The sequence below is a fragment of the Mesoplodon densirostris genome, chromosome 13 (genome assembly GCF_025265405.1).
Source record: "Mesoplodon densirostris isolate mMesDen1 chromosome 13, mMesDen1 primary haplotype, whole genome shotgun sequence".
In the NCBI taxonomy this organism is placed as follows: domain Eukaryota; kingdom Metazoa; phylum Chordata; class Mammalia; order Artiodactyla; family Ziphiidae; genus Mesoplodon; species Mesoplodon densirostris.
The window spans coordinates 4,347,525-4,854,250 of record NC_082673.1 but is presented as its reverse complement, the minus strand read 5'-3'; the positions used below and the strand labels follow the sequence as shown (position 1 = coordinate 4,854,250).

Sequence of the window (506,726 nt, the reverse complement as noted above, 5' to 3'; positions counted from 1 at the left end):
CACGTAAAGGGCTCGCCCTGTGCCTGGCACACCTTCATCCCCGCGTGTAGCACGGTGCTTAGCGCACAGCAGGTGCCTGACCGTTGTTTGTTGAAAGAATGACTGCATCTTCAAGCTCACGGTCCAACTCAGTAAATGCCACGTACAGACCCAAGGTAGATGATCAGTCTTGTTTTAAGCAAGATTCCGCTCGCTGGGATCTCAGCATTGCACTGCAGTGTAGCATTTACGAGGAAATAAACAGCTCCCTGTAGGAGATTTGGACTTTGTGTTAATAATAGCAGACACCTACATAGGGCCTATTGGGTGCCAGACACGGCCCCAAGCTCGTGAGACCGATGACCTTTTATTAACAATGCTCTTGAGAGGCTGGCCCACCTGGGGCTACAGCCATAGTCCAGCGGTCCAGCCTGCCGTCTTACAGCATGACCCAGGGAGCAGTCATTTATTACTGGTAACAGAGGAAACGGTCTGCAGACTACTGCCTTAACCAACAACAACAAAGTAGGATGGTTTCTACCTGTGATGGTCACTGGTATGTAGTTGGTTAGTTTCCTGTTGAAGAAGAGGGATGGGGTTACCTGTTGGAAAGTGTTGATCATGTCATGGATCCTATGGAATAATTCAGTACCTGAGGGCCCGTTTCCTGGACTTTTCTTCAGAATGACCTCTTAAATATCTTGGCCTTAATCTAAAATATCTACTATTACCAATGAGTCCTTGAGGTCCTGGCTAAAGGCATCTGGCAAGTAAGAATGGGACACAGAATGTTTGGTGTTGGCTAATCCATCTGGAAGGTCCTGGCGGTGTTTATGGTGAAAGGGCTCTTGGAGCAATAAACAGAACAGCAGGCACAGCTGGGCTTGCATCAAGCTCCACCACTTCTTTTTTTGGGTAATAAAAGTAAGGATCTCCAAAAGAGATCCCCAGAAGTATTATTTATTTATGTATTTTTAATTTAATTTTTTATTGATTGAAATTTCCTTTAAATTCTGCAGCGCTTTACAATTTTCAAAAGTTTCACACACATGATTTTTTCTAACCTCTTAATAATCCCTTTTGCTTTTTAAATCCCCTACCCCTAAAATACCCCTCCCAAGCTCCACCCCTTCTATTTATTTATTCATTCATTCATTTGGCTGCACCAGATCTTAGTTGTGGCACGCGGGATCTTTTAGTTGCGGCATGCAGGATCTTAGTTGAGGCACTCGGGATCTAGTTCCCTGACCAGGAATTCAACCCGGGCCCCCTGCATTGGGAGCATGGAGTCTTAACCACTGGACCACCAGGGAAGTCCCAGCATTGCTTTTTGTATTTCTCTCTCTCCTCCTGTCCCTCTCAAAAGTTCAGTTAGGTGCTTTGAAACACATCATTAGTACTACTGATCTGTTCATTGCTTGATGGGAAGAGTTGTCTCGACAGATTCTCTGTTGAGAGCTGATCTCAGAATGGAATGATCAGAGGCAGCTGCAAATCAGCAAAGACCCCTTAACGGGCAAGTGGGCTTCTGAAGGAGATGAGGGCTCTGACTGGGGGTGGCGGGGAGACACAGGAGAAGTAGTGGAAATGGCGTCAGCTAGGTATAGTCGATCCTCATTTTTTTCAGATCCCATGTTTGCAAACTCACCTACTCATTAACATTTACTTGTAACCCCAAAGTCAGTATACAGGCAGCGCTTTCACAGTCGTCGGTGGACATGAGCACAGCGGTGAGCGTTTTGAGTCGCCTGACTCACCTATTCCCAGGTGAGGTCAGCAAGGTGTTTCTCTGCCCTCTGCTTTTAGCTCTTGTTATACAAACATGAGTCCTTATGTGATCTGCATAGTGCAACTTCTTTGCATTTTTGTGGCTTTTGTTGGTGAGTTCACTACTTAAAATAACCCCGAGCATAGTGCTAAAGTGCCGTCTGGTGACCAGAGCACAAGAAGGCTGTAATGTGCTTTCATGGAGGAAACAAGGTAGCAGATGAGCTGCCTTCGGACGTGACTTGCCCTGTTGGCTGTGAGTTCAGTGTCACTGAGTCAACAATATATGTTACATAAGGTGTCTTTAAACAGAGACACATAAAACAAGGTTATCTATCAATCAACTGATGAAAATGTGGCAGCCAGAGGCTCCCAGCCACCTAACCCTATATTCCTCCTAGGAACAGTGCCTCAGTATTCGCTAACTCATTGTTCATGGCGACTGTCTAGACCAAGACCCCCGCGAATAATGAGAACTTACTGTGTGTAGGAACAGCCCATCGTTCAGTGGGAGGAAAAAGAAAGGCCTGACCTCAAGGAGATTCTCCTGCATCACGACCTTCAACTTCCCACTCCCGATCACGGCACTTACAGCTGAGACTGGCCATCTCGGCACACACTTTCATGTCAGCCCACCTACCTCTCCATCTGACCTGCAGCCCACACGCTGCCATGTTGTGGACTGTCCCCAGTGCCCCTCTGGAGCTTCCCTCCAGGGGTTCAGGCTCCTCAGTGCAACTCAGGGACTCTTACGGCTCGTCTGCGGAAGCCCCCAGGTTGGTTTTGCGGGGAGGGGCAGAGTGGAGGCTAAGACTCTCCATCCGACCCTTGCAAACGTGACCACAGACCTGAACGTATGATGCAGAACAGTGGTGCTCAAGTGGCGGCACCTGAGAATCACCAGCCCAGGCCCTTCCCAGGTCTTTATTTATTTTTAAACATTTATTTATTTATTTATTTTTGGCTGTCGTACCCGGCATGTGGGATCTTATTTCCCTAACCAGGGATCGAACCTGTGCCCCCTGCAGCGGAAGCTTGGAGCCCTAACCACTGGACTGCCAGGGAATTCCCTTCCCAGGTCTTTAAAGTCTTGGGGGTGGGATTCGGGGTCCCAATCATCAGAGATTTTCAGAGACTTCAAATCTCCCCAGATTGTACCAGTGAGCAGCCAAGATGGGGAGCCACTGGGAAAGACCCCCAGCCAGACATCCTGAGAGAATATGGGACAAATCTGCCAGACAGATGGATTTCTGCTTCTCACCAGTGTTCCTAGTAAAACACGCTGGAGAGCCTTTCATCTGACGCATTTGGCACTGATGAATCAAACAAGTTGTTTGAAGTGGGGACATCATAAAAATGGTGTAAATGTACCTTAAACATTTTACTAGAACTTCAACCTAAAGTACATTCATTCAGGGAATTCCCTTGCGGTCCAGTGGTTAGGACTCCACGCTTCCACTTCAGGGGGCATGGGTTCGATCCCTGGTTGGGGAACTAAGATCCTGCAAGTCATGCGGCCAAAAAATAATTAAATTAAATTAAATTAAATAAATAAAGTACATCATTCACCCCCAATTTCTCATCTCACAGCAGGGCATTTCCAAATTCACCTTGCTGAGGTGGCAGGAGCTGGAATTGAACCCCATTCTGTCTGACTGACATCAGAGCCCAGCTCGGACCCTTAGATGCCAAGGCTGCCTACGAAGTTCAGGCTTCTCAGCCTGAAACACCCGAGACACAGCACAGTGCGCCCAGAAGCAAACAGAGAAATTGAGTCCGAGTCTTCTCCATTCCTTTACATTTATAAAGGAAGACCCAAGCTACCTGAACAAGAAATTATTAAAACTGAGACAAACAGTGAAAGTAGTATCACCAATAACTTAACTGGGATTGGAATATTATGAAATTCACAACAAAGTTAATTTGTTACTCAGTGATACACAAGATTGTTCTACATGGTAATGAGACCAAAATAGTCAGCTATGCATAAGAAATCCTCTCCTTGGAATACTACTCGGCCATAAGGAAGAATGAAATACTGCCATTTGCAGCAACATGGATGGACTTAGAGATGACCATACTAAGTGAATTAAGTCAGACAGAGAAAGACAAATATCATATGATATCATTTATATGTGGAATCTAAAATATGACACAAATGAACTTATCTACAAAACAGAAACAGCCTCACAGACACAGAGAACAGACTTGTGGTTGCCAAGGGGAGGGGGGAGGGATGGATTGGGAGTTTAGGATTGGCAGATGCAAACTAGTATATGTATGTACAACTGCATCCCTTTGCTGTACACCAGAAACTAACACAACATTGTAAATCAACCATGCTTCAATAAAATACATTTTTTAAAAAAAGAAATTGTCTCCTATAGTCAGATCGGGGGTTCCTAGGGTCTAGCAGGGAACACCCAAAAGGCAAGAGGGAGAATTGTTTCTGACTTCATTTGTTTTCTCTCTGAGGAGGAGTCCCCAGGGCGACCTCCCACTGCTTCCTACCTTCTGATCCTCAGTGAGGATGCCCAGCCCCTGCAATCGAGCTGGTCGCAGGACCCGAGGGTCTGCCCTGTCCCCTGGTCTCATGTCTAGAGGTGCCAAACCTGTTTTCTGGGTGCCCCTCTGGTTTCTAGGGACTCATGTAGTTAGCTTTTCATAATTTCAGACTTAGAGAAAAATTCCAAACATAACACAAAGAATCACCAGATATCCTTCAGCCAGATTCTCTGACTTTCCATGTTGAACCATATTTGTGCTCTGTGTCTACTGTAAGGTTCCTAGTCTTCATCAGACTTTTCCCTATTAAGCATCCATTGGCAATTCTTGCCTGAGTCGACGGTCACTGTGATGGTTGCCAAATGCTGTATCCTATGACTTTTGAACAAAATGAACTTTCTGGAACTGGATGTGTCAGTCAAAGGAGGTAGGAAGAATTTGGAAAAACAGGTGGCAAGGATCAAACAGAATGGCATAAAACCACTTGATTCTCAGAGCAGCTTCATGATATAGTCTAATCAGAGACCTTTCTTAAGTTTGATCGGCATTAAGACCCTGGCTGTTTGGATGGAGATGAAGGGGCGAGGGGTCACGTGGTGCCCAGGACATCATGAAAGAAGTTGGGCTTCGGGGGAAGTAAGCCAGTGCAGTCCGGGAAGCAAGGCTGGGGCCTGAGGCAGGTGCTGGGTGGGAAAGGGCTGCAGAAAGACACCTGCCCTGCTCCGGGAGTCCAGGGGTGCATCGTGCAGACCTTGATCTTGAGAGGTGCCTGCACAACTTAACTCCTTCTGGAAGATGCAGCTCCAATGATCACCTGTAATGGTCACAGCAACAAACAAGTCGATTAACAGAGGGAGGCATGGATGGGGTGCCCATCTCCAAGGGTGAGCAGAGGCCATCAACTCCACTGTCAGAACTGAGCAGAAGTCCTGCTGCAGCTGGCTGGGCTGGGCCGAGGCCCAGGTGTGGACCAGCCAGAGCTCAGCTGCAGCGCTGCTAGGCTCTCCTGTTACATGTTCTACTCCACCTTCTTTTTTTTTTTTTTTTTTTTTTTGCGTTTTTTTTGCAGTACGCAGGCCTCTCACTGTTGTGGCCTCTCCCGTTGCGGAGCACAGGCTCCGGACGTGCAGGCTCAGCGGCCATGGCTCACAGGCCCAGCCGCTCCGCGGCATGTGGGATCCTCCCGGACCGGGGCATGAACCTGCGTCCCCCGCATCGGCAGGTGGACTCTCAACCACTGTGCCACCAGGGAAGCCCCTCCACCTGCTTTTAAGCTCTCCTATAAGTAGCTCTTTCGTGGGGAAGTATTTCTGGTTACGTTGATTTGGGGACCTTGAGTTGTACCCAGTCTCAGAGGCTCCATGTGGGAGCTCCAGGCAGGGGCTCCAGTGTGTGTCCCACCTCGGGGACCCAGGTAGTAAGTGTGTGGAGAGATGCTTCTGTCGGCGGAGACCCTCCCCGCTGCTCAGAGCTGGCAGGGGTCACGTCTGAGGCCTTGCGATGGGGCTGCCGCCCTGGCCTCTGTCATAGGCGTGACCACAAAGTAGTTAAAATCTTGAGCGTGAAAGGGCTGCCCGTGGGTGTCTGCGCTGCTTTCCTGGGATGAAACAAACCCGGCCTCCTCCCCAGAGCTTTACGTCACTCTGTGCTGACAGAATTGTCCACGTGACTTTCATGATGAACTGTCAGGGGCCCTTCAGGGTCTGGCTCAGGCCATCACCCCTCGTTCACCCACCGACCCCTTCAGTCAGCCTGCACACCCTCCTGGGGACCAGAAGCAACATGGCACTCTGAACTTGATTCCAGAAACACAGCATCTGGTGAAGACACGCCAGATGAGGATGTTTGTGTAAAGTTAATGACTTTTATATTCTGATATTTTTTATCTGCATTGGCCAGTGTTGTATCATTTTTTTCTTTTTTTAATGAATTTTTATTGGAGTATAGTTGTTTCTACAATGTTGTGTTAGTTTCTGCTGTACAGCAAAGTGAGTCAGTTATACATATATATACATCCACCCTTTTTAGATTCTATTCCCATATAGGTATTACAGAGTAATAGTTGAGTAGAGTTCCCTGTGCTATACAGTAGGTTCTTAGTGTTGTATCATTTTTACACACAGAGGTGTGTATTCAGTTTGGCGACAGTCTTGGATGTTGTTTCTGTCTGTGCTGCCTTTGAATGACCTCAGCCGCAAATGAATTGGGCTTCTGTTGTTTGCCCTGGTAGGAGGCATCAACTGAATCCCCCTGGTCTCTGCAGTCAGCCTGATAACACGGTTTGGTTATTACTGCTTCTTGTACACACATGGCCACCTTTGCTGTTAGGCGAGAAGTGTTTCATCGGACTTTCTGGATTCTAACTCTGTGTGAAGAGAGGTTGCTGTGTGTTAATATGAGCCCCGCTGGCCTGGCTCCACGGAGCACGTCAGACTGACGAGCCAGGGGCCTCCTGTACTCAGCTCAGGTGTTAGGGAAGAGCTCTGCGGCTCCATGGAAATCATCTTCCTTTCCTTAACCCCGCTTCCAGAAGAGTCCAGGAAATGCAGAGTATTCCTCCAGGTCTCTAGGTAAAATCTCAACCACCTTCTAAAGGGCGGGTTCATTCCAGGGTGGGTTTATGGGTGTGTCTTTTTGTCGATCTAAATAGTTTATGTGTGTCTGTTCCTTGGAAGTCCTGTTTACATTGATTAGTTATTGTTAAGCTCAGAGAACGCTGCTATCCTAAACATACAACGGTCCCATGAGCTGTCTGGTTCTTACCCAGGCATTCTTCAGGTCTCATGGTCGGTAGGAGTCAAAGTTACAAAAGGAAAAATGTCGCATTAGGAAAGTTAGAATTTAAGATGATATTTACCTCACCACCCAGTGGGAGAGTTTTGATGGAATGAGTGTGATTTGGAGCTTGAGTTGCTCATTTACATGACCCCAGGTTCTGAAGAGGTTCTTCTGTGATTACTGGGTAAACTGTACTTAATTTGACTCTTTGCTTGTCTTTAAAGCAAGTTGCATGTGCCTCACACAAGTACTGTGAAGGCAGAGAAGTGACCAGTTTTCCTAATCTCTGCGTAAAGTAGTGATGGCCTGGGGCACTGGGGGTGGGGGAGGGGAAGAAGTGGAAGGAGGAACAGAAACCCAACGAATGCTTTGAGGACGTGGGATGGAGGTATTTCTATGTGGCTTAGGCCGCACCGACAGGTACCTTTATGTCTTTGTGTTCACACACCCCCTTTCGCGCTACCTTCCCATGGTAAACTCTTACCCATCCTTCAAGGACCAGTTCAAGTGCCACCTCCTCCAGGAAGCCTTCATTAGATTCATCGCTTCTCTTCCTCCCTTGAAATCCTACAGAAAGTGACCCCTACCTCTTGTTGACACTTGTCACTTTCCACCCTTTCTAATGCTGTTATTTATCTATTGATACATGGCGCTCCTGCACCAGACGGTGGAAGGAAGGAGGATCCAGGCTATGTCTCTTGCTCTGTGTTTGTTGGTTGTTGTTACTCTAAGCTCCCAGCACAGTGCACAGGAGCTGCAGTGAGTTTGCCAAATAAAGTGCGAGGCTGCCACCACAATGTGGGAGCCCAGGGAGGCGATGTCCAGCCTTGGTTTGTGGGGAAGACCCAGCATCAGTCATTATGGGTTGGATTCTGTCCACCCAATGATGCTGAAATCCTGATCTCTAGGGCTGTGAATGCGACCTATATGGAAACAAGGTCTTTGCAGGTTATCAAGTCAAGAGAGGGCATTAGGGTGGACCCCAAATGCATATGACTGTCTACAAAAGAGGAAAATCTGGGCACAGGTAGACAAGCCTGCACTCAGGGAGAAGGCATGTAAAGATGAAGGCAGAGGCTGGAGTGATGCAGCTACCAGCCAAGGAGCACCTCGTATTGCTAGGAAACCCCCAGAAGCTAGGAGAGAGGCAGGCAGCAGGTTCTTCCTCATGGTCTTGGAAGGAACCAGCCCTGTCAACCGGACCCTGATCTTGGATGTCCGGCCTCCACAACTACGATACAGTAAAGTTCTGTTGTTTAAGCCACCAGTTTGTGGTCCTCTGTTACTGCAGCCCTAGTAAGCTAACATGGTTAGGTCTTGAGTCCGCAGTCTGTTTCAGGAGCTGGGCACTCACTCATATACACCACGTATGTAATTCTCACTGTTACGTTTGCCACACGTGCTGCTTACTGTGTCCTACAGTCGGTGAGACGCTCACTCTACAAATGAGGAAAGTGTGACGGAGAGAGATGAAGAGGCTTTGCTCATGGTCACGAGTGGTGAGAGGGGAGCTGGGGTCCACTCGGGGCTTCTGAACTGGAGCCAGGCTGCATCCGACCGGTCTCCTGCCATCCTTCAGTGAAGACCCACCTCATCCTCGAATGCAGACGACATGTGGCCACATCCCCAGGCAGGGCCAGGAGGGTCCTGAGCTGCTTTAAGTTGAGGACGGTGTCCTACTCACATTAACTAGCACAGCATCAGGTATGTGAAGACACTCAGTGAATGTTTGTTAGATGAATGGATTTCTCAGTGGATTAAAAATTAATTTTATATCACAGGGAGCTATATTCTATATCCCGTGATAAGCCATAATGGAAAAGACTGTGAAAAAGAATATATATATATATATATATATATGTGTGTGTGTGTGTGTGTGTGTGTGTGTATGAATCACTTTGCTGTACAGCAGAAATTCACACATTATAAATCAACTATACTTCAATAAATTTTTTTAAAATTTTTCCTACCTGATTACATTTTTTTGAATTTAATTAATTTATTTTTTTATACAGCAGGTTCTTATTAGTTATCCACTTTATACACATCAGTGTATACATGTCAATCCCAATCTCCCAACTCATCCCACCACCATCCCGCCTGCCGCTTTCCCTCCTTGGTGTCCATACATTTGTTCTCTACATCTGTGTCTCAATTTCTGCCCTGCAAACTGGTTCATCTGTACCATTTCTCTAGGTTCCACATATATGCGTTAATATACGATATTTGTTTTTCTCTTTCTGACTTACTTCACTCTGTATGACAGTCTCTAGATCCATCCACGTCGTTACAAATGACCCAATTTCGTTCCTTTTTATGGCTGAGTGATATTCCATTGTATATATGTACCACATCTTCTTTATCCATTCGTCTGTCGATGGGCATTTAGGCTGCTTCCATGACCTGGTTATTGTAAATACTGCTGCAATGAACATTGGGATGCATGTGTCTTTTTGAATTATGGTTTTCTCTGGGTATATACCCAGTAGTGAGACTGCTGGGTCATACGGTAGTTCTATTTTTAGTTTTTTAAGGAACCTCCATACTGTTCTTCATAGTGGCTGTATCAATTTTAAAAAATCGATTTTATAGACAAAAAAATGTTATGCCTTTATGCATCAAAAAAGCCTACGTTGGGCTTCCCTGGTGGCGCAGTGGTTGAGAGTCTGCCTGCCGATGCAGGGGGTGCGGGTTCGTGCCCCAGTCTGGGAAGATCCCACATGCCGCAGAGCGGCTGGGCCCGTGAGCCATGGCCGCTGAGCCTGCGCATCCGGAGCCTGTGCTCCGAAACGGGAAAGGCCAAAACAGTGAGAGGCCCACGTACTGCAAAAAAACTAACAAACAAACAAACAAACAAAAAAACAGCCTACGTTGTCAGCTGGCAATAAAAAGTAACCTTTCTTTGATAGAAAGAGTGTTATCTAGAAATGATAAGATCTCAGTTTTGGCCCTTGCTCCACCATTTATGAGGTATGAAACCTGGGTTTCCTCATTTTTAAACTTAGGCGTTGGTCTGCATGGCATCTATAGTAACTTCCAGATTTCAGAGTCTATGCTTCTGACAGTGACTTCCTGTGAGGACTTTCATTGCCAGTTCAGGGCATTTTACCCAAGAAAAGAATTCATTGTGACCTGGAGCAATTAACTGAGCAGTATAAAGCAGTATTTTTTGTTTAGGCCAATCAGAAGCAGCTTTTTGTTTCAATAAGGAAGGTCATTTGAGGGGCGTCTATATACGAAAGAAGTGATAAGAAGATCGTTAATATTAATAAACTTAAACCTCACTATCATGAACGTTTATAAACCAGTCCAACTAGATGCTTCTGTTAAACAGGAAGTAAGAAAACTTTACAATGACTAGAAAACCAACACTAAATCTTCTGAAGTCCCTTTACTACGGACCTTCTGTGATCTGAACCTGAAGGTTTAGACTACAGCTGATGTACACAGCTGATGTACATGGCTGGATAAGGCAAATTCTGGAAGAGTGACAATGGTCGCGAGAGGTCATCATCCATTTTTACTTATTTGGCAGCATGTGGGTTTCAACCCTAAGAGAAAAGCGCTCAAAAAAAAAAAAAAAAGGCTCAGGAAATGATTGAGAACTAATTAAGCTATATTAATCAAACACATTAGGTTACAGACAGATCGATAAAAAATTCCAGTTTTAGGACAGATCATGAAATGAAGTTAAAGAGGCCATAACTGTACATATATATGTATACGTGTATGTACGGCCGTATTATGACATGCATGTGACATAAGCCTGGAAACAGGAATCAGAAATGCCACCCCCGCCCCCAGAAGGCTCTGTGGGGAGCAGCTGGAGGACTCAGCTGGATTTGACAAACAGCAGGTTTTTAATTCCAAGATGGTCGTGACAGAGCCCCTCTGTCAAGAAGTAGGGGAATTCAAAGATGTGATGAGCTTTCTGAAACTGGATTGTTTCCAGCTTTTCCATCAATTTATCCCTCTTGCAAGCCTTGCATTGCTCTGATCAAGAAACAGTGGCCCAAAGACAGAAATAGAGACATAGATGTAGAGAACAAATGTACGGACACCAAGGGGGGAAAGCGGGGGTGAAAGTGGCGTGGGTGGTGGTGGTGGGATGAATTGGGAGATTGGGATTGACATATATACACGAATATGTATAAAGTAGATAACTAATAAGAACCTGCTGTATAAAAATAAATAAAATAAATAAAATAAAATTCAAATCAAAAAAAAAAGAAAAGAAACAGTGGCCCAGCCAACATACACGATATTGAGTTGGTTAATAAACTGTCTATAGGATTAATGATAAAATGGAAATGATAGCTATAGTGCTGTCGACCCCTTTCTATGTGTGACCGTCCTCACAAAACCTCTTAGATGTCACCTTTTTTTTTTTTTTTTTTTTTCAGTACGCGGGCCTCTCACTGTTGTGGCCTCTCCCGTTGCGGAGCACAGGCTCCAGACACACAGGCTCAGCGGCCATGGCTCACGGGCCCAGCCGCTCCACGGCACGTGGGATCTTCCTGGACCCGGGCACGAACCCGTGTCCCCTGCATCGGCAGGCAGACTCTCAACCACTGCGCCAACAGGGAAGCCCAGATGTCACCTATTTTTAATATATGCTTCATATGTATAAAACTATGATCTAGCTTGTGGAACACTGCCATTCTTATAGGTTGAAATCTTCTATTACGGGGTCCCCAACCCCCGGGCTGCAGACCAGTACCCGTCCGTGGCCTGTTAGGAGCCGGGCCGCACAGCAGGAGGTGAGCGGCAGGCAAGCGAGTGAAGCTTCATCTGCCGCTCCCCACCGCTCCCCATCCCTCCCCACCACTCCCCACCACTCCCCGTCACTCCCCATCACTCCTCATCGCTCCCCACCGCTCCCCACTGCTCCCCATCGCTCCCCACCACTCCCCACCGCTCCCCACCACTCCCCATCACTCCCCATCACTCCTCATCGCTCCCCACCGCTCCCCACCGCTCCCCATCGCTCCCCACCACTCCCCACCGCTCCCCATCCCTCCCCACCACTCCCCACCACTCCCCGTCACTCCCCACCGCTCCCCATCGCTCCCCATCGCTCCTCATCGCTCCCCACCGCTCCGCACCGCTCCCCACCGCTCCCCACCACTCCCCATCACTCCTCATCGCTCCCCACTGCTCCCCACCGCTCCCTGTCACTTGCATTACCACCTGAATCATCCCCCCCCAACCCCGGACCGTGGAAAAATTATCTTCCATGAAACCGGTCCCTGGTGCCAAAAAAGTTGGAGACCGCTGAACTATTATATGGTAATAACTCTACTTATTTTCTCTTCCCAATAAAAATCAGTCATTTTGCTGCTATTTTTCACTTTAATGTTATAGTACAGGATCAGAGAGCCAGGAAAGATCAGGAAAGGGAATCTAGTAGCTGCTACCAATGACCCGGAGGGTCCAAGGGGCTTCACAGGCTGGTTTTTGTTTCATTTCACCGCAAGGCAATGGAGGGGAAGAAAAGAGAAAATCCTTGTTTGTTACTAGACTAGTAAATCGACGTTTCCAGGATGGAACCCAGGCTTTTTTTTTTTTTTTTTTTTTTTTGCGGTACGCGGGCATCTCACCACTGTGGCCTCTCCCGTTGCGGAGCACAGGCTCCGGACGCGCAGGCTCAGCGGCCATGGCTCACGGGCCCAGTCGCTCCGCGGCATGTGGGATCTTCCCAGACCGGGGCACGAACCCGTGTCCCCTGCAGCGGCAGGCGGACTCTCAACCACTGCGCCACCAGGGAAACCCCGGAACCCAGGCTCTGCAACTTCTGTGCTTGTGGTCCTTCTAGCACCTCACATTTGCTTCATTTTCCTTCCGTGCTAAGCAGAACAAGCGCCGTTAAGTTGTTGTATTTACTTCTCACAACAGTGATTTGTTGTTGGTATTGTTAATCCCTAGGTTGCAGATGAGGAAAGCAAGGCTCAGAGAGGCTAGGTAACTTGCCCAATATCACACAGCCAGTAAATGGCAGGAAAGAATAATGATCAAAGCCATACATTACCTTTGTGTAAATATATTAATACCTAGAGTTAAACGTTTGATCGAGTTCAACTTATTACATGTTTACCCTTCGGGTTGTAACTTGTGTTCTGTTATAACTTGAGTTGGACTAAATTTCTTGGTGAAACACAATGCTTAAGAAATTTAAGGACATTTGTGAAAACCAAACACATCTTAAATTGTTAATGTTTACTAAGGGTCATTGTTATCATTATTAGCTGAAGAAAGAAAACATTTTATTCTTTAATAAAACCTAAATAATAATTGACTAATTTCTTACATGTTCAACCGTTTTATACATATGAGCTGACTTTTGTTCTATTCTTACGAATCCTCAACCATTTTAACTGGTGGCCTGCTCTGCTGCTGTCTACTTGATCTGGTGATTGTCTCTCCATTCCACTGGAAGAAATACAAAATCATTTCAAAGTAGGTATGAGAACTCTGTATAAAGTAGCATGTCACCAAAACAAAATTATACATCCTGTGGTCTTTCAGAGACATTCCTTAATTCCCAGTAAAAGCAAAAAATAACAGCGAAAACCAAGCACATGACAAGAGTGGGAGTGATGGGAGAGGAGAGCATGATGGACTAAAAAGCAATAGACAGGAGATTTGTGCTTTCAAATGAAAATGCATTTTGCAGGGATGCTATCAGGTACAATACTCATCCAATAGTGTCTTTAACATTTTCTGTCTTTTTGCATGCAATTGCAACTACAATTATAAGATGTTTTGGTATTGGATTAAAATGTGGTTGCTTTGACATATATACACTACCTAATGTCAAATAGATAGCTAGTGGGAAGCAGCTGCATTGCACAGGGAGATCAGCTCGGTGCTTTGTGACCACCTAGAGGGGTAGGATAGGGAAGGTGGGAGGGAGATGCAAGAGGGAGGGGATATGGGGATATACGTATACCTATAGCTGATTCACTTTGTGATACAGCAGAAACTAACACACCATTGTAAAGCAGTTATACTCCAATAAAGATGTTTAAAATATGTATATGGTTGCTTTTACATGTCATGCAGAGCGGAGAGAGAGAGGGAAAGAGAGAGAGAGGGAGAGAGAGGGAGAGAAGAAAAAATTAGAAGCATTGGAAAAACTTCACAGCGACGACAGGATGTCCTGTTACATTTATCTGGTTAGACAGACGCATGAGTCACTATAAAACTTGACACATCGGAAATGCTTTTATTGTGTGTGGTACTTTACTCCTCATAAAAGTGAAACAAATAGGTTCGAGGATAACAAGCAATGCGTGTCCTCATGTAAAGGTATCTGCTATAATTCTTTTTGAATTGAAAGAACTTTAGACACAGAGATGATGATAACCCAGGACGGACAGGCAGCATCCAGTGTGGCCTTCTCTCTGAATTCTTGAAAGCTTTGGTACTTCCCTCTTCTCAAGTTCTCGATAATAAATGCCATGAGGAAGATATCTCTTGATTGAATCTCTATGTTTTACCACCGTTCTGCAAAGCTAGGATAGTACTTGCTCAACTGAAAAAACTTCATTAGCCCTTGAACCATACAAAAGTGATGTATTGCAAAAAGAAAAATGAAAAAAGATTAACAACAAAAAGTGATGTATTGCAAAAACTCACCAGTAATCTAACAGTAATAATAATAATAATAAAAATAATAATAACAGCTTCACATAAAAAGGGATGGCAACACTTATTGTGGTGAAGCAAAACAAATTACATGCTTTTAATTCCATAATCCTTTAAAAAGAAAAACAAAATGAAGACACATATAGGCGTCTTTTTCTTCCTCTTTTTTATTTGCAGTTGTTTACACTGTCTTATGTAAGTTACCTAAAATGTCTCCTCTGCACAAAAACTTCTTCGTAAGAAATGTTTTAGAATTCTTTCTTTCCAGGAAGAAAAGCTTTTATTCATGTATTCAACCAACATTTATCAAGTGGCAGCTATGGGCTAGGGATTGTATTAGTCACTGGGAATGCTGTGGTGAACAAGATCAATAAAAAGCTTTGCATTCTGGGACTGGTATTGCAATGGGGAGGGGGAAGATGAGCAGTAAAAAACTAAATCAATTATAGAGAATGTTAGGAGGAAAAATACTATGAAAAGTGTTACCCGAAAAACTGCGCTCGCCTCTGGGTGAGTGTCTAGCCAAAAGACACAACCAAGCCAAAGGTCAGGAGAAGGAAGGATTATTATTACCTTCAGCGAGTAAGGAGAAGATGGGGATCTTTCCCAAAGCAGCATCTCCCAAAGACTTCTTGACTATGTTACCTCAACGGATCTTTCTCCTCAGTATACATTTATTGCCAAATCATATTGTTTAAAAAATTTAACCAGGTCCTACAGGGAACTATATTCAATATATATTCAATATCCTGGGATAAACCATAATGGAAAAGAATACAAAAAAAGAATGTATCTGTGTGTGTAATTGAGTCACTTTGCTGTACAGCAGAAATTAACACAACTTTGTAAATCAACTGTACGTCAATAAAATAAATTTTAAAAATTAACAAAGAAAGAAAATGTCCCTCAGTCCGCTCACTGGAATTGTAAATGATAAAATGCCCTTGTCTTGTCCACTTTTCATCCATGTTCAGATATTGGGCTGGTTGTGCATGTGTGTGTAGGCTGTGTATGCGAATGCAGGTGTGTGTGTATCCGTGTAGGGGATGTATTTAGGGCCATGTGTAGATGGTATCTGTACATGTGTAGGGGCGTGTGTGTGTGCATAGGGGTGTGTATGTACACAGATGTGTGTGTGTGCAAGGTGGGAGCATGTGTAAAGACATTTATGGGGGTATGTGTGTATGTGCTCAGAGGTGTTTGTGCGTAAGGATGTGTGTGCAGGATTGTGTTGTGTGTAAGCACATCTGTGTGCATTTATGCAGGAGTGTGGGTGTGCAGGGATGCGTGTGGTGTATTATATGCATGTGTATAGATTTGTGTACATGCAGACACATGTCCGTAAGTGCAGAGGGGTGTGTGTGTGTGTGTGTGTGTGTGTGTGTGTGTGTGTGTGTAGGGAGTGTGATGTCTGGGGAAGAAGTTTCGAAAAATGGGTCAGCCATGGGGAGGGGTTGCTGGAAGTCTAGAAAATGAAGGACAGGTGTGTTGAGGCCAGAGGGTGCAGCTCCAGGGCCGGGAGGCGCACCGGGGGGGTCGCCGTCCAGTTAGCAGGGGCGGGGCGGTGACACAGTGGACCTGCTCTAGGGAATTGTTGCTTCTTGCGGCCGAGGGGCTGGCACCGGAGGGTGAGGGGCGGGTCACGCGGGGTGAAGGAAGGGTGACACTGATCCTCAGCATCTGAAGGGTCACATCTTGGGGATAGGGGGCTGGGCTATCCCTCGGCCAGAATCCAAGCTTGGGAATGTTCCTGACCTCACTGGACCTGGGGTGCCGAGTTTTCAAACGGAAAGAACAAGGCTTCATGGGACTCGGATTAAAGGAGACACAGCCCTCGTAAAGGACTCGGCGTGGCGTGGCTCCTGGGAAATTCTCAGCAGACATTATTAAAGGAGAAGGAGAAGAAGAGAAAACTCCGGGAAATGCAAGGAGCGCTTGGATCTGGTAGACAAAGAGCAACTATTGTGGTTTCAACATTTCAGTCGCTTTCCACGGCGTCTAATGCAGCGTGGAAGTCTGAGCATCTCCAGGCTGCGTGCAGTGAACCTTCCAGCGCGGCTCCGACGGCGGAGGGGCCGGGAGCCGCCCTGGGAGTGGGCTCAGGGCGCTTCTGTCCCCGCGGGACGACGTCCCCACCCTCCAGACTGCTTCTTATTGCCAAGGCAGGGGAGGGGTGACCCCCGCGACCTTTAGGGGGACTTGCAAATGCGTCTCCCGGAGGAAGAGCTGGGTTTGAAGACTGCCTGCCTGCCAGTCCAGGGCGCAAGATGCCGTGCAAGGGAAGGACAATGGCCTGTGTAATCTGCTACGTTGATCTGTCGGTATGAAGATGTGGGCTGGTCCGTCCACAGGAGACGGGTTGCTGTTCCTCTCCTTTTAAACTCAGGCTCTTACACCAATCAATCAAAACTTCTCCCTATCCATCTACAAATAGGAAGAAGAGAACTTGCCACCGATTTCTCTTTTCCTACTGCCTTTTTCTTGACTCTTCTCCTGAGCTACTAAATACTTTTGCAGAAGTTTTCGTATCCTTCCGGCAGTGTGCTAAAGTATTTGCACAATTATCTCCTTTTAATTTCACATTTATTCAACACTAAGTTATTATTGAACATTTACCATGTGTTGGAAGCCCCGATACTGGCAATGGTCCCCATTTTACAGCAGAGGAAACAGCATCTCAGCTGGATCAGGACTCTTGCCCCAAACAGCCCAGCTGGAAGGTGACGGGAGCCCAGCTCAGCAGATGGGGCCACCCTCCCCTGGCTTGTTCAATGAAGCCCAAGGGGAGTAGCATTGTGAAAAGCCCTCACGACAAAGGTAAATTACCCTTGGCCACAGAAGACCAAATAACACCCAGGTGTTTCCCAGTGTAAAATGCCTGCTCAGCTGCCTTGGAGAACATTCTCTACCCAAAAGCTGCCTTGTTAGAACACTGCAACCAAACTGCGAGGGAATATTCTCTTGTCTTTTTTGAAGATTGTGCCACATGAAGGAGAAAAGAGAGACTAAGAAGAAAAGGAACACAATCTTTGGTTAACCATAAAACTAAATTTTCAATTCTTCATAAGATGAAATCACTTTTTTTTTTCCCTAAAAATAACTTTCTGGTTGATTTTGAGGTTGGTGGCAAGTTTTGGTCCAATGAATGCTGAATTTGTAAAACAGTGAGGTGGAAGTAAATGAAGGAGAAATTTGTTTCTGATTTGATCCAATTTAGTTGTTAAGGAAAACAGTGAAACTTCTGCTTAAACATAGAACTGATAATACTGTGAAACAAATAATGAAATATTTGAAAAACAGAAATTTCTTACATTGTTTTTGCTTAGCTTGAGAGTCAGTCTTAAATAATGAATTTTAAATAATGAACAAATTCTAAAAGGGCATTTTTCAGGACATTAAAAGTAAAATTAAAATTATAAATTGAATATAACTACATTGCAAACAATATGGAGAAAAAAGCCCCCGAAGCCTGGGAATGGCTTCCCCACAAAAGAGGGTGAATTATGATCTTGTTTGTTTCTTAAAATCTTTATTACTGTTTGTCTTGTTAAAGCTTGACTTCTCTTGATTTAGAACATATAGACGTCTGCCAAACTGCATACTGCTTTTTCTGATAAAGTAATTGTTATGGGCTAAATTGTATTCTGCCCCACTTCCTGTGATCATATATTGAAGCCCTAACCCTTAGTACCTCAGAATGTGACTGTATTTGAAGACAGGGCCTTTCAAGAGTTATTTAAATTAAAATGAGCTTATACAGGTGGACCCAATCAGATATGACTGGTGTCCTTATAAGAAGAGGAGTCTAGAACATAACACACAGACCAAGTGAAGACCATGTGAGGACACAGGCAAAGGAAAGAGGGCTTAGGAGAAGCCAACCCATTGGACACCTTGCTCTCTGACTTCTGGCCTCCACAATTATGAGAAAATAAATTTTGTTGTTTAAGCCACCCAGTCTGGAGTATTTTGTTATGGTAGCCCTGGCAGACCCATACACCAACCAAACAATAAACAAACAAAAGCCAGGAAAGAACCAAATCCTCAGGATACCAAACCTAGTGTCAGCATCCCCCCATTGCTTCCTGCTCCAAAGATAGAATCACATGTTAGGGAGATATGGACAGAGAAATAAATATAAGTGTAATGTGTGTGCATGTGTGTCTGTAGTGTGTGTGTGTGTGTGTGCGTGCACGTGCATGCATGTGTGGGAGTACACCCTAATATTCTCTCATTCTGCTCACCAAGGGGGCCTGGGGGCAGCAACATCCCCAGTGCCTAGATCTTGACTTATAAATACCATCCTCCTCTAAGAAGATACAGGACTCCTTGGAGAAATGGCCAGTTTCAGGCTGGGGCAAGGAAAGTACAAGATGAGGCTGGAACATCTTGTTGAGACAGAAAACAGGCAAGTACTCAAAAAATGGTGGAAAGGTCAAAACGACACTGCAGCCACTTACAAATCTAGATCAATTGGAGTGTAAAATAAATAGTGAGTGTAACAAATTACAATGAATTTTAGGTAACAGATTATAACCTATTGAATAAAATAGAAAGGATGAGTTTATGCTGGTATGTAAATTGAATTTTGATGAGGAGCAAGATATTTACATAGTTTCAAAGTTTCTCCCCACAAAATACTTATTAATTATAAAGGGGTACAGAGTAACTGTTTGGTAGGAAAGCCTGGCAGACACCAATTTCATCAAGTGACCAGAGTAACGAGGTGAATTGATGTCATCATGACCTGCTAGACTACACTGAGAAAGCCACAGCATTGCTTCTGTGACATTCCACCAAAACGCAGAACCTGAGCATAATCATGAGATGAAAGAGCTGCAAGGTCCAAACTGAGGGACTTTCTACAAATAACTGGCCTGTAATCTATAGAAGGGTCAAGGTCATGAAAGTTAAAGAAAGACCAAGGAACTGCTCTGGTCTAAATGATACTAAAGAGACCTGATAACTACATGCGACATGTGATTCTGGTCTGGATCCTTTTGCTCTAAAGGACGTTATTGGGACAAGTGGCAAAACTCAAATAGGGCCTGAAGATTAGGTGGTAGTAATGCATTAACGTTAATTTCCAAATTTCAACAGTGGTTTGTAGTTCTATAGGAATTATACATGAAGTATTGGGGGGTGATTGTAGTTTAATAGTGGTTTTATTCTTATTTAGGTATGGAAAGACTAACAGATCAGGAGATGAAAAACCATGCCATTGAAGACATAGTTTGTGGGCTTCCCTGGCGGTGCATTGGTTAAGAATCCACGTGCCAATGCAAGGGACATGGGTTCGAGCCCTGGTCCAGGAAGATCCCACATGCCGTGGAGCCACTAAGCCCGTGCGTCACAGCTACTGAGCCTGTGCGCCTAGAGCCCGTGCTCCGCAACAAGAGAAGCCACCGCAACGAGAAGCCTGTGCACAGCAACGAAGACTTAATGCAGCCAAAAATAAATAAATAAAATAAAATAATAAAAAAGAAAACATAGTTTGTTACTCACTGTTCCCAAGAGGAGGGGGCACAGCATGCAGGTCCACATGGGAAACACCAGGGTCCATGATGGGGGCAGAGGGAGGGAGAGGGAAAACTGGGCAAGGGCCTTCCCTGTGGCTCCCATTTGAGGAACAGGCAAGGCAGGGTTCTCAGGCTCCAGAGACAGCTCTAACTGCTCTGTGTGTATGAACTCATTCAACACACATAACAACTCTGTGGGGTAGAGCATGTCTTGCTGAAAGTGAAGTACTGGAAGGCTAAGGGATTTACCCAAGTTCAAAGAGCGACTAAGTGAGGTAGCCAGGAGTACCCCAGGCAATCTGGCTCAGGAGCTACTGTACTCTCCTGCCAAATAAGACTTAACAAACTGGGGACCCCCTATGCTCTAGACCTATGAGTGTACAGGTGGGTCTAGAAATGGAGCTTCCCTCTCTATGCCTTGGTTTCTCCACCTGAAAAACAGAAATAATAATGACATCTATCTTGTAGGGTGGTCAGCAGGGTGACATGAGTTAATGTTTGTAAGGTACTCCATCTGGTATGTGGCAAGGACTAGCTAGTATTAATCATCATTATTCTTAAGGAAAAATGAGGAATTAAAGATGATTGTCATAATAAAAACTGTCAACAAAGTGGGCATAGAAGAAATGTACCCCAACATAATAAAGTCCATAAATGACAAGCCCACAGCTAACATAGTACTCAACAATGAAAAGTTGAAAGCCTTTCCTCTAAGATCAAGAACAAGACAAGGATGCCCACTCTCTCCACTTTTATTCAACATAGTACTGGAAGTACTAGCCAGAGAAACTAGGCAAGAAGAAAAAATAAAAGACATCCAAATCAGGAAGGAAGAAGTGAAACTGTCTCTATTTGCAGATGTCATGATATTATATATAGAAAACCCTGAAGACTCCACCAAGAAAAGTGTTAGAACTAATAAGTGAATTCAGTAAAGTTACAGGATACAAAATCAATACGCAAAAATCTGTTGCATCTCTATACATGAAAACTATAAGACATGGATGAAAGAAATTGAAGAAGAAACAAATAAACAAATAAATGGAAAGATATTCTGTGCTAATGATTGGAAGAAATGGCATAGTTAAAATGTCCATACTACCCAAAGCAATCTGAAGATTCAGTGCAGTCCCTAACAAAATTCCAGTGCCATTTTTCACAGAAATAGAACAAACAATCCTAAAATTTGTATGGAACCACAAAAGACCCCAAGTAACCAAAGGGATTTCTTTTTTGAGAAAGAAAAGCAAAGCTGGAGGTATCACACTTCCTGATTTCAAACAGTTTACAGAGCTACAGTAATTAAAACAGTATGGTACTGGCATAAACACAGACACACAGATCAATGGAACAGAATAAGAGTCCAGGAATAAAAGCACACATATATGGTCAACCAATTTATGACAAAGGAGTCAAGCATATACAGTGTGAAAAGGACAGTCTCTTCAATAAATGGTGTTGGGAAAACTGGGCAACCACATTTTTGCACATGTGCACTGAATAAAACTGGACCGCTATCTTACAGCATATACAAAAGTTGCCTAAAGTGGATTAAAGACTTAAACATAAGACCTGAAACCATAAAACTCTTAGGAGAAAACACAGGGTAAGATCCTTGATATTGATCTTAGCAGTGATTTCTTTGGATTTGACACCAAAAGCAAAAATAAACAAGTGGGACTATATCAAACTAATAAGCTTCTGTACAGCAAATGAAATCACCAACAAAAAGAAAAGGAAATCTATAGAATGGGAGAAAATATTTGCAAATAATATATCTGATAAAGGATTAATATCCATATGTATAAAGAACACATACAACTCAATAGAAAACAAAAACAATCCAATTTAAAAAATTAGTGAAGGTAGGTGAAATGGGTGAAGATGGTGAAAAGGTATAAACTTCCAATTATGAGATAAATAAGTCCTGGGGATATAATGTACAGCATGATGACTACAATAATAATCCTGTATTGCATATTTGAAAGTTGCTAAGAGAGAAGATCTTAAAAGTTCTCATCACAAGGAAAAAAAGTTTGTATCTTTGTGAGGTGATGGAACTTAGTGCAGTAATCATTTCACAATATATACATGTAGCAGACCATCACGTTGTACACCTAAAACTAATACAATGTTAGATTTCAGTTAATCAACTTTTTTTAAAAAGGTGGTTGTCAGGGTGTTAATGAGAAACCTTTTATTTTAGGCTTTAAAACTGCCTTCTTAAGAATTTTGTGGTTTGTTTTGTTTTGTTTTGTTATTTTGCAAATGAGTAAAGTTAGAGGCATGAATATTAGAGTTTTTGTCTTCTCATTTTTAAACCTAAAATCCTCACCTTCCTGATCACTTTGTTTTAACCACATAGAAGTGTTGATATTGGGCTTGAGGTCATAAGATGGTAACTTAATGAGGTTTGGGCAAATCCTTCAGTGTCTCTGACTCTGTGCTCATTAAAATAGAAATAACAATTCTGGCTTCACAAAATAATCGGGAGGATAAATTAAGAGACAGTGGAGTATAGTGGTTAATAGATAAGGTCTTAGATAAGGTCACTCACACCTGTGTTTATAGCCCAGTGTCTTGCTGAGCCTCCTTTGCTTTGACTGTAAAATGGATGTGAGCACTTCTGAGGGTTGTTATAGGGCTGAGAGCACCTGGCACTGTTCCAGACCCTGCATCGCGTCAACACATAAGAACTAGTATGAGGATGTTGCTAAGGATGCCCTAGTGCGATGAAAGTGCTAAGAAACTTCAGGCTATGGTTGCTGCTCCTTCCTAAACAACGCTTTAGAAAAGGATTTACAATCCTAAGCTTCGACATTAAAGGTACTTCTGGGGACACTGGTGAGACATCCACGGGACAGCTACCTGTCTGCCGGTTTCTCCTGTGCAGCAAGCATCTCACGGTGGAGGGGTTCCCAGGTGTGCTCACCACGTCATGCCCTCCAGTACAAGGATGAAAACAGGTTCATCAGTACGTGCTGCTGCTTTTTTAGTTTCACTACCGGAAAAGCCTGCTTGGATGGAGAGATTTCATTTGCTATGCTTTCTGCCTATGGGTCTGGTTTGCATTGTAAGCAGGTGTTTTTTCATTCAAAACATGTTGTGGCCCTTGGTGAAAGCCATCCTGCCGCAGGCCGCCAGTGCAGCGGGGTCGGGGTCAGGGAGGCGGGTAGGAGGGGACTCGGTGTGGGGCTGGGGAGTGGCTGATCCAGAAAATCTCCGGACGGCCAGTACCAGTCTCGAGAAATATTTAAAGTGAGAAAGCTCCACTCCCTGGCCGTGTACCTTATCTTACTTACCTGGCACCAACTGGCCTTCAATTTCCCATAACTAACCAAAGGGCGTGGTGACTGTTGGAAATTTCTCAGTTATTCTGGGTTGGAGGCCAGCAAACTGTGGCCCACAAGGCCAAAGAGGGCTCAACATCTTTTTTGGAAGGCCTGTCAGATAAGAACGGTTTTTACATTTATAAATTACATTTTAAAATAGTTTTTAAAAAGAAGAAAAGCATTTTATTTTATAACACATGAAAATGAAATTCAAGTTCTTGTGTCTATAAATAAAGTTCTATTAGAACACAGTGCATTGACACACTACCTCTGGCTGCTTTGGGGCTGGAAGGCAGAGCTTCACCATGAGTGGGAGGTTCCCCTTCCATTCAGTTTAGCAAACATAAATGAATAAACAAAACAAGAGATCCTTTCGTTTTGATATGACAAATTCTGATCTTCCAGCAGTGCCATAAGTCAGAATTTAATCTGTAAATATTTAGGAACTGATCCAAACAAAGGGGAAAACCATGACAAAAATAATCTTTCTTCTGTAAACCAAGTGCCTAATGGGCACTCCCTAACCCCTAACTGTCTCTGAAATATTTATTCAAAAAGGGAAGAAACAATTGTTCTAGGATAAGCCCTAAGCTGAAATTGATATTAGAAAAATGGAATTAAAGCCTCCAGCTAAATTATTCAAGATTGTAGCAGGAGTTGTTGAAATAATTCCTCACAATTCTCTGTTTTACTTTGGTGGCAAAGCAGGTGAGATCTCGGTGACAAGATTAAATCCTGCCTGGACTCCCAAAGGCTTTTCTTCACAAGACTCTGGATGCTTCCTGAACTGCTCCAGGTTCCAGCGATGCGTTAGCCTTTAATTGTATTGCTCCTTCCTTCTGCCTTGTGTCCCCCGAGGAGGAAACGAGTCATTGGTGTGTGTGACTTGGGAGAGAAAGAGAGAGTGTTAAGAACCACCCAGCTCTGAAGACTAAGCACCAGAAGCAAGCCAGCAATGACATCTCAGGCCCAGATCGTGTAACACTAAAAAAAGTCATCTCAGGTCCAGATCGTGTAACACTGAAAATGGCCTAGATATCCAAAAACGGTGAATCGTTAAACCAACTGTGGTACATACATTTAGAGATATAGTACAAAAAACTCTGTAGAAGTAGTGTGGACACACTACGTGAAGCTCAGTGGAGAAGGGCTGTTACAACAGCCAGGTAGACCTGGAGCTATTGATCTACTGATCCACTCAGGGTCCCAGTTTAAGGGCCATCCCCTCTATAAAGAGGTTCCATGTCCCCAAGTCTCTGTCCACGTCTCCTGCCCTTGGGCTCAGCATTGACCATCCACCTCCGTGTTACCATGGCCCCCCGATATTCAAAAGTCTCCACAGCCTGGACCCTCCCCATTCCAAAGGAATAAGGAAGGGAGAGAGAGGAGAGATAAAAATGATTAAATTGCAATAAACTTATTTACTGTTTTTCACAAGTAGTCATTTATTCAAATGATTATTTGAACTTTTAAATTTGATTTGAATGTTTGATACAATATCTTGTAGACAGAAAAATAAACGAGGAACTACTGAACTTATTTAACTGGAAGATCATAAATGATTTAAATAGCACACATTTTCAGGCAGCTCATCATCAAAAGAACCAAAGAAAGATCTGCATGTTGGGATCCGTCTGAGATTTTTTTTTTTTTTTTTTTTTTTTTTTTTTTGCGGTACGCGGGCCTCTCACTGTTGTGGCCTCTCGGGTTGCGGAGCACAGGCTCCGGACACGCAGGCTCAGCGGCCATGGCTCACGGGCCCAGCCGCTCCGAGGCACGTGGGATCTTCCCGGACTGGGGCACGAACCCGTGTCCCCTGCATTGGCAGGCGGACTCTCAACCACTGCGTCACCAGGGAAGCCCTCGGTCTGAGATTTTGTAAGAAGTCCCTTTGTGGCTCATCCCCTGAAGCATTTGAACCCCTAGTCTTTGCTGTTTATTTAGTAATTGTATGCCCTTTATTTGGTAATCGTTATGGGCTGAATTCTGTTCCCCAAAATTCATATGTTGAAGCCCTAGTCCTCAGAACCTCAGAATATGACTACATTTGGAGACAGGGTCATTAAAGAGGTGATGACGGTAAAATGAGATGATGAGAGTGGGTCTGAATCCAAAGGGACTAGTGTCCTTGTGAGAAGAGGTGAGGACACAGACACACACGGAGGAAAGACCATGTGAGGACGCAGGGAGAAAACAGCCACCTACTTGCCAAGGAGAGAGGTCTCAGGAGAAACGGCCAACACCTTGATCTTGGACCTTCAGCCTCCAGAACGGTGAGAAAATGAATTTCTGCTGTTTAAGCCCCCTATCCTGTGGTACTTTATGACAGCCTTAGCAAACGAACACAGTAATTAATCATGCACTAGGGAGAGAGATCTCTTCCAAGTTCTTTTGTAATTTGACATGAGTACCATTGAAAAGCTTGTGTTTATGTTTTTTGTTTTTTTCCCCCATCTAGATGGTTCTTGAGGGCACTTCAACCCAAACCTATTTAGTTCAGTGTCCTTGTAGAACTCACCAGATGTTTACCGACTTAACCTAATAACAAAATGTGTAACTTGATTCTATGAAAAAAGAAGAAGTGAGAAAAGAGAGGGGGAAAGTTAGTACAGGGGAGATATGACATTTCTATGTGAGTGATTCTTTTAGTTAATAATTAAGCAAAGATTGAACTAGTGCTTGAAGGCTTTACCAAGTGATTTTCTTGGACCTAATCTCATTTGCTTTTTACAACGACTGGGAGAGAAATGCCACCATTGGCTGCTCGTGCAGATGAGAACATGGAGCTCAGAACCAGCACGCAACTTGGGTCTCACAGAACCACAGCAGCAGTCTGGCTCCAGGGACCAGGCTGATGGACTGAGGGGTCCCAGTCCCCTGCTTGGCTAGACTGCATTCACCAAACTCACCCTCTTTGGAAACCAAGAGGATCTGCAAGTCTTGCCTTTTTCAGCTCAGCCCTTTGCGAGATACAGAACCTTGGACCAGCCCAGGAGAGGGGCTGTGCAATGAAAAAGAAAAGTGTTTTTGTTTGTTTGTTTGAATTCGGGCGAGGGAACCCAGCCGTGGTGCTGATACAGTGCACTTACTGCAAGTTCTCAAAGGTTTCTCTGAGCAGGTTTTTTTTTTTTCTTCTTTTTTTCTTTTTTTCCATTTGCGGTTTTCCGGCCAGGGTCAGCGAGGCTGTGCACTTAGCTACGATGCTGAAACGGTCTCACTTCTCCATTCCCTGCTCTTCCTCCTGGCTGACCAGCTGGCTAGCAGCTGGCCCTTCTTTGTAGACCTGATAAGGCGCCCCGGCCAGGAGGGCTGTTTCCTGGTTTAACACTGCTCCATCCATGGGGAGGCCGGAGGGCACCCGGGCCGGCTCTCCTGGGTCCGGCCAGTCTTCATTTGAGGCTGCAAAGCCCTCCTGCCCCTCCTCAAAAACTCGGTAAATATTCCCGTCCTACCCCTAGGGTCTTCATGACCTTTTTTTCCCCTTAGATTCCATATATATACGTTAGCATACGGTATTTGTTTTTCTCTTTCTGACTTACTTCACTCTGTATGACAGACTCTAGGTCCATCCACCTCACTACAGATAACTCAATTTCGTTTCTTTTTATGGCTGAGTAATATTCCATTGTGTATATGGGCCACATCTTCTTTATCCATTCCTCTGTCGATGGATACTTAGGTTGCTTCCATGTCCTGGCTATTGTAAATAGAACTGCAATGAACATTGTGGTACATGACTCTTTGAATTATGGTTTTCTCAGGGTATATGCCCGGTAGTGGGATTGCTGGGTCGTATGGTAGACAGGAATAAAGATGCAGATGTGGAGAATGGACTTGAGGACACGGGGAGGGGGAAGGGTAAGCTGGGACGAAGTGAGAGAGTGGCATGGACATATATACACTACCAAATGTAAAATAGATAGCTAGTTGGAAGCAGCCACATAGCACAGGGAGATCAGCTCGGTGCTTTGTGTCCACCTAGAGGGGTGGGAGGGAGACGCAAGAGGGAGGGGATATGAGGATATACGTATGCATATAGCTGATTCACTTTGTTATAAAGCAGAAACTAACACACCATTGTAAAGCAATTATACTCCAATAAAGATGTTAAAAAAAAAAGCTCGGGTAAATACAGTAATAGCTGCTAAACACCTAGAGCAAGGAAGGATTTATATGCTAAAGGAAGGGATTTTTCTACTCTCCAATAAACTGTCTGGGAAAATGAATGAAAATGACATCCTTGGGGCAGGTCCTGGAATGAGAGCACGGGACCCCCCAGGGCACAGGGACGACCTAGCGCCACGCTGCCTCCCTGATGGAGTCCGGTCGGGGGTGATGCAAAGTAAAAGCACTGGGCTGCTCCTGCTTCCCTGCGTGCAGAGAATAGCAAGGTGGTTGCCCCTCCCCCAGTATGGCTGGGTTTGCTTCCTAATCTGAACGAAGCCATTTAGGTTATCCTTAAATTACCTTCTAGATTCCAAGCTTTCACCTCTAGGACCTGATATGAAGGACCTTGCAAGTTTCTTAAAAACAAAACTCCCCAACTGCTCTCCAGCTTTCTAACTGAAAGCTTCCACCATATTCCCTAATCAGAGTTCGAACCTAAGCTGGGGTCCGGGACCACCCACTCAGCTCCCCGTGCATCTGCAGGGCGTTGCTGTCCACTGGGCAGCCCGGAGACGTGGCTACAGAGAACTAGAAACACGGGCAGGTCCGAATTGAGATGGGCTCTCTGCGCAGCACACACACGTGGCTTCAAAGCCTTAGTACCAAAAAAGAGGTACAAAATATATTTGATAATTTTTGTATCAATTACATGTTTAATGAAATATTTTGGATACTGGGGGGTAAATAAATATACGGTTAGGCTGAATTTCGCCTTCTTTTCACCTAATTTAACGTTAGAACGTTGTGATATACGTGGCTGGCGTTATATTTCCATTCAGCGCCACGGCCGCACGACGGCCTTGTCTCCAGCCCCCCAGGAGCCTCTCCAGGAGACTGGCCTACTCCTCTGTAACCATCAGGGACGAAAGGTCTCTAACTGTGTCCCCTGCCTCCCACTGCCTTCCTGCTCAATTCTCATCCTCAGTCGGAGACAGTCACCTCATGCACAGGTAACCAAACGGACCATCATGATGGGACCCTTCAGACAGGAGACCATCTTGACACACGGGAGGAATGGCTTTGTCCCTTCCAGGCCGACTCGACCATTCAGCATCCCCAGGCCCTATTACGAGAATTCTAATATCTGCCCCTCCATAACCACACATCCATCGCAGGTCTTCCCCAACGAAAATGTGGCATACAGGGCTGAGCAGTTAAGAGCCCCATCCTACCGAGACAGGCTAAGCATTTGGCCATGTCTACTTGACAGCATCACAGGTCACGTGGGACATCTGTCTCCCTAACAGATGGAGGCTGTGGCTTCCCCATTGCCGCAGAGCTCAGAGAAAGCAAAGCTGACCCCAAGAGCCAGGCATCTGGGCCTAATCTCATCTAGATTTCTATCGAATTCACATTCTTTTGGTGCCTATAAAGGAGGAAAATTAACTTCACATTCTTACAGTGCCTATAAAGATAATCCTTGTGCTATGACTTGCCTGAGGGATAAGATTTTCCCTCCTTTTAGGGGTTAGAATCCTGGTAAGTGATGAGAGAGAAATAACAAGATCATAAGATCTGCCTGCATGATACTCAACAGCTGGATCCTGGGGACATCCAAATGGTCAATTTCATTTACAGCAAAAGAAAAAATCTGAAGAACAGATGAAATGTTTTAACTCTTCATTCAGATGTTTGGGTCTTGGGCTTCCCTGGTGGCGCAGTGGTTGAGAGTCCGCCTGCCGATGCAGGGAACATGGGTTCGTGCCCCGGTCTGGGAAGATCCCACATGCCGCAGAGCATGAGCCCGTGAGCCATGGCCGCTGAGCCTGCGCGTCCGGAGCCTGTGCTCCGCAGCGGGAGAGACCACAACAGTGAGAGGCGCACGTACCGGAAAAAAAAAAAAAAAAAAAAGTTTGGGTCTGGCATAGGGACAGCTCTAGATTTATGAAAGTGGTATAGTTATTGGGAAAGGCTGTGGGTTACTAGATTTACACCAGCAACGGATGCTGTAGCGCAATCTGGGGGCAGTTCCTGATCCTAGGGTCACAAGGAAATAGGCAGCAACACCCTAATACAGATGCCTCCTGATAACTGACCATCTCCTTTCCAAGTGGTCAAAAGTGTCATTTCCGGAACACAGCACAGAGCAAACCATCTGCTAAGGGTCTGGGAGGGGCTTCAGTCGGTCACACGTGGAGAACACATCAAACTAGGTGGAACTTGAGCCCGGGCGTGGAACATGCCAGAGGTCACCCAGCACCCCCTGCTGAAACTCTCATCAGAAGCATCTGACGAGGTCACCTCCCAAAGGGAAACAACAAGACCTTTCTGTGTGCTCACTACTACATACACTCTGTTGTTCAACACATGCCAGAGGCTAGAATGTCCTGGACACCTTGGGGGATGCAGCGTAAGACACCCCTGGCCCCCCGGAAGTCCAGTGCAATGAAAGTGGGCACACCAATAAATCATTCTCTCTTGTTTTCTTTAAATTTCAAAATAAAGTTACAGAAGAGTTGCAGGTACTAAACAAAGACTTTTTTCCTTCAATCAGTTTAAGCCAAGTTGCTGACCTGTTGTCCCATCTGTAATAACCCTATCTTTTATTTATTTCTGTATTCGGATGCTTGGACATCTGGGGCCTTGCTGACCCTGGAGCGTCTGCCCCGCCCAGATAGCCAGTTCCTAGAGATAACACCTTGCAAGGAGGGGCTTTTCAATGCAGACCAACCAACCCAGAGTCTACACCCCACCTCTCACAGTCAGGGCCCCTCTCCACCTGCCCTAATCACCAGGGCCAAGTACCAGACAGCCAGGGCTGGCCCTGGCCCCAAGCCCTCTGACCTGATTCAAACTGGTGAATTGCAATCTTCCAGTAATTCACTCTCTTGCTTTGCAAAAATCACAGAGCTGTTGTGTTAGATGAGTTCATCCACACAGAGAATTTGGAGCGGTTTCCGCCCACTGTGAGCCCTGCGTTACTTTGTTTTGCCACAGTTGGAGTGAGCCCCGTGGGACTGTGTCCCCACCCCGAGGATGCCTCATGCTGATGGCAGGCACTTTCTCTAGTCGGTTCCCCGTGATGATCCAGGGCTGGGCTGGCAAATGGCTTGATGAGGAAGTGACGCAGGTAAGGCCACATTAAAAATTATAGCTGTAGGGCTTCCCTGGTGGTGCAGTGGTTGAGAGTCCGCCTGCCGATGCAGGGGACGCGGGTTTGTGCTCTGGTCCGGGAAGATTCCACGTGCCACAGAGCGGCTGGGCCCGTGAGCCATGGCCGCTGAGCCTGCGCGTCCGGATCCTGTGCTCCACAACGGGAGAGGCCACAACAGTGAGAGGGCCGCGTACAGCAAAAAAAAAAAAAAAAGGGCTTCCCTGGTGGCGCAGTGGTTGAGAGTGCGCCTGCCGATGCAGGGGACACGGGTTCTTGCCCCGGTCCGGGAAGATCCCACATGCCATGGAGCAGCTGGGCCGGTGAGCCATGGCCACTGAGCCTGCACGTCTGGAGCCTGTGCTCCACAATGGGAGAGGCCACAACAGTGAGAGGCCCGCATACTGCAAAAAAAAAAAAAAAAAATTATAGGTGTATAATTATGTAATAAATACTACATACCTGTGACAATGTATATATATATATATACTTCTGCATTTTGTATTGTGCTAAAAGATACATACAGTTTACCATTTAAAAAAACTGTATAGTTCAGTGGCATTAAGTGCATTCACATGCTGTGCAATCAACGCCAATCTCCTTCTCTAGAACTTTCTCATTATCCCCAACATAAACTCCATTCCCACTGAAAAATAACTCTCCATCCCTGCCCCCTCCCAGCCCCTGGCACCCACCCTTCTACTCTGTCTCTATGAATGTGACTACTATAGGGACCTCTCATAGGTGAAATCATACAAACTTTTACATTTAGAAACACAGATGGATCACCAAGCACGCTGTACACGAGCGAGCAGTTATCCATACGCTCCACTACCTCTTCTCCCTTTCTTCCTTTTCTTCTGTTTCATTTTAAAATTACCCCATCTTTCTTTGTTTTTTCATGTGGGGAGTAGGGTCGGGTACTCTGTGACAGGGAAACAGTGGCAAGGGAGAGGGATGAGTGTCCTAAGAGAGGAAGAATGGGAGGTCATTAAAGCATAACAGTCATCCCTCTGAAGAAAGAGTAGTCAGGCGAAGAAGGCAGAAGTCCCTCCCCTCTGGTGGCCCCTCCATTTTCTCATTTATTTTTTTAATTATGTTTTTCTGGTCTCTTTCCATCTGACGGCAGAAGCAGTTAAAGTCGCCCCAGCTGGTTGTTTTTTGGTCTTCACTGCCGACAGGCAGTCTTATGGACCAAGTCTCCACAGTCACTCCGTGTTAGGATGCTTTCAGTTGCAAGAAAACAAAGCGGATGCAGTTGAATTCAGCACTAATGTAGAGCTCATCAGCCATGTGTGGTTTCAGGTGCCACTGGGCCCAGAGATGCTTGGCCGTGGTTTAGCCTTGGCAGTGAGACGGTTGCTCTACCCTGAGGGCTATAGCTTCTTATTTATTGACATCTTCTCACTGATATACAGCAAGCCCTACGTTCCTGACTTAGATTGTGTGTACACTTCTGATCCAGTTGCTGTGACGGGGCAGATGGGATTATACTGAGTAGCTCTGGCTATGCAGGGCCCACCCTGAGAACAGGGCCGAGGGGCCATCAACACAAACCGTGGCAGGGAAATTTAGGACCCTTTAGGAATGACCGGTAGGTTGGTAGCCACTAATAATATCCTCTGTGATAGCGCATGGGTTATTGACACAAAGCCATGGATACTGTACTTCACAGGGCAGTTTAGGGAATATCAAGGCAGAGCTTAAATTAAAACACTCCAAGTCCACCTTGCCCTTATCATGGACTGACTTGTGTAGGGATTTTTAATTCAAGTGCTGACTTGAGACCCTTGACTCCACTTCAGGAACTGAGTGTTGGCTCTGGGTTTAAAAGACCCAGATTGGAGCTCAGATTCCATTCCACTGCTTCTGCAGAAGGAGCTAATGTTGAACAGCCAGTGAGTGAGTGAACTATTTTATCCTAACAGCCTAGCATTGTATATTACTATTTTTAAACTGCTAACTGATGAGCTGTAAACTGTCATCTTAAGCCTGCACTAATTGGTGCTATGAAGCTCCAAAGTCTAGCAGTACCTGGCACTCTTATTTGCTTAATAAATGATAATTAGGGAATAAATCTGTTTTTTGTGTTTGCATACTATTTGCATTTCCTCATGTAAATTAATGTGCAGATGCTTTTTTTTCTATTTATTTATTAGAAAAATCATTTAAAGAAATGAATTTGAATGAAGAAAGCATATGTCTTAAAACAGAGTTAATGGTTCTCCTGTCCCTTAGAAGGGGTTTCCCAGAATGCAGGTCCATGTCTCTTGGAATCATTACCTCCCAGGGAGAGGCTATCAGGCCTGAAAGAATTCAAATTCATCCAAGATCCACAGGCAGTCTAGGCTCAGGAACAAGTGGCTGAAACAGTTACAACAAAAACCTTCAGTGCATACATTTACTATTTTTAATCTCAGTTATATAATTCTTAATTATTTAAAGGATTAAAAAAACCTTGAATATACTTCAGTTGGGCCAATCAAACAAGAACAATGTTAATTTAGGACTTGCTGAGTACTTGCTTACCTGAAATACTGTAAAAGACTGATCTCCATGTTTCTAGTTGGAAGGAGGAAGACTTTTACAGTGTCGTGTCCTGTGCTGACAAATGCAAGTCTAGTCATTTCACTTTCCAGCTTAAAATTCTATGGCTCCTTGTCACCTAAGGATGAAATCTATAAATTCCTAAGCATTTTAGAATTAATTATAAGGGGCCAGAAGCCTCACAATGAAAAAAAGTGTTCTTTTTGTTCTCCAGAAATCTAGATCTGCACTGTTTAGACAGGCGCCACTAGCAACCAGCCACATGTGGCTACTGAATACTTGAAGTGTAGCTGGTACAGACTGAGATGTACTGTAAGTTTAAAATACACACTGGATGTTGAAAACTTAGTAAGAAAAAAGGTAAACTGTCTCATTAATTTTTTATATCATTTACAAGTTCATATAATATTTTCAATATAGTTAAACATACTATTAAAGCTAACATCACCTGTTTGTGATGTTATTTTATTTATTTATTTATTTTTGTTTTTTGAGGAATTTGTAACCTAGTTTTTTTTGGAGTATAATTGCTTTTTTTAAAAATATTAATTTATTTTTGGCTGTGTCGGGTCTTTGTTGCTGTGTGCGGGCTTTCTCTAGTTGCAGCGAGCGGGGTCTACTCTTCATTGTGGTGCATGGGCTTCTCATTGTGGTGGCTTCTCTTGTTGCGGAGCACAGGCTCTAGGTGTGCGGGCTTCAGTAGTTGTGGCACGCGGGCTCAGTAGTTGTGGCTCACGGGCTCTAGAGCGCAGAATCAGTAGTTGTGGCGCACGGGCTTAGTTGCTCCACGGCATGTGGGATCTTCCTGGATCAGGGCTCGAACCCGTGTCCCCTGCCTTGGCAGGCAGATTCTTAACCACTGCGCCACCGGTGAAGCCCTGGTGTGTAATTGCTTTATAATGTTGTGTCAGTTCCTACTGTGCAGCAAAGTGAATCAGCTATACGTATACATATATCCCCTCTTCCCTGGATTTCCTTCCCATTGAGGTCACCATAGACACTGAGTAAAACTCCCTGTGCTCTACAGCAGGTTCTCATTAGTTATCTATTTTACGCACAGTGGTGCATGTATGTCGACTCCAATCTCCCAATCCACCCCACCCCCCTTTTGTTTCTTCTTCTAAACGTGGCTGCTAGAAAGTTTACAGTTACACTTGTGGCTCATATATTTCTACTGAGCATGTATCTATCCACAGTGTGGCTCTAGATGATTCCCACCAATATTCTCCAGCATTTCCACTGGGCACCTTGCTTGGTCACAGAACGCCTTCCCCATTCAAAGCTGGGGAATTAACCCACTTCTCTGGTGCAGAAAAAAGACGGTTGTGTCTTACAGGGACTCTAGGAGCTGAGCGCCCACCGGGAGGAGCGAGTGAGCGGTGACGCCCTGCGGGCTCTGCTTCCTACACCTTTCAGGTCCGCCTCTCCCCGCGGCCCTCACGGCCCGGGTGCACATCACTGACCGTGGGAGAAGCCTCCTCCCCGGGACCACGGAGCGCATTCAGGCGGCCTGCGAACGCGCACAGCAAACATCACACAAGAGCACGCTTCCGGCAGTGCCTGTACTCTGCGCCAATAGAAATTTAGTTGTTTTCATGCACCATTCCAGTTGCTGCCGCTTTTTTTTTTTTTTTTAAAGATGTTGGGGGTAGGAGTTTATTAATTTATTTTATTTATTTTTGGCTGTGTTGGGTCTTCGTTTCTGTGCGAGGGTTTTCTCTAGTTGGGGCAAGCAGGGGCCACTCTTCATAGCGGTGCGCGGGCCTCTCACTGTCGTGGCCTCTCTCGTTGTGGAGCACAGGCTCCAGACGTGCAGGCTCAGTAGTTGTGGCTCAGGGGCTTAGTTGCTCCCCGGCATGTGGGATCCTCCCAGACCAGGGCTCGAACCTGTGTCCCCTGCATTAGCAGGCAGATTCTCAACCACTGTGCCACCAGGGAATCCCTGCTGGAGCTTTTTGAGAGGCCATTTACATGCATCACTGCTCGGAAGCTGCGGTGGCTGGTACCCAGCGTGTTAAGAAACGAGGCCCGCACTGTTTTCGGGGAGCAGCCGGCGCGCCCTCGCTTGGCACAGGACGCTGGCTCACTCTTCAGCAGCTTCTCCAGGAGTCTGACATTCCCCGAAGCCTAAACATACTCGTCATTCTTTTGCCTTCGTGCCTTCTAGATGCTGTTTCCTTTCTTGGAATGTCTTGTCCCAGCTGGTTAACCTGGAAAACTCCTGTGTGTCCCCCTGCTGTTCAGAGGGCGGCCTTTCATGGCACAGCAAGCAGGCCAAGTCACACTCGCCAGCTCCCTGAGGGACAGTATGCCTCTTTATCGTCTTTACACTCACGATCCATTCCACCGTTTCTCAGGTACGTAGCATTTAGAAAGTAAATGGATGAACTTTGAGAATATTAATACATAAAGGCATAGTGATCTTTCATTTATGGCAGTATTTGAAATTCCTTTTCAAATAAATTGTTTTAAAAAATTAGCTGAGTTAATAAAGAACTAATAGCGCATACTGACACAGATGCGGCAGTATCATCATGGTAGCAGACAACTGTCTGCAGGTTGGGAAGCACTGGCTGGGCTTAAGTCTTGCCTCTGGCTGGTTAGGATGTGACCTAACCCCTAGGGCTAGGGGAGCATTTCATGCTGCCTTAGATTCCTCTGCTATTTCCTCCAGAATTGTCTGGGTCCATTTATGAAGAGTCTGAGATAAGATATTCACATTTGGGAAGAAGAGTAAACAGTGTATGAAAAATTTTTGGGCTAGTTTTTCAACCTTTTTATGACAGTAATTACTAAAAAATGAAAAGTTAAAGAATGAAAGCAACACAACTGAGGAGCCCGCCTGCCACAACGGAGACCCAATGCAACCAAATAAATAAATAAACATTAAAAAAAAAAGGAATGAAAGCAAATAGGAGAAAATGTACTAACTTTATATCAATAAACCATAAACCAACATCTAGGTAAATGGATGTTTTCCAGGGAATTATAACTTAAAAAAAAACTTATCAAGACATTTTTTAAAAACCCAAATGAAAAGATTAATGTTATTTAGCACACACACACAAATAAAACACTTTCCAGAGCATTCTGCCAGAATAGTCTAACTCTGACACCAAAACCAAGCAAGGTGCACAAAAAACAAACATAAACAAAACAAGACAAAACAAAGTAAACTCTTCAAGTGAAATCCAGTAGTGAACTAACATAATACATTATGATAGAGCAGGATTTAAAGATAAAATGCAGATATGGTTGAATAACTGGAAATTTCAAAAGTAATTAAGTACTTTATTAAATATGAACAAAAAATTCTAGGAAAGAAAAGCAGCATCTTTAATTTTAATGCAAGCTGCAATAACATTCAAAAGAAATGCTTCTAGCCTTTCATTGTAAGATAAAAGGCAAGTAAAAAAATGCCATTATCATAACATTCCTGGCGTCCTAACCGATGCAATAGGAAGAGAATAAGAATTAAGAGGTATACACACTGGTAAAGAGAACGACTCACGCAGATGTCACGACTGCCTATTTAGAAAATCAAAGTGAAGTAACTGAAAAGCTATTAGAACTATTAAACAGAGTTCTGTAAGGTGACTGGATGTAAGGAAGAAATTAAAAGCACTGTTACATACATACAATACACCTGTTAGAAAATGTAACAGCAAAAAAGACCCCATTCAAAATCAAAAAGTGTGAAATATCAAGCAACAAACTTGGCAAAAAAATGTAAGATTTATACAATTAAAATGATGAAGTTTTATTGAAAGATATAAAACAAATTAATGGAGAAATGTTAGTTCACTTGATAGAAAGTGATGTAGCAGTTAGCTATTCATTTGGTGACAACATTAGATGCCTAACACGTGCAATTTGGGTAATATATGAAAAATTGCTCACACCTTACTAGTAATAAGGACATGCAAATTAAAATAACTTTATTGTTTGTTCAGATTGGTAACAGTAAGAAGTGAAAAAATATGCTATGTTTTTGAGGCTGTGGGGAAAACTGGCCCCTTTCATGCATAGCGAGTGAGAATATACATTTTTGGAGGGCAACCTGACATGATACATTAAAGAAAAAAATAAGCATGAACTTTGACTTAAAAATTCCACTTCTAGGAATCTCCTCTACTTAAAAATATACACCATAGTACTATCTGCAATTGCAAAAACTGGGAACAATGTAAGTGTTCAGAGTTGGGTAACGGTTAGAGAAATTCTCATAGATTTATATTATGTGATTGTTAGAAGATGTATACGTATTGATGTGGAAAAATTTGTAAGACATTAAATTAAAAACAAACCTCAAATGCCAAAATAATATAATCCAATCCCACCCCATCCCACTGTGTATGCACAAGCTTATACTGCAGAGAAGTGTCTTAAAGTATATACACCAAAGTGTCAGTAGCGGTTGTCTTTGGGAAAAAGAGTGGAAATGTGGGAGATAGGGATGGAGAGGATGGGCTCAAGGCAGGGGCGGATGGTAAGGTGAGGGTGCTGTGTTCACTTTGTATTTAAACTGTTGGAATACATATTCACTTTTATAAAAGTGTCTTTAAAAAGTTTTATAATTTAACAAGAAAATAAAACCGAGTCGGACTAGAACATGATTTGGCTTCTCTGGAAGATTTTATTTGGACACGGGGGCTGCTTAGTAGATAAAGTTCTTTTGAGCACTACTAATCTGTCAATGAGTCATTTTATAAGTCAGCTATATCTGTGCCATTAGAGGGCAGGAATATTTTAACCTTGGTTAGGCTTCCTGTTCTACGTATACACGGTCACATATGTTCAGGAAGACAAATTAGTTTTAATGTTAACAATACACAAGAAAATGTATTGTGGAAAAAAGTATATGCATGAAAGGTGAAGTGACAAAAACTAAAAAAATAATTGGGGACTTTGGAAATCTGCTTTTACCCTTCCATCTCCCACCCCAAGTGGCTAAGTAAGCATATTCTAGTGCTAAGGGCCACGTATAGAGCTGTTTATGACCAACGCTGCCATTATTTAAAAAGTGGTGACAAGTTTATGGTTTAGACACTAATCCTACCTGATGAAAAAGTATAAAAACCTAGAACATTGACAGATTTTGATGTTGCAAATTAAAAAATAAGAAATTAATTTATCCTTAATGATCAGTTCAACTGCTGTGGTATTGCAAGGCAATCAGGCAAACTTTGTAAAGTTTCAAGAGACTAAAGTTAGCACTGCTCCATTCTCCAACAAAGTTGTTTTTTATTTAACAGTTATTTTTTTCTAATACTTACTGGAAAATTTCCAGTTTATTTCAATCCCCCAGCTCTATCCCAGCCAAAACCATGTTTAATATGCCTATATTATTACAAGATAAAGATCCCAGATCCCCTGTGGCGAAAGAGTCCCCTGTCCCTGAATTTTGACCTACTTTAAAAATGACTGAACACACCTTTTGGATGAATAGTTACGCAACACATATTCTTCTTCCTTTCACTGCCATTTTAATAGAAAAAGAACATAAACTTCTATATTACAAAATATATTTCACATTTTTTTAATAGAAACTTAAGAAACACTAACTTTATAAAATAAATGGATGTTTAAAAGCAAATTCCGGATGGTACTGCATCAATGTGGGGAAAAAGTGTATTGGGGTACAAATACCCATTTGACTATGGGTACAAAGTATCAGTGAATACAGAGAAGAAATTCCAAGTGAATAGTGTTCTGACTGCTATGATCTTTTGGTCTCTATACCACCTCATTTATGATTCAGAGGCTGATCTGCGGATCAGTCCCCCAAAATAAGCAGTGATTGTCTTCAATCTATTATTAAGAAAGTTTTGTTCTATTTCCACTTGCCCTCCAGGCCCAGCCAAGGATGCCACCTAAAAAGGGAACAGAAGAAAGTCACACATACACAAGCATGGTTTCAAAAGAAATCTTTCATTTAGATGCTTTATCAAATAATACAGCTCTGGCTTTTTATTTAAGTCTTTCAAATAAGGAGGCATCTCAAACGTTCACTGTTACTTTCCAGGTGGGTATTGATGCAGTATTTGGTGGCAGAAATACTTGTTTCAGACACTTTTGACATTACGGGTAGGACCACAGTGCTATGTTATTGTATAAGACCTAACCTCTCCAATGCCAGAAGTTACAGAACTTAGAAGGACAGAAAATCAACATATCGTTCCCAAATATCAGGTTTATTTATTAAGATGGAATACATCCGACAGCAAGTCAGACCCCGTCCGACTTTCATGGGAGCTCCAGCCTCTACCACCTACACCTTTTACTTCTCTAGGTGGGTTCTGGTGCTGTTCTCCCAGCTTGAATCACCTCCTCCACCTGTTGCTCTTTTGTGTGTGTGTAGTTCTAAGTCTCCCACTCCCCCGTTTTTATTGTGGTTAAATACATCACTCTTTTTGAGGTCTACCGTAGACGGTGAATAACACAGTTATTTGGAAGCTGAAAGCACCGTCCTCTCCACCCCCACAGACTTAACCTCAAAATGATGCTACAAATTAGCAATGCTTTGCCCGAAGTTCTTAGACAGACAAGTTTTGTTCTGGTCCAACATTTCTTCATCCAACCTCTCAGGTCTGTTACTAGCAAATATACTCCCTCCTTGCCCATGATTTCGTCACCAGAGATCAGTTTGCCAGGGCAGCAGTGAGGCTGAAGGGGAAGGGAATGCATGGAGGCCCGGGGACTCAGAGAACCGAAGACATGGGGTGCTGGAGGGAGGGCTCGCCAGGTACCAGGGACCAGCACCAACGACAGAGACGCCACCTCTGTAATTATGTCACTGTAACGGGCAAAACTGTAGCTGCGTATTTTGCAAAGAGAGGTGTTGTCGGTCTAGTTTGGTTTGGAGGTGAGAGATCTAGTCTCAGAGGTATTACACAGGCTCCACCAGCATCCAGTGGAAGGTAAGATTTATTGTACATCACCAATGAGTATGTATTTTAAAAGCATTTCAACTTCCTCTTAGGAAAACGTCACAGATACAGAAATAGGGAAGAAGCAAAGCTCATTCTATAGTACACACTAAAAGAAAAAAAAAAAAAAGAGGCTGTCCCACCCAGGCAGTAACAATGTCAATTTCAACCCGGCCCACAAAGAGACGCACAAGAGACAGCTGGCTTTTAACCAATAGGAACAGATGACAGAAGTGAAACAAAGTATCTGTTACAAGGATGAGCAGCACACATCCATCCCACTGTTTACTAACGAGGCCTATAATTACTCAAGGAGAACTAGAGCAGCAATTCTTAGGAAGAAGTGTTTTATTTTCTGTTTTGGTATCTTTAGGTCAGTCTGACTTGTCACCACGAAGGGCAAAATGAAGAATTTGTCCAACAAAAGCCCTTTTGACTAGTATTTAAAATATAATTGCTTCACAATAATTTTTCTATGAGTTAAGATATAACTTAAGTGCAGTATTTCTCCCATTCCTTTAAATAGTGATTTATTTAAAGAAAGTGAGGCTGGCAAGCAGAAGTTTTCTCTGGGGCTGGGGTTAGGGAAGGAGAGAGGAAGAGGAAGGAAAGGAGGAGAGGTCGGGTGAAGAGAAGCAAAGCAGAGCTGAAACAGCAGCAAAAAATCTGCTAGGACAGGGAGAGCAGAGAAAAGCAATCAGAGGCGAATTTAAATACCAGTTCTACCAATAATTTGCTCATCCATATAGAAAGCCATTAAGACAAGGCTTGGCTTCCTAAATCTAAAGAACAGGAATCCTACCTATCTCTCTAAAAAGAGCACCCTGTAAGCCATAAATAGAATTACAGTAGAACAAATCTCTGAGAAGGTAGGGTTGCTTGGCCTGGGTGCTTTGGATAGGAAAAGGAATGAAGACGTCTTACGTGGGAGTTTTTTTTTTTTTTTTTTTGCGGTATGCGGGCATCTCACTGTTGTGGCCTCTCCCGTTGCGGAGCACAGGCTCCGGACGCACAGGCTCAGCGGCCATGGCTCACGGGCCTAGCCTCTCCGCGGCATGTGGGATCCTCCCGGACCGGGGCACGAACCCATGTCCCCTGCATTGGCAGGCGGACTCTCAACCACTGCGCCACCAGGGAAGCCCACGTGGGAGTTTTTGAGGTCTATTATAAAATAGTTATTTATAAATTATTATATAAAATAAAATATCTTATTCAACAACTACTGAATAAGTAGCTTAAAGGTTTTGGTTCTAGGCAGTGGAGTGTAGCAAAACAAAACAAAACAAAACAAAACAAAAACAACAAAAAAACCCAAAGAATGTTGCCTTCCTGGATCTTACATTCTAGCCAGGAGATTCACATGATGGACAATTAAAACAAGTATTGAAAATGCCTGTCTAGTGTTTAGAAAGAAATTAAAAAAAACCAACAAACTTAACACGTTACTTTAAGTGTTCTAATTAAAAATAATTTCTAACCTTAGCCTTTTTGTGTTTTTCTAATATTTTCACAAGTACATATATTTTCAAGGTTAGAATTCTAGAGCTGAAAGACTAAAAATTATGTAGTTCAAGCCATTAAATAATATTTTGTTTCAAGCAAACTTAATGCCATCAATTTCCAGCTCTCTTTATTTTTCACTAGCAGGTTTAACTGACAAAATGTCATCTGGTTCCTTTCCCCTTTCTTAAAGTTTAATAAATTGAGAGAGAGAGAGAGAGAGAGAGAGAGAGAGAGAGAGAGAGAGAGAGAGAGAAAAGGGGAAAGGAGAGGGAGAGGGAGAGGGAGAGGAAGAGGAAGAGGAAGGAGGGAGGGAAATCAGCAGCTCTGGATGACATGCTACATTTTTGGTATTGTACTTAAATACACTAGATTTACCAAAAGAAACCACAATTTGTTTGGGCTGGAACTAGAACTAAGGAATGAACTCTCATCAACTAGATTTCATGTCAGGCAATAAGGCTGTTCTTTGGGGACGGGGAAAAGGGAAATGGGTAAAGATCACAATACAGGTGATAACTTTAGTGAAATAAAAGGTACAGTGTAGAAGATTTAAGAGTTAAAGATTCAAAATTGCACTTTTTTAAAAAAGCAAACTGATTTAAAGTAAAAATATATGGTAACGGAATGAGAGAAAATAATTTCTAAACTGGATCCTCATGGAAAACTATATAATAAATACTTTATGATAAGAAAGATACAGAACAATTAGAACACTGAAAAAAATGTCCTATTACTACACTGCAGAAGTGATTATTTCTGCAACATGCAAAGTCTTGCTTAGAAGCAACTCACACCAAGTGAATATGAAGAGTACGTTTTATGGGGCCTATAGATCTCTGTCAATTACAGTGACATAAGCAAAAAGCACCTGAAATATTGGCTCTGATTAGAAACCTAATGACTACTGTATAGCACAGGGAACTCTACTCAGTACTCACTCTGTCATGACCTGTGTGGGAAAAGAATCTAAAAAAGAGTGGATATATGTATATGATTCACTTTGCTGTACACCTGAAACTAACACAACATTGTAAATCAACTATACTCCAATAAAAGTTAATTAAAGGGCTTCCCTGGTGGCGCAGTGGTTGAGAGTCCGCCTGCCGATGCAGGGGACACGGGTTCGTGCCCCGGTCCGGGAAGATCCCACGTGCCGCGGAGCGGCTGGGCCCGTGAGCCATGGCTGCTGAGCCTGTGCGTCCGGAGCCTGTGCTCCGCAAGGGGAGAGGCCACAACAGTGAGAGGCCCGTGTACCATAAAAAAAACAACCCCCCCCCAAAAAAAACACAAAAAGTTAATTAAAAAAAAAAGAAACCTAATGTCCAACAGACAAGTGTCTCACCCACAATTCCCTTTTGTCCTTAAGCTTCTTTTGTTACATGCAACTAATAACTTCACAAAAATAGTAGTTGGGCAAAAATATTTCTGATGAACAGTTCTCTGGGAAATAAAAGAGAGTATTTTTTATCAATGGAAAACCAGGCAATACTCAAACTTATGCATATTTATTGAAATTAGTTCCATATCTCTGCACATGGTAAACAGAAGTGAGATTTCTATGCTTAAGTGAATAAATCTTATTTTTTATTTTTTGCTGTTTTTCATACAACTCGAATGCTACCTCAGGCTCTCACAGACATTATTTCCTCTCTGTTTCTCTCTTCCTTCAAATATTTATTTGTTGATTAAGACAAATAAGGTTTTGAAAAGCCATCACTGTCAACAGGAGCACACTGGTGACACGTCAAAAAAATTCTCCTGGTCATCAAAGCTCACCTACATGCACCTCTCAGGAGAAGGCTATAATAACCAGAGTTCACTCAGCTTTGCCCCTCACCCGTTACCAGAACAGGTACTGGAAACAGGAAGACTGTTCTTAAATTCAACAAGTTCTCTAAAGCACAACAGACTAGAGAACAAGGAAGCCCCTGGTTAACGGCACAGGACTTGTGTACAGCCCTGTGTATGGCATCCTTTATTGAAAAACTTATTCGGAGGAGGGAAGGAAATATAAGCTTAGGTTCAGAAGCGTCTGAACTTTCTCAATTAGCCTTAGGAGGCCAGCTTCACAGGCCCCCCCAAGAAATAGAATGTATGTGCCATCCAAGAATGAATAATACTGCTCTAACTGTCCAGCGGCAAACTTTCCAAGGGAAAGGCTGGCTGATCAACGTTAGAAGCTGATCAGTTGTATCCTGAATCGCAACATATGATTAAGCAGTGAATTTCACTAGGAACAGAGTTGGTCTAGAAACCTGGGGGCCAGTGGCTAGAAGAAAGAAGAGAACCCCCATGGCAGACAAAGCCCAGCAGTGAGCGCCTGGCATTCTGAGGGAAGTTTTAGCCCCTGCTGTCCTGCTCGCCAGTCAGGAATGAAACAACCGACCCAGCAAAAATTCTAATTCTCTTCGCTCCTCTTGTCACCTCAACTTCTGTGCACGGCTCCCGCTCTCACGGTGGCCAACTCTGTGACGGGTAATGAGGACCCTGTCAGCAGGAGACAGGGAGGCACTAACTGCCGCCGGGAGAAAGCAAGACCAGCAAATGCTTACACGTCCCTCGTTCACGCATCAGTGCGAGCAGGCCGACGACCTGACTTGCTCACTGCACAGCTGTCGTGAGGATCCAGTGGAACGTGCGGGGCACCCTGCAAACTCTAAGTACGTATGCCACTATGACAAGGCTACCATGTTGTATATAAATGCAGGGGACAGTCCTTTGCAGGACGAATGTAATTCTGTAGGATGAGTGCCCTGAGTTTTAAAGGCTGGGCATTTTTCAGGGAAAGCAGTTTCAGAGTTACTACTCCTACGTGTACCAGAAGCGCGGTCCAGCTCTCAGCCCTCTTTCTGTTCTCTCCTGCTTCTGGTGTCCACACCTGGAGTTTAAGGGACCTCCAACTGTTGGGGTGATCTTATCACATTTACCATATGGATATAGTTTTTGGCTACATGAAAGTGCTGCCATCAGACCAGATTTCTACTATGGAAATTTCATTTAGAGCAATTTGACACAACTTCTTATCAAGCTTAATATTTAGAAACGAGTAAGGCCCGAATTTTCCTCTTATTGAATAAGCAGATTGCTATAATAGCTTAGAACTAATATTTGCAAAGAAATTAGTGGTAAACTTTTATGGTATTCGGCCAAAAATCAAACACTAAAAATGCTAATGAACTGAATTTTGTTATAGTTAAAGTGTTTCCCCAAATAACAAAATTACCTAATAGTTTCCATATCTACAAATAGTTTTAACTATTCAGATGCATATAACCGGATTCTTTTATATGGTAAGTTTTAGAAATGTTCCCTGTAAATAAGTCCTCCCTCGCTACCTCACAAAATAAACCATTAGAAGTGCGATGACTGTGACACTTCCTAGACACTATGTATTGGCTCTGATGGGAGCCTCAAGGATTCCGCCGACTAGAAATGTCTCTTGATTCAATCTAATGTCAATTTCTATACTTAAAGATAGAACTTAAATAATCGCAGGATAAGTTTTACCTACAGTGTTGGGTTAATTTGTAAATATTTTCCTGTTCTATCAGGCAATAAAATAGGTGCGGTCTGGCCTGTTATCATGAAGTCTATCCGGGGAAGTCATGGAAGGGTGGAGCATGCCTACTAGACCAGCGCTCGGAAGGCCCCCTGGTTAATTTTCTCAGCACAACCCTTAGGGATGATGCTCAGTGTTGCCCTGCTTTCTGTACTGGTATGAACAAGTTATAAGGAAAAGTAACTTAAATTAATTTGACTTGAAAAGTACAAAGGCTCTCACTTTTCTGAGCAATCACATTTTAAGAGTTATGAAATCAAACAAAGATAAGGATGAAACAAACAAACAAAAAACAAAAAAACAAGGATAAGGAGGCACTTTATCAAACTGACCAGGAGCCGCTCCTCTCTCTGTTCCCAGGTCTGTCTGGGAGACAGGACACCTCCTGTTAACGCGTCCCACCCGCAGGGGTTTCATACAAACACGGTGTCTGACAATCGTTGCCGTGTGGCTTCTTTGGGGAGACTAAGCATTCTACTCTGCTCAAACCTCTATCCATATTGTATACATTTACTACTTGAAAGGGAAGATTCTCATGTTTGGAAAGCATGGTAAACCCAAAGCTAGTACTGGCTGCAAATCTATGGCTGTCAAAGGAAAGAAATGAAGGAAAACACAGCAAGATACAGGCGCCAAGTAGATAATATACAATAATCCCGCACTCCATCTACAGTGATTTCAGTGAGTGAGATATACCTTGCCTCCAAAGAGCCTGAGTTTGACAGCGAGAGTCTGGATAGCAAGGGACACATGTCCTGGAATAAACCCCAAACAGAGGAAGGGAATAAGAGACTGAGGAAAAAGGCGACCTGGAAAAATATTTTACTAGATCCAGAAAACAGTGAGACTTCTTACTTATACGGAAAGATTATAAGATAACTTATATTTGTATTGAGTCCACAGTCAGCTTAACTACCCTAAATATAAATGTTATCCAGAGTACAGATCTCCCTGGATGGGAACTTAACTGTTCTCTATAGGCATTTCTATGAGAAACATGTCGGCTGAGTTTCAAACAGCAGAGACTCATAAACGTTTAGAACCCAACCCGTTTGTCAGTTCAGGTTGTGATCTGCTAAACGCTCCTTAACAAAAAAGCTGACTTCTCTGCCACTCTGCTCTGTCTAAATCCTGTAGCACCATCTCTTCTCTCATTTAAAAAATCCTACATATGGATAGGCTGTCTTCATTTTATTATAAAAAGGAAAGATGATTTCCCACTGTAATTTGATCTAAATTCAACACCAATATAACGTGCTTGAAGTCTTAAGTTTTCTTTTTGACTTTTATTATTCTCTAGCGTCATTACTCCCTCTAGAGGTAGAAAATGTGAATGCACTACAAACCGGAATTCTCGCAGGTGTGTGAAGTAAACCAAAACGAAGGAAAAAAAGTTAACTTTCTCCTTGGGCAAGTGTTAATTTAACTAGAAAAAAGGTACTCACTTGAACTTTCGCAAAAAATAGTGAATTTCCGATTGCCATTCAAGTACCCAAATATGCCCATCTAATGTTTAATATAAGGATCATCTAGCCTCTCATGAGACTAGTTATGATGCATGACATCTTTTTTTCTTTTTAAAAACATTTTTCTTTTCTTGATGCATACTATTTACATACGAGAAAAAGAGAATTATGGAATGGGCTCAGCCTTATCTGGGAATCTAGAATGCAGATCTGAGTCACACGAGTAGCAGATATTAGGTTTAATATTCAATTTGATATAAAAATGCAAAAAGCAAGGGGAGAGTGCTTTTTCTTATGCCTTGTAACAGCACAAAGTATTTGAGAGACCTAATGTTTAGATACAATGGCTCATCGGTAGACAACAGGCAGCAAGATCTAAGAGCAGCCCCTCTAACTCACGGAGCAGGGGCTCAGACTTGTTAATTCTATTTCCTCTTCTTTTAACCCAGAGAATCTCAACTCTGGCAGCACATGACAATCATGTGGGGGGGTGTTTAAAAAATTATGCTTGGGTCTCATCCCAGAAAATAAATTAGAGACAATCTTTCTCAGTAGACCTGAGTCTCAGTAGTTTAAAAAAGCTACTCAGCTGTGACTGTAAAACTCTTAGAAGAAAACACAGGGGAAAATCTTCAAGACATTGCATTTGGCAATAATTTCTTGGATATGACATCAAAAGCACAGGCAACACACAAAAAAATCAGATAAGCTGAACTTCATCAAAATTAAAAACTTTTGTGCAGCAGAGAGCACTATCAAGAGAGTAAAGAGGGAGTTCCCTGGCGGTCCAATGGTTGGGACTCCGCACTTTCACTGCCGAGGGTCGGGGTTCGATCCCAGGTCAGGGAACTACGATCCCACAAGCTGCTCGGCATGGCCAAAAAAAAGGTAAAGAGGCAACCCATGGGATGACAGAAAATACTGGCAAAGCACATATCCGATAATGGATTAATACTCAGAAGATACGCACATGAAAAGATGGTCAACATCACTTGTCGTTAGGAAAATGCAAGTCAAAAGCACAATGAGATACCGTTTCATACCCATTAGGATGGCTATCATCGAACAACAACAACAAACAGAAAATAACAAATGTTACTGAGATTGTGGAGAAATCAGAACTCTTGGGAACTGCTGGTGGGAACGTAAAATCGTTCAGCTGCTGTGGAGAACAGTAAGGTGATTCCTCAAAAACCTAAAAATAGAATGACCATGTGATCCAGCAATTCCACTTCTGAATATATAACCAAGTGAACTGAGAGCAGGGACTTGACTAGATATTTGTACACCCATGTTCACAGCACCTTATCCACAACAGTCAAAAGGTGGACCCATGGACCCTAAACGTCCGTGGACGGATGAATGGATAAACAAAATGCAGTGTATGCATACAACAGAATGCTACTTAGCCTTAAAAATAAAGGAAATTCTGACACATGTTAGAACATGGATGAACCTTAATGACATTATACTAAGTGAAGTAAGCCAGACACAAAAGGACAAATATTGTATGATTCCACATACATGAGCTATGTAAGTATGAGGTATACATGAGAAGTCAAATTTATAGACACAAAATAGAATGGTGGGTCTCAGGGGCAGTTAGTGTATAATGGGTGCAGAGTTGCAGATTCAGAAGATGAAAAGGTCCTGAGATGGACGGTGGTGATGGCTGTACAACAACATGAATGTATTTAACACCATGATTTATGGTAAATTTTGTCATGTATATTTTACCACAATTAAAAAAAAAAAAAGCCACTCAGGTGATTTAATTGGCAGCCAGATCTGAGAGAGACCCAGTGTTCCAAAGACTAAGCAGATGAACCAAAGACGGGAAAGAGTAACACATTAAAATAAGAGTATGTCCAATACAACTAAGTATTACTGGTTTCTGAGAGAAGAGAAGAAAAATCTATAATCTGGGATGCGTGTTTATAAATTAAATCCTGTCATTTTACAAAAAAACCCACATTTTTTTGGGGGGGCCGTGCCGCATGGCTTGCGGGATCTTAGCTCCCCGACCAGGGATTGAACCTGTGCCCCCTGCATTGGAAGCGCAGAGCCCTAACCAGCGGACCGCCAGGGAAGCCCCCATTTTACAAATATCAAAGCTGTCTATTCTCTCCTCTAGAGAAAACATGACATCTTTACCTATTGGTCCTCTTCAGAATCTTAGTAATGTTTACATTCTTTCCACGATAACTTTATGACAGGATCTTCTAAGTAACAAACACACGACTTTTTGAGGGTTTATGGGCTAGACGCACTGTGAAAAATGCTTTACCCCTTCTTTCATTTGTTCTTCAAAACCACCACTAACAAGTGGCAGGGCTGAGGCTAAACTCGGGTCTGACTCTCAGCGTCTCTTTCTCCAGCCCATTACCGGAACATCATCCACACACTCCTACTTCCGCGTCACTGATGTTCTGGCCACCTCCTCCTGGACTCCTCCAGTCAAACCTGCTGTAGCTTTAAACTCTGGTTTGTCTGCCGTATCAGCCCGGGCCTTTCCTGAAGTCATCCAGCAGAAAGCCAGGGCTTTTAATCTCTGCCTTGCTTAGGAGAAGGCTGCACTATCACTATCCTGAGAAGATGCTGAACTAGCGTGCCTGCTGACTCTTGTAAGACAGATCTGGAGACACAACAGAGGGAAACCACCAAACAAAAGACACCTACGGAGAGAGCTGGGGTGGCTCGAGAGAGAGGTGGGGGAGAGAGAGAGAGAGAGAGAGAGAGAGAGAGAGAGAGAGAGAGAGAGAGAGAGTCCTTGTGTAGGATGGAGGGCAGTGCCTCTGGCCGGGGCAGGACGCAGTGGCTGTGGGAACTGAAAACAGGAGGAAGGAACAGGAGAAACGTGAAATTCTGCTCTCGCTCCCCCCCGCCCACCACCGTGGCCTCGGCTAAATAGCGTCTGTGCCGCGCCTGCAGAGCTACAGCTGGAAAGCGAGGGCGGCTGAAGAGAAGCTCTGACGTGAGAAGCTGAGAGAAGCAGGTGGGGACCCAGCCCTGGCAGCTGCCCTCTCCCACCCTGCTCTCCAGACATCCTCGGGCTGATGCCGGACACTCTGTGGTGAAGGACAACAGCCTTCAATCGCTGCTTTTGCCCAGCCCCTCCCCAAGGGGGGCTGCTGTCCTGCGATGGTGTTTGGCGAAAAGGAACTGCAGTCCTGAGCTGGCGGGTTAGCAACCCCAGAGCTCACCCACCGCCACCCCTGCAGCTGGCCACTGGGGTCCACACAGCCTTAGATAGCAGTTCGCAACCCAGGCTGCACATCAGAATGACCCAGGAAGCTTAAGAAACTGGTTAGATCGATTTCTGGGATGGGGCTTGGAGAGTCAGTTTTTACAAATGCCCAATGATTCTAAAGGGCAGAGAGGTCTGACACTCACTGGATTCTGGCCTGGCCTTTCTCCTTCTGCATTACTCGAGAATAGCCAATAGCCAGTAAAACAAGACACCTGAGGACCACGAGTATTTCATGGAAGAAAAACAAACAGGCCTAGAAATTATATCAAATGCAGAAAGGATAAAAAAGATTCATGATTTAAACTTCTTATAATAATAAAAATGTTCAAGTGCAAAAGAAGAAAACAAAATACAATGCAGAAACATTAGGTGTAAAGAATATAAAAAACACAGTAGATGGGATAGAGAGAATTTATATATGTGAGGAATGAAGACCAGACTGAGGTAATCTCCCAGAAGGAAAAAGGAGACAACACACCAGAAAACACAGTTGTGGGAGACTAAGATCCACATAACAGACGTCCCGAAAAAGGAAGAAAGATGGTGAGAACATAGTTGAACAAATAATGGAGATAATGTCTCCAGAATAAAGCATGATGGACAAAGCTCAGTGACAGAGTCGGCTCTCAAGTACCAAACGGGAGAGAAAGGAAAAACCGGCACCCAGCAACACTGGAGTAAAATTTGAATATGAAAGACAAAAGATTTTCAATAGAATGCTTCGCACAAAGCAGACACGTAATAAGCGCTTATAAAAAACACCAACAAAAGAATGAAGTAAAGACATCATCAAATCTTTGTGAGGCAGTTAATATTCTAGGGAAAAAACCCAACATGTTTAAAATAAATGTTTATGATAAGAACGCAACAAGGACATTTGAATGTTAGTCAAGTGTCCTGTGGTTCCTGGACACGGGGAGGTTTTATTTGTCTGTGGATTTCTATCTAGGCTGCCATTTTCAGGAACACCTAAAACCTATTCTCAAGGTAGGCTACAGTAAAGAGATCTCGGCTAGGCTAGGCGTGCACATGTGAAACACAACACATTCATCCTTTCAGGACACGGAATGAAAAGCCCAGAGTCCTCTGTTTATGTTTATGCAAGCCAGGACAGGCATGGATTTAACTGCTAAGCACTTCCAGTTTTCTAATAACAGTCAAAAAGCCAGGGACTTCTCATAAACATGTTCTCAAGTAAAGAAAGACCCTGTAACTTTTTCGGTCCAATCTCTGTAACAGTCACATGAGAGGCTCATAGAAGTTCTTCAGTAATGGCTTACCTGGTCGATATTAGCATTTCTTGGAAGAAAATAAATGATATTATTAGTGATCTTCTGGGAAAGTCTGAAAATTTCAAAGGTGGACAGTAGTTAAGGAAAAGTAACAAAAACAGTAGTTAATTTCTGATCAGAGATATATTCTTCGCTTACTACATCATAACCCAAATGTACTCCGATATGTAACAATACCCTCTAATGGGACCTAAAAGGGAATTAAGTAGCATACTGTCCCTGATGGGTCAGGGATTAGAGGTTAAATCTATTTATTCAATTATCCTAGTGGTAGGAAACCAAGAGCCGGAGACACACATTCTTTCTTTTGGCCATTTCCTAGGTTTTGTGACAACAGGAAGAAGTGGAAAGCACAATACCGCCTCTTTCTAGTAAAGAGTAAAGACAAGTAACTCTGTCCACTGCATTTTTCTAAATTTTAATTAGCAATTGAAAACACAATTCCTGTTAGGGTCATACATGACTCCTCTGGGGAGTAGACATAGAGAAAGGGACAAATAACAAATGGTATTCTTTATGAAATAAGGGTTTGCTTCAGCATCCTGGAAGAGTAACAGGGAAACTTTGGAGACACAGAGGATTCAAGTCAGTGTGAGCTGAACAAAAGTTAGGGAATAGTCACCCAGACTCTAGGGACAGGTCTTGAGGAAACCCCCATTTCCAGACAATAATCCCACACAATTAATGCCTTCTAGTTCTTGTTTTGTCATGGTACAATTGGAGAGCAACCAATGGACACATAACCTCACGGTTACATAAATACAATGTAACTTCTGGAGATCACTCACCAGTTAATTTTTATGCAAAACAAACTGGAATCTATCAAGTGCTATTAGCTAAGAGCTCTCCTCTTCACTAATTTCTTACACACACACACACACCCTTTCTCTCCACAACCACTGCTTGAAGAAACTCTAAGGGCTTCCAAAGGATATCCATCAGGGGACATCATGGTGCTGATGTCAAAGATCTCGGCGGTGGCGTAGTCTGGTCCTCCCCAGGGTGGGCTGAGAAACACGACGTCAGCCTTTAAACGAGAAGCCAGCTGCAGGAAATCTCCACAGATGAACTCAATCTTGTCCGCCACCCCATAAATTTCTGCATTATTGCGAGCAAGATCGATCTTAACAGGATCAATATCAATGGCGATCACTAAAATGGGAACAAGGAAGCTGAGTTAAATGATGCTGATTATTAGTTATATAGACTAGTTCATCTTCTGAGCAGTCGGTTTATTTTCTGTGCAAGACCCTTTTTAAAAGACTTTTTAAAGGGAGATTAGGCCACATATATGAGAGAGAGAATTAAACATTTTAATCACAACTAGAAAGATGCACTTGTGTGGTACCAAGAAAATGTGACTGAAGGGTGTGGCCTTCCGAGCTGCCTCAGTCAGGCCGCTGGGCCGAGGCAAGTAGTGACGGTGGCCACCCAGCACCCACTGAACCCGGTCTGTGGTCAGCACCGTGCTCTGTGCTGTGGACAGCCGAGCGGCAAACACTTGGGAAGGTGATGGCTGCATGGAAAGCCTATAAAAGATTTCAGATAAGACCAATTTCCTCAAAATGAGGCAACTTCCAAAGGAAGCCAAATTTGACAACTTCTACCGAAAGGCAAAATAAAACACGTTTTGACAAACCGATATATCCAACTTAGGAAGAAGAGATGTAAAAACATCTGCTGGTGACGTTTAATGAGACATTTTAGGTAGAGGGAGCAGATGTTATGTTTTCACCACATGGGCTTTCATTTAGTTTATTGCAATTTTGTAATTAGCAACACAAACCTAAGTTAATTCTGGCTCACTTGTGTCTTGCAGTAAATTACTCAAGTGCACCTGTATGAAACCAGGATGTTAGTGGCAATATTTTATATCTGCAAGGGCTAAGTGGAATCCTGATACATACACCATGGTTGTCAAGGAAACAACTGCATTCCAGAAAATACTGGTTTCAAAATTTGTTAATGCTTTTGAGAAATAATGCACTAAATAAATCACCTGAACAATGAATACAAGCACCAGTCATGTTGCAAAATCATGCACCTGCAACACTATTTTTTCTGTTCTAAAAAAATGCCATTCATATTTATAAAAGAGAAAAATGTCCTTTTTAGCTGCTTAATCTGCTACATTTATAGTATAGAGACAGATGCAAAGATATACTGACAATAGCAAAAATTCAACAGAAAAAAATGACTTTCAACACCAAATGTATTCAGTTAGTTGTCAAGTTTTCATCTGTGCTCCCCTCGGAGGCCCTCTTTGTTGTCAGGCCTAAGAGAGTGCAAGCAACTCAATCTAGCACGTGAAGGAAGTGCTGACAAATGCTGGTGGATATTACGTATAACTGTGCTGCCCAATAATGGTGGCCACTAGCCACATGTGGATATTACCTTTAAATCGATTCCAATTAAATTGGTACAGCCACTATGGAGAACAGTATGGAGGTTCCTTAAAAAACTAAAAATAGAAGTACCATATGACCCAGCAATCCCACTACTAGGCATATACCCTGAGAAAACCATAATTCAAAAAGAGACATGTACCAAAATGTTCATTGCAGCTCTATTCACAATAGCCTGGAGATGGAAACAACCTAAGTGTCCATCATCGGATGAATGGATAAAGAAGACGTGGCACATATATACAATGGAATATTACTCAGCCATAAAAAGAAACGAAACTGAGCTATTTGTAATGAGGTGGATAGACCTAGAGTCTGTCATACAGAGTGAAGTAAGTCAGAAAGAGAAAAACAAATACCGTATGCTAACACATATATATGGAATTAAAAAAAAAAATGTCATGAAGAACCTAGGGGTAAAACGGGAATAAAGACACAGACCTACTTGAGAATGGACTTGAGGATATGGGGAGGGGGAAGGGTAAGCTGTGACAAAGCGAAAGAGAGGCATGGACATATATACACTACCAAACGTAAGGTAGATAGATAGTGGGAAGCAGCCGCAGAGCACAGGGAGATCAGCTCGGTGCTTTGTGACCGCCTGCGGGGGTGGGATGGGGAGGGTGGGAGGGAGGGAGATGCATGAGGGAAGGGATGTGGGAACAGATGTATATGTATGACTGATTCACTTTGTTATAAAGCAGAAACTAATAAAAAATAATAATAATAAAAAATACTATTAAGAATTTAGATCCTCAGTCACGCTGCCATATTTCAAATGCTCGATAGCCACATGTGGCTAGTGGCTACCATGCTGGACAGTGCAGATACATTTCCATCATTACAAAGTCCTAATGGGCAGACCTGATACAGAGCCACTGGAATTCATACAAAGGGAGAAAAAAAACTTTAACAGCAAAATGCAAACTCTGGGAATTCTCTAACCATTCAGTTGAGTACCTGCATAGACAGCAGCTATGTGGGTGGAAATAGGTCTGACACAAAGGGATCCTGCCGACTCCACACGCCGTTTTCTCATGTGTATGCACGCACGCGCGCGTGTGTACAGCTGACCCTTGAACAACATGGATTGCAACTGCACAGGTCCACTTATAGGTGGGTTTCTCTTACTGGACGTGTAGGACAGGACCACGTGATCTGAGGGGGGTTGAATCTGCGGCTGCAGAACGTCAGGTACAGAGAGCCGACCATATGTTCCGCTCGGATCTCTGACGTGGGGGCGGGCAGCGTCAGCACCCCTAAGCCCTGCGTTGTTCAAGGGTCAAGTGTGTGTGTGTGTGTGTAAAGAGTAACTGATTACACGCATATGTGTGTACACACACACACACACACAACTGTACTTCGAACTCCCCGCCCCGGTGGGGTCAGCTCGCCCACACTAGGGCAGCACCCACCATGACTGTCAGAGCACCGTGAGCTCCTACTGCTTCGGGGAGAAGGTCCCGGGGCACCACGCTACGAACACACCGAGGACTCCCGAGCTTCCAGCTCACAGGCTGCAAGCCAGACCGTGACCGCACCCGGCAGGGGTGGAGTCTGGCTGTGCCTCCTTTTCTTCCCGGGGCTGGAGATCTGTAGGTGTGAGTGATGGGCTGTGATGGAGTCGGGCAGAAGCTGTCTTCTTTAGCTTGGGACCCACATGAGACATTTGCCTTTACCAACTGTGCACTAAGCTACAGAGAGCCTTGGCAACAGACCTGTATTCGTAGAAATACAAAACTACAATATGGGCTGTTTCTGTAATATTCTGAAAAAATTTCCAGATCTACCTGCTGTTTTATCAGAGGGCAGATATTTTAATTCATGTTACGGTACAATGCCAAATGAAGACAGATTAGACAACTTTGGAGGAAAAAATCATTTCCATGCAATAAACACTGATTTGAGCTCATAGGAATGGCTTATCTGGCAAAGGCAGAGAAGAACTTTAAGAGAAAGTAGTAAATTCAGGAAAAACAAGAAAGTAACTACTATTCCAGTAAATATGAAAACAGCTTTCATGCAGACTCTTAGGAGACCACACGAAGATAGCAAATGCCATGATGCTCTGGAGCATCGGAGTGACTGAATAGGGGCCACGGCCCATCAGCACTGGTCTTAAAATCAATGCTGGCTTGCCCGTCATCATTTCCTAGCTCCCGTATTATGCTTTCCAGAATCATATGTTTTCCTAGGTAACATAAAGAACTTTATATAAATCAATAAGACAACTGAAATCTACTGAAATGGGAGCTTTATATATAAAGACATTGGTGAAAAAAAGCATCTTCAGAGTATGACTTAACAGTTGCTATCTCTAACATATCACTTTATACTACATTTTAAAAAGAACTGAGAAAGAAAAGGGATATCAGATACAGAGAAAGCCAAGTAAAAGCCCTGGCTTCCCGACTCCGCTAAGTCAATTTGGGCAGACTGTCCAGTTTCATAAAGCCTTCTTTCCCCTGGGAAACAGCACATGTACTGCCTACTTGACACAGTTCTTAGCAGATATATACTGATATAGCAATAGTTTAACAGAGGTTTTCTTCCTTGTGATTCTGAAGTCAAACAACCATGAGGACAGTCCAATATTTAAAAGGTTCTTAGTGTCTTAGGATGTCAGAGCTGAAAGGTATCACAGAGGTTCTCTCAATTTAATGTCTCCTTTCAATTAAGACTAAGGATGTCCAAGGTCATACAGATGGTGAGGGACAGAGCTGGGACTCCCTGCCTACTCTTCTCTCCTTCCAAAGAATAGTCTCCCATTTTCATATTTTCAGTTTTATATAATGCTATAATCTTGGCTCCGCCAAGCTGCGTCTGTGTGATCTTGGGCAAGTTACTTCATCTTTTATTTCTTGGTTTACTTGTGAAACACAGATAGTAGGAAAAGATACATATCACAAGATCGCTGACTAAATAAATACATATTAGCACTTAAACCAGTATACAAAGTGTATGCTTAATATATGTTAACTATTATCGTTAAATATTTGGCATTAAATGATCAATTATTAAATCTCAGTAGAGCTAGGCTGAAGCAAAATGAAGCCTTTACTGAATAAAGCGAAATTAATTAATGAATAAACTACTGATGACCAATTACCTCTCTTTCCTGTTAAGGCAAACTGAATGGTATTTCCTCCAACTCCACAAAATGCGTCGACGACGGTGTCACACGGGAAGGACTGGCTGACCCTGCCGGCAATGTGCTCAGCGATCTTCTCGGGTGTAACTGAGAACCAGCCCTCTGCGAAGGGAGAGGGTTTCTGTTATGACCTTCAACGGCAAGAAGCCAAGCCAAACACAAACACAGCAAACATTACTCTATACTAAATGCTTAAAAGAAAACACTTAGTTTCTCTCTTCAAAATTTATATATTATCTAGGTTGAAGGAAAAGGTCTAGGATCTTGTTATAAAAGGGACAGTATCATTCCCAGAGCCAATTTCCACAGAAACAGCCACCTCAATTCTTGCCTGATTCTTTTGCAATATCCCTCCAACAACTGAATGCAATTCTGATTTTTCTGTTTGAAGTACCAACAACTGACTACCTATCATGGAAAATGGAAAGTTAGCTATTTTAATTGACCAACTCCCCGAACTTCACCGAGGTTCCCAATTATTTAATTCCTGAAGGGGAAGCAGTGAACCGCAACTGTACGGGACACTCAGCAAAATCTGCACGTGTCTAAAGGGTCAGAAAAGCAAGCAGGTGACAGCAAGACTGCAGAGCTGTAGGCTCAGCAGAGCCTTCATCATTTTCAGAAAGGAGGTCCCATGTCCACTCCACAGAGAAAAAGGACACTGCCTGCCTTCTTTCCCAAGAGAAGGAATTTACGTTTTTCAGAAAGATATTTCTCTGAACAAAATGATGCACCAATTTTCCTGTTCCCGTTCTTCATCAAAACTTTAAATGGCTCCTCATTGCTGGAAGAATAAAAACATAAACTCTTTTTATAGAATTAAAAGCTTTTCTCCAGTCTTATTTCCCCAACAAACTCTTATGTACTCTCCCTGATACACAGCATTTTACAAATAATTTTAAGAGGCTCAGAGAAGCCCTGAAACTCCACACAGATCAATACCTCCTGATTTGGACAGTTAATAAAGACCAATGTTTAGGTAGAGCCCCAGCATGAAAGCAAGCCTCAGTTTGCGCAACTGAGTTGAAGTTAGCTCTTCAAGGTTACGGCAGGAAAACCCGAAAAAGAATTCAAACTCTCCAGTGTTAATTCATTTGCTTACAGCTTTCTGCACATCAGATGTTCTGTTTAATAACCTATCAATTGCTTTTGCTATCTATCCTAAGATGCAAAAAATACAGATTAAACCTGAGTCTGAAGTTTAAAAAACACAGATGTACCCAAACTGAGAGACACTGTAGAAAATAACTGGCAGCTGTTCTCTGGAAAATGTCAAAGTTATGAAAGACAAAGAAGCTCAGGAACTATCCCAGATTAAGGGAAACTAAAGGAACATGAAAATAAATGCAATACCTGACCCTGTACTGGAAGAAAAAGAATGCTATAAAGGACATGATTAGTATAATTGATGAAACCAGAGTACTGATTGGTTGATTATGATATTGTAACAATGTGAAATTTGTAACTTTATCATTGTCATATAAAAATATCACTGTTCTTAGAAAATACACACCAAAGTACTAAGGGGTAGGGGCAACTGGGTCAGAAAACATACCTACATACATGCATACAGAGAATGACAAAGCAAATGTGGCAAAATGTTAAAAATAGCTCAATCTGAATAAAGGGGATGTGAACATTTCTTCCTATTCTTGCAACTTTTCTATCAGTTTGAAATTATTTCAAAATGAAGTTAAAAATTACATATATACCTTACCTCTGTCTAATTTAATCCCATCGTCAAAGCGGGAGAAGAGCCTGTATCTCTGGGCCCAGTACTTTGCCAGCTCGGGCACCGCAGTGATCTCAGGAGGCAGACCAATTCCCTTTCTGTTCTTGCTTTTCTTCTTCTTCTTCTTCTTCTTTTTATTTTCAGCTACAATAAAAGAATAGAAATAATACAGATGCTCACTACAGAAAGAGGAAATCACAGGTGAATTTATCTAAAGTGTGGCCATGGCAAATAACTACAGTTTGGGACTGTGCTCCAGCACGTGTATGAAGCCACACGCCAGAGGGTGGAGGGCATCTGGGAACAGCACTGGCTGCAGGTTATAGCCTCCATTTTGCCACTTCTTGGCTCCTTGAACTTGGAAAAAGTAACCCAGGCTCTCTAAGTTCCAATTTTTAATTCCTCAAAAAGAATGAATCAATGGGTAGTATTTTAGCTACTTGCTTCACAGGATTGTTAGGAGATGTGGAGAGGTACTATTATAGGTATAAAAGTTATTACATAAGTGTTTCTTAGATAAAGTTGCTTTAGTGGGTGAATTATGGAAATTCAAACATTTCCCTTCCCTTCTTTAAGACAAAAGCTCCCAAGGACTGATTAAGCTCTAACTCTCAGCCACATCAATCCTCTGAACCTAGCCATGACCTACAAGTCCTACAGCCTCTGAGAAATTGAAACAGGGGTCACTAGCTCCATTCAATAGAAAAGGATCGCATCCATTCACATTGACTTTTTCTTAGATAAATGATTTTCATTTGTTTGGTTATTTGGTTTCAGTTCTGAGCAGATTAGATGCAGCAACTTAGAAAGACAGGAGTGCTGTCATACCTAAGTATGATGACAAGACTTGATGCTGACAAATCATAAGTATAAAGTAAACATTGAAGTGGTCCTCAAAGGACTGTGTCCTAATGCGGTCATCTGATCACTGCAGATAGCAAAAGGTGCCGTCAACAGCAAAGAGCAGTGAGCTTCTCATGAGAGGAGACACTAAGATTTTGAGTCAAAATTCCTTATTGTGAAAGACCATCGTGTACAGGACTTAACATTAAGTCATCTAAAGTACGAAATGCCAGAATCCCCCAGATTGATCTAACCCCTCTTCCAAATACCTGAGATGGCGGTATCACCCCAGGTGAGAACACCAGCCTCGTGACAAGTGGTGGGCAGGGAGCTAGGGTAGGGTGGGAAAATGGGATTTAGAGATCACACAACTTGGTACCAAGTTCTAGCTTTGCCACTTACTGGCTGGGTGCTGTCGGGCAAATTTCTTATTTTCTCTAAGCTTTACTTATTTATAGAACAGGGATAATTTCACCTATCTCAATGGGCTACTTTACAGATGAAAGGAGGATAAGGATTCTCATTTCAGAAATCTGCAAGTGCCACGTGAACATCAGTGTACAATGGCAATAAAAATATTAAACTACCTTAAGTACACTGTTTAGAAAGGCAAAGAAATATATAATACAAAGATCACAGGTTTACACACACACACACACACACACACACAGAAAAAAAAATCAAGATTCAAATAAGGTATTTCGCTCAATACTAAATAAGAAAGCATCACAAGTATAATTGTTTCTTTAGGGCAAGTCTGAAATAATTCACCAGTAAAAATGAATACTATGTCAAATGAAAATTTCTGCCTTATAAAAGCCATAATGTTCCACTGAGTCTAACTATTATAAAATAAATTCAAATACTACAAAAGGGCATAAAGTGAAAATGCTACACTGTTCTTCATTCATCATAGCCAACTACTGTCAATACTTTTTTATGTCAACGTACCATCTAAAAAACAAACATCACCACCAACCACCATCACCACAAAAAAAAACAACAAGAACAAAACAATTATCCAAAAGAAAATCAGGGTAATACTAGATCTCAACAGGAATCAACGGGACTGGCACCTTTAGCCCACGGAACAGAGTGGTGGTGGCAGAGACCAGTCTTAATGGCACAGATAGAGGTGCTCAAACAGCTTCCCCTACTCTTTAGCCTTTTATTTTATCATGCTTGTTCAGCCAAGGATGCTCTGGGTGCGAAATCACGGCCATTAGCACATTTACACTAAATATGCCTTCTTTCAACTTACGAATAAACAGCCGTGAATCCTTAGGTATAGATTATTCGTAAGTGATAACGAGGGAAAAACATATTTAAAACAAGGAATTGGAGTCCGTTAGCAAGTGGGAGCACATTTAGCCTCACCTTCGGCTTCTACCTGAAGGCCGTCTGGTGCAGCCTGGGTGGGGCAGTCCCCCTCATCTGGCACTGCTGCTTCTGTGCCGTCCCGGTCAGTTTTCTCTGTTCCCACTTCCCCAGCTGGAGACATGGCACGACGCTTTCCAGGTTCCGGCTCACTCGTCTCCGGTGGGTCATCCCCTTTTTCAACAGACACTTCTTGTTCCTCTGAACCACTGCTTGTGCAAGTATCTTGCACGTTGTTATGAGAAACTGACTCCTGCGATGCTTCATCATCCATTGGTTCATTAACCCATTGTAGGAATTTTTCTACCTGAAATTTTAAGATGTTACAAGCATGAATTAATTCGCAATTACACAGAATATTTCCATCTGCTTTACCATTTGTGACTTGACAAGCTGTGTCACAGTATTAGCTCTGATAAGTACACTGTATCATACAAGCTAATGTGACTAAGTAATTCCAACCTAATTACACTTTGTTGTCTGGATGTACCATGACCTTATTAAAGAGCTCTTTAAAAGGAAAAAAAAAAATCAGCTTAAACACAAGACTATGGCCTTCCTGTTAGCAATTAACACTAAGAGGATAAAGCTCTACTGTGCCAGTAACTTTCCATTATGTCTTCTAACAATGTAACCGTAATATATATTACCATTACAAGTGTACTTACCTGTTGTTGAGCCATTGCTTTTAGCTTTTCAAATTACATAGAATTTTCTGTAATGGCTCCAGCTATACAATCTATGTTGAATGGTACTCAGCATCAAAGATGAACTCTACAAAGGTTTAGTGCCCATCTGTAAACGCAGTGCTATCTTGGAAAGAATGCGAGCTGCCTTCTAATGAAGCAGTAGAGGCAGTAAAGTGATCCCTAAGAACTAAGTTTCTTCTCTGAAATGTTAACAAGGCTCAAGGTCAGATGATACATACTTCCTTGCAATCTTCGGTAACAAGAATATGCTTCATAATAGATCTTCCTGACCTTCCTAAGAGTCAGGAAGTGAGAACAAGAGTGACAGAAGATGGACACGGACCACGACCCAGAATCTTCCTTTGAGGGGACTGTGCCTATATATCAATCAGACGCCTAAGGACACAACAGTCACATTAACTTTCTTCCTCGGCAACACGTGGCAGTTATGTTTCTGCTCTTCAGCTACAGATGAATGTATGGGAATTATCACATCCAACACGTTATAAAAAGGCCCGTCGGACTGACTGAACTGATACTGGGAAATTTGTTCCAGATATAAGCAGGGCCACTAAAATATTAAAATATGACCAGTAACCAACCAATCTGAAATATAATAAAAATAAAACCAGCTTTAAATTTGTAGCATGTTTTGGAAAAATGGTGACGCTAAGCAAGGATAAAGTACCCTAAGTGACCTGAGACTTTGTTCCCTTGCTCTACGAAGCTGCTGGAGAGGTGACAGATACAAAATTCTGCTCACTGGATGGTGCTTTTTTCCTAGATTGGAGAAGGACCACTCATCAAACCGAACAAAAGCAATTCTAATTACTTTTGTTTTCCAGGTACATAGAAGGCAGGTACAACAAAGTCTAAGAGAGGGGATATAAATACTCCAGTTAACAGTGTGAGTCACTAAATTAGCCTTGAGGCTCATGCCATTTGGATGAACTTGTTAGTGCAAAGTCTGATCGATCACCTCTAGATGACCTCAAGATTAAGCCTTTCAATAAACGCTGCATCAGCAATTGGACTTCCAGGATCCTACTTAGCCTGAGACAGACGAGCTGCTACTACACACAAGGCGATTTGACCTATTTATTGTTCCATACACTACTCCTATGTAGCTTTCAAAACATCCCCCTCTCACATCAGCCCCAATTACCCTTTTTTCAAATTTAGTTCACACAGTATAAGCCTTTAGGAAGCAAATGGAAAAGAATTTTAGGTACCCTTATATCTGGTAGAAACAGGGCTCCTGTTTGCAAACAGAAACTTTAAGGAGTCAGAGGTCACAAAAATGAGACTCGATTTGTAAATATAAAGCAAAATTTATACATACCTTACTCAAAGTTTTGCTTTTCTTGAAAAGAGTTTTTCCTGGCTCCTCAGTGAAGAAGATGTGTTTGTTTTTCATATTGATTTGTCTTCTCATGTCCAAGTACTTGGACTTGTACTTCACATTCTTGTGTAGATACCTGACCCGCCGGTGACTGAAATTTGAAATTCCACCATATCTGTGACCAAAGCAAAAGAAGTGGACTCAAACTTTAGGGTCTATGAATCTGCTTCCTTATATGAAAAGAGAAGAAAACTAATAATTTTCACTATTTTCCTATTAGCAGCCACTATTTTAATTTCATTTTTTTAAATTATGAAATAAAGTGAAAAACGCAGAGGACTTTTTAAGGTCTAGCTTGTATGTTAATTCCCAAGTAAATGTGAAACACCAAAGGTGGGAATATCAACATATCTTACAGATAACAGAAAGGAGAAATTACATTGTAAAATGTAATTAAAAAAAACAGCAGGAAACTATAACCCCAAAGCATGTTGGGGAAATATAATTTTTTCTCACAGTGAGGTGATGCCAAAGCTCTTTTAACACATATCTGGATATGTTCAAATTGTCTTAAAAGTGGCCACTAGATTCTTACATCAATATGAACTAACCTAAGAAGCAAACCCCCCATTACTAAAATAATTAGAGAACCTGTTGATCTAACCATCTGAATTTTTCCAGTCCTAAAAGATATATGTCTGCTATGAAGCCTTCGCTGACTCTATTAAGCCTCACTAATTGCCTCTCTTACAGACTATTAGGGACCCACAGTGTAATATATAATTTAGCACTTATAAACAAACTCTGAACAGTTTGGTTTTAAATGTCAGTTGTTATCTTCTACCTATATTATAAACTTCTTTATAAAAAGTGTATCTTATCCTTCTCTTTTAAGTGAAATTGGATGCTCTAAAATAGAAGAATAGTTAAATCCCAGGTAACAGAATAAATCTCTATGAGCATATACAAGCAAGAGCTACCTAAGTAATTTCTCAATAAAATTACATGTGGGTAGAAATAAATTCTGCCAGGAATTTAAATGTGGCAGTTATCAGGAAAACCCTTTATATTATTAACTTCTATGAACTCTAGCCTTAAATGACTATATGGCTGAAGTACACAGAAATGATTACAATTTTGTAGAATAAAAACATTAGATTGTTATGAAGTGCAACTGAGTTAATACATGTGAATAAATCAAATGTACAGTGATAGCTCTAAAATTCTTACTAGCAAAAGAGGTTAGTGCTTTAATTGTAACACCTCAAATGTTAAGAAATACATAACCATTATTCGCTATCTGAATATCAGAGAGCTTTAGGATAGCTGAAGTGGTTAAGATTTCTGGAAGATAGCAGCATTTACGGAAAATTACTTTTGTCCTGAGCCATGCTTGAATCCTAGAAGGGAACCGTCGTCATCAAAGTCTGAATCCGGGTTTTCATCGATGTCCAGTTCATGGCTAAACAAATAAGCAAAGCAAACAGTGATAAGCCGTTATCTCCAGAGCCCACCAGTTCAGGCAAGTATTAAAAGGTACATACAGTCAACCCATGCAAACTTTCCCACCACAACAATCAACCACAGTTCACAAACCCAGGAAGACAGGAAGAAGAGTACTTGAATCAGGATTTTCCAAATGAGATAAATTACCTAGCCGTGTTTGGGACACAGTAATGAGCACTCAAATCTTGAACCATGTCAAGTAGTTCTCTCTATTCCTGAACAAATATAAATTCCCCCATTTTCTTTTGGGAAAACACCAGTTAACCTGCAGCCTTAACTAATCTCCTAGGTGATATCTCTAGAGGTTTTCCTTAAAAACAAACAAGGAAACATTTGAGAAGTATCAACCCAACTAAGAAAATTACAAAAGAGAAAATATTGTTAAGAAGGTTGTGATATATGTAACTCAGTAAAATCCCCATCTTTGGGGATACCGTCTAGTGATCCCTACTACCTGGGCGACAGCAACAAATGCAAACGATGAGAAATAACTCTTGCAAATTACGTTAAGCTCACTGAACACTTATGGAGGACCCACAAGAACATGCAAGGGCCCAAGAATATAAGTACACACAGAGTCTCTGCCTCTAGGGACTAGTAGGAACCAGACGAGGCGCTAACAAGCAACATATACCATTTGGGAGGAACACAGCAGAGGCACGCTTTTATCTACCAAGTTACTGAGCCTCTAAAGCTTGCTGACACGTTCTGCAGAGAGAGGGAGTATGCGACTTGCCTCCTCTTGAGTTTGCTTGGCTTCTGTTCAGGCGGATCTTCGCCACTCTCATCTCCATCGGTGCCGGTGAGGCGTGGTCTGTCTCTGATTGTGTTTGCTTCTGATGACCCTTGTGAATCTAAAGAGGTAGAGATACTGCAGTTGATTTCCGCCCTTGGTTTGACAACTCTTCTGTCATTTGCAAAGGCAATCCAAGTATTCCGGGGCCTTTCCTGAAATGAACTGTATGCTAGACCACATCTATCTATTCCACACATCTACATGTACAGTGTGCAGCTTGGTTTATTCAAGTCTAAAAGTTTCCATGACCTAACTACTTAAAAAGTGGACTACAGGGAATTCCCTGGTGGTCTAGTGGTTAAGACTCGGTGCTTTCATGCCTTCACTGCTGTGGGCCGGGCTCGATCCCTGGTTGGGGAATTAAGACCCCACAAGCATTGACGTGCAGCAAAAAAAAGTGAACTATAAAACTACTTTTTCCTCACAGCTGTCTAAATCTATACAAATTAATCCACAAAGTTAGCTCTGTGATAGCTGTTAGCTACCACATTTTGATGGGATTCTAATCTAAATGACTCTAAAAATGGCACGGTCACATTTGATTAAAAACAACTTCTCTTTATTAAGAAGCAAATACATCTAACTGCCTCTAATATAGCTCTTAAAGTAATAATGGAAGTAACAGAAAGACAAACACCACCATTTAAACAGAGTGTTTATAACCCACGGTGGCTCCGCTGAGGTACGTGTCTGTGTTCTGTATCCCTTCGGACTGGAGCAAGGTGGCTGGGTGGGACCAGCAGTGGAGTGGGGACTACGCTGGAGACAGTGGGAGCTCTGGGGTGCGAGGTGCGAGGACAGGCTATTTCAGGAGACCCCAGCCACAAACAGCAGAACACATACGTATGGAGAGATGCAGCGTATGCCTTACGTTTTGGTCTCAAGGAGGATCCAAAACAAATCAAAGCCTAGAATTCTCAAATTGGTCCTGAGGGAGGTCACACTGGAGCCAACTGCAGAAACGCCTAATTATACACCTCACTAAGGGAACACGCAATAGGAACGGTCTACACACGTGCCTGAGAAAACAGGCGACACGAAGGCAGAGACTGTGAGGTTTACTATGTCTAACAAAGGAAGCTAAGGGAGGGTAAAATCAACAGGAGGAACAGGAAGCAGTTATTGACCAACGTACACACTCCAAGGTTTCTGGTCCAAATAAGAACAGGACTTATCAAAAGACTAATATAAAATACTCACATTAAAAAAGAATGAAGATAACAGCAAAATAGAAAGGAGTGAGAACACCGTACTGAAGTAAGCTCCACTGTAAGAGGACAGGAGCTCATGAGCAACTCTCTAAAGGAAACTGTAGGGTGAAGTAAGATCAGGGATCTGAGAGGAGCAAAGCAAACCCACCTGTTAAGTAAAAAGCCAAAACCTCCTGCTTTATATATACGAATGAGGCTGAGAAGAAAGTTGCTATGAACCAGACTTTTCCAGCACCAAACATCAAGGATGCCAAGACAACAAGTCAGTGGGCTTCAGGAGAAGTTCAGGTTATAAGTGTCCTCCTCTCCCACTTTTCTGCTGCACCAGTTGATGATCCCCTTCTCCTCACAAAAGCCTTCTTATCTGTCTACTCCAGCTTCTCCTAACACACCTCTCACTGGCTTTCTTTAGTCCCGACAGTGGCACCAGTCTGCTCAACAATTATTTCTTAATCACTCAGGCAGGAGTCAACCAAGTTCCTTATCCTGGATATTTTATGAGAATCCTGAAATCAATTCGTTCAGTTACAAAATAATCTTATGCCCTGTTGAGACTCTCTATAGAGCAAGACTTCACTTGTCCCGAGTGAATTCCAGACACAACCCCCATTCAGGTTTGCCTAATGGCAAATGTATGCTCACAGCTACTCTTTAGCACATCTCCTATAAACTTAGTTGCTCCAGAGAAACTTGGACATTCCAAGCTCACTCTAAAACTAGATTTCTTAATGGATTTCCAAGTTGTAATTCACTGGCCACCAAGGTGCAAGAGGAACGAGTGATACTTTTGAGAACCCTATGCAAACATTCTTTTTATTTACATAACAGGATAATAACTTGTGACATAAAAGTAAGATGGATTAGATCATTTCACTACTACACCATAAAATGTGGCTGGCATCATTTAACTCTTCCATAAAGGATCAGTGTTAGTTATTTTGCTCAATAGACTAATCTTGTTAACCATTACTCAGCAGGATAGATCTTGGCCAGTCTTACCCCGAGCTGCTTGGCTTGTGCTTCTGCTCCCAGACAAGCTGCTTTCCTTGGTTTCTCCAGTACATGGTTCACTTTGGCCCGAAGCAGGGCATTCTCTTCTGCTGTTAACTTCACTTAAACACTGATGCCCGTCACAACTCACACGGGGATCTAATGGGCTCTGTCCTACGTCCTCCGAATTCAGACGTATATTACTGAGGCCATCAAGGATTTCATGATCATCTTTATCACCCGAACTAGAGCCTTCGCTACCCGTTGATGAAGATGGAGAAGAAAGTTCATCTGCTTTCGTGCGATTTTCGTCTTTCTTGTTGTCAACTTCTGTTCTAGACCCACGAGTATCTGTATCACAGCTTTGTGAAGCATCAAAAGTCCAACCCTGAGCTTCCCAGTACTGAAACTGTTCCAAATAATACCAATACAGCTGGCTATAATGCTGCTCCCATTCCGCCTTTGTATCAGGGACGTTCCAGGGCTCTGAGCACGGCGTCTGGCCTGCGTGCTTTTCTTGCCAGCTTTGCCACAGCAGGTCCCCCCCGTATTCCTTCCAGTACTTCTCCCAGAGCCCCGTAATTTCCAGCTTTGGAGGTAATGTATTTTCAGCAGGAAGAGTCTCACCTTCAATGTCTTTTTTGGTTTGAAGTTTATACCTTCTGGTGTTCTCATTCTCAGATGAAGATGGATCATCTGAAGCCAAAATGTCATCTTCCTCACATTCTTGTCTCCAAGATTCTCTCTTAATTTCATCTAAGTGCTTCTTTTGATGCTTTTTCTTTTTTCTTTTAACTTTGTTTCTAGTATTCATAGATACCTACAAAGGTCAATAACGTGAATAAAATTACACTTCAGAGACTATAAGAGGTAGAATCTAAATCTATTTTGACATTAAATTAAACAAAATACCCTCAACCCCCCAACCTGGGTTTCAGTTACACCAACAAGTGAATCTTACTATCTACGTTTCCAAGAGGAGGAACCACACATGGGACGTATCACAACTTGCAGTTTTCGTTAACTTATAAATATGTACGTACATTTAAAAAGAGGTGAAGTGCCCTAATTCATGAATGCATTAGATTTGGGAAAAAAAGATTCCACGTGGTATTTTATGAAGAAAACTAAGAAACAGAAACAAGCAAAGTAAACTAATACTTACCTCAAAATTCTTATGTGCAGACACACTACCAAACTGAAGTGGCAGTCCCATGCTTCTCATGAGTTCAGCCTCAGAATCAAGTTCACTTTCATCTGGGCCGACGTCTTTGCTGTCACGTGACTCTGCAGCGCCCTGGGAACGACCGTCTTCTTCCTCTTCTGCAGCCTGCTCTCCTACACACAGCACTGTTACTTTAGCTTAGTTTTAGAGAAAATTTAGACGCAGGTTTCATCATCCTCATCTTCAAGAAAAGGAACCTGAGACCCAAAGTTGTTACCTGACTTGCGCGAGGTAAAGGTGTGTCAATGTGAGTTTTTAAGGGGAAGAAAAATAAAAGGAAAAAAAAAAGGAACTGATGGGATTACGGACTTGTGAAAAAACAGCCCACTAAGAACCAAGAGACAAGCCCTAGTGTGGCTCTGCCGGCCGCTGTCCACTCAGCCGCTCACTCAGCTCCCTCCGTGGAGCACCTCCTCTCGCTGGGTAGCTGGGTACTGGGCACAGTCCTGAGGACGCACGAGGGAACACAGCAGGGCAGCCCCGGGGAAAATGTCTACATTTCCACATTCCCCATCTGCAGCGCTGCTGCACTCGGATCAGTGGATTTAAAAGGACGACTCGTGCAGTTATTTTAGGAGCTATTAACAAGGGAAATGAGAGGTGGGTCTTCAGGCCCTCCACGGGTACTTCAGTCACGACTGGATTTACACCCCGGGACTCTGTGGGGAAGTTCGTTTAATGAAAATGTTCTGCTGTTAAAAGTCTGAAATCCACTGAACTGGAAGATCCTTTTAAGCTCTCTGATTCTAGGTCTTAGAGAAAACCTGCTTTATCATAACAAAGCAAGTTTTACTTTATCCTAATGTGGTATCTAAAAGTAGATCATACCGCTAATTGGCCAAATGCCATCCAAATGCTCTAGTTTAAAATGGGAGACAAACACGTTATATATTAGCATATACGCAACTAGGGCTGAGCTGCCCTCCAGCTACGTGACCTTAGGCAAGAGGACAGGGAATCTTCCCACTGCAAAGATGGAGACTGAGAAAAAGAGATCTTAACGGCACAAATTCTCTTAAAAGGAAGAGGGGAGAAAGACACGTCTCTAAATAATGGAGGCGATTCCACTTGCCACTCCACTGAATGACCTTGTGGAAGCTCAGCGGAGACCAAAACAGGGGATATGAACCGACTCACCCTGGTGCTCCTCTCATGCTATGCGTGTTTTCCTATGTTAGGTGGGACCCCAGGGTCTAGAGAAATCTTATTTGTACAGTGTAACACTGAAACGCAACCAAACGTTTCATCCAGTGTGTAACTGAAGAGGCAGCGATTTGCTCCATCACTGTGACAGGTGGGGGCTTTCGAGGGTAACGTGACGCGCTACTTGTGCTGATCTTAGCCTACACCTCGGGCCGCAGTTCTCCCCGTGTCCGGAGAAACATAAAAGATCTGTGTGCAAAGGACAAATGGGGCCCGGAGAGGGAAGTCTGACAGAGACCAAGATGGTTTTCAGGTAACTAGGTGAGGCTCAAAGCGTAGAACGAACTCTATGTGTTATTTGGGAAAGTTAATCCAGATTGTGGCCTCTTTACTTCAGCCAAAAGGCTGTGGCTGTTCACTTGGAGTTTAGCCTGAATGGTTTATGTATAAAACAGCTGAAGTATGTAAGCGAGGAGGCCGTCAGTGCGGGGTGGCTCTGAGACCTCGGTGGCCTCCCCAACAAGCCAGAACCTAAGCCAGGGCCAGGGAACTCCGACCTGAGGAAACGGGGCTTAACCGCCACACGCGAGCAGCCCAGAAAGCTCTCCCAAGTGGGTCAGCTGCGCAAACTACGGCCGGGCAAGTACTTTCCTTGCTTTGCTTCCGCCTCTCCTCTGTGCGGTACCGTGGGTAGTTTTAGCAAGACAAGGGCTGTGTAGCTTCACACTGTGTTACCTGAACTGTCGCCGTCGTCTTTAACGTAGTAGCCTTTTAACCCCAAACTGCACAATTTCCGATCTCTGTGAAGCAAATTAAACAGTCAATGTTGAAACATATTAAACTACAAATTTAGTGAAAAAACAAGCTTAAGGCAGCATAGATTAATAAAAAGGTTAAAAAACAGAAAAGCTATCTGCTAATACATCCTTCTTATCTGTAATATAGAGGTAATAATACATACCTCATAGGGCTTTAATAAGGATTGACTGCACACATAAAGCATCTGGTATATATCACATGCAAAGCACGCTATAATGATAACTACTAATTTATTAAAATTAAGTGGCAGTTCTGGATATTGGGGAAAGAATCTGATCCTCCTTGTGATATATAAACAGTGCAATATTCTCTAAATTTGCTGTAGAAAGTGAGCATAAACATGAAAAGATTTATCTTACACCTTTATAAACCCACACGCAGACCCTAGTCCATTTGCAAATAGGCCAAATTATCCACTGCCTAGTAGATAAGATATTCATGGTCTGAGCTAAGGTTGTTTTGGGGACTAACATAAAATTAAGTTCTTATTTTATTAAACTGAAACATAAATCGAAATAAAACAATTCAGTCTCAGAGTTTTAAAAAGTGAATAGCTGAACTTTTCTTTACGTATCTACTTCTAAATTTTTTCTTTACTAAGATAGGAATTTCATAAGCAAGATAAACCTAACAGAACACTGAAAATAAAGGGAAGGGGGGGATTTTGCTATTATCTTCCTACCGGTAAATTAAGCTGTCATAAACTCCACCATAACTGCCATAACAAGGCCATCTGCAGGCAATAGCTAACACCACTTTTCTAATGGGAGCAACAACAAATTCAACAAAACAAAGTTCTTGTGTTCTTGATATATTTCATATCCCCCGTTTATTTATCTTTTGACGCTTTGTAAAGCGTAACATAGGTGGTGACTTAGCAGGACAGTGAACGGGGGAGGGGATGAAGTGCAGATGTGCTCTGGCAGCATGCCCATGGACCCCCAGCAACTCGAGGGGGGGCGGAGCAGCCACAGAAGGGCATCAGCGGTGTGCCCGCCAGTACCCAAGGGTATGGGGCATGAAGGTGTCAGGTGGAGAAGAGGGCCGATATGGTTGCCAAGACTGATGACACTGAGCAAATAAGTAAATGCACCGAGGATGATGACAGCCAAGATTCTCCAACACACACATCTGGCCTGCCTGACGGTGTCTGCCCAGGGTGCAGGAGCACTGAACACCCAGCAGCAATGAGCGCAACAAGCGCCCGAGTCCTGGTTTCTAAACGCTGCTCTCCACTAAAAGGAACCAGGGCGCCTCAGAGAAATGGCACTTCCATGTTGGAGCGTAGACTGTGAAATTATATTATTGTGCCGCAAGGTTAGGAAGAGCTCAAAGAATGTCCGGGACCCATCAAAAGGATACAGGAGCCAGTTCAAGGGGCTCCCACCAGCCGTCTGAGATGAAAGGAACACCAAAATAAATGATGATAGTGACAATATATCCATTAATAAATTAACAGTCCAGAGTCCATGTTAATAGAAATAAGGGAGTGAACAAACAACGGGGAGAGAAGGGAAAGTGCTCCGCAGAGAACGCTAACTAACAAACGGAGGAGTGACGGACACACTGAACCGCTCTTTGGGGACCTCAGAGGCAGCTGGCTCAGATGGGAACTGGGCTGCTCTTCGCTGCGGTGCGTGGGCTTCTCATTGCGGTGGCTTCTCTTGTTGCGGAGCACGGGCTCTAGGCGCGCGGGCTTCTGTAATTGTGGCTCACGGGCTCTAGAGCGCAGGCTCAGTAGTTGTGGCACACGGGCTTAGCTGCTCCACGGCATGTGGGATCTTCCCGGACCGGGGCACGAACCCGTGTCCCCTGCATTGGCAGGCGGACTCTCAACCACTGTACCACCAGGGAAGCCCTGTAATGGTTATTTTTAACAATCCTATAACACTGTAATTATATGTCCGCTTCATATAGATAGTGTGTAGAAAATTAAGTGTGTAGATGAGACAGAATTATTACTCCAATTATTGAACTCATAAGACAGTATGTTAATGTAATGTCCTCAGAAAATAAAAATTAGTTACAATATTATGTTCTATTTCCTGCCTTTGAGGGGAGGTATGAAAATAATCTTCTCTTAATTACTGAGCAGTTATTTGGCACCTATGCTAAAGCTAACGTTCTGTTTTCTGCTACATGGGACTGACCTTTCAGTTTAATAATCTATTTGAAGTTGGCCAAGCATCAAGTGTATTGTTCTTAGAGTTTGGAAACAGACTTTTTCCCTACCTAGAAAATCAGGGTTATACTCACGAGCCTCTGAGCTTCCAGCATGTCTCCCACTCCCAAGGACTTTTCAATGACTACTGGCGACAATTCTAAGCCTGTATCTCCAAGATCTTTTTGTTCTAAAGGGTTATAATTTGAGCATTAACTGATCTAAAGGAAAAGACCCAGCCATTCTTTTCTCTTTACCTATTTTGAACCTAGAAGGTAGTTTAAAACAGTGAAGTAGAGCTTCCAAGTTTTAAGAAACGTATGAAATTATCTGTAATGAAAAGAATGCACATTTCAGCTCCAAAAGACCAAATGCAACGTAACTGGTGATTTATATGGTAATTGAATCATTTTTGTTGTTGTTCTTGGCTGCGCGATCTTAGTTCCCCGACCAGGGATTGAACCCAGCGCCGGCAGTGAAAGTGCTGAGTCCTAACCACTGGACTGTCAGGGAACTCCCAATTGTGTTTTAAATAAAGCGGCTTTAATTGAAATCCAGTTGCATATTGTTTTCTACAGGTAAGGTATTTTTCTCAACTTTTTATAACTTATATTCCCTCCCCTTCTTTTCTTTTTTGGGAAGGAGACTTCGTGAAGATGGCACCAAGACTCAAATGGGCTGCAGGCTAAGAACTAAGGACGTGCCTTGGCTGGTATGTATACAAGATTCGTTCTAGGCCTGCACATCGCTGCTACTAGAGGCATCTTCAGAGATGCAAATCTGAACCTGTCCTCTACAAAGTCCTGCATGTCTAGACCCGGTGTATCTCACCAACCCTATCTTCTATTTTTCTCTCCCAGTCATTTTGTTTCCCTTTCACAGGCTTTCTTTTGCTCCCTCGAGGCTTTTTACAGAGTTCTGCCTTGATGGGAATGCTTCCGCCCACTCAAACACATCCCGGTTTATTTCCACTCACCTTTTGGACCACGTTTCAAACGCTACTTTCTCTAAGAAATCTCTGTGATCCATGGCAAAAGGTTGGGTTTTTGCTATAAGAGCACCTGGCACTTCTCTCCCATCTTGTACTTACAACTATAATTAACCAAATAATTACATACCTGCTGTCTTAATATTGATCACCTTTGCTAGAAAGTAAACTCTAAGGATGTAGGGATGGGCTGTGCCTGATACCCCAGTGCTAACCAGTACCTACCACGACGGAGCACAAAGAGAATTCGCTGAATGAACACACGCCTGCATGAATACAGAGACGACAGTATGTTGCTTTTTTTTTTTGGCCGAGCCCTGTGTCTTGCGAGATCTTAGTTCCCTGACCGGGGATCGAACCCCCTGCAGTGGAAGCGCAGAAGTCCTAACTCCTGGACGGCCAGGGAAGTCCCCAGACGACAATATTTTTTCATTAAATTTAATACAGCGCTTAATTTTTTTTCTGGATTTGCCGATTACTCCACAAAAACACATGGCGAATAGTAAGAATTGCTTCCAACTTAAATTCTGTCTTAATTCTATAATTCTAAATAAACTATGTTAAAAGTACCACATAAAATTCACTTCCACAGGGCTTCCCTGGTGGCGCAGTGGTTGAGAGTCCGCCTGCTGATGCAGGGGACACGGGTTCGTGCCCCGGTCCGGGAGGATACCACATGCCGCGAAGTGGCTGGGCCCGTGAGCCATGGCCGCTGAGCCTGCGCGTCCAGAGCCTGTGCTCTGCAACGCGAGAGGCCACAACAGTGAGAGGCCCGCGTACCGCAAAAAAAAAATAAAAATAAAAATAAAATTCACTTCCACAAGTTGGATCTAACAATAAGCCAGTGAGAGGATTAGGGTAGATATACCTGTTTCAGAAATTAAAAAAAAAAAAAAAAAGGATTAAGTGGCGGAACTCACAGTCTCTCTATATATATGTGTATATATGTGTGTGTATATATATATATATATATATATACATATATATATATATATACACACACATATATATATCTCCCTAAAATCCGATTCTTGAGTCAGTGCTTTCCTACCCACTAACCGTCTGCCACGCAGGGCAATTTGTAGCCGAAACAAGTACTTTCGAAAAATAAGCACGGCTCAAAAACTGATGTGATTATAGTTAAATCTTTTCTCCCGGGTAATGAGATGTTCTATTTATGTGCATTTGCGCTTTAATAAACCTTAAGGTTTTAAAAAAAGATGTTAACCAGAAACGTTACTCATCTCCAAACCCCCACCCTGTGCTATCACATCCCAGATCGCTTTCATTTCACTTCCCCGCAGCTTGTGACCGTCCCCTTAGTTGACGAGTGTAAAATGACAAACACGGGCCACCACATTCTCTCCTAACGGCCCGCAGAGCAGACTTACTCCATCACTTCAGGGCCGTGGGCGTGCACGCCGTAAAGCCCGAGGACGGTTCTTCCTTTCTCTCAGGCACCACTGTACCCGACGGTCGGACACTCTGGCCCCGATCCCGGGGATCCATCGCCACCCCAACCCCTACAGGTCGGGAAACCGAGAGGCCCGCGTGCGACTTACTCCACAAACGCCCTGGAGCAGAGGCAGAGGATGCAGGAGCCCTCCCGCAGGTCTTCAAGGAAGAGACACATCTCCGCCACGGAGCTCCACTTCTCGCAGTACATCGTAGCGCCTCAGAAGAGGCGGCCACGCGGCAAACAGCGCGGGAGGGCGTCCCGGCCGCTGTTCGGCTGCTGGGGACCGAGGGCAGGACTGGAGGCGCGCCCGGCTGCCGGGGAAGGACGGGCCCAGGATCGCTCCAGCACGAGAGCAAGAGAGAAGCCGCAGACGGAAGTGGTTCCGGCGGTGGGGACACAGGAAGGGACGGGGCGACGGGCGGTGTCACACTCAACGCTGCTCGGGCTGCAGCCGGCGCTTGGCTTTTTCCTTCCTGGTCTTTCGGGGAGAACGGCCGTTCGAGTGCCTCCGCTTCCCCGGGTGAGCCACCGAGGAGCTCCCGCCGCTGCTGCGGGGTGAGGGCGAGCCGAGCCCCCTCTGCTTGCTGCCCGAGGTGCGTCGTCCCCGCCTGGGCCTCCCCGCGTTCCTCGGCGCCCTGCCAGCCTCGGGGGCAGGGGCGCCGCGGCCGCGCTTCTCGTCTCGCCGAGTCCCCGGCCTCCCGCAGGACTCGGGCTTCGGCTGGGGCCCCAGAGTGGCCGGGAGGGAAGGCCCTGCCTGGGTCACAACGAGCCCATTCACCTCGGCCCGCATCTCCCCTCGCCCCCCAAACGCTGCAGTTCGGCGGGTGCGGCCTCCACTTGGGTCGGGGCGAGGTGCCTTCCCCCGTCCCTGCAGGTCCCTGGGCTTCCCGGGGCCGCTCTGATAGGGAGGCGAATGGAGCCCACTGTGTGAAGCCGAAGGTGGTCGTGGGGAGGGGGGCCGCGTCCACACACTTCAGTCCCGGAGGGAGTCCTGGTCGATGCCCCTTTATACCACCTATGTGACCCGGGCGGGCCACGGAACCCTCCTGGGTCTCGCTGTGAGCATCTGTAAATAGGGATGATTCGTAGGACCTGCTTCCTCGGACTGCTGGAAGGATCGAAGTGGGTATCAAACCTCTCACATGTGCTGGTAATAGTCCGGGTAGGTCCATACTCTGGAGGCGCCTGGCACTGTTTCGGTCTCCGCAGTCTGCAGCCTGTGAAACAGGGCTCAGCCCTCCAGCTGCTGATTATATACGAAGGATACATGTGCACAAACCAGGATGTCGAAAACTGGAGCAGCGCTGCTGGATTTGAAAAAAGCAATCAGTGTTTGGTGCGTGGCATTGGTTGAGATCGCCCAGGCAGTTTCCTCTTGAAGCACGTTCAAACTTGAAGGTTGTCGGAGCACTTAGGACTTGGCTTGTGCGATGGATGCCGAAGTTGGTTTGGTATTCCTTTAGAATATGTAAGAGCTAAGATAAAATCCAGACGTTTAGAATGGCCCCTAATATTTTGGCCGCATTTACTGGTGAGTGGAAGTAGAAGGTTAATGTTCAAATGAAATGTTCATTCCCGCATCCTCACTGCTGCCTTACCCATGTTAGTGACTCAGAAAGATAAGACTGCTGCACAGTTACACCAGTACGGTTGTGTTAACATTTGGGGGATGAGGATAGTTGAGAAAATAAGGGTGGAACAATAATTATGAAACAGAGTGGAAGATTTTAGCTAGGAGTCGAAGGACATTCTAGGATTGGAAAAACAACAACAACAAAAAAAACCACCTTGAAAGGTAATTCATCTCAGAACCTAGAGTTCGAAGCTTGAAATTCAAAAGATATTGCTTTAGAGATAAAATGGTTGAGTTTGCCACATATCGTAACTGAAATATTAAACTTCATTTTTATTGATGGTTTGAAGTAGAGTGTACTCACTAAAACTGAGTACAAAAGCCCTGTTGAACCATGATTAAATCTGCAAAAACGAAAAGGGAAAATCAATTTGGGTTTCAGTGAGTATTTCTTGTAATTGGCATTTTCAGCACATCCTCAATGTGGCTCACATACTAAAAGTAAGAAATGAATCTGCTACCATACATGGTGCTAGAAGTACCAGTAATGGTTAAAAAAAAAAAAAGGAATAGATTTATTTCCTTAAGTCTTTGTAGAAAACAAAGCAAAAATATCCTGTTTTATTAGTTTTTGAAATATTCTGATTTTAAACATCTGTAAAGTTAATTATTGTAAATGTTCTTTGCCATCAATATCAACATGCTGATATTTCAGCTTGTCAACTTTTTCTTACAAGTTACGTGAATTCTAGATGGGAAAATATGTGATGCATAGGACTGTTTCACTGGAGATTTTTTGGGGGGAGGGGTTAGGAAATAACCTAGAATTTTGGTAACTAAAATATTATATCTCCCCCAAAACATCTTTTAAGAATTATCGTTTTTATTGGATTAAAATAAAGTGGTAGAGAGTCATGTCCAGCCTATGGTAAATTGGAGGGGAAGAAGAGCCAGGCAGAAGTAGAGGGAAGACAGAAGTTGCAATCTTAGTGTTTTCAGCCTTTCTGTTAGAGAGAGAGAGACTTGAAGTACAATGAAAATCAGAGTAGGAAGTAGGCGGACTGGGTTTTAATTTTGGCTCTTGGTTTTTCACTGAATTAATTTAGTAACTGGGTAAGTCAACTTGGCTTTCTATTTTTAACTTTTCCACAAAATTAAGAGGTTGTATTCATTGAGTTCTAAGGCCATTTTCCCATTTTATCATAAGCAAGTATTTTATCAATTCAAAAGCTTGTTATTTAAATTCCTTTGATAGTTCTCTAGTGACAGATTTTAGGACACTGTCTTGGTCCACATTTTTGTCAAAAATTTGGATGAAAGGAGTTTACATCCATCTGTATTTAGTTAGCCAGCATGGGTTAGGTGCCTAGTATGTGCTGGGCATATTATTCTAAGTGCTTTTACATATGTTTTCTCATAACCATCTATTTAGTGACATATCTCCTGTGTTTAGAATAGTGTCGAGCACAAACTACATACTTGTTTGATAAATATTTATTGAGTAAATGAATTAAAAACCGAGTGATGTAAGTCTTTTTTGGCGCATCCTCTTTCTTATACACTATCCCCTCTGGCCGAGGCCTCAACAATAATCTCCCTTGCATCATCCATTTCTCATTCTCTCATTGATACATCATCACTGGTATTAAAAACTGCTGTATTTTTGTTCATCGTAAGACAACAAACTTGATCCACATTCCCTTCTGGATACCCACCTGTTTGTTCCTTTTTGCAACAGTAATCCTCTGAAGAGTTGTCTGTATTTGCTATTTCCAATTCATTCCCTCCCATTCTTTCTTGAACTTTCTCCACCTGACTTTTATCCCCACTCTGTCAAAACCGTTCTTATTGGGGCTTGTCAGTGCCTCTGTGTTGTAAAATCCAAGGATCAATGATCTTTATCTTACTGGACCTCCCAGGTCTAGTCATAGGAAACAGCTGAGGACTCCCTTCCTGAAACACTTTCTTCCTTTGACATCCAAGATGCCACGCCTGGAAGGAGAATGCTGGTTCCTCATTGGCTTCCCAGCTTCTAAAATGTTGAATGCCCCAAGGCCCAGTCTTGGAAACTTTTTTATTTTATATTCACTCCCTAAAGGGATCTTCTTCAGTTTTACGGTTTTCAATACTGGTCTATATGTCATCAAATCCCAGGTATATTTCTTTAGCCCTGACCTTCCTGCTAAACTCTGCTTGTGTCCAGCTGCCTACCGACCATCTCCATGTGGATGTCCAGTAGAATCTTAACGTGTTCAGACCTGAATTCCTGATGGCCAGGAATTCCTGGGGTGTCTAAACCTGTTCTTCTGGCAAGTCCGTCCTCTCACAAGCGAGCTAACGATGATGATGATGATGATGATGATGATGATGATGATAGTAACACTTGTTTAGTGCCTTTATGGTGGAAGGCACTCTTCTAAGCTTTTTTTCACGACAGTCTCATTAGGTAGGTCCTGTTGTTATTCTCATTTTATAGATGGAGAAACTGATGTTACGTAACTTGTCTGGGTCACACAGGAAGTGGCAGAGCCTCCCAGGATACAAACCCATGTTGCCTGGACACCGTGAGGCCGTATCGGACTTCTCTCGCTCACGTTCTGCATGCATTCACCAGCATATCCTGTTGGCTTTATCCTCAAAATATCCAGAAGCTGATCATGTCTTACAGCCCGCACGCTGGCCCTCACACCTGTCCCAGCCCCTCCCATCACTCATCTCAGTGACTGCAGTAACTTCCTGTTTGCTCCCTGTGCAGTGTATCCTCAACACAGCAGTCATTTAGAGCCCACCCTTCTGGTGCCTTTTCCGTCTCACTTAGGTGAACGCTGGCCCACAAAGGTCTGCAGTGCTCCCCACTTCTGACTGCCCCCGCCTGCCCCGCCCCGTCCGTCTTCCTCAACCTGACTGCTTTGCTGACCCCAAGTGCACATCCTTTGTACTCACCGTTCTTTCAGCTGGAATTCTCTTCCAAATGCCCGCACGGTTTGCTTCCTCACATCCTCAGGTCTTTGCTCAAACATCCTTTTAGAGAAGCCTTCCCAGACCACGCTGTATAAGGTAGCAGCCTTCTCCTTACCCCCTTGCCTGCGGGATGTTGTCTCCCTGGCACCTCCGTCATCTAATGTAGTATATCTAAGTTCTACTGTTATCCCAGTTTTATAGATCTTAGCAAACCCAGGCCCAGGTGGGTTACTCTATCTGCTCCGCTCGATGTTGGATAAGCAGAGTCAGTCACAGGGCGTGACCTGAGTGGTGAAAGGATACAGAACCAGGTCCTAGGAGTGGAAGAAAGGATTAATACGGATTCTGACTAGAAAAGAGGATTTTGCAGCTTTGTGATCGCTGTCCTAACACTTAAGAGGTTGTCTGATGGAAGAGGTTCAATGCTACAGAACGAGGTCCATGGGGAAAATTCCAGCGAAGTAAGTGTAAGGAAGATCTTTTTAGCATTTCGATGAACGGTTTTGATGGTGGATAGCGCACCTTTTGAGTTTTCTGTTCTCGAAGGTTTTAAATCAAAATCTGGGTTGATCATTTTTGGAGGAGGTCCTTGCGTGCAACACTTGGACGCTGTTAGCAGACGGCTGGATCTTGTGAGGGGTCCGCATAGCCTCTGTCCCTGGGTGTCTGCCTTTGCACTGTCCCTCTCCCCCTCTACTGTGTGTGTTAAGTGTGTGTAATAAATCAGAATGTAACTATGGACAAGAGGTATAGTTCTTTTACCAATTTGGGTGGGGCGAGGTACTAAAGAAGGTTTTAAAATCACAAGATTTTACAATCCTATTAAAAATTGGAAATGAAACGATTATTTTTAAGATTTTTTTGATGTGGACCATTTTTAAAGTCTTTATTGAATTTGTAACAATATTGCTTCTGTTTTATGTTTTGGTGTTTTGGCTGTGAGGCATGTGGGATCTTAGCTCCCTGACCAGGGATTGAACCTGCAGCCCCTGCTTTAGAAGACGAAGTCTTAACCACTGGACCGCCAGGGAAGTCCTGAGACTAGATTATTGGGACAATTGTATTAAGCAGTAAGGGTCAGATCACCAAAATGATTGGTTTTCTGGCCTGGGGAAAGCTTCTTTTAACATATTTGAGAGGCTATCATAAATTTTAATGTATTAATATTTGAAAGCTCTTTCTATTGAGATGGAATTCATCATAATATTCACCATTTAAAAATGTGCAACTCAGTGGTTTTTAGTATATTCACAAGGTCGTACAACCATCACTACCATCCAATTTTGGAACATTTTCATTATCCCCAAAAGGCACCTCTGTTTCCATTGGGAGTCACTTCTCATCGTCCCCTCCCCCAGCCTCTGGCAGCCACTAACCTTTTTGTCTGTGTGGATTAGCCTGTGCTGGGTATTTCATGTAAGTGGAATCATACAAGGTGTGGCCTTCAGTATCTGACTGTTTTTTACTTAGTATAATGTTTTCAGGGTTCACGCATATTGTAGTATGAACTAGTACTTCATTTCTTTTTGTGCCTGAATAATATTCTGTTTTCTGGGTATAGTATATTTTTATCCATCAGTGGATGGGCATTTGGGTTGTCCATTTTTTGGCTATTATGAATAATGCTGCTGTCAACACTTGTATGCAGATATTTGTGTGAATATATGTTTTCAGTTCTCTTGGGTGTATACCTAGGACCAGAATTACTGGGTCAAATGGTAACTCTATGTTTATCTTTTTGAGGACTGCCAAACTGATTCCCATGGTGACTGCACCATTTTATATTCCCACCAGCAATGTATGAAGGTTCTAATTTCTCCATATTATCAACAACACTTGTTATTTTCCTTTTTTTTTTTTTTTTTTTTTTTGCATATAGCCATCCTAGTGAGGAAAGCTCTCATTTTAAAAAGTAGTAAGTTTTGCTATGTTGCACTCAAAATGATCACACACTGGTAAATTTTAGCAGTTTGCCTCTTTAGATGGATTGATTAAAATGTGATGTAAATAAAACACAGGCTGTGGGCTTAATGTGTGCTGTGTCCACCTTCTGTTACCGTAACAGGCCCAGATTTCTCACAGATAAATGCTATTGGTTACAAGGGAACTGGACTAAATCCTCTAACCCTGGAAGAACAAGTCAATTCTGTACCCTGCTAATATGCTAGTTATTAGCAAGATACTCTTGGCTTCAAGACAACATGTAATTGCTCTTGTATATCTGTCTCTCCCTCTCCCTCCATCCCTTTCTTTCATTTCTTCATTTCCTGCCTCATCCTCAAAGGACTCGAGATGATTTTCATTAAGTGTATATGGTATGGAATAATGATAAAATATCTCTAAGGGTAGAAGCAGAAGCAGAGAAAATAGGGATGGAAGAAGGAAATCTTATGTAGGAGAACATGATCATGGGGGCTAATATAATTGCATCATCGAATATCACGTTTGACCATCAGCTTATTATCTGGTAGTTACTAAAAAGAGACAGAGTCTGTTACACATCTTAACTTCATACTTTTTCTCTGAAGAAGCCAAGTTTCTATAGCTGTGAATTAAAAAAATGTCTTAGGTGGGGCTTTATAGTGTGGAACTAAAACAGTGTATAGAGGTGTCCTCACTAAAAGCATTGGTAGTGTGAGTATAATTTTTAATTGTGGTACATTAGTATAGGGCTGTAAGCATAATTGTCACACATTGATGAATGTGTCTTGCCAGTTATTTTATGGAACTTCTATCTCTGGGTATTAATGATTATCTTTTTTTAAATCATATTTTTCTTCCTTTTATATACTGTGTTTTTCAGAATAGAGACATTGAAGCTTGGAACAAGATATTTATCTAATTTCTGGTAAGTTAAGTGAATGGTTTAGAGAATGACATAGAATAATTGCATGCTGTATTTTTTTTTTTTTTTTTTTGCGGTACGTGGGTCTCTCACTGTTGTGGCCTCTCCCATTGCGGAGCACAGGCTCCGGATGCGCAGGCTCAGCGGCCATGGCTCACGGGCACAGCAGCTCCATGGCATGTGGGATCTTCCCAGACCGGGGCACGAACCCATGTCCCCTGCATCGGCAGGCAGACTCTCAACCACTGCGCCACCAGGGAAGCCCCATGCTGTATTTTTTCAATCATTTAAGATACAAGAGAAATTTTAGTGACTATAAGATAAAAATGACACTGACAAATTTGTATTATTGTATAATGTCAGAGGACCAGAGAGCTTTTCTGTAAACTTGCTTGTAAAGGGTAATATCTAAAAATGTATGTCATCATTTCCTATGAATTGGGTTACTTTTATTGAATCAGATATTGATGTTTTCTTCTATGAAGAATAGTTATCTCAACATAACCTAGTTTAAGATACAAACGTTCAGTATGATCCACTTAAGATGTAAGTCAAATTATTAAGATCAATCTGAAATTTCATTCATTGCTTTATTTTCCTCTTGTAGCTTGTGAGTTATTTCAGAAGCTAAACCCAACACTCTTCACAAATGAAACCCATTTTCACATTTAAATCTGCAACAAAGTTAACTTGTTAACAGTCTACTCATTTTTGGTATGAAGAAATGACTACACAGTATTCATGTAGGCTAAAACATTTAACATTTCAGCTGTGAAGAGAATAACTTTGGATTATTTTTCCCTCTTAGAGGCTAAATTAAAGACCTGCCATGACGTCGAAGAAAGAGACTGAATTTGTCATTTTCACCTAAAGAAAAATGATAGACAAAAACCAAACCTGTGGTACAGGACAGGATTCCATGCCCTACATGACTTGTCTGATCCACGTACTTGAAGAATGGTTTGGTGTGGAGCAACTGGAGGACTACTGGAATTTTGCAAACTATCTCTTGTGGGTTTTTACACCACTCATACTTTTAATACTTCCTTACTTTACTATCTTTCTTCTCTACCTTACTATTATTTTCTTACACATTTATAAGAGGAAGAATGTATTAAAAGAAGCTTACTCTCATAATTTATGGGACGGTGCCAGGAAGACGGTGGCAACGCTATGGGATGGACACGCGGCCGTCTGGCACGGTAAGCGAGATTACTTTGAGTTCTGGGCTCCTGTTCGGGTGGGTGGCACTGAAACCGTGTTATCCTTCCATTTTGTTGATTGAGGAAATATTGAAAAATATAATGGAAGGGATAGTTACTATTTCCTGTTACCTGTTTGCATGCATTGTGCATATATATGTCTTTCTTAAAATGATTTTTTCTGAGCACACTAGTTTCCATTAAACAAAGAACCACATAATAATGTAGACTATTACTCTAAGCTCAAATAAAAAATTAATAGTTAAGAATCTAAGAGAGTAAGAGATGAATTAAAACAGTATAGGGGCTTCCCTGGTGGCGCAGTGGTTGGGGGTCCGCCTGCCGATGCAGGGGATGCGGGTTCGTGCCCCGGTCTGGGAGAATCCCACATGCCGCGGAGCGGCTGGGCCTGTGAGCCATGGCCGCTGAGCCTGCGCGTCCGGAGCCTGTGCTCCGCAATGGGAGAGGCCACGACAGTGAGAGGCCCGCATACCGCAAAAAAAAAAAAAAAAAAAAAAGTATAGAAAACTGTTTTGAAAATGCTTTATTTTGCATTTACTTCCATTTTGTTCAAAATAAGTTTGACTTTCCCGGTGTAGAGATTTTAAAAAAATGAAATATTAAATAATATTAAATATTAATAATATATATACCAAAATTTACCCGTTTTCCGTTGGCTGTGTGACTTATTCAGCTGACGTGTTGTCATTTTAATCCTACATATGCCTGCAAATCTTTTTTGAGCACTTGACTGTGCCATACAGTCAGATGCTTAACGTGCATCAGTTCTTATAATGCTGTAGAGAGAGTCCATGTGTTCTCTCCATTTTACAGTTTTCCCATAAGGAGACTGAAGACCAGCACGGTTGTTATGTGCCCAAGGCATGCCAGGACACCAGGGAGAAGGGCCGGGATGCAGCCTCTGATTCCTGGTCCCAGGCCTGTGCTTCTCTGATCTGTGCTGTGCCGCAGGCTTGTCCCTGGTCGGGCTCAGGGTCAGAGTAGTGGTCGTCAGCAGCTTTGCAAACAGGAACCACGTGCCGTCGATGTGTTGAATTCTTAGTCTTTACCCGTGAATACGAATGCCCTTGCCAGTCCGTACAGCTCTCACACCTGCTCGTGGTGGTGCACCTGAGGTGGGTGCTGTTTCAGCATTCCGTGGCCAGAGACCGTGTCTGTGTGCACTGCTCTCGTTCATTGTCTTTAAAGCAGTGAGACAGAAATTCAGTGGCCTCGTTGACAGTACTCGGGAACCAATGTCCCCCTCCCACTTATAACCCCCTATACTTCAGGGTAATATATATTGTAAGGAGTTTGAATTTTTTTCTGTTTCAGGAGACATGATTTAATGTGGATAAATTCAAGCGTTAAACTTATTTTGTAGGAGCATATATAATTTTGAGGTATTTATTATTTATTTTTCTGAGGTATTTAAAAATATGCACCTATGGCTCAGAGGAAGTAAAGTATATAGTTCTTACCATGTTTAAATGTTTTATTTATAATAATTTAACATATTTTATTAAGATAAGTGATGCTTTTTAAAATGATTTTCTTCACTCTGTTCTTTAGTGACATACACAAAAGGCATTTGTGTGCATATTTGGATTTTGTATTGATGTCAAATCAGTTTTAATTTATGCTTTGTAAAGAATCTTCAGAGGAATTTTTTAACTAATAAAAATGTTCATTTTAGAAAATGTGGCAAGTAAAAATAAAGAAGAAAATAATAGTCACCTAAAATTTACCATGCAGTTGAATTCTGTGTGTTTATTGTTTTTTATTTGTGTGGCAGACTAGTATTTTCATGTCACTAAGCCTCCTTACATGACTTATAATGACTATATGGACTCTGTAAATCCTATAACTAATTTACTTACCTATTGAACTGTTGTTTGTTTATAACTGGTTTACTATAAGTATCCTTGTATAAGAATCTATCCAGTGTTTCCTGTTTTGAAGTTAAATTTTATCCTCTAATATATATTATGTAAGTGCTTTATCATTTTTCAAAAAAATCTGATTCTACTACATCAAGAAACATGAATTTGGTATTTCTTAAATACCTGCATTTCTAGGTAGTCTGTCAATGAAGCCCCTACCCTCAAGTTGCTTACAGCCTTTAAACTATAAAAATTTTGACTTTTTTACTTCACATTTTACTATTATTTTTTAAAGAAATGGACATATTTTATTAACTAAAAGGGTCCTATAAATTAAACCATATGTAGTAGAGTTTTTTATGGGAAAATTAAATTGGGATTTCAGGAGAACATTCCCACTGTCCTTCAGTTGGGTAAGAGTTTCCTTTCCCTTCCTCTGTCTTTCCCCCAGGGAAGGACTCCTGGGTCTGACTCCTGAGTTCAAACCAGGCTCTGCCAGTCACCGCTGGGGGACCTTGGACAGGTTACCTGATTTCTTCTCCCCTCCCTTCTCCCTTTTCCTCCTCCTCCCTTCCTTTTGCAACAATTATGTTTTTTTTAAACTTCATTTAAAAAAAATTTAGAATTACAGAAAATTGCAAAAATAGTGCAGAGTTCCTATTTTTCACTCAGCTTCCCCTAATGTTAACATCTTACATAACCATTTGTATAGTTATCAGATTAACAGTGGTATAATACTATCAACCAAACTACAGATCTTATTCACATCTTACCAGTTTCCCTGCCAGTGTCCTTTTACCAGGATCCCATCCTGCATTTAGTTGTCACGTCTCCTCCAATCTCTGACAGTTTTTTAGTCTTTTATGACCTTCCGACTTCTGAAGAGTGCTTCTCAGTGATTTTGTAGACTGTCTCTTAATTTAGATCTGATGTTTTCCATAAATTGATTGAAATTGTGCATTTTTGATAAGAATCCCTCTGATGGTGGGTCCTTCTCAGCGCATTGTATCCAAGGTTCATGATGTTGACATGTTTTATTATTGGTGATGGTGACTTTGATCATGTGGTTAAGGAGGTGTCTGTTAGGTTTCTCCACCACAAAGTTGCTATTTTTTACTTTGTAATTGATAGATGTCTTGGGAGAACTCCTTTAAGACTATGTAAATAACCCTTCTCTTCAAACAAGATACTTAACTTTTCTGGACTTCATTTCCCTCTTCTGTAAAATGGGTTGTTGTAAGGATTCACTGGGCCTTCATGCAAAGTACTTAGAATAATTTTTATTACATAATAAAAGTTCAGCAAATGTTAGCTATCATCATTACAGAGCATGTTTTTTCCAATAATTTGGAAAGCACTAAAATGCATCACTTGTTTCTTGGTCACTGTTAAGTTCAACTTCACACACCTACTATGTTCAAGGTTCCTAGTATTTTCAAGGTATATTTCTAGGCTTTCAAAGTTTTGATTCTTATTGCTAGCAAGAAATGCATTTTGCTACCCAGTATATACATATGGGTATATAGTATTTCATCAGAAGTGTATATACTTTTTTTGCTTATTATCAGTACTAATAATATTAGTTAGCAAGGGAAATGTGCATATGATAAACACAAAATTAGTAACTACTCATAGACCACGAATAATCATTTTTAAAATGGAAAGGAAAAATGCTACTTGAGACTAAATGTAACAAAAAAACACTTAAAAACTTCATGGAGAAACTGTATACTTTACAAATGGAATTCGAAAAAGGTGAAGTGGATGGAGAGTCTCAGCGTAGTAGAGATGTTGCTCTACAGCCCACACTCCCAGTTCCTTTACCAATTCGGTAGACTTCTAACACTTTTTCATCAACGTCTAAAATTCATATAAAAGGGCAAACAAGAATAACCAAGACAAATTTGAAAAAACAGAAGAGGAAGTTTTCCCCTATCATATCCAAACCATTAACATTTATAATGATTAAAATTACGGCGTTGGTACAGGGAAAGGATCATCACAAACAGATCAAACAGATGAAAAAGTCAGAAATGTGAATTTAGTAAATGATAAAAGATCAGCAGGAAAAGATGTACGAAAATATTTGATGATCTCCAAGTACGGAAGCTCTTAAAGAAGATGCAAAAAAACAAAAACTGTTCACAAAAGAGCTAAAAGACACATCAAAAGATGGGGCGGATCACCCCAAGTCCTTTACAGCACAGCTTAGAAACTAATAAATGAGTGAGAAAAGAAATGCAGCTGAAAAGTGGTCTAAGCACGTGGTCTAAAAATGGTCTGACTATAAATGCCAATAATTATAACAGATTCATAAGCCCACTAGTAATTAGGAAAGTGTACATTAAAACTGTGCTGAGAGCATTTTTACTCAAAGGCTTGGCAAGTAATTAAAGTTTGTTGACATTAAAGGATGAGAATGTGGAGACGGGAACTCTCACTCAGTGCATGTGAGAAAGTAGTGTAGCCCGTCAGGAGGAGGATTTGGTAGTGTCTGTTATCATTTAAAATGGGCGTACCATATGATCAACAGTTGCCTGTCTTAGCATCCAGTCTAGTGATAAATTCACACATTCAGTGCACAAGGATGCATATAAATGAAGGTTCATTGCAACCAATATTTGAAAAATTGGAAACAACCCAGTTATCCCTAAATAGGAAAATGGCTAGATGAACTGTGATAGGAATTCATTATGGAATACTTTACAGCCATTAAGAAAATCATTAAAAAAAATCACTACATGTGTATATCAAGTAGATGTCCAAGATACATTGTTGAATGGAAAAACTGAGATTCATTACTATAGTCCTAATAGGAAACTACCGATGTTAAAACAGGCGCACACCTCAGTACTGAATAAAATGCAGGGTGTATTCAGGACCAGAAGATGAATCATTCATGGGTGAGATGTATGCGGAAGGATGAACCTGGAAAAGTAGACAAATTAGGCTTTAAAGGCTCTTGAATGCTATTCTCAGGAGTTTGACTTTATTTTGTAGGTAGTTTGCCTCTGTGTGCTTTCCTGAGGAAGACTCAAAAGGATGCTATTGTTATTTTACTATAGTGTGGAGGTGTATAGCCTTAAAATGGTTTTTTGGTGACACATTTAGAAAAGATCTATCTCTTAGAAGATTATCCTTATCTGGATTCATGATGCTGATGTCTAAAGCCAGTAGGCAGTAACTCATTTGCATAATAAATAATTGCTATGGAGATGAGGCTACCTGAGCTCCCCCGTGACCTTCAGATCTTCTCCCTGTGGGCGAAGCTACAGGGGAAGCCAAAGAATCTGGAGAGTGCTTAGGCTCAGGGGACAGAGCAGGGGAGGTAAAGAAATGCGCATCTCTTGGCATCAAATAAGAGAACCACAACCGTCACAGAGTAGGGCTGTTTTCATTGAAGGGGCCCAGACCACTCGAGATGTGCATAAAATGTGCACACGGAGACTCCCCGTCCCTGGACAGCGGATGGACGGACGGTGGCGATAGCTGCGTTCCTGATTGCGTTCTCTGAGCTGCTGTTGCCCATCAGACCCCCAGGACTGGGGTTCTGTAGGCAGGAGAGGACGGGGCCACACTTCAAAACCAACACTGGGAAGAGGGAGTGATAGATTTAAGAGTTTTTGGAGGTAAAACGCACAGAAGCTGGTGACCAGGGGAATAGAGAGTCTGAGGGAGGGGCAGGTAACGTGCCCCAGGATTTCTGCTTTTGCTCGACAGGGAAACATGGGACAGGAAGTGCTCCTTTAGAGGCGGTCACGTGAGCAGCACAGAGAAGGGAGGCGCCCTGAGTCCATGTGACACCGAAAGACTCTGACATCACTTGTTCGGTAATTGGGACCTAAAAGGCCTTGACATTGACCAGACTGATTATCTGCTGGTGCTTTTATAGCGAGGGGCGGTATGACCACATCCACGCTTTACGAGTGACACAGTTGAATATTGGGGCTTAATGTTTAGTGGCACAATGGTAAACTCTAGTTTTTGTCAATAATAAATTGATTCACTGGATTTTTCTACTTTCAATCAGGTGATCTGGTATTAAGTAACAATTATTTCTCAATTCTTTTTTTTTTTTGCGGTACGCGGGCCTCTCACTGTTGTGGCCTCTCCCGTTGCGGAGCACAGGCTCCGGACGCGCAGGCTCAGCGGCCATGGCTCACGGGCCTAGCCGCTCCGCGGCATGTGGGATCTTCCCGGCCCGGGGCATGAACCCGTGTCCCCTGCATCGGCAGGCGGACTCTGAACCACTGCGCCACCAGGGAGGCCCTATTTCTTAATTCTTTTTTAAAAAAAAGTATTCTGGAAAACAAGAGAGAACCTCAGGAATATTCTGTATAGAATCCCTGAAAGAAGTATTCTTTATTTCTTGGAAAATTTATCTGATGGGACAATCGATCCTTTGGATAACGTCAGACAACTTCAGTGACTGTTCTAAGTAAACTGAATTATTTGAATTAGAATTCGGTAATTGGGAAGAAATGTTAAAAGTATAGACACATAGAGAATCTTGAAATATCATTAAATTTAGTTTTTAAAAACATTCTCTTGAGCCCATTTGAAATATTACCAAGTAGTTTATTCCTTCAGTAGTAGAGGAGTGGGGGAGTGGAACTTTGTCCCTGCTCGCGTCAGGTACCTTTGGCAAGTAACAGTTCTTAGAAGCAGTGGAAGGCTTTCCTGCGCTTCTCCCTGGGCCGGGTTTTGCTTTTACAAGAGAAGCTTCCGGGAAGCGAGGGGGATTTTGTTCTCTGAACCTTTAGCAGGGTCTCCCTGGTTTTCTCGTGCACACGCGCTGAGGCCTGCGTGAGGCTGGGGGGTGGGTGCAGACTCCTGTTTGTCTCTGGGTTCCCGGGGATCCAACACCTAGCGCTCGCCCACATTCGGTCTGAAGTGTTTGTTAACATCTTGGTGGTTTTCTTCTCTCCCACTTTTGTGGCACCTGCCGTCCCTCCCACCCGGCTGAGAGAGCGACCTCAGCTTTCTAACGTGCTGCTTCTTCTCCTTCTTAGGGTGGGAGTGAGGTTCTCTTAGGGCTACAGAGTGGATTTTAGTTTTCACCTTCTCTGTATTTGCGACTGTTAACCTTCTCCAAAAGTGAGAAACCCAGGCTGACATCATCCTTAATATGAAAACTGATTTGATCAGCCCCCTGGGTGTAATCAGTCTCCCATCACTGCCACCGTCCCCTGCCACGCAGGGACACCACCCTGCTCCACTCGGGCTCTGACCCCCATCCTCTTGCCATGTGGCTCACCTCCTTTGCCGGCCCAGGCCCCAGCACCCTTTCTAGGCTCTTCTCCTGTGTGGGGGCTCTCGTGACCATTTGGGCCTTGACTTGCCACCCCGGCCCACCCTGTATGGATGCCCTCCTTGCCCTGCCTGGGCTCCAGCACCCACCGCAGGCCACCCTCCACCCAGGCACCTACTGCGCGCTGGCCCACCCAACTGCTGTAGGACCGATATATTCAGGGAGGGAGGGAAGGGGAAAGTGGATGGAAACAGGGAGGCTTGTGCTCCCGAAAGAAAGACTGAGTGTCTGAGTTAGTAACCGTCCTTTAGTATAAATAAACTAATATTAAATACATTTTAAGTATCTGTATTTTGTCTTTCTAACAGGTTATGAAGTTCATGGGATGGAAAAAATACCAGAAGAAGGACCAGCACTGATCATTTTTTATCATGGAGCTATTCCCATCGATTTTTACTACTTCATGGCTAAAATTTTTATCCATAAAGGCAGAACTTGCCGAGTAGTAGCTGATCACTTTGTTTTTAAAATTCCAGGTAAACTTTCACTGTAGCTGGTGATATAAAAATGTTTAATTAACATGATCAAATTATGTGACAGTCTGTATGTCTTTGAGTTTAGTATCTGTTTTAGGTAATATATCTAAATATAAAAACATTATGGCCAAAAATGTTATCTAATTTCTTTCTCTATTAACAGGTAGTCATTATTTTTTGAAGTTAAATCCTAAAATAAATTGTAACTTTTGCCAAACAATTAATTTATATTTTGGTATAGAAGGTAGTTGATTTTTCATGGTGAATTTTTCCATGAGATATTGATCTGGGAGTTTAATTTTATAGTAATTAGTGTTTGATTACTGTCAGTTTGATAGCAAATCAAAGTTAAAAAAAATTAGCCAGGATATATTTTGTCTTTATATAATCATATAATATTGCCCCAGAGGTCCTAACCTAAAGAGTATGTCTCTTATCATACTTGACTTGCTTGGTAGAATTATAACTCTTAAGATTGAGAACTACATTTTTTTAATATTCATATTCATAAAGACTTCGTACCTTTTAAAAAAGATTAACAAACTGAATCGTTTCAAACATGATAAGAGTTTTAAAAAAAATCATTCTAAAGTAAACTCATTAATATTAAATCTTATTTTCTTCTGTCAGGAAGTCACCAGAAACAAGCCAAGAAAGTTTATAGTATGTTCTCTGGAATTGTAAAAGCAAAAGCCAACCATCAACCAGATAAACACCAGACAGTGAATGAAATAACAGTTCTCTTAGTGCCTTTCATAGACATGGTTAATGTTTCCAGCATCCTTGTGTCACTAAAAAGCCATTTGTACTTTGTGTATAAACTAAATTGGCTATAAAAGGTATTTCTTTAAACAGTAATTTTATCACTTTGTAATAAGCTTGGAAACTAGAGGAAAGAAAAACAGCATCATATGGTCTTACCCCCTAACATATATCCAGTTATCATTTTGATTTTTTTGCTTCATTTTTTAAAAAATTAATTAATTTATTTATTTTTGGCTGTGTTGGGTCTTCGTTTCTGTGCGAGGGCTTTCTCTAGTTGTGGCAAGCGGGGACCACTCTTCATCGCGGTGTGCGGGCCTCTCACTATCCCGACCTCTCTTGTTGCGGAGCACAGGCTCCAGACGCACAGGCTCAGTAGTTGTGGCGCAAGGGCCTAGTTGCTCCGTGGCATGTGGGATCCTCCCAGACCAGGGCTCGAACCCGTGTCCCCTGCATTGGCAGACAGATTCTCAACCACTGTGCCACCAGGGAAGCCCTATTTTGCTTCATTTTTTTTTTTTTTTTTTTTTTTTTTTGCGGTATGCGGGCCTCTCACTGTTGTGGCCTCCCCCGTTGCGGAGCACAGGCTCCGGACGCGCAGGCTCCAGACGCGCAGGCTCAGCGGCCATGGCTCATGGGCCCAGCCGCTCCGCGGCATATGGGATCCTCCCAGACCGGGGCACGAACCCGTATCCCCTGCATCGGCAGGCGGACTCTCAGCCACTTGCGCCACCAGGGAGGCCCTTGCTTCATTTTTAATTTGCACATCTTCACGTTTTGCAAACTGTTTTGTTCTTTTTAAAAAAATTTAATGTAGCGTTAACATTTTCCCATGTTTTATAAATAACATTTTAAATATATGACTAAAATATTTACTTAACTAGTTTCCTCTTATGGAACATTAGATTGCTTCCATTTTTTTCTTTTTATAAATAATAAACGTGAATATTTTTATGTAACATTTGACTTAAAAATTTCCCCCTTTATGATCTTGTAATTTATTAAACCTCCCCTGTTTATTCATTTATCATGAGAATACATCTAGTGAAATCAGTGAACTTTTAACATAGTATAGGATGAGAATTATTTCTTCTCAATAATATTGATAATCTTGCTTCAGATCCTTAAACCTATGAGAAGTTTGGTTATTCTGCACAGTTTTCACTATCCATCCCCATATTTCCCAGTCTCAAGGGATAATGTATACAAACATCAGTCCTCCAAATTTCCAGTTTAGAATTTGGTTAAAATATTTAATTACTGATAGGATTATTTCTTTCATCCATAAATAGTTGTAATTTGAAAAACTGTATAATATTAAGACTGGAATTAATTGTTCCTGAGCCAACCACTCACTTTATTAAAAACTCTTAATGATATTGCTATTATTGCTATTATTGTTGATTTAAAATTTTTTATTGTGGAATTAGCAGTATGTAACTTTTATTTCAATAGATTTAACTGTGGCTTGCCAATTTTGGTAGGGCTAGACTAGTCAGACTCACATTCTCTTGAGTGATTCTCTTTCTTATAGGGTTAATGGAAGATTAGATGTGTGATTGCTGATGGGATGTCCTTTCTGATTGCTCTAATAAATACTGTAGACAGTGTTTGGCCATGAGATGCAGTGGAAGGAGCTTTGGACTAGACATACCTCTGCCCTGCCCTTTGCTAGGTGTGTGACTTGGAGCAAGCTTCTTAACTCTCTGAGTCAACTTTTCTCATCTGTAAAATGGGGATAAGAATCCCTATTTTCCCAGGTGTGTGTTTTTTTTTTTGGCCGCCACACAGCACAGCATGTGGGATCTTAGTTCCCCGACAAGGGATCGAACCTGTGCCCCCTGCAGTGGAAGCATGGAGTCTTAACCACTGGACCACCAGGGAAGTCCCATGAGTTTTAATTAAGAATTTGAATATGTAGTCAGAGTAGTAGGTGATCCCTGAGGAAGTAATCAACAAGACATAGCTATTAATTTACCAGCAATATTAATCTTATGTTAACCTTAAGAGTTGTTGTTGGTTTAAAAAAACGTAAAAAAAAGAATTTACTGATTTAAGTATAGATAGTACATTATGTAGGTTGTGAAGATTTTTGCTCTTGAAGAATTGGACAAGAAGTACTCAAGATATATCTTCATGCTACTGTTTCTTACAGGGTTTAGTTTATTACTTGATGTATTTTGTGCTATACATGGACCAAGAGAAAAATGTGTTGAAATTCTGCGGAGTGGTCACTTGTTAGCTATCTCACCAGGTGGTGTTCGAGAAGCCCTGATTAGCGATGAGACCTACAACATCGTGTGGGGTAATCGTAAAGGCTTCGCTCAGGTTGCAATTGATGCAAAAGTGGTGAGTTGTATAAAACTGATTATTAAAGGAAAGCTGTATCTACTTTAAAATAAATGCATAAATAGCTCAAGAGTATATCAGAATTTAGATACTGTCATTGCACTACTTTAAAAATCAGTGTCTGTAACTCTAAGATAACAATAGAGAAATATTCCTTGTGCATGGGAAGCCATCTTTATAAAAAAATTCAATCTGGAAATTTGCAAATATCTAGCGAAGCTTTGTTTTATGCTTCAAAATCCAGCTTCTTTTAATCACATTTATGAAATTTTTTTGTATTCCTTCAGTTATACTTTTTTTCATAAGTACAATCAATCCAACTCTGTATTTTAATCCTTTGGTTCAACTGAGTTGGCATGTTTCAGTGATGGCTATTGGTTGGTTTCATTATAATTCTTTTATCTGTGACCAATTTATATAACAATAGAGCTCAAATAATATATGGTTTCTACCATTTTTCATCAGCAAATGTGATCAGCTCTCTAATAGTATGAATAAAGATGAGAAAGAGATATTGGTGTAATTTAGATCTTTTTAAAAGAACGCATTTGTCAATAAAATTAAGTGTTCCTCTGGGATTCACTGTAATTATTCTACTTAGTAAACTGGAAAATCTGAATGCCATCTTGTTCTTTTCTTTTGCCTTGTAAAGTATATCTAAGCTTTTTGGTCTCTGTATTGTACTTTATCCTATGAAACATTTATTACTTATGGAATGTTTCTTCTTTGTTTTCTGTTTGTTTTCATTATAGATTGTCTATTAGAAAAAGAAATCATAGCACTTGACAAGGTGGTTTTCTTTTTCCAGGCCAATTAGTTAGAGACTGCTGCTAATACTTTCACATTTCTGTTTTTTGTGTGTGTGTTTCCACTGTTGTCATATAGACACCAGTCTGCACCCTTAGCTTGCCTGTTCATCTTGCAGATACAGACTTTTGATTAAAAAGGAAAGGATTATGGATGACTCCTTCTAACCCAAAAGCAACATTTGAAGAAGAATGGACATTTTCCCTTTATTTTTTAATTGCAGAGTTACAGTAAAATAAAATACATTGAGCCCTATTTGCTACATATTTGTATATGTAATTCCTAGAAGTAAGTTATTGCTATAGTGCTTTAACAATGTGATCTTGGTATAAGTTAATGTACTTGTCCAAGTGTTTAATAATGGACAACATAAAAATTTAAACACTACTGTCCTATAGTAGATTATAGACTCCCTTAGGACAAAGCCACTTTTTATATTCTGAGTTCCTAGTACAATGACTAGCACTTACTAGGCTCTCTGTATTTGTTGAATTGATTTTTTAAACACTACAAGAAAGGAGTCTTTTGAATTTAAGTCTATGTTAATACTATTAATGATACAGAAAATTAATTTATAGCCCATTTTATTTTCCAAAAAGTCTTATGTACTAAGGTAGAAAACAAAACCTTAGACTTTATGAATAATGTAGAATATAAGACGATATATGCACAGTTGTTCAGAAATTAAGGTTAATCAGCATAAATGTACATTAAAGCAATAATAACAGCTAAAAACTTAAAGATAGTTCAATTTTCAGGTTTGTATTCTGAGAGAATTATTTCTTCCAAGGTTTAAGATAAAAGTGATAAAAATAGATTTGGAATCACACAGATTGATCATGGAATTCTAATTCCTCATCCTTAAGTTACAGTTTTAAGGACCATTGCCTGGAAGAAGTCTTGAAAGAAAAAAATTATATAGAGAAAGAAGCCCTTTTATCAATCCCTGAGTTTCTAGATAATTAATTAAGATAACCTAGATAGGGCTTCCCTGGTAGTGCAGTGGTTAAGAATCCACCTGCCAATTCAGGGGACACGGGTTCTAGCCCTGGTCCAGGAAGATCCCAAGTGCCACAGAACAACTAAGCCCGTGCACCACAACTACTGAGCCTGTGCTCTAGAGCCCGAGAGCCATAACTGCTGGGCCCACGTGCCACAACTACTGAAGCCCATGTGCCTAGAGCCCATGCTCCACAACAAGAGAAGCCACACAATCAGAAGCCCATGCACCACAACGAAGAGTAGCCCCCGCTCGCTGCAACTAGAGAAAGCCCGTGCACAGCAACGAAGACCCAACACAGCCAAAAAAAAAAAAAAAAAAAAACCCCGATAACGTAGATAATTTAAGGTTTTTTGTACAAAACTTGAGAAAATTTAATAAACAGCCTTTTACAAGTTAATAAACAAAAATCTTTAACGTTGCTGATTTACAAAATAACACTGTATCACTGATAAATCTGTACCACCCTAACCTTTCTTAGCACTTTTAAAGGCTTTATGTTGGTACCCCTGTACAGTAAGTAGGTGACATATGTAATTATTCCCATGTTACAGATGAGGAAACTCAGGCACACAGAGATGAAGGGATGGAGGGACCCTGTCACACAGCAAGTCAGAAGCAGAGCTTACAGTTCAGGACCGCAGGCAGCGGGTACACTTCACAGTGAGTCCGCCGACCCCAAGATTAGAGGGCCTTGCAGATCCGCGAGGGAAGCCTTTCAGTCACATGTGGATACAGTTGTAAATGACACCAGCAGCTTATTTGAAAAAGCCCTTCTTAGGTCTCACAGAATTATCATAAACTTTGAATAAAAAGTTATGACTGTTGTTACAAGACTAACCACATTTAAATTGAAACAAAGGAATGGAAATTCAAGTGAAAACAATCTATGTCATCAACGGAAATTCACAAAATATTGGCAGAAAATATTTAAGACTCGTCTGCAAGTTACAGGCTTTTTGATATAATCTAAATCACTCTTATTTTGTGAATTCCTGAGAATTCTGACTTTGCTAAGAATTTTTAGGTAATTTCGTAGCTAAATAATTTGGGAGAAAAATGAGCCCATTTACTCTAATTGGAAAACAAATAACAGATGTAAAAGAAAATAGCATTCGTTTCAATAAAATTGTTTATATGTATTATCTCAATCTATAAAAACCTTGAGATGGGATAATTATTATTATTGTCATTTCATACATGAAGAAACAGGTTTAGTGACCTGTCCAATGGTTCCCACTTACATTTTTGTGGCAAAGTTAAGACTCCAAGGCCACGCTCTATTCCCCAAGAATAGTTTTAACAAACCAAACATTCTCTACCGCTTCACACACGTGTACATACACGTACAGAGATACATGTATACATGTAAGCAATTTGATTCTAAGTTACTTATGCAACTACCTTGTTATACAAAGTGTGCACAAACAAAGGAACGAACTACAGTATGAAGTTGTAATAAGGTAATGCTTGCAGCTGTAAGGCTGAAAGCTTGAATGTAAATTTAGAAACCAGGGTATAGCCTGGAATACTGAGTTTGTAGGGTAAGCTTTCTCCTGTTTAGTATCTTCTAGAAATGCCCAGCTTCTGGAGAGTTAGCCATTTAAAGGATGATATATATACCTGAAGAGTCTTTATAAAGTGCATCCTTCAATACTAACTTCGGGTTTCATGCCAGTCAGTAGACGAAAATCTAGCAGCACTGATCAGAGAAGGCAAAGTGGTGTATATATGAGCTGAAAGCTTTCTGTTCCTTCTTGGGATTCTCAAGTTCTCAACTCTAAAGGCATTGTACAAGTATTTAAAACAGTAGGATTCCAACCATCACTTTATTCTACAAAACTAGTGGTGGTTTTAGGAAAATCATAATCTGAATTTTTTTACAAAAGAGTCAGTCTACTTTGTCTTAGTTGTTAGCTTTGTGAATTAACTCCATCAGATTTTAAATTATTCATTGGACTGCTGCTTCTTTACCCAGCTTTTCTGGTTTTAAAATTGTTGCTGCCTGTTTCCTACCCTTTGTATTCAGAGAATACAAGCTAATTCCTTAGAAGCATTTTCTCTCTGTCCTGTTGATTCATTCCTTCTTTAGTTCACCTGTCACACTGTCTTTTAGTACCTGCTTTATTCCAGGCACTGTTCTAGGTGTTTCCAGCAGTGAACGAAACCAAGTCTCTGCTATGGGGGGTCTTCCTTCTAGTGAGGGGAGAGAGATAATAAATAAATGATCAGTTAGGTGATTGAAAGGGAGTAAGTTTTATGAAGAAAGCTGTGCCTGTAGTCTCTTTCCTTTAGTCCACCAGATTTTACTGCTTTCCAAAGCTGAAAAGGAATGGCTTTTTAAATGTCAGCTTATTTAAACGTTTCAAACCCTGCTCACCCAGGCAGGTAATTCTGTATTAACAAATGCTGATAGTAGACTGTAAGTAATGTGATCCTCGCCCCCCACTTCCAGTTTTATCTATTCTAAAACATCATTTAATTCAGTATATTTTGTGTACCTTTTAAAGTGTTTTATTCAATTTTTTTTATCTACTTCAGTTTCGCCGTGGCGTAACTTCCTTACATGATCCTTTGCTCCTTTATCCATTGTTTCATGACATTTAGATAAGGTCTTCATTTTAAAAAAATCATATTTAATCAATAATATTCATGGAAAAATAGAAACCATGAACTTTTGAGCAGATATCCTCCAAAATAATGATAGAAAGAGTTCTTTTATGTATATGTTTTTCCTTTTTTCTTTTTTTTGGTGTTGAGCATTATACTTACTTTTCATTGATGTTGAACATTATTAGATTTAATAAGCTCACAAAAAAATGGTGTTTCACTAATTCCATGGCAGCATCTTGCTAAAACTTGTCATTTGAACATATGTAAGTTTCTCCATAGAGAGAATTTCTGTCTTGAAACTTTTTCTTCAGTAGCCCACTGAAACCAATTTAATTATCACATTCATTTTACTTAATGAAATTAATGATCACTTTAATCTTAATTTTGAGTTTCAAGAGTTCATGTGGAATGATAGGAAAGTTGGTAAATGGAATATTATGTATTACCACTAGAAGGTAGTGTTTTCAATTTATATTTTTCTACAAATGATCATGTTAATTTTAGTCTGATAAATCACACTGGTGATAACAGTATACCTTTATTTTTAAAATGCCTTGGTTTTGTAACTTAAACAGGCCCTCAAAAGTTTGCATTAGAGACATCAAATGGATTAATGTATTTACTTTTTAATTCAAATTCTCTCTTTAGCCCATTATTCCTATGTTTACACAAAATATTCGAGAAGGATTTAGATCCCTTGGCGGAACAAGTAAGTTCTGATTCATATGGTTTTTCTAATTGTAATGTAATATTTAGAATGTAATATTTTAAATATTTGGGCTTTTGAACACTACAGGAAAACTTTTTGAATTATTACTTTAGAAAATGCATGTACTATTTAGATGTTTTCTCTTTAAAATCTAAATGATAACTGGTTCTAAGTAATGGTGGTTCTAGATGTTAGATTTTTGTTAAGAGTCTCACGTATATACTGAAGCTTATTTATCATGGGCTTTTTAAAATTACAGAGTGAATTTTCTAATTTACTGTGTTAAACCATGTTGTTGAGGTTTAAAACAAATGTACTTATTTGTAAATAAAGACTATCTTCCTAACTCATTCCTGAAGAAGTGACAGCTTTAAAAATGGATGGCAATAAAAAAATTTGGGGGAGGGCAGAATTTGAAAGTCTATTTATCTTGAAAAAAGTATATATATATATATATATATATATATATATATATATGTTTGTATAAATCTTTTAAATTTTAAAAAATTAATTTCTATTGGAGTATAGTTGATTTTACAATGTTGTGTTAGTTTCAGGTGTACAGCAAAGTGAATCAGTTATACATATACACATAGCCACTCTTTTTTAGATTCTTTTCCCATATAGGTCATTACAGAGTGTTGAATAGAGTTCCCTGTGCTATACAGTAGGTTCTTAGACAAGAAAATATTGAATTAAGATTAACAACCTAAGGAGATATCATTTGCTTTAATTTATTTTGGTTACCTCTTGTTTTTTTTTTGAACCATGATAGATTTACATTGAAAAGTTCTTTTTGCCTACCTTTAATTTATTGATAACAAAGTAAGTTTTGAACCTAGCTATAAGAGTGATAACAATTCAATGTGCTTTCTCTTTGCAAAGTCTCTTTTTTGTTTGTTTGTTTTATAGTTTGATTTGTACCCTATGGTTTATATATTATATTTGATTGATTATGTTTTATCCCTAGTGCTATATTGTTAGTGTTCCTGTCCACATACAAATCCCATCCTGAAAACCTTAAACTTCTGTTGTTCCTTTTATGTCTGTGTTGGTATATTGTTGATATTCCATTATGGTTTTTTTAGTTCTTTTTCTTCAAATTTGGAATAGAAAGGCAGATTGATGTGATGTTCAACTTTTGTTGTGTAATTAATCCTTCTAATTTTCTCTCAGATCATTTCTTTAGAATTTAAGTTGCATACCAGAAATTATTCCTAATTTTGTTTCTTTAATTGTAAAGTGGTTTTAAAATTCTTTTTGATTGCTTTTTTTACTTTAAAAGTTGAATATCTCAAAAGTTGGTGTGTAGTGGTATATATTTTTGAGTATTACTTTGGGTCTTATGGTATATTCTGTGTTTCCATATATAAAGTGTTTTAAACTTTCAGTACAATTCTTAATTATGTATTCCATGTTGCTTGTCATTTTTTGGATTCTTTTGTTAAAACTTAGTCTTAGTCCATCAGTTTATGTTACATTACTACCACTTCTATTCTTGCTAAATTTCATGGTTGGTCATTAGCATTAATAATTCTTTTTCCTAGTTTACAGTAATGTTTTTAGTCTTTACTTAGTTTATTGGTGCATTTTAGTCTCATGTTTACTTGAATTTATTTTATGCTTTCATTTTTTCTTTTGTTTGTGTAAGTCACGTATTTGTGAGTCTCTAGACTTTTTAGCTTCTAGCTTTTTGTTGCAATCTTTATGCTGTGTTTTGCAATAATAGTAATTAGTTTGCCTTTTAAAATTCTTATATTTTTAAAAGCTCATCTTTCCCCCCTAATTAATAGACCTTATTTTTTTGAGCATTTTTAGGTTTACAGAAAAATTGAGCAGAAGGCATAGAGAGTACCCACAAACCTCACCACTCCCCAGTTTCTTCTGTTATTCACATCTTGCATTAGTGTGGTACATTTGCTACGATCAATGAAAAGCTCATCTTTTAAAAAATATTGTATTAATTGCCAGGAGGTGATCCTGTTTGCCTACATCCTCTAAGTCTTACATAATTAACTTGAAAGTTTACAGTTATATGCTCAGAATATTTAACCAATTAAAATGATTTTCTTTTCTTTAAAACAGGGTTATTTAGGTGGCTGTATGAGAAGTTCCGCTATCCGTTTGCTCCAATGTATGGAGGTTTTCCAGTGAAGTTACGCACCTATTTAGGTGACCCCATTCCGTACGATCCAAAGATCACAGCAGAAGAACTAGCTGAAAAGGTAAATTATTCTTTCTTTCTTAGTTTTAGGACACATTTGTACTTTCAGGTTTTATTTTAAAAATTAATTAATTCTACAAGCATGTTCTGGATCAGTGGTGATTTCCCCCCCCGGGGGACATCTGGCAACGTCTGGAGACATTTTTATTGTCACCACGGAAGAGACTCGGGAGGAGGTCGTGCTGTTGGCGTCCAGTGGGCAGAGGCCGGGGATGCTTGTAAACATTCTATAGTGCACAGGACACCCGCCCCGCCCCCAACAAGGAACCGTTCTTTCTAAAATGCCAATTGTGTTGAGGTTAAAATTCTTGGCACCGTTAATTAAAAGGTTTCGTTAAGTGATATTCAGAAGAAGAAAGCTTTGACCTCCATGAAAAGAAATTGATTTTATCTGGTAGAAATACCTTGGGAGGAAAATGGAATCGTGTTTAAGAGTGTGGGTTGTGAAGTTGGATTGTTCTAGTGCCACTGTGTGTTTGCTCAGGCAGGGGAGCAGGGGAGAGAATGGAGCCCACTCACAGAGTTACCCCTGGGGGTCACATGCGATTGAGGATATCCATGATTGAGAGCAGTGTCTGCCATCTAGTAAGTGTTCCATGACTGCTGGCTACTGCTGTTATTCTAGGAACTTATGGCCCAGTGTGGCAGGTAAATAACTAAATCGATGCTTTTAAGGTGATGCATTAGCACAATGGTGTGCTTGCGGCACGATTTCTCAACCTGGGCACTATTGGTATTTTGTTGTGCAGTTGTTCTGTGCACTGTAGGTGTTTACTCACTAGATGCTGGTAGCATCTCATCGCTATCCCTCACTCACTGTGACAATAAAAAAAAATCTCTAGACGTTGCCATTATCCCCTGGGAGACAAAATCTCCCCTGGTTGAGAACTGCTGTTTTAGGGTATTATGGAAACACAAACGAAAGACATCTACATTAAACCAGGGACGCCTCCTTGAAGGAAGTGATGCTTGAATTCAGTTTTGAAAGGCGAAAAGGGATTCGCTGGATGAAGAGTAGAGAGGTAGAGGAAACAGCGTATGAAAGGATGGCAGCACGAACTGGCGTAAAGTCTTCAGGGAGTTGAGGGTGGTCTGGGGTAGCTAAAGGGATAGAGAGTATAGACAATGAGGCTGGAAACATAGGAGTATCTGGACCACGAAGGCACATCCTTGATTTTGTTTCTTGAAAGCCAGGAGTAGCTACTGAAAGCAGATGACTGATGTAATAGGTTTGCTTTTAGAAAGATCACTAGAAGCAGTAGGGAGGCTGAGTTTGAGTGAGACCAGGAGAAGCTCAAAAGGGAAGGAGACTGCTTTGTGAGGGAAAAAATAGGAAACACTTCCTAGAATTGAGGTCATTTGTGGTAGGTCTTGAAAGACGGACGGGACTTGGACATGCGGACTTGGGGCAGGAGGGAAGAGTTCCAACAAAGAAACGGTGGTAGGAAAGTCGACTGCACACACCAACAGTGTAGAGCAGCCTGATGGGACTAGGCCAGTGAAGTTAGGAAGGGTGCCTAATAAATTCGCCTTCAGGAATTTCGCAAAGCACGTGAACATCGTGAAGGTTCTAAGAAACCCCGCAATAAAGAGGTCTATTTAACTTTGTTTCAAAGAGCATTGCCCAGTCTCATCTGACCAAAACCAGCTCCTGGTTTTTCCTGGAATAGCAGCTAATAACAGCTCTGGAATAAACTGGGGGAATCACTAGTTGAGTGGGTAGGGAGCATTTGGTTGAGATGAAACTGGAAAAGGAAGTGGGAGCTCTATTTTTCGGCCCGTGAATATCAGACTAGGGATTTTGTTTACTAAGAACAGTTCCGTTCGGAGAGGCCATTGGAAGTAGCCATTCACCCCCAGTGACACTGGCCAAGGCAGGCACACAGCCACACTGGGCGTTCACGGGGCAGGACTGGATCCTTTCCACAGGGATGGCCCAGAAGAGGTAGAGCAGACGAGCAACTGTAATACCCAGGGCTGAGCAAGGTCCGGCACTTAGGAAAGGATGCCCAGCTGAGGCAGCTAGAACGTCACATCAGATGAGACTGTTCAAATCGAGTAGCTGGTATGTAGGAAGCTTGACAAAGGTAACATTAATGATACATTATGTACCTTGTCTGTGAGCTTCATTCTGAGAAAACGTACCTCCTGCTAGGTATTCTACTAACTGGTTAAGTGACTTGACTCAGAGCTGTAGCAATCCTTTTCCTGAAAGGAAACCCCTCCCACACTGGTTTCCCGGTCCGGGCAGGCTCTGCGCACAGCACTTCTCCCATCCCCAGGTGACGCCTCACGGTGGTGACTTCAGGTGACACCAGGGCTCAGCCCTCACCCTGTCATGTTGCTTCTGCCCACACACTTTATTGTTGCTGTACCACATCTCTGCAGCTCCCTGACAAATGCATTCTCCTTTAGCACAGAGCTGAACTCTGTTTTGTTCTTTAAAAAGGTTTTTCCCGCCTAACTATTAGGATTTAATTGGGTCAGAGCGAGTTAGGAATACTTTTTTACAAATACCGTCCATTTTTATGGTTAAGATACAAGGTAATGGAGAGAGAGAGGAAGAGAAACTGGCCTGGAAGTTTAGGGATCTGAGTCCTAACCCTAACTCTCCCACCAGGCAGCAGAGTCCGGTTGGGTAAATGGTATGTTCCTCCCTGAGTCTCAGTGTCCTCAACTGTAGAATGGGAAGATTAAAATAGATATGTCAGAGGTTTCGTCCAGGTCTGAAATTAAATGAATCCTGTTCCCTTATTTTTCTCAGTTAAGGAGAATATATTCCTGATCATTAAATTCCCGGGACTTGATTTTTCATATGAGTGAGAAATATATTCGTGGCACTGGTAGAGTTAGATATTTTAGATGTTAAAATATATATTTATATATTTACCAGTTCAAACTAATAAAAAGAAGAGGCCTTCCTGAATCATTGAAATACCTCAGTTATTGTCTCCAGTTACTTTATGTACTTTATTATCAGTATTTAAAGTAACAGAAGTTGTCTACGAAAGCATAGTTTAGTAAAATTTCTTGAGGGCATTTCCTTAAATATATAGTTGCCATATCCATATTTCTGATGGTAAGTTGTCACTGCTGAACTAAAGTAAACTTGCAATAAAGAATACTTGAAATTTTCCTTTTGTGGATACATTGCATGAATTTCCAATCTCCATTGTTTACAATATAAGCATAAACGGTAGCATAATGATCCCTGGATTATCGCAAATTCAAAATTACTAACATCTAAATTAATGTAGAAATGAAACCTCATTTAAGAAATGGGAGCTAGACTGTTCAGGCATTTGATTGTGGAGAAGATTCATTTTGTAGACACTATCTAAATCTAAATGAAAATACACTGTACTCATGCTGAAGAGGGCACTTGGGATACTACCTTAAAGTTCTCTCAGTCTTAAAGAAATCTGTTCTGTTTCCATCTGTCTCTTTGCCACGCTCTCTGCATTCTGCATACACACATCCACATATATGTAAAGTACAGATTTATTTATATGTACAGGTATGTATAATATACATGTCCTATGAAGGTGGAAGGAAGGTGGGGAGAAGTGGGTAGATTTGAGTGGTACTGGGAATGAGCTAACGGATGCCACCAATGGATTCTTATTCTCAGTGAATGAGAAGCAGGATTTGTTAAGGATGGTTCCCAGGTTTTGGTTACTGGGCTGGATTCATGGCCATTTGCTGAAATAGGGCGTGAACTCAGGAAAGGACAAAGGATGGGATGGGGGGAAAGAGTGCTAGTTCAGTCTAAATTAAGCATGTTGAGTTTGAGGTGCCTTTAAAACATTCAAGGGAAGTCATATTGAACATTCCTACCCAAGGCTGGGCGGCTGGAGATACAAATCTGGGAGTTGTCAGCAAATGGATGGTAATTAACGCTGTGGAAAGCTTACTGAGCCTTGGAGGAATAAGTCAGTGCTTGATTTGGGGAGTGTAAATCTGCAAAAGGTGGTTGAAAGGGAGCGTCCTGAAAACCTAGCTTTTCCTCCAGGAGTGTGAGTTCCAGAAGCAGGATCCATGGTGACTAAGAGGTCATGTCAGATGAAAAGAATGTCCGTGGGATTTAGTGACAAAAGGGGGTCATTAGTGATCTTTGCGAGAACCGTATTTTCTTAATGCACAGACCTCGTATTTCTCCACCCAAAAGTTCTTCCTTGATACATCAATTCATACTAAACAAAGTCTCTACTTTTTCACTTGGTATTTAACTCCCTTCGTGATTTAATTGAAACCTACCTGTAAAGCCTTATACTGCCCAGCAAATGAACGCATATCCGAAATGCCAGCTCTCCGTCGCTTAACTGTTTTCTTGTGGTCTTTTCTCTCTTGCTCCTTTCTTCACTGCTGTTGAAATCTTACAGGCCGGGGGAGACCCAGACCAAACAGTACCCCGTTCACGCAAACTTCCCTGGTCACTGGCCACCGGTGAACTTCAGATGTGTTCTTTTCACATCTCAGATGATATAGCTCACAAATGAGCTTACATTCTAACTACTTTGTCCTTGATTATGCTTATTATGAGCTCCTTGAGATTAGAGACTTGTTTCACTAACGTTATAGCTTCCAAAGCATCTAGTATTTTCTGAGTGAATGAATAAAATTTTAAAAATACATGGCACAGAACACAACGTGTGTGTCAGTCGCTGTGCTAAGTGCCTGAAGACATGGCTTCAGTTTCATGTAATCCTTATCATCAAGTGTATGAAATTGTTCTCATCTCACAGATGTGAAAACTTGTGCATTAGAGAGGCATATTTTTAAAATACATCTTTGGGCTAGGGTTTCTTAATTATATTTAAAAATAAATGAAGGTCCAAGATTTGTAAAAAGAAGGCTTAATAGGGCCTCCCTGGTGGCGCAGTGGTTGAGAGTCCGCCTGCCGATGCAGGGGATACGGGTTTGTGCCCCGATCTGGGAGGATCCCATATGCCACGGAGCGGCTGGGCCCGTGAGCCATGGCCGCTGGGCCTGCGCATCCGGAGCCTGTGCTCCGCAACGGGAGAGGCCACAACAGTGAGAGGCCCGCGTACCGCAAAAAGAAAAAAAAAAAAAAAAAAAAAAAAGAAGGCTTAATAAAGGTTAGAATCTGAAAAGAAGTGTGTATGGGTGTGCCTGCCTGCACTATGTGCACGCAGAAAAAAATTTTTTAGAGGGCCACAAACTGATTTAAAGTAAAAATTGTTATCGTAAATCAAGTATACTTCAATAAAATAAATTAAAAACAAGTAAAAATTGTTGAAATTTGTCATGAATTTAATGGGAACAATTAGTTTTAGAAGATTTCTTGATATATCCTAATTGACTTTTGCATTGCTATGACTTAATTTAAATTCCTATTAAATTATCTAGAAATTGGGGTAAAGGACTAAAGCATATCTGCTTGTTCGTAGTTTTCCTCACTTTTTCCTGTCGCATTGCCTGATGTGATTGGTGTGTATGGTCACAAAAGACAAATACATAAAAGTTTACTAATTGGTGAATAGGAGTGAAAAGTTCCATTTACCTACCGGAAAATTTCCTACTACATTTTTCTTCTGATTTTTTTCCCTTCAGTTCTTTTTAGTGTTTATTATGTGCAAGGCATTGCTGTGCTCAGTGCTGGAGGAATGCTAAGATGTATTTTAAGGAGCTTACAACCTGGTGTAGAAAGTTACCATGCAGACAGTATCTGTAATTCAGGTTTAATAAAGTAAGTATAAGAAATATGCTATGCACAGGGAAGAGCCACTGCATCAATGAAAGTTCAAGAACCTTCTGTACTAAACACAATTTGCAATGTTCTGTTATTTTTTTTTGTATGTTTAAAATGCTGAAAGGATTTTGAAGTTAAATAAACAGTATTACATTTAAAAAAAAAGAAATAGGCTATGGGCGTGCTGAGAAGGAAATCATTTATTCAGAGTAGCGACGGGTGCTAAGTTAGGGAAGACTTCTTATAAGTAATAGTATATTAAAATCCTTACTAACTAAATATCTACATTGAGAACTAAAAGAATAATGGCTTTTCTTTTGTTTCCTTGATAGACGAAGGATGCTGTTCAAGCTTTGATTGATAAGCACCAAAGAATACCCGGAAACATTATGAGTGCTTTGCTAGAACGTTTTCATAACAAACAAAAGATCAACTAGAAGACTCTTTAATACATTTATATTAATATGTTTATGTCTGTAGGACGGTCTTCAAAATTTTGTGGGTTCTATAATTAGTATTTTTTAAAAACTCATGTTAATAAGTATCTTTCACTAAACTTGTTTAACATTGTATTGTCAATTTTGTTTCTGCAATCTGTTGTGTCACATTTAAACAATAACTCGTTACATGCCTAATTATTCAGAAAAGGATCATGGTTCTTTGTATAATTTCCTAATAATGTATCATAAACATAGATTCATAAAGTTAAGTTTATTAATAACAGCAATGGAGGTTAAAGAAACATTCCTAAATAATGCATCTAGTTTCTGTATCCCTTGCCCCGAGCTAGTTCTGCAAGGTGGCATAGCCTAGGGTTCAGTACAGACACTTCAGTTAGGAACAAACATGCTCTTTCCTCTGGCCCTCATTCCTTCCATGACCTTGGGCAAATCACACAATGTTTTTATGCCTCAACAATTCAATTTTTAAAAACATGTTAATACTTTGATAAGGAACATTGTTTTAAATTCTTTATATTCGCTGCGATTGATAACTGTAGAACGAAATTGTAACTGAATTAGTTAAACAATAGCAACATCTTTTAGAAGTTTATATATATATTTTGTCCATAGGATGTTTAAATGATTCCTTCAGGTATGATGTCAAGTTGCCAAGGACAATGAAAATGATGTACTCTTTTTCAAATTGAGTAAAAAAGAAATTAGGGAAAGTAAAATTTCTAATTATTGTTATTATTCTTTCTATTATATATATATATATATATATATATATATATATATATATATATATATATATATATATATATATATTTTTTTTTTTTTTTCCGTACACGGGCCTCTCACTGCTGTGGCCTCTCCCGTTGTGGAGCACAGGCTCCGGACGCGCAGGCCCAGCGGCCATGGCTCACGCGCAGCATGTGGGATCTTCCCGGACCGGGGCACAAACCCGTGTCCCCTGCATTGGCAGGCTGACTGTCAACCACTGTGCCACCAGGGAAGCCCCCTCTAGTATTATATTTTTAATGAGACTCTGTAGACAAGCCGTACAGGGTGTGCTGTGCATTGTCAGCCCTATGATATGGCATTTAATAGAGTCAGGATAGAAATCACGGTTGTGCCCTGCATTTCATATGTTAGAAGCTGATTCTAGGCTGATGAAAGCACAGAGAGAAAGCTCTGCTTTTGCTCAACATCATGGCTTATTCAGCTTGACTTTGCAACCAGTCAGATGGTTTATTGTTTCAATAAAAATATACTTGAATAATGAATTTATGTGAACATAAGTCTTTCTGAAAAATTAATGGCTTTCGATTTGTTGTCTCCTTGAAATCTGAATTTAAAAGTATTTAAAGACAATAGTACCAGAAATCAAATGCAGTATGTCCCTCTCCCTTTTTAAGATATTAAATTACTTGGATTTTTGTATAAATTTTTGTATAACAAGTATGTATGTATGATACGTGTAATGTATATAAAATTAAGCAGCATAAAAATAAAAGTAAAGCTGAACTGAAGTTCATATTCTTGTGAGATTACATATGTGACATTTTCTTATTTTAAACTGATTTTTTTGTTTTATTATTTATGTATTTCTCACATACAATCATATTCATCAATCTCAGCCACAATGAATAAACCTGACTTTCCAATGTAATAAATATATTTTGATTCCCATTTCAATGAAAAGAGTCAACTAATGATATTTTGCAGCTTTTTTCCCCCTCTCTAGCAGTGAGCAGTGTTTGTTTAAAATTGATAAATATTTCCGGAATGAAGAAATAAATGAATCATAATATGAACGAGAATAATATTTTTTGGCAACTATTGGGTTTTAAAAACTGTAGAAAGAAACATTCATTGCTAATGTAGCAAAAGCCATTATTTTTTACAGTATTTAAGTTTTACTGCATTACTTAAAACCTTTTTTTCTTCTTTGATACTCAGATTAACAGGAAGGCTTTCTGTCTTGTTTGATGCAAGATCTCTATCTTTGCTATTTGAATTTAAATGCCATTTAGAAGAATGAGGGAATGTGACTAAATATAGAGACATAAGTAATAATAGAAAGGAGGAGGTGTTGGGGGTTATTTTGGTTTTGTTTTTAGTTTACCATTTTGTCTTACACTTAAAATTTTTTTTGTTTTATATTGGAGTTTAGTTGATTTACAATGTTGTGTTAGTTTCAGGTGTACAGCAAAGTGAATCAGTTATACAAACACATATAGCCACTCTGTTTTAGATGCTTTTCCCATACAGTCATTACAGAGTACTGAGTAGAGTTCCCTGTGCTATACAGTAGGTCCTTGTTGATTATCTATTTTACATATTGTAGTGTGTATATTTTAATCCCAATCTCCTAATTTATCCCTCCCCCCAACCTTTCCCCCTTGGTAACCATTTGTTTTCTATGTCTGTGAGTCTGTTTCTGTTTTGTAAATAAATTCATTTGTATCAGTTTTTTTAGATTCCACATATAAGTGGTATTATATGATATTTGTCTTTGTCTGACTTACTTCACTTAGTATGATAACCTCTAGGTCCATCCATGTTGCACAAATGGCATTATTTCATCCTTTTTTATGGCTGAGTAATATTCCATTGTATATATGTACCACATCTTTATCCATTCATCTGCTGATGGACACTTAGGTCGCTTCCATTTCTTATTGTAAATAGTGAACACTGGGAAGTGCATGTCTTTTCAAATTGTGGTTTTCAAGGGGGGGTGTTTTTCACGCTTTTTGAAACATGTGTCCTCAAGTCAGAGCCTGATGAAAGCCAGGGACTCCCTCCAGAAGCATGAACTTGGCCCACTTTTATGGGAAATCTTTCCTACCCTTTCAGAAAAATTTTCATTTTGAAACAATTACAAATCTACCAAAAAGTTGCAATTATTGTGCACAGTACTCCATATACTTTCACCCAGATTCCCCAACTGTTATGGCACGTTTGTTTTATTATCTTCATATGCTCTCTCTCCCTCCCTCCCTCTCTCTCTCTCTCTCTCTCTCTCTTTGTCCTCTCTTTCCTCCCTCCCCACATATATATCTATAAAGTTTTCTCCCTAATCGTCTGATGGTAAATGCAGATACCATGCCCCTTCCTATGTGGCCGTCCATTTACGGAACCACAGAGCAATGATCAAAATCAGGAAATTTATCATTGAGATAATAGTATTATCTGATCTAATGACCGGATTCAAATTTCACCAGTTGTCTCAATAATATCCTTTGCATCAATTTCTCCTCCTGATGCACGGTTCATAGCAGGACCAAACACTGCATTTAGTTTTCCTATGTCTTTAGTCACCTTTCATCTGGGATGATTCCCCAGCCCTACTTTGTCTTGAAGGATACTGACATTTTTGGAGAAGACAGACTATCTGTTCTGTAGCCACCTCTTCAATCTGTTTTTCCCTGATGTTCCATCATGATTTGATTCAGGTTATGCATTATTCCAGAAATGCTACATAAATGATGCTGTGCTCTTTCCAGTGGGTCATATCAGGAGGCAGAGAATGTTGGTTTGTGTCATTACGTAGTAACTTGATCACTTGGTTAAAGTGGCGCCCACCAGGTTTCTTCCCTGTAAAGTTATTATTTCCTTTGTAATGAATAAGTTTATGGAGAGAATATGTAAATATTTGTTCCACATCAAGCTTTCACCCAATGGTTTTAGCATCTTTGAACTGAGTATTGCCAGGATAAATTCTTACTCTGAGGGTTTCAACGTGTGAAACCCTATTATTATTATTCTACTATTCTACGTTTATGAGTTGGCATCCTACTGTAAGAAGAAACTTCCCAATTTCCACCCCCCCCCACACACACCAAACACTTACCTATCATCTGAGGTTCATATTTTGTTTAAAGGATAATGCATATACTCTTAAGTGATTTAAATATGAGACCCTTTGAAGTTTATGACATTTTATGAACCATTGAAATAATAGACATTTACAGGGGTAACTTGCATGTGTTTTTGTATTTATGTATAAGATTACTATTTTTAAAATATATTTTTGTTACTTTTTTATTGGGCAGATATACATACCAAGATTTACAATGTTAACCCTTTTTAAGTGTACAGTTCACTGGCATTAAGTACATTCGCAATATGGTGGAACCATCACCACTCTCCATTTCCAGAACTTCTTCACCATCCCAAACAGAAACTCTGGACCCATTAAACAGTAACTGTCCATTCACCTCGCCCTCATTTCCTGGTAAACTCTATTCTACTTTCTGTTTCTATGAATTTTTCCACTCTAAGTACCTTATACAAACACAATCACAATATCTGTCTTTTTGTGTCTGGCTTATTTCACTTAACATAAATATCTGAGCTCTTTCCTGACACCAAATGACATGGTTCCAACGCCAGTTCTCTGACATCAGCTGGGTGTCCTCCAATTCCATTCAAGTCTGACACTAACTACTAGAGTCAACACAGACCCTACAGGGTAAGGGCTCAGTCCCACAAGACTGCCCCTACTTCAGATGCCAGCTGCAAACGGGGCCCCCAGGCCGCTCCCACTTCCGCCTGGCCTACTACAGATTTGGAGGTTCCCATGACATCCCCTCAGGTGGCATAATTCCATAGAACAACTCAGACCTCAGGAAAATGCTGTACTAATAATTTTATTATCAAAGATTCAGCCCAGGAACAGCCAAATGGAAGAGGGCAAGCTACAGGGGGCGGGGCGCAGAGCTTCCACGCCCCCTCTGGGTGCACCGCCTGCCCAGCATGTCCAGGTGTTCCCCAACCCAGAAGCCTTCCCAAACCACACAGTGATCACCATTGGTGGCTGAACTACATCTCTAACCCGTCCCTGCTCCCTGGACGTTGAGGATGGGGCTGAAAGTTCTAACTCTCTAATCACAGTTAGTTTTTCTGGTAACCAGCTCCCACCCTGAAGCAATTTAGCTACCCCCCCCAGACCAGGAGTCATCTCATTAGCATACAAAAGGTATTCCTAACAGGACATTCTGAGAGCTTTAGGGGCTCAGTGCCAGGAGCTGGGAACAAAGACCAAATATATCTGTTTATTCATTATACCACAATAATGTTTTCAAGGTTCATTCGCATTGTAGAATGTGTCAGAATTGCATTCCTTTTTACTGTTGAAAAGTACTCGGTTGTAGGTATGTATCACATCTTGTCTCTATATTCTAAATGTTTCTATTCTTTGGCTGTTGTGAATAATGTTGCTATGAACATTGGTGTTCAAGTATCTTTTTGAGTCCCTGCTTTCTTTTCTTTTGGTTATACACCTAGGAGTGGAATTGCTGGATCATATGGTCATTCTATGTTTAACTTTTTGAAGAATCACCAAACTGATTTCCACCAGACCATACCATTTTACAGCCCCAGGAGCAGTGCACCAGGGTTCCAATTTCTCCATATCCTCACCAACACTTGTTATTTTTATTTTTTTTTTGAGAACAGCTATTCCACTGGGTGTGAAATGGTGTTTCATTGTGGTTTTGATTTGCATTTCCCTAATGACTAGGGACTTTGAACATCTTTTCATGCGCTGGTTTGACATTTGTATATCTTCACTCGAGAAATGTCTATTCAAATTCTTTGCCCATTTTTGAATTAGGTTTTTGTTGTTGTTGAGTTTTTTTTTTTTTTTTTTTTTTTTTTTTTTTACTGAAGTAGAGTTGATTTACAATGCTGTGCCAATCTGCTGTACAGCAAAGGCACTCACTTTTACACATACAGACATTCTTTTTTAAAAAATTTATTTTATTTATTTGGTTGTGCCGGGTCTCAGTTGCGGCAGGTGGGTTCCTTAGTTGCGGCATGCGAACCCTTAGCTGCGGCATGCACGTGGGATCTAATTCCCTGAGGAGGGATTGAACCTGGGCCCCCTGCATTGGGAGCATGGAGTCCTAACCACTTCGCCACCAGGGAAGTCCCTACATTCTATTTTTTAATATTCTTTTCCATTATGGTTTATCCCAGGAGACTGGATATAGTTTCCTGTGCTATATAGTAGGACCTTGTTGTTTATGTGGATGGGGGACTGGGACCCTGCCCCCAGGCTGCACTATTGTTTCTTAGCTGCTCCTCCCTTGTCTCTGCATCCCCTCCCTTCCCTGATTAGCAACTGTTTGAACCTGCCCATTGGAACTCAGGGAAGGTCGTGGAGGCTGAACGAAGCCTATTTCCTGTAATCAGGAAATGGGGGACACAGAAAGGCTTTTGTGTCCAGGAGCCCCCCAGGGTCCTGCTCGGTATCCCCCATAGAAGACATTTCCTGGGCTTTTTCACACATTAGTTTAGCTTGCACCTCAATGGCCAACACCTACGTGACTACGTCTAACTGCCGGAGGCTGGTGGTGCACGCCCAGCTACAAACTGAGGTTCCTGAAAAGGCAGAGAGGACATTAGGATACAGGGGGCCATGGCCACCTTGAAGAAATCATGAGTGAGAACGATGTTGGGTGACTGTGGACTCGCAGCCTTAGTCCACTTCTCCTGGCAAATCCTCAGACTTAGGGAGGGGAGCCCACAATTTGGAAACTTTGAGGAAGGGAATCCCCAGAAATGAGAGATTTTTCTTGCTCCGGGCAAGAGTGATAAACCAAGGCACATGATCTGGTGCGACTCTGACCTGGGTCCTACCCAATAAGGGGAAAAATCAAGTCCACTTTTTTTTGTTTATTTTTTAAACTTATATACTTATTTATATTAGCCCAGGACAGAAGGATTCAAAGTGAGTTGTGAACATTGTGTATGCTGCATGACCTTTCTCCAAGTACCTATTTAAAATTTTTTTTTGCTTTTGACAGAAGATGTATTACTTTCGTAATTCAACTATTTAATCAAATGAATTTAACTAAGAACAGGCACTGTGATAGGTACTCTTACTGAGACATGTCCTATGAAAGCAATGATATTTCGTGCAGTTATGTTTTTCTATTTCAAATTGACTGGGACTGTTGTGAAGACACCAACAGAATCATAAACTATAACATTTATTTTCTGTCAGTGTTAGCTAAGATAGACAGTAGATGATAAAAATATAAAACACCATTTTTCAAGAGGATTTGTAATATGAGAGGAGGTGAAAACTAGATTGAAAATACTTTGTTACATCCAATTCTTCACTCAGGATGTCCATCTCCCCAGGATAGTAAGCATTAAGTTAATTGAGATGACAATTCTGTGTTTCTGGTCTGCATTTAGATAAAGTCCTGTGTTACTAACAAGGGTTACAAGCAAGCCTGCATCTTACTGCTCGCCCTTTCTTCCTCCTCCAGTCACTTGCTTTTAGTCATACAGGTTTGTTAGTTTTTAGTTTCTCTGCACCTCGCTCCTACGTTTCCTCTGCCTAGCTGCACAATCCCCTCAACTCCTCCAGCTTTCTTTGGCTAACTCTTGCTCAGCTAACAAGTCCTATCCCTGATGGTCTTCTCTGTCCCCCTGCAGGCTTGAGTGCCTTAGATTTCCTTTCTTTTTCATTTGTCACACTTGAGATGCAATAAACATTATCTGCCAGAAGCATGGTAGCACTGTGATTAAGAGCTTGGGCTCCAGAGACAGCCAAACTGGGTTTGAATGTCGCTTCTTCCACATCTTAGTAGAAAGAGCTTGGGCAACTCACATCACCTCTTCAAGCAAAAAACAGATGTAATTTACTTGGCACGGTGCTGGCATAGATGCTGGATACAGGTCATATATTGTTAATATTAAGAATCAGCAAATTAAGAGTCATAGCACTGACAGTTGTGCCCTTGGTTCCTTGAAGAATACTTACCATATTATAAACAGTTACTGAATAAATGAACAAAGTGTATGAGAAGACTAAAATATTTTCTTGGGATAAAAGAAATCATGTGACTGACTTCATATAAAAAAGCAATTTAATCGATTTGTAAAAACTCACCTTTGTATTTAAATCCCAAGTTCTACTAGCTAGAAAATTAGAATCAGTTCAAAAATAGTTTGCTCTATTGATTAATCAAAAGAACTTGATTCCCTTAAAGATCAATGTTCAGGACTACACTAACCCTAGAATGTAGACAACAAACAAATCCTCTCAGTAAAATGTATTGCATTGAGTTTCCTGCAAATCGAATCTAGGAATTGTTCCTTTTCATCGATTGGTACTACCATCCTGAAATGCTACAAAGAGGTTTCTTTTAAGTGTTCCAGGATACAAGTAAATGGATTTTGTGGAACCTGTGTGGGATAACTTTTGGAAAAGAACAGTGTATTTTGTGTGCGTTAAAGACTGAAAAAGAATAATTGGCATTAAATTTAGGCAAGTGTGGTATTGATTAATTTTCTTGAGCCTCAGTGTGATGAGGTACTATAATAGTCTGGACAGGGAGGTTGTGAAGCCCAGAGAGATTTTTTTTTTTTTTTAAAGACAATACTACATAAAAGACACATTCCATCCATTTTCTCCTGAAAGAACTTTCCTTTCCCTCGTCCACTCGGGTCACATTTGAGCATGTATTCATTCTCTCATCTTTCTTTCTTACTAACATGGGTGATGTTAGCTTTTATGAAAAAGGTGGGTGACAAGATTCTTTATGCACTTTGCATTGTCATGCCTGTTACCACTGGGAGGCCACTATTTGCCCATTTTAACTAAACATAAACAAACACAGAAGCGTCTTTTCGTAATCTTCTGCTTCAGCATCATTCACGTGTCTCTGCCGCTGCCACCTACTAACCTCCTGATGTAGTCAACAATCTCCCCACACTACCCCACTGTGACCCGGGATCCCCTGCAACATCTGTTTGAATGGATCATCCACGTTGCACTGGCTTTGATGCTGGAGGTCCACTGTCCATCCTGAAACAGCATTCCTGTTTCTTCCTTAAGAGCCCCACTTTGGTTTGGTGACCACCTTCCCCACAAGGCACCTAAAAGTTGCTGATCAGTCTAGGGAAGCCCTTTCCCTTTGCCAGAAATTTGTTCAGGGGTTGGTATGTGACCCACTTTGGGCTTAATTTTTTGAGGAGCTGCTATACTGTTTCCCATAGCAGTTGTACCATTTTACATTCTCACTAGCTGTGCCCAAGGACTCCAATTTTTCCAAATCCTTGCCAATAATTATTTCTGGTTTTTTGATAGTAGCCATTTAATGGGTGTGAAGTGGTGTCCCATTGTGGCTTTTTTTTTTTTTTTTTTTTTTTTTTTTTTGCTGTATGTGGGCCTCTCACTGTTGTGGCCTCTCCCGTTGCGGAGCACAGGCTCCGGACGCGCAGGCTCAGTGGCCATGGCTCACGGGCCCAGCTGCTCCGCGGCATGCGGGATCCTCCCAGACCGGGGCACGAACCCGCGCCCCCTGCATCGGCAGGCGGACCCCCAACCACTGCGCCACCAGAGAAGCCCCCGTTGTGGTTTTGATTTTCATTTCCTGAATGGTTAGTGATGCTGAGCATTTTTTCATGTGTTGATTGGCCTTTTGCCTGTCTTCTTTGGAGAAACATCTGCCAAGTCCTTTGCTCATTTTTGAATTGAATTTTTTTGTTGTTGAGTTTTAGGAGTTCTTTATACATTCTAGATATTAATCCTTTATCAGATGTATGATTTGCAGGCAAAATCGGTTGCTAAATCTTCAGTGATCTCATAACAACCAGTCCATCCTTCTACTCCAATGCCTACAGTGGGTCACTGGGCTGTGAGTTTGTTTTGATTACTCAACTTCGTCTCCTAATCTGAGTTCCACAATCACAGAAACCACATCTTAACACCTCTGTACCCCGAGCCTGGTGCCTAATGCACTGTCAGTGACTGGCTAGCTGCCTGGATAGACTGAGGATAGTGCAAGCCACCATCACTTCTCTTTCAGGATTCACATTTTTCATTGGAAGCAATTTACTACGGCATTACCGGAGAGGACTGTAAATAATCATGATTGCATTGCCAATAAAGCTTTATAATCAATCAGAGAGACCATTGGAATACAGAGTGTGACAATTTCAAAGACAATTTCCTGACCACTACCTCAAAAGCACATGGCAAACACAAAAGTTGTGACAATCTGGGCTTCCCTGGTGGCGCAGTGGTTGAGAGTCCGCCTGCTGATACAGGGGACATGGGTTCGTGCCCCAGTCCAGGAAGATCCCACATGCCACGGAGCGGCTGGGCCCATGAGCCATGGCTGCTGAGCCTGTGCATCCGGAGCCTGTGCTCCGCAGCGGGAGAGGCCACAACAGTGAGAGACCCGTGTACCGCAAAAAAAAAAAAAAAAAAAAAAAAAAAAAAAAAAAAAAAAAGTTGTGACAATCTAAGATCTCCATTTTAAAGCATAGAGGTCACTGCAAGTTCAGCCTGAATTGGGCTTAAATGAAATGAAATCGATAGCAGATGAAAGCTCAACAGGTTCCAGAATAATTATACACTTGTTCTGATGTTCTTGCTAATTGGAGCGCCAGCTCAATGAACCTCAGCTTCTGGAACTGCTCCGGGGGTAACTGGCAGACACATCTGTTTGGGACGAGTCTGCATATTTGCTCATTTGCCAAAAATGTAAAGTAGAGCCCGGAATTAGTTTCAGTTCACTTCATCACTGCCAAGCTGAAGAATCAGCTGAATATATTACAGTATATTCTGTATATATACAGAATATATTACAGATATATTATATCCTCACCTGCACAGGCCAAATTTCATCCATAAGTGAACATTCAAAAAAGGCCATTTAAAAGTGAGTTGTCGGGAATGGTGATGCCCAGAGATACATACATCCTTCAGACGGGTGTATATTACTCTCATGTATCTAAATAGGAGCTGAGTGCTCACACCAGAGAAGAGAGTGATGAAAAGAAACTTTGCAGAAGTGCTCATTTCCCAGAGTAAAAGGAGACTTGCATTTTCTTAAAGGAAAACCCCTTTAACTCACATTTCATTCCCTTTGGCAACATGTGCGTTAATAGATAAGTATTGGCTTCGGGGTTTCAAAAATCGTGCTTCTCACAGAATTAACGTCTAACCTTCGTTAGTCCCGGTGGTGTTCTCTCTAAAATAACTTCTGTCACAGCCCTTGAAGGCCATGTTCATTTTACTTTATTGTGGTTCTTAAATGATAATAATCCTCCCATCCCTTGGATTTGGTATAGAGCAATTTCATATTTATATTGTACTGGGCAAATTCAGTTATCTTCCAATGTTCTGCAAAAATACAACTCTCAGCCTCCAAAGCAGCAGCCATGCTGCGGAGGTGAAATGGGAGATAAGACAGCTTCACTTCTGACCGTCAGAACAGAGACTCACTTTGCTCTCTTGGTTACTAGTTACGGAATCTTTCTTCAGAGCAGGGAGCAGTGAGTGACTGAGTTAGCTTTGGGGTAGAAATTCATTTATGGGAAACGTCCTTACCTGCAAGGTGAGCTCCGTGGGCCTGGTGGGGGCCTGAAACTCCTCCTCCCCAGGCCCCCTGCCTGTTTCCTTGAACTGATGCCATGATTCAAGGATCCACTGGGTCCCGACTGTGGGCCAAACACTGTGTGTCCAGCAGTGAAGACACAATCTGCCTGCCCCGAGGAGTTCATAGTCTAATGGGAGACACAGACCGAAAGTAACAGAATCCAGAAACATCAAGATCAGAATAAAATGATAATATGGTTGAAATAGGGCGATGGGAAAAGAATACTTTCTGGATATAAGGAGAGTGCTGGTGGTCAGGGAAGGCTCTTGTGAGGAGGTGCGTTTAAGATGAGGCCAAGGCTAAGAAGGAGCCAGCCTTGAAGAGACCTGGGGGAAGAGCATCCCAGGTCGGGGGAACAGTAAGGACAAAACCCTGAGGACTGAGTCCCCGAGTCCCTGTCCCACCCCCGCCCTCTTCCCTGCCTCCCATCAGTTCCCCCGTACTTTGTTTCATACATGTCAATTGACCAAAGATTCCATCAGGTAAACCCTCTGCATGGGCCCAAAGGGTCTAGGTGACCCCCAAAAGCCAGCCGTACCTACTACCCAGAAGGCAAGGGTCTTAATAAATTACAGGGACTAATATTTAAATCCATGAAAACTAAAAATGCAGAGTTTTCTAGAAGATAGTTTTGTGGGGGGGGGGGTGGCTCTGTGTTTTATCAGTAAACCCTGGGAAACTTACAGATCTGTAAGGTGGGTCCTGTTCTAACATTCTGTGAGGTCTACTTAACCGCAAGCCCTGTACAAAGATGAGGAGTTGCTATTTTGCCTGTTTGGTCTCTGAAAGGTTGCTAGCCTCTCGGATTCTTTTTAGGTACAGGGGTCCGAACCAGGCAGACCCGGCAGTAACGGCTGTGCTCTCGCCTGTGGCCGGCGGGCATTCCTGGGGCTGTGGGCACCCTCAGCGTCTTTCAGTGATGTCATCTGCAGTCATCACATCCGTGGTTCTTCCTGCTCCAAGAGGGTACTTCCACTGAGCAGAGGTAAAATAAGCATCAAGGGTGACAATGCCTTTGGACGACCTGTTGCCATCTTCCTGGGATTAAGAAACAGAAGAACACAAAGATGGGACAGCTTTGCCTGGTGGGAAGGGCCGCAGTAAGGGCTGGTGATGCTCTCCCAGAAGCCTAAAGAATTTTCGCCATTGTTCAAGACCCAGCCCAGATGACTCTCTGAAATTTTGCCTGATCACACCTCTTCCCAGCCCCGAGGGCACCATTCGTCTACACAGTCTCTCTGCACCCATGGATATTGGTACTTGTCCATCCCAGTGAATTAGAGTGTGTCTGGCTGTAAACCTAGATCCCTATTTGGACTGTGAGCTTGTCTGCATATTGCTCATTTAGCTATCTCCAGAATGCCTGCTCAACAGTTGTTTGCTGTAAATGAAGAAGTAAATGCCTGATGTATAATCCATACAGCTCTACCGAAGCAATATCAGTAATACTGGCTGCAAACCAGTAGCAGAACCCCATGCACTGTCATAACTTGGAGGAGGACAGGGGTGCCTTCCTCAGCAGAGCCCCGTCTTCAAGAAATAAGGACCATAACCCACTTAGGACTGTTAAACTTTCATCCAGGTAGACATTTTATTTTCCTCTGCGTTGAAAAATAGTGGGAAGAAGGTGGAGGACCTGAGATGTTTTGATGATTACTTAATGGGTTAGCCTGCACCCTATTTCGTGGTTGTAAAGTCTGCCAAAATGTGTTTCAGCCTCTGTCTTAATAAGTGCAATCGTCTGAACAAAATGGAATCTTTCTTTGAAGGTTGAAGCTATTGTAATGCCCTAAGGCTATCATAACATCCAGACCCCTGTCATGGTTTCTTCTGGAATATGCATAGGAAATATAGCCAAGTCTTCACTGACCCCAGGGCATGACTGGCACAGTAAATTTTTGAATAAATCTGAAAATAATCTGATTTTCTTATGATCCACACTTTTCTTTCCGAAGTCATAAGCTATAAAAAATTCAGATGGGTTTATGTCTCTGGTTAATCAAGGTTTACTGTCTGCTTTAAACTTAGTGCCAAGTGACACCCAGTAATCATTCTTTGTTTGGAGCATCCCAGCAGCAGAGAAGTCAAATTCATCACCAACTGACAGTTGCACTCACATTCCAGAAGAGAGACAATTCATAAGCCTCTCTTCGTTATTTATTTTTCTTTTACCCCCATCAGGGAATTTTCTAGCCTGATGCTATGAGTAGACAGAGCATGACCTTCCACACTACTGTAATATTTCTTCAGTTGGTGTGTTTAGTAAGAAGTCTCTGGAAAAATGAATATGGAGAAAGCAGGATATATAATTCCTGCCTTCCTAGGATATGTCACAGTGCTAAGTGGGTGATGAATGCTGATGAGTATTGACTACTTCCTCAATCAGGCCGTGTGTGTGTGTGTGTGTGTGTGTGTGTTTTGCAGCTGCTGTCTAGACTAGACTCTCTATTACTAAACCGTCAGGATGATCACAAATAATCAAGGCAAAAAAATGAAATGACATCAGATGCATCATTTAATCCATCTACAATATTAACAGTGTGGCTTAACAAAACACTCCTGGAACACATTTTGCCTTAATAATGTATCAGTGGCAATAGCTGCAAAGAATTTCTGAAATCTCAGTCAAGTCCCAGATGTGGACATGGTTTTATGAATTTAAGTATAACAAAATAATTGTTTTGACTAGAGAGTATGTAATGGAAATGGGTTTCATTTAATGATCATTCCTTTGTATATCATCTACATCTGAAGACAAAAGGACCTGGATCAAACACCTGCTGCCAGGGTACTTTGGTCGGGTTACTAACCCTCCTAAACCTTGGAACCTGCTGTTGGGAGGAGAAGGCTGTTACTGGGGGATGCAGGCCTGGAGTCTGATCACCAAGCTTCACTTCTCAGTGATGGAGCCACACTGGTCCAGCTGTCTACCTTCTCTGAGTCCCATTTCCTCATTCAGTGGATGTGGATAACAATATAGTCCTCAGAGGATTGTTAGGAGGAATTAGATGGAGATATTCCAAGTAAGACACCTGGAATATACCAGGTGCTCCCCGGGTGTACAGGCTGTTCACTCTCCTAATAAGCTTGAAGAAACCCTTTTCCTTATATGAGACTGAGATCAAATGATGCAAGTCAAATTACTCAGCACAATCAATAAATATTGAGTAATGAAAAACAATGTGAAAGCACTCTGTCAATATAAGTTATTATTAATGACAATATTTAACAATCAAGAGACTTTCCCTCCACTAAAATGTCTAAAACTGGATGCAACATAGGAGGCAAGTCTTTTCAGGTGCTGGTGTCAATGCCTGAAACGTTATTTCACATACTGTGCTTGGTCTTTAATTGCTTCAGGCGAAATGATAAATCCAGTCCAGGTTACTCCATTGTGGCCGAAAGGGGAGGACTGCCCGTGGTCTGTAATAAGTTAAAGACGCACCTACTAAAAAGGTAATAATAAGAAACATAGCTAAAAACCCAATACAAGAAATATTAAGTATTAAAGAATATTAAAATTATTTGATTACCCAAGATGGAAGCAGGAGGAGAGAAACAGGCGTAAAAAATATGAAAAAATAGAAAACAAAGATATGGTAGATGAAAACCCAACCATATTAATAATTACATTGAATGTAAATGAACCCAACATTCCACTTAAAGACAGACTGGATGGAAGTCAAGACTATGGTGGACATAAAGCTGCTCTACCAGACCCTCTTCAAGGAAGGACTTGTTGCCCATGCCCTTCCCAGTGTAGTCCACATCCAATTATGGACTGAGGCGAGAACACAAAGACCTGACCATTTCAGCCCAAGGTAGGACAACTCTGCCAAGCCCCGCATGCACCAGAGCTCCCTCTTGGGTCAGCTGAGTCTCTCTGCAAAGACTTCAGGGCAGCTTGACTTCTTTTTCGGCCCCATCCTGCTTACTCCCCGCCCCTGCTTCCACAGTTGCTGACTCCAGTAAATACTCTGCACTGCAAACTCCAGTTCAGCATCTGCTGTTGGAGAATGTAACCTATGACAAAGACCCAATTATATGATGTCCATAAGAGATGGACTTTAACTATAAAGACAAGTCGATTAAATAAAAGGCTAAGTGAAAGAAGCCAATCTGAAAAGGCCATATTCTGTATGAGTCCCATTTCTGGCAAAGGCAAAACCACAGAGACAGTAAAAAGATCAGTGGTTGCCAGGGGTGGGTGCAGGAGGAGGGATGAATTGGTGGTACACGGAAGATTTCTAGGGCAGTGAAAATACTCTGTATGGTACATAATGATGAATACATATCCTTGTACATTTGTCCAAACCCATGGAATATACAACACCAAGAGTGAACCCACATGTAAATTATGGACTCTTGGTGATAATTATGTGGCCGTCAACTGTTCATCGATTGTAACAAATGGACCATCTGATGGGGGTGTTGACGGGGGGCTGGGGGGAGTCAGGAAGCTATGCATGTGTGGAGGGAGCAGGTATATGGGAAATCTGTACCCCCACCTCAGTTTTGCTGGGAACCTAAAACTGCTCTAAAAGAACTGCCTTAAAAAAAGAAGAAAAAACACAAATCATATGGTTTACTTAATCAGTTAACAAACACAAGGCAAAAAAAGCAAGAAAAGAGACATGGGGTATTCAGCACACTTTGGAGAGAGTGCAGGCAGATGGAAGTGCTACCTTATGTGAACCCTGGGCTCTGCTAGGTTCACCTGTCCTGTCTCTCCCTCTGCCTCATCTGCCTTCCCCACTGACAATATGGTTACAAGGACAAGAATTGAGGTCTGAGCAGGGAGCCTCACAGACAGAAGATGTCTTGGGCCAGTGACACACCCTTGCTCTACTGGAGTGATGGAGGTGCAATAAAACCTGGCCACGGCTGTTGCTTGCTATTTGCTTGTTGAACAGGCTTGGGTTTTGTCTCCCTTGAGGCCAGAATGAATGTCACCAAGGATGGTGAATTAAGGCCTCTTGAATATTGAGTGCTGATGAATATGTGCTGTAACCTGAATATTTCAAGCTTCTTGTATATTTAGTTCTGTATACACCTCTTAAATGTTTAATATATCCTGAATATTTAGTACCTCCAGGGTACTTGGTGTGTCATGAATATATAGTATTTGGTGCTGCATGAATATTAGGGATTTTTTTTTTGCTCCTTCCACCGCTTTTTACCTATGTTTAGCACACACACGCTCTACTTTGTAACTCATCTTTACTTAACACATTTTAGACATTTTAACATTTGGGCATTGTTTATTCTTAAAAAGATTTTGCTTACTAAGTTATCTATACTTAAAACACTTCAAAAGTTTTTGCCAATGTTTTAGAAACTACAAACATTTTCACCGTTTATAATAAAATTGAGCATTTTCAAAATAAATGTACATTACATGTGCAAGACCCCTACACTGAAATTATAAAACACTGGTGGGAGTAATTTAAACAGGCTGCCATAAGTGGAGAGATATACCATGTTTATATTTTGGAAAACTCAATATTGATAAGATATCAAATCTCCCCAAATCAATTCATGGATTCTACACAATTCCAATTAAAAAAAATTCCAGCAGTCTTTCTTTGGAGGGATGGGGTGGGTAGAAATCCACAATTTGATTCTAAAATCTACATGGAAACGCAAAATAGTTTTGAAAAAGGAGAAAAAAGCTGAAGGACCTAAACTACCTGGTTTCAAGACTTAACTTCAAGACAGTGAAGTGTTGGATACATGTGTAGAATAGTGTACAGAAACAGATTCATGCTGATTTTCAACAATGGTGCTCAAGTGATTCAATGGGGGAAAAAGATAATCTCCTCAACAATTTGAGCTGGTTTAACTAGATAAAAAAATGCACTGCAACCTATACCTCATACTATATATAAAAATTAATTTGTTGCAAAGGGGGAGGGGTTTGGGAGTTTGGGGTTAGCAGACACAAACTATTATATACAGAATGGATAAACAACAAGCTCCTGCTGTATAGCACAGGGAACTACATTCAATATCCTGTAGTAAACCATAATGGAAAAGAATATGAAGAATAATATATATATATATATATATATATATATTTATATCTGAATCACATTGCTGTACAACAGAAACTAACACAACATTGTAAATCAACTATACTTCAATAAAAAAAATGAAAAAATTAATTTGACATATATCATTACCCTAAATGTAAAAGGTAAAAAGCAGAAAAAGTAGGAGAAAAATCTTCATGACTTTGGAGTAGACAAATATTTCTTAGACACAAAACACTAGCATTAAATAAAAAGTTCAAATTGGAGTCTATTGAAACTAAAACTTTCTGCTCTTCAAGGCCACCATGAAAACAATGAAAAGGCAAGCCACTGACTGGGAGAAAATATTCACAATACATATATCTGACAAATGTCTTGTATCCGGAACTCAGTAGTAAGAAGATAAACAATTCTTTTTAAAAATGGGTAAAAGACTTGAACAGATACAAAAAAGAAGAAGGAGAAGAAGAGGACCACAAATGTCCAATAAGCCTACAAAAAGATGATCAGCATCACTAGTTATCAGAGAAATGCAAATTAAAACCAAAACAAGATACCACTTCACTAAAATGAAAAATATGACAACACCAAGTGTTGATAAAGATGTGGAGCCACTAGAACTTCCCTACCTTGCTGTGGGAGGATACAGTCATGCAGCTACTTTGGGAAACCTTGTGCCAATTTCTTACAAAATTAAATGTGCTCCTATTTATGACCCAACAATCCTACTGCTAGGTATTTATCAAGGGAAATGAAAACATATGTCCACGAAGAAACTTGTATCTGAATTTTAATAGCAGTTTTATTCATCATAACCCTGATTGGAAGCAACCTAAAAATCTATCAACAGGATAATGTCTAAACAATATATTAAAAAAATGTAAACAATATAAGGGTACATATTATATCTGCCCTCAGAAGTCCCTGAATTCTCTTATAGCCTTCCATCTCTGCTCACTTGTGATGTGAGGGGTGATATAAACACTGCTTTGTGGGCCTCACCTTACAAGGCAGTGGAGGGCAGAGCTTCCCATGGCAGGTGGCTGAGATAGAATCCAGGGAAGAGGAGAAACTTCTTTACTTCTCTTTTTTCTACCCCACTGAAGGGTTTTCAAATCCTTTTGAGAGCAAAAGAACAAACTTGCTGTGAAAATCAGTTGGTGTACAACGATTCAGCCACAAAAAGGAATGAAGTATTGATGTACACTCCTAGATGGATGAATCCTGAAAATATGAGAAATGAAGGAAGCAAGACAAACAAGGCCACACATTGTATGATTCCATTTATGCAAAACCTTTAGAATAAGCAAATCCATTGACACAGAAAATGGTTGCCAGGGAATGAGAAGTGGCTGCTAACAGGTATGGTGATGAAAATGTTCTAGAATTAGACTGTGTTGACGGTTGCACAACCTGCTGAATACAGGAAAAATCACTGAACTGTATACTTTAAGGTATATGAATTCTATCTCAATAAAAATCCAGTGGATACTTTTCAGTCCTTATCTTGCTTTACTTCTCTGCTGCATTTTTTCTTCTTAATAATGTTCTCTGTCTTGATTTACTTTCTTCATTTTTTCTGTGATAACACATTCTTGTGATTTTACCTCTACTGGCATGCTGTTCCTTTTTGATTTCCATTGGAATATTCATTCCATAAAGAAATGTCGGTAGTCCTCAGTGCTTTCACAGGCCTCTTCTCTCTCTGAGCATCTCTCCTCTTGTTTCCATTATACGCTGTAAAAAAATTTATTGGTATGTCTATGTCTACATCTGATATACCCACCTCTCTGTCCTGAGCTTCATATCTTATGTCCAAGCCTGGTGATCTCACAGCCTCTCAGTCTCAATATATGCCAAACAATTTACATGCCTTTGTCCCAAATAAAATTTGCTAGTCCTTTTGATTTTTCCTTATCTCAAAAAACCAGGGATCACTCGACGCATCCACTCCCTGCAAGATGGTTTCCCAGAGAAGTTGCTGGCCTCCAGCAGAACTCCATAAAAACTGGCTACGGCGTACTCATAGCGTCCAGTCTTGGGGGAGGGCCCAGGTGGCAGGTGGGGCGTGGAGCCACTCATCCACTGTGTTATGCAGTTGTAGCGACAAGTAGGTACAAGCTTGAACCTCACTACCTGTTTATTTCAAGAGGGATCCTGAGATTCAAAACAAAATGATTAAATGAAAAAAATATAGTATAACCAGGAAAATAATTTAGTTTTGTTAACAGGTAACTAGCTCATTTTTAGCTTTTTGGAGATGAGAATAAACAGGACGAAGGGGAAAAAATTGCCCTAATAGTGGAACTGGTTTAATTCAATTTCCTTCTTATTGCTTCATGGACATGGTTCATGGATTTCCAGACTAATCCAGGAAAAAAATAAGTTGTCTTCTTAGGGAAATATCATCGCATCCTAGTCCATTCATCATTTCAGGGTGACAAGAGTGAAACCACATCTGCCTAAACATAAAAAGGAGTTAGAGAGACCGCAACTACAGAAACAAAACTATGAGTGTTTATAACCGTGGTGTGAAGGAACCATGGAAGCCCATCTGGTCAAGAAGGGACATGAAGAAAAGCTTAGGACACACACGGGATGCTTACAAAACACAAAAGAGCCATGCAGAAGTAAGCCTGAGACAGCGAGGAAATTCACCAGGAGTGGAAAGAGAATGAGTTAGAGCTCAGAGAAGTAAAACATGAATATTGCAAAAACTGTCTCCATAGGAGTTTTCAAATCACTGAACACAATACAGATAAAAGGCAGCACGTCTTCACCAAAGTGGTTTTCCAGGGCTTATTTCAGATGATAAAGCCGAGCTAGAGCAATGAAATGGTTCCTTTGCATTTGTTTTAGAAAAAGGACAGAGAGAATGAAGATGGACTTCAGGTCACAGCCTCAAAGTTCTCCGGGAGCTATGGAAACAGAACGAAATAGTGCTCAGAGATGACTAAGCAACTGACGCTACAGAAAATGCATTGTCTTGTTTCCATTTTCTTCTGACCGTTGCTTTGAGAGCAAAGAATTCGTAAGACATGAAACTAAGTACTGGATCATGAATTTTAGTCCTGGCCTTGCCACAGGAGAAGTGCTTGATCTTGGCTAAGCATTCCGCCTCTGTGTCTCATTGTTTTAAACCTAGCTGTTGAGATTGTTTGCTTATTTGCAGCATTTCTGAGGCCCCCATTGTATGCTGGGCTGGATGGCCTCGCATATCTTCCCCCTCGAGTCTTTAGAGAAAGAGGCTTACACTGACAGGAGAGGCCGGTTTTTAGCGCACATCCCTCACTTAGAAGATGGTGTAAACTGAGACCCAGAGAAGTTAACAAGTCAGTTAAGATCTGTCAGCTAGAACAGAACTGGGGTGAGAGCCCCAGTCCCGGCTGCAGGCTGCAGAGTGAAGGCTAAGTGGTGGGTGCTTCCTGAAAAGTGGAAAGTTCCAGTTAATATGGAGGGAACGTTCCTCTGTTTCATCTGGTAGAAAAATAATACCTGCCTTAAGACGTTATTTACTTTTTGAAATACATAATAAAACCTTGCTGCCTTCTCTTCTTTGGCAAAACAAACCTGTTAAAGATTAAACGCTCTAATAAGACCAGGGACTGTTTACTGAATACACAGTGTGTGAGGAGAAGGTATTGGGACACAGCCCGGCCTTGTGAGGTCCTTGTTGGGTCCGTTTGCAGGGGAGGAAACAGAGGCCTGAAGAGTGAAGAGACTGGGCGCGGGGCTGGGACCTGGGCTGAGCCAGGCTGCGCAGCCCACGTACTGATCGGAGGGTGAGGACCACGGCCCCGGGCAGGGTCTCTCCGGGGAGAGGCCAGACCAAGCGTCCCCGCACAGAGCACTGAGCAGGAAGAAAACCGGGAACGGGGACCATGCTGAGGGGTGGTGGCCAGTGGTGGCCTGCAGCTTCCGAGACGCTCCAGCTCCAGAGTGCTGCCGGTGCGCCCACGGCTGCGCCGAGGCCAGGAGCGCAGCTTCCCTTCCACCCGCGAGCCTCCAGCCCTTGTGGTTGCCCGCCTCCTTCCAAAGCCGCTGATTCTATCCTACTTCGTGCAAGTCGTAATACACGTCAACATACAAAATAATATGTTATCGTTGCCTGTCTCCTGGTCCACGTGCCCTGCTGAGTGCACCAAGGTCAGGGATGGTGTCAGGGACAATTGTCCCCAGCACCTGTGACACCAGCGGGCTACAGGGGGCTTCGTCAATGCTGGGTTGCCTGTGGGTAAGAAGTGCCAGGTAGAGTGCCTGGCAGAGAAGAGGCGCTAAATAAATGGTAGTGATTATTCGTTATTACCCCAGCTCTAATATCCCAGGATTATAGAAAACCGACTAATTGCAGAGCTGGCATCTGGTTGGCACGGATCTCACTGTGAGGAACCTACAAATCTGCACAATTTAAAAACCAAATATAGACTGCAGGGGGAAAGAATTCCCATTTACAAATGGAGACCTGCCGGTGACCCTCCAAGCGACTGGACCTGGGGGGCCGTCTTTTTTTTTTTTTAAACAAAATTCACTTTTTATTTAGGTTGAAATAAACTATACAAAATTGATTTTCTTCACCAAAAATAACAGCAATATTTTCTGTATTATTCCTAGATAAACCACAAAACACTTATTTTTGTAGGTTTTCTAGGTTTTGCTTGTAAATCTGCAGGGCCGTCTTGACAGCTAACCTGCTGGGCTCGCAGTGTGCCCCGGCCGCCTGTGTGGAGACGCGACACCCTCTCGTGGGCCCGCACCTGCCTGCGCTGTGGTTTCCTCCTTTAAGTGTCCATCTCGTGCTTGGTGCTCAGGAGCCTTTCTTGATTTCCTGGCTAGACGTGAGTCCCCACCCTCCCCCCTCTCAAAGCACCTCTGCTTGTGCCGTCCTGATGCTGGGAAGACAACCTGTGGGTACCGAACTCCGAATTACGCCACTTGCTCGGGAACGTTGTCACGTGTTATTGCACGCGATCTCGACCACCACCTCTGAAGAAGGTACGACTGTCATCCCCATTTTAAAGATGGAGAAACTGAGGCTCCGACCCTTGCTCAGAAGCAGCAGAGCCCTGGATCTGCCTTGAGCTAAATTGCGTGAGCTTCTACTCTGCCACAGGGAGGTTGTTTTGTCTTACTTGGCAGTAGTAAACTTAAAAATATCTTTTTTTTTTTTACTTTACATTTTATTTTTCAATGTAGATGTTTGAAAAGAGTTTAATGTAGTCAAATCCCCTCTTCCCTTTTTAAGTGGCTTTTGGATGTTGAATCTTTATTACAAAGATTTTTCCCACTTCAGGGTAATAGAACAGTCTCTCAAGATTTCCTCTAATCCTCGTATAAAGGTGTCATTAAAAAAAAAAAGTTGAAGTCTTTCAGACCTCTGTAGTTTATTTCAGTGTAAAATGGGAGTTAGCGATCTAACTAATTTTCTTCGCTGGTAGCTGCTTGTTGCTGGAAAGGCCCATCTTGTCCTCACAAAAGGCAAAGCCATCCTTGTCGCTGACTAAGTGTTCATCTGTGTGTGGGTTTATTTCTGGACTCTCTCTTCTGTGCCGATCACCTCATTTATCCGTACACCAGTACTGTTCTGTCAGTTATGGTAGCTTTGTAACATAGTGAACTCTTTGGGAGTCTAGATTGCCCAATTGTTCTTGTTTTGAGAGGAATTTTTCACATTGTGTTTGTATATTTATTCTGCAGTTCCTTCTTAAAACTTAACTTTACACAGGTGACATTGATGTGTACACATTAAACTCATTGATGACTTCACTTTGGGCTTCTGGAAACAAGGACTCGTGAGCTGCCTTTAGACTGTAACCTGATTATAGGTAGAAAAGATGTGCTTTGCACTGTCTGGTGCAGACCTCAGGGCAGTTCACCAAGGAAGGGGAAAGTCGGAAGGAAAGATACAGAGTTGGGCAATACACAGTTGCCAGAGATTCAAGAGTATTAGGTTTGGAAGGGATCTTGGAGATTAACTTGACAGATGAGGAAACTTTTTTTTTTTTTTTTTAATTTAAGTGACTTGGCTAAGATCATACAATTAGTTGGTGGCAAAATCAGGACTAGAGTGGCCCAGGGTCCCATCGCTCCATTGAATCTTCTTTCTACTACACAATGTCTCACCCCTTCTAGAACCAGAAGCAGAAGGTTTTTGTTTTTGAAATAAAAGTGTGGCAGACTTCAGTTCTTTCTGGTCCCTCCCCTTTAAACTTTCCACAAGAAGGTACATATTAAAAGAAAACATACCAGTTCTGAAAATTCCGTGAGATTATTTCTTCATTTAAAGCTTACTTAGTAAGTTAGCAAGAGTTGAAGCATAAAAATGGGACTCTGGGGGCTTCCCTGGTGGCGCAGTGGTTGAGAATCTGCCTGCTAATGCAGGGGACACGGGTTCGAGCCCTGGTCTGGGAAGATCCCACATGCCGTGGAGCAACTGGGCACGTGAGCCACAACTACTGAGCCTGCGCGTCTGGAGCCTGTGCTCTGCAACAAGAGAGGCCGCGATAGTGAGAGGCCTGCGCACCGCGATGAAGAGTGGTCCCCGCTTGTGGCAACTAGAGAAAGCCCTCGCACAGAAACGAAGACCCAACACAGCAAAAATAAATAAAATAAATTAATAAACTCCTACCCCCAACATCTTCTTTAAAAAAATAAAAAAAAATGGGACTCTGGAATGTTTCTCTTTACCCACATTAGTAAGGATAACTCATACATTTTGCATGAATTGTACACATCTTTACCTCTGCTTTTCATTTTTCCGATTGATAAAATACCCTAAGCCAGCTGGAGAGAGCTGGAGCTTGGCTTCATTTCTGTTTAGCGGCAATTTGGGCTGGGAGGGAGGGGAGTGAAACACCTCTGGAGTAATCGTTTCCCCAGCCAATGACTGCCAGGTCTAGAGATAACTTGATATGTTTCCCTATAGTGATGTAGTTGAAGTTTGCAAATGTTTGCTCGGGGAGCAAGACCTCTCAAATGCATACTCACTTTACAGAAAAAAATTTGAACGATATCTTCAGACAGCTCAGAGGAGACAGGTACTTTCTAAATTAACATTGACAAATAATGACTCAGTGTGCAGCTCAGAACCCAGGTTTATCTTCCAGGGTTAAAGCTGGATAAAAATGGTTGCTCTCTACATGTCATGTCATGCTGATTACTTGGGTGATCTGTATCTGTGTTAATCATTTTCTATTTAAGTGAAAGGCAGTTTAAAATGTGCTAAAATGTAGACCGAATGCATCCAGCTTTCCCTCATTTGAGCCGTTTTTTTAGTGCCCCATTTTCCAATAATACACCTTACTCCAGGCAGAAGTCTAGATACTCGGCCAGAGTTAAGGATATTGGATATTAACAGTCTGTGACTATTTATAAAATGCTCTATTTTTGCCATCTGTTCTCCACACTCCCTAGTCTCTTTATATCCTTCTTTTCCTAAAATGTTAGTTATGGCTTCTAAATTAATTTCCAAGTCTTTTTTCTTTTTTTTTGGCTGGGATTCCTTTTCAGTATTTGACATCATTCAGGGTCTTTCTAATGAAATGTCATCCACTCTGCTCAACCCCAGATTCTGAACTTTGTTTTTGTCCTTCCTTCTGCTCAGAATGTCACGCATCCTCTTCTCTCTGCATCCCGTAGACCCAGGGTGGACGGGAGCCTCTGGAGTGTTCTGGAGGCCTCTCCTGCAGCTGGTGAGCCTTGAGGACAATCATTCCTCCTGCTGTTAGCTCCAGCCTGGGCCTAACGGCTTGTTGCTGGAGCCAAACCATACTCCACAGAGGAGCTTCTTTCATCAAACCCGAATTCATTTCTAGATCACTGTATTTTATTTTATTCTATTTTTTAATTTTTCTTTTATATTGGAGTGTAGTTGATTAAAAATGTGGTGTTAGTTTCAGGTGTACATCAAAGTGATTCAGTTATACATGTACCTGTAACTATTCTTTTTCAAATTCTTTTCCCATATAGGTTATTACAGAGCATTGAGCAGAGTTCCCTGTGCTGTACAGTGGGTCCTTGTTGGTTATCTATTTTAAATATAGCAATGTGTACGTGTCAATCTCAAACTCCCAATCTATCCCTCCCCCCATCCTTCCCCCCTGGTAACCAGAATTTTGTTCTCTAAGTCTGTGATTCTGTTTCTGTTTTGTAAATAAGTTCATTTGTATCATTATTTTAGGTTCCACATATAAGCGGTATCATATGATATTTGTCTTTCTCTGTCTGACTTACTTTACTTAGGATGATAATCTCCAGGTCCAGCCATGTTGCTGCAAATGGCATTCTTTCATTCTTTTTTTTTTTTTTTTTTTTTTTTGCGGTACGCGGGCCCCTCACTGTTGTGGCCTCTCCCATCGCGGAGCACAGGCTCCGGACGCGCAGGCTCAGCGGCCATGGCTCACGGGCCCAGCCGCTCCGCGGCATGTGGTATCTTCCCGGACCGGGGCACGAACCCGCATCCCCTGCCTCGGCAGGCGGACTCTCAACCACCGCGCCACCAGGGAAGCCCCTTTCATTCTTTTTAATAGCTGAGTAATATTCCATTGCATATATGTACCACATCTTCTTTATCCATTCCTCTGTCGATGGATGTTTAGGTTGCTTCCATGTCCTGGCTACTGTAAATAGCACTGCAACGAACATTGGGGTGCACGTATCCTTTCGAACCATGTTTTTCTCCAGATATATGCCCAGGACTGGGATTTCTGGATCATATGGTAGCTCTATTTTTAGTTTCTTAGGGAAACTCCATCCTGTTCTCCATAGTGACTGTATCAATTTACATTCCCACCAACAGTGTAGGAGGGTTCCCTTTTCTCCACACTCTCTCCAGCATTTATTGTTTATAGACTTTAAATCACTGATTTTAGATGAACATGATTTTCTTAGAAATTTCAAGTATAGTCTCCCTGTTTTATGGATGAGGAAACTGAAACTCAGGGTAAGTGGCTTGCAGAAGGGTACAGGAGCACTGGCAGAGGAGAATAATTTCATTAGTAGAGTGTTACCCTATGTTTATGACAGATTTAGGACATTTAAGTGGGAAGTAAAATTAACAAATCCTACAAAGGAAATAATACTAGTGAAACCCATGAACCCTTTTGTTTTTGGTACGTGGGCCTCTCACTGTTGTGGCCTCTCCCGTTGTGGAGCACAGGATCAGTGGCTATGGCCCATGGGCCTAGCCACTCCGCGGCATGTGGGATCTTCCCGGACTGGGGCTTGAACTGTGTCCCCTGCATCAGCAGGCAGACTCTCAACCACTGCGCCACCAGGGAAGACCCCCATGAACCCTTTTTAAGCCTCAGACAACCTTGTATATTAGTTAGCTGGGGCTGTCACAACAAAATACTGCAGACTGGATGACTTCAACAACAGAGATTTATTTTCTCACAGTCCTAGAGGCTACAGGTCCACCATCAAGGTGTGGGCAGAGTGCGTTTCTCCTGAGGCCTCTCTCCTTGGTCTGCAGACGGCCGCCTTCTCCCTGCGTCCTCATATTGGCCTTTCCTCTGCTTGCTCATCCCTGGTGTCCCTTAGGTGTCCAAATTTCTTCTTCTTTTTTAAAAAAAATTATTTATTTATTTATTTATGTTTGGCTGTGTTGGGTCTTCATTGCTGTGTGCGGGCTTTCTCTAGTGGCGGCGAGCGGGGGCTACTCTTCATTGCGGTGCACGGGCTTCTCATTGCGGTGGCTTCTCTTGTTGTGGAGCACGGGTTCTAGGTGTGCAGGCTTCAGTAGTTGTGGCTCACAGGCTCTAGAGCGCAGTCTCAGTAGTTGTGGCACACGGGCTTCATTGCTCCGTGGCATGTGGGATCTTCCCGGACCAGGGCTTGAACCTGTGTCCCCTGCACTGGCAGGTGGATTCTTAACCACTGCGCCACCAGGGAAGCCCAAGATTTCTTCTTCTTACAAGGACACCAGTCAGATTGGATTTGGGCCCCACATTAATGGCTCATTTTAACTCAATCGTCTCTTTAAAGGCTGTACTCCAAATACAGTCACAGTCTGAGGTACTGGAGGTTAGGGCTTCAACACATGAATTTGGGGGGGGCACAGTTTAGCCCAAAACACCCTGTGAGGTCAGGATGATTAATATCCCCATTACCTGATGATGAAAGGGTGACACAGAGATGTTAAGTAACTTGCTCAAGGTTGCTCAGCGAATAAATGGTAGAGCCAGGATTTGAACACAATCCGGCCCCAGAAAATCTGCTGAGAATGTTGACTGGTGCTCAGAGGCCTGCTTAGAAGTGTTTCATAATAACACTATTGTAATGTTAAGAATCTTCCCTTGAATAATTTGTGCTAAATATATATATATATATATATATATAGATATATATATATAGATATATATATATAGATATATATCTATATCTATCTATCTATCTATCTATATATTTTTTTAACAAGGGACAGTTTTTGTTCATTTGCCATGACTTTTTCAGGTCCATTTAGTTCTTCCTCATTGTATGTAAGAAGGTCAGGGCCCATGTCCCCCAAGGTTGTATAAACACTGTCATGCCACCTGAGACATGCATGAAATATATAGGAAATAGTCAAAGCAGCTATGAATTTTTCTTTTGAACACCTTCTCTTAGCTCATCCATAGCTAATTAAATCTGAGAGGAAAGGTGTATGAATAAATAATTTGAATCCCAGAATTTTCACTAAGAATACCTGATTACACCTTCAATTTATAGAAGGTTGCTATAGCCTATTATCTTAAGAAATGGATATGGTCCTGTAGTAGTCCTATAATCTGGAGAAAATTTCCCAGGGAAATTCAATAACACAACCAAAGAGTTGAGTGTCTAATAAGGGATGATTTTCTGTCTCGGAGGCTGTAGGTTCATCATCATTATTGGTGACCCTATGGTCTAATGCAGCAGTCAGCCTGTCAACTCCCTTCTTAATTGTAACTTTAACACATTTAGGACAAAAATAGCTGTCCTCACTCCCATAGATCTTCCACAGGAAAAATGAGTTGCCCAGGCTCAGCTATTATAAAAATTTCATGGTCACTGTCAGCATCAGTGAAACTGCAGAAGGAAGAACCCAGGCGTTTTCCTCAGCGAAAGGGAGGTCCAAAATTTAACCTCTGCTTAACACTTGTGACTGAAACAAGATGAAAGCATGTGTACAAATTTACACAGAAAGTTTTTGTAATATTAAAATTAAAGTAAGGTCTTTTTCAGTCAGAAATTTCAAACCTCTCAGTGAATAAATAAGAAAATGCATTCACGTCCCAACTTTAACAACCAACTGTAATATTACAAAGTAAAATGTGAGCCTATGTTATGGGAAAGCCCAGTGACAGTAGAAGAGATGTTAATAGCCTCGTTAAGAACAGCATTTCTAAAATAAAGCAGAGCATGAGGAAATGCAACATCTGTCTCAGGGTTGATGATGAAAGTCTAGAAAAATTAGTTGTCATCTCTCTTTCTCTCATTGCTTTCAATGGCTGGCTTCCAGGTTTTTGAAGGAAACCTAAGTACTTTCTAACAGACACTATCACATAACATTAAGGATCAGAGAGTCAAATTTCTGATTTGTTTATGAGGAATTTTAGACCCAGAAGAGTGTTGTCCGTCTAAGTCATGCAGCAGATGCTGTATGCTGGGGCCAGGACTAAAATCTAGGTCTCCTGTCTCCCTGTCAGCCTCTGTCCACCCTTTTCTTTATGGGAAGATGATACTGGAGAAGATGGTACAGAAAAACTTCCCCTGGCATGGAGAACCTTATAGTGTCTTTAACCTTAGAGAAATTATGATCCCTTTACTAAGGGACAGTTTTATTGAAGGTAATGATATCATCTAGGTACTTCCATTAAACCCAAATATGTTTTCCCCTTGGTCCTAAAACCACATTCACTACGATATTTACAATTCTAAAACCAGGTGCAGCTTTTATATCCTGCACCATAATTAAGTATGGGAAGCAATCTGAAAAATCCCAAAGCATGCAGGTTTTACTGCAGCTGCAAACTTGTAAATATAGTGAGTGAACACATAAACAATTGCAGCTGATTAGTGAGAAATGCCAGAAATCTTCCTTCTAAAAAGGATTTGAAGAGCAAACAAATACCTGCCTGTGTAGAAACGTCTACAAAAAAGGAAGAGACAATTATTACGTTATGAAAATGGTGTCTTCAGAGATGCAGTAATCACAGGTAGATTGGGCCTCCGCGTAGAACAGGATAAGTTTACATAAATGTGTTCCTGACGTAAAACACTGCAGCATACTAGCAGTCTGGGTTGACGTGATGGCCTTGTGGTTGGGCTGCAAATCCGGATTGTAGGGTTGCAGAGACCAGAACAAGCCCTTGGAATTTCCCCTGAAGCCTGTGCAGAGTGAGATGCTTGGTGAGAATGGATAAGCCTTGTCCGGTTGTCCAGTTCTGTTCAAATATGGGTGAGAGTTCATAGGCTCCTTGGTGAGATGGAGTCATGTGCAGTTACGCGCCCTGATCCTTGTCAACAAAAGTATCTGAATTCAAAGGAAAAGCAGTGATTCTGCCTGAGAGGAAGTATCAACATAGGTGGAATTTGTCCTTAAGGATAAGTCTGAAGTGTTCAATCTGGCAGAGCACAGACACTGGGGGAAAAGCAAAGGTCCCCTGGGAGTGAACACATTAAGCAAAGTCACAGGCACATCAGAGGGCAGACCCTGGTCAGGGTTGGGAGTCCTGGGAGGAGAATTTGTGCATAAGGAGTGGAAAATAAGGCTGATCAGAGCTGGGCTGTGACAGGTCTTAAACTTGCATAGTGCATCAGTGGAGCAGCACCCCCAGAATGATGCCGTCAGGGTGTTTCCAGCCTGGTTCCACAGCATCACTGCCTTTTGGGTAAGCATCTGTCCTTTCTGGTTGTAAGTTTGGAGGCATTACCAAGGTCATCTTACCAAGGGATGCTCAGATATTTCGAACCAAAGTTATGCCCAAAGTAGACAATTAGTTCCTGATGTGCTTTGTATTTGACAGGACACAGTGGCTAGTCTTCTGCAGAATGTACTTCCTTTTCAGTTAGGTATGAGTCAAGGAGATAAGATCGTTGTCTTCTAGATCTTGGCTCAATCTTGGAATGTTGAACAAGGAAGCCAGTCCTCTAATTCCTTCCCCTCACCACCAAGCTCCAGTGGGGCTGATTCATAGCACATAATCTAATCAGAGCCAAGGAGGCATTTCATTTGGGTAGGCTGAGATACTATTCCTTGGATTTGTCCTGGGACCATGAGCTGTGAGATGCTGACATCTGTTTGCAACTGCAAGGGGAGAGCATCCAAGAATGGAGCAAAAAATAAGAAGATGAAGTTCAGAGGTATGGAGGAGAAACCAGGTCCTGGAGACATTTTTTTAGAGGCCTGGATCAAGCTGTGCCTGAAGGGTGCTCAGTTACACAGCCGAGAAATCCCCCGTATACTTAAGTCAGTTTCGGCTCAGTTGTCTCTTCCTCGTAATGGAAAATCCTGATATGGGAGCCATCTCTGTGATGGACATAGTCAAGTCATGATTTGGCCGGTTTAGTTTTTAAGAAGAATGTCCAAGGACAGAGATCTGGGAATGACCCACATTCAGAGTCTAGGAAGACAGTGAGAAGCTGTACATGGAGACCAGGCTCCTGGAGATAAAAGATGAGAGTCAGGACAATATAGCTTCTCTGGATCCAAGGGAGAAGAGGGAGGGACCAGCAGTGTGGACTCATGCAGAGCTCAAGGACGAAGAGCACCAAGAGAGACAATCAGGTTTGAGGATGGGGAGGTCCTGGTGACATTGGAGAGAGACTTTTCAGGGGAGTCACATGGCAGAAATCTGACTGCAAAGGCTCAGGAATACGTTGGTGGAAAAAAGTGGAAAAGCCAACTTTAAAACATTACATTCGAGTCAAGAGGGATGGAGAGGGAAAGGATGCCAACTATTGGGCGGCGGGGGGGGGGGGGTAAAAGTCTAAAGGGAACTTTTTTTTTTAAAGTCTTTATTGAATTTGTCACAATGTTGCTTCTTTTTTTTTATGTTTCATTTTTTTTGGCCGAGAGGCATGTGGGATCTTAGCTCCCCAACCAGGGATCGAAAGCCCACTCCCTACATTGGAAGGCGAAGTCTTAACCACTGGGCCGTCAGGAAAGTCCCTAAAGGTAACTTTTTAAAGGAGAGAGTGGAGTGGGGGAAAGAACTGAGATGCAAAAAAGAGTCTTTTGATGGAGAAAGTTTGGAAGTGGCAAAAGGCAATGAGGCTGAAGAAAAGAAAGAGGACGGGAGAACTTCTTGTTTAGAGGCAGAACAGAATGCGGAATAAGGAGGATGAAGCGGCCCTCTGTGCTCGTCACACTGGGGGAAGATCTGGTAGAAATGAACGTGAGCAAAGGATTCACCAAAGGGACATCCGTGCACAGTAAAATCTCAGTAAATGCAAAGTGATTTTCGAGGAGAAAGAGGAGGAATGAACGCATATGTGCAGTTCCCCTGTTTTGGAGGATGACCCACATTTTGGGCAGCTGAAAATGGCAGTTTGCATTTCCTCAGGCTTCTGTCCACTTGCACAAAGGCCTGAGGAGACAGCCAGGTGTTTTTTTTTCCCCCATGGTGAGTATCTCTGTAGGCGAGGACCAGGCTTAACCTTGAAATTGCTTCTCATTCTATTAATGCGCTCTGAGAGAGACACTGCATCCCTACTTCCTTATGCTATTGGCTGCATTCCTTTTCCACATTCACTGGAACGTTCACAATTCCATGGTCAGAACTAAGTGGGTGCTTGTTCTGATAGGACGTTCCCAAAGGGAAACACTCCCTCAGACTGCAGACAAACCCAGCAGGTCAGCTCGGACGGGGAGAGGCTAGTGCCCCTAATCATCTCAGGGTTGCATCCCAGGAGCAAAGTAAGGCCTCCTCCTCAGCGTGCAAGGTGCACGTTCAAGGAAAAGCTCCTTTTCGCTGAGACAAGTGATACCACACGGGGCACCTTCCATGACACATCTGTGTTTAGAAACTGTGAGGCATGAGGTCTGGGAACGTTTCTGGATCCATCTAAGGCAACGTTAGTGTTGGCGTGTGAGCTTCTGGCTGGGCAGTAATTTGTAATTTATATCTGTGGTTTTCAAACTGTGCGGTGGGGAGTGAGGAAGGAGCTGGGGAGTTTTCAGCATCCGAATAGAATTTTATTTGAACAAAAAATTCCAAGGGAGAAGAAAGAAAGGAAACCACTATTTTAAATAAACCAAAGCCTATAACCAAGCACGTTATCGGCAATTAAGCAAAAGCAGAATTTTTGGAAAGGGAAGTTATTATTCTGGTCTGTAAATAAGAACCATCGGTGATACAGTAATGTCAATGTCATTAAAAATAAATTGCTTTTTTTTTTTTACAGTTTAAAACATTACTGAACCCCCCAAAGCCAATTCTTTTCCATCTGTCAAAATCCTACTCGTCTTTTAAAGATATTTTTTACCCCTAAGGCCTCGTTGGAACATTTCTCTTCCAACAGAACATTCCAGATCCCTGAGACATTAATTTCTTCCTTCCCAGTCCTTCTGTAGCCTTTGTTAAATATCTGAATTGTCCAGCAGGTCACAGCGAGCCCTGCTTTCAGTTTGCTTGGGTCCGCGCTGGTCTTTCCCCAGGACCCTGATCACCTGCAGGGCTCCCATTTATCTCCATAGCCCCTGTTGCACTTGTCTAGGAATGATTCATAGAGAAGAAATCCTAAATAAATATGTGTTTTCCTGAATTCTCAGAAGTCATAGTTTTCACATTATTTCAAACCGTTTCATTATTACTATATTTGTTATAGTGATCTGTGATCAGTGATCTTTGATGTTTACTATTGTGATTGTTTTGGGCACCAACACTCCCATAGAAGATGGCAAACTCAACTGATAAATGCTGTGTGTGTTCTGGCTGCTCCACCAGCCAACCATTCCCCCATCTCCATCCCTGTCCTTGGGCCCCCCTATTCCCTGAGACATGACAATATTGAAATTAGGCCAAGGGAGAGGAAGAGTCCCATGTCTCTCACTTTAAATCAAAAGCTGGAAATAATTAAACTTAGTGAGGAAGGCAGCTTGAAAGCCGAGATAGGCCAAAAGCCAGGCTTCTTTCCCCAAACAGTTAGCCAAGTTGTGAATGTAAAGGAAAAGTTCCTGAAGGGAAATTAAAAGTGCTGCTCCAGTGAACACACCGATGATAAGAAAACAAAACAGCCCTATTGCTGATATGGAGAAAGCCTGAGTGGTCTGGATAGAAGATCAAGACAGCCACAACATTCCCTTAAGCCAAAGCCTAATCCAGAGCAAGGCCCTAACTCTTTTCAATTCTGTGAAGGTTGAGAGAGGTAAGGAAGCTGCAAAAGGAAAGTCTGAAGCCAGCAGAGGCTGGTTCATGAGGTTTAAGGGAAGAAACCATCTCCATGCAAAGTGAAGCAGCAAGTGCTGATGCAGAAGCCGCAGCAAATTATCCAGAAGATCTAGCTAAGATATTCATGAAGGTGGCTACACTAAACAACAGATTTTCAGTGTAGAAGAAACAGCCTTCTATTGGAAGAAGATGTCATCTAGGACTTTCATAGTTAGAGAGGAGAAGTCAATGCCTGGCTTCAAAGCTTCAAAGGACCAGCTGACTCTCTCATTAGGGGCTCATCCAGCTGGTGACTTTATGTTGAAGCCAATGCTCATTTACCATTTTGAAAATCCTAGGACCCTTAAGAATTATGCTGAGTCTACTCTGACGATGCTCTACAAATGGAACAGCAAAGCCTGGACAGCAGCACATCTCTTTATAACATGGTTTACTGAATATTTTAATCCCACCGTTGAGAACTACTGCTCAGAAAAAAAGATTCCTTTCAAAATATTACTGCTTATTGACAATGCACCTGGTCCCTCAAGAGCTCTGATGGAGATGAACAATGAGATTAATGTTGTTTTCTTGTCTGTTAATACAACATCCATTTTTGCAGCCCATGGATCGGGGAGTAATTTCAACTTTCAAGTCTTATGATTTAAGAAACACATTTCACAAGGCTATAACTGCCATAGAGAGTGATTCCTCTGCTAGATCTGGGCAGAGGCAATTGAAAACATTCTGGAAAAGATTCACCATTCTAGATGCCACTAAGAACATTCATGGGAAGAAGTCAAAATAACAACACTCACAAGAGTTTGGAAGCAGTTGATTGCAACCTTCAAGGATGACTTTGAGGGCTCAAGACTTCAGTGGAGGAAGTACCTGTAGATGTGGTGGAAACAGCAGGAGAACTAGAATTAGAAGTGGAGCCTAAAGATGCCAAAGAATTGCTGTAATCTCGTGATAAAGCTTGAACAGATGAGGGTCCTCTTATGGATGAACAAAGAAAGTGGTTTCTTGAGATGGAATCTACTCCTGGTGAAGATGCTGTGAAGATCATTGAAATGACTGCAAAGGGTTTAGACTATGACATGAACTTAGTCGATAAAGCAGCAGCAGGGTTTGAGAGGACTGACTCTCATTTTGAAAGTACTCTCTCAAACAGCGTTGCAAGCTGCAGAGAAGTCTTTCCTGAAAGGGGGAGTCAACTGGTGGGGCAAAGTTCATTATTGTCTTATTTTAAGAAATTGCTATGGCCACCCCAACTTCAGCATGCACCACCATGATCAGTGAGCAGCCATGAGCATCGAGGCAAGACCCTCGACCAGCACAAAGATGAGGACTCACTGAAGGCTCAGTTGATGGTTCCCATTCTTTTGGCAATAAAGTATTTTTTAATTAAGGTGTGTATGTTGTTTTTTAGACACAATACCATTACACACTTAATACAGCACAGTATAATGTAAACATAACTTTTATATGCATTGGGAAACCAAGAAATTCATGTGACTCGATTTATTTTGATATTTGCTTTCTTGTGGCGGTCTGGAACCAAACCCACAATTTCACCGAGGTGTGCCTCTACATGTGCAGCATTCCCTGTCACTTTTCCCTGAAGGAAGCTCACAGGGCAAAACCTAGGAAAATGGAATATAGAAGTTTTGTTTTTCTTTAGAGACTAGAGGAGCACTGGACATGGTACGTGCTGAGTAAGTGTGAAGAGAGCCTTTGTATGTATCCTTGTCTGTATCCCTTCCTTCCATTTGGCTTCCTGTATCTTTGGTGTGAATGCCCCAGCCGCTGTTGGTAACCGTTTGGTGCTAATTAGAAGTTTTACTCCTGAAATAATTATAAACCTCTTGGTAGAATTGTCGACATCATCCCAGGATCAGATGGGGCAGTCTGACATTTTCAGAAGGGACTGTGTTTTATTTAGACTATTTTAGAACTCAAAAAACACATTCCAGATTTAATCAAGTTAGTTCATGGAATTAGACATTTATTGTAAGCGGAAGTTGATTGTTAAGTGTGGCAGGTATGAATTGGTTCCACAAGGCTGGGATGAACGGAAATGAATATTTTTTTTTACTTTTTCTAAGTCACGTAAATTGGCCAGACCCCCACTTGCCAGAGTTGGTGGGAAATTCACAACTAGCCATGGTTGAGCTGTCTTTCTTCCTCAGGGTTCTAAGAACCTGGGAGAAAAATCCCAAGAACACAAGTTCTAATGTTCACGAACATCTCAGCTTCATCACACTAGTGTCCTGTTGGCCAAAGTAGTCACGTGGTGGAGCCCAGAGTCAAATGAGTAGGGGGACTGCACACAGCCGTGGACACTGAGAGGTGGGTTCCTTGGGGGTCATACTGCAACCACTCAGCACAGGCTGACCTAGCTCATCCACTTAACACGAGGTCACTGCCGGTTAAATTTCTCTGTCGTGTGTTTTTATAGCATTCGGTGCTTATTGTCTCTGTGTTTGATCAGACTGTGAGTGCTGGGGGTAGAAACCACACGGGTTTTGTTCAAGGCCTGGAACATTACAGGAGGAGGTCCCCTGCCCCAGTAGAATGTGACCAGGTAGACTACTATGGGACACAAACATGTCCAACTAGGCTGCCCCGTAAGCAAGTGTTTCTTGCAAGGGCAAACCCTGGGGCGGCTGCTCCTAGCACAGAGCACTTGGGAAGATGTTTGGGACAATACATCCTCAACATCAATCGAGGGGCGCAGATCAGGTTATAGGAGCGTGAGCACTGGTGCAGGTCAGGTGCCATAGCACCTTTCCAATTCCAGAGCATTCCCTTGTCAAGTAGCTTTGGGATATTCACTTGGTTCCCCAGTAGGTTCCCAACTGAAAAGAGAGATTTCCCTTTTTGTCAAGTATTATGTGCTCCTCTCTCCCCCCCATCAGTGTCCTATGGATTGGTTGATGCAACCAACTCTCCAATATTTCTGACCAATGGTGGGTGCATGGGAAGAAATAAAGTGGAGTACATTGAATGTATTTAGAGTCAGACAACCCTGGATGTGAACTTGGGTTCTGCTGTTTCTTATCTGCCTGGTGTTGGCCAGGTTGCTGAACCTCTGTGGGTCTGGGGTTCACCATTTACACAAAGTTTTTAACAATATCTTCCCTTTAGGGTTTTCATGAAAATTAAGTGAAATAACATAAATAGGACTACCTTCTTCCTTCCCCTCACCTGCCTTCCCTTTCCCCTCAGCTTGTCACCCATTGACTGGTATTAAGGGTTCTTAGGAAAACAGATTCAGGCCTTGATAAGACATACCATGGTATTAAAGTGTGGAGACTGAGCACGAAGCATGTTGGTGACACTGGATAAAACAGTTTTAATCTTAGGGGGGAAAAAAGAATTTTAAAAATAGCTTATTTTTAGAATCTAGTCAAGTCCCCAAGCCAAGAGCAGAGATCTCTGTTAACAAATTAATAAATTAAAAGTGCAAAAATACTAAACACAAAATGAGGATAATATTTTCTGACTAGGGATGAATAAACTCCCCTACATAAGTACTCTGTGCCTTTCTTATAAATGGTTGGAAAGTAAGGTAAAATTGGAAGGAGACCCAAGAACCACTCATGTGAAAGAAAAGACGGTTATTTTGGTATGGACAATAACAAAATGATAATTTTTAGATTTTATTTGATCCTTATTGAAGAATAAGCTGGGAAGATTTTATGCTCAATCACCTTTTGAAGCTGATGGTTGGATAATGCATGGGATGTTCAAGACCCAAATGGCACAGTAGACATGCATGAGTATGATTGGTTGAAATTCAGAGTCATTTTGGAGAAATCATTTCTATAAGTGCTTTGTCAGGTTCCCCAAGAGCTCTATAGTCAGGGAAACCCTGTATCTTGCGTTTATTCCACTATATTGCTGCTCATGTAGCTTTAAGAACTGTAGCTTTAAGAACTCTATTATAGAGTTAGTTTCTTCTTCACATTTAGACTTACATTTCCATGAACTACTTTTGACAGTACACGTTTTTCTCATCACTAATTTTTTTTCCAAATTGGAGTGGTTCCTAATTAAATAATCACTGAACTATATATGAGATTATGCTGTGAAATAACTGAAACTCAAAATGAAAGGAGAATATCTAATCGAAAATATTTTAGAAAATTTTTGGAAGGAAGAACTTAATGATGTGCCTGGAGCTGATATCTTTGTTTTTTATGCATCCGTATAATTGGTTTCCTATTAGACAACTTCCCCATTCGGTATGGTACTTAGTATTTTTTAATATAATGTATTCTTAATGAATTCCATATAGATTGGTCAATTAAAAATTATTTTTCTTTAAAAATTAATTCTTTCACCTGCATTGTGATTTATGCCCACACATTTTACTTACTGTCATATTCCAGTTTGCAGATTGCTATGGGTGGAACATTCAGGTCCCTTACAAATTTATATGTTGAAACTTTTAACCCTCAGTGTGATGGTATTGGGAAGTGGAGCCTTCGGGGAGTGATTTAGGTTAGATGAGGTCATGAGGGTGGGGCCCCATGGTGGGATTCATGTCCTTGTAAGGAGAGGAAGAGACTAGCTTTCTGTGCCTCTCCTCCCCCGCTCGGAGGACACAATGAGAAGTGGTTTCTGCAAACCAGAAGAGGGCTCTCACGAGGAATCGAATCAGTCTGCATGGATCTTGGACTTCACAGCCTCCAAAACTGAGAAATAAATGTCTGTTGAGTAAGCCACGCAGTCTATGATATTTTGTTATAGCAGCCGGAGCTGATTAAGACACAGGATTTCTCTCCTTTTAAGGGAAAGCTGGATTTGCTCAGCTCTTTATTAACCCTTCCTGATATGTGGAGTGCAGCTGAAAAACAGGGAAAATGTTAGTTGATGAAGCTGTCCAGCCAGGCGGGAAGGGGAACAGAGGGATAATACAAACCAATGACCATTTGAGAAGGATGATGATGATGTGGGTGGTGTGAAATTCTCTGGTAAAAACCTGTACAATGATCCAGAAATGGCATATCAAAAACCACCATATTTTTTTCTTCAAATTAATGAGTCGTCCAGTTGTTTTGGTGGTATAGTCATGATCATTTCAGTATCTTTCTATGATTGATGGAATCATTAATTAATGTCATAATTTTACAAGTAAATTTTTTAAAGTTATTATATTTGATACACTAAAGAACTTCTGAATGAGAACATCTGTTGTTTTCCTGTTATTCACAAATATTGTTAACCTTAAAAATAGAGCTATCAAATTTGTTGGAGATGGTTATTAATCCTGTGAACTCATGGCATTAGTTTCCCATTATTTCAGTATCAATCCTCAGGCTCCAGGGAATTAAATCAAGGAAGTGGAGACCTCCCCCCTCCTTCTACACGTCCCAGTGGCCCTATTTTCTCATTATTACCACGGGACCAGTAAGACTCAGAGTCAGCAATATTGAAATCCTTTATAAATTTGAAGGGGACATATTGACTTCAACAGTCTTGAAATCCATCTTAAAAATGGAAATAAGCCATGAAGGACAATTACTAAATAGTCAGTTAGGCTACTCCCTTGGATGGGGAACTGGGAAAAACTCCCTTGGCTCACTTCAGAGTCTGCCACTTAATGTTGTAAGTTTGTGTTGATAACTAACTTCAGCCCAATATTTTCCTTTTTTTGATTCAAGCAGTTATCCCTGAAGGGATGAACTATGGGGGAGGAAGTTCTTTCCAATCACAGGTAACTAAAGATGAAATTTTAGTAGAATCTATAGTTCATGCAAGAGTAATGTCAACTACAAATAGGGTATATACCCTCAGGACTTGAGAGAGAAATGAAAATGGGAAAACCACCTTCAGACATAATTTGTTACTGATGAGACTAGGAAGAAAGCCTTTTAAATCACATGAAAAAATTCTCATGGAAGTAATATGAATATAATTTAATAAACTTGGTCTAATTAATGATGACATTTATTACTGTCAAGACAGGAGGATGATATTCTGCATGGAGACTGGAAAGAAATTAGGAAGAGTCAGACTTTTTCCATATTTCTCGTGCACAGTACTGTTTCAGGGTGACTTAGAAAGAAATATTTTCCCTAGGAGCAGAGAATAAAAATTTATCATGAAAGGTATATTTTGCATTTCATTGCCATAGTAAATGCATAATTTTGGCCTTTTGGTTTACAAATATGAATCTTGGTGTATTAATCAGAATCCTCTTGGGAGCAAGTAGCAGAAATCAACTCAGACCAGATGAGGCAGAAATAGTTATGGGCTCACTGGGGAGGCTTCCTGCACCCGTGACCCAGGGAGCACAGGGTCCCACCCTCAGAAGGGCCCTGCGCAGGCGGGTGTTAAGGCTCTGCGGTCGCCATTTTGACTTCCTTAATAAGTTTACCTTTGAATTTGTGTTTTGTACATGAAATCTGCTGGAACAACAGAGTATGCATCAGGGCTTGGAGCCTCGGCTCACGGGCCTCCCTGGCTGCCCATGTGTTCAGTACAGACCACACCCACAGCCCCTGGTGCCTAGGCCAGATTTAGCAAAAACAAAGAAACAAAATAAGAAAACAAGATGTTCAGTTATACTTGAACTTCAGATAAACAGTAAATCATTTAAAAGTATAAGTATGTCCCCAATATTGCCTGAGATATACTGCAAAATGAGCTGAAATTCAAGTTTCCCTGGGCATCCAGTATTCTATCTGGCATCCTCTCCCTTCCCGGCTTAGCCACCGGTGATGCCCTTGGCCGCGGGCGGGTCGCGTGGGGAACCGGGAGGAAGCCGGTTGGGCGCACGTGGCCTTGGGGCGGGGCAGGCGAGGGCCATGCGCTGGGGCTGGCGAACCCGCTGCCCACCTCTCCTTCGGGCGCCCCGCGCGTCCTGGCGCGGAAGATGCAATGCCTTGGAGGGAACGCCCCAGTCCACGGTGGGATGGGAGATGCCCGCTCTGGTTCCCCGCGGGGGAGCCGCGGATGGTCCGGGAGCCTGGATGGTCAGGGCTGGCCGCCGGCATCCCCGCGCCCCCGGGAGCGCTGCAAGAAAGAGTAAATAAAAACACCGAGACGGATCTAGAAGGAGACTGCTGAAGACAGGAAAACGCGTTTTATTTTAGTGCAGTTAATGACGCGTCCTGGGCTCCCTTAACCCGGAAGGGTTAAATGAGGTATTTTTGGAATTTACTGCCTGTGGAGACTCAACGTTGACGGAATGTTCTACGTCACTTCTCTCTAAGAACTTTGAATTTCTTCCATGAGCACAGCTGCCGGGGGCTTCTGATTCGCAGCTTAACCTCCGGGGACAAAGAGAAGGTTCCCGTTTGGATAATGTTGGACGCAGCCTGACGGCCCCGCTTGGGTGCCCTGAGCATCCTTGGACCCGTCTGCGCAAAACGAGGCCTCGAGTCCTGGGTTCACCTCGGTTAGTGGGAGAGGTTTGGGGAAGGGGTCCAGCTAACCTAGTTACTGCAGGAGGTCGCTGTGAGTCGATTTCATTCTACCCTGATTTGATTTTCCTACGTTTAGTCAGTAAGACTTTCCTAGGGCTCTTTTACTTCTGAATTAATTCATACAATTGGTTGTTTTTGAAAGTTAAGGCAGGGAGGGACCCCACCCTGCTGTGACTTAACAAGATGCAGACATCCTCTGCGACCCAGCTCAAAGGAACTTCACCGTCAAGCCCTCTCTTCAAAAGAGAGCAAACGTAAACCTGCTTACATTTAGAATTGCCCTGCAGTTGTGTTCGCGGGCTCTCCGATGTGTGAATTTAGCATTCATCCTCCCTCCTTTTCTTACCTGTGTTTATCAGCAGACGTGTAGCAGGTGCCGAGAGCAAGTCTGGGGGCTGAAGCTTACCTGGGGGAGAAAGATCTGTAACCTGGAAACCTTATTAAAACTACCTAAAACTGTCTAGTAAGTCCACAGCAGGGGGGACAAACACAGACGGAGTGCCTTGTCTCTTTTCTTTTTCCTTCCTTCCTCCCCTCCCACCACCCCCCTTCTCTCTCTCGGGTCTTCTAGAGACTCTTGCACATTGAAAGGGTTTGGGGTTTCCCTGCCTCACCGTATCACAGAACTGCCTGCAGTTTTCTGAACCTGCTGGCCCTTATGCCTCAGTGCCTTTGCATACGCTGTTGTCTCTGCTTGTAATGAAGTGGGTCCATGAGAACTAGTTGAAAACAAACTGCTTGAAAGCTGTTTAATAGAAAAAATAGAACAAAGCGTTACGTATGATGGTAGGATTGTATTAAACATATTGTGTTAGTTTGCTCCTATAAGAAAGCACCACTATGTGGCTTAAACACATGAATTTATTGTGTCACAGTTTTGGAGGCTAGAAGTCCAAGATCAAGGTGTTGGCAGGTGTGGTTTCTTCTGAGGCTGCTCTCCTTGGCCAGCGGATGGCCACCTTCTCGCTGTGTCTTCACGTGGACCTTCCTCTGTGTGCGTGCATCCCTGGTGTCTCTTTGTGTGCAAATTTCCTCTTCTTATTACTGGATTCACGTCCATCCTAATGACCTCATTTTAACTTAATCACCTCTTTAAAGGCTCTGTCTCCAAATACAGCCACATTCTGAGGGGCTAGGGGTTAGAGCTTCAACATACGAATTTGAGGGGACCCGACTCAGCTGATAACACATATCAACAAAAGAGAGCTGGCAGCGGGGGCTTGAAGACGAAGGAAGAAGGGAAAGAGACAAGGTTGAACCAGACATTGAGCAGTTCGTGTCTTTCTTGTCTTCTCCCTGTCGCCCAGCCCCATCCCCACCTTCAGCCTGTTTGGACCACCCTCACCCCACCAAGTGGTATGGTGCCTGGAGAAACTCAGCCATAAAAGTTACTGAGAAGCACAGAATTCTCAGTCGAGTTTCGGCATAAACAGGCCAGGTTTGGCCACGCTCAAGATGAGGAAGTCTGGTAAGGCTGGGAGGAAGCCAGCAGGCGCTTTATTCTGCTAGAGATCAGGTGTCCTCACAGACACGTTGTACTAATATCTTGGGACTTCTCCCATGAAAGGCTGTGAAACTCCCCTCTGCGTATTTTGTCATTAAAAATCATCACACACACAATGGCTGCAGCAAACCACAGCGTCTCGCTAGGTTTCCAGCCCCTGTTCTTGCTCCGCCACCTAACTGACACTTCCTCCAACTTTGCTTTGCATGGAGAATGGCAAGAATGAGCATTCATCTTCTCTAAGTCCAATTTGAATATATTTTCCAAAATATCCTTGAATATCTGTTTCTGTTGAAAGTAATCGTGAGCATCATCTTATACATAGAGTAAAAGAACTGCTCTTTGCCACGTGTGGCTGCGTTACATTGACTAGATACCGAAACACGTAGGTTCTGGGAATGGAAAGGAGTAGGGAAGAAACATTTATGTGGATCAGCAACTCCAAAACATAGAACTGGCGCCTGTTACGACATTTCCAGGGCGTTCTTTTACCTGCTTAAAAAAAAAAAAAAAGAAAAAAAATCAATTGCTGCTTTTGGCAAAGACTTCATTATTTCCTAATTGTCCTAAATTTCTTTTCTTGTTAAAGACAAGGTTAACGACTGAATTCGTTATCTCAGAAATTAACAAAGACTTTAGTTTTTCAGCAACTGCCCATCACTGCAGTGCTCCCAAGGAAGTATTCATCTAAAAGAATCTGTAAAAATGTTATGTATTTAATAAGTTCATTTAAAAGAGAATAAATTTTCAGATTTGGGGATGGAAGGCTGTTACAGACTGCTATGGACTGAATATGTCTCTCTCAAAATTCATACAGTGAAGGCTTAATCCCTAGTGTGATGGTATTTGGAGATGAGCTAGCTCATGAGCTTGGGGTCCTCAAGATGGGATTAGAGCCCTTGTAAGAAGAGACCAGAGAGCCTGATTTCTTTCTTTCTCTGACTGAGGAAAGGCCAGGCGGGCACACAGGGAGAGGGTAGCCATGGAGGTGCAGGAAGTGGCTTCTCACCAAGGACCCAAACTGCTGGCACCTTGGGCTCACAGCTTCCAGAACTGTTGAGGAATAAATGTCTGTTGTTCAAGCCACCCAGTCTGTGGGATTCTGTTATAGCAGGCTGAGCTGGCAAAGATGCAAATATTCATCCACGATGAGCATGTTTGAGGCTACTCTCAGCCTCAAAGAGTCCAGTGCGTGTGAAAACCAGACTCTATTCCTTATTCGATGAAACCTGAATGCTCATCAGTCTGTCTGTGCTCTCATGATCTCTCTAGCATCCCCAAAACAGGATTAAAATAAAAACGTGAATCAGCAACTGGGTGTTGACATTTCTCTGTGTCCTGTGTGTCTGGCCCTCTGTGAGGCACTGGGCATATGCTGCGGTCACCAAGACAAATATGGTACCTGACATTGTTGTGCTTAAACACTTTTGCGGAGGTAACAAAAAAATATACAATTCTGAGGCCAAATGTTCTGGAAGCAGGACAAGATGCACTGGGAGCTCTAGCAGCCCTGGACCGAGTGTGCAGAGAAGCTGAGATTAAAGGGGTTGAGAAGCAGGAAAGGTTAAAGTTGGGGCAGGAAGACCTCCAGGCAGAGAGTGGTTTGGGGAAGTGAAAGAACTTCTTTGACGCTAGAACACAACCAGGAAAGAGAGTCACAAGGGATGAACCAGACAGTTACCCACATCTAGACTATGCAGGGCCTTCTAAGCCATAGGTGTTTGAAGGTTATTTTAAGGGCACCGATGAACTACTGAAGTGTAATGGCCACAGCTTGATCCAATTTGCATTTTAGAAAGACTGTTCTGATTTCTACGTGGATTGGATTAGAACAAGAAAGGAGGCGGTGATACCCAAGAATCACCACAGTGAAGTGTGGGCAGAGGAGGAGGAGACATAAGAGAGAGGAAGGAACCACACAGAAAGGTGGAGAAGACTTGGCGAGAGTCACACCTGTGAGTCTTAAGAAGGAAACGCCCAGTGGTGTCAAATGCAGCTGGGAAAAGTCAAGTAGTAGGAAGAACAAAAAGACCACTGAACTTGGGAATGGCTACTTATTTATATTTCCCAGAGTTAATCCAGTAGCAGTAACATCTGTTATCTATTGCTATCCACTGGGCTAGCTGCTTTCTATGTGGTATCTCTACCTCTATCATAACCACCATCCTTTAGATGAGAAAAGTTAGGGGCCAAGAATTTAATGAATGTATCTACAGTAATGTTCGTTTGTTCATTCAATCAAAGCCAAAAATATGATGTGGTCCTGACTCTGAAGGAATTGACACCTTTTCTACTTTTGAATGAATCATGTTAAATTTGTAAATTCTTCACTCAAGAACAGAACACAAGGACAAGGGGGAGACGGGATGAAGAGTCAGGGAGAGAGAGGGGCAGACATCTAGGTTTGGCGTTTTGGCTTGGCTGATTACAGCACCATGGTAGACAGAATGAAATTGATCTCAGAAAAGATAGGAAAGACATGGGAGAATAAATAGAGGGGTAGCCTATAAGTGAAGTTAAAAGTCATGGAACTAAAAAACACAGGTGGGACTTAAGCCCTGGGAAAACATGGAGGAATATCTCTTTCAGACAGTGGTTAGGATGGTTGTAAATACAGTAGATTTTGATTTTCATGAGAGTCAGAGTTTAAGTTTATTATTTTGGAGAAAAGATAAGGGAATTGCCTGGAAATGAGTAGGAGGATTTTAAAGACAACACTGGCTCAATTAAATTGTTCAGACAACTGTTGGCTTTTGTTTCTGTTAAACTCCACTGAGATGCTGTGGCATGGAGTACCCGCTGCGATAGTCTTGGCCTATTGAGTAACCACAAGTGGTTTCTTTGCAAGACCCCTTCAGCCATCCTGGGTTCCTGCACGCGTGTTCAAGGTGTCCATTTCTCATTGCCTCTCTTTTTTCGTATGGACTTTGACTGAAAAACACAGCCTTTTCCTAAAGTCTCTCCAAACCCAATTACTTTTTATAAACCAGCTCCAGGTACAAATTCTTCAGAGGAACTTTCAATCACAGCCCTCCATGGTTACACCTTTTTCAAAAATCTGTCAAATAAATTCAATTCACACCTAGCAGAGCTGCCAATTTCATACTCACTGATCAACTGGTGTGTCAGATGAGACTGTCGTCAGGTAGCTGCATGTTCACCTATGGCCAGTTCTCTTCCCTGCAATGTCCTTTGCTCGTTAGACCAGCCTTTACTTCGTGTTCTATTGCACTCCTGCACTTTCGTTTATCGTTTGCCAAGACTTTTGTTTCTTTGTTCTTTACTTTCAAAATGAAGTTTTAACAATGACTATCGTTTAAAAAAATTTTTTTAAACTTAAAAAAAATTGAAGTATAGTTGATTTACAATGTGTTAGTTACAGGTGTACAGTAAAGTGATTCGGTTATATATATATATATATATATATATATATATATATATATATATACACTTTTTCAGATTCTTTTCCCTTATAGGTTATTATAAAATATTGAGTATAGTTCCCTGTGCTATACAGTAGGTCCTTGTTGGTTACCTATTTTATATGTAGTGGTGTGTGTCTGTTAATCCCAAACTCCTAATTTATCCTGACCCCACCCTTCCCAATATTGTTATTTAATACAATAAAGATACTTTTAGAGTATTATTTTTAGTTGTTACAGGATGTCTCACTATAAGAATGTACCATAGTTTATTTGATTTCTTTTTGCTTGTTTTTCAGTTATTTCCAATTTTTCCTCTGCAAACAACATTGTGTATACATTGTAGGAGGTTTGTCCAACCTAGTAGGTTCAAGATTTTTTTCAGGTGATTTTTGGACATTTGTATTTCTCCTTTAAGGGAAGTAATGGAAATCTATCTATCATCTATTTATCTACATCACTGTAGCCTACTTTCTTATTGATTATAATCTCTCTCTCTCTCTCATTTGGAATAAAATTTAGAAAATATTTCCCACCTCAGGTGATATTAATATACTAGTTTCACAGTTGTGTTTTTCTACAATTTTATCTTTCATCTATACAATCTGATTTTGTGTAGGAGGTGTCCCTAGTGGGGAGCTGGTTATCCTAAGACCATCTGTGGAAGAGGCCGTCCTTCTTCTACTGATTTTAAATGATCACATATTAAATTCATTTCTATTATATGTACAGATTCTGTTTCTGGACTTTTAAATGTATTCTTGTGCTGGTAGTAAACTCTTATGGTTATTGCAACTTCTAATAGGTTGGGAGGGCAAACCTCCATCAATACACATTTAAAAACAAACTATTTGGTTATTCTAGTGTTTTTATTCCTCCATAAACTTTATAATCATTTAGTCAAGTTTTATAAAATATCTTTGGGGCTTTGTTTGGAGTTGTATTGTGCTTCTAGATCAATTAGAGGCAAATTGCATTCCTTACTAAATTAAGTTTTCTAACTCAGGAGTATGGTGTGTTTTTCTTTTTAAAAAATCTCCCCTTAAATATAAATTTCATTGGTTCTCAGATTATAATAACAACACTCATTCATTGTAGAGAATATGAAAAAAAAACAGACAAATAGCCATTTCTTTTTCTCCTTGATTTTGGAGCACAGGTAGAGAGAGTTGAATTAGTCATCCCATGGTTGAACTAATTGTACATCACTAGTCCATGGAATGCTCCTCAAAAGCAGAAAGTAGCAAACAGCCCCAAATGTCAGTCGCCCAACTCAGTAGAAGTTCATGTTTTGCTCGTGTCCATTTTGGTTCGGCCAGGGTGGGGTGGGGACTCTGCTTCACCCACTTATTCAGGGATCCAGGCTCCTTCCATGGTGCGACTCCCTACCTGCACCCCTGCAGGCTGAATTAGATACTCCCGTAAAAGCCTGGTCAGGTCTCTACTTTTGCTTTTACTAACAAATAATATAATAATTAGTGTTTCTGGACTCATTTCCCCACTAGACTGTATTCTTTAAGAAGAAACTATGTTTTATTCATATTTATAACCCCAATACCATGCATGCCAAATGGTTGTGATTTTCAAAAATAGTTGTTAAAATCACAATGTAAAAATTACAAATGCTTACAAAAAGACTGGAAACAGGTACTTCAGAAAGGTGGGCTTCAAGTATTTACATTTAGCATGTGTTACGACTATAGTCAGGAATAAAGAAAACTCTGATAAATTACTCTAAAAAAGAAACAAGCGATACCTCATTGTAGTTTTGATTCACATTTCTCTAATAATTAGTGAAGTCTAGAAAAATGGTACAGATGAACTTATTTGCAAAGCAGAAATAGAGTCACAGATGTAGAGAACAAACTTATGGTTACCAAGGGGGGAAAGGGGGGAGGGATAAACTGAGAGATTGGGATCGACAAATACACACTAATATATATAAAATAGGTAACTAATGAGACCCTACTGTATAGCACAGGGAACTCAATGCTCTGTGGTGACCTAAATGGGAAGGAAATCTAAAAAAGAGTGGATATATGTATATGTATAACTGACTCACTTTGCTGTACAGAAGAAACTAGCTCAACATTGTAAAGCAACTATACTCAAAAAAAAAAGAAACAAGTGAACTCTTGTCAATCTTTTTTCATGTTTTTGTTCCTTCTAAAAATTTTGAAATTTGTTCTTATTTGTTATGTATAGCAGTTTCTACACACATAGTCAGAGCTTATGCTACAGCCCCTTTTAAACATTTTAAGAAAGGCTTCTATAAACCAGTAGAACACTCACCAAACTGTACAGAAAATAGAACATTTCTTAAAAAATTAGAATATTTTAAGAAATACAATATGTATAGCATAAACCCTAATTTTGTAAAAAAAAAATCAGGCACTTAGAAATGTCATCTTTTTAAAAAGTACTTTTGTTCATTGACAGTTTTTCCTTTTATTAATGTTTAAACAAATTATTTACATTTTTAAGCCTCTTTGTGGCCTGAAACATCTTTTTGCTTTTATAGTGGTTCTAGAGAAACATTCTTTAGCACTTTTCAGAAATAAAATGAATAAGTGAAACATATCCTAGAAACTGGTATAATTCGATTTTAAATTTATTTCAGATTTGACAAAACTCAGCTATTTATTTTCAGGTTTAAATCACATTGTCAGGAGACTATGCCCGTGAACATGGCCTTCTCCTACTTTCTCATCTTAGATCCACAGTGTCCTGCTCTCTTCTTAGACTTAGAAAGAATCAGGAACTCAGACTTCTGTTAAAATGACCACAGTGTACTTTATTTAATGATTTTGGTACCTTGTGTTGCAATAAAATAAAAAAAAAATCTACAAAATCCAAATATATAAAATTTCAAGTTTTCTTCTTCTTTTTTTTTAAGTTTTACAAGAAAAATCATGTGACCAAGGAAATCTGTTCATTATGAAGCACTACTTTCACTTTGTTTCATCACAAATTGCAACTTACTTAACAGACCAAAATAACGATGGTACTGCAGTACATCAAATACTCCACACACTGTGCTTTCAACTACAGCAGGGGGAGACCGTGTCCGGAGACAGTGGCCTCCAGCCAATAAAGACACTCTTACGATCCGAACGCTAAAGGAATGTTTGGATACATGGAATTTGAATATATATATTTACAGGAAGGAAAAAAATTTAATAACTAGCTTAAATCTTCATTTCAAATAAAATTCCAAATACATTTGTACAGTGTTTACAAAGTAAAAGCACAAGAACTGCCAAGTTATCATTCAGGTCCAGGCAATGAGCTTGTACTGGGGGCAGGGCAGGGAATGTCGACTCCATTCCCTAAACACACGCATGGGGTCTCTCAGACCTTACTTCTGTATTGGTCAAGGGAGAGGGGAGCACAGGAATGGCCATTTCCCACACTTGGAAGGTCATGCAGAGAGTTGACAACAGGGCACCGAGAAATGATGGACCATTCTCATCAGTTGGCTGTTCACCTCCCACCTGGTACATTTTCTTTCCAGAGATAGATTTAAAACAAAAACAATGGAAAAACTGAGCTGGGAAAGGAGCACAGAATGTTTAAGGCAAATTAAGCAAATATAGAGCAGCTTCTCTTGGTGTTGAATGGAAACAAGGATTTCACCCATGCTCGAACTTAGAAACAAACAAAATGAAGTACCACCTCTGGGTTGCTTACGTCATATATGAATTTTTTGAAAATTGCTTTGCACCAAGTATCCTTTTGGAATTTTAAATGAAAAAACTTATTGGTTACAAAGTGCATAATTTCATGTTTCAAAATAAAACAGTAGCTGAGGTAGTTAGATGTGAAACTTATTTACTTAAAATAACTGGAGGATGAAGAACAAATGTCAGTAGAAAAAATCCTTGCTGTTTGGAAGCAGGTTTCCATTGTGCAATGGTTTAATGCTGACCTAAATGCTTCTACTTTCCTACTGGATATTATTAATGAAACCAAAATATTAGTGGTAGTAGTATATGTTTCCAATTTGCTTGGTAGGATGTCAGTACAGATGAAGTCTGTATCCCCAGTAATTTTATAATTCATGCTTTCCCTATTTCTGCGAAGGTATAACATATCAGGGCATTACCGTTACTAGAAATTTTGATCTAAACTGTAAAAAGTATTTAGTAGGAACAGAGATAAGTCAATAGGAAGGATAATTTCACTCATACTTTTATGACATTTTTGTCTTTAGCCCTAAATTCAAAGTATTATTTGGTTTCAAAGGGGGAGGAAATGTCTGGCTTATTGGCTGCCCTCCTTGTTCTGAGAATGGGAAAGCCTATTTGCATATCCATCATCTTATCTCTCTCCAGGTCACTGAGCTCTCTGTTAGCTAAGAAGAAATGCAGGAGTGATCTGGCAGAGGCAAAATTCTCATGCAACATCCCCTCTTCCAGCCTAAAGAGAGGCTTCAGGTAGGACATTCGATAAGCAATTGACCGAAAACCTCCTTTTTAACCTGTATCTGGTACCACCTAGATATGAAAGGAGTTTTGTGATAATAACATGTCAAGGATAAGAATGGATATGAACAAGTTGGGAGACATTCCTTTTGAGCAAAACAGAATTTTCCATGTGTTTTCTTCTCTTTGTTTACGGGATAGAATGTTAACCGGAAGTAGCCATGAAAGTTGACAGCTACATTTAAAAAGCATCATGTACATGATGAGGACATAATGACTGGTCCACAGCAGTATCATCAGATTTATCTTTGCCAGAAACTAGTTTTTCTAAAAGAGTCTCTTATTTTCCGGGAGGACGCTGGAGAGTTTCATGTGGGACTGGGAAGTCTTAAAAAGAGTGAAATGTGTGGGGCATTCAAATCCCCTTTTCCCCAGTGATTAGATATACAGCTTATATCTAATAACATCTTGTCTCCATTTGTTTTTAAGTCTAGAGTTTAGATTCTACTATTGTGAAGAATGGTCAGCTCTAACCCCTTTGGATTCTATTTTGTACCCTTGTGGTGAAATCTCCCAATGACTTATTCTGCCCACTTATCTCCTCTCCTCCCAGCCCATCCACCTGGAGAGCTGCCTCACCCCATCTTATTTCCAGGTCCTTGCACCAAGGCCAGGCAACCTCAGTTTTCTTGTGCAAAAACAAAGGAAAGACATAGATATTTCCCTTCATAGCAGCAAGGATATTCCACCGCACTTTTGGTTGAAAAGGTTTTGGGGCTAGGAACTGGAAAAAAAAAGCCAGAGAAATCCAAATTATTTTGACTCACTTCCTATAATCATATTTTGAGTCTAAAAACCCCACAAAACCAAAACCAAAAGAACAACAACAACACCAAAATGATACTTAAGTCTGATGTGGCAACATAATTTTTTTAAATGGGTCAGATAATTGCCTAGGCTAAATTCATGCTTCAGAAAGCTTAATACCATGCATTAGAAATGTTTAACCAGTCTGAAATTTTAAGCCTTGTATGTACCACTGGCAACAAGATTTTAGAATCCAGAAGAGATTCTGTTGAATACGTATGTTATGTCAGCTCCAGGCACAACATGATTTTAAACCCACTTATCTGGTGAAACTTCTGAAACCCTATTTCATACTTTTAAGAGCATGCATTTTTTTTTTGGCAAAGGAATATGGTTATTAAATAAGGGCACAATGATAATATTTATGTACAACAACTTTCCCTCATGAAGTCACATCATTAAAACATTTTCTGCATTGTTAGTATTGTTTCATGGGTATATTCCCATAAATAATATTTTACAATATTGCCTCCCTGACTCAAAAATGACAAATCATATTACTTAGCACTAGCTCTTCTCAGGACTAAATATTTAAGAGAAAACATGTTACTTTGGCAGGAAGTTGCACAGGATGTTCTCTGTGGTGGTTTTCCCACCATCTCCTCTGTTCTGGAAAGTACTCACATCTGTGTACGTGTAAGAATAGACGTGGATCCATGTACAGCTGAAGCCCTAGTGTAAACAAACACTTTTCTGAAATACTTAAAATATATTTATAATCTGAAAATAAGTCAACTCAAGAGTGAAGAAATAAGGCTTTAGGTTCTTTTATTGGGTTGTAAAGGGAGACATGTGTCCTCTTAGGGATGAGAAAGAATCTCATTGTAAACAGCACAAAATCTAATCTCAATAATATCTATTAAAATTTCCTCTCCTGGTAGTGGGTTTCAGAGCACCACTTGCTAATCATTAGTACTGAATCAGGTGTCATGGCAGCGTTCTGGAAAACGTAGCTTGGGATCAGGGGTGCCAACATTTTAGGCATCAGAAGAAGCCATGTTTTCTGGATACATTTGATAAATATTTAGTAAAATTCAGTTTGGTTAAGAGGAAAATTCCCATTCTCCATGTTTGTATGAAAAGAGTTAATTTTCTCATTAAAAAGCTCATAATTAAAAAGAAGTTCTACATAGACTTTTGAAGAAAAAGTTTTCCTTTTATTAAGCGATCAAGAAGAGTCAGAGTCTTTGCTCGGTGAGTTATTGCTGTTCTGTTTCTAACCCGCCACCACCTGCCTCCAAAGCCAATCCCTCCCGGCCATGCGGTTCTCCTTTGTGCTAATACTAGTTACGGGTGTCAAAGCACTTTTTGAAATCTAACTAATCTTTCCAACACGGCTATGAGGTAGGTAGATAAATATCATCTCTTTTTCACATGTGAGAAAGATACGGCCAAGGATGAGGATGCCGGGCGCTCAGATTCCCCAACCCTGTGTCCCCATCACTGGACCAACCCCTCTGTGTCTTTGTTTCCAGGAAGGAATCTATGCCATAGTGTAAAAGGAATCTGTTTCATAGAATATACTTAAGTATATTTAAAGCAATCATGATATTCAACACAGGGATTTTTGGTTTTCTACTAAACCATAAATTCCGTTTAATTATCACATAAGAAAAGATAACTGAAAAAATGCTCAGTGTTTTTGTGGCTTACTGACTGATTGTTGCCTCTTTGTTGACAATTCACCTACACCTTGGACTTGAACATTCTGTCAATTACATGAAGGGAAAAAGAGGTGGAAAAGGACTTAGTGAAGTACACATCTTAGGGAAGAAGAAAGGCAAATCCAAGCTAGATTGGTGTGCACACACGCACCTGGGGGTCGCAGCTCTCCAAGATCACCCTCCAAGGAGCGTTTACAAAGCACAGAGCAATGACCCAGGGGGCTGGAGGCCCTTGTGGCACCAAGTGGAGGACCCACTTGATTTGGGGAAACTTCTGCATCTGATGGGAGTGGGGACCCGACAAGGAAGGGACCGCCTACCCCATGCAGGTGTTGTAACTTGGCACCCCGGGCAGAATTCAGCACAAACATTACCTAAGAACCTACTAAATATTTCGGTTTTCTCTGGAAATGCTCTCACGGTCTTTGCATAGCTGAACACCCTCAGGGCTCTGTGTGCAGACTGAACAGCGCCTCGGATTTCATTCTGCAGCATAAGCACACTTTAAAAAGAATGGGTCTGAATTTGGACCAGCTTCAGAACAATGACGAAGTACGCACACAGTTGAGGAAATACACGCGCTCACCAATCCAGAGCCAAATCAGACGAAACAAGGAAGAAACGCCCTCCAATAATTACCAGTATGAAAGTCCTAAGACTCTCTCAAACTTCCCTTCTGGAAGGTGAATTTCCCTTTGATGTAATCTTTTTCTTTTTGTTCCCGTGACTACAAAGAAAACACGAATATTCCAAAGTGATAAGCGGTTAGTTCTTGGCAATTGGAATGACATCAATAAAGCAAACCAAAAAAATTATGTGTTTTATTTAACTTGGGAAAGACAGCTTTTGCTTCTGTTGACACCATGAAATTCACCATGAAATAACTGTAGTAAGTAAGGTCAACCCTGGGCATCCACAGGGGATTGGTTCCAGGGCTGCCTTGGATACCAAAATCCGAGGATGCTCAAGTCTCTTATAGTGGTCCTCCCTCTGTATCCTTGGATATGGAACCCTCAGATACAGGAGCTGACTATAGTTTATATTTTTATGCTTAAAAGGTCTAAGAAATCCTTAAAGTCTAAACTTCCTATTTGAAGAATAAAACATTCACAAATTTGTATTTCCCTTGGATGATTCTGTCAGGTAGACTTTGTGAAGGATTAAGGATATGTGAAAAACAGAGGAGTAGTTATAAAATTATAAAAGATGGAAAATGGCTGAATAACAAGGTTCCTTGCCAGGCAGGAGCAGAGAGGCAGGCCTCCAGAACTGTTGCCCTGCAGGCGGTCTGTGACAAAGCCGCCTCCCAGTACACCCAGGACAGCCTCCCAAACCTCTCCCCTCCACACGTTTGCCGAAAATAAATAAAAATCAAATAGCGTTGGCTCTGCATTATTTATTTCCCTTTGCACAACAAAGAGATTTTTAGCAGCAGAATATCACCAGCAATAGATTAATGCACAAGAAGGTTAAATTCCATTACCTACAACACCTGAGCATTTTCTGTCTATCTAGACAACACCAGACCAGACAACCAGATGGAAAACGAGGATTTAAACATCTGGATTTCCCCAACTATCCAGTTGTTTGACATCGCAAAGACCAAATTCCCTCCTTGAGTGACCTACTTCTTTACTTTTTGTTGGGATATTTGCATTTGTGTGGACAGTCTTTATTTTTTAATAATGCCATAGTGTCTACTTGTGTTTAGTGAAGATGGTTCACAGTCATCTGGAAAATTCAGATGTTGAAATCCCCCCAATGAAAAGAAACTTAGTCTCGAGGAAAAATCAGGGCTTTCAGGCTGTCAGTGGTCTGGTGGTTTTGTCTCCGTTGAAAAATTCCTTCATTGTTCACCTTTTTTCACTTCCATTATTCTGAAAAGCATTCTCACCAGAATTCTTTTTGCTATTTGGGGATAGAGACACAGACTAGGTGATGGCAGAATCAAGATCCAAAATATGTTGAAATGATTCGACTAATAAATTTGTAAACTTGGTTTAGTGGATTTGAACACAGAGGTTCTTGGGATGTCATGATGTATACTTACAATGGGATGATGAGTAAGGCCATGGTCACCCTGAATCTCACTGCTGTTAAAATGAGGGATGATTCAACGGTCATGTTTTACAAGCAAGGGTACTTACTGTACCTTAAAATATCTCATTTTGTAATCCATCAGGAGCCCTTGGCATGCAGAGCCAGCTAGCAGCGAACCGGCCAATGACCAAGGAAAACTGTCAAGGGGGAGAGTCCCCTTAGGGACAGAGTTAGTCGCAGACACAGAGCCACTGATGTCATTTCTGTCCTTCCACTTCAGCCATACCTTGTCCTTTCATAAGTGGATGCATCTATTGTCATAGCCGTGGAGTGGCAGGGGCCACCTCGAACCTCTGCTCTACAAAGCGGCAACTATTCCTGATGAGCCACTGACAGGTTTGCTTTTCAATCCCCATACCAGCACCTCTACAGCTATAGAAACCTTCTGTTCCAACACCTCTCACAGTCACTCTTACTCAGGAGCCTTGTTTTACAGGGTGGTTTATCGCTCCTATGTCCCCACAGCCAATCAACTTATTGGACAACACAGAGGATCTTTGTGCCCTTTTTTCAGCTTTGGAGATCAGGAAATTCACAATGTCTTCAACTTGTTAGTTTTCCTTGCCTTGCAATTGAAAATAAGTTACATGGTGGTAGGCCACTCTTTACCATTACATTTCAGTGCTTTTGTCTAGAGCTAGTTCTGAAAAATGACTTTGCCAAAGCAGGGCATGCAGGACAATCCTGGTGCCTATCACTGGGACTCTCACTTGGTACCTCATGGTACATCTTGGAGACTGTCACCAAAATGGCCCTTTATGAAGGAGAAACACCTCTGGAACACACACAAAAAGCATCCCTGCTTCTTCTTCTTTTTCTGTTAGATTGTTTACCAGATACATCTGAAGACTTTCACTCAATTCTTCTAGTGTTAACTCCTAAAACTGTTATACTGAAAGGTTAGACAGTAAACTTTATAGCAACATAGGGATGCCTGACTCTCTTGCAGACTCTGAAACTGTGAACTGAAGTACATTTATTCTTACCTTGCAGCTCAAACCTTTCCTTAAAAACAGCGAAGTGGAAAAGAACCATGATTTTTAAGTATGAGATCACCTGTTTACTTTTAAGTGAACACTCTGGTGCTGAGAATGTCCTCTCGGTGATCTCAGAGCTCCTAACCAAGGTTTTGCAGGATCTCATAAGCAACAGGAGAGCCAAGTCCACATACAAATGTCTCTCGGTTTGAAACTGGCAATGTCACCACCTAGGAAGGCAGGAATCAAATTACTCAATAGCTACATCCATGCAGATTTTACCTCTGAAATTGAATTATAGATTCAACTTGTATAAATTGGTTATTACAATGCTGACAATGGTACTCTCAAGAAATGAAGAGCAGCACCTGTACTCAGACGGATGAATCATTAAACAGATGACAATGAGTTTTTTCTCATTTCCAAACACAGGTAGATTTGTATCCATTTAAGACGAGCCTCCATAACCCAGTACCCTGAGATATGAAAGCCCCCAGGAATCCACTGACTTTTTTCTCTTTTTTCAAAGCCGTGCCTACTGACAAAAACAAATGAAGCAGGTATGAATGACAAAGCAGGGAGCAGGAATTCCTGAGTGCGTGCGCTACTTCACAGAGGTCTTTCTCTCCAGGCACATCCCCGCCCTAAACGAGTGCTCCTTCCCACTAACTGATTCACTTCCCCTTGCAATAGCTTGGCTACAATCTTACAAGTCAAGAATTTGCAAGATTAAAGGGTCTGTTGAATTAATTAATGCATATCACCTTCAGTAAAGCTTGACAAATTCCGAGATGTTTCTGTAAAAAAGAAGGGAATCAATAGCATGAGCAGCATGCAGCTTCGTGGAAGCTGAGGCTCGAGTTTCTGGTGTGGCTGGGTCTTCTCAGCCCCCTTCCCCTTCCTCAAGGCAGGAGAGATTGCTTTCTTTTCAGAGAGCCCCAAAACTCTGATTGAGACCAAGGAAAGCATTTCAGCCCAGGCTTTCAAGACACACTTCAGATTCATTTCTTTTTCTAGGTACAATATCTTACAAAGGTTAATAAGGGGGTTTGAATATTTTAGCTCTTTGAAAGGAAGATAAGAAATGACAATTCTTTGACCAGCTGACAGATCTCCTTTGGTTACAAGATGATGTGTTATCGCTCACAATTTGGATAGAACAAGAACTCTCAGTAACACAAATAGAAAGCCACAGGTGGAAGGTTAATTGTTAAGTTATCATAGAGGTACCCAACACCCAAACTCAAGCACTCATCTGCCAGAACCACAATGGATTAAAATGCCAGTGTTGATTAAGATGCATTCTACTGGCTTGTAATCAAAACAGGAATTTCTTACAATGATAGAAACCCAAAATGTATTTTCAAAACACTTAAGAACGTTTTGGAACTTGTTTTGATAGATGAATTAATTTGAAATAATTAAGAGTGTTGATTTGATATAACTGTATACCAGACTGCCACTAGAACAGTCCAATTAAATTAGCTTAAACACATCTCCATTTGTTAGTATTTGTAGCACCTAAATGAAGTAAGAATTTGATTAGTTCCATTTGAATGCAAATCAGGTAAGAGAGAGGGGTGATGGTCACCAGCTTAATTTGGTAGATGGAAGTAAAATAAAAACATGAAACCTTACATTTTCTGAAATTCTAATAACAGAGTAGGGGGCAGGCTTCAATAATAGCACGAGAGAATTTTGTGCTGGTAATATTTGCTTATCAAGTTGATTAATTAGTTTTGATGTTGATCTGTTTTGTTAAATATGATCTTTCTCTGCAAACATCATTATTAGTAACTGTACTTTTCTTGTCTGGTGCCACAGCTGAGACAGTGGCCGTCACCATAATGAACCGCTAATGGTGGCAGGAACTGAGAAATCAGGGCTCTGACTTAGCCCTACTATCAGGTCGGCTGTTTTACTGATGCTTCATGGGATTCACCAAGGAATTCTTGGTGTTGTATTCTGTGCTCATAAAAATTAATATGCTTCCTTCTCTCTCTCCTTTTACTCCATAGAGGACCTATGGGTTTATAGGATTCCCTGAACAGAATTATTTCACTCAGAGAAAATTAGTTATGCAAGTTAATAGACATCTTTAAATAAGATGCTCTTTACATCTGTGGGAAGCCAATCACTCTGGGCCATATTGCAGGAGGGAATTGGATTGGATACCATGTGAGTATGTGTCCTCATGGGATGGGGCTGGCTGTCCTGACTCCTGAAAGGTGAGGCATCTCTTCCGGGCATGGGGAGCAGGGCTTCAGAACAACCCCTCAGGTTGCGATAACTGAGGTTTATGTCTGGAAATTTGTTATTCCTAAATAATGCATATGCAGGAGGCTATGTTCTGGGGAAATCTACTAGGACATCTAACTTTTGTCCACAGAGAGATATTTTTGTGATGATTCTCTACTGATCATGGGGAAGGGGGATCTTTTATAAACCCACATGTCCCATTTGCACTGTCCAGAGTGGGGTTTCTGGCTACCTCACAACATGTCCCGATTCTGTCTACCTGACAGTCCCTCTTCCATTCCTCTGTGGCCAGACAGAACCACTCCATTAAAAAACTGGAATGGTGACTGGGACAAAAAAGTATCATATGTGCTCATAAAGGATGCTTCCTGAAGATCAGAGAAGTGCCTATTAGAAAAATGTTCAGACATCTCAGAGGCATCCGAATTTCATGTCTCTTCTTAAAAGAAATTCTCAGGAATATTTCCAAAGTTAATGCAGAGATGATTGTTTTGAGTCAAATACTTTGTGCCAAGAATGTATCGATTTTTTTGTTGCTTTGTGGCCTTGATTTAAAAGTATCTAGTGTTGGAGAGGCATAAAAACAAATTACAAAACTACTTTTCTTTTTATAGGCTGTCATCCATTGTTGATTTATCTTTATATTTATATCATTACCTTATGTTTGCCATTATGTGTGCTAATTGTGTATTGTGAGGCTTACATAACACAGCCTTGGAAAAGCTTATGTTTCTTTATTGCTCTAGTATAGAATTAAATATAGACATTAAAAAAAGAAGCAGTGTGGTAGAGTAGAAAGCATTAGAGCTGAAGTCAGCAGACTCTTCTTCTGCTACCAATAACCAAAGTGTGAGCTGCTGGAATGTGGAATTCCTTTTGCATGTGACTGTGTATTGCCTGTCAATGCCAGTCATGTAGATCACGTGTGACAGATGAATGACTGAAGGAATCCTGATGATAAAAATGCCTGGTTTCTTTGGATCCCAGTTGTGCTCATTTCTAAAAGAAGCGTTCTCAAGTAACATGAGATCCCATTTAGATGCTATTTTCTATAAAAACTCGTGACTCCTAGCTTCACCTAACTTCATAAAGATATGCTTAAATCATATCAAAGTCAGAAGATAGAAGATTGCTTGTATTTTTAATATGTTAAATTCGGACTGATCCCTGTATCTATTTGTTTAAATAAACACCAGGGTTGAGAAAATTTTTGGTTTATTGTTGGCTACCTTTTTAGCACAAATTCAAGCAACACACACACACAGCTGCCTACACAGCAACATCTTTGGTTGGGTCACAACTCTGTCATCCTGTAGACCCTAGATGCATTACATCTAAGCTGAGGAGGGAGAGGACACACACATTATTTTATAATCCAACTCAACCTGTATTGGGTAAATGTTTGCTATATTTTTTGTATGTAATCTTTCCATCTAAGACGAGGTTCCCAGATTTATATGATGGTTCCACTAGTGCTATGATAATCCTCATAAGTATTAAATTTTGTGACTTGCAAGACATTAAATAAAAGTTAGGGGAAATTATTGCAATGGAATAGAATTATAATATGAAAAGAATGTCACTCAAAGATTTGTTAGATCCATCTTTCCTTCTTCCTTCCTTTCTCTCGCTCTCCTTTTTTTTTTTTTCCCATCAGAGGGTCAAGGTAAGTAGTGGGGTGTGGCTATTTTCCACTCTGCCTAACTGGATGACAGTAGCAGACATGTAGAGAATACAAGAAAAGAACCATCGGTTACTGTATATTTATCTCTTACTTTAGTGCGAAGTAGGGCCATGGGGGTGGGAGGGACAATTGTCTGCAATGGAAGACAAGCATTTATCTGCCTACTCTGAATTAGGGAGTTGCAGTAAAATTCAGTGACAGACCATAGAGACTTCTGTTTCTCATCACTGACTTTTTAATTTTTAACTTTTCATTTTGAAGGACATCTTTGACTTCTAGATGAAATTTTCTTTGAAAAATTTGATCATCAGACCATGTTTTTGTTTCTCCAGAGACCTTGCCCAGTCAGGAAGAGATTTTGGTGGGAAACTATTCCTTGGTTTTCTAAAAATATTTGTAATCATTAGAAGTCATGACAAGCTGTGTGCAGCTCTCAGCTCCAGCGTTTCCTAGCTGTGGGAGCGACACTTGGATAGTTTAGTGTCTCTGAGCTTAAATTTTGTCATCTGTAAATGGTGCTTAATTCATAGATGGCCTTGAGGAGGGGATGAGATCACATAGATAAAGCTGGTTAGCACAGCCCAGGTACACAATAGTCTCGGGCACAGTCAGCTACCATCCATATGGGGAAATGAACGGCATAAAGTCTTCGGGGGTGGGGGGAATAACCAAAGCAAAAATTTGATTCAGTCAGTGCTTCTGACTTAGGTCAGTATATTATGGCAATGATTTCAGCAAAGAAATTAGACATTAACTGACCCCTTATTTAGCAGAACATAGGCCCACAAAAGGTTAAAGTTTTACATTTCTGCGCTAGATCACTGCATGCAATATTACAAAGCATCTGATTTTTTTTCTTATGGAATATAGAGAAAGAGCTTCAGATGGATGGCAAAACAACATGATGCCTCAAACACTCACGGGAGAGCCCCTGAACCCCTCATTTCGGGGGGTAAACGACTGTTTGCCACTTCCTCCATTTGGCTTTCTGCTGTTGTGTGAGCTCGCCTAATTGCTACAATTAGCAAAATTAAATGGCACATTGTGTTTGTATACAATTCCACCCACATGCTGCAGAGTTTTACTTTGGAGGCTGTTGATCACAAACACTTATTGCACCTTCCCATGTGCCCATTTTTAGGACAGCCACTGGACAAGATGTATCTCCATAGGGAGCACTCTGCAGAAGGCAGTACAGCCTGCCCCGGTGAGGAGAGGAGGTGGCACACAGCTGTCAAGATCATTTCACAGCCTGATACAGGTCGGGACCGGAAACTTGGAAACAGAGGTGGGGTGGGGGTACTGAGGGAAACGGCCCATCCTTAGCCATTTTGAAAGGCTCCTGCTTCAGTTGGGGACAAAGGGTGTTATGAGTCACAAATTGGCAGAAGCCATCATTTTGATTGTTTTCAAAAGTGACATTGGGTTGCTGAAGATAAATGAACATGAGTTGATTTGCATCCATCACTGAAATTAGAGAAATGACCACCTCAGTCCTGCTGTGTTTCCACCACGCACATCAACCATCCTCTGAGCTATTTTTCTGAAAGACAGCCTGAGCTATTTTTTTAAAAGGCTTTAAGGAATTCTCCTTAGAAACATAAAAATGCAGGCAACTCATCCAGTGATGATGAGAAACAGTAATGGCTAAGGGCAAAGACTCGTCAGAATTCAGGGCAACGTATATTTAGTCTCAAAAATGGTTCATTAGAAAAAAAATTTCTGGATTCTTGTCCCAACATCGCGTCAGAGCTTGTTTCCGCTCAGTGGCATTTGGTACACTTAAAGGCAAATATGTAACCTTACGTAATCCTGCTAAGGACACCAGAGGTTTCCTTTGCTCCATTCAATCTGTTCAGAGAAAGAAACTTTGAAATGACTCAAAACTATTCTAGGGCTTCCCTGGTGGCACAGTGGTTGAGAGTCCGCCTGCCGATGCAGGGGACACGGGTTCGTGTCCCGGTCCGGGAAGATCCCACATACCGCGGGGCGGCTGGGCCCGTGAGCCATGGCCTCTGAGCCTGGGCATCCGGAGCCTGTGCTCTGCAACGGGAGAGGCCACAACAGTGAGAGGCCTACGTACCGCAAAAAAACAAAAACAAAAACAAAAAACTATTCTAGTCAACTGCTTAAAAGATGAGATCCTTGAGGGGGGGAAATTCATACAAGCTAAAAGTGATAAATTATATCTAGGTATTTCCAACCAAAGTTCACAAGTGTGCTGATGTCTTACAGACATGGGCTCTACGCTTGGGCTGATGCCAAAAAGGAGTGGGGAAAAAGCTTTAGATCTAAAAGTTCACGTGTCAATAACATACCAATTTATATGTATGAAAGGGGCAGTATATACTTTACTCTTTTCATCTGTTACTTTAGTTGTGTGTGTGTGCGCATGTATTATATGTAATATGTATCTGTTATCCATACCATACACACGTATATGCAATATTTCTTTTAAAAGTCATTGAGCTTTCAATTATTCCTATTCACTTTTAATTGGTTTAATTACTTCATTTATTCACAGAGCCAAAGGAATTGGGCATTTAGAAATTAAGTATAAATACTTCAGTGTATTTTATCTTCAGATTATCTTTGTATTTTCTCTTTTGCTTATACTTGAATTGCATATTCTTGCCATGTCAGTAGGAGAATTTATTTCATTTGTCGTGTTCACAGCAATATCATAAAGGGATAGTAACAAAGTGTTCGCAAAATCAAGGTTACTGAACTAGATAGTACATATTAGTTAAGTAGGACAATGGAAATGGGAGAAGATTTAAAGGACATAGTCATTTTGGGGGACCAAACTTTGACTTACATGGAGAAAAAAATTTTTTTTCTTCTACACAAATACTTAAAGTCTCAGTGTGGTTAAGATACATATGGTCCTTCATTTCAAATAAGGTTTTGTTGAGAAATGCTAATGTAAAAGTGAAAAAAATTCATAATATTCTCTTTTAGAAAATTTCATGGTCCTATGCAAAAATCAAGCACTAAGAACAGGCCCCTCACCCCTTACAGGGGACCCAAGTAGACCCAGCCCAGGAAGTTAGTTGGAGTCCACAGATAAAGAATCCAGGGTTTGCAATTCGTATGCTAACCACGGCTGGTTCCTTTTGGATTCTTGAGTTACTCTCCGTGGACGAGGTAATGGTAAATTGAAAATAAAATCTTAGGAAGAACTAAAGTATACATATGAAAATCAAACTTTGTTCCTTTGTACGTTGACAATGTCTCTTTAAATCCTAATACTTTAAACTCTCTGTTATCGGTGGATCTAGAAACTAATACATGTTCTCATCACCACACAGTCTGATGGCAATGCAGCACTTTATGAATCATGGAAGCAAGATTAAGTCATGATTCTCCTTGGAAGTAAAAATTTTGTTGTTGTTGTTGTTTGTAATCTTGAGAAAGTTTCTAATTTATAACATGGTAGAGATGTCATTGCCTTCACAAGAATTTTTGACTAAAACATCAAAATCTTCAAGTATGCTGGATAACAGAGTATTTACAGTATTTGGGAAATCACTGAAAAATTCAAACTTCTTTTACCCTCCTGACTGCATCCTCACCTCCAAGACAAAGCACAGTACGTCATTTTTTTAGCCACACAGCACTTATTTTGACTCTTGACCTGTTAAATGAAGGATCAAGTTGAGAAATAATTTAGGACTTACATGATTGAAGAGTGATGGGGTCTGTTGTGTTTGTTGACTGACATTATTATAATCTGTTATTTACTCGTGGAATCAAAGGTAGAGTTCAACTGAGCAATTCAATTTCCAAAGATCATTAATTAATGAAGCTAGTGACTCGTGGTTCGGCACCAAAGTGAAGAATCTGCCATTATAATCTTTTGTTTCCTTCTATAGTTGGGGGTGGGATGTTTTCACTAATTGCCGACAAGAAGAGTGTCTTCCTGGGCCTTTACTGGTGACTAGATAATGTTTTCACATCCAAACAAAAGACTATTATCTTTTAGTGGACTCTTGCTTGAAGGATCAAATCATGGAGTACTAGGAAAATATGTCTACTGATAAAAATCATCCATTTTTTAAAACATTGCTTTGGGGCTTTGTACCAAAAGAAGTCCTAGGTCAAGCCCTCTCACTTCCTGTGGGTGTCATCATAGGGACAGCAGTCTATGTACGATACACCCATTACAGGTCGTGGCTCTAGACCTTGACTATTTAAAGTTAATTGGACAGTCCAAAAAACTGAATATGTTACACTGATTTTTTTTTACACTGATATTTTTTAAGTGACTTGACTAATATTTAGTATATCGGTTGGGTTAATATAAAACCAGGGAAGGAAGTTTAAGACATCTTCCACTGTGGTCAGGTTTGTCATAACAGATGGAAGAAGGTAATCACTTACGTCTTTGATTTCCTGGGAAACATTGGCCAGTCTTGACAAGCCCTTTCTAGTTAAGCTGATTCTCTTGTCCCCTGATACTCTGATAGCACCCTTGGCCAGGTTCCTGGGGGCACCAACATGGCAAAGTAGGGTGATCTTGCAAGAGACGCATGTTCTTAACCTGCCAAGGCAGGTCGATGGGATCTGTGGACCAGTTTCTGACATCCCAAGTAACTATGATGCTTAAAGTATTTTAAACGATTCCAGGTCTATAAAAAAAGTGATGATGCTTATATGTATACCCTATATATTTTTTATTACAAAAATATTGAAATAATCCATGAGTTATTCCACTCTGCACCAACTATAAAAAAATACTATCAAAGTTTGACCGGCACTTTTAATGCAACAAAAAGCACCATGACCGGGGGACGCTGGGAACAGAAAGTGGGGAACGTTTACTTGCTGGACGGAGGTATTTAGAACCCAGAAGCTTGTTGTAAGAGTGCGACTTTACAAAGGACTCAAATACGAATCTTAGTGGATCTAGTGATAAGCCCTCAATCGGTTCAGAAGGGTTTTCTTATAGCATATTCACTGCATCTGTCTGCTTATACTTACTAAAATGTGTCCCAAAGCCTCTAAGAGACACATCACTTTGACCTTGGATGGGGGAGGGGGGAGTCTGTACACAGCGAAGGACTTGACTGTTCGTGCTTTCTTCCGCTTTCGGGGGGCTCACGCCACTCATGCTCAGCCGCTCAGGGCATCCCCGTCCATCTCGTGTTGGACGGTGTTTGGTACCAGAAGGGTGTGGCGTGGAATGTTCTGGAATCTGGCCTCTCCGCAGTCACGCAGAGCCTCCACTCCTGGACCTGAGCACAGCCCGGCTCTCCCTCCGCTCTGCCTTGACCTTCCCGTGTGAGCTGCACAGGCCGGGAAATCAGATGCTCATTTTGCCTTTTTCTCCCGCTTCCTCTTCGTGGTTTTATCAAATTTTTGCAATTGAATACTGCATCCTGATTATCATTGAACTTTCATCACCAAGGTATCGAGATCCTTGGTCTCGTCAAAAGCCAGCCATGGGCTGCGTGGGGTATCTGTCATGAAAGATGTTCTCAACTGAAAATTTAAAATGGAAAAAAATCCTGACATGTTGAAAACGAACCATTCCATCAATTCTAATACATGCGTAAACACACTTGGGTTTTCTGTCCATTGGATAGGCTTTTCACGCATGGGATTGGTTTTCACGTGAGAATGGTTTATGAATTCTTTCTTAGCTTTACTATTTTTTTTTTTCTGGAGTCTTGAGGGATATGTTTTCTCTCTCTTTGCTTTTATATTCCCGTGGGAATCACAGCTTTGCATCAAAAGAAATCACCTAAGCTATTTTGACAGGATTGGTGTGTGTGTGTGTTAGTGTGTGTGTACACGTGTGTGTATGACTCAGTATATTTTTATGCAAAGATCAGTTAACTCCATCAAAACACCCTACGGATCGGAGGCAACATTTCCCATAATAATAGTACCCTCAGGTGGATGTGCTGAAAGGCGGGGCAGGAGGGGTTGGTGGCGACAAGGGGTCCTACTGAGCTGGCCCGTTCCCTTCAGATGGAGCAGTAGGGTCTCTGGGCTGCTTTTTCAAAGGAGGCCAGCAGCAGGCTGTCAGCTGATGCAGGGCCAGACACGCATCCTGATGACGGTCAGACTGCGAACAGCACAGCTCGCTGCTCGACTCCAGGGCAGAGTTTTATTATTGCCTCGGCCCGGCTGTCACCCCTGGGTCTGGAGCTTGGGGCCCCTCCAAGCCTTCTTGCTTTACAGGGTGGTTTCGTACTCCAGCCTTTCCTGGATGAGAGCATCGTCTTTGTACTGTAGCCTCGGAGGAGACGGGGAACCTTCAAAGGCTAAAATGGCCTTTCGGAGGCTTCGGTCCAAAACGTGTCTCTCCCATGCTGGGTACCTATTCCTGAACAGGTCAATTTTAATGACAGATTCTTCAATCCGTGGTGGGCGAGAGGACGGGGTAGACGGGGCCGTGGGCCTCACCTGAAACACAGGCACGCACCCGTCCCGCTCTGCGAATTTCTGGTCGCGGTCGCCGGCCACGCTGCGGGTGTTGGAGAGGGACCGCAGGGCGCTCGTGGCCACTTCTGGAGACGGCGTGAAGGCAGCGGCGGGGTCCCCGCAGGCGCAACTTGGGGACCGTCCGAGTCTGGGTCCGTTGGGGTGAAAGAAGGCATAATACATCAGCATAAAAACAACGCCAGTTAAAAAGCTGCTGAATACCACACACAGCGCTGGGATGGCAAATGCGTCCGCGATCTGGGGAGCCTTGTAGAGGTACCAGAGGGCACTCAAGGCCGTGTTTTCCAAAAGGATCACAAAATAGTAAATGAAGAGCCTGCAGCGTGTCCTGCCCTCCTTGACGTTGAACCAGCTGAAGATATAGATGATTCCCACCACCATGTCGAACACGATCTCTTCCCATTTGGTGACACAGAATTCTGTCTCACAGTGGACGATCCAGAAGGTCATGATGCACCAGTGAAGGACGATGAAGATCCCGAAGTAGAGCTGGAAAACCGAGGCGAAGAGGGCAAAGGTGATGACCCTGGCCGCAATGGTGAAGAAGTGCCAGCAGAACTGGATGACCACGGCCATATAGCTAATGGGCTTCTTGTCATCACGAGAGTCCCGGAGGGCCTTCTGGTAGGAGGCCAAGGCCCAAGCCAAGGACACGAGGGAGGCAGCCGCTGTGAAACCTGCAAAGGCAAACAGGAAGACAGGCTGTCAAAAGCGAGATGCGGTGTTGTCCCTGGAAAGAAGTCACGTGGGGCTGGGGGCTTGGGGCAGGCTAGCTTCTACCACAGCAAAGCTCTTCATTTCCTTGAGTTGTAGCTGGACTAAACACTCAGATGGGGGTCCTAGGATCTGTCCTCTAAGGGGTCCCATCTATATGGACAAGACATGAGGCTAATGGGAGTGCTCCTGGGGACCAGCATGGAGCCTGGGGCTGAAGATGGGGAGGGGTGTTAGCTTTCTGTGTATTTGGTGTAAAGAGACTGGGGAGGTCCTTTTGTTTGGCGGGAATATAACTGTGGATGGGAGATTGACAGAACTTGGTTGCTTTTTCATCTTTGCCCCTTATGGCCTGCATGACTTTGGACAATCATTGACATTGGCGTCCTCATTCAGAAAGTGGATGATCTCCAGGGCGCCCTGTCAGCTTTGAGATTCTGTGATTGAAAGGGACAAATAATGACAGGAGACTTGAGGGGCTGGTTGGTTCACCTTTCTGCTTCTAAACAGGAATAAATGTAGTTCATTCACCACAGAAAGTTAACTGCTTCTTGAACATAAGAAAAGGAGCCCATGGAATCTCCTTGGCCATGTTTCTTGTGATACCTGGTGGGCAGTCTGTCCTAATATGATCCAAGGCTCTTCCTACAGCTTCTTTCCACTCAGAAGAAGAAATGACTGCTCACCATCACGCACCTCTTATTCTTCCACAAATTAAATATTGTACAGAAATCACGTATCAACCACGTTTCTTATTATGCAGAGAGCCCCATTTGGTTAGTAACCCCCCAAAAGTATGTTTCCAAATTTAAAAAAATCATTCTTATTGCTCCCCTCCACTTTCGCTCCACCTGCTGTGTCTGAAGCGTCACCTCTGTGGTCGTGATGTGGACAGGGCTCACCTGAAAACACACCACCTCCTTCAGGGGAGAGCTCTCTGGGGAGTTCCCCTTTGTCACTGACACGTCAGGTCAGCCTGCACCGCAGCTGGTTTACTTAATAAGCCGTAACGAGGCTTACCAACGCTAACAAAGGTTTTGTGCGTTTTTAAGCCCAGCTGGCTTTTCCTCACCAGATCTATTCCTAATCATTGTTCTCCCGCTATGGAATGGGGGCTGCCAACAACTTAGGATGGAACTTGCACTTTTCTGTTTATACTTCAGTAGAGAAAAGCTGTTGTCTATGGTCCTTGAAGAATGAATTTCAAAAAATGATTCTTGTGGCAAAGACCCACACTAATTGATAGAAAAAACATTCAAACTCGAAAACCATTTCTTACACATTCTCCTTGAGAAAGGTGAACTCCAAAAGACAATTATTGATAAAGAAAATATTTTCCAACAACACGTCTCATGTCTGCTCCCTGTCAAGCCAGCAGAACATCCACATCTTACACTGGGCCTTCAGGTTTTTTTCCAGCCAGCAAAAAAACCTTTCATTACTGCAAGCCTCAGGCAGTGTAGGCGATATTCCTAGGTCAGTTAGCCACCCGTGCACAAAGGAGTTTGCGATAATATAACTTTTAGGCGGTGGGAGCACCAACATCTATTCTAAAGCACCTCCAAGAGTGAGAAGAGAGGGAAGGAGGAAAAGTTACAGAAAGAAGAAACCAGGTGAGAGGATGGGAGATAAAAGGTGATGGAAGAATTATGCGAAGGACATACTTATTATCAGTTTCGTGTATAAGAACAAATCGTAGTGCCATTTGAATGTCAACACCCGTGTGTGGGACACAGAAGCCCTCAGGAGCTCTCTCCTCATTGGCACCATTTGCGACGGTGCGGGTTGCTTCTTGCATAGACTGTGTTCTCCTTATGCGTTTGAGCTGTGCACCTGGGCTGCTTCTCTACTTGCACGCCCTCCGGGTTTCCACCCGCCCGCATCCTTCAGGACCGCGCGGAGCACAGCGCCACCTTCAGGAGGATGGCTGCATTGTTGGTCAGGCTCCAGCCAAGGAAGGAGCGAGCGACTCCATCGGGCAGTCAGATCAGGATACCAGTTACTGAAGGCTGTTATTCAAAGCAGTGAAAATCGTAAACAACAACAACAAACTTTACGTATACAGCATCCTAAAATTATTCGTTGTCGGATTTTAAGAGAATTGGAAAATTAGCTTCGTCCAAATTCTCCTGTAATCATCACCCCTTTTATTATTATGCCGTAAAAAAGGAATTCAGCCTGCATTTGACACACCATACAATTGTTATGACAATATTCTGGCAGTAGAAAAATGAAGACTTTCTATCAGCTTTGCTTTCTATGTATCTTACAATTTAAAAAGTCATTACAAAGGCAAATTTCGTGCCCATCATAACCGTTCCCTTCATGAATTATCTGTTTCACAAGAACTAGAATTTCCCTTGTTCATTTGATGGTGATTTTCTTTTTCATCTGTTTAGCAATTAATTTGTATAAGACAAATATATGCCTGAACAGAAAATGGGGGGCCCTTTTAGAATTACTCCTCATTACAAATTCACACCCGCCATGAAACGCTTTAATTCTTTTGCTTTTTATGCAAATGATATCAGCTCAATTGTTTCAAATGCCAACGTAGATATCCTCCACAAGGCACTGTGTTATTATAGAGGTAGAATTCTCCAGAACTTCTGAGGCGCTGTGCTGGAACCTGGAACTCTAAGTGATCCTTTAGCCAACAACATATATTTTAACTTTTTATTTGAAAAGAATTGTAAACTTACAGAAAAATTGCAAGAATAAAAATAGTAATTGGACACACATATCTTTGCCCAGATTGTCATTTGGCCTCATTTGCTTTATCACTGCCCTCTCTCTCTCTCTCTCTCTCTCAAACATATGAAAGTATATTGCACACACCTCAGCTGCTGTGTTCCAAATTTACAGGTTGAAATCCTACTCCCTAAAGGTGATGGTATTAGTAGGTGGGGCCTTTGGGAGGCCCTCATGAGCAGGATCCCTGGAGAGAACCCTAACCCTTCGGCCATGTAAGAATATCACGAAGAGTCTTCCACCCAGAAGGGAAGAGGGCTCTCACCAGACCATGCTGGAACCCTGACTTCCGGCTTCCAGATTCCAGAACTGTGAACAAGATGTTTCTGCTGTTTATAAGTCACCCAGTCCGTGGTATTTTGTTATAGCCGTTGGAAAGAACTAGCACAATGATTCTTTACCCTAAAATACACCAGTGTCTCTTTCCTATGAAGAGGGATTTTCTCTTAGATAACCACAGTACATTTATCAACTCCAGTCCATTTAACATTGGTACAATTTTTCTTTTTAATCCACCATCAGTGTTCCATTTTCATCAATTGGCAAACAATGTCCATTACAGGATTTTCCCTCTGGTATTAGATTGAGTCTAGAATCAGGTATTGCATTTGCTTGTTTTATCCATTTAGTTTTCTTTAAATCTGGAATGTTTGCACAGACTTTCTTTGCCTTTTATTATTTGGCATTTTTTGAAGAGTACAGTACCTAAAAAAGAAAGAAAGAAAGAAAGAGAGAGAGAGAAAGAAAGAGAAAAAGGAAAGAAAAAGAGTGTTCCTCTTCCTCATTTTGGGTTTGTCTGTTTCCTCATGGTTATGCATTCTAAGCTGGAATACTACATAAGTGACACTGAACAATATTATTCCCATTACATCATTAAAATGCTAAAATATAAAGATTCCTTCTGTAGTCCTAGGAGGTGTACAGTGGGTCTCATAGTATTTTCTTTCAAAACAATGAATAGCATATAGCTCATGAAAACTTCATTCTAAGGTAAAAACCAGCTCCAGAGGACTCCATGGGATCACACTATTTATTAAAATGTTAAAAAAAGGTGATAAGACCTCAGAGCTTCCCTAGTGCAACAATCTCATTTTAAAGAAAAGAAACTGAGTCTTACTCTCAGGCGTTAAATGAGCTATCTTCCCTCCCTCCTCTCCCTAACTTGTTTCCAGTGGAAATTATGGAAGAGGTGTGGGCAAAAGTTCTATCATCTGCATTTAAACATTATCTCCTCTTGGAAATAATGGATAAAGGGATTAGGATGGGATATAAGACCCTTGAAATATTACAATCCAAGAGATCGTTTTATGTTGAAACCTCTAAACTAGAAGGGGACTACTTCTGGCCCCTGGATGAAATTAGTTCTCTCTAGGAGTATGTTTTATATCAAGCACACCCCCATCCCCATTCTCTTCCTTCAGATCACTTATCCCAGCTTATAATTATGTTTTATTTTGTGCTTGTTTAATCATTGTGTTTCTTACTGGAGTGGACCTTTAGGTAAGGAAAAGTTCCTGCTTATTTACTTTTCTGTCATTTTGTGCCTGGCATATATTATGACTTGGAAGGAAGAAACAAAGAAAGGAAGAAAGAAAGAAAGAGAGAGAGAGAGAAAGAAAGAAAGAGAGAGAGAGGGAGGGAGGGGGGAAGGAAGAAGGAAAGAAGGAAGAAAGGAAGGATTCTAAAGATAGAGTCAGAACCACAGATAGAATGAGACATTCAAAAAATTTGCACCATTCTTCATTGCTCTCCTATTCTGCTTCTTTGCAATTTCAGTCTGAGCTGCAAATGCCAAAACACTGTGAAACGAAACCTGTCCTCCCATTGTGTCGTTCGTGGCCTGAGTGTAAACAAGAGTTCCTGGAAAACACCTGGAGAATGCTTTATAGGATTTATAGCCTAATTCCCCGGATGTAGGACATTCAGGGAATTGAACCAAGTACTCTCATTCTTTGATTCTTCAACAAACAGAATGAGCCTCTTTCCTTCTCCCTAGGGAGGGCAGAACTGCTGCCTTTCCCCTGCTACAGGCCAACCAAGGGTTAGTCTCAGGGAAACACCTCGCCACTGGCCCATGTTCACAACCAAACTGAAGCTGGTGAGAAGGGCTCTTTTTTTAAAAAAAGAAATTATTATTGTGTAAAATTTCAAACATACATAATAGCAGAGAGAATAATAGAACAGGTATACCCTTCATGCAGAATTAACTCCTAGGTCTGAGTTCTGAAATCCATCACGAGGGAAGCGTGAGGTTTGGCCGGCAGGGGGCGCCGCTCGACGGAGCGTTGGCTCGCGCCTTCCTGAATCTCCCTGATGCTCCTCTCCCTCTACTGCGAGACGGAAGCTGTGCTGGAAGCTGACTCGCTGATAGCTGATGTTTCCCGGCTCTTCCTGGGAAGCCTGAACTGGTAGCTCTCAGCCCGACTCCCTCTAGCTCAGCTGGTCCCCCAGGCACCTGCCAGCTCTCCCTTTCCCCCGAGACACGAAATGCTGTGCTCTACCTTGAAAAGCCACATCTCTCCGGTTAATCCCGCCTCACCCTTCAGTTTCTAGGTTAAGCACCATTCCTCTGCGTAGGGAAGCCTGTCCCAGTTCCTAATCTAAGTCCAGCTCCCCTGCTATAAGCGCGCACCACACCTTGTGCACACCCACCTCAGCGTGCCAGGATCTGCCACTCTGCTTGGGTACCAATTTCCAAAAATAGCCCATTTGTCATCCAGTAGCTGCTCTCATATTGCCTCCCAATCTGCCCACCATCTTGATCGCAAACTTCTTTATTTCTCTTCTTTCCACCCCATTTCTCCATCCTGTCAATTTCAACATGTTTTGGAGGAAATTTAAAGTATTTTCTCACCAATGGTTTGGGAACGGATGCTTTACAACTTAACCCTCCTCGTTATGGAGGCGAGATTATCACATGACCATTCATAACGTATGTAGTCTTTCATCACAAACACGATAACTTTTTCCCCCTAAAGTACAGTCCCTGAACAAACAGACAAAATATTGAATTTTAGATGACCACGTAATGTTGATTTCTTGCAGTCAAAACAAGTTATGGTTTCCTTTTTTCTCCTTCTTCACTCAAGTCACAGAAGATAAAACCTACAGCTTCTGACTTTGAGTTCTGAGTTTCTCTTACCCAAAAGAAAGATATACACTCTAAAAAAAAAAAAAGTTACAGCCCCGTTAGTGAGTGGGACACACATAATCATAGACAAAGAAGGAGGGAGTGTTTGTGGGGTCCTTGCTTTGTGCACAGGGATGAGCTAGGTACCTACAGCCTTTGTCCAATTTAAATTTCATGATGACAGTTTGAGGCAAGCACTGTTTTGCATTCAGGGAAACAGAGACCTAGAGAGAGGCTAAATACCTTGCCCAAGCTGATGTGATTAGCCAGGAAGATAGACAACTGAGTCCATGGATTCCAAGCTCTGCACCATGACCACAGACTGGATGGGAGCAGCAGCCACAGCAGGCGGGATGAGGTGTGGACAAGTGTGTGAGGTGTAGAGCTCGTGGGCTGGCGGGATGGAGGTGACCCCAGAATAGTGCCACCCTCAGGGGTCTGACCACGAAGGCTTCCGTCCAGCTGCTCCTTCAGGCTCACCATGACCACACTTATTCCCAGGCCAAGGGATCCCGTTTGGGTTTCTTTGCACAAAATGGATCAGAAACACAAGCACCAAGGAGGAAAATCAGGATTTCCTTATCTTCATATTTTCTGGACTAAACAGCCCTCCTAATTTTCCTGAATCTTTTCTTTTTTTTCTTTGACCACGTCACACAGCTTGTGGGATCTCAGTTCCCTGAACAGGGATCGAACCCTGGCCCTCAGCAGTAAAAGCATGGAGTTCTAACCACTGGACCACCAGGGAATTTCTTTTCCTGAATTTGTAACTGAGGAAAAATGTTGCCCAATTCAAGAGTAGCAGGTCATGAAACCAGAAAGGTTTTCCATTTCTTCAGCATGTTTAGAGCTTGTCTCTTAGTTACAGAGATAAAAGCAGGAGATCCACTTGGCTGGACTCTTACTGAATTCACCTAGTTGAAAGAATGTAATAACTGAAAAAATGTAAAGCCCCTTATGCTGTGATCTTTGTGGAGTGAGGTGAAGGGAAGGAAAGTAATACAAACTTCACTGGGTCTAAGATGTTCGAAATCTTCTTGCGTTGAAACCATTTTATCTCTGTTTTAAACCTTGTAATAGTTGTGATTAAAAATATTTAAATGCTTTAATATGTGTAATTTTGGTAGGGATACGCACTCTTTTCGTAATCCATCCTGAGGATTTCAGCTTCTTTGCAAGTCAAATTTAAGGCTGCTAAGGAGTTGATAAGGGAAACACAGAATTGAAATTTTAAAAAGTATTTTAATAGGAAAGCAGTTGACGAAAGTTGTTGGGAGAAGCAAAGTGTCTCTCCTCCTTAAGAAATGTAGAAAGTAATTTCCTTCTGATTGGAAAAAAAAATCTTAGGTGATCTCACATAGCTGCAGCTCATCTTAATTTTTAAATTATTTTTAGATTAAAAAAAATCCCAAGAAGGCAAACATTCTGTGTGTAGGAATTTGAAAACATCTAATAGCTTTTCTCTAGGAAAAAATTCTGTATTTAGGAGAAGGTGAGAAGTCACCATTCTTTGTACAGTATTACAAATTGCAAGGTTAAATTTATATTGAAAATAAAAAGATGATAGAAATGACTACTCAAAAGACATAAAATAAGTAACCCGAGATGCCCAGTAGAATTAAATTTTGCTTTAGAGTAAGTTTATTTTCCATACCATTTTTTAAATTATCAATCACTCTATTTTTTTCTTATAGATTAAAAATTTTTTATTTATTTTATTTTTGGCTGCTTTGGGTCTTCATTTCTGCACCCGGGCTTTCTCTAGTTGCAGCGAGCGGGATCTACTCTTCGTTGCGGTGCGCAGGCTTCTCATTGTGGTGGCTTCTCTTGCTGCGGAGCACGGGCTCTAGGCACACAGGCTTCAGTAGTTGTGGCTCGTGGGCTCAGTAGTTGTGGCACTCGGGCTCAGTAGTTGTGGCTCGTGGGCTCTAGAACACAAGCTCAGTAGTTGTGGCGCACGGGCTTAGCTGCTCCGCGGCATGTGGCATCATCCCGGACCAGGGCTCGAACCCGTGTCCCCTGCACTGGCAGGCGGATTCTTAACCACTGCACCGCCAGGGAAGCCCTCTATTTTTTTCTAGAAGTTTTCATCTGTTGGATGGTAGGGGGTGTAGTGGGGCAAAATGAAGAGAAACAAAAAGGCAAAAACAGGGACAGAGACAGGCAGACAGCAGCTGTAACCTTCTCTCACCTGGCAAAGAGGGACACGGATGGACAAGAGCAAAATTAAAATAATAATTTTTAAAAAACCCGATATATATAAAACTGCTCTGTGGTTGACTTTCCACATTGTTTAGCCCCTTTTTTCCTTACAGCATCCTTCTTGAATGTGAGTATTTTGCCATTTTACAGATGGGGAAACTGAGGCTCAGAGAGACGAAATATTCTTATCAAAGGGTGGCAAACTTTTTCTGTAAACATAAGAAAGATTTGGGGTTTTGTAGGCCGTATGGCTTTCTGTCAGAAGAGTTCAACTTTGCCCTGGTAGGGAGAAAGCAGCCGTAGACAATACTTAAACGGAAGAAAAAGTAGGTGATGGGCTGGATTTGGTCCATGAGCCTTAGTTTCCCGAACCCTCAGCTGACCCGTGGACACATTTTTAACAAGTAGCAGAGTTAGGATTTATACCCACATTTTCCTGACTTTAAACTCCCTAAACTCATTGAAACATTTTGGACCAATGATGAAACCTGGTAACGTTGGGACACTTTTTGAGGTGGCTATAGTGTGATCGCTGTCTGGATTAAAGCCCGGAGGCCCTGTCACCATTCACCCAACCAAAGAAATGAAGCTACAGGAAAGCGCTGTTGCAGGGTATCCTGTACATAGGATGACGTCTGGGCACGAACAGTCGACTGTAAAGTTATCTAATCAGGAGCACGAATGCCACACCTCAGGAAGCTTGATCATTTCCAGAAAAGCAGGTAGGCATCTGCAAAGTGAAAGGGCAAGATGGCCCCCTGGTTCAGGCAGTTCCCCACTTGTGGACAGACCAGATCCTGCTACTGGTGAGGCCCCAACCATACCAGTGGAAGCACGTCTGAGGCAGACTCTTTGGCTGTTTCTCTTCCCTTATGTCCCAAGGTGCTTCTGCAGTCTGCCATGCATGTAAATGTGATGGCCCGCATGCTACCAATCACCTGCTAGTGTCAACAGTATAGACAGTTACTGGCCTATTTAGAAGAATCTGTGATTCAGGGCATCCCTGGGAGAGTGACAGAGTCTGGGTCCCCGGGGTTTAAAATCAAGTATTAATTCTAATGAAGGCTGCTGTCTACGCACCCACAATCAGAGTTATTCATGCTTAGAGAACTTGGAAGGGGGCCCAGAGGATGCAAAATGGTGACACTAACCCAGGGTAAATAAAATTAACAAGAGTGAGGCATGCAGGGGCGGCAGGTGGCCAGTGTCGGGTGGGTGGCGAGGTTGGAACAGAGCCAAGGATGTGTTCTGGGAGGGCAGAGCGCTGGCATGTGATGCTCACGGTGACATGAGGTGGTGTAAATATTTGTGTCTCTGGACAGGAGAGCCAAGAAGGTCTTTTCTGGTAGGAGAGTTGAGAATCTGCCTACATGGAAGAGAAGAAGGTGAAAAGAATGCCCCTGATGGAAGAGGGTCCAAAGCGGAGACCTGGGAGGACACACCAGCCGGCCTGTGTGTGGACACGTGTGTTTGGTGCCTTCGTCCAATGATAAAAGGATAACAGGGTTGTATCCTGAAGGCCCAGACCCAGGTCCTCCCCTGCTTCCCTCCTCTCTATCCCTCCCTCCATGCTTTCCTCTGACAAACACTGGCACCTATTAAGTGCCGGTCGCTGAGGACACAAACGCAGGTCCCTAGAGGGACAGCACGTCGGCTGGGAAAGAGACATACGCCAACGTGGTGAGCAGAGCGCAGAGGAGAGAAACAGACTGTACCCCCAGGGGAGACAGCCCAGCCAGGAGCTGAAGCTGCAGGTGTGGCCGAGGCTGGAGTGAGGGCGTTTGAGCAGCGGAGCACTGGCCAGGGAAGCCAGGAGACCGTGGACGTGACACGCCAGACAGGAGGACGGGGGCGTTGCCTGGGAGCCAACGGCTCCTTCAGGAGCCTGGCGGTGAGGCGCGTGTGAGCCCCGAGTGGCTGGGAGACACCCCCGGCGGAGGTGGGAGGCTTGGCAAGACATCCATGAAAATGGGGGAAACTACCTACAGACCCTGAGCCTCTGCGCAAGTCACCCGATTACACCTGCTCTTCACAGGTTTGAGTGACGGTCCATGAACTCTCTAAAGTATTGGTGAGCAGCAAACTCTCTACAGAAATAGGATTAGCCTCTCCGAAGCCCAGCTTTCCTCTTAGTTTTGCACCCGTCTCCCCTCTCCCCAGGAGCTCTTTTATGTCTGGATTCTTACTGAAGGAGGTTGGCTTCAAGAGAATAACAGGACAGAGAAAGAATAGAATAGGAGGTGCAATTTCTAGGGTAAAGACTTTTTCTCTTTACAGATAGGAAAGCAATTCTTTTGACAGGATCCAGCTTCTAAAAGTCACGTGGAAAATAGGAGGAAAAAATAGTTGGCATTATGTACATGGGTGGAATATGTCCTTCGTTTTATTTGGATTAAAAGCAGGTAAAATGGAAGCCACTCAGTTGAAGGAACCAGGGGAGGTGGAGATACGGTGTCAGGGGTGCAGGAAGGTCTGAGGCAGCAACAGTTTTCCGTGGCCCCATCTTGAGAAACCCAGGTGAAGGGGACAGTGCTGGCCACAGGATCTCCCTTAACTGTGGACAAGAACGGAGGCTCCCTGCAGGAGGGCAGGGCGCGGCCTGCGGCCCTCCCGAGACCGCAGAGGGGGCGGTGGAGGGCCAGATGCTGGCGGGGCTGTGCGAGAAGCACCGGGACCAGGGCTTGGGGGTAGCAGCTGCCCCCAGACCGCCTTGAGGCCCTCGGGAAGGACAACGGACTCTGTTTATCTGCTTTTTCCACTGCTTCTTTCCGCTAGCTTCATTCCTCAAACAATTTCTGGCGGAAATGGATGGCCTTTAAAATAAAAGCCCTTTGGACACCATGATGTAGCGTTCTCGAAGGATCCCCAGCGTCGAATTGTGGGGCTCCTGCGGGCTTCAGGAAAGAGGCCTTTTGAGGGGTGAGGGCTGGAGCCCCCCGCTTCTGCTCTCATTTCCCGGCGCCCTGTCCTTTGGGTTGCCTGCGTTTCACTCGGCAAGGAAAAGGCCGGCTTGCGCTGGGCCCATTTAATAACGCAGCAGTAAATTGTGCCTTCCAGGCCGGCCAGGCCTTTCTGGGTGATTTACAAGAAATGACTCGATACCCCGAGGCCTGGGACTTGTAGCATTATCTGCTCTCACAGCGGGGCTGGCTCGGAGAAAGGCGACCCGCCAGGAAGGGGGTGGGCGGCGCGCAGGGGCGCAGAGCCAGGGAGCGGGGCCTTGCAGTTGCCCCCGCATCGCCCGGCGTCTCCCCGTCCCGGTCCTCCGTGCTGGCCGGCGGTGGGACCCTCCGTGCTCTGTGAGCGTCTAAGGCTGCACGAAGAGTGCCTGGGGGAGGGGAGGCACCGCGGCTCCTGTCCCTGCGCTGGAGCTGCCAAGAGCTCACATCTCCAGGCTCGGGAGTCAGGAGGCGGCGGAGGGAGGGTTTTGCCTCGGGCCTGCGGGGCCTGGAGCAAGTTGACGCCCCTGCTTTCCCACCTGCTGGGCCCCCTGCTTCGGGACCCCATCGGGCACAGCTGGTCCTTCCCACCTCCATCGCCCACCCATAATCGGTGCTCACTTGTGGTTAAAGGGAGCTGCCCACAAAGGGCATCTGATCAGATCTCTCCACAGATGAAAACCCTTCAGGGGCTTGAGGCTGCCCTGCGCGTAACCGGGTATCAAGCCCTTCCAGGACCTGCCCTTTGAAGACCCTCCGGTTCTCTCCTGCTTCCCGCTCCCCGCCCCCCGCCAGCCCCTTCCTCTGTCCTGCTTGTGAAACGGCGCAGGACCCTATGGTCCTTACACCCCGTGTCCTCTGCTAGCCTTTTGTCTGTGGAAAAACGTTGGCCAAAGAACAAGATTAATCAGAGGAGTGAGAAAATGCAGAAGCAAAGGAAGACCGTCCAAGGAGACCAAATAATAATAGTTTACTCACTGAGCAAAGTCAAGGACCTGTAGTTCCTCCTTAAGGGCTATAGATGACATTCTGAGCCGTATCCTGGGAGCTGTCTTACAGATACTGAAACCCTCAGCAGGTGGAAGAAGGTAACTACATGATGACCAGGCTGTAGCAGCCGTGACATAAGCTGCCACAATTCCAAGAATTGGCCTCAAGGAAATGGGAAGAAACCAACCCTGGAACTGAAGATTACCTATACCTAAAACAATCGAGATGACGCTGATCAGGCCACTGATGACCAATTTCAAGATGCCCGTCAGAGCTGCCTGTGCGTGTTTCTGCGTGCCTCCCTCCACCTATAAAAGCTTTTGCCCACTGATTGTCAGCATGGGGCGGGCGGAGGTGGCCTTTGGACAGGAGTCCCCCTCATGTGCCCGCATCCAAAATAAAGCAAACTTACTTTCCAACAACCTTGCCTCTTCATTGGCTTTTGCGCGGTGAGCAGCTGGACGCCACTTTTGGTTACACTTGGGCCTCTGTGTCCAGCCCACCTGGCAGACTCCTTCCTCCCTTCCTTCAGCATCTACCACCGCAGGGGAACCGCCAGTACTGCTCCCCTACACCATGTAAGACACCGAGGGTGGAGCCTGTCTGCCCCTGGGTGCTGTGCTGTGGCTTAATCACACGGACAGACTAGACTCTTAATCTGAGGACTGAGGCTAGGAATTGGGGAGAGTGGCTGTGAATGCACTTTGTAAACTGTAAGAGTTTTACAAATATTAGGGGTTGTCTCCAATGCTCAAAAAATAAAAGCCAAAGGAGAGAACCTCACAGTCTGGATATACTGAGGAATATTGTGAAATTTCTTTTAATACTTCTCTGGGTGTGAGCGATACCTTCTTGTCCAAAAGGTAGACTATCAGACCTGTCAAGGATTATTCTGGTCTCACATGAGAAAATGTCCAGCACTTTGGGAGATCTTAAAACTTGTGAAGGATACCCGGCTCCCAGGTCATCTGTCCAGGGGTGCAGAGAACAATCCAACCAACCCTTTTTAGTATAACCTAATTTTAGAAATAAGTGAGCCTTTCACCAGCTCAGGTAAACTAGTTCCATGTGCACCTTGCACGATTATAGCAAGGTTCCTTCCAACAACTACTTTTTTTTTTTTTTTTTTGGTGGTACGCGGGCCTCTCACTGTTGTGGCCTCTCCCGTTGCGGAGCACAGGCTCTGGACGCGCAGGCTCAGCGGCCATGGCTCACGGGCCCAGCTCCTCTGCGGCATGTGGGATCCTCCCGGACCGGGGCATGAACCCACGTCCCCTGCATCGGCAGGCGGACTCTCAACCACTGTGCCACCAGGGAAGCTCCCAACAACTACTTTTACGAATACAAGGGTCACCTTTTAGCTGATCTGTCATATTTTGAGGTGCCCTCAATATTTTGAACTGAGAAACTCTGTTTGGGAAGCCACATTTACTTGAAATGACCTATGTCACTGCTAGTTTGGGACGATTATGGAGATTTAACAACAAAATCACTAACAAGATAAAGAAAAAGAAAAGATAAAAAGAAAGGAAAAGCGGGGGGAAAGGAGGCAAAAAATTTAACTCAAATTAGAAATTATTCCTGGAAGTATGAGTTCACAACTAAGTTTTGGCTTTGACAGGGTTGAAGACAAGCTACCCCCAAATATGACACCTTGGCATACTGAATATTTCAAACTGAAAGAATTTGAGAAAGAGCAGGTACAGAAAGGAGTTTCTGACCTTTTCCTGGAGCTGGTCATGAGATCCTCACGTGAGAGGTGCCCTCTCCATCCCAAGAGGAAAGGAGCATCCTTATCTCCAAAGATGGAGGGGCTCAGAGAGGAAGCAGAATGAACAGGCCTCGCTAAGTCTCCCCCAGTTTACTGCATACACATGGCTTATACCCCATTTGTCCTCTCACATTTTCCCACGACTTCCCCATCTTCATCAAACCCAGTATCAAACACTCAGGTTTTTCTGCTTCTTCATGTTTTCACTTCCTTATGAAGGTTCATGTATCACGTAAAACATTTATTAGATAAATTTGTAAGCTTTTCTCTTGTTAATCCGTCTGTTGGTATAGGGGCCCCAGCCAAGAACTTAGAAGGGAGGAAGGAAAAGATATTTTTCAGGTCCTACAGCTCTTACAAATCAGCTTTTTAAAGCAACACAGTAAGTGGTTATGAAGATCACTAATAGCAAAGGAGAACCAGCATCAGGGGACAGGTGTCTAGTGAGAGGCTTGCAGACCTGCTCAGAATCTGTCTTAAACAGAAGGGAGGAGGGGCAGGGCTCCCGAAACTGTGCTGGATGACTAAGAAATGGTGACGAAACAAAAAGGTACGATTTCTCAACCTATATAGCATTTGACATGCATGTGTGATTAAACTGAGTTAAATAGTATGAATAGACATTCAGCTATTTCATCTCCATCCCCCAAAGTTTATATATTTAAATTGGCTTCAAAACTATTTTAGATCTCCTCCTTTCATTGACAAAATGAAGAATTGCTTTATATAAAGAAGCACCTCACAATCAGGTAAATACGTGAATCTCCAGTTCGGTCTGTAGTTTGAATTTGGAACACCTTTTGAGGCCCAGATAAATAAGTAGTAATGACCCCTTCATGATCACTTTTCACACTATTGTGCTTCTTTTGAGATTCCTTTGTACTTCACTCGTTCAATTCCACAGACATTTATGGGGGCCTTCCTAGCCTACCTTGGTTCTGCCGCTAGGCTAAGTCTGAGAACCCCAGGGAGATCCTCATCCACCTCTCTGGAATCTTTTGGATTTTTGACCCCTGTCTGGGCCTGGACTTCCATCACGTTTCCCCCTCTGACTGCTCTGCGATGCCTGAGCCACCCCCTTTGGAAAGCCTATCCTGCTCTCTCCCCACTGGCTAGAAACTCCATTTCTGTGTTCCCTTACCTCCTCACGTACACCTTGATTTCAATTTTCGAGCTGTTTATTAGCCTTCTCTTTTTGTGAGCTCCACGAAGGTAGGGACTGAGTCCTATTGATTGTTATACGCCCAGAGACTTGAAAAATGCCTAGCACACTTGATAATTACTTGATAAATAGCACTGAATTGAATTGAACTGAACTTGGATTTGCTCTAAATTGGGGTATTGTATGGATGCCGTTCTTGCCTGTAAGAAAGGGATACAAATGCCCTGGATCTGGGACTGTTTATTAGTGTCCTGGGACTGAGCTCACCCTAAGGCACAGACTATATGAAACACAAATCATCAAGATTCCAATGTGCATTCCTTCCTTGACCAAGACATGTCCCTAATAGAACAGAAGTAAATTAAATGCATGCCATCACCATGTGTAAAGGTTTTTCAATTAGGATTTTGTATGCTAGCAAGCAGTAAAAGAACAGTCATTTCCCAAGGCAGAGACCTTTAAATGGAAATGAGCAACTCCAGATTCAAGGTTCTCTTGAAATCTTCTAAAACTGACCAGAAGAAATTATTTTAAGGTTTCTAAAATACATATAAGGGTGATTTTGATTGTATTAAGGATACTAAAGTCTGAGTTCTCAGCAGAAACTCTGGAATTATATGTGTCTTAGAATTTTTCAATTAGTACAATACAAGGAACTGTACAATTTGGAGATAGTGATATATAAGTGGTCCAATAGTCATGACAACTACATGACCGCTCGGAAACAAATCTATTTCAGTTTATTCTGAGTGATAAACTTGTAAAAAAGACCTGAAGCAGATAATTATAAAATAGACATAGCTAAGTAAATGATTAATAGAGAATAAGAAAAAAATAAGAGCGACAACACAACCCTAGGCTAATATTATTATTCTAATTGAACACTTAAATTTATGTCTGAGCTTCCAAGAAGCCAAAGTAAAAAATGAGTTAAATAATTAAATATTAATTAATTATAATATTAATATACAAATATATTATATGTAAATATTAATTAATAGCTAAGGAATTCTCACTGTTGGATAAAAGCAAGTAGTACTTGTTATGGTAAAATATTCTAAAAGCGGTGAACCAGCAAAGTCACTGTACTTTTCATGGGCTAAGTGCTGGGTTCACAGCCTATGGTTTCCATTACAAACTTTGCCAAAAATCTAAGACAGCTTATATATTCAGTAGGTCTGTTCTGCATGGACTTTTCCCCTCAGGAAAGGAGAAAGGGCAGAATGGCCTTAAGATATGTATCAAGCATGGCATGAAACCAGCTTTTATCAGAGATTAGTAGGGAAAAGGGATGTAAACCATGGACAGATAATGAAGTGGAGTGCGTGTAATATGGTCTCTACTTTGCAAAAAAATGAGATTTTAAACAAAATCAGTGTTCTCTGCAAGGTGGAAGGTAGGGAGTTGGCCTTTCTAAGGCTTCAGCAAGGTGCTTGATAGGACACTGAGAGAAGGCAGACAAGAAAACACTGCAGCTGCTGCTGAGGGTAGTGATGGAATGAGGCCTTGCAGGATGGGCCTATTGTGCACACTTGACACTCAGCTGTTCCTTCTGACTGAGGTCCTGAGTGGGGACACTTGCAACTGGTATGTGATTTCCACTGTGAGCCCTTCAGGACCATATCTATTTGATCTCTAGGCAGCAGAGACCCCAGACTAACTCAGCAGTCCTTCCTCTGCATTACCTACATTCCTAAGCCCCTCTGGGATGCCCTGTGGTTTGGCAGAGTTGCATCTGCATCTTATGCATTCATGGCAGGGGGAACACGAAAACTTTTATCAGGATACAGGCTGTGCTCTGGGAGGACCATTGAATTTTGCCCTTACGTTGTCCCAGGGCTATGAAAGGGGGCTACTGGTTTGTTGAAAGCAAACACCAGTTGTACAAATCCATATTGGATAGTGCACACCCCATATGACCAAATGTGATAGCCCTGGAAACAGTTGCTTAAAAAGTTTAAATATATATTTTGATATAAGAAGATTATTTAATGTGTGGTGGACATGGTCTGAATCAGAACAGATTATTTCAAGTGTCTTCTTTAGCTTTGCTAAGATTTGTTTTTGAAGAAAAATCAGGTGCTGAACAACCAGAAAGAAGACCAATAAGGAGCTAGAGGACTTGAACAATCAAGATACCAACTGGACCTAACAAACATAAACATATAAACAGACATGTTCTGACATAAACAGAATACTCCACCCAATGACAGTAGAATACACATTTTTCTCTAGGGTGTGTGAAATATTCTCCAGGGTAGACTACATGTTAGGCCACAAAACAAGTTCTAGTAAATTTAAAAAGATTAAAATTATACAAAATATCTTTTCTGTTTACAAGGGAATGAAAGTAGAAATCAATAGTAGAAGGGAAACTAGAAAATTCATAAATATGTGAAAATTAAACAGTACAATGTGTCACAGAAGAAATCATGAGGGAAATTAGAAAATATCTTGAGGCAAATGAAAAGAAAAACAAAACATATCAAAAATCATGGAATGCAATGAAGCAGTGCAAAGAGAAAATTTATACCTGTAAATGCTTACACTGAAAAAGGAGAAAGATCTCAAAACAACAATCTACCTTTACACCTTAAGGAACTAGAAAAAGAAGAACAAGCTAAACCCAAAGGTAGCAGAAGAAAATAATAAAGATTAGTGCAGAGATAAATAAAACAGAGAATAGAAAAACAATAGGAAAAATATCAATGAAACAAAAAGCTGGTTCTTTGAAAACATAAAAATAAGTTGACCAACCTTTAGCTAGACTGACTGAAAAAAAGAGAGAAACAAATTATTAATATTAGAAATGAAAGTGGGAACATTATTATTGATTTTATGGAGCTAAAAAAGATTATAACAGACTGCTATGAACAACTGTATGCCAAAAAACTGAATAACCTAGATGAAATAGACGAATTCCTAGAAATGCACAGTCTACTAAGATTGAATCATGAAGAAATAGAATATCTGAATAGACCTATAAAGCTATAAGGGGATTTAATTGGTAATCAGTAACACCCCAACAACTCTCCCCACCCCCTGGCCTCCCCAGAGCTGATGGTTTCATTGGTGAAATATACCAAATATTAAAACAAAACAAAACAAAACCATCAACCCTTCTCAAAGGCTTCCAAAAAATTGAAAAGGAGGAAATACTTCCCTTCATTCTATGAGGTCAGGTCAAGATTACCCTGATACTAAAGTCAAAGATACACCAAGAAAATTACACACCAATATCCCTGATAAACATTGATGTAAAATATCCTCAACAAAATGCTAGCAAACTGAATTCAGCAGCGTATTAAAAAGATTATATAACACAACCAAGTGGCATTTATTTCTGGAATGCAAGGATGGTTTAATATATGAAAATCAATCAATGTAATACACTACATTAATAGAATGAAGGAAAAAAACCTCACATGATCATCTCAAATGATTCAGAAAAGCATGTGACAAAATTCAACACTCTTTCATGATTAAAAGAAACACTCAACAAACTAGGAATAGAAGGAAACTACCTCAACATAATGAAGGCCACATGTGAAGAGCCCACAGGTAACATCATACTCAATGGTGAAAGACAGAAAACTTTTCCTCCAAGATCAGGAATAAAATAAGGAGGCCCACTTTTGCCACTTCTATTCAACATAGGATTGGAAGTTCCAACCAGAGTGATTAGGCAAGAAAAAGAAAGAAAAGGCAACCAAACTGGATAGAAAAAAGTAAAACAATCTCTGTTCACAGGTGACATATTATATGTGGAAAACCCTAAAGATCTCACACACACAAAAAAACCCTGTTAGAACTAATACATTAATTGAACAAAGTTGGAGGATACAAAATCAACATGTAAAAATCAGTCGCCTTTCTATGCACTAACAATGAACCACCTCAAAAGGGGAGGAGGGATGGGGAGTTATTGTTTAATGTGTACAGAGTTTCCATTTGGGAAGATGAGAAAGTTCTGGGGATGGACAGTGGTGACGGTTGCACAGCAATGTGAATAGACTTAATACCACTGAACCATACACTTAAAAATGGATAAGATGGTACATTTTATGCTTTGTGCATTTTATCACAATAAAAACAATCAGGTGCTGTTCCTAGCTAATCTTATCCATTAAAGCAGACGTTGCACAGAATATCCTGAGTATTACACCTTGTCAGTTTCACTTAATTAGTTACCTGCCGGGAATCCAAAGTTATTTGGGTTTGAAACCCACGTAATTCCACCTTGATCTCTATTTCTATCCTTTTGCTAGCATCTGCCTGTGGGATGAATAGCTGTTCTTAGTTACCTGTGGGAACGTGTGGTAGAATGGCAAGAGGTTGGATCTGGGACCTCTGTTTAGACTTAGAATTGAATGCTAGCTCTGCCCTCATGAGCCCTATGGCACGTGGAGCTTCAGTTTTCTTATTTGTAAAATAGGGTTAATAACAGTAATTTCATAGGGCTTTGGGAGGGTTAGATGAGACTGTAAATACAAAAGCACCTGCTATGGGCCTGTGGGCACCATAGGGTTCAGCAAATGCTGGTTTCCTTCTTCTTTTGCTTCCATGAGTGATGAGTCTTCCTGTGCAAGGGAATGATGCCCGTGCCATGCAATTTTCACACGTTAGTGGTGGGAGAGGACGGGAAGAGTGGTTTTAGTGGTTTGCATAAGGGTGTCCTGTGGTTAGCTAAACTGTAAGGTCCTGGATGACAAGGACTGGCCGTCTTTGTCTTTCATCTATAGGTCTAACATGCTGCTTAATAAATGCTTAGAGAATAATGCGTGAATTTTGTCAACGTGACAAAATAAGCATCAAAATGACATTTACCTAGCTTTGATGACAGGGAGGGAAAAAATAGGTCATCTGGACCCTTAGGAATAGAATATGGCTTTCAGTACTGCTGAAGATAAGACTTTAGGCTTGCAGAAATCTGGAGAAAAATTAAAGCTAGAAAGAAAAATAGAACTCAAGGATTAAGAACTTATTATTCATTTTTTCCTTCTTGCTGCAATGTTCTCATTTCTTTAAGTTTTTTGGCCCAATTTTCAGGAGCAGATGCTTTTCCCAGGACCTCTGACCAACTTGCTCCAAAAGCTACCCCTCCTCCCTGGGCCACAGAGCCTTCTGGGGGTTACATTTTGGGCAGGGACAGCATTTCTTCTTACCTCTACTCTCAAATTCTAGAGAATTAGAGTAGAAGAAATGAAAGAAGAAAATGACTGCTATCGTATCTTTGACTCTGGTTATTAGTTTTCTTCCCTCTTACTTTGAAGAGATCTGCATGCTCTGTTTCCTACAGAGATGAGGAAAGCACACCCAGGGACTGATAAACTCAAAACTGGAGGAAAGTCTCTGGGCTCCATCCCGAATTCCAGCTGTAGCCCAGACAAAAGAAAACAAACTCAGAGAGAAGAACCGTGGGCTAGAGACGGAGCAACAGCTGGATGTTCAGCCGACCGCTGTGTAAATACATAATTAGAGACCAAATTAGTGTTATTAGTGCAGGATGGCTCTCCCTGCCAGGCTGCTGCCATCAGACGCTTTAAATGCTCCCCATCCTCTTAGCAAGTTTCCGCTTCTGGCCTGATTGGTCCCAGGGACCTTCCCACAATAGGCCACTGCAGATGTGGAGCGTGAGCTCTCTCTTCTTGTTAACTGACTACCCTTCAGGAACACTTCTCAGGTTCTTAACCTGTAAATTTGCAAAGATAATGCCAGAAAAGATATTTTACCATTTCTTATTTTTTCAAAGACGAAGCCCTCTGGAGCTGAACAACAATGATCCCAGAGTTCCAAGGACTAACCGATGTGTGTCACATGGTAGGCAGGAAGTGCTTTTCAAATAGCAGGAAGGATAATGTTGAGAGAAAGTTGCCTTAATTTAAGGACCATGTTAATAACCCATTTCTTTTTATTTTATTATTATTATTTTTTGCGGTCCGCGGGCCTCTCACTGCTGTGGCCTCTCCCGTTGCAGAGCACAGGCTCCGGACGCGCAGACCCAGCGGCCATGGCTCACGGGCCCAGCCGCTCCGCGGCAGGTGGGATCCTCCGGGACCGGGGCACGAACCCGTGTCCCCTGCATCGGCAGGCGGACTCTCAACCACTGTGCCACCAGGGAAACCCTAACCCATTTCTTTAATGAACCTCTATACTCCAGGCATTTAAAATAATGATAATGTCTCCTTGATCTCAAGTAATAGTATTTTGCAGTGCTTTTTCATATATTATCTTAGTGTAGACGGTGGTTTGATATTTTTCACTGGTGGTGTTTAACCTTTGTGCCTATAGTTTCCATAAGATGACTATCTAGAAGTCAGTCAACACCCCTCTGGTGTCTGAAGATATTAAAGTTTCCTCATCTAAACTGAAGATGACCAAATAAAATAAGATGGCATTTTATCTTATGTTTGATTCAAATAGCAGATAAATTTGCGGAGGCTTTATTTATGGCCAGTGAATTCTTTCTCACACTAAGTTTTGTCACCTAGGAAGACACTAGAATAGTCCAGTGGTTCCGAGCAGGGTCTCCTAGGCACGCTGCCTGGATGGAATCCTGGTGCTGTGACATTAGGTAAGTCACTTCCCATCTCTGATCTCAATTTTCTCATCTACAAAATGGGCACTCAGTTATGCAGCAAATTTTCGTCAACACCCACCTGCAAGTTTCCAATTCTAGGGATGCAGCAGTGAGCAAACCCGAACACGCCCTGCTCTCCTAGAGCTTAGATTTTATGAAGAGAGGATGCCATAAACACCTAATCATGAGGGTGAACGTGTTTTGAAGAAAATTAAACCGGGGAAGGGGGACGGAGAAGGATGGGTGGGGAGGCTAGTTCTCCAGGGTGGGTGGGAAGCCCCCCAGGATGGCATTTGGCAGAGCTCCTGGAGACCTCAGGGACAAGCCCTGCGGGGTCTGGGGGGGGCAATGGGGGGGCAACTGTGCAGAGGGAAGAAGCGGTCGTTGCAAAGTGCTGAGATGGGGCTGCCTGCACGTTAGCGCGCGGCGCTGGAGGCACGCGGGGCCAGAGCCTGGAGGTTTCGGGGGCGCGCGGCAACCCAGGGCTCCCCTCGCCCTGCCCAGGTCCCGCCGCGATCGGGGCGACGGGGAAGCGCGGCCTTCCTTCCCGGGGCGAGGGGACCCGGTTGGTCCAATGGGGACGGGGCGACCGGGCGGGTCCCAGGGGGCCGGGGGCGGCGAGAGCGCATCCCCGGGGGCGGGTCCAGCGGGCGGCGGCGTTACCGGCCTTCGTTTACCCGACACCCATCCCGAGATCAAATCGTGAAAAACATCAGCGCGCAGAGCGTGAAACCCCGAGCCGGGGCCTTGCGGAGCCGGCCTGGGCCCGTGCTCGATGGGCTGGGCGGCCCGGGAGGGGGTGTGGCCGGAGGAGGGGAGGGGGCGGGGCGAGCCCGCGAAGGGGCGGGGAGGAGAGGACCCCGCCCACGCCTGGAGGGGCTGGCGGCCAGCGCGTGACTTCCGGCTCTCTCTGCGTGCTCCCGGAAGCTGTGGGAGGGTCCTGAGCAGAGGGTGACTCTATCTATCGGGCTTGGGCTTGTGTCTGAAAAAGATGTGTGTTCCCTGCAGGGGACAGGGATGAAGGCAGGGCTGCCGCTTAGGAGGGAGCCGCCGGAATAAGCCGGGAGGCCGGGAATTTAGAAAAAAAAAAGAAAGCCATGGAAATGTAAAATTCCTAATTTGCAACTTGCTCATGATTTGGATGTGGGGTGGGAATGAGCGAGAAGAATCGGCGCTGAAAGTTTGGGGCTGAAAAGCTAGAAGACCGGAGTTCATATTTTCTGAGATGGGATCTTCTTGGGATGACAGTAAAGATAATGACGGGACCTACTTCACTGGATTGTTTTGAGGGTAGAAAAGTCAATAAAGCAAAAGTTTAGAACAGTGACATATAATAAACATTCAAGAAGTATTAGCTATTTGTTCTCCAAAGGACATTTAAAAACACTCAGCGAATAGATACGCTGCATATCAGTTACTATGTTCTATTAAAAAACATATCGAAATAATAAAAACGAACAAGTAAACAATCTGCCCACAGCAGTTTTGTAAAGTTAATATCAGACCCACTCTTATAATTACATTTTGATTGGCACATACAAGTTTATAGTCAATCTTTTATGTGACTTTCACTGTTGCAGATACAGTTCTAAAAATAATAAGGAAATGACAATTTGATAAATGGGCGTCTGGGAGATACTGCTCAGAACTGTGATTTTCGAGCTCAAAAATATTTTTTACTGATCACTGAAAAGAAGGGAGGCACTTTCATACATAAAACTGCATTGATAAGTCAAACTCCTTATCCTGATTCCTATGGGAAAGTGTTTACTTAACTTTTAGGTGTGGGGTTGGGGAATTCTTGGGCAAGCTCGTACAGGCTTCATTTTTCAGGTGAAGATCACTACTGAAGGAAAAACAGCTTGGGTAGACTGGCATGAAAATTGGACATTTTTCCCTTTCAACTACTCAGATCAACTGAATAAATCCTGATGTATCAAATGCTGCTTTATTATGATGGGATCATACTTTATGAAAATACTTCAAACATTTGAGAAATATTACACAAGGAGAATTAATTTCCCACTACATCCAGAATTATATATTTAGTGTTTTGTCTGAGGTGGATTTGTCATATGTATGACACATAGATATTCAAATTCAAAATCACATTCAAAAGCCAAATTGATTGCCTTTTGGAGTCTAGCTTTCAGTTTTAGTTTTTAAAGAGGATAACTGATCCAGAGGTGCTTGTACTTTCAGGTTGGTTTTATAATAAAAATATGCATTATGTACGTGAGTGCCCTTGAAACATGATTATCAATGACCTGAATGTTTAGGTAAGTCATCTGAAGCTTAGCAAGCTGTTTTAAGATCCCTTTTCTAAGGGACAGGGCCAGAATTTGAACCCAGGTCTCTGGCTAGCTCAAAGGCTGATACTTTTTAAAAACAACAACAGGATTTTTTTTGGGTGGGGGGCTCTGTTTAAAGAGATGTACATGTTATGAGTTCCTGGTCCAGGAACTGGCTGGGATGCTGGATAAGAGATAGTGAGTGATTCTGTTGGATGTGGAAAGGTTTCCAGAGTCTTAATCTTTATCCATTAAGCATTATTTCTCAGAAGGGTTCTCCTTAACTTGAACAGCTCCATCCACTGGGTACAGCAAGTAGTCCCTGCCCTCATTACTATTAATTAACATATATCAAATGTCTACTGCTGTCCTGGGTTCCTTACAGACATATACTCAAAGCCCCCCAGTGCCAGTCAAGCTCTCAGAGGGTCAGCAGGAGAGCCTTCATTGAGAAACTGAATTAATTTTTTTATTGACATACAGTTGATTTACAATGTTGTACCAATCTCTGCTGTACAGCAAAGGGACTCAGTTTTACACATATACACATTCTTGTTTAGTGTTCTTTTCCATTATGGTTTATTCCAGGAGACTGAATATAGTTCCCTGTGCTATACGGTAGGACCTTAGTGTTTATCCATTCTAAACGTAATAGTTTGCATCTACCAACCCCAAATTCCCAGTTTGTCCCTCTCCGTTCCCCCCACTATCTATCTATCTATCTATCTATCTAGTGCTTTTGAGGCATGTGAACATAAGCATTGGGAAAGAACTTCCTTTACTGTGAATGGACAGATACAAAGGTTATTAACTTACATAGTGTTTGGGGACCACAAGCAATTAATACCACAGTGAGCAGGAGATCAATACGATCTTTGTTTTATTCCTCCCTGAATGGGAAAATGAGAACTGTGTGAATGGGTAAAGCTATGGGGTAAAGGGCAGAGTCACCCTTACAGTCTGTTTCTGTATGGTCAGCCCAGATTTTCATTCTATTGTTTTCATTTTCATTCAATTATTTATTAACTAATAATGACCAAACACACAATGATTTATTGTGAGTTTCCTATACGCCATACAATTTTCTAAGAGCTTTATAAACTATAGCTCCTTTAATTCTTGCAATAACCCTATGAGGTAGGTATATCATCATCACTATTGTATGAATGGGAAGACTGAATCTTAGTAGGTGGAGTAGCTGGCCCAATAAACTCTGCCAAGTATCATCTGTTGAAATGGCCTCTACTTGGCCTTTTATACTCTCCCCTAAACCACTGTGGCTGGAAACCTGCAAACTTCATTTTCCAGACTCCCTGCTTAGTTGGGGTCCATGGGAGAAAACGGTAGGTGCACATAACTAATTAACTGTGAAAAGAAAACAGAAACTACCCTGTTTCTGGCAGTGGCAGGTGACTGCAGACTGCTGCAGTAGGTGCCAGCAGTTCTAGTACCACTGGAAGATGAGCATGGACCCCTACAGAGGCAAGAGCTAGCAAAAACCCAGGCCTTCTGGAGCACACCTGTTGGATCAGGGAGGAACAGTGTGGGTTCAGATGAGTGCTACCTTCCTCCAGGATTCTAAGGCTTTCTGCCATTTCTGATCTCTGGTGACCAGCAACTTTTCCATTTTTTGCTCCTTCAGCACCCAGATTTTGTCCTTTAATTCCCTAATTTAGATACCTTTATGTTCAAGCTACCTAGACAGGTTCGTATTTTCCCAAATGAACCAATATCCTATCCATTTGACATATATTATCTTCCTGAGCCCACTTTTCACAGTCTAAGTGTGGCTAGATAGTATCTTTCTGGTAATCTCAAAGAGCTGTTGTTGGCATATTCACCATTGCCCTGCTACTACTATGTCTGTGCCACAGCTCTGTAAGGCTGTGCTGGTCCAGTGCTTACAGATTCATAGGGCCCCTATGTCAACAGAGTGACTTCAGATGTTACAGCTGCAAGTTTGATGGAGCAGTGTGAAATATCTAAAATACAATCGAATATCAATATACCATCTGTAGGTCTTGAGACTGAAAAAATGCAGAATTCCATAGAGTTTAAAGGTTTTATATATATATATATATATATATATATATATATATATATATATATGCAGAATCTGATTAATTGATAAACCTGGGTAGTTGTGGACTTCTATAAATAGACTGAGGAATTTGGTAATGTGTTTATCCTGAGTCCACGGATATGGGCTAAGTGACACTTCTTGTGGGTTATGCTATCATTGACATAGCAATTATAAATAGGACATGAGTCTCATCAGCACTGCCCAGATGAACACAGTGTTGTGTTGTGGTTAAGGTCTGTTCACTTAACTGGAATGGCAACGGTCTTCCTCAATGGGTGAGAATCTTTCTAACCAGATTCAGTACAGCAGGGGTTAAGAGAAGTAAAATAGTGGCAGTAGTGTTTGGGGCTAACAAAGACTATGTACATACTTAGTGTTTAATGTACTTGTAATTGTTAAGAAAAGACAATCTTACAATTTAAGTAAGTTTAAAAATATTCGACAGACTACCCAGTACTAGATTTTTCCCTCTTGCCATTAGCAACTAGAAACCTGGACAAAATACATCAGATGACTGTTTCAGTTGCTGGACAAAAGACAGCACAAGCTTGCATCCCAGGTAGAAAGGAAACAAATCAGGTGAGACCAACAGCTGCCCTGGTTTTTTGCCTGGAGACATTTTCTAAACTATGTGCAGGAAGGGCAACTCAAGTAGAACACTGCTGTGAAAGATAGACATTAGTATTCAGGGAAGCTTAGATGGCTGGAATTTGTGGGGAAAGTACTAGAGAGAAGGAAGGATGCAGAGGAAGAACTCTAGAAAGCTGCATAGGCATCCTGTTGAATTATTTGCTGAATACCAAGCCATATGTGCCTAAGCCAGGCAAAAAATTATGTACTGGGGAGCTGCAAGCTGAACAACTCCCAGAGCTTTCACAGGGCTAGGAGACTGTAAGTTCTGACCATCCTGACATAAAAGAGCTGATGGAGCATTCAGAAAAGAACCCAGAAAGAGCACGCTTTAAAAAATAGGGCTAAACTAGCCCTATGATATTTGGTACTCCAGACTTGACTTCCTGCTTAAAAAGAAGCACTGAAGGCATCAAGCTCATCTCTAAGTAAATTAATTGCCTGCCGGGTCAAAGTTCAACTTTCTTCTAAAGGAAACAACAAAATTCAGATTCACAATACCCAGCATCCAGTCAAAAATCACTGGCCATGCAAAGATGCAGAAGAATGTGGCCCATAACCAGGAGAAAAACCAGCCAATAGAAGCAGAAGCTGAGATGACAAAGATGATGGAATTAACAGATGAAAACTTTAAAATTGCTATTATAAATTTGCTCGAGAATATAGACAAAAGCATGAACATGATGAAGGAAAAAATGGAAGACATAAAAAAGACCCAAATGAAACTTTACAGATGAAAAATACAATGTCAGAAATTAAAAAATATACTGGTTAGGGGGCTTCCCTGGTGGCGCAGTGGTTGAGAGTCCGCCTGCCGATGCAGGGGACATGGGTTCGTGCCCTGGTCCGGGAAGATCCCACATGCCGCGGAGCGGCTGGGTCCATGAGCCATGGCCGCTGAGCCTGCACGTCCGGAGCCTGTGCTCTGCAACAGGAGAGGCCACAACAGTGAGAGGCCCATGTACCGCAAAAAAAAAAATAATAATAATAATAAAAATAAAAAATAAAAATAAAAAATATATACTAGTTAGGATTAACAGAATATTAGATCTCAGAAGATAAAAATTAGTGAACTTGAATATTTAGCAATAGAAACAATCTAAACTGAAGCACAGAGAGAAAAAAGGTTGAAACCCGCCCCCCCGAGTCACTCATGAAACAATCATGAAATAATAGAAACCTATCTGTCATACATGTAATTAGAGTGTCAGAAGGAGGGAGGGAGCAGAAAAAAAATATTGGAAGGTACAATGACTGAAAATTTCCAAATTTGATTAAACTGTAAACTGAGATCTCAACAAACTACAAGCAGGATAAACACACACACATACACACCATACACATTCCCCAAAGCACTTCCTGGCCAGATCACTAAAAGCTGTCAGAGCTAAAAGACATGTTATATGCACAGGAACAGAGATGGGAATGATGGCTGACACTGGAAACAACACAAGTCAGAAGACAATGGAATAGCATTTCTAAAGTGCTGAAAGAAAAAAGGACCTGACAAACTGCAATTCTGTATCCAGAGCAAATATCCTTCCAAAAGGAAGGCAAAATAAAGACATTTCAAACAAACACAAGCTGAAAGAATTTGTCACCAGTAGACTGGCACTATAAGAAATGTTAAAGGAAGTTTAGGTTGTAGAGAAATAATAACAGACGCAAATTTGGGTCTACACAATGTAATGAAGATTGCCAGAAATGGTCGATAGTTGAGTAAATAAAAAATACTTCTCATTTTAAATGTATTTAAAGATAACTGACTTATCCAATTGCAATATACTGTGGACTTTATAACACACATGGAGGTAAATGGTAATAGCACACAGACTGGGAAGGGCAAATGAAAGCACACTATTGTAAGATTTTTGCACACAGAATGGTATAAAGTAATTTGAAGGCAGGTGCCAATAAAGTAAAGATGCATGTGTAACCAGTTTAATGTGTAATTCATTTTGACTTGATTTTTATGTTGAAAACTGAAGTTTATGCAGTTGAAAATACTGTAGATTATTGTATTTATAAATGAGATATTTCTAGGAATTATTTAAAGCATTCTGAATATGTTGGATCCATGAAATACTTAAAAAAGAAATTGAATATATTAAATGCACAGATCTAGTTTAAACTATTGGATGCATAATCATTATCTTATTTTTTTCTTTTCTTTTTAAAAAAGCGTTAGACGGAGGTTTAGTGAGGTTGACTCACCTAAATTAATGCAATATGAAGAGCCAAGACTTCATCTTTTCACTCCATTTTATTTTTAAACATAACTGACTCTCCATGCTGTTATATTTGCAAAAATATCTCTATGCCTTTATTATAAATGTTGTTCTGAACTAATAAGTACTTGAAACCCTCTTTTGTGGAAAAATCAATAAGTAGTTTTTGAGAGGGTGTTACTGTTATGATTAAGTTATATCTTTTAAAAAAATTAACAGATTTTATTTTCTAGAGCAGTTTTAGGTTTATAGAAAAATGGAGTGGAACATACAGCGAGTTACCATCACCAACAGCCTCCCCTCCCCAAGTTACCCTTGTTATTAACATCTTGTAGAAGTATGGGCGTTTGTTACCACTGATGAGCCCATATTGATACATTGTTATTAACTGAAGTCCACAGTTTACATTACGGTTCACTCTTGGTTTTGTATGTTCTAAGAGGTGTGATAAAGTATAAGGACATGTATCCACCACTGCAGCATAAAATGGAACAGTTTCACTGCTCTAAAATCCCCTTTACTCTGCCCACTCTCCCCTCCCTCCCTACCAACCCCTGGCAGCCACTGATCTTTTTACTGTCTTCATAGTTTTGCCTTTTCCAGATGTCATGTAGTTGGAATCACACAATATATAGCCTTTTCATATTGGCTTCTTTCACTTAGTAATATGTATTCAAGCTTCCTGCATGTCTTTTCATGGCTTGATGGCTCATTTATTTTTAGTGCTGAATAATATTCGATTGTCTGGATGTACCAGACAATCGAATATGATTTATCCATTCACCTAGTGAAGGACATCTTTGTTACCTCCAAGTTTTGGCAATTATGAATAGAGCTGCTAGAAACATTTGTGTACAGGTTTCTGTGCAGATATACATTTTCACTCTATTTGGGTAAAATACCTAGGAGCGTGATTGCTGGAACATTTGATAAGACTGTGTTTAGCTTTGTAATAAACTGGCAGACCATCCTCCAAGGTGGCTGGACCTTTTTGCATCCCCACCAGCAATGAATGTTGCTCCACAACCTCATCAGCTTTCGGCGTTGTCAGTCTTCTGGATTCTGGCCATTCTAATAGGTATGTAGTGCTAACTCGTTGTTTTATGTGGCCATTCAAATGTTATTTACTGGGAATTCCCCGGCAGTCCAGTGGTTAGGACTCTGCGTTTCCTCTGCAGAGGACACGAGTTCAATCCCTGGTCAGAGAACTGAGATCCTGCATGCCACATGGCACGGCCAACAAAAAAAATGTTATTTACCTACATGTTATAAACCATGTGACAGGATCATATTCCTGAGTTGTTAACTCCGGTTAATAACTTCTGCTCCACCTCCAGAGGCAGGATTGTTGTAGAAGAAGAATGGAAATTAAAGGAAAGAGCTAAGCACCCTGAGCCGGCAGCGTTGTGCTTATTGAGAGCTGAGGTGTCTTGGTTTTGGAGAAAAGGGGTGTGACAGGCAGTTGGAGGGTTCCCTGAAAGTTCTCTTCTCTCCGTTCAGGCACAGATCTCCGCAGCTAGATGGGTTTGCACACAATTGGAAAATAGGCCATTTCCCTTTCCCCTTTCTGCAGCTTCTTACAAGCTCTGACCTGTTTTCTCAGCTTGACCACTCCAAGGTAAAAAGGCACCCACCCCACTTCTTCCTTTGGCTCAGCCCTTGGGGCCCACACAGCAGCCAATGCCTTCCCATGCTCAATCCCAATAGAGAGAAACCACAGGGAATACAGTGGCCAGTCTGTAAGCAATGGGAAAAGAAATATTTTTCTTTAACTAATAAATTAGAAATATCCTGGCTGTCTTGTTTCACCCCACGAAGGCCATTATTCATAGGTTAAAAGGTGCAGATATACTCTTAATTCTGTTATTCTATTTAAGCTTCTCAGCTTTGCTCAGATTCTCTTGTTGGCTGGTAGGCATCACTGTGCCCTGGACACCTGGGGGTACCACTCAGGACTGCATGAGTAGAGGACAGCCTTTGCTGGCTTTCTCGGGACCTCCTTTGGCTTACAGGACTCCAGAGACTTTTGCTTTCTCTCCTCTTGAACACACTTTCAGCTCTGCCTGGCGATCCTTCTGAACCCATCTTCTTAAGGCTAAGTAAACCATTTGCTTGCTTGAGCTAATCTTTGTATCCTCATTAGTATTTGTATCAAGTGAACTAGACAAGCATTCCTCCTTTGCGGTACCTCGGTTGTATTTCTTACTCCATGCAGCCATCACCACATTCTTCCCTGATGACCCAGTTCTATATCAATTTTTCTCCTCTCCTCCCCGTCCTTCCCCAGGTGGGGAGGGTCTCTTGTTCATTCCCTTCATTCAGCATTTTCCTTTCATTTGTTGGTTCATTCAACGATTTAACAAGCACTGAACTTCTGCAAGGCAGTATGTGACGTGCTAACAGCACACAAGGCTGGTGTCAATTCTTGGCCTCATAGGGCTTGCCGGCTCATGGAGAGACCCAGGGGGTAAAAGGAGGATGATAAAGAAAAGTGTAAATTACCTCTATGCGCTTGGAGAGTAGTGCCTCCAGCGGCTGACTGGGACCCGGGATGATCTAGGGAAGACTTCCTGGAGAGAACATGACTAAGTTGATACCCCAAAAAGAGAAGGGATAGAAAGGTGGAAAGGGGAGTCCTGGGAGAAAGTACCAGGGAAAGAGAAGAGCTTGTGGGAAAAGCTAAGGACCTGAAAGAGGGTCAGTGTGGCCAGATCACAGGGCACAGGAGAGTCCTGAGGCCAGGTGTTGGGACCAGGGTTGGAGGGTGTAGTAAGCCCTGCTGCTTGGGCTTTACCCTGAGAGTAACGGGGAGCCAGTGGAGGGCTTCAAGTAGTGCTGTGACATGACGATGTTCAGGTTTTGGAAAGACTTACTCTGAAGAGTGATAAAGTGGAACAAGAACATTTAAGAAGATGGTTCAGTAATCCAGGCAAGAGAAGTACAAACTAGAATAAAGGCAGAAGCGTGGAGAGAAGGTGACTGATTCCAGAGATGCTGAAAATGAACCGGTGCTCTTGGTGATTAATTTGTTATTCAAAAGAAGAGAGAGAGAGGAGTCTGTATTTTTGGCTTGGGAAACTGAGTGGATAACGGGGCATTTATCTACATAGGTGATCATGGAGGAAGACAGTTTTTCTTTTTTAAATTAATAAACAAACTTTTAAAGATCAGCCTTAGGTTCAAAGCAAAATAGAGAGGAAAGTACAGAGATTTCCCGTGTACACTACCCCCACACATGCCCATCCTCCCCCACTATCCACAGCCCTCACCACAGCAGCACATTTGTCGCAGTTGATGAACTGACACCTCATTATCATCCAAAGTCTATGGTTTACTAGGGTTCACTTTTGGTGGCATATAGTCTATGGGTTTGGACAAATGTATAATGACACGTATCCACCACTGAAGTATCATACAGAATAGCTTCACTTTCCTAAAAAATTCTTTGTGCTCCAGCTCTTTATCTCTCTCCCCCAGCTACTGATCTTTTTATTGTCTGCATAGTTTTGCCTTTTCCAGAATGCCATATAGTTGGAATCACATAGTATGGAGCCTTTCCAGATTGGCTCCTTTCTCTGAGTGATATGCATTTAAGGTTCCTCTGTGTCTTTTCATGGCTTGATAGCTCATTCTTTTTAGCACTGAATAATATTCCATTGCCTGGATGTACCAACCATTTATTAATCCATTCACCTACTGAAGGACATCTTGGTTGTTTCCAAGTTTTGGCAATTATGAATAAGGCTGTTGTAAACATTTGTGTGCAGGTTTTTGTGCAGACATAAGGTTTTCAACTCATTTGGGTAAATATCAAGGAGTGTGATTTCTGGCTGGTGTAGTAAGATATTTGTGAGAAACTGGCAAACTGTCTTCCACAGTGCTGGACCATGTTGTGTTCCCACCAGCAATGAATGAGAGTTCCTGTTGCTCCACGTCCTCACCAGCATTTGGTGCTGTCAGTGTCTAGGATTTTGGCCATTCTAATAGGGGTGTACTGGTATCTTATCATTAGTTTAATTTGCATCTCCCTAATGATATATGATGTGGAGCATCTTTTCATATGCTTATTTGCCATCTGTATATTTTCTTTGGTGAAGTGTCTTTTAAAGTCTTTTGTCTATTTTTAGTCAGGTTGTTTGTTGTCCTATTTTTGAGTTTTAAGATTTCTTTGCATATTTTGGATAGCAGTCCTTTATCAATATGTGTCTTTTCCAAATATTTTCTCCTCGTCTGTCGTTTGTCTTCTCATTCTCTTGACATTGTTTTTCACACAGCAGAAGTTTTAAATTTTAATGAAGTCCAACTTATCAATTATTTCTTTCATAGGTCATGCCTTTGGTGTTGAAGACACAGTTCTGAGAGAAAGATGAACTCAGTTCCGTGCTTGTTAGATTTGAGTCCCCTTTGGACGCCTGTGAGGAGGCCCCCTTGGGTGCCCAGTTGGTCACAATACACTACACTCAGGAGAAAGGGCTTGGCAAATTCATCAGGGCCCTGTCTTTCCCCTGCTTTCCTCCCCAGCACTCACACACCTGGATCAGGACTCCCAAGGAAGTGCACTTCTCCTCTGGAGCCCTCCTCATGCTTCCTTCAGCGACCTCCTCTTCAAAAGCAGCATGGCAGCATTCAGAGACAGGAAAAGTGTTGTTCCCTTAGCATTCCAGGGCCAATTTTCAGTCTGCCATCAGGCAGCAAAGCTTTCTATGTGCACTGTTCTCAGGGGAGAGCTTGGCTTTACACCAAGAGATTCTGGGCTGTGGATTCCTGGAAAGGGAATGGGAAATCTGATTTTCAGCTGAAGATGGTATGCGAGAGAGAAATGGTTTAATGTGGATTCTCAAGGGCCTTTGGCTCAGAGGAGCCTATGGATTTTCAACCACAAAAAGGGAAGATGGCAGCATGTGACAAGGCAGCAGAAGAGCCCCAGGACACCCAAAAGGGGATAGTGCTTGGTTTTCTGCCTAGAAATAGGGGAAGAGATGGTGTCCCATGAAAGCCATATGGAGTGCGCCTGGCCAATTCTTCAGCCTCTGGATGGGGGCTTGTCTGAGCCTCAGAAGCTGTCTGCAGGGAGAGCCACTCAGGCTCCAGGCTTGGATCAATTAATAGCTAATGCTTAGAGGTGAAGTGGAGAGAGACTCTGTAATTAACCACCTGAACAGAAGCCTCTTCCCTGATACCTGGACAACTCTAGGTATTGACCATAGAAACTGAGATCACCTGCTAGGAGAAGCCTGAGTTTGACCTAATATTTATCCCCAATAGACCAAGCCGTAAAATAGGAGGAACCAAGTTGCCATGAAAGACTAGGGCAAAGATTTCTTATTTCTCTTTTTCCTTGTCCTTAATGTAAATCAGTGCTCCTGGGCCAGTTAAGATGTGGAAAATAAAGTTCCATTTCTGCAAACTGGAGTGTGAGAGTTTGCACCTTCTATACAAGTCCCCGTGTCCCTGCTGGAACATGCAACTCTTTCTTTGGACCTTATCTTAAAGTCCACACTATTTAATCACAGCATCCTTCCGTAACTTTAGCCATCCTTCCCTGACTTTGGTGCTATGACAGCCTGTCCAGTCCCAGCCTCTAGTAAGGCATCTGCCTTACCTTGTTCCCTGACAGCACCTCTAGTCCTTTCAACGTATTTCAATACCTGTGCAGGCCTTTTGTTCCTGCCTTTAGCCTCATGATTCCTGGACTTCTTGTTGTGAAATCTTCATCTCATTATAGCCACAAAGTAACAATTTATTGTTACACTATACCTCTCTGATTTCAAAAGCTGGGAGTTGGCATGCCCCTCTCTCTTTCCCTTTCTACATCCTGATTCAGCCTTCAGGATCCAACCAACTTTCACTATTCAGTAACCCGCTTGCCGTCTCATTTACTTCCCTGTCCAACTTGGATACCCTGGTCAGCCATTTTAACGTGTCTTCATTACACAAGGCTTTCCTAGCATCTTATTGTACCCAATTTTCTAACGTTTCATATCATTCATTCTTAATTTTTGCTTCTGCACTACAGATTATCGCCAAAGAAGATGCTGTAACTTTGCCCACCTGCTCTCCTATGCATTCATGTTAACTTCACCTGGGTGTGCATTTCTGCTCATCAATCCCATCCTTCATATCTTTTTGTTTCTGGTGTATCTCCTGAAATAATTTTCAAAATAATTTTGAAAGACTGTGTATACCTTCACACATTTTGAAATGGACATACAGAAGTTTTCAGCAAAAGTTTAAATAGTTAAAAAATGTACTTCCTGGCTTATTGAAATGTTGACATTTTAAAATAAAAGTGTTGCCTGGTTCCCTTAAATGAATCCAGTGTGATAAAAATACCATGGTAATCTGACACCTGGCATTATCCATTTAAAATGAGTGTGCTACCCATTAAAAACACACCTACAAAGCCTTTTTAACAGATAAAGATTTCACATAATTCCTTTTATTTCTTGAACTCATATTCCATTCTGCTTCCCCCAAATTTTGTCCTAATGTACTTTTTTTAGTAGTTTTTTAAATTAGTTTCTGCTTTATAACAAAGTGAATCAGTCATACATATACATCTGTTCCCACATCCCTTCCTTCATGCATCTCCCTCCCTCCCACCCTCCCCATCCCACCCCTCCAGGTGGTCACAAAGCACCGAGCTGATCTCCCTGTGCTCTGCGGCTGCTTCCCACTATCTATCTACCTTACGTTTGGTAGTGTATATATGTCCATGCCGCTCTTTCACTTTGTCACAGCTTACCCTTCCCCCTCCCCATATCCTCAAGTCCATTCTCTAGTAGGTCTGTGTCTTTATTCCCGTTTTACTGCTAGGTTCTTCATGACATATTTTTTTAATTCCATATATATGTGTCAGCATACAGTATTTGTCTTTCTCTTTCTGACTTACTTCACTCTGTATGACAGACTCTAGGTCTATCCACCTCATTACAAATAGCTCAGTTTCATTTCTTTTTATGGCTGAGTAATATTCCATTGTATATATGTGCCACATCTTCTTTATCCATTCATCTGATGATGGACACTTAGGTTGTTTTCAGCTCCGGGCTATTGTGAATAGAGCTGCAATGAATATTTTGGTACATGTCTCTTTTTGAATTATGGTTTTCTCAGGGTATATGCCTAGTAGTGGGATTGCTGGGTCATATGGTAGTTCTATTTTTAGTTTTTTAAGGAACCTCCATACTGTTCTCCATAGTGGCTGTACCAATTCACATTCCCACCAGCAGTGCAAGAGTGTTCCCTTTTCTCCACACCCTCTCCAGCATTTATTGTTTCTAGATTTCTTGATGATGGCCATTCTGACTGGTGTGAGATGATATCTCATTGTAGTTTTGATTTGCATTTCTCTAATGATTAATGATGTTGAGCATTCTTTCATGTGTTTGTTGGCAGTCTGTATATCTTCTGTGGAGAAATGCCTATTTAAGTCTTCTGCCCATTTTTGGATTGGGTTGTTTGTTTTTTGGCTATTGAGCTGCATGAGTTGTTTATAAATTTTGGAGATTAATCCTTTGTCAGTTGCTTCATTTGCAAATATTTTCTCCCATTCTGAGGGTTGTCTTTTGGTCTTGTTTACAGTTTCCTTTGCTGTGCAAAAGCTTTGAAGTTTCATTAGGTCCCATTTGTTTATCTTTGTTTTTAGTTCCATTTCTCTAGGAGGTGGGCCCAAAAGGATCTTGCCGTGATTTATGTCAGAGAGTGTTCTGCCTAATGTACTTTTGATGATCAATGTCATCGTCACTCTATCAGGCCTCTATACAACAAAATATATCGGTATCTTATTTATTTGTTAATTTTTATTTACTATGATTAAAAGACTCTTTGTTAACACATTTTTTTTTTCTGGATAGGGTTTTCATGAAAATTATCATAAGCACAGAGCTGCACAAAACATCCTCAATGTATGGCAGAGTTTAAGAATTATTTATTAATCAAACATTTTATTGGAAAGGCATCTCTAAATTAGATGAATAGGAATGGGTATCCAGTTACTTAATGAAGGGAACTGTTGAAGTTTTTCTTTTTTGTGTGTGCACTTGAGTTTTCACACCGGGGCAATGTATGGGGTGAATGAGAGGTTTGCCTACCTTTGAGGAAGGGAAGGATGGAGGGCTGTAAGGGGAGTGAGGAGAGAATAGCCCCACAAGGACTTACTCTAGCAAGTCACGAGGAATTGGAGGATCCAGAATCCGTTTCCTTCAAGCATCCATGTCTCATGCTCCCAGGGTTCCTGGGATCCCACTTTGAAGAACCATGTCCTGAGCTCTCCTCTCCCCAAGCCCCAGTTCCCAGACGGTGAGGAAAATGGTCCAAGGAGATCTTTGTTTTCCGTCCTTGCGACCGCAAAAGATCGAACCTCCTTCCTGTCTTTTCTTTCTCCTTCTTGGGAAGATACACCCTTACTTGTAAGGTTAATTTATTCCTTTTCACAAATGCTGGGTTGTTTTTTTCTTCCACATTTTTAATTGTGTCCTCTCTCCCACAACCATCTTCAATATCTTTCTTTCCAGATGCCTTTCCTTCTGCCAATAAACTTGCCAGGTCTCTCCTAGTTGTGTGTTTCAAAACTTTTTTTATTTAAAACTTTTTTCATTTGATGTTGCTCTCTCCTCAATGTATGTGCTCTTAGCCTTCTCTTTGCAGCTTTGATTTGTGTATCAATTCCAGTGTGTCTCGTTTCTCCCAGTATTTGGTCTTCCACCCCCAACCTGCAATGATCAACACTTACGCTGCTTCCTAGGGCTTTGCCACGTTGTCCGTTCCCCGGAGGGCATTGATTACACTCTCTAGATGTCCTCTCTTCCAGATGCCACCCGCCGGTCTCACCTTCCTGCTCTTCCACGCGCTCTGTTCCCGGGACACCCAGGCTGCCTCTCTTTCCAAGAAGTGTATCGAACCTCTGCTTGATCTTGGGGCTCTCCTCCCACTGGGGATTTCTAACTCACTCTGAAAGTCTGCTCCTTGTTCAGAAGTTCAGCTAATGTATTTTTGAGACTTTCCCTTGAGACTTCATCTTTGACCCATTTTGAAGTGTGTTGTTTAGTTTCCAGGAGTTTCCACCTGGCCTCCACTGACAATGCAGGAGTGAAGGGATCAGCTGGGCTTTTTAAAATTTACTTATTTATTTTTAATTGATGTATAGTTGAATTAAAATGTTGTGTTAATTACTGCTGTACAGCAAAGTGACTCTGTTATACATATATAGAGAGATATGCATTCTTTTTCACATTCTTTTCCATTATGGTTTATCATAGGATATTGAATATAGCTCCCTGTGCTACACAGTAGGACCTTGTTGTTTGTTTGTTTGTTTCTGGCCGAGCTGCACAGCATGTGGGATCTTAGTTCCCCGACCAGGGATCGAACCCGTGCCCCCTACAGTGGAAGTGCACAGTCTTAACCACTAGACCTCCAGGGAAGTCCAGGATCTTGTTGTTTATTCATTTTTCAAGTCCTCCACAATTTGGCTCCATCTGTCTTACAGCACCCTTTCCTGTTACTGCTTGCAACAAAACCCCCATTTCTGGACTAAGTTAACGTTCCATACAACTCTCTGAATATTACCTTGCATCTTGCTGGCTTCACAAGTTTGCTTATATTTAGAATTCTTTGACAATCAGTTTTGTTTTTGTTTTTTTTAGTTTCCCAAATAATAGTTTCAAGGTCATTCTAAGGCTATTCTATTTCTTAGAATAAAATTGTATTTGAACAAAATTGTACTTGAAATTATGGAAATTTAATAAGGAGGGATGATTCTGAGGGGAAAGATACAGCCGAAAAAGAGTGATCAGGTAAAAAGATGCCCAATTCGTCCCCAGCTGTGCCTCGAGAGTGTGTGATGAATGTCTGTTGCCATCTCAGTAAATGACTTCATAGTCAATTCTCACTCATGTTCATTTGCTTTGAGAAAGTGAGTAAATTCTTCATATTTTCTGATTTTCTTTTCAACAGGGCTAATAATGATTCATTTGCAAAATGCCTGTGGAAAGAAGATCTCATATCTGCAAAGGTTTTTTTTTTAAAACATAATTAATAACAGCCTGGCATGAGGTTTCACAGAATATTATTACAGTATTTAATCTGAGAGAACAAATACATCTAATTGAGGCCTATTAAATAGAGATGAATAAAAAATTCTTTTCTGGAAACCAAAATACATTCAGTGAAAATTATTAGGTAGCAAATTTAATGCAAACAATTCCATTTTATTGTAACCCTTTGAATTTACATTGTACTCCTTTCTAAATTCAAAGAATTTAATTGAATGATTTTTTTTCTTTTACAAAACCAACATATAATCATCCAGTAAAATCTGGTTACTAAATGAATTATAGAATAATATTTCTGTATGTTAGGTTTGTATATGTGTTTATAATTTGTAACATGAAATTTCACCAGTTAAAATGCTACCTGTTTCTTGCTTTGAGTGGAATTTTGATCTTTGGAGAGATCACTCCAGAATTCCAGTCCCTTTCTCTGTACCTCTTATTAACGGTGGTTGGGGAGATCCGTTACTGACTTCCCTTTTAGGTCACAGGTGGACTGGTCTTGAGTGAAAGCCCTTGGCAGTGGTCCTCACACTGGGGTCCTTGAACTCACTCTATCCTTGGGAGGCTTGTGAAAATGCACTTTCCCAGGCTCTATCCCCAGCCACGGAATCAGAATATACAAAAGTGATCTTGAAGTCTCCTTTTTAAAAAAAACCACTCTAAGTAAAATCAGAGCTCATTAACATTTATGAATCACTGGTCTGAAACATGACAACCTGTATTCTCAAGTATGGGATTTCTCTGTGCATAGCACAATTAGGCTCACCTGCCCACGTCTCTGGGGGCATTAGACATAGCATGACTATAATTCTATGAATGTTGCTGTCTGTATCTCAGTGTCCCACAGCTGCTGGGAACAGAGAACAGTATTTTACTCTTCCTCTTGTCAATACTCATGGTCCTTACCTACTGTGTATCTGTGTACTGTTGTGTGTGATTGATTACTTACTATATTATTTTGCATGTGTTATAGGTTCTTAGGTTATTGTTTGGACTTGTATAACTTGTGTGTGTATATTTTGTTTCCCTGACCAGATTTTAAACTCTTTGAAGACAGAGAGAATGGCTTGTTTGTTTAATATTCTGGACCAGTGCCTTGCTCAGAGCTCTGAGGCCAGCAGGTATCGTGAAGTGCATTTTAACAGACTGGTTTCTTCATACACATACTCAGTTTTAGAAGAACAAGTGTGCCCTGGGAGCTCTGAGGTAATGCAGTGACTGGATGTCCATGTATAGATCACCTAACGAGACACAGAGCCAGAACTAAATGCACGACTCAGTCGGCACCTTGTGAGAGGGAAGGGGCCATTCTGGTAGAGCCTTATTAGCAACCAGGGGAGACTTGTGATTAATTAAAAACGTTAGTGATCATCAGTGCCTGCGAGTCAGGGGAGACGGTTACTCAGCATCTGCTCTAATTATAACTTAAATACCAAAAAATTTTGCCTATATTCCAGTCACCTTAATGTATAGTTATTCCAGGAACATTTCAGAATAATAGATGACATTTCACTGAAGCCAATTAGCATTTCCTAAAACCCCAAGGATGCTTTAGTTTCATCTTCTAAAAAAAATTATACTCTTTTTTTCTTAAGGTGGTAGTGTGTGTACGTGTGTGTGTGTGTGTGTGTGTGTGTGTGTGTGTGTGTAGTGTGTATACAAGTGTGTGGACCTTAACAAGGCTACCTGATTTTTGGCTGTAATGAGGGGAGAGCATATTCCGCGAATACATGCTAATTAGTGGGTAGCATTTAGCTGCAATTATGAAAACCGAGATCCTGTCCAAGATGTAAGGTTTTATATCCTTATGGTAACTGCCTGTCAGTGATCAATAAATTAGTATGTTTGTTTGTGTTAAAAAGTCGGTTTTTAACTTAATGTTTTAAATGAAGTTTTGCTGAAGGATGTCATGAGAAGCCGCCGTATGAAATGTTCCACTACCTTTGTTTGCAGAAATGCCCTCTATGTGAAGATGTGGGTCTGAAGTTTCATTGAGAACTTAGGCAAGGAGGTACTTTGGCCCCTCTGAGAAGCTGGCACTCTTATTCCTTTATGAAAATAGGAACTGTGTAATTGACAGTGTCCGGCTTTTTGCTTGGTTGCCAAAAACTCAGAGCTAAATTTAAACCTGAGCTGTGCCAATTATGTAGAGATTTAACAACTGAATATCTATATTCTTTCATCACCTAGTCTTGACATTCTACTCTTATTATTTTTCAGACTCCTACCTGGAGTCCTTCATGGAAAATGTGGAATGAATACATTAATAAAACAAATAAAATAGGATTGTTGCATTGTGATGAAGAACAGGGAGATATTGGACAAATCAAAGGACCTCAATTTTCATCTGCAAAATAAGCACCATAATACTTTCCTACCTACTTCATAGGAGGGCAGTGGGGATTAATTTAGGCCAACTCAACTGTAAGGAACTATACACATGGTATTTTTGTAGAGAAGGTCCAAGCTTTAAAGCCTGAGCTATATTTGCTCTAAGAATTCAGACATGTCATTAGGGTATGTGGGGCAGGACAGGAAGGTGAGCAGGATAAGAAGAATCCCAGAAAGGCACCCATCCTAGGCGAAGGGAGGATTAAGGTGAGCTCAGTTGTTGTCTGGGATCAGTGGATCCCTATCAGCAGGTGGAATGATCTTATAGTATGCTAGCCTTTTCATGTCATCCTTTCCAGGGCCCTGGGGAAAGTATAAAAATTAGAACTGCTTTCCCTGAAATCGTTGCAAGATACTGCGAATGTAAGGGGACCCTTTTGTAACCAAAGAACAGTGCAAAATATAAATTTACCCTCGCTGCTCCATTTCCTCACCTATTTTTGTTTTAACCTTTTCATTCTTCTTAGTTGATTTGCCAAATTGTCCCGAGTTGCTCTACAGAAATGACTTTGAAAGGTTCCGTGATGGCCACCTAAGAGCAAAGTCCACGGTTTCATCTTTCTGGCCTCTGGGATACGGCAGTGCTCATTGCTTCCTCTTGGAAATGCTCTATGTCGACTTTGGGGACACCATCCTGTTACTTCTCTGACCATGTCTTCTCCCCTCTTGCTGGTTCCCCTGCTGCAGCCCACACTCCAGAATCAGAGAGAAAGGGACTGAGCCCTGACACCTGTCCCTTTTCACCGTACACACGTTAGGATTGTGTGTATCCTCTTCAACAGGTTATACATACTATTACTCAGAATAACAATGAAGGTTATTCATTTATTAAGTTTTTTTTTATGTGGACCACTTTAAAAGTCTTTATTGGATTTGTTACAAATTGCTTCTGTTTTATGTTTGGGTTTTTGGCCACCAGATATGTGGGATCTTAGATCCCTGACCAGGGATCGAACCCGCACCCCCTGCATTGGAAGGCAAAGTCTTAACCACTGGACTGCCAGGGAAGTCCCTATTTATTTTTAAAAAATAGAATATACTCACATCTAACAGACCAAATTTGTATTTTGAGATGCTTCCTTGAATAGGAGAAAAAAGGAACCAGCATGTGGAGAATTGCACCCAAATCTAGATACCCCCTCAGAATTTACAGACACATATAGAAATACTGTTTTTGTAGAGCTAGCTGTTCACCCATCCATTCCTGGCTAATGTACCACCGAAATTCTGATGACTCTAAGTCTGTATCTCCATTCCAGAACTCTCTCTTGATTTCTAGACTGATACTCCCAGCTGGATCACAACAATTGAGCATCCCTCAGGAACTCAAACTCAAACTCCTTATCTTTTCCCCTTGAATATGTTTCTCCATCCTCACCCACCCACCTGCGTTAGCCTACATTCTTCTTCCTCTGTATACCTCACGCTTGGCTACTGAGTTTCTTGTATTTCTGTACATACTTTTCAGGTCTGTCCCTTCCTCTCAATCAACGGTCTTCACCCTTCAGTGAGCATCAGAGTTCCCTGAAGGACTTGTCACAGCATAGAAGGCTGGGCGTCATTCTCAGAGTTTCTGATCTAGTGCATCCAGGGTGTGCTGAGAATTTGCATTTCTAACATGTTCCCAGAGATCCGATGCTGCTGGTTGAGGGGGGTGGAACTGTGCAAATCATGCTTTGAGAGTCATTGGCTCAAGTATCTACTAATTAGTGCCTTCATCTTTTCTCTGATCCCTTCTCACCTGTGCTGGCTAGTGGTCCCCTGCTCTCCCTTTCCCCATCTCACAAAGCTCTGGTGCATCCTCCGTATCAGTGCTGTCCAGAAAGACTTTCTGTGACGACAGGAATGTTTATCCTGTTCCATCCAGTACACTCGCCATTAGTTATATGTGGCTACTGAGCACTAACTGAGGACCTGAGCTTTTAAGTATTAAATTATTATTTGATTTTCAATATATGTAGTGATTACTGGATTGGACAGTACAACTCTACATTGTTGGCAGACTATTCCAAGACAAGAATCCATTCATATGTCTTCTTTGTTTCAAATGCTCTGATGGTCCATATTGTCTCCAGATTAAAGATGGATTATAGTGTCATCCATCCATGTTCAGCTTTGAAACCAGGAGGACCTTATTCAAATATTGGCTCCAATACTTAAGAACTATATTGCTTTAGGCAAGAAAGTTAATCTTTGATCCTCAGTTTCCTTGTCTGTTAATGTAAATCCCTTATCATAGTGATCATAGCAAGTGATCAATAAACAGAACCCATCAATTATAATGAGAAATTGATAATTATTAGTATAAAATGGTAGTAGCAATCATAATTATTCCAAACTCCTTTGTAAGGTATTACAAGTCCCTTTATAATTTAGAGCTTGCCTCGCTTTCTAATTAAATTTTGATATGCCTTATCTTTTACCTTAACTTCCAGACTTTCTAAATTGTTTGTATTTTCCTCAGATACTTTCATCTAATTCATGCTTTTGTGCCTTTGGTTGTGTTGGTTCCTTGCTGGCCTACCCTGATGTATACAACTTTTCTTTTTTTTTTTTAAGCCTAAGGGGTTATCTTATCTATGAAATCCTTCTGCTTTGCCCTGTCACATTAGGTAGAGCTGACTACCACCTCCTTCTTGTCTGAACAATGCACAACTTCTATCACAGCACCTGTCAGCTTTAGTACATGTATCTGCCCACATATATATCCTCCTCCTCAACTGTGTTTCTGGAAAGCATTTCATTTCTATATTCTCAGGACCCAGCACACCACCCATTGCAGGCACTAAATACCTAACTGTTGAGGGGATGATGGGTCAGGCCCTATGAAAATGTAAATTTTGATAGTTTCTTGAACTATTAAAAAACCGTTCAAATCTTTGGTCCAGGATTTGGTCCTGAGCAGCTGTGTGACGTTCGTGAGATGCCTTACTTCTCTGATCTTTTCCAGTGGAAGACTGGAGTAGGGGAATCTCAAGAGTCCATCAAACTCACACACTCAACCCTCAGTGTCTTCTGCACAGACATTTTAAAAAGTTGTTTTTAGATTTAAAAAAAAATTAAAGAAAAAATTTTTTGGTCGCACCGCACATCATGTGGGATCTTAGTTCCCTGACCAGGGATTGAACCTGCACCCCCTGCAGTGGAAGCATGGAGTCTTAACCACTGGACTGCCAGGGAATTCCCTGCACAGACAGTTTATTTTAAAATTCTGCTGTATTTCACTGATACGTGATATATTTTTTGGCCCCAAGAACAAAGAAATACTGAGCTTTTTTGGAATGAAGATAAAGATTTAAAATGATTACTTATTATTATTTTCTTGTTTTAGCTTAAGTAGATGATACCTCAAACATTTACAGAAATTTTAAACACTGAAAGTAAGAATTCAAAACCTGATGAAAAAGGCAAGGACATAGCAAAATATTCAGGAAGTATTCAGGAAATAGCAATTATCCTGGGTGGCTAAGGCACTGAGCATGAGCAGAGGGGAAAGACTGGAAAGCCAGGCTGGGCGTATTGTAGAAGGGCTGCATTGCCAGGCAATGTAGTTTGCTCTTAATTCATAAGACAGTAAAGAGCTGTAGGAACCTCAACCTGGCTGCGGTGTTTTGGATAACTCGTACCATGAAAAATAAAGGAGAGAAACATTTTTCAACATTGGGTCCTAAAATGACCTATGAGGAGCCTGAACTAATATGTTGGTAAGAATCGAAAGAAGGTCAAGAAGACAAATATTGCAGCAGACAAATGTTCTCACCTTGGATACTGATTAAATGAGGGGGAAGAGAAAGATGATGAAAAAAGAGCTCGTATTTCATGTCTGCATACTAAGAAGGAGAGTGGTATCAATCCCAGGAATATGGAAACCAAGAAGTTTGAGAGGGAAGGCAAGAGTGCTCTTTTGGATCCATCGACTTTCAAATAATAGTGAGGTGTCTTACAAGAATGCCTAGTAGGAATCTGGAAATTTAAAGAGGGGTCACTTGAAGGCACGACTTATGACTTGGACTTTGAAAAGGCCAAAAAAGGATGTGAGCAGAAAATCTTGAGTTGAACATCCAGTAGAATCCGAGTGTTAGATATGAGTAGGACCTCAGAGATTAACTAGATTAACTTTCTCATTTTCTAGACAAGGAAATTTAATGCCCAGACTACAAGGAAGGCTTAAGGAACTTACTTAGATCTTTATATTATGACTTACACTCTATAAATGGAGGAGGGATTTGAGGCTACTTTTTAACAGATAAATCATAAAGTGATTTTGCTTCTGCTAAGGAAATATTTCATCATTATCTTTTTGATTCAACAAGGAGAAGTGCTCTTGCCTGAAAGGCATACTTTCTTGGTTATCCAAAGTGCTGTTTTTTCCTTTTTTTTTTTTTTTTTAATAAGACTAGTTTTAGGCTCCAGATTAAAATGGAACTAATGACTATAATATGGCACTAGTGCTTAGAGATGGGGATAAAACTCAACACCAAGACTAAATGCTTTAGAAAAAAGCGGATCTCATCCTTCTGTTTGTTTTCAAATACTCAGAGCTGTAATTTGATAACCAAAGACAAGAAAAGAAAAAAATAAATAAAGCTGGCATGCTGTGTCCTGAACTGTTAACTGAACAATGTGGTCTACTCCCCTTGGCCAAGCCATTTGAAGGAAAGATGCATTCTTCGCTCTGGCAGGACACCTTAGGTTCAGAATCGGTTTATGTACAATTAGAAGTCTGATGGGCACTGAGTTATTAGAAACTTCATCTTTGCACAGTATTAGTTCAGTCGAGAGTCCCTGTCAGTCACCTGAGATGGAAACTGGAAACCCCAACAGATTCCTTTACTTCTCTTTTTAGAAATTAAAAGCTCAGGAAAACATGTCAGGCCATAAAATGACACATAAAGAAACCATAAAAATCAGTAGGTCTGATTCTAAAAGTTAAACTTTTTTTTTTTTTTTAAGCATGGTGCAAGGCACTGGATCCCTGTTGAAAAGAAAATACATCAAGAGAAAATGCTTGCTATGTGGGCCATTAATAGTTAATATTCTTGACATTCAAAATAGGATTACAAAGCAACAAGTAACAGAAAATTAGCCCTAGGGAAAAACAATCAAGTAAATATTAATAGATAGATATTTTGCAAAAGATAATTAAACATTACCAAAGACCATAATAATCTTAATATTAATCAAGAAATGCAAGATTTGTTCTCTTATTGCCACACCTGCCCAATGGTTCAAGCTGGTAATCTTTGGCAAAGATTAAGAATAATGATAATATACAGAGCTGGGGAAACAAGAACACTGTGAAGTGGGGGTGGAGTGGGAATAAACATTCTTCAGAAAATTTGGCAATTTGAATCATAATCTTAACAAATGTGAAAACTCTTTGTGACAGTTGGACTTCCAAGAGCCCCCAACTCTGGCTTCCTGGTGTATGTATCTGTACACCCCTGGAGTGAGGTTGGGGCTGTGAGTGTGATGGGTGAGCACTCTTGTCATCAGGTTATGGGCTATGACAAAGGTGAGAAGATTTTGCAGATGTCATGAAGGTTGCCAGTCAGTTTAACTGAAGGGAGATTATGCTTGATGGGCCTGACCTAATCAGGCAAGCCCTTTAAAAAAGGGTCCAGAGGTAAGTGGCAAGAAGCAGCAGCAGATGCTCTCCTGTTGGACCTGAAGAAGCAAATTATCATGCTATACAGTTGGCCACATGGCAGAGAATGGCGGTTGGCCTCTAGCTGCTGAGAGACAGTCCTACAACCACAAGGAACTGGATTTTGCCAGCAGCATTGGGCTTGGAAAGGACTCTGTGCCCTAGATGAGATTGTAGTCTTGGCCGACACCTTGAATGCAGCCTGATGAGACCCCTCAAGCAGAGAATCCAGTTAAACTTTGCCCAGACCCTTGACCCACAGAAATAGTGTGGTAATACATGTATTTTATTTGAAGCTGCAAAGTTCATGGCAATTTATTCCAAAGCAATAAAAGAGCAATACATATTTTGAGTAACTAAGTCTGACCTTGGGAAGTCATCCTGAGGTTATAATCAGACACGCAAACAAAATTATATGTAAAAGGATTTTTGTTGTAGCACCATTTATTGGTGAGAGACAGGAAACAACCTAAAAATCCAATATTAATGGACAGAGCTATGGGATTTTGACCCACTACCACTCCCCACCTACCCCACTACCACTCCCCACCTACCCCACAGTTCAGTCAGTACCCCACCTGGCTCCAAAGTTGATGGTTTCCATTTCCAACCTCAGGCTGGTAACACCAGTGTTCTCACTTTCTGAACTTGGAGGAAGGATGCAGACAGTCCGTGTGAAGAAGGTCACAGACGCCCACTGCCCTTGCCTGGAGCTCAGAAAATTTTCAAGTATAATAGGTGCATCTCAATTTGCTATCTGCCTTTAGTCAGTTTCCAGAATCCTAAAATGTTTTCTCCAATTTTATACTTTCTTTTTCCTGAGTGGATTTACTGAGCTCTTAATCTCACCATAGCTGGAAGTTCAAATCATCTATTGTTTATGTAATAAACAAATCATAAAATTAGATTTTAGGGCTGTTGGAAGAGCCTAATGTAAAGCACTGTTTTGGGTCTGTAAGGCCATTTCTCAGAGTCACAAGTGGTGGCATGTCCTTCCATTGTCACTCTCTGATTTCTTGATCTGTGTACAGGGCTGCCCTGGCTGGTTTGCCGTGGTTCCTTGTAATGTCGTGAGGAATATATAACAACCATGTTTGGTCTCTAGCTCATCCCTGTTCTAGGAAGTAAAGCTCTAGCAGACTAGGCTGACCACACTGCACTGCAGCTGACTATTGCTGTGTAGTTCATATGGAAGATCTTCGGTAGAGATAAATAGTGGGCAAGAAACCAGAAAACCAAGAATTGTAATCATCTTATTAAAGAGCAGATTCCCAATAAGAGAGAAATAAATAAAATGTGCTAGATAGTAAACCCCACCTGGAGCCTGTTCCCCAAACCACAATCTCTCCACCAATGAAAAGCGTCTCACTTATGAGTTAGATGTTACTTGGATGAGTAGACTTTGGTTTACTCAAATTCCAGTAGAATGGGTTTGCCTGGATTCATGTTGATTGAAAAGGTCCATTCAATCCGTTTCCTTCCTTGTAAAGGAAACATTTAGATCTTCAAGACTAAGTTTTATTTTGCATGAGATGGTTTACGTTTTGTTGATTGTTCACTGTATGCACTGCACTTTGCTCTCTGGCTAGGAGTCCAGGTGTCTGTGAACAAGAGCACTTCATTGAGTCACCCTTTCCCAGAGTGATGCCTATTTAATAAAGTTTAATACATCATCTGGTAATGCCAGGCTAGTGAATAAGAATATATAAAGCATAGAAAAGGAAACTGATTTCTGCCAAGCTAAAAATACACTGAAAAAAGAGAGGAACTGCAAAATTGTACAAGCTTGGCTGTTCTTACTTTTACGGTTCTTTTTAGCAAAATTGACAGGCAGCTTGCCCACCAGGGAGCTTTGTCCCTGTGGCTTACTCAGTCTCAGGAGCAAGGGTGGCAGCTCAGTATGGTTCACTTCCTGATGCCCTGATATCCCACCAAGAGGATGTGAAAGACAGGCGCCATTTACTGTGAGGGGTTAACATAACCTTCTTTCAAAATGAATAGTTTACTAAACTAAGCATCCAAACAAAGTTAAGGAAGTCTCAAATCCCCCAGTCTCAGATTCCCAATTCTTCTGCTAGAGAGAAAACACAGATGGAAATGTAAGGAGATTATGGGCTGTTCCTTAAAATGCTACCAGCTAGGAAAAAAGTCTTAAGAAAGAAAAATATCTTGCCTGAACTGTACTGAATGCTGAAACATGACTGCTGGTGATGAGCAGTTTCCTTTCTGTGAAGGGAGGCTTATGAGGTTGTCTTTTAGACAGTAGAGGACAGATGCCATTTCTTTTTATTTTATTTTTTTTTTTTTGCGGTATGCGGGCCTCTCACTGTTGTGGCCTCTCCCGTTGCGGAGCACAGGCTCCTGACGTGCAGGCTCAGCAGCCATGGCTCATGGGCCCCGCCGCTCCGTGGCATGTGGGATCTTCCCGGACCGGGGCACGAACCCATGTCCCCTGCATCGGCAGGCAGACGCTCAACCACTGCGCCACCAGGGAAGCACCCAGATGCCATTTCTTGGCGGTCAAGAAACTCTCAATGAAAGGATAATGACAATGGTAGATAGTGATACTAACATAGAAGTAGAAGATAGTGTCACAGGGCTTGTCGAGTGGAGTCTTTTTGCTTGCAACCCTGCTGTTACTCTTGATCTTTCCTTTCTTTCTTGGCCAGTCTTCGTGGAAAACTGGTCTACATTTGCTATTTTCACTCCTTTCCCTCTCAGAGCATATCAAGAGCATTGAGGGTAAGAATACGCCATCTGTTTTCCACAATTTCAGCCTTGGAATGACGCACAGATTTGGCTTTCACTGTGTATCTGAGTTAAGTTATACCCTCTTTTCACTCTTGCCACATAAAATGGTTTCTAAGCTTCTCCTGTGCTCTCTGGGCTTTTAACTACTAGCACATTCCTAGATTTAGCTTTGGCTGTCTCCTAACTGGCAGGTCATACAGATCCTGTCCAGATAAATATAGCTCTCCATCTCTGCATTTTTATTGTTAGGGGCCTTATTTCCCACTTCAATCCTTACTTTATGTTTTTTTTTTTCAACCAGATAGGCTATACCATTATTTCAAAACGTTGGATAAGATAGAAGACTCAATTTCTTCTCTGAGGTTAATGGAAATTAGATTTTTTCCTATCCGATTTTTCACAAAAGAGGGATTGAGCTTTTTGACAATAACATTCAAATGGAAGTACATTATCCTTTTCTGTAGGGGTCTGCTCCCTGGAGACTCACTGTCTGTCACTTTGTGGGTGTCAATTCATCCAAGCATAGGACCATTTCCTTGGATGATTGGAAGACTCTCTTCCAGAAGGCACTGTCTGGACAAGGGCTTGGTTGTCACTGAATAGGTATTTCATGGTGGATACATGAAGCCACTGTCCTACAACTTTATTGGGCAAGCTCATTGCAACAGAAGTACTTTCAGAAGGATCCCTTGCTGAAATTTGTGAGTTAAAGCACATTTGTTTCAGCCCAGCTCTTGGATAATCTCCCAGTGCCAAAATCCTGGAGGAACTACTGAGACTGCCAAGCTTGGGCTCCACCAACCCACTGTAGCATGCAGACATGAGTCCCAAGAGCAGTTTTCTCTGAGCCAGGTATCTCCATATGATGGATGAGTTGGACCTGCAGCACACCCATCCTATGCAATCCTGAGGGTAAAGCTGTAGATTTGGGATGGGGGCCAAGCCAGGCATTGGTGTGGGGAGAGGCAGGAGGACAAAGTCCAGAAACACAGAGGCTGCAGGTTGAGGACAGTAATTTGTTGCTGGCTCACTGGATCAGCCAATCCTTCACACAGAAGTTGTTCAGAACCCCAGGTAGCATAAGGAGACTTTTCTTTGGAAGATTTTCACAGGCATGTAGTTGGGGCCTTTTCTCTTAGAGAATTTGAGCTTCTGCAGCTAGCTCTGTAGACACAGAATGGCAGCCTATTTAGCAAAGCCTGGTATTGAGCATCTGTGCACACGGATAAGAATACCTGGCATAGTGTTTCTGCTACTATTACTGTGGGAAGAGTTAACTCTTCTAATGGTTTTTCTCATTTGTCAAAGCTTTTGATGTGTGGTGGGGAGGGACAGACCATGTCTTCTGATGTGACCTGGGGCGCTCATGCTTAATCAGCAGGCTAAGTGCAAAGGCATCCCAATCGAATCTTCCTCCTCAACCAGTGTATGCTCTGAAAGTATGAACTTTCTTTCTGTTCATGGTCCAAAAAACGCACCCTAGAAGATGTAATTTCGGGCCAGAAAGTTGAAGCCATGATTTCTATGCCCTTTTCTTTTAGGGAAGAAATATTTAGCAGGTCTTCCTTAGTTGAGTGAGGGTCTCAATTAATGGGAGCAGGTATAGTCTTATAGTCACTTTATATGAAATGAAAGGAATATAAAATAATACAGGTACAGCGCCCTTCTGTGATTTGGTTTTCCCACTTCATTCAATTTTATATTTTAAAAATTTATCCATGTTAATATAGCTGTAGTTTATTTATTTTCATGGTAGTATAGGTTTCTATGATACAATTGGATCACAATTTTTATTTTTTCTCTTTACAGTCAAAGGACATTTAGGTTGCTTTGTAATAATTACCGATAATGCTGTTAGGAATAATCTTGTGCTTGTCACCTGATATGTGTGCAAGAATTTCTCTAGCGTATATGCATAGTAGTGGAATTGCTGAGTCCTTTGGCTGTGTATATTAAACTTTAATAGGCAGTGCCAAAAGTAAGAATTTACAATGTTTTATTACTGTTGTATTCCAATTATTTTTCAACTTGCTTTATGCTTTGACTCTGTTGTTTTGGTTTTTGACTTTGTTGTTTAAAAATTGTATCTTTAAAGAAACACTTTTTAAATTATATATTTTTTTACTGATTTATGTAATGTTGTAGTCTGTGAAATGTTCTCTGTGTAAAACCAACCCTTTGAAATATAAGACCTGATTTATAGCCTAGAATTTGGTGAATTTTCATAAAAGATCCATGCATACACTAAAGGAATGTGTATTCTTGAGTTGAGTGCAATGTTCTATGTATGTACATTATCAGATCAAGCTTAAAAACTATTTTTCAAGTATTCTATGTACTGACTCATTTTTGTCTAGTTTATTGTTTACTGAGAGCTTACTCTATGATTTACTTAATCTCTTATTTAAATCTATTATTTAATGTCTGCTTTGATGCTGGATTTGTCAATTTCTCCTTATATTTCTGAAACTATTGCTTTTTATATATTTTGTTGGTATATTATTAGCTGTTATAAGTTTAGACTTATTCTATTTTCCTGGTGATTTATTTATTTTCAACTGTGATTACCTTCTGTGGCTATGTGTTTTACTTTAAAGCTTCTATTTTTTCCTGATTATTAAATAATTACACAGGGTATATATTGTCATATTTTTACTCTTTAAACCTTTGAGTTCTTAGATTTTAAAGTGGTGTGTTTTTGTTTCTTGTTTTGTAGAAAGAGCCTGACAATTCTTATGTTTTAACTGGTGATTATAGTCCATTTACAACCATTGCTATTTTCAATATATTTATATTTATCTCTACCATCTAATTTATGCTCTATATTTGCCCCTACATTTTGCTCTCTCTTATTTTCTGCTTTTCTTACTATCATTTTGATTGATTAATATTTCCTCCCTCATTCCACTTTTTTGCTACTAGTTTGTAAGTTATACACTCTATTTGTATTCTTTTAGAGGTTGCCTTAGAAACCTTAACATGCATGTTTAACCTAAAGTCTAAATAAGAATCTTTGCCCTCTCAAATAATCCCCAGACCATAACTTTTAATTCTGATCACACTGTCCAGATATATATGCTATTATTTTCCCAGGATTTCAATTCTATCTCGACATCTAAAATCCCCTAAATTAGACATTATTTTTTGTTGTTTAATACCATCACTGTTTGCTTAGATTTACCTACCCAGTGATCTCCTTTTATCACCCCCTCTCACCATTCCTTTCTGTATTTTATATCTTCTTTATGGAATCTTTCTTGTTCTACCTAGTTTATAAGTTCTTTTAGTGAGGGTCTGTTGATATTAAAATTTCTCAGTTTCCTTGTCTGTGAAAATGTCTTTAGCCCTTTTGTTAAACCATACTTTCACTTGATATATACTTCTAGGTTGATAGTTTTTTTCTCTCCACACTTTGAACATATTTTTCTAACATTGTCTGCCTTCCATTTCTGTTCTTGAAAGCTCAGCTCTTAGTCTAAAACTAATTTCTTTGTAAATAATCTGTCTTTGTTCTCCTTCCTCCCACCCCTTAAAGCTCCTTAGATGCCTCTACTTATCTTTGTTTCTTTGGTGTCCTGGAGCTTCACTGTGTTTCTGTGTCTAGTTAGGGATTTGCTTTTATTTCTTCTGTTTAAGATTTATTGTTAGGCTTCTCGAATATTAAATACGTTATTCAATCAGTTCTGAAAAATTCTCAGCCATCGTGTCTTCAAATACTGCCTATCCCTAAACCCAAACAGTGTTTATCCTTTAGTAGATTCCTTTGGAACTACAATTAAATATATGGTAACTCGTTTATGTTCCATCTTCTACACAGTTTAACATTTAAAACATTTTTTCTATGTCTTTGTTTTCTCGTGTCGCATTTCTTCAGAATTCTCTTCCAACTCACCGATTATTTTTCTGGCTGTATCTCACCTGATGTTTAATCCATCGATTGAGATTATAATTTTGATTTCTTAATGGTTCACTTCTAGACATTTTATTTGGTCTGGCTCCACCTGATTGCCTCTTATTTTTGCATCATGTTTTAAGTTTTTCAAAAATATTAAAGTACTTTATATTTGGCTCATCATTCTAATGTCTGCTGACTTCACAGATCTGTTTCTGAGGTCTTCTGACTCTCCCTCTTGGTGGCTTGTTTCCTTGCGTGTTTAGAGAATTTGGGCTGGGAGGGAGCTCTTGCTCCATGGGATTTTATGTGTGGGCATTATTTGAGGCGTGGATTCAAAGTGCATTTGTGTTTCCTTCTGACAAGTGCTTGGGGGAAAACTAATCCATGGCGCTTTCAATTAAATTGTTAGGAGTTTGGGGCCCCACAGGTAATGTGAATTTAAGGCACATGTCCAGGATATTTTAATCATAGTTGCTCCTCTCCTCAGAGCCTAGGCTGAGCCATTCAAGTTCCCCTGTGCAAGATCATTCTCTCCACTTCCCACCTCTTCTCTGCTCTGGTTTCCCCACACTTTGAAGTTGTGGCTTTACTTGGGGTTCTCTGATTGGCCCTCGTCACTGCTTGGGGTGTCAATAAAAACTGGTTTCAAACTCACTGTTCTGTGTTATGCTTTCTTGTTGTTTATAACTTCTCTTGTCCTTATATTCTTGCCAACTAAGCCATACTCAATATTTTAAAATATATTATAGCCAACATTTTATGAATTTTGGTTCCAGAGGGTTTTCTTTATCAAGATAATAGGCCATATTGCCTGGCATAGAAGACCACTGATTCCTTCTTCAAGTTGATTAGGGTGAACTTATTTCTTAGCATCTTCTTTTATAAGCCTCTCAGTTTTTATCCTCTCTTTGTGTTTTGCTTCCTATTTCCATATTTTAGTCACCTTCAGGCCAGAAAGGAGCCTGTCCTGAGTCACTGCTCACTGAACATGCAAGGCTATTTTGGTGCATTGCTTTAGGTGTTCCCCTTTGAATTGCGCTGAGACCTAAGTTAACTTTCTTCACCAGGTAATGTGCCCCTAGTGTCCATTCAAAGTCGTGCTGGATCCAACCTCTCTCTGCTCTCCAGCTGCTCTAGTTATCACATCCTTTCTTGTGAGTATACCCAGAACTTTTCCAGTTTTGATCCATTCATCTTGTTTCTGCCCTGTCCTAATTTCTTTAAAGGAGGTCCTGTGATTCTTCACATTTATGCTTCTTTGCTCTTTGTAACTCACTTAACGTTTCCTTTTTAAAATTTCTCACTCCTATTGTTCTCATATCTTAATTGCCAGTTGGGCCTATCTGTAAACCACAAAACAATTCTTGCTCAGTCATGAATTTTAATAAACATAGATATATTATTTGCTAACCTTATCTGAGTATCTTCTTTGGATCTTGCTTTAATCACTGTGTAGCATTATCTCATTTAACCTTCCCAACTATCCCAAGAAGCAAGTATTATTTAAAATCTCCATTTTATAGAAGAGAAAGTTGACGCATATACAGATTAACTATCATGCCTATGTTTTATTGATAGTGAATAATGTAGACAGATTTGACCAAGCAGTTGATTTCAAAGCTCACATCTTTTGCATTTCAGTAAATAAAGCAATGTATGTATAGTAACTAGCATAGTTAGTGTCACATAGTAGGCACTTAGCAAGTGCTTATCCCTCTTCCTTACATCATTCATATCCTCAGATACATTAATTTAGGGGGATTATGGAATTTCTTTATAGCAAGGCTCTAAAATTGACCATGTAGGTAGCTGGGAATCTAATTACAATAAAGGAAGCTTTGGACTAGTGTTATAAACCCTTGAGATTAGAGCAGAATCCTTAGACCATCACCTGTATTGCTACTTAACCCTGATTCAAAAATCACATGTAAACTTCTAAATCTGATTTGAGCTAGAAATCTCCCTCCTTAATACAGCAAGTTGAATAAGCCACTTGCTAAAACCATCTCTTGATTCAAGTTGTGTATCAGATCTTGCTATCAGTATCTTTATGCACAACTTACTTTATAGAATTTTTTTTACTATGAAGAACACATATTTAATCTTCAGCTGGGTTGAACTCTGAGCAGAAACAGCAAATTCCATAACTTTTGTAATACAGATTATTTTTTCTTTGCTTAGAAAACTAGATATGGCAGAAACAGCAATGAAAATAATGAGAAACTCTATGTTCTGAGAGCCCTCTGGGCGGGCACAGACCCTGCTCTCAGGTGGTCTAGCAGTGGGACCTTCCATGATGTCTGGATCTATCAGCTCTTGGAGCTTGAAAAGTCCGTGAAGACAGTCAGGTCCAACAGCTTTACTTTGTAGATGGGAAGTGGAGCTCAGAGAAGAAAAGTGATGTGCAGGGTGATCACCCATGAACCCTGTGCCTGTGGTCACAGAAGCATGGGTCTGAGCCATTTCTGTCTTTCTTTTTTTGTGGTTCAGAGGAGAGGACATTTATTTGACTTAATTGTTTTTATAAATAGCTTTGCAACTGAACATGACAGCATAACAAACTGTGTGGGGCTTCCCTGGTGACGCAGTGGTTAAGAATCTGCCTGTCAATGCAGGGGACATGGGTCGAGCCCTGGTCCGGGAGGATCCCACGTGCCATGGAGCAGCTAGGCCCATGTGCCACGACTACTGAGCCTGTGCTCTAGAGCCCGGGAGCCACAACTACTGAACCCACATGCTGCAACTACTGAAGCCCGCGCACCTAGAGCCCGTGCTCAGCAACAAGAGAAGCCACCACAATAAGAAGCCCGCGCACCGCAAGGAAGAGTAACTCCCGCTCGCCCCAACTAGAAAGACCACGCACAGCAACGAAAACCCAACGCAGCCAAAAATAAATAAATAGAATAAACTTATTTAAACCGCCCCCCCAAAACTGTGTGTTATTTTTATTTATTTCATTAAGTCTTCACTATCCATACTTTTCTATTCCTCCTGCAGGATGAAGACCCACAAGAGATGGAGGATTTCGCCTGAAAGTGGAGACTCAGTTTGGCCAGGTTCGGATCCCGTGATTATGAGTGACGATTTGCAGGAGGAACTGCTCACTTGCCTGCGCTTCAGAAAGCTCAGGAGGAGTGTCATTGGGGACCAGAAACACGGACGTCCTCTGATGCTGAGTCCTACCAGGCCTCCTGCTTCCTGCTGGAGTCTTAACAATGTTCCCCAGTACAGAGGTCTGTAATAGCTGCTGAAATCTGAAACCGCGGTATTTGACCCATTATACCTATGCAACTCTAAAAGTGCTGTAGTTTATTACTTAATCTTGTTTGGAAAAGTATTGTATTTTATGGTTATGCAGAGTTACCTACCTGGAGTTTAGAAAAAAAAAAGTTTCCTTTACGCCGTGTGCAGTCATAGTAGGAATGTGAGCTATGTGACGGACCGGCCATTTCTGACGACATGTACTTGACAATGACTTGGCCATGTGTGAGGTTAGAGGTTCAAAGACCATGAGGAGAAAAGTCCTCTTCAAGGTATAAGAAAAAGTGTGGCCAAGAGAAGCCCAAAAAACTTCCAAAGTCATGAACAAAGACTTCTGAGATCAAATCGGAACACATCTCAGGGATTTTCCAGGATACACTTCAGCTTCTATGCAACACCATTCTAATTTGGTCGTGGTAAATATAGGCTTCTGATCAGCAACTTGTCAAATACATTTATTTTTAAATCCCTCTTTACTTAAAAGCACATCTGCAAGTCTTCTTAGTAGACCAGTAAAATCAGTGACACTCATTTCTGACTGACTGTGGCAATGAAGGACTCTCAGGGGTTAAATTTTGGCTGGCTAAATTGTGTCATTAAAAATAGAAGCAGTGCAAAGTAAAGCACCTCCACGTTCTGTGGGCAGTAAGAACCTGCTAATTTGTCTTAATAAGAAAAATGTTTGTGATTGAACATATTCTGCGGTTAGTTTTAGAACCCAATCTGTAAAATGGCTTGTACATTAAGATAAACATAGAGATAATACATTTGCATATGTAAGGAAAATGGTACACTTGATAAATACGAAGCATTGGAGAAAAACATACTGTACGGAAAAGTGATTTGTAACAGGGCAGCTTGTTGGAATTAAAACTGTCCTTTCGCTGAACAAAGAAAAGCAGCTCGATGTGCAAAAAATTTTGCAGAGCGTTTATCTTTCTGTCCTCAAACACAACACTTGCAGCCCTTTGAGGATCAGCTGCAAGGTTTCAGGGGCAGCTAACTTATCTCTCAGTACGTATTTTAAGTGGATTAAAAAGTTAGGATGCCTGTTAGGTCTAGCCACAGGCACGACTATGAAATGGACAAAATTTGTCTGGAAGTTCCTTTCCTCCTGCTGCAGTCAAATATGAAGGCTTTATGCTGCTCAATGCCCCACCCTGGGGGGACTCACAAGGTCCCTCCCAGAAATGCCCTAACCTTCAAAATTGTCTCCTTTCCTCCACTGTACTCCATTCTAAGGAAGAAGACCACCCTTCTGTCTGGGGCACAATGGGTAATGATGAGTCAGTCCTCAAACTAATCATAGTCAACACGTCATCAAACCAATATATTAACCCTATAAATGGACTGAAAGTTTTATCCCAGATAAAATGCATGCATCTTCTGAAAACCCTGAGCAAGTGGCACTGATGCTGCGATTGGTACATCCTCTGGTTCACTGATGGGGGCTGTCTGAGCAGCTAAGGCGTCTGGTACCATTGTGGACATGTGGGTGGTCCCGTTTTCAAAGCAGGAATATTCCTTAGACTTAGAAGTGCCTGTACGCATGCTTAGGTGTGTGTGTGTAGCAAACACATTGATTTTTGTGGGATAAGGAGTTGTATGATGGGCTGCAGGGTGAAGCCCACTTCGCATGTCTGGGAAGGGAGAACTGGCCACGTGGACCTCCATATAATCTTCAAAGCCAGGCAAGAGCAGCCCTGGGGCTTAAATAAGCAGGCATAGTGCAACTGTGCAGAGAATTTCTGAATTAAACTGTCTTTTCACTGAACAAATAAAAAAGCGGTGAAGTAGAAACACAGTGGGATTTATCTTCACCATACTGAGTGGGTGGAAATTCCATTACCATGAACAGATTTACACATGTAAGTCCAACACATCCACAGGAGACTGTTTGCAAACTTTGTATGATGAATAATAATGATTAAAGTAAAATCTTAGGACTCTTTATTCTGTGCATGTTAATGAGATGCAGCTTTTGTTTTCACATCACCAATCCCATAGTGGAATCTCATTTTCAGTCTGGGTTGTTCTCTATGTTTGGATTTTATCCAGTTAACTAACACCTAAACAGCCTTGAATCCATTTTGCCCATATATAGTTATGGACAAAAACTTAGTATCAAGCAAAAACATCTAAAATGAAGGTTTTCAAACTCACATCAAGTTCTTTCATGAGATATTTTCAAAGCTGCACTTCATTCTTTTCCATTGGCAGGACTATTGAAATCTACAAAAAGCTAAACTAGGAAGATTCCCTTCAGAGCTGATTCAATTATGTTACAAGTTTTAGAGAATAGAGAAAATATACTATAGTTTTATACTGTGCTTCATTGTTAAATTTATCTAATGTGTATATAAGTTGACCATATTCTACATTGTAAATATATATATATATATATATATATATATATATATATATATATATAATTTAAGTAAGTAAACTATTTTAAAGAAAAAGAGAAGCACATTATCTTGAGTTAGATTTTTCTTTGGTGGTCGTTAGTTATTTAAAGAGCTGGACAATGTCCATCAACAGATGAATGGATAAATATGTGGTACATATATACAATGGAATATTACTCAGCCATAAAAAAGAATGAAATAATGCCATTTGCAGCAACATGGATGGACCTAGAGAATATCATACTAAGTGGAATAAGTCAGACAGAGGAAGATAAGTATCACATGATATCACTTCTATACGGGATCTAAAAAAATGATACAAATGAACTTACTTGCAAAACAGAAACAGACTCATAAACATAGAAAACAAACCTGTGGTTACCAAAGGGGGAAGCGGGGGAGGGATAAATTAGGAGCTTGGGATTAACAAATACACACTACTATATATAAAATAGATAATTAACAAGGTCCTACTATATAGCACAGGAAACTATTCAATATTTTATAATAACCTATAATGGAAAAGAATCTGAAAAAGAATATATATATATATATATACATATATATGTATATATATATACATAAATACATACAACTGAATCACTTTGCTGTACACCTGAAATTAACACATTATAAATCAACTATACTTAAAAAAAAAAAAAGAACTGGACCCTTGCTCTCCATCTCTCCATTTCATTCTTCATTTAACAAACATTTATAGGATTTTATTCATTTAAGGAATGTTTTTGCCTTTGTAGAGAAGACAATGCCTTATTCTCTGGGTTGAAATACCAGCTCATAGAAATTCAAACTTTTCTTCATCTATGAATTACCATCAATAGACCCATAAGAAGGGAGAACTTCACTCAAGTCAGTAGTCTTGAAAGTAAGAGTACAAAAAAGTAAGTAAACCTTGAGCTAATGATTTGTTATTTTTGTCTGTTCCTATATTAACCATTGTTCAGTTACAGTTATAGTAAAAGCAACTCCTGGATTCTATTGGCAAATAACTGTGAAATGCTGTCACTGAGTGAATTCTGTATAGATTCATTATTATCAATGACATTAATGAAAAAAAATTTCCCTCTATGGTATGTTATAATTCCAAGGCAAAGTTTGTTTGTGAGCTAATATTTAAGAAATTATAAGCCAATTACATAGATAGTTATTTCACTCCTTTCCTCTGTGATATAGTTTTTTTTTCTCAATATTTTGAATGGAAAAAAATTAATTCTTGGGTTGGGAAAAGAAAAAACAACTGCTTCTGCAAGAAAAGTGCCACATATACTTACAAAATATATCTGTATTTTAAATTTGAATTTCAAAATATTTTAAGTAAACTGAAAAGCAAAGTTTCTTTAAGAGCCAGGTTGTCTCCTTGAAGACTGGATGCAGAGGGCAGAGGGTGAGCAATGATTGAGGGGTGACCAATGATTGAATGGTGACCAGGAAAGAGAGAAGTGGATGCTGGCCGAGAGAGGCCATGGGTGAACCACAGGAAGACCCAGACTGAAACGTGTTCCCTGATCTTCCTGTGCTTTGCCTTCCTCTGATGTTAAGAGGGAGAGAAAGTCAAGGAGGGAAGGAGCTTAGATTTAAGAGGGCCAAGATGGTCTTTTCATGGAAAAGTTGATAAAAATAAGATCAAGGGGAGACAGTTAGATAAGAAGGCTTTCCAGAAGAAAAATAATGTAAGTAACATAATTTCTCTGATAAGCAGAATTTTCTGAGAACTTCAGACTTCCCCCTGCAAATGCTTTCATATTTATAAAATATGTGAATGTATATATGCTCAATGACCTACCACTTACTCAAAAATTACTGCCAATTCCAATGCAGCTTCCCCACTCCGCCTCACACCAGCACCACCATTTCTGCCTTTTTCTAATTGGAGACAAAGCCAGACTGGGTGCCAGGATAATACAAGGAATAGGTCATTTGTAACAGCTCAAGGATGAACAAAAAATGCACTTACATATTGCTTACTTTGCGCCAGTTGTTTTAAGAGGTTTACAAATATTTAATCTTCACCAAACCCCTAGGAGGTAGGTATTATGATTGTCTTCATTTAACAGATGAAGAGACTGAGGTGCAGAGAGGTTAGAATAGTTACCCTAAGTCATACAGCAAATAGATGGTGGAATCAGGAGTTCAGCCGTGCAGGCGGGCTCCAGAGCTTATGCTCGTAAACACTACACTTTGCAAAGACAACCTTCCCTCTGCCCCGGGCAACCACCACACACAAGTCTGTGTTTAGATTGCATTGAGCCTCTTCTTGGATGAAACTCAGAATTACAACCGTAAGAGATGGCATTAAAAAAATTTTTTTTAATTTATTTTTTTAAACATCTTTATTGGAGTATAATTGCTTTTCAATGTTGTGTTAGTTTCTGCCGTATAACAAAGTGAATCAACTATATGTATACATATATCCCCAGATACCTTCCCTCTTGAGTCTCCCTCCCACCCTCCCTATCCCACGCCTCTAAATTGTAGAAAGACCTAAATGCTGCAATCCATAATATTGCGTGGGCATGATTGGATTAACCATCCTGTCCACGAAGAATGAATCAGATCCAGAAAATTCAGTTGAGCCACCCCAAGAAATGCATCTTATCTGATAAGAGTGAGTTTCCCTGGAGTAGTTTGTTAGCTTTTCCAAGAATACAGTTAAGGAAAAATACAGAAGGAAGTATATGATAATGAAGAAAATTTAGTACAAAAGGTGTTGATGCCAGGAACTGAAATGCACAATTTCAGATTAGCTGTATGTGGTGCTAATATTCAAAACTGTTACAGGGTTGAGGATTTGCGTACACCACATGTAGATCAGATGCTTTCGATAAACGCCAACAAAGAATTCACTTTGAATGGCGTAGTTGCAAGCATGCATGCTTCATGCTCAAAATAATAGGAGCAACCAGAGGCGTTCTCAAGCTAAAAAAGAACCTACATTCCTGAAATCTCAGCTGGCCAAGGTAATTGATCTTTAGTTATAGTTCCTGATATTATTAAATACTGGAATTTAAGAGTATTTTGAACTTTGATTCTGAATTCCTTTTAACCTGAAATGAATTCACATTCAATGTATACGTAGTGTTACACAGCCTAATGATGTTTCAGGGATTAAAGAAATTCTGTCAGTTGAAATCAGTAAAAAGCTTCTCTCTCTGGATAAAGCAAACAGAGGCCCTTAGATGTCTTTTTCCTCTTCTAATAAATTTTGCTTTATCTCAGGGAGAAGACGGAACTTCGGTGTGAGCAACCCTAATTGCTTCTCCACTTGATCAAGGTCCAGTCACTTTTCTACTACATTTGACTTACTCCTTAATCAAACACTTTCATGCATATTTTAAAATTAAACTTTTCATCTCGAGATAATTGTAGATTCATATGAAGTTGTAAGAGACAATACACAGAGATCTGTGTATGCTTTACTCAGTTTCCCCCAAGAGGAACATCAACTTCAGCACAAAATCACAACCAAGATATTGACACCATCAAGATGCAGAACAGTTTCATCAATGCTGGGTCCTCTTGTATGTCCCCTTTAGAGCTACGCCCACTTCCCTCTGCTCTACTTTAACCCTGGGCCACCATTCATCTATTCTTCACTTGTACCGTCTTGTTATTTCAGAATGTTGAAATGGAAACATAACGTTTCTTTAGCCATTCACTGGTTGGAGGAAGTCCGGGTTGTTTCCAGTTTTTGAGTATTCTGAATAAAGCTGTTATGACCTTTTGTTTATAGATTTTTATGTGAACATGAGTTTTCCTTTCTCTAGGATGAATGTCCAGGAAGGCAATTACTGGGTCATCCGGGATTTACATAATTAGTTCTTTAAAAATTGTCAAACTATTTTCCAGGGTGACTGTACCATTGTAATTCCCACCAGCAAGGTATGTGGGATCCAGTTTCTCATTATCCTTACCAGCATTTTTTTTAAATTAGTTTCTGCTTTATAACAAAGTGAATCAGTCATACATATACATCTGTTCCCACATCCCTTCCCTCATGCATCTCCCTCCCTCCCACCCTCCCCACCTTACCAGCATTTAGTGTAGTCACTCTTGTTTATTTCAGCCATTCTGATGGGCATGCAGTGATATCTCATTGTGGTTTTAATTTATGTTTCTCTAATGGCTAATGGTGTTGAAAATCTTTCATGTGCTTATTTGCCATTCATACAACTCTTTGGTAAAATGCTCTTCATGTCTTTTGCCCATGTCTTAGTTGTTTTGTTTGTTTTTCACTGTTGAGTTTTGAGACATCTTTATATTTTCTAGGTACTAGTCCTTTGTCAGATACATGGTTTGCAAATATCTTCTCCCAATCTGTAGCTTGTCTTTTCATTCCCTTAACAGGGTCTTCCAGAGAGCAAAAGTTTTTAATTTTTATGAAGTCCAATTTATCAGAAGATAAATTACACATTACCTCATTTTCACCAACATGGACTTAGACCTGGAACACATACTAAGGGCTGAATAAACATGTATTGGAGGAATAAACAAATGACACCCCTGGGATGGTAGGTAGAGACTTTTGGAAGTAAGACGTTTGTGCAGGAACAATTGTTCAAGAGAGACTATTACTTAGTTGGGGGTAACTAGTCCTTCTAAAGTTAAATATGGACAATTCCACGGAGCTTGTCACACAGAATGCGTAGAACAAATAGACCTTTCATTCATGCTAATTTTATAGAGAAACGGAATTTTCCCCATTGTGTTATATACTTTCCTGTAAGCAAAACTTCAACTTAATAGTTAAGAATTGATTCTAATTATACCATAAAAATATATCAACTTTGATATGCTTGCTCATAGCCAACCATAGATACTTTGGGGTTACCCATCCTTTTACTTTTTAACCATTTGTGTAATAATCTTCTAATTTACTTTTACTTTGAACACCTCTCCTCTAGTTATTGGATGTCTATTCTATAAACTGTGAAGCATTGCTTATAACTGTTTTAAGATAACTGCTGGAAAATCAATGCTGTTATTATCCAAATGTATATTTATGTGAATGCAAAATGTAGTTTACAGTAATAAACTAAAAAACTGTTACTAACAATTGCCATATTTTATATGGAGCACTGACCTAATTTGCTTTTACTACCTGGAAATTCTGGTAAATAATTTGCTGTGAATGGTGACTGTAGGCAGTGGTAGGAAATTATTATTCCACAAATATTATTACATTATCTATGAATTTGCAGAAAGTCAGTCAATATTAAAAAATCAATTTATCTCTCTGATAAATGACACTATTCCTTTGCCTACAGGTACTAAGACATTTGGACAAAAAGGAAATGTATGCAAATGCTTAACTTTGTACTACAGCTTGGGTGGGTTTCATGGTGGAGGGTGGTTGTACATACATCATTGGATTTCAAACAGGTAGCTTGAGTTGCTTCCTGCTTGATTTACCATAAACAGACTCTTCTATTTAAAAATTTTTTTTAATTTATTTTTTTAACATCTTTATTGGAGTATAATTGCTTTACAATGGTGTGTTAGATTCTGTGTATAACAAAGTGAATCAGTTATACATATACATATGTCCCCCTATCTCTTCCCTCTTGCATCTCCCTCCCTCCCACCCTCCCTATCCCACCCCTCCAGGTGGTCACAAAGCACCCAGCTGATCTCCCTGTGCTATGCGGCTGCTTTGCACTAGTTATCTATTTTACGTTGGGCAGCGTATATATGTCCATGCCACTCTCTCACTTTGTCCCAGCTTACCCTTCCCCCTCCCCGTATCCTCAAGTCCATTCTCTAGTAGGTCTGTGTCTTTATTCCCATCTTGCCCCTAGGTTCTTCATGACACTTTCTTTTTTTAGATTCCATATATATATATATGTGTTAGTATACAGTTTTGTTTTTCTCTTTCTGACTCACTTCACTCTGTATGACAGACTCTAGGTCCATCCACCTCACTACAAATAACTCAATTTCGTTTCTTTTTATGGCTGACTAATATTCCATTGTATATATGTGCCACATCTTCTTTATCCATTCATCTGTTGATGGACACTTAGGTTGCTTCCATGTCCTGGTTATTGTAATTAGAGCTGCAATGAACATTATGGTACATGACTCTTTTTGAATTTTGCTTTTCTCAGGGTGTATGCCCAGTAGTGGGATTGCTGGGTCGTATGGTAGTTCTATTTGTAGTTTTTTAAGGAACCTCCATACTGTTCTCCATAGTGGCTGTATCAATTTACATTCCCACCAACAGTGCAAGAGTGTTCCATTTTCTCCACACCCTCTCCAGCATTTATTGTTTGTAGATTTTTTGATGATGGCCATTCTGACTGGTGTGAGATGATACCTCACTGTAGTTTTGATTTGCATTTCTCTAATGATTAATGACGTTGAGCATTCTTTCATGTGTTTGTTGCAATCTGTATATCTTCTTTGGAGAAATGTCTGTTTAGGTCTTCTGCCCATTTTTGGATTGGGTTGTTTGTTTTTTTGATATTGAGCTGCATGAGCTGCTTATAAATTTTGGAGATTAATCCTTTGTCAGTTGCTTCATTTGCAAAACTTTTCTCCCACTCTGAGGGTTGTCTTTCATCTTATTTATGGTTTCCTTTGTTGTGCAAAAGCTTTTAAGTTTCATTAGGTCCCATTTGTTTATTTTTGTTTTTATTTCCATGTCTCTAGGAGGTGGATCAAAAAGGATCTTGCTGTGATTTATGTCATAGAGTGGTCTGCCTATATTTTCTTCTAAGAGTTTGATAGTGTCTGGCCTTACATTTAGGTCTTTAATCCATTTGAGTTTATTTTTGTGCATGGTGTTAGGGAGTGTTCTAATTTCATTCTTTTACATGTAGCTGTCCAGTTTTACCAACACCACTTATTGAAGAAGCTGTCTTTTTCCACTGTACATTCTTGCCTCCTTTATCAAAGATAAGGTGACTGTATGTGTGTGGGTTTATCTCTGGGCTTTCTATCCTGTTCCATGGATCTATATTTCTATTTTTGTGCCAGTACCATACTATCTTGATTACTTTAGCTTTGCAGTGTAGTCTGAAGGCAGGGAGCCTGATTCCTCCAGCTCCATTTTTCTTTCTCAGGATTGCTTTGGCTATTCGGGGTCTTTTGTGTTTCCATACAAATTGTGAAATTTTTGTTCTAGTTCTGTGAAAAATGCCAGTGGCAATTTGGTAGGGATTGCATTGAATCTATTGATTGCTTTGTGTAGTATAGTCATTTTCACAATGTTGATTCTTCCAATGCAAGAACATGGTATATTTCTCCATCTATTTGTATCATCTTTAATTTCTTTCATCAGTGTCTTATAAATTTCTGCATACAGGTCTTTTGTCTCCTTAGTTAGGTTTATTCCTAGATATTTTATTCTTTTTGTTGCAATGGTAAATGGGAGTGTTTCCTTAAATTCACTTTCAGATTTTTCATCATTAGTGTATAGGAATGCAAGAGATTTCTGTGCATTAATTTTGTATCTTGCTACTTTACCAAATTCATTGATTAGCTCTAGTAGTTTTCTGGTAGCATCTTTAGGATTCTCTATGTATAGTATCATGGCATCTGCAAACAGTGACAGCTTTACTTCTTCTTTTCTGATTTAGATTCCTTTTATTTCTTTTTCTTCTCTGATTGTTGTGGCTAAAACTTCCAAAACTATGTTGAATAATAGTGGTGAGAGTGGGCAACCTTGTCTTGTTCCTGATCTTGGTGGAAATGGTTTCATTTTTTCACCATTGAGGATGATGTTGGCTGTGGGTTTGTCATATATGGTCTTTGTTATGTTGAGGAAAGTTCCCTCTATGCCTACTTTATAAATAGACTCTTTTAGCATCTGATGCATGTTTAAGTTTTCTGGCATCATTATTTTTTTGCTCATTCATTTATTCATTTAGTAGTTTTGAACTACTCTGTGTGTGGTTCTGGGGATCAAAAAGAATAATACACAGTCTTTGCTTAAACACGTACACGTTTAGTAAGGGAGATATAAATGTAGGAAGATAATTAAAATATGGCTTATTAAGTTTCATGGTAAATGTATGGACAGATTCTTAGGGGAATACACATAAAGGGCACCAAACACAGCCTGTGTGTGTGTGTGTGTGTGTGTATGTATGTTTGTGTGTATGTGTGTGTGAGAGAGAGAGAGAGAGAGAGAGGGAGAGAGGAGAGATGGGGGTGAGGGATGTTACAAGTATTAGGACAGGCTTCTGGGAGAAGTTTCCTGGGTAGAGTACTAAATATTGAGAAGAAATTAGTCAGGCAAAGACAGAGAGAAGAAAACAATCAAGTTATTTATACAGAAGCAAAATAAACTCTGAAATTTGTCCATATTAAACTTTGAAAAGCCAAGTTGTTTTTGAATGAATAGTAGACTTCCATTGTTTTATTCAAAAACAAACCTCTTTACTCTGCCATAAAAAAGAATGAAATAATGCCATTTGCAGCAACATGGATGGACTTATAGATCATCATACTAAGTGAAGTAAGTCAGAGAAAGACGAATATCAAATGATATCATTTATATGCAGAACCTAAAAAATGATACAAATGAACTTATTTACAAAATAGAAATAGACTCACAGACACAGAAGATAAACTTATGATTACCAAATGGGAAATGGGGGCAGGGATAAATTGGGAATTGGGGATTCACAGATACACACTACTATATATAAAACAGATAAACAACAAGGACCTACAGTATAGCTTGGGAACTCTACTCAATATTCTGTAATAATAACCTATAATGGAAAAGAATATGAAAAAGAATATATGTATATGTATAACTGAATCACTTTGCTGTACAACTGAATCATTGTAAATCAACTGTACATCAATTAAAAAAAAAACCTCTTACTTACAAATGTCTTTACCTATTCATATTTCCATCCCCCAGCAAACACTCCAGCCCCTTCATCTATTATTTACCCAGGGAGCTCAAAATCATCTGTTTGGTGTTGCTGAGGAACCAAGAGGGGAAAAAAATGGGGTGGAGATTCAGTCTGGGGATGGGGAGGGGGTGGAGGGTGCTGAACACTGAGGTCCTCTATGCTGGGTGGAGAGGAAAGGGAAAGTCACGTAGGAGTGTAAAGCAGCTGGGGTTACCCGACTACATTTCATTTTTAGCTTAATCACTGATGTTTCTGGGCAGGTGGCATTGGAGAAGCCTTGGACACCAGAGCTGACCCTCCTGTTACAGAGGATCAGCTGAGCAGCATGAAGCTCAAACTAGGATGTGGCAGAGTGGATGGAAGGGAGAAATGGGCGTGAGGAATACTTAAGAGACAGTTACCCAGTCCCAGTGAACATGATGAGAGGAGGAAATCGTGGACACTCCGGATTTCTGGTGAGGCTGACGCCACCAACACGTGGAGAGCAGAGGGGAGGAGAACTGAGAATGAAGAAATCCAGAGGTTGATGTAAAATATTCCACATTTTAAATCTTGGAAGCTAATTCAAATTTAAACCTCTCTGCAGGGGCCACAGGGAAGATAACGCTGTCTGTGGTCTGCCACGTCGTGCTCTCTGAAGTAGGCGACTTGGGCTGGAGTGACAGAGGATGATGTTGAGGGTCAGGAAGTGGTGATGTCCCCTCCACCGAGACCGCATTCCACTGGTAAGTACTCACTTACTTCGTGCCTCATCTGTGCCAGGTTCAAGGGATTTAGCGGGAAATGAGAGAGTCAAAAATCCTGAAAGGCGAATGACATATAAGGACATTTTTTTTCTCCTCTGTGGTTATTTGTTCTCTTTGTGGTATTGACACATGGTTGAAACCAACCTCAGTGTCTGTGATGCACTCGGCTCCTGGTATCAGATGGGTTCCTATTTAGTTTATCAGATGCCCTGGATTTAGCTCTGCAACGATTAGAAACAGATCCTGGAAAGGTTCTTGAATTCTCTGTGCTTCTGTCTTCTTGACTGTAAAATGTGCATGATGATATAATGCCAAGGTGCAGAATTATTGTGAGAATAAAGTGAGAAGGTGTCTACGGGTCAGCCCATGTTCTGGCTCCTATGAGCTATGCAAAAGTTGGCTGTAATAAAGATTACGATGTCTAACTTGGCACCCTGCCCATGGGTCTAAAACAGTGATTTTATGATGTTTATGGATGTAAATGTCACTTTTACGCATGCAAGTGTGAGTGAAGTGACAAAGTAGCTGCTGGAAGAAAGGTTTGCCCCTATCGCCACTAACGGACATCTCTTGTCTTTCAGGAGAACCGATTCACAGAAAATCTGTTCCTGACCCTCTGTGGCGATGGGGTCTAGCTGACCTCATGAGACAAAACCTGTGAGTCTGATTGAGTCTGACAAGAATTAGGCACATTAAAGAGGCTGTCTTGCTATGTAAAGCATTTATTACTGTGGTGGATATTATTTAGCATTTTCTGTGTGTCAGGTGCTGAGCCAGCCTGGAGCTGGATATGAGAATGAAATGGACAAATCCTCGACCTTCATGGAGTTTATAGTCTAATGAAGAAGTCGGGCTTTTGAGCAAGAAATAGCTTAAGTTCCAGCTCCAATACAGCACAGGAAGGAGTGCTCAACTTAACTTGAGGGATAAGCCATGGCTTCTTAAAGGAAGTGATGTGAAAACTGACATTTAAAATTGAGTGACATGTATCCCCATATCCCCTCCCTCTTGTATACATATAGCTGATTCACTTTGTTCTACAGCAGAAACTTACACAACATTGTAAAGCACTTATACTCCAATAAAGATGTTAAAAAATAAATAAATAAAATTGAGTGACAGAGTCAGCCAGACGAGGGCAGAGGATGGCAGATCCAAGATGAGCAGGAACAAGTGTTTATTATGCTGCAAAGTCAAATAAAGCATCTTTTGACTCAATTTTTTAATTACGAGTCAAGATTTGGTTTTAGGATAATTTTCAAGGTGTATGTTGTTGATTTAATAGATCATATTATTAAAGTACACACTGACTTGGAGCATCATCTTGGACTTACTGCCTTTTTGAAATGAACATATTTCATAGATCTCAAAGACATGTTTACGTGCATCAATGTCACAGAGATAGATAACCCGTCTCCCATTTACCCCGCCCTTTCTCATTGCCACCTCTCTCATTTACATCTTATCTCTTACTGAACTAGTGCAATCTTGTCTTCACTGATTTCTTTACTTCCAATGTTTTCCCCACTTCAATTCCTTTTATGCTTTGCTGCCAAATTAAACTTCCTTAGAGAAGTTCTTATTTGATCACTCCTGTGTGTACAGTTTCTCATGGAATCCCCACAGCCTGAGATGGTCATCCTAAATCATTCAGCCTGGGGCTCGAAGCCTTTCTTATGGTTCCAGCCTCCCTTCTCTGCTGCCCTTGCACTACTCTGCTCCTTGGGAATCAACGTAGACTACTTGTTGTTCTGCTTTCCTGCTTCATTCATTGTTATTCGAAACATCCTTCAGTTTCGGATGCATGTCCCCAGCCTGTCCACGTTGAAAGATCCACTTTGTGGACCTGCTCAAATGCTCCAACAATTGTGAAGTCCTCGCCCAACATCCTCACTCCCACTATTGTGTTTTTCCCTTCCTTTAAATCCCCAGCACTACACCCACATACACAGTACTATGCATACGTAGCTTGTATTGCGTTTGTAAAATTATGCCTTTTTAGTGTAATGTGCGTACATAATTTGATACACTTGGGGTACCGGCTATGTATTTCTCAACTTTGCATCTTTTATTTCTTTTAACACAATATTCTTCACATTGTAGGTGATTAATATTTATCGAAGTGTAGCAATTCTATTAGTACATTTTTCACTGCTAATTCTCTTTGAGTTGAAAAGACTTGATCTTATGTACTTGTATTTGGAGTGGTCTCAGTTCATGGAATCATTATTTTTTTTTAATCTTATAAGTAGGGCACTTAGCGTTTATGAATGATTCCATGTTTATTATTTTATTTTATGCCCTAAGGCTCACGGGATATTAATACATGTATCAATACAACATCTTTCTTGGTGCAGGCACAGAAAGGTGGAGAGGCTCCCTGGAGCTCTCTCTGAGTCAGTGAGGACCAGAGTTGGGATGGGAACCAAGTTCCTTCTGTTCTGTCATTTACCACCTGCAACAGCTTCCCTGGTGTCTCTTTCTTCCTTCTGGAGACCCAGTGCAGTGTAAACACTGCTACTAAAATCAGTATTTTCTTTCTGTGCACAGATGTCCCTTAAGCTTGAACATGGCTCCTATAGCAACTTGAGAAGAAGAATTGCACTTGAGCCAGTGTAGGTGGTCAAGTGCCAGCCTCAACGCAGATGAGTAGCACAGTTGTTTAATGTCTACTCTAGTCATTTTTTGGATAACTGCCTTTACCAAATTTCTGACAGGTGCTATTGGTACAGACCTGCTGCCTGCTGACCAGACCCCAGGAGAGAGGGGGAGGGTGCGTGTGCATTGGGTGGGCATCCCCTTTAGCAGCACTGTTCTTCCTTCTTTGTTGCTGTTGTCCCCTTAGGCTTCAGCGGGAAGTGATGAGAAGCCCTCGTGTTTGCAGGCCATTCTGGAGGCCCAGGGGTTGGATCCATAGTTTCTTTTTTTTTAAATGGACTTGCCTCTAGTAAGTAGGCTGTATGGTAAGAGAGGAAGATCCCTGGACTTATGTTTTGAAGATAAATTTTCACCTTCCACCTAGCTCTACCTTTAATTGCTTTGTGACCTTGAGCAAATTGCTGAAGCTACCAGAGGTTTGGCTACCTCACCTCTAAATAAAGTTACTGTGAGAACCAGACAGGATAAAATGTGGGAAATTTTGTAAACTTCATAAACTTCAAAAACTTCATAAACTTCAAAGCACGTCACTAGGATGAAGTGCTATTAGTAGAAGATAGGAGTAAAGTAGGGCTTTGAATTCAATTCTGTTCAAAATTTTGAATTAAAAGCCTAATCGGCTTACCTGCTAGTTTTTTGGGGAAAGCGTTTTATAAAGCCAAGATGGCATAGAGCTTGCCAGATAATTCTGAAGTATACTTACAAATACTTTATAATTCTCAACCTTATTAATCAGATTTAATAATTAAAACACAAGGAATGAATAGTAACCGTCACAATCTATAAAGCTAATCAAATGTGAAAGAAAAATGTAGCTTAGCATCCTATCTGAACAACAGCAAGAAGATACTTATAAACACTCTTATGGACTTTCCTTGTTCTAGATGAGAAAGATAGCACAGCTTCCTTTTATGCACATGCTTTTAAAATTGAGAGAGGTCAACTTAGTTTATTGTTTTTTTTGCATTCTTAGGAAGAAAGATTTAATCTCAAAAGTAATAGCAAGAGCAAATATAAAACAAAAACCAAACCACACCAAAACAAAGCAAAAAAGAGCTTTCACTATTTGTACAAGTTCTTGAGTGAAAATACCAAGGCTTTTTATTAAAATTATTGGAGTGATTCTTATTTCAGAAATCAAATGGCAAGAATTTCACTCTAACCTCAAAAGAACTTTGCATTGTTATTGTCGTGGATTTAGGAGGAAGGTACTGGAAGAAGAAGTCGATGAAAAATAGAAAGAAAGTTTCCAAAGCTCTGCATTCTACCATCTAATTCTCTTCAATATCCTGAGTAATAAATGACAAGCAGACCAAACCAAAACAAAACACTCTCTTGATGTTTTGTGTGATGCAAAGAATGGTTATTGAAGAGATGAAGAGTCTGGAATCACTGAAGAGCAGATCAATCTGTAATTAATTTGTCAAGTAGTAGGATCCTAACCAGGTCTCAGGAGATCATTTTATTGATTCATTATCTGCTTGAGAATGTACCATTCCCTTTAGATGCCTCAGAGAGCTGGCCCGGTTACATCATGCCTCAAACATATTTGAATACAATAGTAGCAATAACAAAACACACAAGGAAAATTGTCAGAACTAGTACATATTGAATCATGGAGGCTAGAACGGTCAGTTTTAAAAGATGCGTCCAATCATGGGAGCACCAGTGAGGTGTTCCACGTGTTGCAAATCAGTGTCTCCTCCTGGATTTTTGTGCTTGGATTGAGCTTGGGCCACATGCCAGACACTGCTCCAGGTGCTCGGAGACAACCGGGAAACACAACACGCAAAGATCCTGCCCATCCTAATGGAGCTTATATTCTATTGGGAAGGACAGTCAAGAAGCACCTCTAAAAAGGAGAAATGGGTGATGTTTGATGGAAATAAATGGTAATGAGAAAAAAGTAGGGCAAAGACTGGGGAGGTGAAGCATCAAAGGGAAGGATGGCTGGGAGGGCCATGCTGGGAAGCTGCAGGAGCTGCCTGCAGTGTGGGAGGGCCAGCCAGGTAGAGAACAGGTTAGGACCCTGCCGAGCTAGGAATGGCAGGGGTAGGGGGCCAGGGCTGAGGATAACCTGCACTGAGGCTGGAGCTATGACTCGGTGTGGGTCAGCGAGGACCTGGGCAGACCTTGAAGGACTGTGAACCTAGGAGTGAGCTGATCTGAGTCTCCATTTAACAGGATCAGTTTGGCTGCTGTGTTGCAAACAGAGGGGCTGAGGACAGAAGAAGCGTGAGGATGTTGACCAGTTTCTCAGGCTGCTTTAAGAATCTGGACAATATAGAATCAGAATGATGGCTATGGAGGCCGTGAGAGGCAGTTGAACTCTGGATCCGTTTTTAAGTTAAACCAACAGGGTTTACGGATGGGAGAGATGTGAGTGTGAAAACTACAGTGGAGTCGAGGATAGCAGTAAGGCTTTTAGCTCGAACAGCTGCACGAAAGAATTTGCCACTAACCAAGACGGGGAAGTATGAACATGAACGGGTTTGGGGAGAAGTAGCAGGGGCTCGTGTCAGGTCTGAGATGTGCTTCCACTGATGTCTCTTTGCTGAATTCCTCCCTGGGCATGGCCCTCTGATGGGTGCTGCCTTGCCAAGGTCATGCCTCCAGTGAGCACAGCTGAGGTCCAACGCGATGGCGGGGATTCAGGTCTCATGCACAGGCCTTAACCAGGGGCCACTGGGAGGCTCCCGGCAGGGACTCAGGCCTCTCCGCTCTGCTCTTCCCTCGGCCCATCCTGCTCTGGCACCTCACAGGGTTGCTACTGAGAGCACAGCCCAGTAAACTTTCTGTACCCAAATCTCCGTCTGTTTTCCGGGGACCCACCTTAAGACCCCTTCTAGGGGCCCCCCACGTAGAAACTCTGTCCATCTTCTTGGTGTAGCTGGTATCACCCTGTTCCACTCAGTATCTGCTTTACAGAGACCCGTAATGATTATCCTGCGACAAGATCACACGAGATCCGGCACCGCGCTATATTTATTTATATAGTTTGCTCCTAAACGAGAGTGAATAAATATTTGTCATGTGGTTAATAGATAACTGTAATGCCCCTGAACAGAAACTAAAAAGAAGAAATTAAAGATGAAAAGCAGTACTTTCAAACTGAATTCAGATGTCTGTTTCCCTTTGCAATTCACGTAACAGCAAGCAAAATCACCACACCCTCTAGCTGTTGCTTCCTTGGCCTTTTTTTTTTTTTTTTTTTTTTTTTTGATTTCTAGGAGTAATTTTTTTTTTTACATCTTTATTGGAGTATAATTGCTTTACAATGGTGTGTTAGTTTCTACTTTATAACAAAGTGAATCAGTTATACATATACATATGTTCCCATATCTCTTCCCTCTTGCATCTCCCTCCCTCCCACCCTCCCTATCCCAGCCCTCTAGGTGGTCACAAAGCACCGAGCTGATCTTGGCCTTTTGAGTGCTAGAAGTCTGATAGTGTGAAGACCGATTTGTAACTGGCTTTTCTCCTCAGGCCTCTATACTTGGATCTGCGTTCTATCCACAATTTCAAAAGAGAAACATCTAGGCAGCTATAAGCAATTGTTTTTGTCTGCGGTGTTCCAGACAACATCACATTTGACTGTATCCTTTTGAATGGACTGATCTGTGAACTGAATTAACCAATTTATGAAATGTTTGACTAGTTGGACAGCCTATGAAAAAAATACAAGAGAAAGATTTTTCTAAAACCCTTGCTCTGTGCACAGGACGGACTGCACCTTGACATCACCTAGTCCATCCTCAAAATGTCCACGAGGGAAAAACTCACACACCTCCTGAAATCTGTATTTGGGGAAAAAGGAAACTGGAGTTTACTGAGTGCTTCCCTCATGCCGGGACCTTTGTGGGCCCTTTCATTCAAGTCTCAGCATCACCCTCCACAGTGTGGCTCTCAACCTCGGGTGCGCATTGAATCACCGGAGGCGTTTAATGCCCTGGTGCCCGGATCCTGCCTCCGGAGATTCTGATGTAGTTGGTTGGGGGGTGTGGCCTGGGTATCAGAATATTTGAAAGCTGAAAACCTCCCCAGGTGACTCTAACGTGCAGACCAAGCTGAGAATCACTGCTCTGTCAAGTGAAATACATTTGTGGCTATAAACAATTGGATGGCCAGCCTGTGGCCAGATGCAGTATGGCTAAGAGCAGCTGATGGAAGCAAGGTGGGCTGCTCTGACCTGGGTGCTGTCCCTGACTTCAGCCCCTCCAGTCACGCCCTGTTCACGGTCCTCCAGCCTTGATCACGAGCCAGAGGGAGTAAACCAGGTCCTACTGCTGCTCCGTACAGGCTGTCCCAGATCACTGCCATCATATTAATGTCGACAACTTTCTATCAACAAAATTGATCTCAGCCAGCTAATTTCCAGTTGGATCCTTGAGTACTGTGCCATTGATTCCAGCAATGGAGGCTGTGAAGCTATGGTTCAAACAGGTTAAGGAAGTAGGCAAGTAAGAGGTGGACGTGTAATTCAAACCCACAACTAAAGTACCTTTGAAAGGGATTCTTCTGTTAATTCAGAAGGTTCTTGTATAATATAATCTAAAGAAAATGAGTACCAGCCATCCTTTCTACAGCCTAAGTTACAGTCCTTCACAGTTCTTTTCCATACTCTAGAGCTTTATTTCTTCTGGGCTTTTCTCATTGGCCCGGTTCTCCGGCCCTTTAATCACTTGCAGTGCGTTCCTCCAGAGAGCTCTCCTAGTTATGCACATTCCTTTAACCTGCAGGGTTCCAGGCCAGTCCTTTAATTAGAAATTTTAAAATGATGGCGGGAGTGGAATCACCATGACCTCATATTGCTTGTGCTGTGCTTGCTCCTCAGACGATCTCATGTTGTTTCTATTACATTAGCTTTATTTCCACATCACTCTAAGCCACCAGGTTATAACTCTCTTTGTGTGTGATTATTATTGTAATAATGCTGCCTTCCATTTACTGTACAGCTACTCTATTCCAAGTAGTGCTCTATGGGATTTTCAAGAGTTATGTTATTTAATTCTCATAACTTTGTGCATTTAAGCCTTACGGCCAAGGTCATAGCTTTGAACTTGCAAGGCCATGGTCAAACCTAGGTCTCTCTGACTCCATAATCTATGTGTTTCCATCTCATAATCACTCTGTCCTTACAGTGATTTTCTAATGAGGTTTTAACTGGTTGAAAATTAGAAAATAAAAATGTAGTGGGCCAGGAATTCTTCTGTAGTAGTACCCTTCGAGGGAGTCTAATGGTTTTCAAACACAAAAGAGGATACCGGTTTCCTATAGCCATAAAATGTTGATGTATATTCAGATATTTTTCTTCTTCTTCATCGCTGGATTCAGCACCCGACCCATAATAGGAGCTCAATATAGTATAATGCTTGCTGAATCCAAGGTTTAAGGACTAAGAATCTATTTCTTTTCTCACATCTCATGAAGGTAACCCAACTGTCATGCATTTAGCTTCTGACATATTCATGACTTTTTACAACCATGGTTTTTCTGACCCAACTTCCCCCCCATGTGCAGGAGGCCTGGCCCTACCAGTCTCTCCACAACTCACACAAACACAACAGGGCAACCAGCAAGGGTAAGACTTCCCTTATCCCTGACCTGAGCAATCTGAGATGAAATCATGACTTTGAAAAGGCAGTACACATGGTCATCTGGCATTTCTTTGTTCAGCTGTCTTTAAGGTTTTAGTTCTTTTTCTGCATGATCACAGACTATTGTTAGCTTTGCAAGATGCGCTCTGCCTGTTTGGACTAAACATTCTGAACAAGAAACAAGGCGAAGAGACAGGTAAAGCTCTCCTGCACACCTAGTCTCCTGTCCTGGAGACACTTAACCACCACATTACTTTCTCACACCTACCTCGAGATGGCTGGAAGACACAAATATTTTGATTCCTTAATAATATAAAGGCAAGGCAGTAAGACACATAGGATGTTTGTCCTCTTCCCATCATTCTTCTTAGATTTTTGACTCAAGATGGGTTTGGAAAATTGGATGGGTAACCCCAGCCACAGCAGCATTTAAATAGGAAAGTAGTGTATTTGTGGTAGGCAACCTCTGAGATGGTCCCCGTGATCCCCACCTTCATGTGCTTGAGTAGTGTCCTACCCTTGTATGTGGGCTAGACTTCGTGAATAGAATACAACACATCGAGATTAGGTTATTAAAAAACTGTGGCTTCCATCTCGGGTGCTGTTCCTTAGACCACCTGCCACGAGGAAGCCAGCTGTCATATCACGTGGTAGCACTGCGGAGAGGCCCACAGGGCCAGGGGCCTGGCCAACAATCACACTAGGAAGCTTGGAGGTAGATACCCTCCTCACCCCACCCCAGTTGAAACTTCAGATGAAACTGTGGCCACAGGGGACAGCCTGACTGGAAGCTCCGGAGAGACCTTGAGACAGAGGAACTCAGCTCAGCCACACCCAGATTCCTGTACGACAGTTACTATGAGATAACAAATATTTGTTGTTTTAAGCCTCTAAGTTTTGGGATAATTTATGGAACAGCAGTAAGTAATTAATATACTATATATTAATTAATATACTATATATAATATATAGTATATATTAATATACTATAAAGATGCAGAAGTTTTCCCTCTTCTAAACTCCAATTGCGTTTTCTGTCTCTTGTCCTTTGTAATAAAATACTAGCATATTCACTTGTGACATTCGGCCATTTTTAACCTTTATCACAGGTATGTGTCATTTCTCCTGTTTGTCTGTAAATTTCTGGAGGATAGAAACTCACAGCTATTGACTTTTGAATTCCTCTAGATCCCAGAAATAAGCCTCACACATAGCAGATGCTGAATGAACACCTGATTAGTAAATATGTGAATAAATCTTGCCATTAAGGACCACGATGCAGCTGGGTAACTGGACGTAAGAGAAGCCTTCCATTTGACCTGCAAATCATTTCCTTGATTCTTCACAACCTTAATATATTAATAACTGACTTTCAAGCATAATCTCTGCTGAGATTTCTCTTTCTATTGTAGAAAACACAATTAAGGCTTGAGTAACTGACGTGGCTTCATTATTTTTTATGATATAGGGAAATTGTAACATACAATCATAAATCAAAGCACAATCTCTATTTCTACTGTCAAAAAGCACAGTTTATGTAAAAATGAGTAATCATTTGAAAGTACATAAGGAATGAGCTTGTGTTCATCAGCAATGCATACAACTGTTACTAATAAGCAGCAAAGCAGTATTGTCACCTAAAAATTTATTCTTATATTCTTGTCGTGTATTAGTCTGTTGTCATTATCTTTGCATAGAAAAACATGACTGGGAGAGGAAGAAGAGGGTCACTGAGACTGATGTGAGACATGGAAACCATGGGCCTGGGACCCAGAGATGTCACTTGTGTAACAGAACATGCTGTTCTAGTTGTTATGCAAATTGATAGAAATCAGACTGAGTTTTGAAGGATTTGAACAGAAACAGAGTTTTTCTTTTTGTTTTTTTCTTTTGCTTACTTTTTTTTTTGGTGGGCGGGGGTGAGGTAGTGAAGGAGACCTTTATTACTTTGCCAGGCAAAGGGGGACACACAGGACTTCTGCCTCAAAAAACTATGTGTCCTAATCCGGGAAGATTTATTTTTTTCTTAATCTTTTTTTTATCTCTTTATTAGAGTATAATTGCTTTACAATGTTGTGTTTGTTTCTGCTGTATAACAAAGTGAATTTAAAGGGTGCTCTTTTGCTGCCATCACAAAAGGAAGTAATAAGGGGAAGAAACTTTAAGTGAAGATGGTGAGAGGAAAGTGAAGACATGTATGTCATAGGGTCAGTATAGCAGTTGACCTCTTTATCTTCATTTCTTCTCATATCAAGAAAAAAGCCAGTAGGACATTGTCATATATATGATTATGTATATGCGTATATATATGATTATATATACATATATGATTTTGGACTCAATACTACTAACTAAAGGAGCTGGAAATGTCTATAAAATTATCCAGGGTGAACTGGTTTAATTTGTCTTCTGATTCCCATCCTCCTGGTTGACCATCACTGTCAATGATTTTGTTACCTGACCCAAACTTGAGGGCAGTTCTGCTGGTGGCTTTAATTATTTTCTCATCAAAGCCACTTTGGACAGTTTCAGAAATTTCTTCTTTAGCTCCTAGGGCACCTTAAGGGACAAATCATTCTCCTCCCTCCTTTCTTCAACAGAAATGGTAGGAAATCATTTGGTTTCTGCAACTGCAGTCAGGTTCTTCAGGCACTGCGTGTGCATGGTGGGGACGGGGGTGTGAGGGCATATCCCCAAGTCTTCTCACATCCTGAACTCGACATGGTTGGCTCTTCCTGAGCTAAGAGTCTCCTATTCCAACCAGGCTGACTAGCAAGAAGGGACCCAATGACTCTTTGTCTCAATTGTTTCATATTACCTTTACTTATCTGAGAACTAAATGAGTTTTTTGAGGGCTTAAAATGTCTCAATTTCATCAGTGTCATATGGCCTCTTGTGACTGAAGGAAAGGGACAGTGTGCATTGGGTAAGCCAAGGGCACCTGGTACAAAAGTTATAAAGAAATGAATATTGGACCAAGGACTGGGGTCCTGGACAGTTGTTCTTGGCTCTGCCATTATAACTTCCTGGATTTTGCATTTTTTTTTAAATAAGAGAGGTTGTTACTTTCCCCTTTACTTATCTGAGAACTACAGACAGGGGTCACAGTTTACAGAATGACAACTTAGTCGTGTAATTGCTTCCTCCTTCCTCAGATTTATAGAGAGGTGGGTTCTCATTTTCAGGGTTGATCAGTGGATGCCAGAGCTTGAGAGAGAGCTGGTCCAAGGACACAGCCCACAGACCACCAGCACTTGCTCTGTTTCTTTTCTACTTTCCCTCAGTGACTGGTAAAGGGATCTATGCATACGTCCACATGAGTTAGCATCTACCCAGCTGCCCCTTTCTGGTTTCCAGCCACAGGTCTGAGAGTCCCCTTCTGTCTGGAGCACTATGAAATTGTTTGTGATACAATATTTCCCTGAATAATCTCCCAGCCTGATGCGGGGAGAGCAAATGTGAATCTCCTAAGATGAGCATCTTCCAGGGAAGCAGGTTTGTGAGGGAAGCCGCTTCCATGTCCTGAGCTGACAGGATGTCTTGCTGCCGTCCTTCATGGCTGAGTGTAGCCTGAGAGTCGCCAGGAAGTTCTGGGCCTGGGGACCTGGCACCCACTGTGATGGATCATTACTGCACCTGGTCCACTTCACTGCACCGGGTGGCTATATCCTTTATCAAATTCCATTTCACTCGGCTGGAAGACAGACACTGATTGTCAGGGACAGGGAGGGATGCTGACCCACTTCTCCTGGCTGGCCTCAGTCCCACAGCACTGCAGGTCTTGGTCTCCGGTCTCTAGCCTGCTTTTCCATTTTGTGTTTTGGGTGTCAGTGTTATAGATAGGTGAGTGGTCAATCGACCAAGAGCTTGCAGGAACATTCTGACCTCACCCTCTTCCTAGATGGTCCGCATGTGACCCTGAGTCATGTCTTATCTCTGCTCTATTAATAAGACTGGAGTTTGTGGGTTCTAAAAAATTCTGTTTCTCAATTGAGGAGTAGATGCCTTTCTTCATCTTGCTGGGGGCTGGGACTTGTGGCTTAAAAAAATCACTTTTGAGTAGGATGTAATTTTTGTTTGTTTATTTTTTTTAGAATCCTCCATAGCAACATGGGAGACCCTGGATTTAAGAACATTTTCTTGGAAGAATTTAATTTTAAAAACTCACCGAGTGCTTTTCCACTGTTCCAGGTACAAAACCGAATAATAATAATCATGATGAAATCAAAGATTGCACTTATGGAGCATGTATTATGTACCAGGCTCCATGCTGAACACTTTGCATACATGACGCTATTCAGTCCTCGCAAGAATCTGCTGACAGAGGGTCAGTGATGAGCCTCACCTGCACATCAGGAAAGTGAAGTGAGGGTGAATGGGTCACCTTCCCAAACATCCACAGTTCACTAGTGCTGGACTCAGGTTTCAGGTCCCAGTGGTCCTTCTCCAGGGCCTGGCCCCTGAACCACCACCCAGCACTCAAGAAACGTGTGGCCTCCTTGCAGACAGCACTCTAGAAACTTCCAGTCTCATGAAGGATGCAAACAACCAACTTTAGTAAGAGACAAAATTAAATAATTGTTGGATAGTGGTGGAAGCAATGCTGTGTGGGAGCACATGGGATAAGAAGTTGTTTTTAGCTCAGATGGCTGAGGCCTGAGCAGAGGATGGACCAGACATAAAGACCCAGAGGGGCTGTGCCTCGGGAATGCAGGGCTCAGTGAGCTGGGAGCGTGTGCCCCAAGGAGGACTAGGATGGCAGAACAGCCTGGAATGCAGTCTGGAACTGTCATGAGTGGGTCCAAACCAACCGTGTGGGTTTTACTCTGTAGGCAATAGGCAGTAACTTCGAATCTTAGAGGTGGATGCTGTGAGCCACCCTGTGTTTAAGGAGGTACCTTTGACGTCAGTAGGAGGATTCAGGCTGGAGAGACGGAAGCAGGGCAGCCTGTCAGGGTCCAAGTGAGAGGTGGGAGGCGTCCAAGCAGAGCAGGGATGAGGGGCGATGGACAGGAGTAGAGACATGGGGCCAGCAGGCCCGGGGACGGCTCCCGCACGCAGGGAAGAGCCCTGGTTAGCAGCCTGCGTGGCAGAGGCTGGAGCAACCAGGACAGGGTGACCCAGAGGAACAGAGGTCGTGGGAAGTGCTGCAGAGCTAGGGAGTCTGACCCCGTGGCAGGCCCTGTCCATGCACGTGTGACAGCCCTGAGGGCCACCTCTACGGAAATACCCAGGGGAGCCCAGAGTGTGTGCTCAGAGCCCAGGACGAGGTCCGGGCTGCGGTCACGGGTGCAGACGTGATGGCCAGAAGGCCCACCGTGGGTGGCCGGTCCAGGCAGGTGGCGGGCCAGGGAGGCACAGGATCGTGAGCTCCTTCCCCTGTGAGCAGCAGAGGACCCGGGAGGGAGACATCGGGGAGATGCAGCGACAAGGAGGGTGAATCCAGAGACGGGAGGAGAGGCCTTCAGGGAAGAGAGAGAACTTTTTCCATCTCCATTTCAAAAGGCCTTACTTATTTCTTCTTTTCTCCCCCCAAGGCAAACGATAGAGGGGAATCGACTTCCCACACAAACAGACATGAAGCGATTCTCCATCACCTTCCAGCTCCACTCAGACCACTCAACACGATGTATTTCAAACAGATGAAGATGTGTTTCAGGGTAGCTGGGAGCAGTCAGTTAAAGGGATTAAAGGCAGAAAAGCTACTGCAGCAAAAGTATTTAAGTTTTAGTTCTTGGACAGCTGTGCTTCCTCTGCTTCTCGGCAATCAGAATTCCCTCACCCAATGCTCTTTCTGGCTGTTGAAACTGAATGGAAGATACTTCTTTTTCTCCTACAGGTTTTTTTTTTAACCGATCCTAGGGTCACAGATTTCCATATTTTCAGTATTTATATTATGTATATGGTCGAAGCATAAGAGTGTTTTATTTGGTCTAAATTACCATAGCATGCCTCTATCCCCAATCTATAGCTGAGCAAATCAAAGTTAAAGGTTTTCCTGAAATTAAACACCATAGGTTAGGCAGCATCAAAAATATGTTTTGTCCCAACTGAAGGCTCTTGGTTTTTATTTTATTTTTTTTACCATTCCTCTCTTTTCTGCCTATCACCTGCCTTCTCCCTGTGCAAAAAACCCACATGGAACATAATCAAATGAGATCTCTTAGCTGAAATAGTTAACAAGAATGAGTCTGTGCAGTGCTTTGGTGTCCTTAGACACTTCTTAGGAGTTTCTTGAGCATCCACTGGCACCTGGTCTTCTTACCTATTCCTGGCAAAAGCCCTGGAAGAGAGCATTTTAAAACTCATTTTGCAAAAAGGGAAACTAAGTTTCAGAGAAACTGAGAGACTTCCCTGGTGACACAGGGAGTAAGTGGTGGAGCTGGGTTTTGAGCTCGGGTGCATTTGACCCAGAGACTCTCTGCTTCTTCTATGGATGCTGCTTCTCCCAGCAGGTGCATGAACACCAGGCAGGCTCCAGGACACTCAGGCTGAGAGCTGATGATAATGGGACCTATAGGTGACATTGAAGCTCTTCTAGGTCAGCAATTCTCAGGTGGGACATTAAAAGTCACTTTAATGACAGCTACAACCCCATAATCAGGTGCCTGGAGTTCCTTTCCCTCCCCCCATAGGGTGATCATTGAAGGGAATGAGCATCAGCAGGAGAGCTAGACTCCTGACCATTTCCCCTTTTCCCTGAAGACTCCTCCACCCTTAATAAGGACCTGGAATCCCGGGGGAAGATGGCGGAAGAGTAAGATGCGGAGATCACCTTCCTCCCCACAGACATATCAGAAATTCATCTACATGTGGAATAACTCCTACAGAACACCTACTGAACGCTGGCAGAAGACCTCAGACCCCCCAAAAGGCAAGAAACTCCCCACATACCTGGGTAGGGCAAAAGAAAATAGAATAAACAGAGACAAAAGGATAGGGACGGGACCTGCACCAGTGGGAGGGAGCCGTGAAAGAGGAAAGGTTTCCACACACTAGAAGCCCCTTCGCGGGTGGAGACTGCGGGTGGTGGAGGGGGGAAGCTTCAGAGCCGCGGAGGAGACCACAGCCACAGGGGTGCGGAGGGCAAAGCGGAGAGACTCACGCACAGAGGATCGGTGCCGACCCGCACTCACCAGCACGAGAGGCTTGTCTGATCGGCCGCCGGGGCGGGCGGGGCTGGGAGCTGAGGCTCGGGTATCGGGTTTCAGTCGGAGCGCAGGGAGAGGACTGGGGCTGGCGGCAGGAAGAGAGCCTGAAGGGGTTAGTGCACCGCGGCTAGCCCGGAGGGAGTCCGGGAAAAAGTCTGGAGCTGCCGAAGAGTCAAGAGACTTTTCCTTCCCTCTTTGTTTCCTGGTGAGCGAGGAGAGGGGATTAAGAGCGCTGCTTAAAGGAGCTCCAGAGACGGGCGCGAGCCGCGGCTAAAGGCGCGGACCCTGGAGACGGGCGTGGGACGCTGGGGCTGCTGCTGCCACCGGCCAAGAGGCCTGTGTGCGAGAACAGGTCACTATCCTCACCTCCCCTCCCAGGAGCCTGTGCAGCCTGCCACTGCCGGGGTCCCGGGATCCAGGGATGGCTTCCCCGGGAAAGCGCACGGCGCGCCTCGGGCTGGTGCACGTCACTCCGGCCTCTGCCGTCGCAAGCTCGCCCCGCACTCCATGCCCCTCCCTCCCCTCGGCCTGAGTGAGCCAGAGCCCCCGAATCAGCGGCTCCTTTAAACCCATCCTGTCTGAGCGAAGAACAGACGCCCTCTGGTGACCTACACGGAGAGGCGGGGCCAAATCCAAAGCTGAGACCCCGGAGTTGTGAGAACAAAGAAGAGAAAGGGGAATCTCTCTGTGCAGCCTCAGAAGCAGCGGATTAAAGCTCCACAATCAACTTGATGTACCCTGCATCTGTGGAATACATGAATAGACAACGAATCATCTCAAATTGCGGAGGTGGACTTTGAGAACAATATTTAAGATTTTTTCCACTTTTCCTCTTTTTACAACGAATTATCCCAAATTGAGGAGGTGGACTTTGAGAGCAAGATTTAAGACTTTTTCCCCTTTTCTTCTTTTTACAATGAATTATCCCAAATTGAGGAGGTGGACTTTGAGAGCAAGATTTACAGTTTGTTTCCCCTTGTTCTCTTTTTGTGAATGTGTATGTGTATGCTTCTGTGTGAGATTTTCTCTGTATAGCTTTGCTTCCACCATTTGTCCCAGGGTTCTATCCATCCGGTTTTTTTTTCATAATTACTTTTTTATTTTAATAACTCTACTATATTTTATCATACTTTATTCTATTTTACTTTATCTTCTCTCTTTCTCTTTTTCCTACCTTCCCTCCCTCCCTCCACCCCTCCTTTCTTTCTTTCTTTCTTTCCATCCTTCCTCCCTCCCTCCCTCCTTTCTTTCTTCCTTCCTTCCTTTCTTTCCTTCTTTCTTTCTTTCTCTCTCTCTTTCTTTCTTCTACTAATTCTTTCTTTCTACGTTTTCTCCCTTTTATTCTGAGCCGGGTAGATGAAAGGCTCTCGGTGCTGCAGCCAGGAGTCAGTGCTGTGCCTCTGAAGTGGGAGAGCCAACTTCAGCACACGGGTCCACAAGAGACCTCCCAGCTCCACATAATATCAAGGGGCGAAAATCTCCCAGAGATCTCCATCTCAACACCAGCACCCAGCTTCACTCAACGACCAGCAAACTACAGTGCTGGTTACCCTATGCCAAGCAACTAGCAAGACAGGAACACAACCACACCCATTAGCAGAGAGGCTGCCTAAAAACATAATAAGGCCACAGGCACCCCAAAACACACCACCAGACGTGGACATGTCCACCAGAAAGACAAGATCAAGCCTCATCCACCAGCACACAGGCACTAGTCCCCTCCACCAGGAAGCCTACACAACCCACTGAAACAACCTTAGCCACTGGGGACAGACACCAAAAACAATGGGAACTACGAATCTGCAGCCTGAAAAAAGGAGACCCCAAACACAGTAAGATAAGCAAAATGAGAAGACAGAAAAACACACAGCAGGTGAAGGATCAAGATAAAAACCCACCAGACCTAACAAATGAAGAGGTAATAGGCAGTCTACCTGAAAAAGAATTCAGAATAATGATAGTAAAGAGGATCCAAAATCTTGGAAATAGAATAGACAAAATGCAAGAAACAGTTAACAAGGACCTAGAAGAACTAAAGATGAACCAAATATTGATTAAAACACAATAAATGAAATGAAAAATACTCTAGATGGGATCAATAGCAGAATAACTGAGGCAGAAGAACGGATAAGTGACGTGGAAGATAAAATAGTGGAAATAACTGCTGCAGAGCAGAATAAAGAAAAAAGAATGAAAAGAACTGAGGACAGTCTCAGAGACCTCTGGGACAACATTAAATGCACCAACATTCAAATTATAGGGGTTCCAGAAGAAGAAGAGAAAAAGAAAGGGACTGAGAAAATATTTGAAGAGATTATAGTTGAAAACTTCCCTAATATGGGAAAGGAAATAGTTAATCAAGTCCAGGAGGCACAGAGAGTCCCATACAGAATAAATCCAAGGAGAAATACTCCAAGACACATATTAATCAAACTGTCAAAAATTAAACACAAAGAAAACATATTAAAAGCAGCAAGGTTAAAACAACAAATAACACACAAGGGAATCCCCATCAGGATAACAGCTAATCTCTCAGCAGAAACTCTACAAGCCAGAAGGGAGTGGCAGGACATATTTAAAGTGATGAAGGAGAAAAATCTGCAACCAAGATTACTCTACCCAGCAAGGATCTCATTCAGATTCGATGGAGAAATTAAAACCTTTACAGAAAAGCAAAAGGTGAGAGAGTTCAGCACCACCAAACCAGCTTTACCACAAATGCTAAAGGAACTTCTCTAGGCAAGAAACACAACAGAAGGAAAATACCTACAATAAGGAACCCAAAACAATTAAGAAAATGGGAATAGGAACATACATATCAATAATTACCTTAAATGTAAATGGACTAAATGCTCCCACCAAAAGACACAGATTGGCTGAATGGATACAAAAACAAGACCCATATATATGCTGTCTACAAGAGACACACTTCAGACCTAGAGACATATACAGATTGAAAGTAAGGGGATGGAAAAAGATATTCCATGCAAATGGAAATCAAAAGAAAGCTGGAGTAGCAATTCTTATATCAGACAAAACAGACTTTAAAATAAAGACTATTAGAAGAGACAAAGACGGACACTACATAACGATAAAGGGATCGATCCAAGAAGAAGATATAACAATTGTAAATATTTATGCACCCAACATAGGAGCACCTCAATACATAAGGCAAATGTTAACAGCCATAAAAGGGGAAATCGACAGTAACACACTCATAGTAGGGGACTTCAACACCCCACTTTCACCAATGGACAGATCATCCAAAATGAAAATAAATAAGGAAACACAAGCTTTAAATGATACATTAAACAAGATGGACTTAGTTGATATTTATAGGACATTCCATCCAAAAACAACAGAATACACATTTTTCTCAAGTGCTCATGGAACATTCTCCAGGATGGATCATATCTTGGGTCACAAATCAAGCCTTGGTAAATTTAAGAAAATTGAAATTGTATCAAGTATCTTTTCTGACCACAATGCTATGAGACTAGACATCAATTACAGGAAAAGATCTGTAAAAAATACAAACACATGGAGGCTAAACAATACACTACTCAATAACGAAGTGATCACTGAAGAAATCAAAGAGGAAATTAAAAAATACCTAGAAACAACTGACAATGGAGACACGATGACCCAAAACCTATGGGATGCAGCAAAAGCAGTTCTAAGGGGGAAGTTTATAGCAATACAATCCCGCCTTAAGAAACAGGAAACATCTCGAGTAAACAACCTGACCCTGCACCTAAAGCAATTAGAGAAAGAAGAACAAAAAACCTCCAAAGTTAGCAGAAGGAAAGAAATCATAAAGATCAGAAATAAATGAAAAAGAAATGAAGGAAACGATAGCAAAGATCAATAAAACTAAAAGCTGGTTCTTTGAGTACATAAACAAAATTGATAAACCATTAGCCAGACTCATCAAGAAAAAAAGGGAGAAGACTCAAATCAATAGAATTAGAAATGAAAAAGGAGAAGTAACAACTGACACTGCAGAAATACAAAAGATCATGAGAGATTACTACAAGCAACTCTATGCCAATAAAATGGACAACCTGGAAGAAATGGACAAGTTCTTAGAAACGCACAACCTGCCAAGACTGACTCAGGAAGAAATAGAAAATATGAATAGACCAATCACAAGCACTGAAATTGAAACTGTGATAAAAAATCTTCCAACAAACAAAAGCCCAGGACCAGATGGCTTCACAGGCGAATCCTATCAAACATTTAGAGAAGAGCTAACACCTATCCTTCTCAAACTCTTCCAAAATATAGCAGAGGGAGGAACACTCCCAAACTCATTCTACGAGGCCACCATCACCTTGATACCAAAACCAGGCAAGGATGTCACAAAGAAAGAAAACTACAGGCCAATATCACTGATGAACATAGATGCAAAAATCCTCAACAAAATACTAGCAAACAGAATCCAACAGCACATTAAAAGGATCACACACCATGATCAAGTGGGGTTTATTCCAGGAATGCAAGGATTCTTCAATATACGTAAATCAATCAATGTGATACACCATATTAACAAATTGAAAAAGAAAAACTATATGATCATCTCAATAGATGCAGAGAAAGCTTTCAACAAAATTCAACACCTATTTATGATAAAAACCCTGCAGAAAGTAGGCATAGAGGGAACTTTCCTCAACATAATAAAGGCCATATATGACAAACCCACAGCCAGCATCATCCTCAATGGTGAAAAACTGAAACCATTTCCACTAAGATCAGGAACAAGACAAGGCTACCCACTCTCACCACTCTTATTCAACATAGTTTTGGAAGTTTTAGCCACAGCAATCAGAGAAGAAAAGGAAATAAAAGGAATCCAAATTGGAAAAGAAGAAGTAAAGCTGTCACTGTTTGCAGATGACATGATACTATACATAGAGAATCCTAAAGATGCTACCAGAAAACTACTAGAGCTAATCAATGAATTTGGTAAAGTAGCAGGATACAAAATTAATGCACAGAAATCTCTGGCATTCCTGCACACTAATGAAGAAAAATCTGAAAGTGAAATCAAGAAAACACTCCCATTTACCATTGCAACAAAAAGAATAAAATATCTAGGAATAAACCTACCTAAGGAGACAAAAGACCTGTATGCAGAAAATTATAAGACACTGAAGAAAGAAATTAAATATGATACAAATAGATGGAGAGATATACCATGTTCCTGGATTGGAAGAATCAATATTGTGAAAATGACTCTACTACCCAAAGCAATCTACAGATTCAATGCAATCCCTATCAAAGTACCACTGGCATTTTTCACAGAACTAGAACAAAAAATTTCAAAATTTGTTTGGAAAAACAAAAGACCCCAAATAGCCAAAGCAATCTTGAGAACGAAAAACGGAGCTGGAGGAATCAGGCTCCCTGACTTCAGACTATACTACAAAGCTACAATAATCAAGACAGTGTGGTACTGGCACAAAAACAGAAAGATAGATCAATGGAACAGGATAGAAAGCCCAGAGATAAACCCACACACATATGGTCAACTTATCTTTGATAAAGGAGGCAGGAATGTATAGTGGAGAAAGGACAGCCTCTTCAATAAGTGGTGCTGGGAAAACTGGACAGGGACATGTAAAAGTATGAGATTAGATCATTCCCTAACACCATACACAAAAATAAGCTCAAAATGGATTAAAGACCTAAATGTAAGGCCAGAAACTATCAAACTCTTAGAGGAAAATATAGGCAGAACACTCTATGACGTAAATCACAGCAAGATCCTTTTGGACCCACCTCCTAGAGAAATGGAAATAAAACAAAGATAAACAAATGGGACCTAATGAAACTTCAAAGCTTTTGCACAGCAAAGGAAACCATAAACAAGACGAAAAGACAACCCTCAGAATGGGAGAAAATATTTGCAAATGAAGCAACTGACAAAGGATTAATCTCCAAAATTTATAAGCAGCTCATGCAGCTCAATAGCAAAAAAAACAAACAACCCAATCCAAAAATGGGCAGAAGACTTAAATAGGCATTTCTCCAAAGAAGATATACAGACTGCCAACAAACACATGAAAGAATGCTCAACATCATTAATCATTAGAGAAATGCAAATCAAAACTATAATGAGATATCATCTCACACCAGTCAGAATGGCCATCATCAAAAAATCTAGAAACAATAAATGCTGGAGGGGGTGTGGAGAAAAGGGAACACTCTTGCACTGCTGGTGGGAATGTGAATTGGTACAGCCACTATGGATAACAGTATGGAGGTTCCTTAAAAAACTACAAATAGAACTACCATATGACCCAGCAATCCCACTACTAGGCATATACCCTGAGAAAACCATAATTCAAAAAGAGACATGTACCGAAGTGTTCATTGCAGCACTATTTACAATAGTCAGGACGTGGAAGCAACCTAAGTGTCCATTGACAGATGAATGGATAAAGAAGATGTGGCACATAGATACAATGGAATATTACTCAGTCATAAAAAGAAACGAAACTGAGCTATTTGTAATGAGGTGGATAGACCTAGAGTCTGTCATACAGAGTGAAGTAAGTCAGAAAGAGAAAGACAAATACCGTATGCTAATACATATATATGGAATTTAAGAAAAAAAATGTCATGAAGAACCTAGGGGTAAAACAAGAATAAAGATACAGACCTACTAGAGAATGGACTTGAAGATATGGGGAGGGGGAAGGGTAAGCTGTGAGAAAGCGAGAGAGTGGCATGGACATATATACAGTACCAAACGTAAGGTAGATAGATAGTGGGAAACAGCCACATAGCACAGGGAGATCAGCTTGGTCGGTGCTTTGTGACCGCCTGGAGGGGTGAGATGGGGAGGGTGGGAGGGAGGGAGACGCAAGAGGGAAGGAATGTGGGAACAGATGTATATGTGTGACTGATTCACTTTGTTATAAAGCAGAAACTAATAATAAAAAAAATGGGGGAAAAAAATAAGGACCTGAATACTCGCCATGTGAGGCTGACACTACGTGGTCCTTTCTGACCATGGTCTATGTGGGGAGGGTGTCACAGAGTGCCCCGTCCCTGCCTCCCAGGCTCCCTATGGTCTGGAGACTCTCAGTTAGGCTGCTGCAGACATCGCAGGACCTCATGGGAGCCCCTGGGAGTGATGAGAGTGTTGCCAGGCCAGGGAAGTGAAGAGAAGGATAACTGTGCTTTGTCATCCTTCTGGTTTCCTGGCTCAGGCTTTTGGACCTGGGCAACGAGCGTAAAAACATGTGAATCTTTTTTTACTAAGAACTACTATGAACTATTGGTACATTTCCAACAAAGAACTTATGGAATATTTTGGTCAATAATGCTTCCCTGTCTTCCTCCCCACCTTCAATATTTACTGACTCTCTGAAAGAGTAAAAGGAATTAATAATCAGAGTCTCATTCTTTCATTCATTCTCTCATTTATTCCCTCAATAGACACTGAGTGATTCATATGTACCAGATATCATATTAGACACTATGTTCCCCACTGTACCTTCTCAACAATCTGTAGGTACTATTGTTCCCACTTTACAGCTTGGGCAAATTAGCCTCAGAAGCATTAAATAATTTGCCTCAAATCACAATGCTCATAAAAGATAGGGCTGGGATCAAATGCTTGTTGGCACACATGCTGACAAAAGTTCCTTGGCAGGTGAGACCTTAGTTCAGGGGTCAGACAGACTGGGGTCTTTATAGTATATAGAGAGCTGGGTCTCTATGTTATGTATGTATATATTAAATATATACATATATTTAATATATATTATATATGTATATGTAAAAGCTCTATGATCATGGGCAAGGTACTTAACTTTTCTGAGGCTCAGTCTCACCTGTGCACTGAGATGGGAACAGCATCTACCTCACCCAGAGAGGTGCTGGGAAGGCTGAACGATGCACGTGCACCCTGAGTCCTGTGTCTGTACAGGCAATGCTCATAGGTGACTCTTGTTTTTATCATTATTTCTGACACTAAATCCAGAGGCTGGAAGAAAAGATTCCATCAGAGAAGCACTTGATTGTCTTCATTACAGTACTGGTTACATATATTTTACAAGTCTTATTACTGTCAAGGCACTCTTGTCCAAAGTCCATGTCTCCAACCAGATGTCCTACACCCAGAGGCTGAGGAGGAGGAGACATCTCATTGCTGAGACCAAGGTCAACAGATTGACCGCAAATTAGTGAAAACTGTAAAATCCACGTGTGTTTTCAGGATGGTTCAGCATCACATGGCCTTGCCGTGGGGTCTAGATGCTGCTCCGTCCTGCATACAAATGGAAGGGTTTAGAAAGAAGGACCCCGGCACCGAGTCACAGAGGCCAGTTTCCACTGGGCGTTGTCCCCCTTTAACAGAGGCCCTCAGAACACAGCTTGTAAGAGGCAGCAGTGAAATGATGATTATAAAACTACCCGGTTTGAGGTAAGTCTTACCCTTCTTGGACTCAGAGTGTGCTTCTGAGTGAACCTCCTTGTCCAAACACCCTGGAGGTGACCATATTCCAAAATTAAAAGATTAGGGGAATTGAAGGGAATCAGGAGTGTATGTACCATCCTGTGTACTCCCCACTGGCTCATCAGGGCCTCTGGGTCTTTCTCAGAGTCAAGTGCCATTCAAATCCTGAGTTGTAATGTTTTTCTATCTCACCTTGTTGCTTTAGAACCGATAGCATCTTGGAAGCACAGAGGTGATAACGTGCTGGCATCTCTCAGCTCTCCATACCATAAAAAAGGTGATGGGGGCTTCCCTGGTGGCACAGTGGTTGAGAGTCCGCCTGCCGATGCAGGGGACACGGGTTCGTGCCCCGGTCCGGGAAGATCCCACATGCCGCGGAGTGGCTGGGCCCGTGAGCCATGGCCCCTGAGGCTGCGCGTCCAGAGCCTGTGCTCCGCAACGGGAGAGGCCACAACAGTGAGAGGCCCGCGTACCACAAAAAAAAAAAAAAAAGGGTGATGGGATTTTTGAAGTTTCACGAAGCAAACAATGAAGCCAGCTAGCTCTGCTTCCCTGATGACAGATGGCACCGTGATGATGATTTAAGCTTCTTTTAGGGAGTGAATTCCGAAATGTGGGCAGTGGCTTTACTGTCGGCTGTTATTAGAGTTCCTTGCCCTTTCTCCTGCCCACTCTCCGCTTGCCCATCCAGGCTGTCATGCCTAATTCTTTGCTACACATGTCTAATCTGACCATTACAATTCTGATGGCTTGACTTCAACAGAGGCGAGGTTTTCTCCTCTGGTCCAAAGAGTATTAGGAGAACTAGCACATCAATGATGTTTCGGGCAAACAGGTCTTCACGCTGACGAAGCGGAGAAGCACTTTAAAAAAGAAGTCTAAATCACGTGGTGCACTAAGGCATCAAATTCTTGCACAAATTGTAACAGACATTTTTTTTCGTTGCGAAGAGAGAGATTTTGCGAAGATGTCAAATCGCATAAAGCCGCAGCACAACACAGCTTCAAAGATGTAATCTGTGCTGTCTTTTTGTGAGGCAGGAAGGCAAGGAGGCATTAATCCACCCTTGAGAGAAGTGGGTCCAGACAACGTTATGCCTCTGCCGTGATGGGCAGGTGAATGCCTCACACGAGTTACGGTTCTCTCTGCCCCTGGATATCGAATGTCTTCTTCTCGTCTGCAAGGCAGCCAGCAAGACAGGCAGGAATCAAGAGCTGTATATACTAAGGCTGTGAGACACAGGTGTGCTGAGCAAGGGCCGTGCAGGCTTGTGCAGTGTGGCTCTTGTCATGTATTGATCACAAAAATTAAAGCAATAACGATAAGACGAGGAAGATAAATGGACACGAGGGCAGTTTTGTAGTTAGTGTGGAAGTGGCTGTTTACTTCATCTTTCCTCAGACTGGGAGCTCTTGGGAAATGACTCTACCCCAGTGTTTGATAGTGTTTGACTCTATCCAAACACACAAGACACAAGACAACAGGTTTGCTGCTCATCATGGTAGCTAAAGATGACTTCAGGTTACATTTTCTGGTCCCTAATCATGGAAGGAAGGTATTATAAATACCTATCTCAATACCTATCTATTACCTATCTATGTCTATTTATGTATCTATCATCTATCTATCTACCTATCACCTATTTCTACACACACACACATACATTGTTTAGCCTTCCTAATGTTAACAGATACCAATAGAAACAGTGTCAATATTTTGAAATAATATAAGGATACTATAAAACAGGTTTTAAGGTAATCAAATACATATATACATATATAAACACAGACATATATATCTGTGTTTATATATATACACACCTTCTCTTCCAGAAACTACTCCTGGGACTGCTCTCTGCTTTCCTCTTTCTCCAAGGCTGTAGCCGGCTGGTTGAGGGCACAAATGGGGCCTGGAAGAGTGAGCACTAAAGGCTGATTGGTCGTCAAGCTGGGAGGGGGCAGCCGGCTGTGCTTAGGGCATTCTGTGAACTTTTGAGCTGTGATGCTTGTCAGGTCTCGGCAGCGATCACCTTAAAGCTCTTCACCGGGGAAAAACCAGAGTTCCTAACTAAAGGTGGGTTCTTACTACATGTTTATTGAATGAAGGAGGGTGAGAGGAAGGGGAAGAAAAAGAGAGAGAAGAAAGTTGGTGGGGAAAGGCTGGCAGAGTCTGCTTTGCGCCCTCAGAAGATGGATGATGTTACACTGTCTCGAAAAGCAACTGGTTTCCTGTGGTTTTGCTTATAATGGATGCTCGGTACAGACTTGACTGATTAATACATGGTAATGAGACAAATAGAAATACAGCCCTTTAGTTACTTAATTGCTGGCCATAAAGTGACAGCTGACTGCCAAAAGGCTAATGCTTGTCTGTAAGAGGATGACATTTTTCTAAAGTAAGTCTCTTTATTTGTCCTCCAATGGCAGTTGTTCATAGTGTGAATAAGTTACTTCTAATGAACTTATCTTACTTAAATTATCAATTGTTCCCACTCAAGTAGCCTAGCTATAAAGTGAGAAAATGTTAAAAAATTGGGAAAACTATTGAAAAGCACAAGTAATAGGTAAGAGATCAGTTTGGACCCTAAAGATGAAATTTGCGAAGTTAATGGAAAATGTAGCTCCAAAAAGGTGTCCATAGAAACCTTTAAATGCTCCAAGCTGACATGAAACATTATTTTAAAAACTCAACAAAATGTATTTACTGAGAAAGTTGAACATAGGTACATAATATCCTGTTATAGAAATGGTGTTAGCTATATTCTGTAGATACTCCATATGGCATCAGGTGGGGCAACCAGCAAAGCAGAACCTCAATATCTGAAAAGCCTCTTGCTGCCAACACAGCGTTTAGGATGGGAGCCAAGCCCCGGCCTGCTCTTGCCCTTCCTGGTTCTGAGTTATGATGCTCCTGACCTTGAGCTGAGCCGGCAGGGGTCTGTGTTCCTGACCATGGCCCTGCAGCCTGGCTCTAGTGGGTGGGTCTGCTGCGTTTCCCCACCGGGTCCTCATCTCCGTTCATCTCGCTCCAGCTTGTTAACCTGACCTTGGATCCTGTCTGATTGCCTTGCTTGAAGCTTCAGTTTGATAGTCATTATCTGGAACGCTACCCTGATTCTGCTTAATCCCACTGAAGGAGAAAAGCAGGCAGTGCCCACTGGCTGCACCATGGCATACAAAGGTCCACATTTTCACAGTGAAAGTTAGAAGCAGCACTTTGTAGTAAATGTCTCTGACATTCTGAACAGGAGCTGCAGAAATTGATACACAGAGGATGAGGTTTATGGCTGGATCCATCTGGTAGGGGAGGAGCAGTTCATGGCCTCCCGGGGTGTGGCAAACCCCCTTCCTAAGAAGCACAGCCTTGCAGTCACTAGAAGAGTGACGAGGTTACTCTTTGGGGTCCACATTAGTAAATGAGAAACCCTCATCCTCACGGGAAGCCTCAACCCTGAGATCCTTAAAGCCATGTTTCTAACTTACTTGCACAGTGTTTCCTGGTCTGTGGTTGCCCTGCGTTGACGAGGAGATTCCAGAGCAAACACAGCCAAGGGACCTGCACGGGGCAGACCCAGCCTCCACTGCCATGCAGGGGTGTGTGCCCCAGTGCAGCGGGTCTCAGAGTGTGGTCTGGAGACCCTTGGGGTCCCAGACACTCTTCTAGGGGGTCTTCGAGGTAAAAACTGTTTTCAAAATAATACTAAGACATTTTTCACTCATGAGTTATCCAGTGGAATTCTCTACAGGCTACATGATAATGTTGCAACAAATTGAATTCAGAAGATACAAGAATCTTCTCTTAGCCAGACATTAAAGAGATGTGCAAAAACATAAAACAACATTGTTCCCATTAAATTTTTTTGTTTTGAACAGTAAAGTTATTTTTCATAAGATGGGCTATTTTTAACATGCAATTTTGATTTTATTATTGTTAATTTTTTTTTAGAAGATGTTGGGGGTAGGAGTTTATTAATTAATTAATTTATTTTTGCTGTGTTGGGTCCTCGTTTCTGTGCAAGGGCTTTCTCTAGTTGCGGCGAGCGGGGGCCACTCTTCATCGTGGTGCGCGGGCCTCTCACTATCACGGCCTCTCTTGTTGTGGAGCACAGGCTCCAGATGTGCAGGCTCAGTAGTTGTGGCTCACGGGCCCAGTTGCTCCACGGCATGTGGGATCTTCCCAGACCAGGGCTCGAACCCGTGTCTCCTGCATTAGCAGGCAGATTCTCAACCACTGCGCCAGCAGGGAAGCCCCTATTATTGTTAATTTAAAATGAATTACTAAATGCATATTTTCAAATGTTCTCAGTTTTAATATCCAAGATGGTAAATATTAATATATGTCACCAACACAAACAAAGGTCTTTTGGCGTCCTCAATAACCTTTGAGGGTGTAAAAGTTTCTGATAATGAAAAGCATATGAAGCAGCGGTGCCCATAGCCAACCCTCAGGTCCCTTCACCGGGGGCTGTCCGGACACTGACTGCACCCGCCCCTTGGTCCTCAGCCTGGCGCAAGGAGGAGGCTGCTTTCTGTGAACTTGAAGGATTTGGTTCCCTCCTGCAGGCTTGTCCTCCTCTCCCCGTCATCTGCCCTCTCCTGAAGATTCACGATAATTAAAATGCCATAATAACAAGAAAACTTCATTTCAAAAGAAAGTGTGAGGTCTTCAAGTTTGCTTTCGTTATTGAGGGTCCTTTGTGGTTACATATCAATTTTGGAGTCGTTTCTTCTATTTCTGCAAAAATAGGGGATTTTGATAGGGATTGCATTAAATCTGTAGGTAGTTTTGTGTAATATGGACATTTTTACAATAGTTCATGAACATGGGATGTCTTTGCATTTATTTATGTCTTCCTTAATTTCTTTCAATAACGCTGTAGTTTTCAGTGTACAAGTCTTTCATGTCTTTGGTTAAGCTTATACCTAAGTATTTTATTCTTTTTGATGCTATTGTAAATGGAATTGTTCTCTTAATTTCTTTTTCAGATTGTTCATTGTTAATGTGCAGAAATGCAAGTGATGTGTATATGTTGATTTCATATTCTTCAAACTTTGCTAAGTTGTTTTATTAGTTCTAATAATTTTTTTGTGAAATATTAAAAAAAAAAAAGCCTCGTGCTCTCTCTGTGCTCTGTGTTCTGGATGGTAGGCGCTGGACCATTTTGCTCACGAGCGACGCCGCCCTCAGGATGGCCGGCTCAGGTGGGGCGTTCTCCTGGGTCACAGGTGGCGCAAGTGGGGCACAAAGTCCCTGACTGGTATCTGCTCGACACCAAGTGGGGAGTCTGCAGCAAAGCACCGTCCCTGCTCATTTCCACCCACCACTGACCCTTGGCTGCTCGATGCTTTCCCTGGGCGGGTCCTAATGAAGTGCCCTGTCCTGAGCAAGGCGGGAAGCATGGACCTGCGGGGTGGGAGCTGCGGAGGGAGGCTGAGTCAATGCGCCGCCCACCTGCACCCCTCCCACTGCCCGCCTTTAAGGCTCTGACCTCCAGACAACATTTAGGCAGATCACTACTATAGGACGCAAGTAAGATGGCATTGGCTGAATCCAGGGAGCAGGTGGGAAACTGGAGACAGCCTCTCACAGGCCAGAGAATTTTAGGTCTAGGAAGGTTCTTTGCTCCTTGTGTTGGTTTCCTCAGGATTTGAAACTTGTAAAAGATTTGTAATTTGGGAAGCTGACTTCTGCGTTGGCTGTCTTCTCTGAAGTGATTTTCTCTTCATATTCCTTCAGTGTGTTTCTCTGGGTGACTCCACATGGCACTCAAGTTCAAGACTTCCAGGACAAAGGTACAGGCGAAGTCTCATCTGCCTTAGAGTGTGAGATTTATGAGAGAGGAGCCTGTTCTTAGCACATTGGGGACAGTGGGAGAAACCCAACAGCTTAAGAGTGGACTGGGGGCCCCAAAGCCCCTTGAAGCCCCCTCCCCTCCAGCACCCTGAGCGTGGGGCTGCTCCCATCTCTGCTCTGTCCTTCCAGCCTTACCATGGCTGCATAGGGCTTGCCCTCTCTCTTCTGATTTGAGTTCACTTTGCCCACCCAGCTTTTCTGCCCAGGAGAATGGTATGGTATGTTCAGTGAGCTCTTCTGTCTGGTCCAAGGCTGTCAACAAGCCCTCCCTGGACACCTGACTGACAGGACCACCCAGGTCATCTCGAGAACTATGTGAATGGTTTCCTTCTCAAAGACAACGGGATTACATATTGGGATTCCTGTCTGTGCCCTTAGTCAAAGATCTCAAAGTGTCTAGTGCATTTCTACACATTTTATGGTGGGGATGGGAAGAGAAACAAGAATTTTAAATGATGGACAGAAATAGGAGGAGAGGTTTAATAAAATCAGGTAAAAATCAAGATTACAGGGACCATTATGCTCACATAGTGAACAGGTAACTTATGAGCTGTCACTGGGAAGAAGTTAACGCACAAACATATTGTATATAGCTACTGGCTTGTTCCAGAAAAAGTGGCTATAAATGCCACTTGGACTTTAGGCTGAATTGTATCTTTTTCCTCTGGTTCTTTCTGCTTCCTTCTGTATCAGACGTCCATCTTCTGTACATGTGGACAGTAATGGGTGTAGAAAATGTTAGACCTGGAGAGTTTGAAGTGGTGATGTCAATATAGTCCCGTCAGGACACAGGTGTGGGGAATCCAAACTCCCTGCTACTAAGTCAGGGGCAGAAGACAGACTCCAATCCCACTCTGAAGAAACCTCCTTCCTTCAGGTAAATCAAGACAACAACTCAATAACTTCCTAATTCTCAGAGATCTTTGTTGGTGGTAGACAGAGGGATGGACGGTGTTCTTGTGTATCCAATGTTGCCTTGATGCATAATAATAAAATCTTAAATTTGAGACTTTACGGAATTCAACAGGCATGTGAACTTTTGTAGAAAACTGTTGCTGTTTCTATAAACCCTCAAATACTTAATATTTTCCAAATAAAATAAATGTTTCAGCAAAACGCTATTTTTTTCAGATCTTAATATCCGAAGGCAACAAGAACCTTAAAGGTTGTGAAAAGGTCACCTGGCTGCTCTTACAATGAATTTGCCGACATGTTTTATTGGGCTTTAAATTTTAAGAAATAAATGTCTTCAGGGTGCCATCAAACCCCGTTTCCTTACAGCCTTGTCTTTTCATTCCTTTCTAATTCTTTCTTGTATCCTCCTGATGGTTATGAATCTGATGCTAGATTGTGTTTTTTCAGTGTCTTCATTTTAAAAGATGAAGGCCCAGGGAGGTGAAGGGATTTACTAAGGCCACAGAGCCTGTTCATTCACAAGCAAAGATGAAGTGTTCAAAGATGAACAGTACTTCCACTGGTGTCCTTTCCGCACCTTAAGGAAAGGTGAGGCCGCCCCACCTTAATTTTGTAATCCAATCAATAAAGAACAACTCTATTCAGATGTATTTTCACATAGCGTGCTATTTTGGGCTGATACGGAAATTTGCAAAAATAGAAATGAGATCTGCATAATGACAGCACTGGGCCAAATCCAAACAATATCTGAACAAGACCCTCCAGTCACGGATCAGCTCTCATTTGCTCCCGAATTTGGCCAAGTGGGGCTGGGCAAGGGGAACGGTGACCAGTGGAATCATTGTCCCTCCCTCTCTGTGGGGTGGCTGGCTGAATCTGTGTATGCATCACTCCTAGGAAGCCTTTCCGCTTGGGCTGGCCAGTTTTGAAGAGAGAGAGGAAGGTTTCGAGGATGGAGGGAAAATTTTATCTTTTCCATTCTTTCAAAGTGCACATACGCCTGGTGGGATATCAAGAGTCTTTTCTCCCTAAAAATCTACTATTCTATCTCTTATCATCTTACTTGGAAAAAACTGCATATGCTCAGTGTACCACAGTCTTCCTCAGTGGTTCTCCATGGAAAGGGGGACTTGTCATAGTTATTTGAGGAACTTTCTCAAATGATTCCTAACCCAGATCACTTCATAAATCTCCTCAGGTGATGTGATACCTCCAGAGAAGGAGGCGCTGCCCATGGCTACATTGATATATACAGAAGGGATCATTAGCTGTAAGTCTACCACTTCACAGAGAAGGAAAATTACTAATAAATTGACCTCTTGCACAATTCGCTCCCTCAGTCATGTCTTCCTGATTAACACTTGCAACTATTCTGGTGGTCTCTCTTGGTCAGTCTTGCTGGGTTTTGGATGGCAAAATGCAAAGCGATTATAAAGTGAAGGTGAAAATATATGGAATTTCATGAAGTTGATGAAACTGATGATGGGGAACCCTAAATCACAAGCAACATAAATGGATATTGGCCAAGATTAGATAATTGAAGAAGAGAAAATAAAAAATGATAATTACTGACACAATAGGTGCTTCTAAAGAGAATGATTTGACCTGATTAAGAGATGCTTATGAGAAAGCTGGTGAACTGTGTGTGCATTTTTTTTTTTTTTTTTTTTTTTTTTTTGTGGTACGTGGGCCTCTCACTGCTGTGGCCTCTCCCGTTGCAGAGCACAGGCTCCGGACGCGCAGGCTCAGCGGCCATGGCTCACGGGCCCAGCCGCTCCGCGGCATGTGGGATCTTCCCGGACCTGGGCACGAACCCGTGTCCCCTGCATCGGAAGGCGGACTCTCAACCACTGTGCCACCAGGGAAGCCCTGTGTGTGCATTTTAAAATAATTCTCTTTATGATCCTGCTGTGAAAGTCAAACAGGGAATGAGGGTGTTATATTATATGATTATACAAGTTGTTTGTAAGATTATGCCCATGCCCTCCATCAACATGTGTAGTTCTTTGTTTTATGAATCTGTGCATGGTGTAGTATAAACTACGTCTTATTAAATACAATAAAACAAATCTATTTTCATTATGTTTAGTTTCATTTTTTAAGATAAAGATTCAATTTTTTAGATCTCAGTATTTTCAGTCAAGTTTTAACCTTTATTTATGAGAGCTATTTTAACTTGATCTTTTCTAGTATCAATTTTCTTCAAATAGTAAGGACCTCCTATACTTAAGTTATGCTGATGTCTAAATACCTTACAGGCAGTAAGCATCTTGCAGGCATGAACCATGTCTTCATTCTTCCATCCACATTTATGCAGTCAGAAGGGAGAGTGAATGAAGGGGAAACTAGTTAAAATTGTCAGCGAATGTAAAATCTGTGTTGGTTTTCTTTTGCTTAGAAGGGCGCTGACAATGGGATTCTTTCAGGCTTCAGAAAAGCAGTCTAGTCTTGTATCTTGGCTATCAAACTGAGATGTTGTTTTTGTCATTTTCTTATGTCTATTTCTTGCATATGTCCTATGTTACCAGTTAAGCTATGTTTTGTGGTTAGTGCTTCAAGATAGTTCAATCTCTTTAAAAGGAATGTTTGTTTATTATTATCAACCCAACTTCTGTGCTTTGAATATTCACCTGAAACTAGGAGTCAAGTGCATGTCACTGTCAGGTATACTGTCATCTGCAGCTGGGTTGGATATTGCAGACAGCAGAGAGAGCCAAGCTGATCCAGGGTTTCTATGTATCATAAGACTAAACATTTTCTTATTTTTCATTAAGAAAAGTTTCAAACAAAACAATAGTGGAAGGACTAGTATGATAAACCTCCATATATCACCACATGACTTCAACAATTATTAATATTTTGCCACATTTGCTTCATCTGTTTCCCTCCCTCCCTTCCTTCTTTCCTTTTCTTTCTTCTTCCAGAAGTGTGTTCCATTCATTTGTCATTCCATCCTTACTTCAGAACACCAGTTATGCTTTAGAATCCCCATAATTTAGAATTTTCTGTTTGATTCCTTGTGGTGTTAACTCGATTACATTTTCCTTCTTTTCTGGAGAGGAAGTGGTCATGAGTCCTTCATGTTGCTTCATTTAGGAAGATACCCTAGGTCTTGCTGTCCACTTTCTATGATGCTAAGACAGTCTGATCTCTACGTTATGACTTCTCCCATCGACCTTTTCTCACGTGGCTTCATCCATGAATGATCCTTGTTATATCATATTTTTTCAACCAGTCCTTTATTAATGGACATTTGGGCCGATTCAATTTTTATTATTATTAGTAATACTGTAATGAATAAACCTGAAAGCATTGTTTCATATTTTGGAGGCGTATCTCAGGGTAGATTCTAAGAAGTGGGTTTGCTGGGTCAAGGAGGGTGCAAGGATAAACTTTGTTAGATATTCTTCAATCACTGTACACCCCATCATCGACGCATGGGGGCTCCTGTTTCTCCACAGTGTCCCCAACAGAGGACATTGTCAAACACTTGGATTCTTGTCAATATTATAAGAAAGAATATCTCACTGTAGTTGCTCTTGTAAGGGAGGCAAGTCATTTTCGCATGATTCATAGGCCCACAGAGAATGTTGTCAAACTTTTGCGGTGTTTTAGAGTAAAGCACTTAATCAAACTCACCATGTAACCTGCCAATTTGGGAACTCAAATGTATTTTTAGATTTAAAAATTTGGTAGCAGGAAAGGAAAAACATGAGAAGGACTTCCAAGTTTTTTCTATAATCTATTGGGGGGCTCCCTCAGATAATTAAATCTCTCAGTGCACCTGGCAATACACAAGGAGCCAACTCATTGTCAAGGTCACCACTGTGGCCCTGGGGGAGCAGCCAGCTCCAGGTGGCTTAGGGCCAGAAGCTGGGGTATGGAGAAGACCAGCAGGAGAAAGCAAAACGATGTTTTGAAAATCAATACGTGGGACAGTGATTCAAATAATAACTTGTGTGCAGAGCACGGAGCTTTAGTGAAACAGGAGTCTCCTCTCCATCCCCACAGTCTAAGCTTATGCAGACAGAAGGAGAAAGTCCCAAAGACTGTTTTACAACATCAGGATCTCCTATACGTTGAGGAAAATAATCATTTGATGCAAACTATAATGTGTGTGGATGGAACAAAAATGCAGTGCTTACTTTGTGAAAAAGCCTTTTAAGAATTCTCTAGCGTGACAGCAAATGATACAGGATGAAGATTAATTTCTTTTTGATGTAAAAATTATATTTATTATTAAGTCTTATATAGCTAATCATAAATTTTACATTGAAATGGACACATGATACCATTAACCTAACTTCCTCAGTGTTTTAGTGTGAATCACAAAAACATCACTAGAAGCACAAAGGCAAGAAGTTAACTAGAGGAAGAAAGATTTTTTTTGTTTAGATTTTTCTTCTTGTTTTTAAGTATACTTCAGCCAGAAGCCCCCACATGCTCACAAATGAGTCATTAAATTTACCTCCTGACCTACATATGGACAACCTTACTGGAAATTGAGACAACCACAGGCCAGTTTCCATTTGTCAGAATTTAGTTCTTTCCCTTAGCATTTTCCCCTGGGTTCAGGGGTTACTGAAGAGGCCCCGGTACAGCTTGCACATAACTGTTAGAGCGCAGAAACCAGCCCCCGGCAGGGACTTTGACCGTGAGCCTTGGGCAGACAGAGAGAAAGAGAAATATTACATGTATAGGTTCTAGCAGGTTCTAGCAACCTAAGCACATGGATTTGTTTCCATAGGAGGTGCAGAAACTCTGCAAGACGAGAGTGGGCTGCCAGGGACTTGAAGACAGGCTTACAGCTTCACTTTGTTTCACCAGGTACTAAATAATAAGCACTGGGACAAAAAGAGCCTAGCAAACGAGAGACTAGCAAATGAGAGGCACTCGATACATATGTGTTAAATGAGAAAAAGATTGTGAAACCCTGGGGTTGACGCTGCAGGAGATAAAATCTAGCACTGATTTTAAGTTTCTCACTTGAATAGCTTATTCATGTTCTTTCTTTACTACTTGCCAGTTGATTTATTCCATTTTCCCTTGGAAATTTCATGTTAAAGGCACTTCGCCCAATACATTTTCTATTGGATTCCAGGAGACTGACAGTATTCATTAGCCACTATGTAGTCTTCATCTTACATGGCTCTTTATTTTATTTTGTCTTATTTATTTTTTTGCATGTCAAATTTTATTTTGTTTATTTATTTTTAAATTAATTTTTATTGGAGTATAGTTGATTTACAATGTTGTGTTAGTTTCCAGTGTACAGAAAAGTGAATCTGTTATACATATACATATATCCACTCTTTTTTAGATTCTATTCCCATATAGGTCATTACAGAGTATTGAGTGGAGTTCCCTGTTCTATACAGTAGGTCCTTAGTTATTATCTTTTTTATGCACTGTAGTGTGTATATGTCAATCCCAATCTCCCAAATTATCCATCCCCCCTATGGCTCTTTCTTTTAAAGGGTTGAGTTTGTAAAAATCTCAGGTCTTCTGAACATTACATAAATTCTGAGTAAGTTGCAGGTGATTGGAGTAACATACTAGCCATCAAGAAATCGTTTTCCATCAGTAGGAAGATTGTACTAGTTTGCTAGGGCCTCCGTAACAAAGCACCACAAACCGAGTGGCTTAAGCAACAGATATCTATTGTCTCACAGTTCTAGAGGCTAGAGATTGGAGACTAAGGTGTTGGCAGAGGTGTGCTCCCCCTGAAGGTCCGAGGGAAGGATCTGTCCCAGGTCTCCCAGCTTCTGATGGTTCCCTGGCTTGTGGCAGTATAATTCCCATTCTCTCATGGTGTTGTCCGTGTGTGTGTGTGTGCGTGCGTGCGTGTGTGTGTGTCTGTGTATCTGTGTCCAAATCTCCCCTTTTTAGAAGTAGACCAGTAATACTGGGTTAGGTCTCACCCTAATGGTGTCATCTTGACTAATTACATCTGTAACACTCTTTTTTTTTTTTTTTTTTTTTTTTTTTGCTGTACGCGGGCCTCTCACTGCTGTGGCCTCTCCCGTTGCGGAGCACAGGCTCCGGACACACAGGCTCCGCGGCCATGGCTCGCGGGCCCAGCCGCTCTGCGGCACATGGGATCCTCCGGGATCGGGGCACGAACCCGTGTCCCCTGCATCGGCAGGCGGACTCCCAACCACTGCGCCACCATGGAAGCCCAACACTCTTATTTTTAAATAAGGTCACAGCCTCAGGGACTAGGCGTTTGGATGTCAACGTGAATTTGGGGGTGTCACAATTCAGCTCACAACAGAGATCTGAGTGGTGAGATCATCAGTGGAAATCAATTATTGCTATTAAATTCCTGGGTGCAATCTGAGGTTGCTAGAGCTTGATATGGGATTAACAGGACCTATTATTCTCCATTGTCCTATGAGGTAGACATGGCTGGGGAAGCATGACAATATGCAAAATTTAAGAGCAAAACATTGCTCTTTTTTATTCCAGAATTGAGAATGTGCCAATAAGAATAAGATATATACATTTGACCTTAAAGGAAATTATCTCATTGAGATGCCTGAACACGTGTATGAAAACTTATAAAGTGACATATTGATTAATATTAAATGACACCCTTCTGATCCTATCATGAAAAGAAGGTAAATATTCAGATTGCCATGCTTGTAAGAATTTAAAAGAATTTAAGGCAAGGTTGACTCCCTAAATGGAAGAGTTAAGAGCTAGGTAGACCCTCTCTCCAGTGAAACAACCCTTTATCTGCTGAAAATTATTTTTTTAAAAAACCACCCCAAGTCTCTGAAAATTGTCCTAAAGGACTATATTAAATGGAGAAACATCTGTTCAAGAACATTTGCAGTATCTCTGTAAGAACAGCCAGACACTGTTCCACTGAGCCAGGACCTGCTCACGTTACTCCTCCCCGCCCCCAGCTCAGGGGGATGGAAGCTCTACTTTGGGTGGGTGTGGTCATGAGGGTGAGGCTCTCGCTCCCTGCATCTCTCTCAGTCCAGACCCTCAGTTTCACCCAAGGAGGGCAGGCTGTTGGCGTCACTCAGCACCTCCCGCTCCCAGCTGGACTGCTGGGCTCCGTGCATCATGTGAAGGTCATGCGTGGAGCAGGCTGACTGGGACAGGTCAGAGGAGGCCCGGTGCACTCCCAACAAGTGGAGATGTAATACACACCCTGACCCAGGAAGGGTCCCTATGCATTTGAATGTTACTACATTTGGTATGAAAGGATGCTTCATGTTGGTGATCATTGGCTGTATCGTAGTCCTATAAAATGATGAGTGTTTCGATGTCTTGATATTTCATGAAGCATGGGTATATTCTAGTTCAGACAGTAGCTGTTCTGTTTTGAGCCTCTTTATATATGCATTAAATAAAATGGATTTATAAGAATTTAAAAATATTGTACCTATGAAATAGCTAAACAATTGATAGAGAAAAACAGGCAGCACACAGAATTTGAAGGCACAGGATACGTTTTTGTTTCTATCACATTCACTACCAGCTTTTTTTGGATTCTTTCGGTTGGTACAATAAAATGTAAAATGTCTCTCCTCTTGGTTCTTTCTAAAGGGTTAAGCATAACATACACATGAGTGAGGTTATATATTTTCTAAAAGGTGAGATTAAAGAGGAACTTTTTCTTTTTTTTTTTTTTTTGTGGTACGCGGGCCTCTCACTGCTGTGGCCTCTCCCGTTGCAGAGCACAGGCTCCGGACGCGCAGGCCCAGTGGCCATGGCTCACGGGCCCAGCCGCTCCTCAGCATGTGGGATCTTCCCGGACCGGGGCACGAACCCGTGTCCCCTGCATCGGCAGGCAGACTCTCAACCACTGCGCCACCAGGGAAGCCCTCCGCATCCTTTGATAATGTAAATTTATAGGAATAATGAGCTCCTTTGGGGGATTCTTTGTTTCTCTGAACTCATTGGAGTGTACTCATTTTATTTATTTATTTATTTATTTTTGGCTGTGTTGGGTCTTCGTTTCTGTGCAAGGGCTTTCTCTAGTTGCGGTGAGATGGGGCCACTCTTCATCGCAGTGTGTGGGCCTCTCACTGTCGTGGCCTCTCTTGTTGTGGAGCACAAGCTCCAGACGCGCAGGCTCAGTAGTTGTGGCTCACGGGCCCAGTTGCTCCATGGCATGTGGTATCCTACCAGACCAGGACTCGAACCCGTGTTCCCTGCATTAGCAGGCAGACTCTCAACTACTGCGCCACCAGGGAAGCCCATGTACTCATTTTAATGTAGTATTGTTTTGAAACCAGAAAACAGCAACAAAACTAGACCTCCTCCCTTTTCAAACCCTCACACTGCTTGTGGGGACCAACAAAAACAGTTACACTCAGTTTTAATTTCTATTCCCCGATGAAGATGAAATCTGATTGGTACCATGGCAACACGTTGCCTGGAGCATCCAATAGGTATTACTTGTGCACAATCTCGCTCACAAATTGTCTTTATAAGTGTTAGGAGAGGTGTGATCTTCTCCTAGAATGCACTAAATTAAAAAAGGCTGAAGAAAATCCAATTCGTGTTTCCAGAAGTACCTTTCTAGGGTCTGATAATATCAGATTACTGTTTCACATTCCCCCCGCCCCGTATTCACTAGGTGCAAGCAAAGAATTAGACATCCTGACAAGCATCAAGTAAGTGAAGAATTGAGGCACCACCGGGGCATGGACGCGCAATGAACTTACGGAGTTCTGGTGTTTTTCTTTGACTTTTGATATTTCAGTTTGTTGACTTTTTCTACCTTCCTTCCTTCCTTCCTTCCTTCCTCCTTCCTTCCTTCCTTCCTTCCTTCCAGGAAGAAGCAGTGATGTGGTATTCCTAATTCCCTGAATTGGTAGTACAGTCTTGGTGGTATGGTTGATATCTTAGTTATAAATGATCTTTTTTCTCATTGTCTGTACCAAGACATCAGAGTTAACTATTCCCCATGTGATGTAAGAGGATGCTTTTTGAGTACCTGCCATATGCTGAGTCTGATTCAGGGCATTTGTCCTTCACAATGTCTCAGCAAATTCTTCTAGGTGCTTTTCTTATGAGGTAGGGATTGCTTTCCCCCCTCCTCTGATGAAGAAATAGATGCAGACAAGTAGCGAAATGAGCCGCAGCTCAAAGTTATTAGGTGGTGGAGCCAAGATCACAACAAAGTCTGTTGAATCGGAACTCTCTCTCCATTCTGTTCCTTGAGGAGGCAGCCTGCATCTCTCTCTCATCCTCTGGGTGGTGGTGGAGGTTGGGGACTAGTGTCATTGTCGTTAGGCATTATGACTTTCAACTATTGTGTTATAACCTGAGAAGCAGTCTCTCATGCCCTTTACCTTAAATATCATTTGCATTAGCACCCCCCAAAATGAAATAGTAAGTTATATATCTAACAAAATATGCACAATATCTATATGAAGAAAGCTATAAAACTCTAATGAAAGAAATCAAAGAACTAAATAAATGGAAAGGTTCATGGAAGTAAAAAAAGAAGATCCAATATTGGCAAGATGTCAGTTCTTCCCCACTTGATCTATAGATTCAATTCAATCCCAATCAAAATCCCAGCAAGTAATTTTGTGGATATTGATAAACTAATTCTAAAGTTCATGTGGAGAGCAAAAGACCCAGTACAACCAATGTAATACTGAAGGAGGAGGACTGACCCTACCCAACTAGAAGATTTTCTATAAAGCTCCAGTAATCAAAAAGTGTGATACTGGTGAAAAATTGACAAACAGGTCAATAGAACAGAATGGAGGGTCTAGAATAGGCCCACATAAATGTAGTCAATTGATGTTTGACAAAGGAACAAAGTCAACAGAGAAAAGATAGTCTTTCCAACAAGTAGTCCTGGAACAACTAGACATCCACGTGCAACAAAAATGGAATCTAGACACAAACCGTATAAACTTCATAAAACTTAAAATGGATCACACTAAATGCAAAATGCAACACTATAAAACCCTTAGCAGATAACATAGGAGAGAATTTAGATGACCTTGAGTATAGTGATGACTTTTTAGATGCAACACCAAAGGCATGATCCATAGAATAAATAATGGATAAGCTGAAAATCATTAAAATGAAAAACTCCTGCTCTGTGAAAAGCACCATCAAGAAAACAAAATGACAAGCCACAGACTGAGAGGAAGTATTTGCAAAAGACAACTGATAAAGGATTATTATTCAAAATATACAAAGAACCCTTAAAACTCAACAATAAAGAAATACAACAACCCACCCAACTCAAAAAGTGGGTGGAAGACCTTAACAGACACCTCACCAAAGAAGAAATACAGATGGCAAAAAAGCATATAAAAAGATGCTCCAGATCATATGTCATCAAGAAAATGCAACCTAAAACAGCAGTGAGATACCACTATACACCTACTAAAATGGCCAAAATCCAAAACACTGATAACATCAAATGCTGGGGAGAAATTGTCATTCATTGCTGGTGGGGATACAAGATGGTACAGCCACCCTGGAAGACAGTTTGGTGGTTTCTTACAAAACTAAACATACTTTTATCATATAATCATTGATATTTTCCTAAAGGAATTGAAAGATTTATGTCCACACAAAAACCTTCACACAAATGTTTACAGCAGCTTTATTTGTAATTGCCAAAACTTAGAAGCAACCAAGATGTCCTTCAGTAGGTGAATGGATAAATAAACGGTGGTCCATCCAGACAGTGGAATATTATTCAGCACAAAAAGAGATGAGCTCAAAAGCCATGAAGAGACATGGAAGGACCTTAAATGCATATGACTTATTTTCTTGTGGGAGCCGCAGGTTGAGAGGAGCATGGCCCTGGCGTGTGCTCGTCCACTGATATCAGTGTACTCCGAAAAGGGGGAGTCATCTGGCAAAAATGTCACTTTGCCTGCTGTGTTCAAGGCTCCCATTCGACCAGATATTGTGAACTTTGTTCACACCAACTTGTGCAAAAACAACAGACAGCCCTATGCTGTCAGTGAATTAGCAGGTCATCAAACCAGTGCTGAGTCTTGGGTGCTGCCAGAGCTGTGGCTCGAATTCCCAGGGTTCAGGGTGGCAGGACTCACCACTCTGGCCGGGATGCTTCTGGAAATATGTGTCCTGGGGGCTGCATGTTTGCACCAACCAAGACCTGGTGACACTAGCACCGCAGACTGAGTACAACACTGAAGGGATACGCCATCTGCCCTGCACTGGCTGCCTCGGCGTTACCAGCGCTGGTCGTGTCTAAAGGTCATCGTATTGAGGAAGTTCCTGAACTTCCTTTGGTGGTTGAAGATAAAGATGAAGGCTACAAGAGGACCAAGGAGGTTGTTTTGCTTCTGAAGAAACTTAAAGCCTGGAATGATATCAAAAAGGTCTACGCCTCTCAGCAAATGAGACCTGGCAAAGGCAAAATGAGAGACCGTCACTGTATCCAGCGAGGGGACCCTGCATCATCTGTAGGGGGCACGTCATCAAGGCCTTCAGAAACATCCCTGGAATTACTCTGCCTAACGTGAACAAATCGAACCTTTTGGAACTTGCTCCTGGTGGGCACGTGCTACGTTCCTGCATTTGGACTGAAGGTGCTTTCCGCAAGTTAGAGGAGCTGTATGGCACTTGGTGTAAAGCTGCTCCCCTCAAGAGTAACTACAATCTCCATGCACATGATGCTCAGTACAGACCTTAGCAGAATCTTGAAAAGCCCAGAGATCCAAGAGCTCTCCGGGCAGCATGCGACAGGATTCATCAGAGTCCCGAAGAGGAGTCCACCGAAAAGCCTGAGAATCACACTGAAGCTAAACCCACATGCAAAGACCATGTGCCGGAACACCATTCTTAGCCAGGCCAAGTACCACAAAATCCAGATGGATAGGGCAGCAGAAGCACTAGAAGCCAAATCAGATGAGAAGGGGGTACCAGGCAAGAGCCTGTGCTGGGAAAGAAAGGAAAAGAGGCTGTTGGCCTTAAGAAGCAGAAGAAGCTTTTGGTGGGAAACAAGTCTGCAGTGACCAAGAAACCAGCAGCTGAAAAGAAGCCCGCAGAAAAGAAACCCACCTCAGAGAAAAAGAAGGCTGCTGTGTAACCTTAAATTTGCTTATTACGTAGAGGTTAAGTCATTTTGGACAGCTGATTTTGAATAAAGACCTGTTTTTAAAAAATGCATATGACTTAAGTGAAAGAAGCCTATCTGAAAAGCCTACAGACTGTATGATTCCAACTATATGACATCCTGCAAAGGGAAAAGCTATGGAGACAGTAAAAAGATCAGTGGCTGCCAGGGATTGGGGGGAGGGAGGGATGAACAAGAGGAGAATGGAGGATTTTTAGGGCAGCGAAAATACTCTGTATGATATTATAATGATGGATATATGTCATTATACATTTGTCCAAACCCACAGAGTGTACAACACCAAGAGTGAAGCCCATGTAAACTATGGATTTTGAGTGATAATGATGTGTCAATATAGGTTCATCCCTGGTAACAAACGTACCCTCTGGTGGAGATGTTGATACTGGGGAAAGCCATGCCTCTGTGGAGGCAGGGACTGTATGGGAAACCTCTGTGCCTTCCCCTCAATTTTGCTGTGAACCTAAAACTGCTTTAAAAAATAAAGTCTATTAAAAAATGAAGAAAATATGACCACCAATTATAGGAATCTTACACTTTCTTAGACTGTAGAAAATATCTCAACACTTACAATATGAATGCTAATAAGCTTGTGGAAAAAGGATTAGTTTCCATGTCTAATGGCGTGGAGACGATGTGCTTAGAAAATATAAAGAAAATCCACATTTGTTTTGCTCATAAATGTATATTCTTTCAAAAAACATCAAGGCTGAAAGTACTTCACGCTAAAAATATAGGTCAGTGGACAGATCAAAGTCTGAGTGGCATTTGCTGGAAGATCCCTGAGGTTTCAAAACCCTACTGGGACACCTCTGAGGTTAAGAGTCAAGATCACAACATGGGCAGTGGGCACTGGCCGTGCAGGGCAGAAGTGACCTAGGCCACAGAGAGCGCTCAGGGGGAGAGCAGGCTCGGATTTAATTCCAAGGTTAGGGAAAATGAATTCAAATGGGTTTACATCCATTTAAAAGAGAAAGAAAATGTGAATTTTGAAACCTCATTTCATAGCAAATTTAGAAACACGCTACGGGTGCCCTTCCCCTTCTCCACGTGAGACAGGAAGGAAGGAAGGAAGAAGATTGACCACGTGGACCACTTGACACCCCCAAGTGCCACACAGGAGGTTAAGGTCCTTTTCATTGTTTATGTGATTCTAGCACAACGTGGTGACTTAGATCAGGAAATTCTTTTTCAATCAGAGAAGCAAATTCTCAGCGTGGTTAAGGAACACACTGAAGGCTACAGGTGAGTGAAAACGTAAAAGATCATTCATGACGGAATGTCTCCATGTTGGGGTCCTTTATCCATGAGAGGAGCCCTGAACCCTGGGCTCTGGTCCCAGCTCCACCTGCTGCTGGGAGTGTCACCTTTGTTAACTCACACTAACCTTTGTTAACTACTAGGGTAGGAGAGCAGGAACTGGATTAGATAAAGATTTTGCTTTTGTTCTGCTTCTCAAGCCTACCGTTCACCACATGGTTTATGTCTTACATTTATGTCTCTTTCCTGAAACTTGTCCTCTTAGCCACTTCACTGATTTTCTTCTTCCTTTTATAGTCTAGAAGTTCTACCTTGCTGCCATGATTTCTTCTCCTCTAATTTGCAATCTTTACTTCTTTCCTAAGCTTGGTCCTGATGACAGCGATGTCATCATTGCCTAATAGACTAATAGAGTCTAATAGACTATTTAGTTCTCGTCTGGGCTGCTCCCTTATGAGCATCTCTTTTGAAATAACAGCCTTGGCTACCACATCACCGTGCTCTTCTGATTATCCCACTTCTCTCTCATTTCCTCTGCTTCACTGACTGGTCTTGGTCATCATTCTTCTAGCATTCAAATCAGTGCCTGCCATGGATAGGGACTCAACAAATGTTTGTTCAGTAAATAATGATGAGTTTTTTTCAGGTCTTAATTAAGACATTGTATTCCATTATTGAGAGATGTGTTGCTGGACCTTATATGGACAAAGATGTTCAGGACCCTCAAGCTTCAAGATCAAGTTCAAATCATTCCCCTCCTACTTCTGGGAGTTGGTAGTGTTACAACGCATGCACCTCATGCTCTGACTTCCTCCTCAGGGCCCAGCAAACCTGCCTCCCAAACATTTCTACATTCAAAATCATTTCACTCATTCTTGAAGATCCAGTACCCTCTCTTTCACAAAATTCCCTAGCATCTTTAAATTTGGAAAAAATGTCTTCTTCTGGGCTCAGAAAACATTTTAAAAATGAAATTTTTTCAAATGCTTTTTCTTTAATAGCTTCTTCACTTATCTGCATTGAGTTTTAAAAATCTGTGCATTTAAAAATCTATGCATTTATTTACTCAGCCATTTATTCCAAAAGTCTATGTTAAAAATATCTATTGCCTTTTTACATACTAGCAGATGTGTTTTAGCTTTTTTTTAATTTGAATTTTAACTCAATGTTTTAGCTAACGAAAATCTGGTAGTTCCTGCCTTCACAGAAGCCTACACACTGGAAAGGCCTACATTTCAATGCTACACTGGAGAACTTCATGCCCTATAAAATGGTCCAGGTGTGTGAAGTGATAAAATTATGGATGTTTTAAAAGTTTTGGAGGTTTGGAGTCTCCTTAGCCTCACGGACTCCCGGACTTTTTCTACAGTTGAGTGGAAAGCTGTGGAAATTTAGAATCACAATGAAAGTGCTGACAAAACCTTCCACAGGCAGCTCTCAGCAGGCCTGTCCTTCCGCAATCAGAAGCTCATTGTGAGCTTCGGGGAGTGAATCTCCATGTGGTTTTATACTAAGGAACGCTTACACACCAACTGAATCAGTTGCTCCTTTTTGCTCCTGCTTGCATCTGGCTCAGTGTGATGGGATCTCATCCCTCCCGATTGCATACATATAGGCTCCCATGCATGAGGGAGCAGTATGGTGAAAAAAAGGCCTTTCTTAAATCAGTCAACAGGAAATGATCCCAGTTTTTTACCCCTGCTGAGTCATCGAGAAAATATTAGCCTCCATGTCTAAGGACTGCTTCAAAACTCAGTTTAACTCCAAGCTGCCCAGTGAATGTAAAATATTTCTAGACTCGACTGTACGCTCTGTGATGACACAAGTTTGTCATAGAGAAGAGGTTCCATAGTGAAAACTATTTCATTGGTTGTGGGCGCTTCCCTCATTCACCCACCCAATCAGAATTGGGTCAGAAAATCCTGATCGTGTAACTGTGTCTGTGGCTTCCTAGGGAAAAAAAAAATGTTATTTAGGAAAATACCATACTAAGCCACTTTTGAATTTTTTATTAAGTTGACCTCACTTTGACTCTGCTCAGCAAGGATTTGGGTTACTATTCACGGTAGTTATTTTTAGTTTTTAGAAATAACAATTACAGTACATCAGTATCCAAAGTAAATATCTGCTCTGAGTTAGGGGTAAAGGTCAGGTGAGTGGGCTGCTGTTTCCTTTGTAAACAAACAAAAATGCCCAAAGAGCGTTGCTCATCATCCAGCTCTACAGGGATTCAGTCATTAGTCATCGCAGAGCTGAGGGACAGTGCATCCTGGGAGAGATTCAGGGTTAAGTCAGGATGAGACGCTCTGTGCTTCGGAAAAACAGCCCCCTAGATAGTTAGATGTGTATCTCAGGAAGAATTTTAATGAACCCAGATTCTTGCATCTTCTATACATAGAAAAACACTGAAATCATTAACTTGAGATATCTGTTCTTCAAGACCAGCAGTACCATTTTACCAGGATGTATGCTGGACTACACGCATTCCCAGCCAAAAATCATATCCATCCTTGTTCCTTTCCTACCTCTTTGGAAGAGTTTCCTCGGAGCTAAATTATCTAAATTTATTTATCACCCTGAATAAAACTTAAACTCACAACTCCTACGTTGTACATTTTTTTTTAAAATTGACGCCTTGAAGGTATGAAGTGCTGAAAAATTACTGAAATATTTGGGGAGGTTGGAGGTTGGCAAACAAGGAAGCCACAAGAAAGGTGAAGGAACGGTGAGTATTTGGGGACATCATTCACCGCAGACAGCCCTTATATCTGTTTGCTTCTCTGTTGCACCAACCTCTCTGCAACTTTCTGCCAGGTTACTGCTCTCCCAAGCCAGGCGTGTGCAATTATTTGCATCTGTTCACCAGCTACCCTCACCCCACCCAGTCTATCACCCAGTGCCTGAACAAGCACGCACCCATGCTCACTCACATCTCACCGAGAAGGAGAGGGAGAGAGAAGGAATACTGAGTGGAAAAATACCAAGATTTGTGCTTGATTATTGGAGATAATTAAGTAGGACCTAAAAATAGTCACGCCCTTATTTCATATTATGTTCAAAATGATTCAAATTCAAAACTATACACAGCTGTGCTGGGGGCTGCTACCATACAGAGTTGATTTCAAGCACTTGAATCAATGATCAGCAAATGAAGCTTCTCTCTGTTCTTCTAAGTATAACTTGGAGTAGTACCATGACTCAGAGGTTATGGAATGTGAAATAAAGGGATCAATAATATCATTACCCTCATGACCCTCATCGTTTATTCTGTCAATACTTTTCAATAGAGGGGAGCAGTGTGGCCAACATGCCCTGTCGGGTGTGTGAGCCTCTCCTTACAAAGATGTTGATGATGATGAGTCTTCAAAATTCAACTCCATATATGTATTGATTAAGCAGACTGGCAGTTTACTATTTTTTTGATTGATTGATCGATAACTCCCAAATACTAACGATGCAGAAACAGGCTGAAAAGTAAGACGTACAGAAAAATACGTGTATTTTTTTAAGTATATATGCAGGATTTACCCTGCTACTAGAAATATTTTTCAAATACGAGGAACAAATCTAATCATGTGCCACAAGTAACACCAACAGTCCCATTGCTTTTAGGGGACTGTTATCCACCAGCATCGCTGAACAGACAGGTGTAGACAAAACCACTGGCCTCCCTCTTCTGGTTTTGTTCACGTTGCTATCTTTTCTTTACTGAACCTGACAAAATGTTAGGCTTCAGTTGTGACCCAGCTCAAAGGCTGCTCTTTTCATGAAAACTTCCCTGATTCTTCCAACATTCCCTGACGTCACAGACGGCACCGCATTTCTACTTTCTCTGTACCATTTTCTTTCTTTCTCTTTTATTTTTACTGAAGTATAGTTGATTTACAATGTTGCAACAATCTCTGCTGTACAGCAAAGTGACTCAGTTATACACATACACACATTATTTTTTTATATTCTTTTCCATTATGGTTTATCACAGGAGATTGGATATAGTTCCCTGTGCTCTACAGTAGGACCTTGGTGTTTATCCATTCTAAATGTAATCCTTTGCATCTACCAACCCCAAACTCACAGGCCAACCTTCTCCCTCCCCACTCCCCCTTGGCAACCCAAGTCTGTTCTCTATGTCTATGAGACTGTTTCTGTTTTGTAGATAGGTTCATTTGTGCCATATTGTAGATTCCACAAATAAGTGATATCATACGGTTATTTGTCTTTCTCTTTCTGACTTACTTCACTTAGTATGATAATCTCTAGTTGCATCCATGTTGCTACAAATGGCATTATTTCATTCTTTTTTATGGCTGAGTAGTATTCCATTGTATACCACACCTTCTTTATCCATTCATCTGTTGATGGACATTTAGGTTGTTTCCATGTTTTGGCTATTGTGATCTGTATCATTTTCTATAAGAGATCATTTTATGTCACCAAAGGGCCTTAACATGGCCACCAACAGTATAGAGCACATTGAATAATAACAATTTTTTGATCTTTCTTTTCCATTAGGTTGAATTCTTTGAGAGCAGGGGCTATGCCACTTGGTTTTTTATCAAGTACACCTAGCCTAGGGCTTTGTCACCCAGCAGACATTCATTCTTCCTTTTATTCAACAAATATCCACCAACTGCTTATAATGGGCCCAGAGCAGAGGGTCCATGCAGCCAGGAAGTAATGCGTGTCAGCCTTTGCTGTGACATCATCATCCGCATCAGCCTCTATGGAATTTGTCAGCACCTGGGAGGGAGGACGTGCTGTCTTCTTTTAATACCCAGTGGGCTTTCACACTAAATACTATTGAATACATTTAACATATCCATAAAGCCAAAAGAAATCACAACTGTCCAGTGTAAAGGTTGCTGTTTAATAATTTTTGTGCTCTTTAAAAGTTTTCTTGGGTCAGATTTTTGTTATGTGCTTTGAGGAACCTATGCCTACTTTCCTAACAATTTTGGTTCAAATTAAAAGTCTTTGATGAAGCTGTTCTTAAAATTTTGTTTCATCAATAATGAGCTGCTGCTTAATAGAATAGATTTAATAAAGCTTATATGGTGGGTACAATGAAGTAACAAGGGAAGAAACTAGGACACTTCTTGGAATTAAGCCCTTCCTATTCCAATGGGCACCATTAAGAGCTCTTTCCCAAATCTCCAAAGATTTATCCCATTCCCAGTCCTTGTCACATTTATTGCCCTCACTGACTTCCTGTGCATTTGGATCAGAAAGTTGAGACATTGCAGAGCTCTCAAGAAATGTACTTTAAAATTGCCAGTTTGACATTAAGTATCAAAAGCCTTCAAGCCCGCAAGCTTGTCCTCAAATCCACGCATTTCACTTTAGGTATTTAACTAAGGCTGCAAAGATTTTCTTAATGTGTTTATAATAGGATTATCATAGGATTATTGATTATGGTGACTATAGATGATCACTTATCATTTCAAAAACAGGGAATTAGTGGAAAAGAAAAAGATAATCCATGTGCTAGTAAATCACGCAGTAGTTAGAAATGATGTAGAATTACATACATCGTCATGGACATATATTCATGATGTATTGCCAAAAAAGAGGAGGTCACAAAATAGTATCTATATTTTAATTCTATTTTAATGTAATATATATGAAACATGAAAGAACTCGATAAGCACTAAAATATAATTAATTGTGGCAATATGGTAGTAGGTGATATGGGACAATTAAAAAAAAATAAAGATTAGAGTTATCACGGTGTGCTTGTTTATGTGTGATGGCGATGATCCAGTAGAAAGGAGAAACTGATAATGCAGGGGAGAGAGGGGGTAATTTCATGAACAGGATGCTTATGGAGGTGAGAGGGCACGGGATCCAGTGCAGAAGAAGAGGGGTCAAGAGATGAGAGCAGGCGCAGCTTACCCATAGTAAACGGAGGGCAGCCAGGTGATGGGTGCAGGAGGAGGTGGGGTTAGCAGTGGGAAAATAAAGCCGTTCTTATTTCACTGCTTCGGTTTTCTCACTGACATAGGAAGTGAAAGCAGTGGTTTGAAGTGATGGAGGCAGATGGCTGGAAGTGTGAGGACGCAGAAGAAGGAAGGAAACAGTCAGTTTTGTAGCAGGAGAGTGAATTTCAAGGAGAAACAATGTCGGATGCTTGACAGTGCTGAGTGACCACTTGAGATCTGTGGTCAGATGTTTCAGAGAGATGTATCAGTTGCCAAACTCGGCTGCTTGGATATATTTAATATGACACAGTCTCCATGGTATAAAATGCGTGCGTTTGTCTCATACGATAGTCTTTCAGGCTTTCACTCAGAAACAGCTTTAACTAGCTTGATGATCAAATCTCTTAGGTGGAAGCAGGCAAAAGGAGACCAGCAGGGTGGGGCACATGTGCCATTTACCTGGTAGGCAGGGTCCCCAGCTCCTTGACTGCAGTTTCCCACTAGGTTCTTCCCAGAGGTGGCAGTGGCCGGAGCTTGGAAAGTGGGAGGCGAGGAAAGGAGACAGTTTTCTGGCTTCCTGCTCAGATCAGCATCCAGTTAGTCTTGGACTTCTCCAGCCACCAGCCCTCGGCTCTTTTGGGCCCACCAGACGCAGCCTCACCGCAGCGCGGGGAGCAGCAGCTGGGACGGGGCCCTCAGCAGTAAGATGATTTCTGTGAGCATTGCTCCATCCCTGCCTGGTAGCCTCTGCAGCGGCTAGACTGGCCCCTCTGGTCACCCAGCATTTGCCAGGTTGGGCCCCTGCCCAGAGACCTGTGCACATGTTCCTGATTCTTCTGGCCCCCGGGCTGGGAGCTGCTTCCTTTAATGAAGAATCCTGGACTTGTATAAGCATCCTCTTTTTGTCCACTTATCTTCCTGTAGAGTAGATTCCCTGATTTAAATCCCTTCTTTCTGAGATACCTAACCTGTTTTGTTTTCCTGGTTGGGGATGATATTCTAATGGACACACAAAAAGCAAGACACAGCAGCTGATGATCAGAGATGAAACAGCCAAAGTCCCAGAGTGGTGGGAGGACATTAAAGTATGTGCCTAAGCTCTTGGCAAGGGCTGTGCAAGGAAGAGCCAAGGGGCAGGTGCAGCCCTCCGACCCGCAGCATCCTCGGACCAGACACCAGGGGGCAGGAGAGGGGTCCCAACGCTACGTGATTGGAAACGCACTGCCCTCTGAGCTACGTTTTCCAAAGCTATCAGTATAGATTTCATAGAAACAAGTCTCTTTTCACACTCGTATTTCATCAGTTTAAATGCCAATTAAGCAAAATGACTACCAGAACAAGAACCTTGAGATAAGCAGCTTCAGAAAACCAGACCGATCCTTGCTAAGCATTCAGCTCAACTTGAGGAGACAACTGGGCCTGCGGACCCAAAGCCGCCCGGTTGGCGTAAACGTTCAATGCATGAATGGCCTCAGGAAGAACCTTCTGCAGAGGGAATGGAGAACTGCCTGCCCGGCGCTGGAGAGGTGAGCTTTGGCCGCATCCGTTTTGGGAAAACGAGCAGCCTTCCTTGTGGGATGGTGGAGCCCCAGGTTGGCATTGGTGAGTGGGGGTGGTATGGATCAGAGACCCACGCGTCAGGCAGTGACGGGCTAGACGCCCATGACCGTGTCTTCCACGTCGTGTCTGTGATGCAGCGTGAACTGCCCCTTAGTGAAGAACGGGCTCAAGCAGGGGCTGTGTGGTCCCTCTATGCGGGATGGGGACCTAGACCTGCTCTCCTTTTCTCTCATCCCATCTAGAAGACGGAACAGCTCTTCTGCAATACACCCAGATGAGTTAGGCCTTTCTAAATATGTTTTGTCACGTTCTTTATAATGTCACATTACAAACTTTTAATAAAAAGTGAATTTTTTTAGGACCAATCTTACAGTCCTTCACACACCATCATGCACACAATAGACATTCGATAAATGGGTTAATGAACTTAACGAAAATAGCGACGGAAAAACAGACAGATCCAAAGGGACAGGACACAGTCCCACTCACAGGCTGACACTCTCCCCGGCATTTTCCCTCCCCTGCAGAAATCCACGGGTGGAGCCGGATGCAGAGACAGGAGCTCGCCACAGAGGACTTGGGCCTGGGGGTTGATGGGTTCCTTCTCTAACCTCAGCCTCGGGAAGGTAGCTGGGCGTGGCTCCACCTGCTTTACCATAAAATGGAGCAACTGGAAATCCAGTGGTTTAGGTCTTGAAAGTCCTCATCAGGATGTGACAAAGGAGGCCATTGTCACACTCAAGGTGTCTCCTCCCGTGGTTGGCTGGGGATGGTGTTTGTTTAAGGAGAGCCCCTTAACCTTTGACTTCCCTGTAGTTTTGTGGGATGCAAGACAGGAAAAGAATAATTAGAAACTTCTTCCAGCCCCCTTTGCTTTCTTCCGCTCATGAAGTATTCAGGATAAACTGTAGGCAAAATGGGCAATCATGGGGGTTTTGGATACGAAGAAATCGGAATCGAGGTAGATGTAGGTGTCTTTTCCTGCTCAGCAAAGCTTTCCTGGGCACACGGCCTGTGGGAAAGCATTTGTTCCTAACTCACTCTGTGCATCACAGTTTAAATACACAGGGAGTGTAAAAGAGATTTTCCAACAATGGCAAGTAAAGGTGGAAATTGGAAATGAAGAACTAAAGCCATCTGGAAAAAGTGGGAGCAATTGTGCTGCTAGGTAGGCACCCACTTGCATCTGGTGAGGGCCTGATTTCTTCTGTTTTAGATGGTTCCTTCCAGGAAGTGCTGCTCCTACACGAAGGCTCTGTGGTGCGGGCGTGCACACCTGGCCATCAGAGCCAGGTGACGGTGCTGCATGCAGCCTGGGCCTTGGTGCACACGTTCTGGCTGAGAAGCTTTCATGGTGTGTGCGTGGTGACCCCGCACGGCATCCTGGGCCGCTCCGAGGAGCTTCCACCCCCACCAGCTTCCACCCCATGGCGTGGCTCTGAGCAACGCTGCCGGCTAGGCAGGGCCTGTGGACATCTGTACCTGCACGAATCAGTATCCTCTCTGCCAGCTGGTCTACACAACCAAAGCCGAGTGCTCAGAGCATCACAAAGCTAAAAGTGACTTCAGAGACCCTCCGGCCCAGCCAGCACTTTTATAAGGAGGGGTAACTTTGGTCTGTAGAAGGTAGTTAACCTTGTACCTTTGCTTGCACCATCTGTAAGAGATAGAATCAAACGTCCTGGATGGGTTTGAGATGTTGCTTGAAAATAGGACTGACAGGCCTTGGACCGCATCTGACATCTCTAACACAGAGGGCTGTATCTGCTACATGGAGACCAACAGGAGCGCTTTGCCCACCTCTGCTTCTCACACACAGTCCTTCTACGTCTCTCTGCCCCTCCTCTGTCCTTCCTGCGTGCCTTGCTCTCTCGCTCCCTCTCCAGGTTGGGGGATATGGGATTGGACTGGAAACATAATGCCGTGTAAACTGGAAGCTCTAAGCACAGGCTGCTATACCATCTTATGGTCCGTGTGCTGTCTTAGTTGTGCGGGTACAGTTGAGACTCCCTGAGTATTTCTGGCTCTCCAGAGGCAGATGTTCCAGGGAAAATGCCAGATTCAGTAAAGAGCAACGATTCTGTCAAGGATGGCAGTGTGGAGTGGAAGGAACTGGATATTCAGGTTCAAGTTTCTGCTCGGCCCTGATTCCTGGTCTCAGAACAGGAGCTGAATTCTCCTTCCTAGGACAGGACGAACTGAGAAACCATTATGCTTCACTTAGCTCTCCACCGAGCCTGTTGGCCTCCAGTACAGTGAGGCCCCTCTGACTTAATTATTCAATAAGTAAGGAGCCCTGAGAAAGGGTTTTCACAGCCCACAGGGTTTTAGGGCCACACCAACTTCCACAAGGGGGTACAGTTTGTCAGCATCAGTTTTAAATGTTGTACTCTTCTTGTTCGATGTTTTAATTGGTTTTAAAAGAGTGTCCATCAGAGAGCAGTAGATGGTTGAAACTGGATTTAAAAAGCATTTTTCTTTCTGTCTTAAAAATAATAATTTTAGATACAGTCATTTATGGAAATAACTTGCAGACTTAGGACCACTCTTACCTGCTAAATAAAAATATTTTGAAGATTTAAATTCAGAGCTATTTGCAAATACCTCACAGCTTTCATGCCATTGATTATGTGCATTCATTGCAGAAAGTTGTGCTTTTACATATAAATCTTAAGAATCTTTTACCATAAAGATATGTGAAAATATAGGTCAGACTCGGTTCTATCACATTCATTTTTCTTTTCCTAGAGAGGAAAGGCTCAGTTCTTACAATTCACATCAGTTTAATTTATAAGCTGGTTCATTTGTAAGGGGGGGTCCTCTGTCAGCAGAGGGTTGAATTTAGAAGCTCTCTCTGCAGATAAGTTTCTCCTCAAAATGCAAGAGGATTGAGATGGCATTGCCTGAGCTGGTCTTCGTTTGCTGGAGATTTTGTGGTGGTTGTTTGCTGTCAGGTAGTTCCTCTCTGGTCTTTTAACACAACTTTCTGCTCATCTCCCTGCTTAAACAGTGGCAACCATAAGATCAGCTCAGTGACCTTATTCCTCATCCTGTGCTCACTGACTTGTGTTAATCCTAGTGATCTTTGCATCCAACTGTCTTTTGACCACCTTGGGAGTGACACAGGACATATTTTCCCCATGGCTCTCTGATTTTGACAGCAAGGCTTGCCTTGGCCAAGGACGAGGTCCCGCTCCTAAAGTCTGTAGCAAACCTGATGCAACAGTGAGCTTAGTCACTAAGCTGGGGACACCGGGCATCCGGGAAGAGCCACAACTCCAAAAAACACATATTTTGATTCTTATGTTTAGGATGAATAATCTGATAAAGGCAAAGAATTGTCTTTTCTCTATGTTTTTTTTTTTCTATAAAACTTTACGTAAAGCTCTCAAACGGAAAAGGTGATCTCATTTTCTCACACCCTCCCTCTCCTTTCCTTCTCCATCTTTATCATCTTTAGGATAAAAACTTCTCTGTGATGTTACAGATCTTTTAGGAAACTAGCAGAGACCCTCAGGAATCTCGGGCCACACAGGAAGGTGGCTTGCCACACTCCTCACTTGTGCCTGGGGTTTTCTCTTCCAGAGAGTTTTCAGGTGTGTAACTACACCAAGGGGGTGCCAAGTTCTTCTGGAGATGAGAATCTGACAGAGATTCAGTTTGATGTTGACTTTGAATTTGTATCCTCACATACAGACCACCTCCTGATGCATATGCCTGGCCCCGTAAGTTTACTGAGCATTCACAGATGCAGTGGTAGAATAGCACTGTCAAGCCGTTTGGGGATCATCTAGTTTAGTTTGAGAAACTGGGACCCAGAGAGGTTAAGTGACTTGTACCAGGTCTCACAGCGAGGAAGTGAGACAAGCAAAGCTGGAGCCCCCCTCTGCAGCGTGTGGTGTCACGTCTAAAGAGGCTCGTCCGCGGAGAATTCACATGGGGGAGGTGGATAAAGCTCGCCTCCCCTAGGCTTTTCTCCTCTGCTTCTGTGCTAACACCCATTTTCTCTTTCTTCCATTTTGCTTACTAGCATGGGAGACTCCCACCCCATGGACCTCTTTGACTCCTTTCTCAAACTTCTTGGACTGAAGCTATTCTCGTGTGGAACCAGGGTTGGGCCAGGCATTCATAAACCAGTGGGCCACTGGCTACCAGCAAACACTCCATCTCTCTTTTCCTGTAATATGCCTCCCTCTCACTCCATTAGTAAAGTACCCAGCCCAGGCTTATGTGCTCCTTGCTATAAAAAGTTATAAGGACCTTGGAGAGATTCCCCAGACCAACCAGGTCAGATTAGAGGATGGCCCAGTACATACAGCAAGTCACAGCAAGGCTCTGCTGAGACTGAAACAAAACGAGCACATTACAGAACGTTACCTGTTTAACAACATCTATTTTGTTACAGGATTGACAAATTACCAGGAAGCTATGCAGAAAATGTTACCTATCCATCCTCCCCCACCCATGTAGTCACCTGTCTACCCACTGGTCTGTCTAATCTGCTTCTAGAAAAGACTTCAGCAGCAGGCCCTAAGGAAACGTCAGGGCGGATCTGTTATCAATGGAATCGTCTTACTGATGAGATGATCAAACAAGACGGCAAAACCCCAAAATATTAATCTGACTGTAATATTCATTTTATAAAACTTAGTACTACATAAACAGTACATTATTAAATACTGACATTTTCCCATATGACCTTCTTTTTTTAAATATTAAGGTCATCTTTATCATTTCCTTTAATCTCTCCCCTTTTGTGTTCTAATATCAAAAAGAAATGGTGGCGATTACCCTAATATTCAAATATGTATTATATATATAAATTGATACATAAAATGTATATAATATATGTAATAGTTAATATACACACAACATTAGAGAGGTCTATAGGTCTTTTTCTCAAATTTTTGGAAGTTATCGTATGAGCCAGAAAGCTTCAGTGGATTCTGTTCTCATATTGAGCAAGTGTAAAATCATAAGGATTTTTTTTCCTACTCGGAGAGCAGCTTGAGGGCAAAAACGTCTTTCTGTAAATTACCCATGAGAAGTGATGGCGAAGAAGAAAACAGGCATCATTCACAAATACAGGTGTCAAGCGGCCGACAATAATACAGAGCGCCGTGACCTGCGTCAAAGGGTACTGGAACGGTCCTCAGGTCATGGGAAAAGGAGCCGACCACCTTTCCCCAAATGCAGAGAGTGAATTGCAAGCCCTTACCTTGGAGGGCCTGCAGGCTGTGAGTCTGTACGATGATGCAGAGCTGCAGCACCAGCTGGGGAGCGCTCTCCAGGAAGGTGGCGAGTAGATGCAGCATGCTCACATCTGCGTACTCGTAGACCATCTTCCAGTAAAACCTCCACCGGTCATTCTCTCCGCTCTGTCGACTTCGAATACCTAAGTATATCGTGTGGAAATACCTAGAACGGAAACACAGAGAAAAAGAAAGACCAGAGTGATAACTAATCCTTCAAACACCAGGACTGATTTTTCTCTTCTGCAAACTGCCATATTTGTGCAAGCACATCCAGGAAACAACTACCTTAGTGGCTTATCACTTAAGGCCCCAAGTTGGCCCTTATTCTTAAAGGTTCACTTTGAGGAGTCACTGCAATTTTCGTCGTCATTAAAGCATTCCACTGCCTTGTAATATGAAGAGGGAGGTGAGACACAGGTGTAGAAGGGATTTTCCACTTTGATAATCTACAGACACCCTTCCTGGTCAGTTCCACCATGTTGCCGGCCTCCAAAATAAAGCAACCTTTCCTTTCCTACCAACACTTGTCTCTCGAGAATTGACTTTTGAGTGGCGTAACAATATCACTTCTATGCAGAATCTTAAAAAAATGACACAAATGAACTTATTTACAAAACAGAAACAGACTCACAGACTTAGAGGACGAACTTATGTTACTGGGGTAATGGGGGGCGAGGGATAGATTGGGAGTTTGGGATTGACCTTTTCCCCCGGCTATATTTAAAATAGATAACCAACAAGGACCTACTGGATAACACAGGGGACTCTGCTCAATATTCTGTAATAACCTAAATGGGAAAATAATTTGAAAAAGAATAGATACATGTGTACATATAACTGAATCACTTTGCTGTATTCCTGAAACGAACACAACATTGTTAATCAACTATACTCCAATATAAAATAAAAATTTTAAAAATAAATAAAAATTAAAAAAACATAATATGGATTTATGTTATATTTTCCCTCCCTGTGAATCCAAAGCTTTCCTCTGCTATAAGTGTCTTGATCAAGTTGACTGTAGGTCAACATTCCTAAGCTGCTTTGCCACAGTTTTTACTGATTTATGTAAAATTGGTTTGTATATTTTCCTTTGTGTTCCATTTCATTCATGCCTTCCATGAATAACATTTGAAAATTTGATTCTGGAACAGAAATAAAAGGTGATTTTGTTTTCCCATCACAGTATTATGGCACAGGACAGTGGCAGGGGGGAAGGTAGGTGTTACCAGAGCCGCAGGGGTTCGTTTAGCAACTATACATCACTGAATACAAAGGTTGCCTTCTTGCTTGAAGAAAGTTGACCAGAAAGTCGAAGTCCTTATAATAATTTTATCTGACTACTTAAAAATTCCAAGGTTACCCCAAAACACATGCATTATATATATAATATATATTTATACAAGCATTATATATATGGGTAACATGAATGTGCAAAAGATTTCAGAATTTAAAAAATTCAGAACATGCAAAAATTTCCAAAAAAGCCCAAGGGAACTACATATGTAAGGACAAAAAGATGGGGAAAATGTCCTGCATTCTGATAAGAAGTGTATTTGCATATGTAGCACTCTTGGCCTGAAATGCATTTTGCACATTCACGTTACCTTTTCTTAGAATGACCTTATCTCTTTTCTCCACTACGGAAACTTACAGTTGTGGTTTAAAACTCTTCTAATGTATCTCACCTCAGAAGACCTTCCCTGATGACCCCAACCGAGAATCCTTCCCTGCACCCGACTTGTGCATGCTGCTAACACGGAAGCTACCTCACTGGGTGGGTTTATCTGTTTCTGTGTTGGCTTCTGTTCCAGACCTCCAGGCTGGAGGGTGCTCACTCATCACTGAAGCTCACCATTGAGCTCTATTTTCTGTTCACGCTGGGATTCACCAAAGTGTGTTAAATTGAATTGGGGGGAAAGTCTCAAATTCTATTTCTTTATAATTAGTTATTTTCATGAGACGGACCAAGAGCCTACATCATATCAGTTTTTGCTTCCAGCTGGAAGCACACAATGGTTTATGCTATTCAGCGGACATTAGCACTATTTGGAGTATTACACAGTATTAGGAGAGTTTTCTACTTTCTCTAAATCATCAGTGATGGACATCAGGGGTCTTATGCCCACAGCTCAGTCAGCTTGGGCTTTTCTCAAGTCTGTGCTCTGAAAAACGATGACAATAAAGAGGCTTTGCGATCACAATTGGTTCTCCTCCATCTTGTCAATATGTAAATGGTTTACCACATTTTGTCACATTATTATTTTTTTCCACCATCTTCTTTATCAGCTGCTGGAAGGGCAGGTTGGAAGAGAAGAGGCCCAATGAGTGTGAGTAGAAATGTGGACCATGAGTCACAACTGTTCCCACAGTTCCTCACACCTCATGGTAAGGAAATGTTGCCCCACGTGAATGGAGGATGAAAACACACATTTGTACTTCAGTGTCACGTTCTTTCCCCTCTGCCACGGCTATCTCCTGTGTGGGCTGTGCGGACACCAGCCCTCCAGTTGTAGAGCGAGTCCCTGAGAGAGGTCTTCAGGGCTTCAGCTCTTGTTCCACGTTTGACCTGTATCATGATGTTCCATGTCGTGTTTCCCCAGAGCGTACAGCCAGAGATTTGATTCCAGGGAGATCTGGTTTCATAATAATTTACTTCTCAGGGCAGGGAATTTTGCCCACGTTGACAAACAGCCCCAAACACCTCTCACCTAACTGGTAATACCAGCTGTTCTAGAGACAGAACATCAATGCAGAAAGCAAAGGAAGACTGGTCATATTTGTCATTCAGTTCTAACAAATGGGGACAGATGAGGGATTATTCAAAGAAGCTGGACTATTGTGTCTTTTTTTGTGTGTGTGTGGTACGCAGGCCTCTCACTGTTGTGGCTTCTCCCATTGTGGAGCACAGGCTCCGGACGCGCAGGCTCAGCGGCCATGGCTCACGGGCCCAGCTGCTCCGCGGCATGTGGGATCCTCCCGGACCGGGGCACGAACCCGTGTCCCCTGCATCGGCAGGCAGACTCTCAACCACTGTGCCACCAGAGAAGCCCTATTGTGTCTTTTAATCTAGTAAACTGCATAGGAATTGAGAAATAAATATAAAAGAATAAGCTTATGAGTTCTTTTCCACAGAAATTTAGAATGACATGAAGAAGGATTTGTGTTCCAGTGAAAAGTCATTGTGTTCCAGAAATAGGAGCAAAACTGTCAAGTTAACTCTTCTGTGCAGATGTTTTGGTTTGTTTGTGTTTTTAATAGCTACCAGGACAAGAGCCTTGGAGTTACTTCTTGTGTTAAGCACCCTTAGGTGAGTTTCAAAAAGGGAAGAGTTTTTAAAACAGAAATATTCTGTCAGAAGTTATAATCCCTTTGGTAAGAACTAATGATGTGGTAGATGTGAGGCCTCCGGTCTGAAACTGAACCCCAGGAGACAAAGGGGCCCCCAACGAGGGACAGCTGTGTAAGACGTCCCTGAATCAAACTCAGGACTGAAGAAACCTGGGAGGCGCTGAATTGCACCCTTGGTCGTGGACAGCTCTGATGGCAACGTGAGCCTGTGCTGTCTGCCTTCCACGAAGGGCCCTCATCACGGCTGCCTCTGCACTGTCACTCAGTGGATCTGACAAGGTGCTTCCACTGTGCTCCATCCAACCCACCAGTGGAGTCTGGGAACTTACAACGCTGGTCAGAGATGCCGAGGGGACGCCTTGATATGTGACTCCACACGTTAGCTTTTTTTAAAAATAAATTAATTTATTTATTTTTGGCTGCGTTGGGTCTTCGTGCTGCGTGCGGGCTTTCTCTAGTTGCAGTGAGTGGGGGCTACTCTTCATTGCGGTGCACGGGCTTCTCGCTGCGGTAGCTTCTCTTGTTGCAGAGCACGGGCTCTAGGCGCGCGGGCTTCAGTTGTTGTGGCACGCAGGCTCAGTAGTTGTGGCACACGGGCTTAGTTGCTCTGCTGTATGTGGGATCTTCCCGGACCAGGGCTCGAACCCATGTCCCCTGCATTGGCAGGCAGATTTTTAAGCACTGCACCACCAGGGAAGCCCACAAGTTAGCTTTTGAATGGTTCTTGGCAGCCATCTACTGGGTAGACAGAGTCGAGAAGTTCCTGGTTGTGAGCTGCCCTCTTAGTCTAATCCAGATCCTTCACATTGCATTATAACACATGTCTACTCTGGGGGAGGGGAGGATGGCTGACGGCCTGTCCCTGGAAAATGACCCTTTGCATACTTAGAAGACAAAGGCCAAGCAGTCTTGTCTCCTTGGCAGCTATGTTATTATGATTTAACTGGGAAGTATTTTCTCCCCTCTGATTCTTATGGCCACTTAGCTTCTGATCCAAGTTTCTTTATCTGAAGGTGGAGAGAACCATACCTCCTTCACGGCTGTGTGAGCACTAAACAAGAAGTTGTGTCTTGTGCACATGCTGTGCTCACGATATGCAGGGATGTCGCTGCACACCAAGGTTATCGGTGTTCTGGGCTCATCTATAAGGCCAACTCTTTGATCCTAAAAATTCAGGTGGCTTTACGTCTTCAGTTCTTCTTGTTTCCTTTAGGCATTTTATTCTGGGGAGTGTTTCCATCACGTTGGATTTGGCCTTTGCCTGTTATTCCCGAGGGCAGACGCAGAAGGTCACCACTCTGCTGGGAAACGAGGTAGTTTCTTCACCTCCTGAGTATCAAAAGGATCCAGCATGGCGTCCAGGTGGGGCTTGGAGGGGTCACTAAGGTTCTTTTTCTTAGGATTCTGCTTTGCTGTATTAATAAAAAGGCAAATAACACCCAACAGGCATAGGTGACCAAGGAAGTTGATGTCAATGAAAAGACATTCAAATAGGGAGGGTTTAGAAAAAGCCATATTTATGGTTAAAATTTTAGCATAATAACCAATGGATTTCCTTCATTTAAGAAGGAAAAAAGTTTCAAGTCTTCATCATCGAGTATGAAGTATGCAGTAAGCACGAGAGGGTAGTGGCTTAAACACACAGCTCTCATTCCTGCTAACAGGAGATGTTCCCAGTAAACCCCACCTGGAAATGTCAGTGTGTCCAACACTTCCTCTGAGGTGAGCACATTCAGAAGATGTTTGCCATCTTTACTGTACGATTGATTCATTTTCTGATAGGGTCACTCTAATTTATTGTCTTGTGGCACATGCTAATGGAAGATAGGGTTTTCCTTACATCACAAAATGACACCAGGAATTCTGCACCAACCTTATCAACATAATCTCATTCCTAAGAATATCTTAATTTTGTAATTTCCTCAGCATTACTGAAGATGTAAACACACGAACACATCTACCTAACTCCCTACCATACCTCACACAAAGACACCCACACGTAACCCATGCCCTCCACCTACCTACACAAAATCTAGTCCACTGATTTTCTGAAGATGTAAATTGCATTTAAATTCTCAGCTCCTTTTCATCAATATTTTCCAGGTGCAAAGAGCAACCTGGACTAAATTCACAGCCCCTCACATTACCAACTTCAGACCTAAACATAATACGGCAAAAGTGATAAGCTTGGGAGGAAAATTCCAAACATTTAGCATGTCAAGCATTATATATCTAGTATGTATTTTAATCTACAATTTAATGTGATTGAGATAATCTTTACATTACTTGTGGGGAAATGAGATGTATATAACAAGTTTCAGATAGTCCATATTTATGAGGAATACCTCAGTCCTTAAAAAATATTTGATCAAATGTTAACTACTGATATAGCTGAATCAGAAATCATTAACAGTTATGAGGACGTTATGCATATATATTCTAATATTGTATTTTCTTTCTCTTATAGCACATTAAACAGGTTAGCTGTTAACAGATGTTATTTTTACTATCTGAAAAATGCAGAGCAAAATCTGAGCAGAAGAGCTTTAAAGAAACAACATAAATAAACACTGATTCCAGCAACTGGTATTTTCTTCTGTGGCCTGGCTACAAGCAAAGCTTTAACTATTATATATGTATATACATTCACTATATATATATCATAATACACATATGTCTGTCCATCGATCATCTCTCTCTCTCTCTCTCTCATCAACAGTAGGCACTGACAAGGAATGAAATTGTATGGTTTGTCATCTTAAATATTCTGTATTGAATATTTTAAACAACAGCCATGACCACAAAACCTTGTTTTGACACCAGAACATCAAGTTTCTGTTGTCTCCATTACGCCAATAACAGTAAAAATGACAATATTCTGTGCTATATTTCGGCAGTGGAAAATTTCCTGGTGACTATTGTTTTAAAATTAGATTCTACTTCCCATCAGTCATCCCAACGGGGGAAAAATGTGTGTTAGGAGGGAACGAATGCATTGCTTGACATTATGTTTGACCCAAGCGTTAGTGGTCACAGCCCTAAGAGGTCAGTCTGAGCCACGCTGACCTGAGGGGACCGGGGTGCGCTGTCACCCGCGCTGCAGAGCCATCCTCTCACAGCGTCCTGGGGATCACCTCTCACCCGGAGCCCCTAAGCGCTCCAGTGCGCGTGTGCGTGTCATGCCTCTCCTGTGCCTTTCATGGATATTTGCGATAAGGAAAGAGAGATGGAGAATATCCTCAGGGTCTCCCAGAAATCCTCCAATGGGACAAGAACCTCAACACCTTTTCCTCACTCACGATACTTTTATTTTTCTCCCCAAAGCAACACTGCCTCTTAGACTAATGAGGCTTTGGCTTTCTCTGCATGTATCTGACCTGTGAGCTGTATTTCCCTCACCTCTCTCTCTTGCTCAGATAATTAGAATTAATTTGGGTTCTCATAGGAGAATAATACTAGTGCTATTAAGATATTAAGAGCTTCTATCATGGTATAGAGCATTCTTATACAGTATGAGCTTATACAACGTGAAAGCATACTTGGTTGGCATCTTGTGTTTGATAAAAAGGCCCTTTTATTGATTTTATTTTTAGTCTTCTCTGAAAATAAAATTTACCTATGGGATATGGTTATTTTTGTTTTGTTTAATTTTCATGCATACCTCTCATAATGATACTTATTACATAAACAAGTTCTCATGTAGTTCCATCTCCGTAGTAGCTCAGGGCAAACAGCTTGGAATCAAGATTGCTTCCTCTTGGGCTTCCCTGGTGGCGCAGTGGTTGAGAGTCCGCCTGCCGATGCAGGGGACACGGGTTCGTGTCCCAGTCCGGGAAGATCCCACATGCCACGGAGCGGCTGGGCCCGTGAGCCATGGCCGCTGAGCCTGAGCGTCCGGATCCTGTGCTCCGCAATGGGAGAGGCCACAACAGTGAGAGGTCCGCGTACAGCAAAAAACAAAAAAAACCTGAGGAAGATCATTCCAGTCAGAAAAGACAGGAGGTCCAAGGGGCTGAGGTGGTCATGTGCTGAGTTCATCCCAGGAGCACCAGGTAGGTGGGTGTGAGTGGGGAGGGGGCGGAGTAAAGGGGAAAATGGGAGGGTCTGGTCTGGTCACAGAGGGCCTGGTGGGCTCTGTGCAGACTGTATCAGTGAGAAAGGAAGCGATTTGCAGGTGTGAGCAGGTGAGGGACACAATCTGGCCACGAGGTTCCTCTGACAGCTGTGCTGAGCATAGAATGAAGGGATGCAGAGTAGAATCAGCTCGGTTACTGCAATAACCTTGCAAGTGATATTGTTTGGATCTGGATAGCAGCGGTGGAGAATGAGGCAGATTCTGGGTATTTATTTGGCAGTTAAGGCCAATGGAACTTGCTGCCAGATCAGATGTGGGTGTGAGAGAAAGAGGAAGCAATCTTTTTTTTTTTTTTTTTGCGGTACACGGGGCTCTCACTGTTGTGGCCTCTCCCGTTGTGGAGCACAGGCTCCAGATGCGCAGGCTCAGCGGCCATGGCTCACGGGCCCAGCCACTCCGTGGCATGTGGGATCTTCCCAGACTGGGGCATGAACCCGTGTCCCCTGCATCGGCAGGTGGACTCTCAACCACTGAGCCACCAGGGAAGCCCAAGAGGAAGCAATCTTGATTCCAAGCTGTTTGCCCTGAGCTACTACGGAGATGGAGCTGCCATTTACCACAATAAGCAGATTACTGGATGATGATGGACTTCACACGTGGTAATTTTGAAATGTTTTTAAATATCCAAGTGGAGATCTTGGGTAGGCCATGGGATCAGAGTCTCAAATTCAGGCCCACTTACTGATGATTTGGGAGGCATTTTAGAATTTAAAGCCACAAGATGGGCTCACTTTTACTTACACTGAGACTGTGCCAACCTTACTAAGCATGGTGCACCTCGTCCCTAGGCTTGGGTTTGAGGCCCACTGAGAAGGCTTTACTTAAAAGGCACCACACCTGAGTACATCAGGCAACCTCGGGACAGGGCATCCAGCTTCTCTCAGGGATGGTGAGTGCTCAGGGGTCTTTCCCTTCCCAGAGCCTACTTAAGGGGGCGCAGGAGTTATTTCAAACTCCTAGGAGAAAGTTGAATGGTACGGGCTTGGAATTAATGTGATAAGGTTTCTGTGATGTCTAATCCTAGATGCAATTTTGGTTGCCTTTTCTCAGTGGATATGCTGACCAAAATGACACAGATATCTTTAGAAAGTCCATCTTTATAGAGTAGCCAGAAATGGCTGGGCCTCCCCGTAATTGAACTAGGAGGATTGGAAACACAGAGAATCTGGGGAAGCTTCATGGCGAGTTGAATCCCTGTCCATGGCCCCTTGTCACCCGCACTCTGGTACGAGATGAGGGTTTGCTCTTGACCCCTATGCAGGCAGCTTGGAAGGGCCGAGGAGTGAATGCCCTGGGCCAGTCCTCTGCCAATGACCAGAGGTATGGTTGGAAAAGTACCCCAGCTGCTTCAGGTGCTGTAATTCTGAAGTGAGTCCCTGGGGGGCTTGAGTCCCCGAGGCCCACAGTGTGACCTACTCATTGACACCCAGCCTTCTGACTGTCCTCCCTTCCCGGTCCCACTTCCCCACCCCCACCAGTGCTTCCTAGAATTGCCTTCAGATCAGCCACTTACACTCAAACCCTCCTCTTAGTCACATCACAGGCTCATAGCAGCACCCTCAATGATGCGCTCTCTTCCTCTGGATGTAAATCCTCCAAAATACCACTCACATGGCATCCATGCCAGTGGCCCCCAGATGGCCCCCAACTTCCTCTGCCGGGCTCTCCACACTTTCTCCTATCAAGTCTGACATTACAGGTTACCGTCTCACATGGAAATGCACACGTGATCCGTGCAGACGGCTTCCCCCTCCCTGCCTGTCCTTCTTCCTTCTTCCTTCTTCCTTCTTCCTTTGGTGTCTGCTCACATTTGTCCTCCGGCACCAGGTGTCCAGCCAAGTCCAAGTGCCACTCCTCCAGGCTTAGCTCAAGCTTTTCCTAACCTCTCTTCCTACCACAGTGATTCTTACCCCCCGAGATTCTATTGAACTCACTCAGCACCAAAAGTCTGGACACCCCATGATCCCTAATTCTTGAGTGAAAAATAGATTTGTTTTGCGTGCAAACTCTGATCAATTGGAGATAACTGAGTTGGGAAGCATTCTGTGCTGGACTTTGAGCTCCTTGGTATCAGTAAGTGACATCTGCCATCGGATGAGTGATAGCCAGTGCAATAGGTATTTGGTCGAGTTGCTTCATGTGCTATTTATTTTTGACTCTCACTAGCTTACAAGTCCCTGAAGGTGATTACTCTGCGATACGTTTTTTCTCTCTCTTTGTTCCTTTCCAACTCATCAGTCTAAATGTAAGTTCATTAATCTAAACTTAAAGCTGAATTATGAGGTTCAAACATATTTGTGTGTGTGTATATGTATATATATATATATATATATATATATATATATATATATATATGTATATATATATAATACATACACACACACGGGGTGCGTCAAGAACCAACATCATCACACACACACCATACATCATACAGGCTCAGCTGAAAAGGCATTGCTGTGGGCTGGCAATTGACAGTTGTGTATGTAATAGCATATAAAGTATTTAAAACCTTTTTTGTTGTTAATCTCATCTTTGAGCATTCTGTCATACAGACCTTCCTCTTGTGTCATCATATCATATTTTAATATCAACTAGTGCCTGCCAGCCAATTTTCTTTAAAATCACAACATAAGTCAAGAGAGAATGGGAACGTACATGCATTCTTTCAGGATAGAATTTGAGCTCTTCTGGTAATTTATGAACTAAAGTCATGCATTGTGCTTTGGACTCAATTCAACAACATTAGTGATCAATGAGACTTGATTTTGTGTTTTACGTCATAGAGGAAAATCCAACTGATTTCACGCTTTATTTAGGGGATGGTTTTAGTTGAGGAAAAATAATAGCAGTAAAAATCTAACATGTTCTTACAGCCTTTGCCTGAACTTCTATTGTGGTTTATGGAAATGTGATTCAGGATGATATATTAAATATTAAAACCAATGTAAGGTTTAATTGAAACTTATAGGGCAGCTTTTCTTAATTTACTGTCTATCGTGTCATTTTTAGCACACCGCATAAAGAACAAAAGACCGCCTACACCCTTCTGCTGTTTTACCACAGCCCAGAATTAAATTAAACTTGCTGACATTAAAAAAAGGAGGTGCCATGCCACCCTTACTTGAACTCCCAATATGGTTTTGAATGGCAGCTGAGGGGTGTACATGGACCCTGTGTGAGGCGGGTTAAGACAGTATCTGAGCAGTTTCAAGCTTTGCTTTTGTTTTTCATCTTTCGAGAATGAATGCACATAATCAGACAAAGGGAATTAACAATAACTTTCCACCTAAAACACAGAGGCACTGGGTAAAATGCTTTATATACATTTTCTTTTTCTTCTCAGACACTTAATGAAGGTGGTGCTATCTATGCCCTCTGACCCGTGAGGAATCCTCACCATCAGAGGTCATTTAGGAAGGTTGCACAGCTAGTAAGCAGTTGAGCTGATCATAGATGCCATTTCTGTTGGTCCCCCAAATCCATGCTATCTACACAGAACCAGACCCACTTCAGCATCTTAAGTTATAAAGCAGCCTCAGGTTTCCAGTCCAGGAAAATGTGTCAGCTACTGATGCCTAAATTGTCACTTGCTCATCTTATATCAAAATGTTATCTGGGGAATATTACTCAGCCATAAACAAGAACAAAATTCTGCCATTTGCAACAAAGTGGATGGACCTAGAGAATATTATGCTTAGTGAAGTAAGACAAAGAAAGACAAGTACTGTATGATATCACTTATATGTGGAATCTAAAAAATAATACAAATGAATGTATATGTAAAACAGAAACAGACTCACAGACATAGAAGACAAACTAGTGGTTACCAAAGGGGAGAGGGAAGGGGGCAGGGACAAAATAGGAGAATGAGATTAACAGATACAAACTACTATATATAAAGTAGATAAGCAACAAGGCTATATCATATAGCACAGGGACTCATAGCCATTATAAGTCTTATGAAAGTCTTGGTAGTAACTTTTAATGGAGTATAATCTGCAAAAATACTAAATCACTAAGCTGTACACCTGAAACTAATATAATATTGTAAATCAACTATACCTCCATAAAAATTTTTTTAAATGTTATTTGGGTCAGAACTAACTCGTTCCCTCAATATGGAGTTGAACCTGATACACCTGTGGTTCAGACCAGGCTTTAAAGGGTGAGATTCTCTAGGCCAAGGCTGAGATTCCTATTCTGGGTCCTGACACGGAGCCATCTGCTTGTCAAAAGGTGTCTGAGATACTTCAATTGATTTATTATTTAACTTTGTCACAAATAAGCATGAAAATGTTTAAAAGTGTCGAGGAGCGATTGTCTTGACCCCCACGGCTGCCATGTGACATGCCTCCCAGCCTCTGTCTAACTTTACTTAAGCTGTTGCTGAGTTTATTGACCTCATACAGGGGTAATGAGTGGAACCTTGCTGGAGCTGCGGTCTTTCCTCCTAATCTTTGCCCCAGGACTCCTCATTCTTGGGGCCACCCTTGACCAGGGAGGATCAGAGGAGTCACTGGATCAGAACTCCCTCTCCCCTCACCCGGGGGTGTCTAGCCCATTTCCCACAGTGGAGACCAGCCCCACAGTGCACCCTGGGCTGGTGGTCCCTCCTTTCTTGTCTCCTATTCCCTGAAACCACCTCTCCAAATAAACCACATACACACTGGCTCTTGTCTCAGGCTCTGCTTTCTGGCGGATCCAGGCTAAGATGTTTGCCAGAAGTGAATCTAGAGCCTTATTTTTCTCCTCAAGGATTGTGCAGGAGGAGGAACTAGGTAAGTGAAAGTTGCCCAGATTAAAGACGTGAATTTAAAAACAAAATCTGGGAGAGCAATTAGCATTTTTAAAAACAGATCCTTTTTAATTTTTATTTATTTTATTTTATTATTATTATTTTTTTTGTGGTACGCGGGCCTCTCACCGTTGTGGCCTCTCCCGTTGCAGAGCACAGGCTCCGGACGCACAGGCTCAGTGGCCATGGCTCACCGGCCCAGCCGCTCCGCGGCATGTGGGATCTTCCCAGACTGGGGCACGAACCCGCGTCCCCTGCATCAGCAGGCGGACTCTCAACCACTGCGCCACCAGGGAAGGCCCCTTTTTTATTTTTAAGAGGAGATCTCTCTCAAATCCACACGATTTTCTGTTTTCATGAAGCCTAACAAAACTCTTACATTTTTAACTTATTGCTCAATTAAGTTTGTCATACAGGGCATGCCAAGCCAGCCTATTTCTGTAATCAGTTTTTGTTTCTACCCGGCTCAGGCAAGAGACAAAACGGAAGACGTGCTGTTCATAGCAAAAGGAAGACACTTCCTATTGAATATGGCAGCAGGGTAATCAAGAGTCACATGGTTGACTTTCTTATGTGACAGGGAGGAAAATACCCTGCCTTCCCTGTCAAGAATAAGAAAACTACTTGTCCTATTCTCAGAATGACAACAGCATTCAGAGATGAGAAAAGCTAGCAAAGGGTCTTTTAGAAAACTTCACTCCAAGGTAGTTCAATGATGTTTTCAGATCATGTGAACTTTTCAGAGCACCCCCTCTTCATGTTTACCTAGTTACTGAAAAACCCGTTATTTTACCATCACCTCCCCACCTCCACGTACAAATTCTCTCTCCCATCCCCCTCTTTCCTCCCTCTCTGCCTTCCACTAACTTCTGTCTTTTCTCCATGTCATCATTTAACATGATACATGTTTCCTTCTTTCTTCTTCTTACATGTCTTCACTCTTCCCCAGCATAAACTAGCAACAAGGAGTAAGATCGTTTCTCAACCTTCATTACACATTTAAGGGCTGCAGTTGCTAGTTGAGAAACATGGCCCTGATTCATAAAATATCATAAAGGAATATTAAATTACATGCAGGCCCACTTAAGGTCAAAGAGGAGCATGAGGAAAATACAAAAACTAGTGAAACAAAAAATGTGATTTGATTAATGGGGCATCTTAATTCAAGAGTTGCAGTTGGATTCCAGAAACCTCCATGTGGACGTTTCTAGAAACTATAATTTCTTTTCTGTTGAAAGGAAAATCTTGATGGGAAGAGACACGAAGGCCCTTCTCAGACCACACTGGTCTCCCATCTGCTATTTCCACTGAATTCCTGAATTTACTGATGGCAGTCACATCCACTTTGGGGGAAGAACTAGGCATGATGTAACTGCGTCATACAAAAATGTCTGAGACCTAAATATAAAGCGTAACGGTTAAAGTATGCGTTCACAAAATATCAACATTTCCATGAAAACAGACTTAAAACAGACCTGCAAATTTAGGATTGTTTGCTTTATGGAGTTCAGCTATGAAACAGATATGTTCACTAGTTAATTTGTTTAACAATAGAATGAATGTTCATTCTGAACCTAATATACACACATCACTATGCTAGTCACTGAGAGATCCAGAAATGACTAATAAACAGTTCTTGACCACATGGTGTGTATAATCTAGTACTAGAGATCTGCAATGTCGCCCCTTAAAATTATAAATCAAGTATTTAAATAGACTCTGGAATATCTTTCTCTCTCTCCCTCTGGTCCCCATTTCCTTCTTCACATAGGCAACCATGAAAATGTGTTTAATATGCATTCTTTTAATTGGCATTTGTTCTTAAAAAAACTTTTCACTTAGAAATAATTTTAGACTCACATAGAAGTTGAAAAAATAGTATAGACTTCCCAAGTGATCCTCCCCAAGAATCCCCCAAAGATAACATCTTACATAATCATATTACAATTATCAATCAGAATTTTGACATTGACATTGGAGCAATACTATTAACCAAGCTACACACCTTATTTTGGCTTTCATCAGTTTTTATAAGCACACTATTTTTCTTTCTTTGGTGTATAGCTCTATAAAATTTTATCAGATGTGTAGATTCATTAAACTTGTCATGACAGTCAGGCTAAGGTTATCCTAAATAAACTCCCTGTGCTACCCATTTATAGTTATACTCAACCCTAAACCTAACCCTGGCAACTACTGATCTGTTCTCCATCACTGTAATTTTGACATTTCAAGAATGTTATATAAACAGAATCATACAGTGTTTAATATTTTGAGATTAGGTTTTCTTCACTCAACTTGAGATTCATCTAAGTTGTTGCCTGTATCAATCAACCATTTCTCTTTATTGCTGAGTAGTGTCTTGTTGTATAGAAGTACCACAGTTTGGGCCAGCTTCCATAATATAGGGGTTATCACATTCACCTCACACAGTTTGTTTATCCATTTACCCTTTGAAGGACATTTGGGTTGTCTCCATGTTTTGGTGATTATAAATATAACTGCTGTAAATATTCAAATGCACGATTTTGTGTGAATGTATGTTTCCTTTCTCTAGAATAAATAACTATAAGTGGGCTTTCTGGGTCACATGGTGAATGTATGTGTAACATTCTAAGAAACTGGCATTCGTTCTTGTATTTGTTCTGTTTGCATGCATTTGTTTATTAAATGGCATTGTATTAAAAATAGTTTACTTTCTTTTTCATCCAGTGCCATGTTGTTAAGACCCATAGGTATTGCTACATGTGTATCTAATTCATAAAGATATTCCCTTGATTGCTGCATAGTATTGCAAGGAACTCTTTACTGCAAAGAACCCTATAATCAGTCATTTTGTAAAGCAAATGATTCTTTGGAAATGTGTATACCCCACAAGTAATTTGTTTAGTGAATTTAGGTTTCTACTTATTGGGTTTTCTAATATAATGTGTATCTTTATTACCTTTGGATTTACTTCGTGGTTTTACACATTGATAAAAACATCATCAGGTACTAACAGCAGCTGTTTAAGTTCAGAAGATGCCTGGGTATGCCCACCTCAGGGATGTCGAGGTGAAGAGTTCGGGAAGTTTAAGATCTCAGTAGAAAGCTTCGAGGGAGCATGACTTCATTGCTGTTGAACTCAGTCACTTTGGGTAGAAGAAGCAACCCTTCAGATGCATTAAATCAAGAGGATTTAAATAGCTTTTGAGGTACTGTGGACTCTAATATATATTTTTATAGAACAGCACGCCTTTCCCAAGTTTCTACCCTGAGAGAATTTGGTACTACCGTAAATGATAATTGAGTGCTTATCATGTGCCAGATACCCTATTAAACCCTATGGGCATTTTCTTATTTTATCCTTGTTTCCTGCCTCTGAAGTAAAGACAATTAATTTCCTCATTTTTCAGGTGAGGAAACTGGATCTTAGTGAGACTGGGTAACTGGAGAGAAGTCACATAACTACTAAGTGGCACAGCTAGACGTCAGTGAAGTCTTAACAGCTGCTATACAGCCTCATTTATTTTTGTGACTGGTACTGGGAAAAGAGAACTATTATATGCTGATTAAAAAACCACCAATAATGTCTGACCTGGGTCAAAGATAATGATGATGGTGATGATGATAATGATGATAATGACAGTGATGATAATTTTATACCATTTATAAACATACCCAATTCATAAAGCCATTTTACGTATATTCTTCCCCTCCATCCTGAAATTAACTCTGTGAATTAGTTGTTTTTCCCATTTTCCAGATCGAGCCTGAGACTTGGGGAGGTTAAATGAAAACCAGGAAGTGGTAGAGCTCACATTTAAACCAAACGTCTGTACTCTATGGCCCAAATCTGTTATTACTTCACGTTGCCTCATGTGAGTGTGCTTTTGATAGTTGAAAATGGGCCAGATATGGAAACAGAAAGCAATAGTCTTAATGATAAAATAAGATGATTTATTTTTTTGAGTGGACTGATGAAAGCCTTATCATTTTATAGTCACCTTTTATAGGGAACATTGGGAAACCTTAATGCATCTCAGAGAAAGAACAAGGGAAAAAGAGTCTGTAAAAAGTATAGGAAGCACAGACTAGAAAATAGAAATGAAATCTTTAGAATCTCTAATTACTAAGTTATGTCAAGTGCCATTATGTTCTCTTTTATTTAGTGTACTACTTTTGTTACTTAAATTTGGTCCATGTAGAATATTTATGTAGACTCTACGGGCTAATTTGGGATTGTGGACCCCTCTTTCCTTCAGCTCTTTCCCTATTCTATTTTTCTCCACGATTTTAAATACATCAACTGTGAACTGTAGCTTCCTGAGGTAGAAGCAGAGACAGAGGCAGAGGCATAAGAAGGTTTAGGAAGCCAACTTTCCTGGTTGAAGGGGAAATGTCATATTATTAAATCAGGATAATTGTGAAGATTCCACACATATTCACTGAGGGTCCACCTCATTCCCAGCAGTGATCTGGGCACTTGAGACAGAGTTGTGAACAAGACAGCCAGGGTCCCCCATCTTGGGGAGTCTACAGGTTGTGGAGAAGAGACCATGAACAAATACACAAACAAGATCATTTCAGAGAATTATTTCTATGAAGCAAAGAAAACAGAGAGAGTGCGCGTGTGGTGGGTAAATTCAATTGAGTAGTTAGGGAAGGGTTCTCTTAGGAGGGGACATTGCAGCTGAGATCTGAATGACATGACAGTGCTAACCCTGAGAAGGTTCAGGGCAGGGAGCTGCAGGAAGAGAAGGGTAAGTGCAAAGGCCCTGAGGTCAGCATTTTCTGCTCTTCAAAGAGCAGAAAGAGGGCCACATAGTGGGATCACTGTGAGTGACAGGAGATGAGGCTAGGGAGGGAGCCGGGCCAGGCTGGGCAGGACCAGGCAGCCTCAGTAGGTGGCTGTTTCTTGCTTGCTGTGCAGGGTGAACCCACTTAAATGCTCCCTGTGGAACTGGATTGCAGGGAGCATGGGTGGAGGCTGCTGTGCTTCTAGAGGCCAAGCTGATGGTACTTTCCAAAGGCCTAGATGTGAGGAGTAAGGAGATGCATCCCAAGGCAATTTAGAAAATCTGAGACACTATTCAAGTATTATTTTGTAATTTGTGACATTCTCTGGGACATTGATATTGTGTTCCTATGTCAACACGGGGACTGTCCCCTCTTTACTCACCATGTACTTTTCCAGTAACATCATGAACCTTTCTTTTGAAGCCTAGATATGAAAAATTCCATCCATAGAAATTGGGATGTGAATCTTTCCAAGATTTGGTTGATGCCATCACCACACTATACTAGCATTTTGATCGCAAAACTGTATCTCATTTTCTGCTGCTAGAGTTAACTTTGTGAACTTGGCAATTGGCATCTTATTTGTTCTGGCTGAAAGGTCAGGCAGACTTATTTTTCCCCACGCAAAATGTCACAAAAGTCAAAGTTATTATAGGGAAAATTTGTTTTTACTCTGATATTTTGCTGAGTTCTATGTCAAATATGGTTCTTTATGAGTAAAGAATGTTAATGACGTTTGTGGCAATCATTAAAAAGATACTTTGCTACACTTCTATTCATTAAAGAACACAAATACTATTTGAGTACAAGGTCTCATTCAAGAATGGCTTTGGCAAAGTACAACATAGAAGCGATTTAAACCTATAAAGACTGTAATGATCATGCAGTAGGGAGGCTTATTTTAACTCTGGTTTTACTTCTGTGCCATCTCCAGCAATGAATTAATAATATTGTTTGTTAGAAATCAAAGGGGAAACTGCCTTAAACGTAGTACTTGAGCAGTCTGTGTACTTTAAGGGCACTGATTTCCTTTCAATTCTTTTGATTTGGTGACAATATAATTAGACCTTCTAAGTAAGAAATGGATTTCGAGCATATATTGAAAATACTTAATTTTTCTAAATGGGGAAAAATCTAGCAACTTCAATAAAAAGGCCCTGACATAAAGGCCAAACTAGTCAAACTGTAAAGTAGGTCAGGGTTCTTGTGATTGCCCTGCAGCCCTCATTTAGGTGCCTGCTGACCCCATGCTTTGGTTTCTGCCCAAGGTAGTCAAAATCTTTCAGCCAGAAATGATCTGACATGTTTCATATATGCTTTGGAGTGAACGTAACTTGTGTTTCTTCTCCTGGGGCTACTGGAATCCTAGGTCTTGCCTTTTGTAAAATGATTTTAAGCAGCAGAATGAGATGCACGTCCTCACTTTTCCTGAAATCATCTTGTGCAACCGTCCTGCTTGTGACCCTGGCCATGTTCATTTTCTGGCCTCTTTAGGCCTCCTTGTCCTTGAAAATTCAAAGCAATCAGGCTTAGAAGCTCAAATAGAATTTTGCAGCTACATCCATTACCCAAATCCACCTAACTTTCACAAATGAGGGTACTGTTATGTAGTACATCTTAGGATCCAGACAGACCTGATGACTTGATTTATAATCTCATTGAACAAATCACCTAATCACTGTGAAACTCTTTCTTCATCTGCAAGATGAAGACAATAATATGGATCTCACTTGGTTACCGTGAGAATTGGAAGTAATATATGCTAAGCACCCATGACAGGGCCTGGAATAGTAAGTATTAAACAAACAGTGGTCACTAGTATCATCAGTATCCCTATCCAGGTATACACAGTTTCCTGTCTGGACAATTATATCCCTAACAGGTCTGCCTTCTGCCAGTTTTCTATCCTCTATATTCATCTTCCTAAATATCATCCACATCAGGTCATTCTGCAGCTCAGATGTATTCTGTGGTTTCTGTTGACTAAAGGATCAAGTCCAAAATATCCTGTTTGGCCAAAAATCACAGGCTACACAATTTGACTCAATCCACACTTCATCCTTACCTCTGCTCTAGACCCTGGCACATTTATGCTACTGATTTGAAATTTATCATAATTACACCTTGTATAATAGTTTTTTTCCCCTTGTGAACAAGCCTTATCTCCCCAACTATATATGAATTTCTTAGAAAGGAATTATCATGCCTTATTCTTTTGTAAAAATTTCCCCATAGGATCTATATGTAGAGTGCCTCTTACACATAAAGTTTCTGAAAAATTGTTCCTGACAGTGATAAGATTGTAGGGAAGGAAGACAGGCAATTTTGTATAATAATGATGAGGAAAGTGAACAATATTTTAGTAACTAGTGCTTCTGTATTTTGTCATCTCTTCTTGAATCCTTCTGAAATTAATTAGGAATGAAAAAATAATATTTAAAGTTACATAAAGCTTTTTCTTTTTTTTTTACAAAGTCTTCAAAAACTCTTTAGGTGTTAACCCATTTTATTTATATTCAAACTCAGAGGGGAATTATTCTCTTCTTAAAATGAACTGAAGGCCTTGCAAAGTAAAGCTTTACTCATGCCTACACACTAAATCAGGAAGATTTGGGATGAGAATCACATCTCTCTACCTCACTGCCTGGATACTCAAAACAGAGGGATTAATGGAGAGAATATGTGAGGTCAGAAGCCCTGGATGCAGACACTAAGGTCAGTCCAGTATATAGAATTGAACCTAATCTATTAAAATCAAAATAAATATATACACAAATCTGTAGGAAACATGTTCTTAAAACATATTCTTCTCTGGTTTTGTTTTCTGATTTTAGCATAGCAATATTCACATCTTCCAAATGGAATACTCTTTGAGGTTGCTAGCCAGAACATAGCTAAAATTATGCTTCATATTTTTCCCTTGACTAGGGTTTTATTTAGTTTTTTTTTCAAATCTTAATGTGCATTTATTTAGCATCTATTACATGAAATGTAAAATTTGTGATATACAAAAGAAGTGGTACATATTTTGAGAGATACACAGCAGAAACAGAAGACTCAGTAAACTAACTCTCAAGAATCTGTCATTCTTAATGGAGAGATAAGTTATATTAGTCAATGACCCTACAGGACCATGTGCTGAGAAAGGAGGTGTAATATTTATACAGGGGCCAAATTAAAGGCTTTTAAAGTTTGATATGGTAAGGGAAGGTTTCATGAGGCTGTGAAAGGCGGTGGTCAGATAACAGGTTTTTGCACTAGACCTTGTTCAGTTTGAATCCTGATGATGATTCTTCTTAGTTATATGATCTTAGAAAAGTTATTTCCCAGTCTCTAATCTCAATCACCTGCTATGTAAATCAGGCATAAACATATCCACTTCACTGAGGCATTGCTTTCTAACACAAGGTTTAACACATACAAAGACCTCAATAAATGATAGTTTTCTTTTACATTGAGTTAAGCTATAGTAAAAATTGACTAAGTAAAGAGGAAGGCAAAATCATTAGAGGTTGGTAGAACACTCAGCAAAACTTCATGTTCAGAGGAAAATGGCATGCTTGTATAATAATGGGTACAAGTTTATTTGAGCTACAGAGCCTGGGCAATAAAGATGGGTAGATAGGAACAGTAGCGTGGGGACCTCAGGGAAACTGGATTTGTAAATAGCAAGGGAGATGCTAAGGTCAATAGCACCTGAGCTCTTAAAGAAGTAGCCTTTTTGTGTTAATGTATAACTGAAAGCTCACGTTACAGATGCTTGTTTCCTGTCTCAGTTTGAGAAGAGTTTGTTCTTCCTCGATTCTTTTATATCCTGATGAGTGGAGAAAGGGGAATTGCTGCAAAAATGAAAAACAGACTTGGCAGAGCAAATTCAGGGGTGAATACAGAAGAGAGGAGATAAGAAAATGCTTTTGTAGCATTAGAAGGAGGAGATGGAATAGTCTGATAAGCTAGATAATGACAGAAGAAAACAGATTTGAGAGATATTTAAACACCGTCATGTTTAAGTGACGGTGTGGTTACAGAGAAGCAGAGAGAGGGAGGTATCCAGAATGACACCTGGGTGTCTGCATAGCTGGAGGAATGGCGTTGTCTTTCACTGAGAGAAAGGATTCTACAATAGATAGGACATAAGTTACCAAGTGCTGTGGCCCTGCAGTTCAAGTGTTGAAGCAACCCAAATGCCCTTCAACTGGTGAATGGATAGACAAATGACACATCCCCACAATGGAGAACTATTCAGTGATAAAAAGGAACAAGGTGCCAATAAACACAGCAACAGGGCTGACTCTCAGATGAATGGATCTCAAATCTCAAGTGAAACCCAGCAATCCCACTACTGGGCATACACCCTGAGAAAACCCTAATTCAAAAAGAGTCATGGACCACAATGTTCATTGCAGCTCTATTTACAATAACCAGGACATGGAAGCAACCTAAGTGTCCATCGACAGATGAACGGATAAAGAAGATGTGGCACATATATACAATGGAATATTACTCAGCCATAAAATGAAATGAAATTGAGTTATTTGTAGTGAGGTGGATGGACCTACAGTCTCTCATACAGAGTGAAGTAAGTCAGAAAAAGAAAAACAAATACTGTATGCTAACACTTATATATGGAATCTAAAAAAGAAAAAAAACGGTCATGAAGAACCTAGGGGCAAGATGGGAATAAAGACACAGACCTACTAGAGAATGGACTTGAGGACACGGGGAGGGGGAAGGGTAAGCTGGGACGAAGTGAGAGAGTGGCGTGGACATATATACACTACCAAACGTAAAATAGATAGCTAGTGGGAAGCAGCCACATAGCACAGGGAGATCAGCTGGGTGCTTTGTGACCACCTAGAGGGGTGGGATAGGGAGGGTGGGAGGGAGACGCAAGAGGGACGGGATATGGGGATATATGTATATGTATAGCTGATTCACTTTGTTATAAAGCAGAAACTAACCATTGTAAAGGAATTATACTCCAATAAAGATGTTTAAAAAAAGCTACATAGTAAACTATTCCATTTATCTGACAGTCTAGAAAATGTAAGATTATTGAGACAGAAAACAGATCATTGATTGCCAAAGGCAAGAGCTGGGGTTGGGTTGACTACAAAGAAGTAGAATTAGTTAACCATTGGAATGATGGAACTGTTCTACATCTTGATTCTAATGGTGGGTACAGGATTGAATACATTTATCAAAACTCATAGATCTGTACACCAAAGAAGCAAATTTTGCTATAAGTAAATAATAACAATAGTAATAATATCAGTAAACACTGACCACATTAATAAATTAAAGGAGCAAGATCATATGATTATCTCAAAAATGCACAAAAACCACTTGTTTTAATGAAACATCCACTTATGATTTAACTTAAAATATTTTAACAAACTGGGGCCATAAGAGAAAGTTCTTAACATAATATATGGTATGTACAAAACCCTTATAGAAAACAAACTGAATGGTGAAACATTGAAATATTAAGGTAAAGAAAAGTATACAAGAATGACTGTTTTCACGCTTCTTTCCAACATTACACTGGAGGTCCTAGTAGGAAAGAGGCAAGAAAAAGAAATATAAGATATACATATTGGCAATGCAGAATAAAGCTGCCACTTTTGACAGATAATAATTGTTCCTGTGTTATACTAAAAAGGAATCTAAGATAAATGATTAGAGGATTAGCAAGTTTGAACTGGACAAAATCAGTGCACAAATTGTAAATATAATTTTAAAAGATAGCATATACTGGAGCAGGGAAATGCAGGGAAATGCAAATTAAGACCTAAATGAGATATGATTCTACATTCATCTGATTGGCAAAACTTAAAAAGTCTAACCATATCATGTTTGGTAATCTCATAGAGCAAAAGGAGCTTTACTCTGTAATGGTCAGAGTATGACTTGTTTTTTAAAAATCCTTTGGAAAACAATTTGATAATATCAGGCAAATTTAGAAATGTTCACAGCCTACCAATCCTGCCAATTTCAAGCAAACTCCTATCCTGGAGAGAAACATGTGCACACATGTCAAAGGTCATGTGTATATGAATGCTCAAAGTCATACCATTCATCTATTTTATCAATATTCTTTTTATCTTTTCAACACTTAATAAGAAGCAAAGTAGAAAATCTAACAGCTCGGTAAGGAAGGATGAGTCTGCAAGGAAGATGGAGACTATCAAGAGGGGGAAAAATCAGAATATGATGTCACAGAAGCCAAGGTCACTGTCAAGAGTCTCCAAGGGAGCTGAAAAGCCAAGAAAATGAGGACCCAAAAGCTCCCATGGGAACTCACTGGCAACCTCAGGAGAAGAGTTTCAATGAAGTAATTAATGGGTGCGGTGGGTTGAGTAGAAAGTCAAGGTTAGGAAATGGAACCAACAGAGAACAGACAATACTTTCAAGAAGTTATGTTCTGATGAAGAGTACAGAGAGCTGGGTAGCTGCAGATTAGACAGGTTGTTGAAGGAAGGTTTTGTTTTATTTATTTTAATGAGTTTGTTGAGCTTAAAACTAACAAGAAAGAATCTCATTAAAAGAGAGAACTTGAATCAAGAAAATAGAGAAGGGGGTAGTTCGTGGTTTAGGTTTTATGAGAAAGCAGGAAGAGGCAATGATCAAAACAAAGCCAGGTGGAAGAACTGGTCCCAGGTAGAGGGAATGTTAGCTCCTCTTTTCTATAGGGAGAGAGGGGGGAAAAGGAAGCAAGCTGGGGTGGGGTGGGGGGGTGAAGATGGAGCTTTACTGGAGGGACGCTAAGAGACTCCAATCTGACTTCTTTTTTCTCTGTAAAGAAGGATGTTTGAAGAAGGTAAAGAGGTGATGTCTCAGGTTTGAAGAATGTAGAAAAAGTTTGAAATAGTCCTTTTGGATACAGAAGTCGATCAAAGGAACAAAGTAGGTTATCACAGAATATTGGTGACAGCATGGGGCGGGTGGTCATGAATTTCTCACAGCATCAATCTGTATTATTGTTGGAACCACTGTGGAAGCGTGCAGTGGTGCTCAGCTGCTCTGGTTCAGCTGAAGACCTGGGCACACCCAGGATTGGGACTTTGTCAAATGCATATGACAGAAAAGGAGAGTATACTGGGAGTTTAGGGTCCTGGTGAAAGTATTATGTCAAAGTGAAGAAAGGAGAAGACTGAATGATAGTCCTTTAATTCAAGGAGTTTGTGGCTACCTTAAATTTAGAGGGATACACAAATAAATCAACAACTCTGATAGGAGACTGATCTGGAAGGCACAAAGAAGGCTACATCTCGTCAAGGTGAGGGGATCACGCCTGGCTTTAGAGAAGGGTTACTGTTTTGTTTTTGGGGTTTTTTTGAATTTTATTTTATTTATTTTTTATACAGCAGGTTCTTATTAGTTATCCATTTTATACATATTAATGTATATATGTCAATCCCAATCTCCCAGTTCACTTCTCCCCACCACCACCCCGCCAAGGGTTACTGTTGAGTGTTGATCAATGACAGGGTTTCTTTTATGTAGGCAAGTGACCAGAATAAGGTGTGATGAAATCAGTCAAGATTCAGCAGAGGTGGAAGAGAAGGATATGCTCCCCCAAAATAACATTAGGATTTTAGGTAGATCTGATGTAACATAATTAATGTACCTGAATTTAAAATCCAAATAAAACATTTCTACTTTTGTGAAAAGAAGCCCAACCACTGTGTTTTCACAGTACTTGAACAAAAAGCAGAGCATTCCTCCTTCCTCCACCCTCTTCCAAAACAACCAGCATCTACTGATCAGAGCTGCGCGTTGGTTCAGGACCAGTTGGCTGTTTTTTGATACTACGGCGAGTGGCCTAATTTACACTGAACTCAAATCTCTTTCATCATCCTGGATAGTTAGCTAAGGGCTAGGTAAGCATATTCACTCCTGCAAATTAGCAGGGCAACTTCTGAGTCCAAAGGTGAAGTACTGAGGTTATATAAAAGTCAAGTAAATGGTTTTGTTTTTTTTCCTCGCTAAAAATATACATTGTTTGAACAGACCATTAGTTCTGTTGTTTTGCATTGTTAAGGACTGTTTTTCAGATCAATATATAATAACTCTTCCCAGCCTGCTTAGCTTGACGTAACTCATGGCAGTACACTGGCTGCTGGGTTCCAAACCCCTCTTGTTGTGCAAAAGACGGGACAAGATCGGGTGCAGAAATGAGAGCAGGCAGAGGGAGAAGTCAGTTTCCATTTCCAGCAAGAAATAGGGGGGAAATCATAATAAGCGCTGTCAAGGCTCACCTTTATTTTACTTCTTCAACTAATGCTACCTTCTTCTTGATCACACAGCTTTGCTGAGAGGTATCAATTATTGGTCGTACAATCATATATACATGGATGTCATGTCTACCACTGCCTAACTAGGAAAACGCGGGGAGACTATTGCATCTTTCCAAGTAACTTTTATCTCTAAAATAAAAATAATAACTTACTTTCTAGGATTGTAAAGATTAGGAAATGAAAATAGTTTTAGTCTAATGTAGGTCCTTAACGCATCATTGTATTATATTACGTGCATTTTGTAGCACTTTCCATGATTGTCTTGAGGGTCATGGTTAAGTGTGCTTATGTTGTTTCCTCCAGTAGACTGTAAGCTCCTTAAGAGAAGGGATGATGACTTATTCATCTTTGTAGACCAGCAGTCCATATTACGTTTTCTTGCCCATGAATTAATGTAAATTAGAGAATGATTATTTTCATATTTTTATTCTTACAACAGAATGGCCGTTAGGAGCATAGCAAATGACTTCAGTGTACTAACCTTTTGGTATCCAATAGTGCATGCACAAAAAAGAGTGATATATTTGATACGGGAAAAGAATTTAGATACTTATATTTCATGATACGTTAATGGTTAAGGAACAATGCTTTTGCTTTTCTGTAGTACAACTATTTAAAATTCACCAAAGAATCACAAACTGCAAAATGTACTTCTGAGAACCAAGTCAAAGCTTATGAGTCTAGGTTTTACTTTTCTTTTGAATTTTTCTTAGAAAAAAATCACAGGAAAAAATAAGTACTGTAAGAATGCCTTTGATCTGACTTGATTATGAACTTTTTCCAGTGTTTTTCTCTTTTCTCTCTCACTCAGAAACATAGAATGCCACAATGGCCTTAAGTTTCCCACACAGAAAATCAGATGCAGAGAGAGCAAGCTTCCACAAACAGAATAAACGAACAAAAGTCAGATAATTTACAATTTCTTGGGAGACTCCGCTCTTCTGCTTTGACAATACGTACTGTACTAAAACATTCCTGTCCTACAATTTTAAATCGTGAAACCAAAGTTATTATCCCTAGATGCTCTTTCTTTTTGTGGATCTATGTTTCCCTGGTTTGTTAATTTGTCACATCTGATGATAAAAAGCTATAACAACTCATCTTGCAAAGGGGGAGGCACTGTTTTGTATGGGATGTTGGTGTTGAGCTTAGGTATCTGGTGGGAGAAGACATGTTCACTCCCAGGGAAACATCCTATGTGTGTGTCCTCCCTCTCAGACCATTTCAAGCCAGTGACCATCCTGTGCTCATCTTTGCATCCCAAAAGTCCAGCGCCATGCTCGACACATCATAGGTTCTCAATAAATTTTTCCCAGTGGCGAACATAAGCCCACATTTCTGAGATAGCTCATTTCACAAAAAGTCAGATTTGCCCTTGGTCTACTCCCTGGTTTGGGGCCAGGCCATGGAGAGAGATCCCTTGGTGTCTGTCTGAGGTTAGAGAACAGAGGCACTGAGGTCAGCACTGTTTGGTTTATGCCATCAGGGCCTCCTGCACTCTTCCCAGTTGATAGCCGGTGCTCAGTTCAACACTGTGGATGTGAATAGAAACCTTTTTTTAAATTTATTTTATTTATTTATTTTTGGCTGCATTGGGTCTTCGTTGCTGCGCACGGGCTTTCTCTACTTGCGGCAAGCAGGGGCTACTCTTGGTTGCAGTACGTGGGCTTCTCACTGCTGTGGCTTCTCTTGTTGCGGAGCATGGGCTCTAGGTGCACAGGCTTCAGTAGTCATGGCACGCAGGCTCAGTAGTTGTGGCTCACAGGCTCAGTAATTGTGGCTCGTGGGCTCTAGAGCGCAGGCTCAGCAGTTGTGGCGCACAGGCTTAGTTGCTCTGGGGCATGTGGGATCTTCCCGGACCAGGGCTTGAGCCTGTGTCCCTTGCATTGGCAGACAGATTCTTAACCACTGTGCCACCAGGGAAGCCCGTGAATAGACACATTTCATTGGATTTTTACGTTAATCAAAAACAACCATTTATCAATAATCAAAATACTTATAACATAACTTATGGCTTCATCACTCTCCCGATTATCTGTTCTTTTTGTACCTTTTTGTCGTGATTCAAATAGATGGAGGACATGTGCCAATGATACAGGCTAGTCAGGGTAATTTTGCAGGAAGATGTTTGCAAAATAGATCATCCTGCCTCATCCCGGCTCCAAACCTAAAATGATTGTATCAGCAGAGATGTCAACCCAAGCCAACTGAGGCCATTTAGCATCAAGCCAACTTTGCCCTGGTTTTTGTCCAACCCTGAATATTGGTTCTAGTAGACGGGACTATTACTTGGTCCCTGTGAATAAATTACAACCTGGTACTACATTTTCAGGAAATGGCTTCCTATCTTTTTTTTTTTTCCTGGACTCTGACTCCATCTAGATTGTAGCTATCACCCTTGGGCTTAGGGTCCTGTTCTGAAGCTGAGCCCCTGGGTCACCTCCCACAGACCTCTTTGCCACCAATCAACTCTGTACTGCTGGGTGATTTCTACCATGTTTTCCTGACATCATGCTTTTCCTGACCACCTGCTGCCCAGGTTGTCTACTATGGTCTCCATCACCCACAGCAGTGCAGGGACCTCTAGATACTGAGCCTTCTGTCATTGCCTGGGCCCAGCATGGACCAGATCAAGGTCTGTCGTGATCACTGGCTGCTGGAAACCTGGGGCTGACTCTCAGCAAACTCTGAGCTGAGAACTCCACAGTACCGGCTCCTGTCCACAAAGATATCAGAGCCAATATTAATAGTCAATGTGGAAATGCTACATAATATAAATCCTGCTTTCTCAGACGTGGTATGAATTGTTTTCTAACAAACATGAAATGAGGGGGGGTGGGTATTTCATTTTACCAAAGCCTTGCTCAAAAAACTTAGACTAAAATCCCAGACCCAAAGAGACCCAGTAAACCTGAGGTTAGAAAAATGATGACTAACTGGGGTGGGGGTGGGGGTTAAAATGTATTTATTCATGATCAATCTTTCAGAGACATTTAGATGCAAAATTAGAGACTAATTCCATGCTACTTTAGACGTAAGTAATTGTTTCGGCCACTCGTGGTCTATGATAGCACGCCAAGTAATTCAGTAATTATTTTAGAGGGTAGTGGGAGTGGTGAGAGGGGCTGGGGATGCTGGGGATGGGGGAGAGGAACAGTGGTAGAAAAAATAAAAATTGTTAAAACACAGTAAATTGAGTTGTGTTTATCCTCTTCAAGTGTGGCACCTTTCAGTCCGCCCCAGTATAGGAACAATAACTATTTTAGGGTATACGAATCTGGCACAGCAAGGCCGCAGCTATTTTTCCAAGGACGACCTTAGACATTTCATACTGGCAACCTCCTTACTTTGTACATGAGGAAAAGGGACCAAGGCAGTAAGTGAGAGCAAGAGGCACCGGAACCAGAATTCAGATCTCTTCATGCAGATTCTCTGCCCACCACGTCATTTAGACATTTACACATCCATGCATTTGGATCCCTCTCTCTTTAGGGAATTACATCAAGGTTTGTTGACAAAACACAGCGCTTCTGGCAAAGCACATGTTTACTGTCCAGCGTCTAGGTAGTTCAGGCTCTGTGACTGGAATCTCAAGAATAATTTGTCTTATGGGAAAATGGCCCGGAAAAGAAAGGACATAAAAAAGAGAGGGAAAGTGTAAAGTGATGTGACCAAGGATAGAATGCAAAAGATGCTTAAAGTTGAAAACTTTTTAATGTAATAAGCCACTGCTTTAAACAAACAAAATTTTGGAGCATTCCAATGAGTTATGCACAGAGCACCACCCGCCACTGACTCAGGTCTTCCTGAAGTAATCATTTCATCCGAGATACCGGTTATGAATTTAATTGACCAAGGACCTCTCTCCTGTCAGGAAAGAGAGATAAGTCCTTAGCTATTCCAAGCAAATGTAATCAATCTCAGGCTATTTTTAACGAAGGCTAGAGTCATCTCCATGCTCTCCCCTCCCCTCTGGCAGCCTTATTTTTAAGCCATAGACAGTAAACGTTTATTAAAAGCTTCCCAGCCAGCAATCCCTTTCAATTAGCAGTCCCCTTAAGATCTGATATCCTTCTGGTATTCCCTGAAGAACAATTTTAGCTGCAATCTGCACTTAATATTGAATTTGCACCAGAGAAATCCTTAAATACAAAGAGCATAATTCCTTTATGTTTCTATCCTTTTAATTCAGTCCAAACCACTGTGCCTCTGAGTCACATCAAACATGCTTGGGGGTTGGGGTAGATCACGGGTGGAGGGGAACGGGACCAAAGGAAAGAACAAAGAAAGAGGACCTGGGCACGGAGACAGGCAAACGCAGGTGAGTGCAGGTGCACTGCAGGGGCCAGGTGCAGCAGGACCAGGGCAAGGGATAGAAGAAAAGAGGGGGGAATGGGAGATTCAAACGGGTTAGCTGCAACACAGGGCAGCTGAGCTTCGTAAACCATCTTTCCAAACCAAAATCAACGTGATTTTCTTTCAGTGCCATCTATAAACGATAAATCTCCTTAGCAGAGTTTCTGTTTCAAGTAGATTTGTGCTATAATCAACTTTGAAAAAAGAGTTTATCTAGGCAAGTCACGACTTTAAGCTTGAATCAAAGGCACGTGTTGTATCGTAGGCACATATGAGGAATTGTGGGTCAAGGGCCGTAGGATGAACCCCATGAGGCTAGAGCTTGCGTGTGACTGTCCCCTTCTTTACAGCCTGGGATTTGGTGCTGCTGGTCACAAGGACCAGGACAGGAAAGCTTCGGTGTTTGGGTGAGGAACTTCCCTCAGCAGAGTCACAAAAAGAAAAGAAAATGCATGAGAATGCACTTTAAACTTGCAAAATTTTAGCCTGAGATATCATTGTTTTTTGGAAGGAGTCCACATAAAATGGTTCATGTGACATCAAGCAGATCCTTATATTTTAAAGCCTCCACTAATTCAAATAACCAGTTTGAGTGACTTCTTTACTTTCTAGCTGGTTGTTTTTGTTTCATGCAGCTGTGAGCCAAGGTCTAAGATCCCAGGATGGCAGGGACTTCACGAGGTGCATCGATGAGTCTTCTCTCCTTCAGTTCAAATCATGCTAACCCATGAGGGTCCACCCAATTTTTAGGATTTTCAGAGAGATGCTATCGTGTTCCTGTGCTGAGGTTTTTACTTAGTGAAGAGCACTGAAAATATGGAAAGGGGACTAAAAACTCCAGTGTTTCTTTATATTACTAAAATCATGAGTAGCCACTTTCTCCTTTTCACAGTATATTGGTTAAGCACATCTTGGGATTTTCTGGACTGAAAAAACGTAGTGAGGTAGTTTTGCAGAATCAACAATTCCTCCCATTTGAATGGGCTCCAGGACCTCCTGGGAATTGCACAACCCAAGGCTGTGGTCGCCAGCAGTTGACTGTCCAGGCATCTCCCTCAGAGAGCAGGTAAGTTGTCCTTGCAAAGCTCTGTTTATTAATTTGGAAACATTGCCCAGAAAATGTTCCTCTCCTACACCGACCAAGGCTGGACAGGAAACCCAACCATTTATTGAATTTCCAAAAATTCCATTGGCGGCCTTGGATGGTAAACTCCCGACATGTGGCACCTGGTTTACTCTTCTCTCTGTCCTTGGAGCCCAGCACAGAGCTGGTACATGACAGCTGGTCCGTGAATAAGTGCTAAAGCTAATTGCTAATAAAATTAGTACCTGTCACTTAAAATAGGTATCTCTGTCCCATTCCACTCAGGTATCAAGTGGACACATTGCTCTAACCTGGAATTGTTTTTTCACTAGAACACTCAGGAAATGTATTTTTATTTTTTGTTTTATCTAAAAATATATATTTATTTATTTGGTTGCGCTGGGTCTTAGCTACGGCATGCAAACTCTTAGTTGTGGCATGCATATGGGATCTAGTTCCCTGACCAGGGATTGAAACCGGGCCCCCTGCATTGGGAGCATGGAGTCTTATCCAGTGTGCCACCAGGGAAGTCCCAGGAAATGCATTTTTAGTCTTAAAGTTTGTTAGTAATGAAAACGTTGCTGTAAAATCACCTAGCTCAGGAATGGCAAAGGCTCAGCCTGTTTGCTTTCTCTCGCCTCTCCTGTCTTTGTGGTCAGTATTCCTTGTCCATGTGGGTGGGCCTGCACTGCAGAAGAACCCACCTTCCCTCCTTGATCTAGTTTAGTTTATCCTCACATTTTATGGATGGGAAGCTGAGGTTCAGAATATGAGATGACTTTCCCCAGGGGTTGGGTACGGGGAGAGGGGATTAGCTACCAGATTTTAGCAGGCTGTTAACCATTGTTTCTCTCCCTCTCTCTCTCTTTCCCTCTCTTTCTCCATCTGTCAAATCTTTTCTTCTTGTTGCCGTTTTCGGGGGAAAGAGTAGGAACACAGGATGAACAAAAAGGCAAACTTTGCAAATTATACATTTTGTTATTTACTTTCTTTTATTAAAAAATTGGGGTATAGTTGTTTTACAATGTTGTGTTAGTTTCTACTGTATAGTACTTTCTTCTATTACCATGAGCAACACGAGGGCAAATTAATTAAAAAAAATTTTTTTTAATGGAAGCTTGAAATTATTTCACGTTTAACTATGCCTTAATATCACTTCATAAATACCATCCTGGCTGCATACTTGCTGTCATATAAAAATATCTTTCTTTAACATGTTGGCGTGGACAGATTTGACTACATATGAATTTTTACCCTGCTCACAGTATCTAAATAATAATAATAATAATTAGTAGTAGTAGTAGCAGTACTTTATTTTTTTTTAACATCTTTCTTGGAGTATAATTTCTTTACAATGTTGTGTTAGTTTCTGTTGTATAACAAATCGAATCAGCTATACGTATGCATATATCCCCATATCTCCTCCCTCTTGCGTCTCCCTCCCACCCTCCCTATACCACCCCTCTATGTGGACACAAAGCACCGAGTTGATCTCCCTGTGCTATGTGACTGCTTCCCACTAGCTATCTATTTTACATTTGGTAGTGTATATGTGTCAATGAGTACCAGTACTTTAAAGGCAGAATACTTATACTGAAAAGAAGAAATTTTTTTTTTGGAAATTTTGAATTTAATTTAATTTATTTTTTTTATACAGCAGGTTCTTATTAGTTATCCATTTTATACATATTAGTGTACATATGTCAATCCCAATCTCCCAATTCATCACCCCCCACCACCATTTTCCCCCCTTGGTGTCCATACATCTGTTCTCTACAACTGTGTCTCTATTTCTGCCCTGCAAGCTGGTTCATCTGTACCATTTTTCTAGGTTCCACATATATGCGTTAATATATGATACTCGTTTTTCTCTTTCTGACTTACTTCACTCTGTATGACAGTCTCTAGATCCATCCACATCTCTACAAATGACCCAATTTCATCCCTTTTTATGGCTGAGTAATATTCCACTGTATATATGTACCACATCTTCTTTATCCATTCAGCTGTCGATGAGCATTTAGGTTGCTTCCATGACCTGGCTATTGTAAATAGTGCTGCAATGAATATTGGGGTGCATGTATCTTTTTGAATTATGGTTTTCTCTGGGTATATGTCCAGTAGTGGGATTGCTGGGTCATATGGTAATTCTATTTTTAGTTTTTTAAGGAACCTCCATACTCTTCTCCACAGTGGCTGTATCAATTTACATTCCCACCAACAGTGCAAGAGGGTTCCTATTTCTCCACACCCTCTCCAGCATTTAGTGTTTGTAGATTTTCTGATGATGCCCATTCTAACTGGTGTGAACTGATACTTCACTGTATTTTTGATTTGCATTTCTCTAATAATTAGTGATGTTGAGCAGCTTTTCATGTGCTTCTTGGCCATCTGTATGTCTTCTTTGGAGAAATGTCTATTTAGGTCTTCTGCCCATTTTTTGATTAGGTTGTTTGTTTGTTTTTATATTGAGCTGCATGAGCTGTTTATATATTTTGGAGATTAATCCTTTGTCCATTGATTCGTTTGCAAATATTTTCTCCCATTCTGAAAGTTTCTTTTCATCTTGTTTGTAGTTTCCTTTGCTTTGCAAAAGCTTAAAAAGAAAATTTTATGGTCAAAACATTCTAGTCCTTAAAGAAAAACTTTTCCACCTCAAGATCTTATCAGAAATACTAAGAATCTTCCAGGAATCTTTTTGTAATAAATGCGGCAAAGGCAAATTTGGCCATCAGCATGGCAGTTTCCCAAGGAAGTGAATGTCAGAACAGATGGTGTCCACCTGCTATGCTCCAAGGTCAGTGCCCCAGAGATGTGGGCTTGGGGCAGGAAAGGCATCCCAGGATATCTTTAGCCCAAAAAACCCTATTATAACTACCAGGTTTCCTGGGGTCAGAGCGCCTGCCTGCCTGGGGCTGCGATGTAATTGAATTACCCCTGGTAAAAGGAATAACATCCCTGACCTAAATTCAGGCTATCTGTCTGCCAGCTTTCAGCACAAGTTTGGCTCCTGAGTTGACTACATTTTAAAATATTAATTGCTATCATAATTGGGTTTGCCAAATTCACCCATCGGCCAAGACCTTAGAAGAATTTTAACCAAAGGATGGAATTTCTGGTTGCTGTTGGCTGGATCCTGAAATCACTGCCACTACTGCTGCTGCCCTCTTCCTCCTCTGATTTACTGGTTGAAGGACTGACCACATTCGGAGCTCACTTATAAAGTATAAGTTAATGTCACTATTGGTGGCTGCCACTGCAAAGATAGAAAACTGCAAGCATCCAGGTGTTAAATGACTAGGCCAGAATTACCCATAACTCGGGAGAAAAACTAAGCAAAACTTCTTATTTCTATGCTAATTAGTCATTCTGTATTGATCAGTTTCCCAGAGGAAAGCCATTCTCAATCAGGAGCCCCAAGGCTCAGAAGATCTAAATGGCGACCCTTCCCTACTCAAAGCATGGGAAGCAGCAGCTGGCCACAGCAGCCCCGAGTTACTCTTTTTTTTTTCTTTCTTTCTTTTAAAAAAATTTTTTATTGGAGTATAGTGGATTTACAATGTTGTGTTAGTTTCTGCCACACAGCAAAGTGAATCAGTTATACATATACAAATATCCACTCTTTTTTTAGATGCTTTTCCCATACAGGTCATTACAGAGTATTGAGTAGAGTTCCCTGTGCTCTACAGTAGGTCCTTATTAGTTCTTTATTTTATACATAGTAGTGTGTACATGTCAATCCCAGTCTCCCCATTTATCCCTCCCCCAGCATTCCCCCCGATAACCATAAGTTTCTTTTCTACATCTGTGACTCTAGTTCTCTTTTGTAAATAAGTTCATTTGTACTATTTTTAATTTTAATTTTTAAATTAATTTTTATTGGAGTATAGTTGACTTACAATGTGTATCTTTGTTTAGACTCTACATATATGCAATATCATATGATATTTGTTTTCCTCTGGATGACTTACTTCACTTGTATGACAATCTCTAGGTCCATCCATGTTACTGCAAATGACATTATTTCATTTTTTTTTTTATGGCTGAGTAATAGTCCACTGTGTATATGTGCCACATCTTCTTTATCCATTTCTCAGCACATTTCCCCTTCCGTAGAGGAATGGCCTTGAGGAGGATGGAATTTACCCTCAGATCAACTTTTACTTCTTTTTTGCCAGTGGGCTTATGGGGTATTAGACCAGGTTAAATAAGTAGACACCCCCATCTAGTGGCTTCCATAGACCTGCTCTCTCAGCACTGGGGCCTCTTTTCTGCCCAAACATCATGCAGCTGCTCTGTAGCTTGTGCACCTACTTCTACTGGTGCCAGAGAGTGTTCAGGAAACTGTCAAGGGCACTGCCTCCCAAGCCCTCATGCCACTTTGATCTTTTCCCGAGGTAAATTTTAGAAAATTAGCACTCTCTTCATTTCACCCATTCTTCTAATTGTGTCCTCAGAATGGGTCGGACACTAAGCTTGTGCAAATCAATGTTACAGCTCTTTGCCAGTTACTGTTTATCCTACCCTAAAATATTCCTCCTACTCATGATAGGAATGTTGTAAAAAGCACACAATGTACGTAGCAATTTTATTTCAAAGAGAATCTATCAAAGCACTAACAAACTGGGAAATGCATAATAAGAGCACTTCTTAATTCCATAGGTTCTATCCACCAAAGGAATTATGTATGCTTTCTATAAAGCACAAGGTTAAAACAGCAATTAAAATGTTATGAACCCAGATAAAGGAAGGAAAATGATGTAACCAAACAAGTGTGTCATGTGAAGTTCTTTAAGAAAAACTAATCAAGTGCTTTGTCTTGTTTAAAGACTCTAAATGCAAACGTATCCTAAGAGGTGGGACTGAAAGATTCCCATCCAACAACCACAACAACCTGGGCCTCGGCTCTTTCTACTGGTCTTGATTCCACCTCTAAGATCAGACAGGTCTTAGACTGCTTCTGGCCTTTGGAGTCTAGGGATTAGAACTTTATCAGAAAGATCTGAATTAATTCAAGAAGAATAAAGACAATTACCTTCATTATAAAAAAAAAGATACTCGTGAAATTCATGAAAAGAGAATACTGCTAAACAGGACCCTAATGGGCATTAATTACATTGATGACGGACTGTTTGTTCTACCAATATCCCAACGGAAGGAATATTTGTATCATTGTTAAATTCCAATGATCAAAGCTCAAGTGCCTGCAGTTTTGCATTTAAAGACTTCTTACTGTTCAAATACCACCAGAAGTACTAAACTGTGGTCCTAAGATAGAGATCTCGGAGGTGGCAGATATAATCACAGTTTAGGGGTTTCTATTAACTTGTTAAATATGCAAAGCCATTGGAATGCTCTTGTAATTGATAATATAAATAAATGAAACAAATACCAAATTTACTGCTTAAAAGTCTCATGCAATGAACTTTGAAAAAGACAAAGGTTTTTATTGTAGGTTGACAAGGTATGAATTATTGCTGTTGCCTTTCACTAACTTGAGGAAATAGTTTAGTAACCTGTAACAACAGAACTATCCAAAGGTGATCGCCTATTTCAGTCTAGAGGTCACCAGCAAACACTTTATTGTATGCACACCTAAAAAACACAGAACAGGTTTAGAAGAGGCTACTTTTGCAGCTAAAGATCACAAGAGGCTCAAGGCTAAAAGCTTTTTGGAATAATTATCCTCATTTGACCATGAAATTAAGTTGTACTAGAACAGGCTGTCTCAGAGCAAATCTAAACGAGAATCTACAAATTTAATTCAGTAGATGGTAGACTAGTCTGGACCACAAAATGAGGAAAATCCATAACATTATAGCATAATCAACCATAGAAGCTCTTCTTGTGTTTAGTTTTTTTTTTTTTCCTAAGCTAAATCACACATACATTTCTAGTTGTTTTAGGCTCTCTATACATATTCTTTTACCTTCAAGCATGCAAGGAATATAAAGAGAAATTTAAACCTACCCAGCTTCAGTTCCTTCAAAATGTTTGTGTCCCCAGTGACTCCTTTTTCTATAGTTCATGGATGTTAAGGGGAAAATAGGATGCAGTCTACAGGTTATCATCTCTTTGTAAACTAAGAAATTTGCATCCTTTTCTCAGCTGATACTTGCCTCTATTCAAAGTGTGTATTTTTTGAATAGATCCTTCAAGTCAACTCACGTCATTCCCTTCACGATCCAGCTTCTCCTCACCTTCCGGCCCCATCTTCAGCCACCTCCTTCTCCTTCAATCCAATTAAACTGGGCCTCCTTTAATTCCTTGTATGTCACGTTCTCTTTAGCTGGTTGGACCACGTTCACCTCTCAGCACCTCCCTATTTTCCTTAGCTAATTCCTTCGCTTCCTTCATTTGCTCCTGGGAGTGCTCCCAGGCTCCCCCCTACCAGCCAAGGTGAATTAAGGTCGTCTGGTCTGTGTTCTCCAGCACCCTGTGTGTATCTACCCACTTCCAGCCGTGTAGCTACTTGTCACTTCTCCACTGCCTTATAAGTGCCATTAACGGAGAGTAAAGCTCCCCCTTGCAGATGTTGCTGATACTTTGTCCTGAACCTTTTGGATTCCATTTCAATTTCAGGCACACAGCTCAGGGTGTGCTTTCACTCCTCTAAAAGCCAACCCTTGCATGCTTTTGCGAAAGGGCTGCCCTCAGGCAGTCAGAATTTGCTTTGCTGGCTCTTGTACAGAGCAGGTGGTGCCTGGGAATTTATGTAAATGTGAACTGCCGTGAACAATGAACAGCTGGTACAGGGGTACAAATACCCCAGCTCCCTGGCCTCTGGTGGGGATGATGTTGGGGTAACTTACATCGTCTCTAGCACTCTCCGAAAGATTGACCCTAAGCCACCTTCCAATGGGCCTTTGCTTGAGCTTTTTCTGTTCTTCACGCCACTTCACCATTTGCTCTGGTTTTCCTGGATACACCAGGAAAACTCATTCTCATGAATCCCTGCTCAGGGTTCATGAGACCTTCTGGGGACCTCAACCTAAGAGCCTAAGGGACTCCACTTAAATGCTTGTGGAGTGAATGAAGGCATCTTGATAACTTGTGCAGAGAATTACTCCAAATCACAAAGCTTTAGTCCTCTTATGTTATGGATTGAGGGTCAGAGAGCACATGGCTTGTCAAAACTTATTCAGTGAGCCAGAGGCAGAGTAAGTCTACCAACCTCAGTGCTCCTGCCACTAAATTATTCTCACTTTATTCTGTTGTTTTGAAAGGTTCCTTTGAAAAGAACAATCAGAACCTTGAGTTCTTTCCATTTTAACCTCAATACTCACAACACTAATAAGGGTGATATTTATTGAGTTCTTACCATGTGTAAGACACTCTGCTAGATGATTTATATACATTTTTTCATTTGAAACTCACAATAACCTATGAAATAGGAAGTATTCATTTCCACATTTCATAGATGACAAAACTGAGGCTGAAAAAAGATAATAACCTTGCCATAGGTCACAATCTAGTATATGACAGATCTGGGATTTGAAACTTGGAAATCTGACTCCAGAGCCCATTCTACTAAAAATCTTTTACACTTTCTCACATTTAAAAGAATTGATGTAGTTGTGCATACCATTACTTTAAATAGCTCCAAAGATATATTTTTAAGTTCATATTTAGTGTGTTTCTAAGGACCTTGTTTCTAAGTTATAGGACTGCCAATTTCTGAGACAATAATTCTTGATCATTTTTTTAGGGGAGTAACAGAACCCTTAGAAAAATCATAGGCTCTTTTGAAAGAGGCACACACATACACATGTAATATTGATAACAATTTCCAGGTGAATTAAGGACTCCCGATCCACAGAAACAGGTTAACGTTCGCTGCTCTAAGGTACATTCAGACGTATCACCATTAATAAAAAGCATCTAAATGATTAATGCCATGTGATGCTGAGGATCTAGTGTACAAGGGTCATTAGGTAGCCTTTCCCCTACCTTCTAAGTTTTAACTAAGACAGTTCACAGTCATGGCTATACTAAGATAACAATTTTCTACGATACTTTTCCTTGAAAATTTTATTGAAAGAATTGTAGATTCACAGGCAGTTGTAAGAAATAATACGAGAGATCCTTTGTACACTTCACCCTGTTTCCCCAGTGATAACATTTTGCAAAACTACAGTATAATATCTCGACCAGAATATTGACATCTCCCAATCTTACCCATATTTCCCAGTTTCACTTTTACTTATTTGTGTGTGTATTAAGTCCTATACAATTTTATCACCTGTAGAGGTTCGTGTATACACCACTACAGTCAAGATGCTGAACAATTCCATTGCTACAAATACCCATCATGTTACTCTTTTATAACAATACCAACTTTCCTTCCACTCGCCCACCCCATTCTCAACTCTTGGTAACCATTAAATCTGTCCTCCTTTTCTAAAATATTGTCACATCAAAAACGTTATCTAAATGGAATCAAACAATCTGTAAAGTTTTGTGGCTGGGTCTCTCACTCTGTATCATTATCTGGAGCTTTACTCAAGTGGCCATGTATATCAAGTTCATTCTTTATTGAGCATTCATGGCACGTGTATTAGTTTTCTATCACTGCTGTAACAAATTACCACAGACTTAGTGGCTTAAACCAACACAAATATATTATCTCATTGTTCTGTAGGTCAGAAGTCCTGCATGGGTGTCACTGGGTAAAAACTAAGGTATTGGCAGGGTTGTGTTAGTTTCTGGAGGTTCTAGGAAGAATCTATGTCCTTGCCTTTTCCAGCTGCAACCTTAATTCACCTTTGCCATGTAACATAACATATTCACTGGTTCTAGGGACTAGGATGTGGACATCTTTGAGAAGCCATTATTCTGCTCATTGCAACATGTTTATACCACAGTTTGTTTATCCATCACCTGTTGAAGAGTGTCTGGACTGATTCCAGTTTCTGGTTATTTCAAGTAAAGCGCCCATGAACATTCATGTACAGGGTCCTGTGCAAACATAAGTTTCCACTTCTTTAGTATAAATGCACAGAGAGAGAGAGAGAGAGAGAGAGAGAGAGAGAGAGAGAGAGTGTGAGAGAGAGAGAGAGAGAGAGGGAGAGGAGAAAATGATAAAACAAATGTGGTAATATATTAAACTTGGTGATTTTAGGGTAAAGGGTATAGGAAGTCTATGTATTATTCTTGCAATTTTTCTGTAAGTTTTGAATTATTTTACCAAAAATAGTTAAAAAGAAAGTTCTAGAATTTTTGATTTCCAGTTTTGTAACTGTTGTGAAGCAAATGTGAGAGATTCTGTTCTTGTCATTAATTTTGGTTTATAAGAGCTAAAATTAAAAGGTGTCATAGAAATTCTTACAGTGTAAAATGTTTTATTTAAGAAAAATTGCTGGGTAAATGCCAGAAGAATAGACTGTAAGTGAATTAATCATATACAATGTTTAGGAAAATTCTGAGTGTACACAAAATAATATTATCATTGGACAGTGGAACTGTTGATGGGATTTTACATGATTTTATTTTCTTTATTCTTATTCTTTTGTCTAATTTAATACAGTAAGTATGTGTGAATTGGTTAATAAAATTGAAAATAAATAAGGTGCTTTACAATGAACAGAAAAAAGAAAAGAGAGCAAATAGGTTCCCTTTTCGCCACAGCCTTGGCTGATGGGGTCTGGGAGTAAAGCACATTTAGACAGAGCCCTCTTGAGAAGCATCTTAGGTTAGCTGGTTGTCTATATACCTAAGGAATCTAATTATACCTTTCTTAGAGGTCGTCACAACATTTTTATGTTTTCCTTATTTCCAATCCCTTTCCCAATAAAACATCAACCAGCCTTTGCCCTGTAAGGATGAAATTTTGTATCACAATAGATCTTGATCGATTATATGACAGACACCTTCTGCCATATCTCAAAAATCCACCTAAATTCCGGATCCTCTAAGCCAATGTTGTGTGTTTTAGGCTTTCTGAAGAGAGCGAGCCTGCCTGTTTCAACCTCTGTTGAGTACCCAACACATGTTGATTTTTTTAAATTAATTAATTTGTTTTTATTTTTGGCTGCGTTGGGTCTTCGTTGCTGCACGCACGCTTTCTCTAGTTGCGGTGAGCGAGGGCTACTCTTCATTGCATTGCATGGGCTTCTCATTGTCATGGCTTTTCTTATTGTGGAGCACGGGTTCTAGGCGTGTGGGCTTCAGTAGTTGTGGCATGTAGGCTCAGTAGTTGTAGCTCGCGGGCTGTAGAGCACAGGCTCAGTAGTTGTGGCGCACGGGCTTAGTTGTTCCGTGACATGTGGGATCATCCCAAGCCAGGGCTTGAACCCGTGTCCCCTGCATTGGCAGTCGGATTCTTAACCACTGTGCCACCAGGGAAGCCCCCACATGTTGGTTTTTAACAAACATTTTATCCAGAAATAGCAGTATTCTAACCCAACCTTGCCTCAACTGGACATTTTCTGCCCCTTCTAATTTGTTAATTTTAATTTAGTATTGGATCTTGGTTTTAGATAATAAAATTAAAATTCAATATTACTCACTCAACAAATTGGATGGTTCCAGTCTGAATTTGGAGCCCTTTCTAAGCATGTTCCCCAAGCACCTGATGGGTCTTCCCGTCGGTTATTGCATTTTCCAGGCTGCACTGCAGTGGCCTGTGTACTAGTCTGCACCAAACCCCCAGGCCCAACCCAAGAGAACATTAGTTCCTTGAAGCATTTATTCACATGTCTAGAATGATGTGTGGCACAGAATTGATTTTCAAAGAGCATTTCCTGTAGTTGATAAATCTAACATGACATCCTTATTTTAAGAAGAAGAAATGTAGACCTTGGAGGTGAAACGTCTTATTTAGGACCACACAACTAGATATCTTCAGACAGTAATAGGAACCCAGACTTCTCATTGTGATTTGTTGCTCTTTCTTTTGTAATATGATTCTTTATGAACCTTTGCTCTTTTTTTAAACACTATGATTTGTTTTTTTTTTCTTTTGAACATCTACGTATGTTCATAAACACATAAATGTTTTGGTCCAAAACAAGAGATGTAGTGAGTGTGGAAATTGCTGATTTTATCTCAGGAATCCTATGTGATTTTCCACTTCTTCAGGTCTCCTCTGATCCTGCCTCATCTTAGGCAATTTCTTTATATCTGAAACTATTACTTCCAGCTTCTGATCTCAACAGGAGCTCAAATATGACCTTTTATGTGTGCATGATTGGTTCATTATTGTTCATTAACTTTATAAATTTTCATTGGAATTGGATTCCAATGATGAGTTTCTGTGTAGTATCTGCATTTCTTTTCAACACAAGGAAAAAAAATAGTAGTGGCAAATTAAGCAGGAGGATAAGGAACAAAAGATCTTCATCAACAAAATGACTTGCTTATAATTTTAACAGGTCATTATGACAGAAACCATTAGCTGCAGCCCAATATCCAATATACATTTTTAATAATAGAATGCCACCTCTTAGCCAGTCATAGGGACATTCAGCCAAAGGCTCCATTTTGCAGTCTCCTTATGAGGGTGGCTCTATGACTAACTTCTAAACAGTGTAATGAAAAAGGAAGTGATACGTACAATATCTGGTTCATTACCTTAAATGGAAAGAGTATGTCCCCATCCTTCTCTCTTTCCCCTTGTGCTGGCTGGAATCCTGGTATGTTAGTGGAAGACGGAGCGTTCATGTTCAACATGAGATAGAGGACGTGTGACAGGACATAGTCCCCTGGACCATTTATCTTCCTTTTGTATGAGAGAGAAATGAACCTCTATCTTATCTATGTCACTATTATTTTGAATTTCTCTGTTACAGTAGGCAAACTGATAGCCTATGAAGTAAAATCTTCATTTAATGTTATTTAATCAAAGTCTAAATAGATTTGTGGAATACGAAATAATAAAAATGGAATAAAACATTAATTAAAACCACTGGAACATAAAGTGAATACATATGATCCATAAATCTACTCCATCTATAAGCTACGAGGAATAGACAGATAATTAGTATTTATACTCTACTGAGCATTTTAATTATTTATTTTTTATTTTTTGGCAATTAGCTTAGAAGACAAAGTTCTAACAAAGAAGAAGCTTGAAATCCAGTGAGTGACAATCAAACGTACCCTGTAAATTAACAAGTGCCTATTCTTATCTCAGTGATCCTATTTTGCACATATACAGCTTTTACCCCTTATTTCCCACCACCCTTTCACACAGCTCATTGCTACAGCTCAAGTGACTTATTTACAGTTTGACACAAGAATCACTTAATATATTGTTGCTGAATCTGTCCCTGCTACTAGCACGTAGTAGGTCTAGGGAAGACCACCACTCATAAGCAAGAGGGAGAGATCCATGTGTGTGTTGGGGGGAGGGGGGGATGTGGATCTGTTGGAGTGATGATGACGTGAAGGAAAACTTGCACTTGACCAACACAAGAATGGTTAGTTTGAAATGCACCATTAAGGTCATGCTTCAGGGAACTGATTTGAAAATCAATCAGTATAATCCATGATGATAACAAATGATGCACAAAAAACATTTGACAAAATTCAACATACACTCATGATTTTTAAAAATCCCTCCAAAAAATAGGAATAGAGAACTTCTTCAATTTGTTGAGTATCTGCAGAAAAATCTATTTGTTCCTATTTGCAGATTAGATGATCATCTACGTGGAAAATCATGAAGAATATACCAAAAAAACCAAAAAAAACACCCCACTCTTAGAACTAATAATTTGGATTCAGCAAGGTCGCAAGATACAAGATAACATACAAAACTCAACTGTAATTCTATGTATTAGCAATACACAGCTGGATGAAACTCACATCTTTACTTCTCACAATCATGCAAAAAAAATAAATACTTAGGTGTAAATCTAACACAGTGTATAAAATTGTATGCTGAAAGCCATGATCTAAATAAATCGAGAGATGTACAATGCCCTTGGATTGGGAGACTCAGCATAGCAAAGATGTCAGTTCTTTCAAAATTAACATATAGTTTTAACAAAAAGTCTATAAAAAAAATCCCAGCAAGATTATTTGTAGACTTAGACAAGATAATCCTAAAATTCATATGGAAAGTTAAAGGAACTAAAATAGCTAAAACATGTCTGATAAGAAGAATAAAGTGAGAGCAATCAGTCTACCCAATTCCAGGACTGATTATATAGCTATACTAATCAAGACTATGGAGTATTGGCAAGGGGTAAACACATAGATCAGTGAAACAGAATACAGATCCTAGAAATAGTTCCATGCAAATATGCCCAACTAAGTTTTGAGAAAAGTACAAAAGCAATTCATGGAAGAAAGATAGCATTTTCAACAAAGGTGTTGGAACAATTGGACACATATAGACCAAAAAACAAAACAAAAAACAAAAAAAACAATCCCAATCTAAGCCATACACTTTATATACAAAATAACACAAAATGGATTCCAGTCTTAAACATAAATCATAAAATGATAGGAGTTTTAGAATAAACATAGGAAATACTTAGAGAAACATGGGAAATCTTCAAGATCTAGGGCTAGGCAAAGGGTTCTTAGATTTGACGCCAAAGCATGATTTAACACCAAAATCATTATCCCTAAAGATTAATAGATTACTTCATAATTAAAAACTTTCACTCCAAAAAAGAACTTGTTAAGAGGATGAAAAGACAAGCTACGGTCTGAGAGGAAATATTTATACACCACATATGTAACAAAAATCTAGTATCAAAAATATATAAAAAGCTTTCCATACTCAACAGTATGTATACAAAAATAAACAATCCAATTAGAAGTTGGGCAAAAATGTGAAGAGACTTTTTCCAAACAAGGATATACAGATGGCAAATAAGCACATGAAAAGGTGTTCATTATCATTAGCCATTGGGGAAATGCAAATTAAAACCACAATGAGATATCACTAAACACCTATCAGAATGGCTAAAATGAAAAATAGCAACATCACCAAATGCTGGTAAGGATGCAAAGAAACGTGATCAGTCATTCATTGCAGGTGAGTATGTAAAATGGCCTGGCCGCTCCAGAAAATAACTTGGCAGTTTTTTATAAAACTAAACAGGCAACTTCCACCTGACCCAGCAATCACGCTATTGGGGATTTATTCCAGGGAAATTAAAATTTATGTCCATACAAATGCATACAAGTGTTTATAGCAACTTTATTCATAATAGTAAAAACCTGGAAACCACCCAAGTGTCTTTCACAGGAGAAGGGTAAACAAATAGTGGGGAACCTCCTTGCCACCGAATATAATTCAGCAATGAGAAAGAACAAACTACTGATGCATGGGACAACTTGGATGAATCTCCACATAACTATGCTCAGTGAAGAAAAAGCTAATCCCCAAAGATTACCTACTGTATAATTCCACTTATACAACATTCTTGAAAAGAGAACTGTTCGGTAGTTGCCAGGGTTTAAATTAAGGGTGAGCAGAAAGAAGTGAGTGTGTTTATAAAAAGGCCACTTGAGGCTCCTTGAAGTGGTAGGAAGGTTCTTGACTGTATCAATGTTAATATCCTGGTTATGACACTGTACTCAAGTTTTCAAGATGTTACCCTTGGGGGAAACTGGACAAAGGGTACAAGGATCTATCTCTCCGTATTATTTCTTACAACTGCATGTTGGTCTACAATTTTGTCAAAATTACAAATCATATTTAAAAAAATGCAACAGAAAAGACAGCAGTTGGAGGAAACAATGGGCATTTGTTTTAAAAGAGATTTGCTCTGTACTGAACTTAAATGTTCTCAAAGTATAAAACTCATTATTATTTGGTGCACTAGGAAGATGAGACTGAAATGGCTTTTACAAGTGAATTATAATACCTAGTTTCCTTCCTGAAATCACCTTCTGGATCCATTGCAGAAGCCACGATTTTGAAGCTTTTAAGCACAAGATTTTTAAGTGAATTAAATGAATTTTACGTCCCTTAATCTTCCTGGCAATACCTTTCACTATTATTTTTTAACTACTGCAAAACAACAAAGGCTAAAATGAAGTCAGTAGGCGCTGTAGTCTTTGCAAGCCACAGGGTTCTTTCCCTGAATGCTGAGCTGCAGTCTTTGTGTGTGACTGAATACTGAATGCTGCCTCTGAAACTGATAGAATTCCTCATAATCTTAGATTTAGGAAGGGGGAATACGTCTTGTGCAAAGGAAGTTTGGTCAGGTTCTAACAGTAAGTCAGAATTACTCTTTTTCCTACTAACGAACTTGGGTTAGCAATGCTCAGAGAAAGCCTTTTTTAAAATGTTAGCTTAACAGGTTTTTAGGAATGATACACTGCTATTCAACAGGGCTTTCAATTCCCACAAGCAAAGCCCCCAGGAATAGCATTCTGTGTAAGGCCCTTAGAGAGAACAGAGGTGGGAAAAGAGGTCACACTGGCTGTTCCCCTCCCCCAATAGGGTGTGCAGCTTGTTAGTCTGCAAAGAAAGTTTTCTGGTGAGGCTACCATACCTGGCTTTGTTAGGAGAGCAGGATCCAGTGAGCCCACAGCACATTTCAACATCCATTTCCAAGATTTCCTCTCTCTCGTTAAGTAAAAGGTTTTCTTTTGCTCTGGGTTCCCTGCCTGGAATCCTAAGGCCTCTTAGGAGAAGTTGAAACATCTTGGATATTGAGAGCTAGTACCTGGGCGTTCTTAATGCCTGTTCCCATCAGCACTTCACGCTTAGCAGGTGTACCTGAAGTCTCTAATATGCAAATATGCTTAAACTTTAACTGATTTTCTAAATATGGCTTTGGACTTAGTAGCCCTACACAAGATTGTCCTTTTGAAATTTCCAGTGACCAGTAGTATCTGATCACTGAGTATGTGATTATATTCCAACTTTTGGCACCTCTAATTCACCTATGTATATTTTGACTTTTTGAAGATATAAATTGAAATGATTAAAAACGATAAACAGAAATTTGAAAATGTTTGGTGATTTGTTCTCGTATTTTTTCAATTTAAAATGCTTCCTGAGTTATGGAAGTATTTTTCAAGAAACATTCAAAACACCTTGTTTTGACAATTAAATTTCAAACCTCAGACTATAACTTTCACTTCTGTATGTCAATGAGCCACAAAAAACAAAAGCAGAGAGCCTCTAATCGACTAGATTTTGTTTGCCTGTTTTCACATAAAGGTATGGGACCAACTAGAATGAATTCATTTTAAAAGAATCTTTAAAGCATAAAGAGAAAAAAGGAACCCTGAAAATGAAAAACAATATAAATGAAGAAGTATCACAAAACTACGCTGCATTTTTGGAAGTCAAAAACCCCCTAGACTAAATAATTTTGTTGACTAAAACAGAGTTTAAGGAGAATTTCTGGAGGGCTTTAGTTTGGTCCTGAGCAGAAATCTATGTCAGGTCACTTCATGTATCTTTCCTTAGAACACAGACCCTTTAACATTTGACTCTAAATATTTTTAAATCTTGGTCTTTTGAAGAAGGTTTCTCCTATTTTACAAGAGGCGGGTACTAATCGCATCTAAGGACGTTCCCTATCATGCACATTCACTGAAGGAATAAACTTGAAGGCTCTGTGATCCCACAAAGGCAGGAAAGGAGCCCAACCCCCCAGACGTTATCAGCTTTCGGCTGCAGGCACCCTGCCATAGAGTTGAGCAGATCTGTTTCCTGGACAACACTGGCTGCTGGCTTGGTGCCCAGGGACCTGTGCCAGCTCTGCTGTTGGGGACTCTCCCTCCCCAAGGATGCTCACTCCTGCCTTCCTGTGGGCTCACCACTCAGAAGACCATCCTCACCATCCCGTATCCCCATGAAGCCAGAACACGTAGCCTCCTACCCAGCGCTCCCAGAGCAGAGAGGCTACCTTTTGGCACAATGCTTTTGAAAGATGCTGTTCTGTGCATTTGCAAGAGGGACGTGGGAGAAGAAATGCTGCCTGGTGTCCAATGGTAACCCTGAAGACTACATTCTTTCTGGGCTGGCTTCTCCCTTCACAGCCCAGCTGCACCTCCCCATCTTCTGACCTTCCCAGATAATCTCATTGTGACGTGACTCCTTTCTCTTTCTCTGCCATTTTTAGTTTCAGAACCAGAACTACTCATTTCACAACTGTCATCTTGAGATAGGAGACCCTGGGAAATCCTCTTTATTTTGTGCTGGGGGACTTTGACGATATCTTTGACAATTCTTTCTTCATGCAGGAAATAAATGTGACTATTATTCCCAAGCCAGGTACTGGAGGGCTCTGTGCAGCCTCCTCAGAAGATAGATTCATACATGCCATGAATGAAGAATCAATAATGTCTGCAGGATTCCTGCAAGCCCCACATTCAGAGAGGCTGGTGGCAGAGCTAGTATTTAAATGTGGGTCTTCTAATGAGAAGATGCTCAATATTGCTAATTATTAGAAGAAGGCACATCAAAACTACAACAAGGTATCAATCACCTCACACCAGTCAGAATGGCCATCATTAAAAAGTCTACAAATAATAAGCGCTGCAGAGAATGTGGAGAAAAGGGAACCCTCCTACACTGCTGGTAGGAATGTAAAATGGTACAGCCGCTATGGAAAACAGTATGGAGGTTCCTTAAAAAACTAAAAATAGAGTTACCATACAATCCAGCAATCCCACTTCTGGGGATATATCTGGAGAAAACTCTAATTTGAAAAGGTACATGCACCTCAGTGTTCACAGCAGAACAATTTCCAATAGCCAAGACTTGGGAGCAACCTAAATGTTCATTGACAGAGGAATGGATAAACAAGATGTGATATATATATATAGATATATATACACATATATATACATATATATAATGGAAAATTACTCATCCATAAAAAAGATTGAAATAATGCCATTTGCAGCAATATGGATGGACTTAGAGATTTTCATATTAAGTGAAGTAAGTCAGAGAAACACACACAACATATGATATCACTTATATGTGGAATCTAATAAAAGGATACAAATGAACTTATTTACAAAAGAGAAATAGACTCACAGACATGGAAATCAAACTTATGGTTACCAAAGGGGATAGCAGGTTGCGGGGTAAGGATAAATTAGGAGTTTGGGATTAACAGGTACACACTACTATATATAAAATAGGTAAACAACAAGGACCTATTGTATAGCACAGGGAACTATACTCAGTACCTTGTAATGACCTATAAAGGAAAAGAATCTGAAAAAGAATATATATATGTATATCTGAATCACTTTGCTGTACACTTGAAACTAACACAACATGGTAAATTAATTTTACCTCAATAAAAAGTGGGTCTTCTATCCACTATTGCATAGCTACTTCTCCAAATCATCCAGTTGGTATTTAAAATAAAGCATTCAGCCCCATGCCAGGTATATAAAAATAGTACAATAAATTATTGTCATGAAAGGAACAAAATAATATCCTGCTCTAAAAAGAGCAGTGGCTAGAGTTCTTCCACTATAATTTTTGTGATACGAATTCCTCCGACTCCATCCCATTAGAACACTCACTTGGGTGCCCAGTCACTTCACAGACTTGATGCTGGGGCATAGCTTCCACTGACCAGGCCTTGGAAAGAAGCACATGGCCACAGAAGGTATTTAGTGAGCTCCACAGTTACTTTGCCAGTTTACTTTGTGGGTAATGCAAGTTTAGCCAAGAAAGAGCAGATTCACATCTGCTTGTCAATATGTAGTCTGATAGTTGTGCTAAATGTTTGGGATGTAAAGTTTTGAATCAGTCTTTTCTTGGGGAAAAAGAATCTTACGAGTTTATTTGGGGATTTTTTGAAAGAGCATTCCAGCGCCCCAGCATATAAACAGTGAGAGAAGTGACTCAAAAAAATCCCCTCCAATCAGCCCCCAATCTGTCTCAAATTAAGAGTGAGTCATAACAAGAAGTTATCCTCATGAAATCTACATTTTCCTCCTTTCTTCGGGACTAACAAATCATGACATGTACTGTGAGGCTCAAAGTTCAATATGAGTGGCATATGTGTTTCTAAATTTTTCATCTGAAATAATTTTTTCCCATTCAAGCTTTAACTTTAGGAATTTCCTACTTCCCGTTTTATACTTCAAGAACCCATCCTCTCCCCTCTTCCTACTCACATATGTTTTTTTTATGAGAAGGTAAAATGAGAAGATAAAAGATAAGCTATGTTGCTGAGTAGCCCATCATTTTGTAGAATAAGATAACCAACTTCACTGTATAAATATGTGTGCCTATATGATGAACTACTTAATTATGACCACCCAAATCAGCTGAGATCAGAGGATAATTATATAGGGTACACCAATACCATCATAAACCTAGCAATTTCTTCCCCAGATTAAGAATAATTAATATTAAATTCTCTGAGGAAAGTCATTGCCCAATTCCTACAGAGAGAAAAACTAAAACCCAAAGAAGAACTAAAACCTCTATGATTTTCCAGGAGGCAAAATCAGGATTTTATTTTTCCACGGGTATCTACTGTCATTTGAAATCTGAACCACCATGAAAGACTGGTCTTTTCCCCTGGATACGAAGAAGAAGGTGGTAGAACATGCAGTTTTTCCTATACTACACATTAAAAAACCTTTAGTTCAAATGTAGAATAAAATCTTAGAACTGTTAAATAGGAGATTTTGCTTTGATGTTTAACAGGAAGTGGATGAAGTTTTAATCTTCAAATCTATTATATGTATTATATCTTAACACATAAAATGGTCATTATTGAGTCCTGCTTTCCAAACTTTTATTAACTTTAAGAAAGCCACTGATACCTCATATTATCATTAAATGGTCTCTGAATAACTTTTATTTTCACACCTAAAATCAAACATTTTTTTAAACTCCCAAATATCTCGCTAGTTCAAAGTGATTGTAACTCCTTTAAGAATGATTACGAACGGTCGTGGCAAAGTAAAGAGTTTATATGCTTATATACACACATTAAAAAATAGAAATAATCAAGCAGAATGTAGGCTTAAGCTGTACTTAGTTATATGGTCTCATTTTCAATGTCATGGGGAAATAAGGGACATAGATAGCATAAATGACTAGAGAGCATAAATGACTATTTACAAGTTGATCAACGGCAGGGGGTTTACAACCAAATGTTTGTGTTCAAGAAACAGGACACCCTGAGTCAACATAAGCTTACCTAGGGGCTTTGCCCATTTGCACATTTACTAAATCCTAACAGTACTCTCAGTTCCATGTGTGATGACTCAGTTCGCACAGAGTAACTCTCTTTTGTGCCAGATGGAAACAGTGACTCTGACAAACAAAAACACTTCAGTTAATTCTTCATTAGGCTCGAAATACACCATTGGGTCCGGAATATTGGAATGCTTTTCTACACTCTCCTGACACAGACCTTAACAAAATGGCTTTATTTTTATTTCAAAAGTGGGCATTCCTCTAATCAGGTAGCTTATATATATATATATATTTTTTAATTAATTTATTTTTGGCTGCGTTCGGTCTTCATTGCTGCATGCGGGCTTTCTCTAGTTGCAGCGAGCGGGGGCTACTCTTTATTGCGGTGTGTGGGCTTCTCACTGCGGTGGCTTCTTTTGTTGCGGAGCATGGGCTCTAGGTGCACAGGCTTCAGTAGTTGTGGCACATGGGCTCAGTAGTTGTGACTCGCAGGCTCTAGAGCCCAGGCTCAGTAGTTGTGGCACACGGGCTTAGTTGCTCCGTGGCATGCGGGATGTTCTGGGACCAGGGCTCAAACTCGTGTCCCCTGCATTGGCAGGCAGATGCTTAACCACTGCGTCACCAGGGAAGCCCTCAGCTATTGTTTAAAGAAGTGGTGAAGACCTTCTGTTGTGATGGTAATTTAAATAATAAAATTAAAATATTTTGTAATATTTTATAAAATAATGATAATTGATCATACATGACCCAGTATAATATTTGAATATAATCATGATTTCTGAATCTAAGTGTTGTTTTAAAAATTTCACTACTAATCCCAATTGGTACTTCTTTATTAGAATGAAGTTTCTATAAATAGAAATAAATGAAAAACAAAGCCTAAAAACTACAATAAATCAAGAAAAATGACTACTTTGATATTGCTACCTTTAGAATAAAAATTCTGTGAAGGTATTGATTACAGCAACATTTTAGTGATTTTATTGAAATAGCCAAAAAATATTTTGGAATAAATATATAATAATTGGTGAGTTACAGATGCTTTATTTTATTACTTAGTAAAAGCTGCTGGTCTATAGCCTAATACTTAGACTTGTGCATTAATAATTATGCTCAGTCATCATTAATATTTTGATGACATGTAAAAGCAATATAAACAATATTTGATATGAGCAATATAAGCAGTATTTACAAGTGTTTTGAGTTTTATACTTTGAAGGTATATTTTCTGGTAGGAGGATAAATACAATAGAATATAGTTCACTGGACAGTTTGTAAGATTGATTTATGATTTTTAAACATTTAGAAATGGTACATGGTACATGGGCCTCCCTCTGCCTTCTTGTTCCATAGCCTGGGAAGATACGTGTGTAAGAATGTATATACACTTACAAAACAGTCATCAAATAGTGTATCAGTGGATCTATTGTTCTAGTCCATTAGCATCATGGATTTATGAATGATGTAAGGCAACACATGATGATATCAGAGAGAAGCACATAACTGAACCACCGTCATTTGAAGAATCATAAGTCCATAGCTCACATTAACCTCCATGGGAGCCCTGTTCTCAAGGCAGGATCTGACATCAGTCCTGAGAGGTGGTCGTTCTATCGAGCATTGCTCAATAATCCAACTTGGCTTTTATCTGCCCTCTCCAAGTGCTGTCAGCCTCAGCTATTCAGAAACAGATAATGAAATCTAGTGCTTTGGTTTAAATCCTCCATAGATAGTTACACAAACCAATGTTCCATGGTAATACTGTAGTTTACAGAGCTTTGCTTAAAAGAAAATTTATTTTTTCTATTGTCTGGTTGGATTAATTTTGTTCTTTCCCTTTCCAGTTCAGTTACTTGATGTTGGTGTATCTCTGGAATTTGCAAGAAAAATAAAAATGCCTTTAAAAAGTTTTGCAAAATGGAATAACAGTCTATGATTTGTTTCTATCTTGACATTTCAAAAACAATTAATGTGTCCAATATTTATTGAAGTAGGATAAATCAAATTTATCTGTAATCACTTATTTGGAAAAGTAAGAAAATAAGTTAAGAAAAATGGTTGACTATTTCACCGCAGGACTGTCAGAAATTGTGGGGTTCTAAGGAATGAATAGGAAATAGAAATTACTTTAGATTTTATCTTTGCATCTCTGTCTACAAAATAACTCGAATGCACTATGGTTTCCTCGTGTTCAAGCCATCTTCTGAAAAATGTAGAAGATAAGGATGATGATGGATTTCCACATGAAGTCATTCACTGGTTGTTACTATTGTCCTATTTGCTATCTGTGCCATGACTACTTGAGCAAAGGGAATTAGGAAGGCAGACAACCTTCTTGTGTATCTGTCAGACCACTGGACAGAATGGTCCCAAATCTACTGTCTTGGAGAGAGTAAGGTTTATTGCTTGAGAAGATTGATTTCTCCAGGTGAAAGAACTTCCGGCTTCCCACTATTCATCACCAAACCAAGTGTCTTCAAAGATACCAAGCGTTCAGGGTATTCTGTTAAATACAGCCTAAGGTCCCCAGGAAAATATTATCATTTTAAATGCTGTGTGAAGTGTAGTTCAATTACCAACGGTGCACTGTATGGAGTGATTTTGGACTTTGAAGAAGAGGAAATTGTTTCTACTAATCTGCCAGTGGCCTTAAAAATCCTACTCTTAGCAGGACTGTGAGGGGAGGTTTGGAAGAATTAGTATGTAAATGAGCCATCAAAATGTTAATGTAAACAAGCTTTTACTTTCTAACAGGATGAGGGAGCATCTAGAAAAGGAGGACAAGGTAGCCAAGCTGACCCAGGTAGGATTGTTCTGGCCAAGGTCTCCAACAAGGATGAGGTGTTTTGAGAGGAATTAGACAAAAGAAGGGCACACAATTTTACTTAGGTTCAACCCTACACACCAGGTGGTTTGGACTAATTAGTATAAAGTAAACAAACTTGGGATCACTCCGTCAACTTGTGGATATGTGACATGTTCTTGGCCGAGCAAATTGCTGAGGGAGAAATTCATGAGGAGTGCAAGTAATAGCCTATTGTATTTTATGGCAGAATATTCGTGCTACAACTCTTCATTCCTGGCTGGGGATGCATTTCTTCTTAGAATGACCCAGCTGTGAAGAAAGATTGTTGGGTCTAACACTCCTAAGACCTTTTCCTGACATTCTGTAGCTTCATTACACCCAAACCAATGATGCTATTTATGTTGTTTAGCCCTGAATGACTGTCTTTATTATACAATATCTTGGAGGAGTCAAAGATATCCATGTGATTTAAACTTTCTTTCCCTGTGTAATTAAAAATCAAATTTCATTATTGTAGGTCCTTTTTCAAATATTTAAGCTTTATTACCATCAAATCTATTCACACTATCTTCTACAATAATAGTATATAAGATAGCCTTATGATAAAGTTACATGTTTTAAAAAGCTATTTTTAGATACTTTATTCTAAGTAGCTATTAAAATAGAAATGTGAAATAATGAATACTTTTACTTTCAAAATTGAAATGATTTTCTTTAAAGCATATCTGTCTTTCAGATATTTTGTAAAGATGTTTCATTTTATAGGATTTTCTGCAAAATACATAAACATTAAATTTTAAATAAGATTTTAGAATTCCAGTATTCTAATATTTCTCTAGAAAACAAGATGTAATTCCAGATAAGTTTCAATACAGCAGTCTGTTTTTTACCCCAAACACACAATAAAGGCTCCTGCTCTTTGCTGCAAGAGGCACTTGTTATGGCTGAATTGTGTCCCCCTCTTAAATTCATATGTTGAAGTCCCAACACCCCAGGACCTCAGCATGTGACTGTATTTGAAGACAGGGCCTTTCGAGAGGTCATTAAGTTAAAATGAGGTTTTTAGTGTGGGCCCTACTCCAAAGTGACTAGTGTCCTTATAAGTAGAGGAAATTAGGACAGAGACGCCCACAGAGGGAAGATCCTGTGAGGACACAGTGAGAAGGCGGCCATCTGAAGCCAAGGAGAGAGGTCTCTGAAGGCACCAACCCTGCCCACACCTTGATCTTGGACTTCCAGCCTCCAGAACTCTGAGAAAACAGATGTCTGTTGTTTAAGCCCCCCAGTCTGCAGTATTTTGTTATGGCAGCCCGAGCAGACTAATACAGCCCTAGACACACTATGAGCAATGGTGACACTGTTATTTTGTTTTTCACTTTTCTGGATTGATGACTCCCATATTCAGCATCTTTATCTTATCTTTATCTAGTTTATATGTACCTGAACTTGTTCAGTTTCCTCATTTCAGTTCGCTGAAATTCTTATGCAGGAACACAGTGAAAGAAAGGACTCTAGGCGAACAAGCTGTATTCCTAGGTTCCTCATCTTTAAGGGCAAGAATTCAGAATTAGAGAGTACTGCTTATACCATCTCCTTTGAGCTTCACTACTTGCTGCTGGCTCCTGACAAATCTACTAACAAAGGCATAATGTAGTCGGTGAAGCCATGGCAACACACACACACACACACACACACACACACACACACACACACACCCCTCTTTCCCCCATACTTTATTGCCTTCATTATATTCTATTCCTATTAAGCTTGTGGGAAAAAATTAAGTTAACAGATATTGTAATGTTTTCTCCCATTCAATGTGAGTACATCACCTCATCACACCCATTACAGACAGGCTGAGGCATTCTAGGTATTTTTGTTGAAATACAGTTAACTGGCCTAATGTGGGTATTCTATATCAGAGGAGTCTATGTCCAGTAGTTTAGATACCTCCAGGCGTGATTAATTAAAAGAGAAAAGTAAGTCATTCTACAGTTAATTAAAATTTAGTCTAAAACATCATTCTTAGAATCCTTCTTCAAGGGACTGACTAAATAACTCTTCTCCATAATGATAGCTAAACGCAGAGGTGTCCTGTGCAGCAGGTTTTAAGGGTGTTGAGAGTGTTGAAGTATAACGTGGGGCTTGTGTTTGCTGATTCAGCCTCACGCGGGGGTAGCAGAGACAGAAGCTAAGGGAGAGGCAGGGACCCAAGATAAAGTCCGCGAGATCCCGGAGGCAGAGCTGAGGCTGGCAGATGGACCATTAACAGAAATCTGGTATGAGGCACTCAGAACCTGTCAAGGATGTTCCAAAGCAGCATCCAGGAAACAGGCTTCCACCTAACACTGGGGGTTGCCGGGAGTGTAAGTCCCATTGAATGTGGCTTCCCCTTTGCCACTGCTGTCTGCATTGGGCTATCCCATTAGACAGCAGCTTCACCTGGCAGCATCTTTAAGGCATTATGCCCACAAATCTAAACTTTATTTTCTATCCAATTACTTGTTAATTTGGGTTACTAAATTACTCTGAATCTTTTTTTTTAAGGTCAAAGCCTTCCACTCCATACGTGCTATAACAGTGGTAGCACGGGACCTATTCTTGTATGAAGATGCTCATGCCATCTTAATGAGGCTTGTTTTATGGAGAAAGACATCATTTCTTACTGCTTGCTCTATTAACAACTGCTTCCCTTAAGGTCTATCCCCACCTAAACACCTCTGTGACCAACTCTCTCCCCTGTTCCCTGCCACCACTACACTTACACATAGACAGCAGACTCTTAGCTTACATCTCTGTCTTGGGAAACTAGATATACAAATGGATGATGATGATGGCCAAAGGACATATATAAAAATAGAACTTTGACCCATAACCTGCAGCAACCTGCCCAGGAAACCAATCCCTTATCTACGATAAACAGCCCACAATGCCAGCATCTGTAAGTCAGACTTGTAGGAAGTCAGACCAATATCTCTAGTGACAATCCAGGAAGCTAGACAGTAACTTCTGTAACAATCAGCCCAAAATGTCGAGGATGTGATTAATAACTGACAGCTTCCCTAATGTTTGTCCCTGCTTCCAACTTATGATGAACCAGAGAGAGCCAGATATGCCCCCCTACCGAATCTGCATCCCCTGCTTCTATTCAGCCCACTTACAGCTTCCCCAGGCCAACAGTCTCCACTCAGGGTGCATGCATCTGAAGCCTTCCCTTTTTTGCACTATGAAGCTTTGTCACTCATCCCTGGGCCTTTGAGTCTCTGCCAAAATGCCAGTAACATGGCAGACCCCCTATACTCAAGCTCAAAATAGTCTTTGCTTTTCTCATTTGGTTGGTCTTCATTTATTTCTACAATATTTTCCTTCCCTGACTTTTCTCTTTATTGTTACTTTTTGGAGTCCTTAAAACAAAAACAACCCATCCAAGGTATGTGTCGTTAGCCTTGCCTTCCATGATTTTATTTCTCTGTAGGCTCAACATTTACTTTATTTAGCGACAGTTGCTACTGTCATTTGGCTTTCCAATGCCCTCATTCCCTTAGCTTTATATTCATTCATGATTAACTTTGATATATTATGCTTTCTTGAACTAGGAAGCAAGCAGTGGAGAAGGAATGGGGGCTTCACAGGTGACGAATACAGGACCTGATGACTTTCTCGCTAGGAGGGGGTGAGAAAGAAGAGTTAGAAGCCAAAGATGACTGTGATATTTTAAAGACCAATGATGGGAATATGGTCATGCTTATAAAAGCAAAAGTGGCAGTGTGAAGGAAGGGGCTTGTAGCAGAGGATGCTAGCTGTCCATCGAAATGCATGCTCACCACTCCTCTTGAGCACAAAAGCAGGACCCATGTCCCAGACCCGTTGCTCTTAGGTCTGGCCAGAGGACAGAGTTCTGGCCTATGGTGTTCAGCAGAAATGCTGCTCTGGGCCAGAGCCTTTAAGGCCAAGGTCTACTTCCTCTTCACTGCCTTCTCTTGGCCAAGATGGCCATGGGCAGAGTGGCCTAGAAGCCATGTGTTGAAGATGGAATCAATGACCTTTGGAAGAGAGCCATCAGCAAAATGGAGCAGCTATCCTGGTCAGTTAGCTGTTCCAGACTCTAACACTCTGAATAATTTGGGGACATCTGGTTAAGGCAGTTTAGCCTATATTTTCTAATGTAGGTAAGCTTGAATCATATATTCTCAGAGGACTATAATTAAACTGAAACCACATTACTTGAGTACCTGCAATGCTCTAGGTGTTATGTGAGACCCCAGGAGTATAAACGTGGATAACACGTGGTGCTCAGAGTGGAATGATCAGATAGACAAGCAATACAGCATGATCAACAACCCAGCCAAGTGGGTCTGAAGCACTGAGGCTGTTCATGCACGGAATACCTAACTCTTCTGCCGGAGTGGAGAGGGCTCCAAGACTGGAAGCACAGGCGCTGTTACTTGAAGGATGACTAGAAGGTTGTCCAGTGGCCAGATCTCAGCAGAGGCAAAAACAGAAGATGGGGACTAGAGCAAAAGGGGGATGAGTGCTAAGCCGCAGCTTGGCAGGGCGCAGAGCAGGGACCACACAGAGGCCGGGTGGAATTTAGAGGGGGTTTAATCTAACATTCATCTGATGGATGAACCTCCTCTACAGCCTCCCAGGCATGGGGCCCGACCCTTCTAGAATAACCAGAGTACCGGGAACTCACAGCTTGAAGGTCCATTCTTTGAAGAACACGCCTCAGTGTAGGGTATTTTTGTTTATACTGAGTTAAAGGAAGGTGCTGGTGACTTAGTTAAACTGATTAATTCATGTTTGGCTAATTGTTAAAAATAAAAGATACAGATAATGACAGCAATGCGACTCTCAAACAACACCTCCAGGAACGCAGCGCAACTGGACCAACGCCTCAGCGCAGTGACCTTCTTTACACCTTATATGTTCAGAACTTACTTGCTGACATTTCTATCATGAGGGTCTCCAGGGTCCCTCAGTAACCAACTACATGGGGTCCCTGAGCACAATTATCAGCAGGAAAAGTGCAAAACCTGCAATGGACAGAGAATCCAAGTTCCAGATTCCAGGATTCCTTTGGGCTTTTGCCAGTTCGGTCTGTTCTTCAGGCAGCTGTGAAGATGTAGGTTCTTGAGGTCAGTGGGAGCTCGGATCGGCTCCTGCCCTTGTGAAGGCCAGCTTCCCCATACCTGGCTCCCAGCTTGATTCTCATTAACCAGGACATGACCTTGGATGGTGGCTCTCATTCTAATCCCTCCTCCCCTCATTCTTTCTCTGTCCACTAACGTACGCAGCCTTCTGGTAACATCACATGCATCCAGAAGTACTTTTCTGTCCTGGAGGCTAAAGCTGAGGGCTTTGGAGCCATACTGATGATTTCAGATTAAACAGTCCATAAACTGTGCTAAGGGTTTAGTGATCGTGAACAGATTATAGGAGATAAAGTATTGATGATGTTTTCTTCTCGCGACCATATGCCATAGCATCTCATTTATTCTATAGCCTAACTGCTCTCATCAACGTGCAGAACCAGAAGGGAGACCGAACAAATGACTAAAAGCCCGAGAGCAGCCAGAATACACAATGTTTCTTTCAAAAATGCATGACTTTGTTCAGAGCAAGTTCACCTGGACTTCATTCAGAGATAATTTACTCTCACTAACACACCATCCTAACTGCTTTGATTCCTGCCCATCTGACTACTCAGAAAGGGACTGGAGCCCCAGAATCACCACATGGAAACAAAACGAAATGTGGGCTATGCAACCCTCCTAAGTAGTTAAGGAAAGTTTTCAGGAACCCTTCTGTTCTGTGGAGCCTATGCTGCATGCATTAGCAAAGTTCATCCAAAGTGACTGAGACAAATATAGGGACTTTGGATATTTCTTCATGTATCTGGAAAGTTATTTATAGAGAATACCTATTCTCTGACAGCTGGATGAACGGTCTGAGCCTCTATTTCCTCATCTATAAAATGGAGGTAAAAACCGTGCCATTCACAAGGTCAATGCGAAGTTCATGACTTCATGCTGGTGGAAATAATTAGCACAGTCTTGGCACATTGTAAATGCTCAGCAGTTGTTGGTGTTGCTATTGTCATTGTAGTTATTATGACTGATTGTCGCAGGTGTGACTATTGCCTCCCTGATTAGATCATCTCCTTTTTGGAAGGCAGGGACCATATACTAAAATTCTTTTTATTTCCTCTACCACTTGGGACAGGGCTTTGCTTTTGGTACATATGCAGTAAATGTCTGTTGACTGAGGAAACCCGGGTACATAATACAGTAATTTACATACCGAGTATTAAAATATTTATGATAGCACCATTAAAAGTATCAATGTCATTTATATCTGTCCTTCTTTTATGTGTTAAATGTCTTCAACATTTTACCTGGAGGCTACCATGGCTATGAGTATGCTTATTTACTGTGAAGATAGAAATACATTCCTTTAAAAATTAATATCTTGTAAAGTTCTCCTCTGGTAGATCTCAATTGAAGTGCTGAAAGTATGACATACTTTTCTTTCTCAAGATGAAAATGAATGACTCTAATTTATGGAGAATCTTGTTACTCTGCCTATTTATTTTAATCTTGAGAAGGTAAGAGGCTAATGTACTCATGATGGCAAAATCAATAGGCTTGTGCACTGTTCCAACAATGAACTTTCCTAATTGTATATTATCCATTAGTTGATGGGATGAACATGTAAGACAAGGCAGAGCCACACTGCACTGCTTTTTTTTTTCTCATTTCCACGTTTCTTTACCTCTTCTTTTATTCCTCAGCTCAGATTATTTTTTCTAAATCAACATCATTCAAAAGAGAAATAAAGTGGTCTCAATTTATACATAACTACAAAGTATTCCGCAAATGTTTGCTTTCTTTCTTTCTTTCTTTTTGAATTTATCAAGTTAGTCGATGTAATTCTCCATGGGTCACAATCGCTAAGAACAAAACAACATAATGAAAAGTGGAATAAACCAGTCAAGTTTATAGTTACCCTGATTTAGAAAAAAATTCACAAATAAAATGTAACTTTCCAAACAAATCCTTACAATCAACATGATCGTACTAGATTTTATTCTAATTTACAAAAAAACAATCACATAGTATCAAATCTTCAACACAGTGGATTCCACTTTGTTAAGAAAAAAAAAACAAGTAGTTCTTAAATTTTCTTTGCTCTCTATAGCAAATACTGTAGAAAATTAAAGTTTTGCTTCCAAAAGTATGTTTCCAGGTGGTTGTGGTGTTGTCAACTGGTGCTATTAGGGCCAGAATCACCTAAGGCATGAGAAATTTAACCACTGAAGTGTCATTTTCCATAAAAGCTAAAAATTTCCTTAAAAGTCTGGAGTGAGGTGCTCTGCTGGGTGCGTTAGTCATTTTAAATTAAACGTGGAATAAAAGCTACAAGAAGTATGAGTTCTTTCAAGATAAAAAGTTGTGTAGCTGAAGTTGTGGGCTCCTGTGCCTACAAAAGCAGCCTCAATGCAATGTTTCAACGAACATGTCCTACGACCCCTCTTCGTGCAGAACACATAGCCTGACTGGCGGGAGAAACCATGACACCTGAAGCACAGACTCTTAAGTGAGTCCGGCCTCCCAAGTTCAGAAAGTGATAAAAGGATTGTCTTTTGTCAGCTGTTAAATTGTTATAGCTTCATTATAAAATGGAACTATTTTAGAAAACCAGGAAACAATAGATGAAAGAAGTAAAATTCATCTGTCTGCCACACTATCACAACCCTTGTTAACATGTCAGTTACAGTTTAATGCCTGAAATCTTAGTTAAGCTGTAGCTAACTTTATATATGTGTGTATGTATGTATCTATTTATCAATAGCAAGAAATATGTTCTGCTTACTAAGCCGCCTCACTTTGGGAATCGATTGTTTCAGCAGCTGGCATGCATTCCACTAACCAAGAAGGGTTCTGCATCCCAGATAGTTGTTTAAGTTTTTCTGGGTCTCACTTCAACTGTAAAGACAGAATGATGACACACACCTGTTCTACAGGATTGTTGGGAAAAGAAAAGTCTATGTAATATGCAGATGTGCTATGTAGCCTGTACAGCGTCACAGAAACGTTACTTACTGCATTATCTCCTTGTGTGCTCGAATTTTATCTATTTTATTTGTAAATAAAATAGACCTGATAGACCCCAGATGCCTGCTGTATAGTAACCCACATGTCTTTATTCTCTAGTTGAAGCAACCCCGGTTACACTGTATTCTTTTTTCTTTTTTTTTTTTAAGTGTTTTCAGCCATTCTCTAATGTGGTTTAATTTTTATTTATTTATTTTTGCTGTGTCGGGTCCCTGTTTCTGTGCGAGGGCTTTCTCTAGTTGTGGCAAGCGGGGGCCACTCTTCATCACGGTGCGTGGGCCTCTCACTATCATGGCCTCTCGTTGTGGAGCACAGGCTCCAGACGTGCAGGTTCAGTAGTTGTGGCTCACGGGCCTAGCTGCTCCGTGGCACGTGGGATCCTCCGAGACGAGGGCTCGAACCCGTGTCCCCTGCATTAGCAGGCAGATTCTCAACCACTGTGTCACCAGGGAAGCCCCCACTGTATTCTTGTCTGAGCCTCTGCCTTAGCCCTCCTGCCCCTCGGCCCCTCTCCCTTCTCCTCCCTAAGCATCCTCAGGCTCTGGTTGTACTAAATCCTGCAAGCACTTGCCTCCCACCCCCATCGAAGTTCTCCACCTTCCTCTGTTCCAGCAGCTATTGAAATACCACCTCCTCTTTGACATCTTCCCTGCTCATAGGAGAAGAAATAGCAAATGTCCGTAGACACCGTTGCTAGTGCAAATCCCATCATTCCTCTTTCTCGGCTACTACTGCACACACAACGCATGGTTTATCACACAGGTACGTGGAGCTGATGATATTTAGACGTGAGGTTAACTTTTTATCTGTGCTTCCTACCCAGCTTGAGCAACTCAGAGAAAGAGGCCGTGTCTCTCTAAGTGGATCAAATCGGCCCAGGGCAGGGAGGGGCGGGGAAGGCAGGCGGGGTGGGAGTAGTAGATGACTGGTCTCTTCCCGCGATGGCTCTGGCAGAGAATCTCAGGCTCCTGATCCTTTAACAGCAGCAACACGTAGCGTGTCATCCAGAAAGTCACAAAACCTTTCATTTCTGATCTTGCGTTTGAGCAAATTGCTCTTCCCTCTCTATACACACCCTGTGTTTGATACCGGTTGAGGCTGACGCTGGTCTTCAACTTTTTCAAGGCTGTATTGAATTTCTGTCTTCTTCTGAAAGGCCCGCACACTCCTCCTTTCTTGGCGAGCTACCGTCCGTAAGTGTCACGGGCATTCTTTCTGCTCTGTTATCCTGCTCGTGGGAGATCTGTGGCCGCCCTGCCTGCGGACCTTTAAGTCAGGCCTGTCCAGAGTCTGGGATGCACTGGTGGGGAGCGAGGCGCTCAGGAAAGGCAGGGCCACGTGAGACACTTGCTCTGCCCCTGTCCTCCACCTTCACTCCCGACCACACACCCAGCTCCTGGTCGGCTCTGTGTCGTGATTGCCCCCATGGCTGCCCCCCCCATCCAACCAACCATTAGACTAGTAATTTTCAACTTCTCGCTCTCAGCTTGAACGTGGTTCTACACCTCTCTCACTGTGTTCCCTCTTTCCTTCTTTGGGTAACTCATCCCATCCTCAAACCCAGCTCTGGCCTTCAGGATGCCACTGCTGCAGGGCCAGCTGCTGGATGGTGCACTTGGACAGCATAAGAGAACTGGACCTCTGAAATAGTTCACTCTACCTCTAAATAGCTACTTCTAAACACTGAGCTCAGCCCTGAAACAGGCACACATCTCACTCATGTTTGGAAGCAACTGTAGATCTCATTGGCCAGTCCAGTGAAGACACTCAACAGAGATGACCATCTGCCAGCGTCTGTGTGATGCTGGGTCTCTCTGTTATGAATAGTTTCCCTATGTGGGTCCCAGAATTGACAGGCTCACCAGGACTGAAGCTCTGGAACAGAGCCCCTCTGCCTGTGCTGCAGCTCTACTGCTGCAGTGCCCAGTGCTTGGTGGGAGAAGGGTGGACACCGGCTGAGAGTAGAAGGAACAACAGATGTCCATGGGGAATGCAAACAGAGCAGCCAAAGAAAGGCTCCAAAGTCCTAAGTTAAGACAATACAGACAGTCGACAGAATTCTGGGAAATAACGCAGCAGGCAGAACCATTTGGCTGGCAGCTAGCTGAAGACACTTTATTTTAGAAAGAGTTTAGGATTCTTTACATATATCACCAGGTCTTAAAACTGTGTCTTTAAAAACTATGTATGTTATATATGTGTGTATATGTATATGTATGTGTGTGTATTTATGTGTACATGTGTGTGTACACATGTATGTATACCTGTGTATGTGTGTGTATACATGCGCTTATGTGTGTACATATGTATATATGTGTGTATACTTATATTCTGTCTATATTTTGTACAGACAGAAAAAATCATACACACAAGAGGAGTGATGAATAAGGATCACATCCATGCACTGCAATTCACACACCAGTTAATTGCTTTTGTAAGAGTTTCTGCCTTGACGCTTGTAGACCATGAAGATCTTCCCTTTTCATGTTTCCTAGTCAAAATGACAAATCTCATGTAAATTTAAACAAAGTTTCATATGCTATGAAATTGTGTCTGAAACTTTGATTTAACAATTTACCTTAAACACAGCTAAACACAGCTGTAAATAAATACAGATGGTTCTAATTACCTCGCAGATATAAGCCAAGGGCCTTTTGTCTACCCACTTATTTATTCATACATCATATATTGATTGAGGGCCTCTGTGTTTTGGGCACAGTTCTAGGCACTGGGAAACACAACGGTGAAAAAGAAAGAGCTTCCAGCCAGAAGAACAGCAGGTGCAAAGGTCCCAAGGCAGAGCATGCCTTGGAACAGGAGGTCAGAGGCATAGGACTGAGACGAGCAAGGAAAGTCAGGAGGCAGACCTTGTGAGGTCTAGAAGGAATGTGCCTTGGCCATAGCGCCTGTTCTGGGTGGAGATATGTAGCCTGTCTTACCAAACAGCTCATGCATGGAGGCTGCCCTGGTCTTCAACACACTGATAATTATTATTTTCTTAATTTCTTTTTTAAAGTTCTATTGCAGTAGAGTTGATTTACAATTTTGTGTTAGTTTCTGCTGTACAGCAAAGTGCATCAGTTATACATATACACATATCCACTCTTTTTTAGATTCTTGTCCCATACAGGTCATTACAGAGTATTGAGTAGAGTTCCCTGTGCTCTACAGTAGGTCCTTATTAGTTCTCTAGTTTATATATAGTCGTGTGTATATGTGTCAATCCCAGTCTCCCAACTTATCCCTCACCCCCCTTTCCCCCCTGGTAACTGTAAGTTTGTTTTCTACATCTGTGACTCTATTACTGAGTGAGGTAAGTCAGACAAAGACAAATAGCATATGGTATCGTTTGTATGTGGAATCTAAAAAAAGGGTACAAATGAACTTATGTTCTTAATTTCAATCAAGAAAATGAGAAGTGGCCTTAATGGACCTTCGCACATTTCCGCTTGATGATGGCTCTCACTCATGTCCATGACAGCTGAGCCCTGCATTTCAGTCTGTACGAGAACAGACACGGATTCTCAAATGTGGCATCTCTGTTAAGTAACTGGCAGCTTAGGCTAAGCAACTCAACAAAGTCCCGAGTGACGGTTTGGAAGGCAAGAGAGACACTCCTGATTTGAAATGCATTTATACACAATTTAATGGACAATGGTGAGGATTATTGAGAGAATCTCTGTAAACTGCTTTGCCATCTTTGGGTGAGAAGGTGTTATATAAATAGCATTATGGTGATTACTTTAAATATGCATTATTTACATTCAAATACTGTTCCATCCTCAAAACCATAACCATCTATTTTTGTATTTGTTTCTGCCTTTATCCCTAGCAAAGCATACCTGCTTAGTGGATCTGGATGATCCTACAAAGAAGAACAGGGGAGTGATTTAGAAGAACAGCATCAGGTCAGGCAAAGGAGACAAGGCACAGAGAACAGCCCTCAGCCTCACCCTATGATGGGCTATATTTCCTGCAAATATAAGAACCACAATATCGCCCACCCCATGTGTTCTGCTTACAGCAGCCCAATGACACTCCCCACATTGCACCTTGTACCACTGAAGGAATTAAAGCAGGAAAACAACATAAATAATTTTTAGTTTAAAGAGATCATTTCTGGGTTAGGATGAACGGAAGGGGTAAGATCGAAGGCAGGAAGACCAATGGGGAGAGAAGGTGCCCATGAACTAAAGCAGGAAGAGCAGGGGTGGCCAGAGGACAGACGGACGTAAGGTGAAGAGGCGGTGCAGGGCTTAGAGGCTGATTCTGTGGGGCGTGTGTGGGAAAGGAGAAACCTAGGAAGGCACCTCCCACTTGCTGGGTTTCTACTCTGGCGAGAAAGGAGTTCATCTCATTAGGCTCTTGCTCCTTAGACCACAGTGACCCCAAATACTTTGTGCCTCTGCCTGGTCCATTCGGTACCCCCTTGCCCATGGCAGTTTCCTTGATCCCATATCCTTGTAAGTGTGCACTTTGAAATTGGACAGAGCTGGTTTCTAATACCACTGTCTTAGCTCAGGCTGCTATAACAAATACCACCCACTGGGCAGCTTAAACAACAGACAGTTATTTCTCATTGTTCTGGAGGCTGAGAAATCCAAGAACAAGGTGCCAGCTGATTCGGCTACTGGTAGGACTCTCCTCCTGGCTTGCAGACAGCCGCCTTCTAGTTGTGTGCTCAGATGGTCATTGTGTGCTCTTGGAGAGAGAAAGCTCTGGTCTCTCTTCCTTCCTTACAAGGAAACTAATTCCATTATAACAGCTCCACTCTCATGACTTCACCTAAACCCAACCACCTCCTTACACCATCATATTGGGTGTTAAGTCTTCACCATACAAATTTGGGGACACACACACACACATACATTCAGTCCATAACAACTCATTAACTATCAATATTTAGTCTTAGGCAAGTATCAGACCTCTCAGAGCCTGTTTCCCCAAGCATTTCGTGGGAAAATAATATCTCCCTCACATATTTGCTGACTGCATTAATTTTGGCAATGTATATGAAAGGCTTGTTCTGAGAAGTTGTTTAATAAATGTCAGTGCCATTCTACTTAGCATGTTTCATTAATGAATTAAGTTATTTATCAACATCCTGCTTATTTATTAATGTTCAGAAAATATTTACATGTACGTTCCCCATTAATACTACACAAAGTCAAACTCATTTTAAAACTTATCTAAGGCAGTTTTCAGATGAAATCTGGGAAATGTTTGTTCTGACCTTGTTCATCAAAGTTCCCCAACTTAGTGCTCCCATGATCTCTCATTTTATTAAAACGAATAAACTCTCTCTCTTCCAGGACATGGATAAAGATTGATCACAATCTAACAGGAGATCCTCTGTTTGAGTATATATTTTTTAATCCAAGTCTTCTATTCTTTACTGGAGAGAACTTAATATTACCAGCAGCATCCCATATTCCAAAAGAGTGACCCTTTAGCCTATTAACGACCAAAGCCGATTTTTAAATTCCTGGCATTTTCTGGTCCCCCCATGGAGAGTCAATGTGATATTTACAGAAGGAAATCTGCTCCGGCTGCCTGTTCCCAAATCCCCATTTGTTTCAAGCCAATTTTATTTTCAAAGAAAACTTCTAGCTTTATTTTGCATGTTTTGCATGAGCCTAGAGAACAAATTTAAAAGGTTGCTAAAGGCCACCATCCATCAGTTTTGAAAACCCTGACAGTTTTGTTTCTATTACTCCTCAGAAAATGAAGGGTTGGCTTGGGTGCAAAGGAATTCAAAATAGAAGCCCTTATTGCTCCAATCTTGTTGGAGCAATACTTATACTGTGGAAGGAAAACAATTTCCTTAGCATGGTAGAAAGAAGCAAAACCTGTAAAATGTCCCTGACATTAGAAAATACATTTTAAGTTAGTTTGAGATGTGGAGTGTTAGAGCTGGTTAGACCTATAGTCTATGGTTTGACCTAGAATAATGGATCTTTGGAGAACTTTGAGGTCGTCTGGACGGACCCACTCATTCTCCAGGGAAGGAAACTTAGTTCTGGAGAAATTCAATGCTTTCCCAAAGTCACATGAAGTAATAGCCAGCATTAGAACCCAAGTTCCTGACTCCTAGCCTTCTATCCTTTCCACTGTATATTTTCTTTCCTCTCCTTTCTTCCCTTTGACAGAATATGGTTTCCCTGAAGTCTCACTTCCCTGGGCATAATGATAGAAATACTCAAGAGTCTTTTCATACCTTTCAGAAAAATAAATTTAATACATCTAAGGCAAAACAGACCCATATTATTTACTTACTAGTTTAATTGAGGTCACAACAGGTGATGGAATAGAATCAAAACACCACGAAGAGTTTTAGGAGCAAATTGTAAAAGAGGGAAGGTAGCCTGATTAGCTGGAGAATGTAGGTTCTGTGGAATAGGCGGGCTGAAGAGAGAGCAGTCTTAGGGGAGACAATATGGATGTATTTGTCCACCTATTCTGCAAGGATTCACTGAGCACCAACCATGGCGGCTCACACTGTAGTGGGGGAGATGGACAGCAAGCAAGGTAAATGTAAACACAAAGAATCCCAGATCTTGATAAGTGCGAAGTAGGACACAGAAAGAGGGAAGAACAACAGAAGTGTCCTCCATCAGTTGCGCGGGTGTGTGTGCATGTGTGTTGCTGGGAATTGCAGACAGGACGGCTAGGGCACCCCTCAAGGAGATGCTATTTGAAAAACATTGGGAGAGAATTAGGTTAATTAAGTTTAATAAGAATTTCTCACTTCTGAGTGTAATACAGTGTGTTAGAATTCAGAACCATTAATTAGTATAAACCTTCAAATTCTACACTAAAAAGTGCCATAAGAATGACCAGATAGGCAGATCAATAGGGCTAATAATTTCCATCATTATAGTGCAAGAATCTTGATAGAAATAAATCAGGTCCCTCAACTGTCTCATTGTGTTTCAGCCTCATGCACATCAAGGGAGGGTCCTCACGCACCCAGGGCCGCTGTGCTTCCTGGGAGCACAGGGGTGTCTGAGGGTCTCAAGAAGGCAGCAGGGGCGGGGCTTGCTGTCAGGTGCACCTGAGAACTGCCCCCACCCCCAGCTGCTCTAATAGCTTTGTAACCCTGGACAGACGTCATTCATTCTCTACACCTGGGCGTCCTCATCCACAGCAGAGGAATAAGGAATAAATCAATTAATACAATATTAGTAGCTGTCATTTATATAGTGTTTATTAAATGCCAGACCCAATGTTAAATTCCTTCCCTACGTTATCTAGTTTAATACTCATGATTAAAGCAGGTATTATCATCACCATCTTACAAACATGGAAACCAAGCGTTAGAAGGTTAAAGAATTTTCTCAACAAGGACCTGAACCCAGGTGAGCTCATCACTGGGCTGCATCCCCTGCCCGGGGGTCCCTCTGAGGATGCAGGGGCTTGACCCACATTGACTTCATCTTCTCACACCTCGTGCATTGAGTTGTGGGATCTGGTGGCTTAAAGAATCTCAGGCATTTTTCCAGTGTGGCAGTGTCCCTGTGAGCAGACTGTACCATGTTGGCTGAACCAACCCCTTCCTGGAGGCCGGCGAGCACCTGCCCCTAAAAAAGGAGCTAGCCCGGCCATTCACGTCAGATGAGCCCGCTCCACTGGCATATGTACAGTTTATGCCAATAGAATGATGTTTAGGCTCAGAGAGTGAATCAATGCTCTATTTGTTCAATGTTTGCGACACTTCTGTGATCTAGAAAAATAATAGAGGTAAAGACTAGAAAGGTCTGCATGGACCCAAAAAACTTGCCTGTCAAATCCTGAAGGACAAGGGCCAGGAGAGATAAATCACCCAAACTTCAGCTAAAAACAAACATTCTGATAAGGGAAATGTCGTCAGAAGGGGCTCCCGCACCAGAAGGTGGAGAAGAGGAGGGAGAGGAGACTCGGTGGGTGAGAAAGGAGGAGGTGGGCTCCAGAGTGAGGACCGAGGAAGAAAGGGTCTGGAGAACTTTCCCCGTAAGGCACCACCTTCTTCCCCCACTGCCAGCACTGCAGCTGCAGGACAGGCCAGTACGACCCTCCCATGGAGCCTGGAACCTGGGGTCCCTCAGGCAAATCCCCTTCTGCTGCCAGGAATCCACGGAAAGGATATCAGCGCTTTTAGGCAAGGGTCTATCCACCACAGTCCATCCCTTTCCCAGAATATACAGGGCACTGAGGGGACATGTACATGTACATGTAGCATGTACGAGCCCCCTGCGTGAAGGGCCTTTTTAAAGGTGTATTTATCCCTAAGTAGAATAGGGAGAAACGTATCTCTTTTTGTCCCCGGTAAAGGCAAAGAGTGTTTAAGGGGATTTCTTCCTGGGTAAAAATGATAGTAATTAAATTTTATTAGAATGGAGCATCTTGCCCCAGCAGAGTAACGATCAGGGGTTGCTCCCCTGGTCCAGCCTGCTACACTCAGCAGGGAGGTGGTGCCTCTGAGGTCAGCCCACCCAGGGCCACACCAGCACCAGGACAGCCCAGGGGTCAAGGTCTCCAGTGAGGGCTGCAAGCAGGACAGGTAACACCGGAGGTTCCTCGTGTGCTGTGACTGTGTCTTTCCACCGTATCCTGAAATTTCAGTCTCATTGTGATGAAGACATTCAAATGACCATCTGGCCAAGACCAGGCTGTGTCCTTCAATTTGGGCAGGTCCTAAAAGCAATCTGTCTTGCCTTGGCTTGTCCCACTCCCTGGTGGCTGCCCAGTCCCTCAGCTGTGGAGTGTGTGATTTATAGGCGACAGCAAGGAAGTGACAAATACTCTAAAGCCCATTCTCCAGGGGAGTGCAGATTTAGACCATTAAAATGATAATAAAATACAGGAAATTCGTGGGTGGTCCAGTGGTTAAGATTCTGCGCTTTCACTGCCTAGGGCCTGGGTTCAATCCCTGGTTGGGAAACAGATCCCACAAGCCAAGTGGCGGCCAGCCAGAAAAAAGTAAAAAAGATAATAAAAAACAAAAGATTATTAAGGAACTATTCCATTAAGATTGGTATTAATTAAATAAATAATAGAGCTCATTTTAATAATAATGAAGATGATTGCACAATATGGAGTGTTGACTCATTACCAGACCTTGGGCTTAGGGCTTTTCCCCGTGTTTTCCTGATTTCACATCGCTGAGGGGAAGGTGATGTTATCCTTCCTTTGGATTTGACAGAAGGGAGACGCGGCTGTTAGGTGTCTTGCCCAAGGTCACCAGCTCAGGGCCCAGTGCTGGGATTTGAACCAGGCCTATCCACTCCTGCTCAGAGCCTGTGGCCCGAACTGGTTCACTGGCTTCCCCCATCTCCTGCCACAGCTCCTGCCCGTGCCCACTGGTGGCAGGAAGAAGCCTGGTGACCAATGGGGGTGACTCCTGGGAGGACAGAGTAGAGTTTGTGTATGAGGAAAACAGGTCTGCCCTGAGAAAGAGTTTAAAAGTCACAGAGGCTCAAAGAAAACACCAGAATGCAAAAATCAATAGTTTTCTTCTTTCTTAGCCCTGGAAAGGTCTTCCCTTCACTTGAGAGTGAATAGCCATGGTATCTATTCAATATTAATAACGTGTCACAAACCTGAACATACCCTGAAAAGTTCAAAATGGAAACACATGGGTATTTGGAGTACACGTATATTATGGATTCTGTAGGTATTGGCAAAACAGTTTAAGTTTCCCACTTGAAGAAGAGTGAGGGACTGCCACAGGATGTTTAGTCCATTCTGCAAGTGGCCAGGATCATCTTCAAATTCTCATGAAGAGAATGTTTTTTCTCCTCTCATGAGATTCTCTCCCTCTCTCTTCTTTTCTTTTTTCCTCTGAATTGCTCTGTACTCTCTTTCTCTTCTCCTCTCTTCCCTCCTTTTTTCCTCATGCTTATCCCCTCTCTTTCTCTTTAAAAATATTTATTTTTTATATATTAAACTCTGAATACATGTTTACTGAATGAACTCTTTTGATGCCGTTCTTTATTTTAAAATTTGTGGGTTGACTGCTTCCCCTAATTCTCCAGGAAGCCCTAGGAAGTTTAAAGTAATGACATACAGGCTTTTATTCTCCCCACATTGGTCAATTCTCTACTTGGGTTATATAAGTGTGTCCATTGGTCACAGTTATGCCACAGAACCAACTCAGATTGAAATTCCTGTCGTTCTTGGGGTAGATGACACCATGCCTCTAGTCTAAACCTCTTCTCTGAGGTTCAAGCTCGAAATCTTTAGCATCCAACAGGCATCTCAGATTTGCCCCATCATCTCTACCTCTAAAAACCCATTCCTCCTCTGGCATTCTCTCTCTCGGTGGGTAAAATCAACTTACATCAGCCATGCAAGCTGAAAATCTCAAAGTGTCTTAAACTCTTCCCTCAACTTAACTCCAACAACCCATCAATCACCAAATTCCTGCTGATATTATTTTCTAAATATTTCTCAAATTACTACCTACTCTCCATCTCAACCTGCACGGCCCTGGTTTCCAGTTTCTCAGACTAATTGCAAACACAGTCCCTCTGCTGTCACCCAGAACCCAGTTCTGTCTCCCTCAGATCCATTCTCCACAGAGCTAGTTGGGGGGGGGGTTCATTCAAAATGCAATCTGGTCACTCCATCCCTTGGCTAAAAAAGTTTCAGGGCAGCAAGTATCTGCAGAATCAAGTTCAAGTTCCTTAATAAGATCCATGGGGCCCAAGACTTCCCTCACTCTCAACCTCATCCTTAACCCCCTTGCAACATAAGGCTCTACCTCTACAAAGTCTCCGCCTAATTTTTCTAAATATCCTTCTCCTGGGATGCCTTCACCCTGCCCTGCCTTACCTCCAGGTCACCTCCAACTTCCCTGACCTACTGTTTCACACCCCAATGAGGCGCAACCCCACCAAGAAACATCCCTTCCTCACCCCTGCCCCATGCGCCCATGGCATCCCAGGCTCACCTCTGTCACTGCTCTTCTCTACCTATTGTAACCGTCTGACTGTGTCTCTCTTACATTTGCCTGTAAGCTCGTTAGGGGCAAGAAACACACCCTTCCTGCACTTTTATTTCCAGCACCTAGAACTTCACCTGGCATGGGATGAAACTCATTTTTATGGTTCCAACTGCAAGTGATTTGTCTGTCCTAGCTCATGTGATTCATTACTGCCCAAAGTTAAGAACAGAGCTACTCCGTAATCACAATATCTCCTACTTGTATAGTCTTTGTCTGCATATGCAGGTGCCTATTATTATTACTATTTTTAAAAAAATATTTATTTATTTATTTGGTTCTGCTGGGTCTTAGTTGCAGCAGGCCGGCTCCTTAGTTGCGGCACGCGAACTCTTAGTTGCGGCAGGCATGTGGGATCCAGACCAGGAAGTCCCTATCATTACCATCAGTATTATTTGACATCATGCATTAAATTTCATCATTCATTCATCAATAAGCATGTACTGAGTGCTTTCTCTGCGCTTAAACAACAGTGTTAATGTTGAGATTCCAAACATAAAAGATCCAGTCTCTGCCTTCATGACATTTACAATAAAATGTTTATTTATTAATTGGGTCATCTGGTGAAAATAAAAAGTTGTTAGGATGTATGCTAGGAAATGTGCAGCAAATCATCCTGGTCACTAATATAAGTGAAGGGTAGGTAATTTGAAAAGTTCTACATCCATTGAATATTCATTATTTACCAGGCATTGTTGTAGGCACTTCACCTATTTTCTCTTCTGTTCTTACTATAGACTCTGAGAAGATAACTTGCCTAAGATTACACAGCTAGTAAAATTTAAAACCACATCTGTCAGATTCAAAACACACACCCTTCACTACCCAGAACCAGAACATATGCATAGATCAGTTTCCTCTAAAAACTAGTGGAGGTATTAGGTATTTCCACTACCTAATGGAAATATTGCATTTATACTCAAGAAAGCAGTGCAGAATAATTCAAAACCTGTTAGTTGTGCTAGATTTAGCTCAAATTCCACAAACAGAAAGTGCTGGTTCTTTCACAGCAGCCAGGAGCTCAACTTAGCTGTCAGGTATGACTCTGGCTAGTAGAGAATGTGTATCACCACTTAGGAAGTACAATTTGTTGGTGGATAAAATCTTTCTATATTGGGAGTCTGTAGGAAGAAGTCATAAGAGAAGCCCTTGGTAGGCCGTTTGTAACCAGCAAGGAAGGCAGTTGACAGGTGTAGGAAATCACTGGAGCCTGGACTCCACTCCCTGGGGCAGGGGCTGCGGCATGGGGACTGATCTGAGACAGCATGAGATTCTCAAAGTCACGGGAACAAGCCAGCACCCCCTCCCAGCTTCCAGCACAACCGGAGACACGACCAATGCCTCCCCAGCACCAGCGACAAGATGGTCCAGGGGTGCTTTTTGTCTGACTGCCTTTATCCAAGCGTGAACATTTCTTTCCATTTTAAATAGCACAGGGAGATCAGCTCGGTGCTTTGCGACCACCTAGAGGGGTGGGATAGGGTGGGAGGGAGACGCAAGAGGGAGGAGATATGGGAACGTATGTATACGTATAGCTGATTCACTTTGTTGAACAACACACCATTGTAAAGCAATTATACTCCTATAAAGATGTTTAAAAATAAATAAATAAATAAATAGGATCACTTGTTCCATGAGATTATTTAGCAAGGCACTGAAAAAGAGCCATTCATAGATTTTCTTGGAAAAAGAAAAGCACTTAGGTTCGTACTTTACCCTGTACTTTGAACTGCTTTAAAGCTTGTCCATGACTATCCTGTGTTTTGGACACACGTGTGCCAATTGCGACAGAATTACATACACTGATTATTTGGTTGGGAGAAACAGTTCCAGTGTGTTTAAGATTTGTTCAAGTCTGTCCTCATAGGGACCACACAAGTTGATGATTTTTCATATTTGGAGATGAACAGGAGGGCTGTGAGAACAGAAAGAGCTTATCTCATCACTCTCCTTTATTTTTTTTTGGACACAACACGACACATTTTTCAACTGAAAAATGTAATCTGTATCAATTTAACAACTTCTCTGTAGGAAGTACTTTCACGTGATGAAGAGAAAAAGACTAAGCATAAGTGGAAGAGGAAAGACAACATGTGCAAGAGTACTTGAGATGACCTTTGAGAGATGCTTGCCAAACACAACGCCATGTGTCCCAAAGAAAATGACCCCATCTCTCCTGGCTGTGATCTTTTCTGAATAAAAAGTGACTTGCTGCCTGCATTAAAGCTCATCATAAGTCCTTGAGATAAGACTCTTGGAACGGGATGCCGTTTATGCAGTGCCCAAGAACACAGGTTCTAGAACTGTGCTGGTCTTTCATTGTGCATCATGGTCAGTCTGCAAAAATTATGGGGTTGAATATTATTCTACCAATACTTTAACTATTGCTGTAAAAATAAACCCAGTGAAACTTGGACATGAAATTTGTCCCCCAAAACTGTGTTTCCCTACCATCTACGTGATAAAGGGTATAAATCCATCATCTTTGTGAAGAAGCATCCCAGGGAGAAAAACACGGTGCTAGGTTGCCACTGCTTTGCATTTGGCTTCCATGGTGGATAAACGTTTAGAGGTAACTTTTTACTATCATTGAGCTGAGGAAGGAATAGAATATTTACAGAGAAAGGAAAAGGCGTAGCATAGAAAATAAAATTTTCAGATCATCCAAATACTCCATTTTTGCAAATTGTTTGTGCACACAAAACTCTTCAACGAAGCAGTTAAAATCACGCAGGTTCATTTGACTTGTGTTTTTGCCATTCCACCATGTTTTCCTGTATCTCACTGTACTGGCTGTACTTTTAGGAAGTCTAGAGACCAGGGTAACCCTTTTGGTCCCCTGCCTGCATAGATTTATACAAGCTAAGGAAGGTTGCAGGTGCGAGCTCCAGGAATAGCCTCTGACATTTCACTTGGTCTCTGCTCTTTCTCATTTGACTCACATCTATTCTCTGCAGTAGCTTCTGCCTTAGACCCTCCAGCTCGACACAGAAATGGGCTAAATCCCAGCTCCTCACCTTTCAGGTCACCTCAGAGACTTCCAGAGGGATCTCTTCCTTCCAAGAATGCTTCCCCATAGAGCCGACTGATCAGTAATCAGTCATCAACACATTTTCTGGCGTAAACAACACACACCCTCTCTCCTATATGGACCTGGATGCAGCTCATCCTGGAAACGGCCCATTTGGTGAGGGCAGATCTCGGCAGTTTATGCACAAGACTGGGGACTGAGAATTCTTACAGATTTCAGATTATTATTTGCAGCAATTCGATTTTCCATCTGCGGAAAATCAGTCCCTATTGTGCAGTCTCTCATGCTTTAGCTCTCCTCCCCGGCCAATGGCTCATGTATTCAGCAGACACTTATAAGTCTGCATTGTTCCAAGCATGAGCAGTCAAAATACAATGATGAAACAAAAATGGTCCCAGCCTGTCGGGGTGCATGGTTGAAATCCTCCAGTATGAGGAAAACAGGAAAATCAAAGCAAAGAGTTTATCCCATTCTACACCTGTTTTTCTGTGAATAGGAAATTTCAGCAGACTTCTCCATCTTGATGCCAAGAATCTAACTGAAAAGAAGACGTCATGGACTCATTTGTTTTTCTCAGCCTGTGTGCAGTTGCCGCTGTTCTCAACAGCTCTCTCGCTTAAACTGTTGGGACGTACTGAATCTAGTTGGGAAAAATTTCTGCATATGCACACAGTTTAAATCTGTTGGAAGAGGAATGACATTTCTACAGAGTTTTATTCATTCAAATCCAATGTGAGATAAATATGGATTTTCCATCAGGGAGGAAACTGATATGTCTATAGAAATACAAGCCTCTAGCACTCATGGGATTGCCAGTTTGGATAATATGCTGTGACAAAAATGACCAGTAATGACAAACAGAACAAGTACAAGATATAAAAATTGGCCAGATATTATAGCAAGGTATAGGGAATGAGAAAGCTAATACACTTGTTTTAGAGACTGATAAACTGTGCTGGAATATTTTCTTACTAGCAGTTCAAGCCAAACATCTGTGAAGTCCCTAAAGACAAATTAAACGTTCCCATCATTACTGTATCTGAGAAGAGGTATAAGGGGTGAAAGTATTGGAACAATGACTTCATGCTCATTTGAATCCTCCTGGGCTACCGTGTTAAAATCAAATAGAGGATAATGGACTGCCTTCGTGGTTTAGAGATTTAGATCTAGAATTTTTAAAACTTCGTGGATTTTTTTACTCATCAAACTTGCAGATCATCAACGAACCACCACTGACTGTCTCCCAAAGCTGTGTGGGTCTCTAGGACCTCTTCTTCCCTTGCTCCACAACTAGCTATCTCATTCAATGGTATTTAGGTCTAAACAAATTCAACAGGTAGACAGTGGCAACAAAGACAATATTCCATGTAAACCTTGCAGAAGAACCAACTGTCACTTAAGTGCAATTTGAAATTTAACACCCCTTTAGGATTCAGCAGCTGAGAGCTGTCTCTAACTCTGTTCATCTTGACCTTAAATGATTGTGGGTGATTTTCAGAGGTCTGGATGACACCACAAAGTTCAGTCATTGGTGGAAGCAGGTAACAGAAAAGGACATTATTAATAGCTATAGCTATGCTTATTCTTATTCTTATTTGCGTAGCTTTTGGAGGGTGTATCTGGTTCCCTGTTGAATCCTTAGGGCTGCCACAGTATGTGTAATAAATACTATGGAATCTATGACTACACTGTTCTCCCAGAAACAAGGATGAATTAGGATGACCACTGAAAGTGGCATGACACCCATTTGCTGCCAAAGTGCCTAACAGCAGGGTTTGCACCATTTTAAGGTAAAGGATCATTCACTGAAGTATTCATAAAGTACAAATGGCTGACCAGTAAGTACTGAGTCCTGTCTTCATGTCTATATTAATTGAACATCCTAAAATTGACATTTACAGTCGATATTCTATTTTTTTCCATTTCAAACAAGATGATCATAAGTCAAAGCATGTATTTTATTAGATATCAGAAAGTGAAAATGGTAAAATGACATCTATTAAAAATCTTCTTAATTTAGGGGAATCCATAGCCATTTGGGGCAGGCAGGATGGACTAGATGAACGAAGATGTTGGACTCACACGAGGTGATTCTAGGTTCTCATGGGAATTAGGGAACTCATCCAATGCTCTTAGAAAAGTTTCTTATGAAGCAATAAATTAGACATCCAAAGATATAGAATTAGGGCATCCAAAGCCAGAATATGAAAAAAAACAACAAGTAAACAGAAGCAGATGACCTGTTTTTGTACACATTCCTCAGGATCTACAGCATTTTTTTTTACAGTAAATATGAGTCATTCTGTCATGTTTTTGTTGGAAGAAAGATAATTTTGTCTTTATGTGTGGAAACCAACCTGCTGCATCCTTTCTGAAAAAAAAAAGTTTTCTCTGATTCACATGTAGCTATCTTTTAGCTGTCCCTGAAGTTCATACTTCTTAAATATCCATAGTAACTTTCTGGTCAAACCATCAGAAACTTAAGACACTTTCTCTGACAGAATTATGAAATTTTAAAATGACCTTGAAAATAGATATTAACTTAAATGCCATTAAGATTTTAGTGGATGAGAAAAGGCTCTTGCAACTTGCTAATGCTAGAAAAAAAAAAGACATACTTAACTTTTCTGATAATTTTCCTGATCCAAAACGTAAAAAAGGCATTAATAAGTAGTTCCTGGGTATTGAAGTTTTTAGCTTCTCACTCATATTCTTATACGTTAGAATACCTCCAGTCAAGTGATGCTATTTAATGATGTTCAATTCTATACACAAACAAATGTAGTCAATATGGATATAAAGTAAGAATCACAAGAGTTGACACATTAATTCTACAGAATAATAAGCCTAAGTGGGACACTAAATGTGATGTGACTACATCACTGGCTTGTTGTAAACAGCCTTTTTCTACTTCATCTTAATTAGGTCTTTGTGGACATTTTTTGATGCTGAGTGCGACTGGGTTTCCAGAAAGTTGGAAAGAACGTAACCTATTACAATAGATGTTCCCAAAGCTTAAAACTCAAATGGCAAATTTGAAATTATCAACCCACAAAACCATGTGAGCAGCATCATGCCCTTGGCCCAGGAATGGAGTCAGCTCCCTGGGTGGACCGGGCCCATCACGAAAGCCAGGAATTCAGAGATTCCACTAGCAGGTTACACAAGGTTAGGGTCAGGCCACCATTTGACCACATGTAACTCAGACAAAGCAGCAGACAAAGCCCGTCTTCAGAGGAAAGAGTGTTGTTGCCGTGAACAAGAACAGAAAAGACACAAACACCCATGACACTCGAGCAAAAGAAGCAAAAGAAGGGTGAGAGAAAGGGTCATTGCTCTATCTCCAATGACTTCTTCATTTCAGATTTAGCTGATTATATTCATGTGCTTGAAGTTCATGACACACCTCTCTGATAGCCGGAGTGGGTTTCCTTTTGTTATAACCAAACAATTCCTGACCAGAATATGAGCTTCATGAAAGCAGGAACATTGCCCACTTTGACCATGACTTAAGAACCATACTTAGCAATCAACAGAGATTGTTGAATGACGTGACTACATAGAAATATAAATCCCACCAAAGGGATGTGGGAAGGAGACACGGTGAGGACAGACGTGGAGCAAGGCCTTGAATACTGGGAGGGGTTTAAATGAGAAGCAAAGACAAGCTTCAGGCAGATGGGGCACCAGCAAAAGTGTGTTTGGACCTAACCAACGTTGAGCATGTGCCTATATGCTCCAGGAATGGGGTGAAGTGATTTCCCAGACGTAACTAACAGAGGACCTCACTTTGCTGTTATGTCTCAATGCCTTAACCACACCCTAAAAATCTAATCTTCCTTTCTTTATGTCTCCACTGAGACCTATATGAGGAAGAACAGGCAAAAGAGTGCCTACGAGTCAATATGAGGTCACAGTGCTCTAGGCCACCTACTCCCAGACTCCAGCCCAGCTACCCTGACCATCGTAGCACTTTATGTAGTTTTCACATTTATAGGGACGGGGCGGGAAGTCTAGGAAAGGCAGAGAAAGAAAAGAAATAGATAGCTTAGCTTATGCGAAGGAATATTAAGTTTGAAAATGTGCTGTTACATATGTCTATTGTATAAGAACATTTAAATTATTTACATGCAGATGCCCCTATGAAACATGCACAGAAACTGAGGATAACTGAGGCAGAGTGACCATCTGAGCACTCTGAGAAGTAGAGAGTCTCTCTAGAAACACAGGGCACTGTTATGTACTATTTTGATACACAATAAAATATTCATCCCTGAATGAGGGATATGGAGGGAAAACCTGTGTGTAATGCAACGTGGTTTTCAAGCTCGGCTGACATGTCAGCTAATTCTGAGCTATGATGCTAGTGGAAGCAATCACATGTACATGGCAATGTCAAATGTCGGAAATGAAATTATGGAACAGAGGAAGAATGCTCTCTGGTGGGGACAAATCAGCTATTTGGAAAGCAGATCTGACATTGCGTGTCTATGAACAGGGAAGATTGATAATATTGGAAACGGGGCTTCATGGGAGGGGTGATAAATGTTCCAGGGAGAGGCTTCCAGAGGCTCCATGGGATCTTTGGTCGGGTAACTAAAAAGAAGTTGTTCCTTTATGGTTGCTCAGAGTAGCCCCATTGAGCTCATAAGAGAAAGGGAAAAGCACTGTGAACTGAGGAGAAGAAACCAGGTCTTTAGTCCAGCAGAAAATGCAAAGGGGATGAACGCTTGCAGGTCACGGGTGTTCCAGCATCATTTCCTTGAGTGCTTAGTAATATTTCTATGTTAAGAGAATATGAGACTTACAGTTAGAGGTCCTAGGTTTCCATCCAGCTGTATAATTTGCTGGCCAGATGGGCTCAGGAAAGCCATGTACTTCCTCTAGACTCAGCATCTTCATCAGTAAAACGATGCTAGTAATGCCTTTCCCTCCAAGCAAAGAATTGTGAAAATCAAAAGGGCTAATGCTTGTAAAAGTACTTCCAAAACTAGTGTTATAAAAACTCCATCATGAAAAAATTTCCTTGGAGGAGTCCTAGGGCAAGGTTGGGGTCAGGGAGTTTGAGACGTGGCTTAAGTGGCAGGAGAAAGGGTTACTCTCGCAAATGGTTCTAGGACAGTTCCTGGCTCACAGCCCCTAAGCTTCCTGCTCACACCCTTTGAACCTCCAATTTCACTTTCAGAATTCCCCTTGCTGTTCATAGTAACACAATTTCTTCCCTTTGGCTCAAACCGTTGAGAAGATGGTCTATTGGGGAGGATAGGGAAGAAGGAGAAAAGCAGGGTTGGGGTTGATTCTCCTCAGCCCAGGTCCCCCAAAGAATGCCTCCACCCCACCTCTCCATCATCCTCCTGGAGTGGATTTTATGTGACTCTTCTCCAGACACTAAGATGTCTTATCTCTCCCTCTGCAGGTCTGCACTCAGCTCACCCCTAGGGATTCTCCTCCCACAAACCCAGGGCACAGTGAACAAGGAGGAATCTCCATGACACTCTGGGAGGTGGATTGTGACAGCTTTCATTATTTTCCTGTTACAAATGAGGAAGGTTAGGGGCTAAAAGGCTGAGAGATTGATTCACAGAACAGCTCTGAGTCATTGATGAAGCTGAAAATGGAATCCGAACCTCCTCCATCTGGACTCAAAATTCAGTGAGGTCGGGGCTTCCCTGGTGGCACAGTGGTTAAGAATGCGCCTGTCAGTGCAGGGGACACGGGTTCGAGCCCTGGCCCCGGGAAGATCCCACATGCCACAGAGCAACTGAGCTCGTGCACCACAACTACTGAGCCTGCGCTCTAGAGCCCGAGAACCACAACTACTGAAGCCCGTGAGCCACAACTACTGAAGCCCGCGAGCCTAGAGCCCGTGCTCTGCAATAAGAGAAACCACCGCAATGGGAATCCCATGCACCGCAACGAAGAGTAGCCCCCGCTCGCCGCAACTAGAGAAAGCCCGCGTGCAGCAACGAAGACCCAACGCAGCCAAAAAGAAATTCAATGAGGTCTTTCTTCTTGAGACCAGAAACCTCCCAGAATGCTCATTACTCTCAATGGTTTGGGGAGAAATTTGCTTTTAAAAATTTTTTTATTTTTCTTTATCTTTTTAATTGAAGTACGGTTGATTTTCAGTGTTGTGTTAATTTCTGCTATACAGCAAAGTGGCTCATTTATACACAAACATACATTCTTTTTTATATTCTTTTCCGTTACGGTTTATCGCAGGATATTGAATATAGTTCCCTGTACTCTGCAGTAGGACCTTGTTGCTTATCCTTTATAATATATCCCAGATTGAGGAACAAAGGAACATTTACATGCCTGATATTAATTATATACTTGGCAGTAGAAGAAACCCTTTCAAGGGATTAGGATACAGAAACCTGTTCCATAAGCCATGGAGTCAAGAGTGGATCAGTCCATTTGTTTTGTCTGCAGGTACACCTGGCCACGAATAAATGGGACCAGGACATTCTTTCATTCCTTTCCCCAAATTATGCTCTGGCTGCTGACATGCTGGGGAAACCACAGCCGTGTTCTCTCGTGATAAACTCTCCCCCTGATCCTCTTTGCTGTGTGTGCTGCCCTAACGACCTACCTCGGACTGAGTCCACTGCTACCGAGGCAACAAGCAACAGGAGATTCTCCTCCACTCCCGCCTTGCTGAGTGATCTTTTAGGCCCTCATCCATTTCTTTAATTCTGTGGTGTTTTCCAGACACTGGTGGGTCCCAGGGATGCTTGCGTGAACAAAGTAGACACACTCCCCGAATAAAAATATGAAAGATAGAGGCTATTGAGGGGAAAAAGGGAATAGAGGTAGAAGGTTCTATGTGCGCGTGTGAGTGTGTACACCTGCGTGTTGGAGCCTCGTGTGCATGATCTTAGCCAGGGTGGTCCGGGACTATGAGAGCTGAGTGGACAGCAGAGAAAGTCAAGGAGGAATCGTGCGGATAACTGGGGTAAGAGTTTTCTAGGAGAGGGAGTAACAAACATAAAACTGCTGCGTTGGGTTGCACGGAGGGCGGGGTAGGCCATTGAAGATCTTACAAAGCTTGGTAAAGACTTCGAATTTCTTTTGGGACATACATACATTTCAGATGGGAGCAGTGGGAGGAGCTTTCAGTTTTTTCACCCCCGGATGGTTTCGAGCAGTGAAGCGAAGCCTTGAATAGGAACGCTGTGCTTGCAGCTGGACAAGGAGACCCGTCTCAGCGCGCAGAGAGTCCAGGCGACAGATGAGGGTGGTTCCGACTGGGGTGTGTGGAGTCGAGATGCGGGGAAGTGGCTGCGTCGGGGGCCGTTTCCGAGACAGAGGTAACTGGAGTTGATGATGGATGCGCGTGGAGTGTGGGATAGACGGGGGTCAAGGGGGACAGGAGACTCATGGCCCGATCCCGTGGGGATCTTCAGCCCCTCACTGAAATGGGGACACCCTTGGGCAGCCTGTGGAAAGTTCAGTAGTTCTGTTGCGGGTTTGTTTAGTTTGATGTGCCAGCTCAGTATCCAAGTAGAGATGCCATCTCGACAGCAAGAGCAGGAGAAACGGGCCAGTAAAAAACTCCCTCAATACCGGGAGAACAAGCAAGAGTGGGGACTGATCAGTGGGGAGACACGAGGGCCATTATTTTAAGTTGCTGGTCCACACTGCAGGGTTATTTTTATATAAAAGGTTTTTTGCTTACTTGGAAAGAAAAAAAGATTTATTTGGGGGAAATATAAAATATCCAAAAACTAAGAATCATAATACTTAGTATTCGGTTTATAGCCATTGCCTATGAGCACATAGGCACATGCGCACAAAATAATTATTACAATGCTTATTTATTGAGTGCTTCTCACGTGCATGGCAGGCGTTGTGCATCCTCTTGGTTAATCCTCACCACTGTGTGTTAGAGAGGTCCCACGATCACCTTCATCCTAGAGTTGTCCGCTTGGCAGAGCTGTGAAGGGAACTCAGGTTTTCTGATTCCAGAGCCTGGGCTTTGCCTACTGCACTCTCGAGCCTCCCAGAACTGCAATTAAAATGTGCAGACTGAGCAACGGGAATTCTCATTCATTGCTGGTGGAAATGCAAAATTATGCAGCCACTTTGCAAGACAGTCTGGTAGTTTCTTGCTAAACATACTCTTACCATACGATCTAGCAGTCAAGCTCCTTGGTATTCACCCAAATTAATTGAGAACTTATATCCATGCAAAAACCTGCACACAGATGTTTATAGCAGCTCTATGCACAATTGCCAAAGCTTGGAAGTAACCGATGAAAAGACATGAAAGAAACTTAAATGTATATTACTGGCTGAAAGAAGCCAATCTAAAAAGGCTACATACTGTATGATTCTAGCAGTATGACCTTCTGGAAAAGGCTCACCTATAGGGACAGGAAAGAGATGGGTGGTTGCCAGGCTTCTGGGAGGAGGGGTTGGGGGGGATTGATGGAGTACAGGGAATTGTTAGGGCAGTGAAAATTATTCTGTATGATGTACCATGTTGGATACATGTGGCTATATATTTGCCAAAACCTAGAGTATGTACATTCAACACTAAGAGTGAACCTTAATGTAAGCTATGGACTTTGGGTGATAATAAGTTGTCAGTGTGGGTTCACTGATTACAGTGATGAGAGAGCTGCATAGATGGGGCCTTTACAGAGAGCTGTGGAGCTGACGCTGCCACCCCAGTAGGTGTTGAGGGCAGAGTGTTAAACCAAAGAGGATTATTCTTGAGTCTTAAGAGCCGAAGGAATTTGTCTTGCTAAGTTTTGGACATGTGTGGGACCCATCACCCCTTACTTCTTTCCGGCTTCTCCCTTTTGGAATGGGATTGTCTACCCTATGCCTGCTCCAGCATTGTATTTTGGAAGCACGTAGCTGTCTGGCTTCACAGGTTCACAGCTGGAGAGGAATTTTGCCTCAGGATGAGCCATACCTCAAAGTCTCACTCATACATAATCTGATTTCCGTGACATTTAGATGAGACTTTGGATTTATCCTTTAGTAGACGCTGGAATAAGTTAAGACTTTTGGGGTTGTTTGGATGGAGTGAATGTTTTTTGCATGCGAAGTCACACATTTAGGGGATCGGGGTAAAATGTTTTGGACTGAATGTTTGTGTCCAAAATTCACTTGTTGAAGCCCTAATTCCCAGTGTGGCCATATTTGAAGATGGGCCTCCAGGAAGTAATTAAGATTAAATAAAGTCATAAGGGTAGGGCCTCTGATAGGATCTGATGGGATTCGTATCCTTATAAGAGGAGACACCAGAGCTCTTGCTGTGTGTGGGTGTGGGTGTGTGTGCACGTGCACGTGTGTGTGTGTGCACTTGTGCACACAGACGAAAGACCATGTGAAGGTGCAACGAGAAGGTGGCCATCTGCAAGCCAAGAAGAAAGTGCTCACCAGGAATTGAATTACTGGCATCTTGATCCTAGACTTCCAGCCTCCAGAACCATGAGAAATACATTTCTGTTAAAGCCCCCCAGTCTGTGGTATTTTGTTATAGCAGCCAGAGTGGACTAATGCAGTGCATAATATTTTTTTATTTAGTGTCTTACATTTATTTTTTAAATAAATGTGATGGTATTTGTAGGTGGGGTCTTTGGGAGGTAATTAGGTTAGATGAAGTCATGAGGGTGGGGCCCTCATGCTGGGATTAGTGTCCTTACAAGAAGAGACCCCAGAGAACCTGCTATCTCTCTCTCTGTGAAAGCACGAAAAAGAGGTCACATAAGCACACAGCAAGGTGGAGGCTGCCTACAAGCCAAGAGAAGAGCCCTCACAGTGAACTCCACCTGCTGGCACCTGATCTTAGACTCCCAGCCTCCAGAACTGTGAGAAATAAATTTCTGTTGCTTAAGTCCCCCATCTATGGTATCTTGCTACAGCTGCCTGAGCTATGACACTCGCTGTAATTTTTCTCATGTAACGAATGCTTTTTTTTTAATTAATTAATTTATTGATTTTTGGCTGTGTTGGGTCTTCATTTCTGTGCGAGGGCTTTCTCTAGTTGCAGCAAGCAGGGGTCATTCATTGCGTTGCGTGGGCCTCTCACTATTGTGGCCTCTCTTGTTGTGGAGCACAAGCTCCAGATGCACAGGCTCAGTAGTTGTGGCTCACGGGCCCAGTTGCTCCGCAGCATGTGGGATCTTCCCAGACCAGCGCTCGAACCCATGTCTCCTGCATTGGCAGGCAGATTCTCAACCACTGCACCACCAGGGAAGCCCACTAATGCTTTTAAATAGAAATCTCTGGACACATTTCTGATAACATCCAACGAATAAATCCCTGGAACTAAAACTGTGTGCATGCTTCCTATGCCATTCACTGACAACTGTCCTCTGGGACCATGAAACTGACCAGAGCCTCACTGCAGTGTACACACAGGCCCCTCCTCCTGCAAGCCCACCAACACCTTGAGGTTTTTTTTTTTTCCACTTATTACCATTTTGAAAGTGATAATGGCATCTTACCAAATATTCTGTTTTCATTTCCTTGATTATCAATGAATATTTTTAAACACTTTTATTCACTCTAATATTCTATTCCTTTTTGAACTGTCCAAGTGGCTAGGAATCTTGTCTTTATGTCTTCCTTCTTGCACTGTCTTGTTTTATGTCTCATCCCATTTCCTCTCTCACAGGTGATTCACTAAGTTCTGTGGTCCAACCTGTTTCCCTCTGAGACTTAGGAAGACAATTGATGCTGACATGGAAGGGATGAAACTGGTACATGTCTACTGTAGGCTGGTCCCTGCCATACCCCTTGCCCTCATAACCTTACACAGAATAGAAGAAGGACACCAAGGAGGTGCTGATTCTGACTTCCTCTTCCAAGCAGAGTCTCCAAAGAAATGCATACCAATCAAGACAAGAGCCGAGCTACGGAACCCTATGGGGAACTGAAAAGAGATTCAGATGGAATTAAGTTGAAAGAAAGTAAGAACAAAACTAGTATTTAGTAAGGGAATAAATGGATGAACATAAGTTGCATTTATCTTTTGGCATTTAATAAATCATTTAGGGTATGAAAGAGTTCTTTTTTCAATAGTAATGTTTTCTAGAAGAGATAAGAACTAAAAGTTTAGGAGTTTCAGATTTGTAGATGCATTAATAGCCAAAATTTATTATTATTATTTTCATCATTGCTATTGTTGTTGTTACACATAGCTAGGAAGTTAGAATCATGTTTAGGGCTTAATCTATGTACTAATCATAGTAATTATATTTAACTAGAATAGCTATCATTTACTATCTAATACATGTCAGGTGTTAAGCACTTATAAACATGATTTCATTTGATTAAAATCCAGCTCCGGAACTCTGAAATATCAAGGCAGGCCAGAAGTGGAGGTAATTGCATCAAGTTCCTTAAGGCAAATATGAAAAATAATGAAGGGCACCTAGGCTGAATGATCAGCACTCTGAAGTTCTGTTTTTGAGATTTTGCAAAGAAGAGGGAATGAAGCCAAGGCAACCTCTGAGAAGGCCAGAAATTCCCTGCCTAGGAAACAGAACACATCCAGGGACACTGGAGCTCCCAGGAGTCTCTAGGCCAGTCTCAGAAGGAAATGTGTTCTTGGGCTGAAGGTATTTCAGTGAAGACAGAGAAAGGCTGGATGTTAAGGGCTTGAAAGAAAAAAATGTATTCACTCACGGCTAAAGTACTTATGCAACTTTGAAAGAAGTGAGCACAGAAGCAACGAGAGGACAACCAAGGCTGCTGTAGGGGAGGGAAAACTGCCCCTGAGTGCAAATCTCAGGACCTGGCTCAAAGACCCCAGGGAAAGAGAAGGGGCTGGTATGTACACCCCATGAGGACAGGGACATACAAGGACCATACGAAGTACAGACATGGAAAATATAAATAGGAATAGACAACAAATTCTTGTTGGAAGAATGAATGATTGAGGAAATGAATGAATGGGTTTGAGGTTCCAATAACCAAAACACGATGCTAAGCGCCAATTCACCATATACTCATTGTCTGAGGTTAAACCAAAGTCATACATAGTCGGTTTTGAATAAATTCCTTTGCCTTAAGCAGATGTAAGTACAGAAAGTGAGAAAAGTCTTCTTTTTTTTTTTTTTTTGCTGCACGGGCTTTCTCTAGTTGTGGCGAGCGGGGGCTACTCTTCGTTGCAGCGTGCAGGTTTTTCATTGTGGTGGCCTCTCTTGTTGCAGAGCACGGGCTCTAGGCGTGTGGGCTGCAGTAGTTGTGGCTTGCGGGCTTAGTTGCTCCATGGCATGTGGGATCTTCCCTGACCAGGGATCGAACCCGTGTCCCCTGCATTGGCAGGCAGATTCTTAACCACTGCACCACCAGGGAAGTCTGAGAAAGAAATCTTTATCCTTAACATGGGCTGAATGCTTGGTCCCTGCTGGCCAAAGACTCACTCTGGTTAGAAGGTAAAATCATCTGTTGCAAGAGAGGGGCCCGTAGTCCTCTGCAGGGTTTTTAGAATGGCTTACTTTTCCTCTAAACGAGAGCATAGCAATGGAAAGAAGGAAATCCTCTCAAAATGCAACTGTTTTCCTCACCATGTGTAATTCAGTCATTGTTTTGTTTTTGAGCCGTGTGAGTCTTCAGGAAAGTTGTGGTCATAAACTGAAATGCGTGTGTTATCCTGTGAAATGACACTTTATTTGGAAAAAGATTTTTTTAAGCAATTGGCTTCCAGAGACTGGAAGCTATTCCCTTGCCTGTGTGTCCTAGAATCTAATCGGCCTCCTGGATGCAGTTTCCCAGAAGGGAAAATGAGGGTTTATTTTCCTCCTATCACCTTTTGATAATACAATGAGACTCAAATAATCCCTGGGCACCTAAGGTTTTAATATTCCATTCCATTTAATCAAGTTCTCTCTACCTCTTTAACCCTTATTTTTTTTTTTTCATTTTCCTCACCCAGGCTCGCTCTTTACAGCCTTCAAACCCCCAATCAAACAGGCTCCCATCCTCTTGGGCTTTTCTTATCTCCCTGCCATGACATCCTCCTTTGTTGCTGGTCAGACTGTCCCAAGATTCACCACCATAAATGACAAAGCCCTTCAGCTCTTGTCTTTCAATATTTTTTCATGTATCTAAGAACATGTAGATTGCTTAGTACATGAATGTCAGCCTTGGGGTTCCATGTCTTTCATTTTATTTCTCAGTTTGTTAAGATTTTGGCTTTTTAGAGCAGTTTTAGATTCAAAGTGAGGGGAAGGTACAGAGATTTCTCACATACCCCCTGGTCCCACACCTGCATGGTCTCCCCCATCATCAGCGTCCTTCACCAGACAGTGCATTGTTACAAGTGATAAATCTACATGGACACATTATAATTACCCAAGGTCCATAGTGTACTCTGGCTTCACCCTTGGTGCTGTAACATTGTATGAGTTGAGACAAATGTATGATGACATGTATCCATCGTATGATATCATACAGAGTATTTTCACTGCCCTAAAAGTCCTCCATGCTCTGCTTATTCAGGCCTCCTTTCACCCCAGCCCCTGACAACCACTGATCCTTTTACTGTCTGCATAGTTTTGCCTTTTCTGGAATGTCATATAGTTGGAATCATGTAGTATGGAGCCTTTCCAGATTGGCATCTTTCACTTAGTGATTTGCAATTGTTTCCTCTGTGTCTGTTCATGGCTTGAAAACTCATTTCTTTTCAGGGCTGAATAACATTCCACTGTCTGGATGTATATATTTATCTGTTCTGCTGAAGGGCATCTTGATTGCTTCCAAGTGTTGAAAATCATGAACAAAGTTGCAATAAACATCCCTGGGCAAGTTCTTGTGTGGACCTAAGTTTCCAACTCTTTGGAATAAATACCAAGGAGCTCCATTGCTGGGTTGTATGGTGAGTATGTTTAGTGTTGTAAAATAACCACCAAACTGCCTTCTAAAGTGGCTGCACCATTTTGCATTCCCACCAACAATGAATAAGAGTTCCTCACCAGCATTTGATGTTGTCAGTGCTCTGGGTTTTGGCCATTCTAATAGGTGTGTAGTGGCATCTCATTGTTGTTTTAATTTGCATTTCCCAAACGACATATGCTGTGGAGCATCTTTTCATATGCTTCTTTGCCATTTGTATTTCTTCTCTAGTGAGGTGTCTGTTAAGGTCTTCAGCCCATTTCTTAGTTGGATTGTTTGCTTTCTTATTTTTGAGATTTAAGAGTTCTTTGTATATTTTGAGTTGTGTTTATATATATATATATATATATATATATATATATATATATATATTTATTTATTTATTTATTTTAAACCCTCATGATCCTTACTATTGGGGGTATTTAATAAATATGGTCTTACTGGCTGACTCATGAGAAATCTCAGAAAGGGAAGGATATGTTTAATTCAGCTCAAAGTTTGTGCACAGAGACTAGGATCCAGGCACTATACCAGGTGTTATGAACAGGAGCTTGGTCCTACCTTAAGGATCTTACAGTTTAGAGAGAAGACAAACATATGCAAACTCAGTAAGATGTTCCAATTGCAACAATAGAATGCAAGCAAGATCTGAGGGCTCAAAGAAGCAGGGCACTTAAATTAGCCTGGTGGTGTCAGGGGGGCTGAAATTCGGGGAGAAAGCATTAGGTCAAGTGTGAATAGGAAGCTCTTTAGGAAAATGGTTTACAAGAGTTATTGCTCTTGGGAGCAGCTTTGAAGTATCAACTGCCATACAACCTGTGTGAAGGAGACCACTTTTGAAAGCAGCAGGATGGAATGGGAACTTGGATAGAACAGTTGGAGAGAGGGTATTAGGAAATGATTATACTATTGCAGAAGGGGTCATGGCTAGATATATACATTTAGTAATTTTCCAAATGATTGAAGAAATGTGAAAATGGATGGGTTTCTAAAAGACAACACCCAGCATAAGAAGAGTTAAAGGATGTAGATGCCAAGGAAGGAAGAAAAACACAGTGAATGACGTGGGGACCAGGGGGAGGTGCAGAGAGGCACAGAAGCCAAGTGCACAGAGATCCACTCTGATTCTCGGGGGGCTGGAAGGCAGTGTAAAGATGCTGCTTGGTTTTAGATGAGCAGGAGGCATTTCTAAATTGCTCTGGGCTGCAGGCAGTATGTCTTTTGCATATAAAAAAGCATCATATGGTAGAGCCTGGCGCTTACTGCTATTGATCTGTTGCCATCCTTTTCTATCTGAACACAATTTGAGCTGCCACCCAAGACCAAACAACAAGATACTTCATGTACAAAGTGACACAATTCCATGACATCTGTACTTAACACGGAGCAGTGATGTTAACAGAGCTCTTCCACCTCCGATATCCTAAGGCTCTATTAACACATATTTCAAATGTCTCTGTAACAATAAATTATACAATTGTAAAGAACATAGAACATTAGAACAGAGCCCCAATTATTTTCATACGGGTTAATATGAAAAAAATAAAACCTGCTGGTTGACCACGGAAACTGAAAGTTAATCTTAAATATGTGTTCCCTTGCTGGGACGAAGTGAGAGAGTGACATGGAGATATATACACTACCAAATGTAAAATCGATAGCTAGTGGGAAGTAGCCACATAGCACAGGGAGATCAGCTCGGTGCTTTGTGACCACCTAGAGGGGTGGGATAGGGAGGGTGGGAGGGAGATGCAAGAGGGTGGGGATATGGGGATATATGTATACATATAGCTGATTCACCTTGTTATAAAGAAGAAACTAACACAACCCTGTAAAGCAATTATACTCCAATAAAGATGTTAAAAACAAAATGTGTTCCCTAAAATGCATCAATAACTAGTAAAGGGGAAATGTATAGACTTTGAAGTCAGACACATTTAGGATTGAATCTTAACTCCACCATTTGCTTATTTGCTACCTATATGAAGCCAGATAAATGAGTCATTTATCTGTGTTCATACAGGTAAGGTTCATTTATGAACCTTATTTATTCATCCTTAAAATTTGAAATGGAATTGAAATAGCCTTGTTGCTAATATAATTGGACAATATTTGAGGTTTTAATTTGTTGTTTTACTTTTCCCGGTGAGTGACAGCCACTGGCTGAACACTGGTATGACTTCTCTCCTTCTCCTTTTAATAACAGAAGCACCTCTGCCACTGGGGTTTCAGCAGGGCTCATGGTGTCAGCCCCTGACCCAGTCTCCTGACCTCCATCTTACAGCTCCGTGTGGCCATTTTAGTTCAAAGCAAAGGGAGTGAGCAGAAGTGGTGTGTGTTGACTCCAGGTCACCCCCTGAGCCAGGTTTGCCCTGAATTCTGCTAACTGCTCCCTGCTGGCTGGGAGATGGTGTGGCTGAACCAGCAGCCTTGGAACCAGAGATGGGAGCCACATGCTGCAAATGGTACCGTGGACCTCTTGGTGCTCAGCTGTACATCTGGCCGGGTGGCCTATGTACTTTCGAATTGTTTTATGGGGAGTCAGGGAGAGAGAGAGAGAGAGAGAGAGAGAGAGAGAGAGAGAGAGAAACTTCCATTTATTTAAGCTACTGTATTTTGGGGTTCCTTTCCTACTAGTTAATTGTCATTTTCATCTTTGCCTCAACCCCCAACTTATACTAGTTCATAGTATCATTGCTTCAGAGGAAATGTGTGACCAAGCATTTATTTTTTCCCTTTGTTTTCTCAAAGCTTAATTCCTAAAGAGTTATTTAGGGAATTTCCTGGTGATCCAGTGGTTAGGACTCTGTACTTCCACTGCAGGGGGCACAGGTTCGATCTCTGGTCAGGGAACTAAGATCCCATAAGCTGTGTGGCGAGGCCAAAAAAAAAAAAAAAAGTTTCATTATATAAAAAGCCAGGTTTAGGCACAACATTGTAAATCAGCTATGCTTCAATAAAAAAAATTTTTTTAAGGGCTTCCCTGGTGGCAGTGGTTGAGAATCTGCCTGCCGATGCAGGGGACACGGGTTCGTGCCCCGGTCCGGGAAGATTCCACATGCCGCGAAGCGGCTGGGCCCGTGAGCCATGGCCGCTGGACCTGTGCGTCCGGAGCCTGTGCTCCGCAACAGGAGAGGCCACAACAGTGAGAGGCCCGTGTACCACAAAAAAAAATAATAAATAAATAAATAAATAAATAAATAAATAAATAAAAAAAAATAAAAATGTGCAGAAAAAAACTTAATTCCTTAAAACTTGGAAGATTTTTGGAGGAAGCAAAAATAACAGGAAGGGATTCTTTAGTAGAAAAATAGGTGTCTTGAAAAAGCAGCAGGAAAGTGAGGTTCTTGAGCCCTTCTCCCCACCCTCAGCCAAGACTAAAAAATATTTCTCCCAGGCTTGAGGGAGGAGAGTTCAAGCAGCCGAGATCACGGCATTTGGGTCTGGCTTCCTTATAGCCCTTGGGGCAGGAAATAGGACCCCACAGAGAAGAGGCAGACAGCCCAGAACACAGCAAGAAGACGTGTGTCCAGAGTGGACCCAGGAGCAATGGAGTCTGCCGGACCTGCAAGGTCACTGCAGACCACGGACAGGGAAGTTTCAGTAGATCCTTCTGTCAAGCCATTACCCAGGGCCGGGGGCTGACATCATCCCTTCCCCGACCACGCCCCCCAAGTGCTTTGGTGTTACCTAAGAGCTTGAACTGGGGAGGCAGGGGCAGGGGACACAGCATATAACAGGTTAATTTGCCACCAGCCAGAAACACGAGGGGGTCAGTGCTATACATCAAGTGAGTTATGGAAAAGAAAGAAAGTGATTATTTCTTTCACATTTGAGTTTCTGGGCTAAGATTTTCACTGGATAAAATGAATCAACAAATATAATACGCATCACACATGTTCATTCCCTTTACCCCTTTTATTGATCACTTACTATATGCTAGGTCCTCTGCTAATGACCAAGGTTGAGATATGGTCTCTCTTTCCTACATCCAAGAACTCAGCTCAGAAAGAAGAGCAAAATGGGTTTAACAGTTTCTATAAAGTGCTGTGGATTTGAGAAGAAAAAAAAACAACAACAACAAAACAATCTCTGTCTCGGAGAGTTCAAGAAGGCTTTGAATCAGAGTGACATTTGACTTAGACCTTGAAGCAGAAGTGTAACTAGAGGTTACAAAAGGAGAGGGGTCATTCCCAACCCTGAGTACTCACTTTTCAACCACAAATAGGTGATAGGTTGCCACAAACATGGTTCTGAAAACCATCACCATTAAAGAAGCAGTGAGAACACAGTGACTGAACAGCATTAGAAAGAGAGAGAGAGGGCGGGGCAGACAGATAGTTAAAGGATGGCTTGGTTTCCCAGCAACACTTACTCTCCTCTGTGAAAAAGTGGCCTTGCTTCTGCTTTAAAGATAAATAGAAATTGTCCAGGTGGGAAGTGGGGAAGGACAGGCGCAAAGATCCAGAGGGGAAGCCTGGTGCTCAGGGTACCGGAGCAGCTGTGGTGCAGAAGGGCTGGGCCATAGTGGAGGGAGAATGGAGGGAGGGGATGGGGGGCAGGTGGGAGTCACTGGTCTATCCAGGGCACTGCATGGATTTTAGCCAGTCAGTGCTGGTCCTCCACAGTGTGCGACACGATTTGTTAGTCATGCAACATGCATTGACAGGGAGGGGCATAAAGACCCAAGACCAGGTCTTTGTGGCAGCCCCTGGATTATCTTTCCTCTGGACAAGCAGGCTCAGTGATTCCCTCCACATCTGCATTTGGAAGGCTCTCCAGCCTCATCTGGACTGTGCTGGAGTCAGGTGGGATAAACCATCATAGGGTTAGTATGACGTCCTCATTCCTGTGGACTGTGAAACACAAGGGCAGAGGCTACTGGAAATTCAGGAGTGGTGAACAGATGTAGCCCCCTGGGGCCTCCTTTCATGACATTTCCCATACGATGGGAAGGAACCAGGAAGACGGCAAAGCAGCACGGCCCCGTTTCCTGTTTAGTTTGCACAAGCCCCAGCCCGCACCTGAGTGGTTGTACACCAATGTCTCCACCCACTCCATGCGCCTGACTCCTGTGTTCTGCAGGGGTAGCCCGGAGACTGTAGGCTGGAGTCCCTGCCTGCAGTTTATGTTCAGGGCACACCAGGTACAATCACTGCACTGGCCAAGTGGCCCTGGGGTTAGACAAGCTCTGGAGTTTGAAATCCAGTCAGATGACCACAATTTTATGCCAGAAGGCCTGAGCCGGCTCACCATGGAGCCAAACTCAGTATAAAAAATCATGGCCCACAGCTCAGTCACAGGCAATTTAATTAAAGTGAGTTGGTTATCTAGGCCCAACAAGGCTCACCAATTTGTAACTTGGCAACCAGCAGCCATGTGGGTTTTGACGGAGTTTTTGTCCTCTGTCACCCAGGGGCAGGCTGGGGGTTGGTCTGGCTTTCTTTCCCCTTGCCATTGCTATGGCAGCTTCCTGCCAAGGTTTGCCTTCATAGCTGTTTTTTGTTTGTTTGTTTGTTTGTTTTTTAATAACCATGGACAGTTTGTAGGTAAAGGAGAAGGGAGGTAGGGAGAGAGTGGGTGTTGAGGGAAAGGTGATGTTCTTATAAATGTACCTGCAAATGAATCTATGACAAATAAAAATGAGCTTAGGTTTACTGAGTAAGTGTGATCTTTTCACTCACTACTATAATTAAGAGCTAAAACACATACACTGCTTGCCACAGACAGAGTGCAGTTCTAAGCCCCCTATCTCCATTACCTGATATAACAACCTAGGAAGCAGGTGTTCTTAGCACCCACCTTGTAATGTTGAGGCACCTTCGGTGGGTTGAACAGTGACCCCCCTCAAAAAAATTCATGTCCACCAGGAACCTCAGAATGGAACCCTATTTGGAAATAGAATCTTTGCGGAAGTAATTGAGCAAGAATGGAGGTGCGAGCACACAGGGTTAGGGTGGCCCTAAATCCAGTGACAGGCAGCTTTATAGGAAGATGACACACAGAGACACAGAGAAGAGACCACGTGAAGTCGGAGGCAAAGAGTACAGTGATGCACCTACAAGCCAGGGAGCCCCAAAGACTGGTGGCTGCCACCAGAAACTGGGAGAGAGGCAAGGAACATCAGATTCTCCTTCAGAGCCTCCAGCAGGAACCAAACAACCCTGGTGACACCTTGATTTCTGACTTCTGGCTTCCTGAACTGTGAGAGAATACATTTCTGGTTTTTTAAAGCTCTCCGATTTATATAGTTTTTTTTATGGCAGCCACAGGAAACCAACATAGCCACTGAAACCCTTGTCCAAGGACACACGGGCGTGAGTACAGAGCTGAGCAGTCCTGATCCAGAGTCTGCGTTCCTGTCACTCTGCTGAGACGCCTCCATAGCTAAACGGGTCTGTGGATGCCCTGAGAGGGTCCCTAGGACCTTCCTACCTGGCTCTCACTGTGTCTTTAATGCCTCTGATTATTGTATATTTGGTGATAAGCCACTCAGTGTTCCCATTTGCTGCAATGTTCCTGTGTTTGCTCCTCTGGCTGCCAGATTACAATGCTTGTTAAAATAAATATGCTCCGATTACCTTAAAATCACTCAACACTGCCAATGTTCCTATGGATATAAAACTACTTGAGTGATACAAATTTTAACAAGAGGTTGAATTTGGAAGTGATACAGTTTTGTGATATGTGTAAGGTGGAGAGATTTCAGGAGAAGACATTCAGAAATGTCGGGTTCAGACTGAAGGCAGGTAAGTTCAGAGGCAGCCTTTAGACTCAGCCTCCAGAGGTCTTTAATTTGGGGCGACCTAAAAATCTGTGCCTCTTCTGTTTTTATCAACCATTTTCATTCAAAATTTATGTTAGTTTTCAATGAAAAGTATTTTTGAGGTAGCTATAAATGGACAAGGATGGAAAATGAAGTACTTTTCCAAAAATCTGATTTAGTATTCTCTAACTACAATCAGAACATGTTTTTTTCTTCAAGAAGAATATCCAAATCTATAGGTTGGATCCAAGCCTGACAGCATTTTTAGGTCTGAAGATCTCCAGGCTGTGAAAATTACACCAAGTGTGAAACTGAAAGCTGCATCTGTGTGGGTAATGAAGGCCTCTCCATTCCTGGGCCATGGGAATTACATCTTGCTAATATCCTTCTTGACCTCAGTGTCCTAAATTCTGTGCAATATTAATTTGGACTTCAGGGGATTGATAATGGCGTTGGCTCTGGTACTTGCCCACAAGCTCCGCTGGCTCTGGCACAGTCTTCTGGGTTTCCCATTTAGGACAATCTTTCTTAGCCAGTTTTTGTCTTTCATCTCTAAGTCCATAAATGTAATCATCACAACCCTGGAAATACTGTCTTCTGCTCCTGCATTTTTTTTCACTTTATTCAGAGTGTTTGCAACAGGTAATAGGTTGCATTTTTTTAGCCCAGTATTAAGGGAGGGTGTTTCAATGGAGTTAAGGAGACAAGGAGCTAAAGCAAATGTGGGAAAAGCTCGTGAAAATGTGTCAGACCTCAGTTGCAGGTTCCTTTAAATTTCCAGTTCAGGAAGTTTGGGGGCATTTCCTCCGACAAGTTATAAGCTCTATGGAATCAGGTCCATCTTGCTATGGCAAATGTCACGGCATTTAGCCATGTGATCACATGTGCCTGCAAACATGGCATGTCTATGCCTTCTCAGAGAATCTTCCAGAGCCTGTGGACTGCAGGCCTGAGGATCCACCCTTCTCACAAAACAGCCAGCTGGACCCAGCACTGTTCCTGACCCGAAAGGAACCATCCACAGAAGTCAGTCCTGGGGAAAAAAGGGTGGGCTGAATCGGATTCTTCTCTGGGGGTTGGGAGTGCGATGAGACAAAGTCAGCAGCAGGATGGAAACCCATAGACCTGAAGGAATGTGGGAGAATTTGATTCTCCGCTGAACACTGGAGTGAAATTCCATCTCTACTTCCTGCCCTTTCTGAGACCAGGTCTGTGAAACATCTCTGTGTCCCTGTAATGAATTCCCCTTCCCAACACAGTGGCTTTAATTTACAATCAGTTGCCTGGATCAAAACAGAGTGAAAAGTGACCCCGGAACAGAGCTTTCCCCAGGCCAGTCTGGCCAGCCCTGCGCATGCCTACTTCCTCTCCTACAGATGCCTTGTCCCTCCTTCCTGCCGTGCCCTACTCACAGTGTGGCAGGCAGTGGGGGGGGGGGGGGCAGAAAAGATAGATGGACACAGCCTGAAACGGATGCAGCCTCAGAGATGGCTGGGAGAGACAAAGGATCCCACAGAGCCAGAAGGCAGAGTGCGGGGAGTGGGAGGCAGCGGGGGAGAGGAGGAAGACGCACCAAGCGGAGAGAACCAGGCCCGCGAAGGTGGTCCAGGCTGTGGACAGCTCAAGGATGCACACGGGTTGGTCCCCGTGATGGCTGATGTGACTGGGCCAAAGGGTTGCCAGGTGAAACATGACTTCTGGATGTGCCTGTGAGGGTGTTTTGGATGAGCTGAGCATGTGAATCAGTGGCCTCAGCAAAGTTGGTTTTTCCCTTCCCAGTGTGAGTGGGCACCATCCAGTCCATCGAAGGCCCAAATAGAACAAAAAGAGGGAGGAAGGAGACATTTTCCCTTTTCATTGCATCCTTGAGGTTCTTCTGCCCTTGGGTGGAGGTTTACACCATTGGCTGCCCTGCACTCAGGGGAGGTCTTTGAACTTGCAAATCTCTGGACTCAGACTGGAACTAAACCAGGGGCTTTCCTGAGTCTCCAGACTGTGGGACTTCTCAGCCTCCATAATTGCATGAGCCAATTCCTCATAATAAATCTCTTCCTCTATAGACCCTACCGGTTCTCTTTCTCTGGAAACCCTGACGAGTACAGTCCCTTATCTCCTTGTTGGAAATGCCTGCAAGTGAGACAGGAGACACGGAGGACCAAACAGTTGTTTTCTTAATACTAAGGAGAGCCACCATCCTAAGATTTTGATACATCATTATTACTACTAATTTTTTTCATTTCGCTCATAAGCAATTTTTTAAGTATGGGTTTTGCATTTAACAAAATCCTATTATGGGAAAAAAAGCAGGCTTATACATGATTCTCTGTATGTGCATAAAGATAAAATTTGGTAAATTGGTGCATCAAGATAAAGATTTGGTCTTTCACCTGCTGTTTCCAAACAAGCCTCGTGTACACCCAACGCATGGGGGACTGACCTCAATTTTCACTTTTCTTCTGTCTTTTTGATGTCTTAGGGACAAGGTATCAAAATGATGGTGGAGTACAATTCATCTTTGCATGCTTTCCAGGAGAGAAGCACGGTTTCCAGGCTGTGAACATACAGCGTGCTCCATATTCCAAACCGCAGCTGGCAGCTGGGTGTTAATGGACTCTTCCCAGCGGTGCACCCGGCTAATGGCCTCTTCCTGGCACTCGGTCAAGCGTTGCTAATGACCAGCAAGCACCCTGCCCACACCAAAAGTGAGTCTACTTTCGTATTTAAGAGCCAGCCAAAGGTCTCTCCCTTTGGCCGCAAGAGCCAGGGGACTTGGATGTACAGCCTACCAGGGAATGATTTTTGAGAGGCAAGATGTGCTCCGTGGTCAGAATGACAAGCTTGGGAAAGGATTCAATTTTGAACCAACAGTGCCTTGTCAGGAAGACATCAAACTAGAAAGGACACAACATCTTTCTGTTATGAGCCCATCCATCAGTTTGATGGGGATGTCAATATCAAGTATTTGTGAAACTCCCAGTTACACTAGATGGATCTGAAATGATGATTGGCCCTCAGGGCTGGACTTCTGCAGGTGAATGTATTGGAATTAAGAATCTCAAGTTCTCTCAGCTCCCTGTTCCTCATGTACACAGGGTGGCAGGAACTCTTTCAAACTAGATCAACTGGGCGGAATTTATAGGGTTGATGACCCTTCTGCTCTGCAGGTGGGGTTCGCATGGGGACCCTGCATCCATGTCCCTCTGCACTCACTTTGCCCTCGGCTCTTTCTAGGCAGCACTGGAAGTCCTCAAAGCAGACTGGCAAGATCACGTCCACCTGCCAAGATCAGGGATCCCAAGCCTCATCATTCCTTTGCCAAAAAAGATGAATTGGCTTGATTGATGGGTCACCCCCCTCTCCCTTTTCTTAGCTACCTCAATCTGAACTCTACCTCCGTCAAGAGTGGGAAGAGTAAGGGGGCTGGAGGAAAAAAGAGCAAACTCAAAGGGATTAAAAACGACCGTGTCAGTTAAATCAATAGGTCCTTTGCAGTTAAATGAGGTGGGAGGGCAAATACTCTCCGAGGATGTCAGGGATGGTTTTGTTTTCCCCCCAGACTAAAAGGATGTGCGTGAAATGTCGAATTTCATCATCCTGTCCCATTCACTCATGATGTTCCCTGCTTCCCCAATTTACAGATGTCAAGGGACCCAAGGGTGAATAAAGAACAGTTTCAGTTTCATACTTTGATTTATTCCTCATCTTCTGATGGGAAAATCCTTGCTATAATCCTCAATATTTTAAGTTGAGTTTATGCAATGGTAAACCAGATGTCAAGGAATAGAGCTATTATGCTTGATTAGGTCAATCAATCAACAATATAGTCTTCAGGACTGGAAGAAACCTCATCTCATCATCATCATCATCAGTTGCAAAGTCTTCTTTTTTTAAAAAAATCTTTTGGCCACCCCATGTGGCATGCAGGGTCTTAGTTCCCTGACCAGGGATGGAACCCGCACCCTCTGCATTGGCAGCTCGGAGTCTTAACTGCTGGACCACCAGGGAAGTCCCTGCAAAGTCTTCCTTTTAAAGAGGAGAAAACTGAGGCCTATAAAGAGGTCAGGTGACATGTCCTGTGCCTCTTAAGTAAAATTGTAGGTGCTCTGGCGTGATCAGAGTGGGCAGCTGCTGGCAGGAGGAGAGATGAGGGCTGAAGGGATGGCCAGGGCTCCTTGGGGCTCCACAGCACAGAGCAGCGCCTGGCACAGGGACAGCGTCACCAGTCCAGGGAATAAGGAGGTACAGCGGCCAGTGGTTGGAGGTTTTCACAAAAGTGTTGCTTCCAATGTGAAAGGTTGTCTTCTGAGATTGCCATGCCTACCACTTAGGGATAAAATGTAATAATGGCTACCACCGACGGCAATTTCAAAAACATCTTTACTAGGAGAAATACGTGATTTCCCTCCCTAATTTTTTTCTAGTTTTGATTTTTTTTTCTAGTTTTGATTTTTTTTTCTAATTGCTTTATTTACTGCTCTATCATGTCTAAAATTCTGGGAAACCACTGCCTTAAGCTAGAACGAGTCACTGGAGATTTTTAAATCAGAGAGTAACATGAACAGAGAAATAATTTGGGAAAATTAATTGTTCTTCAGTGCATAGTATCAGCTTTAGTGGCAAGAAAATGGAGTCAGGAAGCCTGTTCAGAAAATTGCAACACAATCATCACAGAGTGAGAGGAATGAGCTGGGGGTGAAGTGAGGGGGGACACAGGGGCTGAGACAGACGGAACCAGGCAGAGGAGAGACAAAGAGGCAAAGGTGACTATGAGATTTCCGGCCCAGCTACCCAAAGGATAATGATTTACACAGGGACCAGGAAAACCTGGAGAACTTGAAGGAAAAAAAAAAACACCTGATTAATTTGGTGATAGCTCTATTTGGTTTGGGGATATGGTAGATGCATGATGGAGATGGTCCAATTGGAATTTGGTGACACAAGACCAGGATTCTGTAGGGAGGCTGAGGGAATCCTGTGGGAAACCCACAAAAATGTGGCATTCACAAGAATGGAGAGAAAATAGACCCACAGAGGACCAAGGGCTGGAGAGAGTAATGTGTCCTTCACAGAGGATTGTGACGGAGACTGAGAAAATCAGGAAGAAAGGAGAGTTTTAATATGGAAGAAAGAGTGTTCAAGACCTTCCTTCCTTCCTCCCTCCCTCTCTCCTTTACTCTTTCTTCTTTTCATCCACCCATCCAACTATTTACTGAGCGCTCAATATATTCCAGACCCTGAACTTGGTTCCAGTCAAGCCAAAGGCTGCAGTCTAGGTACGGAGATGCTGAAACAACCAAAGGAAACGATCAGGTTCTAAGGAAGGGTGGGGCACAAGGCCATCAGCCCAGAGTCTCCTAGCTCCCTCTCTGCTTTACTGTGTTTTTTTTGCTCATGACCTCTGGTCATGCCCAGAAGCACTGGTCAGAGTGCTGAGTGGAAATCCATAAAATGTGGACAGCGATACCAAGTGTCAACCCACTTAAACTGTAGGGCAGGCTACCATCGCAGCCTACATTACAGGCAGAATAAATTTAAGCAAGGACCATCAAGATCCTTATCCAAGGTAGGTAGGCTCAGCTCGGGGCACCTGGCCACAGACGTCTGACAGCACGCTTCCAGTCGGGGGCAGCAGCTACTGCCCCGCACCTTTGCAAAAGCTTTACTTAGTTCTTTAGACAGAAAAAGTGCCTTAGTGGAAAGATACAGAAATTCCTGACTAAAGGGAAGGGATTCCTTTTTAACTAAACGTCAGTCAGTGGAAGAAGGCCCCATGATCAGTGTTGTTTACAGACAACCCTTGCTTTTAATAAATCCATGGATCCAGAATCACAGTTTAGAAACAGAAACAGAAGTGTGTGTGTGTGTGTGTGTGTGTGTCTACCTATATACACACACACATACACATATGTTATATGCATATATACACAGAGATGCATACATACATTTCAACAAAAATTTAATGAAACACACAAAATGAAGACAAATAAAATAATTACAACTGTGGTCAGCTATGAAGAAAATAGATATGGTTCTACTATATAAGGAATAATAGGAGGGGGCCTACATTAAATTATATTTATTTTCCTCATCTTGGAGACGAGGGTGAAGGCCTTATTAAATTCTTAAAGTTGTTACATGTTTTAAGTGATTTCTTCAATTAAATTGTAAACAGTAACATTGCATTGATTTTTTTTTCCTTTCTGAGAATTTTAACTATTGGATTTAATTATTCCATTTATAACTCACACATATGCCCCAGGCTTCTGAGAAATGAGAGCACTGGTAATAAGTCAAATAAATAAAACACATTCTCAGATGACTTTACATTAAAATTTGACTGTCCTTAAAAGTTGCTGTTTCCTGTAGGTTCATCCTCTTTAAATAAAGAGCAGTTACTTTTGCTTCTTTCTGACATCTGATATTTATAGCAAATTATTCTTAAAACTGTGTTGTAAAATTTGCTATATTCAAAGATATGGATGCCTCTTTTGTCTCCTCTCTCTATCTCAGTCTCCTCTCTCTGAATATCTCGGTCTCCTCTCTCTGACTATCTCGGTTCCCACGTGACTGTAATGCCAGGATGTGGTGTTCAAAGAACCAATGAAGCCATGAACATAAAGATGAGTCTGAGCTTCCTGTTCCAGATCATGGAACAGCACAGAGGGGGCCCAGGACTGCACCGGCAGAATCCACGAGCCGACACCCTGTCCTTCCACTCTCTCTCCCTCCCCTCTGTCCTCAGGGTCCCCAGGCTGTTTGTGCAGAAGTGCCACCAAACTGTCCCACTTGTGACTGTGACTCAAGCAGCTCAGCCAGAGCCCTTCCAAGGCTTATGGATTCAGGCAACTAATGTAGTTCCCACAATTTAAGGAAGAGACATTGATCAAAATGGAGAGAGCTGGGTTTGGACTCAGGCCAGGTGAGGACCCTCATCTTCCTCACCTGACCACACAGTGTCACTGCCAGACGAAGCCAGCAAATGGGGCCACACCCTCAGCACTGGCCCTGCCTTACCTCCTCAGTGATTACTTAGTGAATGAAATCAGTATCTGGAAATTGCATATGTGGAATAAGTGAAAATTCTCAAGTCTCTGTGCATAGTGCAGTGGGACCATTCCATCACTAATGTATAATAATGATAACAGTAAATATCAGTAACTAGTTGAGGCCCATCACATGGCAGAATTACTCATGGTCTAGGGGAAGGACATAGATAAGAAAAGAGTCAGGATGCATGTGATAAAGGTCATGAGAAAGCTATGCCCAGGGCACCCTGGCAGAAGGGCAGGTGGCATTGGGGTGTCCCAGGAGGGCTTCTTGAATGAGCTGGTGCCCAAGAGTATGTGCTGATAAGTAAGATTGGGCCGGGCATATGGGTGCATTTTCTGAAGCAGTCAGATAGGAGAGGCAAGGCAGTAAAGGTCCCCACACATCTGGCTCAAGTTCTTGAGTTTCATCTTCAAGGTGATGGGTAGCTAGTAAAGGATTCTGAGTTACAGGCTGACATAATCAGATTCATGTTTTAGGAAGATCACTCTGTCAACAGTAGGATTCTTCTACCAAGATGCATTGAAAGGAAGGTGGGAGGGTTCACTTGTCAGAAGGTGGCTTTGGCAGTCTGGGCAAGAACGAAGGGGATGGTGAGGATGGAGAGCAAGACAGAGGCGGAGCTACTGAGGAAGCAGGACAGGTCGCACTGGACGATGTCTTGGACATCAGGGGTGCTGAGGGAGAGGATGCCCTCTAGGAGGGACCTTCGCAAAATGAGTCGGGAAGACAGATTTTCACCCAGTAGGATGCATGCCTCGGTCTCTACCTCCAGCACGGCTGCCATGCCTCTTGACATTCAGTGTAAAAACATTTCATTCTGTGAGTACACAATCATTCACAGGTCACAGACTGTGTGAAAGCCCCCCTTTATCATTCTCTTAATTTCATACCTAAGAAAATATCTCCTCTAGCTTAATTTATATGCTCAATCACTGAGTGCATTTTCTCTCTTCCGTGAGTTAATGCACAATTTCTGTACATCTGAGAAAAGATGTATATTCTTGCCTTAATTTTGAAGTTTCTTAAGCCACAGTTCCATCTTGTTTCATGAATCCTTGAATCGATTATACGTTGGTAATCTTTGTATAGAAAGATGACATTGGCCTACCCTTACCAGGGTGTGTTGTGGTTCTTAGTTATATTTTGAAGGACTTTTTTAAAGGCTGCTTCATTGGTTGTTTTGGCCCAGGTGTCCATGTGGACCACAGTCGCCAGTGGATGCAGAGTGGTGAGCCATGGCTGAAGGCAAAGTTGTCCAGTTCACGTGGAGACGTAGGTCTTAAGACTGTGCCCAGCTCCATTCTTGCCAGCTCTGATCACTAAATGCTTCCTGTATTGCTTCATCTCTTACACAACAAAACAAACTTCCTTACTTAAAAAAAGCAAATAAACCAAAACACTTGAGACTCACAACAATATATTCCATGTGGAGTGTCTAGTTTCACTTTCTGGTTGGTGCTTGTTTCTAATATTCTCTAGAAAACAATGACAGTTCTCAGCACCACACTGTGCAATGCCATTTACTCCAGGCACTTGGTCACTGCACTGGAACCACTGATGCGCACTTGTTCATGTGAGCTTTTGCTAAGATGTGATGGTCTCCTGCATAGCTCAGCCTTTGGATCTGGAGAAATATGACCAGAATGCAAACAGGAGTCCAGGAGCTATAGCACTGGGGTCCCTGCCACAGCCATCTGCCTCCATAGGAGGGGAATGGTCCCATAGACCCTTTCTAGGCATGGATATCATTCGTGTGACCATTTGTCGCCGTGCACCATGGGGCGGTGGGTCAATGACAGCAATGATCCTATTACACAGCCCATTTAGGCTGTAGGAAATGCAGCAAGGCTAACAGGCAAAGAGTACCATGGAGTTCATTATATGGTCTATGCCAGCTAAAGTGCAATTTCTAAATACTACAATTGTGCTATACAATACATATGCTTATCTGGAAATAACCATTTAACCTGTAGAGGTCATCATCATCTTTTAAAAAATGTAAGTTGTGAATTGAAATATTATACCTTACCAAACCCAAAAATAGCCACATGAGGAAGTAAGATATTGAAGCCCATGAAATCTGGAGTGTGCATAGTCACACAGCGTGACTTTATGTTGCCCAAATAGTAAATGAGACAGACGACCTCACTTGAATAGATGAAGAGCGGACCAGAGTAGCTCAAATTGAGGATGAGGGTATAGCAAGTTCTACAGTGTGTTTTATTCTAATTATGTATAACGTCCTAAGGTTTTTAGTTATTTTATTTAATTCACTAGTGTGATACTTATACCAAAATCAGGATGTGTATTGATTTTAATATCATCAATGGTAGTTAATCAATATCAGAAACACCTAATTCTTATTTTTTTTAAAAATGAGTTTATAGCCCATGTCAGTACCTCTGAAATCATATACAGTCAATGCCATTACTTGACACCAATGTTTCTGTAGAATGAGAATGCCATAAAGCAATATTTAGATAATCTAATCTAGCATTTTCCAAAATGTTTACCACGGAATAAGAAACCTTTATGATTCTCTGTAGGAAAAAGGGAGAACTGGTGATTAAATAAGTTTAGAAAGTGCAGCATTTGCTACATCCTAGCTCCCAGACTCAAGTGCACTTGAGAAATGAAAGTTTCATGTTTGTTTCACCCAGTACTTTCCCAGCCAATTCTCTTTCCCCACAGCCCTGAGCATTAAATGTTCATGAAACCAGAGTTCCTCAGAGCATACTTTGGGAAGTGCTATTTTAAAGGGATTTTATGGCCCCAATCAATTGTGGAGAGTCAAGAATAATTAAAAGTAAATGACACAACTGAGATCTTACTGTCTTTAAGAGGATTAAATCTCTTTCCGAACATGGAGGTGTTTGGAATACCTGTTCTTGTATGTGTCTCAGATGCAGGGAAAATTCCTTGGAGCACTAACAGCTCCTCAACAAGCCAGTTAAGAATTTTAAGCAAATGAGAGGGATGCTCCTTTTTGCAGAAATGTAACACCTCAAAAATTGTGGGGTCATTTTCTATTTTGTGTTCAAATTTATGCCTATTTCAAAGAATATGATAACTTCTTATTAAAGGTGCCTTGTGACTAAAAAACTGAAATGTTCTGTATGAAGGTTTACATCATGAAGAAAAACAAGATGTATGGGCCCACAAATATTGGAACTTTCCAAAATCAGTTTTCAAAAGAGATGTAAAATCTTCCGACTTCTTATAACTTAAAAGGTCCACGTTGCAATGATTTTGATATGAGTGCTTACCCTTTCATTTTAAATTCTAGTGGTGATTTTTGTCTTTTTATCACTCAACATCTATAGGCAGAACAAATGTATATGAGACAGTATCTCAGTGTCCTCTGATATGTGGATAACACCCACTTAAATTTTGGGTCCTCTCACCTCAACATGTTTCATAAGGAGTTTAGTTTCTTGATAAAAGCAAATCAAAGGCCCTCCTCTTCATAGGCCAAGTGCCCTTGGTTTTAAAGGATAATAACCACGTATGACATGACATAATTGAACCACCTGTTACAAAAATGGGCTTTCACAACACAGGTGTGAATTCAAAACTGAGCTCGACCATTTTGGAGCTACGTGGCATCGTGTGGATAATTATACTTCCTTGGCTTTAGTTTTGTAATCTCTAGAGTAAATAATGTAGTATGTAGCCCACTGGTTCTCGGGGGGAGTGAATGAAAACATTTGTTGAGTGCTGGCACACAGTCCCCGTTCCTCATCTCCTAAAAGCTTCAGAAACATCTAGTGGAAAATGAAGGGAGAGAGGTAGGGGGAAGAGGAGGAAAAAATCACCTATTGTGGTTTTCATTTGTGCTTTTTTTTTTTTTTTTTTTTTTTTTTTTTGCGGTACGCGGGCCTCTCACTGTTGTGGCCTCTCCCGTTGTGGAGCACAGGCTCCGGACGTGCAGGCTCTGTGGCATGTGGGATCCTCCCGGACCAGGGCACGAACCCGTGTCCCCTGCATCGGCAGGCGGACTCTCAACCACTGCGCCACCAGGGAAGCCCAAGGCAGGGATCTTGCCGTCCCTTAAAATAAGGACACACCTCTTCACAGAGCTGATGCCTAGTGAAGTTCTCTGTACACAAGCGTTAAATGAGCTCTTTTGGGACGTGGATTTTCCTGACATGGAATCCTGTCTCTGAGTCATTCCCTCCAGCCCAGTGGTTCTCAGTTTTGGCTACACATTCAAGTTACCTGGGGAGTTTGAAGGACGCCAATGCCTGGGTCCCATCCAAAGACTGAGTTAACTAGTCTGGGTGTGGCCCGGATGCTGGGACTTTTCTGGTCCCCCAGGTGTTCCATCTCCAGCCAATGTTGAGACTCACTGCGCCAGCAGCAATCTTCCTCAAACTTCCCCCAGAGAGTAACCTGAAAGCTTATTGCCTATACAGACCACCAAGCCTATCCTACCAACTTCATTCAGTGGGTCTGAGATGGGTTCGCCTCACAGACAATCTAACCACCTCCCTCCAGGAATTTTCATCATCACAGAAGTGGAAGAAGCAGAGAAGATGGCTCACGGCTCCACTGAAAGTAAGGAGGTGCACTACTGCTGACTCTTACCTTTCAGTGCCCAGTGATTGAGCCAATAAGATGCCACTTGGGTGGCAGGGCAGGCAGGGAAGGGGAGGACAGCATGGTATTAGTCCAAAGCCAAGTCGCAGCTTTCGGAAGCAGGGACACTGGCTGGACGTCGGCTGGCAGACGTTCACGTCTGCTTTACCAATACAGACAATGTCATGGCTAGTGCCAACAGTGCACACTGTGATGTGTACACTACACATCTGCCATTTTAGCAAACGCCCTGGTAGCTGTTCTACACCAAGCATCTTGCCCCACATTTTGCTAAGGCTGACATTGTTTGAACTTTGTTACACTTGGAACAGTGAAGTGGTCTCATCAGTCATCTCAGATGCCTGCACCTTTAGGATCCCCTCCAGCCATGGTTGCATTTGAAGGCTCTCCCTAAAGGTCCAGGTGGGTGAGTGAGCAGAGCTACCCTTCAGACTTTGCAGTGAATTTTTGGAAATCGCCATCTCTAATGGCTGCTCGATTTGACCTTGTAAAAAGAGGGCTTACATCTGAGTTTAGAGATGGTCTCATTTCTTTCTTTAAATCTTCATCAAAGATGATACATTTTAGTCTGTCCTTTACTTAGAAGCAGAATAAAATCTTACCTAAACGGAGGCACTCATACCTTGAAGGGATTACAGTTGTGTTGAGATCCCTGGACATGGAACAGAGAAGAACAAGCCTGATTCCATATTGAATCCACTCCTTTAGCTCTAACCTTCGTGCTCTGCTGCCTGTGCTTAGTCCTGCTGGCTTGCACCTTTTATAGAAGAACGTTGCCTATAGCCTGAAATATATTGTCCAGCCCATTCTCAAGGCTCTGTCCTTTAACATTATAACACGTTTCTATTCATAGAGAAATAAAAAGTTGCAGAACAGAGGATAACATTTGTCCTGCTGGAGGGCTATAGGAACATCGTGACCAGACCTACCTAGACAGGTGCAGGAAGAAAGAATGCCAGCACCAAGAAGTCTGCAACAGCCAGTCACACTGCCTCCCCTTTTAGTATAAAAGAAGCCTGAATTGTAACCTGGGTAAGACGGTTCTCTGGGACACTAGCCCACCATCTTTTCAGTCTGCTGGCTTTGGGAATAAGGTCGCTATTCCTTGTCCTAGCAGCGCATCTCTTGATTATTGGCCCAGGGAGCAGTACAAGCTTGGACTCGGACACAGACAGGACCTTGGAGCCACAGGACAGCCCAGGTCCCTGACCTCTAGCCATAAATGTTGGCCATTTCCAGGCAGTCCATGATGAGAAAACTTTGGAGTGCTGACTAAGGAGCCTTCCTGGTGAGGAAAGTGCTGAGCAGTGAATGAAGCAAGCATGAGAAGCCTAAGGAGCGTATCAATGGTAAATTGTGAAATGTTCCTTGTTGGTCTGGAATCGTTTGGATGGCACTGAAGATGAACTCAAAGTCTGTGAAGGGTCCCTTTGGCGAGGGCGTCCTTTCAGGGTATGGCTCAGTCTGGAAAGTACACTGTGTAGCCCTTTCCTATAAACCTCTGAAGGTAACTCCCCCCCTCTGTCAGTAGTCACCCCACTCGGGTCCTATAAATCATTTCACTTCCCGTAAGGCCTCGAGCCAATTGGTGTAATGACATATCGAACTTCGAGTCCCTTGTGCCCCTGGCTGATTACATATTCACTAGCTTTTAAGAGGCGAGTCCAAGCTATTGAGTACCCTTCAAATTTGAGGCCAATTTCCTCGTTAGGGTTTCGTTCTTATTAGAATTTGAATGGCTGTTGGCACCGTTTCTTCCTCTCCACACTGTTTGCCTAAATGAGAAAATTCTTGAGCAGTTCCTATGCTTTAATACAGGTAACATGGAGCAAAATTAATACTGAAGCCTCCCTTTTGTAAATGAAGAAATTATGTCTCCAAAGAATGATGCTCCTTTTCAATATTAAGAGGACATCTGATTTAATAACACATTTCCCAAACCACATAAAGAGAGGCCCTATTTGGACAACAAAATGTTGATTGGAAACAGTCTCTTCCTATAAATGCTCGACTGTATAGGCAACAAGAGGCCACACAAATTCAATGGGCAATTTCAGTGCCTCTCCAGAGCCATGGGAATGTTGGCTTTCGATTTGGTCATGCAGTCATCCCTGTTTTCACAAAGGGCTGGAAAATTCCAGAAAATTCCAGAGTCAGATCTAAATCATTCCTTCTCCCTCCTGATTACAGAGCTCCCCCATGGCTCTCTCACACACGAGCTCTCCTACAGACAGGGTAAGAGGTGAAGCTGGATGCCCACTGCACAGCAGCTGTGTCCTCTCTGGTGAATTATAACAAATTCTCTGCACCTCAATTTTCCCAGAAATGCTGTGAGAAAAATGACATATTTTAAATTACCCTGGAGTCCAGAGAGGACAGGGATATATAATTGTAACACAGCATTCTCCTTCCTGTTTAGGTTAAACTAAGTTTGCATTATACCAGCATGAGCTCTGTCACACCCCAATTGTTGGCACAGAAATGTCCCAGTGACGTGACGTTTCAGATGCATTGTCTTCTCAATTTGACTGCAGCCACAGATATTTTTGAGTGCCTTTTATTTGCCTGCACTGTCCTAGGCTCTGCAGATAGACATTAAAAGACAAAGTACTGATTAATTTTGACTTCTTCCTGATTTTCAACTAGGAGATATAAAGCCAACCTTATTCCCTTGATTCACTTTTAGATTCTCATTTGTTTCATTATCTGTGCTGGAGCCAAAATCTACCCTTAAAATCACAAGCAAACAGCAACAGCAAAATCCCTGAAGAGTACCTCATGATATTCGGCTGAAAGGAAATGTTACTCAAATAGGTAGTACCTCATTATTATTAGTGAACATAAACTAAAAAAGTATTTTAGTTAGATTCAGCTGGTCTACTATTAACTAGGATTCAGTACTGATACAGCTTAGAGCAGCAGTTTACAAATATTTAGTTTGTCTTAGTTTGTTATCTTCTGTTTAACCTGTTTAGCCATCATTAAAACATTAAAAACACAATTGTTTCTGCTGGCAGATGCCCCAGAAGTCAAGGAGGTGTAGATTCTGGTGTAGACCCAGCCACGCTACAGACAGCTTCCCTCCGTTATAACTTCCATAAACAAGGCTTTCTTTTGGCTTGGCCAAAAAGTTCGTTTGCATTTTTCCATAACATCTTACATTTTGGCCAACACCAATAAAAATGATGTTAACTTACACTACTGTGTCAACATATTATTGCAAATCTGATTATGGAATGACCTGATTTATTGGATAAATAAGGTGATTTTTAACTCACTCCTAAAATGCTTGAAGAAAACATGATCACTTCTATTTCCACAATCATTTTACTGATATGATTTTTACATTTAACTTTCCTGGCAAACAGATTAAATATAAACTTTAGGATTACCTAATATACCTACCAAAAGTTCTGAATATTTCACTGTATTTGTAATCATTTTTCTGGCTACCTTTCTTCTTACCATCTCTTATTGGAATGATAAATAGGGTACAGACTTAGCCGCATGGTATCGTATAACTGATGCAGTGAAATGGTTAGGGGTTGAGGGTTCTGGAATCAGTCGGTATGTGTGAATCTGAGGCTCTAAACTTGTCAGCTACATGACCTCAGGCAAGTACCTTAATCTCCTTCAGTCTCAGCATCTTCTTCTAAAAAGTAGACAAAATGGTAGCACCTACATCAGAAGGATAATGACAGAGCAGGTCAGATGCTGAGTGCAGTGCTTGTCATGCAGTCAGCCTGGGATAAAAGTGAGCCGTTAATATGAAGCAGCTATTTTGTACATCGTTCAACACTAGATCTTCCATTGATCAAATCAGAGGAGTTTTTGTTTGTCTATTTGCGCCCATGTTAATGGTACAGAGCTACGATCAGGAGAGCTGGCATACAGTAGAAGCCACTGAATTGAGTCTGAAGACTTTATGCACTGATCCTGTAACTTATTAACTCTGAAACTATGTGCAGGTCATTCATGTCCCTGGGCCTTTGTTCCCTGCACAATGGGGACATAATTCATAGAGAAGTTTGTGATAAAGATGAAATAGAGCAACCATATGCAGAACTATTTTGGAAATTGTACAGCAAGCACCTAAGAGATGTAAGTTATTATTAACGGATGTTTTAAATAAAAGGTAGTAATGATGAATTGATGGTGATAATTAATTATTTAGTGCTTAGCATGAGGCAAACATAGGGCTAAGCGCTGTAGATGCATCGTCGCCTGTCTCTAAGTGTAATCGGAGACCATACAAAGGGAATTTCGCAGTTTTGCAATCTATAAATAGTTGAATTGCTGATTTTAACCTCTCTTCTTTTACTTTAGTATTATTGTTTTTTAAATCAAGGTCTAATCCATTCCACTGTAGTTTTGGGAAATGCCTTTGGGCTTCTGTCACTGTGCTACACCTCTAGCTCTGTAATGGACCATTTTACAATGTATATAAGAAGTAGTGCTTACATATGTAAGAAGTAGTACTACAAATGCATTTATTGCCTTAATCTTGTTGCCTACACTGAGATAAGTTTTAAATAGCTTCTTTGTACGTGAACTGAATAGTTTCTTTGCTTTTTAAAATTACTTTACATATAAGTACGATAAGGTTTTAATAGCTTCTTTGTATGTGAACTGAATACTTTCTTTGCTTTTTAAAATTACTTTACATATCCTTTCCAACTGCAGGAAGCTGAGGTGCTTATAGCTGGTTCAAAGTCTAGACTGTCAATTTGCTAAATTTAAGGTCAAATTATGTTTTTTGTAGACATCAGAATTGTAATAACTCTCACCATAAAACAGAAAGAGTTGAGGTGTGTTTGTTATATTTACCCTAATGTTCCAAAAGGGTCACCACCTACATTTATGAGTTGTATTTTGTACAGTTGTAGAAGTGCCATTCACATTGTAATGATTATTTATTATGACACATATTAGTATATTTTTCTAACAAAATCAGTATTTTACTGTAATTTTCTAATTGATGATAAGTGTATTCAAAAGTGGAATCCACTTCTTCATTTACAGGAAGGTGCTTTTATGGGCTGTACCTCTAAAATATGTATATTTATAGATCATATATTTATATATAATCAAAATAAAATATAAGTATATCTATAAAGTTATATTCATAACTATTCTTGATTTAAACCCTCAATAATGTAATCCTCATTATCAGTTTTAAGCTGTTCTTTTACTCTTTCTATTGATCTTTGATCATCTCTTCTGTATTCCATAGCAAAGGTTATTGAAGGTCAAGGAGCTGTGTTTTCAATGTGACATCAAATTGCAAGTTTACCCAGGCAGAGTAGATTAGAGTTGACATCACTGCCATGATCAGTCATTACTTTGATAAAATCACTACCAGGATAGCACAGATATCTCAGTCTGTGGAGACCCAATCCAGTTGATAGGTCCACAGGCAGATCACTTTTACCTTCATCTTTCAGCTGCTATCTTGGAATCAAGAGCAGCCATGACAGAGATGTACCAAAACTTCATGAAAAACACATCAGGAAAACCAAGGCCTGATATGGTCAATTAGGCAAGACCTTTGATTTCCAGGAAAACACTTTATTTGGCCAGCGTAGATGCTTTTAGTTTGGGCATTTATTTTTTCTGACAGTCTCAGGATTCTTAGGACCACCATAAAATTAGGCAGAGCTTTAGTGAAAATTCCTTATTGTACTTTTAATTAGGGATCTTAGTCATAAAACTTCATTTGTAAAAATCTGGCTGAAGTCCGTGTTTTTGTGTTGGACAGATTCCATTTTAAAGTTCAGAATATAAAGCTCATAAGGAGCTTACTGTCTCTATTCATTTCATTACATTAAAATTATCACAAAGTGAATGCTTTTTGTCCATAAAGTAATAAAAATCCAATTTTTGCAAGAAGCTCATTAACGGTTGCTGTGGGTAGGGATACTCCACACTAAATACTATTAATATACTAGCAATCTATTGCCTACTATGAAGGTATGTGGATACACCCCTTTAAAGAATCATGGAGCGGGCTTCCCTGGTGGCGCAGTGGTTGAGAGTCTGCCTGCCGATGCAGGGGACACGGGTTCGTGTCCCAGTCTGGGAAGATCCCACATGCCGCGGAGCGGCTGGGCCTGTGAGCCATGGCTGCTGAGCCTGTGCATCTGGAGCCTGTGCTCCACGGCGGGAGAGGCCACAGCAGTGAGAGGCCCGAGTACTGCAAAAAAAAAAAAAAAAAAAAAAAAAAAAAAGAATCATGGAGCAAAAGAAATTCAAATTACATATGTATGAAAATGACTGAAACAGTGAGTGAACTAAATCATCAAGGGTTGTGGCAACCTTAAACTTTATCACCCAAAGCATCAGTAGCATTGTCATGGCAACTAAAAAGCAAGGTCAGCTATCAAGTCGAGGGTTCTCGCTACTGACATCCATAACTACCAGATTACAGAAAAGGAATATGGACTGTTTTTCCCTCCACACGTCTTCTCTGTAGTCAGGGTTGTGTTCCTAGTTACTTATCTTGCAACCGTCAATCGTACCGGGAATGGCTGTAGGCAAGGCAGACCAGAACTCTTCTGCTGACCCTACTCAGGACAGGTTCTCTGCCAAATCCTCGTGTAGTGTCCAGCCACATCTACTGTGTGCACCCCTGGGAAGCACGAAAGAAGGAGAGGGCCACCCTTCTCTCTTTCCCCTTTATGCTGCCTGAAATATTCTAACACATCCTCCCTCTTTCCAATCCATTCTTATTCTTTTAACAGAAATCTAGATATTAGCACTGTTTTATTTATTTTTTGATTCTTTTATTCAACAAATTCAATTGTTTCCTAATTTTTTTTAAACAGGTAAATTACATAAGTAAATTATGTCTTTATCCACATATGACATTTGCTCTTGCAAACACATAATCTGGTTGAGATTTTTAAGGTTGTAAGAAAATAATGCAATGTTTTTAAGACACCCAATTATGAGCTTTGAAAACACAAATTTAAAATCCTCAGTGAAAGCACAACCACACATTCATGTGAAGGTTAATATACTTACTACAAAGGAGTTGGGGGAAACTGCCTCTTATTAAGAGATCACCATGTATAGGGCACAGTTCTCTCTGGAACTAGTGGCTGCTCTCCCTACCTCACCCACTGCTTCCCTGACAGCTCAGATGGCAGCAGAAGGACACTGTCCTCAGCTCTGAGAAATAGAAAAGAGAACCTCTCCAAAAGGGTCTGGACAAGCTTGGGCTGTGTCCCTTGGTGCCATAAAGCAGCAGATGGTAAGCTAACTGCTTGGCTGACACACCTGGAGAGATTTATAAAACCATAGATTCCTAAGCCACATGGCCAGAGATTCTGATCCTGCAGGTTTGAGGGTGTGGCCAGCTTTAGTACTGGTAAACGTAAAAAGACCTCAGAACGGTTTTGATAGGTAACCTCATTTAGAGATCATGGCCAGTATCTTAAACAGGAGTCTTCAAATATTTCTTTGTATACTCAAAAGAATTTTGAAGACCAGATACCTCCTCTGACATTTAAAAATGAAAATCTGAAATTTTTCATTGTAAGCTTTAAAACTTGTAAAAAGAAGTAAAACTGATGCCATTTTAAATGTTAACTGTTATATCACCCTTTAAAATATTTACAATGGTATCTAAGTATCTGAGCAATTTGATAGCCAAATCTGTCCATTTAAAAAATATGTAAAAAATATGGAAACACAAAAAACCCTTCCAAGTGGCCAAAGCAATCTTGAGAAAGAAGGACAAACGTAGAAGCATCACGATGCCTGATTTCAAACTATATTACAAAGCAATCGTAATCTAAACATTGGTACTGGCATGAAAACAGATGCATAGATCAATGGAACAGAATAGACAGCCCCAAAAAACCCACACATATATGGTTAATTAATTTAGGACAAAAGAGCCAAAAATACACAACGGGGAAAGGGCTGTCTTTTCAATAAATGGTGTTGGGAATTCTGGACAGACACATGGAGAAGAATGAAACTGGACCCCTATCTTATGCCATACACAAAAGTTAACTCAAAACATTAAAAATTTGAACATAAGACCTAACACCATAAAACTCCTAGAAGAAAATTTAGGCAGTAAGTTCACTGACATTGATCTAGGCAATGATTTTTTGACTTGACACCAAAAGCAAAGGCAGCAAGAGCAAAAAAACCCAAACAGGACTACATCAAACTAAAAAGCTTCCACACAGAAAAACACCATCAACAAAATGAAAAGGAAACCTACCATGGGAGAAAATATTTTGCAAATCATATATCTGGTAAGGGGTTAATAACCAAAATATATAAAGAACTCATACAACTCAATAGCAAAAAAAAACCCAAATAATCTGATTTAAAAATGGGCAAAAGATCTGAATAGACAGTTTTTCCAAAGCAGACATACAAATGGCCAACAGGTACATGAAAAGATGCTCAGCATCACTAATCCTCAGGGAAATGCAAATCAAAACCACAATGAGATATCATCTCACACCTGTTAGAATGGCTATTATCAAAAAGACAAGAAATAACAAGTGTTGGTGAGGATGTGGAGAAAAAAGAAAATTTCTGTGCTGTTAGTGGGAGCTTTAATTGGTACAGCCACTATAGAAAACAGTATGATAGTTCCCCAAAAAATTAAAAATAGAACTGCCATGTGATCCAGGAATTCCACTTCTGGGTATTTATCTGAAGAAAAGGAAAACACTAACTCAAAAAGATATCTGCACTGCCATGTTCACTGCAGCATTATTTACAATAGCCAAGACATGGAAGCAACTTAAGTGTCCATCAATAAATGTATGGATAAAGAAAACATGGTATATACACCTACAGTGAAATATTAATCAGCCATAAAAAGAAGGAAATCTTGCCATTTGCATCAACATGGATGGACGTGAGGGCATTATGCTAAGTGAAATAAGTCAGACAGAGAAAGACAAATATCATACCATCTCACATATATGTGGAATCTAAAAACAAAAACTAAAAACAAAACAAAAACACACAAACTCATAGATATAGAGAACAGATTGGTGAAATAGGTGAAGGGTACAAAACTTCAAAAGGTACAAACTTCCAGTTATAAAACAAATAAGTCCTGGAATGTAATGTACAGTATAGTGGCTGGGATTAGTAATATTGTATAGTATTGGGATTAGTAATACTGTATTGTATTGGGACCGGTAACACTGCATTGTACCAGGACCGGTAATGTTGCATTGTATTGAGACTGGTAACGCTGCTTCATACTGGGACTGGTAACGTCGCATCGTATTGGGACTAGTTAATACTCTTTTGTATATTTGAAAGCTGCTAAGAGAATAAATCTTGAAAGTTCTCATCACAAGAAAAACAAAATTTGTAACTGTGGTGTTCAGTTGATACACAAATATCAAATCATTTTCTTGTACACTTGAATCTAATATAATGCATCAATTATATCTCAATAAAAAATGTAAACATTATTTTACATATTTTTTTTTTTCTTTTTGCAGTATGCGGGCCTCTCACTGTTGTGGCCTCTCCCGTTGCGGAGCACAGGCTCCGGATGCGCAGGCCCAGCGGCCATGGCTCACGGGCCCAGCCGCTCCGCGGCATATGGGATCCTCCCAGACCGGGGCACGAACCCGTATCCCCTGCATCGGCAGGCGGACTCTCAACCACTGCGCCACCAGGGAGGCCCTATTTTACATATTTTTTACATAAACAACTAAACATTTTTTTCTCTAATTCCTTGTACTCCATGAATTTCTAATCTCCATTTCACTTCCCTTATTGTACTTTAGGCTAATATAATATATATTTATTTTGAAAATTTAATTGATCATGCTATTAGACTTTCTTGACACAATATTATGTATTTAAATGAAATTTTTAAAAGACTGATATAACCGTAGATCTCTAAAGTGTTAAAAAAAAACTTTTTTCGCTTTCATTACATTATGAAATGCGATGCCTGCCTGCCTCGCTTGTGAGGTTCTTTAAGTGGGTCGGCACTGAGACTCTACACAGCACCCAAGTCCTTCCTCAAGGAGGGAGGTTTTCCCTGAAGCCTCCAGAGAGAGTGGATCAGCACCTCTCAGTCATCAGGGGTTCTGGGGAGCTAACTAAAAATATCCCACAGCATCTGCAGAGCTGAATGACAAGTCATTTCAGTGGCTGCTGGGGGCACCAAACTGTCAGTCTGCAGGACAACTGGACCACTCAGTCTGGATTAAGGAAACGCTGTCTCTCTGAGACATCAGGAAGTCCGATCTGGCATTTAGTTACTTTACAGATCCTGAAGGCAGGTGAGCGCTGCAAGGTGTCCAGGGCACAGGCTCAGACGCAGCCGAGAGGGGTACCTCACCAGGCGGCCTTGTGACCTGAGCTAAATGCCAGGGGAGGGGATGGGGAGACGAGGACACAGGCCAGCAAGGAGCTGATGGAAGCCTCACATTCTCAGCCACTGGTGGCTGCTCTTCAGACCAGAAGCACAGCGTGTATCCCTCGGCTGTCTCACACCCAGAGCTCCCAGCGCCTGCAGGGGACATTTTCAGCAGCAGCAGCCCTGGTGGCCTAAGGGGGCCTCCTGCCCCGTGGCTGCTAAGAAAATCACATGGATGCTCCAGTCTTCCCGTGGGGCTCCTTGGGCTCTGCCTTTTCCAGCCCAGGGACCCCGGTTTCTGCAGACCAGTGGCCACTGCAGGGGACCCCAGCAGAGTGCTCCTGGGAAGAGGGGGGTCAGGAAGGGGACCATGGGTGCTGGACCCCAGGATGCGGTGAAGGCACCTGCAGGGGGACCCAGTGAGGGAACCAGGCCAGAGGCGGAGCAGAGGTCAGGACACAGAGGGACAGGCGCGTGGGGACCGTCCCAACGGTTCTGAGTGCAGAAAGGGATGAAATGCATGTGTGCTCAGAGGAGGGACCCAGGGAGGGGGGATGGGAGTCAGCCATGAAGAAACCACACAAAAGACAAGAAAGGGCAGAGAAGACAGAGGTTAAAAAAGCATCCGTGAGATTCATCACTATAGGATGGTTGGAGTTAAAAAGAGGAGTCTGTTTTTGTTTTGTAAATAAGTTCATTGGGCTTGGCATATACACACTGCCATGTTTAAAATAGATAACCAACAAGGACCTACTGTAGAGCACAGGGAATATTATGTAACAACCTAGATGGGAAAAGAATTCAGAAAAGAATAGGTACTCGTATATGTACACTGAATCACTTCGCTGTACACCTGAATCTAACAATGTTGTTAATCAACTCTGTTCCAATATAAAATAAAAAGTTTAAACTTTTTAAAAATAAAAAGTTTAAAAAATTAGAACAAATAATTTTACAATTTGTATGGAAACACAAAAGACCACAGAGAGCCAAAGCAATCTCTGGAGGCATTTTTACAAGGCACTAATCCCATTCATGAGGGCTCCACCCTCACTACTTAAGCATCTCCCAAAGGCCCCACCTACTAATACCAGCACCTTTGGGGGTTAGAATTTTAACATATGAACTTACTGGGGGACACAGACATTCAGACCATAGCAACTATGTTTCCTTAGTTCCATCGCTATCAATAGCAGGTATTTTTTTATCTTTCTTTCCTTCTCCCACTAGACAAGAGACCCTGAATGTCAGGATGCAGGGGTGTGATGCCAGGCTGTCTACATTCCTTCACAGAAACACTGCAGTCAATGATTCAAATCCTTGCTGTACAGTAGTTACAGGTAAACCACCATCCTTCAAACCACTAGTCTCTGGGTTGAAACTAAGAATGTCAAATTCATGAAGGCCAAGGGTTCCTATATTAGATTGTGTGTGACAGACACGTATTCCTTCAGACCTAACCAAACATTCTCTATGGATTAGAGACTGTGTTACAGAAATGTCAGTCTTAAGGAAAAAAAAAAAGCACAACTAAGAGGGTTTATCTTTCATCATAATTACTTCTTTAGTAATCATAGCTCATATAATTGCTTGTTCCCTAGATACTGGCCACTTATGACTACATAATTACTGATTACAAATATAATGGTCTATTATTTCATTACTTTTATTATCTTAATCTAGGGAGCATAATTTCCTTCAAGAAAAGCAGGATATATCCTGAAGCACATTTGAGGGTGAAAAAAGTTTATATAAAAGTCTGTATAAAACAATTCATAGTTGATTATCTCAGATCACCCCTATTTGGATTTTTAAAGCCAAATCTTGTTTTCAAATTCTTAGATATTGTCATCACTTTGACTTAATTAAGCACTTCATTAACAAAAATGGGGGTCCAGGTAAACACAAATTAGCAATTTTGTTATGAGGGCTGAGCTTGTGCTTATACTGATCTTTTGCATTATTCTGAGAGGTGAAATAGTCCACGGCCAGCGAGGATGGGACAACTGAATTACAGTTGACTCTTGAACAATGCGGGGGTTAGCGGGCGCTGACACTCTGAGCAGTGGAAAATCCAGGTATAAATTATAGTCAGCCCTCTGTACGTATCCACAGTTCCTCCGGATACAGAGTCCTGCAGCCAGGGATTCAACCAACTGCAGATAGTGTGCTGTAGTATCTACTGCTGAAAAAAATCTGCGTATAAATGGACCCTTTCAGTTCAAACCTGTGTTGTTCAAGGGTCGACTGTATTGAGTTTGCAGTTTGCGTTTATCAGGCTCTTTGGGGTAAACTGAATGTCTAGACCCTTAGAGAGACCCTTTTGATGTAAATATGGAGCATTTCTCCAAAAGAAAAATATAAGGAGTTTAGTAATTACCAACCTTTTTTTTTTTTTTTTTTTTTTTTTTTGCGGTACACGGGCCTCTCACCGTTGTGGCCTTTCCCGTTGTGGAGCACAGGCTCTGGACGTGCAGGCTCAGCGGCCATGGCTCACGGGCCCAGCCTCTCCATGGCACGTGGGATTTTCCCGGACCGGGGCACGAACCTGTGTCCCCTGCATCGGCAGGCGGACTCTCAACTACTGCGCCACCAGGGAAGCCCACCAACCATTTTTGATGATCAGTTTCATGCTTTGTTTCCATTAACAATCTCATTTGCTTTTTTGAGGCTAAGAAGTTCACGTTCACAAAATCTGAACATGACTTGGCTGCATGAAGGCATTGGGTGGGCAAAGATGGCAGGGTTTTAACTGTCCTCCCTATAGGTGGAATCAAACTCTTATACACTCTTTTGGGAAACTGCTACTGTCCATTAATAAGTTAATAATCTGTCATTTCAGCTACAGCTATGATGCATGTAATTCTCTAAGCAGAGCTACATATTTTAACCAGGCACTTTTCACCTAACCACAGAAAGTGACAGCAAACCCTTAAGAGTCCAGAGTTCTGAAATTCCAAATAATGCTTAAATACCTATGATTGCTTTTCATCAAAACCTCACCTAGTTCCATTCCTATTACTCTAAATATCATCCTAATGGGTGTTTTAGCAAGGACTTGTATTAGCTGCTAAATCATCTTACAGTTATGAAGAGGTAATTCAAATTGTGGTTATTTTCTTTTTGTGTCCATTGGAAAACTCAGAGGATATGAAAAATAGCTTCATGAAAGGAAGTGCATGTACACTGGATGTAAAAGAAGTTAAAGGAAGACTAAAGCAGGAGAAGGTGACCTTTCAATAGGAATTACTGCCTCAATGTCACTAGGTAGAAGTGGGATTTCTAAACTCAAACATATCAATACTGAAAAAATTATTCTAAGTCATTTACACAGTGATAGATGGGCTTTGGTTTGAAATGGTTTTGCAAGTGAGATTGCCTCAAGCAGTAAAAACAGGATCCCCATATTTCTCTGACCCCTTTTCACAAGCTAAGCTATTTTTAAAATAAATTTGCTTTATGTCACTGCTTACCAACACAATGTCTCAGATCAGCTTATATGCAAAAATTGTTTTTTGTCTTTTTTTACAATTTGAAATTGAATCTCAAATGATATAAGATTAGATGAACTATAATTAATGATTGGCATTCATTATTCATTCAATATTAAGATACTGGTATTCATAGCTTTTTGGAGTTAAGTGATCCTTCAGTTTTATATTACTGTGCTGTTTCTAATAATGATTTATCCATAAAAAAGGAAAAATAGAAATGCTCCTGAGAAGATTTCTATTATCTTAACACACATCCTGGTTAGAAGACAGAAGAGCTAGGGTTAATGCTGGAGAAATATTGCTTTGGAGACTGTAAAAGTGAGTGATGTTTAACACTGATATCACTGAGATCATCACCACCCTTATTTAACACATACTCAACAGTGATATCGAGTGGCTCAGAGACTCAAAAGTAGTTTTCTTCCAAAAAAAAAAAAAAAAGAAAGAAAGAAACGATGTAATTGTACAGACACACACAGAACAGATACACTTGAATATGAAAGAGAACAGAAGAAATATACACAATTTCCAATGTGAAAAGTCAATGCTTGAAAGTGTCCAGAAAGATGGAAGTAATATTCTGCCGGCAGAGAGATTCAGGAGACCATGATTCCTATAAACAAGAGAAGCCAAAGGGCAGAATAGCACAAATTGCTCTCAGCAACGTGGTGGCAACAACAAAAGCAGAGATTTTCAATTCTCAAAAATATTTGCAAGGCATCTGGTTCCAGCTTGGAAATGTGGAGAGTGTCATCTCCACTCTTACAACAAGGTAAATGCTGAAGAAACAGCAAATTCACAACTCTTCTTAATCCGATGAGAAATCAGATTGGCGGGCAAACCACCAAGGTGAAATCTGGAGAAAGAAAGACATTTACAGGGAACAACAGAACTCAGGCATTTGTTTACCTGGAGCAAACACTGCTGAACACCATATAAGCTGGTAAGAAAATTCAGCTAAAAATGTTTCTAACAAACTAATGAAGGCTAAATGTAGATTGTCAAGAGGGGCAAGGTCCCTGGGGATGCAGAATAGGAGGATTCACACTCCTTGTAGGCTTCCTCTCCATGAACCCTTACAGGCACTCAGGCAAGTTTGGTGAGAATCCTGAGAAAGTTTCCTTGATGGAGCTGACTGAGGGATGGGAAGGGTAACCATCCTAAATAAGTACACCCTAAAGAGATTTCAAATTACACAAGGCAAAAACCAATAGAATTGAAAAGGGAGATAGACAAATCCACCACTGAAATTGGAGACTCCATAACTCTCCTCTCTCAGTAATTGGTAGAATATGTAGGCAGAAAATAAGTAGAGATGTAGATGACTGGAACAACACTACCATCTCAATTGCCATCTTAATTGACGTTTATAGAACATCACACTCAACAACTGCATCATAGACATTCTTCTTAAGAGACCATGGGGCATTCACCATGGTAGACCATATTCCAGAGCATAAAACAAACCTTGACAAATTTAGAAAACTAGAAATCACACGAAGTATGTTCTCAGATCATAAAGGGATTAGATTCTAAATCAATAACCAAAAGATACATGGAAAATCTGCAAACATTTAGAAGTTAAACAGCACACTTATTAACAACCCATGAATCAAAGAGGAAATGTCATGGAAATTTTTAAAATATTTTGAATTGAATAAAAATGCATATAAAAATTTATAGGGCACAGCTAAAGCAGCATTTAGAAGTAAGTTTGTAGCATTAATGCTTACAATAAAAGAAGAAGAAAGGACTCAAATAATTAACTTACGTTTCCACTAGAAGAAACCAGAGAAAGAAAGATAAATTTAAGCACAAAGCAAGCAGAAGAGAGACAATAATAAATGTAAGAGCAGAAATCAATGAAACTGAAAATAGAAAAATAATAAGAAAATCCTAGAAACCAAAAGCTGGTTCTTAGAAAAGATCAATAAAATTGACAGAACTCTAGCCAGACTGGATAAGAAAAAGAAAGAAAACACAAATCATCAATATTGAGAATGAAAGAGGGAATATCAGTATTGACCCCATAGACATTAAAAGGATCATTGGGATACTATGAACAACTCTATCCTCATAAATTTGACAGCTTATGTGAAATCAATAAATTCCTGAAGATACAAACCACCAAAAGTCATTCAAGAAGAGACAACATGAATAGTCCTACATCAATTAAAGAGATAGGATTATAGTTAATAATCTAATCCAGGCCCAAATGGCTTCACTGATCTAGAGCTAATAAGTGAGTTTAGCAAGGTCACAGGATATAAGGTCAATATACAAAAGTAAGTCTAATTTCTAAATGCCAGCAATGAACGATTGGAATAAAACACAGACACACACACACAAAACAAAACACAAACAAAACAAAAAATTGTTTCTCACGGGATGTGGGTTAGTAACTCTAAAACTACTTTATAGGTACATGAGGGCCAAATAAATAAGGAAATACATTGTACATAATGACAGGGTCTCAATTTTGGATTAGCTACAAAATAAGCAAAAGGGAATGCTAGAATGAATCCATCAGTATGGACTCTCATGTATATTTAAATAGATTAGATAGATAGAGATACAGAAATACAGATACATGCAATCCATGCATTATTATACATACATACATTTCCTAACTGTCTGCTGAAAGGGGCTAGAAGCAGTGACCCCCAAGTACCAACCAACACATCCCATGCCCAGAACTTGGATTCTAAAATAACATTCTCCAATAAAAGGCACTGGGGCTCCTTGGAGAAATTGCTGAGTATAGGGCTGGGACAGGGAATATACTAGAAGAAACTGGGGCATCATTCTGTGCCAAAAAGTAGGAAGGTGCATAACCCCACCTCACCTCCCCAAAAAACCAAACCATGGGTCTTATGTAAAGGACACAGAGGTTAATCAATAAAAGCTCCCAATGCCCAAAGCTGGAAAATTTTTACAAATAAAATAAATAACAATAGTTCTGGATTCTAACACAAAGCATAAAATAAATATCTATGAGTCTATGCAGATATAAATAGGTGATAGTATAAATAAACTTATGGGGGAGAAGGAACAAGCCTTCCTTAGAGAAGAATTCCAGTCAATACATGTAGAAACAAATTAGAGAAACAGAATCACCATTATAGCACTATGTCAATAGTTGTTGCAGGCAAAAATCCACCAATGAGTGATGAAATCAGTAGATGAAACTCTGAGGAAAAACAGGATATTTGCGTAGGCTCAACATGTCTCCTCCAAAATACTATTTCCTGTGGTGGTTTTAACACATGTCCACAAATTCTTTGACCTTCCTCCCTTCAGGAGGCAGGGCTTAAGTGCCCTTTACCTGAGAATAGGCTGGACTTAGTGACTTGTTTACAAAGAATATAGGGTGTAAAGAAGAAATAGTAATTTACAATGGAGAGGGAAACCAGACAGACACCACCTCAACCACATGATCAAGATTAACATCACCAGTAATAAAATATATTGACAGCATGTACCACCGATATGATGTGACAAGAAGGGGACATCACGTTTGGGATGATCCTCCCCCAAATGCATAAACTTGAGTTATGCATGAAAATATATCGGACAAAGCCAAATTGAGGTACATCCTGCAAAATACCTGGCCAGCACCCTTTAAAAGTATCAAGATCATAAAAAAAAAGAAAAGGTTAGATGGAGGAACTTTGAGAGACTGGAGGAGACTAAGGAAAAATGAAAACAATCTGTGGTATTTCTGGTGCAATTCTAACACAGAAAAAGGACACTGGTGGAAAAACTTGGAAAATCTGAATCAAGTTTGTAATTTACTTAATAGCATTTACATTAATTTTTTTTTTTTTTTTTTTTTTTTTTTTTTTTTTTTGTGGTATGCGGGCCTCTCACTGTTGTGGCCTCCCCCGTTGCGGAGCACAGGCTCCGGATGCGCAGGCCCAGCGGCCATGGCTCACGGGCCCAGCCGCTCCGCGGCATATGGGATCCTCCCAGACCGGGGCACAAACCCGTATCCCCTGCATCGGCAGGCGGACTCTCAACCACTGCGCCACCAGGGAGGCCCTACATTAATTTTTGATTGATCACATTAATTGGTTATATATGCTATATTAATATCAATTTTTAAATGTTGATAATTTTACCATGGTTATATAGGGTATGAGCAGTATAGGAGATTCTAGGTGAAGGGTATATACCAGAATGCACTTTACTATCTTTGCAACTCTTCTGTATGTCTAAAATTATTTTTTAAACAAAAATTTTAAAATGTCTTTGTAAGACTCAAGGATTTCTGACCCCTGTTGTATGGCAGCCTGAAAAATTCACAGAATTGGAGTGTCTTCAGATGTAAGAAAATTGTACAGAAAATAACAGGTGCATTCAACATTAAATAGGGATTTGGTCCCCTGGTATCTGCTGAGGACTTGAGACCCGCAGGCCATCATGCCATGTGTAGAAGATAAATACTGAATCATGTACAGCCTCAGACGTGAAGAGATCATAAATCTTCAATATTTAAAATCCACAGAACAAATAATTTTAATTCAATAGAATGGGATAGAAATCAAGAGACAGGAGCAATTAATTTTGTCTGAAGGAGTTCAAAAAAGATTCATGGAGGAGAGGGAGGATTTTGAGCTGGTCAGGCCTTAAACTGTCCACTGAGGGCAGAAATTCTCCCCTCCTCTTTGCCCTCCTGGCTTTAATGTACACCTCTCCCTACCCCACAAATCTATACCCAAGTCCTCTGCATCTTACCATTCTGCTTCTTCTCATCTTTCTCCTCCCCTCTCTCCCCAAAGTCCAGGTCCTTATCATCTCCTGCTGGCAAGGAGGCATCAGGCTCCTAATAGGTCTTCCTGCCTCTCAGCCTTCACCCTGTTGCACAGGTGACCCTTCTAACATGGACAGGAATCATTCCTCCTTCGTTCCACAAATACGTATCCAGTGTCTACTATATATCAGGGAGTGGGCCTTCATCTTGCTTAAAACATTTCAATAAAAATTCCCCACAAATGAATGGAATGAATGGAAGGAAGACAGAAAGGAAGGAAAGGGAGTGAGGGAGAGAAAAAGCTAGGGGACAGGAAAGGAAGAACAGAGGCTTGTGGAAAAGTCACCAGAGTGACCCCCGTATAGGATGTGTGTGAGGTGCCAGGAGACGCTGTCTATGACCAGAATGAAATGTGTGGAGAGAAAGAAACAACAACTTTCAACCCAACCATTTAATCCCCCAAAGAATAATCTGGAGAATATAGATGCTTATTTGAAAATCAAGCTTAAGTACTAGAAGAAGAAGAACATTGGAAGCCAGAGACGGATGATAAATAAGACGTGCTCCCTTTCCTTGGAATTGCGAATTTACTCCATTGAGACATAGTAGGGACTTGGACCTATTCATAGAAGACCTGCCAATAGGGCTCCAAGTCCAAATTCACTTTAAGGTTTGTATTCATTGGGTTCATCAATCAACGTGCATTGATATCGTCCAATGCCAACATCATTCATCAACATTACTCTTTAGTAAGTTTGTTCTGATTGTGCCAGGTAGCTCCTCACTATTTGAGAGCAAATCGAATCTCTCTTTTGTAGACAAGAAAGCCTGAAGAGGGAGAAACAATTACACAAAAATACATGATAGTTTTGTACAGATATGCACAGTCGTACTTAAAAGATGACTCCTAAATTCTTTTGGCCACATTGACAACTCTGGGCTAGCACAGCCCAAGAGATTCACAGGGAGTGAGATCTCTTAAATAAGGAAGGCAGGTAGCTGCCATCAAAGCTCTGAAACCTGCATATTCATTTTCCTTACCAAAGACTTCAGTACACCAGCTGCATATCCATCTAATTCATGCTCACTCACATACAGGTGTATGCACACACCACTCCAAGCAGCCGTGCCTACATACATCATCTCTGATGGATTAATGGTCAACAAATGCTAACACACGTGTTGCCATCAGTGGCCTTCATAAAGTAACTTCTGACTCATGAATCTTTTCAACTATCCCATGTAAGATAATTTAGTTCATTTGAACTAGTATTTAATTCAAATAGAAAGCTTCATAATCCACGTGTTGGCATCAAGATATAGCTCATTATGCATATAATTATAATAACACTGTGTTCAAACATCACTGCACAAAAAGCATGACTATACTCAATGCCTTCTAGGCTAATACTGGATAATTCTAGTTTCTCTAGAAGAGGAAGAAACTCTTCTATCAAGGCGTCTCAGAGATTTCCTGTTTCCCTTGAAAAGAAAATATAATCATTTTTAAGTAAGTTACAAGTAATTTTTATTATAATATGGTATTAACGCAAAGAGCACAAAAGACAAATGAAAAACGGTAAAGCGGAGAGACTTCCTCCAATAAATCCATTACACCAGCCACACTTTGCTGTTTATTACAGTCCATCCTGTACCACTGCCGTGTGTCCAGGAAGCCAAAGCAAAGCTGTATTATTACCTAGGCAATGAAAATAGACTCGTACATTTTCCAGTGAAAAACACAGAGGATAAATACCCTACCTTTGACATTTGCAGATCTGAAGGCAAAGCTGAAACTTACTCCCTCAATCTTTACAAAAAGTTGATTAATAAACCCGAGTTTTAAAAAGCAATCATTTTTAGGCTAGGGATTACTTTCTAATGATCAGAAGCACAGCACAAAAGCAATTAATTGGTAGAAACCCACGGATGGAGAACAATCTGAAAATGTGAGAGATGACCTGTTTGAGGGATAAAACAATACCCGTCTTGCTAAAACTGGAGGATTTTAGGACTGAAAGGGATTTTTAAGAAGTCTTGCATGTCACTGGCATAGAGCAGGCACTCAAGTGCAGGATAAGTGAGTCAAAGAACAGGTGGGGTGCCCTCATGCTTTGTCATCGACAGGTTGTAATTAAGTCATCTCAAGAACACTCATCTCTTTTATTTTAACATTTCCAGGGTAGATATTCCAAATCTTGTTTGGTAATCGAATTCACAGTTAATATCGTCAGGATTTTTTCTACTGACAAACTCTTAATATTCCATTCCTCTATACTAGTCTCTGGTTCCATGATTTCTAGCTCACTCTGCTGCATTTAACTCACTTGCTCTAATTTGTCAGGGAAAACAAAGGATGTGTTCTCACTCTTCCTCAACATTCCCTGCTGCTCGGATAAACCCACTTTCCTCACCACGCTCCACTCTCGAGAAGTGAACAAAAGAGTGAACATTCTGACTTCTTTGCTACTTAGAAGAATAGGGCTGGATGCTTCTGTGGGGAGGCTGAGACCACTGGGTCCATGATAAGAACCAGGAGCCTGAACCAGTAGGAGGCGCTGTTTTCACATTTGTGGACCAGAACTGTTAGACATGACAGAGGTTTTAAAGATTTTTTTTTCTGTTTCCTAGCCTTTTTTTTTTTTTTTAATTGGAGTCTAGTTGATTAACAATGCTGTGTTAGTTTCAGGTGTACAGCAAAGTGATTCAGTTATACATGTATCTATTTTTTTTCCAATTCTTTTCCCATTTAGGTTACTACAGAGTACTGAGTAGAGTTCCCTGTGCTAGACAGTAGGTCCTTATTTTACATATAGTAGTGTATTCAGTCTTTATGCTGTCTACGAGGAAACGAAGGTCCAGAAAATGGGATTAATTTACTAAGGTCCCATTGACTAGTGAGTGTCCAGCTGGGGCAAGAACACAGGTTCTCTGCTTGTTAGCAGGGCTGCCTTCTCCCATGGGACACAGACCCTGGTAGGATAGTTTACCGGGAGAACATATGAGCATCTGACAGAAGAAGCCCTCTGCCAGCTAGGGTCAGGAGATGTGTGTTAGCAACGATGTTCATAGTTATTATTACAGGGAACACTTTTTAAAATAGGCCAGGCATGGCACTAAATGCTTGATGTTCAATACCTGCTTTAACTTCATAATAGCTCAGTAAATTAGGTTGTATCAGTGTTTGCATTTTACAGATGAGAAAACCGAGGCACTGGGTTTATATGATGAGCCCCAAATCACACAGTAGTTGGCACAGCTTGTCCTTGAAACTGACCCGACTGGTCACTTAACATCTCTCAGCTGTTACTGAGTCAAGACAATGAAGGGGTCGAATGGGAAGGCCCCACAGGTTGTGAAATAGACGTGGGGATAACACTCTCTGCTTTGAATCAATTTTCCTAGAAGGGCCCCTGATCTCTGAACGCCCCTTACCTCTGTGCGTTTGTGTCCACAGGCATGGTCTCTGCACCCTTGGGGAAACCAGAGGACACTGCAGAAATTACTGGCAGTGGTTTCTCTTCCTGAGAAATCACTGCTCTCAAAGGGTTTTGTTTTGATTCTTGAGCACCTCCACAGGGCAGTGGGTGTCCCTGGCAGGGTGTGTTGGTCCTCAGCTGTCTGCCTGGCTCTGAGCCACGGGGGTCTGAGGGGAGGGACTGGAGCTGAGCAGGGAAGCTGTGGACATCACATTTGCTAAAAATCTGCTTTCAAGGGATGAAGAACAATAATGAGAAATGCAAAGCAGATCAGAACCAACTCAAAGTCCACAGCAGCTGTGCTGTAACACCCAGTCCTCTGTGAAAGCAGCACTGTGACATTTCTAACTTCAGAACAATGACGTCTCTTGGGTCAGTGTCAGTGAATACTACCTACAAGGAATGGCAAAGAGAACACATCGCTTCCCAGCAGGAGGGACTTGCCAGGGGTCATGGCCTGCTCACTGTGACCCCAGAGCTAACTCAAGAAAGGGGGAACACCTTTCAAAGCCAGTGGAGGATCAGGCAGGCGTAGGCTATAGGAGGAGTGCCTCTGGTAGGAAAGAGATTCAAAGGTGGGCACAAGGTCCTCTTCCTGCTAACCATCTGTTCCGTCATGCTCAGGGTCTGGCTGCATCCACTGTGCTGGCGATTGCCCCTGGATGGGTGCCTTACCTAACTGTGTCATTAGGCATCCTTTTCCTTTTTTTTTATTGAAGTACAGTTGATTTACAATGTTGTGTTAATTTCTGCTGTACAACAAAGTGATTCAGTTTTATATATATATATATATATATATATATATATATATATATATATATATATATATATATATATATACACTTTTTAAAAAATATTCTTTTCCATTATGGTTTATCATAGGATATTGAATATAGTTCTCTGTGCTCTACGGTAGGACCTTGTTGTTTACCCATTCTCTGTATATAAAAGCTTACATCTGCTGACCCCAACCTCCCACTCCATCCCTCCCCTTCCCCGTTGGCAACCACCAGTCCGTTCTCTATGTCCGTGATTCTGTTTCTGTTTCATAGTTAGGTTCATTCGTGTCATATTTTAGATTCCACATGTGATATCATATGGTATTTGTCTTTCTCTTTCTGACTTACTTCACTTAGTATTATAATCTCTAGTTGCATCCATGTTGCTGCAAATGGTAATATTCCATCGTGTATATGTACCACATCTTCTTTATCCATTCATCTGCCGATGGACATTTAGGGTGCTTCCGTGTCTTGGTTATTGTGAATAGTGCTGCTATGAATATAGGGATGCATGTATCTTTTTGAATTACAGTTTTGTCCAGATATACGCCCAGGAGTGGGATTGCTGGATCATTAGGTGCCCTTCAAAACATAAGGGACAGTCAAGGAGAAGTATGTTTTCTTATGGTTACAAAGGGTAGGCCATTGACATTGATGGATTTAACGTTTCTGCTTGTGGTTATTTGAAAATTATTAGGCAATTACATCTGTTATTTTGTAATTTGGCCGAACACAAATTTGCCTTGTGGACACCGAGATGGATGTGGTCGTGCAGAAGTGAGTGAGCCAGGGAGTGAGATAACTGACCAAGCCACCAGGATCATGATTCCCATGAAATCTGCACATCATTATTTACTTGTGAAAAAAAAATGGCCACCCAGTTGGAGAAAATTTCAATAAATGCCAAAAGTATACCAAGATGTGCCATGAACAGGAGACACAGGAGTCTCAACAGAATTAAGTTCAGATCAAAGTCAGAAGCCCACCCATGTTGGGAAATTTAGGTATTTACAAAGGTCTAGAGAGAAAAGACTTGTGAATGCCAGTTCCATCTCTTTCTGAAAGAATGGCGTCAGGCGGTATTTCCAGGCCTGGCAGACAATGAGAATGAATTAGGAGGCTTTGCTACATAGGCATATGCTCACTCCCACACGCCAGCCCCCAGTCCTAAGTACAGGGTGGACTCTGTGTTTAAGTGTGTCTCTTCCAGAGGCAGTGGTCCAGGGACCATACACAGGATGCAAAGCTGGCAGAGCCAGATCCAGTGTGAGCCCGTACGCACACGAGGGACCCAATCTGTGCATGCGGAGATGTTAATCCCCAACTCGGGATGCTACATTTATAGAATCCGTACTTCTGAGCTCCTTGAAAACTGATGTGATGTAAGTTTTATACACCAGAGATCGACATTATCAGCCATGCACGATGTGTTCTTTCATTCTGACAATATGGATCTGTGTTCTGTCACAAGCCACCTGCACCTCTGTGATTTACTTTCTTAAGTAACTTAGAAAGAGGATGTGTGCTTATCTCAAGTTTACAAAGGGAGTCTCAACTTCACATCTGTCGAGTACAGAGAGAAAAAAATCTCACGTTTTTATGGATGTTAAGTATTTCATTCTATAGAGTGTGAAGTGACTATTAAGTGATTTAACCAATTTCCCCTAATTATAGTAACTTATAGGAAGGGTTCCTATACCCCCAAACATCTAAATGTGCACTTTCCCTAAAATTTATGGACTAATATCATAATTGATACATGCTTACTTTATTTATTATTTATTTCGAATATTTGTACACCCTGGTATGTGATTTCTTATCTACAAGGGGGTGACTTAAAGGCAGATCACGTTTTATAAGCAGAACCTAAAATAAAGCTTAATCAAGCACAATGCTCTGTTTCTATTCTGACATCACTGATGTTCTTTGATGTCTCTGTTTCCACAACAAAGCCTTAGCCATTAAGAAAGCTGAAGTTCTGAATATGATGCTTTCTTCCTGGACCTAGCATTTGGACATAACTCTGAACATATAGGAAAGTGCTTTAAAAAGACTTCTTTTTAAAAAAAATTTATTGGAGTATAGTTGATTTACAATGTTGTGTTAATTTCTGCTGTACAGCAAAGTGAATTAGTTACACATATACATATATCCACTTTTTTAGATTCTTTTCCCATATAGGTCATTACAGAGTATTGAGTAGAGTTCCCTGTGCTATACGGTAGGTCCTTATTAGTTATCTATTTTATATATGGTGATGTGTATATGTCAATTCCAGTCTCCCAATTTATCCCCCCTCCCCACCCTTGCCCTCCTGGTAACCAAAAGACTTCTTGAATCATTGAATGACCAAGCATAAATCTTGAGTATTTCAGCAGGAATTTTTAATAACAAAACTGGGCTTTTAAAAAATTAGTCAACTTTCTTTGGTCAAGTTTTCTTTTCTAGCTGCATCTCTTAACAATGCTTCCAAGATTTCGGAAGCTAGAGCTTATATTATTCTAATATTATTTATAATCTGCCTAAATTGACTCCATAGGACTAAAATATTAGATATAACACTGCTTTCTGTCAAAGCCAATTTCTATGATAGCTTTGAGTTACAAGCTTAAGCTTCTCATAAAAATGTCTTAAAAACCTCTTCAACCATCAGGTAAAATTTTGGTTTTAAATCTCTAATTATTCACAGTAGACCACCATTGCCTGGGTTTTCTGACAGATCTCAGCTAGATCATGATCATGTTCAAAATGCTATCTTTGGGTGTATTCTGAGCCAAGTGCAACAACATTTTATTACTTGTTATTTTGAATTATACTGTTTAACATTAATATGTATGCACATATACAATTCTGAAGTCTCCTAATGAAATTACTTCTTCCAAGTCACCACTAAAAGAAATATTGCCTTGGTCCCATCTCTCTGATTGTCTTCTCATCTGAGGAGGAACTAAATGTTATTTGTAGATCCTGGAGGACAGTCTGAGACAGACAGGCCATGATGTGGGGTCACTGGGTGGAGACATCACACTGTCTCAGGTCCCTTTGTGGGAGATGCTTCTGGCACTGCTGAATCAGCCCCATCTCAAACCTTTTGAATGATAAGCAATCCCTGAATTATCTGTAACTGGTATATGATTATCCTGTCAACTGGGAAAGATTCGTGACAGTTACTACTCCATCCAGCTGAGAAACAGAGTTGGGTCAAAGCCCCATGCCTTCCAATCTTTACCATGTACTGCCCCAATACCTTATGGTGAGGAATCATTCAGTCATGGATGGAGGGTAGTAGGAATTAACCTAAAGTCACAGGATGGTTGCTTTATTTCTTTTTCTGAACAAAATGTTCAATTAGGCATTCAATATGCATTACTAAATGTTGTATGCAGAGCAGAGTGAGGCACTGGACACTCAAAGATATATAGGTGGTCTCCATCCTTCTGCTCTAGTGCAAGCAACATCCTTTTATTCTTTGGAAGGAGTTCAATGCAGGATACAAAGAAACCTGCTTTACCCTTCTTTTAGGTGATGTAAGATCCATTTATACTACTGCTTGTACTGTAAATAGAAATTGACCTACAAAAGCGAGGTAGCTTGATGTCTTAGGATGAGGGGCTTATGCAAGAAATCTAGAAGTCACTTTTTCAGACATTTTTCTGATATGAAAAATGAAACAGATATTGGATATATATGTATTTTTTATTTGTATAAAGAAACTCAGAAAGGATGCAGAAAAAAATCTACAAACTGTTGCCCACTTGGAGCACAGGAGCAACTGTTTGAGCAGGGTCACTGTGCGATTAAGACTTACTACATTGGTTTGACTTTTGAACGATGGAAATATGTTATCTATTTAAAAATAAAATGTTTAAATCCTCTAAGGTTGCATACTATTATCTCCATTTTAGAGATGAGGAAACTGAGGCAGAGAAAAAATGAGTCTCTGCCTAAGATCGTGATCCTGTAAGAGACAGGAGCTATTGAAGCGTTTTAACGACTGGGCATGTGTCTGTTAGAAAGATCCCGGCGGGGACAGAGGGAAGAATGAAGTGGATGGGCTGGAAATGGAGACCAGGAGGCCAGCCAGGGAGCAATGGCCGTGGTTCAGGTGAGGGGCAGGGAGGATCTGAGCTCAGGAGGACAGGTGGAAAACAGGGAGTGTAGCTCAGGTTGTTGGAAGGCAACATAAACTGGGCGTGTTACCTGACGGGCAGGTGGTGGGAAGAGTGCGGGCCATTCCTGGGTCTGGACTGACGTGTGAATGGATTGCAGTGCTACAGACAGAGGCGGGGAAAACAAAGCAATGTTCAGATGAAGAGTTCAGTCCCATCAGGAAACTGGGTAGTGGTCCAAGTCAGGCCTGGGAATAAAGAATGGGGAGACCTAAGCGATGACTATGTAAAATGACACAGCGACCCTGATAACTAGGTGAAAGGACACAGCAAACCTAGGAAGTAAGACCTACCTTGTCCCAATCTGTAGGTGGACCTATGGAGACCCTGAGCTCTTGAGAGACTTTCAGAAGGTCTACAGCTAAATACCAGATGGGATTCAAGCCCAGGCTTGCCTGGCCCCAAGCCCCATTTTCTTTTCTTCTTCCCACACGGCCTTCCATCAGATACTGTAACAGATGCTGGATACGTTTTCTATCAAATGCCTCACAAATGAAATTCAGCATTAGCACCTCAAAAATATTCTTTAATTATTCAGAAATGTAGTTTTAGTTTATAAAAGGACTGAAATCCATCTTCACTCTTTCCTGAGCTGGTGTTTTTCACTGTATAGTGGGTTTATGTGTAAGTATCTTGATCCGTTTTTTGCCCTTGACTGAAGAAATATCATCTATGAAGTATATATATTAGCTCTTTTCAGTTCATGTTAATTTCTAGAAGGCATGTAATAATCTGGTGCCAGAAATACCACAGAAGAATTGACAGAAAATTATTAGGTAACACTGCCAGGAAGCAGAGTTTACTGCTTAACAAGAAGAGGTTGAGAGGCTTTGACCTTCTGGGGTCTGACAGGGAAGCTATGAGCTGAGTCTCATCCTTTGCCGTTACCACACACTTGCCAATATCCAAAAAGTCAGAGGAAGATTTCAGTCCAGAAGCTAACTGTGGGGGAAATCCTGCACCCCAAGTGCTCGTTGGCTGTAACGTTTCCGCGGAGCCCGCTGTTTCCATGCTTTTCCAGAATAAAATGAGTACGACCAATAGATACTATAGAAGGTGATGGATGTGTCTGTCTCGGGAGTATCTGTAATTACTTCCTGCTGCTGCTGTCACGAATCACAAAGCAACACAACTTTATTTTCTTACAGTTCTGTAGGTCAGTAGTCTAAGAAGGGTGTCAGTGGGCTCAGATTACGGTGACAGCAGGGAGATGGCCCTTCTGAGGCTCTAGGGGAGAATGCGTTTCCTCATCCTCAACAGCGTCTAGAGGCTGCGCACGTTCCTTGACTCATGGCCCCGTCCTTCCATCTTCAAAACCTTCACTGCACCTCTGATCCTGCTTCCGTAGTGGCATCTCCCTCTGACTCTCTTTCTTTGCCTCCCTTTTTCACTTTTAAGGACTCTTGTGATTACCTTGGGCTCACTTGGGTAATCTAGGATGATGCTCTCCCTACTTTAATGTCAGCTGGTGAGCAACTTTAATTCCATGTGTAAGCCCCCTTTGCTTTGTAGCCTAACATGTTCCCAGGGACTAGGACGTGGACATCCTTGGGGGCCACCATGTATCTTACATACATGACTAGTCCATCAAACATAATCCAAGAATGTCATGTTTGAAATATGCTATAAACTTGTGGTTGAAGTCTATGGATATAAAGACAGAACATGAATATGGATATGCAGTTAGAGAAGAACTGTTGCTTATTACCTTAGAGTATAAGACAATAAGTTACTTTCATAACTCAAGATGCATGCGATATTATAAAATGGAAGATTAACAAAAGTTAAACTAGGCTTAAGAGGATGTTAGCTCATTGATTATTTTTACCAGAATCAGTATTGGTTAGGAGAGTAAGAACTCCTTGCATCCAAAGACTCCTTTTTATTTGGGATTTCTTGTCTATATAAATATCCCTATTCGAGGTCTGAATGGTAGATACTTCCACTGTGGCTCTACAATTCTAAGTCTGTATTTAATTGAAGAAACAGCTTAATATCACTTCATCTGAAATCAATAAAGTTTAGACGGATGGACCACAGAGAAAAATGAATCCGTTTCTGCACACTGGTGTTTCTGACAAAGGAGGGAGGTTGTCCTCAGCCTGACTGCCCATTCAGTCATGATGGTTTTGTGAAAATACAAACCCTGGTGCTGGACTCTTGTCTTCCTGGTATTATGTTGGAACTGGGACATAACACAGAGGACCTTGAGAAAGTAATGAGTCAGTGTCCCTCTGTAACCCTGAAATGATGGCTTCCCTATTGGCTTTGGCATTTACTGTCCAATCTTCTCAAAGGGATGAAACCACTGATGGGTATTACTGCCATCTTACCTGCCCTCCCATCTTCCTCCCCACAGTGTCCACAGAAACAGGCTGGTTAGAAACCACCACGGGAGAAAAGAGCTACAGGGTCTTCCCCAGCACTGAGGTCATGGCAAGTAAGATGAGTTCTGCATTTTAAACTGTACATAGCAAATGGCACCAAGGATCAGAACTTTGAATTGTGCCAACACTCCAAAGAGCACATGTTAAAAACCTGACTGCTTACTTTTCAGAATTTAGTACGCAACATATGTCTTGATAGAATGAAAAGTAGAATCAAAATTGCTTCAAGGGAACATGATTTGAAAAGAAACCTACTTGTTTCTGAAATGCTTATTAAGAAACAATCTAGCGAATATGAAGTAGATTTTCGATAGGCCTGCTGTTTGCTAGGAATGTACCCAAGGGTGGTGGTTAATCAGGTAATTGGATACAGGCAGGACTGGTTGACCAGAGTGTCTGTTCAGTGTCTACACTTCAGAATTAATCACCACATCCTTGTTTGGCCCAAAGTCCTGGAATTTCTTGCTATTATGAAGGAAAAGAGTATGATCAGCAAGGAGACACTGAGAAGGTGATTTGAAAAGTCTCAAATCAAAGTATAAGGATGGTCTGAAAGAATTTCTACCACCATTTTGACAGGAGGAGATTCACTGGATAAGCATATGAATGCTTACTAAAGTGAACTAAAGCGAACACATGTGATGGCACAGGGTGAGTGGACCACAGGGCATCCGTCTTTCCCATGGTACAGACCAGCACCATTCATTTTAATGACCTCAGACCAGTATTTCCAGAGTGATTTTCCTGCCTCTGTAAAATAAAACACAGGAAAGGAGAAAAGTGTGCAGAAGTGGAAAAAATGATGTGTTGACACATTATTATAAAGTAATAACCTCTCAGCTTCTCATATAATTTAGAATGAAACCACACAGGTTTCCTTCATGCTGATGAAGCATTCGGCATTTGTCACTCTTCCCCCAATGCCCATCTTTCCTCTACATCCTTGATGAAAACACCACCACAAACAAAAGAGAAAAAGCAATGCAGACAAAAACAACTTTTCCTCTCAAGGTCAGAAATGAAGAAAAATGAATGTTTGGCCAATAGAAAAGTTACAGGTTCAGGCAGTAAATGAGAAATGAATATTTCACTAGAACAACATATTTTCTATATGATAGAGCTCTTCTTGAACAATGGGTATTGTTTTTAAAACGGCTAGAGTTTTCCAATTTTCATGTCTGTGTTACATTCTAATATAAAAATTTTCATGTCTATGTTACACTCTACTATAAAGTTATCTTCTCTCCAAAAGTACCTATACTTACTATAATGAAACAGCTAATTCCTTACCTTACTTGACCCATCAGTTTCATTTTATAGTTGGTCACTCTCTCCTCCTTGAAATTCTGCTTAAGTAGTTGTCCTTCTAGTTTCCTGGTCAGCCCTTCTCGGGCTCCTGTTCTGGTTCATCCCTCATCTCCTGGACCACTAAATACTGGAGTCCTCAAAGCTCAATCCCTGGGCCTCTTCTCTTTTCATCTCACACTCATTCCCTTGGGGACCACATCCACTGTATGACTCTAAAAATCTGTCTATAAGCTGATGACTCCCCCACGTATATGTCAATCCGGGTACCATACTGGTTAGTGTAACACTACTTTCTCTAACAGATGAACTATCAAATCTTAATGCAACAGAAGTTTATTTCTTGCTCCCCAAGTCTATAATAAGCATTCTTAATTGGCAGGCAGTCTTAGGTTATTCAGGGACCAAGGCTCTTTCCATATCATTGTTCTGCTTTCCTAGTTAGAAGTCCTCTAAGGACAGGGAAAGACGCTAGATCCTCCTGCTTGTGAGATTTTTCACAGCCTGTGCCTGGAGGGGATGCATATCAATTGTGCCCACATTTTCAAGCTAGAACTCAGACACAAAGCCAGATAACCGCAAGGAGGCCAAGAAATACAGTCTAGCTGGTCGCCGTAGAGGAAGAAGAAAGCCTAATAGACATCTCAGTCTTAGCATTCTCAAGGAGTTCTCCTAATATTCTTTCTCAAACAAACAACCCCCCAAAACAAAAAACCCACAAAAACAAAACAACAACAAAAGCCTCATTTTTTTCCCAGAGTCTTTCCAATCATATCAAGTGACAGTTCAGTGCTTCTTTTGCTCAGGCCAAACACAGTGTCATCCCGGATTCTTATCTTTCTCTCATATCCCACATCCAGTCCATGAAAAATCTGTTGACGCCACCTTCGAAATATATACAGAATCAGATCACTTCTCACCACTTTTGCTACTTCTATCCCAGTGAAAGATTTTATCCTCTCTTTCTTAAAATTATGGCCAAAGTTTTAGACTTCTACTCTTGCTTTCTTACAATCTATTCTCAACTCTTAGCCTAAATGACCCTTTTAAAATGTAAATCTACCATGACTCTGCACAAAACCCTGCAAAGTCTCCACGTCTCACTCAAAACAAATCCCACCTTTGCACTGGTCTACCAGGCGGGATAGGATTTGCGTCAGTCCTTATTCCCATTCTGCATCCCCTCACTCACTCTGATTCAGACATGTTGACCTTCTTGCTGCCCTTGAACATGCTGTGCAAGGCTCCCTTAGATCCCTCTGCCTGAATATCCCCCAGACGTCACACAACTCACTAAATACCACCTTCTCTGCAGGTTGAAATCATGTCCCCGCTCAACTGAGAACGCCCTGTGCCACTCCCTGCTTTATTTTTTCTGCAGAGCACGTATCATCCTCATACATGTTACGTGTTTTTCTTATTAAGATGTTTAATTCTGTTTCCTTCCATTAGAATGCAAGCTCCATAAAAGCAGAGACTTTTGTGTATTTTTTGTTTGTTTTTGCAGCTGTATCTACAATGCTGGGAGAATGTTTGGCACAGGGTAGGTGCTTAAGACATATTTTTAAATGAATAAATGAAACATTTATCTTTAAAGACTCAGGCTAGATGCCTGTTCCTATGCCAGCAAGCCAGTCACCTCATGCTCCATCGGCAGGATGATGGCTCTGGAGCTTCTCTATAGATTTGGGGTCCAACGATACCTAAGTATTACCATGTACCATGCATCATGGCCAAATAAAAGAAGATACTTTCTATGGCCAAACACAGCAGAGACAGCAGATTGATTATTTATTGACACTATGACATTAACTGGGCCACCACTGGGGCGTCACTAGCACTATCCTTCCTCGCGTCCCCAACTCATTTGCTTGACAGACAGCTGATTCCACACTTTGCTACAGGTACAGGTTTTCCCTGCCTGCCATTAATTTTGTTCAAAGTAATGTCCAAAGCCATTTCTGAACACATCACACTTGACCCTGAGTGGGACAGACAAGGAGCAAAGGTAAAAAGTATCGCAACTCATTTTATTTGTACTTAAAAGGAGTTACTTTCCCTCAGACATATAAACACTGATACCCTATTTTCCCACAAATCTCTTTGACTCTCAACCACCATATTTTATGAGCTTTCAGAGGAAGAGATGAAGATTTAGTCACTTTGACTTTGAAGTGACTCTTTGTTGACATTGACTATGACACCAAAATTAACTGTCGACATTTTGAGTTCAGTGAATGTTTGGTAGATTATTTTCAGTTTTTGGCTTTCCTTTTTTTTTTTTTTTTAAACATACTTCATGATATTTGCCAGTTTCATACTGCCAAAATTTTATATAAACTACTCAGGCAAAAATATTTTATTTGCTGGTACTGATGATTAATGTTTTTAACACTGAGAAAATTAAAAACATGTAATTGTCATGAGTACTAATGGCACATAATATGGATGAAGGTCATTACATGGTCAAGGAAAGATCTTAAAATAGCTGGTATTTTGATTAGCCCCGATTCTTCCTTTGTCTTTCTGTACATGGATTCATTAATGCACCTCTTAATATTGAGAGGTTCTTACAAATCAGAACTCTAATTTCAAATAAAGACCAATTAAGCAACTTTGTGTCTCATCCAAAGAGGAACTATGGGGAAAAATAAGCATAGTGAATTCTCATTGTCTCACCTTCTATGGGACCTGACCATCCCACTTCTCAGGGCCGCCCCGCCTCTTCTGTGCCACCAGGCCATAACTCCACAGGTTTTGCCTTTGACAAGAAATGAACACCTTGCCTCCACATGGATTCAAAGAAGTGACCCTGAGCACCAGCCCTGAAGGACATTGGAGGGGCAGGGGTGAGTCAGAGAATCATCTCTAGGGGAGTGGAAAGCAGAATACCCCACTTCTGGGTAAGAAAAAGTCCCCTGATTACCACCCTGAGCACTGGGGGAGATATGTCAACTTTTGTTGGAGGATTTGGAATAAAACACAAAATTTTTTAAAATTTGGTAACCATACCTACACATGGATCAGATTGGACTCCGTCTTATCTCTTGCCCTCTCTCCCTGAAACTTGAAATAAATATGTGTTAGAAAATAAGCCCACTCTCCTTTCTTTTTTCTCACCATCCAGCAATCACAGGGGCGGGTCCTGCGGATGTGTGTTCCTGCACATGCTCTACCCTCTGGGCAAAAACTACCCTGCAGCATGTCCTGAGGACTAATATGTCCAGGCCGTTGTGCTAACAGCTGTGGGGCACACCCAGATAAAAAGCTCAGGCTCTGTCCTCAAGGTACTTAGTGTTTCCTCTTTTTAGGGATCAACGAGCAACATATGAATATTAGCTCTCTATAGGCTGGATCTTTGAACATAGGGGAGTTATTTCTATTCCAGGCTCATTTCCCCCAACTGCCCACCAGAAGGTTGGGAGAGCGTCCGGGAGGTGAGATGGAGAAAGAGGGCTGGATCCCAATGCCAGAAAGTGCAGCAGGGGTGCTAAGGGGGTGCTCTCGTGCCCTGCTCACCATGCTCCATGCTGGGGTGAGCGCCTGTGGGGCGGGTCTGAGGCTGTGTCCTGAACAGCAGAGAGGACAGAGGGCTGGCGGGGGGGGGGTCACAGAAAAGGGTAAAGAAGCCCCTGGAGCAACTGGGTGTGGAGGATGTGTGTGTGTGCAAACACACACTCGCCCCAGAATGTGCCTGCAGGCCTCAAGTAGCTGGGCCCTTCCCCACTGACTGGCTTCCTCATTCTATTTTCAAGAGCATTTATACAGTGCTCACAATTATTTATAATAGTGCTAACTACTTAATATGGTTGCCTGAGCTATGGAATCAAAAGTCACAGCATCCTTAGCGATAACTTAAGAATATTTGGAATTTCATGTTGACGTGAAATCCTATTTGGAGCCACGCAGGTCGCCTATGAAACCAGAACTTCGCCTTCTTTGCCATTTGCTCCTGTGTTTTTCTCTCTCAGCCCCACAGGGTGTCCACAGTCTCTTTCTGCAGCCCCGACTTAAACACAGCACATTTTAATGGAAGAATCTGAGACTCACACACACTTAGATGCAAACAGCTACAGCAAGTAAGTCTTCTTTTCCCAGGGTTATCTGCACATTAACAGAGATCAGAGCCTTAAGTTTAAAAAATTAAGCTTTCAATGTTCCAGCAGTTTCTATTAAGGGTGGGGTTCATTTATTTTCAGGAGGGGGCATCCTCCTATCAATAAAATTACAACCTAACTGCTCTTGCCTGTGACAGGTAAGGTCAGGACGAGGAATGTATGTGAATTCTAGCTATTTTGTACCCCGTGACATTAATGGAAAATGGAAAGCATTATACATAATGTATTTATATAATATGTATTTCATAACACTTTGGGTTATTATATTTTTAAAATTGTGTCCACTTATATGTTCAGAGATATATACTATTAAGTCCAGATATTCTGCAGAGTTTAGCTCAGAATAACCAATTCATATAAATAGATACAATACTTTTTTCTTATTAGAAAAAAACAACCTTTTAGTATAGATTTTGGACATTTCTAACTGAATATAGTTAGCATATTAAAAGCACACAAGTAGTTCCATTTCACATAGTAATGACCTAAATTGTACTCTTGAGACCCCACCGATGAGTGCGCTTTGTGTGTGTCTGTCTGGCTTGCAAACGCTGGCATTGATTTGGGTTTGAATCCTGGCTTTAAAAATAATGATTGTAAAAATAATAACATTTATTCAGTGATTCCTGTGCACCAAGCTTTGAGTAAAGCATTTAAATTATCTTATTTAATTCTAACAACATTTCTACAAATAAGATACTCTCTCCATTTTAGAGATGAAGAAGTTGCGATTTTGGGACTTCCCTGGTTACCCAGTGGTTAGGACCCCACGCTTCCACTGCAGGGGCCCAGGTTTGATCCCTGGTCAGGGAACTAAGATCCCACATGCTGTGGCAGTGTCAAAAAAAAAAAAAAGAAGAAGAAGAAGTTGCAATTTTAAGTCCATTTAGCTACTAAGTTATTGAAATGATATTAACATTTAGGTCTATACTGATGCCAAAGATCACAGGCTACACCATGAACTCAGTCATTTCAAAAGGCACTTCTTGCCCCCATGCAGAGTGCTGTGGATACAAAGAAGGCATGCTTTATATTCTTATAGATCTCCAGTCTCATCCAGGGACCTGGGCGTGCACCTCTATGACCACAGGAAACTGTGAAGAATGTCACGAGAGGATGAGAACCAAGGTTGTCTGGGGCTCAAAGGAGATGCTTATAGTCGTACTGCGAGTTAGATTAAGGAGGACTTCCTAGAGGAGGTGATGCTCATGATGAGCTATAAAGGACAAGTAGGAATTACTTAGGTGAGGACAGGCCACTGGTTAAGGAGGAGATCATGTGAAACTATCTTCCTAGCATCTTGAAACCATGTGACACTGTCAGTGCCGCTGTCAGATGGAAAGACCTGAAGAACAGAAGTGACTGACCTAATGGGAGAGCAGAGGCCAGATCATGAAAGAATGCACCAGAAAAATGGAAGAAGCACATCAGGATTTTAAGGAGGGGCTGACAGGAGCACATTGGTTTTTAAGACCTTGGATATTTAACTTTGCTAAGCTCCATTTTGTCATCTGTAAAATGGAGAAAAGGTTTTAGCGATGACTAAATAAGTTAATACATACAAAGCTGTAGGAGGACCTGCCCAGAGCAATTGCTCAGTGACCAGTAGGGAGGAAGCAGGTTCTCCTAAACACTGTCCAGGTAGTAACCCATCTGATCTTCACTGCAGCCTTAGGAAGTGGGAACTACTCTTCATCCACATGTAACCCATGAAGGCAGGCGGACAGAAGTTTGCACATTGTTACCTGCCCTTTCCTGTCCCTCCAGATGGCAGCTGTGAAGGGCCCATCACTGCCCAGCCCATGGCAGGTGCCCGGGACTCCAGGTCCCCCTCAGGGGGCAGTTTCAATGTATATAATTAGAACAATGATGCTCAGGAGACATTCCTGAGTGACATCAATCCAACTTTATGCTCTTATACACGAGCTCTGCCTATTTCTTTGCTTCTCGTTGTCACCTTATAAATTTTAGACATGGTTACAGAATTAATTAAGGGAAAGGTTTAACTCTTACATCCCACCTCACTTCTTCCTTCCTTTCCCATCTCATACTGTGGCAGTGTAAGCGACGTCTCCTATTCAAGACACTTGGTGACATGTCCTTACTCACTTATATTTATACATTTATTTTAATTTAAATTATCTCCTTTTTCATTTTTTTATATATATCTATCACTCATTTCTTCCCAGGCGTTACAACAGATTTGCCAAAACTTTAGCATCATAGTTTTCCAAATGTACGGAAATAGTAGCAAACTGTCTACCCCCTCGTGCCCCCCATGGAGTTCCTCTCACACATCTCAGCTCCGGTCAAAACTGGCTGGTCCTGAAGGTCACTCCCCTACATCCAAAGCCCAGTTTCTTGCATTGTATCTCATGTCTTACTCACTCTGGGGTAATTCTTCCTTTGGCTGAATCACATCTTCTAGTAGCTTCTTCAGATGGCTTGTTTGAGAGGTAATTTGTGTGTGTGTGTGTGAGACCTTGCATGTCTGAAAGTGTCTTTATTATTACACTGGATGGACAAATGGCTGAATGTGTAATTTTATGTGGAAAATCATATTCCCCTATCTCCACCGGTTCCTATTCTTCAGGATTGATATGAGCATTGATTGTTATTCCCTGTGGATTGATATGAGCATTGATCATTATTCCCATGGGATTGGGGGAATTGGATGAAGGTCGTTAAAAAGGTATACACTCAGAGTTATAAAATAAGTAAGTATTGGGGATGTAATATAAAACTTGATGACTATAGTTAACATTGCAGTGTGGTATATTTGATACTTGCTAAGAGAGCAAATAGTAAAAGTTCTCACAAGGAAAAAACATGTTTTTATAACTATATGAGGTATGAGTGTTAACCAAACCTCTTGTGGTAATCATTTTGCAGTATATGTGTGTCAAGTCATTATGCTGTACCCCTTAAACTTAGACAGTGCTGTTTGTTAATTATATCTCATTGAAAGTGAAAAAAAAGGACTTTTTCATTTAAAAAATATTTTGGTTTCAGTTTCTCACAATGGGAATGTTCTAATACCTGGTGATTTTCGTTCTCTGTTCATATTAAGAGTATGTGATTTTGTTTTCTCTGGGGTTGTTTGCCTTCTTCTGAGAATGCAGAGGCGTATACCGTTAGTTGTGGGTTCTCTGGGAGCAGACGGAGGGGGTCCAGGATCTCACGGGATCACAAGCTGCCTTATGGTCCATCTCTTTTCACTCTTACGTCTCCACCCTACCTTTCCCTGGACTTGTTGACCAAGTTGAAGCTCTCTGGATTGACTTCTCTAGAGAAGCAACTTTCGACCTACAGAGAGGGTGAGGAAGAAAAGTCATCTGTCCACTGGGGTAGAAGAGGGAGCCCCCTGAAATGCCCAGGACACCCATGTGTTTCCTTGGCCGCGTTTTAACAACCTTCTTTTTCTTAGTTCTCCGGCTGGGCACCAGCAACATTTTCTGACTGTGTGAATTTAAATTTAATAGTGATCCTTTCCAGTCAATATGTACCCCCCAAATCTCCATTTAATTAACCTATTTTCATCCTCAATAAATAAGCTGCTTTAATTATAACTACTTTCTACTAAAGCATTTTAAGTGAGTTTAGGTTATTTGCAGCTGCTAATAACCTATGATGGGAATAATTTCTTATCTCTATTAAAGTTCAGTGTCCTGATGAATAGGCCTTTGGCCCCAGTATATCTCCAGTAGAAGCTTTTCAGAAGACTTTTCCCAGTACCATGAATCTGGAGAGGATGCTGCGAGGTCTGAGGCAAACTGAAGGAAGCTGATTAATCATTTCCTATCCACCACTGTACATGGCTTGCTGGAATCTAAGATCTGATGTCACCGACATTAAGGACATTTTTTGCGGGAATCTTTAACTTTATAAAATAGAAAATGTTTGGAAATTCCCTGGCAGTCCAGTGGTTAGGACTCTGCACTTTCACTGCCGAGGGTGCGGGTTCAATTTCTGGTTGGGGAACTAAGATCCCGCAAGCTGCGCGGCACGGCCAAAAAGAAAAAAAAAATTAAAGTAGAAAAAATTATCCCAAATATTTAGAAATATATTTGCTAGGTTTTAATGTGGCAATACATAACAAAAGAGATTGTACCTAGAAAACATCAGAACACAAGAATGATATAAACCTTTTTCATACAACTTTCTCAAAATTTCATTCATGTAGAGACTCAAAAACAATGACTTGAATTGCCATATTTAAAATATATTATTAAAATCTTTTAAGAATGATATTAAAACATCTCTTGAAACATAATTATTGAATTAATAAACAGAATCTGAAAATAGATTGTCAAATTCAAAAGAGAAGTCCAGACAGAAATGCTACAATCTTCCCTGTGTACATAGGGAGATAAATTCAATCTTCTTTCCTGTCATTATGAGCTCTAAATGCAATCAATGGGCCATATACTCTCTAATCTATGCCTGGAGCTGTAAGAAATGTCAATAGAAACTGTGTTGGAAGATGGAGGACAATGAGTTTATCAATGTATTTACCCTTCCTGGGAATACACTCTCATCAAAGGTAAATGCTAAGCCAACATACTTTGTCAGGTCCCCAGTATCTTTCAATTACCTGTATGTCTAATATCTTCATGGATTAACAAGCCTGGCTTTCCTTTTTCCAAGTGGATTTGAATAGACTCAAGACAGTAGTGTACCTATCAGTGTAGAGGAAATATTTGATCTGCCTGTACCAAGGACTTGATCTCTGTTTCCATGATCAGAAGTGTAACAGAACTGGGCACTGAAAGTTTGTTAAGATTTGACATCAGAACAAGTCTTTCAAAGAGAGGGAAATTGTTATTAATCTGAGCATGTTGTCTTTGTACTGGAACTCATGGAATGTTCTCAGGTTTCACCGTGTACAGTAAGGTATGAAGAAACAAGTGATTCAACTGACCCACATCTCATGTGTTTTATTTTTATCATTAAAGTAGATACACATCTATGAAGGCTGTTCTTCTCCTAGCAACAGCGGTGCTAATTTCCTCCTGGTCTTCTCCCTGGAAGGCCGAGTGTTGGTGTATATGCTCGTTGAAGGCCCACGGGTCATAGAATAGTCTTTGAATATTTTCTCCCACTGGGAGTCCAAAACTTTAAGAAATAACTGGCTCTTTGTCCCTTATATCTTCTCTTGGGGGAAAAACGAGAAGGTGAAAGCACTGAAAATGTCGAATTTTTAATGTGTGTTCCCATAAAAGTTTTTCTGTACTATACTTGGACCAAGAATTGTGTGTAAGCTGAGTAAACACAGATATCCCATTTAAAAATTGGAAGACCCTTGAAAGGCCAATTTGATGCAAAATGTATATGGCAATTAAGGCAATTAAAGTCAACTCTAGTGTGGACCTCAAGTCATGATCATTCTAAATCAAGGAAGTGCATGAAACTCAACCCAGCACCAGCCTAGACTCTCCCAAGGGAGCACCAGAAAAATACTGCTCGAAACACATCCCCAGGAATAGAAGTGATCACCTCCAGTTCTTCCCTTTGTCCATCCCAGATCCTTGGGTTCATACTTATAAAGAACAGGAACCACATTGCAAGTTAGACCCTCGAGCTACATTATTCAATTCTCACTCTTCAAAGGTGATTAATTGAGGCTCACTTACCAGGGGTCAAGTCTAGTTAAGAGATGAGCCAGAATTAGACCTCAGTGTCTAGTCCAAAACATCATGTGATCTATCCAGTTCTCTGAAAAATATCACATCTCATCTGGATCTGCATGCACAGCAAAATAAATCAGTTGACTTTCCCTTTCATTTTGTAATCAATGATCTGGATGTTTCTAATTTTGCAAGTCCTCAGCATTAATAACTTTTTTCACGTTTTGTTTGGATGACTACCATTGCCAGATTTAGTGTATAATTTAACTGACATGAAAATTGGAAAGGATCAATTAAAAAGTGCTCCACATTTTATAAGTATTAAGAACTTAGAAACCTAAATGCCTGACCATTCATTTACCATTACTTGAAGACCAAAGAGAATTTTCACAGCCTATGTAATATTTTCTTAATTTTTGCCTCAATATGGGTTCTGTATAAAACCTGTCATTTTTCTGTAAAGGAAAGATAAATAGTATATAATGACCATCTTATTGGATTTCAAATCGGGCCTTAAAACTCTCTGGAGAGTCCTCTAAAATTACACAATATCTATCAGCTAGCTTTAAACAGAGTTTGAACTATCAAAGCTATTATCTCATTAACCTCTGGTAAATCTGACATCTAGTGTCCTCTTTCATAAATATAGCTCATGTTGAAAGCACCTTATTCTGTTAACATTCCCTTTACCAGGCAAGTTTTCTAGTTAAGGTTAATTCAAAACTACTCTTTTCTATTGTAAGACTGGGGATTATTTTCATATAAGTAGACTTTGCTGCTATAAGAAGACGTGGGATATAAGATGCACAAGTTACCATCATACTAGGAGGCTTACGAATCTTCACATTTTGACCCAGCAATTATACTTCTGGAAATTTAAAGAAAAAAAGATGCACACATACAAAAAATTACTCACAAGATTCTTCATTCTATTTTGACAGTAAAAATCATAAAAACATGAGGGAAATGGTTAAATAAATTAGGATATATTCACTTATCGAATATTAATAAGGCACTAAAATCATGTTTTTGAGAACCATTTAATGATATGAGAAAATGCTCATCACGAAATGTTAGGTAAATATAGGATACAAAAACACTTAGAGCTTGATTCCAATTCTATCTATGATTCTACCTATGGATCAAATCTGTCTTTGCAGTTCAACAAAAATACACAAAAATATTGATAGTGGGGGGCATAGAGTGATTTAAATTTTCCTTTTTTATACCTCTCTCAATTTTTATAAGAAACATGTATTAATTTTATACTTATGAAAATCAGTATCTAAATGGTTTGTAAGTGCACTCTAAAACAATAATTACTTATTTTTTGCCACACAGCTAGATATCTGTGCTCGGAAAGACAACACAATGCTTGCATTCTTTTTTTTTTTTTAATTTATTTACTGGTTTTATTTATTTGGTTTCACTGCGTCTTAGTTGCAGCACGCATGTGGGATCTAGTTCCCTGACCAGGGATTGAACCCGGGCCCCCTGCATTGGGAGTGTAGAGTCTTATCCAGTGCACCACCAGGGAAGTCCCTGTGCCTGCATTCTTGTGTGGCTCACTCACTGATCACTGTGGGGTCCTGTCATGTGGAAGACAAAGAGGGACATGAGTTTGCAGGGTGATTGGCAGCATGTCTTTTGCTTCAGATGAAGCGGATGATAGAAATTCTCCTCACATTCTGCCGTTTTTCCCTCCGTCTCAGCTGCCTTTACTGTCAGATCTGGTATTGCACCACATAATTTTTTAAGGTCAGACACTGTCTTTTCAATATACTTGTGAATTTTACTTTGCAAACCAGAAATTCAGGTATAAATTCTAGATATAAGATAGTGCTATTCTCAGTCATCAAATATGAATATGCTGCTGGGCGAAATAGGTTATTGATAGGCCATCTGATTGGACTTGTACTTGAGTGTGTATTACCAGAGCTTGAGAGATGATAAGGAAAGAAAAGACAGCTTCACACAGACAAAAAGCACTGCATTACTGTCATTAAAGTTCCTTTAAATACTGAATGCAAGTCTAGTAATTACTAAATCAAACACTATTATTTTCAACCAATTATACCTTGGCAAAGTACTTGTTCCTTAGAGAGCTGAAATGGAATGGGGAGGGAAATATTAACTGTCTCACTTACTGACACAGACTTAGACACATGCATTCATTCTCCCTTCATCCGTCTGCTGCTTCATTCTTTCAGACAATGCTCTTTGGCATCTACCGTGCACCAGACATTGGGGCGATCTCTCTGAAAAAGACACCATCCTCTTCCCATGGACCTCACAGTTTATTGGAGTATAAAAAAACACAAGCAGTTGTGACATGTGATAAACATTATAGGAGAGGTACTTACAATGAGCTGTGCAAGTCCAGAAGAAAAAACATTTTATTGTCTGGCAACTGGGATTTTCAAGATGAAGAGGCGTTCGCCGTGCAGGAAAAGGGAAGAAGGAGAGAACAGACAGCGTGTGGAGCAGAGAGGGCTGACCCTTAGTGGAGTGAAGACACGGGGTCTGCTGATGGAATAGTGACGGTCGAGTGGGGTATGGTATGGGGGCGCAGGTAGGGGTAGGGCGAGTTAAGTTGAGGAATGGGGGAGTTATAAAGGATCACGCATGACTTGCTAAGTATGACTGATATCCTCACAAAGAGCATTCCATCATTGTTGGATGCTGAAGTTATATTTTATCTATGTAGTCTGGAATAGCTAAATCTAACCCTCTATTAACAACTGTCTCCCTCCCACTTCCTTCTTCAGCAACTCGCACGGTATACTAAAACATACGGGCATCACTCTGCAATAAATCTGCCGTGTTTAACTTATTAGCACAGATTTGCATGTAAACTGAACCAAAACAAGAAGAGAAAGAAATGGCAGAAAAATGCGGCTTGCAGTTACAGCTACCCCAAAGTGTTTGAGTACAGTTGTGAAAAGTGCTTGATGAAGAAACTATTGCTCTGATTAATTTAAAGACTCAGTTATAAAAACCAATGACAATTAGCAAGTAACCCATGAAAGGGTGTTCAGATCATCATAGAGCTGTACAGCATAATGGAGGTCATATCGGGTCCTCATTTTCCAGATGAAAAAACAAAGTCTCTATGCCGATAGTCCAGGAATATACAGTTAGAAGTGGAATGGCCAGTGCTAGGTCTAAATCTCCAGGTTCACAGTGCAGGGTCATCCTGGTGCACCATGGTGCACAGTTGGAAGATGGTCATTTCCAAGATAAATAGCAGATCAGTATGGTTTCCCCTTGTATGTAATTACTGTCAATAAATAGCCAGCATGGGCTTTGAAAGGCAAGCCTCCCTAGACCTGGCACAGCGTGCTGCTATGCCTGTGTAAGTTGCCTGTGAATTGCCCCCATAAGCCAGCACAGCTTCTGCCGTAGGTTGCAAAGAACTAGGCTCAAATACAACAGCTAGTTCCTTCCTAATTCCAGTCTGCTGGCTGCTGCGCCGCGATGGCCCTAAGCTATAAATACTCCAAAGGGCAGAGCCTGTGGCAGCTTCTAAAATGCTCTTTGCAGTTGATGACCGAGATGAGAATGATCATCCTGTTAGTTATCAAAACCCATCCCCATGTTGCCGAGAAACCCTGAGGAACATTACGTAATGTCTAAAATTAAACTTTTTCTCCCTTCCAAAGGCTCCCCACCACCACATCCAGACCCACTTCTTTTCTTCCTCTCTCTTTTCTCCTTCTTGTGTGTGTGTTAAGCTTTTCAAATGCAGCGTCTCTAGGATCCTGTCCTGGACTCTTGTGTCCCTGCGTTTTCTCCTACTTCATAACACTTAGGGCAGCTCTTTAGGACACTATTACAATTTCCCCCCTCCCTGGCACTTAAACAAAGGAGTTCAGTTGAAAAAGAGAACTAGCTGACTCAAGTAAGTGAAAAGGGCAATTCAGTGAGATGATTCGGTGAACAATTAGAATATTCAGATGGGTCAAGCACGGTATGAAGTCACAGAACCTTGGATGCTATAGACACAGCCAGCAAATGGCCTGCCTGAGATCCAAGAGAAGGGACACTGCCCGTTATCCAAATAATTAATTATGAACTGGTTCCCAGGCAAAAACTAAACAGGACTTTGTCTTAGAAATCAAAAAAAAGTTAATGTGTTTCCTGACCAGTGTTTTTTGAGTGTCCTCTAATTAAGCCATGGGAGAATTTGTTTTATTTGTACACTTGTGCTTTGACATTACCTTCATTCTCAAGAATTTAAGTGTTAATAATAGGAAAGAAAATCACTGAGAAGGAAAGCTCATTCTCTGCTAAGGACTCTTTCTGGGTCAGAGTGAAGGAAGTGTATAACCCTGAGAAATAAATCACCAACTTTAATGTAGCTGCACATAATTTTAATTTCCCCTTATGTTAATTGACCACTTCATGGGTTTAGGTTTGGGTTTTTACTGTGAAAGGAAATAAAGAAAAAAGAAAAAAAATTAAATTATTTCAAAGACAAATTATACATTATAATCCTTTGGATAATTAAATTGGATACAATTCAGCATGGTTTGTTGGGGCAGGGTGGAGGGTGGGAGAAGACAGACTTTAAGAATTTCTTGCTGTCATGTATTTTACATTATTTGACCTGACGATTTACAATGACTTAAAAGAGAAGGCTTCACATCACATTCCAGGTCTGGGCATGAGACACACTTCTCACCAACGAGACAGAGATCATCAGTTCCTGGTTAAGCTAAGCTACGGTAATTCTTAAGAAAAAGAAGTGATATGCTTCTGTGAAATGTTTCCTTCTTAAATCCAAACCTCTGAAAATTCATACATCAGAGCTCTCGTACTTACAAAAACACTTGAACATTCAGTGTTTGTGCATTAATGCTGTTACGTGGACCAGTGTGCCTGTAAGGTACCGCTCCCCACCGCCCTTTTTCAGTTAAGTTAGAGAAATGAGGAATGAGAGCCCAAGGCCATCAGAAGTCCCAGCCTCTGTCCCTGCCCTCCTACAGCCCTGTCCTCCAGAGTCAAACACAGCCATGACTCCACAAAGGTCAAAGGTCTTGGCTCGCAGATGTAGTGGCTTTAGTTTTCCTGATTTATGTCATTCATTTGGTTACATTTCCCCCTTTGGGCACAACTTCATATTTATGCCAGGGAGTTATAAGATATACAAGACAGGCACAAAGTACCAAAGCCTGAGGGACTTATGGTTTTCCTTCTTGCCCATCACTGGTCATCTGTCGACCTGCCATCACATGTTCACAGAGATTCTTCCAAAATCTGGCTGTCAATGCTCTAAGAAACACTACAGTTCAAGCCAAGTGCACAGGTTGAGAAGAATGAAAAAGGGACAAGCAGTCACCAGGCTCCTGCTTCTTCCAAACAGAAGTTTTACAGCAATAGGCAAAGCCCCTCTATCCTGCATCATAGCATCCAAAACTTGACTAAGCCACACATTCTGCTCTTGATGTACTGGAAATAATTAAGTTTGTCATTTCAGAGTCTAGAGAATCTGTAGAGCACAAAAATTAAATCTGAATCATGAGGTTCATTATAAAATAGGATGTTCCTCGTAATTAAAAGACAAAAGAGGTTATTAGATCTCTTCCCTACAGGTCTTTAAAAACTGAAGAGTGATGCCTCCCTTTCAATGTTCTCAGCTCATGCTGGAAGGTGGTCTAGCCAACTTCTCCAGTCTCTTACTTATGGTATTTTATTATTGGATGGGCTGCTTTGTTTGGTTATTTTACGACCAGAGATTTTATTTCAAATAAAGCTTTAGTCTCTTCTAATGAAAACAGATACTAATTGAAGCTGTATGTTATAAAATGAAGCAGATGTGAATTGATTTTCTTATGTACCTGCTCGTCACATTTACTGGGACACATACGCTGAAAAATAGATGTTTGGCTTAGAACCTACCTTAATGATAAGCGTGAATATGTTTAGTGCTGGGACCTATCAAATCATATTGCCCTTGACTTTAATAAAGTGCTCGGGGTTATTTTCAATACAATTTTCACTGTATTGGATGTAACAGGGCTTCTCCTTCTATGTGATGATTATCTCTAAATTGCAGCATCTGCTGTTGTGGAAGGAGGTCCACCCAGAGGGCACCGGATGAGAGGGACACCGCTAGTGTTGGCATTCTTCCCCTGCTCAGCATCAGTCCCGCCTCTCGTTCACACCGCCCACATCCTATCTCTCTCTAAAATCTTCCTCCTTGAGAAATGAAAAAGCAAAGACCATCACTGAAGATATCTGAGGTTCTTGACCCAGACCAAAGAGAAAAACGATTTTAACCTGTTTTAAAGACATGAAAAAGATCTATTTTCCCCCAGAATTGGGCTGTCCAATATGGTAGCCACTAGCGGCTACTCACACAAGTTAAACGAAATTAAAAATTCAGTTCTTCCATCACAGTTGCCACCTTTGTCACCTCTCAAGTGCTCAACAGCCACAGGTGGGACAGCACAGACCCAGAACATTTCCATCACTGGAGCGAGCTCTGCAACGGAAAGTGCTACTCTAGAAAATACGGTACTTTGTAATCAAACGTTATTTGTCATGTTAGAAACTACCTTGCACCTCCTTGAAATTATTACACACTCTTCACAGTTTCAGAAAGTCTCCTTCATTCTCATCCCCGACTCCAGGCTGTCCTGTCAGTAGCCTGCTAAGTTACAGCGGCGGTTTAGGAGGCCTCCCAGGGAAAGTCTGGCATTTCCTGGGGAATTTCAATCCTGTGTTCGGAGTAGGTGAGGAATGCATATCCCAGACTCCTAGAACAGTAGGGGTCAAGTCACTTTGCGGAACATAAGAGGTAGAACAAAAACCGTGTCACCTTAGATCACATTTCATGCTTGTGGTGACGCAGGTCACAATGTCCTTCTGTTTTTCACATTCCCAAAGCAGCAGCTTTATTTCACAGCTTACCCCACTGATAAAAATAAACTCAAGATAATATCTACATTACCAACTGAGCTTAAAACCTTTTTTTCCCCAAATCTAAATAAGCAATCCTTTGTTTCACAAATAGATCTGCTTCCAATAATGAAACTATTCAAATGACTCCATGAGATGACTGGAGTGAACCAACCAGCCAACTTGTACTCATTCTGCATCTACTGCTGACAAGGTTTATGTCATGGAAAGATATAAATAGATGGCCCTGTTCTTTTTTTTTTTTTTTGCTTTATAACAAATTTAATCAGTTATACATATACATATGTTCCCATATCCCCTCCCTTTTGCGTCTCCCTCCCACCCTCCCTATCCCACCTCTCCAGGCGGTCACAAAGCACCGAGCTGATCTCCCTGTGCTATGCGGCTGCTTCCCACTAGCTATCTACCTTACGTTTGGTAGTGTATATATGTCCATGCCGCTCTTTCACTTTGTCACAGCTTACCCTTCCCCCTCCCCATATCCTCAAGTCCATGCTCTAGTAGGTCTGTGTCTTTATTCTTGTCTTACCCCTATGTTCTTGATGACATTTTTTTCTTAAATTCCATATATATGTGTCAGCATACAGTATTTGTCTTTCTCTTTCTGACTTACTTCACTCTGTATGACAGACTCTAGGTCCATCTACCTCATTACAAATAGCTCAGTTTCATTTCTTTTTATGGCTGAGTAATATTCCATTGTATATATGTGCCACATCTTCTTTATCCATTCATCCGATGATGGACACTTAGGTTGTTTCCATCTCTGGGCTATTGTAAATAGGGCTGCTATGAACATTTTGGTACATGTCTCTTTTTGAATTATGGTTTTCTCAGGGTATATGCCCAGTAGTGGGATTGCTGGGTCATATGGTAGTTCTATTTGTAGTTTTTTAAGGAACCTCCATACCGTTCTCCATAGTGGCTGTACCAATTCACATTCCCACCAGCAGTGCAAGAGTGTTCCTTTTTTTCCACACCCTCTCCAGCATTTATTGTTTGTAGATTTTTTGATGATGGCCATTCTGACTGGTGTGAGATGATATCTCATTGTAGTTTTGATTTGCATTTCTCTAATGAGTAAAGATGTTGAGCATCCTTTCATGTGTTTGTTGGCAGTCTGTAGATGGCCCTGTTCTTAAGGACTTCACAAAGCAAATATACCTTCCTGAGCACACACATAATTAAAAGTGTTTACTTCAAAATCCAGACTAAATGTGTTCCAGGTTCTTCAATAGCAAACAAAACATTTTAAGTCAAAGTATCAATATGTATGTACTGCAACTACCTGAACAGTTACTAAAATATCACAATCATTCTAAAGGGCTGTAGATGCCACCTCACACTTTATGTAATCCACCAGCCAGTGAAACAGCTACTGAACACTCTCTACAGACCCCAAATTGTGCCAAATATTGCTGTGGCAAGGGACACTACTGAATGGATCTAAAACATAAGAGTGGATAACCCTGTTAGAAAATTAAATTCTAAAAAGTTTACGGTAATTTTGGTGCCAATGACTTTAAATATAGTCTGTTGGGAAAATGGGGAATCAGTGTATCTCTCCTGAAGTATTAAGAGTGGATTCATGGACAAAATGGGATGCCAGTGAACTTTAAAGGAAAGAAGGAAGTGGGATGGCTGGGGGTAGAGAGTATGAGGGGATTAATTTCAAAAACGGCCGCAGGTACGAGTGGACCTGTTCTGTGAAGAAGATAGGGGAGGGTCTGATCTAACTGAAGCTAAACATGTACAGGGGAGAACAGAAAATCATGATAATAGTGAGGGTGGCCTAGCTCCTGAGGGTCAGGAGCTAGGATGATGGATGATGTACATGCATTTAATGTATGTGATACAGGGCTGAACTCAAACAGGCAGCTTGGGGACCACATCTCACATACAGAACCTCTTTTTTTTCTGTTGTTTTTGTTTGTTTTTGACATACAAGTTTTCCCCCCAAAACATGAATTAGATGCTAAAATCTAAATATAAGGAGATTTCATAGAAAAATCTGGCTTTCCCAATCCTTTTGAAAAATTGGAAGATATAAAAACACTACGCCAGACTCCATCATGTTAACAATTGCCTAGAGCTGAACGGTGCAGACAGCTCTCTTTACGTGGGGATTTCCTGAGTCTCACCCCTGTTTCTAGTTGGGCTTGTGCTGTTGCTGTTGGTTTTTGTATTGTAAGGTTAAAAGGGAAGTGAATTTTTGGTTTTGACTCAGTCTTTATCAAATTGGGGAAATGAAACCTAGACCAAGAGGTCCCTGGATTTCAAGGAAAAGTGAACAAACCACAATTCTCTATGGACTTAAAGAGTATTACTAGATGCTTAATATGCAAAGCTCATTACTCGGTCTTCTTCACACATTTGCATTACCTGGTCTCACAGGTATACAAGTGTGTAATTTCTGTTGAAGAGTACTGACCAAAAGAGAAGCAAGATGAATGTGTTGTTGTGTTGTAAAGACTAATCCTATCAGTAATATGCTAGGAATTTTAGCGATGACAGAAGATACCATTGAGGAAAAAAAGCCAAGAGCTTGTTGCAATAATTCAGCCCTGGTGTGAGGAGGATCTGAGTCAGAGGAAAAGTCATCAAAAGGGAAAGGAAAAGGATCAATGTGGTATAAAGGACAGATTATCTATTAGAGTTTAAAGTCAGGTAGGAGTCAAAAATCATTCCAGCAAAAATACTGTAGGGATTTGCTTTTCCATTAAGGGTTAAGCTCCTACGCCACAATGCGCTCTTCTCTCTTTTCTAGAAATTCCCACATTGCCTATTGTATTGACCTGCCCAGAGAAGGACGCCAAACTTGTCTGTAGAATTGAATGACAATGAAAAGAACACGGGTCATAGAAATAAGGGACTCAGTGTAAATCCTGCCCTACCTCTCCCTCACAGCATGATCATGGTCCCACCCAACCTGGGGGAATGTTTCATATCTCGAAATGCCCTAGACAACCTCTAGGTCTCTTTTGGTTGAAAAATTCTAGCCTCTTCTGTGCCCTTTCCTTCTTGGAATAATGGTTCCTACTTTTCCAGAAGTGAACAAAATGTAGTTTTGACATTACAAAGATATTAGCTCTTTTGAGAAAAATCAAAGTTTTATCAAATGTTAACTTTTTTTTACACTCTGAATCACCATTAAGAGGTAAAACGACTTTGGAGACTACTGGGCAGTGCCTACTAAAACTGAACATTTAAGGAATTTATGACTCAGCAATTCCACTCCTAGTCAAGGTCCCAGAAAAATGTGCACATATGTTCACCAAAAGTTATGCACTGTATAAGAATGATCATAGTAGCACTTTCTATCATACCCCAAATTGGAAGTAAATTCCCAAACATCCAGCAATAATTGAATGGCATGGTAAATTTTTAAGATGGAATACTACACAGTAATGAGAAAAAAATGAACCATAACAACACACAACAAGGGTGAATCTCCTCAGTTTGATGTTGAGTGAAAGAAGTCAGACACAAATGAATATATATTGTATGATTCCATTTGTGTGATGTTACAAGACAGTCAAAACTAATCCCAAGTGTTAAAAGTCAGGTCAGTGGTCACCCTGGAAGAATTATTGGCCAGAGGGGGCATGAAAGGGGCTGCTGGGTTCTGCTTCTTCACTGGGGTGCTGGTTTCATGGCTGGGCTCATGTGATGAGTATTCATTGGACTGGATTTCATTGTGCATATTTGTGCATGTATGTTAATATTTCATACCATCATGCAAGAAATGCTTTCTAAGAAACAACAGAAAATGTAAACTCAAAATTTCTAGCTTCAAAGTTCAGAAGATTGGTGGACTGACTTACCAAAATTGGGAACTTTAAAAGAAAAAAAGAGTTTATTGGAAACTAAGAATTAATACACTTCTAGGTCCTACTTTTTAAAAATTATTTCTCTGTATTTAAATCTCTGGAAGTCAACTCTCCAAATCTAAGTTGCAAAAAAAAATCCATCTATGATACACTTGAAATAAAATATTTTAAAATATACTTGAGTAAAAAATTTTTAGTTAATATTAAAAAATATAGAAATCTTTTCATGTTGAACTAGTTCCTGGCCTGTGTGTGGCCCTGAGCCCTGCCTTTCAGAAGGAGCCAGGAGGATGGGCTGGACCACTGACAACTTCAGGAAGGCTAAGTGGACCCAGAGATGGAGGGGCTGAGGAGAAGCAGAAGGGCTCTTAATAAGGACAAAGAGGTGGGAAAAAGGCAATCAGTCAGCAGCCCGAAGACAGCCTTGTGCACACCCTCCCCATCTCCAGGAGAAAGATGGCTTCTTCTATTTTTGAGAAAAGTGGAGAAAGAAAGGAAAGGGCTTCAAGCCAGTTTTAGTGAGGTGAAATTTTCTAATTAGACCAGCAGATGGACAGGACAAGACAAAGTGCTCAGGAGAGCAACCCCTGGGTTCCCTGGGCTGGGAGAATGGAAGTGGGGTGGAAAGACTAACAGTCTCCAGAAGCCAGAGGTCACCAGGGGGATGGCAAGGCCAGAGGGGGTGGAGGAAGGAAACAGGAGACCAGCCTTTGTGGCTCAGGACCGCCAGGCTCGGGTTCCAGTTTGCCATCCTTGGGGATGGAGAGGAGCGGCCGGGGAGCCTCTTCGAGCAGCCTTGGGCTAAGAGCGGGTGCTGTGGCTGGCTGGCATGTGTCTTCTCTCAGCCCTGCTGGCTCTGCCCGCCCCTCCCCCACCCCAGGAGGGTCAGCTCCCACCCAGTGGGCCATGGGTGGGAGACCCCCTCCCTGCCTCCCTGAAAGCTGATCCCCTGGAAAACACACGTAGTCAAACACACTTTCTTTTCCGGGAGCCTATAACTGAGATTCAGGAAATGGAATCTATGGCAAGCTGTTCTGAGGACCACGGCTGATGGATGAGGAGGAAGTGGACCAGAGGTCAGTCCACTGACGGGACAATGCGAAATGTCCCCCGGCCACCCAAGTCCCCAAACAGGGCATGCCCCCAGCCTCCCTTGGCATCTCTCTCCTTGATTACATCAGTTTCACTAGGTTTCTGCTTTGTGTGACCCAACATTCCTTAAGGCAGATGGGATTTGGGGCTCCAGTGGAGATTGAGGGAGAGGAGGAGAAATCAGACCCCCTCAGCCTGGTGGGCAGGGACCTCACATGATGCCAAAGCAGCGACACTAGGGAGAAGGTGGTTCAAGGGGGAGGACGAGGGACAGTGAGAGGGGAGGGAAAACCCTGCAGGGGGACGGAGTCGGGGGGGCGGGGGGGAGTAGGGGTGAGCGTCTGGGCTGCTGGCCGGGCAGGGCAATCTAAACTGCCGAATTAAAACAAAATATTCACTGCAGCACAGAGTGAAAATTCACAAATGAACATCTGCAATTCATTTGAAAGCTCCCAAAGATGGCTTTATGATCTTAGCTTTATTTTTCCATTGGATGGAGATGATTCTGTCCATCTACAGGCAGGCTACCCTCTGTCATGTAAGCTGAGGTCCCACCCACCCCCAAGCATTGTACAAGAGGGTGCCAGGCACAGGACCAGCACCCCTCAGGCCAGGGAGATTGGCAGCAACACTCAGGCTGATGTACACTGTGTGTACATCACACGCACCCCCATACACAATCCTATGTCCATTTCAGTGTGAAAGGAAAAAAAGAGAGAGGAGTTGAAAATCCCCAGAGCATCGTATTTTCCAGGGACCTGCAGCAGTGCTGCAGCATCAGTGGTCCTCAGAGCACTTGATGAAAGGACACTGAGAGTGACAGCGTCGAGGTGCCGGGAGGGGAACGTGGGCACCGTTGCCCCGACCCTTGAGATGGAGTCATTCACTGAGCTGAGATCTTCATGTACTGAGACGTGGGGCCTCAGCAACAGGAACATCTCTTAATGAGCGAAATGAAGACGGGTCTCTCTCTGTGCCACGTGGCATCATAACATGCAGTCTTAATAACGGTCTGTGATCAAAACAATGGCCCCAAATGCAAAATTTTTCACAGACTTCCACAATAACCACATTCCTAAATTTTCACACTTCTCTCGCTAAGAGTTGAAGCAGACTCCAGGATTTGAAACTAAAAATTATATATTAGAGTCTGCAGATTAAACTTAACTTTGAGATAATTACAGAAAAAAGGATATTCTGTTAAGATGGTATGAACCCAGAATAACTTAAAATTTTCATAGTTAAGAAAGAGTTCACCTTGTAAAATGGTCTAAAAAGTGATATTTTTCCAATTTACTAAACAGAATAGGATATGAAATTTTCCAGTAAGACTTTCCCAATTTTTGGTAGCTTAAAAATCGTTAGCTAATTTAAGTGGAAAGGAATCAATGATTTATAAATATATTACCCTTAGTTAGGCATAATTTGGTAAATTAAGGACATGTGCTTAATGGTGTACATATTCAATTAAGCAAAAAGGTTTTAATATTATTTTTTATTGATGAGAATGACAGAAATAATAGCTAACCATTCCTGAGTACTCCTTCTATGCCAGGCACACTTTAAATATATCAGCTCATGAAATGCTCACACAAAGCTTTTAAGATAGCAACTGTTACTACTCTCATTTTGCAAATGAGAAATTGTATACTTTAGTTCAGTACTTTCTCACAGCTAATTGTACCAGAAGATTATTGGGATCTTCATTTTGACAGTATGGCATTGGTATCAAACACCTTTTCCTCTGAGTAACCTGTTTCAGTAGAACCCTATTTCAGCTAGGGCTTAAAAGTATTGAAACTTAAATAGCACTTCTTACTTTTCCCTCCTACAAGTCCTTTCTCATCAATGAATTGGACCCTCCTGGGACAAAGATGGGATTAACATTACTACCCTCTTTTCAGAGAAGATGGAACAGTTTAAATTCAGACAGCTGGGTGGGGATTGGAATTTGAGTTTCCAGAATCTTGTCCCAACACACACAAAATCTACACATGGCACCACTTACACTTTCACTCTCTACTGTTGACAGATTAAGTACAGAATTTAAAAATTTCAGGCAGAAGAGCAGCCTCACTGTTCATCAATTGTGAACCCTTAATATTATACATGTTCTTGATCTTATGCCCTCCACTCTCTTCCAGAACTTGCTTCGATGGTTATTTCCTCTCTTTCCTGTATATTCATCTTATCTTCTGGCATGACTCCTCCACTGCCAGTATCAAGTCTCTCTTTTTAAAAAAAAAAAATTAAATCAGCAAAACTAACAAAGAATCACCTCCTTCAACTCTGCATTCCTACCTAGAAACTCTCCTATCACTTCCCTCAGCAGAGGGCCCTGCCTAGCAGACTCTCAATAATATCTGTTGAACAAACAGATGAGCTGAATGTAAACTTCATTTCATAAGAGAAAACATGAACTGACAGTTATCTTTCATTAGATGCATGGTCTTTGTTTTGTGGAGCTTATTAGCATCAATTCTTAGACACCATGTTTTAGAAATATCTAGGTTATCTTTAGCAGTCATTCTAACTTTAATATATTTCTAGAGCATCCGAGAAAGAAGACTTCATTTTTATCTGTTACATCTTTTTTTTCAGAAGACAATATTTTCCTGAGTTAATATTAAAAACTTTGCTCATCTCTTCACGTTGCCCAGACCCCTCTCTCCCTCATCATCCTCCAGAGCACACTCTTGGTTCCCCATTATTGGAGGGTGAGAACAGAATGAATTCTGATACCTGGAATGGTTACGTCCATTGGATTCAATTTCCTGCTCACCCATCCTATCTTTTTAACTAACTTAGTAACAGCTAGTCAACTGTCCAAATGACTTAAATGTCAATAAAGGAATAATTGGTGAGACAACCCTAAGAAAATATTTTTTTAATTAAAAAAAAAGGCACCCTTTGGACTGAGGAACCATAAACAGAGACTTGCTGTGGAACTAATAATGCTTTGTATCCATTTTAGGACACAAAGTAATGCAGGGCTTTAAAGAGTTAATGAGCCAGTTTCCCTCCTCCTGGGATAGAAATCTATATTGCCCACTCTCCCACCAAAAGCCTCCGCCTAAAGATCTTGCCCCAATATTAGACCTTCCTTAGCTCTGAGAGATTATATATTAAACATGCAAACACAGCAATTACTTCTTAATGCAAATAATACTATTATGTGTACCCTCTACACTAGATATTATTAATACTCTATCCAATTTATTCTTTCATTCCAAGGTAGTCTTCACTCTTCTATAATTTTCTGTGAAGTGTCTGTGCCTCTTACCATTTTTAGCTTTGGATTATTAGTTATTCAGATTTTTCAGGTATTTTTATATGTTATTTCTCCAATTACATAATAATCCCTTAAAAGGCTTGAGAAAACCTGCTATTTTTTAGATTTCTCTTTAACTTAACTGAATCCCTTCATCAGAGTAGGTGCTCAAAATATAACTTGACTGGATAACAATGGACAATTGAAGTCATCACCTTAGAGGTAAATTTTAAGATCTCTAGTCAGAGGTTAAGAAGTCTGTTTCTGACTTACTTCACTCTGTACGACAGACTCTAGGTCCATCCACCTCACTACAAATAACTCAACTTCATTTCTTTTTATGGCTGAGTAATATCCCATTGTATATATATGTCACATCTTCTTTATCCATTCATCTGTCAATGGACACTTAGGTTGCTTCCATGTAAAATGAAAGCATAAACAAGATGAAAAGACAACCCTCAGAATGGGAGAAAATATTTGCAAACGAAGCAACTGACAAGGATTAAGTTCCAAAATATACAAGCAGCACATGCAGCTCAATATCAAAAAACAAACAAACAACCCAATCCAAAAATAGGGAGAAAACCTCTAAATAGACATTTCTCCAAAGAAGATATACAGATTGCCAACAAACACATGAAAGGATGCTCAACATCATTAATCATTAGAGAAATGCAAATCAAAACTACAATGAGGTATCACCTCACACCAGTCAGAATGGCCGTTATCAAAAAATCTACAAGCAATAAATGCTGGAGAGGGTGTGGAGAAAAGGGAACCCTCTTGCACTGTTGGTGGGAATGTAATTGATACAGCCACTATGGAGAACAGTATGGAGGGTCCTTAAAACACTACCTCATATTCTTTATCTGCTAATTATGGCTTGGATTGTGAGAATTACACAAGATAAACCACCTGCAGTGCTCAATGTGGTGCATATGTATATGCTCTTTTAACAAAAGGTATGAGATGATTTCACAAATCTTCATTTGGTACAAGAGCCTGCCAAGACAGGGTTACAGATATTATTACCTGACTTACAAATGAAGAAAGTACAGCTCAGACACGGTAGCTTCCTCTAAGTCAGGCAGCTAGTAGCTAAAGAGCAGTAAGAAAGCAGAACCCAGGTCTGTGACTGTCCACTACACCCCATTGCCTCTGCCACCGTGAAGATGGGGAAGGCTGCCACGCTGGGAGGTTTGAACATGGAATGAATGAATGAATGAACAAATGGAGACAACATTATTTTGACTGACTTCTTCTCTGTCTTCCTTTTGGTCCTTTCACGGGTTTCACATGAAAGCCGCATCTGCATGTGCATGTATTGACCTTTTCTTTTTAAATTTTGCTTCCTTACCTTCACAGAGTGCATACTGGCTACTGTCGTCTATATAAATATACACAAATAGAATCCCAAATTCCCAGAAATAGTTTTGAATAAATCCAACTAATTTTGAAAGAAGGCAAAGAAATGTCCTACTCCAAATAGCATCCACCAAGCGAATGTTCCCCCAATTTCTCTGTTAGAATTTGGGTGAACTGATCTGGGCAGCTCCCATTTGGGAGAAAATTTTAATGTAGAGTAGATATTGATATATTTTAACACTGTGGGGAAAGTAGTTTTTCTCTCATCAGTTGTTTTAAACAGTCTTTAACTTTCCTTTTAAATTTAGTAATTGAAGAAACCTATTTTATAAACTGATTTTAGAGAAAAAAATCTATCTGGGCAGAAAATTTTTTCCAAAACATCTAAAATGTTGAATTTCTGAGTCTCAGGTCTCTGCAGCTATTGTGGACTTTCTCACTTTCTAAGCAATCCATAACTGAAAAGGCTCCAACAATTTTAACTTTGCTGCCTCTCCCAGAATGTCAAAATATCTCTTATAAATCTTCATCTCCATTATTTGTGCTTAAATATTCAGACAAAATTAAGGGCAACATAATCTCCTATCCATCTCTTTTTAATTGATGACAGTTACTGGGGGAGCAAACACCATCCATTGTGTATCAAAATACCTAATTCAAGGCTTTGATAATTTTGGCGAGTAAGTCCATTCTCGGTTTCCCTATGCCCTGGGTGTTAACTTATTATTCAGTCATCTTCAGGATCAGCTGCTACTGGAATCAGCGGCTCTGCTTAGTCACAGACCCAGATAGCATCACACAGATAACGTGTTTGTTTCCCGTAGAAGTGAATTTGGCGAATTGTATGGGAGCTGCGTGTATGGGTTGTGGACAGACTCCCACTTGTCCTGCACGGAAGCCTTTTTATCCACCTGCTTCGGTTCAAGATGAAGCACGTGCCCCCAGGTCTCCGCACAGAAGTTCCAACCAGAGCAGTTTAATAAGTTGTACTTTCACCCCAGCACTTACCCTTCATGGTAGATTTTTTTTTTTAATCTCTTGTCTATCCCATTAGCTCCTTTTCCATAAACCTGTGGCTGTTTTCCAATAACCACTCCCATTTTTTTAATTAAAAAAATTTTTTTAACATCTTCATTGGAGTATAATTGCTCTACAGTGGTGTGTTAGTTTCTGCTGTATAACAAAGTGAAACAGCTATATTCATACCTATATCCCCATATCCCCTCCCTCTTGCATCTCCCTCCCACCCTCCCTATCCCGCCCATCTAGGTGGTCACAAAGCACCAAACTGATCTCCCTGTGCTACGCGGCTGCTTCCCACTAGCTATCCATTTTACGTTTGGTAGTGTATATATGTCCATGCCACTCTCTCACTTTGTCCCAGCTTACCCTTCCCCCTCCCTGTGTCCTCAAGTCCAATCTCTCTGTCTGCGTCTTATTCCTGTCCTGCCCCTAGGTTCATCAGAACCATTTTTTGTTTTGGGTTTTTTTTTTAGATTCCATATATATGCATTAGCATACGGTATTTGTTTTTCTCTTTCTGACTTACTTCACTCTGTATGACAGACTCTAGGTCCATCCACCTCATTACAAATAACTCAACTTCATTTCTTTTTATGGCTGAGCAATATTCCATTGTATATATGTGTCACATCTTCTTTATCCATTCATCTGTCGATGGACACTTAGGTTGCTTCCATGTCCTGGCTATTGTAAATAGAGCTGCAATGAACATAATGGTACATGACCAGTCCCATGTATATGACGATGTGTTTGGAGAAATAGAAGGAACAAGGCAGACGGGCTTTTTTTTTGCTTAGGCAAACATGCGTTTCTTTTTCATCTCAGTTCCACCTCCCAAATGTGTCCAAACCATATCATCTTTCAAGGGCCAGCCTGGTCACTGAGCTACTTTTCATCCACAGGCGTGACCCCAACCCCAGGCAGGACCAAGCGTGACTGATTATCAGACGTGTCCAGCCATCCTCACCAATCTTCAATGGTACCGTTTCAAGCCACACCCCTGGGCACCCCAGTTTGGGTAATGGGACACCTGCCTTTTGCCTGGGCCTCCATCTCTTCCCCGTTCCCTTGCTATACTTCTGTTCTGATCACACCCTGGATGTGCCGTTCTCACCTTACGCCTGAATTTTCCCACTCAAGGGCTGCTCTCGTGGCAGGTACGCTGTCTATTACTGCTAACCTCCTAGAAGTTAATGGCCTGACGCCCCCAATTTCTGACAAGTGGTTCCAGCACAGCGGTTAGTAACGTGTCCCTAGAGTCCCGTACGCCTGGATTTGAAAGTTTGCTTTTCTTATTGATTATGTGACCTTGGACAAGCCTTTAACTTATCTCTCAACCTTTTATAAAATGGGCAAATGGCAGTGCTTATATCATGGAGGTTATGAGAATGAAAGATAATTTATGCAAAGCACAGTGACTGGCACTTGTTAAAGCCATGTTATCAGTCCTCCCACTGTGCTCTGCCCGTCTGGGCGGAGGTCCAGATGCTTGGATGTTCATACTGCCCGACTGATGACACGGCAGAGCCACACCCCTACGTCCTGTGCTTTAGCTCCTGGATGAAACTGCTCTGCCGTTTCTGCCAGGGCAGAAACAGGATCATTTTCTCCCTGGAATGACTTTCATGACGCCACGCATAAGGCCAAGCATTAACAGCACTCATCCTGCAACTAATATCGGGAAGATGTTGAAAACTTGTTACAAACATCCTTTTGAAAAGCATACTAATCACGCATATAAGTTATTTACCTCAACTACGTTCAGGGGAAGCTGAAGTGAGACGTCTGAGGTAGCTGAAGTGGTCCAAGCTTCCAGGCGAGACCACTCTTATCTAGAAAGACCAAAGGATCTGGATCTTGAAAGAAAAGATGAAAAGGGAATGATTTCCCATTACACAAGTAATTAGGTGATGTGTGCCCCACTTTGTAGCAAAGTGATTATACAAATGTTTCTACTTTGTTCAAAGAACTTAGAGAAGACCTGTTGTTAGACTATGCTTAGCACAAGGATGTTGGGAAAATGATCTTAAATAGAAAATATAAATGCCCTCCAGTTTTCGTTTGTTTTGTTTTATTTTCTTTTTGAGGATCTCTAGAGCAGCACTTCTGAAGTTCAACATGCATACAAATCACCTGGGATCTTGCTAAAATGTGAATTCTGATTCTAATCCATTCGATTTGAGGCCCGAGAGTCTGCATTTCTAACAAGCGGGTGAGGACTGAACTTTGAGGATCAAGGTCCAGGGTCCTGACCGTGGCAATGAAAGTAAACTACAGGTCAGCTGGCCATGTCCAGATTGTCAGGGGCTAACTTTAACTGCCCTCCACCAAGGAGCCTGTGTGTTTTGCACACACACACACACACACATGCATACCCAGCGCAAGTTATATAAACTCTCACAGATGATGGGCACCTGGGCATCTGGTCATTCATGCCTCGGGACTGGAGACTAGAAACACTGTCCAGGGCGAGACCAGAAGCAATAGGCACATACATTGCCCGTGGAGGCTCATTCCAAAGGGGCAACTAGAGAGAAAGGGGGGGACCCCCAGCCCGGCTGTCCCCTCCCACTCGTACCACTCCAGGTAACACAGCCTCTGTGTGGGGCTACGTCCCCCCACTGTGTCCTCCGGTCACAGGGCCCCCGTGTCAGTGTGCTGGTGGGTCGCCTTCACCACGGACCCCCAGCCGGCAGGGCACTAGCACCAGCAAGCACGTGGTACAGCGTGTGCGGGACCAGAGTCACCCCCTCTATGCTGCGTCCCCATCACTGACACAGCCTCCTGTCCGTCCAGGGGGCGTTCCTCAAATCAAAGCAGTTATCCCTCAAGTCACGAGGTGTGGCAGCCCCGGGGCCATTTCAATCCCGCCCCCCTTTCCCGTGCGGCCCCTTCCTCTGGCAAAGGCCCTCAGCCTGTGCTCTTCCCCTTTGCTCAACACCCCCCGGCAAAACCCCACTTCACGGTTGACCTTTTGCCACCTAAAACCGCTCACTCGAGGTAAAACCCAAGGTCCCCTCTGTGGCCCACAAGACACCCAGGAGCACGGCCCATGGTCCCTCCCCTTCGTCCCCTCAGCCGCCTGCTTCCTGTGCTCCTGCCATACTGGTCCCTTTTCCTTTCGGCAGCCTCCCAGGTGTGATGCTGCTACATGCGATGCTTCTATCTCAGGTGTCTGCATGGTCGACTCGCCCCACTTCAGATCTTTCCTCAAATGTCACCTTACTGGAAACTCTCCTCCAGACTACCTTCTATAAATCAAAACTCTCCTCCCAGCTCTCTTTGTCCCCCACTTTACTTTTCTGCATAGCATATATGACCTGATATATTCTGTGTTTATCAGCTTTTAAAATTATTGTCAGTATTTCCTCTCTGGAATGTATGTTGTCATATATTTGGTGCCAACTATAGGACCCTAATTTATTTTTTAAGCTGATTGGATGCTGACAAATGTCTAAATGAATGTTTCTGAGAATCCAAATGCTGCAGAGAAAAATCACAAATCAGATAGATTGGTAATGCTCCAAAATCAAGGTCATCAAACGCCAATGGGCCCCCTAACCCTTAATCTTACCAGATTTCTCTAGTCCGGTTATTTTTCCATCCTTTTAAGCCACTATGTCTTCAAACTTGTAAATCCTGCTCTAACTGCATACCCACCCCTCCCACAGTAGATGACCATGTCTCCCAATTCACAGAAAGGATAGAAATTACCAGATGGCCAGCGGCCCCTGACTGTACAGGTCCCCTGCTCCCTCCACTGCCCGAGAAAGGCCACTATTTCCTGTGCTCTGGGTGCCATGCCCCCTGCTTCTTAGAAACCTTACATGTGAAAGAAATCAAGGTTGGTCTCAGGTGTCACGTCCCTCTCTCACCCTCTCTCGGATCCATCCAACCATATTCACACATGTTCCAGACTCTCCCATTTAAAATATAACACAAGAAGGCACAGAAGAAAAGGGAAGAGCAGAAAAGAAGAAACGAAAAGCTAGGAGTTTCCCCCTTCCTGGGCCCAGATTCCTGTCCAGCCCCTCTTCTGGGCCTCACACTCAAGCTTTTCTAGTGTCATCCACACTCACCTCCCCACTCGCCCGCCTCTGATTGCATCCTCCACCCACAGGAATCTGGCTTCTGCCCTCGGAGCTTCAGCAAAACCTGTCTTGCTCAGGTCACCAACGATCAAGCACTATGTCCTCAATCTGATAAACATTTTTCAGTCAAGTAACAAGTTAAGAACCACATAGTCGAGGCCAGACTGTTGTAGTCAGTGAAGAGACCAGTTTGTAAACTGACATTTTCCTTTAACTGCGCCTCACTTCAAGCGGAGGTGCAGCCCTAGCACATGCTGTTATGCCTCCTGGCACCAGACTTGCCAGAGGGTTTGAGAGAATTCTTGCAGAGGAATTTGCCCACAGGGGAGAAGTCCCTTGAGGCTATCACTCCTTTATCCTGGAAAATTATTTTCTTGACTCAGAATATAGGCTCTCAGAATATAACATGGGTAACCAACCTTGTACCTAGAAAGACAAATATATATTTTTTCCCTTAAAACTGAGGTCTTTGGGTTATCTCTCCATTTTCAAAACTTAACAGCTATTCATCCTTTCTCGGGATTTTGCTGAAAAAGATTTTTTCTGTATTATTTTTTCTGTACAATATTTTATTGTAAATAAAACAGTATTTCCCTATTTTGATTCAAAAATCTTCTGAGTTCAGCTGGAATGTAAGGATGTCTGTAGAGGCTTCCAGTTTGCCTGGGGTTGGTTGATGAAGGGTTCCATGCCTATCACCACAGGTGAGATGATCCTATAAACAGAAGTTTGGACTGCATTTCCCCGAAATCCCATTTCTTAATCCACCCTCATGGCCAAGCGTCTGTGTTTCAACATCCTGAATAACGGTGCTGCTGCATGAAAAAGGCGTGGGGCTATTTGCACTCTGATCCACTGTGCCATTCCTTTTTTGGAGAGATGTTTTTTCCCATAAAACTTCTCCCGAAAGAGAAATCAGGAATCTATTTGTTGCACAGGTCAAACATAAAGAGCTGAAATATCAGGGATTGTTGTATGTTTGGTGTGATTTTGTCAGAAGAGAAAACCTCCTAAAGCCCACATTACGAGCTTTCTTCTTTTCTTTCCACTCTGATAAGTTTTAACTGAGCTGCAAGTATATACAGTCATCCAGGACAGACTCAATCACTGTTGCTCTGACTTCCTTACAATGAGCAAGATGCCTTCTTAAAATGAAGCCAGTTAATCTCATCTGCTAAGGCTTGCCTCAAAGACAGACTTGACTAGATCTTTATCCAAAGAAGTGGGAATGAATGTTCTTGGCTGAAGCAAAGTCAAGGCTGGCTCCGCAGCCTCTGTTTTCGGGTACCACTCACAGAGGATGCTCAGGCTTCCACACGTAGAACAGTAAGGAGGGACGTTCCATGGGAACACCGACTCTGCTTTAGGTTTGTTTTTTTGTTTTTTGTTTTTTTGCGGTACGCGGGCCTCTCACTGTTGTGGCCTCTCCCGTTGTGGAGCACAGGCTCCGGACGTGCAGGCTCAGCGGCCATGGCTCACGGGCCCAGGCACTCCGCGGCATGTGGGATCTTCCCGGACCGGGGCACGAACCCGTGTCCCCTGCATCGGCAGGCGGACTCTCAACCACTGCGCCACCGGGGAAGCCCTGCTTTAGGTTTTAACACTGCTTTTCAGGGTATGCTTGCGGCCTCATCACAGAATGGTTTAAAAGTGGAGAAATCCTTAGTCTGTCAACCAGTTTTTCCTGTTTCTCCATGTTCCCATCACACTCCATGCAACCTACCAATGGAGAATTTATACTGCGTTGTTATGACCGGTTTTCTAACCTGTTTATCCAACTGGATCAAATTTCCTTGAGGCTGAGAAACTATTGGGTTGGCCAGAAAGTTCATTCTGGTTTCTCCATAACATCTTATGGAAAAACCCGAGCGAACATTCTGGCCAACCCAATAAGTCCTGTTCATCTTTGAATCTTCTTTATATTTTTTAAAGGATTCCTGTTAAGATTTTTTGAAAATAACAAGTTGTTACTTGGGTTTATACGTTTTAAGGAAAAGGCATATCATCTAAATCAAAGTATGCCTGAATTCTGTAATTGTGGTTAATCTGATGAAGCACTTGATTGATATATTTGACTAAATGAAAGAGTAAGTGTCTAGAAAATAACATTTTATGAGATTTCAATGGGGAGACCCAAAAGCAAATTTAGCTTTAATTTACAGTATTTTTTAGTGGTGAAATAGCTAGAACTGAAAATCTCATGGAACCTCTATATGGAACTCCTCTTGGCTTTGATTGGTTTATTTATTTATTATGTCTCTGTTCTCTGCTCCATCCTCCACCTCTACCCTCTGGTTCCCGAAACACAATTATACTTTTGAAATGTATCTGTCGACTCCACTCCAGGCGGTTTAAGAAAAGAAAGATTTATTACAAGGTATTAGACGACTTGAAGAATTTCTGGGGTCATCAAGGAAATGCCGGGATGCCCTGTGGCCAGGAGCAATGCAGCCAGAAGATGACTGTCCACATCTGAGACCTCGCTTCCAGCATCTCTGTGTTGCCACCACCTGCTGTTCAGCACTTAGGACCACAGGATCCAGGCACCACAGTCTCTATCACCGTTTCCCAGAAAAACAAAACACTTCCCGGCACACAGCCATCACCTTCACTTGCTCGTGTCATCATTCCAAGTTATCACAAATGCAGCTTGTTGCCAGCACCGGGTTCTCCAGATGCGTGAAAGGATTGAAAACTTCCCCTTCCTTGCTCCTTCCCCATCCCCCCACTTCTTTTAAGCTTTCCAGTTTCATCACGTAAGATTCACTAGAAGGGAGCCAGAGTGGGTATTCGGTGAGCCCATCTGAAATATCTGCCACATACACAAAGGGATAAAAAAATCTCAGCTTTCCAGGTGAAGACAGCAGACGGGGCCTGCTTCACACACATACAACCCGGGCCGTATATAAGGCCCCACGCTTGCTTTCAAGAGGCCCAAGCAAATCCTCTATGTTAGGCAGATGTAAACAGCTTGAAAAGAGGAAGTGAATTTCTTCCTTTGGAAGTAAAATTGTTCATCTTTTGCGTGCTAAAAACATTCTTTTTCTATAAACTGTCTACAAACGTTTTTGCCCATTTTTAAAGCGGTTACTGGCCATTTTTTTTTTCGTTATCGATGGATGAGAATTTTTATGTTAGGAGAAAGAGCCCTTGTCTGTAATATGTAATTTGTGTTGCAAAGATACTTATCCAGTTTCTCGTGTGCTTTTCAACATTTTGGGGCAGGTGTGTGTAGGTGTGTAAAAGGATTTTACCATATTAATGGGCAAACGGACTTACCTGTAAAGAGTGAAAATCAGCAAGTTCATGTTGGTAGACAAATACCATTTCTCACAGCTCTGACACACAACCTGGAGCCATCTGAAGAACGCCTGTTAAAGGATTTCCTTCTAGGATGACATCACATGTCCTTATTTCTCCTATCGACACCATTTTCCAGAAAAATGGCTTCATGTTAAAACCAATAATTTATGAGTGGAAAATATCTCCAGAGGCTAGCAGAGGCTAGGTGGTGCTGTGAATAGTCCCAGCATGTGGTAGGACCTTATTAAATACTTCTCATGAATTACTGAGTATGATATTTCAAATATGGAGAGATTAATTATTACTGAAGAAAATGACGGTGATCTTGTATTATACTTGGAAACCTTGATCTGGCTTTCCAGTTAAAAATAAGGATGTTTAAAATGGTTTGGATGGTGTCTACGAATCAGAGGAGAAAACAATAAAACGGCAGTCAAATTTCCATGTTATCCAGTTGCTGAAAACTCTTCTGAATCTCAGCACTTACTCTGATGCTATGGAAGAAATCATAATAAAAATACAACTAGCTTTAAAAGCTTGTGAAAATGCTGTGTGAAAGATGAAAGTTAAACCACACTAATACAAGATATCATATCACTACCACCTTTACTACTATTCTTGTTAACAGTCATGGGCATCAAATCTTAGAGCAGCCCTGCTGTTCACAAACAAACTGAAAGCAACTCCGGAATATGGACCAATCAAAGCACTTTGTGCCCTGCCTTTGGAAGGAATACAGTGAGCTCCGTAGGACCAAGAGGCTGGGGAGGAGGAATGCAGATGCAGATTCTGTTCACTTCCCAGGAAGAGCGGAGGAGAGGGTACAGTGATGGGACAGGCAGTGACAGCAAGCAGATGAGTGACTGACGAGCACAGGAAAAAGGACCCATTTATAGAGAGGATAGTGACCAGGATGGGAAAGGTGGACCCTGCTTTTCAAGGCAGGCAGGGCTAAGTCAGTGGAAGCATTCGTGAACCAGATGCAAGTTAAGATTATAGTAGCACTGGGGAGAGGGAGGGGGGAGGACGACAGGGCACAATTAAAACATGAGACTTCATCTGGTTTTACTAAGGGTGGCAAAGTCAAAAAAGCAGACTTGGAGGGACTGCTGTGAATGAATGGACTTTATGGTGACACACAAGCAGGTACAAACGATGGGATGCTGTGATTACTGTTGCCATGTGCTTTTGTCCAGTCAGAACGGTTAAGTGTAAGATGTAGGATTGGGTATAAGAATATGGTGCAAATTGTATGTCTTGCTCACTCTTAGCCCACAAGACAAAATAAGAACGGGACCACCTGAAGCAATAAATCATAGCTGTCACTAGGAAACCCCGGGGGACCTTCCCTGTGGGACACACACTGCAGGAGAGTATTATGCAAAGACAGGCTTCTGAGGCTGCTTCTAGGGAGGGGCAGCATAAGCAGCAGGACCAAAGCTTCTACTTGTGAAAATCCAGGCTCATCTTGGGTCCAGGAGGGAAGGCACACAGTTATCCCGGTGCGTAGCTTCTCCTGGGATGTTCTCTAAGGGAACTGACAGCACACTTAGATTATGCAGTGTCTTTTCAGGCTGGGGGCTCTAAAGACCTGGTACCAATGCTCTGGGGTCTAAGTTCTGCAGAAGTCTAGCCCTTCCATCCACTTGCCTGATGCCAACAACAAAACTCAACAGGGAGGTCGTCAGGCACGCGACGAGGGGATGTCCTGCGCATCATATGCCTCTTAAATCCATGGATTAAATTCACAAGTAAAATAGAACATATAGAAATTAGAAATGCACCCAAGTATTTTATTGGAATGATGACTTGCTAATTTGTATTTCATTCATTTAATCAACAAGTACGTATTAAATGACAGCAACATGCCAGACACCATACTAGATGCTGGGAACACTGCTGTGAACAAATAAAAATGTCTGCTCTCATGAAGCACACATTCCAGAAAGGGACAGAATTTACAAACGAAACTAACCAGTGTAAGGCTGATAAAACCAAGTGTCAATCTTATCCAAAACCTATATTCCAAAGTAAGCAAGAGACATTATTGAAGAAGTGCAAGCCAGCAACATGAATGCCACGTCCAAGTGAGTTCATGAAGGTGTTTTTACACACGCCTGACCCACAGCCTGCCTTTCCTCTCCTCTCCCATCCTCCCACCCCGTTCATCTTCCTCTCCAGTCCTAGGAGCCCCCCCAGGTAACACAGCAAAAGCCCCAGGTGACTGTGGGTTTAATTAGTTATTTCTTAAAGAGAAGAAAAGAAAGACAGCACTTTGCTGCAGGTCACAGCATGTAGATCAGAGCGCATGTGAACTCTGTTTCTCCTTCTTTGGTACTGCATCTCTTACTTATTCCTAATTCGGTAGATTTCAGAACTTTCATGTCTCTACCAGATAAAGCTTTGTTCTTTCTTTCAAGCACCTGAAAAAGTGATTCTTTAGCATTTCTTTGCTAATCCCCCCCCCAAATCAAGTGCCCACAGACTGGCCATTCAAGCACGGTCCCATTACAATCAACAGACGCACGTTGATCCTCATGACAACGAAGCAAACACCTCAATCCGTTTCAAAGCTGAGGCCTCAACCAAATGGAATGACTGGTTCTGTTTAATGAAACTGGTAAAGTTTTACTGGCCTTCTCGGCCAGATAGCTTTCCTAGAACTGTCATTTCACATCATGTCAAATTTTCAGTTTCACAAATATTTGTGTGCAATTTTAAAACCAAAAAAGTTGGAAATATGGAGACAAACGCGGGAACTTGGATTGAAATGAATACTTTTGCAGAAAGCAAAGACATTGACACTGATACTCAAATTGTTTCTATATAGAACAAAGGAAACAGGAAAATTATCTGATTATATGATTTAGGCTAAAAAGGATTAACATGTTCATGTTCTTTATTGCTTTTTAGTCCAACAGACGAGAAGAAAATTTTTAATTCACTGTCTGTTTTTAAGAATTACAAAAATAATTCAGTTCAATCTTAGCTAATACTATAAACATTCAAATAAAGATTCTGACGAGGCCTTTTAAAAGGTAGAGAAACCAATTTTCTGCCATTCATCTGTGTATTGATTTCCATTCAACTCCATTGGAGGCAAAGCCCAAGCTGAGCTGGCATGAGTGAATCAGGCTGTCGCTACCCAGGGCAACTATTCAAGTCTCTGGCAGAACTCCAGAGCATTTTTAAAGGTGTGTGTGTGTGTGTGTGTGTGTGTGTGTGTGTGTGTGTGTGCATGCTCTGTGATATTTTTCACTGAAAATTATTTACCCCATGGTTACATTTTTAAAGGAACAATTACCAAGCAGTTTTATAAACCCATGAATATAACTAATCTCAAAGGTACATTTAAAAAAAGGCTGATTTTGTTCCAATAATTTTTCTTACACCCATGTGAAACCAGAGTTGGTACCACAACTCAATGTCTAGATGTCCAGCAAAATAACTTCATAAAGCTACTCAAATACATCACTGGAACAACTAATATTTCACTGTAATTTAAATTTTTATTATTTTACCCATTTCTCATTTAAGAATAACTATGTGATTTATACTATAAAGTATAGATCCTATTCAGTAAATCCTTCCAAAATATTAAATTTAGAACTAGTAACTTGAACAAGTTCATGGTATCTTAACTCTTTCTAGAATAACATCTAGTACCCTGGTTCACTAATTTCGTACCCTCAAACAAGGAGTATCTGGCACATGGTAGATACTCAAAAGTTGTTAAGTGTGGGGATATAAAATGGTACAGCTACTTTAGAAGACAGTTTGGTAGCTTCTTATAAAACTAAACCTATTCTTCCCATAAGACAAAGCAATCATGCTCCTTGGTATTTACCCAAATGAGTTGAAAACTTACATGTACACAAAACCGGAATACAAATGTTTACAGCAGCTTCATTCATAATTGTCAAAACTTGGAAGCAACCAAGGTGTCCTGCAGTAGGTGAATGGATGAATAAACTGTGGTGTGTCCAGACAATGGAATATTATTCAGCAGAAAGAAGAATGAGCTGTCAAGCCACAAAATCCTGTGGAGAAACTCTAAATGCATATTGCTAAGTGAAAGAAGCCAATCTGAAAAGGCTACACACCATACGATTCCAACTGTATGACATTTTGGGAAAGGTAAAACTATGCAGAGAGTAAAAAGATCAGTGGCTGCCAGGGGAAGGGGGGGCAGGGATGAATAGGTAGAATGCAGAGGATTTTTAGGGCAGTGAACTGTTCTGTGCTATACTGCAATGGTGGACACAAGTCACTACTGTATACATTTGTCACAGCTCATAGAATTTACAACACAATAAGTGACTTCTAAACTGTGGAGGTGGACACAAGTCACTACTGTATACACTTGTCACAGCTCATAGAATTTACAACACAAAAAGTGAATTCTAAACTGTGGAGGTGGACACAAGTCACTACTGTATACATTTGTCACAGCTCATAGAATTTACAACACAATAAGTGAATTCTAAACTGTGGAGGTGGACACAAGTCACTACTGTATACATTTGTCACAGCTCATAGAATTTACAACACAAAAAGTGAATTCTAAACTGTGGAGGTGGACACAAGTCACTACTGTATACATTTGTCACAGCTCATAGAATTTACAACACAAAAAGTGACTTCTAAACTGTGGAGGTGGACACAAGTCACTACTGTATACATTTGTCACAGCTCATAGAATTTACAACCCAAAAAGTGAATTCTAAACTGTGGAGTTTAGTTAATAGTAATGAGAAATGTAATGTTGCCTGCTGTATCCACAAACAAAGGACATCACAGTCATCAGCCATTATGGTCAGCTGGTGAGCCCTGAGGAAACTCCGGAAGGAAAGAATACCTGCCATCTAGCAGCCATCAGACTGCAGCCACTCCCTAGGTTAGCCCTGCGGAAACTCAGGATGAGAAAACACAGGATACTGGCCCCAGAGAGCTGAGGTGCATGTCAAAGGAACGATTTCAGTAAGCCGGGACGCTTGCATCTTCCCATACAGAGAAAAGTGCTAAATTTCTTAACTTGAGATATCTGGTTTTCTTTTATTAACAATACTTTTCTGACGTTCAGACTACCTGCCCTTTGTTGCAAAACTCCTATATAACCTGGCTCTCCCCTCACCTCCTCGGAGCAGTTCTCTCAGGGTTACTTGACATGCTACCTCCCAGGTTGGAAGTCCTAAAAATTCCCGCGGAATGCAACAAAACTCTCAACTTTCAGGTTGCGAGTTTTCTTTTTTTCAGTCGACATAATGTATCAGTTTTGGTCCATCAATTGTATAAATGTACCACACTAACAGAAGATGCTGGTCATAGAGGAACCTGGAGGTGGACGGAGAGTATATGGAAACTCTGTATTTTCAATTCCATCTTTTCCATAAACCTAAAACTGCTTGGGGAAAAATTTATTAATTAAAAACTAAAAATTAAGAAAATTTTAAAGGTTGTTAAATGAGGATTCATTGAAATAAAAGAGGTCAGTTGGGTCTCAAAGGTACCTTCCTCTGTGGAGTCTTCACTGAGCTAAGTATCCCAGGTGGACCATCCTCCACGTCCTAATGGCTTGAATGGCCCGGTCCATTCAGGGAAGGTTCCCTCACCCACAAAGTTCTGTTCCAGGTGGAGTGCACCTACCCACAAGGAGAACGGAGTTCATTTCCTAAAGTAAGAAAGGGAAATCCCACTGAAAGCTAAAATAGCACCTAGAACCCAGGGAATGGAGGACAAGAACTGAATTTACAACTAAACTCCTTTAAGGCTCAACCAGTAACCCATGAGAAAGGAGCAGCTACTCACCGCTGGTCAGAGGTGAGTCAGCAGGCTCCATCACCGGGAATCCCTAATTAACTTCTGTGGGGAAATCTCCCAGCTAACTGGGGTTGACTGTAAAAGCAAACCCTCCTTCTGACACGCACATATGTTAATGCACTATTGTAAAAGTTCAGGGTAGTTATTACTGAGTTGTCACGGTCCCATTAATTATTCACGACACTGTATTTAGCTTTACTCTGGTAAATCTTTTTTAATTGCCCAGCCTACATTACAGAGCATCTTTATTTAACTCTGTTTATGTTTATGCCTTTTCCAATAGCTCATTAAGGACTGTCAGAATCTTTAGTGAGACTCACCAAGCTCTTCCGGGCTTTCATTTCACTCACTCATTCCACTGCATCTTAAAGTTCCAGATATTTTTCAAGTCCACCCCTCACTCACATTTTCTTTCCCTGCCTCTGAAGAATGCAGGAGACTTCCTTCTCCAATATTTCCAGACTGCGATTCAATCTTTCCCACTGCTAAAAGGTAGCTGTTTGAAAATATGTATCTATACGTGTCCCCGGAGCCTCCATTTGCCAACAGTATCAAGTCCTGATGCCTTAGGAAAGCACCCAACGCCCTGGCTAGTTTGGCCCCAAACTCACAACTCATCTGCTAACATTCTTTCCTTCTCACTTTCTGCTTCAGCTCTTTACAAACAGGGCATGAGATGTCTTTGTCCCTTCTTTGCTTTCTGCTTGGAACTCTCTTGGGTCCCACTCAAATGTTACCCTTTCTTCCAGACAGAGGTTCCCCATCCCTCTGCTATTCTCCCAACAACACTACTCCCCCGCCATTGCTGAGGCTGCATGACCTTCTGAGGTGTGAACGGTTATAAATGAGACAGTCTCTTGCCAGACGGAGAACTCCTTTAAGTCAGGGAGTGCATCCCATTCATCTTGCTGTGCCCAGAGCCTGCCCACAGTGAATGCGTGAGAAATACTTATTGAATGAATGAATGAAGGCATTTTTACTCCAGACTATCTGAGTTTAATTAAATCATGTCTGTTCTTTCTAGCATATCCAAACCTACATAACTGCATGATCAGGTGTATACATAGAAGAAAATCATGGGAGAAATAACTATAGTATAGATATGCATGTTTCTTAGAACATATCACTTGGGATTAAAAAAAAACAGTAAGTCCGAACACATTTAATGTCGTGAACATTAAAAACATACTTGGAAATCAGTCCCTCTGGAAAAACTATACTTTCCAAGGATGCCATTGAACTAAAAAGAAAAATGATCCTATATATTTTTCGTGGAATGCCACCAAGTAATAATAATAATGAGGAGATTGCAGTTGCCAGGCCTTTTCAAAGCAAGTCATATCTATGTTGGAGGGCATCTTTTGGGAGGAATTATTTGATTTTTAGAAATGAATATTTGGAATTGCTTTTTCAAAGACTAGCTGTGTCTGATTCTGAAAATTTTGAATTGTGTGCATTTGAGAACGAATTTTCTAGCACTTGCATATGCTGGACTATATAGAGTTGGTCCTCTGAGATAGGTCTTAGGAGTTGAATTTGAAGTTATGTCAGTCACATAGATGTAAATCCTGCTGGTCTCAGAGAGAGAGATGTGACTGACAGCGGGGCTTGCCTTGAATGGTTGTAGCTGAAGTCATAATTTATGAACATAATGTGGGGAAGAACGCTGGCATATGCAAAGCATGACTGCATGCAAAATGAGGATAAAAATACAGGTTAACTACATAGTATTCACATGGGACTGGAGCCTACTTACTATTCTTTAGTGTCATGCATTTCCCAATGGAAACAACATGTATTTTACCAGTAGGCACCAAGTGAAAGTGACACATTGTGGATAAAATGGATCCATAGTCTCTGTGTTTGAAGTTTGGTGTGAAATACCAATTACAGGAGTAGTTTATCAGAAAACTAGCCCAGGTTAATAAAACATGCATATTGTTTCCCAAGTGGATATTTAATAAGGTGCATGAAAAGAGTTGATATGCTCCTTTTAGATACCAGGTTTCACAGGATTATAAAGCTGGAAGGGACTTTAGAAATGATCTGATGTAACTCCCACCCACTGTTTTGTAGTTGAGGAGCTTCCAGCAAAGTCAGGACTCAAATCTGACCTCCTGTCCTCAGGTGGGTCTCTCCCTTTCCCGGTAGTCAGGGGAAAATCCTATAAATTGGTATTAAATAATTCCCACTGATGTCACAGTACAATTGAACTCACTGCAGTTTTTAGCACAGCTGCCAGCCGGAAAGGTCAGGAAATGCTTCTCCAAGTGATTCTCTTGGATTGAACTTGTAAGATACAGTGGGAAAAGCATGAGATTCAGAAGCTGAAGTCGAGAATGTGAGTGCAGGCACTTGCTATTGAGGAGCTGTGTGCCCTTGAGCCAATCTTCTACCTTCTCTGAACCTTAGTGGGTTCATCTTCACATGGGAATGATAAAAATTCCTGCCTTGAGAGGCTGGTGAGAGGACTGGATGGTTTAATAGGAGTGAATGTGCTTGGCAAGCTACAATGGCACTTACAAAGATTTAGTTCTTACTGTCATCATTAAGAATTATTTATTAAACCACCAAAGAAGCACAGCGGGTGTCTGGGCCTTAAGCAAGGCAGGAAGCAGGGAAGACCATGGGCCACACCCACAGTAGGGGTTTTATCTCCTAAAGACCCAGTTTTTACCAGCAGGTAACCTTATTTGCAAAACCCATTAAGTCAACCTGCCTCAGCAGTGAAACAACTCCGTGTTCTTTCCTTGGTAACTTCTAGCAAATTCTTAATATTCTGAAACACTTCACTTTGGATTTATCCTCTTCTCACTCCTCAAGAACTGAGCTCTCACATCATCTAGAGCATCTCTGTCCAATAGAAATACAATGCAAGCCACGTCTGTAATTTTAATTTTCTTGTAGTCACATTTAAAAAGAAAAAAAAAAGCAACAGGTGAAATTAATTTTAACAGTATATTTTATTTAACCCAATATATCCAAAATGTTATCAGTTTAAGATATTAATGAGATAGTTATCATCCCCTTTTTTTTCACACTAAGTCCTCAAAATCCCCTGGGTGTTTGACACTGACAGCACACCTCAGTCGAGAATAACTACATTTCAATGGAAATAGCTACCATATTGGAAAGACATGTAGGTCTAGAGCCTGGCAGGGTGACCACACCTACTGATAAAGCAGACTGAGAACATTTAACTTAGGAACTCTCCATGGAAACACTTAAGAACACTGAATGAAACAATCATGTCCTAGCACATAGATGGGGGAGGGAACCCTAGCAACAGAAATGACAGCCTAGCAACACTAGATGTTGTACGAAAGGGAAATTAGAAAACTATTACTTTGAAAAGAAGCATTTCCGGGAAGGCCATCTTTTTCTATTTTGTTTAATGTGAAATAAGGAAACTGATCACACATCTACCCAAATATACATCTTATAAGGCGCCACCCTCATTATCTCTTTATCCCACAACCCAGACACTGACATATTTTGTCATGTTGTTGATGCTATGGTTCTCACTTAGGAAGACAAACAGTAAAGCATGACATGGGGCTGAGATGTCATATTTCTTCCCATGGCATAGCCTGCCTTGTGAGCCTCATGGGTCACCATAAAGAGCTGAATTGCACACAGCAGGTTGGTCATCAGAAGTCTTCCCACGTCATTTTATAAAAATACCCTGCCAACTCCTGGACAGGACCTGGTCTTACAGGCCTGGGTTCCTAGTTCGTTTCTATTTCTCCTCTCTTGGTTCCTCTTTCCCATGAAGATGCAGAAGCTCCTTGGTCCAGCAGACTAAAAGCTAAGGATGAGGGATGCCCAGAACCTGACCTCCCACTCCACTATCCCCGACACCCAGTGATGGGACATCTTTGCTCACCCTCAAGGCTGCTCCTTTTTCAGAAAAGTAAGAATAAGGATGCCACAACCAGCCTAGCTCCACCTCTCTGAGCAAAGATGACAATCATTATGTCTTTCTTGGCAAGAGCTGCCATGCCCCTCTTTTCATTCTCTAACCTCACGGTCTGGTTACTCTGAACCCAATGCTTCCCTAGTGTCCACCTCCATTGAGAAGGTCTGGTCCCTTTCTCACCACCCCTTGTCCCCTCCATCCCAAGTGACCAGATGGCATAAGGTCTGAGTAGAATATAAAACTGTGAGCAGAGGGCAGTCAACAGTTGTGAACAATAAAACCACAAAACAATGGAGTTTGAATAAAGATTTTACTAAAATCCTTCACTTTGTTTGTCATACTTTTGCTTACAATGCTGTCTATGAGGAGGCTCCTGGGTGTGTACATGCGCGCCTATCACTGGCACGGTTTGAAAGCTATCGTACTGGGTGTGATAACTAGTGAGAAAGCCAGTTACGGTGTCTGGATCAAGTATATTTTCCATGAATGTCCAGCTCAGATGAGCCTTCCCTGACCATTTCAGCTGAAAGGGGTCCTCCCTCCTCTGTAGCAGAATGGATGCTATTCTGCTTCTCAAACTTAAAAATGCCTACGAATCCCCTGGGGATTTTGTTCAAATGCAAGTTGTGATTTAGTAGATCAGGGGTGAGCCTGAAATTCTGCATTTCTGAGATGCTTCCAAGAGATGCTAAGGCTGCTGGTTGCTGACCCTACCTTGAGCAAGGCAACAGCTCACTCAGTGCCTCATCACAGATTCCAGGGGTATGAAAGCGACTTGCCTCCTTTCCTAGATGGTAAACCTTTTTTTTTTTCCTTTTACCATTTATTTTTTTATTGAAGTATAGTTGATGTGCAACATTGTGTTAGTTTCAGGTTTAGAGCACAGAAATTCAGTTATACATACATATATATCTATTTTTTTCAGATTCTCTTCCCTTATAGGTTATTACAGAATACTGAGTAGAGTTCCTAATGCTATACAGTAGGTCCTTGTTGGTTATGTAATTTATATATAGTGATGTGTATATGTTAATCCCTAACTCCTAATTTATCCCTCCCCCTTCCCCCTCTGGTAACTATAAGTTTGTTTTCTTTGTCTGCAGGTCTATTTCTGTTTCGCATATAAATTCATTTGTAACATTTTTTTTAGATTCCACATAAACTTTTTGAGAGCATATTCTTTTTAACATGTTTTCCTTACTATGATTTTAAGCAGATGTTTGTGGAAAACATGACGAAAAGGTTATCATTGGTCACTTATTTCTGTCATTTTATCCTCAGCAACCGATTACAGTGACCACAGAGTGATTCGGCCAATGGGCTGCTGATGAATCTGCAGGTGTCAACAGGGGATGAGTGAGAACCTGCCTTCAATCCCAGCTCTCTGCCCTCCCCTCAGTGGGATTAGAACTCAACCTCCAGTTTTAGGCCCTACTCTTGATACCTGACCAGACAGAAGTAATATAATGAGAACATAAATGAAACAAATCTCCCTTTGGTTTTACACTTTGAAGTCCGGGTGTCATGGTTTGCCTGCATGATGACCTTGATCTCAGATTCTACCCTCCCTTTACTATTATCAAGTTTGTTTCTGGTCCCTGCTTAGATTCCGGGGTTCTTAATATGTTCCTCTTTGTGATGATGTGCCCTGGCCTTGACCCTCTGCCAGCTGACTTGCCCTCTTCTGACCTGTGTGATAATCCAGGACTCAGGTCAGAGTCCCTCAGACTGCAGACCCCACTGGTGCCCTCAGTCTCAACTTGATCCTATAAACGGGACCATCATCACAGCTGGAGCTGTCAGAACAAACTCATCTAATGGAAACTTAGCCTGGCTGGTGAAGCCTTGCTTTAAACTTTGCTGTGATGCCTTATAGAATGGGGATCAGTACAATTTTCCCACTCCTATGACAAAGGATTAAAAATTCATCCTCTGAGTATGGAATAAAATTCTCCATCTTCGTTCATTTCTCTCATGGCTATATTTTTTCTTCCTCCAACTAATCAATTCATGCTCAATCCATAATACCCACCTTTCTACTAGCAGATCAGAGAATGGGATGAAATGATAGTTTCCAGGGTATTTGGACATAGTTCCTTGATCAGAACTTCAGGTTTCCTCTCCCTTACTCATTTGATTCCAATCTGAATTAATTAATTAATTAATTTATTTATTTATTTATTTATTTATTGACATATAGTTGATTTACAATGTTGTGTTAGTTTCTGCTGGACAGCAAAGTGATTCAGTTCTACATATAAATATAGACATATATTTTTTCATATTCTTTTCTATTATGGCTTATTACAGGATATTGAATAAAGCTCCCTGTGCTACACAGTAGGACCTTGTTGTTTATCTACTTTATATATAATAATTTGTATCTGCTAATCCCAAACTCCTAATTTATCCCTCCCCAATCTTTCCCCTCAGGTAACCATAAGTTTGTTTTCTATGTCTGTGAGTCGAATCTGTTTCTGTTTTGTAAATAAATTCATTTGTATCATATTTTAGATTCTACATATGATATAGATAGATATTAGTATATCCTTAAGTAATTGTAATGATTGTTTACTTTTCAGAATCAGGAACACAACTAATATTTATGCTTTCATTGGGACTGTGTTATATTACCTGTTCCCATCTAGAATTCAGTTGTTGAAACCTGACCATCACCAACCGATTCAGGAAAAATCCCATAGGATATCTGTGGCTGCCACTCTTAATAGTAGTACATCCCCTAGAGATATGAAACCCTATGGGACATCCTTCCTAATTTATAACAACAGACCCAAGTACTAAAAATCACTTTGGAGAGTTTTCTAGAATTGACCTACATTTTAAAAAATGATTGTTATTAATTTTACTTCGGTAAAACAGCAAATTAATTAATCAGCTGAAAACTCTATCAAGACAAAGGAAGGCTTTACAAATCCTTTCCCCTCTTTCCTGAAGGATCATTTCTTCATTGTTACTGTCACACTGATGCAGTGATTATGCCATGAACTAATGAAGGAAGTGATGAGGGACTGTTCTGTAACTGTTACTGCTACAATGGCTACCTTCGTGTTGAGTATTGACTCTCTGCTACTGAGAACAAACCTGGAAAGTAGAGAATTGAGCCCAAAACTGATATCTTTATTCATAATTGTTGTCTAGGCTGCAGAAAGAGGAAGAGACTGCTATTTACACGGATGAAATCTCCTAGGCTGGGGGCTCAGAAAGGTGACTCTTTCCTTCTTAAATAATGTACATCTTTGTTGTACAGTAGAAACTAACGCAGAGTTGTGGAGCAACTATACTCTAATAAAAATTAATTTAAAAAATTTTAATTAAGAGGGTAGGTCTCATGTTAAGTGTTATTACCATAACAAAATTTTTTTAAAGAATGAATTAAAAAAACCATCATATTATACACTTTAAAAAAATGTACTTGATGGGAAGTCAAATCAAAGTCAGCTCAAGCCTTTTTAGACTCATATTCACTGTAGATCCTCCTTTTTTCTATATATGCCTGATTTTGACTGACTAATCCTCACCCACCCCACACACTGCCCACTGCTCTGTTTGTGTAGAAGGATTCCCCTGACAGGAAAACACTGCAAGTACATAAAGTAAGCAAAAGAAGTAGAACTGATTCAGACAGCCTACTTATGAATCATAAAAGGGGGAAAACAGTTTGACATACTTCAGAGAATTTTTAAATAAATGTTTAAAAAAATTTTTTTTAATGTAAAAAACTGAAATGTTGTCGTGAGGTTGAAAACTGTGCAGTGTCACAACAGATCTCGAACATCCTAAAGATCCAGGCAATCCCCAACTGGGAAAGGTTAAGGAGTTGATCTCTTCTGGCAGAATGTAACACAGCCCTGTTCCTCAACAAGTGCAGGCCTGGATACAGTATCTTTGTATAGTGTTTAATTCAATTTCCAGCATATTAAATCAGTGACAGTGTAACCCAGGACAAGCTTTTAAATTAAAAGCAAATCTAGCTCTGACAACAGCCTTCTCCTTGACCTAATGGATAGTTCTTTTTAAGCCTGTGAAGCATTGTTCCTATTTGTTAATCCTAGCACTCCAGCTGTGCATACCACCCCCCATGAAATGCAGAAGGCAATTCTGGCTTCCCAAGTCTATATGGTACATGTCTTAAAATTAGTGATATGGGACACTTTGAACATCAGCTTCAAATACTCAGATATGGGTTTTAATGAAAATGGTTTAATTTGATTATAACTAAAATTTGGAATGATACAAAGTAAGTTGTATTATACAAATAAGCTTAAGATTCTCTCTCCACATATAATACCAATTACTGGGTTTCGGACAGTAATACTGTCAACTCTGGAAACCCCCTGTAGATCCCCTTTGACTGACTTATACAATGCTGTAGTCATGGCCTTAGAAGAACAGACTTTCTGGTGCATATACTCTGGGGACTGGACAAGCAAAAAAGAATTCATAATAAGAGCAGGATCAGAATTTTAAGCCTGGAAAGAACCTTGGACACTATTTTTGACTAATCACATCATACAGGTAGAAAACTAAGACCCAGAAGGAGGAAACCAAAAGAAGACCTAAACTTGGGGGGCCATTGGCAGATGCTATCACATGTAAACCCAGGACAGTAGATGACTGCCGGGGGTCTGAGCCCCCAAGTGGCCAAATCATCTGATCCCCTTTTAGTCCAGTTCCCCAAAAGGCAGCTGCCCCTCTAAATAAGATCCATTGCTGATACACTAACTGTGACCCTCTGCCTTCATCTCAGGGTTAGAAAAGATCTACCGTTGTCCTTCAGGCCACCTCTTGCCTCTAGAGGATTTCTGGACTGATCCATTTCCATTTTAACCCATCTTTATTATCCCTCACCATCAGTAATTGTATGAGTTCTGTATGTACACTAGACATGGAAGTAATGTTCTATGGTGATAACAATTATGGTGCTGATGCTCGTGGTCATCATAATAGCAGAAGCTACAGCTTTTCTTTGAGTAGACAAGTAGGAGCACCAAAAATCCCCCAAATCATTCTGTATACAGGTGTATTCTCAGAAGGTCAAGAGTACGTAAGAACTAAGTGAAAAATATCTATCCCAAAGCTTCCCCAGTCTGACTTTTCTATCAGCAAGAACAGGTAAGTGAAGGTGAGCGTCTAGCTGCATCTTTCTCAGAGGATAACTAGTATTTTGTGAAATTCAGCCCCACTTTCCTAGCACTAGTAACCTACAAAAGAGCTGCGTGATTTGTTGTATCCTTTCTAGATAACGTGGCACCTTTTCTGATTCACTGTACCATTAGCAACTCAAGAAGCAACCAGGCAGCAAGTGCAGCTACACTCATGCAAAGAAGAAATAATAACCCCTGGGCTTCATTCACAGATCAGCAAATATTCACTGAACATGTATGCCTACACACGTAAGATCCACAACTACTAGAGTAACCTCCTGAGGATTTGCCCATGGTCCTACTTCCCGACCAGCCATGCCAACAGTTCCCAAGGACACCATCATACAGCTGGAAGGAAGTCACATGGTGTGGTAGTCAGAATTACGCATGCCATTCAAGAGAATACTTCCTGTTGAGAATTACTGAATGTTTTTCCCATGAAATCCATCAACATATTCCAACTATTTTCCAAGATCATACCTGAGAAGCATGACTAGCACCACACTGCACCTTCTATTTGATAATACGTCAGAGTAATAAATCTGATTCTAATACCTAGTCTTCCTTCCATAAGCTTAGAATGTGTGCTATTCAAATTCTAAAACAAGTCAGGGAAATGTGCTAATCAGATTGGTCTGGGATTCCATATAAAGGGGAATCATTCTAGTATTTATCTGTTACTCAGTGACTGGTGCTATTTAAATTCATTGGTAGACTATTCCATTCAAACTGTAAAAATATAGAACATATTTAACAGAAGTCATGTACTTGGATATTCAAACAATAAGGACCTTTTTTGTAAGTGACTGAGCAAAGACCTTCACAGTTACTGACCCAAGGATTGTGGACGCTATTCAAAAATGATAGCATCCATTTGCATAGATACTACTTTCAATTGCTCTGAGAGTAGCCTGCAATTTCATGGGGTATAATAAGTATAACATTTTTTTTTACCCTTGTAAGTGTATAGTTCAAGTGAATGGAAAAATTACAGCTTTTGCATTTATTACAAGGATACTGAAATAGTTATATTTACCACACAGATTTATGCATAAATTATTCCAGCTCCTACAGAAACCCAAGTAAATGGACAGAGGACTGTCTGATTGTGTGTGGATTTATATCTGTGAGCTAACTCAGAGATTTAAATACCAAGCTCAGCACTCAAGGCTGTGGTGTGGATTTGTGATGCTCCAGGGAAGATACTGGGTCCATAACCAATGAATAGATTTCAAAGTGACACAGCTGCAGTAATTCAAGCAAACTCCTACTTCTTTTATGCAAAAAAAGCAAAGGTTAGTTCATTATGTTTGGAGCAGCATGTAATGATAGAAATTGTCATAAAATTTCAGAGCTGGAAGATGATCTAGTCCAACCCTCTGTATAATAAAGTATCTTTTACCATAGTTCTGCTTACAGTTTTCCAAACTATGCTTAGACACTCCAATGATGAGGAACTCGTTACTTCTAAGGAATCTTAGCTGAACTACTTATGACTACTTAAAAATGTTTTCCTTACATTAATTCAAAATTTCTTCTTGTAGATCCTATCCATTTTGTCCCAGAGGGCTGATGCAAAAGTTTCTTCCACATTAGAATCCTTCAGTACCAGAGAGCTCTCAAGTTTTCAGGTTTCTCTTCTACCAAATCATCCTCAGTTACATCAACAATTTCCCATGTGCCCTTTTCTCCCTCCCACCTCAGTACTGAAGTCTAGCCTAGAATCTGTGCAGAACCACGTGACCTAAAGAGAAAAACATTTAAAATTCTGTCTCAATTTCCACATAGGCAAAATGTGTCACCTCAAAGATGAGTCTGAGGGTCACATAAGAAAGAAAACTTGGAAACCCTCTGTAAATAGAAGTGTTACACAAATACAAGGAAAATTTTTCTAAGGATTTCAATAAGATGAAGCCCACCATATCCTAAGGAAAATCTCTTCAAAAAGTAACGCAAAATAAACTTGCGCCAATAATTTACTTTGGTATAAATACAATGAATTTCAACCAATCTGTTTACAACTCTCCCACGATGTTGGGCCTATTTATATGCTCCAATTACATCCACACTCAATGCATTTAAAATCAATGGACTTTTATGAATGAAAGGGGCATGATCAAGTTAGAGAGGGATTGATGACATTTCCTCTGAATCTTTCAACGTTTTGCCACTCCTTTGAATAAAACAAGATTTTCACACTTTTGTCAACAATCCTCACCCTTATAATCCTTCAGTGGTTTCTCAATGCCTCCAGAATAAAATCTAAATTCCTTTCATTGTCCAGCCCAACTAATTCTCCATCTTCACCTCTAGCTACTGTCTCTCAATTGCTCTCTCTGTTCGAAGGGCACGTTTAACCTGCCTTATTCTTTCTTGCCTCTCTGCCCTTTTGCACAGTCATATCCAAGCCCTCACTGCCAACCTCCACTTTATTCCAGTAGCAGACCTGCCCACCATCACAACCTCTGCTCAAACATCTTCTGCTCCAGAGTCTTACATGAACCACGAAGGTGGCTTGAGTTTCCTGTTTCTATCAGAGTGCTTATTTCCCAGTACTGAAATTGTGTGTTTACTGTTCCATCTTCCTCATCAGACAGTAGATTCCTTGAAAGAGGGTGTGTACTTTATTCATCTTGGGGTGATTAGTAACTAGCATAGTGCCTTGCGTAGAGCAGGTACTCAATACAGATGAATAGATGAATTAATAAGCAGTAGAGGGAACACAGATATATGGGAAATGACCATTCAATAAACTCAGGAAAGGGCACCAATCTTGCTTGACCTATATCAGAATTCAGAACTAACTCAGTATCAATAAGGTACTTTTTCAACACTCGCAGCTGTACCCAGTATGTTATTTTCCTACCCATTCCTTATCTCTAGATTTTTTAATCACTTGCAAAGCACTTTCTGCTTATTCACATACATTGTGCCATTTAGTCATTAATGCCACTACAACAACCTCAGCGTGTCCAAATGGTGTAGGAAGAAGAACACTGGTCAGATGATCTGAGTTCCAGCCTCCGTTCTGCCATTGGACCACTGGTGTGTATTAGAGAAACATCCTAACTTGTCTAAACTCAGCTGTCTCTCGAACTTTGCCAACCTTAGTGAAGGTAAGTTGTCATTTTTATACATTGTTGTCCTTATTATCCAAATTGGCATTTGGAGGTAGCTAATTGAACCAGAAAAATACTTTAGGGTAAGACAGGCCTGGTTTTGACTCTGAGCTACATCACATAATAGTTGGGTAATCTTGTGCCAGTTACTTAATCTCTCTGAGTTTAAGCAATCTTGAGTAATCTTTGAGTAATCTCTCTGCCAGCTTTCTTATAGACAGAGGTACTAATGCTTAGACGAGAGAGAAGTATAAAAATATTTGTAGATGTTTAAAGTGCCACATAAAATTCTTGTTATTATAATTCTTGTTTGGGCAGGTTGAAGAATGGCATAGAACAATGTTTCTCAAAGTGCTTTGTGTGCCACATGATTACAAGAGAATTGAATAGCTGTGCCTTTAAAAACTTACTGACAACTGCACAACAGCTTAGTAAGTAAAGGCTCTGAGAAGTCCTGCTGTGGAGAGATCTGCTTAATTCTGCTTAACCCGTCATTTTCCCAAGTACCTGAACATGGGACACATGTTAATACCTCGTGGGGGATCAAGCATGAGAAACACAAGAAAGCTGTTCTTCCATCAGGTGACTCTCACAATAAGATATTCAGAAACAAAACCAAAAATGGTAAAAATACTCCGCATTCTACCATCCACGGAGTTATCATTTACCATGTGCCTATTTGCTAGAAAACAACTAAATATGTACGTACCTACACATATGTACATGTGTAGGAGAAATTCAGGTCAAACTTGAAGAGTAAGTCATAAACTCTGAAGGAAGAAGACGTCCAGATATAATCGATCGTGGGTATTATGAAGACTATAAGCTGTTCTGATTGCATGTTTCTGATTCCCACTGGCTGAACTGCACCCTTAGTAACTTCTGGAATCGTATGATGTGACAAGAAAAAAAAAGTACTTCCTCATTCATTCACACAGTTCCTTTAAAGTCACAATTGCTCTTTTCACATGGTAGCAAAAATTCACTTCAGTATTTCTAACGGCTCTTTCCCAGTATCAACTCCTGCGACTTTAAAAGCTGCCATTAATTTTTCCATTAGTAAACGTTAATTAAAATGAATATGTACCATTGCTTTCAGCAGTTGCATTTGTAATAAATGTATGAATACATGCAAATCTTGTCCAAAATGTTTCAAACAGCTATTTCTGAGCAAGCAAACACTTTGATGGTATTTCAAAGGATTTTATCTACAGAGAGCTTTTAGAATCTGACCCTTACCTAAAATAACTTGAATTCCATGGAAATACAATGAACAGTTACCAACCTAGCTAAAATCTATTCTATTGATCTTAGAAAGTAGCATGTTAAAACATGAGTAATGAACTCTGAGCTTTGAACCATTGATACCTCGGTCTTTCTGCAACATTTGTGTACAATGCATTGAAAAGAAAAGCTTGAAAAAGCAGAGGGATGCTCCTAATTAAGGAATCACAGTGGTCAAAGATAATGGTCTAATACAATAATCTGAGATGAACTGCATTTCACCAGTTTATTATCAAAGATGCACCCATCCCCCCAAGTTCCATTCAAATCTTCTACACTCAGAGAAACTGAAACAATTCGGAATGCATCTGAGCTTTAAATTCCAAGAACTCTCTGACCCCATTTCAATTTCCTACATTAGGCTAAAGTTTTTTTTTTTTGCTTTGTTTTTAACATTGTAAGGAGAAAATAAATGAGGCTGAGTCTTAGATCATGCTTCCACCAAGTTACCCCACCATCCTCCAAATATCTTAGCCAGAATCCAAGAACAGTAAGATTAGATAATTCAGATATACATTATTAAATACATTATTCTGAATATGTAAACAAATATAAAAAAACATATGTGTATATATATCTAAAGAAATACTATCTCCTCCCAAATGACCATGTGTTAGCAGAATAAACTTTGAAGCCTTTAAGGAAAATATTGTAGAAATGCTTGACAAAAAGGAGCCATGTGTGACCATAGTTTCTCCAAGGGTTGGGCTGGTGAATGCATTTGTCTGACAGCCTGCGGTTTTCCTTCTGCACTGAACCTTACCCATCCCTGCCCCCCACCCCTCCATAGCTTTGCTGTGTGGCCAAATGACCCAGTGGCTATGGTCTCGCTGAGATGTGTTGAGGCCCTTTTCTTTTCCTAATTATTTCTCACTTTCCATATTTTATGTCCTGAGATATTAAACATCATTTCTCAATTGGGAAAATGTTTGGTCTAGAAGGTCTAGTAAACACAACTAGAATTTGATATTCAATTTTTCATAAAGTATAAATCGGTAAGAAACATAGATAGTTCTTCAGTTAATAGAACTGAGAAATGTTTGCATTATTTACATAAATCTAGACATTTTAAAGGTAAAAGTGAGTGATTTCCAAATTCTGCATGAAGTCTGCAGAAGTTAAGAAATGGAATGTTAAGCTTCATTTACCACATTATCAGATTAAAACTGCTAATCATACGAATCTCAACCCGTAAATAATTCCAGTAATTAAGTCAAGCCTTTGAGTTCTTCATCACACTCGAAAAGCACCAAGCTGCAAGCCTTTGTAACAGTCAACCATGGGAAATATAGCTATCACATTTAACTGACGTTTCAAAAAGTCCTTTAAGTCCAAAGCATGGAAGTTTCCAACATCAGTTTGTCTGACTGCATATCATATAGCACTTTACCAGAAAGTATCTGCTTGGAAAAAAAGTTTCTCAGTTTGAAAAGTCACTGTCTGTGGCAATGCTTACCCTGCTTTACAAATCAATGGTCCCGGAAAAGACTGAAAAATAATCACACTTGCTCTTCTCAATGAAAACACTACACTTCACCGTAAAGAAAAGGATGATTTTAGTTCCATTCCACAAATTATCTGAGTTGTAGCAGAGTTAATGACTCATAATCGTTTTGTTTTTTTACTCACAAAAATAACTACAAATAAAATTGAAAAGGACACTGGCATAGCAGAGTGTAGTCCCATATCAGTGCACTTGTGAGGAAGTTTTCTCATTTTACTTTTACTTACTAAGTTATTTTAAACACCCCCCCCCAAAAAAAGAAAAACCCAAAAAGCAAAACTCTGGGATGTTAGCATTTAAATGCTTCAACACAAAGAATTCTTGTAGCTGTAAAATATCACTTCAAAAAGCTATCAAAAACATATAAAACCTGGAGAAATGCATTCCTGAGCATGCCACTTCATTATATTCCTAAATCCAGGCTGTGATGGTTCCAGAGATGATTCCCTCTGCCCAAAGGAACCATATTCCAGTTTGTACTCCAGTTTGTAAGTGGAAGTGATATCTGTGTAAAGACTTGGTAGATCAGGTAACAAGCAGCAAAGCAAGTCAATGAAGATGCCAAGTGTGGTCAAAGTTTACAAGATGCACCACCCTTTTCCAAGGGTTCTTAGTTATCCCAGAAATCAGCTGAGGCGACACTGCAGGATAATCAGAAAGGGCACCACTCGAGTAAGTCTGGGTCCCATAAAGTGTACTTACTGGTATTTGGAGATGGATATAAAAATAGATATAGATGTACACAGTCCCCCCCCAAAAACAAGTGTGTCCCTTACTAAGCTCTTTACTTGAAGCACAGTACTTCTCTAGCGGTGAGAATTAAAATGTGGGTACTTTTGAACAGCAATAGCTCCATCTAACTAGAATTAGCAATTTTTCTCAGGGAACAAAAGAAGCCATCCAAACTGCAACACACACCTCAAATTCAACATAATTAAAAAGGATTTTTTAGAAGATGTGATAGGAATCCTCTCCTACTCACAGAAACAGAATCACTAAAAATGGGGGGGGGAGCGGGAAGGGGGGTGTAGCACATAGAGAAGCTGGTCGAACGGAGTGGGAAGACAAGGGCTGAGCGCTCAAAGCCACTTTGCTGCCTTTCCCTTGCCCCTCACTTCTCTCCCACCCTAGGTTGTGATCACAAATTTAAAACCAAACCAAAGCAAAACAAAACAAAACCCGGAAGGAGTGTGACTAGGGTTACTACCACGGCAACCCTCAACGATTTTCTTGTGCAAAAGCAAAGCAGTGGGGATGCAGGAGCGGCAACAAATCTCCCTCTTCCCCCACCCCCGATACGGTACCTCCAGATCTGCCCGAGCTGCAAGACGTGGATAAGCGACTGCAGGAGCCAGAGGCAGAAGGAGCAGGACGCAGACCTGCGCTGGCCGCTGGCCCGCGTGGCCCCAATGCTGTTGCCGCCGCTGTTGGTGGCGGCGATGCTGCTCTTGCTGGCGTTGGACGCTTGCCTCTGCGGCGTGGAAGGGCGAGCCTCGCCTTCCGCGGCTGCAGAGCCGCTGCCGGCCGCCGTCTTACAGTCGGCTCCGGGCTGCGGGCAGCTGGCGGCGGCGGCGGCGGCGCTGTCCTCGGTGCTGAAATCGTGGGCAAACCAGCGGAAGCTGAACACTTGCACCGAGAGCGAGCCGAGCACCACGAAGAAGAGCGTGAGCCCGAACCACCAGCGCTGGCCGCGCAAGTAGTAGTCCACGGCGAGCCAGATGTCCGTGCCCACGTCCGCGAAGTACACGGCCACGGCGACCAGGATCCAGAGGCAGTCCCACAGCGAGTAGCGCCGCTGCTCCGTGCCCAGGCGCAGGCACAGCGCCGCCGAGCCCGCCCCGCCGCCGCCGCCCGGGCCGCTTGAGCCCCCGGAGCCGCCGCTCCCAGAGCAGCAGCAGTAGCAGCGGCAGCAGCAGCGGCAGCGCGAGCAGCCGCCGCCGCCGCCGTCCGGGCAGCAGCCGCCGCCCGCCGCCTCCTCGTCCTCGGCTCCCGACCCCGACGGCAAGCCCGGAGCCAGTCCCTGCACCGAGCCCGAGTGGTCCGAGTTCTGCAGCGGGGTGAACGCCACGTCGCTGCTCTTCTTCATTTTCAGCCTCCCGTCTGACTTAGCGGCCATGATGCCTCCCAAGCGGAGCAGAGCCCTCCTTTATGTGGCACCTTTCCCCGCTGTGTCCTCCTCCCGCCGCCGCCTCGCCTCGCCCCGGCTTCCCTCCCTGGCGGCGCGGCTCCCCTGCCGCTGCCCCTGCGCCCGCTCCTGCGCCGGCTCGCCCGCCGCCCGCCGCCCGCCGGGCTGGGCGCTGGGCCGGGCTAGCGGCGCGCCCGGAGCCGGCAGGAGCGCCGCCTGGCTGCCTGCGCGGAGCCAAGCTGCTCGCGGCGCCCGGCGCGCGCCCCTGCCCGCCGCCCGCGCTCCTCGCCGTCCCGGCCCCGCGGCTGCCGCCCGAGCCGCCGCCGCCGCCAGCAGCAGCAGCAGGAGCAGCAGCGGCCGCCGCGGCGCCCCTCGGACCTGCACATCCCTCTCCTCCCCGCGCGCGCGCTCCCTCCTCCCGCTGCCGCTCCTCCACCAGCTGACTCCGAGGGAGAGGATGACCTCATCGCTTCCCTTCCAGCTGCCAACGCTCCCACCCCGGCTCGGGAGGGGCGAGGGAGGCGGAGGGCCCCGGAGGAGGGGCCGGGGCCGGGACGCGCGGCCGAGGACTCGGGGAGACGGCCCAGGGCCCGGCCCACGGGGGTTCGGGGACCCATGGGTGGACGTGACCGGCCCTGGGGGAGGGGCGCGAGGGCGCAGAGGGGAGGGGGCCCCGCGTCCAGCCAGCGCGGAGATCGAAGGAGGCTGGGGCCCGGCGGGTGTGGCAGCGGCGAGGGCTGGGGAGGCGCAGGGCTCTTTGTGCTCGTTCCGAGCAGCGGGGACCGGGAGGAGGGCTGGGTGTGCAGCTGCGGCCGGCAAGGGTCGGGAGGCTGGGTTTAACTCGGACGCCGGGGCCCCGAAGGCCGGCAGCGGCAGTGGGTGTGTCTGGCCTGGGAGAGCTGGGGACGGAGAGGGCGGCAGGACGCGCGAGGGCGCGGAGCGCGCAGCCGGGCGGCGGAGGACGGGCGGGCCCGCAGGGAGCCCCGAACCCGCGCCCTCGGGGGAGGAAGCGCGCGGCCCGAAGGCTCCGGCTTCTCGCGTAGGCCGGGCGCCCGGGCTCGGGGAGGTGAGGAGGCGGCTCGGCCGCTCTCCGCTGCCGCGGGGCCGGTCCCCCGACGCGCTCTCCGCGACCGGGAACCGGCCAAGACCGGAGGAACGGCGGCGGTGCGGGCCGCGTCCTCCCGCAGGTGGAAAGCGCAGCACCCCGGGCGGCGGCTCTGGGCGCCGAGGGCGGCGGGGCGGGGCCGGCAGCGGCGGGCCTCAGTGCCCTGGCCCGCGGGCCGGGAGTGGCGGAGATCGGAGCTGACGCCGCCTCCTGGGCTCCAAACGAGAACTACCTGCTCTTAAAGCTGTAGGAGTTGCAGATTTGTGGAGTCCCGCAACTGCAGGAGGGACTCGAATAAATTAACCTGTGATCGGAGTGGTTCACCGAATCAGATATAAAGAGAATATGAAACATTTTGCGGGTTGAAAAGATTCTTGAAAACCCCATAGGTGTTGGATCCTCTTTTTTTTTTTTGGATAAGAAAACTTTGATTTGTCTCACTTAACTTTCGCAAATGTAAGAGACAAGGAGTGTAAATCTTAAATTGTACTGTGACTCACATGCTTTAAGCCCACGTGTTACACTGCCTCGAGGAGCACCAGTGTGGTCTTCTATATCTGGAGGCAAACCCTAACACCCTCCCCCTTACTTCTAGACAGCAGGCTCAGTTCGAACTAGTATGTGTGTCATTCTGAATTAGAAGCATTATGAAGTGGAAGTGCACACATTTCTCTGCATGTAGAAATAGCCGCCCCGGACGTCTTGTGCTACAGCTCACCCACTGTTTCAGCACCAACCTAATCAAAGTGGAATTTGTCCACCCCTGTCCTGTATTCTTACAGACTGGTGCCCTGGGCCCAGTTAGGCAGGATGGGTGTTGGGCCACAGAGTCCCTAACCATTACCTGGTATGTACAAATCCCGTACTTCTAACGCAAGGCATGGCCAAGTGGTGAATGAGGGTCAGTGCAGGGCCACGGGAGCCAGTTAGATTGCCAAGCAAAAGGTGTATTTTAAATCTAGCTTTAAAATTGGACCCTCTTACTCAATACTCTGTAGTGGCCTATATGGGAAAAGAATCTAAAAAAGAGTGGATGTATGTATGTGTATAACTGAGTCACTTCGCTGTACACCTGAAACCGACACAACATTGTAAATCAACTATACTCCAAAAAATATGTATATATATTGGACCGTCTTGAAGTAGGACCATCCTTTTTTGGGAAAACACCTCGGTTCTTTTTGCCCAAGGTCCAAATCTAAGATTGCATCTCCAGGGCACTACAGCTGATCTTACTTTGTGCCAAACCACTAGGGAGAGGAATGATCTCTTAGGTAACTGGGTCCTAAGAGATAGGGTGTATTCTAGGTCAAGTGCAATGCCTTACAGTGACATGAAAAGGCTGCAGAGGATCTGAGGTTCTGGAGGCCTGGAGCTGCCTGAAGTTTCCCTTCGAGCAGGAATGTTTCTTATTCCATTGTATCCTCTGCATCTAGCACAGTGCCTGCACAGACTATTTGCTCAATAGATATTAGTTGAATGGATGCATGGATTTATAGCGAGAACATTCCACAACAGAAAGAACGCTACATTCTGTACTAATGTTCCCATGGAAACAGGAATTATGAGACTTATCCTGTTAGGTTCTAAAAAAGAAATAACTAGTAATACTCTCCTTATTAGTATATTTATTCAAAACCATTTAGACTTTTTTTTTTTTAAGTTTCTGTCTGAACCATCTCCTGAAGGTGGTGGAAGTTAGTGGGAAGAGTACATGAGTAGGAGGCCAGAGGAGAGGCATTCACATCCAGGCTCTGCTACTTATTGGTCCCATGATCTGGGCAAATTGCTTAATAAACAGGACTAATATGAGGATTGGATGAGATAATGCATATTACTGCACTTTGTATACAATAGTGTTCTTAAGAGTTTCTAATCCCCTAAGTCTATTACTCACATCTCGAGATGCAGATTTTAAGATTACCTGCTCTATAATAACCACTGCATCTGTCAAGGCAGATGGACGTATTGGCTAAAAGCTCAGAGTTTAGACTCAGACGGAGGTGTGCTTGGGCATAGTATTCAACTCCCATGGCCCTCATGTTCATCATTTGGAAAATAGGGACGATAACAATCTCTAGCATCCAGTGTTCTTGCCAGGAATAAATAAAATGACGCCTGTAAACTGTTTGACACTGCGTCCTGCACACTCTATGCATAACTTTCTGTTCATATTGTTCATGTTTCTCCCACCCCTTCATGTTTTCTGGTTTAACTTTAAAACTTTATGTTTAGCTAGTCAACTCTCCCTAAAATAAGATTTCCTCAGAGCACAGTTGTTGGACCCCCTGCATCAGAATCAGATGGTTTTTTAATACAGATTCCTGGCCTATCAGTACTGTGATCGCCTTTCCTTCAATGATCTTGTCTTCCATCCTATCTAAGAGATCCTTTCCCATTGTCGTAACTTAAACCATGTCATTACTCAACAGCTTCATAATCTCAAGTTCAAGCATCCCGCTCTCGGACTAATCTCTCGTAAGGGGTCAGCTCAGTCCCTCAAGTTCCCTTGGACTCGGTTCTGCCAGGCTTTCACATCCCTTAACCCCCTCACACCCTGACCTTTCTCCTGACCCAGCTTAAGTCCCGTGGTCAACTCCCATCAGCCCTCCCTGGAACACATCCTCATTTCTGTTGTCCCTCTTACTTGACCAAACACCAACGCTGCTTCAACCCTTCTGTCCACCGACTTCAGGCCTGAGCCTGGGCCACGGGCTGTGTCTGGAGAAAGGGCAGCCATGCTGACTGGCTCCCTTGGATGTGTGACCACAGACCCAAAGGGGAGCCCGGGTCTGCTCGGCGGTCCCACCACGTCCTCCCAGTCCATTTGCTGTCCTACTCTTTTACATTATTATTTCTTCTCTTCTTTTCCCTTCTCAAACTTTTAACACCTCCTTCTGCTTCCTTGCTTTCAGCTGATGACTCGGCTTCCCATCTCACTGAGAAAAACGAAGCAACCACAAGAGAACAGAGCCCACACACAAAGCTCTCAGCACCTCCCCTGCCCACCGACCGGCATCTGTACACATGTGCCCCTCTTCGACAAGGGGACCCCTCCACTTGATTACCAGCCCCCATCCCCTCACTGCTCAAGAGCACAATTCAACACCGATTTCCATGACCATCAATTTCCCCTCTCTGCTGGATTACCCTCAGCCCATACAAATTAAAAAACCAACCTAACCAAAAAAACTAAAACTGAACAAAAAAAACTTCCTTTTGATTCCAATTCCCTTTCTAGCTACCACCGCATTTCTCTGAAACCTTTTACAACAAACTTCTAGAGTTGCCTAACCTGGCTTCCTTCAATTCCCGTTCACCTGTCCTCTTGAACGCACTTGACTAAACCAACAAGCACTCCACTAAAACTGCTCTCACCAAGTCCGAGGCCATCTCTTTCCACTTTACTAAACATCTCAGCCCTCATCTTATGGGAACCCTTCAGCAGCATTTGACCTAGTTGATCACTCCCTGCTCATTGAAATACGTCCTTCACTTGGCTTTCACTATACCACACACTCTTGTTTTTTTTCCCTCTCTCAAAGCCTGCTTCTTGGCTAATTCTGGGCCTTTGCTAATTCTTTCTCATTTCCTCTGTCTTTAAATAGGCTCAGTTCTCAAATCTTCCTCTATGTACCCTTGCTCTCTTGATAATTTCATGAAATCTTATGTTTTAAAATGCCGCCATATGCTGACGGCTCCCATATTTATTTCTCCAGCCTGGATATGTCCCCTTAAGTTGCAGAATACACCCAACTGCTTTCTCAACATCTGTACTTGGATGTCTAATAGACATCTCAAATTTAAGTAGTCTGAACCTGAACTTCAGATCTTCCCCCCACATCTGTTCCTCTTTTCTCTTTTCAGTTAATGACAACTCTGTCCTTTTAGTTTCTCAAGACAAAATGACGGGGTCATCCTTGACCACGTCTTCCTCTTAGACTCCATATCTAAGCTGCCAATGAATGCTTTTGGCTCTACCTTCAGAGTCTATTTTTATTTGATCAGTTCTTACCGTCTTCTCTGATGCCACTCTGATTTGATTCCCAATTATCTGCCACCTGGAGTTTTTGCCTCCTTACTGGTCTTCCTGTTTTCACCCTTCCACTTCTACAGTCAACACAGCGGTCAGAAAGCTCCTTTTAAAAAGCAAGCCAGGGGCTTCCCTGGTGGCGCAGTGGTTGAGAGTCCGCCTGCCGATGCAGGGGACGCGGGTCCGTGCCCCGGTCCGGGAAGATCCCACATGCCGTGGAGCGGCTGGGCCCGTGAGCCATGGCCGCTGAGCCTGCGCGTCCGGAGCCTGTGCTCCACAACGGGAGAGGCCACAACAGTGAGAGGCCCGCGAGGCCCGTGTACTGCAAAAAAAAACAAACAAACAAACAAACAAAGCAAGCCAGATTACACTGCTCGTCCACTCGCGTCAGAATCGGCTACGTATTTGGGGGGCCCAGTGCAAAATGCAGGACCCCAGCTGTGGGCAGGGGAGTCAGTCTCCCTTCCCACGGGCTTCGGTCCCCACCCAGAGCAGACAAGCAGTTCCCAAGAGATCGCAGCCCTCTTAACTCCGTGGATCCTGGGGGGTGGGGGGTGAGAGGCCCCGATGAATGCATCTGGTGCTGCTGTCCAAGGAGGGGGGGCATGGCCTCACCTCACCCTGAAATGCCACAGGGCACACCCCTGACCCCTGCACTCCCCACTTCTAAGCCCAGGTGTCTGGGGATGGAGGACAACAGTGCTAATGGGACAGGGGTGAGGGCACAGAGGGGAGGCCAGGCAGGGCTGGAGGATGAGGAGGTGTTGGGTGGGGAGTTGAGAAGCATCCTAGGGAGGCGGGACCACTTGTGAGCTGAGGCTCCAAGCCCCGGGCACACGCTCCATGGTCCCGTCAGATTTCACTCATGAAAAGCAGTGCTGTGGTTTTTTATTTTTTAGATTGGTTTCACTGGAGTAGAGTTGCTTTACAATGTTGTGTCAGTTTCTGTGAACAGCAAAGTGAATCAGTTACACATATACTGTATCCGCTCCTTTTTAGATGCTTTTCCCATATAGGTCACTACAGAGTATTGAGTAGAGTTCCCTGTGCTATACAGTAGGTCCTTATGAGTTATCTCGTTTATATAGAGTAGTGTGTTTTTTCTCCCAAACTAGAAAGACTCTTGAAGCATTTAAAGTACAAGAGAAACACGACTCATTTTCCATTTTAGAGTGACCATTCTGGTAGCAGAGTGGAGAAGTAAGGGACCTTGTGGCAAGACCCTTGGTGGTTTGTGATGGTCCACCAGCCCTCCACGTCCACTCTGTGCCCAGAGCCGAATGCCATGTCTGAACATTAGCAGGCATTTGATAAATATTCTGGAACAGGTTTTCCAGACAAACAGTCTATGCCTCTTATGACGACATTAGAACTACAACTGTGGCTTTCAAAAGGCCAGAGCTGCAAAACCATAGAGACTTCTGAAATGCTAAAAGAATCAACAAAAAATGGGCTTTTAAACAAAATTTAGAACAAAGCTAAGGAATGTAAATATTAGAAGGCAGTTGGAGAAAGAGCAGATGAGGGCTGAGGGATACAATTACCAAAAATGGTGAGAGGAATTTAGAGGGTTGAATTGCCTAAATATTTTAATTTCCAAATTGGCATGGCAACCCGAGCTGAGTAAAAGAAATAGAATGGGATGCAATTTAGGGTCTGGAATGAAGTGTCTCCAAAGCTGGGAACACAAGCTTAGATTTGATGCAGAAAAAAAGAGGGGGCCCTGGGTTTCTTTCTATATTTTATAATAGCTTCTGACTGGGAAGTGTGTTTTGTTTCTGAAGTATGTTAGTAGTCATTTAGGTCTTAAAACGCACTCTCCCGTAAGTACAAAATGGTAAATGGTGATTAAGTCCCCAAGCCAGCCAATAAAAACCTATTTATCCCTGACATAGCTGAAATGTACATTTGCAATAAAAAAGCAGAAAATACATCATTTCCATACTAGCACTTAGACAAAATTTTCAAAATACTATACTATTGAATAAGAAAGAGTTTTATTTGTATTAGATACTGAAGCTTGAGAGGAAAATAGGAGAATTTGAAAGTATAGGAGCCGCTTCAGAAGAAGGAGCTAAACTCCTCCCCTCACCCTTCTGCCTGAATATAACTGGCACTTAGCGACTTGCTGTCAAATAATAGAGAGCAGGAAGAGAGGGGAGTAATTTTGTAGTGGAGAAGTCTGGAAACATCCTGTTGGCCAGGTGATCTAGGTCAGCCTCAGCTGAGATAAGTCATGGTCACAGCAGTGACTCCTGATAAGATGAGAGGAGGACACTTCTTCTCTGTGATCTCTGTGGTCTTCTTCCTCCAAAACCTACAAGGTTTTAGTGGAAAGCATCAGGCAAATCCCAATTGAGAGGCATTCTACAAAATACCTGACCAGTTCTCTCCTAAACCATTAAGGTCATCAAAAACAAGGAAAGTGAAAAACTGCACAGCCAAGAGGAACCTAAGGAGACATGATGACCAAATGTGATGTAGAAAACCATTACATATAGAATGGATAAACAACAAGGTCCTGCTGCATAGCACAGGGAATTATATTCAATATCCTGTGATAAACCATAATGGAAGACAATATGAAAAATAATATGTGTATAACTGAGTCACTTTGCTATACACCAGAAACTGACAAAACATTGTAAATCAACTATACTTCAATTAAAAAAATAAAATAAAATAATGTTTCCCATAAAAATAAATAAGTGTGGTGTGGAATCCTGGATGGGATCCTGGAGTAGACATTAGGGATACAGCAGTGTAATTAGAATAAAATCCAGTTTGGTTAATAGTAATGAATCAATGATGGTTTTTTAGTTGCAACAAATGTAAACACACTAATGTAAGATGTTAATAAGAAGGAAAACAGTGTCTCACCTCTGTACGTATAGGAACTCTCAGTGCCATCTTTGTAACTTTTCTGTAAATTTGAAACTATTCTAAAATTAAGTTTATTGAAAAAAATCAGTACTTTGAAAAGGTTACGAAAATGGGTAAAGTTAAAGGCAAGAATGGTCAATAAAAAGAGAAAACAAAAAAGTACCAATATCAGGTGTGAAAGAGGGAACATCACTTCAAAGTCTAGACATTAAAAGGATAATAAGACATGTAACTACCATATGGCCTAGCAATTGTAGTCCTGGGCATTTATCCCAGAGAAGTGAAAATTTATGTTCACACAAAAAGGAATCTTCCTGGAAGCTTTATTCATAATAGCCCCAAAATGGAAACAATCCAGACATCTTTCAATGGGTAAATGGCTAAACAAATCAGGGCATATCCACATCATGGAATACCACTCAGCAGTTAAAAGACACAAACTGGTAATATGGGCAACAACTTGGGTAAATCTCCAGAGAATTATGCTGAGTGAAAAAAGCCAGTCCCAAAAGAATGTATACTATGGGATTCCCTTTATAGAACATTCTTCAAATGACAAAATTTATAAATGGAGGATAGAAAAGTAGTTGCCAGGGGTTAAGGATGGAGGTGATGGCTATAAAAAGAGCCTCTGGTGATGGAACTCTGGTGTTCTGTATCTTGACCAAGGTGGTGGCTACATGAACCTACACAGGTGATAAACCACCCAGAACTGAACACATGCACACAGATAGTAAGGGGTGATATGAACAACTTTAGGCCAATAAATTTAACAACTTAGAAGAACAAATGAGTGCTTTATAAAGATATTGAAGGAGCCCCTCCCACTTTCAAGCACATTAGAAGCTGATGGCAAGGGCTCTTTCTTCTAAATTTATCTCAAGACTTAGAGTCTTCCTTCTCTTTGATGCAGATACATCACTAGCATTTTTAACTTTAGGGCTTTGGGGATGTAGAGGGTAATAAAGACAATTCGTGTGAGACAGGGGAGGGGAAATAAGGAAGAAGGGAGGCAGATGTTTTGTGAGAGACCAGTTGGGATTTGGGAGAGGATTGCAAGGAAACATAGAAGGAACAAAAATGTCCTAATAACGAGAAGAACTTGCAAGATTGCACAAAATGGGAGAGTTCCCTGGTGTCCTAGTGGTTAGGATTCCAGGCTTTCGCTGCTGTGGCCTGGGTTCAATCCCTGGTTGGGGAACTGAGGTCCCACAAGCTGCACGGTGTGTCCCTTCCCCACCAAAAAAAAAAATTGCACAAAATGAGGCAAAAAAGAGTGAGTCAGTACACCATGGCACAGCCAGTCCAGGATGAGCTTGGGTGCAGAGGATGAGCCAGACATGACGTAACCTCAGGCAAAGGCTTCACCTCTCTGCTCCTGGATGGATGCTCCTTTGCAAGATGAGAGAATGGTACCAGTCAGGAGTCC

At 41.6% G+C, this 506,726-nt stretch overlaps 3 protein-coding genes and 1 pseudogene across 8 annotated transcripts; 2 read left to right on the top strand and 2 right to left on the bottom strand.

Annotated features, from left to right (window-relative positions):
- Positions 1-37,126: 37,126 nt before the first annotated feature.
- On the bottom strand, positions 37,127-75,465 carry TGS1 (trimethylguanosine synthase 1). The gene is made up of 13 exons (XM_060115755.1): positions 75,272-75,465; positions 70,477-70,541; positions 68,539-68,711; positions 67,383-68,193; positions 65,113-65,230; positions 64,246-64,332; positions 62,871-63,045; positions 60,840-61,146; positions 58,605-58,763; positions 56,846-56,989; positions 52,267-52,483; positions 51,320-51,398; positions 37,127-39,205 (listed from the first exon to the last, which is right to left on the bottom strand). Exons 1-13 carry the CDS (start codon positions 75,373-75,375, stop codon positions 39,083-39,085), a joined length of 2,562 nt encoding a protein of 853 aa, XP_059971738.1. The 5' UTR covers positions 75,376-75,465; the 3' UTR covers positions 37,127-39,082.
- On the top strand, positions 75,164-108,799 carry TMEM68 (transmembrane protein 68). Of its 6 annotated transcripts, XM_060115757.1 has the most exons (9): positions 75,164-75,761; positions 78,945-79,187; positions 82,506-82,550; positions 83,356-83,749; positions 91,252-91,419; positions 94,337-94,530; positions 99,599-99,659; positions 101,745-101,884; positions 107,929-108,799. In XM_060115757.1, the coding sequence occupies exons 4-9, from the start codon at positions 83,425-83,427 to the stop codon at positions 108,031-108,033; spliced, it is 993 nt and encodes a 330-aa protein (XP_059971740.1). In that variant the 5' UTR covers positions 75,164-75,761; positions 78,945-79,187; positions 82,506-82,550; positions 83,356-83,424; the 3' UTR covers positions 108,034-108,799. The 6 variants fall into 6 exon arrangements, 5 of the variants coding, with proteins under 5 accessions (XP_059971740.1, XP_059971739.1, XP_059971744.1 ...); XM_060115756.1 differs by lacking the exon at positions 78,945-79,187; XM_060115758.1 differs by lacking the exon at positions 78,945-79,187 and having other exon boundaries at positions 75,651-75,688.
- A 65,537-nt stretch (positions 108,800-174,336) lies between these two features.
- On the bottom strand, positions 174,337-497,267 carry XKR4 (XK related 4). The gene is made up of 3 exons (XM_060116110.1): positions 496,456-497,267; positions 300,817-301,016; positions 174,337-175,283 (listed from the first exon to the last, which is right to left on the bottom strand). Exons 1-3 carry the CDS (start codon positions 497,265-497,267, stop codon positions 174,337-174,339), a joined length of 1,959 nt encoding a protein of 652 aa, XP_059972093.1.
- On the top strand, positions 285,555-286,815 carry LOC132501058 (large ribosomal subunit protein uL4-like; annotated as a pseudogene).
- Positions 497,268-506,726: the final 9,459 nt, after the last annotated feature.

Bases quoted from the DNA above. Each gene is read 5' to 3' on its own strand.
- TGS1 (XM_060115755.1), bottom strand. From the start codon at position 75,375: ATGTACTGCGAGAAGTGGAGCTCCGTGGCGGAGATGTGTCTCTTCCTT. The intron at 63,046-64,245 runs GTAATTTTCCGT...CTTTGGTCACAG, and splicing joins AAGCATGGCTCAGGACAAAA to ATATGGTGGAATTTCAAATT. The intron at 56,990-58,604 runs GTAAGGTATATA...CTCCCTTCGCAG, and splicing joins TGGGATTAAATTAGACAGAG to AGGGCTGGTTCTCAGTTACA.
- XKR4 (XM_060116110.1), bottom strand. From the start codon at position 497,267: ATGGCCGCTAAGTCAGACGGGAGGCTGAAAATGAAGAAGAGCAGCGAC. The intron at 301,017-496,455 runs GTACCGTATCGG...TTTCCGTTCTAG, and splicing joins CAGCTCGGGCAGATCTGGAG to GTATTTCCACACGATATACT. The intron at 175,284-300,816 runs GTAAGGGCTTGC...TTGCCTTTGCAG, and splicing joins CAGCCTGCAGGCCCTCCAAG to GTTTCACAGCGGCTGCCTCC.
- TMEM68 (XM_060115756.1), top strand. From the start codon at position 83,425: ATGATAGACAAAAACCAAACCTGTGGTACAGGACAGGATTCCATGCCC. The intron at 94,531-99,598 runs GTGAGTTGTATA...TTCTCTCTTTAG, and splicing joins TTGCAATTGATGCAAAAGTG to CCCATTATTCCTATGTTTAC. The intron at 99,660-101,744 runs GTAAGTTCTGAT...TCTTTAAAACAG, and splicing joins TAGATCCCTTGGCGGAACAA to GGTTATTTAGGTGGCTGTAT.